This window comes from Martes martes (genome assembly GCF_963455335.1).
Source record: "Martes martes genome assembly, chromosome: X".
Classification (NCBI taxonomy): domain Eukaryota; kingdom Metazoa; phylum Chordata; class Mammalia; order Carnivora; family Mustelidae; genus Martes; species Martes martes.
In genome coordinates, this window is record NC_137897.1 from 95090193 (window position 1) to 95603486 (window position 513294).

The window sequence follows — 513294 nt, forward strand, 5'->3', positions numbered from 1 at the left end:
TCCCAACAAACAAGAGCCCAGGGACAGATGGCTTCCCAGGGGAATTCTACCAAACATTTAAAGAAGAATTAATTCTTATTCTCCTGAAACTGTTCCAAAAAATAGAAATGGAAGGAAAACTTCCAAACTCATTTTATGAGGCCAGCATTACCTTGATCCCAAAACCAGACAATGACCCCAACAAAAAAGAGAATTACAGACCAATATCCTTGATGAACACACATGCAAAAATTTTCACCAAAATACTAGCCAATAGGATGCATCAGTACATTAAAAGGATTATTCACCACGACCAAGTGGGATTTATTCCAGGGCTGCAAGGTTGGTTCAACATCCGCAAATCAATCAATGTGATACAGTACATTAATAAAAGAAAGAATAAGAACCATATGATACTCTCAATAGATGCTGAAAAAGTATTTGACAAAGTACAGCATCCTTTCTTGATCAAAACTCTTCAAAGTGTAGGGATACAGGGTACATACCTCAATATCATCAAAGCCATTTACGAAAAACCCACAGCAAATATCATTCTCAATGGAGAAAAACTTAGAGCTTTTCTACTAAGGCCAGGAACACAGCAGGGATGTCCATTATCACCACTGCTATTCAACATAGTATTAGAAGTCCTAGCCTCAGCAGTCAGACAACAAAAAGAAATTAAAGGCATCCAAATCAGCAAAGAAGTCAGACTATCACTCTTGCAGATGATATGATACTTTATGTGGAAAACCCAAAAGACTCCACTCCAAATCTCCTAAAACTCGTACAGGAATTCAGTAAAGCGTCAAGATAAAAAATCAATGCACAGAAATCGGTTGCATATCTATACACCAACAAGACAGAAGAAAGAGACATTAAGGAGTCAGTCCCATTTACAATTGCACCCAAAACCATAAGATACCTAGAAATAAACCTAACCAAAGAGGCAAGGAATCTAGACTCAGAAAACTATAAAGTACTCATGAAGGACATTGAGGAAGACACAAAGAAATGAAATTGTTCCATACTCATGGATTGGAAGAACAAATATTGTGAAAACGTCTATGCTACCTAAAGCAATCTATATGTTTAATGCAATCCCTATCAAAATGCTATCAATTTTTTCAAAGAAATGGAACAAATAATCCTAAAATTCATATGGAACCAGGAAAGACCTTGAATAGCCAGACGGATGTTGAAAAAGAAAGCCAAAGTTGGTGGCATCACAATTCCAGACTTCAAGCTCTACTAGAAAGCTATAAACATCAAGACAGTACGGTATTGGCACAAAAACAGACACATAGATCAGTGGAACAGAATAGAGAGCCCAGAAATAGACCCTCAACTCTATGGTCAACTAATCTTCGACAAAGCAGGAAAGAATGTCCAACGGAAAAAAGACAGTCTCCTCAACAGATGGTGTTGGGAAAATTGGACAGCCACATGCAGAAAAATGAAACTGGACCATTTCCTTACACCACACACAAAAATAGACTCAAAATGGATGAAAGACCTCAATGTGAGAAAGGAATCCATCAAAATCCTTGAGGAGAACACCGGCAGCAACCTCTTCGACCTCAGCCGCAGCAACTTCCTAGGAACATTGCCAAAGGCAAGGGAAGCAAGGGCAAAAATGAATGATTGGGACTTCATCAAGATCAAAAGCTTCTGCACAGCAGGGGCACCTGGGTGGCTCAGTGGGTTAAGCCTCTGCCTTCGGCTCAGGTCATGATCCCAGGGTCCTGGGATCGAGCCCCACATCGGGCTCTCTGCTCAGGAGGGAGCCTGCTTCTCCCTTTCTATTTGCCTGCCTCTCTGCCTACTTGTGATTTCTCTCTCTGTCTAATAAAATAAATAAATAAATAAATAAATAAATAATCTTTAAAAGCTTCTGCACAGCAGAGGAAACAATCATCAAAACCAAAAGACTACTGACAGAATGGGAGAAGATATTTGCAAATGACATAGCAGATAAAGGGCTAGTACCCAAAATCTATAAAGAACTTACCAAACTCAACACCCAAAGAACAAATAATCCAATCAAGAAATGGGCAGAGGACATGAACAGACATTTCTGCAAAGAAGACATCCAGATGGCCAACAGACACATGAAAAAGTGCTCCACATCACTTGGCATCAGAGAAATACAAATCAACAGCACAATGAGATACCACCTCACACCAGTCAGAATGGCTAAAATTAACAAGTCAGGAAATGACAGATGTTGGTGAGGATGCAGAGAAAGGGGAACCCTCCTACACTGTTGGTGGAATGCAAGCGGGTGCAACCACTCTGGAAAACAGCATGGAGGTTCCTCAAAAGTTGAAAATTGAGCTACCTTACGACCCAGCAATGGCACTACTGGGTATTTACCCTAAAGATACAAATGTAGTGATCCGAAGGGGCACGTGCACCTGAATGTTTATAGCAGCAATGTCCATAATAGCCAAACTATGGAAAGAACTTGGATGTCCATCAACAGATGAATGGATAAGAAGAAGTGGTATATATATAAAATGGAATCCTATGCAGCCACCAAAAGAAATGAAATCTTGCCATTTGCGATGACGTGGATGGAACTAGAGGGTATTATGCTGAGCAACATAAGTCAATCAGAGAAAGGCAATTATCATATGATCTCCCTGATATGAAGAATTTGATAGTCAACGTTGGGGGGTTGTGGGGTAGGGAAGGAAAAAATGGAACAAGATGGGTTCGGAAGGGAGACAACCATAAGTGACTCTTTATCTCACAATACAAACTGACGGTTGCTGGGGTGAGGAGGGAGGGAGAGGGTGGTTGGGTTATGGACATTGGGGAGGGTATGTGCTATGGTGAGTGCTGGGAAGTGTGTAAACCTGGCAATTCACAGACCTTTACCCCTAGGGCTAATAATATATGTTAATAAAATACAAAATTTTTTAAAAAATTTTAAAAAGCAGTCTACTGGATGGGAAAAGATATTTGTAAATCATATATTCAATAAGGCTTATATCCAAAGTATATGACAAACTCATACAATTCCAAAATTAAACAAACATTAAACAATCTAATTTAAAAATGGGCAGAGGATCTAAATAGATATTTTCCCAAAGGCAACTTAACAGGTGGCCAACAGGTACATGAAAAGATATTCAAAATTAGTAATTATTGGGGAAATGCTAATGAAAACCACAATGAGATGTCTCAGAACTGTCAGAATGGCTATTACCAAGAAGATAAGAAATAACAAGTATTAGAGAGGCTGTGGAGAAAAGGGAACCCTCATGCACTTTTGGTGGGAATATAAATTGGTACAGCTACTATTCAAACAGTATGAAGTTTCCTCAAAGAACTATAAAAATAGAACTACCATATTATCCAGCTGTTCCACTTCTGAGTATTTATCTGAAGAAAGCAAACCATTAATTTGAAAAGATAAATGCATGACTATGTTTGCTGCAGCATTATCTACAATAGCCAACATATGTAAATAACCTAAGTGTCTATCCATGGATGAATGAATAAAGACAATGTGGTAAATAAACACAACAGAGTATTAGTCATAAAAAAGAAGGAAATCTTGCCATTTTTGACAACTTGGATGGGCCTTGAGGGTATTAAGCTAAATGAAATAAGTCAGACAAAGACAAATATTGTATGGTTTTAATTATATGTGGAATATAAAAAAATGAACAAGCAGAACAAAACTTATAGATATATAAAACAGACTGGTGGTTATCAGAGGGGAAGGGGTGGGGGTGGGCACAAAGGTTGAAAGGGGTTAATTCTGTGGTGACAAATATTAACTAGAATTACTATGGTGATCCCTTTATAACATATACATATATTGAATTATTATGTTGTATACCCAAAACTAATATAAGGTTATATTCCTTTTTGCCTCAGTAAGAAATAAAACAAAGTTCCCTTTGTAAGTGTGAAATGGAAAAGGAAGATTTGGAGACATTAAGATCTAGGCTGGACAAATGGGAAGGAACCAAAAACATATACCATGTTATCATTTCCTTCTGAAACTGTTTTGATGGTGTTACTAGGTAGATAAAAAATGACCAAGTTTATATAGGTAGATAGATGGATAGATAGGAATATTAGCCGTAAAAGAGAATGAGATCTTGCCATTTGTGACAACATGGATGGACCTAGAGGGTATAATGCTAAGTGAAATAAGTCACAGAGAAATACAAATACTATGTGATTTCACTTATATATGGAACCTAAAAAAAAAAAACAAATTTATAAGCAAACAAATGAAAGCAGAAAGAGAGAACAAACTGATTATTGCCAGAGGGGAGGATGAGCAAAATGAATGAAAGGGAGTGGGAGATCAGGCTTCCTGTTATGGAAATTAGTAAATCCTGGGGATGAAAGGTAGGGCATAGGGAATATAGTCAATGGTGTAATAAACCCAAGTCTGTCTGCCTGATTCACAGCAAAGCCAGTCACCGAGACATCAAGTAGGCTGCAGGGAAAGCATTTATTTGAGAGGCAGCCAAATGAGATAGGAGGGCAAACTTCAAATCCACCTCTCCAAAGGAGGAGAGAACAAATTTTTTTTCAAGATTTATTTATTTATTGCAAAGAGAGGGAGAGTAAAAGAATGTGGATGGGATGGGCAGAAGCAGATGGAGAGAGAGAATCTCAAGCCTACTCCACACTGAATGCAGAGCCCAACACCGGGCTCAATCTCATGACCCTGAGATCATGACTTGAGCTGAAATCAAGAGTCAACTGCTTAACCTGCTGAGCTACACAGGCACCCAGACAATTTTTTTTTTTTATAATCACAGTGGTTGAGATTGCATGTACATTGATGAAAAGGACAAGGAAACTTATGACTACGCTTCATGAGGAAAGATGGAGCACGTGTGCTAAGCAAACATATATGTAACATATATCTCATGTCCACTTTGGTGTGGACACTTATAGAACAAGGCAAAATTTAGTCCCTGATGTCAGGAGGTTATCTTAGGACAAGGAGAGGGGGCTATGGGCATGCTCTGAATGGGGTCTTGAGCTTGTTATCTCGGGTAAGGAATGCAGGGCCTTGTTTGTTTGTAGGCTAGAACAGTATCAGTAGATCTTGAGTCCAGCCTTCTGCGGAGACATAGTGAGTTTTTTATTGGAGTCTGAAAAGACAATAGCTGATTGAGGGAAACAGTTCTCTGAGAGACAAGCTTTAAACTTTCTGCTAGTTGTAACTTCATTAACCTTATGGGGCATGGTTTTAAGAGTATTTTAATAGCATTGTTTGGTGACAGATGGTAGCTGGACTTATGGTGTGCACAGCAGAGCCTATAGAGTAGTTGAATCACCATGTTGTACACCCAAAACTAATGTAACATTGTGTGTCAATTATACTTCAAATTTTAAAAATGACCAAGTGATTTTCTGTGGCTCATTCTATGGTCTGGTAGAGACAGGTAAAGACTGAGAGTTTCCTATTCGTTCAGGTGCTACAATGGAATCAATCTGGCCACTCAATGCAAATCAACTCTTCTTTCCCAAGACCCAGTCTGCAACTTCAAGCAACTCTGTCACCTCACCCATCTTCTCTCCATTGTTATAGATCTTTCTAAGGCTCAATTATGTTTACAAGGCCTGTATTTCTGTAAAAATATCAATCTATGTATGAGAATCAGAAGATTCCCTATAGTTAACACAGAGTCTTAGCATTGGAAAGCTCACTCTTCATAGGAAGGGCACACAGTGAAATTGTCCCAAATCATGAAACATGAGGGAAGCAAGAGGAGGTTGTTCCACTGGATATATTTTCTGTTCTCCTAATTAATCATTGTCCAAACAACAGCATTATACAAGACCCAGAAAGTCTTGCTCAGAAGACCTACCATGAGTAAAAATTAATTGCTCTTTATGCCTCTTTACCGGCTGGTTTACAATGTTTTGCAGGTGGTCAAATGATATTAATCATCTACAACAAAGGGAGGACATTCCTAAATGAACTGAAAGGTAAACCGTGGCCTAATATATTACGCAGAATGAATTCCCAGTGAGCACTAATAGTCTTTACAACTGCAGCAGTAGAGGCTGTGTAGGTACACGCAGCAACTAGTTTGTGCTCAGTGGGAGGGAGCCCAGTATGTGGAGTGGAAAGTATTTGTATCTTTTTCATTCAAAAATGATTAAGATGAAGAGTAACACTTGGGATAGTGAACAGGAAGAAAGTGGCCACATTGAGCAATTCTGTGAATGTGCTTCAAAATCATCTTGGAGACCACAGATAAACTATGACAAAATACTGTAGATACCTATAGGTTATCTATTACCCCTGTAAAGAACAAAAATTAATCAAGGAGATCAAGATTATACATTAGCAAAATCCCCTGGGCACTACTCTTCTTCAGTTGAGTGTAGGATCAGTGCCTGGTGAATGATTCATTTGGAGAAGAGAAAATATTGCCATGGTAGGAGCCACCTCCAGGTTTCATGCTTTTCTTGGTAAGAAAGCCCTCGTTTCTGGGACTAGGCCTGACACTTTGGCTTTGGTATTTTTAGAAGCTGGCCTGGCACTCATGGGTAGACCATGTTTTTTTCCCCTTTTGGGCATAAACAATCTCATCAAGTGCTAATATCAGACAACATCAGTCTGTGACCAAAATAAAGCAACAGGCCACTTTATAATTTTCATCTAAGCACAAACAAAAACATGAGTATCTCCCAAACCACAAAATACCAAATATCTTTCTCTCCCGACTAATATGAGTAGCCAAGTCTTCTTTACCATTTACCTCTTTAGTCTGAACTCTAGCCTGCCCTTTCCGTAGATAAGATTTATGGAGATACCCAGTGATAGAATTGTCCCCACTTCCTGACAACACCCAAGTCAGAGAGAATCCCTCTTCCTTGGGCCCTCCCTCAAATCACCTGTAATAAGTCCTTTCTAATGTTCCCTCACTGAGGAACCCCATGGTTCTCCATGGTTTCTGCTCTTCCTCATTGCAATGAGTATTAAATCCTACTTACTCAATTAAAAGTATGCTGCTGGTGGTCTTGGCTAAAGAAGACACTACCTTCAGAAAGAAGTGGAGAACCTTAAGGGGCAAATGTTGGTAGGCTGACTAAAACAACAAACTCTGATCCCCTTATTTTTTGCTCTTCTTTCATAATTTCAAAATCAGTAAGAATCTGTACAAAATTGAAACAAATATCAAAATTACAATAAATGCTTTGGTTATTCTCCCTTGGAGATTTCCAGCAGGTAATATCTTTAGGAAACTTTACAGCCATTAGTTTACATACTATATAAATGTATACTTTCCAGGACACTTTGGCTCTTTCAGCTGTTGTACTTACATCCATTCTTTACTATATGCAGCAAGCCTATCCCAGTAAGTCTCTTTTCACACAGTAGTTTTAAATTTATAGTTTATATTCTGAGGAAAGAGACTTTCCTCAGGTGATTTTCTCCAAATCATCCCATTTTTATTGAGTTCCCACTATTTATCAAGCACGATTTTAAGTTCTGGGAATACAGTGATAAATAAGACAAAGTCTTTGCCCTCACAGAGCTTAAATTCTAGGAGAGAGACAGAAAACAGAGAACTAAATAATTCAAGTACCACCTCCTCATTTTCCTTGACAACCTAGCCCTTTCTCTGAACTTCTATGTTAATGACTCTTTGTGTCACAAAATAATATGTTTATTCATTGCCTTGAGATAGAATTGTTGAAGGAACAAGATGTTTTTTGAAAAACTTTAAGAGAAGGTTCTATGATGCATAGCTACTCCTTTCAATTTCACATGAAAGAAGGAAGTATACTTATGATGAGTGGTCTCAAGATGAATTTGACGGCTACTCCAGGAAAGCTGATTTGGGGCCTTACATAAGCAACTTACTTTCTAAAAGTCAGCTGCCTGGGGTCCCTGGGTAGCTCAGGTGGTTAAGCATCCAATTCTTGATTTCAGCTCAGGTCATGATCTCAAGGTTGTGAGATCAAGCCCTGTAACAGGCTCTGTGCTCAGCAAGGAGTCTGCTTCTATCCCTCTCCCTCTCACTCTGCCCCTCCCCACCATGCTCTCACTTTCATTGTCTCTCTCTCTCCCCACCCTCGCAAATAAATACATAAATTAATATTAAATAAATAAATAAATCTTTTAAAAATAAAATTCAGCTGTCTGAATACCACGTAGATCACCACCAGAATTAATGAGGTCCTTATTACTATGAGTATTCAAACAGATACCAGGCAAGCTTGTAACTAATAAGATTTAGGAATATTTAAGCATCAGAATATTGGTTGACTTAGATGCTTTCCAAGGTCCCTTAAGAGTCTAAGAATCAATGATTTTGTGCCTTGTTCTCTACTTTATCTAGTATATAAGACTCCCACCCTCCTCTCCATTATAGTGGAAGCTAATTGTGAGCAAGAATATTGCCTTTCTTATTATTTTATTCCCCAGAGACCTACTGTTTATAACACGGTTCTGGGCCTACAATGAGAGCATAATAATTACTTCCTAACTTCAATATTCCCACTAGAAAAGGCCACTGCTAACTAACTGGGCCATGATCCTCTGGGATTTCCAGCAATAATGGGTAAGTTCTGAGTTGAAAATATAGTGCTGAGGTCATTATGCCACATTTTAATTTTTTTTTCTTTTAAGATTATATATTTTTAAGGAGCCAGGGTCCCAAGGTAATTGATCACATGTGTGTTTTCACAGACTCATTGCCATGTTCACACAAGTTGCAAAGATCTCCAAGTAACCCTATCTTACCTACAAACCATAACCTTGACCCTGACAATAAGCAGCCTTATTATTTTTTTATACCTGATTTCTTTCCGCCCTATATTCAGATTTTTGTTGTGTCCCCTATTCTTATACCTTATTCTTATTCGTGTCTCCTTATTCTTATACCTTATTCTTATTCTACTAGAATAAATAGAGAAGCAGGCATAGTGGTTAGATTAATATTAACCCAAAGTAGCATGCAGCTACAGAGGCTAGATCCTCCTCTGGGTTGAGCAAGCATGCAAGTGTCTATCTGCCAACTGATTGATGAGGTGCCCATTAATTAGCATCTTAAGGCTAACACTCAGGAAAAACCATGGCCTGTGAACAAAGCTTGTGATTCATAATTCTCCTCCTTTTAACTTTATTGCTATTACCTCACAGGAGACCACTGTAGTAAGCTTGTTAAGCACTGAAAAGCCATCTGAGGAGGTAGATTGAAGAGTCCGTTATGAAGGGAGACCTAAAAACTTGCTTGAGAAACAAATTATGATTAATAAAATGCAAACCTGAAGCCAAACATATCATGACACAACCAAATGCAGCCCCGTTCCTTTCCTTCCACCTCAGAGCACCAGCTATAATTGCTCTCCTTCCCTCTTATTTACTGACCTGTAATAAAATCTTGTTGGATGGGCATAATGGGAATTTGCAGAGTTGAGGGACTGTACAGTGTCTGGGTATACAGATGGCAATCATCTTTATTTATCTATGACCCTGAAGTCACACTTACCCCCAAGATAACTTCCAAAGAGACTATTAGCTTCTGTTCTGCCTTGAAATCTCAGTAGCAACAAAGAGTGCCTTCCCACAGTTGATCAGTCCTCGAAATGATCCTCTCGCACTGTGTTTTATCTAGCCTCATATTTAATCAGGATTGATACTGTCTGGGAGTTCAATCCTTAAGTTGAATGAGCCAAAGCAAGGCTTTTCCTGTTTTCATTTTGGCTTGTTGAGTGACTCAAGCAATTCAACTGAAGCTGAGTAGTATGAGATATTCTGTTAAGCATATTTTTTTGAATACCAAATTCTATGTCTACATGCAAAAATTAGGCTCACCAAATTCAGAGTGCTGTCAGATTAAGTTCAGCTAACTAAAGGCAATGAGTAGAAAGAGGTGGAAGTATTAATAAATGCCAAAAACACAATTTGACTGAATTGTTGAACCCATTGAACACTTGGTTCAGGTGTTCCTTTTTAAGAGAAAAATGCAAAAAGGAGTAAATTAGGGTGGTCCTAATATAGTATCTACCACAATAATGGACACACTAGAGATATTCTGTAAATAACTGTTGACTGAGCAAACAGCCAAGCCATTTCTTCAAAGCAATAGCCTATGGGTGCCTGGGTGACTCAGTCAGTTAAGCATCTGACTTTGGATCAGGTCATGATCTCAGGGTCCTGGGATTGAGCCCTATGCCTTTCTCTCCACTCGGTGAGGAGTCTGCTTATCCCTCTACCTCTCCCTCTGTCCCTCCCTCTGATCGCGCTCTCTTTCAAATAAATAAATAAAATCTTGAAGAAACAAAACAAAACAAAACAATAGCCTAACCTCTCAGAGTCCTTCCAACCACCATCCCAGCAGGGTTTGGAGGTGAGGGAACTAGTCATATTTCTAGGGACAGGGCCAAAACAAAATAGTCTTTTAGGGTTTTTTTGTTTGTTTGTTTCTCCTTCTAGAAACATTTTATTATCTTTGCCTGGGTTCTGCCACTTAGCATTTCATAATCTGGACTGTTTTGTTAGCCTGTCTATTAGATTCCCTGAAAAAGCAAATAAAATGATCAAGAATTTTCTTTTGAGAAAAAAAACCCAGAACATAATAAAAATATTTCACTTCAGCAGTGTCATAATTTACTGGGTCGTTAATAATGTAACTTTTGCAGAATGAAGAAAGGTCAGACTTCTATTCCTAAATCACCTTTATGATAATGGCAGTTTTTGTTCTACCCCACTATTGTAAGATCAATCCTAGCCATCCAGAGGTCAATGTTTTCATTATTTAGTACTTGGTCATGATTTAGATGCTTTTTTTCCTAATTCTAGTGCTTTCTCCCAGATATTTCCCCAAATTTCAAGCAACATGATTATGAAAGAGAGGAAATTTGGAGTGTATTTCCCTCAGATTTCCTTCATTGCATCTTATATAAAAATAAGATGAAACATATTCTGACTGTGCTCACAGGGACTATGGTAAATGAATCTTAGAGCCACTAAAAAACAAAAGTTTTTTTTTTTTTTTTAAGTCCACTACTCTGGCCTCTGCACTCAGATCATACTCAGAGTGAAAATGGGATCCAAGGAGCACCTGGATGTCTCAGTGGGTTAAACCTCTGCCTTCAGCTCAGGTCATGATCTCAGAGTCCTGGGATTGAGCCCCACATCAGGCTCTCTGCTCAGCAGTGAGCCTGCTTCCCCCTCTCTATGCCTGCCTCTCTGCCTACTTGTGATCTCTGTCTATCAAGTGAATAAATAAAATCTTAGAAAAAAAGAAAGAAAATGGGATCCAAATGTATGTGAAAATTGTTTAAAAGTATCTAAAAACAAGAGCATCATCCAGTGGCTGTCAATCTACACTCATTTGGGTTTAAATAAGTAAGCTGTATTTAGGATGTCGCATATGAATACTATCCACTCCAGGAAAGGAGTTTTTCACATCTCAATCCTAGCCTAAACAATGGAGTGGACGATTTCACACATCAGTAGTTCTTAAACTTGTGGTTAAATGTCATCTGGTAAGTATGTTAAAATGCAGATTCCCAGATCTTGACCTAAAATATTCTGAATCAGATAATTTGGTAGACAGTCAGTTAATCCACACTTTAATACAGTCCTTCAAGTGAGTTCAGTATAGTTGGTCAGTAAGCCACCCTTTGAGAAGCACCAGCAAACATAGTACAATTATTCTAAAAAGGTCACTGATGCTACAAAGTTGAGGTGTAAGGTCAGATCCCCTTGGAGTATCACAGCAGACATTATGCAAGTATATAAGATTATTTCCACTTGACAGCATATTTGGGTGGGAAAGGAGATTTGGATGCCTGGAAGCAAGCTCTATAAATTGTATTTGTTGCTTAGATCCTGGCCTATTTTTTCTAGTAGACTACATGATCCCTGAAGGCATGGTCACATCTAAGGCAATATTTTGAAAGAAAATGCTTCATAGTGTGTTCACCAGACAAAGAATGATAACATGTCAGAACTACAGAGGAACTCAGGGATCATGGGGACCAACTTAATTGTTTGATCTCTACCCCTACTCCCCACTGGGCTGCTCCTTGGATTACTTTCCCCTTTATCCAAGAGTTTGATTCTTTTTTTCTCATTTTGATGATCATTGCTTGATCATTGCCTTTGATACCATTTTTTGGCCCTAGCCACTTTCTAGCCCTGGCTTATCGTAGAATCATTTAACTGCTATTCAAGAACTTGTCTGATCACTGATCCATCTGATTTACCAACCACTGATCTTCTGCCACTCTGTCTAATCCTCTAGTTGCTCTGGTATAACATTCCACCATGATTTTTTTTTCTATAATTAACACCTCGTAGAAAGTCCATAGCATTTATTTTCCCTCTTCCAGTAAATGAGAGAAAGTTAAAGGGCTTAATCCCCACAGAGAATAGGATGCCAGGAGCCAGGAAGGTTACTCTTTCACTTCTGGTTTCTTGATTTTATCTATGGCTTCTGATAGATGGTTTCATGGCATCTCATTGATCAGACACTTGGGCTCCTGCCCCCAACACTTTGGGCCATGGCCATAAAGTCACCACTGCTTAGGATTCCCACCGTCTCTAGAAATCCCAATGAATTTTTGAAACTTCACATTCTCTTCAGGGTTTATTTGAATGCTCGTAGAGTTGGAAATGGTTGATCACTTCCTCCTCCTTGAAACACTTACTTTCCTTGGCTCCTAGCACAAAAGTTCCATGCTTTTTTGATAGAAAAGGAGTTTCTCTGATTGCAGTAGAAGTAGGAGTAGGGTCCCTGACCCATGTCCTCAATATTATCTCCAAAGCCTCTAGAAGTTTCAAAAGTACGAACTATGAGAAGACATGTTCTAAGAACAATTCTAGGTGATACACATATAGTATTTGCACTTTATATCACTCAGAGCTAAATTATTTTTTACAATAATCAGATGACCATCACTAATCAAAGATTTACATGTGTTTTATACACACACACACACACACACACACACACACACACATCGGTGCATCAACTTAGGAAGTGTATATTTTCATTAGGAGAAGTTAGTAATAATAAAAAACAATAATAACAACTAACATTTATAAGGCAAAGACTATGCTTCCGGCACCATGGTTAGTGCTTTACCTTCTATGCATCTTTTATTGTTCACAGCAACCATGCAAGATAACTATGATCACTCCCATTGTATAGATGATGAAAGTGGGGTTGGGGAGATAAAGTAGTTTGCCCACCTAAGTGACAAATTTTCACATAAGACTTGCTAACCTTAAAGCCTTTTTTCTTTTCAACATACCATGCAGCACAGAAATCCTGGCTCAAAAGCATGTCTAAAAACTATTTCCTTTAAATTTTGTATTTATCACCAGTAGAGACAATACAGCAGTAAAGCAGGAAGATTTAAAAATAAAAGTTGAGCCGAGTAGCATTGGGAAACAAACTCATAACAAGTTGAGTGTTTCAAAGCAAGGGAGTCCAATGTGCCACAAATCTTTTCAATATTGAACCACTCAAATGCTCTCTCTAATCAGCAGCAGTGCAGACATTTTGGGTTTCACTTTTGATATGAATATGAAAATTCTGGGTCTAGTATCTCAACACAGCTGTTCCAAGGTCCCTAGGGAAGGGCACTGAGCAAAAGGCAGTGTGGGCATAGTGGAGATTTTTGCCAGATGGTTCCTCTCCACATTAGTCTCTACTCAGCATATTTTATTTATTTAACCCTATTCTGTCTGGTCCCTCACAACAACAACAACAACAACAACAACAACAACAACACAAAACAGTTATTCTCCAAAGGCGATTTCTCCCCATGTCCTTGTGGGACTTGACATTTTAATAGGTACCATTAATTTCATAAATAAGTCCCCTTTTCTTACCCTCAGTCATTTAACTCTTGCTTTCCCAGCAGGATATTTTTTTTCCTGTAGTCTATCCCTTATTTGTTTATGTAAGTTCTCAACCTAAGGTTGGCACCTCACTCATTTCTTTCTCTCTTCTCCAACTCCCTACCTATTTCTATCTGTTCTTTAGCTCTTGGGGAATCTTCTGGTTTCTAACTTTCTAATGATCTGCCTTTTCTCCTTTCTTGCATGTTCTTCTTTCTGTTTGCCTGGTCTTGAAAATACCACTTACTTTAACCTTCCCTCTTTGTGGGAAGCTATGATTTAATTGCCTGCATGGGTGTGACTTCTAGCCATGTCCATACATTTCCTCAATACTTGAATGAGTTTCCATTCCAGAGTGCCCCCATTGTTCCTTCCCCCAGCTCCATCCTTGACCATAGGTTTCTGAGTCCTGCCTTGAATGCTGTGTACTTATGTGCTAATCCTATATTCTTATGATTTTCAAACTTCTAGAAGCCTTGGGGGTTCTATTGAGTTACTTCAAGGCCACAGTGGAGTAAGGAGGAAACTCAGGGGACATAGCTCAGGGACACCCAACAATGAGAGCTTTAACCAGAGCAATGCCATTATTTTTTCAAAAATATATTGAGTCTCACAGAAAATTTCATTTGAAACAAAAAATCTACTAAAAATATTTGAAATCCATATATCACTAGCCTAGACTTAATAACTCTAGCTTTAATTTATGACTAAATTAATCCACAATTCTGGTGCTGACAGGTAACAAACTACAAATTATTCTGTAAAGAAAGACAGGACATCAGCTCAAAACAGAAGATGGATTTGAGCTCCAAGCTGTCAAAATTTGATACTGTTGAACTTTGTTTCATTTAGAAAAACATAGGGATAGATGTGAGAACTACAATAAATGCTGCATCATTGGACAAGGGGTAACTTCAGGTACCTCTACAAAAAATAATATGAATACAATAATAGTATTAAAGATTTATTTCTGTAACCAGCTAAGGCACTGAAGTTTGAAATATTGCAGAAAGGAACTATGAGTGGCAACAGCATCCTCACCACACCATAATTTAAATCTCCTTTAATGAGCGTAGTTTCTCCCTGAAGCCCAGGAGAAAAGATGGTGAGCTGAATGCCAATGGAGTCACTGTGGCTTCCTAATTTTAAAGCAAAGTGAGAGAAGGCAGGAATGGCTTCAGGGAAGAAAATACATGTGGCATTTGGTTATATGAGTCTGAGATAACTGGATTTGGTTCCCTAAAAATATCTCTTCCTGTGACTATTCAAGAGGCCTTTAGACCTGAGTAAAGTGGATGCCTCCATGGAGGGAGTGGGTTCCACCAAATACACAGATGTGATATTACTACAGGTGTTTGTGGAAGTCTGATTCTCCTCCAGGAGAAACCAATGGGACTTGAGGAATTCAAGCTGCAAAAAACACAGCTTCTTTTAACCCAGTTCATAGCAAATATTTTATAGAACTCACATATGATGATAATGATTTTATCTAGGCAGCACACATAGTAGTTGATTTGCCTGTGCCTTCCTAAGGCCCTCCTCAGAATTTGTTCTCCCAGTCCCTGCTGAGAATGACCTTTCTTCAAAACACCATAATTGCTTGTACCTAGGATAGAAAATTGATCACAAACTGGGATCAAAACCCAGCTCTGACTTCTACTGACAGTATGACATTGAACAAGCTGCTTAAGCTCTCTGGACTTCACTTACCTCATCTATAAAATGAAAATAATAATAAACAAATACATCACATTGTAACAGTGGGATTTAAATGAGATAATGTAGGTAAAATGCCATACAAATATCAATTATATTTAATATTATTGATTTTTTTTCTCAAGAGAAAAATATTTCACTTCCTCAATGTTAGGAAACTGACTTAGCTAATATGTTTATTGAAATGAATTGTTCTTATTTCTGTGTTTTGTTAAATTAAACTGAATGGGATTCACTTAGAAATGTGAAATATTTTATTTTTTTAAAGATTTTATTTATTTATTTGAGAGAGTGAGATAGCACAAGAGGGAGGAGGGGCAGATGGAGAGGGAGAAGCAGACTCCTGCTTAGCAGAGAATGCAAAATGGGGCTCAATCCCAGGACCCTGGGATCATGACCTGAGCCGAAGGCAGACAGTTAACCAACTGAGCCACCCAGGCACCCCTTAGAAATGTGAAATATTTTAAATGGTTCCAACTATAATGCCTCATAAGCTCAAATGCCTCCAGGACCCTGGTAGGGAACATGGATGTGTGACTTGGGTCAAGAAGAATACAAAAATGAAGTAGGGAATGGGCGTCCCTCTGCCAAACCCTAGAGCATTTAAATTCAGGATGTATGTGTATGAGTACACACACAGATACTTTCTCTCTCTCCCTCTCTCTTCTCTCTCATGTTGGGGTTAGAGCTATCCAATCTTCAACCTCTGCTGAAGAGGCTGAGCAGAAATCAGCTTAACTGTGTCTGTTACTTTTTCACTCTTATTTATATAACCTCAAGGCACACCCTTGCCTGAAGCCCCAAGAATTAAATGGTACTGCAAATGAATGCTATTTTCTGAGGAAACTTCTCCTCATTTTCTTTCTACTTCATTGGCTGTTTGTCTCAGTCTCTTTTGTTGGCATCTCCCTTTCTCCTCTCCTTCCAAATGAGACATCCCACAGCTCAGTTCTCAGACCCCTCTTTTGCACATTCTCTCTGTAGTCAATGTCATCCAATTAGGACATTAAATATTCTTTATGCCGATGTTACCCAAATTTATGTATCCAGCCTGGACTTTTCCCTGAATAGCAGAATTATATGTTCGACTTCCTACTTGACATTGTCTAGTGAGCATCTCAAAATTACTGCTTACTAGACAGTAATCTTGATTTTTCTCTCTAAACCTAGTTCTATAGCAATCCTCGTCTCAATTAATGCTTACTTTATTCACCCAGTTGCTCAGATTCGAAACTTGGGAGTCATTCTTGACTCTTCTCTTTCACACTGAATATCCAGAAAATACCTAGAATATCCGACCTCCACTCACACTACCAAAGAGCAAGCCACACTCATGTCTTGTCCTGATTATTGCTATAGTCTCCTAAACTGTTTCTTCCCACTTTCACCCTTGCTCTCGTATAATCCATTCTCCCAAAAGCAGCCAGGGTGATTCTTTTAAATTGAGAACCATATAAGGGCCTATAAGACTGTAAATGATCATACATTTCCTGACCTCATTTCCTATTACTATATCCTCTCATTCTGTTCAGTCACAGTGACCTCTGCACTAAAGAGTCTTTTTTAAATGTCCCCCAATGAGCCTTGCTGCTTAGTATTCTCATCCTTGTATAATTTCCTTTCCTTCTGTGAAGACTGGACTTAGTAACTTGCTTTTAAGAAATACAATATGATAGAGGTATCTGGGTGGCTCAGTCAGTTAAGCATCTTTGGCTCCAGTCATGATTTCAGGGTCCTGGGATGGAGCCCCACATTGGGCTCTCTGCTCAGCAGGGAGTCTGCTTCTCCCTCTGTGTGCTCTCTTGCTCTTGCTCCCTCTCTCTCTCAAGTAAATAAATAAAATCTTTTTTAAAAAGAAATAGAATATGACAGAAGTGATGGGATATTACTTCAGAGACTGGGTTACAGAAAGAATCTGGATCCCATCTTCACCCTCTCTTGTTTGCTTACTCTGAAGGAAGCCAGCTGTCACATGGTGAGCTTCCCCAAGGAGAGAGCCATGTGAAAAGACATTAATGGAGGGAGGCTTCTGATAACAACCAGCAAGGAACTGAGGACTTCAGTCCAACATCTTGCAAGAACTGAAGGCTTCCAGAAGCCATATGAGTAAGCTAAGTGGATCCTCCCCAAGTCAAGCCTTGAGATGAATGCATGCTAGCTATCACCTTTATTGTAGCCTTGGGAGACAGAGGTACACTCTGAAGTCACATCTAGGTATTTTACTTACAGATACTGTGAGATAGTAAATAATTTTTGTCTTAAACCGCTAGGTTTTGGAGTAATGTATTACACAGTAATAGATAACTAGCACAGCCTCACAGAACATACCAGGAACACCCTTACTGTAGGGTTTTGGTACTAACTATTCTCTTTATCTGGAACACTCATGAGATAGGTACATGGCTCTCTCCCGTCACCTTCTCTGGGTAGCCTTCTTTGACCACCATTTATAAAAACAGCAAACACTCCCTAGTGCTTCTGATACCCACATACTTGTTTTTGGTTTTCTGTCAATTACCCCACATGACAAATTATATATTAATTAATTTATCGTCTGTCTTCCTCCATTAGAACACAAGTTCTATAGAGGTCTGTGACAAATATTTTGTTCATGCTATATCCCATTACACATGGGGGAACTCTACAGATGTTTGTTGAATGAATGAATGAATGAATGAGTTTCCAGCTACACAGTACAGAGCCACAGGAAATTTTTAAAAATTTAAATTTTAAAATAAAAAAATGGGGTTCAGGGGTGAGGTTGAATCAAGGGCCCAACAGATATGTTAACCAGAGCATCAGTTTTAAGGCATGAGAAGAGAAATGCAAAGATGCTGAAGTCTAGAAACACCAGGACAAAACAATAGAATTCTATTAGGGTGGTAAAAATGGAGCCTGCAGCAGTATTTTGGAACTATGGTAGTAGAGGTGGAGGTGTTTAGAAATAGTCATATGAGGGCATATTTTGAAACAAAGCTGACAGAATTTGGTGATGAATTAAATATTGCAGTATGAGAAGAAGAGAAGACTTGCAGATAACTCCAAGTCCTTTGGCTTGAATAATTAGTGAATGGTTTTATTGTCTTTTATGGAATTAGGAACATTGTGGAAGAAGTTTTGTGGGTTGCGGGACAGTAGAAAATCAGTAATTCTTGTTTGGGTATGTTAATTTTGAGACTTTTTTTGGGTGTCTAAGTATAAAAGTTGCAAATTATGAATTTGATATAGAGATTATGAATCTCTATATCATCCATCACACTAGGTGAATTCCAGTAAGTAGTAACAAGAGGGTGGAAGGCTTTGTCCTGGAAATACTCCAATCATTATAGTTTAGAAAGAGGAGAAGGATCAACAAGAAATACTGAGAAGGTAGAAAATCAAGAGAATATGACATCCCAGAAACCAACTAAAGAATGTGTTTCAAAAAGAAAGGAGTAAATGTGGCCATGTTAATGCTCCACCCAGACATACCTGCAGGGATAGAGTTGACAAGCAACCCTAGCTTCCACATTTTTGTATCCACTATGCCATTTGTGTTGAGGCCAGGCTTCCCTTGCCAGCTAATGACTGAATATAGTGCAGAGTTCTATCACAGGATGTGGGAGTCCCAACGGACAACTGCAGTTCATTGACTCCTCTGAGACTCTTCTTACTTAATACTCTTCTTCTTTTTTTACATGTCTCTGATCTACATCACAGGCTGAGGCTTCCCTACCTTCTCCTACTCCCTCCCTTTTATTACACATAGGTATTACCCTCAATAATTCTCTTATACCTTCAATCCCATTAAAGGACCCAAGTTGACAAACAGAATATAATTGTATCGATTATATTGAGAGGCAACTTAAGATGAGGAAAGATATTTGACCATTGGGTTGAACAAAATAATGGTCAATTTTTATGTTAACAGAAACCATTCTAGTTAAAGGATGGGAATGAGAGTCTGGTTTGAGTTTGTTCAAAAAAGAATGGGAGATAGAGACAGGGAATACAAATGTCTATTTTTAGAATTTTTGTTATAAAGGAAAGCAGAGAAATGGGGTGGAGGCTAGAGGTCAATGAAGGAATTTTTTTTAAGATGAAAAAAATTACCAGCTTGTCTGCTAATGATAATGATCCCTGAGAGGGAGAAATGTCATTTTGCAAGAGAAAGAAAAGATAACTATTCAGGCAAAATAGTTGAGAAGGTGAGAGACTGAGAGGGGATGAGATACAGTGTATATGCAGAAGACTGGCCTTAGATGAAACCAAGAGCCGTTTACCAATTGTAAGAAAACATCAGAGGTGGGTTGATAGATATGGAGGTGGGAAAATGAAATAGCTTCATTCTGATTGCTTTTATTTTTTCAGTGACATAAGATTATCAGTTCAGGTTGAGGAGTAAAAAGATGTTGGGAGTTTATAAGAGGAGCAGGTAAAAATATTTTCTGGGAACATGAGAGTGCAAATGATTTGAGAAGTATGTTAGGACAGTGAGATTTATAGATTAAAATTTTAAACTGAATCCAGTCATGAGAGCTGTGATTTTTTTTTCCAGTCAGGTCTGCCTGCTTAGGTGAGACTCTTGAGTTGGTAGAGTGTTAGAATGAGCCAAGGTTAAAGGTTTTCCAGGTGAATATAATGGAGGTAGAGAGAAACAAAGAAGTTCAGTATTTTTTGTAAAGCTAAGGTTATAGTGATAGAACATGAAATCTATATTTGTTAAGGAGGAAACGAGGGTATGAAATGAATCATGGACAGATGAACAAGGGGAGGAGTCAATGGATTGGAGATCCCAGACTATTTAAAGAATCATTACATTGGAGTTACCAAATGAAGTAAGCTGGAAAGATAGGAGACAGTGTTCAGAGAGTCAAGTTCTTGGAGGGAAGGCAGTTTATCAGTAATGACAATTTCTAAATGATGACCATGAAAATTGTTGCCTAAGGTGGGGTGAATGTCAAGATAATTCAAAGAGAAGATGTAAAGAAATAGAGAATCCAGAGAGTTGGAAGGATACCTAGATGAACACCTGAGTCAAAAAGAATGATGAAAGAAAAAGGAATAGGGAGAAAGCAGTGAGTCAAAAGCTAAAATTTCCACTGAATATGGGTAATAGCCAAGAATTCAGTAGATGACTTTTAACCAAGAGGAATGGTTGGTCAAAGGCTGGAATTTCAGTAAACTTTCTAAAGGCCTCATTTGCAGACTGTTGAAGAAATGTTGAAAAGGAGCTTACCAGAAACTTTGGAACTTCTCTAAAATCCTTTCAGATGTTTTAGGTATTACACTGGAAAAAAAGAGAGAAATCATATGGTCAAATAAGTTTGGGAACTGCTAGTTTCAACAAGGTTAAAGAGATTTCTTTTCTGCAGAACATAGCAGGATCTTTAATATTGTAATGTGCCATGTGAATTGTCTAAAAGGGAGATAGAATATTTGGGTAAACAGGTATGTAAGCCATGAAGGTCCTCCAGAATCACCAACCAAACCCAGGTTTAAGGAAGTGGAAGGGAGAGCATTGGACTCTAATCTTATGCTCAAGAGATAAAACAGGATCTGTGTATTGCTTATAATGTAATGTGCTACCAAAAATCATAAGTAAATGGGATTTTGTCAATTTAGTCATATTTCCCATTGGTCTGCACAATTGTTTAGAATTATTTTCTCTTTTCTGAAGGACTTTCAAGGACTTTCAAGGACTTTCATAGTAGCTTCCAACACTTGAGTTTTCAGCTTGAGTTTGGAAACATTTGAGTTTCCAAAAGTGAATCACTAAACACATAAATGTATTTGTTGTTGTAAAGTGAATAATTCTTTTTTTAAAACATGTAAGGTAAATAACTCTCTTTAATTCATGTGATAGATATATATAACCATAAATCAGAATCTATAGGAATAACAGTTAGTCTGGGACAAAATTACAGAGAGGAAAAATACTGACCTCCTATCACTGTTGGCTGTGTTCATTTGTATATCCTATCAACTTCACCTATTCTTTAGACTGAATTCATGAAGAAAGGTTGATATTCTATAGTTATACAACATAATGTAATGAGGCTTTTGTAATAAAAAAAAATAATTAAAATCACCATCATTACCAGGGTCTTCAAGCTTCATTTTATATAGCAAAAAGAGAAAATCATATTTGGAGAATAAATCACATCATTTTTAAGGTACCATTTACTTTCTATCCTTTTCATAAAACAATAACATAAAATACGGGTTGCATATTTTAACGTATATTCCCTAAAGAGAGATGGAGCTCTGTCTCTTTAAAGTGGCCTTTAATTAATGTCCTGTAACTGGGAGATGAAATGGAAATAAAAATTCAAAATACATGATGCTATTTCCTGGTTATGGCCCTATCTCCATTCTATCACACTTAACAATCTTATGGCTCTTGTGTTTAATGGAAGAGTTTTATATAATGGAGAACATAGAGCTGGCATATCTGAAATTACTGCTATTCCAAGCAAAAAAAAAAAAATGAAGTATGAGCTTGGAGTTAAACAGTTACCTTAAGTAGTAATGATAAAATAAATGTGCAAAATTTGTACATTTGTACAAATGTACAAAATTTTGTACAATCACAGGGAATCTTATTATTGGAATTTTCAAGTTTTCAGAAGGTAATAACCAAAAACTTACTTTGGATTCTTCATCATTGTTAAACATCTTTTTAAAACACACTACCTACTTTCCTGCCTGAAGAAATCCAGTCCAGAAACCACTTGGAACATGTGGGTAATGAGTGGTTACCACGTAGGGACTCAGGGACATCAATCTGCAAAAGTCTGGGATAAAGACTAAGAGAGTGGGAGAAAGGGATTCATTTTTATCAGTTTCAGGAGTTGTGCTAGGCACTTTACATATTTTGTCTCATTGGATTATCAAATAACTTTATGAATTAGGAGGAATTAAGTGACTTAGTAGAGGAAGAGCCAGGATGCAATCCCAGGTCTATGTCACATTGGTTGAACGAACACTCATTGCAGAATATGCTGCAAAAAGTTGTTTCCCTTTTTACAAAATCCTTTACCTTACAGTCATTTATCTTGTTTTCTTAAAAGCAAAATGTAGCAAGGAAAAAAGAAAAAGGAAGAAAATCTGGTTAATTGAAGGTCTTTGTCATCTAAATTCTGTTTAAATGAGTTTCTACTGAACTTAAATTTTAAGGCCCAAATGAAGCATAAACTCCAAACAAGATAAAAAATGCATACATTTGAAGAATTTATTACACAGGACTTTGTCTATAATGATAAGCATTTATTTAGAATGTACTATGTGCAGGGAACTGTGCTAAGTATTCTATATGTAGAACTTGTCAGAGTCCAAGTAAACAGATGGCATACTCAAATAGGATAATTAAGAGTTTAGTGAAGAGATTATCTGCAAAGGAGGGGAAAGGTTGAAGGATGATGCAGTACTCCAGAGACAGCAATAGTCAGAAACCTTTTATCACCTATGCTGAAGGGACAAGCAGGTAGGCATTTACTGGGATTGAGAAAATATTATAGCTTTAGCTGTAGCCTTAGGACACATCTGACAGGAATTGTAACTTTAGGTTAGAAGAACACAGTCACTGCCAACTCATGACTAGCCATCTGAGGGAATCAGGGGGATAAACACCCACACTCTCCTCTTGACCTCTGATCTCCTCTTGGCTGAACCCAACCAGAAGCTGGAAGGCAAGGGAGCCCCTTGATGAAGGCACTACAAGCCAGCCTCTTAGAATAGAGAACAGAAAAGAGCTGGGATTTGGAGGGGAAATGGGAGACTCTTCACTAAACATGTGTTTTGAATCTCTACAACATCAGTAAAAGGTAGGTCTACCATAATCTTCACTAATTATACTAGATTAATAAACTGAGGTTTAGCAAGATTAATTTGCCCAAGGTCGCAATGCTAGTAACTGGAGCCAAGACTCATACTGCAGTCTATCTGAATCCAGAGTAGATGCTTATAACTACTAACCTTACAGCACAACTGAATCACCCATGGAACATTGTAAAATTGCATCACCTAGGGCCACAAAAACAAGCTACTGAATTGAAATCTCCTGGGAAAGCCTATAATGTGCATTTTTTTCACAGTTTCACAGATATATACAGTTCCCAAAACCAGGGTGAAGAAATGCTGGCTTTTATTATACCTTTCCTCCAAAGTGACTTTAGGTTTAGTCACTTAACCTCTTTGATCTTCAGTTATACTATCTGTAAACTCTGGGTAAGATACTAGCATTATGGATCTATTATTACAATTAAATAGGGTAATACATATTTAATACCTAACATTATTTCTGACACATAGAAGGTGCTCAATAAAATGTTCCCTTTTGTTTTTTTTAAAGGCTTATTTATTTATTTTGGAGAGAGAGAGAAATAGAAAGAGTGCATGCATGCAAGGGGGAGAGGCAGAGGGACAGGAAGATAGTCTCAAGGAGATTCCCCCTGAGTGCATAGCCCTGTGCAGGGCTTGATCTCAAGACCCTGAGATCATGACCTGAGCCAAAACCGAGAGTCAGATGCTTAATAGACTGTGCCAGCCAGGTACCCCTGTTTCCTTTTCTTTCCCATATCTTTTGCCTTGCCTGCCTTCAGAGTTCCTGGCCCTGTCACCCCAAAGTTACTAAGGTTTTACATTTTCTTAGCTCTATATCTTTTAAAATCCTGAACCCTAGCCCCAGTAAAGTAGAGTATTACCCTCACCCCATGCCAACTAGTCACAAATTACTGTCTTTTTATTAAACCCAGAATAGTGAAAATGTACAAAAAATAGTGAAAATGTACAAAAAATAGTGAAATGTACAAAAAAATAGTGTAAATGTACAAAACTAGGAAATAAAATAGAAACAGGTAAGAACATTAAAACGGCTAGTGACCAGGTTCCTGGATGGCTCAGTCAGTTAAGCATCTTACTTCAGCTCAGGTCATGACCTTGGGGCCCTGGGATCAAGTCTGCTTGTTCCTCTCCCTCTACCCAACCCCCTCCTCATGGGCTCTCTCTCCTCTTTCAAATAAATAAATAAAATCATTTAACAACAACAAAAAAACTGCAAGTGACCTTATAAATCATTTATGATTTTACAAAAGAATAGATTATTTTCTTTGATCCACGAAAGTAGTAAGTCTTTGGTGATAAAACATGCCTTTAATCCCTCTTCTCTCCTTGAATATCAGCCTATATATGTGGTTTTAACTACCACTTTTATGCTGAGAGTTCACACATTTATAAATTCAGTCTGAACTCTCTTCTGAATTCCAGACTCAAATATTCAAATGCCTACTACACATCTCTACCTAGATGTTCCACAAACACCTCCTACACTTGTCCACTGAACTGGAAAAAAAAAACACCCAAACTCACAACCACACCTCCTCTATTCCCTTTCTTAGCTAAACAGTAGCAGCACCCACCCAAGTGAGAAATCTGGTAGTCATATCTTCTATTCAAATGGTTACCAAATGCTATCAATTCTTTGACTACATTATAATTTATCCCTTCTCCATTTAATGAATATTTAGGTTTTCCCAATTTTTTATTCATGAAAATGATGATACTAGAATAGACATTCTTTTATATTGTTCTTTGCTCTTTTTCCCAAGTCATAAAATCATGATCTTGCTTTTTTTAATTCAGATTTTGAATAAGTAAAACATTGACATGGCTCAAAATTCCTTCCTATTATACCCATCATGCACCCAGAAACCACTCCTCCCATATCACCAGGTAACCACTCTTAGTAATTATTTGTGTATCCTTCCAGAGTGTTTTTATTCATTTAAAAAGGAATATAGATATTTATTATTTCACCCCTGTTTTATATAAAAGACCACATGTTTTCATGTTAAAATCAATTTTTCAATTAAATAATGTGTTTTCAGAGTTTTATATGAGTTAACCATGAAAATATGATTCTAGAAAAATTAAAACCTGGAGATAAGTAAAAGAATGGAAAAAAGATGGATATGACTGGGCCAATTTCATTGGCTCTCCGTTACTTGAATGTAAATATCTTCAATTATCTACATTGAAAGGTTTTACAGACTTTTTTAGGTGTAAACTAGTTAATGACCTTAGTATTTGATAAGAATATATGGAATTTTTATTAGATTAGTTGTCTACAATTTATGACTGAAAAAGGTAAAAATGGTGTAGAACCACCTGAATCATTCTACATTAAATTACATACTACTGCTATGTGCGTTGATTGGTAATATTTCTCTCTTTTTTTAAGATTTTATTTATTTATTTGACAGACAGAGATCACAAGGAGGCAGAGAGGCAGACAGAGAGAGAGGAGGAAGCAGGCTCCCTGCCGAGCAGAGAGCCCGGTGCGGGGCTCGATCCCAGGACCCTGGGCTCATGACCTGAGCCGAAGGCAGAGGCTTTAACCCACTGAGCCACGCAGGTGCCCCGATAGGTAGTATTTCTTAATTATGCTCATTAAAATGTTTGGTGGGAAAATGGCAACCCAGGGAGATGGAAAAGTATAGAAAACCTTCTTAAGTCACTTTGTTTAATAACAATGGAAGTCACTTTGTTTAATAACTATGGAACATCCTATCCACAAAGGAGAAAGCAAACTAAAACTTTTAAGAAAAGTTATTTGGTAAATAGATCAAAAGCTTTTTAAATGATGTACATAAATTTTAACCTAGTAAACTCATTTGAAAGGGTATAAGCTGAAGTACAAAAAATTTTGATAGAAATTATTATTTTATAAGGGTAATATTTGAGAACAAATATCTATGAATGAGGAAATACATCTTAATATATCCCTAAAAGAAATACTGTCATTAAAAATAGTTTCTGTAAAAAGAAACACAAACTTATCAAATGATTTTAGTGAAAAAAAGCAGATATTTGAAAGAATTATGTTCTCATGGCTAATTCATGAAGAATGCTGGCAAATTGATATAAGCAGTTCCCAATTTTATGATAAACACAGGAAAACTATTAGTTCAAAAACAATAAATGTGTTATTCCTAGATGTTAGCATTATGAGTAATTTTTATTTTAATAATTAATATTTTTGGTTTGATCAAATTTTACAAAAAAGAATGTATTATTTTACAATCATAAAAGTTATTTTTAAGTACAAATTGCACACTCCTAGGAGGAAGGACTTTGCAATAGTCAAATAAAAAACAAAAGACTTCTACTTCTGGCTATTATGAGCTAGTTTGCAGCAAACAAATTCCCAATCCTAGAATAAATAGAAAAGTTGTTTCTTTTCTATATTTGGTATTCTAGACCAACCACTTGCTCCTTCATTGTCTTCATCATTCATTCTTTTGGTTCTACTCTTACCTCAATTACTGTTCCTTCTCTGTCTCCTTGCCTGTTTCCCTTACCCAAGGTTTGGCCCATCTCTTGCTGTACACTCTCTTTCTTAACGTGTTTTCCCACTCCCTTGGCTTAACTATCACTTTTATGAAGACGAATGTAATCTTTATTTCTAAATTCAACCGTTCTCCCTAGCTCTAAACTTGTACATCTGCCTATCTACTGCCTACCTGCTGCCTATCTGTCTATCTACATCTCCACCTGGATTCTACAGGAACCTCAGACTAAACAAATTAAACTCACTGTTTGTTCCATCAACCCAATGATTGCTCATTTCTGCTGAGAATACCATATGTCATCCAGTTTTAAAAACTCAATGACTGAATTCTTCATTATGTCTCCCTCCCAGTACGCAGTCAGTTGCCTCAAACTGTAAGTTAGCTATAATGTATTCTTTCTTGGCATTCTCAATGTCATCTCTGTAGTGTAGGCCTCAATCCTCTCATGGCCAGATGACTGCTTTAGGCTCCTAGTTATCCTGCCTTCTTCTAGAATATCCTCCCTGAATCATCCAGCAAATGTCCACTTGTTTAATCTTATTCATAATTCTATTCAAAAACTTATATACCTCTCTACCAAGTACAAATTAAAACCTAAACTACTTTGTTTGGCACATAAATTTCTGATAGGGTAACCTTGGCTGTTTTTCCATCCTATTTTCCACTAATCCCCAGTATGAATCATAAGCCCTAATCAAGGATCCCTACTCACTGTTTACCCAAATGCCCCTTGCCATCTCATTTCTGTGATTTTGATCATACGTCTCTCTTCCTAGGTATTTTTCACTTTGCTAACTGAACTATGAGATCTAGCTCAAATAGATCTAGCTCAAAATTTTACCTAATCACCCCTTCTTAAAGTAGTCAAGCCTTTCTTCCTCGACACGTCATTCATATTGCTCATATGACATCTATCTTATACTGCATTATTTTGTATTTATATAAGCATATATCTAATACACCCAAACTAAGCTATAAATTGTTATAGTTTATAATGACCTAGCAAAGTGCTTGGGACAGGGTAAGACTTTAGGACATATGTGTTAAATGAATGAAGTAATTTACTAAAAGCCATAAGGTGGTTTTGATCTAGAAAATTCCCCTCCACAAGATACAACTTTTATGGGGAAGTTCATCTAGCCACATAAGCCACTTGTTCAATCTTTATCAAAGCACTAATTTAATACCATATGATCTAATCCCCTAAGATTTTCACGGAAATTGGCAAGAATCCATCTGATGATTTTATAGAGATTTGGGGGAGGTTTCTTTCTATATATTTTCCCCCAGAATTTCCCAGAAAAAAATGGCTACAATAATACAATAATATTTTCAAATGTTTACATGCCTAATTAGCATGGGGGTTACAAACATGAGGGCTTGCTCAGCCCTGTCTTGTTCTTCGGCAACAACAACAGTTGGTTGATTCTTGCCAAAGGTTCCTGTACATGGGAGTGCATATATCAGTCCTCACAAGCCCTGGCAGTCCTTCTTAAGAGCTTTCTTCCTAGACAGAACTGAGCATTTACAATGCCAGTTACATGAGTATGTTATTGTTAGAAGTAACATTTCCATGGATTTCTGGGAAACCAAGACTAAATAATCTTCTAAAATATTATGACCTTTGGGGTGCCTGGGTGGCTCAGTGGGTTAAAGCCTCTGCCTTCAGCTCAGGTCATGATCTCAGGGTCCTGGGATTGAGCCCTGCATTGGGCTCTCTGCTCAGCGGGAAATCTGCTTCCCCCTCTCTCTCTGCCTGCCTCTCTGCCTACTTGTGATCTCTCTCTCTCTCTCTCTCTCTCTCTCTCTCTGTGTCAAATAAATAAATAAATAAAATCTTTTAAAAATATTATGACCTCATAGCAATATACAAATTACAAAAGCACATGAGCCCAAAGTAACATAGATGAATCTTAAATCATGAACCACGGATGATATTGGAGGTAAGAATTAGCAACATATCAGAATAACAGGTGTTTAAATGCCAACTCCTTAGTTTTGCACTGTCCTTTACTTTCTCCTAAGGTGCAGGTCAAGGGATATTTCTCTGCCCTGGAAGAAAACAAGATGAAGGACTACTTCACAAACAATATTCACCTTAGATGAAAAAGGTTTGAAGTGAGAGTACCATTAAAATTATGGTATTATTAAATTAAAATTTGTGCAGTGGGAAAAAATCACATCACTTTACTTAGGACCAGAATTTAAGTGTTTGTTTTATTTATTTGGAAACTTCAATAAGGAAAGGATGCTAGAATTTAACACTAACTAATATTACTGATAAAATTTTCAGATAAAACTTGAAACAACTCAAATGAAAAAGTTTCTATTTAAAATCTCATGGGGATGGGACAATTTCCTAAACATAGTTGATTAATCATAATCTCTTCCTAAAACCCAACTATAATTATAGTAAACAAATTTTTAAAGTAGATGAACTCACAGGGACAGACTAAAAAGAAATAGTAAACTAGAGATTTTAATGAAAGTTTTGAAGACTGAAACTATATAGGAATGAGGTAATTAATTTAGCAGAGCATGTTACAATCTAAGAAGCTACATGGAGAGATTATATTCTTTGGAGAAAAATCCATTTTCCCTAAAGAACAAAGGAAATGTCATGTCTTGGAGGCACCAGGTACCAAAAAAGGCAGGAATGAGCATAGTACAGGAAACAATGAGATTTGTTCAAAGTCTTTCTCCTGAGCAATTGGACCTCCAGGTCTCAAACCTCTACCCTGAGCGGCCAAATCACTACCCTCCCTCCCAAAGGAGACAAAGGGTTTATTTTTTTAAGATATTGAACCTGAGAGGCTTTGAATATGGTAACACCAGACAGGAGTGAGACTTAAGGCTAAAAACAGGGAACTTAAGTGAAAGTCTACTCTCCTACTGAATAGTGAAATCTAAGTGCAGAAAACGGAAGTTGATATTAATTCTCCAAGAATAGTTGAGTAGATCTCTGAGGAAGAAGCAATCAAGGAAACTTTTACCCAGCAGTACTATCTTGTAAACACCTTTTGAATCATGCATAGGTTGACTGACCCCCACTTGCCCAACAAGGTACCTGGTAAACCTTACCATTAGGTATCAATTTACAGTCTTACTCTCCTAGTCATTTTATAAATGGTTAAGTCAGTAATTGAAGAAAGATAAAGTTCATGAGATTTGGATTCAACTTAACCTAGATTCCATTTCTGCCTCTACCTTTCACACGTTGTATGATAGAGGGCAACTTAGCTTCCTCAGGCCTCAGTTCCTACCTGTAAAATGGGAATGATAATAATAGTCTCATATTTATAACATGGTAGTGAAAATTATTCAGATACTTATCACAGTGTTATCACATAGCCAAGACTCACTAATGTAAGCTATGAGAATTATCATTAGAATATTTGAAAAAATTTATTCATTAGCATTTTTGTCAAGAAGGTGTGCTGATCCACAAATCACATTTTCTGTGTATCTCCCTATATTTTAGGCTTACCCTTTTTATTAGAGATATAAACTACAGTGTTCATCTTACTGTAGCCCCCTTCCAAGAAGACCTGCCTGATTTAAGCATGCCTCCTCCCCAGATCATGTGACATTGTTGTCTTTTCACCACTACCACTACCTCAACCATGGCTGATTGGACCAGGTAGACACCCGACCCTAAGCAAAACAATTTCATGGCTTTCCTCAGACCAATCAGAGTTTTTCCTATGTCAAGAATTTGAACGAAGAGATTGTATTTGGTGATGTGCTGGGCAAAGGTTAGGCAGACAAAGGTCTGGCACTGATACTGGGTAATGTACAAGCTGGGGACTGGATGGCAGGGAGGCAGGAAGAAGCAGAGATGAAAGATAATTTAAACTTTGTTTCCATTATCTATTTGCCACAATATTGCTGCATAATAAACAACCAGAAAATATTAGTAGCACTCAACAATAAACATCTATTTTTGTTCTAGAGTCTGAGTTGCCTAGGCAGTTCTTTACATCTGACCTAGCTCCATGGGATCTCTCTCTCTCTTTTTAAAAGATTTTATTTATTTCTTTGACACGGAGAAAGAGAGCACAAACAGGAGGAGCTGCGGAGGGAGAAGGAGAAGCAGGCTCCTTACTGAACAGGGAGCCTCATGTGGGGCTCGATCCCAGGACCTTGGTTGGGATCATGACCTGAACCAAAGGCAGACGCTTAACTGACTGAGCCACCCAGGCACCCCTTCATGAGATCTCTTATGCAGCTATGGCCAAGTGTGCATTTGCTAGGTAATTTTGTTTTTATTATCTAGACTTTTTCACATATTAAGAGCTTCAGCTGAGACAACTGAGTTGACTTGACTCTGTTCCATGTGTATCATTGTCCGGCAGGCTAACCTGGGCATGTTCTCATGGCAAAATCAGAGAGTGGGACCGGAAATGTGTGCACACTTTCCAAGTTTCTGCTTACATCATGTATGCTAATATTCTATGGACCAAAGTAAATCAAATGACCAAGCCCAGAGTCAGAGTGGGAAAGGGCTTCAAAGTTACAGGGCATGGGATAAAGACATAGGAAGGTAAAACCATATGCATTAAATCTTCTAAAACCCCTGACAAAAAAAGAAGAGGTTGCTGAAAAGAAGGGGTTCCATTTCCCAAGATCTGTGACTATGCTCTGATCCCTAGGTCTGTGACATTAGCTAGTTTTCTTATAACAAATCCTCCTTACCTGAACTTTCTTGACTGTCTTTTCTTTGCAATCAAGAGATCCTTTTTTTAAGAGTCCTAAATTTAGTACAAATAATTTAGATACCACCAAATACATGGCCTCGTTCAAAATGGCAAGAAGTTGGATTAAAACCAAAACCTTTATTCCGTTAGTCAACTAAATCAACTACTTGCACCATTAAGCACTGAACAAACAGTTGTTTAAGATGTCTCTTTTTCTTTTTAATTTTGCTTTGCTTTCTGTTTTCCTAATCTGTTGGATTTCAGAATAATTTACTAATTTTATGGTAAATCACCAGGACATGGCAAATTTGACAATTCCTGTGTGATTTTTTTTTTTAATTTATGCTGCCCTACACAGACAAACAGAGTACTGCCAGTTATCTATTTCCAAGCTGCCTGTTTCAGCTTCAAGAGATATCTGGGAATGTTTCACTCGCTTCAGAACTTCCATAAATATTCAATGAGACTGAGTGACCAGAATAGATCTGCACATTTCTTCTCTTTGCAGAACATGTAGAGAGTGAGGAGACGTTGTGCTGATTTCCAGCTTTGATTCAGAAAAATCTTGGCTCTCAAAGCCCTGAGCATCTGTAGCTCCACACCCACCTGAGCTAATCTTGAATCAGCTACTAAGACACATCCAAGGCTTTGAACACTCACACAAATGCAATAAAAGCTCTTCACATGGACTCTCTCACCATCAGCTCTATTGTATCATTTAATAGAGACTGCTCTAGGGCTTCTAAATACCCTCCACTGCTCTGAGTTACCAAAGTATGATGAAGTGAACCTTCCAAGGGGTCGAAATCCTGGAAATTTTACATGATTACCATTAATGAGACAATTTCAAGTAGTTGGTTTGGATTATGCCCCTTCCCAAACTCAAGTTCCAATGAGTATCATGAAATTAACCTGGCTGTGACACAACATTCTTCACCAAGCCTAGGGTTCTCTCACACAAGAATTCCAGATTTGCTGATGACTTTAGCTCTAATATCTGAAACTACAGAACCATGGAGTGCTGTAGATTATTGCATTTTCTGCTTGGCAGGCATCCTATTGATTTAAGATTGGTTACCCAGAGGCTCAGCAACATATTTCTATGGTGAAAAGGAAGTGCAAACTATGCAGTGCTAGGCAGAGTATACGTTTTCATAAATGATCTATTGACAATTATTTCAAGCCATATGCAAACACAGCCCTTTCCTTTAATTCACAGACTGTCTATTTCAGTAACTTTGATCAAGGAGATAATAAGTGAAATCTCTGCAGTTACAATCACACAATCACAAGACTTTGAAAGAAATTTTAATAGTATTAATCAAGTCCTTTTATCATATATCAAATCTTCTCTTGTCAAGATTAAAGAATGCAAAACAGAAAAGGTACAAAGATGGAGGGAACATTAGAATCTTTTTATTATTATTATTTGCTTTTTTTTCTCATGCAGAAAGAAGATAAGAAGATTCAAAGCAGCCACTTGGAAAAAGCCTAGGATCCCAAAGTTCTAAGACTTGTCTGAAAATCTTTTGTGAGCAGCCATTACCTACTGCAATAATAGTGGAAGTGAAGCCCAAATGTTTGGATGTTCTAACTGGCTTACAGTACACATCTGTGTCAGATGTACTGAATGAAACTACTTTTCTGTTTAGTAAGCAATAGATTGAAGGAAAATTGTGGGCAATACTAACCACACTTAAAGTTTTTATTAGCTGAAACAAAAGCTTTATTTTGAAATGTACATGACTGTTATATCAGCAAATAGCATGACTGAGGCACCATAAGTCCTGTTGCCTAAAAAAAATCTTCAGAGGCTCCAAACACACTTCAGGATATAGTTCTTCTTACAACATATAATGTCTTTTGCAATCTTGCTCCTTCCTACTTTTGCAGCCTCATCTGCCATTCCTCCAAGCCTTCCTGAAAATACCTCTCTCCTGATACCTTGAAATACTTGTTATCCCTCCAACACGCCAGGACCTCTCAGGCTTCTTTACCTTCATACCTGCTCTTTCCCTCATTTTTACTCTCTTCTCAACTCATGATTTAAGACCTAGCCTTGGGAAATCATCTCAGTATCACCATGTATAGTTATTCTTTTAACCTTGTTTACCAAGCTCTATAGAGATTCCAGCATATTCTGACACTGTTTATTTGCCATATACACTAGTGAGCATACCTGTGAGTTCAGCTATATGCATATACATGCACATACAGAAACACACATATACACACCTCTTGGAACCTGGAACTCATTTCATAGGCATTTCATGCTCTCAATTGTCCAGCAAAATGTCTGGCAAAGAGTAAATATTTAGAAAGATATTGGAATTCATAATGTTTGTGAGTAGGTATAGACTTACACTGAGTGCACAGAATCTCTTGCCTGGACTTCCTTGTGAGCGTACTGATAATTTATGTTTGCCAGTTGGTGTATCTATATTAGAAGTAGGCAATGGACAAAATAGGAAAAGAAAAATATATATATAGTGAACCAGTCCATTTGGGAAAAGAATCCTTCACCATAACATAAGTCTTATATACTAATCAGGTTAGCCCATGCCATGGATAAACTTTTTCAATATGACAACCTACTCAAATGCAAGCAAACTGTCATTATTCCCCCACTCCCAGGCTTCCTTGTTCTTGGGACATGAACCATGATTTTCATTAGTTTCCTTTTTTTAGGTCTTTTTCTGAGTTCCTTAATCCTTCCCCCATTTATAGAGTTATTTATGATGATTTGGCAGACACAAAGCTCTTTGCCATGACTCAATTGGCATTTTAAATTATTTTAATTTTAAAAGAGGCAGCAGTGACGTAACCATTTTTAACCACTAACTACTTAGAAACTTCCCTACTTAGGCAAATCCATTCCTGCAAGTAGAATGGATTTCATGATGAATTGAATCACCAGCCCACATGTCAAATCAAAGAGACATTTATTTCCACCACACCGCATTGATATTTGGAAAAGAATTCTCAGATAGCTTTAGAATATCTACTGCTATTAAAAGAAAAAACCCTAAGTCAATATTTAGCCCAAAGATAGTATGTATGTATGTGTGTGTGTGTATAGTGTGTGTGTGTGTGTGTGTGTGTGTGTGTGTGTGATGAACCTGTAGTTGGGATGATTGCCCTTCTCTCAAAAGATCACCCTAAAACCCATGAACAGACCTTGGAGAGCAAAGGGCAGCCCAGGGCTTCTTGGAATCTTGTTTAAAAGGCTGAGCCCCAGAGAAGTGAAGAGATAGCAGAAACTAATCCTAAAATCCACTGGACTCTAAGATGATTGTTTATAGTGACTTCAACTGATGTACAAACAACTTCCTATTCCTATCCCTACTCCATGAAGACAACTTCATCAATTGACACATGTGGAAAATGTATATAAAGTCATCTTTTAAAAGAATATTAGGCACACATTCATCCAAAATGCGCAAGTGCATACAGGAGTGTCCACACACACACACACACACACACACACACGCCTCACAAAAAGAAAAGGATTTCTCATTCCAGAAGCCTCAGTACAGAAACCAAAAGCAAAACATCATGACATGCTAAACTGTAAAGGATTGGCCTCCTCCTTTCCCTGTACTTGGGAAATTCACTTAAAAACATAATGGGAAGTATAAACAAACTCTAGTTAACAATGTTTATTTTATAGGGGGGGTGGGATTGGGTGAGAGGTTGAAGGCAGACTTTCATCTTTTACTATGTATTCTTCTACACTCTTTGATTGTTTTACAAGTATATATTTACATATTATTTGTACAATAAAAAAATAAGAAAAATAATGAAGGGGACAAAAATAGTGTGACCTAAGCTACTGATATCTGTGGCACATATCATAGATACATTGTGCCAAAATTTTCCTTCTTTGTTCAAAATTCTTCATACCTGTAGCTCTGCTAAGACTCATTTTTTGATGCAAGAAATTTCTTTGATCAATTCTTCAGACACCCACTACCATGGATGGGTATGTTGCCATTTTCCTCAAATACATTTTAACATACAGGTACATGTGCATATGCACACATCCCCACATGCACCTGCCCTCTCACCATCACCTGTAAGCCACCTACAAAAATCATCAAAGAATGAGCAAATCCAGAACTTCATAAAAAACCAAGGTCAGTGCCACAACAAAACAAATATCTGAGTTAGAATAAAGTAAGTTAGCCAGATGGAATCAATGAGTGTATTTCAAAACCTAAGTCCCACTGTTCTGTGTACTCTGTGTTTGTGTATGTGTTATGTGTTTACTTCATTTTTCAAATTAGGTCTTTCCAGATTCTTTATAGATACATTCTCTTTCTGCAATATGCATAATAGACAGGTAGATAGATAGATACATACATACATATGTACATACATACATAAGTGTATGGGAATGGGAGAGCTCTAAAATTTTTTGACTCTGAGATCCTAGAATTCATAAAATGTCTAAAACAATTTACATGCACAAAGATGGGTCAAAAAAGGACATATCTTTAAAAAACTTAATTTGACATTCCAGAGGTATTCAGACAAATGCATTTGATGCCACACAAACCTACCATCCTCAGCAGTGGAGTAGTAGTTTTCATATTTCAATCGTGCAGATTCTTGTGTGTAACAACTCACACTGGGAAAGCCTTCCTGGATCATAACAACATAATTCCCTTCAAAGACGACTGTTTCTTTTCCCAAGTTACATCAAAAAGAAGCTCCCAATACAAAGGGCATATCTCACAGTGCTCTTTGGATGGGTGGATAATGATGACTGTAATATTAATGGAAACTATGCAAATTAAATGAGATCTGGGGAGGCAGAGATGGTCTCATGTACTTCAGCAAGAAGTTTTAACTCTTTGAGATTGAATTTTGGTCACCCCAATGCCAAACAACACACACACAGATACTCACACAAATATGTTGGTATATTTACTGCATACTATATTTGTTCATCTAGAGATGAGAAAGAAGAGTAAATTATTATAACTGAATACACAAAAATAACAGAATGAATAATGAGATGAGGGAATCAAGTCAATAAGCATTTACTGTAGGCTCCTAAAAGGATTGGCAGTGAAGGAGAAAATATGAAGGCATTTAAGGTGAGCCCTGCCTTCAAGGAAATTCCATCCAGATCCAAAGGAAATATTAATCTATGTGAAACATGCAGAGCAGTTAATTGCCAGATTTAATTTAGGTCCTTATAAAAATTCAGACTCTTGGGGTGACCACCAACTTACTGAATCAAACAGAATCTCTGGTAATAGAAATAAGAAATCTATATATTTTTTAAAGATTTATATTTATTTTTTTGACAGAGAGATAGAGTACAAGTAGACAGAGAGAGAGGGAGAAGCAGGCTCTCTGTTGAGCAGGGAGCCCTATGTGGGACTTGATCCCAACACCCTGGGATCATGACCTGAGCCGAAGGCAGAAGCTTTAACCCACTGAGCCACCCAGGCGCCCCAGAAATCTATATTTTTAACAAACTCTTCCAGTAATACTGATAATCAGTCCATTTGAAGGAACCACTAAAAGAGAGACAATACAAAGTTTACATAAAGGAGTACTAGATTAATTTTGGGGAAAGGAAGAATCAAAATTCTCCAGGAAGTAAGAAAACAATAGGATCAATGGGGCAGGAGCAATCAGTTATGCTTCTCAGAGAAGGTGAGACCAGAGCTGTACCCTAAAGGATGGGTAAGATGCAAATTGGCAAAAAGGAAAAAAAAAGGATCACATTTCAAGATGGATGATATAACATAATCAAAAAGATGGATAGGAAAATGAACAGCTTCAGAGCACAGGAAGAGACTAGGAGCTGCAGAGGGACCACTGTTGAGAAACAGAGAGAAGACTAGATCTAAAAGAGGAGATTAGGATACGAAATCAGTACACCAATGACATCTAGAGCAAAAATGGTACCATTTGGTACCTCTGTTTACCATAATTATGATGGTCTTTGCAACCAGACATTCCTTCAGTTGCAGGAAAAGCAATGAGATATGGCATTGACAAGGGACATGGGAATAAATGGTAAATGTAATATCTTCTCTCAAGGCACAAAGTTATCCCAGACTCCACAATAACTCTTCAAAACCATCAGGATAGTTCCAAACCAAATGCTGAAAGTTCTTCAGTGGTTTCCCATTTCCCTTAAGGCAAAGTTCAAACTTTTGAGCATAGTTTACAAGGTGCTTTACAATCTGCCCCTGCTTATTTCTTCCATCATGTATGTTATCACACCCCTCACTGCACTCTATGCCCCATTTCTATTGAACTGTTTTCCATGCTTCTCCCTTAGTCTCTCTCCACATATCCATTCCTCTACTCTACCAATTTGCTTTGCTAATTTTTACTTATTTTCAAATTTTCTCTTGTATCTCATCTAGGAAGTCTTCCCTTACCTGCTTTTTTTTTTAAGATTTTATTTTATTTATCTATTTGACAGACAGAGACCACAAGTAGGCAGAGAGGCAGAGAGAGAGGAGGAAGCAGGCTCCCCGCCGAGCAGAGAGCCCGATGCGGGGCTCGATCCCAGGACCCTGAGACCACGACCCGAGCCGAAGGCAGAGGCTCAACCCACTGAGCCACCCAGGCGCCCCACCCTTACCTGCTTTTCACCACATAGCCCAACACATGAATTTGCTCCTTAAAATATTAACCATCGGTCAGGTGCTGTCATCACACCTTCTGCACAGAAGGCTGTGGAGCCTGTCTTTTTAATGTAAGTGAAGCCAACACTCTTCCAAGAGTTGATTATTTTATACTCAGATAATGCAACATTCATCTGGCTCTGGTAATTGCGTTTCAGTCTTTGGCCAAATCAAGCCCCATTGCCTCCCACTTGATGTACAATGCAACTGAGACAAAGCAGAAGTAATGCTATTTAGCAATTTTAGCTTCCTATTAGAGATTCAATGACCACTAACATCAAATGAGGAGTCATTTGATATCATAGATGTGTCTTGATTAAGCTAAGGCAACACACAAAACATTCCAATCATTCCAAAGACCAAATTAAAAGTGAGTGGTTATTTGCTTCCCCCCAAAAAAAGTTAAAAAAGAAACAAAAAAATAGATTTTCATTGTTTTTCAAACAGACTCACAATAGGATGCTTAGATAGTGACCATCCCTTGTGCTTTAGAAACAGCACTGTATTTACAGCTGTCCTACTTAAATGTCAGTTCTTGGTAATACTGTTCAGGAAGGTAGAAAGAGAATAGACTTTAAATCCCCACTCTTCCATTTCCTTCTCTGCCACTTACATATGTGCAGCCTGAGGTTCAAAACAAGTGAAATAACTTGCACAGTTTTCTCATGTATAAAATTGGGATAATACCAATGCCTACTTTATAGAACTGCTGGGATAATTATGTGGGTTGAAAAGGGTAAAGGATTTGGTAAATGTGAGGCTCTCCATGGGTTCCACCTTTTGTGACTGGCACTTTAGAGTAATTTTTATTTCATTCATCTTTTAATTTCTTAATTATTTTTTCCCGCCTCACAATGCTATAGAATACATGGGCTTTGGCATTGGACAGGTCTGGATTCCAATCTCAGTTCCACTACTAATTACTTTCCATTAGGCAAGCTATTCAATATCACTGAGCTTTCACTTACTTATCTACAAAATAGATTTAGTAAAACCCACCTCCTGGAGAGTAATGGGAAGAATGAGGAGACATGGAAAGTATCTATTATCACAATGCCTGGTACATTGAAAATCTTCAGTAAATGGTTAACTATTATGATTCTCTAACTACCATTATTCCTTATTCCATAATGAGGTAAACTTGTGTTGAATTACAAAAAGAAATCTCAGTCAGGCCAAAAAAGAAAAAACAAACCTGGGGCTATTTCAACAGCTGATGTGAGCCATCTGATTTTTATAAAAAGTCAATGTAGTAAAACCAATATGAAGTAAAGTAAAAAAAAAAAAAAAAAAGTCTCTTCAGCCCATGATATTTGAACAGCACAAACCAAAAAAGGTTGTTGAAGAAATTATTTCTCTTTGGCTGATTGTGTTATTACAGTGTTTACCTAGCCTCACGTTGGCTCTGACTGACCTGAACCAATTATTAGATGTTGTCATACCTACCTCAAAGCAAGAATCCACATTCTTTTTTAGGGTTACCAATTCCAATGAACAAAGAAGTCAGCACAACCTACATGAAAAAACCATATGCAGGAATGGTATAGAGGGAATATCTACACTGGGTTGGAAGTCAGCCAATGTAACTTCTGAATTCCCTTCACATTGAGACTCTGTGAATCTCTGGAATCTCACTTGCTGTGTGACCATGACCAAGCAACCTCTCTCTGGGTCTAGGATTTTCCATCTGTAAAACGAGGGAGATGGCTCTAATATTCTGTGGTGCTCCTTTAAAATTATAACCATTTGGCAACAGCCATAAGGGAAGAAAAGCTGAGACTCCTGCAACCAATTGCTCTGAGAAAATCAACTCCAAACGAAACCATGGAAAAAATTCTCTCATTTACCTTTTTTATTGCCCTAGTTTTGTTCAGGCCCTGAGGGATTTGTTACAATATCATTGTAAAGTGATTACTAATATACTCACCAAAGTGGAAAGAAGAATAAAAACAAACCAGGATCTTCAATAAATGCTCTTCACTTCAGAAAATGAGTTTAAGTAAAAATAAAACAAAAAAAAATCCTCTTTTCAAGAAGCCTATGCTGTTAAAGTGGCTAAGAACAGTTACCTTAGGAAGCATTTTCAAATACCATACAATTCAACTCCTCCTGATAATCCAGGCAGGAGAGAACTGGAGACATACTTCATAAAGATGGTTTGGGGGAGACAAAAACATCTATTGAAATTTCAACATTAAATATGAACCAAACATTTTGCAGATGAGTACTAGATTTTTTTTCTGGTAATTTCAGTGATACCCAGTAAAACTTTGATTAACCAGGATTCTATAAATACAAACTTCAAATTTCCAGAATTTTTTGGCTACACTCTGCTCTAAGGAAAATACAGCCAATTTTAGGCTCTCTGATCAGCCCTGAGAGGGTGACAACAATGATGACAACAGATGGCCAGGCCCAGAGCATTCACATGCCTCTCTGGACTTCTTTATCTAGCCAGAAAAGATAATATATAGATAATATTCCTGTGGATAATATTTACACCACTTACATATGTACATTATGTTCATATTATAATATTTTATTGATAATGTTTATTGATTACCCTATGCCAGACCCTGTGCTAAGTGTTTATTAAGCCTGAGCTTACTTAGGAGACTGGTAATGAAGGAACCCTATCGGAAACCAGCAAGAGTTTTTAAACCCAGAGGGGTTAGCCAGGAGAGATGGGGTAAAGCCATGAAGTGTAGCTGCTGTGGCAGAAAGGATTACAGAAATTTCCAGACAGCTGTCACAACTATGCCCTTAGACCTCCTGGCCGCTACTTGGACAGGTTCCAGAGAATGCTATACAGCAATCCTTTGAGCTTGACTGCTTCAAGTGCCCCATAGAGTTCCTGGACCTTCAGTCAGCCACTTGGACTTAGACTTCTTGGTTCTTGCACCAATCCCCAGTTTCACAATATCTAGTGCCAGCCTGGCATTTGCCCTTCCCTGAGCAAGAGAGGAAACTAAGACATCCAATAGGAGACTATTACAATAGTTCACACAAAATAGCTTTCAAATAGGGTGGTAGCAGTGGAGTGGAATAGAAAGGAGCATATTTGAGCTATCTTTTGAGGACAGTAAAATTGGCATGTATTTCCCTGGGTTTTATGTTCACAATGAATGCCTAATTCTTCCATCTGATTTGGCTGCTTTCTTTGTCAAACTGGTATATTTGTTTCAACACATTAACCAAAATAAATCCTGGTTTAGAGACTGGATTTCTCTCTTTTGAATACTTTTGGTGATATGTGGATACAACCTGAAACTTAACAATTCCAAGAAAAGTGAAGAAGAGAGCATAAATATAAGTGATAATTTAATCCAAAAGAGCAGACTATCGTGTGCCTTGATCCAAAGACTTCTTTCATAAAATATTAATATTCTCAAATGGAAATATTACCTCTGATGCACACTGAGTGGTACTCAAATGGCAACTGGCCAAGAAGAGAAAGAATTTTTTAACACCAACACATTAAGCTCTGTAAAAAATTGTTTACTGCTAAAAGTTGCATACAAAGAATTAGAAATAGAATCAATGAAGCATATGCCTCAGAATATCTTTTTAACTGGTTTCTTCCATGCATTAATTTAACTCCCATTGTTATATTTTCCTCCCTGCTGGAATGGGTTTTACTTTGCCTTGTTTGAGCCCCCAAAGCCAGACATTTAGGAGTAATCCAAAATACCAGCAAATAGCCTGACCCATGAAGCCTGCCACCTATTTTGATATCCAAACTATATCTTTTAAGCCAGAGTACATTCAAAAGAAAAGTAGAAACGCCATGTAATCATTTAGATAGATAATCAAAAATGGTGGCATTTGGGAGATTTGGATGCTTCAGGACTTGTTTTTTTTCCATTTTAATCCAGGTGTTTGCTGTTTCCACCAGTGCTCTTAGATGTTTGTCCTTTGGGACTGGCATGATTTGGTTTACCTATAGCTTCTTCAGAAATACTTGTAAATACTTGACATGTCTCCAGGAGATTTCTGGCAGATGAATGAACAACAAACTAAATATTTTTTAAAGATATACTCTTATATACCTTGATGATTATTTATCAGAAAATTTATCAGGAAGTCATTAATTTAGAAGGTGACATTTCCAGACTCCTTTGACCAAACTCTGAACTTAACTTGTTAGTTTAGTCAAGCAACTGTTTTGACACATACCTTCTAACAAACTTCCCAGTTGTTTTGATGCCCATTCTGAAAGAAGACCCCCTTGGGACAGGCTGGCACAATTATTTTAACCACTTGACATGATTAGACCTAAGGACTGTCTTTCAGGGAGATTTCATTTCCAGATTTCATTAAACTAGCCAAAAGACTCACATCTTTTTATGTTCTAATGTTCGCCTACAAACCCGTAGTTATAGTAACCGAGAGCAAATGCTCAGCCTCAAAGGATTATCAGATTTGAAACAATGGACTAGATTTGGCAGTTTCTGGCTGCCCAAGATGCTTAGGGACTTAGAGGCAAAATAGTCTCCTACCCCTTCTCTTCCTTACTTTGAAATGACAGTTGAAATGCCCACTTTCTGGGGAATGCCAGTCTACCTTCCATGTATCACACACCCCCCAAAGTAGGCAGCAGAGAGAAGAAGTAAAATGTCAGGTAAGAAGATGTACAGGGTTGATGGTTACTATAAAAAAAATTAAGGGAAGACTCCACATAGAAGCTGGGCCTGGAGCTAAAACATGAAGGATAGGTAGAACCTGAACTGGCAGGAAGAACACATAGTAAATTCAAGGAATGCACAAAGGCCTGGAGGAGAGAAGGAATATGAGGTAAATATAGATCCAGGCCAGGTAAAGATCCTTACTGCTTCAAGCTACAAATGATGGTGTTAAAGATTTCTCAAAGAGAAAGCTGATTCCAAAACACCTTTACACATTGACCTGGTTTTCCCTTTCCTTCTGGTTCAGCCACTTGGATATGGATTTTGATTGAGGCAATATGATAAATAGAATAATGGCCCTCAAAGATTCCCAAGTTCTAATACCCAGAACCTCTGAATATGTTACCTCACATGTTAAAAGGGACTTGAAATGAGGAAATTATCCTGAATTTTCCAGGTGGACCCAAAGTAATCACAAGCATCCTTATAAGTGAAAGAGAAGGCAAGAGAGTCAGAGAAAGAGTTGTGATGGTGGAACCAAAGGTCACCCTAATGGGATTGCTGGCTTTGGGCATAGAGGGTGCTTATGGGCCAAGAAATGCAGGCAACCTCTAGAAACTAGAATAGGTGACAAAGTGGGTACACCCCTAGAGCCTCTGAAAGGAATACAGCCTGACACCTTGGTTTTAGCACAGCGAGACCCATTTTGAACTTCTGACATCTAGAACTCTACAATAACAATTCTGTGCAGTTTTCAGCCATGAAGTTTGTATTATTTGGTATAGCAGCAATAACAAACTAATATAAGTGATCTAATAAATAATACCCAAAGGAGCATAACCAATTCAGGATATATGTGGTCCAATATCCCTCTCCCAGAGGCCCATTGGTGGGGCATGACAAGAATAGGCATCAAATGTATCATCTTAGGACTGGGTGATCACTGTATTAGGAACCAAGACCCCATAAGTGACTGAGAGTTAAAAGCACAAATTTAAGTAGTATTAGTAATAATTATAAAAACAATGAAAGCACCTACCAGATGTTTTATAGTTACTCCATGCCAGCACTTTACACTTATTTTAATAAGAAGTCTATATAAAATATGTTATCATTATCCATATTTTACATAATCCTGTTTTATAGATGAAGAATCTAAGTGCAAGGGAAGGCATGGAAAGAACCAGAGAGAAGTCAGGGGCCCAGGAAAGTAAGCTGAAAATCAGGGCAGTGCTCCAGTCCCAGCAAGGGACTGTAGCACTAAACAGAAAAGTGACAGAAAAATCCAGTGGGGGAATTACAAGTGTGGGAGGAAAGAAGGGTTGCAATTCAGCAGACCTGTGTGTGCCCAGGATTCATGCCAAACAGGCTGGGTCCAGGTATGCAGGGCAACATGGGTCATGCTAGGCCTTGCCCATTGGTCAGTTGAAAGTTCAGGGCGGGGGTGAATATGCTTGGCTATAGACAAGACTTGCTAATCTTTAGGCTTTCCAGTCCATCGGGCTTAGAGAGAATCACTACAGCATCTGTCCATCATCTCGGAGGCAGACTCTCCCACACTGAGCTTAGGGTGCTCTCACAAGGGCTTCAGATGCCTTCAGCCTCATGTCTTGTCATTTTCCCAAAACAGACTCTCTGCTCCAGGCAAACCAACTGCTTTGCCTTCTTTTAAGGATTTGTACCCAGAAAGAAGCAGAATATTCTCTAGTGAGCAGAGGATAGATTTTGGAAGGCAATCTCTAAAGGGTAATGGATAACTGTTCTTGTAGAACCCACACCACTTCTACTGAGTTTTTGTTCCTCCCTCAAGTTGTTTTCTTCCTTTTATTCTCTTTTGGAACCAGTCCTGGTCCCCAGAGGGAGTGTGTCACCTCATTTAAGAATTAAAACCGAAGCCAAAAAAAAAAAAAAAGAAGAAGAAAGAAAGAAAGAAAAAAGAAAAGAAAAGAAAAACCCACAAACTAAACTTTTTCCAAACCTGCCTCACCCACATACAATCCTTCTCTGAGTTCACCCTGAGGGCCAAGATCGAATTCCAAGCTGACAAGAAAGGCTATAGAGAGAGACTGACCCCTCTGAGCCCAAATGCATCTAGCCTTCCTGTCTCCCTTCGGCATCACCATTTACCCCAGGAGAATTCTGTGTGATAACCCGCACAGTTGATTCCTCCCTCACTCTGCAAATCAGTCTTGTAGGTGTCTACTCATTATAATTTGACAATGTAAAAATTTCATGCCATGTAATAACTGAACACATGTGGAAAGAGAATCAACACCAATTCTAAGAAGCCCTTCCTGACCTTCATAAACTAGATCAAATGTCCCTCTCTGCTCATAGTACCCAGAGGGTCTTACCTGAGACAATACATGGTCACAGAGGTATAGCGCAGGATTGGAAAAAACAGAATTCTTCACACAATTTTAAGTAGTATCCAGCTACTGGACTACACTGCCTGTACAGAACTCTGAAATAAACTTACTAATTCTGTGTAATTATCTTATGAATAGCACAATTATATTACATTGTATTTCTGTGTATGTAAAAAGGATCCATTTGTTAAATTTAAATAAAAATTTTAATTTTGTTTTGGCATTTCTTCAACTCTTTAATATACGAGGTGCCTCAAAACATGGAAGGTGCTTAGGTCTCTCTCAGGCTCTGAGAGACCCTGCTAGCATTTACCTGTGTGGATTGTAATATCTTGTCTACTTGCATGACTGCCTTGACCCTGGCTGCACTTTAGAGTCACCTGGGTAACTCTGAAAACCACTGGGGACTGAGCACCACACTCACCAACTGAAATTAAAATGCTGGGGTAAGGCCGTGGCAGCTGACAGGTGAAGTATCCCCCAGGTGATTCTGATCAACATTGAGGGCCTCAAACCACTGGTATTAACTGAGAACTCCTTTTAAGGATGGGGCTAAATCTGGCCTGTTCCTGCCTCTAGCTAGTAAACATTCAGGAAATATTTGCAAAAATAAAAAACTGTCCTTCTCTCCATGCTTCTCTGCCCATGGTTTTCTTATTTCCTTGGGCAATTCATCCCCCCTGTCAGGCACTTTCTCCTTCCTCCAGTCAGTGTTCTGTTAAAAATCCACATTTCCAGACTCTGCTCCAGACCACTGAATCATAACCTCTGAAGAGGATTCCAGGAAGCTGTATCTTCTGAAAGTGGTCCAGATGATTCTAACATGCATCTTCCTTTGGAAATCACTACTGCCATGCTATATGTTGATATCCCTCACAAAGGATACCTCCTTCCTATAGCAAGTCTTTCTGAATTGATCCTACTCTGCTCCAGTTCATTTTGTAACTAAACCCTAATAGTGGGTATGAAATAGGTTTTCTATATCTATTGTAAAAACTACCCACCCGCTCCCACCATCCTGCCCAGTTATGAGCCTTTGGAATTGCCACTGACAAGTAATCAGGCCTAAAAATTCACAGATGGTAACTCTCAAGCTTGTCCCCTAGTTGTCTCAGCCCCTTCCCATCTATCCAACTTGGGACATTTATGCCTTTATGCCTGAAATTAAACTAGGCTCACCAGCCTTTTTTTCTAAATCTCTGGTTTATTTTTAAACTACTTTTTCTTTTCCTTTGTGCTAAAATTAAACACCTCAGATAAATCTTGACTACCATTCAAAACAGTGGCAATAGACTGGATGCAATTTTCTTTTAACTCTCTACCAGAAATCCTTTGGTCCTGTGGATTACTTTCACAGGTTGGTTTGTTTGCTTTAACTCCTGACACCTTTACCCTTAAGGAAAGAGGCTGCTTTCCCAGAGATCTTTCTTAGGTAGGCCCCCTAGAAGACTGCCACATCACCAAGGCTAATGAGCACCCCGTTTTTACATTTTTACACTTTTCCTAATTATCACAACAAACACTTATTTAGGAAAACAAGAACAGTCTCAGGCCTGTGATTAGATGGTTGCCCAAGGAGTGGGATTTAGAGCCTCTTGACTAAGTAGAGAGGAGCACCAGGCTAGGGGGCCTCCTCAAGATACTTACTTCATACACTCAGTACTGCCTGAATTCCTACTATTGTGGATTTATTCTTCCAACATAAGGCTATCATGTTCTTTTCTATGGGGGGGGGGTGTTAGATGATCAGTCATTTGTAACTTAGAGAATGACTTTATCAGCAATTGTGCTCTATAATCAACAGAATAAGTTGATAGCAGGTGACCATGAGATACCTAGGATTTAGGAGGAAGAACAAGGGTGTGCAGGGTTGGAGAAAAGCTGAGTGTTCAGAGACAGTTTTACCACCCTCTTCATTTGAGTAGGCTAGATCCCAACCAAACCCTTAGGTTAACAGTAAAAACTAGTTCTGCCTTGAAATGCCACCCTACCAGCCAATCCTCTAATCACTAGCTCTATTGTCATTATTTCCATATATTTTGGAACACATGAGCCCCACCTACTCTTGAGAATTCTTGTCTACAAGGAAGAATGTTGAGAAGGGATATGAGTTAGGTGCTGCAGTTGCTTTTTTCCTGCTAAGCACCTCATTACTCAGTCCCCCCCTCTTCCACACCAACAAGGCATATAGCTGCATAAGGTACACAAAACAAAAAGGAAAGTCACAAAGAGGTATGCTCTCTCTCCCCTTCCTACCCAACGGTTCAATATTTAAAACTGAAAAACAATGAATTTGTCTCTCCTTCTCGGGGCAATATATGGATTTCTTGCCACAGGTCATTAGAGACATCTTGCAGCTGCCTCAAAATAGTGTACTAGGCTTCGAAGAGCCCTTGACCACCAGGGTACTCTCCCCCTGCTGATTAGTTTTGAAGTTCCATACAAACCCAAGCTAATCCATTCCACTGACTACACAGTCCTGTGTCTGCAACACAGCATATGGCCTCATAGACAAGAAGGGGCTGTTTCTTGGCACCAAGCATGTTATCTGAAATTTAATATAAAACTACACAAATTTAGACCAATTCAGGAGAAGGCTTCAGGGAATTTGTGAAAAGTCTAAAGAACAGAATCTTTCAAAGCTAGAAGGAGCTTTGGAGATCATCTACCCCAGTGATTTTCAAACTTCAATCTCTCTCTCTCTCATTCTCTGTCCTATATATACATACATACACACATATATATACTCATATACATATGTATTCTCACATATATATGTGTATACTCATATATATACACATACTCACATATATATGAGTAATCTGAAAGACCTACACCCCACCTGTTTAGTCTCCTTCTCTCTCTCCCTTAGCAGTCCCTGAGGCATCATCACAGAACCTTAGGGCTTTCTAAAATATTGCTGGAAAACCACTGATCCAGCCTAACCTCCTGTTGAGAAAACTGAGCCCAAGACCAGGAAATGTGCTTTGTCCAAGGTAACAATTCAGACCATGTAACAATTTAGTGGCAGAACTGGTTGTGGAACACAGGCCTCTTGGTGACCAAAACAATATGCTTCCCAAATACCATAAAGCATTTTAAATAGCATTTATTGAATTTTTTCAGGTGACAAAAAAACACATTAGTCTTCTGCTACATCATTATAAGGATTCAATAGAATTCTGTCTTATAGATGTATCATAATCTACTAATTGTGTTTATGCTTTTGAAAACAGTTTGGAATAAAATGTAACATCTGCCTTAAATTATGCATGACCTTAAATATACAGCCTGTTAGAATGCATGCTTTTAAGTTGGCTATCTTGAAGAAACCACAAAATTCACTCACTAATAAATACAAGTGTCTCCCAATGAGGTCATACTGGCATAATTAGAAGAGAAACTAAGTTTTCAACACTTGTGACTTGTAAGATCTAATTGCCTTTGAAGCACATTCTCCAAGCACTCCTTCCCCATGCATGCATTCAACATTCCCTTCTGAGGAGGACCCAGCTGTCTCAATACTGCCTCCATAATCTCTGCACTGGTCACAATCTTGTAAAATAATCCACCATTGCAAATACCATCCCTCACCATCAAAGCACAATGCAACCATGCTGGTTGGTTTTTCTCTTGATTCTTTGGTTTCAAAACCTTACTTAGGTAAATTAATGGGAACTGAAATTGAGTAATGCACTGAGGCCTAATCCTGATCTACTTCACATTCATCCCCAGAATACCTGCCCAGACTAGTACACAAAAATCTCACCTCAGCCCCTTTCTCAAATAAGAAAAACTGACTCCTTTTCTCCCTCTCCCCTTAATTCTACCAAATACCCCTACTTGAAAGTTATGGCTTTCCCAAGCTCTGAGTCTAAGGACTGTTTCTGAATATCTGGAATACACTTGGTTCAATCATAGTGCTACTACCCATACCTGTTTTTTTTAAGATTTTATTTATTTATTTGACAGACAGAGATCACAAGTAGGCAGAGAGGCAGGCAGAGAGAGAGGAAAGGAAGCAGGCTTCCTGCTGGGCAAAGAGCCCGATGTGGGGCCCGACCCCAGAACCCTGAGACCATGACCTGAGCAGAAGGCAGAGGCTTTAACCCACTGATCCACCCAGGTGCCCCTACCCATACCTGTTACCTAGACCTAGGAGCTCATCTTTGCCCACCTAGAACTTCTAACCTAGGTTCTAGATACCTGCTTCACTGTGGTCTAGATCTTTTCAGTAACCCCACTACGTAATTTCCAGTCTTCTGTCCTATGCTTATGATCTACTTAAATTCCCTGGATTCTGGACCCTGTTTTCTTTCTTTAGTTGAAACCCCTCAACTGCTGGCACCTACTTTCTCCTCTTGGTAAGATTTTAAGATTTATTAGACCTGCCTGGTTTGGGATACTTAATAGCCCCTTTCCTGTGAAGCTGAACATCAGCATTTCAGCCCTACCCCACTCCAGATTTTTCTGTCCTCTTATCACCCAAGTCCCAGAGTGACACCTATCTTTCCATTCTCCATCAGGCGTCATGCTTTAGTAAAAGCTGGAAAGCCACATCTAGACGTTCAGTGGCTCTCTTTAGGAACAACTCCTGACTTCCATATGCCTAATGCCCTCAGGCAGCCCCAAGTTCACTTATATCTACACACTTAGGTATCCTATCCATATCTGCTCCACCTGGACAAGATGTTGTGCCAGCTCAACACACATTTGGAGTTTCTCTTTTGGAATTACTTTCAGAGCTGTAACAAATTTGTCTGGAAAACCTCATAAGTCTCTCTTCTTGGAGTATGGATGTTATTTGAGAAAGAAGCTAAAAGGAATTTGGGGAGGAGCCTGATGAATAAGTTGGAAAATTCATTTCCTGGTCAGTACCTGATGACCAGGAGTAGACATCATGAGCTAGATCATAAAGACAAAGAAGCCAGTCATATCATTTAATTGTCCTTCCAAAATAAATACATATTTTTTCTTGATATAAAGTAATGTATCCTGATTTTAGCTGCATGTAAAATAATATGCACTCAATATATAAGTGCAGGCACCTGGGTGGCTCAGTTGGTTAAGCGACTGCCTTCAGCTCAGGTCATGGTCCTGGAGTCCCAAGATCAGCATTGGGCTCCCTGCTTGGCAGGGAGACTGCTTCTCCCTCTGACCCTCCCCCTTCTCATGCTCTCTCGCTCTCCCTCGCTCTCTCTCTCTCTCTCAAATAAATAAATTTTAAAAAGTCCTTAAAAATATTTATAAATGGACTGTTGGTGGGAATGCAAGTTGGTGCAGCCACTGTGGAAAGCAGTGTGGAGATTCCTTAAGAAATTAAAAATAGAGCTACCCTATGACCCTGCAATTACACACTGGGTATTTATCCCAAAGATACAGATGTAGTGAAAAGAAGGGCCATCTGTACCCCAGTGTTCATAGCAGCAATGGCCACAGTCACCAAACTGTGGAAATAGCCAAGATGCCCTTCAACAGACGAATGGTTAAAGAAGATATGGTCTATACATACGATGGAGTATTATGCCTCCATCAGAAAGGATGAATATCCAACTTTTGTATCAACATGAAAGGGACTGGAAGAGATTATACTAAGTGAAATAAGTCAAGCAGAGAGTCAGTTATCATATGGTTTCACTTACTTGTGGAGCATAAGGAATAACACGGAGGACACTGGGAGATGGAGAGAAGTGAGTTGGGGGAAATCAGAGGGGGAGACAAACCATGAGAGACTGTGGACTCTGAGAAATAAACTGAGGGTTTTGGAGGGGAGGGCGGTGGGGGGTCGGTTGAGCCCAGTGGTAGGTATTAAGGAGGGCACGTATTGCATAGAGCACTGGGTGTGGTGCATAAACAATGAACCACAGAAAAAAAATTAAATTAAACTAAAAAAAACATTATGGGCAACAGAATGAAGGTATTGAGAAGTCATCTATGAAGATAATCTTTTCTCACATGAATGAGATGAAAATATTCCTCTAGACTACTCTTCTTTGTGGATTAGTTTGGATGAACAGATTTGCTTACATGCTGTTTATTTATTTCTTACCAAGACATTACTGTTTTTGTGTTTTCAAATAATAAACACTGATTATATCTGACAAAAAATATAAATGCATAAAGTAGGAAGTTAAGGTTTCCCTTGATAATCCCACTACCTCAGAAACAACCATTTTTAACTGCCTATACCAACACTGTCCAGAAGAAATATAACTAGAGGACATACATAATTTTAGATTTTCTTTTTTTTTAATAATTTAAAATTTTTCCAGTAGCCACACTGAAATGTAAAACAAAACAAAACAAAGAAACAAAAACAACCAAAAGAAAGTAATATTTTTAAAGATTTTATTTATTCATTTGAGAGAGAGTGCACACGAGAGCACAAGCAGGAGGGAGGGGCAGAGGGAGAGAGAAAAGCAGACTCCCCACTGAGCAGGAGCCCAACATGGGACTCTATCCCAGGACCCTAGGATCATGACTTGAGGCAAAGGTAGGTGCTTAACTTGACTGAACCATCCAGGCATCTGAGAAAGTAAATTTAATAATATTTTTAATTTAATCCTATATATCCAAAATATTGTCACTTCAGCATGTAAAAATTAAAATATAAAAATTATTAATGAAATATTATACATATTTTTGTGCTGAATCTTCAAACTCTGGTAGGTAGTTTTACATTTACAGCACATTTCAATTCTGAGTAGCCACAAGGTCCCCAAGAGTCACATGTAGCTCCTGGCTACCGCATTAGACCAAAACATTAACAGTACAGTTGACCCTTGAACAACACAGGTTTGAGTTGCACACGTCCACTTATATGCAGATTTTTTTCAATGAGTGTGGTACAGGACTGTAAATGTATTTTCTCTTCCTTATGATTTTCTTTTTCTTTTTAAAGTTTTTACTTATTTATTTGTGAGAGAGAGCGGAGGTAGAGGGAGGAGCATGCTCCCTATTGAGCAAGCAGCCCAATGCTGGACTGGATCCCAACCCCAGCTGAAGGCAGATGCTTAACCGAGTAAGCCACCCAAGTGTCCCTCCTTATGATTTTCTTAACATTTTCTTTTCTCCAGCTTACTTTATAGTAATAATACAATATGTCATACAGATAACACAAATGTATTAACAGTTTCTGTTATCAGTAAGGCTTCCAGTCAACAGTAGGCCATTAGTAGTTAAGTTTTGGGGGGGTCAAAAGTTATATGCAGATTTTTGACTGCACAGAAGTTCAGTGTCTCTAACTCTCCCCATTGTTCAAGGGTCAGCTGTATATCCTTCTAAATTTTTGTATATAAGTAAAATTTATATATTTGTTTCTTCACATAAATGGAAACATACTATTCATATCTTCATACCTGTTTTTTTTCCTAGCAATATAACATAGACACACATCCATATCTGCATTTATAAATTGCCCTATTCCTTTTAAACTACTATATTGTCAATTACTGGTGAAACTGAGTATCTTTTCTTGATTACTGGCTTGAATTTCTTATTTCTTCTGCTCCTTTTTTCCCTCTTTTTTCTATTATTTGAGTTGGTTTTATCTCTTGTAACTGAAAGTGTTCTGCCTAACAATTTGCAATAGTTCTTTAATATATCAAAAATATTATCTTTTTGTCATAAATGTCACAAATAGTTTTCCCAATTTGTTTCTTTTTCAACATTATTATGTTGGCCTTTGATGTAAAAAAAGTTGTATGTGGGCGTATGTGTGTGTGTGCTAATAATATTTCAAATAACTTCTTTCTTTTTTTTCCCCTGGCCTTGATATCATGCATAGAAAATCCTTATCAACCTCTAAGGTTATATAAACACTCACTTATATTTTCTTCAAATACCATTATCTAAATATTTAATCCTCCTGGAATATTCTTTTTTATGATCTGTCAGTAGATATATATTTTTTTCACACATTGCCATCTAATTGCCCCCAAACCCTTTACAGAATAATATAGTCTTTTGAAATGCTTTAGTATATATTAAATGAGTATGTTATTAGGTAGGTAGGTAGGTAGGTAGATATGTATTTGTTTCTGAACATTCTATTCAACTGCATCAATCTACATGGTTGTTCCCATGCTAGTCACACACTTTAATCACTTTATTTTTATAGGATGTTTCATCATCCAGTAGGACAATTCCCCTCCTCTACAATTATTTTTTCCAATTGTCTAAGCTATGCTATCTCTTTTATCTTTCAAGATGAACTAGAATACAAACTTGTCAAATTTCCTCAAAATCTTGGAGGTGTTTTATTTTAAATTCATTTGGAATTACATGAGAATAATTAATATTTAAAAACTATTGAATCTTCCACTCCAAAACTGCTAGAAATCATAAAGGAATTCAGTAAAGTGTCAGGATATAAAATCAATGCACAGAAATCAGTTGCATTTCTATACATCAACAGCAAGACAGAAGAAAGAGAAATTAAAGAGCTGATCCCATTTACAATCGTACCCCAAACCATAAGATACCTAGGAATAAACCTAACCAAAGAGGCAAAGAATCTGGACTCAGAAAACTATAAAGTACACATGAAAGAAATTGAAGAAGACACAAAGAAATGGAAAAATGTTCCATGCTCATGGACTGGAAAAACAAATATTGTGAAAATGTCTATGCTACCTAAAGCGATCTACACATTTAATGCAATCCCTATCAAAATCCCACCCATTTTTTTCAAAGAAATGGAACAAATAATCCTAAAATTTATATGGAACCAGAAAAGACCCCAAATAGCCAGAGAAATGTTGAAAAGGAAAGCCAAAGTTGGTGGCATCACAATTCTGGACTTCAAGCTCTATTACAAAGCTGTCATCATCAAGACAGCATGGTACTGGCACAAAAACAGACACATAGATCAATGGAACAGAATAGAGAGCCCAGAAATAGACCCTCAACTCTATGGTCAACTAATCTTCAACAAAGCAGGAAAGAATGTCCAATGGAAAAAAGACAGCCTCTTCAACAAATGGTGTTGGGAAAATTAGACAACCACATGCAGAAGAGTGAAACTGGACAATTTCCTTACACCACACAAAAATAGACTCAAAATGGATAAAAGATCTCAATGTGAGAAAGAAATCCATCAAAATCCTTGAAGAGAACACAGGCAGCAACCTCTTCAACCTCAGCCGCAGCAACTTTTCCTAGAAGCACCACCAAAGGCAAGGAAAGCAAGGGCAAAAATGAACTATTGGGACTTCATCAAGATCAAAAGCTTTTGCACAGCAAAGGAAACAGTCAACAAAACCACAAGACACCTGACAGAATGGGAGAAGATATTTTCAAATGACATAGCAGATAAAGGGCTAGTATTCAAAATCTATAAATAACTTATCAAAATCAACACCCAAAGAACAAATAATCCATCAAGAAATGGGCAGAAGACATGAACAGACATTTCTGCAAAGAAGACATCCAGATGGCCAACAGACACATAAGTGCTCCACATCACTTCGCATCAGGGAAATACAAATCAAAACCACAGTGAAATACCACCTCACATCAGTCAGAATGGCTAAAATTATCAAGTCAGGAAATGACAGATGTTGGTGAGGATGAGGAGAAAGGGGAACCCTCCTACACTGTTGGTGGAAATGCAAGCTGGTGCAGCCACTCTGGAAAAGAGTATGGAAGTTCCTCAAAAAGTTGAAAATAGAGCTACCCTCTGACCCAGCAAACACACTACTGGGTGTTCACCCTAAAGATACAAATGTAGTGATTCAAAGGGGCACACGCACCCTAATGTTTATAGCAGCAATGTCCACAATAGCCAAACTACAGAAATAACCTAGATGTCCATCAACAGATGAATGGATAAAGAAGATGTGATCTATATACATACAGATCACATCTTTCTTGCATACACACACACGTGTGCACATGCACACACACAATGGAATACTATGCAGCCATCAAAAACCCCAAATCTTGCCATTTGCAATGACATGGCTGGAACTGAGGGTATTATGCTAAGTGAAATAAGTCAATCAGAGAAAGACAATTGTCATATGATCTCTCTGTTATGAGGAACTTGAGAGGCAGGGTGGGGGGTTGTGGGGGATAGGGAGGGAAAAAATGAAACAAGATGGGACTGGGGAGGGAGACAAACCATAAGAGATTCTTAATCTCAGGAAACAAACTGAGGGTTGCTTGGGGGTGGGGGGGAGGGATAGGGTGGCTGGGTTATGGACACTGGGGAGGGTATGTGCTATGGTGACTGTTGTGAATTGTGAAAGACTGATGATTCACAGACCTGTACCCATGAAGCAAATAATATATTATATGTTAATAAAATAAATAAATAAACAAACAAAAGAAAAACTATTGAGTCTTAACTGGGTGATGGGCATTAAAGAGGGCATGTGATCTGATGAGCTCTGGGTATTATACACAACTAATGAATCATTGAATGCTACATAAAAAAAAAAAAAAACACCATAAAAAACTACTGAGTCTTTCCATCCAATGCCTCCTAAGGAATGTGAGGGTGTCCCTCCATTTATTCTTTGTGACCTAGCATATGTTAAATTGTTTTAAAGTATCCATTGCTATTCTAAAATACTGTGCATAGTACAAGTATATCTATATAAAACTGAGCTTGTTAATAATGTTATTCAAATCTTTCTATTATTCTTTTTTGTCTACTTGAACTACCACGTTTCAAATGAGATAAGTTAAAATTCCCCACAATAATTGTGTATTGTTATGTATTCCTGACTTTGCTGAATTAACCAAGTCTATGTTCTGCTTTTATATCTAATTATTTGGAAAGGCCATATTATAGGTCGACTCTACTAATAAATTCTCTTACTTTTTATTATAAAATGCCTCTTTAAGTGCAGAGAAATAAAAAAAAATAAAAGACTCTCAGAACCTCCTCTTCCTTAATAACCCATAAGAATTTTTAAAACTAAAAGTAATAAACATTAAATTTTGAAAAGTCAAATAGTATGAAAACATACAAAAGGAGAATTAAAAGCCTCCCTTATTCAGCCCTGCACCTGTTAACTACAAGTTCTTGTGATTCTGTAAGTGCAAAGCCCTGTATGTCCACATACATATTTATTTATACATAGTACATGAGGTAATACTAAAACCTTGCTTGTCTTTTTCAGTTAGTAACATGTCTCAGAGCTCTTCCACATGTGCACTTCCAGACCTAATTCTTTCAATAATACATAGCATTTCATCATATGAACTAAACCACATTTAGGCTGTTTTCACTTTTTTGTTATGTGTTGACACACATGCACAAGACCACACACGCACATACAAATGCTACAGTGAACATCTAGGTTTATATTTCCAAGAATAGTTCCTAAAATTTTGCTAAAAATCAAATTGTTGAATCAAGATGCATAAGTACTTTAATTTGTTAAAAATATTATAAATTACTTTCCAGAAAGTTTGCATAAATTTACAGTCCAATCAACAATGTACAAATTGCTCATTTTCCAACATTTTTTAAAGATTTTATTTATTTATTTGACAGACAGAGATCACAAGTAGGCAGAGAAGTAGGCAGGTGGGGGGAAGCAGGCCCCCCACAGAGCAGAGAGCCCCATGAGGGACTTGATCCCAGGACCCCGAGACCATAACCTGAGCTGAATGCAGAGGCTTTAGCCCACTGAGCCACCCAGGCATCCCTCATTTTCCAACATTTTTATCAACACTGGGTTTCATCTAACTTTTTAGTTTTTGCTGATCTGGTAAATTAAAAGTAAAATCTTACTGTTTTGATCTTTATGTGTGAAATTAAGAATTATAATGTGTATTTTTGGTCGTTTTTTATTTCTTTCTTTGGTAAACTGCCTTTTATATCTTCTATGCATTTTTGTATTGTATCATTCATCATTCTGTTACTGGTTCATAAAGACTTTTCTAAATTAATTAAAGTAGCCCTTTGTCTTACATGTTATGTGTTTCCCAGTTTTCACTGGTTCTACTTCTATTTCTGTTTATTGTAGAATTTTAGTCACATTGAAGTTTTGATTATTAGGTAGCCAATAATAGAAATCTTCTGTTTCATGGTTTCTGAGTTTCCCTTTACATTTCAAAAAAAAACTCACTTTTAACCTACATCCTTTTATCAATAATAGCATCATTTTAAAATCATCTACTACCTCCTCACAAATTTTTAATACCCATAATTTCCAAGTCAATCTTTTCTCTTCTGTTTTAGTCCCATACTAATTTTATAGGGAGAGTTGGTGAGTGGGGTACTTTAATTCAGTACTTTGGGCTGTGGCAGTGTTTTTTCTTCTATTTGCTCCCTCTATTGAGTCATTGTGTTTATTCTGTATTAGTAATGGGGTTTGTAAATTCTAATTCAACCAGCAAATATTTTCAGATTGCTTACTTTATATCAAGTGCTGTACAATATAAAATTGGGATGGGGATAAAAAAAAGTTAAATAAAACCAATCTTATATAGCTATTCTTATGGAAGTGTATTTTAGTAGACTGTGGAGAAGGAGGTGGAGGAAAAGTAAACTGAAAAATAAATAAAATGCTTGCAAAATTTAATAAGTGCTGGGAAGAATACAAATAAGGTACTGAGATAAAGTTTAGCAGAAGATAGGTAGAAAGCTAAAGAAGGTGATTTTTTTTCCCTCCAATTCCTCTTTGTCATGGCAGCTTGGTCTCATTTTATTGATGCTATAACCTCTTAAAAGTTATTAAGAGGCTGGATTATAAGTTTCTCAAAGTTATTTCCTATTTCCTATATTAACTGTTTTAGTGGGGCCAAATGTACTGATTGTTCAATTACTCTCTATCAAACTGTGGATCTGTCCATACATCTAGTGGCTTTTCCTTTTCTGTTAGTATTTATGAAGCAAGTAACAAATTGATCAGTATCAATAGCCAGCATGGATTTTGTAACAGTTGGATGGGTCACCAATCACCCTTGCTAAGTGCCCCCATCTTGGAGAAGGGGCCTCCAGAGGACCGTAGCAGCAAATGTTCTAAACAGTTGCTCAAAGGACATAGTTTGGGTGGCATTTTTGAAAAACATTTATTTGTGCTCCCTGATGCTTCCTAACAACTGCTCTGCCAACTAAGTCCTCTTTTGGCTTCTGCTGGTAGGACTTAATAGCTGGCTATTATCTACTAGTGTGGCAGTTGCCCATGGAGAGAGGGAAGAAGATACTAGAGAGATTTAGCCTGTTAGGGAAAGAAACACCCTCCATGCACTAATCGAGGGCTATAAAAAGATGGAGAGAAAATATGCTAGTTAGATCTGGCCACATTAGCAATGTCCATTCATATTACCCTGAGCACTATCCATACCAAGGGAAGCCTAGAGATGAATGTGCTCAGATGCTGGAGTCAGGAAGCCTAAGTTCAAAACTTGACTGTCAATTACTAGTTGTATGACCTTGAGTGAATTATTTGACCTCTTTGGATCTTACGTTTCTCATTTTAAGGAAATGGACATTAAGAAGGGCACTTGATATAATGAGCACTGGGTGTTAGATCAACTGGTGAATCACTAAATTTTACCCCTAAAACTAATACTGTACTATATGTGAACTAACTTGATTTTAAATATAATTTTGAATAAAAAAAATAAAGAAACAACCAAAATACTATTTGACTCATAAGATTGGTGTGGATATCTAGCTTAAATGAGAAAATACGCAAAAAGTACATTACAATTCCCCAAGTCCTTTGATCCCCTTCCTTTGCTCCATGATCAGTATGTAATAATTGATACTGAACACTTGAATCTCTAGAATGACTCCAGGCAAGAAAAGCACACCACTCAAGCCCTCACATATTGTTTAGTCTTGTTGCCTTTTGAGGACTTAAAGATGTTGGTTTTGCCATGACAGTCTTCCTAGCTTGGACTAAAAATGACATGTTTTATCCTGAGTTACTTTTTTTCTCTAAGGCATGTTATTTGGCCCTTTTTTTCCCCTTGAAAAGTCATAATAAATGTCAAATGTTTCATGTTTCTATTTATCAAATAAGAATGCATGGCATAATCTTCACAGAATCTTCTTCTGTGTTCATTTCTTTTCTCTCAGATGAATCTAATTGCTGCTATATTTAAAGTTATCCTGCTAGGGGTGTCTGGGTGGCTCAGACGCCCCTAGCAGGTGGGTTAAGCCTCTGCCTTCGGCTCAGGTCATGATCTCAGGGTCCTGGGATCGAGCCCCACGTCGGGCTCTCTGCTCAGAAAGGGAGCCTGCTTCCCCCTCCCCCTCTGCCTGCCTTTCTGCCTACTTGTGATCTCTCTCTCTCTCTCTGTCAAATAAATAAATATTAAAAAAAAATAAAGTTATCTTGGTAGCTGGTACTCTCAAAGCTCATCATCTGGTTGAATGAATAAAAATATCAGATTTCTTCAACATTATTTTTTTTTAATTTTTTATTTATTTTCAGCGTAACAGTATTCATTGTTTTTTCACCACACCCAGTGCTCCATGCAATCTGTGCCCTCCCTAATACCCACCACCTGGTTCCCCCACCCTCCCACCCCGCCCCTTCAAAACCCTCAGGTTGTTTTTCAGAGTCCATAGTCTCTCATGGTTCACCTCCCCTTCCAATTTCCCTCAACTCCCTTCTCCTCTCCATCTCCCCTTGTCCTCTATATTATTTGTTATGCTCCACCAATAAGTGAAACCATATGATACTTGACTTTCTCTGTTTGACTTATTTCACTCAGCATAATCTCTTCCAGTCCTGTCCATGTTGCTACAAAAGTTGGGTATTCGTCCTTTCTGATGGAGGCATTAAACTCCATAGTGTATATGGACCACATCTTCCTTATCCATTCATCCGTTGAAGGGCATCTTGGTTCTTTCCACAGTTTGGCGACCGTGGCCATTGCTGCTATAAACATTGGGGTACAGATGGCCCTTCTTTTCACTACATCTGTATCTTTGGGGTAAATACCCAGCAGTGCAATTGCAGGGTCATAGGGAAGATCTATTTTTAATTTCCTGAGGAATCTCCACACTGTTCTCCAAAGTGGCTGCACCAGTTTGCATTCCCACCAACAGTGTAAGAGGGTTCCCCTTTCTCCACATCCTCTCCAACACACGTTGTTTCCTGTCTTGCTAATTTTGGCCATTCTAACTGGTGTAAGGTGGTATCTCAATGTGGTTTTGATTTGAATCTCCCTGATGGCTAGTGATGATGAACATTTTTTCATGTGTCTGGTAGCCATTTGTATGTCTTCCTTGGAGAAGTGTCTGTTCATATCTTCTGCCCATTTTTTAATATGATTATCTGTTTTGTGTGTGTTGAGTTTGAGGAGTTCTTTATAGATCCTGGATATCAACCTTTTATCTGTACTGTCATTTGCAAATATCTTCTCCCATTCCGTGGGTTGCCTCTTTGTTTTGTTGACTGTTTCTTTTGCTGTGCAGAAGCTTTTTATCTTTGAGTCCTTATTTAAATGTTTAAATAATTTTTTTAATTTTCCTTACTTTAAAACTTTGTTATAGGAAATATTATAAATGTAAACAAGAACTTAAAAAGAAAGAAAAATATGAAGTATATTATCAGAGGGAGGAGTGTTCTTCTCTGTTCCCAATGTTTCCTTCCATTTGAATGGATCTGCATTATCAAACTTGTTAAAATATAGCTGGTTTTCAAATAAAGTGTGACCCTGCCGTATTTTTATGTAAGAATAACTCTCCCCCAAATTAATCACAGCCAAAAACAAGAAGGAAAGTTGGTAGAATATTAAACATTTACTTTTTAAAAAGGCACTTGGTGATTTTATAAGCCCGTTATTTCACACATTCAAAGCATAGGTAATTATGCTATTTAAATCATTACAAATCATTGAAAAGGGTATAAAATATTCTGACCCATTTTATAGACTTATAATAACCCTAATGCTACGTAATGTTTTTACATTTCCCCAACACACAGGAAAGGTCTGTGGCTTAAAAAGTGAAAAACAGAGCACCCCATGCCTAGCATAGTGCCTGATTGTCAAACAAAAGCACAAGTAAAGAAAACTGAGAGGCCAAACTCATTTATCATTATAAAAGCAAAAGTACTAAATAAAGTACAAATTGAATTTAGAAGTTGTTACAAAAGTTATTACCAAGGGCCCTTGGGTGGCCCAGTCAGTTGAGCAATGGATTCAAGGTGGTGAGATTGAGCCCCATGGCAGGCTCCAGGCTCAGCTCAGAATCTGCTTGGGATGCCCTTTCCCTTTCCCTCTGCCCCTCCCCCAACACACATGATCTCTCTCTCTCTCTCTGTCTCTCAAATTAAAAAAAAGTTATTACCAAATTTTGTCTTTTCCTAATAATTCTTTGATGGTTTAAAACCTATACACTGCAAGATGAAAAATGAAACAAGACAAAACCAGAGAGGGAGACAAACCATAAGAAACTCTTAACCTCAGGGAACAAACTGAGGGTTGCTAGAGTGGAGGTGTGTGGGAGGGATGGGGTGGCTAACATATACTACATTATATATTAGTAAAAAATATATATATATAGTTCCTTCACTCATAGAACTTAGAATTTACTGATGGACGCTGGGGAGGGTATGTGCTATGGTGAGTGCTGTGAATTATGTAAGACTGATTAACTACAGACCTGTACCCCTGAAACAAATAATACATTATATGTTAGTAAAAAAAAAAAAAGAAAGAAAGAAGGATGGCCAAGATGTAGACTTGATGAGAAGAATGTAACCATATTCTTCTATCCAATATTAACATGAAAAATGCATTATGACTATTTGCTTTTACACCAATTGAAAGGTCCAACATGTTTATTTGAGAGACAGGCCTTCCTTCTTAATTATTATCTGAATAATGGAAGTTAAATTCTACTCTCAAAAAAAAAATAAAATCTATACACCTCATACCAATAATGTGCTATTTTACTGATGTGTGATAAATGTATTTATCCTATCAATAGGTCAAAAAGGAAAAAGTCATTTGAAACAAATTGAACATTCATTCCTAAATAAAAGTAAATAAGGACTTTGCATATATTATCTTAACATGATAAAAAAAAAACACACCTGATCATAAATGTCTAAAGCATTACCATCATAGAAAGGATGAGGGCAATACAGACAGTATCACCACTATCATTTAATATTCTTTCCAGAAATTCTAGATATTGCAATGAGATAGAAAGAAATATTGGAAAAGAAACAAAAGTTTTGTTTATCATAGATATTACTGATTACCTGGAAAATCAATTGAAAATTTATTGGAATTTATTATAAATATGACTAGTTATAAAATAATTTCTTAAAAATCTATATCTTCCTTATATAAAAATACAAAATCATCAGAAACTATTCAAAAGATTCAATTAACAATAGCAATAAACATTGTAAAATATGCAGGATGAATGTTTTAAAAGAATTTTTAGGGGCGCCTGGGTGGCACAGTCTGTTAAGCATCTGACTCTTGGTTTCCCCTCAGGTCATGATCTCAAGGTCTGGAGACTGACCCCTGTGTGGGGCCTTGTGCTCACTGTGGGGTCTGCTAAGACTCTCCCTTTGCCCCTTCTGCATCTCTGCACACTTTTTCTCTCAAAGAAATAAATAAAATATTTTTTAAAAAACCCATTCATTCATTCATTTGGTTCTTTTTTTTTAATATTTTATTTATTTATTTGACAGAGAGAGAGAGATCACAGGTAGGCAGAGAGGCAGGCAGAGAGAGAGGAGGAAGCAGGCTCCCCACTGAGCAGAGAGCCCAATGCGGGGCTCGATCCCAGGACCCTGAGATCATGACCTGAGCCGAAGGCAGAGGCTTTAACCCACTGAGCCACCCAGGCGCCCCCATTCATTTGGTTCTTTAATTATTAATGCAATGCCACATAGAACATAACAAGCAGAAATCTAGCACTTAGTTTAAAAAGAAAATAAGCTGCAGCATATTTTCTGAGTTGAAGAGGCATTAGGTCTACCCCTTATATAGTTTCCCTGCTCTACTTCCATGTCCTTCCCTAGACCTGGATATAAATCATTAACATATCATTAACATTATAGATGTTTATAGATGAGAAAACTAATAGGGAATGAGGTGAAATAATTTGCCTACAGGATATATAACCAGTGAAGTGTTGTATAATGTCTACACCTTTCACCACTACACTACACTGTCTCTCAGAAAAAATATAGGATCAGTCAGACTCCTCTGGCACACAACCTTGAGCATACTCATGAATCAGGATTTCACTATATTAAATTAAATAATTCAGCAAAATGAACCAAGTGTTTATTAGGTACCAGACCACTATGACCAACATTGGCTTAAAAAGATGGTGGGAACGCAAACTGGTGCAGCCACTTTGGAAAACAATGTGGATGTTCCTCAAAAAACTAAAAATAGAGTTACCCTATGACCCAAAAATTGCACTACTGGATATTTACCTCAAAGATACAGATGTAGTGAAAAAAAGGGCCATACACACCCCAATGTTCATAACAGCACTGTCCACAATAGCCAAAATGTGGGAAAAGCCGAGATACCCTTCAACAGACAAATGGAGAAAGAAGATGTGGTCCCTTTACACAATGGAAAACTACTCAACTATCAGAAAGGATGAATACCTTGGGGTGCCTGGGTGGCTCAGTCTTTTCAGTCTTTTTTCAGTCTTTTCAAAGGCAAAGTGGTTGCCTTTGACTCAGGTCATGATCCTAGGGTCTTGGGATCTAGCCCCACATCGGGCTTCCTGCTCAGTGGAGAGCCTCCTTCTCCCTCTCCCACTCGTCCTGCTTGTGTTCCCTCTCTCTCTGTCTCTCTCTGTCAAATAAATAAATAAATAAAATCTTTTAAAAAAAAGAATGAATACCCAACTTTTGCATCAACATGGATGGAACTGAAGGAGACTATGCTAAGTGAAATAAGTCAGACAGAGAAAGTCAATTATCATATGGATTCACTTATTTGTGTACCATAAGGAATAGCATGCAGGACATTAGGAGAAGGGAAAAATGAGAGGGGAGAAACCAGAGTGGGAGATGAACCATGAGAGACTGTGGACTCCAGGAAACAAACTGAGGGTTTTAGAAGGGAGGGGGTAAGGGGATGGGTGAGCTTTATGATGGGTATTGAGGAGGGCATGTATTGCATGGAGCACTGGGTAGAATATGCAAACAATGAATCATGGAACACTACATCAAAGCTAATGATGTACTGTATGGTAACTAACATAACAGAATAAAAAGAAGTTAAAATTTTTTTTAAAAAGATGGTGAAAAAAAAATAGGTCCTTCACTCATGGAACTTAGAATCTACTGGAGAAAAGTGTCTAGTGATGCACCAAGCACATAAACAGACATATACAACGTTTTTTATAAAAATACTTTTTTATAAAAAATATATGTATAATTCTTTATTGTGATGACTACTTTGAAGACAAAAAATAGGATTCTGTGAGGGGCGCCTGGGTGGCCCAGTGGATTAAAGCCTCTGTCTTCGGCTCAGGTCATGATCTCAGGGTCTTGGGATCAAGCCCCGCTTTGGGCTCTCTGCTCAACAGGGAGCCTGCTTTCTCCTCTCCCTCTCTCTCTGCCTGCCTCTGCCTACTTGTGATCTCTGCCTGTCAAATAAATAAATAAAATCTTCAAAAAAATAGGATTCTGTGAGAAAAAAAAATGGGGAGGATACATGATCTAAATTAGAACATCCAGGAAGGCTCCTCTGAGGCAAGAATATATAAGCTAAGTTGAAGAATGACAGAAGTTGAAACAGGCACTGAGTGAAAGAAAAGTTCTTTTCTATGTAATCAAATATATTCATCCATCCCCTTCCAAGTGTGTCTTTTCTATTTATTATCCCTTGACAGCCTTTCCTCACCTCACGATGTTATAAAGATTTGCCTGTATTTTTCCTAGCAATAACAAAATACATTTTAAAAGTACGTACTACATGTCAGACAGTCTTCTAATTGCCTTACATGAATTAACTCACTTAATCCTCACAATAACCTTACCAAGTAAGTACTTTTATTACCTGCATTTTATAGATGAGGAACAAAAGGCATGAATGGATTGGGTGACTTGGCCAAGGTCACAGAGCTAGTATCTGATGGAGTTGGAGTTTGAATCCAGGCACGCTTAACCTCAATCTATACTGTCTTGCAAATATTACTATTTAATTTTTACATTTAGATCTTTAATCTACTTGCAAGTTCTCAGTGCATACTATGAAAGGTTTTTTTTTTTTTTCTGAATGGCTAGTCAATTGTCCCAATATAATTTGCTGAATAAGTATTACTAATACCTGCTTGAAGAAATACTAAATTCTTACATAATCTTGAACTGCTATCTTAGCTTTTTATTATTATGTCTGATTAACCTATCTCTGTACTGATACCAGTCTGTCTTAAAATTACTGTATCTTCATTAAACAAGACTTCAACACAGATTTTTTTCAACGTCATCTGAAATATACTATTTTTTCTTACTATAGTCATTCACATTTATGTTAAAACAAAATAACACTTCTATTCATGAGGACTTGTGGCATGATAACTAGAATTCTGCTGTTTACTACAAATAAGATGAAGTTGCAGCATGAAACATATTTTGAACACCTACTCTGTTCCAGGTAGTATGGTAGGTGACAGAAACACAAACGAATAAGATGGATCCCTGCCCTCAAAGGAGTTTATGTTCTAAAGAAGGGGATAGAGAAGCAACTCAGACATGATAGTGCTGTAGGCTGATAGGGGTAAGTATAGGGAGCATCTAAATCAGACGGGGAGAGGACGCATAATGAAGTCTTCCACAGAGATGCTGTAGCTTGAGTCGAGTTTTAAATGACATGTGGGAATTCACAGGATAAAAAAGGTGAGAAAAAGTCATTGCAGGCAGCAGAAATAGCTTGTGTGAAAGCCAGAGATGTTCAAGGAACTACCAGAGGTTTGACCTGCCTGAAACATGGAGTTTGTATTAGAAAATAGCAAGGTATGGAGATTATGAAGTAGACAGAAGCCATTTCATGATGGGCTCTATATGTAATAGTAAAATGCTTGGATTTTATTCTGAAAGTAATGAGAAGCTAAAGGGCTTTAAGAAGAGAAATGGCATGATCAGTTTCCACCAGCCATACTCATCTAATTAACTGATGGTAAAGTGTCCAAAATAATGGTTTTGGGGTACCTGAGTAGCTTATTCAGTTAAGCATCTGACTCTTTATTTCAGCTCAGGTCATGGATCTCAGGGTTGTGAGATCAAGCCCCACATTGGGCTCATGTATTAGACATGGCGCTTGCTTTGGATTCTCCGTCTCCCTCTCCCTATGCCTCTCCCCACCCCTCCCTCTCTCTCTCTCACTCTAAAAAAATAATAGTTTTACACAGAAGTATGAAAAATTAAAAATGAATAAAGAATATATTTATGCAAGTGTGTGACCATAGAAGCTCACCAGTAGTGATCAGAAGCAGAGCTATACTTCTTCTACCTAATCCTGGTATATATAAGCCATCAATCATTTCATCAATGCCCAGGACTTGAAGTGGACCTTTGTTCATATATAGCTTCTGTATGAAGAGAAATAAACATCCACTTCAGCATTTGCGCACTGATGAGGATTCACTGACATGGTCTATGGCTTATGTGTAAAGATCAGGGAAAGAAAGTGGCAGAGCTCTGCTTGGCACTGCTGAATGATCCTCATCTCTTCCTATGTAAAGCTCTGCTAAGTCACACAGAGACAGAAATGATATTGTTGGAATTAAACAGTAGGTTCCTACTGGGCCCAGGCTCAAGGTAACCCACTGAAGGGAGATAAAGGTTAACCTTCATAGATCCTTAGAGGTTAGGCTCTATTTCAAGGCATTTTTTAAACATTTCATTCAACCCTTATAGTTAAAGCATTAATTGATTGTATAACAATTGGGACTCTTTTGCTTTCAGTGGATAGAGAAGCCCACTTAAACTGGTATTTTGAAAAGGAGAATTTTTTAAGAGGGTAAGGGAAACATTGATTCATATAAATGAAAACCTCAAGGATGAATCTTGCTAACTTTGGGCAGGGCTTGATGCAGGGACTTAAATGATGTCACCAGGACCTGATTCTCTCAGACTCATGGTTTAGATCTGATGTATTCTGATACAGTCTCTCTCTTGGCAATTTTAAAATGGCCACAGCAATGCCAGACTTATATAACTTCAGCTTCACATTCAGGAGAAATTACTTTCTCTTCTCCAAAAGTTTTAGGTACAACTCTCATTGGTCTGATTATATATCCATCCAAGAACTCATCCATGTGTTAACAAATAGATTAAAAAAAAACAAGGCCTATCTACAGCCTGCCTACAAGAGACTCATTTTAGACCTAAAGACACATTCGGATTGAAAGGGAGGGGATGGAGAAACATCTATCATGCAAATGGGTCAAAAGAAAACCAGAGTAGGGTCACCCGGGTGGTCCAGTCAGTTAAGTGTCCAACCCTTGGTTTCAGCTCAGGTTTTGATCTCAAGGTCATGAGCTAAAGCACTGTCTTGGGCTCTGTGCTCAGCGTGGAGTCTGCTTGAGATTCTCTCTCCTTCTCCCTTTGTCCTTCCCACTTGTGCACTCTCATTCTCTCTCTTAAATTAAACAAATCTTTAAAAGAAAAAAAAAAAGAAAGCTGTGCTAGCAGTACTTATACCAGACAAAAAGACTTTCAAACAAAGACGGTAACAAGGGAAAAAGGAAGAAACCATATAATAATAAAGGGAACAGTCCAACAAGAACATATAAAAATTATAAATATTTATGCACCCTAGATGGGAGCACCCAAATATGTAAAACAGTTAATCATAAACATAAAGCAACTAATTGATAATAATACAATAATAGTAGGGGATTTTAACAACCCACTTATATCAATGGACACATCATCTAAACAGAACATCAATAAGGCTTTGAATGACACACTGGTACAGATGGATTTAATAGATATATTAAGAATATTCCATCCTAAAATAGGAGAATACACATTCTTTTCATGTGCACACAAAACATCCTCCAGAATACATCACATGTTAACCCACAAAACAAGCTTCAGCAAATTCAAGACCAAAGTCATACCATGCATCTTTGCTATGAAAATAGAAGTCAACCATAAGAAAATAATCTGGGGGGCACCTGGGTGGCTCAGTGGGTTAAGCCTCTGCCTTCGGCTCAGGTCATGATCTCAGGGTCCTGGGATCGGGCCCCACATCGGGCTCTCTGCTCAGCGGGGAACCTGCTTCCCCTTCTTTCTCTGCCTGCTGCTCTGCCTACTTCTGATCTCTCTCTGTCAAATAAAAAAAAAAAAAAGAAAGAAAATAATCTGGAAAGACCACAAATACATGGAGGTTAAATAACATGTTACTATTACTAAATAATGAATGAGTCAAACAGGAAATAAAAAAAGAAATTAAAAACTACATGGAAACAAATGAAAATGAAAACACAACCCTCCAGAACATTTGGGATGCCGCAAAAGTGGTTCTATGAGGGAAATTTATATGGGCCTACCTCAAGAAGCAAGAAAAATCTTAACCTAATCTTTCACCTAAAGGACCTAAAAAAAGAATAAAAAGTGAAGCCTAAAGCTAGCAAAAGGAAGGAAATAATAAAGATTAGAGCAGAAATAAAGGATATAAAACCAAAAAAAAAAAAAACCTAATAAAACAGATCAAAGAAACCAGGAGCTGGTTCCTTGAAAAAAATCAGTACAATTCATAAACCTCTAACTAGACTTATCAAGAAAAAAGAGAAAGGACTCAAATAAAATCACAAATGAGAGAGGAGAAATAATAACCAACAACATAGAAATACAAATAATTGTAAGGGAATATTATGAAAAACCAAATGTCAACAAATTGGACAACCTAGAGGAAATGGATAAATTTTTAGAAACATATAAACTACCAAAACTGAAGCAGGAAGAAATAGAAAATTTGAACACACTGATAACCAGCCAAGAAATTGAATTATTAATCAAAAAACTCCCAACAAACAAAAGTCCAAGATCAGATGGTTTCACAGGTGAATTCTACCAAACATTTAAAGGAGAGTTAATACTTATTCTTCTAAAACTATTCCATAAAAAGAAAGAAAAGAAAAACTTCTAAATTCATCATATGAGGTCAGCATGACCTTGATATCAAAACCAGATAAAGACACCACTAAAAAGAAACCTACAGGCCAATATTCCTGATGAACATAGATACAAAATCCTCAACAAAATACCAGCAAACAGAATCCAACAATACATTTTAAAAAATTCATTCACCACAATCAAGTGGGATTTATTCCTGGGTTTCAAGGGTGGTTCAATATTCACAATTCAATCAATGCGATACATCACATTGATAAAAGAAAGGGTAAGAACCATATGATCGTTTTGATAGATGCAGAAAAACATTTGATGAAGTACAACATCCATTCATGATAAAAACCCTCAACAAAGTAAGTTTAGAGGGAATATATCTCAGCATAATAAAGGCCATTTATGAAAAACCCACATGTAACACCATTCTTAATGGGGAAAAACTGAGAGCTTCTCCCCTACAGTCAGGAACAAGACAGGTACGTCTAGTCTCAGCACTTCTATTCAACATAGCACTGGAAGTCCTAGCTCCAGCAATCAGACAACAAAAAAGAAATAAAAGGCATCCAAATCAGTAAAGAAGAAGTCAAACTGTCACTATTTGTGGATGACATGATACTATATATAGAAAACCCAAAAGACTCCACCAAAAACTACTAAAACTGATAAATGAATTCAGTAAAGTCACAGGATACAAAATCAATGTACAGAAATATGTTGCATTTCTATACACCAATAATGAAGCAGCAGAAAGAGAAAATAAGAAAATGATGTCATTTATCATTTCACCAAAAATAATAAGATGCCTAAGAATAAACATAACCATAGTGGTGAAAGACCTGTACTCTGAAAACTATAAAACAGTGATCAAAAAAACTGGGGATGACACAAAAAAATGGAAACACATTCCATGCTCACGGATTCAAGAACAAATATTGTTAAAATGTTTGCACTACTCAAAGCAATCTACACATTTAATGCAATCCCTATCAAACTACCAACAGTACTTTTCACAGAACTAGTCAAAACAACCTCAAAATTTGTATGGAACCACAAAAGATTCCAAATAAAAAGAAGACCTCAAATAGCCAAAGTACTCTTGAAAAAGAAAAGCAAAGTGGGAGGTATCACAATTCCAGACTTTGAGTGATATTACAGAACTATAGTCATCAACACAGTATGGTTTGGCACAAAATAGACACATAGGTCAATAGGATAGCACAGAGAACCCAGAGATAAAACCACAACTGTATGGTTAATTAAGATTTGACAAAGCAGGAAATAATATTCAATAGGAAAAAAACAGTCTCTTCAACAAACAGCGTTGGGAAAACTAGACAGCAACATGTCAAAGAAAGAAACTGGACCACACATTATACCATACAGAAAAATAAACTCAAAATGGGTGAAAGACCTAAATGTGAGACCTGAAACCATAAAAATCCTAGAGGAGAACCCAGGCAGTAACCTCTTTGACATTGGCTGTAGCAAATTTTTTCTAAATATGTCTCCTGAGATAATGGAAACAAAAGCAAAAATAAACTATTGGGACTACATCAAAGTAAAAAGATTCTACACAGCAAACAAAACAATAAACAAAACTTATAAGCAACCTATGGAATAGGAGAAGATATTTGCAAATGACATATCTGATAAAAGGCTAGTATCCAAAATATATAAAGAACTTATAAAATTCAGTACCCAAAAAACAAATAATCCAATGTTAAAATGGACAGAAGACATGAACAGTCATTTCTCCAAGAAAACATACAGGTGATCAATAGACACATGAAAAGATGTTCATCATTACCTACCATCAGGGAAATGCAAATCAAAACTATAATGAGATATCACCTTACACCTCTTAGAATGGCTAAAATCAACACAAGAAACAACAAGTGTTGGTGAGGATGTGGGGAAAGGAGAATCCTCTTACACTGTTGGTGGGAATGCAAACTGTTGCAGCCACTGTGGAAAACAGAATGGAGGTTCCTCAAAAAGTTAAAAATAGAACTACCCTATGATCCAGCAATTGGACTACTGGGTTTTTACCCAAAGAATATAAAGACACTAATTAAAAGGGATACATGTACCCCCATGTTTATAGCGGCATTATTTAAAATAGCCAAGATATGGAAGGACCACAAGTGTCCATCAATTGATGAATGGATAACAAAGATATCCATTCCGATGTGGAATATTACTGAGCCATAAAAAGAATGAAATCTTGCCATCTGCGGCAACATGGATGGAGCTAGATATAATGCTAAGTGAAGTAAGTCAGTCAGAGGCAGAAAAATACCATATGATGTCACTCATATGTGGAATTTAAAAAACAAATCAATCAAAGGGGGAAAAAAGAGACAAACCAAGAAACAGACTCTTAATTATAGAGAAGAAATTGATAATTACCAGAGGGGAGATAGATGGGGGATGGGGGAAATAGGTGATGAGGATTTAAGGAGCACACTTGTGATGAGCAGCAGGTGAAATATGGAATTTTTGAATCACTGTATTATACACCTGAAACTAATAAACCACTGTATGTTTAAAAAAAAAAAAGAACTCATCCCTATGATTAGGAGTGTGATTGACTACAACTCTCCTATGACTGGGAGTGAAAGCAGAGAGCAAGGAAATTTGATATTTTTTTTTAAGAAAATGGCTAGGAGATGAGGAAACTGAGGCCCAGAGAGCTTACGTGATTTCACCAAGGTTTCACTGGCAATGACTGGAAAAGAGGAATTAGAACCTAAAGTCCATGTTCCTTTTACCACACCACACTGTCTTAAGAAATGCATCTTTTTTAAAGATTTATTTATTTTAGAAAGAGAGAGAGAGAGGAGGAGAAGAGGGAGCGAGAATCTCAACCAGACTCCCACGGAGCACAGCGCCTGACCGGGTCTCAGTCTTACAACTCTAAGATCATGAACAAAGCCAAAAACCAGGAGTCAGGCACTCAACTGATTGGGCCATCCAGGAGTCCCTAGAAATGCATCTTAATTGAACTTGTCAAGAAACCTCAAAACCTGACATTGTACATGATACAGTCACTCTAACGGAAGGGAGATGCAACACAGATTGTTCCAGTGAGAGACAGATTCAGAAACCTTCTCTGTCTGACTTTGAAATGTCTTTTAAGATCACTGTCATAGCAGATGTACCTTCCTAGCAAAGAAATTTCTTGGAGACCATACTGAATGAACAAGAGAAAGAATCTCAGGCTATTTACTGAATAATTTCCAAAGATTTAAAACCAGATTTATCCACACATATGTCCTTTACTATATATATTAATTTTGAGTATGGAAAAAGTATACTTTTCCTAACTCAACTCCATTAACTTATAATGTATAAAGAGTACAATCCTTGAAGACAGAAATGAATTTGACTCAGTTTCACCACTTACTTGCTGTATAACACTAAGCAAGCTTTGGTCTGTCCATCTGTAAATCTGGTTTACAATTCATAGAGTTGATGAGATAGTTAGGAAATATATGTATAAAGTGCCTGGGGCATTCAAAAGACAGAAATTTAATGAACCCTTGTTTTTCCTATTGGCTTATACACTAATTTTAGAAACAAGGTGACTTATGCAGGTAAATCTTACACAGGCAATAATTCCTTTACTTCCATTTTCTCTTTGCTTATGTCCACAGTGAATGCCAAATAGGCAATAATTTGTCAAATGCCCTAAGAAGTGCTCTCCAACTTAGGAACCTCATGGTAAGTCTCTTTGCAAAATGAAAATCCCTCTTGTGATATAGTAAATCAATCACTAGTTGATATGCTTTCTATGTTCATACATCTCCATGTTCAGGCAAGTTGTGCTTTCTTTAAATCCTGGGTGAAGGGTTATCCTGCATAATGATTTATAGACCCTTCTCTTCCATAGACCTTTTGAACAGAAATGACTCCATTTTCTCAACCCTGTCGTTTAAGGGAAGTGTTCTAAATGCATTCTTACCACCTCTTTAAACAAAAACACATTATATGAGGGGGAAGAGGCCATAGGTCTGAGATTGGGTCAGCCACTAATGTACTGAAGTCACAGAGACAGCTCAGAAAGAGCAAATAATTCAAGAAGAGAGAAATATTGGTAATTAGAGCATCCCAGTTTTATGGCATTAATAATACTTAAGGGACACTGAGATTTACACACACAATTCAACAGCCTAGTTAAGGAAGAGTGCAGCATTTAATCATGAGTTTGGGGAGGACAAGATTCCCTGATACATTAGGGTTGTGATTGCATAGCACAGGGCCAAAATACATCTGAAAGTCATTTCTTTCCATTTCATTACAGTTTACAAAACCCATGCCTAATTTTAGACATTAGCACTCCAGGCTAGATGCATAATAGCCTCTATCTAATCCTATGAGCCATTACAACACAGTTTATAGTATCATCCACAAGAGCCTGGTGGAGCCACATCCTGGTTATGAAATACAGGGCTATAAAGCAGATGGGAATCCAGGGAAGGTTGCCGACAAGCTGAACTGAGTGAGCAGCACTGAAGCATTGCATTAGTGGAAAGTAGATGACAGATAGGACATAGGTTTATAAACTGAGGCATCCCCATGACCTGTAAGGGGGAGGGAACTAAAGCTGATTTAAGGGATTAATGACCAAATGAGAGATGGCAAACTGATTTTTTTAAATCCTTTGACTGCATAATAAAACATTGGGAAACAAATCTCATTTTAAAAAAACAGGATAGGTGCTTGGGTGGCTTAGTGGGTTAAGCCTCTGCCTTTGGCTCAGGTCATGATCTCAGGGTCCTGGGATCAAGGCCCACATCAGGCTCTCTGCTCAGCAGGGAGCCTGCTTCCCCCTTTCCTCTGCCTGCCTCTCTGTCTACTTGTGATCTCTCTCTCTGTCAAATAAATAAATAAAATCTTTTAAAAAATAAAAAATAAACAGGATATTCCTAATTATTGAATGTTCTGGGACCCACTAACAGCTACATTTTTCTGATAAATACATGGAATTAAATAAAATGTGTCAGGTGTTTTAAAATCTGGTTAGAATATCAAAATAATCCCTCCAAATAACTGAAACATTAACAATCAACAACAATACTGACCAGAAAAAGATCAATGATCATTAAAAAGAAAAAAAACCACAGTGAGTGATGAAAAATTCTCTTCCGAAATAAACTTGCTAATACTGAAAATTGTCTTTGATCTGGAACACACTAACTTGAAATTTTTGAAAAGCTGGATAGAAATAAAATTAGAAATTAATATTATACTAATATGTTTTAAATATTAGTGCACTATGGAAGAAATATGACAGAGCAGCATATTGAACTGACTTGCAAAAAGTATACACCATAGCAGCACTAACTAATTAAATAATTGGCATTCTAGCTAAAAATAATTTGTATAATTATTAAAGTAGGCTTAACAGGACCTCTACTTGATCACATTGTAAACTTACTGTTTCTTCTTAAAAGTAACACAATTTCCCTTTTTAAAACAGAGTTTTCAATTCAACTGAATGGCCCGATAATTGTTCCTGACATATGAAGAAACAGATGATTGACAATATTATTAAAAACTGAGGGCAATAGATACATTGCAATGTAAATAATGGGTAACACTAGATGAGGAAATGACAGGTAATTTTTTTTCTTTGTGCTGCTCTTTATGTTCTAGAGTTTCTATAATGTGCTTGCATTACTGTTGTAATCAGAGGAAAAAGATTTTATTAGTTATTTCAAATTGGCTTTCCCCTTTCAGTCCAGCCTACTGTTAGATTTTTACCCCTGCAAAAGCTTGTCACTCCCTGTTATAAATAAATAATAAATAAACAAACAAACAAAATAAATGATAAACAAATAAGTCCATGTATATATGTTTTTAAATCTTTATTGCCATGCCAACACTGCCCACAGAATGAACTAGAAATGCCTCAGCTCAAAATGCTCAGTCCCTCCTCAATATGATTCCAGATTCTCTTCCCAGTCTTATATCCCACCACCCCCAATAGGAACTCTGCATTGCATACAAACATTCCCTGTGTGTTTCCATCCCACATTTTTGCTCATACTCTTTTTGCTTGGACCTTCTGTGCATCCCTGCTTATGAAATCATCCCTATTCTCCAAAGGCCATCTTAAACACCACAACCTCCAGGAAACCTTTTCAGATGTTTCCAGTTGCATGTACTTTCTCCCTCTTTCAAATCACCATAGCATTTTGTTCATTCCTCTGTAATAGCATTTCTCATATCCTGTTTTATTATAATCACTTGCATAATTACCTTCTCCCCAGCCCAAACTGGGAAAGCCTGAAAGATAGGACTGGATCTTATTTGTTGTATTGCCACAGGACCAAGCAGAGTGGCTTTGTAAAATGGCAATGTTGGTTGAATTAAATTAAATCCATTGCTGTTGCAACAAACATTATTAGGTTAAATTACGAGGAGCCTAAACCAAATATCTTGAGCCAATAAGGCAAGGTAAGAATTGTAAAAATAAGAAGCTAATCTAATACAAGTTCAGAGAAGTAAAATGATTTGTCACACCCCTGACTTTTAGTTATCCATGAAGCTAGGATAAGAACTTGCCACATACTTTGTCCTCAAGGCAAGTTAGTGAGTATCAAAAATAAAAACAAAAAAAAGTCAACAATTTTCCAACCTAAGATTCTAGACCAGAAGTTTTCATACATTTTACTAACTTCAGAAGGAAGGAAGGAAGGAAGGAAGGAAAGAAGGAAGAGCAAGCTCCTGTGACCAACAAAACAGAATATTCTCTGAATTTCCAGTCTTGAGCACAAAGCTTATCACATAAGTACTTAATTAATGTGTTGAATTAAGGTGCACTCCCTACACTGACAAAAAAAAGCATATTAAGAGAAACAATTCTTCAAATACTCTTGTTAGAACAAGGGTTTATTATTCTTTGTATTTAGCATTTACTTAACATTTAGTATCTGCCATTATTATTCATGTAGAGCCATCATTTTATAGATGGCTACCTGTTCATTTGTGTAAAACCAAGCAAAATCCTTAAAATCCAAGGAATGAATCAGGCCTAAGACTGTATCTATCAATTAAATTTTCTCTAGGCAGGCTCTTTTCAAAGCCAGCAGTCTCAAAGCATGGTTTCCCTCATGCATTTCTTCTTTAAGTTAACAGGATTTCAAAACAGACTCCAGACCTAAAACAAATATCTGAAAACAACGCCTAAAGGAAGACTGTCGCTCTGTGTGTGCGTGTATGAATGTTTGTACATGTGTGTGGGTGTGGGTGTGTGTGGGTGTAACAGAGAGAGAGTGAGAGAGATTTTAAAGTGGGTTATAATTTTTAATGAATTTTTTGGATAATGAAAAGGAAAAGGTGATTTTTCTCTCTAATGAAAAAAGGAAAAATAATATTTTCTGTAGCAAGGTATGAAATGACTCAATAGACACAAACTGACATGTAGAACATGATTGGGTTACATATCTCTGAAGACAAATTCAATTCTTGAGTGCAGGAAGCCAAATACTTCAGTCCAAAGTTCTCTTACATCCATCTTCGGAAGCCAAAATTTACACTTCATCATAAAAAGTGCTTTTGTGCCACAACTGAGCTTGAAATCAGACGAATAGCATTATTACTTATGTATCATACATGTAAAACAAATTAGCTTTCTTGATTTATTGTAGACAAAAAAATGATAGTTTTTAAAAACCAGACTGCTGAAAAATTGACCTTTCAGTCTACAAACATACCATTTAATTTACAAGAGAAGTAAACCCTTTTGAATTGTATTTACCCAGTTACTTTAATAAAGGTTAGACCTTTCAAAAACAATTGTAAATGTGGCATTTAGCTTCTCATATTTTCCAAAGCATTACTTGACTCTTGAGATTCAAAAGAAACAACTAAGAAAAATAACTATAAAGCAACATTGGGGTTTCCCTCAGAGTAAAATAAAATGCTCAATCTCCAGATTAAAATTGCAGATTTAAAAATTTTATATTTTGGAGACTCAGTAGACTCATTGGATTTCAGGAAATATCATTAACATCTCCTGTGGGGAAAAGATGGCCGGTACATTCATTAATTCATTCATAAAGCAAAGCTTATTACTGATACACACTGGCATTAGTTACTGAAAGCTGATGATTATTAAAATACAGAAGCACCATCGGGTAATGAAAAATACAGTAATTAAAATCCAGGAGGTGAAATATCACACTAAAATTCAGAGAGATTTTATTTTACTCATAGTTTTGTACAAAAGAAGTCAAATGTGAGCATTCCTGTTAAACCACTGTATTTTGAAGTATTTAGCTTTTTACTAATGTGACAAAATTTATCATGTCTACTGATAGTGCATAGTACCCTCTTACAGAATGAGTTGCACTTCTATTTTCATTGAATGGGATTCATATTATCTGAATATAACAAAATCTGCTAAGGGACACAGGATATGGCAAAAAGAATGTGGACCTTGGAGACACATAGATACAGAGGAGTTCCAATTTTGGCTCTGCCCTTTACTAGCTGTGTGACTTTAGACAAGCTACTTAAACTCTCTGAGACTCAGTTGCCTTGTTTCTAAAATGAAGATAACAATTTCTGCCTGACCAGGTTACCTACAATGATGTCGGTAAACTGTATAATGCTTAGTAATTTGCAAATGCTCAATAAATGTTAGGGTTCTTCTTTTTCCCTTCCATACCTGTATAAAGATAACAAATCAAACCCATGTGATTGAACAGATTAAAAAGAATTAAAACAATTAAATTCAGTGGAAAAATAAAACCTAAGTATGTCATTTGGATTTTGTAATATTTAAGTTTCTTTCTTTCCCTTCCCCTGGAAAACTATTAAAATATACAGGAGTTTTCAATGCCTTCCATTCCTTCACAATCAATGGCAAGATGCCATGACAACTGGATAATTTCCAGGAGTTACGTTCTGGAATGCCTATAATAAGCTCACTCAACGTCACTGCCTAAATCTGGTAAACTTCCTTCATTTCTGGGAAGACATCAGCATTAGCCAATTTACATCTGCATATAAAGCTGTCCCAGGTCCATTTTGGAATAACTGTCTTATAGAACAGATAGACCATTTGAGAGCTAGGTTTTTATTCTGGGTTGTCCATAGTATTACCTAAGATATATACAGTAGGAAACCAGATATAAAAACTATCTAATGATCCTATAGGTCTTTGACTATCTGATCACAAGAAGAATGGCTCTGTGGATTTACAAATGCTTCAAGATAGCAGACTACTATCAGTCTCAGGATTGACATACCCAACCATTCATATTGTCAGACCTCCTAAGACCATCACCTTGCCTGTCACCCCATGGCTTGAGTTGGCCTTTGTGGTTGATCCCATTTGTGCATTAATTTATGGTATCTGCCAGACTCCACTACTTGGCTATGCCCAACGTCTAAGTTTTTCCTGGCCAGCTTCATTTCCAAATTCTGACTATCCTGTCCTGGTTTCTTCTATGTTCATACTCCTTAAACTACTATAACTACAAAACACTTCCAGGGATTTTCAGAATAGAAATGATTTAACACGTGTATTGTGAGGGTGGGGGTGGGTGGGTAGCCATACATTTGGTCAAAGAGAGCATATTAAAGAGTAAGGTGGAAAAAATTGGTCTAACAAAATTAACAGAGAATTGGATAATTCAATATATTACTGTCAGATTAATGTTAATCTTATCATGATTTGCTAATATAAAGGCAGCTTAGAAGAATAAATATTGCACTAAATTTTAAAGTAATACTAATACCTAACTCACAAATTATATTCTCTAAGAATTTATATGGATCTTAAAAATAATAGTCATGAAAATAACTTGAGCTATTTCCTACTTGGTTAGGCCCAGCGTTCCCTAAATTTTTCCCATGTGAGAGCCTGTGAGAGAAGAGTATATTATTCATTAATAAGCTGTTCCCAGAAGCCCAACAGTAAACAAGGTACTACAGACTGGCCCCAGGATAGCATCAGAATCCTCTGACAACATTCCAATCATCTCAGAATATTTTCCCAAGTCTTTCTTCAAACAATAATAGAACAGTAAGAACCTCTCCCCACCTTTCAGCTCTCTGCAGTATAGCTATCTTATCCCATTTCCCACATTCCTAAACTTAGCCACTAATCACCCTCACAGTTATCATCCAGGTAGAATTCAGAAGTCATAAAATGTAGACCTGAAGGCCAGATGTTGCCCTCAGACTTGTTTTGTTTGTCTTGCACAGTACTGTTCTAAATTGTGTATATGAATATCTGTAGATGGATGGCTGACCTCTGATTTGAACGGTTGCCACAAATTCCTATTGTAGAATCAGCCAACAACTAACATCACATTGTGTATTAGTCCAGTCAGTATTTATTTCACCAGGGCCTGATGCTGGTTACCTTGTTGCTGGTTTACTCTCAGTACAGGCTCAATAGCAGTCTCAGTCCTATAGCAGGGCAATCATAGACCCTTCTAACAAAACCGTAGTGATTTCAACCCAATGGGTTCCAATGCTATATTGCTGTTCACTTTCATTGCTCATTGCTTCTCTATATCTCAACCCATAGTAAGCAGAAAAAGGTAATGAATGAACCAGATCTCCCAAGAACACTAATGAATGAGTATATATGTATTGGGAGTCCATACAGGCCAGAGTCATGTCCCAGAGGTCAAGCAACACCAGAAAGAGTGGTGTCCACCAATCACCAGATTTTAGAGAGTATTTCATTTATTAATTCACTTATTCATTCATCATTTATCCAATTTCTCACCCATTGAACAAATTTCACTGAGCACATGAAAAACCTTAAGGTGAATAGTTGGAAAATTGATACAAGTGAGACATAGTTCTTGTCCTCAGATTTTTTAGATGGAAAATGGCAAAAGAAAGTTTAAGAAAGACAGATATTTCGATAATCTTCGCAGCTGACTTTCTATAGACATGTTAGCAGCTGACCCAGATATGGACCTAAAATTCATGAAATCCTTCTCGGTAGGAGGGGCAGTAGCGATGACAAAATCAAGATAGGGATCAGTCCTAGGGGAATGAGGATGTTGGGCTATCTACCAAGATAAGGTCTCAAGCACAGGAAACAAGACATTAATCAGAGCCAAGATAAAAAGTAAGGACTGGCTCTCAGAATAAGACAGTTGGCCAATTAACAGAATGGAAGGGAAAGGTCAGGGCTAACCTGGCAATATAGAGAATTGAGGATGAGTATGAGATTATTGGTCTGGAACTGCTGAAAGCCTCTGGCAAAGATACATCCTGGAGTCAAAATGGACTGTGCTGCTGCTGCTGCTGCTGCTGCAATGGTGGAGGGAAGGAAGGGACTTGTCACAGAGAAGGAAAGGGGGAGGCAAAACCTTACCAATCAGCATCACATCCATGTGGATGACTGGCTGGTAACCTACCTCTCAGAAGAAGATAAGAATAGATGAGACAGCCACAAAATGCCTTCCTTCCTGGGGACCCAGTACTTTGTAAGATCAGAGATGCATCAACTCAATAGAAAGAACTGAAATGTCATACATTCAATTAATCATAGCACTTACCACCATAAATGTCCTTGAAAACTATAAATTTCTCTTTCAAAAATCAATCCTTTTAAATCCACTATGGGGACTTGCTATTTAAGTAAACCACAAAGTTAAAACTTTTGTAAAGTTAAGAATCTCTTGTGTTATGTGAATAATTTTTCCTCTGATTATGTTTGTATGTTTGTGTATTAGGTCCCCTTCAAGTGGGAAACTTTTAGGATGAGGGGTGATTTTTTTTTAATTTTTTTATAAACATATAATGTATTATTAGCCCCAGGGGTACAGGTCTGTGAATCGCCAGGTTTACACACTTCCCAGCACTCACCATAGCACATACCCTCCCCAATGTCCATAACCTCACCACCCTCTTCCAAGCCCCCTCCCCCCGGCCCCCCTCAGTTTGTTTTGTGACATTAAGAGTCTCTTATGGTTTGTCTCCCTCCCAATCCCATCTTGCTTCATTTATTCTTTTCCTGCCCCCCAAACCCCCCACGTTGCAGCTCCACTTCCTCATATCAGGGAGATCATATGATAGTTGTATTTCTCCAATTGACTTATTTTGCTAAGCATAATACCCTCTAGTTCCATCCATATTGTCGCAAATGGCAAGATTTCATTTCTTTTGATGGCTGCATAGTATTCCATTGTATATATATACCACATCTTCTTTATCCATTCATCTGTTGATAGACATCTAGGTTCTTTCCACAGTTTGGCTATTGTGGATATTGCTGCTATAAACATTCAGGTGCACGTGCCCCTTTGGATCACTACGTTTGTATCTTTAGGGTAAATACCCAGTAGTGCAATTTCTGGGTCGTAAGGTAGCTCTATTTTCAACTTTTTGAGGAACCTCCATGCTGTTTTCCAGAGTGGTTGCACCCGCTTACATTCCCACCAACAGTGTCGGAGGGTTCCCCTTGCTCCGCATCCTCTCCAGCATGTCATTTCCTGACTTGTTAATTTTAGCCATTCTGACTGGTGTGAGGTGGTATCTCACTGTGGTTTTGATTTGTATTTCCCTGATGCCAAGTGATGTGGAACACTTTTTCATGTGTCTGTTGGCCATGTGGATGTCTTCTTTGCAGAAATGTCTGTTCATGTCCTCTGCCCATTTCTTGATTGGATTATTTGTTCTTTGGGTATTGAGTTTGCTAAGCTCTTTATAGATTTTTGAATACTAGCCCTTTATCTGCTATGTCATTTGCAAATATCTTCTCCCATTCTGTCAGTTGTCTTTTGGTTTTGTTAACTGTTTCCTTTGCTGTGCAAAAGCTTTTGATCTTGATGAAGTCCCAATAGTTCCTTTTCGCCCTTGCTTCCCTTGCCTTTGGTGATGTTCCTAGGAAGAAGTTGCTGCGGCTGAGGTCAAAGAGGTTGCTGCCTGTGTTCTTCTCAAGGATTTTGATGGATTCCTTTCTCACATTGAAGTCCTTCATCCATTTTGAGTCTAATTTCGTGTGTGGTGTAAAGAAATGGTCCAATTTCATTTTTCTGCATGTGGCTGTCCAATTTTAGGATGAGGCACCATCCATGAGGCTCACACTGCCTGAGGCACCATCCTGGCCTCACACTGCCAGGCTCAGGATGTGATACTTAAAGGGCAGAGATTCAAGGTAATTTCTGTGGCCTCACAGTCCAAGCAAGAGTGACACAAATTTGCAGACACATTCATAGATATTCCGAAGCAAAACAAGGTTGTTTCAACCCAGAGCAACACTGGGCAACAGAAAGACTGAGACCAGGGAGGGTTGGGATTAGGAGGAGGTATCATCAGAGAAGCCTCAGTGGCCCCCATTCAAAGCAGAGTGAAACAACTCAGGATGGGGCCAGGAACAGTGTTGGAAATACTAAGAGAAGCCACCCAAGTCAAGCTGAGTTGGTGTCAGAATTTAAGGTAAAAAATGTGTAACAGATTAGGAACATAAACAACAAATGAGGTCTTAGAGACAGAGGTCCTATAACCAAGACTAATAAAATCTGGAAAATTGCGAACTTGTGGAGTAACAAGTTGGTCTCTGTTTGCATGGGACTAAGGGCTTTCATGGAAGGCAGGGCTCTCAGTGTTCAACAGGATAAACTGGGATGGCTGGTCACTCCAAGTGCATCTGGTCCCAGGCAATAGTTAACAAACCAGGTGGAGTTAAAGATGTATAGAGCACTTAATATAGTTGCCCCTAGAATCTACAAATATTATGTGATCACTGGTCCAACCTAGTGCATTCATTTCCTATTGCTGCTATAACAAAATATCACAATTTAGTGGATTAAAACAATACAAATTTATTACAATTCTGGAGGACAGATATCAGAAATGGATATCACTGTGCTGAAACCAAGGTGGAAGCAAGGCTATGCTCCCTGCAGAGGTTCTGGGGAGAATCTGTTTTGTTTGCCTTTTCCAACTTCTAAAGCTGTAATCTTTACATTCCTTGACTTGGGGTCCCTTTTTCCAGCTTCAAAGTCAGCAATGTAACATCTTCAATCTCTACCTCCATCTTCTTATCTATTGCCTTCTATCCCTGGCTCCTCTTACATCTCTTATAAAATCTTTGTGGATATGCTGGCCCACACAGATGGTCCAGGATAATCTCTCCAGCTTGAGACCTTTACCTTGATCACATTAGCAAAGCATCATTTGTTATCCTTTTTTTAAATGATTTTATTTCTTTATTTGACAGAGAGAGATCACAAGTAGGCAGAGAGGCAGGCAGAGAGAAAGGTGGAAGCAGGTTCCCTGCTGAGCAGAGAGCCCCAATGCGGGGCTCAATCTTAGGACCCTGAGACTATGACCTGAGCTGAAGGCAGAGGCTTAACCCACTGAGCCACCCAGATGCCCCCCATTTGTTATCTAAGGTAACATTCACAGGTTCTGGGGTTTAGGGCATGGGACATACTTGTGGGAGGGGGCAAAGGACCAGTTTGGGGGCTGGGGTTGGCAAGCATGCAGAGATAGAGGATAGCAGTGAGTGTTGAATTTGCATGGTTCAGTTCTCCTTCAGTTCTACCCAACCTTACTCATATTTCTCCAACACTGACAACTCTTATGCATGGGGGCAACAAACAGGAGAAAGCAAGAAGAGAAGGTAAGTGGGAGAATGACCAGAAGGGGAATAGATCTAGAAACTAGCTACACCCTAAGATCTAGCTACACTCACCACTCTCAGAATATGCCCATAATGTCCTACCTCCAAGTTTTTCAGTTCTCTCCTAATGTCATGTTTGTACAGTGCTTTCTGGTATACTGAATATTTTAATTACTTTTTAACAATCTTCACAACAGTCCTGCCATGTACTTAATAAATTATCCATATCTTGCAGATGGGAAAACTGAGGCTTAAAAGTCAAGCAGTTGGCCAAGGTCACCTAGCTCCAAAGTATAGATTCAGAGCTCAGAAGAAGAAAGTGAAGAGAGGGGCAGCCTGGTTTTTCAAAGACCTGGAACAAACAATCCTAAAATTTGTATGAAACCGGAAGAGACTCCAAATTGCTAAGGAAATGTTGAAAAAGAAAAACAAAACTGGGGGCATCACATTGCCTGATTTTAAGCTTTACTACAAAGCTGTGATCACCAAGAAAGCATGGTACTGGCATAAAAACAGACACATAGACCAATGGAACAGAGTAAAGAGCCCAGATATGGACCCTCAACTCTATGGTCAACTAATCTTCAACAAAGCAGGAAAAAAATATACAGTGGAAAAAAGTCTCTTCAATAAATGGTGCTGGGAAAATTGGACAACTATATATAGAAGAATGAAACTCGACCATTCTTTTACACCATACACAAAGATAAACTTAAAATGGATAAAAGACCTCAACATGAGGCAGGAATCTATCAAAATCCTAGAGGAGAACATAGGCTGTAACCACTTCAACATCGGCCACCACAACATCTTTCAAGACGTGTCTCCAAAGGCAAAGGAAACAAAAGCGAAAATGAACTTTTGGGACTTTATCAAGATCAAAAGCTTCTGCACAGCAAAGGAAACGGTAAAACAAAGAGGCAACCCACGGAATGGGAGAAGGTATTGGCAAATGACCCTACAACAAAGGGCTGATATTCAAGATCTATAAAGATCTTCTCAAACTCAATACCCAAAAAACTAATAATCAAGTCAAAATATGGTCAGAAGACATAAACAGACACTTCTCCAAAGAAGACATATAAATGGCTAACAGACACATGAAAAAATGTTCATCATTGTTAGCCATCAGGGAAATTTAAATCAAAACCACATTGAGATACCACCTTACACCAGTTAGAATTGCCAAAATCAATAAAAGAGTAAACAACAAGTGTTGGAGAAGATGTGGAAAAAGGGGAACCCTCTTACACTGTTGGTGGGAACGCAAGTTGGTGCAGCCACTTTGGAAAACAGTGTGGAGAGTCCTCAAAAATTTAAAAATAGAGCTACCCTATGACCCTGCAATTGCACTACTGGGTATTTACCCCAAAGATACAGATGTAGTGAAAAGAAGGGCCATCTGTACCCCAGTGTTCATAGCAGCAGTGGCCACAGTCACCAAACTGTGGAAGGAACCAAGATGCCCTTCAACAGACGAATGGATAAAGAAGATATGGTCTATACATACAATGGAGTATCATGCCTCCATTAGAAAGGATGAATATCCAACTTTTGTGTCAACACGGACAGGACTGGAAGAGATTATGCCGAGTGAAATAAGTCAAGCAGAGAGAGTCAGTTATCATATGGTTTCACTTACTTGTGGAGCATAAGGAATAACATAGAGGACATTGGGAGATAGAGAGAAGTGAGTTGGGGGAAATCGGAGGGGGAGACAAACCATGAGAGACTGTGGACTCTGAGAAACAAACTGGGGATTTTGGAGGGGAGGGTGCTGGGGTGTTGGGTGAGCCCAGTGGTGGGTATTAAGGAGGGCAAGTATTGCATGGAACACTGGGTGTGATGCACAAACAATGAATTTTGGATCACTGAAAAAAAAAAGAGTTAAATTAAAAAAAAAAAAAAGGGATAGCCTGGGTGGCTTAGTCAGTTAAGCAACTGCCTTTAGCTCAGGTCATGATCTCAGCATCCTGTGATTGAGCCCTGTGTTGGGCTTCCTGCTCAGCAGGGAGTCTGCTTTTCCCTCTCCTTCTGTCCCTCCTCCACTCGTGCATGGGTACGTGTTTGCATGCGCTCTCTTTCTCTCTCTTTACCTCAAATAAATAAACCTTTTTTAAAAAAAAGAAAGGGAGAGGAGGAGTCAAGATAGCGGAGAAGTAACAGGCTGAGATGACATCGGGTAGCAGGAGATCAGCTAGATAGCTTATCTAACCGTTGTGAACACCTACAAATCCAACGGGAAATCAAAGAGAAGAGCAACAATTCTAGAAACAGAAAATCGATCACTTTCTGAAAGGTAGGACCTGCGGAGAAGTGAATCCAAAGCAACGGGAAGACAGACTGCGGGGGGAGGTGCCGGCTCCCGGCAAGCGGCGGAGCCATGGAGCACAAAATCAGGACTTTTAAAAGTCTGCTCCACGGGGGCGCCTGGGTGGCTAAGTGGGTTAAGCCTCTGCCTTCAGCTCAGGTCATGATCCCAGCGTCCTGGGATCGAGCCCTGCATCAGGCTCTCTGCTCTGCGGGAAGCCTGCTTCCTCCTCTCTCTCTGCCTGCCTCTCTGCCTACTTGTAATCTCTATCAAATAAATAAATAAAATCTTTAAAAAAAAAAAAGTCTGCTCCATGGAAGGACATCGCTCCAGAGGCTAAACGGGGGAGAAGCCCAGGTGGGGTCAGCGTAACCCCAGGTCCCGTGGGTCACGGAAGGACCGGGGGTGTCTGAGGGCCACGGAGTTCGCAGGTATTGGAGCGGGGAAGCCGGCTACAGACAGAGCCAAGGAGTGAGCTCTCAGCCGGGGGTTACCTTGAGCCGGTCGCAGGCTGGATGAGCTCGGAGCACAGCCGGAGGCCACAGAGATGGAAGCAACTGGGCGCTTTTCTCCAAGTGCCAGCAATTGACTGCTTTCCTCCAGGTGCAACCAGAGGCCAGGGAGGCAGGGGTGGTTGGGTGCTTTTCTCTGAGGGCACACTGAGGAGCAGGACCCCGAGCTCTCAGCTCCTCCGGGTGGAGAGTGGGAGGCCGCCATCTTCATTCCCTTCCTCCGGAACTCTACGGAAAGCGCTCAGGGAACAAAACTCCCAAAATCAAACCCGAGCGGTTTACTTAGCCTGGCCCCTGGCAAGGGCGGTGCAATTCTGCCTGCGGCAAAGACACTTGAGAATCACTACAACAGGCCCCTCCCCAAGAAGATCAATACGAAACCCAGCCAAGACCAACTTCACCCACCAAGAACAGTGGAATTCCACAGCAGGAGAAAGCAAATCTTATCTGGACAAAATGACAAGGCGGAAAAACTCACCACAAAAAAAAAGAACAAGAGGCAGTACCGAAGGCTGGGGACCTAATCAATACAGACATTGGTAATATGACAGATCTAGAGTTCAGAATGATGATTCTCAAGGTTCTAGCCGGGCTCGAAAAAGGCATAGAAGATTTTAGAGAAACCCTCTCTGGAGAGATAAAAGCCCTTTCTGGAGAAATAAAAGAACTAAAATCTAACCAAGTTGAAATCAAAAAAGGTATTAATGAGATGCAATCAAAAATGGAAGCTCTTACTGCTAGGATAAATAAGGCAGAAGAAAGAATTAGTGACATAGAAGACCAAATGACAGAGAATAAAGAAGTTGAGCAAAAGAGAGACAAACAAATACTGGACCACGAGGAGAGAATTTGAGAGATAAGCGACACCATAAGATGACACAACATTAGAATAATTGGGATTCCAGAAGAAGAAGAAGAGAGAGAGGAGCAGAAGGTATATTGGAGAGAATTTCCCTAATATGGCAAAGGGAACAAACATCCAAATCCAGGAGATGCTAAGAACGCCCCTCAAAATCAATAAAAATAGGTCCACACCTTGTCACCTGATAGTAAAATTTACAAGTCTTAGCGACAAAGAGAAAATCCTGAAAGCAGCCCAGGAAAAGAAGTCTGTAACATACAAGGGTAAAAACATTAGATTGACAGCGGACCTATCCACAGAGACCTAGCAGGCCAGAAAGAACTGGCATGATATATTCAGAGCACTGAATGAGAAAAACATGCAGCCAAGAATACTATATCCAGCTAGGCTATCATTGAAAATAGGAGGAGAGACAAAGAGCTTCCAGGACAAACAAAAGCTGAAAGAATTTGCAAACACCAAACCAGCTCTACAGGAAATATTGAAAGGGGTCCTCTAAGCAAAGAGAGACCCTAAAAGGAGTAGATCAGAAAGAAACAGAGACAATATACAGTAACAGTCACCTTACAGGAAATACAATGGCACTAAATTCATATCTCTCAATAGTTACCCTGAATGTTAATAGGCTAAATGCCCCAATCAAAAGACACAGGGTATCAGAATGGATAAAAAAACAAAACCCATCAATATGCTGCCTACAAGAAACTCATTTTAGACCCGAAGACACCTCCAGATTTAAAGTGAGGGGGTGGAAAACAATGTACCATGCTAATGGACATCAGAAGAAAGCTGGGGTGGCAATCCTTATATCAGATCAATTCGATTTTAAGCCAAAGACTATAATAAGAGATGAGGAAGGACACTATATCATACTCAAAGGGTCTGTCCAACAAGAAGACCTAACAATCTTAAATATCTATGCCCCTAACATGGGAGCAGCCAACTATATAAACCAATTAATAACAAAATCAAAGAAATACATCGATGATAATACAATAATAGCGGGGGACTTTAACACTCCCCTCACTGAAATGGACAGATCATCTAAGCAAAAGATCAACAAGGAAATAAAGGCCTTAAATGACACACTGGACCAGATGGACATCACAGATATATTCAGAACATTCCATCCCAAAGCAACTGAATATACATTCTTCTCTAGTGCACATGGAACATTCTCCAGAATAGACCACATCCTGGGTCATAAATCAGGTCTCAACCAGTATGAAAAGATTGGGATCATTCCCTGCATATTTACAGACCACAATGCTCTGAAGCTAAAACTCAATCACAAGAGGAAATTTGGAAAGAACCCAAATACATGGAGACTAAACAGCATCCTTCTAAAAAATGAATGGGCCAACCAGGAAATTAAAGAAGAATTGAAAAAAATCATGAAAACAAATGATAATGAAAACACAACGGTTCAAAATCTGTGGAACACAACAAAGGCAGTCCTGAGAGGAAAATATATAGCGGTACAAGCCTTTCTCAAGAAACAAGAAAGGTCTCAAATACACAACCTAACCCTACACCTAAAGGAGCTGGAGAAAGAACAAGAAAGAAAGCCTAAACCCAGCAGGAGAAGAGAAATCATAAAGATCAGAGCAGAAATCAATGAAATAGAAACTAAAAAAACAATAGAACAAATCAACGAAACTAGGAGCTGGTTCTTTGAAAGAATTAATAAGATTGACAAACCTCTGGCCAGACTTATCAAAAAGAAAAGAGAAAGGATGCAAATAAATAAAATCATGAATGAAAGAGGAGAGATCACAACCAACACCAAAGAAATACAAACAATTATAAGAACATACTACGAGCAACTCTACGCCAACAAATTCGACGATCTGGAAGAAATGGATACATTTCTAGAGACATATAAATTACCACAACTGAACCAGGAAGAAATAGAAAACCTGAACAGACCCATAACCAGTAAGGAGATTGAAACAGTCATCAAAAATCTCCAAACAAACAAAAGTCCAGGACCAGACGGCTTCCCAGGGGAATTCTACCAAACATTTAAAGAAGAATTAATTCCTATTCTCCTGAAACTGTTCCAAAAAATAGAAATGGAAGGAAAACTTCCAAACTCATTCTATGAGGCCAGCATCACCTTGATCCCAAAACCAGACAAGGATCCCACCAAAAAAGAGAATTACAGACCAATATCCTTGATGAACACAGATGCGAAAATTCTCACCAAAATACTGGCCAATAGGATCCACCAGTACCTTAAAAGGATTATTCACCACAACCAAGTGGGATTTATTCCAGGGCTGCAAGGTTGGTTCAACATCCGCAAATCCATCAATGTGATACAATACATTAATAAAAGAAAGAATAAGAACCATATGATACTCTCAATAGATGCTGAAAAAGCATTTGACAAATGCAGCATCCCTTCCTGATTAAAACTCTTCAAAGTGTAGGGATAGAGGACACATACCTCAATATTATCAAAGCCATCTATGAAAAACCCATTGCAAATATCATTCTCAATGGAGAAAAACTGAAAGCTTTTCCGCTAAGGTCAGGAACACGGCAAGGATGTCCATTATCACCACTGCTGTTCAACATAGTACTAGAAGTCCTAGCCTCAGCAATCAGACAACAAAAAGAAATTAAAGGCATCCAAATTGGCAAAGAAGAAGTCAAACTATCACTCTTTGCAGATGATATGATACTATATGTGGAAAATCCAAAAGGCTCCACTCCAAAACTGCTAGAACTTGTACAGGAATTCAGTAAAGTGTCAGGATATAAAGTCAATGCACAGAAATGAGTTGCATTTCTTTACACTAACAACAAGACAGAAGAAAGAGAAATTGAGGAGTCAGTCCCATTTACAATTGCACCCAAAACCATAAGATACCTAGGAATAAATCTAACCAAAGAGGCAAAGAACCTATACTCAGAAAACTATAAAGTACTCATGAAAGAAATTGAGGAAGACACAAAGAAATGGAAAAATGTTCCATGCACATGAATTGGAAGAACAAATATTATGAAAATGTCTATGCTACCTAAAGCAATCTACGCATTTAATGCAATCCCTATCAAAATGCTATCAATTTTTTTCAAAGAAATAGAACAAATAATCCTAAAATTTATATGGAACCAGAAAAGACCTCGAATAGCCAAAGGAATATTGAAAAAGAAAGCCAAAGTCGGTGGCATCACAATTCCGGACTTCAAGCTCTATTATAAAGCTGTCATCATCAAGACAGTATGGTACTGGCACAAAAACAGACATATAGATCAATGGAACAGAATAGAGAGCCCAGAAATAGACCCTCAACTCTATCGTCAACTAATCTTTGACAAAGCAGGAAGGAAAGTCCAGTGGAAAAAAGACAGCCTCTTCAACAAATGGTGCTGGGAAAATTGGACAGCCACATGCAGAAAAATGAAATTGGACTATTTCCTTACACCACACACGAAAATAGACTCAAAATGGATGAAGGACCTCAATATGAGAAAGGAATCCATCAAAATCCTTGAGGAGAATGCAGGCAGCAACCTCTTTGACCTCAACCGCAGCAACTTCTTCCTAGGAACATTGCCAAAGGCAACAGAAGCAAGGGCAAAAATGAACTATTGGGATTTCATCAAGATCAAAAGCTTTTGCACAGCAAAGGAAACAGTTAACAAAACCAAAAGACAACTGACAGAATGGGAGAAGATATTTGCAAATGACATAGCAGATAAAGGGCTAGTATCCAAAATCTATAAAGAGTTTACCAAACTCAACACCCAAAGAACAAATAATCCAATCAAGAAATGGGCAGAGGACACGAACAGACATTTCTGCAAAGAAGACATCCAGATGGCCAACAGACACATGAAAAAATGCTCCACATCACTCGGCATCAGAGAAATACAAATCAAAACCACAGTGAGATACCACCTCACACCAGTCAGAATGGCTAAAATTAACAAGTCAAGAAATGACAGATGCTGGCGAGGATGCGGAGAGAGGGGAACCCTCCTACACTGTTGGTGGGAATGCAAGCTGGTGTAACCACTCTGGAAAACAGTGTGGAGGTTCCTCAAAAAACTGAAAATAGAGCTACCCTATGACCCAGCAATTGCACTACTGGGTATATATCCTAAAGATAAAAAGGTGGTGCTCTGAAGGGGCACGTGCACCCGAATGTTTATAGCAGCAATGTCCACAATAGCCAGACTGTGGAAAGAGCCTAGATGTCCATCAACAGATGAATGGATAAAGAAGAGGTGGTATATATACACAATGGAATACTATGCAGCCATCAAAAGAAATGAAATCTTGCCATTTGTGATGACGTGGATGGAACTAGAGGGTATTATGCTTAGCGAAATAAGTCAATCGGAGAAAGACAACTATCATATGATCTCTTTGATATGAGGCAGTGGAGATGCAATGTGGGGGGGTTGGGGGGAGGTAGGAAAAGAAAAAATGAAAGAAGATGGGATTGGGATGGAGACAAATCATAAAAGACTCAATCTCAAAAAACAGACTGAGGGTTGCTGGGGGGAAGGGGGACGGGAGAGGGTGGTGGGAATATGGACATTGGGGAGGGTATGTGCTATGATGAGTGCTGTGAAATGTGTAAACCTGGTGATTCACAGACCTGTACCCCTGGGGATAAAAATACATTATATGTTTATTAAAATAAATTAATTAATTTTTAAAAAAAGGAGAAAAAAAAAAGAAAGGGAAGAAGAAGTCCTTAGAAGATCTGGAATGGAACTCCCTAAATTTCCCACCCAGAAAAATGTTGACAGAGGAGACACATTTGCTAATGGTTAAGTAGCTAATGCTTAAGCACAGAGGACACACAACAAACAGGCAAAAAGAACAGAGGACAGGAATACATGCCTCCTATTCTAATGGGCCCAGTCAAAGGGAGCATGGAGTTAGCACTTAATTTGTTCATTCCTCATTTTTAGAAGGCTAATAGTATTATTATTTAGCCTAAACTATAGAAAAGTATAGAAAATTTGAAAAATTCAGTATGATCACCAAATTCTTGCTAACAAATCAGTTACCTTGTATTTTGAGAAGCCAGTAAATAGTATATGCACATAGCAACTCCACAAAGTCAAGTATTCCCTAATATGAAAAGAAGGTAAGGGAATAAATGGTTCAAAGGAGACAAACAGGGATATGGGGTACAGGCATGGGAAGTGAATGACAACCCAGTTGTGTTGAGGATGAATCTGTATAAATTGGGAACATAGCCAAGGGAACTGAGGTCTGTTGGCATCAAAAATTTAGTTAGTTTTCATTGTTTGTGTTCTAGAAAGGAATTAATTAATCTGACAAACATTTATTGAAGTCCCACTGTGTCCTAGGCACTGTATTAAGCTACTACATGTTTGTTCAGTCAATCCTCCTGGAAGTTCTACAAGGCAAGTGTTATTATTTCTAGTTGGAAGATGAAGAATAGGTGGTGAAATGTTGACTAGCTCACCCCAATGTCACATGGCTAATAAGTCACAAAACCGGAAGTTAAACCCAAGTCTTCTGCCTCAAAGTCCTATGTCTGTACAGAGCAAGTCTTTAATCACGCTGCCTTCTTTTAAAACTATTAAGCTGTCTCAGTTTCCACCAATGTTACTGAGAAGGATGGGGTCTGCGCAAGCAGACTGAAATAAGCACAAAATGTATTAGACTACCTTATGCATAGGAGTGAATTCTCATCACTGAAGACCCCACCCACAAAGAAACACTTCTGATAGATACGCAGCTGAATTATAGGTATACTGAAGGCAGAAAGGACTAGAAAAGAATACTCCTGGAAAATTGCTATTCGTTGCCTTATACTCATAGCTCAATTAATGCTTACAAATATATTTGCAGGGTATGGACTGAAAGTCAAGACCAAATTACTCTGAGAAATTAAACATCCTATTGATATTTGTAGCTCTCTGGTACTTATTTTTTGAATGGCTTCTTCATTCTTTTCTCCAAATGGGAAAAATGGCTGACATCATCCCACAGGTAGGACAGTAATGAGGATTAAGAGGAAAGACTGCATTCTCCATGGGCCAGCAGGCCAGTCTGGGCAACTTTCAAAAATTGTTCCAGGTTGAGCAGTAGAAATGCTATTATACCAAGAATATTCCTTTCCACCCATTCCCATTCCCTTTATAGAAATCGACCAGGCTATTTTAGCTTTCAGGAAAATAACCCCAAATGCTGCAGGACAAATGCATGGTCTGCCTAGAAAAGAAAGGAATTAGGACTGACACACTTAGTAGGGAGAAATAGGTAATTTCAAACAATTTGAAGGAGAAAAAACAGTAAAATTCAAGAAACAGAAATGGTCAAAGCAGTTTTCTCTCTGAAGTCTTCACCCCACTTGAAAGAAAGAAAGTGTCGCGGCCGGCGCAACAACACGACCAGGGTCGAGAGGGTAAGAGGATGGTGAATTGAAGATGAGACGCAAAGAGATGGGGACAGGAGGGGCAAGGTGGATGATGTCCAAGTAATGCCAGTTTATTCAGAAGAGTGCTCTGATATATATATCATACAGAGACAATCACAAGGAAGCAGTGATCTATTACATTCTTAGAATAGTTTCCACAGGTTCCCCTTAGAAAGCTTCTTAAGGCTCATGTGCAGACATCCTGATGCCAAAAGGCGGCTGCTTATAGATGAGTTCCCTATAGATAAGTGAACAGAGAAGGGCAAAAAGGGCATCAGATGTGGTTTATGGCCCCTGCAGGAACAGCAAGTCAAGTCACAGATTTACAGCTTAGGCCTGCATGTCCTGTTCCAGATAAGCCCCAGAGGGTGGTCACGTAGGAGAGCCTGAGACCCATAGCGCAGGCCCATTCTCAAGAGCACCTCAACTTATTACCCACAAGATTGCTTTAACCCTTAGGTTTCAAGGAGGAGCGAGTCAGGGCCTGGTTTGGTTCACACTCAAGCTACTGCGCGGCCTCCCACAAGAAAAAAAGAAAGAAAGAAAGGAAGGAAGAAAAGAAGAATGAACCTTAGTCTGAATATGTGAGAACAAGTTAAGCAGTGGTTAAAAATCAAGCTGATTCCTGGAGTAGAATGCAGAATGGCCCCCGTCAGCTGCCAAGAAGAAAATACAGTGGAGTTTCCCTCTGTGGCTTCTCCCCAGGACATGGTCAGCTCCAGCCACATCTTTGAAACTTTCAACAGCCTTCTTTAAGCACTCCTTACCCCCCACCAAGGGTTCCCACTTGCCCCACTAAGCCCAGAGCTTCAGTGTTCAACAGGATTGAACCTGCCTCAGGGAGCCAATCTCCTTGCCCCAACACAGGTTCCAATGGCAATGTTTGAGTCATCAGTATCCAATATCATATATCTTATCTAGTAAATTCTTCTGCTTTGGCCCAAAGGACTGTTTCTAATGGAGACATGTCAGAAAATGAGATTGACTGTCTCAGAGTTGAGTTTCTAAAATGCAGTTTAAATAGTGACAGCCACTAACTAGCTAATTGAAAATCCCTCCCACATTTTAATGTTAGGCTATTGACTAGAGGAACTTCCAATGCTTCACCAAAGAAAAGAGCAAAGCAAGCACTTTTGCTGATAAAAAGTGATGAGTCTTTTCTAACACTGGCTTTGTTTTGGCACAGCTTTCAAGTCCTCTTGTAAGATCAGACATTGTACTAGTGGGAAAGCAATGTTGCACCATCCCCAAAGCGCTGAGGCAGACCTGATTTAAGAAGAATTTAGAAAGAAAAAAAGAAATAGCAAACAAAACAAAACTCCCCCCAGGCCCTCCAGATCATTGTTCTCCATCCCTTTGCCTTTATGAACTGAAGACAACTACCACACACAAAATGCTTGAGAAAAAGAAGGCACTAAGACACTTCCAGGCATTTCTAAAGCAGAGTTTTAAATCTCAGATTGTACTAGAGAGTCATCCCCAAGGGAAAAGGCCCAGCACCTGAACATCATGATGGGCAAGGAAAAAGACTTTTGTTTACTTACTGGGATGAGTGCCCTGAGGTCCTTGGGGTTCTGGACAAGGAGTGTGGGTGTATGTGCTTGCATTTTATAAGAAGGGTGGATAAAGAAAGTTGAGAGAAAGCAAGAGTTCCTAAAAGTGGAGGTGCATTCAGAAAAAGGTCATTCAACTATATACAGAAGAATGAAACCCGACCATTCTTTTACACCATACACAAAGATAAACTCAAAATGATTGAAAGACTGCAACACGAGACAGGAATCCATCAAAATCCTAGAGGAGAACATAGGCAGTAACCTCTGACATTGGCCACAGCAACTTCTTTCAAGACACATCTCCAAAGGCAAGGGAAACAAAAGCAAAAATGAACTTTTGGGACTTCATCAAGATCAAAATCTTCTGCACAGCAAATGAAACAGTCAACAAAAGAAAGAGCAACCCACGGAATGGGGGAAGATATTTGTAAATGATACTACAGACAAAGGGCTGATATCCAAGATCTATAAAGAACTTCTCAAACTCAACACCCAAAAAACAGATAATCATGTCAAAAAACAGGCAGAAGGGGCACCTGGGTGGCTCAGTGGGTTAAGCCTCTGCCTTCGACTCAGGTCATGATCTCAGGGTCCTGGGATCAAGCCCCGCATTGGGCTCTCTGCTCAGCAGGGAGCCTGCTGCCCCCTCACTCTCTGCCTGCTTCTCTGCCTGCTTGTGCTCTCTCTCTCTCTCTCTGTCAAATAAAGAAATAAAATCTTAAAAACAAAACAAACAAACAAACAAACAAAATGGGCAGAAGACATGAACAGACACTTCTCCAAAGAAGACATGCAAATAGCTAACTGACACATGAAAAAAATATTCATTAGCCATCAGGGAAATTCAAATCAAAACCACATTGAGATACCACCTTATACCAGCTGGAATTGCAAAGATCAACAAGGCAAGAAAAAACAAATGTTGGAGATAATGTGGAGAAAGGAGAACCCTCTTTTTTTTTTTAAGATTTTATTTATTTGACAGAGATCACAAGTAGGCAGAGAGGCAGGCAGAGAGAGAGAGGAAGGGAAGCAGGCTCCCCGCTGAGCAGAGAGCTCGATGTGGGGCTCAATCCCAGGACCCTGAGATCATGACCTGAGCCGAAGGCAGAGGCTTTAATCCACTGAGCCACCCAGGCGCCCCAGAAAGGAGAACCCTCTTACACTATTGGTGGGAATGCAAGTTGGTGCAACCGCTTTGGAAAACAGTGTGGAGGGTCCTCAAAAAATTAAAAATAGAGCTACCCTCTGACCCCGCAATTGCACTACTGGGTATTTACCCCAAAGATACAGATGTAGTGAAAAGAAGGGCCATATGTACCCCAGTATTCATAGCAGCAATGTCCGCAATTGCCAAACTGTGGAAAGAGCTGAGATTCCTTTCAACAGACAAATGGATAAAGAAGATGTGGTCCATATATACAATGGAATATTACTCAGCCATCAGAAATTATGAATATCCAACTTTTGCATCAGCATGAATGGGACTGGAGATTATGCTGAGTGAAATAAGCCAAGCAGAGAAAGTCAATTAACATATGGTTTCACTTACTTGTGGAACATAAGGAATAGCATGGAGGACATTCAGAGAAGGAAGGGAAAAATGAAGGAATCAGAAGGGAAGACAAACCATGAGAGACTGTGGACTCTGAGAAAGAAACTGAGGGTTTTAGAGGGGAGGGTAGGTGGAGAGATGGGTTGGCCCGGTGATGGGTATTAAGGAGGGCATGTATTGCATGGACCCCTGGATATTATATGAAAACAGTAAATCTTGGAACACTACCTCAAAAACTAATGATGTACTGTCTGGTGACTAACATAACATAATGAAATAATAATAATAATAACAATAAAGTTCATTGTAAACAAAACAAAATAAAAAAGGTCATTGACTTCCCAGTCTTCCTGGGTCTAGTCTAGGTACCAGTGGAGGAAAGAGGTGTTGAGAAACTTCCTAAAGCCCCCTCATTAGACTTGAGTGCTCCTTCTACTAGACTACACCTTAAAATTCTATTTCAATAATGTGCTGCCTGTTTAGGAATTCAGCAAAAAAATCTCCAAACCAACTGAAAAGGGGTTTGTGCTATATTTTAAAAAACAAGCTTCTGCCACATCATGTGTGACCTGGAAAGAATGACAGCCTCCAACATGAGACTAGCAAAATCCAGCTTAGTCAGGTATCTTATAAGACTTCTACAAATCACTGTACCTAGCTCAACTATCAGCCCCCAAATAAAACAGTTTTAATTATGCATAGGGAGTGAGGGATGTGATACATAATTTTTATAAACTCAGACAAAAAGATTCTGAAAAATCAAGCCAATCTCAACTATATTCACAGGATGACAGACTAGTCGGCTTCCTGCTGATTTGTTTTTAAGTAATGGCAAGTTCTTTTAAAGCAAGATCTATCATTTATACAAGGTGATGTCTTTGTTTAGAAAATTGTCTCAATTCTATGAGAAAAAAATGACAATATTCGGTAATGAAGGAAAATTGACAATTATTATCTTTATATTCTGTCATAACAAATCCCCATATTCTTAAATGTGTCCTGAAAAACTCAACATGACATTTGTCTTAATCCATTAAAACCATTTTTCTCTACCTCCTCCCTTATGTCTTCCCACCCTTTTGCTTCTTACTGCATTTCCTGTTGTGTTCCTCCTCCTCCTAGTTTTCTCTCTCTCCCTCTTTCCTGCCGTGTGCCTCTTCTTCTCTTCTTCCCTGCACTCATCCTTCTCATTTCTCTCAGTGACTTGAAGGAAGCTCAGATCTAGATTGACATCATGACCTTAGGCACTTTTCTCTCTGCAGAGGTCCAGGCCTCAAAAAAGTCTACTGCACTAGAGTTGACATAACTAGAAGAAATGAAACTGGAAAAATAGAATACTGTTCTAAAGGTAGACTGGGATGACACTGAGGAATGAAGAGACCCAAAAGACATTTCCATTGGGCTAGCAAAGGACTAGCTCTGTAATGAACACCTCAATGTATAACACAAATGGCTAGCTAGAAGGTAATAGGACAAACTCTTGTCAATTTGCAGTCTAATAAGGTACAGAAGGAAACTATTGGGGAAATGGAATTATGATTTTGTTGAGTAAATATTTTAAAGCTGTTTTTTTTTCTGCCAAGGATCTTCCAAGTTTTGAGAGAGAATCATAAATCTGTGATGTTTTCAAACCAAGAGGGAAGAGTATACACTTTTGAGACATAATCCACTCCTAGCCCAACCAGGAAACCAGAAACTATTTTTGATATAGTCTTTGAAGTAGAGAGTATTTAAGAAAAGAAATGCATTATACAGTTGATGGAATTGCTGAGAAGCCAAATAAAGGGAAGGGAGGCAACCCAGAGATTAACAACAGCAAGAGATCACTACCTTCCTACAACTGGAGAGGGAAAGAAGGGAAATGTTCTGGTTTTTCATTTGTTTGTTTGTTTGTTTGTTTTTTCTGGAGCCCAGGGTCCAGAGATACCCAGAAGAAGCTAGAACCGCATCAAGCCTGTCTGGGAGCTGGTGCCACAGAGGAAAGGCAGCCACTTCTAAAGGTGCTGTCTCAGGCTGGAGGGTTGGGGAGAATGGTAAGAAATATCATGGCTTCTTCCCTCCTCCTGATCTCCAGGCTCCTACCTGCATCTCTCTTCGGCTGAACACAGCCAGAAGCTAGTTTTCACTGGAGCCTGAGCTGTGTAGCCTGCAGGAGTTAGCATTTGGGTGCTACTAAGCAGGATAGGGGAAAAGCAAGAAATGAACCTGCGAGCAAACAGGTCCGGAATTGACACACTCATTTTCCTTTCTGTAAAGTAGGACAATAGTACCTACCTCCTCGACTGTTGAGACAATTTAATTAGGGAGTTTGTGTAAAGTGCCTAACATACTGCCTGTTACAAAGCAGTGCTCAATACATGTTAATTTCCTTTCTTAGTTCCAAGAGCTCAAGAAATTCCTCCTGTTTCGAAATGCCTTGATCCATCAGGAACTAAATACTGTTAACATATTCAGAGCCCTTTATTTCTAAGACAAAATTAGGTAACGTAGAAAAATTTTGCTCATATTTTCAGCTGTGCTAATTTCTAACATTTCCTTTGAAAGGAATAAAATGATTTCTTCCCAAATGGTCATTTCAGATTTTTTACTTTCATACCAGATATGTGCCCTAGTTTACCACATAAGCTGTATTCTTGCCTGATTTTGATGTCTGATAGGGTCCTATAAATTGATTTCTCTCACAATATCAGTTTGCAGTAGCAATGGTCCAGATCCAAAGGAGTTAACGAAGTCTACTAGTGAATACTAAAAGGGGGCTTTTGTGATGGAGGAAAGTCCCTCAACAAAAAGCTAACTGAAGATAAACATCCCCACTGTCAAACACCAGCTGAGCCCAAAGCCTCCTGTTTATGTTAGAGAGACCTCTGTGTTATCAATGTGTCCTTCAGCCTCATAGACCAGCCATGAATATTTCAGCAAATAAATTTTGGAAAACCTTTGCTAGCCTTTTCAGAAAATAAAAATGCAAAGACTGAAACAAAGTGAATGTTTAAGCCTCGTGCATTATTCGTCATTTGAGATATTGATCATGAAAAGAAATTTGTGTTTCAATTGCCTATGCTGCCACTTAAGAAATCCCATCCATAAGGGACTGGAAAATTGTGGGACTTGGAGCTGCCATTGACATTGAAGCTAGACATAGAGGAATGGCGACCACACAAGTTGTTTGTGAAGGAAATGCAATTTGCAGCAACAGAGAACCTTTTAAAACTATCCGTGGCTCTCCCTCTACTCCCCAACTCTCCAGCTAAGGCATGAATTTCCAAAGTCAGAGAAATTACACAAGGAAACAAAGATCAAAAAACAATGGGAGCCATTTTTTTTCAAAAGCTGAAGGTATTTTGTAAATAATGTTATTAATAATAACAAAAATGGGAGAAATAGAGTTTCTGCTATGACTCCTGGATTCAAAAGGAAAAGAAGAAAAAGAAGACCCTCATAGAGTATCAGCATTGAATGGAAGATCAGGGGTTCTTTTTTTTCATTTTACCATTAACTAAATAACTAGCTGGAAGGTTCTGTACAGGTCGCATCATTTCTCTTGATTTCTGTTTTCAATCTATGTGTAAATGATGGTGTTAGCCAATGATTTCTTAAAGTTTCTAATAATGGCAAAATGTGTGGGCCAATAGGCAGAAGCTTTATTTTAGGATTCTAATATGTAATGAGGAGGTCAGCCTGAAGACAAAAGGAGCAGTGGAAAAGGGGAGGGGAGAGCACTGTTTGTATTTCTGCTGAGCCAGAATAAATAATGATCTTCTTTCTGTCAACAAAAGGCTTAAATCAGCAGACTAGATAGACAATGTCAGTAAGGATTTATAAAGATTTGTCCTTGGGGTTAGCTAAAAGTTGACTCTAGTAAATATAGTCATTGTTCACATGGAATACCCAATTTCCAACCACTTAGTCCTGCCTTGCTTAATAATTATTTTATGAAGATGGTAAAATAAAATAAAATAATAAAATTGCTAATACAATACAATTAATCTAAAGGTTACAAGTCTTTAGTATCCTTGCCATGTTAGAAACTTGTCAGCACTAAACACTAAGATATGACTGATCCTGCCAGGAGGGTACACTTTGATGGAGGAATGGGTAGTGACAGTGACAACTCAGTGACCTACCAGATAAGGTTTCAAGATCTACTAGTAGATGGTATGCTCTTTGTTGAGGTTACTCCTGCTACCCGTGAAGAAGGCCTTTGTTGCAATTGTTCTTATTTCCCAATATACCAGTAAGATAAATATGGTTTAGATCTCTTGCTTTGGACTATGCTTCCCTTCTTAAAATCACCCGTTAAAACTCCCCTTCCCTATGTATCATAAACTCAGTCTCATGCGAGATGAATTCTAGTTAATCTGATAAATCAATCAAATGGGTTAGTGAGCATTTAAAAATGCAAAATATATTAAGATATATTGGTCTTGTGATTTAAAATATCAGCCTTGAGGTAAAACAAAATGTTCATCATCACTAGCCATCAGGGAGATTCAAATCAAAACCACATTGAGATACCACCTTACACCAGTTAGAATGGCCAAAATTAGCAAGACAGGAAACAACGTGTGTTGGAGAGGATGTGGAGAAAGGGGAACCCTCTTACACTGTTGGTGGGAATGCAAACTGGTGCAGCCACTTTGGAGAACAGTGTGGAGATTCCTCAGGAAATTAAAAATAGAGCTTCCCTATGACCCTGCAATTGCACTACTGGGTATTTACCCCAAAGATACAGATGTAGTGAAAAGAAGGGCCATCTGTACCCCAATGTTTATAGCAGCAATGGCCACGGTCGCCAAACTGTGGAAAGAACCAAGATGCCCTTCAACGGATGAATGGATAAGGAAGATGTGGTCCATATACACTATGGAGTATTATGCCTCCATCAGAAAGGACGAATACCCAACTTTTGTAGCAACATGGACAGGATTGGAAGAGATTATGCTGAGTGAAATAAGTCAAACAGAGAGAGTCAAGTATCATATGGTTTCACTTATTTGTGGAGCATAACAAATAATATAGAGGACAAGGGGAGATGGAGAGGAGAAGGAAGTTGAGGGAAATTGGAAGGGGAGGTGAACCATGAGAGACTACAGACTCTGAAAAACAACCTGAAGGTTTTGAAGGGGCGGGGGGTGGGAGGTTGGGGGAGCCAGGTGGTGGGTATTAGGGAGGGCACAGATTGCATGGAGCACTGGGTGTGGTGAAAAAACAATGAATACTGTTACGCTGAAAATAAATTTAAAAAAAAATATCACAGTGGAAAAAAAAAAAACAAATATGGTCTCTGATCCCAGCTCTGCGACTTTTATAAGCTGTGTAACCTTGAATAAATCATTTAACCCCCCTGTGCCTTAGTTTCCCCATCCTGAGCAATTGAGTAGATTTCACCTCACAGTTTTTTGTTACGTTAGATAAAGCATCAAATAGAAAACCTGACAGAAAGAAGGTATTCAGTATCTTGCCCTGTTCCTTCCTTCATAATCTCCTTTTTTTTTTTTTTGCCTGAACAATTTATTTGTTCTAGTTTTCCACGGTATTCTGTTTTGATTCCACCTGTAAAATTAACCAGTGATCATGATAAAGGAACCAAAAGCCCAATATGTTGGCACCAAATATGCCCTGGAAGGCTATTAACCAAAACTGCAACATGGTTCCATTTCCTATTCCAGATTCTGCTGGCTTTTGATGCCTTCAGTTTATCCAGAGTAGATGGCAATTTAACATTTCCTGGTCCATGGAACACTTTTCCAAAGCCTTTTAGTGAAGCTAATCAACATTTAAGGAACTGCAACAAGAGACAGTAAAGGAAGGGTCCAGAGTTTAGAGTCAAGTCGTTTCAGGACAAAGCCAATCTTGCTAGTGCTCAGGAAATATCTAGGTGGTCTTCCTCAGAGTGAAAATAGTATAGCTCTCCTACTTTTTTTTTTTTCAAATATTGCACAAGGGCTTTTACCTTCTCAAAATAGCTACTCCAGACATTTTCAAATAAACTCACCCAAACCCTTGGACAATAATACATCTAAAGTGCAGGAGGTAGAGAGGGCCAAACATTAGCTTAGAAACACCTTTGTTTATCAGGTCACTACTAAGACAGCTAGCTGATTCCTCCAGGGTTTAATTCACAGAAGAGCAAATTGTAATTTTTCCAACAGGAGCTGAGGAGCTGGCTGTAGCCATCACCTTTATTACTCTAGACAGCCAGGCACTCACAGTTGTCAGTGTGCCCTCATGCCACTGCAAGGGAGGTCCAACTCAATAGCCAACATGGGGAGAATGGACAACATTTTTGATGGCTGCTTATTAAAGACATACAACAGAATTATCCCACAGCATAATGTTGACCTTTTTGTCTTTAGAGCACAACTTGCCTTGATAAAATTCATGAATCATCAGGCCTCATCTAATGGCCACAGTTGTTAAGACACAAGAAGGTCAGGTGCCAAATAAAGCCCTATCAGGATCTCTCCTGATAACAAGGAAGATCAGATGTGAGGTTGGGCTGACAAACTTACCTCACTAATTTGAATAATATGGAGAAGACTATTCATTAGTGTAAGTCTAAATTCCATATTTATGAATTTTTAGAGCTTTAGGGCATTCAAACATATTCAGTGACTCAGAAGTCTATAAGCAGGGTTCTTTAATGCAGAAATAAATATTTTAAATTAACTGCTAGGGGCCAAATATGTAGTTAAGAGAGTAAGTGCTATAGGTGTTTTCTAATCCTGAAGCAGTTGAAGAGGGTTTTATTGGAACAACAGGATTTGAGTTAGGTCACAAAGGAAGGGGAGGACTTAGAAAAGCAAAGAGGAGAGGCAATGATTTTTCAGTTGTGTGAGTCCCTTGAAGTTCAAGGAACAAAGGCACAATCAGGGTACTTGGGTGAGGAAAGAAGTAACACTCTAGTGTAAGATTATGTGAGGGAGTAGAGAAATACAGGAAATGGTCTCAGTGACTTCACAGTCAGGCTCCGTGTGGACCCTAAAGATCTTTTAGGATGTGCAGTTTTAGTAATTGAATAGCAACTCCAAAGATCCAACAAATAACCAGACAAGTAGACATCTATTAGTTTCAACTCTAATCATTACTTTACATTTTCAACTTTTCACATTTTCTGTTTTCCTCTTTCTAGTTACATCTTTCTACATCCCCACTCTCCTACAAATGACTTGATAGTCTCTCTCTCTCTCAACTATCTGCTTATTTGTGGCTTCCAATTATTATAATATCCTGTGTCTCTAGGTTCTTGCCCACTCTTCCATCTACTGACACTCAGACTGATACCTCCTGACTTCCATCTATTGATACTCTTATATGTGTCTTTCATACATGAGCCACAACACAGAGAATCTAAATGGGCTAGACTGTCACTGTTGAGTTCAGAGTACCCCTTTTAGGAGAACTCTTATGCCAGGTCATCCATAGATCACAGACCTATCTAAATGACTAAGTTTGAGTAAGGCCCAGTCAGTCGTGGCAGTCATTTGGCATAAAGCATGGTGGTCACCTGTTGGGAAGTTCTCAGAAGGAGCCATGCAAATGACTTCTCACAATGGGTAGTATATCTGGTTTTAGCTTTCATGGTTTGTCCCACAAGCTGGAGATAAAAAGGTGATAATTTACACACATTTGGGAAATAACAAGCAGATCAGTATATTGGTATTCTAGGGCTACCACAGCAAAATACAACAACTGGGTGGCTTAAAGAACAAGTAGTAACTTTCTCACAGTTCTGGGGGCTAGAGGTCCAAGATGAAGATGCCAGCAGATTTGGTTTCTTCTGAATATCTCTCCTTGGTTTGCAGATGGCTGCCCTCTCACTGTGTCCTCACATGGTCTTTCCTCTGTATGTCCACAACCCTGGTTTTTCTCCATGTGTCTAAATTTCCTCTTTTTATAAGAACAGTCAGATTGGATTAGGACCCACCCTACTGGCCTCATTTTAACTTAATTCCCTCTTTGAAGGCACTACCTCCAAATATAGTCATATTCTGAGATATTAGAGGTCTGGGCTTTACCATATGAATTTGTGGGGGAACACAATTCAGCCCATAACAATCATCATGACTGAAGAGGAAGTGAAGGAATGAGAGAAGGAAATAACTTTTGTTAAGCACCTGCAATGGGAAGTAGTATGCTATGTGCTTCTATAAGGTCTTTTTTGTTTGATTCTCCAAAGAACTCCCATAAGAATGGTACTTGTCATTTGAACTTTATAGAAAAAGAAACTGAAGACCAAACAGCTTAAGATTATACAGTAACGGAGTTGAAATTCAACCTCAGCTGTGAATGACTCCCAAACCAGTATCCTTGCCACTACATACTGCCACCTCCCAGGGATACTTAGAGGGGTCCATTCAGAAATGTAAGAATTGACTCTATATTGCCATTTATTGCATGGCATATTGCTACATATTGACATTTAGAGAAGACCCTAAATGTCAAGGCAAAAAGTATGATGGAGAATCATTGAAGCATTTGAATTGAGAAGAGAAAATAGTGGTACAGAAAGTGATGTTTTGGGAGAAATCAAAGGGGGAGACAAACCATGAGAGACTGTGGACTCTGAGAAACAAACTGAGGGTTTTGGAGGGGAGGGGGGAGAGGGGTTGGGTGAGCCTGGTGGTGGGTATTATGGAGGGCACATATTGCATGGAACACTGGGTGTGGTACATAAACAATGAATTTTGGAACACAGGAAAAAGAAAAGAAAAGAAAGGAAGTGATGTTTTAGGGAATCTAATAAGAGCTGACTTATATTGAGTGTTTGCATCAGACATTGTAATAAGAGCTTTACATGAATTAACTTATTTACTCATCATAACCCTATGAAATAGATATTATTATCTCCATTTTACAGAGGAAGAAACTGAAAAAGGAAGGGTCAGTAATTTGCCCAAAGATCACACAGTTTGTGAGTGGCAGAGCTGAGATTTAAACACAAGCAGTCTGCTCAGAATTAACCTGACACAACATATGAAGGATGAAATATAGGAGAAAGAGTCTGGACATAGACTAGCTTAGAGGTTATCATAAAGTCTCATTTCGAGATGAGAAGGGCTGGATCAGGGAGACAGTGGTGTAAAAGAAAGGAAGGAATGGATTTGGGAGACTGGATTTGTGAAAGATCTCTGACTCTCACTGTTAGGAATGGGACATCTGCAGGAAAGGAGGAAGATAGAGTTGCTTGTCTGCCAGGTCTCTCTAAAACCTGTCCCTAGGTTCCCTGCCTATTCATCCATGACTAAAACAGAAGGAAAAACAGAACAGAATCTTGCAGGTGTGTTTCTGTAAAGTAGTAAACCCACATGACTTGTTCTTTCCAATCAAAAGGTAGTAATTTTCTAATCTCAAGGGAGAGGCACTTGCCCCCACCAAACAAAAGTCTAACTACCATCTATTGTGTTTACTGGTGATTTAGACAAAATGGTTTCCTTAGCAACAAGGAAATAACAACTTGGTTGTCTGGAGTTAAAATGAAATTTTTAACATCTCAGAAATTATATTCCAAAAGGATTGCAGTATCTCATAAAGAATCATGCATTTTGCCCAGTATTAAAGAAAATTGAATGTACTTAAACAAAGATATTGAAAGTAGTTTTTATGGATGTTGACAATCTCTAGACTAGGGCACACATTTAAAAAAATTATGGAGATTTCATGGAAAAAGGAGGAAACTAGATTAATTGTTGACTAACAATCTTCAAAATAACTCAGTTTGTCATTAAAAAAAAAGTACCCCTATTTTTTTCCCACATCATATTCATTCATTTCAAAATGAAGGGGAGAAGAGAAGGAAGCAAAGGTCTAGTACCTCCTTCCCTGGTGCTTCCACACACATGATATATTTTTAAAGATTTTATTTATTTATTTGACAGAGATCACAAGTAGGCAGAGAGGCAGGCAGAGAGAGAGAGGAGGAAGCAGGCTCCCTGCTGAGCAGAGAGCCCAATGCGGGGCTCGATCCCAGGACCCTAAGATCATGACCTGAGCCGAAGGCAGAGGCTTAACCCACTGAGCTACCCAGGCACCCCACACATGATATATTTTTAGTCTAAAGATTGCATTTCAACCATTCATTCAACCTAATCATTGTTTCCTGCCTCCAGGAAAGACCTTTCCTAATGAACACACTTGCCATTCAGAGAAAAAACTAGGGGTCAAGTGTATCCAGTCCATTGGGTGACTTTGTATTGATTGGCATTCAAAGATGGGGGCAGGTCTGGCAGCAGTCGGGGTTGTTGGGGCTCCAGTGACCTAATGGCCAAAATGGCCATTGCTGCAAGGCAAAGCCATGTGGATCTCAGCACAGACTGCAAGAATGTCAGAACAGCACCGAGGCAAAGAGCTCTGCCAAAGTTTGGTGCCACATTGATAATACCCTCCGATAGAAAGGATAGAAAACAAAGAGCCTTCCATCTTCCAAGGCCTCTGGTGGAACCTGGAAGTGATGATTGAGAGAGTGACGACCATGATACATAGCAAGTTATTCCAGATGAGAATCTCTTGGCCTGCAAATATTTCATTTTTTAAATCAGTGATCATAGGTAGAAAATCACAATCCGGACACATTTTGTCAAATATATAAATTTATAAATGTTGGGAATTAGTACTGACCTGGATATTGGGGGAAGCCTGAAGACCACTTCTGCTTTCTCTGATTATATATCTTCTTTATTTTCTTTACAAGAAAGCTATTATCAGGACAATTCATTGTGAAGCACGATTACTTTAAAGAGAAAAACTTGGTCGGCCTTTCCTTCCCCTGGCCAAATTCAATACAAATCATTGCCATCATCTCTAGTCTGTGTGAAGCCCCTTGAGCAACATCATTCATCCAAAAGCAACAAAGTGGCCCCTCTCTCAAATTTGCTCTGCCCAGTGTTCTGAGTTCCCCATGAAATTGTAACTAGTTCTTCAGCCCTTAATTTTCCTCTCCAGTCCTTCTCAATACTTGTTTTCTTTTGCAAGAAAACTCATTGCTAGCAATAAATTTCAAAATGCTACCATGCATTCAAGAGGCAGTGTTTGGCCAAAATGAAATCACATTCTCTGGAGACAGACAGTTCTGGATTTCAACCATTTTATTCACTGCATGAACTTAAGTAATTTTATCTGTGAGTCTCAGTTTCTTTGCCTATGTAATGGGGGAAATAAGGTATTACCTCACAGGTTGCTGCAAGGATTAAATGAGACAATGCATATAAAGAGTGTAGCAGAGTGCTGAATAAGTATTCAATCTAATGTTAGGTGTTAAAATATTAAAATTAATAAATGTAACATATAGAAAATGTTTATCTTTTTCTTTCCTATTTTGCTATTATAGCAAAGCAAAAGGAATAATGAGAACCCATTACAGGAATCCATATTTTTTCATGTTTCTCCCACTCACAGTAAGGCAGCCCTTTTCCTGCACCCTGGGAAGTAACTCAAAGCTGATTTTGACTCAGGTCTTTTTTTTTAAGACTGTATTTATTTATTTATTTGAGGGGGGAGAGGCAGAGGGAGAAGTGGGCTCCCCACTGAGCATGGAGCCAGATGCAGGGCTCAATCTCAGGACTCTGGGATCATGACTTCAGCTAAAGGCAGACACTTAATCAACTGAACCATCCTGGTGCCCCTTGATGCAGGTCTTCATAGTTGTACATGAGTGTGATGCATGGCTCTGGGTTTAATCATTCAGATACATGAGGTTCAGTCTAGGGCATTAATACCAAAATACCAAGTACAGCAAGCATAGATTTCCCTGGTTGCAGGCTCAGACATCTTCAAAAAAGTATCTTCCTCTGAGCCACCACAATTCTGCCTAATACAGAGAATTCCAGCCAGTTATGTCCAGGTAAGTTCAGCAATTTCCCAGTCAGTTTAAGTTGGATATTCAGTCATAATCACTATTTTCCCCCTTGGTTCACTCCCTTCCTCAGGATCAATGATCAACTCTGGAGTTGTTTGGAAAGGAGGCAGCAGTTAAAGGGAATGCGACTATATTGGCCTTGCTTTCTTACTGCTGCAGATGTAACTCATCCCATCTGTTCCTAGGGCCACATTTTGCACGACACTCCCTTGAATTCTCTATCAGTTGATGTTTGCTGTTTAACAAGCTACCTCAAAACTTAGTAGATTAAAATAACAACCATTTATTTAGCTCACAGCTCTGTGGGTAAGCAATTTGGGCTGGACTCAGCTGGACTCATTTATGCCTACAGTCAGCTGGTAGTCAAGGACCTCATTCACATGTCTGGAGATTGGCTGGCTGCCAGCTGGGATGAGAACATAGTTGGGCCACATGTCTTTCATAATCCAACAGGCTGATCACAGAGTGATCTTGGAATCCCAATGGAAGCAAGAGAAGGCAATTCCTAATATGTAAGCACTCCTTTAAGTTTCTACTAGTCATCATGTTTTGTTGCCTTGTTGGCCAAATCAAGCAACATGGCCAAGCTTACAGTCAATGTAAAGGATGGTATCAAAGAGTATAGAAACAGAAGGCACAAATAAATGAGAATTAGGTGTGCCTGGGTGGTGCAGTCAGTTGAGCATCTGACTCTTGGTTTCAGCTCAGGTAGTGATCTCAGGGTCACGATCTCGGGGTCCTGAGATGGATCCCCACATCAGGCTCCATGCTGAACCCAGAATCTGCTCTCACCAGCTCCCTCTGCCCTCTCCCCACACTCACATGCTCACTCTCTCTAAAATAAATAAGAGAAATATTTTTTAAAGATAAAAAATAAAGGGGCGCCTGGGTGGCTCAGTGGGTTAAAGCCTCTGCCTTCGGCTCAGGTCATGATCCCAGAGTCCTGGGATCGAGCCCCGCATCGGGCTCTCTGCTCAGCGGGAAGCCTGCTTCCTCCTATCTCTCTGCCTACTGTGATCTCTGTCTGTCAAATAAATAAATAAAAAATCTTTTAAAAAAATAAAAAATAAAAATAAATTAGAATTACTGCATTAATGTGCCACAAATGGAAATCACTTGTTTTATTTATTTTTTTTTAGAGGGAGAAAGGGTACACACCCATGTGCGAGCAGTCGGCAGGGGTGGAGGTGGGGAAGGAGAGAGAGAATCTTAGGCAGGTGACACAGGGCTCGATCTCCCAATCCTGAGATCGTGATCTGAGCTGAAATTCAGAGTTGGATGCATAACCAACTGAACTACCCAGGTGCCCCAGAAATTGCTTTTTTTATAGTCATTTGGCTCCCACTTAGCTCTCTTGTGCTGATGAGCCAGTAAAAGGTATTATATATCCCAATTCATGGCAGAGACTATTGAAATCACACACAGAATCTTCTTATCCTGGATAAAAGCACCTTAGAAACACACTGGTTCTCTTTCCTTCATATAATCTCCCCCAGTCAATTCAGGGAACCACAGGATATTTTCATATGGACTCCCACATTTGTGGAGGGTTCAGAGAACTTAGGTGATGGGAGTTGGCAGGTAGTAAGAGTAGTGGAGACTTATCTTTGATGTTTTCTTGCCTAGACCTGTCACACAGTACAGCTCTACAATCAGACAGCTGCACAGGACTGAAAGGAAGTAGATTGCTCCACCAGGCTTCCCAGTTCACTGGTCCTCACCTAGGATGTAAAACTCAAATCCTTGCTTCTTTGATTTTTTCAACCTTTAACTGGGATTTTCATCATGTTTTACCACCCTTCATATTTGGCCCAACAGGATGGGGGGATAGAATACAAAAACCTCCAAATACATGTCTAACTCTCTTTCTACCCCTCCAAAACTCTTTGCTCTTATCACTCCCTACTTGAAAAGTCTTTCTTCATGTGTGCATGCATGCGCAAGCACACACATGTTGTACATGTGACAGACACGGGGAGAGTATGAAAAGGCAGGAGAAAGTATTCACGTTGATCTTGTATTCTTTCTTTTTTTCTCAATTACATTGAAACAAGTGGCTTTTTTTTTCTTTTTGAACGCAGGAGCTAAAAATTTGTCACCTGTATTTTTGGATCTTATCCTAATAACACCCTCTATGAATTCTGGAAGCTGTTATTCTGGATGCACAGATTCTGGACACTTAGTTCTCCTCTGAATTCTGCCATGACTGAAGGCAGAGCCTCCACAGAGTTCAGATAAGTCTTGCAATGGCCTTGCATAAATTGGTGGGGAGCAGTATGGAGGAGAGACCTGTGTTGAGGGATCCAAATGCCATGATTTACTAGGGAGAAAATTTGTAGAGGCATAGTATCTTCAAGTATTAGTGGATGGGTTTTTATTCTCTTTTTACCCCTCATTACACCCTCAACATTTCCCATTAAAATTAGACCTTGAGCCTGAAACTTATTACCTCAGGCAAAAGCCCAATGCATAAAACAAAGAGTCACATTCTTGGAGTTTACTTTGGAATTAGACCTCTAAAACCCTTGGCAGAGCCACTGTCTCAATAGATAAAGCTGTGGATTATAAAACACAAGATTTTTGAGAGAGAAAAAGGTTTCGAGTTTCAAAAGTTTAAAGACTTGGTGCAAAGACTTAAAGCACAAAAGTTATCTCATAAACAAGGGAGCTAGGAAGAATTTATGGTGAAAGAAGAGCTGATTTTCCACATCCAAAATGAAATTAAATTCAATTGGCTGAAGAAGGGAGGAAAGTTGAAAGTCATTTCTGGGAAGAGGGATGGTGGAAACCCCTGAAATATTTCAGGAATATTAAGAGCAGAGACCTGTGCTTAACTTCACTGATGAAGCTCAAGAAAGCCACAAGTTTTGCAAAAATGGTGGCCAGACATGCCTAGATAGAGAGGACCAAAAAGTCTTCCAAACCTCCTAAGACCCCAGAGAGTGATGGGAAGATATATCAAAGTTATCTGTGCCCTCAAGAAGGGTACAGATGACTGAGAGATGAGTAGCGGCCTTGTAATTTTAATAAGGAAACACAGTGAATTCCATACTAACAGTCCAATGTACATCTGGTTGGACTACAGACATCAGGAGACACTGCAATAGGGATAAAGACCAACACTTCATATATAATAAGAGCTAAATTCCCCTCCTCAGACACCAAAGGAAAGCAGACAAAACACCCTGTCTTCCACTTTGGTACTTAGTTGCTACCACATAGGAAAAAAAAAATGAAGAACAAAACCTTAATTTTTACTAGGTTTTTATTTGAAAAAAATGTTTAATCATGCGTTTGACCAGTAGTACCTTTCTTTGTCAACATTAAGATTTCTGAGACCGGACGGAATATGGGCTACAAATTACACTGGTGAAGGGAATCACACCTGTACATACTTAAATTTGACTATGAAGATCATACCTACGACAGGTTTTCTATTGCTGAAGATTCCAGAAGAGAGGAGAAAATAGAGCAGATTCACAAAGAGAAGCAAAGAGATAATGAGAGAGACTCCATCCCTGAGAAAGAATCTCCTTTCTGGATGGTATTTTAGTTTAGTTACCAGTTCCAATGAGACCTAGGTACATTTCATTTTCTTTATTTGGATTTGAATGCCACTCTCCTTTGTCAAATCACCCTCCATCTACTTGAATTAGCCACCACAAATCTGGTGGCTTAAAACAACACAAATTTATTATCTGATAGTTCTGGAGATCAGAAGTTCTAAAATCAAGATGTCAACAAAGCTGTACTCCCTCTGGAGGCTCTAGAGGAGAATCTGTAGCTTTTTCCTTAGCTTTTTCCTTAGTTTTTAAAGACAAATTTTTGTCCTTGGCTCATAGTGTCTTACTTCCATCTTCCAGAAGCATAGCATCTTTCCCCACTTCCCTTCCTCTCCCCTCACATCTCTTGCTTTGACTCAGACTCTCTTTTCTCTTATAAGGACCCTTGTGATTATATTGGGTCCCACATAATCCAGGATAATCTCCCCAACTCAAGATGCTTAACTTAATCCCATCTGCAAAGTCCAATTTGCCATCTAAGCTAATATTCACAGGTTTCAGGGATTAGGATATGGATATCTTTAAAGGGCCATTATTCTCACCTATCACACAGGATAATCTGAGCTATGATCCGCGATCCAGGAAGCTTCACCCATTTATAGATCATTTTTGGTAAGAACCCATAGAGCCAAATGCTTAGGAGCACAGTCTTCTACACAAGGCTAATGATCAAAGCTGATCTTCAGCCATTATGGATTGATATGGCCCTCCCGGTTGTTCACAGTCAGAATCTGTACTGATCAGTTGGTGCTTGCACTGTATCAGTTGTTAAATACTTTGACTCTCACCCCCGGTGACAATGACAAGTTGAGAAGTGACACCCTGACGGTGTGAGTAATTAGAGTGAAGCCCTAGAGCAAGGCAGCCTACAGAGCTAAATGGGCTGAATAAGGCATAGATTTGGAGAATTAGGTGGATAAAGGAGGTAAATAAAAATGATTTTGTTTTCTATGCATATGTCTTGGATAACAACCAAAACAGGCTAGTTTCCCAGCAATTAAAAAGCATTTAGTACATATCTTCATGTCCAATTCCTTATAATTTCTAAAGAAGATATAGGTGACTAATTTCCAGACCCCAAGGGACATATTCATTCATTCAACCATCTTCAGTGTCTAATCAGTGTTGGGAGTTATTCTAGGTGCTGGAGATGCATGCAGTGGTAAATAGGACCAGATTGTCTGCCACAGGGTTCTCAAACTTCAGTGTACATCAGGATTGTTTAATAAAATATAGCTTCAAGAGCTGTTCTAAAAAGGTTCCTGATCCCCTCTTTTAGAGAGTCTTTCTCAGAGGGCTTGGAGCAACACAGGAATTATTATATTATAAATTATTGACAGTTTTAAGTGGGAATGTTCTTGGGAAAAGGGCTTACTTACAAAGAGAAAATCATCACAATGGCAATGGCATAAAAGAATCCTGAAGGTTAAACACTTAATATCTGTCTTCATTTCTGCTGAACCATCCTATGTATTGGGTCATACAAATACAACGAGACTCAGTTTATATAAATGCTAACATGTCTACAGCCTCTCATTTCCATTTGGAATTCCCATGTAGTCATTTGTTACTTTTGGTCAAAACCATAAATTTTATATCATTGTCTGCTATTTATTTCAATAACTCTTGGAATAGTCTAGATCAAAAAGTAGTAAGTCTCTAGATCAGAAGATACTCTTCATGGTTTGACTTAGAAGGCAGACTGATCACTTTGACTTTCAACTATTATATCAAAGACAGGCTGTGCTTTATTGTACTAGAAGTCTTATTTATATTGATGGCTAGGACACACAGGAAGTTTGACGTCTTCAGGTAAAACATGTTCCACTGACAGATTCTTCTATGGGAAAATGGCCCCCACACACCCCTTGTTAAGTTGACAGTGAAACACATGATTCCACTTTCCTAGCTACAGTCCTTTAGACTATAGATGGACAACTAGACCAAAGAAGTTCAGCCACAGACTTATAACTGACCTATGGCATGGCCTGGCATAAAAAGATCAGCCCTGAAAGAGGTGAGCTAAGTCAATAATTTTCTTTCTTTGTAGTTTAAACAAAAAGCCACAGAAAAGTTACAGGGTAATTGCAAGTAAGCTGTAGGAACTGAACTGAAATGTCATTAACAAGACAAATCCAGGTGCAACACAGACCTTATACTGTTGGGACAAGGCAGAAGAATTTGTAGAAAAAGAACACAAAATTGGAAACCAGACACAAGTCCTGGGAAGGGATTCATGCAAGTGAGGAGCCATGAAGCTTGTGTTCTTTAAGTAGTAGCATACTAGAGCCAACACATACCCATTTATGAAGGACAAATGTTAAATTTTCAGAATTTAGCAAGTTCATTGATGCCACATTGGTAGCTTGAAATCAGCCATGGTGGAAATATTCAAGTCACAGAAATCGGAAAATGTGACATATCAGGACATTTCCCTCTCCTGTACTACAAGAGCCAGTTATTAAAGACTTACATCATTGCATTTGCTTCTTGATAGGAAAGAACCTATAGCCACCATGTTGATTCGGTTGGTGGGACAGTCATTAGGAACTGTGTGTAAAATGAATAAGCAGAAGATTCCAGAAGAGAGGAGAAAATAGAGCAGATTCACAAAGAGAAGCAAAGAGATAATGAGGGAGACTCCATCCCTGAGAAAGAATCTCCTTTCTGGATGGTATTTTAGTTTAGTTACCAGTTCCAATGAGACCTAGGTACATTTCATTTTCTTTATTTGGATTTGAATGCCACTCTCCTTTGTCAAATCACCCTCCATTTACTTGAATTAGCCTGAATGGGCCTCTATTCCTTGCAACCAAAAATAACTTTAACCCACAGTATTAATGAGACTAGAAAAAATCAAAGATTCTTTGTGAAATTGGCTTTTCAGTCACAGACTACACCTCTCCTCCAAGCCAAGAATCTTATAAATATGTTTTAGTGGGTGGGAAGTTATGGATTACTTGAAGGAAATCCACCCCTTTCTTGATAAATAACTATTTTGAATATGTGAAGTCTGAGATGCTTATTAGATATGAAAATAGAGATTTCAAGTTAAGTTATAAATCTTGAGGTTAGAGGAGAAGTCAGGGTTGGAGATGTAAATTTGGGGTCATCGGCATATAGGCAGTACTGAAAGTCAGGGGACTAAATAAAATCATTTGGAGAGAGTGTATAGCTAGAGAAGAAAAGGTGGGCCAGCACTGAGTCCTGGGGCATTTCTACATTTAGAAATAGGGCAGAGGAAAGGAGCCAGCAAAGCAGATTAAGAATGAACAGCCACTAGTTATGAAGGAAATATGGTGTCCTAGAAACCAAAAAAAGAAATGGTTCAAGAATAAGGTAGTGGTCAATTGTGTCAGATGTTTACAAGAGGTCTATTAACTGTGCCTGAATCGACGATGCAGAACAAAGAGAAGACAATAGCAGGTGAAAAGTCCTTGAGAAGTCAAGAGCAGATGGGATCCAGAGCAAAAATGGAGGGATTGCTTTGACAGAAACAAAGAATATACAGAAGTAGGTTAGACAGATTTAATAGAAAGGTGAGGGAACCCCCATATGATAATGTGGTTTTTGAGGGGAGTGGAGTGTTTTAGAAGTTTTGGCAGAGAGGAAAATGAATGAAGTGACTGTCGCAAAGAAAATCAAGGCAAATATGCAAAGACAGTATAACAGAATTCCCAGGCAGTTAAGTTTGAAATTTGAGGACGCAAATTTAAAGGGAAACCAGGTACCACATGGACTAGTTTTCTATTGATGTCGTGACAAAAGGCCACAAATTTAATGGTTTAAATCAACACAAATTTATCTCATATCTCTGTAAGTCAGAAATCCATTGTGGGTCCCACTGGGATAAAGTCAAAATATCTGCAGGGCTGGCTTGCTTTCCTGGAGGTTCTAGGAAAGAATGTATTTCCTTACCCTTTCCAGCATGCCATGGGATACCCACATTCATGACCCTCTTTCTCCATCTTCAAAACCAGCAACAAGGTCACCTGGGTGGCTCAATGGGTTAAAGCCTCTGCCTTCGGCTCGGGTCATGATCCCAGGGTCCTGGAATCGAGCCCCGTATCTGGCTCTCTGCTCAGTGGGGAGACTGCTTCCACCTCTCTCTCTGCCTGCCTCTCTGCCTACTTGTGATCTATCTCTGTCTATCAAATAAATAAATAAAAATCTTAAAAAAAAAAAACAGCAACAGCAGGACTCCTTACACTACGTCTCTCTCTAACCACAGCTAGGAACACTTCTCCATTTTTAAGGTCTCATGGATTTGGATTGGACCCACCTGGATAATCCAAGTTAATCTCCACCATCTCAAGGCCTTAATCACATCTACAAAGCTCTTTTGCCATGTAAGGTAACATTCACATGTTACCGGGATTAGGACATGGATATCTTTGGGGGACCATTTTTCTGATGAGCACAGAATGATTGTATATTTTTCCCTGTAGTGTCTGGCTGCTCAGGTACAGACCTGAAATAGGCAGAAAGCAGGGTATTAACAGGGTTTGGATTGTGCAAGGAAAGAACAGCTGAAAGAGAGGAATAGATGGGCAACAGTTGAAGAGGTATGCAAGGAAAGGACTCTATGATAATTAAAATCAAGATTTTAGAGGTGGTTCAGGTTTTGGTGAGGATAGTTCAAGGATATGACCCTGAGATAGGTTTGTCAGGCTATATAAAGAAATGAAAAGGTCAAAGAACCGAAGAGCCAGAAGTTTGGATAACTCTTCCATATGAATGTTGAAGTCACCAAGAATCAAAGAACCGAAGAGCCAGAAGTTTGGATAACTCTTCCATATGAATGTTGAAGTCACCAAGAATATTATCAACATTAGTGGGGAGAGGAAGAAAGTGGGTCAAGTTTTGAAGTATTCATTTTTTTTCAAGTTTTTATTTAAATTCTGGTTAGTTAACATACAGTGTAACATTAGTTTCAGGTATAGAATTTAATGATTAATCACTTTCACACAACACCCAGTGCTCATCACAAGTGCACTTCTTAATCCCCATCACCTATTTAACTCCCCCATCTCCCTTCTGGTAACCATTAGTTCATTCTCGACAGTTGAGAGCCTGTTTCTTGGTTTGTGTGTGTGTGTCTCTCTCTCTCTCTTTTTTCTCTTTGTTTATTTGTTTCTTAAATTCCATATACAACTGAAATCATATGGTATTTATCTTTCTCTGACTGACTTATTTTGCTTAGCATAATACCCTCTAGTTTCATCCACATCATTGCAAATGTCAAGATTTCATTCTTTTAATGGCTGAGTAATATTCTGATAAATAGATAGATAGATAAATAGATAGATAGATATCACATCTTCTTGATTCATTCATCAGTCAGTGGGCCTTTGGGCTCTTTTCATAATTTGGCTATTGTTGATAATGTTGCTATAAACATTGGGGTGCATGTATCCCTTCAAATCAGTATTTTTAGATCCTGAAGTGTTTACTGAATAGAAGGAAGTGACTGGTTTAAAAGATAACAAGGAGAGGTAGCAGGTGGTAGATTAGGATGGCATGACATGTAAAGAACAGGGGTTGTCTAAAGGAAATAGGAGAGATCAAAGCAAGGAGGGTAACTACCCCACCTCTACTGAGAACCAGTCCTATAAACAGGTGAAGAGTTCCTACCATACAAATGGCAGAGGTATGAAATAAACCTACCACCTAAAATCTAGCATTTAATATCCTTGGGGTGGGCCTCAAAAACCAAACCTACATACTAGAATCGCAACAGAATTCAGCTTCATATTATACCATGTAGCATGTATCAGTCTCCATATTCAGGAAAATTCTATCTGGCTTGAGCTTCAACCCCAGCCTTCACAAGACTAAATGGCCAACTATATACTTCGACAATATATTTAGCATTCTTGAGTCTGTGTAAGATTATTATCCGTGAGTCCATGAAGTTAACTATCATATCTACATTTGAACACTAATATCAGTAATAGAAACAAAGCACACCATATAGACTTATTGTCAATATCTGAATATTCACTAGTAAAATATCTGAGTATTCTTGTTGAACTCTGGGGTAAAAATCTTCTTTTGTGCTTTATATATTGAAATTCTCATTAACCACTGAAGTGTAAATATATACATATTATTGCAATAATAAAATCTTTAAATAATTGTGAAGATTGTGAAAAATATTCTTACACGCAAAAGCAATTATTAAAGACTTCCAGGTGGTTAAATAAATTGGGAAACAGATTGACAATTAATGCAAACATTAAAAGAGTGCCAGAGTCAGATAAATTTAGAAAGAATATGATATAGTTTTGAGCCTTCAAATGTTTATAAATATTTATAATTACAAAGGCAAATACTTATATAATAGTTATTATAAAATGATTATAAATATTGTAATCATTATAAACACTGAATAATGGATATTAGATTTTATAATTTCCATCTTTATAAAATTATTTGGTCTATTAGTTAAATAAAATGATATTTAAAACCTCTATTTGATTTAATGTTGTTTAATTCCATTAATTCAAAGAAAAAGTCATAATTAAACATTATGTGTATTTTAAGACAAAGAATTAAAAACAGAATTATCAATTTGGCCATCTCAAAATTTCATGAGGAAAAAACCTCCAAAATCACATACAAAACGTTCATGATAAATTGTCTTCGATCCAAGCAGAATAAATAATACAGAGGAAGAATTAATAAGGAAGTGTTAGAAAAAAATGGGTTACCCTGTAACTATCTTACTCTTGTAAAAAACCTCAGTTTAAGATGAGTATCTACTTAGGATCACCAATATACAGTAGAATAACACAGGAATACTCTGGCATCATCCAGTACCAAGCAATTATGATGTATACACTACAATCTCAAATTTTTTAATTTGACTACAAAATGTATAAAATAAAATTATAAAAATTAATTTGGGAGAGGAAATTTTACATTTATCCTTGGGTCTCTTGAGTTCATTCTATTTTGGTGACATTTGGTTTTGGTTAAGCTTCATATTGATCTTAACCGTCATTTTTTTTGTTTTTATTTTTTAAAGATTTTATTTATTTATGAAAGAGAGAGAGAGGAAAGCAGGCAGAAGAGAAGCAGGCTCCCTGCTGAGCAGGGAACCTGATGCAGGACTGGATCCCAGGTCCTTGGGATCATGACCTGAGCCAAAAGCAGACACTTAACCGACTGAGCCACCCAGGTACTCCTGTCATTTATTTTTTAAATTAAGATATAATTCAGGTACCATAATATCCTCCATTTTAAAGTGTACAAATCAATGATTTATCGTGTATTCACATAGTTGTACAACCATCTCCATGGGTAGCTACTGAGACTACACAGGATTTCATCACTTTGTCCTAGAATATTCTACTTAGCCTACTGGCAACCATTTTCTGGGGCCAGGTCCAGTAGGTTTAGTGCCCACTAGGTCTCATCCAGCTTCCAAGTCCTAGCTTACTGCTGTCTCCCCAGTCACAACCTTGTACTGAGACCCTCAGTAGTACCTTTTCTCCCTAACTGAAAGCAATCAAAAGAAGACTGTCACTTCTACAACAACAACAAAAAAAAAAAAGTGAAAAGCAAAAATAGCGCTTAGCATTTGTTTTGTAGAGGCACCCAGAGCAGGGAGAACAGCCCCACACAATTCCTTCCCCATGAACAATACTAAGCATCTCCACATCAAGCCACCAGAGCTTTTAGCTCTGTCCGTGAGCATCTGTGCTTTATCTAGATTTATTTTGTGCATCTGCTAGCAAGATGTGTTCTAAGGTATTAGAAAAGCCTAAGAGAGGTTATTTTTTGGATGTGGGTATGCTCAATTTTTTTCCATATAAATAAATGGTAATTGCTTCTTTGCTGCATACCATTTCAGCTTAGAAAAGGCTTCGTAGGAATGTTCTACTTTGAGGTAGTGGATAGCGGAAGCGGGGCGGTCCTGTACTGCTTCTCCACCATGAAATAATTTGTATAAATTTATTATGAGGACATTTTCCCAAATTATTTTTGGCAGCCTCCAAGTTCTCCAAAAGCTTTAAAAGAATTTTTGTAGCTTATCTGTGATGTAGTATTGTCTGGCTTCCCCACCTATCACCAAACTCATTTAGTTAATTGTGTTCTGAAAGAATCAGTTTAGTCTATATGTGGCAACAGACGAAGGGACAAAAGCATAAAAGTGTTGATAATTTTTATAATGTCCAGCTAATAATTTTTATCGATTCCTCCATAATATTTCAGTTTTTTATCATTCTTTTTTCTCAGTGTTTGTAACACCTGCTTTTCTACCCGATTTGGTTAAAACTCAGATTCCTCAAGTTTAGTTTTCAAAATTTTCATCAAATACTTTCATCTTCACCCTACTCTCAGCCAAAACTTATTTGCTGATATGAACCCTGCCCTCAACCCTCAAACAAGTCTCATTATTACCTTCTTTATACCTCATGCTCACAACCACCCAAACAGTTTTGATCACGCTGTTTCCTTAACTGGAAATACCCTTCTTCTTCCCCACTATAATGGGATATCTACCTAACACAAATCCTACCTCATCCACAGAGCTTGCCTCCCACACATGTGGTCCTCAGTGGCCTGTCTTTGGACTGAGACTGCACCATGATAGCGAATAATCAGAAAAAACATTAATGGGATTGAAATTCACAGGTTAGAAAATGATATCTTTCTAAAAAAATCCCAGCTTCATTATTTTCACTACCTCTAACATTCCTGATAACTTCAATTAAATCATCAAGATAATCTCTATCTCCTTCCAATGATAAAATTGAAATATGATCATTTACAGTGGAAAAAAAAACTATTTGAAACCAAACAACTAAAACCCTTAATTAAGTAGAATTCTTTTGCATAAAACTTTTAAAATGATGAGGCAAAACAAAAAAAGTAAGTTAATTTAATTTTTAATTACCTTCTGGGGGGTGTCTTGGTCTTGGTAAATACTCAGTCTCATGCCCAACATCTGTTCCATCCAACATCTGTTCCATCCATTCTTGGAGGCTGATCACTAATTCTTGAGATGATGTGCCTATGAATTGGCAAAAGTAAAGATGTTCCTTAGGTTTTACTTGCTAAGGAAGTAGACTCAGACTAAAAAATTTTCAAGAAATTGAGGAAAAATAAGATAGGATTGTACTTCACCAAGGCAACCAAAACAGACTATTTTTTTAGAAGTGTGAAGTCCTCAAAGGCAAGGACCAAGTCTTAATCTTCTTTGTTTCTCTGACATACAGTTGAATCTCAGGAAAATTTTCTGAATGGAGCATTTCACTAGAAATCCCCCTACACAGAGCTTTCAACAGATTAATTTGAATGTTTATTTAAAATTTCCTCAAAAGCCGAAAATATCCACTGTGAATATTTGATTTAACAGCTTCATTTACACTGATCTTTTAACTATTTTTTTTAATAATTTCTTCCTCTTGTCCTCTCTCTCATTGGTAGGCTTTGTTTTTTTTTTTTTCTAGAGGCCTATTGAGCATGGCACACTTCCACTAATGTTCCATTTTCTACTTGTTTTTAAATCAACCATATGTGCCTCCATTAAGAAGTGAAGTTCTGATGATTCTGGCTTCCCTCTTTTAAGAGTTCTTTTATAAAGAAGAACAAGAAACCTCCTTCGTAGATCCAGGACTCTCCTAAGAATGGAGATCCTCTATGTTGGTATTTATTAGATGCAATATTGCAAACTGGAATAGTATGCACTTCTCCAAAATGTCACCAGGCAAAAACCCCAGTTTGGAATGCCTTTACATTAATCAGCTTTCCCGGCAGCATAATGATGCTGGAAATTAGGAAAGCAATGGAGGATTCTTAGTCAGATTTAATAGGCTCGGGCACTTTGCTAACACACTGCAGTGGATCAATTGAAGTTAATTATTATACAAGATTAAACCCCAAGTAACTACAGTACATCAAACCAATGCAAAAAGCTCTGGCTCAGGAAGAAGAAAAAACAAACATGAATTCTAGAGGCAAGATTTTTCTGTCCAGTTCTTAACTCACTATATTTTGCACATAAACATAATAGACTAATATAATATAAAATACAGCATCTTAAGTTCCAAAAGTGAGATATAAGCTTCACCTATTATCTCTATGGAATACTTAAACTGGGGACCTAAAGGAAGAGTTGTGAATGTTCCTAACATTTCTATTTATTTTTGGATAGTTGATTTGTCTTCTGCTCCTTGCCCAGATTTACATTTTCAGCCACCAGGGACTCAACCTTTTATGATCATTGACCATTCCAAGAAAAAGAAGTATCTGAAGAAGCCACAAAAGCAAATAAATGGGATTTCACATTTATTCACTGCCTGAGTTACTTCAAGGAAGCATGGCTAAACCTGGAATAGGTGCTTAATAAATAACTCTTGAAAGAGAGTTCTTTAGGTTCTTTAGGGACCTAACTGGGAAAGACAAAGGAACATACTAGGAAGGAGAAAACAATGACAAGGCACATTTATGCTAATTCGTGGTCATTAAGTGATAGTAATGAAACTTTTTGGTAGGATATTTTTAAATTATCAACCATTTCTTCCTGAAAGTTCCTTTTTCTTGCCCTTCCCTTATTAAACAGCTGAACAGTTCTGTGCTCATTTGCTTTGGCAGACAGCAGACAGTAGAAATGGCATAAAGCAGTGGGGGAGCAAAATGCATCTCATTTTGGCATTTGGGTTTCAAAAGCCTAGCAAAGGGCTCACAACATAGACAAATAAGACTGGTGAGAAAGTAAAAAGTAAAAATTACCCTAGCTATCCCCCACTGGACAAGGAAAAGATTTCCTAGGATGAGAGAATTCCAGAAAGGTAGAGAGGAAGAAAGGAGAATATAAATGTCAAGTGGTCCAAGAGAGGGGGCCAGAAATAAAAAGCCACAGAGGTTTTTTATTTTTAAGAAATAAAAAAATAAAATAAATAAAAATTAAAAAACTAAATGAATGGATAAAGAAAATGTGGTATGTATGTGTGTGTGATATATATAAAACACAGTAATTTTTTTTTTTTAAAAAGAATGAGATCAGGGACATCTGAGTGGCTCAGTCAGTTAAGCACCTTCCTTCAGCTCAGGTCATGATCCCAGCGTCCTGATATCGAGTTCTGCATCAGGCTCCCTGCTCAGTGGGGAGTCTGCTTCTCCCTCTCCCTCTGCCTGCTGCTCCCTCTGCTTGTGCTCTCTCTCTCTCTCTCTCTCTGTCAAATAAATAAATAAAATCTTTTTTAAAAAAAGATGAGATCATGCCACCTGAGACAATATAAATGGACTAGAGGTTATTATGTTAAGTAAAATAACTCAGACTGAGAAAGACAAATACCATATGATTTCACTCACAAGAGGAACAAAAAAGAAGAATAAACAAAAAGTAGAATCAGACCTACAAATATGGAGAACAAACTGATGATTGCCAGAGGGGAGGTGGGACAGGCAAATTGAGTGAAGGGGAGTGAGAAATACAGTTTTCCAGTTATACAATGAACAAAGTCACAGGAATAAAGTAACAGCCTCAAGGATATAGTCAATGATACTGGAATAGAGTTGTACTGGGACAGATGGGAGCTACACTTGTGAGCATGGCATAATGTATAGAGTTGTCTAATTACTGTGCTGTACAGCTGAAACTAATATAACATTATGTGTTAACTATACTCAAAAAAATTAAGTCAATAATAGCAGAAGTGGTACAAAAATAATAAAAATCATAAAAGTGGGAAAAAGATAGTATACTACTCATATACTCTTTATAAGCAAATTACTCAAAGACTGTTTCCAAGTGAAAATTATAGCAGATGAAAGAACTCAAGATAAGGGAAGATAAAAATGTATACAAAGGAGTGGTGAGCAGTGTTTCTTACAAAATGAATTGTTAAGATCTAAATGAATAATAACATAAGCACAAACTGTAACATAAGCATTAAGAAAGGTGTGTTGATGGGACGCCTGGGTGGCTCAGTTGGTTAAGCAGCTGCCTTCGGCTCAGGTCATGATCCCAGCGTCCTGGGATCAAGTCCCACATTAGGTTCCTTGTTCGGCAGGGAGCCTGCTTCTCCCTCTGCCTCTGCCTACCACTCTGTCTGCCTGTGCTCGCTCTCTCTCTCTCTAACAAATAAATAAATTTAAAAAAAAAAGAATGTTAGGGAAAATTAAAAAAAAAAGAAAGGTGTGTTGAACTATAATTCACATTCTATAAAGTAAAATATATAATCATAAACTGAAAATAAATTGTTATTTTTAAAAAGTTCAGGATTTGGTGTAGAAAAGGAGTGAGGCATTTAAAGCTTTGTAAGAAATTTGAACATAGTAGTAAAACATTTTGGGGATTGGAAAGCATAATTTATTTAATTTTGGTACTTTGATAGAAGAATATAGCTTTAAATACCACAAAAATGTATAAATATATCTCTAGAAAAATAGAGAATTTATGAATTAACAGAGGATAAAAGAGAAATTTTCTCACTCTGAGAAATCTAGATATAATAAAGAGTAAATGAACAAATAATAACAGGTAAAATAAGTAACAAGTATAAAATAAGAAAAGAGGAAAAAATGTAAATATATCAACTATCCCAACAAATGTGAATGGATTGAACTCCCTTTAAAAAGAAAAAAGAAAAAAAAGAGAAAAGAAAGTCCAAATTAAGTTAAGAAATAAATGTTGAAAACAAAGGAATAAGCAAAAATGTATCAGATAAATATTAACAAAAAGAAAGCAAGAATTGTGAAATTGGTATCAAGAAATAAAAATCAAAGTGAAAAGTATTAAATGATGGCACAAAGAGAAACATTGGTAATTGATTTCTTCATTGAGTAGCTACTATGTGTCAAGCATTGTTTTTGGATACAAGAGAAAAACAATGACCAAAGAGAATAAAAGAACTGTTTTTGTGGACCTTGCATTATAGTAGCAAAGGATAGATATTAACAAAAAGTTAAATTACTTGGCATATTAGTATCTGATAAATGTTGTGGAGAGAAAAAAAAAAAGCAAGATGGAATAGTGGAGAAGGCCTTAGGTAGGGTGGGAAAAGCCTATCTGAGAAGGTAACATTTGACCAAGGACTTAAAACAGGTGTAATGATAAAAGATACTAAGATATTATGAAGATATATAAGTCACAAGTACTTATGCACCAAACAATATAAGAGCAAAGTTTCCAGAATTAAAAGAGAAAACAATATAACTACATAGAGTGAAGAATGTTAATAGGTGTCCTTCAGAGAAAGTAAAGATATGGAGGATGAGAGTCATTCAGTCAAAAATTTCTGTCCCCTTCAAAGAAAGAATATACATTTTCCTCTCTGGCTATGGAACATTTATAAAAATCAATCATTTCCTTGACACAAAGGAACCTCAAGGAATTCATAAAGTTTTAAAAAGCCATATTACCTAACAGTGGTACAGAAAATTAAAAACAACAGCAAAAATATAATATCTTAGCCATCTGGAAATTGAGGAGTGCTTGGATAAAAGAAGAAATTAAAGTAGAAATCATGACTTATCTAAGATATATCCCCAAAATATACTTTTCACTTTGTATTAAAAGCTGTGGGCTTATGGACATTGGGGAGGGTATGTGCTATGGTGAGTGCTGTGAAATGTGTAAACCTGACAATTCACAGACCTGTACCCCTGGGGCAAATAATACATTATATGTTAATAAAAATAATTAATTTTAAAATGTTATGGGCAAACCAGGAACAGAAGGAAACTGTCTCAATGTAATAAAAACCTTCTATAACAAACTGGTGACTAACATCATACTCTGTGGTGAAAGGCTGAAAGCTTCTCCTCCAAGATCAGGAAACAGGCAAAGAGGCCCACTTTCACCATTTCCATTGAACATGATACTGGATGTCTTAGCCACAGCAGTTAGGTTATTAGAAGTTATTGGGCTATTAGGCTAATTAGGCTGTTATTTCCTATTAGAAAAAGAAATTAAAAGCATTCAGATCAAAAAGAAAGAAAATTTTAAAAATTTTAAAAAAGAAACTTAAAGAAAGAAGTAAAATTATCTCTGCAGGGCACCTGGGTGGCTCAAGCCAACTCTTGATTTCAGCTCAGGTTACAATCTCAGGGTCTTGGGATTGGGTCAGGATCTTCACATTCCACACTGAATATGAAGTCTGCCTGAGATTCTCTTTCTCCCTTGCCCCTCCCCACTGCTTTCTCTCTCTCTCTTTAAAATATTTTTTTAAAGATTTTATTTATTTATTTAAGAAAGAGAGAGAGAGAGAACAAGTTGGAGGGAGAGGCAGAGGGAGAGGGAGAAGCAGACTCCCCGCTGAGCAGGGAGCCTGATGTAGGACTCGATCCCAGGACCCTGAGATCATGACCTGAACTGAAGTCAGATATTTAACCAACTGACCTACCCAGGTGCCCATCTCTAAAATATTTTTTTAAAGACTTATTTTTCTCTCTTTGGAAATGACATGATTTTATATACAAAAAACCCTAAAGCTTCCACAGAGAAAAAAATTTTTGAACTAGAATTTAAATAAAAAATTGAATTAAAAAAACTATTTGAACAATAAATGAATTCAGCAAAGTAGCAGAACACAAAGTCAACACACAAAAATCAGTTGCATTTCTATACACTATCAATGAACATTCTGAAAAGGAAAGGATTCTTCTTGCATACTACTCAGTTCATGTAAATTTGTAACCTGGAAGATACTAAGAACCCAAAGGTCACCTCTAATTAGCCTGTGTTTCTGACCTGGTTCCTATTTTCAAGTTCCTCTGATTAGGGGTCCAATACTCCTGCTAGGCTCAGTTCCCTCTCCTGGACCTCCACCCATTGGTAAGGATTCTGCTACCAATAGATGGATCTCCCAAATGCACCTGTCTGCCTACCTGTCTACTGAGGCCTGAAGACCCACTGCCGTGTGTTGCATCTAACTTTCTAACACACTAAAATAACAATGTATACTCTGATGTTGACTGTTGCATGGATCCTACTGAGAAGGCTGTACCTCCAAGCCCAGCCCAGCCTCTGAATCCTGGAAAGTTTCCTCAGTGACTGCCCTTTCCCCATGCATGGGTTTCAAGCCTGGTCTCTGGATTGTAGTTCCAGATGGGAAGCATTTCTCATGACTCTTTGAAATACTGGGGAGCTCTGGAGATGTGGGCAGGATGGCAACTACCACTTCTCAATTGACTTATTCAATCTCTATAAAGCAGCCTCATTTACCTTTAAGTAAGTTCCCACCTTCTGATGCACTCAATAAACTATTAATGATAGTTCAATATGTATTATACCATTTTACATTTGTGTGATTTTTCACTTTTCCAAGCATTTTCACATTGTTATCCTTATTTGTACCTGCTATTTTATTGGATCTCATAGGCATCTTAGAGTATCAATCAAGTAGGTATTAAGTGAATTGTAAGCCTCTTAAGGGAGGACTGACTCACTCTATTTGAAACCTCCCTAGTATTCAGTACGGTTATTCTATACAAAGTAAGTGCTCAATATGTAAGTGCCAACTTAATATTCTTTCCATTTCATAGATTCAGAACGTGAGACTCAGAAATGTTAAAACATATCTAAGGCCCCACAGACAGTTAGTTCCATTCCTCATTTCAGGCCCAGTGCCCATCCGTTAGACCAATCATTTTCCAACTGTGCTCTGTGGGAATCCTGAGTTGTGCAGAGAGTATGAGGGCAAGGCCAAGTAGAGAATACACAACTGTTCCAATCAGAGCATCTTCACATTCATCTATTTTAGATTTTGAGGGTTTGTGTCAGATTTTACTTGAATCAATTATTGTGCTATTTTTTTCTTAAGAGCAAACACTCATTTACCCATGCTAACCTATAATGTCCTTTATGATGAAAAGTATTCACTTGATGGTTCGAATTGAAGTGAGGAAGAGGAGATGAGGTAGAAAATGACAGGATCAGGTGGATCTAGTAGTTATGAATAAGACCTCAGTTCTCGAACCTTCAGGCCCTTGGCAAGGCGAGCACATTATACAAGTTCGGTGGTACCATTCACGTAAAACATGACAAACCTGCCCTCAGGATAGGGACCCTATACATCTAGAAAAGCACTCATGAAGAATGTCTCTGTATCCCTGAGAGACACTCAGAATGTACAGGACAATTTTGTTTAGACCAGAAATAGTTAATAAAAGTTACCGTTGAGTGTCTCAGTATGATTACCGCTACTATTTTGGAGTTCAACCACCTAGCACGTTTTGTTGCCTTAGTTACTATTAAGCGTCTTACGCTCAAGAGGGAAAGAGAGAAAAGAAGTATGCTCATGAGTGGGGGGCTGTATAAAAGTGAAGTATGGATATTGGTATAAGGGTCACTCCAAAAACAAGTGCAGAGGACACAAATAGGCAATTCACAAAATAAGAATGGCCAGAAAGCATATAAAAAGGCTCATTCTCACCATTAATCCATGAAAAACATAAGTGAAAACAATGTGATTTTTTTTATTGAGAAAATTAGCAAATGTTAAAAAAAAAGGATAACAGAATTAGTGACATCCAGGGAATTGTAGACTCTTGCATATTGTTAGTAAGAGTATAAATTGTTAAAACTTCTCTGGAAGAAAATTCAGCAATAAGTAACAAAAACCTTAACAGTTTGAATATCTTTTGACTCTGCAACACCATATAGGAGTTTATTCTATAGAAAGAACCATAAATGAGAATAAAGATATATGTTAATTGGACTTCACTACAGCATAATTTGCCATAGTGAAATATTGGAAATGGCTGAAATAGCCAATATTAAGGGACTGATTAAATAAATTATTGTATACCTATATATATGGCTATTACAAAGCAAATTATAGAAGATTTAATGGCATGAAAAATGTTTAAAGATATATTTTTCAAACATATTGAGTTAAAAAGCTGGTTGCACATAAGAGACTCTTAATCTCACAAAACAAACTGAGGGTTGCTGGGGGGAGGAGGGTTGGGAGAGGGTGGTGGGGTTATGGACATTGGGGAGGGTATGTGCTATGGTGAGTGCTGTGAAGTGTGTAAACCTGGAGATTCACAGACCTGTACCCCTGGGGCTAATAATACATTATATGTTTATAAAAAAATAAAAAAAATTATTTTAAAAATCTGGTTGCAAAATAGTATGTGAAGTATGACATTATATATACACACGTTTATAGTAATCCTTAGGACTATTCATAAATATTTTCACATTCTCCTTAAAGACATGTAGTATGATTGTGCTTCCCAATCCCTTTGATGTTACATATGGTCACGTAACACAACTGGAATGTGAAATGTGAGTGGAAAATTTAAGGGCTAGTGATCAATGTGCCACATGCTCTTTTCCCATCTTGACAATTATGGAAGCATGTGTTGTACAGAGTCTTCTATCAGCCTGGGTCTCTAAGTGACCATGATGTGCAGAGGCTCCCTGCCCACATATGTTGGATATGTAAAAAGCTTTTATTGTATGAAGCCATTGAGATTTGGGAGTGGCTGTTATCACAACATAGCCCAGCCCATCCTTGCTTATACTGTGTGTGTGTGCACGCATGTGCGTGTGTGTTACGGACAGAGAGAGAGAGAATGGAGGGGAGGTGAAAGAGGGGACTAGATAGTTCTACATGAAAATAATAACAAATGGGGTGATTTTCATTTTCATATTTTTATGTCTTCTAAATTTTCAGCAATGAATAGAATTTTTATATTAAGAAAAAACTTTTTTTAATTTGTGTAAAATTACCTCTTCCTATCCTCATCTACTCTGTCCCTTCAAAGACTTCTACATGTGAGCTGTGGGACCCTAGGTAAGGCATGTAGTCTCTCTTGGGTTTCCTCCTACCTCAGTGGCCTCAATTTCACAGTTTGCTTTGCAGACCCCTCTTCATCTCCCCAATGTTTCAATGTTCATGGACTTCAAGACTTGGTCCTAAACCCTTGTCTTTTCTCTCTTTCTGTCTTTTCTACTCCTTTTCCCTAAGTGAGTTTATCTAGCCTCTGGCTTTGAATGCTGACTTCCAAATACGCATCTCTAGTCCGACCTTTCCTCTGAGCTACAGTCTCCTACACAATTATCTATATTACTATTCCACTTGGATATCTTATAAACACCTGAAATTTAAGTTGTTAAGCAGACCCTTGGATCAACACTTTCACTTCTACCAAAGCCTATTCTCTCCACCTATGTTGTTACCTCCCTATTCCAAGTTCCCACCATTTGTTGCCTAGACCATAGCAAAAATCTCCTAATTGGTCTGAAAATTCTACTCCTGCACACCCTTCAACTCCTTCTCTATATAGCAACAACAGTGGCCTAAAAAAGAGGTCATGTCCCACACCCACTTAAAACCCCTTCAGGGCACCTGGGTGGCTCAGTGGGTTAAAGCCTCTGCCTTCAGCTCAGGTCATGATCCCAGGATCCTGGGATTGAGTCCCACATCGGGCTCTCTGCTCAGCAGGGAGCCTGCTTCCTCCTCTCTCTCTCTCTCTCTGCCTGCCTCTCTGCCTACTTGTGATCTCTGTCTGTCAAATAGATAAATAATAAAAATCTCAAAAAAAAATGTAAAACCCCTTCAGTTGCTTCCTACTGTACTTAGAATAAATCTTAAATCTATACCATGTCCTACCAGCCCCTGTCTTCCTCCCAAACCTCACTTTATGGACCTCTCCCCTCACTTACAACATTTTAGTCATACCTGTCTTCTCTCAGGTTCTCAAAGATGCCAAACTCTTTCAGTCTCCAGTACTTTGCATAGGCTCTTCCCTCCTGACCACAAGCCCTATCTCCCCCACTTCATTTGACTCTATCTCATCCTTAATGTCTCAGTTAATATATCATTCCAGCAAATGGGCCTTTCCTCACGACTCTATCTGAGGCAGAAAATATGGACTGCCCCCACAGCAACAACCCCTCCCTACCTTCTTCTTGGCTAGCACAGTAATGATTTCGTTCAAAATTATGGCTGTCCCATGGTCAGAGGAGCTTGGTCCTTTCCCAGTCACAAATAGTGGGTAACAATTGGTGTTAGACAATCATGATCGTATCTTGCCCTCCTGTCAGTGATTGGTTTAAAGATGAATAAGTGACATGGATCTGATCAAAGCAACACCAAGTGAAGTCTGCTTTGGAAAGGTCCTTGCTGAGGAAAGAGAGAGAAAGAATAACAATTTTCTTTAACTAGCTGTCTAGTGTCTACATGTAATGCTTGCAAGTGTGTAAAACATCTTGAAATCATAAGCGAAGCATTACCCATATGCTAAGGATGGTAGACTAGAAAAATGGAATGTGCCTGGGTCCCTCATAATAATTACGTTGCGTATCTGAATTGACCCTGGATGTCTTGATTCCAGACTTCTTATTCAGTGAGATAATACATTTCATATTGCTTCACCTGATTTTTTTAAATGTATTTTATAGCAGGAAGAACAGAGGCACAGAGGGAGAGAGAGAGAGAATCTTAAGCAGGGAGCCCGGTGTGGGGCTCAATCTCACAGCCCTGAGATCATGACCTGAGCTGATATCAAAAGTCAAATGCTTAACCTACTAAGCCACCTAGGTGCCCCAACTTGACCTAATTTTAGTTTGGTTTTCCATTACTGGCTGTTGGAAGTTGGTCCTCATCTTCTATTCATATTGCAGCATCCTATTGGCTTGCTTGCTTGCTTGCTTGCTTTTTTTCTTTCTTTGTTTCTACTGAAATGTGTGTTTCTCTAGTTTCCTCCATTAGTCCATTTCTTTATCTGCCTTTCTGTTTATACAGTTGCTATCACTGCTATTATGTTTTTTTTTCAGGCTCCATTTTACAAAGACATAGATAAGAGGCTAAATGTTGATCTCCCTCCTGATGTTTCCATCAGAAGGAAATCCAAATGGATTAAAAGCAAATCCAAATGGATTGTTACTTGTTTGCTTTTTGTTTAACTAACATGAGAGCAGAATCTATGTCTATCCTGTTCACCAGTGTCTACCATGGTATCCAATACATAGTAGGTGCTCAAGAAATATTTGTAAATGAATGACCAAATGTCACATCCATAGGGAGAACCAACTGGCTGGATTAGATGGCAATTGGTGGGCAGAGGATATGTACAAACACTAAGAAATAAATTATAATTGTCCTTTGAAAATGATTTCCCAAAGAATTCTGATACCTGATGCTTTAAACTTTAGTTTCAAAGGAATGCAGATGGGGAAGATACTAAAAGGGAGGGCTCTAAGAACTCTTGTCCATCCTCTAGGCAATCTATATCTCATCATCCCAAGAAGATAAAACAAAAGATAATCATTTCCAAATCTCTACCACACCAAAGTGAGCTCATATTTCTGCCTAGAGCAGATCAGGAACATAACCTGGATTATTTTGCTTCTTTACTCTTTCATCAGCTTCTACTGTTATGAAAAGCATTGTTGTTGCATTTTCACAAATACAAGTAAATCTAAAATGATGGCACAATCCCATAGAGCATGTCATTCAGATGACTGCAGGAGTCTTGTCCAGAGGCATTAGAGTTAATCCAACTTTGAAAGCCCTGACCAAGATGCCTTGTGTGGTATATTTAAGGTCACACTGAGACTATATCTTCTAACCAAAACAACGCCCCTAGTTTGCCAGGGTTCCTGAATTCCCACCATTATTGCTGCTTCACTGGACTAATACAGTTATATCTCCAGAAGTCTCCTATTTAAAATGTGAATGTACTGTCCAGAGAGGCTAATAAGTGAATTGTTCACCATTCATTTTTTAAAAGAGAGCAAAGTCCCGAGAGAATGGAATACTGTAGAGAATAGTTAAGCTCTGATGAATGTGAGAAAAGAAAGAAAGTTCTGAACATGGGAGAGACCATAGGCACTGGAAAGTTAGAGGAAGAGAAAAGATAAAGGAGACTAGGAAAATACCAAAAGAGAAAGCTAGTAAAGACTCAAAGAGCATAGACTCACCCCAGAGCCCCCAGTGATCTTTATGCTATCCAATCACTTACTTCTGATGGAAACATGAGGAGGGAAATCAATATTTATCCTCTTATCTATCTCTTTGTCTGTAAAATGGAGGCTGAAAAAAAAAACATAATAGCAGTGATAGCAGCTGTATAAACAGAAAGGCAGATAAAGAAATAGGCTAATGGAGGAAACTAGAAAAGCACACATTTCAAAGGTCTGGTATCAGCAGGGCTAGTCTGGAAAACTAACCCAGGTTAAGGTGTTACTGACTACGGTGAACACATTTTCTAGATTATACAGTTTGTGTGATGTCCTGGTTTAATTATTAAGTATCCTCTTCCACTCTCAAAAGTGTCCCAGCTTGGGCAATAAACAATGCAATGACCCTTATTAGGGACTGGTAACAGTGTCATGAGGATAGATAGAGCCTTGCTGAGTTACTAAGTGCCTTTAGGTCTCAAGGCCTTGAAGTGGCCCAAGTCCCCCAACTTCCTGACTCTAGTTTGGAGGAGCTGCCTATTTGCCATGATGCATAAATGTTGGGAAGCCATGCACCAAATGTGGGAAGTACTGCCATTTTAACAGAGGGCATCCCAAAGGACAGGGTGAAGACAGGAATTTCAAAAAGTAGAACAAGGCCAGTGGGGAGGATACAAAGAAGGTGACATGGAAACCCTAGAAGCTCCTCAAATCACAGTCAAAGGAAGAACTCACTCCTCCTAAACATAGGGCTGGACCTGATTCCGGTACACAAACAGTTGCCATACGCCCCATTTTCACCCATAAAGCAAATAGTGCTTGCTCTAGACAGGATCACTCAGTCCTGGACTGGGCTAATATTCATAGGTGCATCTGGACATTTACTTAGCCCTCAAATTTTAAGAAACACTTCGGTCCTCGTGCAATGCCAAATCCAGAACAGCAATGACAATGACCAAAAAAAAAAAAAAAAATTAATAGCCTGTACACAGAGAAAATACGTGAAAATAATCCACTATATCTGAATATCTGATGTGAAAAAAGAAGAATCATTTGATTATAAACATAGGATTTCAGTTCTCATCTTACAGCTCTAGAGAGGAAATTGTTCCAAAATTGATAACTTGTATTTTTCCCTCCCAAAGTTTGTGTTCCTATTCCAAATCGCACTAAATCTTCAGAGACATTGCCTTCTGAGCCTAAAACCTATTTCCCCACCTAATTCTCGTCTCTGGGTAAATACTTGTAATGTATCTAGGAAATCAAAGACATAATTTCTTTTTCAATATATGCAAAGACATTCGGCTCCTGCGGTTGAGAGGATGAGTTACACACTACGAGGAAATCAGAAGAGAGCGGATGGGGGCTTCTGTGTAGTTCCTTACCCCTCTGGCACTAGTTTTATTACCCTGCAACAGCACCAATGTGTGGAAAAAAACCCCAAGGTTCTGGCCTCTTAGCTGCTGCCGGGAAAAGCCAGCGTTATCTCAGTGTACACTGAGGAGCAGGTGAGGAGAGAAAAATTTAAAAAAAAAAAAAAAAGATAATCAAAGCCCTCCTGCCGCCCCCCTTGCCTCTAAAGTCTTCACCAAGAGCCCCAGACTTGGCTATTCTATCTTGTGCTGTGTGCATAGAGAGCAGGTAATCAGCAAAACTAATCAAAAATGCATTCATTACCGCAGAGCGGCAGTGGGTGAGAGTGACTGCAGCTTTCATTGGCAAGTGGTTTCTGCACCGGCACAATCCAATCTCCATGGCTCTTTGGCAAAACCTTTGCATCCCCTTGCCCTCCCCCTCTCCCCCCGACCATCCCAGCTGGCTCTGCCATGCTCAGCTCCGCTTCTCCATTAAAGGCAATCTGATTCAGACACTTGACAACGTTTTCCCCTCAATCACCACGACATTGCTCTGTAAAAGCTGTTGTCTCTCTAATAAGTCTTCTGAGTATTTTTAAAAAGGTTTTTCTTCACTTTAAAATACATTTTTTCTTTGTTTTCAAAGCAGGAAGCCATTTTCTGCCAGGGCTAAACAAACTCAAATGCTGACAGATTCTGGAAATGCACAAGCCTTTCCTGCTTCATCCAGCTTACCAAAATGGACTTTCGTGGAGGCCCCCAGAACCAAGGAAGCTCAGAGGGATCTGTACTAAAATACACTGTTAGGTGTGGAGCTAATAAGAATAACGGGTAATGTTACTGATCATTTATTACATGTCAGGTGTTATTCTCTGCACTTTAATTACCTCATTCTACCCTCTCAATAGCCTTGTGGGGTATGGGTTAATCTCATCATCCCGACTGTACTGAAGAAGGCTGTGAGACCCAAGGAAGTCAAATCCCCCTAAACACTAGGTGTGGACAGGGGATTTTGAACCCAGGGTGAGTGGTCCTCGCTCTAAACCATCCACCATGGTCCTGATGGAAGAAGACAAGTATGGCACTCTGCACATTTACCCATTCCCTCTCAGACTATAAAGTTAACCCTTCCAGGACATGTGATTACCATTCAGTAAGTAACTGTTTTCTAGGACAAATAGTACTTCCACCAATCCCTGAAAAAATCAATCTGCTTTAGTGAAAGTACAGAGAGAGATTCATAAAAACAAAATAAAACTCTTTCCCAGGTCTGTCTTTGTTCAATCCTACAATGCTGGTTGAATGGCCCTTGAGTTTGTATGGCATTGAGGCACCTATCTGCTCCCTGCCCTTTGAGAGCACACCAAGTAGCTGGGATGTCAGAATACACACACACACACACACACACACAGTGATGTGGAGGTAGGGTGGCATAGAAGCTTCCTGGATCTCATTTCACCTCCACAACTTAAAGCTGTGTGACCTTGGGCAAGTCACTTAATCTGTGTGTGTGTGTGTCTTCGTTTTACTGGCTGTAAAATTGAAATAACAGTAGTACCCACCTCACAGGGGCTATGCAGATTAGATGAACTAATGTATTAAATCTCTTAGCACATACTTGGCACATAGTAAGCATTGATTAAATAATAGCTCATACCATAATTCCTCTCCCACTGACCTGAACTTTATAGCTTATGTTATATATCCAAGGCTTCAGCAAAGGAATGAATGGTGGCAATTTGAGGCAGGGGAGGGTGGTACCATATGTATTTCATTAACACTTCGACTTGACCCACATAATCTGGCAAGTTACTGACCTTGCTTAAGAAGTATACTTCGAAAACATACCAGATTGGAATATTAGGGTTTGGGGGAAGCCAGATATTTCCAGACTTAAACCTCAGTAACAGAAGCCTTGACAAATAAACAGCCTCAGACTACATCTTTTTATTTAAAGGAGTCTGCCCTCTAAATTATAGGGGACTGGGCTTTTTTTTTTTTTTTAGTACGTATAGGAAACCACAAAAATGACAAAATAGCCAATATTTTCACTTGAGAAAATGATTTGCTCCAGAGTTCCTTTAAGTGACAAGCACGTGTCCTGGATTTAAAATAGAATTCAATTTACCTAAATTCATTTTCCACACAAATTTTTAGATGCATGCCCATTGCATAAAGCAAGATTTGCCTATATTATAAGGTATAGCAGCAAATTGCTGATGTCCATTTCTACTTTGTTGGCGTTCACCACCCAGCCTCTTATCATGCTGTGGCCAGCTACAGACACACTCAGCCAATTTCCAAGTCCTTAAGAAACCAGAAATGTTATACTAACTCAAACCTCCAATTCTTCTCAACTGCCATCCGCTCCTTAATGGTAACACAAGGACTGCTTTCTGCCAAGTACCTTGTAGATGGTACCAACCACTTAGCTGACAGAATCCTGAAAAGAAGTCAGAAAAGATATGTAAGTTTTGATGGCAAGGAGGCAAGAAGAGAAAGGTTATTCTCCTTTTGTCCTACCACATCCTTCTACTCTTCTCCGCAGTGCTCTGCACTTCAAAAGGCTTTGTCCTGAGCACAAGCTATGGCCACTACTCTCTGAATTTGCCAAATCTAACCACCCAGATGAAAAGGCACTTGGTCTCTTCATTTTAGTTTGTCCATGAAATCAGAAGCTTTTTCTCCCTTGGATTACTCCTAACTTATGACCCATAATGTTAAACACAGCACCATTGGATTTTGCTTTAAGTTAATTCCCTCATTTGACAAAAGTTATTTAGCATCAGTTATATTCTACACATTTTTTTCTGGGTGCTGGGATTATAGCAATAAATGAAAAGAAAAAGAAAAAATCCCCACCTTCACAAAACTCACCATCTTAAATAAACCAAATTAGTAAATATCTCGTTAGAGTTAAGATATAGAACTACAGTATATTCCAATACCAAGGAATTTGGTTCCCTCAAGTCTCCCTCTAGTTAGAAAAACAATAAAGTATGGGGCACCTGAGTGGCTCAGTCAGTTAAGCATCCAACTCTTTATTTTGGCACAGGTCATGATGTCTGGGTCATGAGATCAAAACCCAAGTCAAGTTCCATGCTGGGCATGGAGCCCACTTGAGATTCTCTCTCTCCTGCTGCCCCTCCCCCACTCTGTTGCTCATGCTCCCTCTCTCTCTCTAAAACACTAACAAACAAAACCAATAAATTGTTTATAATTTTCAAAAAAAATTGATTAGTTTGGGAATGTAAACATTCCATCCATTTACGTACTTATTAATCACACTGTTCCTAATTCCAAAAAGACTTGGAAATAACATATAATAAAAGACTTAGAAATATTTTGCTTTAATTTGTTCACCATGAATCTAACTTAAGCAAAAGTCAAGCATTGTACTGATGGAGAAGTGTGAGATTTCAAAAGTCAAGATGCTATGGCTTTGTGCTCATGTAATTGGTCTGCAATTATTGTAAACAGCCACAAGGTGGTGGTAATGATGCCTTAGTTTATAACCATATCAGTAGGGCAGGTTGATAATACAGGTATGATTTACCTGAAATGAAGTTACAGTATACTTTCACAACCACAAAATTTTGTTTCTCAAAACTCTTGTGGCAGAATTCATGATTAAAGAGTTTAGGATGTTTTCAAGAAACTTCTTAAGAAGGTTGAGATCTTGAGTGAGCTCATGGTAGCCCTCATTCATTAATTCATTCAGTACACCTTTATTGAGAAGCTTCCGGCTACAAGTGTTATGAAAAGCATGTGAAAATGAATTTTTGTGTTTACCAAATATACCATAAAGGAAGCATCCTAAATAAAAGGAGAAGGCAATGACACTTTTCACATTCTAACATATGCATTTACTCTCCATTTACCATTCCTTGTTTAATAGATGCTTCTCAGGGTCTCTTTCAAGTTTGTATGAAATGCTTCTAAATTTGGTTTGCATTAAATATGGGGCTAATAACTGTACTTACCTCAAAGAGTCAAGGATTCAATGAGATAATACACTTAAATCACTTAGCAAGTACCTGGTCCCTGGCAAGAAATATATGTTAGTCATCATCATTGTCGTCGTCACCATGATCATTGACATTTTTGTCATCATCAACACCATCAGGGGGAAAACCAAGTTAATCCGTATATACCTGATATTCGAGTGAAGGGAATTCAGAACTTGGGAGGAGTCACTGCTTCTTCTTTATTAGCAAAACATAACAATGTTCTAAACTTTTAGCTGAAACTTTAAGAGGGACAGGGTGTTTGTTTTTGTTTGGTCTTGTGTTGTTTTGAATTTCGAGGCATTACCTCACGGGGACTTTCTTAGTGTGGTGCCTCTGGATATAAAATCATCTTCCCCTTGGGGAACTCAATGTGAGTATGGATAGCAGGGTAGGTAAGATTGTAAGACCACTCTTGGACTGGCCTCCTGCCAAGAAAAATCATTTTAAGTGATTTTTTTTCTCTTCCTTTGTAGCACAGAACTTCTCTCGGGACCGATACTACCCACCGAGGAAGGCCAGAAGAAGCTGTGAGGAACTGTTTCAGCCTCCCTCGAGGAAGCCCTTTCATTTCCTTTAGACCCCATAGGACCCTTAGTGAATGAGTCACTTGGACTCTTGGGAGTCAAGAGCCCAGGAAACTGAGGAGAGAGATGCTCCTCCTCTAGAGCAGACTGCCTCAGGTCAGTGTGACCTATGCGGTCTCACAGGGCCCCATGCTATAAGTGCCCCCTGCTTGCTACCATACTCTGCCGTCTCTGTCTTGAAAGTCTTAATGACTGAGCAAAGGGCCCAGCATTTTCATTTTGCATTGGATGCCGCAAGTTATACAGCCTAACTTCTGGGGCCCTGAAGAGTTTCTAAACACGGGGTGGAACTTGTTAGTCTCTCTCTCTGCTGCTACTTAGCCAACTCCAAGCCATTCCACAGCCATGAGGTCCCAGTAAGTGTGGTGGCTCAGAGGAACCTAGCTTTCTGACAAACCCTGCACTCTGAGGATCACTCTAGAGATATTTTCGTACCCTGAAGCACTGATGTCTAGTAACAGGAACTGTGGGTAGCTTGCAGTGAATAAAAGCAAAAGCAGCCTAGGAAGTCAGAAAGCCTTCTGACCTGTCTCTGTTTCTTCACAAAAGAGCTATTGCTATAGAATGTCTAGAAAAGTCAAAGTGGTAGAAATTCTCTGAGAAAGTTCACATTTCCTTATTTAACTTGAGCTAATCAACTTTACCTATCTGAGTGTCACAATATTGAGTGGGATCTAAATGATTTCGCTCTCTCGGTCTCTCGTTCTCTCTTCAGTGCCTTATACGAAGAGGCAGATAAGATATATCCCCAATTCACAGCTCAAAACACCGATGCTCCAGAAGAATAATTTGGGCCTAACCGCAATTAGAACCCAAGTTTTCAGATGACTGATACAATATTCATATTTCTGAGAAGGTGTGTGGAAAACATTTGGTTTTTTTTAAAACTCCTATCCTGAGTACATAGAAATAGGGTTTCTTAACAGTGGCACTATCAGCCTCTGGGACCGTATAATGCTTTGTTGTTGGGGGTTGTCCTGTGCATTATAGGAAGTTTAGCAACATCCCTGGTCTCTACCTGCTGAGTGTAAGTAGACATCCACCCCCAAACCCCCCCTGCCAGGTGTGATGATCAAAAAGTTCTCCAGATATTGCCACTTGTCCCCTGGGGAGCAAACCACATACAACTGATAAACACTTCAGGAGAGCTCTTCACTATTTAAAGGGAACATGTGGTGAATCCTTTAGTAAACTACTCTCTGCTCTCTCCAAATTTGTATTTCCACATACTAGGTTGTCTTAAATTAGAAAATACCTTCTTTTCAGGGGCGCCTGGGTGGCTCAGTGGGTTAAGCCTCTGCCTTCAGCTCAGGTCATGATCTCGGGATCCTGGGATCCAGCCCCACATTGGGCTCTCTGCTCAGCGGGGAGCCTGCTTCCCCCTCTCTCTCTGCCTGCCTCTCTGCCTACTTGTGATCTGTTAAATAAATAAAATCTTTAAAAAAAAAAAAAACCTTATTTTCAAAGGAGAAAACCACTGATTTGGGCTCTGTGGGGATAATCACCTAGAAAGATGTGATGCCTTTCTTTTCCCTCAAAATATTATGTTCATAGAAGTGATGTCACAAAGATTCAACAGAATATGCTCACAGCATAAAGATTAGAACAGGTTTAACTTAAGCAAATCGAGCAATTTCTCTTTAAGAATTAGCTACAGTCAAATATCTGAAAATTCAACTGTTTGCAGTTATTTTTTCATTCCCTTAAGTATGCAGAATTCACTTTTAAAGCAGGAAATATAGACCTTCCTCCACCTAAGAGACTGTGAAAAATACCTTATTCCTAAAGATAGCTAGGCTTAAACTTCCTAATCAAACAGATCAGGAAAGAGAAGTTAAGTGGCAGGAATGGCTACAAACAGATAGCAAATCGTCCATCTGACCCTTGAAGCAACCCGTAAGCCACTCATGGCCTCAGCTAGATGGACCAGACAGTTTAGCATCCAAACTAGGATACTTGTCAGAGCCAGAAGGGTCACCAGTAATAACTGTGCTGGGACGGGGGGCATAAACTGAATTGTCCTGGGCAAACCAGGATGTGTGCTCACCCTAGCCTGCTCACAGAAACACACCACTGCCAGACTCTTGTCATATTAGAGAGCCCCAAATCTTAGTAGCTTAAAACAAAACCATTTATCATTTCTCACCCATCTGTATGTTGGCTGTGGTTCAGCTGATCTAGACTTTCTCACTCCAGGCCTGTGAGTCAACCAGGCCAGTTCTGCTCCACGTGTCATTCATCCTTCTTGGACTAGAAAACTATCTGGTATATGTTCTTCTCATGACACTCACAGAGGTGAAGATGGCAAGCAGAACTGCCATGAATTTCCTTAAGACATAGACCAGAACTGGCACATTGCCACTTCTACCCACGTGCCATTGACCAAAGCAAGTCACATTGCCAGGCACAAAATTAAGGGGCAAAGAAATAAACTGCCCACAATGAGGCCATGATAAAGGTATGAAAGCAGGAAGAAGTGAATAATTAGAGCACTCATTCAATCTAACACAGAGGCTTCAGCCTCCCAACCTCATCACCACCACCCCCACACATACACATACCTCAGGAAGGGTAGGGGGAGTCTGTTTGCCTTCATACAATGTGACGTGATGCTGACTCAGTTCCTGACATACAGTCTTGTAAGCTTCAGAATCCGGAGTCAGTTTCTAGTTTTCATAAGAACTCTGAAAAATGGAAATTTTTTTTTCCAGGAGAGTATAAAAGCATAACACTTCAGCCAATCGGCATCCAGAATTCTCAATAAAATTCTCAAATCTGCTCAAACATGCAACCTGTTCCCAGCTTAAGCTAAGAGGCAGGGCCAGTTTTAGGTTGGGGGTTAATTTCCCCCAGACTTGCCTGTGCTATTTGACAGTGACAGTTCCTAACCTTCCCAGAGGAGTTTTTAAAAAAGCATACATTAATAAAAATGTCAACAATAACATCTTTGGGAGGTAACCTGGAATAATTCACAATAAATTAACACTACCCGTCAAAGAGACATTGCAGCTTATAAGAATGTCGCTTTGTGAGAAGTGGGAGTCCCAAAGCCATGTGATTTCCATCTGCAGTTTGCAAGTCCATTCAGAGCCCACCAGGGGATAATTACTTGCTAAAATGTACCCATCCCAGCAGAATATATTTGTTATGATTCAGTTCTCTCACAGCATGAAGGAGACTCTGGTCTGGTGGATAAAGCCCTGAAGGAATAAGAAACTCCATTCCCCACCACTTGGCTGTGTGACCTTGAGCTGTTCACTAAACCTCTCTGATTCCTTGGTTTCACAGTCTGTGACCTCACACCTCTGCTAACCCTGAGAATGACATGAAGAAGAGTCATATGATCCTTATCTGAAAATGCCTGAAACCCTGTTTTCCTCTACCCGGAGGAAAAGGAATTACTTCTACATTAATTTCTCACCCTGGACACTCAATATAAAATTACCTTTTTAGGAGCAGAATCAAATATCAGGCAGATGCATCACAAACTGAATTTAGGGGGATGAGTTACTAAAGTCACAGAAGGATCTCACCATTGAGCAGCCTACCTTTAATGGGCCAAAGACAAGACCATTCAGCTAGTTCATGGGCCTGTGGAGATTTCAAGAGTAAAATGACAATTTTAACCCACAATTCATGAGGAGCAGATTTTGGCAAGATAGGGATTTCAGTGGTTAATGTGGCTATTTCCACCCAATCTCCAAATCTTCCTCCCATATCTCTTTGTGTGTCAATCATGTCATTTGGAGAGGGGAGGAGAAGGACTGATGCTACAGATAAGGTATAATCCTGTTCCCCCATGCCAAGGTGATTGGTTCAAGTAGCTCAGGTCTAAGCCTGACATTACTTGATCGCAGGATTTGATCATGAATGCTCATGTGATTCATTTTGAACCAGTGATGCAGATGTGAAGACAAGACATGCTATAGACATTTTACCATCATTTGGTGGCGGGGGGGGGGGATAAAGGAAAAGAAGTTAGGTTTTTGATAAAATTTTTGAACTACTGAGTCTAATCAGTTCTCAAGTAGTCTTACCTCTGTCTCTTCCAGAGATGTGAGTCAATGCATCTCCCTTATTATTTAGACCAGTTTGGGTAGGTTTTGTCTTATCTGAATCTCGAAGCATCCTAACTGATATAGGAACTGAAAGAGTCAAGAGCATGGTCACTAGCCCTGAGATTACCTAAAGGAGGAAATGTGAAAGTGCTTAATCCAGAGAGAAAGGTTGGAACAGAGGTGCTAAAGGGGAAAGAGCATCTCCAAGTAAGTATTATCCCCCCATAGCTCCTGGAGATACCCTCAAGACAGAACAAATGAGTTGTAAATACCCTTCCCATCTATAAAAAAACAAGTCAATCTGAAAATAATTCAAGATAAATAAGTACTTGCATGGCCACACTCACTTGGTATGACTGTCTCCTCCTAGAAATTGCTATGGATTCATTTCTGGGCATATCAAACCCAAGTTCATAAGGCTACACATAAACGCTGAGCTACATATAAACTCCCACCAGAAGCAGGGCCAACTAGGCCCATGCCTAGAATTTCAGCTCTGCAGGGCTGTGGATTTATTCAGCAACACCAAGGATGACATCTACATAAGGGACTTCTACAAAGGTTCCTGGAAGGGTAGTAAAGAGATGATTGAATGGCAAAGAAGTTAGATGGAAGACCCAGGCTTTCTTATTTGTCATACACAACCTAGGTCTCCAAATAGGACTGGACTCTATTCTTCCCAAAGAATCCAGGAATGAATGTGCAAGAGAGACCCATAAAGAATCAGGAGTTCCTAAAGTAGTTCCTTGATTAGAATTGTAGACTAAAGTTTGAACAGTTTCTCTGACCCTAATATAATCCTGCCTCCCGGAATCATAGAACCACAGAACAGGAGAACAGTAAGGGACTTTAGAAATCACCTTGTTCTATCTTCTTTTTTTGATAGCATGGGACTGAGTCTAGGATAAGGAAAGTACCTTGTTTCAGATCTTTGAACACCTTCCTCTGTCCACCCATGGTACCTGGTGCGTACTGTTTTCACAGCATTTGCCATGTTACATTGTTATTGCCACTGAATACATCTGCTCCTTCTCTGAACTTGAAATTCATTGAAAGAAGAAATTGTCTGCTCCCTTATATCCCTGGTAACTATCAGAATCTGTCACATAGCAGGTGGTGAAACGTTTGTTGAAGATATCAAAGTTCCAAGTCCAACGGTGAGGAAGTTATCTTTCTATTAAGCGAAGGATATAGAATCTTGGTTTCCTTACTCTTAAAAAGTATAGCAGTTTCCTTCCAATGAATCAGGATTATTTTTGTCATTATTTTCCTTATTTTCAAGGTATCAGGTGAATAAGTACGAGGATCAATGTCTGGTTAGATCTTCTCCCCCAAATTCACTGGCCAACATTTCTTTCTGCTTACCCAAGTGCCCGGATCCCAAGCCTGAAAGGAATGGAAACCTCATGTAGAGAAGCGCTATTTTCCTTTTTGTATTGTAAATGTTAAAACTTTGTATTTTCCTTCTGGCTCAACACCCCCACAAACCAAACAGGCTGTGAGCACCCCACCCAGGTGACTGGGTGTCCCACTGTGATAAGGCTGGCCCCTGCCACAAGTTCCCCTTCTTGCCCTCCCCTGACTCTGACCTACTGTCATTCAAATGCATCAATGAAATCACCTCCTGCCTTTTGCTTGTGTGCTCCATTCTGATAAAACACTTGCCTATTGGTCAACCTCTCCCTCTCTCCCCATCTGCTTGGTTGAGTCCATCCTTTGGTGCTCCCCTGCCCTGTGTGGCCTTCCTTCATGGTATATACAGTGACTGTTTCTCTAAAACTTGTGAGTATAGTAAACTTTATTTCCTGGTGCCTCTCTTGTGTCCGCTCTTGTGGCTACACCTGACTAACCACTTCAAGAGAGAATACAAACAACTTCTCCATAAGAACTGCAATGAATTCTTTACTTGCTACTTAAACTGTCTCATAGAGCTCCTGTAGAAGTGCAGACAATGGGTCCTAAGACTTCCAGGTAATTCTAAATCCAGCAGAGATCCCTCCTAACCACAGAGAGAGAGCTGGATGTGGGGCTTTGTCTGTAACCTCTGGCGACTATGATGCTGCTAGTACGATCCCTGGCTCCTCACTGGAAAAACAAAGCTGAAGTTCAAAAAACATCTCACTGTTTTCTTGCGTGAGGGATTGAATACAAAAGAATTTGCATGTATTATACAGACTTTTCAACCAACAGCAATATGCCTAGTTCACCACTGTGTCCCTGCTGGTTCAGATGGGACTGATTCAATTCTGCCAATAGCTGCCACTGACAGCTAAAAGTTAAAAAAGTGGCAGCTGATGAAAGAGAGAAAAGTAGATAGTGGGCAGGAGAGACTGACAATGGGAAGGATAGGTGCCATTTACAGTGATGAATCCAATGGAGGATTTTCAAGTTCAGAGGCATTGAAATGCTTTTCTTCCACTCATCTTTTGTTACTGATCCACTCCGTTACTCTTCAAATGACCGTGAAGGTGGCCACGAACTTCTTCATCCACCTCTTCTGATGGCTAGCCACACACGGGTGGGGACCAAGATGCTTTCAGCAGTGAAGTGAGGTGTGCTGAAAGCCATCCCCTTCCAACCAGAATGTATTGTCTCTGCACCTGAAATCAAAACTGAAATTCTTCATTAGAGTCAGTCCTTTGGGTCAAGGCACTGAAGGCTCCTATTACAATGCAACTATGTTATCTGAAAGAGGACCATGTAATGCCTGACACAGAGTAGAGTTTCTCTAAATGTCATTTTCATATCAAATTGTCACTGCCTGCCATTAGAACCTTAGTAAAGATTCATCTACAAGATTCTCTCCTGTCTCCAAGGGCTCTTGAGGAACCCTGATGGGAGGATTTTGATGGAGCACTGGCAAGGACTTGATAGCAGAGTCTGAGGTCTGGGGATGGTGTGGAAAGGGGAGGCTGAGAGCATGAGGCACTTTGGGGAAGAAAGGGCTTTTAAAGGTGAGAAAAGGGCTTTTAAAAGGTGAGAAAGAGGGAAGGGAGTTTGGGAATTAACTGATTCTTCTATGAGCCAGGCACTCAATTAGATGCTTTTGTACCCACTATTTTAATCCTTATTTAATCCACAACCACTTTACAGGGAAAGAAGTAGTAATATTCCCATTTTGCAGATGGAAAAATTGGAGTTGAGATTAAGAAAGTTGTCCAAGGTCACACACTGCCTATATGTAATAGAATATAGACTTGAACCTCAACTTGTCATCTAAGCCTATATTCCTTAACCATGCCATGTCACTCTGCACACTTGTCAAGGGGTGGACAATCTGATCTCTGTTACATCCTTTGCCCTAAAGCTCCAACCACTTGCAAATTCAGTCTCCTGTGACAGCCAGGTTTCTCCCTCATTCCTAGCCATGGACTATCCAAATGGAGATAAAAGATTTCCATGAGTGGTGAATAAAAAGAGATTTTGCATTATCAGAATGGTTACAAAGTTGGGGAGAGCCTGGAACCATTTCTTTTTTCGGTTGTCCAAGGGTTTGGAAACTTTCTATTCCAGCCTCCAATCTGTGTCACACCAAATCCAAAGTTCTGGAGTAACTGGTGGACCAGTTGGGCCCCTGCCCAGTATCCCCTGCCCCACCCACAGCAGTTTCCTGTGCATTGGCAGCAACATTCATTTTTCCAATAGACCAGGATGAGAGGATATGAAGAGTAGCTGGCACGGAGAGGAATAAAATTTGTCTCTCCCAGAGTAGCTGGAGTAGGAGTGATAGACTTGGGAGATAAGGAAGCTTCTTTCCTCCCACCACTGGAGAAAGGGACTAGGGACAAGAGTCTATGGCCCAACATAAGATCTTGTGGAGGGATCATCCCCCAACGGAGATCCAGGCTGCACTGCCTGACTTGGAAGGTTCTTTCCTCTCCTTAGAACAGGGAATAAAAGAGAACTGGGGGATAAATGATAGCCTCTGGGGTCATCAGTCAGGGGCCCAGGCTGCTTTGTCCAGAGGCTATAGCAAGGGAGCAAAGGATCTAGGGACAGTTTCCTCCAACCTTAACTTTCAATCCTCACCCTTATCCCAGCACATTCCTACACCTCTCTCCTTCGTCGGTGGGACTGAGCGTCCCTTCCATTAACCTTTTAGTTACCACTTCCACGCACATACTTTTCTACGCCCTCCAAAACAGTCAACCCCACACTGCGCATCACTGCCCTCTCCCCGCCGCCGCCGCAAGCCCGGCTCTGCACTTGGGTAAGGGGAGGTACTGGCCTCCCAGAGCCGTGGGGGAGTAGGGGGGCCGGTCGTTCACTTGCCCTCGGATCTCTGCTGTAAAAACTGAGCGGCAGGGACCAGGCATGCGCAGCATCTTCGGGCGCATTGTGATGGGAACTGCTTCGAGTCTCTACAAAGACTCCGGAGTAACCGCTAACCGCCCCCCCCAAGACCCCCCTTCTTTAAGATAGACACACAAATGCAGAGGCAATGCAGCTTTTCTTTCTTTCTTTCTTTCTTTTTTAAAGGGCCAGTTGTCGCTTGAAAGGCTAGCCAAGTGAAGGCTAGTGTATTTCTATCGATCCCATCTCCGGTGTTGACAAACGCCAGCACCGAAGCTTTGCAGTCCGGGGCTGCAGTTTGCAGTGGAGCTAAGCGGTGTGCGGCTTTAATTCCACGTCAGATCAACTTTGATCAATATCCCCCTACCGGCCCAATTGGAAGAGCCCAATTCACCGGCGCTGAGCCTTTTCGCTCTTTCCTTCTTTTTTCCCCTCTTTAGACCCACCATCTTCTGGGGGAAGAAAAGTCTAGGATTTTCTTTATAATTTCTTTCTGTCTCTCTCTTTTGTTTCTTTGGGGGTTTTGTTTGTTTGTTTTGTTTCTCGGTGTTTCATCTTTTTTGTTTTGTTCGGTATTTTAGGTTTTTATTCTCTCTCTCTCATTCTCTCTCACGTAGTGATAGGGAGAGAGATCGCTTTGGCGAACGGAGCTTGCAGCCAATGAACCCGCCTTCCAGATTGGTGTGAAGACAGAAGTGAGGTGGGGGGCGGGGAGGGGGTGTGAGAGAGCCGGGAGAGGGAGCAAGGAAGGGAGAGAGAGATTGAGAGAGAGAGAGAGAGAGAGAGAGAGAGAGAGGAGGCGGTGGAGGAGGAGGACTAGTGTGGGGTGGAAAGCAAGAGTGAGCGAGAGCAAGTTGAGGGGAGGGGGTGTAAGAGCCGGCGAATTCTTTTTCTTTTTCTATTATTATTTTGACGACTCCTGAGTTGCGCCCATGCTCTTGTCAGCTTCGTTTTAGGCGTAGCATGGCCAGGCAGAAGAAAATGGGGCAAAACGTGCTCCGGGCGGTCTTCTTATTAGTCCTGGGGCTTTTGGGTCATTCTCACGGAGGATTCCCCAACACCATCAGCATAGGTAAGCGTGAGCAAGCAGCCAGTCGGGCCGGGCTCCTCTGAGCCCGAGACCACTGCCCTGGCGGGGCTAGTGCGGCCGCGGGTCCTCATCCTGCATGGCCTCGGGAGGGGACCGGGGATGGGGACCGGGCTGGAGCCGCGGGGATCTGAGCCCCCGGGGGCCGGCTGGTCTGTGGAGCGGCGGGGACAGTAGAGGGGTCTCCTGAGGCTCGGGGTGGGAGCGGTGGGCTGCCGGGGTTTCCGATTAGAGCGGAGCAGGGGAGGCATGCGGGAGGCCGGGAGGCTGCAAAGGGGCGAAGAGTCGCGGGTTTTCGGCTCGCTGCTCAGGACTTTGCCATGGCGTGCGTGCCGCGGCTGGAAGTTGTCCCAGGGTGATGCCGCCTGTCTGGCCGCGCCAGGGCGCCCCGTCCCGCGTGTCCCTCTGCCGGAGACCGGCTAGAGCTGGGGGAGCTGGAAGCCCACCCTGGATCCCCCAGACCCGGGCGGCAGCCGGGGTCGGTGGCGGATGGGGTAGGAGGCGGGGGTGAGGCAGGGAGCCATGCGAGCGAGCCGGCGGGCGGGCGACGAAGTCACGCAGACGATGAATTCATGAATTGCCACTGTGTCTGTCTGGAGCCCGGCTCCCGGGCGCTGGGAAAGAGTTCTCTCAGCTTCTGTCTTGTATTTACAAGTCGAGAAGTTAGAATCGTTGCCGTTACCGAACCAAACCCCCGTAGTGTCCGGGGTGGGGGGTGGATGGCTACCGGGAATAAGATGGGGCCCCAGGAGGAATGGAATTGTTTTTCTTCCCAACCCTTCCCTTTGCACCAGGAAAAGATGAACCAGCTTGTGGAGATGGGCGTCGGGGAGACGGGAGTGGGGGGAGGAGTAGGGGGGAGAGAAGTGGAGAGGAAGCTACTGCCTGAGAAAGAACCAAGTCCCGCGCTTCGTTCCATCGTCCTACCCCAAAGCAACCGCCTCTTCCCCCTCTCGCCTTTCCCCCTTGTCTCTGGCTTCTTCTCTTCCTCTTCAGTCAAGAGGAAAACCAGGTTCCTCTTGGCCGAAATTTGAGTTCGCAAGAGTCTAGAAAGACACACAGGTTGAAAATCAATAATCACCGCACACCGCGGTGCCATTGAAATATGTCCCCTATCCGTAATGCTCCCCAATTACTAGCCGGTCCTGGGGGAGAACACGAACCAAATGTCGGTTCCTTTTGCTTATAGGTGGACTTTTCATGAGAAACACGGTGCAGGAGCACAGCGCTTTCCGCTTTGCCGTGCAGTTATACAACACCAACCAGAACACCACAGAGAAGCCCTTCCATTTGAATTACCACGTAGATCACTTGGATTCTTCCAATAGTTTTTCTGTGACTAATGCTTGTAAGTAGATCTGCTTTTCGTCCCTTTGGGACTTTCGGGACCTCACCTGAATTTTGCTTGTGGGACTTAGGGTCTGCGTGTGTGCTGGAGGGGGGGTGTGATTGCCTCAGTAGACATTTCAGGGGCTCTCATCAATCAGGGTTTCATGCGACATTAATCAACTCTGTAGGTTCCCGCTGAGGGACTTAAGGCAGTGCACAGAACTCTATTGTGAATAATGTTAGATGCAAAAGTTTTATTTCCCTCCTTGCTAAACTGGCGTTCCCTCCCCCACACCCCTTCTTTGGGCTGGGGGAAAAAAAGAAAGAAAAAACAGCATGGTTGTTCAGGGAAATTTTTTCAGATGAGATTAAAAAAAAGAAACCTCTTGATTGAGTCAATTAAGGATGTGCATTACTTGACTGTTAAGCTCACGCCTGGCTGTAGGAATGAGCTGAATTTGACAATCACCAAATATTTAGGAGCTAAATATGAGAAATTCTGCAAACAAGTGACCTTGAGGCACAGATCAGGCTGGGTTTCTTGGCCTCTTTCTGTCCTATAATATCACCTTTCTTACTGAGAGAGCTCTGATGGGAACTGATAAGACTACAAACTCATTACAAGTGATGAATGCCTGGCAAACTGAAGAGAAGGGAGAAGACGGTGCTTGAGTTACTATTAGGGGAGCTATTTCTGCTATCCCTAGTATTGTTCACCCCCCCCCCTTCTTAAGGACCACACAGTTCTTAGAGAAAAAGGTGGAGGGGGATGGGAAGGCTTGCAGCAGAAAACCTAAATATCAAAAAGGATGAATTTCATCAGCCCCAAAGCCATTTCTGAAATACCTATTTGTGCTCTGTGATTGTTCCTCTGGAAAGGGGACGTTTTGAGAAGCAAAACCATGGGAACCCAAATGACCAATAGTCTGTTGGACACAGGTTTTTCTTGAATGGAATGTTTTATGAGAAAGACTGGTAATTCTTCATCTAAGCTGATTTTACTAAAAGTTTTCACAACCGTGAGGCTGATGATGGCATAAATATGTTTTGATTTTACGGCTGGTGTAGTTTGGCATTTGGGGTTTTTTAATTTTATTTCAAGGGAGAAATGATATTTATGTTTCTTTGGGGTAAACTTTGTATATATAACTTTCTTCAATGCTTCTGCTTCAAAGGATATGTGACTTCCAAAAATTCTTGAAAGGGTCACCAAGGGCACAGGTTCCTTGGATTTGAAGGCTTAGGTCAAGGGGATGGGGGTGAAGTACTTTGCAAGAAATGTGACACTTTAGCAGGTTTAAGAAAATTTTAGCTGAAGGTAGAGATCCTTATATGAACATGTTCTGAGATACTCTGTATTTGACATTCATTGGCTTTCCGACATTGACAAAAATAGGAACTTATTAATTCCAGCTAAGTGTGAAAGTTACAAAATGTCTGTCTATACTTTGCATCTTATTTCAGTAATCCCAGCCTGTCGCTACAGCACTTACAACACACATCTGACTCTTAATCCTGCAGCACTGTGATCTTGTCAAGAAGCTGAATCTCAAATGCAGCTTCCTAAGTATCAATTAGAACAGATTTAAAACCAAATACATAAAACTAGCAGGATTTATTAATAATAATGAATAATATTTATTTCAACTCACTTTAGTGTCTTTCTACTGATGAGAACTGGGATAAGAATGCCAATTAACTTCTTAGGAATGATTGATTTCCAAGGTCTTTGGTCCTGTTTTTCTGTGGTCAAATTGGATTGACACCCACCTGCTGAGGGCCATCGGAGCCCTACCAGTAGTAAGAAGTAAATGGTCCTTGCCTTGTGAAAAGCTCAGGCTTCAGAACAATTGAGGCAGTAAGTCATTCATATTGGTGTTGTGTTGCCTTAATGTCTTAACCTCGCAGGGCAATAAAGGAACAAGCATGGGAAAGGAAAAGAAATTGATCAGTTCCCATACCCTCTATCCACAGCACTTGTGTTTAAAAGCTTACAAGTCTAGGTTATGGCTGAGGGCTTGAAAATGTAGGATAATGGGTGTGGCTCACTGGGCAACAAGAAAGACAAAACAAAAAAGTGACCTTGCTTTTAGTTATACCAAATACACATGTATGCACACAAAGACACACACAGGAGAAACATCCAGAAACCAGTGATGTGTACCCAGCTGCCTGTTGCACTCTCAGACTTAACAGCTCAGAAGACAGAGGAAGAAAGCTACCATCTTCTCTGGTCCCTGAAACAGTTCCTCTCTGAATGTCACAATCATTGAATGGGGGCCAGATCCCAAAGCTGTCTCCGGGCAGCTGCTGCTTAGAAGCTTAGCATGAGAAAGATGACTAGTCCAACCACAGTCTGATAGTCTCTGAATGCAGAAAACAAGCGTTTCTAGGGTCCATGGGAGCCCTGGAGGTGTAGCTCACCCTACCCGCACTCCCCCCACCCCCCGCCTTAACTGTTCTTCTTCCCAGAGAAATAGAGGTCACATATCTCAGATGCTGGCATAGCAATACTAGTTCAGAACTGAAGCCTGGCGGGTGATCCCAGGCTCCATTTTTCCAAGTGATTGCACTATTGTGCAGAGAAGAAACCCCTGGATCCTCTCTCCTGCCCCTTCCTGGAGACCTAGGGAGAACCGGAGGAAACCCCTTATGAGTCCAGATCTGGTCACCCACCTCTCCTCTCTGGTTCAGTATGGAATGGAAAGGCAAGAATTAAAGAAACTTTTCCCTGTTTCCATTCAGAATTCCTAGTTTCAGCCTATCCTAGCCCTAGAATTGATTTCTTCCCAGTGATATTCCCCGCATCCTAAATCCTTGGGCTGGCTCACACTTTCCAGGGCTTAGGTATGCAGGTAAATAAACTCCTAAAGAATAAACAAAGGGTAATGCTTTCTGTGTGTGTCCTTGCTCCACATCCCCTCCCCCAGTGTATTCAGAAGGTTATTTAAAGACTCTTCTTCACCAGCAACCATTTTTTTTTTTCTGCACAACCCCAAGAGATTTACTTAAGACAGACTCCAACTTCGTTCTGTGTCTTAAGAGGCCAATAAAAAGTCTTCTTGGCTTTGAAACGTGGGTCATTTGGGATCTCAGTTCAGAGGTGAATTGAAGTTTATCAAAGATACTCAACTGATTTGGAGCACATGTTCCCATTCCATAGGAATTAATTGAGCTTGCTGTCTGACTTTTCAATTTAGCCAGATGACCCCAGAAAGGAGGATGATATGAATGTTATAGTTTCAGGATGCATGCGTTCACACACACACAACTAGTGTGTATAAAAAGAGATGTACACACAGGTTTTTAAGTTCCATGTCCTTTCTTGAAAAAACCCATCTGATCATTCTTGGGCTTTGGGGGTTGTGGAAACAAGAGGGAGGGCTGGGTCTCATTTACGTGGCTTTGCTGCTCTGGTTCCTCGGGAGCCGCCTCGGATTCCCTTGAAGTCCCCTCCCGTGTCTTGCTGCTGTGCACTTGTAGTGCACTCCACACTACATCGCCCCAGCCTCTGCAGTGTCAGCTCATTAGCACACAGATCTCATATTCCCTCTCCGCACTGTCATTGCAAAAATTGCTGTTGTACACCTTTACAGCCAACAAATGTGCTCGTGGATTACGCACTGTTTGCAAGAAGCAAGGAAAAGGGAAATGTAACCTTAAAGGTTATTCACCATGGAATTGTGCTCTAAACGCGTTGGCTTAAATAAAAATCTGTTGATGGAGGCGCAGTAGTGATGGTGGGACTTAGGAGCACAGTCTCTAATGTAGCCCCCGGCAAAATCCCTTTGGCTGCCTAAATCTAACTCATCAGCTGCACATTTTTATTCCATTAATTTTTTTTTCGAGCCCCGTGAAGTATACCTGCCGAGAGCATGCTCCTTTTATAACTGAGTGCATTTCACTACCAAGTGTACTGAGCTGAGACAGGTTTCCGTCTTTTTGCCCACAGAGTCACAATCTAATTATCTAATTATTCTAATTGCCAGGATCCATTTAACAGTTGAGGTCCATTTGGGAAGGAACCATCTCCCCTGCTCGGCTTCTCCGTTCTTTGGTGGGTTTGGTTTTGCTTTCGTGTTGGTCTTTTTCACATAGTCTTTGGACCAGGGTGTAGACCTGCAGTGTCACTGCTCCTACCCTCAAACGGATCTGCGGATCCGCGTCTTGCTAACCAATGTCGACTGCTCCAGCTCCACCTCCCACCCCCAGCTCCCCATATTTGTGCCTCTGCTGCTGTCCCTCTCCTCTGTCTGCCGGCCAGTCTTCAATACTCCCTGGTTTAGCTCACTTCTTGGACCCTCTGGCCAGCTGGCTTAGCCCACTGAAGCACGAAGAGGTCGCCTCTGTGGTGCCAAAGACTTAAGTCACCTTCTCACAAGGTTTATTGTGTTTTTTTTTAATCTATTTTTTTATGTGGAGAGGAGGGAGGAAGGTGATGCTGTTCATTTGGGCCATAAAAATAGATGGCAATCAGCAGGCTGTAAAGGTGAGCTTCTAGCAAAGTGTACTGCCTCCCCTAGAAGGCAGCTTCCTGTTCATCTACTAAGTGGGGACAGAGAGGGAAGGGTTTGAGGGGAAGGAACAAAGAAAACTATTGTTCTCTCTCTAAGCTTAGAGCCAAGTTAGCCACGGCTTTTCTTCCTCTCGGCAATTTTAACTTTTTCCCCCAAAATGAGACTAGTTTTCCACATCCCACCACTTCGACCTCTCTCTGAGGTCTCTGTAATTCTGCCTTTTCCTCCCTACTCCCTAAGATGGAATGAGAATAGTGGGGATTGGTTGAGATTTTTATGCTCTTGTTTGAGCTTCTGGTGGATTTATTTTGAAATGTCATTATGAGGGGTAGTCAGAGATGATTGGCTGATTTGATTTTAAGAGACTGGAAAATAAATAAGGCTCCAGAGGCTTTGTTGTTAGTCTTCCTTTGTAAATAAGAGATTTGTCATTTTTATACAGTGGGTTAAAGGATTAATAGCATGGATTTTCAGAGAGGGCCAGTATTTGAGAAGAGAGAATTCGTAACTTTGGGGGAGTAAACATGCTTATTAGGATGATTTGCTTTGAACTCCTCAGATTGAGACGGCAAACAGATTTGAAGGCCCTTTCACAAAACTTTCTACCTTCTCTGCAGGTCAGGAATATTGTCTGCATACCTTACTTGCTCTGTTAAAAGAAATCACATTTTGACTTTGTTCCTTTGGCTTTGATACTTCGGGTCTAAGTAGATAAAATGTCCGCAGGAGGGTGCAATTAAAACCCTAGGTGGGGGCGATGGGTGTTCTTCAGCAGGAGTGTGGGAGTTGTGCAGACGCAAAAGGAACTCCCTCCCTGCTTGGGAAATGTCTGGGCTCCAGACGTAGAGCTACAAATAGCCTCAGCCTGTGTGTGGGATGAGCCGTGAGCTAGGGCAGCAGCCCCCCAAAAAGGGTCAGTACTTGGCAAAAGGTGAACACTAGCAGAATGTGTTCTCTTTCACACTTCTGCTTCTTCTCTTGCCATAATTTCCTCCTCTGGCTCTGCCTGACCAGCCCACGGCCTTCTCCTTGTCTCTGAGTGGCCCCTTCTCTGGTATTCTATCCACAATAAACTTACCTAGGTACGGTTCTCTGCTCTGGACTTTTCTGCTTCTTCTCTGTCAGAATATCCCTGTTCTTGATCTATCCTCTTGAGGGCCTGCACTCTGCTTTAGGGGTGACAGCATTTTATCTAATACAGGAATCTAGCCAAAAGTGGCTGTTAAGGAGTTTGTGTACCTAATGGGAATATTTGCTTTAAAACCAGAAACTGTGGGAACCATAATGCCTCAGTTTCAAGGAAGGAAAGATACATAAGTGGGTGTGTTTCTGGACGTGATGCACAGAGTGGCTGTTTGCTCTACCCAAAGCAAAGATCAGCTGGCCCTGGTCAGCAAAGATCAGCAGGTCAAAGTAAAAAGTTACCTGTGCATGAGAGGTTCAGTGTAAGTACACCTAAGGCACAGGGCAAGTGCAGCTTCACCAGGTCAAAGTTTGTGGTAATTTGGGGAGTAGCCACAGTTCCTAGGGATTCATTTTATGCAGGAGGCAAATATGCATGACTCTTTTTTTAATATGTCAACCATACCTTAATTAAATGGTCTAAACAAGTGTAAACTTTTCATATGTACTACCAAAAGGGAAAAAAAGAGGCTGTTGTAGAATCGGAAGGTGCCTCCATGGGCATCGGCTGGAGATACACCAGCATGGGACAGAGGTCATAGGAGGGGAGTAAGGTGGTGAGGAAGCTGAAAAGTCTCGTACCAAAGTGTCCTTTCCCTGGGCTGGCATGTAGAATGCAAGGATTACAAGGCAGCATTCCCCCTTCACAGACACTAAATGGTAGCACTGGAGGGCTACGGAGAGGAAACAGAACTGGCAAGGACCCCTTCACCCGATGGCACACAGTTCAGTCTAGAACAGCACCTTTCAACATTTTATGGGCACACCGATCACCCAGGAATCTTGTGAAAATGAAGTTCCTGATTCAGTAGGCCTGCAGTAGTGTCCAAGAATTTGCATCTCTAGCAAACTCCAAGGTGATGCCGATGCTGCTGGTATTCAAACCACTTTGAGTAAAATGAGTCCAGAGCAGGGAGACCGTGATTAACAAAGAAAAAGACTCTCCCAGACAAGTTCTTAACCCATCTGTACCTCTTTGCCTTCCAACGAAGGTTCTGTAAGAGATACGTTTGGCTCATTCTCACTCAAGGATGTCCCTATCACATTCCCAGCAACCCTGTGCCCGGTTCAGCCATGTCTGTAGGTGGCATGATTAGATGTCTGATGAGAGCTTCTACTTGCTTTCTGTAGGGATTTGGAAGAGACTGGAAGGCAGGCTGAGAGAGGAGGTAGCTCATGAGCCCAGATGACAGAGTCTTGGCTTCTTGCCATACCCCGAAGTGTCCCTTTTAAAAACAACCTGCCTGAGAGAGTTAAGGTTGGCATGCAGTAGCAACTGCCTTTCCACTTTGCTTCTCTGGGTCAATGCATGCCAGAAGGAGGCATGTAGCATCTGCTCCTCAGTTTTCTGACCTCCCTTAAACAGGGTGAGAATCAGGAAGTACAACACAACTCAAACTCTGTCTGGTTCCCTAACAACCTGAAAAATCCACTCCATTTTCAAGGCTGATGCCAAGAACACGTTGTGAGGTAGATGGGAGGAAAGAGAAGTAATGTCACTCTCGAACATATCTGAGCTGAGGACTGCTCCAGAGAAGTCATTAGAAGCTTACCCAGTGTCATTTGAGGGCTGCCAATGGCACCCTACTACCCTAAATATTGCCCCCTTACAGTGGTCTGCCATTAGTCTGAAATTCCACAAATGTATTTGTGTTATGGCACTTCAGGGCCTGTGCTAAAAAGCAAGGATACCATCTGAAAGTGAATGAGTTATATCCCTACCAGCCATTAAGATTTCAACCAGAATTCTTTGACCAGGTTACCCCCTATTACCTTGCAGAATCCTTAGAAGCGTTTTCCAAGACAGGTAAGTGCCCCCAAATAAGGCACCTTCCTAAGAAAGTGGGGACACTGAATGGATGGTGGGCAGTCAATGGGGACTGGGAGACTCTTGAGGATGAGGAAAAGTCCCTCAGCTATTTGGCAATATTTTACTTTCTCTGTGGATAAATTCTGGGAGTTTCTTCACTAAGATTTTAGTTGCCTTTAACCCTTCAAGTCACACCATATTGGTAGCAGTGAGTGTATCCTCTCTGCCATGCATGGTTGTTTGCTGCAACAGATGATCTCAGCCTCTAGAGTCCCCACAATTACTGTGGGATATTTTCAGAAGTAAAACCAGTTTGTGATGAGGGATGGTGAGGATTTTTTAAACCTTTTTAAAAATATTGCAATCAAAACCAGTTCCCTTTCAATTATCCATGATTGGCTCATGTACCTTGCCAATTACTTATTGCAGCAGGGGCCTCATTCTTGCAGCTGCCTAGAAAGGGATCAGGCTGCCAGCAATGATTGAGACAGGAAGGGACAGGACCCAGCATGCACAGGAGTAATTGTACGGATATGGGTGTGGGTGTCTCTGTGGGTGAACACCTTTACACATTTAAAGTAGAAAGGCTGCCAACATCTACAGTCAGCCAGACTGTTACAGGGTCGTAAATATTCTTATATTTCATTATTATCTCCAAAGCTATTTATTGGTTAGTTTAAAACAGTATTTCTTGAATTGGACCACTTCAATCAAAATCACTAGAGATGTTTGTTAAACATATGATTTCCTAGGTCACACTCCAGATGTCTTAAGTCAGAAAATATAAGGGTATGTCTTTTTTTTTTTTTTTAACAAGCTCTATGGGAGATTCTAATGCACACTCACTTCGGGAATCACTACTTTAATTAGCCCTCGTACTGCAAACAGAGATCTATGGATTCAGCTTGAACATTTGTTGAGCACCCATTAAGCTCCAGGCATTGTATCAGGCACTTTCACATATGTGATTTCTGTAAGCAAGTGAGGTGTTTTGGCCCATGTGAGCATTGGTGAATGGCTCTCAGGTTGGAAATCCTAGGCTTGAGAGAACAAAGACTAGCCTCAAGTCACAGTCTCTGAGGTAAACAAAGCAAAACTCTTCTTTGCAATGATAAATAGAAACAAGGCAATGATTTTATTTTTAAGTTCTCTTCTTTGCTTGTTAGCTAATGATTGGTCCTTAGCCATGCTCTAAACTAGATGGTATGGCAAATGCCAACCCATTTGTTAAAAAAACAGATGCACTGCCGTTACTTTATATGGTGCCATCCTTGCTATCAACAAAGGCTGAAATAATATTGACCGTCATTTATTGAACCCATACTGTGAGGAAGACATGACTCTAAGCCTTCTAAATGCCTTATCTCATGGAATCAGCCCAACATTGCTAGAAAGGAGGTACTCTCATCTTCATTTTCCAAAAGAGGAATCAGAGGTGGCTCAGAACATACATAAGCAACTAGCTCCAAGTCACACAGCTGGCTAATTAGCAAGGCCAGGATTCTAGCTGAGATATTCCTGCCTCTAGAGCCTGGACTCAATTTCAAGTGGGGTTGAAATCTCCAATATGTCAGTTGGGCCAGGTGTGGAGTGGTGGGGCCTGAGGCCATATGGAGAATCCAAGCCCCTCACCTGAAGACACCTCAAATCCATTTTTTAAAAAACCACTGTGGGATGATCAAAACATCTGCAACAGGCCTTGAGGAAGGTGTGAGTCTCTGTCCTCTGCACTGCACTATCCCCCTTCCTCTAGCAGCTAAGTTACTAGTTGAGGGAGGTTCTATTAACTCATAGTTAAAAGTACTGAGAAGATCAGAAAGTTTCTTCTGCACGAAAGAACTATTTGACCTTCCTCTTCTTGTGCCATCAAGGGTCCTCAGTATGCCAGAACTTTCTCCCCTTGGTGCACACACTTACGGTCCTGTGTGCATACACTGTATAGCCAGTGGTCTTTCATGGTTGACTAACCATGACTAACCTTCCTCCCGGCGATGCTGAGGCATGAGGCATGCTGCAAGAGCAGAACACTGGCACAGGGTCATTAACAAGTGCTCAGCAGGCCGGAAGAGGTACTACCAGGGGTTGCTGTAGGGAAAACTGCTTAGATTCTGGTAAATGCAAATCCCAGGTCCACAAATGGGAGGCCACTGGGTCAAGTATGGCTCTGCCAATATTCGTCCAGGGTGGGAGCTTCCCATACACCCCAAGACAGAGGCTTACTAACTTCAGACCTGGGCCCAAAATAGAGATGTATAGTTAGTTTTGTGGAGCTGTGTAAACTGACCTAAGCCAATTTGATCATTCAAATAATTGGGTGTGTTTTGTTGGATATCAGTAGCTTGCCATTGTTAAAGTGAGGACTATAGGTTTTCTCCCCATAACCTCACCATCAGATTGAAAAGTAAGCCTCAGACAAAATACTGTTTCTCATTAAAATAATAGCAAGCAAGCATAAAAATAATTGGACAACCTGTTCTGTAGGCTCAGTCAAGTCCAGAAGCCTTTCCTTTTAGGTGCTCCAACAGCAGCTTGCATGAAGGTTCACTTGGGGCAGACAATATTCTAGTGGCAGGTAACCAAGAATCCTCATTAGTGTCTGCCCACAGGACTATTTACAAATTAAGCCTAGGGTACCAGTTCTAAGGGATAACACTATAGAGCTTATTAGATCCTTATATCTTCTTTCTGTTAGTTTGGGAACTCCTCTACCATATTTCTAACCAATCAACATATATTGAACACTACTGAGGTCACCAATGAGAAATTTAATGTTAATTTTAAAAGCCTCTGGTGTTCATTAGAGATAAAGATACCTGAAGTGCTTGTAGAACCACTTCTGGTCGAAATTTTTAAATGCTAGATAATCACTCTTGCTCTGTATATTTCCCAGTAAGGAAACTGGACCCGCCCCCCCCCACCAGGGTGTAGATTCAAACTAAATAACCCACATCTATACCACACAATTTATGTTGAAGATTTATAAAGTAAATTACAGAAAATATAACATTTGAAATACCATGTTTCTTATGGCCTTGGAAAGCAATATAAACTGTAGGGGAAGTAGGGGTGTGGTGAAGTGAACATGGAGCCTGATTAGGAGATCTACCTGAATGACCTCGGCAAGTCACTCTGTTCTCCCCGTTGAATTTTTTATCTTTGTTAAAATGGAAAGATCTTCTAATGGAAAGATCTCTAAGGAGGCTTTCATTTTTTACATCTACCATTCCCTCTTGTCTAATCCCTACCACCTCCTCTTCTACTAACAGTCTCACTTCATTTCTTACTGAGGAAAGATCATTCAAAATGAAGCCCCTCAAATTCTTTGTCTACATCTAGAAACTTCTCTTTGTATCGATGTATTCTTTGGCTCTACAAGACCATGAGCAAACAATTAAATCCTTGAAACCAATGGACAGGGCTTCTAGCCAGTTGTGGTTTATCCTGGCTTGCATCTCACCTCTTCTACTTACGAGCTGTGAGAGCTTGGGACAAGTTTACTTAACTTCATTGTGCCTCAGATTTCCCAATTATAAAGTGGGGATAATAATAGTCTTCACCTCATAGGGTTGTGGAGAATTTCAAAATGAGACAATTTGCAGATCCACACAAAGCACTGAGAATAGTGCCTGGCACATATTGGATATTATTATTATCAACATAATCATTAGTTTAAAATCCTCTGAGCTTTTTGTCCTAAAAACAGAAACCTCATTTCATTTGAAAAGTAAAATCTCTTGTCACTTTAGGGACCAGATTTCCTTCCTGAACAGCTGCCCTCTGAGACTTTCTATAGTTCTCATCTCTTCCCTGAGCTCAAGATTATTTTTTCCTGCCAAGAAAACCATCACAGCACCCTTTCAGATCACCAGCTCACCACCATGACCTTCTATATCCCTCAGCCATCCATCCAAATTCACCCATCCAGTTTGTCTCTTGGGAACGTCAACTACTCAGATACACTGTGTGGTCAAAGAACTCAGAGATGCAATTTTCTGTATCATCTAAGGACTACGGGTTCAAGGGAAGACCTCGATTCTTCTCTCCCAAATAAATGGTCTTCTTAACCCCTAAGTCCAACTACTTCCAATCACAAAAATGAATCATCCTTTCTGTTCTTTTGTGACAAGCCATTATGCAAACAATACACAAGCAGTCCCCCCTGACTTCCCAAAGGCCCAGGAGGCATCCACGTGTCTCTCTGATAGTTGATTCAGAAGAAAACAGTTGGGCCAAGCTCCCAGGAAACTGTCTCTTCAGCCAGGCCCTGGAGCTTCTCTTAGACATGGGGCTGCTTGCTGAGGGATGCAAGGAAAAGCAACAAGGAAATGCTCCAGAGCTTCAGGAGGAAGCCCCTTCATTTCCTTGGACACCGTTGGCCCATTAGGGAGAGAGATTTCTCCATGGGTCCCAGAGACAAGAGCCCAGGGAACTGAGAAGACAGGCACTCTGTGCTGCCCTTTCTTTTCTAAAGCAGGCAGTGCCCTGGCACACACACACATTGCATTCATTTCCCTAGTCCTTCCCACTGCCTGGTGATACTGAGCATTTGCTAATCCTTTTAGTCTAATCCTTTTAGGCTCTTGCCATCCAGATTTTGAGGGCTCAATAGAGACCCACTTCTGGCACATCTCTGAGTCCAGTCAACCCCTTGAGTAAATATCACAGTCTCGTCCAAGAGTTCAGTCTACTTTGTGCAAGGGTTCCTAACAGTGTCCTTTGACCTCCTGGTTTCTGTCAGTCCCAACTCTTCCTGTCACCCATTTTTCCCTCTGCTGCCTATAGATCTGGAGACTGGGAGAATTGAAAGACAATGAGGGAAGTTGAGCTTGCCCTTGGGCAGAGAGACGCAGAGCTGCCAAGCTCTGTGTACACTCACAGCTGGTTCTTGGGTCCTACACCTAACTCTCTGGAGACAGGAGCTGCTGTTTCTCCTACTTAGTTTGGGAGCAACTGGAGGACAAAGGATGACTCCAAATTAGACTGCCTGCATTTGAATCTTGGCTCTTTTACTAGTCATGTGACCTGGGGCAAATGATCTAGCCTCTCTGAGCCCGAATTTCTCATCTGAAGAATGAAGATGAATATAATAGTAACTGACTTGTAAAGTGGCTGTGAAGATTGACTCAGATCATCCATTTGAAATATGTAACGTCACTCCTGGCATATAGCAAGCGTTCATTAAATGGTAACTGTCAATAACATGGAGTGCTGGGGCAGTTGGTAAGTGGAGGAGAGGAATAGAATTAGTCAAAACCAAACTGGAAGAGATTCTTCCCATCTCTGGCTATCCCTCAAGCCCTCCAAACTAGTGTGTACCCTCTGTGAGTCTGTAGCTGAAACCAAGCCAGATGGGGTCACTTGAGTACTCACAATGCTGCCTCAAGCATAAGGGATTTGCTTTAGGGCCTAGCAAAGGAGAAAGAATTGACTTGATGACCCCAAAAGCCAACGTATACACACCACTAGGTTCAATCATGCCACCATTCAGTGGAATTGTCTAAAAGGACATGCTCCCTTCTGATTTTTTCAAAATCTGAACTAGATATGCTTGGGGAAAGGTAGCATGGATAGTAATAATGATAACCTTGTTACTTGCTCACTTGAAGGAAAGAACAACTTTCCATCAAATGTAAAGTCTATTTTGATGTGTGGAGAGTGGGAGAATGGAAAAGTAGATTCTGGAATCTCCACTTAGACAAGGAAAAATGTGGTGCCAGTTGAGCTCTCCTAGCTATGATTTTTCTGAGTTCTTTTAATTAAGGGTGATATGTGGATGGAAGTTGAGAGTATATCAGCTTGAGTGGATGGATTTTCTTCTTTTGATGTTGCTTGCCTAAGTCAGACCAAAAATAGCAAAAGAAGGAGATATGGAAAAGGTTAAAAGAGAAATTTTACTAATGTGATTTTCCAGCATTTCAGCCTCCCTTTTTCCCCAGAGCAAAGGTTAACTAGCTAATTCCACAAGCATAGACTCACTAGAAAGGATCCTGCTGAGGACCACAGGGCCATGCAATCCTTTTCCTACCTCCTCTTCCTTTGTATTCTGGTGCTGATCTGCCAGCATGGTGTCTTCAGCGGCCCAAACCTGGGTGACGACCAAAAGCAGGTTTTTTTCCTTCCTACCCAGGGTGCCCTTGCTCTGCCTGTATCACCTCTTCTTCTCATTTCCTATCCAACCCAACTGCTATGTGGCCTCAAGGGATCACTGATCTATTTTCGCTCTCAGATGAGGAAATTGAGGAACAGAGAGGCTAAGTCATTTTCTCAGAGTCACACAGCCAGTGGATGGCTAAATCAAGATTATAGTGCGGGTCTTCTTCTTGGCACTTCTCTATGTTGTCTTCCCAACATAATCCCTTTTATTTTAACTTTCACTGTGACATCATGATGTTATGTATGAAAATAATGACAGCCCTGTCTTTCATAAGTGACAGAGAGGAAGAATAAATCCGCAGCTAGTGAATTAGAAATGAAGGAAAGCAAGAGTTTCGTGGGCCACACGTAATGGTGTCTTCTATTTAGTGCCTCCGATATTAACCTGTCATCTTACCATCCTCTGATTTATAGTCATGAATAAGACAAACAAATTTTTGAAGGCCAGTTAGAGATAGAGCAAGTAGTTCTACTCCAACTACCTCTTTTGTGGATAACAATAGTGAGGCCAGGGAAGGGGCAGAGGTTTGCCAGAGTTGATACATGGCAGCTCCCTAGTGGCAGAAGCAAGCTGAGGGTCTAGACGGCCGGATTCCCAGAGTGGGCTCTTTCTTATCATGGTGTGCAACCTTACCTGCAGAGTGTTGTACTAAAGCAACACCACAAGTTTTATTCTGTTCCCATTTGCTGGTATCTTTCTTTTTTCTCTTAATTGTTTTATGTATATGTCATAATACCCCAACTAGATTTTTAAAACATAGGATATTTTGTTATGATTATAGAAGTCATAATGGTAAATTAATGCATGCTCATTGTAAAACACACACACACACACACACTCTTCAAAAATATAGCTAAGAAAAACCATCCACGTAAAGTTAAAAATCACCCCAAATTTCAGGGTTTTATCATACACAAAGATGTGCATCCTGCCTTTTTACTTTATATTATATAGGGAACATTTTTCCAGAGTTCTTAAATGTTGTCTAAAAATTTTGGTTTTTTAATATCTATAAATTACTTTGTCATATAGTGTCACTTTATGGCATATATATGCCATGATTTTATATAACCATTACCCAATTTTATGCATTTAGCCAGATTCCCAATTCACTGAGGTTTATAATTATGCCTTTGCCTCCTGTAATATCTCCATCCTAGCACAGGTCTGAATGCACAGCAAATACTTAATAAATACTTGCTGACTGATAAGTTGCCTTGGCCTTTCTGGAGTGATCATTATTCCTCCCCCACATAGGGCAGCCAAAGCCAGAGCTTGACCTTCCATCCTATCTTAAGGTACATGTTAAATAGCTCAAGACAGACTATATAGCAATGGTAACTATGATCTGAAGTCAGACTGGGCTCAAATCATGGACCCATCACTTTCTGGTAGTACAGCCACAGATGAAGCAATTAACCCCTCTAAGCCTCAGTTTTTCTGTCTGACAAATGGGGAAAATAGTATCCACCTCCTAAGGTGGAGGTAAAAATTAAACAAGAAAATATGGAGAAAGTACCTGGTATATAGTAAGCACTCAACAAATGTTAGTCACAATTATGAATTTTTCTGTCAAAGGAATAAAACACCAGACTCAGAGTCAGAATGCCCTGGTTCTTTGTTCCATCTCTGCTCTTATGTGGCCCTATGGCCTTGAGAAACTCAGTTTACTTATCTAGGTCATAGTTTCTTCATCTACAAAATGGGAATACTAATTACTGAGCTGCGTACCTTACAGGGAGTTTATGAAGTTCAAATGATAGAATGAATGTGAAAGTGTTTTGAAAACCATGAAGTAAAGTATGATTGCAAAGTATGTAAGTCAGATGTCACATTGGATTGTTGTCAGGCCTAGAGATGCAGAAGGTGCAGTAGACTAGGAGGAATATATTGAGCCTAGAAAGAGGTTTCCAGAACTAAACCCCCGCTATTGGAAATATAGACTATTACAGACAGATGGGACTTTATAGATCACCTAGCCTGACATTTGAATGTTATGCAGAAGAGAAAGGTTGCAGAGAAGAGAGAGCTTGAGATCACAGAGCCAGTCGCAGAATTGACACTAGAACTCAGGTCTCCAGATTTCCTAAGCAGAGTCCTAAAGAGATCACTGCAGCTCTTTATTTATTGGCCTTTCTCTCAAAGGGGATGAGGAAAAGATGTAGTTATTTGTGGAATCCATGTAGGTAGGAGCTGATTAATTGGAGTTCTGTTGCAAGGACAAGCCATATCTAGCAGAGCTCTGCTATATTTTTAAAATGCCAACCTCATTCCAGGGAAGGGAGAGTAAAGGGGCAGGAAGATGATGGGGGGGTGGTCCTCAGTCAGGTGGGGTGAGTGTGCCCTCAGACTTGGCCAGATTCCCAAGGGACTTCCGTTGTTCCCAGAAATGACCGCTGCAGCAGATGGCCTTTCTTTGATTGTTAATATTTATCTTTGCAGTCAGTTGTGTGTTTTTGGAGAACTTGGTAAAGCAGATGAAATTGCCAGTTGCTTGAAAATACAATTGCCAATTGTTGGAATGAAGTAAATTGATTACGGCCAGAGGTCCATTCATTTTGCCCTGGCATGCATATGGCCGATGTCAAGCAAGAGCTGCATCACTGATGGCAGCTCAGATATCACTGCAGCCCCTGAATTATATCCCTCCAGGTACTCAGTAAATATATGTGTTGGATACTTTCATCTTTACACTATTTTAGCTGAGATGAGAGCACATAAACTCTTCCATCTGACAACCTTTTCAAGTTCAACACCAACAGAAGGTTATTTTAAAAAGAAACAAGAAAGGGGTTTTTCAATAGAAAACTCCAAAGGTGACTAAAAACGCTATCCAACAAGGCAGCCCGTTAAGAAATGTTGTGTGAAATGTGTCAATATGATGAACCTGAAAGAGGTCTCACTATTCTTAGCTCCAGACTTGTGGCTGCCTTACCCAGCTGTCCCTGTGGCCTGGACAGAGTCCCTCAAGGTTCACCCTCTGCCCCCAATTCTGAAGCGCCCCCCTTCCTCCTTCAGCTGAAAGAGACCTTGCTACTAGAGGCGACTTGTTGTCACCTTGTCCTCTGCATGACCCCTGCAGAGAGGGACTCCCTGCCTTAGCGGGAGGGGAGGAAAAACCCGTTAGAATGTTCTCTATCATGCTACAGAGATCACTGGTTGCTGTGCCTCAAATGAGGCAGTAAGGGCAAGCCAAAATCAGCCCTCTTGCATCTGCAGGAAGTGGCCATCATCTGAAATCAACAAGATGGATAGAAAGGTTAAAGGACCTTGTTCACCAAGCCCTGTCCTGTAGAACGAACGAGGGGCTCCCCCTGGAAGCTGGAAAGGAGCCAATTTTGGGCAAGTCAAAGGCAAGCCTCCTTTTCCAAGTGGGAAGTAAACATACTGAACCCTTTGCCCAGAGCTGATGCTGGCTAAGTCTCTGATGCAGTCAGAGAAGTTTCAATCCATTCATGCTGTTTGGGGACATCTTTACTCTCTGAGCTCAAAATTGGTGAGGACAACTGGGTCCTCTGACAGCCTCACTGAATAAGTCCTGAAGACATGGTCTTAGGACTGTGATCATGTGTTCCACTTTAGCTAGTCAAAAAAAAAAGGGTCTATTTAGAGGTGGTTGGCTCAAACTGAGTTGCTGAAGTCTCTGGTTTGTTCAGAGTTCTATTCTTACACATTTATAAGGGAGGTGATATGTTATGGAAGATACAACCTTGCCCTTGCCCTTGCCCTGCCACTGTAAACTAGCCATATGACTGTCCTTCTCCAGGCCTCCCCTTTTCCCATTTGTAAAATAGACCAAGTGACCCCAAAGGTCCTTTCTAGCTTCAAATCTGTTCAAATAATATCAGAAAGTTCCCTTGGAGAGTTTGGGGATTCTTTGTACCTTTCTTTGCCTTCCCTTGCTCAGGAGTTCAGGCCCTTCATTATGCTCAGAGGATGTCCCAGACTCCACCAAGACGTCCCACTCAAGATCCGCTTCCACAGCAGAATTTATATTTCATGGCCTGTTCCTCTACTCCCCCAAATCCCCTGCTGTCTTATATGGAGATAGAACTGGTTCTCTATGGGAGGTTGGTTTTGTTTAGTGCAGTAGGCAAGTTTGGACTCCAAATATTAGAGGCAGCATTGTGTGGACTCTAAAGGTTGAGCTGACCTGGGTTAGAACCCAGAGCCTGCCACTTCCAGCTGTGTGACCTTCAGCAAGTTACCTAAACACTCCGGATCTCCATTTGCTTCTGTGGAAGGACAGTCACAAACCAGCCTCCCTTCTAGGGTGACAATGAGGACTGATTGGAAGAATTCACATCAAATGCTCAATATAATGCCTGGCACACAGTAAATGCTGCCACCAGTGGGCATACTTCTCTACTCTTCACTAAACAGAATTGAGCTAAAAATCAGAACAGCTAAATCAATCAATATTGAGCTAATGATCAAGACAGTCATTTTTAAGAGTGGCAAGTCATTCAACTTCGTTTTGGTCCCAATAAGAGCATATTCACAATTCAGTAGGGGTATTCTGGAAACTACAGAAGCCAAGAAGAGAGTTATTTCTGGTAGCATTTGGGTTACTCTCTAAATCACACTGCTTGGTTGGATGCTACTTTCACTCCCCCGTGGAGCCAGCCCAGCCTGTGGGATCCTATAGGGAGGCTGACAGAGAGGCAGGATCCAAAAGATAATGCCTTGACATGGCTCATCCAGTCATAGTTCTGACCAATATGTCCCCTACCTGTTGAGAGTGTGAAGTTAAACTGTGTGGTGAGAACAGGGCCCCTGCAGTGGTCCCTAGCTCCTCCCTTGTTGGGTTCTCCCTGAGTGAGCAGTGGAGACATGCGGGGCAAAGAGAGAGGCTCAGGTTCAGTGTGCTCAGCTGGAAGTTGGCAGGTTGAGCTCAAACTCACTCTTGAGACAGGAGAAAGTACCTTTTGGAGATAAAAATAACAAGACAAAGCTGAGCTGGAATGGCATCAAAGTTGATAAAATTGCAATACCCATTTCATGGCTAAAGAAACTGAGGCTCAGAGAACTTAAGTGTCATTCCCAGTAAGTGTCAAGGGTAGGACCCAAATTTGCCTCCTAATCCTGAGCTCTTTCCATTCACCAGGCCGTCTCCATGTAACTAGCACTGGAAAGGAATGAGTGGTTTCACGTAAGCTAATTTTCCCGATAACTGAAGCACACATCTCTCAGCAGTGGGAGAGTGCTATTTTTATTTCAGCCATTTTTGAAGAAAAACTTTCTACAATGCATCCCACACCTCCATGCCCTATTATGCAGAAGATACAGATTACTGTGCTTTTAATCTTCTATTTTCATAGCCTTCTATCTCTTCTCTCACTGTGAAGCTGGCAATGTTCAATTCTTCCTAGGTTACTGAAGATAGCATATTAGAAATGGGGTGCTCCTAGAAGCAGGCATACTGAAATGTGACAGTTGACAGTGAGGCGACAGACTGCAGAATCGGCAGCTATAAAGTTACAGCAGTCCAGGGCTATTTAGTGCAGGGACAAAGAGGCCCGAGAGGCCAAATAGCCTCACAGACAACATAGCCAGTCCTAGGACTGGAGATCCCGAGAAAGACCCAGAATCCTCCAATAGAAAATGGAATTGTGTTGGGGCGCCTGGGTGGCTCAGTGGGTTAAAGCCTCTGCCTTCAGCTCAGGTCATGATCTCAGGGTCCTGGGATCGAGCCCCGCATCGGGCTCTCTGCTCAGCAAGGAGCCTGCTTCCTCCTCTCTCTCTCTGCCTCCCTCTCTGACTACTTGTGATCTGTCTGTCAAATAAATAAAAATCTTTAAATAAAAAAAAAAGAAAATGGAATTGTGTTGATTTAATTGCATTGCTCTACCATGGGGAAGGAGTGATGGGGAGAGGTCCTTCCCAGCTGGGAGGAGTAGTTTTTTCACTGATATTATTTAGAATTGCTTGTCCACTGTGGGTGTAGGAGGCAGACTTTTAGACAGTTTATTACTGTCTTTAAATCCTATATGTACAATGCACCCTCTTCTTGTTGGCACCCCAGGCAGACGGCCCCCAGCCCTGCCTTGGCGTGCTAGTGCCCTACTGTGTTTAAAAAGGCAGGGAACGGGGGGTTCATTTTAGAAAGATTTCCATCTCAAGTGGCTCAAGAGTGCATGTGTTGAAAGGGGCAAATCTTCACTGATCTGGAAAATGTATCCCATGTGATTCAAAAAAAAAAAAATCCCTTCAAGCAAACCCACCATGGAGTGCCACCCTATTGGCTTACTGCCATTACTTGGATCTTTTCAAGTTCCAATCCGAATGAGCTCTGATCTGCCTTCTCCATCTTTGTCTCCTCTGACCCGGCAAAGTTTCCCATCTTTCATCCTGTCACTTAGCTAATGGTGTGTGTCCCTCTTGCATACATTCCAGAGTCACTGGCTTCTTTTGCTAGTGGAGTCGTCAGTGAGATGTTCAGCAGATGGCTCACTGGCTGCCGTTCTTGTCCCCTCACTGCAGCAATCTGTTGTTCTAAATCAAAATGTTAATGAAAAATAAAAGAACACAGTGCCAATGTCTGTCTGATTTAAATTAATATAGAGTCATACCTTTTGAGGCAGGTTTTACTGGCACAAAGTTCTCTGTACAGGCTACCCATACATAGTGTATTTTCTCTCTCTCTCTAATTAAAATTAAGCACTTTCATTGATCTGAGTGTCTCTTGGTACCCCCAACCTGTTCTTTTTAATAATAACAAAGGCCGAACAAACAGCAGATTTCAGTGTTCCAGGGAATGGCATCTTACCTGGCAGAACCTAATTTTGAGAGATATTATATGTGATGTCTAATTATAAGCATGCTTTGATTAGATGCTGTTTTCAATACTGGAATGACATGTTTACTAAATGCTTCGAGTGCAGCTCCAAGTTAGGCATGTAGTTATTGAAATCTCTTTCAATCCATTTGTTTTAAAACTGCTGGCAAGATCATCACTAATTTGCTACTTTAGTTACAAGGGCCCTTCACTTCCTCTGCACTCAGCGCAGTATTCATTTCTGCTGCAGCAACAGGACCACTCCCCTCTCTGGAGAAAACGCATGTGTCTGCAAGATTATCGACACAAGACAAATTTTCAGCTTGAGCTTAGAGAAGGGATCGCTATGATGTTAACATACCTGGTTGAGGGGAAATTACCTCAGTGTTTTAATTGGCTCCAAATTCCAGAAGCCAAAAGAATGGCAGTTTCAAACAGCTGTGGAGGAACACACCTTTGTCTGTTCTCCCTAAGACTCCTTTGGTGGATACTGCTCGGGACAGTGTTGGGAATGAGAAGAGCTAAGATGGGCCTTCCAATGGTTCCAGGCATCCTCCCAAGTAATTTACATATCTTTACTCTTTCAATCATCAGAACAGCCCTCTGACTTAGGTCTATTTGGCAGATGAGGAAGCTGAGGCACAGAGAGGTTAAGTAACTTGCCCAAGGCTTTGAACCCCAGGCCCGTGCTAGATTGTGATGGAAGAGCCGCACATCCCAAGCTCCTTGGAAGTGAGCTATTGTTTCCTCGCAGATCTGTAGGAGGTTTTCTTTGCTGAAACTTCTGTGCAGGTTAGAACTGTGGGCTTCATCTTCAGCAGGGCTTGCTCCTTGCTAAGTGCATGTTCTGTCTGCACATGTCACTGCCATTAAGACTAAGCTGAAGCAGACAAATCAAGCCAAGACAGCAGGCAGGCAGGAGAAAAGCCTGAATTTTCAGGTGGGAGGTGGGGTGCTAGTCATTAGCTCAGTCACCTCAGTGGTGTCCACCAGTCCACCCAACAGTGCTGAAAAGAGAAGGCCAAAAAAGAGGTAAAGCCTCAGAGGCCCCACCCACTCCAGATAGGGACTCTGCTGGGACACACCCTCTGGTCATGCCGCTTTGAGCTCTGCGCTCCTCTCGACCTACAGGCAGAGCCGCCACACAAATAAAACACCATCGAAGTCCAGCCTCTCTCCTGCTGCTCAGAGCCAGTTCAACTGGAAAAGCAAACAGTAAGAGCTGGTTCTCTATAATTAGATATATGTATCCCAAGCCTAGGGATTTACTGGGGTATCAAGTTGTTCAAAAGAAAAGGCCCCTAGTGGGAAGGGATTCAGTGGAGAAGGAGTTGTTTCCCTTGCTAAACCTTACTTTGGTGGTTACATCTTTCTGGCCTTACCAGTGGCTGAATGAAAATATGAGTTTGGAAAAGGATATTACCAGACAGTGGGGTATGTTAAACACAACTCTGGGCTGGGAACCAGGAAACCTGGGTTCAGGCTCCAGCTTTGTCTCTAACAGACCATGATCTCTCTGGGTGTCAGTTAGACCCTTTCTAAAGGGTTGGAGTGAACAGACTCTGAGAGTTTTTCCAACATTAAATCTTGCCTGATTTTAGCTACCCTCCCCCCACTTTTAATGAAAGTTGTTTCTCCCTAAGAGGAACAAGGATACTCAGAGGATGATTTGACCAAATGAAGCAAAGATTTGAGCTATTTTGGGGTGTTTCTGAGCCACCAACTCAGACCACTGGAGTCAGAAAGTAGATTTCTTTTTGGTCTAGTCTCTCCCAGTTGATATCACTAGGTAATTGCTCACCCTTCTGAGTCATCGAATCATAGGCTTATTGAATCTCTGGGATGGAAAGGACCTTAAAGGTCATCTTTCCCATCTCCCTCCAGGGCCAGGCTTCCCTTTGTCCAAACATAGCCAGTCTAAACATGGGATTAGTGCCAGCTTCGTATATAAGCTGAAGAGGTCCTACTTACTTGGCTAGAAGTCACAGGTGCTGGGATGGGTCCTCTGACCCTTGCCCCCAAATAGCTCTTTCTGCCTGTTCACTGATGCCAGAAGCCCCTTTGACAGAAGTCCTAGATTTTCATTCTACATTGAAAATATATAAGGTACAAATCCCTTTGGAAGAGGTGGCACTATCTAAATTCATATCATGATGCACGTGACTCACATAGCAGATCCTACCATGAAAGTGGATTTTAATAGGAAAGAGAGCTCAGAGATACAGAATTCCCGAAAAGAGTGAAACAGACTTCAGTGACAGAGAAGAATTGTATAGAATGGGAATGGAGGGGAGGGTAAAGCACCTATAATGGGAGCCTAATAGGATGTGTGGCAACTTGGAGTCAGACTTGGGTTGCTCTCTCACTTCCGCCACTTAACTGCTCTTTATTACCATGTTGAAGTCTCTTAAACTGAGTCTCAGTTTTCCAAACTGTAATATGGGCATAACAACATCTATTACACAGGGATCTTGTTGAGAATTAAATGCAACTGTCATGCAAAACCATAATGGCTGCATAGTTGATTTCAATATGCTTTCAACCCCTTATCCACAGGGCTGCCCTAGATCAATGGCCTTTGATGTGTCTGTGCTTGGTTACACCTCTGCTGTAACCACATATATAAATGGTGTTGATGCACATGTCTTCAGCTACCAGTAATACTTTCAAATTGCCTTAACCATCCATGAAGCAAGCTGAATATCTGACTCAAGCACTCGCCAGAATATCAACTAATAAGCAACTGAAATACCAACCCAGAACTTGATCAAGATTTACAACCACAAAGAGATCAGTTCTATGTTCATAATTTGAGAGGGACCATGTTTTCAAGCCCGTCCAACTTAGCCCAGTTCACAGAAATTCTGAGTGGTTTTCCTAATTAATTAGCTCCAACTAGGAGTAGACATAATAGGTGGCTTTCTTGAAAAAAATCTCCCCAACATATATTTCAATCTTACTATGGGAGAAGAGAGTTAATAACAAATGAAGTGTTGTGGTTTCAGTACAAGTTTTAGGTTTAGAGAAAGGTACTGAGTCCATATTCTTGTCAAAGATAATTAGAGGAAGTTTGGGGCTGGCAGGTCTCCACCACTTAAATTCTGCCTGAATGTGGTTGGGTTCAGGTTTGCATCTTACTGTGTTCTTTGCTTTGGGAGGCAGTGCTGGTTTGGAGGTGCTAATCAACTCTACAATTTATTATTTTTTAATCAAAGAAACATGGTAAATTTGGGGCTTAGGGCTCATTTTCTACCTTTTTCAAAACGTGCTCAATGCTCCATATAAAAATAACATCATTGGGGCGCCTGGGTGGCTCAGTGGGTTAAAGCCTCTGCCTTCGGCTCAGGTCATGATCTCAGGGTCCTGGGATCGAGCCCCACATGGGGCTCTCTGCTCAGCAGGGAGCCTGCTTCCCTTCCTCTCTCTCTGCCTGCCTCTCTCCTTACTTGTGATCTCTGTCTGTCAAATAAATAAATTAAAAAATAATAATAACATCATTCTTTCACCCTGTCATTTTTGGCCATCTTCCTCCTTTTGCTTTCTTTATTGTTCTTATCTGAATTGCCTCCATCTTCTATGCCACAATCTGCTTCTATTCTCACCAATCTACCAATATTTCTCTTTTGAGTTCACCAGTGATCTCCTTCTTGCCAAATCCAAGGGCAGTTTTCCAATTGTTCATCCTCAACCTCTTTGTGATGACACACTGGTTTTATCCACTCTTAAAGTTCTCTCCTTAGCATCTATGACACTGCACGTTCTGGATTTTTCTCTGATTTTTACCTATTCCCTCTGTGACATCAGGAGACTTACCTCTCCCTTTTGGGCATGAGTTTCTTCATCAGTAAAATGAGGGGCCTAAACAGGATGATATTGGAGGTTTCTTTCAAATTTAACATTCTGTGGCTCTCAGAGTCAAGGAGATACAACCAAGATCCTTTATTTGGCTTTGACATGTTATGATGTTTTTAATACTGAAGGTTTTGTAGCTACTTCTGTCTATTTTAGTGTTCCAATAATTTATATGCATGTACAAACTTCATAAAGCTGGGCCTTTGCTGATTTATACATATTTAATCTGTGTTTGCTTTCTGCTTTATCTGAGAATACATATGTTTGACATGGTTGGATACTACACTGTGCCTTTCTTGAAAATAGATAAAGGGTACATTCTAGACAATATCCTGTTGCTTATGCTTAATATTAGTCTTTCAGAAATGTATACAGGCCAGAAATCATTCACCTTGTTCCATTTAATTTGGATATCTAGAAAATTAAATAATTTTTCAGCCAAGTGAAGGCATTATGATCAACCACAAAATTCCCCAATGTGAGCCTCTGCCTTCGGCTCTAGTCATGATCTCAGGGTCCTAGGATTGAGCCCTACATCGGGCTCTCTGCTCAGTGGGGAGCCTGTTTCCCCCTCTCTCTCTGCCTGCTTCTCTGCCTCCTTGTGATCTCTCTCTCTGTCAAATAAATAAATAAAATTTAAAAAAAAAGAATTCTGCAATGTCAACAACAAAGAGCTACAAATTATACATAACGGTTTAATATTGAATTCATGCTTTATACAGAAGTAGACTGTGGGGTGTATTACACCCTGTGAGTCTCCATGTAACATCACTGGAAGACATTCAAGAGGGCCTAATAGTACAATACAATTTGTACTGATATTTTTTCCTTCACACACATCTCAGGTACTATATAGGACACCTTCAAGAGAGTTGCCTGAGACCCCGGGGCAAAAGACTGACAATCCATACCTTAAAAGCCATCTCCTCAAATCCTTTGACTAAGAACTTTCCCTTTCTGGGGGCACCAGGGTGGCTCAGTCAGTTATGTGTCCAGCTCTTGATTTCTGCCAGGTCATGAACTCAGTGTCTTGAGACTGAGCCCCGTACTGCCCTCCACACTGGGTGTGGAGTCTACTTGAGATTCTCTCTCTTCCTGTCCCTCTATGCCTCCCTGACCCAAACTCACTTGCCCATGCGTGTGTGTGCTCTCCCTCTGTCCCAATGAGTGAATGAATGAATGAATATGTTTCCTTTTCCACAGTGAAAAAGAAGTGATGCGATGCCTGCATCCAAGGGGCACACAATAAATACAAGTTTGTAGTAAGAAGGTGAAAAGAAGGAAACTGAGTGTACAAGGTAGAAAACACCTGTCCCTGTGAAGGAAGCCAGTCAAGAGTGAGGATAAGGATCCTCAAGCTGCTCTCAAAGCAAGGCACATAAAAAAAGCAGCTGAGGTTTTGTATTTTTGCTTACCACCAAAGAATATCTGCATCTGAAAGACCTTGCACACAAAGGGGTTCTCTTGATCCATGGAACATAAACATGTCAGTGTCTCATCAAGGTATGATATACTATCATCCCTCCTCTCACAGGAGAAATTCAGTGACTCGCCCAAAGCTCTAAGAGTTAGTGGCTAAGTCAACAGGCTCCCTAATCTCTGCCAAAAATTCAAAAACTCTTCATTTACATACAACAGGACAACAGCTGGCTGCCACTCTTACTTCTCCAGCTCTTCCTTCTTCTTCTCCCCCCTCCCTCCTCTTGTCTCTCTCCCACACAAACACCACATACCACTTTAGTGTTCAGAAATCTGCTTGGTGGGCTGATTTTTATTGTGTCATATAGTTTTGTTATCCAGTGTTGTCAGGGACTGGAACACTCAAATTAATAGGCTTGAATATTCAAGTTACTAGAGAACCGCTAAACCCTCCATGTAAGGTTTACCAACTTTTAAGAATTAGAAGAAAATAAAAATTTAATTTTTATTAAATTAAATACACTGTACATAAAGTTATCTCCTGTTGATGATTCAGTGCTGCCGGGGAGGACTTCATGTAGTGAAAGTTACCATCTTAGGAATGACCGCACTGCGGAAGTCTGTTCTGGGTAAAACAACTGATCCTAGGGTCTCTGGGGAAAAGAAACAATGTAGATTATTTTTAAAGTGAGTAATCATTGCCAGAATTGTTATATAAAAAGCAAAAAAAAAAAAAGTCTACCTTAAGATTGCAAACTACCTTGTCTTCCATTTATTTTCAAATGAGAAATCCCAATACTCTGCTCTTACAAGGAATCATGTGATATCTCATTTTGAAACACAGGATGTTTACTTCTCTAGAAACATCATTATCTTTTGGGCCTTTAAGATATTACCCTGAGAGGTCATTTTCACTGTGTTGCATTGTCATAACTTCAGGCTTAAAGACATTCAACAAAATGCCAATTAATTTGTCAAGAGCTCCAGGTGGTATGGTGCCAGTGACAAAGAGTTTGCTGTTATGTGCCAAAAGTTATATTTAGGTTTCTAGCACAAATTAATAATTACTTATAACATTTTATAAAAATAAGAAATCATCCTGACAATCTTCCATCCAAAGCAACAACACACCATTTGTTCTATTAGTATGCGGAGTTTTTGCAGTGCCAAAGAGAGAATGAGGAATAATAATAAAACAGTAATACTACCTATAAACATTCACCTCTCATTCTGTGCCAGACGTTTGCTAAATGCTTTCATGTGTATTATGTCATTTAAATCCATATAATGGACCTATGCCATAGGTATCTTTGCTAGCCCCGTTTTACCAATAAGGAAAATGAAGCCTAGAGAAATGGAGGTGTCTCCAGACAAAGGGCAATTTGCTCAGACAAATGACCTGGGTAGAGAAACATGTTCAGAATTGTATTAGTTGTTTCCTGTGAAGCAGCATTAATATTTAGTGAGCATCTACCATGTGCCAGGAACTGGGCCAAGTGCTTTACATAAGTTGCCTCATTTAATACTCCCATCAACCTTATGAGATTGTTATTTTTAAACACACTTCACAGATAAAGGGAAGAGAAGATCAAAGAAGTTAAGGAATTTCCCCCAAGGTTATACCACAGAAGAAAGCAAAACTGGGATGTTAATTTAGATGGGTTTGACCCTAAAGGTCATGCTCTTTCTACTATAAAGTAAAAAATCAAACCCGCGAAGGAGACAAACCACAGTTTAATAATGAATCCCATATTCTGTTTCCTCGGATCTAAAACCTTAGTCACGAAAGCCAATCCTAAAGCCAGTGACAACAGTAAATTCTCCATCTCTCCTGTACACAGAGCTTTTTATCCTATGGAATACAGGGTTACAGCATTCTGCTCACTTTTAGCTTTCAGAGCAATTAATGAGAACTGGTTGAAGCCACTCTCCAGAATTATCTCAGGACAAATGGAGAGAAAATAATACTAAAAGTCCAAATCATCTAAACTTCTTCATTTGTGGCAAGACTGCTTTCTCTGAGATGATGAGTTAACTCCTTCTTGCCATTAGATGTACACTTTAGTACAAGAAGCCAGGCCCTCTACTCTTAGTGGCTTGACAGCTTTAATAGCCTCTCCAAACAGAAACACTCCATCAGTATTTCTCAGAGGAATCCCTTGCAGTGCTTATTAAAAATCCAGATACCAAAGCCCAACTCTTGAGAGCTGGACCTATGAATGTGCATTTTAACAAATGCCTCGTATCACTTAGGAAATACAGTAAAGTTTGTGAATTACTGTAAAAAGCAATAAAATCCTCCTCTCTCTGGCCTTACTATTTCTGAATTTGGGATGCTCAGACACAGATGAGCTGAATTTCTTTTCACCCCGTACAAAGAGGGAAGGACTCCCTTAAATTAATTAATATTAACAAACCATTTCATGTAAGCTTTAATGGTACTTTAGGAACAGTTGTTGGCAGAGAGAAGATTAAGGTTAGTTGACATCTGTCCACCTCGTCCTTAGAGCAGGACATAGGGGCTGGAACATGTCTATGCAAAATACCTTAGTAGCTTTCCTTTAGCCTTTTGAAGGTGCCTATATAAAGTTCAATGTTCACCTAAGAACATTCTGTAACTTAGACTTTACCCTAATTAAGACTGATCTTAATGTCAGTTCAGCCCTAAATAATGAAGTTGAACTATATTTCTGTTCTGGGTTAAGTCTAAAGCAAGAATAGAAGTCTCAGTAATGAATAGCAACTAATTGGGTGCTTACTGTGTACCAGGCACTATTTCAAGACCTAAAATACTGGATTAAAAGATTCCATCATGAGATAATTTTGCCTACTGTCTGTAATCTCCTCTGGAACATTCACAAGGCAATGAACCTATTAAGAGCCCCAAGAAGGCCTTGCAGGAATGAAATCAATTTCTTTTTCTTAACTCAGAGTTACCAAAACCTACTTGATCATATTCCCCCTTTTATGAGGAAAATCTCCAGATATACGCTTTGAGAACGTGCTGCTCTGCACCAGTGTTTTTCAAAATGTTGTTAGTGGCATCAAACTGTCGTCACCTCAGACCTATGGAATCCATCTCTGTGGGGCAGGGGTTGGCTAGGAAGGAATTTGCTTTCTTAGGTAACTCTTAGATACAATGCTTTAGCCCATACCAGAAGAATCCATAGCTGAGGAAAATCTTTCTAGCTACATTGGCAAGGTTGACTGAAAATTAAAAATTCCAAAGATGGAAAATATGACATGAGTATATTTTGATGCTTGAAATTTCACCTGACCAGTTGAAAGAAAACAGGACTGTTCACAGGGGAAACACCTTGTCCTTTAGTAACTGGGATCCAGAAATGGTGCACAGAACAAGCCCAACTAAATATTCCCCAAAGCTCTACGGCCACTTCAGGGTACGATGAGAGAACATAGGTGGGCAGATCTGTTCTACCGCTTGCTAAGCTGTAGAGTTTTAGGACAGTTGCTTTACCTCTCTGTTTCCTCATCTGTAAAATGAGAACAGTTATCTCTACCTCAGAGCACCACTGTGAGAACTAAACAGGAGGTATGTACATAGAAATTTTCTGTTACAAACAGGAAGCTTTAAAATGTTAGTTCTCTTCTCCTCTTTTCTTGTTTCCCTCCTCCTCTAGTATAGCACCATGAGGTCAGCTTAATTGCGAGAGAGAGGAGTTTGTGGGAAAGGACAGAAAATTTTGCTGTTGGTTTTGGAGGAGCTATGCTTTTCCAAAGGTAGTTTTCTTTAGTGAACCCCTATGTCAGTGGTACAATGTCAAATGCAAGGTACTGATGGAATCATTCAATTCCGTCCAGTTAACTAGGAGTCAACTTGCGCTGGCATACACAGAGATAAACAAACAAGTCCTGCACTTAAGTTGCTCATGGCACAGTAATGAAAATATCCTGTGTGCCTATTGTGGCATAAAATGGGAATTCTTTAAGTGGGGGCCAGAGCAAGGAGTGCAGCTGGACATAGAGGCAAACCAAACTAATGCAAAGTGCATTATGGCTGAGTTAAGTCAGAGAGTCCAAGGACACCCTATGTCATTGTGATCTACCCAGAAGAGCCAAGCACTGACCTAACCCAGGGCTGCAGTTCCAGGGCTCCATTCCAACAGCCAGCACAAGCCCAGTCACAGGCTGCAGTGCGCTTTGAGTCTAGTGTCATACTACATACAGGATGAAGCCAATAAAGCAGAGGTGACCCCTGCCCTTTAGGAGGAAAAATACTGATGAAGGTCAAACTTTAGAGTACCTGAATGTAGTCGAAGAGTTAGCACCGAGCAAACAGAAAAATACCACATTTACTCACATCATTCTCTTCTCAGATTCCTGTTCATTTTTCTCGAAGATTGAAAAGCTTAGATCCTCTGGAATCTGTCAAGAGAATTGGAGATTCTTGCCACTACTTTTTTTTTTTAAACATTGATTTCACCAGAGTTGCATGACAATCAGTGGTCAAACTAATTGGAATTCGGCTTTCTTAACAGTTCTTCCTCCTTAACTGTTAAGAACTCCTTAACAGTTCTTCCTTAGCAATTCTTCAGGCTTTGTCTGTGAGAGAGAGGTGAGGCTCCAGTGATGCTTCCATAGAGGATTTCCTACTAATGCTCCCATCTGGGCCTTAAGCTTCTTTGGTCAGTGGAACAAACGACAGGCAGCCCCTGCCACGTCCCTCTTCACTTGCACCTCTCCCATACCTAGTGGGGCTTTCAGGAATGACAAGGTTGGCACCTCTCAGAGATGGAGGGGAGGGGCAGCAGTGGTTGAGAGGCAAGACTAAAGGATGAGGTGGGCACTAGGCCAGCAATCTCTTACACCTTCCACTTAACCCAATGCTGAGCCCTTCCCCCACCGCTGACGGGAAAACATACCCTGATTAAAGAAGCCCCTAAGAATACCACAGGTGTCGTTCCTAAATAGGAAAATGAGTGATGGGGGAAGGGATTAAATTAAGCAAACATCTTTTTGCCCTTGATTTTCTTCCAGAAAGGTCTGTAGGAAGACACTACCTTGAGAAGCTGTATCTGAAGAGCCATATCTGAATACTTGGGATTTCCTTTGAGATGGCTTACATAGTTAAGTCTAAGTAAGGTTTAAACCTGTGGTCTAGTCTCAGTTATTCGCCTAGAATCCACTGAACAGTTGTGCCTCATTCCTAACATCCAACTCCTCAAATAGTTTTCAGTACTATCTGATACTGCTAAAGGGCAAAAGGTGCTGACAGGAACCATGGACATTTCCGCAGTGCCTTTTCCCCCCCCAGCAGAACAAACAGTGTTCAGATCTTGCAAAGCCAACAAAACCACAGCATAGGTCAGCTGCAAACTCCCCCTCATCAGAGACCTCCCTGAGCCAGCAAAGTCAAGGCCATGAGCTCAGGGCCCACAGAAGGTCGCTAGAGAGGACAATGAGTCTGCAGGATGAGTCAGGAGAATTGAGGAAGCCCAGCCAGTCCCCAGAGCCAAGCCTGTCATCAGGCAGCCAAGGAAAAGGCTCTGTAAGAACCTGGAACACCCTGATAATGGAGGAGAAGTTGAAAGAAAGAAGTACCATAAAGGTAAAACTACCTGTCTTCAGCATCAGCAAAAGAAGAGAGCAGGTCAGATTTATCTTTGGCATGTTCCTATCACACTTTACACATATTCTCCCTTTTTAAAGCATCCAAGCCCCCCATGCCAGTGCCAGCTGACCAGGCATTTCCTACCACCCTCAGGTCTCTCCATGCCCCAGCAGATCCACATTCCTTGGACCTTCCCCAGGATCCCATTGTCTCTCAAAGCAGTGTCTTGTTCCCTCAGCACTGCTCTGACCAATCACTTCATGATAACTGATTTAGGCCAATGCACCAATGACTATTCATGAGTTAGTGTGGTCCCCAACAGGGTCATGTATTGGTAACAAAACAGCTATCTCTTGGCAGCAGAATACCTTCACTCCAAAGTGTATATGTAGGAAAGGATTTCCAGTGAAGTGGGGGCCTCAAGCAGAGAGATCCCCACCTTCAATTCCACATGAAAGAATACCCACCTACCTCCTTGTTTAAGCATAAGCCAACCCAACAGATATCCACCTGGTCAAAAGCCTAAACCGAATAAGAGCCCAATATCAAGATACCTCCTTATATGGGACGCGAAATACAAGAACTTCATCTGAGCTACTTCCAACAGATTGCAAACTGCTAATTTGTGATATCATTGCTTAGGGGGGGAAAGCAAATACAGAAGTTGGAATTTGTTCTATTATCAAATTGTGAGGAAGAAAAATTTTTTAAAGATTTATTTATTTGAGAGAGAGAGAGAGAGAGAGTGCACACACACAGCAGGCAGCATAGGGAGAGGTAGAGAGAGAATCTCAAGCAGACTCCTTGCTGAGCATGGAGCCCAACACAGTCCTCAATCTCATGACCCTGAGATCATGACCTGAACCAAAATCAGGAGTCAGGTGTTTAAGCAACTGAGCCACCCAGGCACCCCATAAGGAAATTTTTAAAGCAACCCACAGTGTAACAATAATTGTCTTCTTAGAAGTTTTGAAATCCAAGCCTCTAAATAAAACAATGTAGAACTTGGAAGGCCTGCCCATGGCATCAACTTGTGTGCCTGACAACTGGGAGTGAGGATGGGGGAGGGGTGGGCTTTGCTGGAAGGAAGATAAACACCTGACATTTAGGTTACCCATTTTATTAGAGGCTGTGTACTGTTGAGGACTCAACAGTCTGAGTCCTGATTTACAGCTGAGTTTTCAGAATAAAAGCATATAGTACAGGATTCTGAGTTCCAGAGTATCTAAGAAAGCATCTAGTGATGCTGATTCCAAATGAACATTGCTGTCTAATAATGAGACCTTTCTGGGCAAAGAATGCTGTGATATCAGATCACTTGTTGCAGGTGAACTTACCTGAGCAGTCTGAGCAAATGGAGCAAAGTTGTCTGATCTCCTTCTCCTTCCTCTTCCATACCTCAGTCTCCCCACACCTCTACCATTGGGATCCACTTCTTCTTGGCAGCTTAGGGCTCCACATGGCCTACTCAGTCCAGGTTGTTCTCCATGCTTCCATAGTCTCAAGTACTTTCTGTCTCTCCTCCCTCCCATCCCAAAGTTCTATCCTGAGTCCTTCCTCTGAGACCTCTGTCGCCTACCTTCCAAAGAGACACTTGGGACCTAATGAGTTGTTATGTGCTAAAGGAGTCATGGCTGATAATGAGTTAAATTCTTGCCCCTTCTAATTACAGGAGACTGGTTGACAAGGAATGAATTTCTTTTTTTTTCTTTTTTTAAGATTTTATTTATTTGATACAGAGAGAGAGTGGGGGAGAGAGCAAGCACAAGCAGGGAGAGCAGCAGGCAGGGGAAAAGCAAGTTCCTCACTGAGTGAGGAGCACAGTGGGGGACTCAATTCCAGGACCCTGGGATAATGGCCTGAGCCAAAGTCAGTCGCCCAACTGACTGAGCTACCCAGGTGCCCCAACAAGGAATGAATTTCTAATGATAGCATTTCAGCCTAGTGGGAATGGTACTTAGGGACAAGGACATCATTTGGCACACCTCACATCACACAATAGAAATGGCTGTCTTCATTGCCCTTAACATAAAAGAGAGGAAGTGCCTTGGCTGCTTTAGGGGATGAAAGCAATCAGCTTAATTCACAAATAACTTATTAATGTTGCCAAAAATCCAAGCACAGGCAGGTGTCCATTACTAACAGACAGTGTACTTTGCCCATGATTTTGCTTTGTCTTTTGCACTTTTGCCTTTTTTTTTTTAACCTGAATCCACCTGAGGCAAAGTAAGGTTGCTAAATTGGTATTTCATTTTTTTCCTGAGCCATCTAAAAACTTTCTTCCTTTTACTATTCTGAAATGAGCCTACTCCTAATCCTCATCCTTCTCCTTCTGTTAAAGGCTCTAGAAGTAGACCTCCCTTGAACCAACAACTGCACTACTGAAAAGATGTATATATAGGAAGGGATATCACAAGCACACATCACTGAACTGAACTATGATGGAAAGAATTCTAAATAATCTGATCCATTCATTCAATAAAAAAGTTCAAGGCTAATCTTTGGCCAGAAGGACACACCTGTTGTTAAAATGGTAAATACTCACATACCAGTCAGTAAATACCACTATCCCTTGCCTTGACTGGCTCAGACCCTACTCTAAGATTCCCAGACCGCCACAAGATATAACAACTAATACGTAATGTCTGGCATGGCAAATGGCCTCTAGGACCATAGCTGGAACCTATTCTGATCTGTTGTTTCATGTGCCTTGCCCTGGGAATATCATCCATAATCTCGGAGCCACTGTGTATCAGGTACTGCGGTTGACCCTGAATATATACTGTAGTCACTTTGCTTAAAGCTCTAGTAGTGACACTAAGGTCTGTCTCAGTCTACTCTGCCACATGCATTCCCATGGAGCAGAACGTCCACGACCTTCAAAAGACGGACGACTTGAGCCATTTCCAAAATAGCACTTGGCAGTCAGCCTAGACTCAGATGGGGACAGCAGACACAGACTGTGGGCATGATGGGCCTGCCCCCTGTCACATCACCTCAGGGGATCCTCAGCCCCACGGGACTCACTAGAAAATCCTTTACACTGGAAAAGCAGAAATTATCTAGTCCACCTGAGCAGCCTGGGAGTGGGTCTATATTCTTAGCCTCATGCTTCAAGTGTTGAGTTTAGAACAAAAGCCTCTGTTCAAGGTCATATGATGAGTCAGCTACTGAGTGAGAAACAAAAAGAGAGGGAGAATAAAAAAACCACAACAGGATTAACTTGAGTTCCTTCCACCTATGAGAAAGGTCTGGCCAAACCTTTCATAGTCTTTATTTATAGATAGCCTGAGGAATTGCCCTGGAAGGATGTTAATGCACATGGGTAAGGAAGAAGGATGACAGTGGTAGTTCTTTCTTTAATCACCTGTCCAGGAGACCTGGACTTAAGGTAGCCTCATGATCTAGGTGAATGTATACCAAACTGCTGCTTGCTGTCTTTATTTATAACCCAAGAAGGGTCTCATTCATTCTTCCTCTGACAAAAGCTCCCTCTTTCTCTCAATGCACGTTGGCTACTGTTAACCTCGCATGAATGTAAATGGTCAGCTTCCAATTAATTCTACTCACTGTGCCCTAACTAATGAGTTAATGCTGTCTATCATTATAACAGCAAAAAGCTGACTTGTGATAAAGGGAAGCAGAGAGAACCCCATGTCCAAGTTTTGGGAGATGGTCTGAGTTCTAATTTCAATGCTAACTCCCTTGGTAACATTAATGGAGGCAGGTTCCTCATTTTCATTTTCTTCATTTATAAAATAAGGATAATGTTACTACTGCCTCATGGCTTAGCCTAGGAAGAAAATATGATTATAGACAAGAAAATGATTTGAACATTTCAATACCCTCAAAACACATAAGGAAATATGACTGTTTTCAGAAATACTCAAGGGGTATATGGAAATGAACATTTATCAAACAGCTACTATATACCCAGTCCTTTCACATCCATTAATTTATCTTGACAACAATCCTATGAAGTAGATGTTAGTTGTTACATGTAAAACAGTGAGGGATTAAAAAACAACCATATGTCAGTGTGTTCAAATTCTAACTTTATTTTAGAATCAAGTAGATTTGATCTTAAAGAAAACCAGGCTTACACACATACACACAATAGAATCCGAGGTACAGATAACAATGACACAACAGGTCAGTTTGGCATCAACATGCATCTCTCAGATAAAATTGAAAGTAAACAGGGGACATTTTCCATAATTTAAGTCACAAGAGTATAATATGTTTCACAGAAACTGGGAGACACATTTAGGATAAGGATTATCACATTGGAAGGAAGGTAAGTGTCCTCAAAATGTAGCCAGTTGGTCCAAACAACTACCCATGTTAATGGATACTGTCAAGGATACTACAGACCTGTAGTTTCTTTTTTTTTTTTATCTTTAAAAAAAAATTTTAGAAGATTTTATTTATTTATTTGACACACAGAGAGAGAGCACAAGCAGGGAGAACAGCAGGCAGAGGGAGAGGGAGAAGCAGGCTCCCCACTGAACAGGGATCCCAACACAGGGCTTGATCCCAGGGCCCTGGGATCATGACCTGAGTTGAAGGCAGCCACTTTAACTGACTGAACCACCCAGGTGCCCCTCATCTTTTAAAATTATTATTATTATGTTTCTTTCCTAACCAGTGGCAGGCTATTGCTGTAGCCAAACCTTGTTCTTTATAATCAGCAAAGCAGGGATGAGAACCCCAAGAGTAGGGAGCAGAAAGATGAGAATCGTCTACATCTTTGTTCTCACCTTAGACAAAGAAAATGAGACTCAGAAAGTTGTTTTCCCAGTGATGCAGCTAATAATGGGGGAAGTTGGGTTTCAAGCCAAAGTATATATGACTTTCCCATACCCACGTTGTTTACAAGAAAAGCCACTACTCCCCAGACCACATTTCTTCTCTCAGAAATGGCGCCAAACCCTTGGGTAGTAGTGAGGCACTGCTCCTGGCACTTTCTGACCTAAGCATCCCCTTACCATGACCACCCCACTGGTAATCCACAAGTAAGTTCCACAAGCATGACTACAAGTGCTATCACTGTTTCCTTGTTAAAGGGGGGTAGAATATATGACCAAGAAACAAGCTGTTCTCTATTAAGAAAGCTAACTAACCCTCATGAATGACCCTAATCCCCCCCGCCTCCTGGGGGATCAGGGTCATCCATGGCCATATCCTTCTTTGCTCAGCCTCTCAGTCACAAAGAAGCTTGAAGGCCAAAGCCCTCTCTGAAGCATTCTATACAAATAGTCCCCATAGCATCCAGCACAGGATTTGACCCATAGTAGACACTCCAAATACTTGATGAATCAATAAAGACCATGTGCGATGATGAGAATGTGTCCTAGATGCTTAATTTTATTAGGGTCTTTGGGACATTTTATCAGAGATCATCCACACACACAAAAGACATAGAATTGAGAAGAAATTAATGATTAGCGTCTATCAAGAAACTCTCCTTTTCCTCAATCACTAACCTAAAAACACTTGTTCTAGTCTCAAATCCATCATCACTAACCAGAGAAACTAACAGAAGATGTTGCCTCTCTTTAAGCCTCGGTTTCCCCATTTTTAAACTAACAATATTGAGCAAGATCAGTGGTTCTCATCTTTGACTTTACACTAGAATCATCTAGGGAGCTTTTGAAACTATTGGTGCTGGATCCTCTCCCCACGGTTTCTGATTTAATTGCTGTGGGGTGAGGCCTGAGCACTGTTTTTTTTTTTTTTTAATTTATTTTCAGCATAACAGTATTCATTGTTTTTTCACCACACCCAGTGCTCCATGCAATCTGTGCCCTCCCTAATACCCACCACCTGGTTCCCCTAACCTCCCACCCCCCGCCCCTTCAAAACCCTCAGGTTGTTTTTCAGAGTCCATAGTCTCTCATGGTTCACCTCCCCTTCCAATTTCCCTCAACTCCCTTCTCCTCTCCATCTCCCCTTGTCCTCTATATTATTTGTTATGCTCCACAAATAAGTGAAACCATATGATAATTGACTCTCTCTGTTTGACTTATTTCACTCAGCATAATCTCTTCCAGTCCTGTCCATGTTGCTACAAAAGTTGGGTATTCGTCCTTTCTGATGGAGGCATAATACTCCATAGTGTATATGGACCACATCTTCCTTATCCATTCATCCGTTGAAGGGCATCTTGGTTCTTTCCACAGTTTGGCGACCGTGGCCATTGCTGCTATAAACATTGGGGTACAGATGGCCCTTCTTTTCACTACATCTGTATCTTTGGGGTAAATACCCAGTAGTGCAATTGCAGGGTCATAGGGAAGCTCTATTTTTAATTTCCTGAGGAATCTCCACACTGTTCTCCAAAGTGGCTGCACCAGTTTGCATTCCCACCAACAGTGTAAGAGGGTTCCCCTTTCTCCACATCCTCTCCAACACACGTTGTTTCCTGTCTTGCTAATTTTGGCCATTCTAACTGGTGTAAGGTGGTATCTCAATGTGGTTTTGATTTGAATCTCCCTGATGGCTAGTGATGATGAACATTTTTTCATGTGTCTGGTAGCCATTTGTATGTCTTCATTGGAGAAGTGTCTGTTCATATCTTCTGCCCATTTTTTAATATGATCATCTGTTTTGTGTGTGTTGAGTTTGAGGAGTTCTTTATAGATCCTGGATATCAACCTTTTGTCTGTACTGTCATTTGCAAATATCTTCTCCCATTCCGTGGGTTGCCTCTTTGTTTTGTTGACTGTTTCTTTTGCTGTGCAGAAGCTTTTGATCTTGATGAAGTCCCAAGAGTTCATTTTCGCTTTTGTTTCCTTCGCCTTTGGAGACAAGTGTTCATGTACTAGAAGCAGAAAGGTCTCCCCCCAAGATTATAAATTCCAAAAAAACATCCAGGCACCTCATAGTAAAATTTAGGAATCATAATTGTAGATACAATCTCTTGAAAGCCGCTAGGACAAAGAAGCTCCTTACATACAGAGGAAAGCCCATCAGAATAACGTCAGACCTGTCCACAGAGACCTGGCAAGCCAGAAAGGGCTGGCAAGATATATTCAGGGCACTAAATGAGAAGAACATGCAGCCAAGAATACTTTATCCAGCAAGACTGACATTCAAAATGGATGGAGAGATAAAGAGTTTCCAAGAATGGCAAGGCTTAAAAGACTATGCAACCACCAAGCCGACACTGCAGGAAATATTAAGGGGGGTTCTCTAAAAGAGGAAAAACCCTAAGAATAGCATTGAACAGAAATATAGAGACAATCGACAGGAAGAAAGACTTCAAAGATAACACAATGTCAATAAAAACGTATCTCTCAATAATCACTCTCAATGTGAATGGCCTAAATGCGCCCATAAAACGACACAGGGTTGCAGATTGGATAAAACGACAGGACCCATCCATATGTTGTCTACAAGAGACCCATTTTGAACCTAAAGATACACCCAGACTGAAAGTGAAGGGATGGAGAAGCATCTTTCATGCCAATGGGCCTCAAAAGAAGGCCGGGGTAGCGATTCTCATATCAGATAAATTAGATTTTAAACTAAAGACGGTAGTCAGAGACACAGAAGGACACTACATAATTCTTAAAGGGACTATCCACCAAGATGATCTAACAATTGTAAATATTTATGCCCCCAATATGGGAGCAGCCAATTACATAAGAAAACTATTAATCAAGATAAAGAATCATATTGATATGAATACATTAATAGTAGGAGATCTTAATACGCCTCTCTCAGAAATAGACAGATCATCGAAGCAGAAAATCAATAAAGAAATAAGAGCATTGAATGACACATTGGACCAGATGGACCTCATAGATATATACAGAACATTCCACCCTAAAACAACAGAATACTCATTCTTCTCAAGTGCACATGGAACCTTCTCCAGAATAGACCACATACTGGGTCACAAATCAGGGCTCAACCGATACCAAAAGACTGAGATTATTCCCTGCATATTCTCAGATCACAATGCTTTGAAACTGGAGCTCAATCACAAGGAAAAGTTCAGAAGGAACTCAAACACCTGGAAGCTAAAGACCACCTTGCTTAAGAATGCTTGGATCAACCAGGAGATCAAAGAAGAACTTAAACAATTTATGGAAACCAATGAGAATGAAGACACTTCACTCCAAAACCTATGGGATACAGCACTGGTTTTTTTTTAAAAGCCTCCGATGAAGCTAATATGCTGCCAGGGTTGAGAACCACTAGTCTAGTTGACCCATAGGGCCCCTTCTTACTCTTAAGATCAATATGCTGACTACAGCTGGGTCTTTCTTGATATCAGGGATGCCCTGCTTATCCTCTATTTTCATAATACCATACACCACAAGATCTATCAATGGAGTTGTTCGGCAACCTAACATTTCACTTGGTTTATCTATTGGCTTAAACTCATTTATCTATTGGCTTAAACTTTGTGCGTAGTCTTGGGGCTTCTCAGCACTGCTGTTGAGATTATGCTTCTTAATGTTATACGGGTTATTTTGCCATCAAAGAAGCTCCTCTGATCCCAGGATGTATCATTAAAGCACTAGCCACCTTGCCCTGCATCCAAGCTGGGAAAGACCAACAAACAAATATGAGCAGCCTGGAGGCCTCCTGCTGATCTGGAAGGAATCCATAAACACAATACACAACTTTCCATTTCATTGGACTTTTTCATGGCACCGAGCCTGCCCATTCCATTCGGCCCTTTGTCAAGAATGTCCTTGACACTTATGAAATTGATTTGTTCTTCCTTTGCTTTAAATAATAAGCCAACCAACAGTTATGCAGGAGTTTTGTAAGGTATCGATTTAACATACAAACCACATAATGGCCCTTAAATGCTACAGCAAGAACCAATGCCTCATCAGCCAGGAAGACCAATATAGTGATATCTTAGCGTTTTCATAACTTGTCAAAACATCCCTGAGCTCTGGGCTTGCTGAAGAGCAGACATGCCAAGGATTTAGAAATGTCAAATTAAAATATTCTGGGCTATTTTCAAAAATACATGAGCCTTTTTAACCACTAGCATCCTATCAACAATGTTTTTTCAGAACATAGGGCTTCTAAAGGAAGGCTGGCTCTCAGATGAACAGTGCAAACACTATACAGGGAACAGAGGGTCCCTCAAGGTCATACGACAGTTTTATTCTAGAGGCACTCCATAGGAAACATTTGCCTACTCCATGTGTAGATAGAAATGGCTGAAAGGGAGAATAAGGGTGGAAGGAAACCCAGGCAGGAACCTTAATGAAAAATTTCCAAACTATAAGATCTTAAAGTACAGATATGAAAAATGAGAATCTGGCATGACCTTTTAGTGATATACAGCTTAGGCGCCCTTCAAGGATAGGAAAGTACAGAGGTGCTTTGTTGTAGACCCTTGGACAAATTGGCAAAAGTACATGAGATCATTCTTCCCTTCATTGACAAATGCCTTGCAAGAGTAGTTACCTATTCACCTTGCCTCTACTTCTGTATCTGCCATTCATCCTTCAAATTTACCTCCAATATTCACCACTCTGCTATTACTGCACTCATTAAGATATCCATGATCTCCTGTGGCCAAATCCTGTGGTCAGCTCTCAATCCTCATCCTGATTGCCACCTTTCCATTATTTGATACTGTTGACCATTCTTTCCTGCTTTGACCTTTGTGACACAATCTCTCTCCAAATTTTCCTATTTCTCAACTTTTATTTTCAGTTGTCTTCTTAGGCTACATTTCCTCTTTCTGACCCTTAAATAATGGACATTTTTCTTGGCCCTTTTCATACTTTATAAGTGTTTCTGTGATATGACTTACAGGACTCTCAAATCTTTATCTCTTGTCCCAGTCGTTCTTCCAGACTCTAAACCCATATGGTCAACTCTCTTTTGGACATCTTCACCAAGCCCTGTAGCTGACACTGATCCTCATTCACAATCTGCTCTTCCTCTTATATTGTTCCATTTGTCATAATAATTTTTTAATTGCTATCTTCATCTGCAATCTCTTTCTTACCTTTATTTCCCTCATTATCTCCAGAACTTCCTCTTGAAAACACAAACGTATCTGATTTTGTCACTCTGTTTAAAAACTTTTAGGGAGGTCCCCTTTACCTATAGAAAAAAACTAACACTTGCCCGATAATATTCAAATTTCTAATGAGCTAGCCCTGCTTTACCTTTCTAGTTTTACTTCTGACATTCTGAGCACTCCCCAGCACCTCAATCCCACCTCTCCTATGCTCTACCACTCCTTAAGCATGCTATGCCAGCTCATTCATACTACCTCCTCTAGTTAGAAGAACCTTCTCTCCTTCCCATTTCCAATTGATATTCTTAAAATGTCATCATGCCCAACCATAATGTCATCTCCTATGTAAAATCTCCAGGAAGAATTAATTGTAGTCTTCTCTGAACTCTGAACTTTCTACAGACCATAACGCTAGCACTCATGCATACTGTTTTATAATGAGGTATTGTGAGAATTCTTTAATCGCTGGGATTCTGCCTCAACCTTCATGTTTCATATTTCAGAGTCTGGAATCAGACAGACCTGGATTTGAGTACCAGCTCTAGTACTTACTAGCTGTGTGATCTTGGACTAGTTCATTAATGTCTCTAAGCTTCAGTGTTCTCATCTGCAAAACAACAGTGTTTCAGGAAGAATAAATGAGATAATGCATATAAAATGTTTACAGTGCCTGACACGTAATAAACACAATAAATGTTAGCTATAACTTCTTTCTGTGTTACTGGCATATGGCGGTGTGGAGAACAAGTACTCAATAAATGGTTACCGAATAAATTCCCTATAGCATGGAAGACTGAGGAACACTTGCAAAATGGAGTTTCTTCCTTTGTTGGATCTTGGGATCCCTGTCAGAGGCATAAAAATTGAGTTATGTAATGAGTTGCCTTCTCTGGAATCAGATCATTACAGTAGCAGTTGGGGAAACCACAAGCTTTGTATGTGCATTTTATCTTTGAATCTGAACCTATCACATCTTTATTCCCAGCAAATACAAGTTTTGACCTGTGCATTTCAAACTTCTTCTTTTTTTCAACTTTAACATTTGACAAATAGGATGGTTCAATTAATGAGATAATTATTTAATACAGCAAGCAATAACTTTTAAGATGTAATGGTAATTGAGCCCAGCATGTTTGAAAATATCATTCTCTGAGTCAGGTTCAGCAACATGTCTTGAAGTTGGGACGTTAGAGGTTTAACTCATTCCAAACTTCTCTACCAACAAAAATTTAAATTAATGGCATTTCTGATTCTTCCCTGTTCTTACCTATAGTCCATCTTAATCTCTTGACCTCCACTTTAGTAAAGAAATGCTAAAAGATTACCTTTCATATTCAACCCAGAATAATCTGTTTAGTGTCCTTGATAAGGAGTATCCTTTAAAAAGTCCAAATGCTGGCATGCTCTCTTTTTTAAGAGCATGTGCACATACATGGATCGGGGGAGGGGCAGAGAGAAAGAGAGAGACTGTTAAGCAGGCTCCACAACCAGCAAAGAGCCTGACTCAGGGCTTGTTCTTGATCTCATGACCCTGGGATCATTATCTGAGCTGAAATCAGGACTGGAACGCTTAACCAACTGAGTCGCCCAGTCACCCAATGGCACGCTTTCAATAGAAGCCCTATTCTTTGGGAAAAGATAATCCCTGTAGTTTTTCCCTTTACTTGGTCCTAAAAAAGGCCCAGAGGAAAACACTTAAGTCAAGTCTATTTTAAATGAGAGTGGAAACCAGATATTAGAAGCATCATTCTTATTATAAAAACAACATAAGAAAAACACAGGAAGTTTGGAAAGTGAGAGTTAGGGAGGGCTCTTCCAAAACTTCATTATCCACATACAACTAGAATTATTTTTGTATATTTTTCCATTTGTTTTCATTTGCCTGCATTTTTTTCAAAGCTTGCCACTTAAGTATTCTGGATATACTAAGAAGATTTTAAGAACTTCAGAAAAATGTTAATTTTAATCATAGGACTGCCTGGAAGGTTTTCCCATGGCTTCAGTTTTTCAGAGAAAAATAAGTAAATAAGTAAAATGACCAGCCCTTTTTACTTCAATTTGGACTCTGAAAGAGAAATTAGCATGAGGAGAGAAGGGGATTCTTTAATGACAATGACTTCAATCTTAATAATATTAAAAAATAAAAATTAAAAGCCAGAGAATGTTGAAAAATTCCATTCCAATCCAAAAAGAACAATATGCAAATAGTCATTCTTATATGCAGCTAATCCTTGATTATCCATTAGAGCAGAAGAGAGCTGATGTTTTGAGGTATGTTAAATTATACTTATCTGCAAGTTGTAGCTTCCTGTCCTTCCCAGTATGCATATACACACACCCTGAGGATAATAGTTGTTTTAGATTACATTTTGTATGTTCATGAAAACCTAATGTTGGAATAAATGATAGATTGGATTTTGGACCATTTACCTTTGTTTCTCAAACTGGCCTTCCTTTAGAAAGTCTTCCACATCCCCCAAAACCCACACAGCTTCCCCCTTCTTAATTATCTAGGCTGCATGTTTTAATGCTGGACTTCATCGTATCTTACGTTGTTCTTGAATCATTTAATATGGTTAAGGCTTGTCTCCTCAACTAAGTCATGAGTTATGTGATAGTTCATACTGGGTACTTCTATCTGCTGTGGTTTTTATCATATAGACCATGAGCTACTTGAGGCGGGGAGTATGCTTTGTTCACCTTTGTCTCACCAGCCCTTACTGTAGTGCCTGATAGTGGAGATACTCCATAGAACAAATATTGAGTGAAGAAAGAGAGAAATGGATTAACGAATACATAGATGAAAAGACAGCACCCAAGAATGTCACCTCGCTGATTAATGGATTTCACAACACCTGCCAGCAAGAAGGATGGCCTGTAAGTCTTAAGTCAGTTCACAGTTACAATTATTGAGCACTTTCTATCTGTCAGACACAGATATTCTGGGGGAAAAGAGAAGGGAGGCCTAGAATTGGAAGTCCACTGTGTCTAAGCCATGAAGTGAAACACAGTTGTCCCATTGCCTTTTTGTTACTGTTGTCCATGTGTAGCATGGTCAGTTTTTTCCTCCACCACATGGGATGAACTAATTTAGGAGGCAGAATATTTCTGTCTTTTGCATGGTTCCCTTAGTTTGAGCTGAAAGTTTCAAGCATCAGGATGTGTAATTACTATTATGATGCCTCCTTTGATCCATCATCGTCACTTTCAGCCAGTGGGAATGTAAGCTGGAGAGACATTCTGTATTGCAGGAAGTTGCTGAAGCTATAGGAGGTGAGGAAGGAGTGGCTTCCCAGGTGTTTGTACTTTGCTTCCACTTTAGAGCCTGGAGCCTTTCAGCCTCTCCTGCTATCTCCCTGGCACCTCTTAGGGAAAATATGCTTTAATAACAATAACAGAGCACAAAAAGGAAGAATGGAAATGATGATAATAACGTGGGCTTGTTGCCCCGACACTGTCAGCTTTTCGGCAGTCAACCTGATGGAGCTGCCCTACACTAGTCAATGAGGGGATAAAAAGAATATGGAAGAGACATTATGGGACCATTTCAGCTGTTTGTTTTAAATATACCCTCCATCAAATATAGTGAGCTGGGACTTGGAGATCACGGACAGCTGGGTTGCTTGAAAAGGGAAAGGATATTATAGTAAATTGTGTTATTGTACATTTACAGAGTTCCAGGGTATCTGGGAAAGCCTCAAAGAGCCACAGGAGCATTTCCAACCAGTGGCTTAAAATACCACTGTGCTTCAAGGCTGGCTAATGGGTCCAATGATGAGACCACGACTTTTAGTTGGGAATTGGTTAGAGGCTAGCACGGACAATTTTTTTAGAGTTGAGGTACTTGGCAGGTGAGCCAAAAATGAATATTTTTTATGAAGAGATTTAACAACAATGAGTTCACTGCCTGGGCTCAGTGATGCCTTCTGGTATTAAGGATACATTCAAAAGCACATGTCTGAGTCTGAGGTTTTATGACAATGCCTCACCATGTCCAACATCATTCCCTTTCACTCCCCCTCAGACTTAGGCAAGCACACGTAAAATATATCCAGTCCAAAGGCACAAATCAGGCAATTGTCCTAGCAGAGCTGGGGAAGTTAGGCAGCTCCTTTGGATTTCCAGAGACCTCGGAAAATTGGAATGTCCCTGATGGAGGGAAGTTAGTGTTGCCCGAGAAGGGCAGGTCAACACAGAGGTCAGCAAAGTAGTTGGTTTGATTATATAACATATTGTTATGAAATGAGGCACACAGTTCATTGAAGCCTGATCACCACAGGCAACATACTTGTTTAATTCAAAAGGAGGAGTGTCTCACTGAGGGTAAAATGCTGGAAACTCTAGGTTTAGGCAGTCAGCTCACCAGGACCTTGCCCATCTCCATGCTAGTGAAAATTAGCAGTGGAAAAATCTGAGAGATGTAAGATACCTTAGAGATTAGAGACTGACCTCCCCTCTTTGCAGGTGAAGAAACTGAGGCCCAAGGGGTATACCCAAGGTTGCATTGCTAGGACTACAGCTCAGGTTCTCTGACACCCCAGATGGATGTACTTTCCACTATACCACACTACCTGTCGCTGTTTATAATATATTCATCATGATGATGCTGAAACTGCAAAAGATCTTAAGGTAACTTATGAATTATTAGCAAAAATCATCCTCTGTTTCTTCTACTACCAGCATGCTATGAATTGTACTGCATTTACTTTTCTGCACTTTAGTATCTATAGGAACTCACCACTAAACACAACTTTGAATTAATCTGAATAGCCCATTCCCTAAGCCTGTCAGACAGCATATTGTGTTAGGAAATGGAATGTGCTCATTCCCTCGCATCCCTCCCCTGGCTTACTTAGGAGACCCATGCAAAGGAAACCAGAGTGAAGGACAGAGGCCAGCTTTCAGAGCAAGGTGTGTGGCTGGCACAATATTTTCTCTTTCTGTGTCCTCCACAGCACTTGGCATGGTATGGAGCACACGGTAATGTCCATAAGTATTCACTAGTTGATCACAGAGGTCTCCAGTCCTTAATGCTCTACTGAAGATGAGGAAGAGGACCATGGGTTTAGTCAGATGAGTCATTATAGAGTCACAGAAACATCATGCATTTTGTACTTAAATGGACCTGACAGTTGAGACAACACATGTAGGGGCCTAGCACGATGTCTGGCAAAAAGTGAGTACTTGGGGCACCTGGGTGGCTCAGTGGGTTGAAGCCTCTGCCTTCGGCTCAGTCATGGTCTCAGGGTCCTGGGATCGAGCCCCACATCGGGCTCTCTGCTCAACGGGGAGCCTGCTTCCTCCTCTCTCTCTCTGACTGCCTCTCTGACTACTTGTGATCTGTCTGTCAAATAAATAAAAATCTTTTAAAAAAGTGAGTACTTATCAAATAGTACCCATTATCACTATTATTTTAAGAAGAAAATGTGTGCTATAAGGATTCTGCCCAGGGGGTCTGGATTACTAACTGGGTGCTAAGAGGGAAGTAGGAATGCTAAAATAAAGGAGACTTTGTCAATGCATGAAATTGGGGACAGGGACAGAGTGTTAAGAGGAAAGCTAAAGACATCCCAGTTCTTGGGGCACCTGGGTGGCTCAGTCAGTTGAGTGTCTCTCTCTTTATTTTTTAATATTTTATTTATTTATTTATTTATTTATTGAGAAAGAGAGAAAGAAAGAGAGCATGTGAGTAGAGGGAGAAGCAGAGGGGGAGAGAGAGAGAGAGAGAGAAGCCCAAGCAGACTGCCCACTGAGTGCTGAGCCCTTATTTGGGGCTCGATCCCATGACCTGAGCCGAAATCAAGAGTCCAATGCTTAACTGACTGAGCTACCCAGGACCCGGGCTCAAGCTGTCTCAAGACCAGATGCAAGGTCTCTTGCCACTGTGGAATAGTCCCAGACGGTTTTCAGTGCCCCACTGGACTTTTGGTGCCACTCCCAAGTTGGAGAGGTCAGTGCCCTGCCCTTGGGACACTGGCATTAGCTAATACAAAAACTAATTCGTTCAGAGGTGTTAATGATCACCAGTACCTCATTTATCCCCGCTGATCCAAATGTAATACTTTTATTTTCATGAACCCACCATGCCCACCTAAAACAACTTGGTAGAAATTTCTGGCACCAAGTAGGCTGGTAGGGGAGCAATTCAGAGACATATAGGAGCATTTTGGTAATCCTCAAACCACACTATGTAGACAACTGTGCTTCAGATCATTCTGGAAATACAACCGGGTACAAATTATAAAAATAACAAAAATATGGGAAAATTGCCTACTCAACCTATATGTAGGGCCTCCCAGCTGTCACCTTATCTAATTCTGTAGACATTTCAAACACCTACTCTGAACCTGGCACTGTGCTAGCTGCTGTGGATACAAAGCCGGCTGTGACACATCTTGGAGCTCTTAGTTCTGTGGTCCAGCTGGGGTCTCTAATGTAACTTCAAGCTGTGCATTTGATTGACAGAAGAAATAAAACAGCAGAAAAAGCGTGGCAGCTGTTTGCTTATAAACACTTAGCATCAGAGAGTTCCCTCCCTAGTTTAAATACTTCTTTGTATTTAAAGAAGATGAAGATCTCCCTGTGAAAGCACCTAATCTTAGAGGTAAAAGCTAAACAAAGAGCAAGTGATCAGAGAAGTCAAGTCTGCAGTGGGCAAATTGCTAGTCTTTTCCCAAACAAATCAACACTCTCCCCGCTACAAGGCCTTTGAAGAAGAATCCACTAATTAAACCTGTTTTTACCATGACAATTCAAAGCATTAGCATACTGGAGATCCCTGGAAATAAGAGGCAGCAAACCCTGGGTAGTTTAACTAGAATATTTTCCCCCACTGATAAGAATCCAAATCCTGCCTTTGGTGGAATGGTTAACTATTCAAGCCAGAAAGAACCTTAGAGATCACTGAATCTTCATTTTTTAGGTAAGGAGACTGAGGCCCAAAGAGGTCAATACCTTTTTGACCACACATCCAGAAAATAACAAGACTAGGACTAGAATTCAGAACTTTTGAATGCTATTTATTCATTCATCTAGTCAGTCAACTAAATTTTTTGAGCACCTACTACGTGCCAGGCATTGTGCTAAGTTCAGGCTGGGGGTGGGCTATACAAGTAGTCTCTATCTCTGTCCTTATAAAGCTGAGGAAGACAGACATTGAAAAAGTGACTCATTGTCTATAAATATGATCCATGCTGTGAGGAATAAGTACCGGATGCTAGGAGAGCCATCTAGCCTTATGGAGGGAGTAAGAGAACTCTTCCTGAGGAGGTCATGGTTTAGGCTAAGAAACAGGATGAGAGCGAGTCCACTAGCAGGGTAAAATTGTCCTCATGGCTGGGGGAAGAGATATGAGGAGAGAGAACATTCTAGATAGCATATGGGAAAGCACAGTCAGCTCAAAGCTATCCCAGCTCCTCTCTCAGAGTCCAGACATCCTGCACTTTTTATAAAGCAGCAGGATCTCCAGTGTATTTTATTTCCTCATGGGTGCAGTGGAGAGAAATGCATTGTAGCCATCTGGACCTATTAAAATAATTATTAAATCACTTCTCTGATTAAACAGTTATTTTTACTTACCAGCACCATACACCTAGGTAGATAATCACTTTTTCCAGCTTCTGAAAAGGTCACATCCTCATCCTTTGGCAAGGCACCTGAAAATAAAATAAACCTATATTCAAAGAGTAGATTTTAAGTGACACTCACTGAAATCAAGTCCACAGCTTGAAGTAGAAATAAGGAATGGTGGCATTTTCACATATGTATGTGTAAAAGGATATACATAGCAACATGTCAGCAGGCAGAGACCAGGCCTTAACCCCTTCCAGCTCTCACTAGAAGTGCCTTGTCCACAAAGGCAAGCAACAAAACTATGTAGCAGGTGCTAAACCCCCAAGGGGTTTGGAGTTCTGCACTGCAGATGTGGAAGGACAATTCTGACGCTCTCAGAGTTCCCCCTTTCTGCCCATTCACTTTGAATGGGCTTATAATTCTGCCCTCCCCCAACCAATTGCATCTCAGGTGAAAATTAACTGTTATTATTAAACTATGATCAGTCATATGCAGCATGATAATAATAATAACTACCATTTGGGGCACTCCGTGGTGTAGACGCATTAAATCATTTGATCCTCACTGCAGCCCTTTGACCTGCGCTCCATTCTCGCCATTTTGCAGCTGAGAGCTGAGCCTCTAAGAAGCTGAACAATTTGGCCAAGGTCACACAGATAATCAGTCTCCTCCCCCTCAAGAATATGAGCTGCATGAGGGCGGGGATTTATGTCTGTTTTGCTCACTGCCATATCCCCAACACCAAGAACTGTGATTGACACCAAATGAGTGTTCAGTAAATATTTGGTGGGACTGGAATCTTCTAGATTGTACTCACCCATTGAACACACTGCCTCCAAGGTTGCTATCTCTTTACACCTCATATATTTCAATCCTTATAATCTCTTATCTGGAAACCACGCTGTGCTCTCAAGCTCATCTTTGTTGCCATTCCTAGGCAACAAACTCTTTCTAACTCTTTCTGACATAACACCGAAGCTTTGTTGCCATTCCTAGGCAACGAACTCTTTCTAACTCTTTCTGACATAACACCAAAGCCCACACCTTAGTGAAGAGCCTTTCAGATGTCACAGGCCCTGCTTAGGTACCATGAGGGTATTTCAGATAGTTCCAGGCTCACATTCTAGCTCTGATATTTGCTACTGTTTGGTGTTACTCGTTTGGGCCTCAATTTCTTTATCTGTGAAATGGGGACACCCTTGGAAAATCATTTGCCTTCTCAGAGCCTCAGTTTCTTGTTTATCTCCCAGGTTCCTTCTAGCTCTCCAGCCTTCTTGACTAATACTCTGGCACTAGATCTCCAGCAGCCCACCCTTAACGGTTTACCTCCTTTGCTGAAGTCCTGCAAATAGGTCTGGTGCCTTGAGAATTTGCCAGAATTATACTTACTAAGGAATGTGCCTGCATCTACCAAATATGCAGAATTCAATCAGTGATTTCTTACCTGTTCTGAAGAGCCATTCCTACTATTTCTGCCTTTATCCCTACCTAAGTCCTTTTATGCTTAAGATCTAGAAATGAAAGAACAAGTAGGATGTCTTCTGCCAGAGAATCTGATGATCAGGGGTTGAAGCCATGAATAGTAAGTATTTGAAGAACAGTATTAGCTATATAAAGCTGGTAGCTAGTTGATAGGCTCTAGAAGCACCCCTATGAATAATTCCCACATACTTACCTTTTTTCTTGTTTTCCTTTCCTGAAAGGAAAGGCTACACTAAAATTAGGAAAATAACAGCCCTGTTTTACAGCCAGAACCATTCCACTCATTTTCTTCCTGCTTCTTTCCATTTGCATGAGTAACATGACGAGACCCTAGAAAAAGAATTCTGTCCTTGTAGGTGAAAATGATGCTTTTGTCCCAGGCTCTCCTTCCACCTGGATGCCAGGGGTCTGTCCAGTGATGAAAGTCTAACTAGTCCCCTTGCCAACTGGCCTGTGACTTCGGCCTCAGCAGGGCAGGGAATTTCCAGCCACTTCGCTTATCATGTCTTGAGTCTATCGCTTACACAAAAAGCAATAGTCATCTCCATGACAAACACCTCCCTGGTCCTCATGCCACTCCCCAAGGCTTCTATCCTCAAAGGAGTTGTACTTTTTCTCTTGGAATCCAATTCACAAATGTTTCTGACTCTGGACTACTGATAGTATATTATAACTGGAGTGGCAAAGTGATATGTAGAGGCAATAATTATCTGCAGGATGGGCCAGTTCAGGGTGAGCTTCTTAGAGGAAATTGCATTCTAAGCAGGAAAGCAGTGCCAGCCCAGCTCCCTGAAATTGATTGGGTGACAATCCAATTACAACAAGTATCCAATCCTTTCATGCATCATGGCAACATACTGGGATTTAGGAGACCACTCAGTTCAAGGGAGTGTAATATCCTCAGTGCCTGGCCCACTCTTAATGGGGGCTTAGAACAAAAATAAAGCAATGGCAGCTAAGGAAATCATAACTCTGCATTCAAGGGTAATGTCTTCATTGGTAAACGTGTAATGTCTTAGCAAAAATACACCAGGAAATAAGGCAAGAGGGTGCAAATGGCAAAAATCTCTTCCAGAGATACATAACTGGATTATAAGCTCAAATAGCAAATATGCATTGGGGTCCAAGATAATTGGTCCTTTATCTTCAACTTATAAAAACAAAGGTTTATTTGCCCTTTAAATGGACCAATAAAATTAAATTGGCATCCTGTGGTGTGTGTTGAATACATAATCAGAAATCTGAAGGAATCAAAAAAAGAGAGAAAAAGCAAAAGTAGAAAAATCTAAAAAACTGAACAGTCTAGAAAAACAATGTAGGAAAATAATACAGTTCCAGATAGACCTCCTCACTGTGTGACAGATTCCAGAGCAATCACTTCTGCTCCTGGAAGCTGTGGGGTCACCAACTGGCTCCACAACTCTCAGAAGCAGAGGCTGTTTGGTTCTGGGGTAGCCCCAGAGGAAGGGAAGAAGGAATGGAGCAGGGCAGGGCCAGAAAGTATGGAAATCTTCACCAAAGAGGAATTCACAAAACTTAGAAAGCAAAAACAGTACCTAGGAAAAGGAATGTTTTGTGGCACTTGAAATGTCTTTTAAAGTTTGTTCTCTATAATCCTTCCAAAGCTGCTCACACTGAGATCTGCAGAGAAAAAGCACAACACAAACTTTCTAATACATAAGAATACAGCAATCTAACCTCCAGAAAAAAAGACAGTCAGTGCTTGTTAACTGATGAACATGAAGCATAGTAAATAAAACAAACCTCATCCTCCAACTGATTTCTAATTTTGATGGCCAGTCATATAAATATTTGTTTAGTGAGTGACAGCACATTGATAATACTTTTCTGTATTAGCTAGATAGATGAAAAAAGAAGGGAAATTTTGTTATCATTCAATTATTTTTTGTATCAAATATATTCACATGCTCTTCTCAGAGAAATTATTAATTATACACAAAAGAATTTTGACTTAGAAATCTCAGGACACTTTATAGAACACTTTATAGAAATTCATTGTGTAGGATGATTCAGGTGGTCAGATAAATAAAGATAGAGATGCAGAATAAGTCCCAAAGAATACTTCTTTTAAAATATTTTACATTTGGAGGTTCTTAGCGAAGGTGTAACTATCTAGAGGTCATATCTCTGCCTCCAACCAGGAGTACATCAAAGCGTGTTTGAATAAATTAAGTGCATCTGCTTTCCAGAGGGAAAGATTCTTCAATTTTTCTAAGGGCCCCCTCTTAGTTTTTTCAAGCCTCTTATAGACCAAGAGACCCTTTCACGGCTAAGGGAATGCATGTTTTATTTCCTCTGTGTCTCTCCCAGGAACGTGTCAAAGGACTCTGCCCTCAGTGTGCCTTCAGATGCCATTGCTGCCTGGCCAACACTTATGTTCAATATTCTCAGAGCTGAGACTCTTTCTCAGGGCCAGATGAAAACCAACCATGGGAAGGAACATTGGCCAAAGTGGGAGCCTCCGAGGCAAAGTGTTGTAAGACACAGTCATAGAGTCACTGTGTCTATAACATTGGTCTGGGGAGCCTAGGTCCCATAAAGATTGATCTCCAACCAACTTCACCAGAGATTCCCTTTAAAAGGCAAAAGACACTGGGGCACCTGGCTGGCTCAGTTGGTAGAGTGTGTGACTCTTAATGTTGGGCTTGTAAGTTTAAGCCCCACATTGGGTATAGAGATTACTTAAAGATAAAATCTTAAAATAAATTAGAGGCAACTAGGCTCCTATTGTGCACAGAAACAAAAATCACAAGCAATGAAATAAAATTAAATACTCATAATTGACTAATTGCTGGTACAGTTGGCTGCTTTTCCCCCCAGAGAAGGCATCTTCTATATGATTTCTGGAGCACTTAACTAAGTGCAGCTGTAATTATTATTATTCCTATAATAACAGGGTTTCTACAGATCTTCATATTTTTACATGTTTTATACTTATTATGGCTAATCCACAAAACATCTCTTTAGGATATATAAATACTGCCTTTGCCAGTATGCTAGAGAGGAGTGAGAACTCAGAAGAAAGTAAAGTGAAGTAAAGTAAGAGTAAGAGCTCAGAAGTAAAGTGAAGGTCACAGATTGAGTCAGCAGTGACATAGGGACAGAACTGGAGAATTCTGCTTCTCAGTACCAGTTTATGCCACGGGTTCATTAAATGCTTACAGTATGAACCAGATTACACCGAACCAGACAGAAAACTAAGGGAACATGTGTTTTGTGTTTCCTGGCTCTCCAAAAGCTTCTTAGCCATGTCTGGAAGTTCCCACACATGAGACAAGCAGGCCACCGCTTGGTTGAGGCATGCTATGGTCAAGTGCCCAAATGTGGGCTTCAGTCCAAGTGCTGCAGACACTCAGAGAAAGGATAGGTCTCTTGGGGGATGAAATGGGCACCGAAAGCTCCATGGAGGAGGGAGCTTCAGCCCAGTTTTGAAAGGTGGGCAAGAATTATAGTGGTCAAGATTTGGGAAATGTCATTCCAGGATGGAGACACAACATGAAAAATGCTGAGCAGCAGGAATGAGTAAGAAGTGTGTTAAGCATGGGAAGACCAACTAGGTTGGAGCAGAAAGTTGCTGCTGGAGAATTATGTGAGACAATTTTAGATCAATCATAAGCTCTAATGATGTTGGCCCATGGGGTAGAAAACAAAGATGCACTATTAACTGAGTACTTGACATGTCCAGCTTTGTGCATCATGTTTTTCTAATGTGAATTCCAGGCTGAAGGGTTTAGTCTATATGACAGGCAATAGGGAGCTGAGGGTCCAGTCACTGGGTCCTAATACCTAAAATAAGATAGTGTGTTCAATTACTTCACATGTCCTTTGTCAACCTCTGAGGACTGAACTGGGATATTTCTATGACTAAATATGCAGCTTCTCTTAGGCAACGCCATTGTTATCTGAAAATATGAAATCTTTAATTTTTCATGGCATCACACAAAGAGAATTACAGAGGCCTAATTCCTCTTCCTCTTGGAGCAAATGGATAACTCTGACTGGTCAGATGTATTCATTGTTAACACATAGTTACAAGTTGAATACATGACTGAGCAGCAAAGCACAAGCAGGGAGCTATTCTGTCTGCAGCTAAAACTGCATGTGTTTACTTCATTCTAGCTATTTATAGCTATTTGTAGTCAGATTCTTCCCCTTGGATCAAGTTAGGCACTTTGGGAGACACAGTCTTACTTTCAAACCACTGAAGGAGCATCTGCAGGGTCCGTGGAAGAAGATTCAGCTGTTCTGTGTTGCAAGAAGTTAAAGGAGGAATCCATTTGAATGATGCTCTGCACCAGTGGTTTCTCTTCTCAGCTTCCAAACTGATTGAGTTCTGAAAGAAGCTGTGTCATCTGGCTGGCATACAGGTGGACTGGATGCCAGAGCTGTCCACTGTAGTGCATAGGCTATAGCCTGGAACTGAAGAACTGTATGTACAGTGCTGAACCCAGCCCCCTGGTGTGCTCAGATTTTTGTGGGAAGATGCATTTACAGTCCCAACATGAAAGATGAATAACACAAGTTCCCTAATCACTCCCATCTGAGCTAGACAGAACAGAGAGTCCTCCAGCTCCCATCTCCAGGTGGCAGCTCACTGCGACTCCAGCTGGATGGAAAAAGGGGGAGTCCAGATCAGCTCCAGGAGGATCTAGGGAGGAGGAATGGATTGGGAAAACAGGAGAATGAATAAGACAGGGTTTCTGCAGGAGGTGATAAACAGTGAAGACAAAAACGTAGACCAGACCAATGCTAGGCCTGGGACAGGCCATGGAGCTACATTGGTATATGGTGTTAAAAAGTTACCATTTTATTTAATGATCCACAATACACGTGCATATATTTGATAATCAAAACAAAAGTATCAGGAAACAATATTTACTCTTACTACATGGATACACATGGCATTTTTTATTGTATTTCATTTTTTTTAAAGGCTAGGTCATGACTCACATTGATTTTATAACCCATTAGTGGACTGTGTCCTGCAATTTGCAGAACACTTACTGTAAGGAAAGGGAGGAGGATTCATTTTCCTTTATTCTTTCCTTGTCATTCATACTCTGGTCTGCAACAAGTCAGCAGTGAGGGTGAAACACTGGGGCATAGTATAATAACGGGGAAGATGAGTTCCAGGTAAACGAGGAGAGAGAGCAGAGAAAAGTGGGGCTTAGGAAAGGAGAGGTGTGGCTGTCACTGGGCTAGCTCTGAATTAGTAGGAGGTGATAGGAAAGGGAACAGGAAAGTAGCACTCTTATGTCTCTATCTTCTTGAGGGGGGAGGGACAAAGGCAGAGGGAGAGAGAGAATCCTCAAGCAGATTCCCTGTTGATCATAGAGTACTATGAGCGTGGAGTACTATGCTCACCATCCCACATAGTACTTAGTATTGTCTGATAAATGTTGAATGAAAAATACCTGCTGAAATGACACACACAAGTTAGAGGCTATTTGAACAGCCTTGATCATGTCTGATCGGAACACAAGGGAGACCAGAATCTACCTTTAGCAAATAGCTGTGCTGATGTGGTGTATTGTCACCAACTTTACCCCTCCCCCTCATCTCTGCAGTCATAACATCCAGCACTGCCTTCAGGTAGCAGAAGGGTGCCAGACTGTGGTGCCCTCATATGGAGAGGCACTGTGGTAGAAGATCACGAATTCAGATCTTTCCCAACTCCCACCACCGGCTCTCAAAATGTACCTGATAAGTGTCCTATTCCCTCAGTGCCTGGTTCTCAGAGTTCACCTGGCAAACCACTCCATACTGACATGCTCATGAGTGACACCAACCACATGTTGCACTTCTGGGCTGCATTTGTCACCTGACAGGGAGTATCACCATCCTGGCTAATAGAGGTGGGTATTTCAAACTTTGTAGTAGTCAGTGGAGAAGACAATCAAAAGCAAGAAGGCTTTTTAGGGGCTTTCAAACACTACAAGGCAACTACTTACTCTGCCTACCCATTAGCTATTTCCATGAAACATTAAATGGCACAATACTCAATTTAAAAAAAAGTATGAAATTAGCTAGTACAGTGCCTAGAAGAGAGTAAGGACGAAGTTCTGGTTGACTTAAAATGAAACATATTTAGTTGGGTAGGCACAGGAGGTAACTTGAATAGGACCTACTTACACCAGCACTCCCTGTGAGGATGGAAATGTACCATGTTGCACTTTCTAATGCATGTGGCACTCAAAATGTGTACAATGTCACTAAGAAATTGAATCTTTAATTTTATTTAACATCAACTAATTTTAATTCAAATAGTCACATGTGGCCAGTGGCTACCAGATCAGATGACCCAGATCCAGACGATCACTAGATGTAGCAAACACATTTTGAATATGTACATTTTGTTGCTGCCCTTGTTAAAAAGCTGGATCTCTTTCTATATATGCCTCAAGATCTGTCGTCTCTTTCAAGAGATGTCCTTGGGCACCTGGGTGGCTCAGTCATTGAGTGTCTGCCTTCAGCTTAGGTCATGATCCCAGGGTCCTGGGATGGAGCCCCGCATTGGGCTCCCTGCTCAGCGGGAAGCCTGTTTCTCCCTCTCCCACTCCCCCTGCTTGTGTTCCCTCTCCCAATATCTCTCTGTCAAGTAAGTAAATAAAATCGTAGGAAAAAAAGACAGAAAGATGTACTTTTTTTTTTAAGCAAAGCAGTATGGGAGGACTTATGGAAGCTGGTTTCGGAGGGTCTTGTTCTCAAATTTGAACTAGAGTAGCTGTAGTTCCTGATCAAAGTATTTTTAAAATAGAGGATAGCTGGGGCACCTGAGTGGTTCAGTCAGTTAAGTGTCCGACTTTTGGTTTTGGCTCACGTCAGTCTCCACGCTCAGCAGGGAATCTGCTTGAGGATTCTCTCTCTCCCCCTGCCTGTGCCCCTCCCCCATCAAGTAAATAAATAAATCTTAAGAAAAATAGAGGGTAGCCAGACCTTGTAAATGTCCTGCAAGGGACACTGAGGTTTGCCTGAATGTAAGCTCTGTGCTTGACAAGACAAACACCTCTGAATGGACATCTTTGGCACAAAGTTCTGCACAGACCCTGAATGTCTCCCAAACCTAGAATGGGGAATTATTTTCAGAACTCCAACTAGTTGAATTTGACTTAGAAAAAAAATGCCTTTAATTTAAACCTTTTTTTCCTAAAGCCAAAACAGGTTCTTTGTTCTCCAGGCTGGTAGAACATATTTGAGGGAACTGAGGCCATACAGACTTTTCAAACAGCAATAGGTTGAAATTTTTGCATAACCACCAATCCTGGGTACTGTAAAGATGGCTTTTCAATAGTTACTTTTCACCAGGATTGCATTTGGGCAATTTTGTAAGTCTGCTTATAGTTTCTTTGAAGTCTACTAGCAGGCAGGGATGCTAAGGACCATGGACTCCAGGAGCTAATCAGATATCAATTATTCCACAATGTAAAATGGGTAGGCCATTTGCTTCCTGACCACAAAAGGCAATGAATCAGCTTTTTGACCTTAGGTAACAACAGACTGCTTGAGTTGGAGGGTGGAAAGAACAGATTCCCAGTTCTTCTGGTAGTTCATTCTTTACCAGAAAGCACTTTTCTGTCTCCTCTCAGCATCCTCTTCTTTTTTCACTTCCTCCCTATGAGACTCAGTAAAAAATGGTAAAGATACAGGATCAAGGGTGATGATACCAGAAAAAAAGAAAATCATTCCAGTTACTTTTTTTTCTCTGAAAGGTAGACCTATGAACATGTCTGAAGAACGATGGTGATGATGATCATTTGTATCACCTAAACCACAGGTATATTAAAGACACATTTGGAGCAGACCAAAGAACTCTAGCCAGAGTATTTTTTACCTAATTGTTGTCATCCTGGAAAGTGTCAGGGTGAAAAATGAAGTAGCCTTGCAAATAATTCTGTCCTTGACCCTGTCCTCTTCAGCACTTTTGTCAATAACTTGGATAATGATACCCAAAGCAGGCTGATCAAATTTGTAGACAACAAGTAACTGGGACTAATAGCTAATAAACTTGTTAACCAAACTTGTTAAAAGCCTGGGTCAAAATCATGAGGACATTTTAAAAGGGTAAAAGTTACTAATAAAGTCATTTAGCTTATATATATAGACATAGATATAGATATAGATAGACAGTTACAGATACAGATACAGATACAGATATAGATATATCAACAGTACATATGCAAGGTTGGGAGAAGCCTGGCTTGGCAGAAGTCTTTAACGAGATACCTGGGATATAAATTCAAGACCACAAAGTAGGCGTGTACCCCAATTTGATAGTAGAAAGGTAAAAAGAAAATCATTCTGTCATTCTAGGCAGCACTGATAGATATATAAGATATCTAGTTCAAAATAGGAGTCTCCTGCCTTCTGGGTGGGTTCAACCTCACTTCCAGTACAATGCTCAGTCCTGGACACCAAATTCTTAAGAGTGACATTTAATAAACTGAAACACATCAAGGGGAAGATGGCCAGAATTGAAAGTCTGGGATCTATGACATACATCTGACATGCTGGGGGTAATTAGCCTGAAGAAAAGAAGGCACAGACAAGTAGGATGTGTATCTTCAGATGGTTGAAGGCCTTCCATTACAACAGGGAATAGGCATTTTCTGTGAGCTTTAGGAAAAAAGAAGCAACCATAGGTGGTGAAAGTTACAGAGGCAGATTTGCGCTCACTGTAATAAAGACATTTCTAATCATTAGAGCTGCCCCAAAGTAGAATGAACTGCTTTGGGAAGCAGTGAGCTCACCATCATCCCCAAGTGTTCAAGAGGAGATTGAATGCCTACCTCTAAGTCAAATTACAGAGGAGATTGTGGCACTGTTAAGAAGCTGGAGGGGGTGACCTAGGCCATTACACTCAATAAAAAGAATGGGATATTAAGGAATCCAAACACAGTGGGAAGTAAGAGTATACCTTCCCAACTGACAATGGGCCTAAACATTTTATTATGTTTATATCGTTCTGTTTTGAATTATGAAGCCTTTCAAGCATACAGGAGACAAGACAACCATTAATTAACTTTTAAGAATAATTTTTGTTTAGGGACTCAGCTCATCCTCCTTCCCAGCACGGGGTGCCTAATTAAAGAAAATAGCTTTTAAATGCTATATGCTACAATATCAAATTTGAAGCTCCTACCAGTCCATAACAAATCTTAAGGCTGATTTGAAGGCATCATAAAAGTTCATCAGTTTCCTGCCCAACTTTAGAAATTGTTTCATTGACTGACTGGATCACTGGATCAGTTAGTTTTTCAATTAAGAATTGTGCTAAATCCCATGTGAAATGAGTTGCAAGTCAAGACACAACCCTGACTACTTTAGATGACTGGTAGAGATAACGCAGGTGAATGCCAGAGACTGAGGCTGGGAAGAATGATGATTCTGTTGAGTTCTTTGTTGTGGGGATAATGATTACTGAGAGTCAAGAACCAAATACTTTCTCACTGACACTCAGATAGCAGCTTTTATAATTTTTCAAAGGAGAGTCTCAACTATTATTTCCATTTATTCTCCGCATATCCTTTTGATGTGGGCAGAGCAAGTGTTAGTTCTGCTGGCTTACAAATGACAGGCCTAAAGCCTGGTGAGGTAACTGACCCAAGATCACACAGCAAGTTAGTGGCTGAACCATATAAAAACCCATCTCAGTGCAGAAGCACTAAGGAATAATTTTAAAAGTAATATTAGTGGGGTACCTGGGTGGTGCAGTTGGTTGAGTTGCCAACCCTTGGTTTGGGCTCAGGGTCATGAGATTGAACCCCACATTGGGCTCTGCACTCAGCGGGAGTCTGCTTGACACTTTCTTTCCCTCTTCCTCTACCCTTCCCCGCCATGTGCTATCTCTCTCCCTAAAATAAATAATTCTTTAAAAAAATAATATTAATAGCAGATACCATTTTATCAATTGAGCACAGTCTTATATGAGAGTCCTAAGCACTTGGAGCATATTCATTTAATAGGCACAACAATGTTATGGGCCAGAAATTATTATTCCAGTTGTTACAGGTATAGAAATGAGGTTTGGATAGTTTAAGTAACTATCTCAAGGCTGTTCAACTATTAATTTGAACACAGAAAAAAATGCCAAATCACTCCACCTCCATGGCCACAACTTAAATCCAAACTATTGTTCCCTCTCACAGAGACTACAGAAATAACATTCCAAATGTTCTCCCTGCTTTCACAGATGCCCCCTTATTTAAATCCACTGTCAATACAGCAGCCAGATAAAAATTTCTAAGATATAAATCAGCTCATGGAATACCCATGATCCTTCCAAGATTTCTTCTCATAGCCCTTAGAATGAAATCTAAATTCCTTCTCAGGGTCCTTGAAGGTCTTCTGCTGTTGGGCCCCTACCTCCTACCAGACTCATCTTGCATCCTCCTCTTTGCTGGCCATACTCCAGCCAGGCTAATCTTCTTTCAGTGCCTCAGTGCATCCAATGTTGCCCTCCCTAAGAGCCTTAGCAAGTGCTATTCTCTTGGCATCAGATGCTCTTCTACTCTCTGAGGTGTCAGCTCAAATGTCAAGTCCTCAGATAACTTTTCCCTGACCTAAATTAAAGTCACCTTGTCACATAGTCTCATAGCACCCTAATACCGTCCCTTCTTAGTACTAAGACCATGATAAGCACAGATTGGTATAATTATTTTATTAATATTTGCTGCCAATACTAAACCTTAAGTACCATGAGGACAAAGAGCCTGTCTGTTTTGCTCACTACGGTATCCTAGCCTCTAGACCATGTTTGTCACACTAGGAACTCAAAACTTTATTTGGCAAATGAGTAAATTAATTAATGAACAAACAAAAGAATTTAAAACTCCTCAGCTCCAATGCTTAACCATACAGTCTTGCTGTAGAAGGGCCTAAAATCACCCCCTTATCGCAACCCACCTCAACATCTCTCCTGCCATTTCTGATGCTGCTATGGAAGGGTGGATTGCTCTTACAGTTGCAAAATGAATTTTCCAAAATACATGTGTTCATATGTTAATGCCTGCATTTGCAAGCCGTTATATTCAAGTAGGATCAAATGTTGATAATGAATGTTTTCTTTGCCAGCATTTAGATACATGCCATGTAATTGCAAAAATAACTAGTTAGACTGTCGGAAGGCAGTGTACTCCTGAGAGCTGAACAAAATGTTCAAGGGAATTAACCCAAAGATGGTAATTAAACCATGGAATCATCAGCTGGAGAATGGGGCTGACACCTTGTTCTGCCTCTGGTACCCTATAAGCACCCACTGTGGTTACTAGAACCCAAGACCGAAGGGTGTTTGGTGGGGATGAGAAGGCTGATCTATATGAACCCAGGGAAGGTATGAGCTGGCTACTATCCCACACTTACCCCACCATCTCCATCTTCTTTCTAGTTCACCCACTCCTACATCCTCAACTTAAACACAAATAACCAATTTAAGAGCAAGACCAGGGAGGTATCTGCTTGTATGGTGAGCTTTGAAGAGCCCAAAATATCTACCCTTCCTGACTTTCTTTTTTTTTAAATATTTTATTTATTTATTTGACAGAGAAAGAGATCACAAGTAGGCAGAGAGGCAGGGAGGGGGAAAGCAGGCTCCCCACTGAGCAGGGAGCCCGATGTGGAGCTCAATCCCAGGACCCTGGGACCATGACCTGAGCTAAAGGCAGAGGCTTAACCCACTGAGCCATCCAGGTGCCCCCCTTCCTGACTTTCTACTACTAAAGTAACTCCTTTGGAATATTCTAAGTGTGTATGCATTTTTTAAGTTAAGGCCTTATTCTCTGTGGAGAGTAAGTCATAAGCCAGCCCTGTGGTTCTCATATTGGGGGCAGGAGGAAGGAGGGAACTGGTAGTGATGTTGCCCCCCAGGGGCTATTTGATGATGTTTTGGGGCATGTGGAGTTTCACAGCTGGGGAGCAATGGCAGTGCTATGGCCTCTAATATTAGAGTAGCATCCAGGGCTGCTAAACATCCTACAATATATAGGACAGTCTATCACAACAAAGAATTATCCAGCCCAAAATATCAATAGTATCTGCCAAGGTTGAGAAACCCTAAACTGACTCATTTGTGAAGATTTGTTTATTAGTCCATTAACAACTCATACACGGGGCAGATTCTTGCCAAAATGGGAGTCAGAATGGGTATATTTTGATTGGACAGTTGGAAGAGAAAGAAGGAAGAGTAATGTGATAGCAGTGCCAGTGATGGACTGGGAAAAGACTCGAAGCAGGTGACCAGTTATGACACTACTCTCATAGTCCAAGACAGAAGGAATGAGAACCTGAACTAAAGATGAACAGGAAATAGATCCTCCACATGCTGTAGAGGTGGAATGGATGGAACATCACCAGAGAGTGGCACATGGATGAGGCTGAGAAAGAGAAGCCAAAGATGACCCGAAGACTCCAGATTGGGTGACTAGAAGAATGAGCAATGCATTAGGAGAAACAAGGACAAGAGAAGCAGATCCACAGAGAAAATGAGAGGAAAGAAAACATATGTTGAATATGAGAATATGAAGGCCTATAATATGAAGTCCTCCAGCTGAGGCTGTTCTATGAGCAGTCAGAAATGTGGATCTGGAGCCCAAGAATGTGTCTGAAACTAGAGGTATCTACTGGGAAGTCATCCGCAGGGAGAGCGTGAGGTAAGACCCCTAGTTGGCACATAGTAGGAACTCCATAATTATTTGTTGAATGAAAAAAATATCTTTTGGAGTAAGAAGAAAGAGGCCCAAGGAAAGAATCTTTGGTCATATCTTCATCAAGGGAGTGGAGCAAGAGGAAAGTGAGAAGGAACAATAAAGGAAGTAGAGCCACCAGAGTTTTGTGCTCTTGAAACAGAAGTGAGTTTCAAGAGGAAAGATTTGGCTAACAAAATCAAATGCTGCTCAGCAGTCAAGTCAGATGATGTCTGTGGAAAGAGTTGGGTTTGACAGTGAGCAGGTCATCATCTTGAGAGAACAAGTTCAGTGGAATGATGGGAGCAGAAACTAGGCTGCATATGCAGAGGGCTGCAAGGTCCTCATCATCTCATCATGAGTGACGACAGAAAAGGAGTTAAGAAGATCATTTATGGAGGTGGCAGGGATCAAGGGGGAGGTGGGGTCTTTTAGCAAATTTTTAGCCTGACATGAAGAGGGCAGCATAGAGAGACTAAATGCGCAAACTTGAATAGCTAATAGTCATTATGATCTCCTGAGTACAGCAGTTGTATTTTTGAGCTTCCTGTAAAACAAAGTTGAAGTCATACAGAATTGGAGTTCAGTGTATCATGTAGCACTCAAGAGCCCCAACAGGCAGAGTTAGGTTCAATTTAAAGAAGAGGTCTACAGTGATTAGAGCTACGCAGCAAGTAAAGGGCCACTTATGAGTAATGAGCTCCCTTGTCACTAGAGGTATTTAGGGAGTGGTAACATGACCTCACGACAGCTGATTCCTGTCCTGAATCAGAAATTGGACTAAGATCGTTAGTTTCCAAACTTTTGGACTTTTCTTATCAGTAATATTTTAAGGGGGGGGAGGGTGAGTGGAGTATAGGTTGATCTAGAGTTATCAACTTTAATTTTGCTCTGTTAAGTATATTAGTTTTCTACTTACTGATGTAACAAATAACCACAAATTTTGTGGCTTAAAATAGCACAAGTTTATCTTCCAGTTCTGTAGGTCAGCAGTTTGGTAAGGAGTCTCACCAGGCTGCACTCAGTAGGGCTGCATTCCTGTCTGGCAGCTCAAAGGGAGAATCTTTTCTTGCCTTTCCCAACTTTGAGACTCTGCCCACATTCCTTAGCTCATAGTCCCCTCCAATTTCATAGCTAGCAATGGCTGGTCAAGTCTTTCTCATATAACATCACTCTGATATTGACTCTTCTGTGGCTTTTTTTGCCCCATTCTTCTACATCTAAGGACCCTCGTCATTATCTTGAGCCAACCAGATAATCTGGGATAATCTCACTATTTTAAGGTCAACTGATTAGCAAGCTTAATTCCATCTGCAACCTTAATTCCACTTCACCATCTAACCTAATTCACAGATTTGGAGGATTAAGACATGGACATCTTTTGGGAGGACATTATTCAGTCTACCACACAGACCGAATATATATATATGTATGTATGCACACACACATGCACAAACACACACCATTTCTCATTAACATCATCATCATCATTTCAGAAAAGACTACATACAGAATGGAAAACAGAAATGATATAAATAAAAGGCCTGTGCTTCCTAAAAAAGGACAGTTGTCAACCTTACTCCAACATCCCCCCCCCCCACACACACACACAAACTCGTGAAAATATTTCACCAGACTGAAAACTCACTATGGACCAAAACTACAGCTTTAGAAAGCACAACTAGGGGCGCCTGGGTGGCTCAGTCAGTTAAGCATCTGCCTTGGGTTCAGGTCATGATCCCAGGGTCCTGGGACAGAGCCCCACATCCTGCTCAGCAGGGCCCCTTCTTCTCCCTCTCCCTCTGCCCCTCCCCCTGCTTGTTATTGTTCTCTCTTTCTCTCTCTCTCTCTCTCTCTCGAATAAATACATAAGACCTAAAAAAAAAAAAAAAAGAAAGAAAGCACAACAATATGATCTCTTAAGGCCCTCACAGCTCTAAGTTTCTTTGTTCCCCTGGAATTCACAGTACTGTGGTATTACCTGGAGAAATTTCTTGTGATATATCTCTATCGGTTCCTTCAGAGCTATATTTTTTTTCTTCCTGCTTGCTTCAAACGTGATCATTAAGTCAGCAAGAGACTTCGGTTTCCTTTTTACCCCCTGATTCAAAAGGCTATGAAAAGTGTTCTGTAAATGATATGCAATATTGCTATTCTGATCTTTGGGGTAATCAAGTTGTTTGACATTTTTGTAACGATGCCTTTTGGAATATGGGTGGTATAATTAGCTGCTACATTGTACATTAACAATACCTGTCCCGACCCTATAGACTTGGGGACTATAAATAAAAGCGTGACTGCTGGCTCCAGCCTTGCTTGTCACTCACCATTGAAGGGAACACAGCCGGGAGCTATACTAGAGTCCCCAGGAATCCAGGATGTAGTCAGAAACAGCATCTTCAACAAGAATTTGATGTTTTGCTAGTAGGAAGAAATGGAGATGGGCACCGTTAGGAAACAGACAACCAAGATATTTCCTACTGGATAAACACAGAAGTCCCAAGAAGAGACAACATTTTAGCAGCACAAAGGCATTATATAGGGAAGGAAAGAGTAGAGGACAACAGTGCATTCTCAAGTCAAATTAGAATGGTTTCTTTATTAAACCATTACTCCCTAGGAATTAGAATAGGAAAGAGCACTGACGAAATGTATAGGGGAAGGGAAAGAGAAGAAAAACTATGCTTACCTGGGTAATCAGTGTAACACTGCAAGCAGTGGTTTCTGTGGGGAGGATAACCTGATGGGGTTAACAGGGCAAAGTATGCCAGAAAGAGCTGGAAAGAGGAAAGAAACAGAGAAGGAACTATTTGGTTCCCAAGTTATATGTTAGGCACTGTAAATATTTTCCATGTACCATTTCATTCATTCTTTAACTCATGACAGTAACCCAAACCAACACTTACAATTGAGACATCATATTTTATTCATCTCATTCATTATGGTGTTTCCCCCTCACTAGTATGTAAGCTCCAAGAGGACAAGATCTTTTTTTTTTTTCTCTCCTGTATCTTCCAATACCTATAACAATGCTTGGCACATAATAGATGCTCAGTAGATTTTGTTGCATGAATAAATAGCTAGAATTAATTATCTGTTTTGTGCCAGGCACTGTTACAGATGGCTTACCATAACTAAACTCATTTTAGCTTTCACAACCAATGCTGAGACAGGCACTATTATTATCCCAATTTTACAGATGAAGAAACTGGGTTGGAGGCCCAGAGATATTAAGTAACTTGTCCAATAAGGGACCACCTGAGTATTTCAAACTATACAGTCTAACTTCAGAACCTGTCCATGTAATCACTGTCCTATACTGAGGCTCAGAGAGGTTAAGTAACTTGTACAAAACCATGCAGTTTAAGACTGGCAGGGCTGTGATTGAAACCAAGGTCTGACTGTCCGGGAAACTGTTGCCCTTTCTTCTGTACTTCACTGCTTCAAAAGATTGCCAAGATAATGATTTCTTCCATTATAATTTTACCAAGGACTTGTCTTCTGACAAAAACTAGTGGGTACAGTTCATTAAGGATTCAGATAAAGATAACAGACACTACCAAAGAGAATCATGAGTCCCAAAAGATCACCAATCTGCCACCCGATCTCATTGTTGGTATTTGGGGCTAGAGGGAGGTGAGGGAAGCTGCCAGCAGCTGAGTCATGGGAAACCCCTGGTGGAACCATCTATGCTGAGAGCTAGGCAATGAGGGTAAGTCACTTTCATGCCAGGCAAATTCTGACCCATGCTGCCCTACATAGCTCCGGAGTAGGGATGGTGTAGAGATGCTGATACAGCTTTTCTAAGAAACTAGTTCATAATTCATTGTGTGACCTTGTGCAAGACACTTCCTCTCTTTGTGTCACACATAGTTTCTTTATGATGGGGAGGCACCAGTGGAACTCTGTTGAATCAGAAGTGCTTTACTTTATCCCTTTTATGTATTGGACTTTTCCACACAAAATTTCATTTGGAGAAATGACTCCACATGAAAAACTATGCTTAAAAAATCACTGAATAAAATAGTGTTTAGTTCCTTTTAGCTCAAACTTTCTCAGAGTCTGAAGACAAGAACACTGTCCTTTGAGTCAGCACAACGTTCCATTCAGCCTTACTTTCTATAGCCAGGAATGGGCCCAGAGATCTGCTGTGAGAGGCCATTCACAGGTCCCCTGTGCCCCGGCTTCTCTCAGAGGTGGTTAACCCTGTCCTCACTTGGCAGTTGTCTTGACCTTTTTTCCTTTGTTATTAAGTTTTTTATTTTAATTTCACTATGGTTAACATGCAATGTTACATTAGTTTCAGGTGTACAATACAGTGATTTAATAATTCTGTACCTTACTCAGTGCTCATCAAGTTACGTGTACTCTTTAATTCCCCCCTCCATTGGGCTTTCTACTTACATTACTTTTATATGTCTAGATATAGCAAGGTTAACTATGCACAATTGTATGTGCAGGGCAGCTGCACTTCTGTTATATAAGAAGGGAATAGAACATTTACTGATTTTCTCTCAACATTGTTTTTGCTGATGTCCACCACCACGTGTCTGCCTGTTGGACCACAGTAGCCTAGTGTTCCCTGAGGATTACTGCTGATCTTTAATACTTCTAAATACCTTTAGATGACCACAACTTGGTTCCCTCACACCTGCTTACTCATACATTTGTATAAGGTCTTCCTTTGTCTCATTCTGCTTATCATCATACATAGGCTAAAGGACTTAACTGGGCACTCCTTCCTGGAGTCTGGTTTTCACATATTCAGTATGATTCCCTTTTTTAAAGTTTTAAAACAAGCAAAAATAACATTATATTGCTTAGGGTGTGTGTGTGTGTGTGTGTGTGTGTGTGTGTGTGTATGTGTATGTCTTAAAAGACCAAGGTAATGATAAACACGAAATTCAGGGATAGTTATGAGGTAGAGCCAGGAGGATGTCCAAACCGGGGGTGGGGGTGGTAAAATAGAGGGGAAGAGGAAGGTAAAAATAAAGTTCTCAGTAATGTTATAGTTCTTGGGTTGGGTGATGGTTTTATGGGTGTTCACTACTAGTGTTCATAAATAAATAAATGTCCTAAGTATGAAAAGTTCATATCTAACCTAGTAATGATCAATTCTGTGCCCTTGAGGTTCAAAAACAATGATTATAAGAGCAATGCAAGATTTTTTTATTGGCCAGAATCTCACTTCCATAACGTACTTTTATTTTGTTTCCTTCCGATGTCAAGGGCTTTTTAAAACTCTAAGTGGATCACAGCCATAAGTTTGCCTCTCTTCAAGTTAATTTCCCCCCCTCAATTATTGTCCATAATTTAGTCAGATTGGAGTTTTCCTCATTGGAAATACATTGCATTTCCCCACAAGATTATTTTTGTTTGGGGTTCATGGATCCTTATCTTGGGCCTTGCATGCTAGTTGATATGGATCCAGGAATTACCAACTAACTCCTGAATAATGTTCATGGAAGAGCCATGATTGCTTGTTGCCAGAAAAAATACATGATCCTTAAATTTGAATTTCAGGTCAATAACAAATAATTCTTGGGGACACCTGGATACCTCAGTCAGTTAAGTGTCTGCCTTTGGCTCAGATCCTGATCCCAGGGTCCTGGGATTGAGTCCAGGGGAGCCTGCTTCTCCCTCTCCCTCTGCCCCTCCTTGCTCAGCAGGGAGCCTGCTTCTCCTTCTGCTTGACACTCTCTCTCCCTCTGACAAATAAATAAAATATTTTTTAAAAAACAAATAATTATTTAGGATATGTATGAACTTGAGGTCTACAGAGTCCTCTCTTTTGCTTATTAAATCTTTCCCTGTCTCATTTGGGCCAATAACTACTCTTTAATGTCATTATTGGATTTGCATCCCAGGGAGTATGAGTTTTAGAGTCAGACTGACTCCAGTTCAAATCCTGGCTCCTCCACTCAAGACACAGAACATTTTATCTCAGAATTCTCATCCATTAAATAGAAATATTAGCAATACACCATGAGGTTGTTGGGAATATTGGATATTTGTATAGTACTTAGCATAATGCCTGGTACATACTAAGCACTCAATGGCTATTATCATTATTATTGTCGGTTTTATATAGAACATTATGTGCACCAGCTAAGATCTGACCTGGTACTGCAAAACTCTCTATTTACAGGATTAATTTGGGAACTGACCTTCCTTAGCATCTTCCTTGGTGATAACCAAGGCAAAGTGGCATCCTGCTTCTTGCTTTTTGTTTCTGAACACTTCTTTTGGCCCCCTGTCATGAAGTGCCCCAGATTTGTTTCTCTAATTGGTTTTCTCCTTTTAATATAAGGACCTATTTTATGCCTTAATATAAGGACCTATTTTATGTCTTTGGGGGGTCACTTAGAATTCCCCAAGTTGGAGGCTATGGTCTTCCCTGATGGAGAGCCTGAATGACAGGTAATCACTTTTAATAATGCTATCCTTAAGCCAATGACTAATGAGTATGGCTAACAAAGGGGAACAGCCCTTATCAATAACAGGTTTAAATAGAATGCAGGGACCCAGTTAAGCCTCCAGATATCTAAAGTCCTAGACAGTCCCAGATACCATCTACTCCAACTACAGAGGAGGGTCCAAGCAAAATCTGCCCAGATAAACCTAGCCAACTCACAAAAACATGAGAAATAATAATAAATTATTGTTACAAATAAATACATACACACATACATACATACATACTTGCAGGGAAAGCAAGATACCATAGATATTGAGAGCTCTCTGTTTCTCACAATCAGATCAAGAAATGAATTAAATTGGTTTTCCACTTGTCTCCCTGCTATATTCAACACCTTCCTTCTTTTTAGTGCCCAATGCCTTTACTCTTTCTCATCTCAGGAAAGAGTCCAGACACTTTACATCCTCTTCTCTGATTCACCCTTCCCTCTCAAAACTTACCTGTTTGTTTATACACCCTCACTGGTGTCTAACTGGACATAGGATATGTTAATTCATCTTTATTTAGAGAGAGAGAGATAAAGGGGCAGGAGAGGCTGAGGGGGAGAGAGAGAGAGAGAGAGAGGGAATTTTAAGCAGGCTCCAAGTCCAGTGCAGAGCCTGCCATGGGACTTGATCTCACAAGCCTGAGATCATGACCTGAACCAAAATCAAGAGTCAGATGCTTAATCCACTGAGCCACCCAGGTGTCCCAGACATAATAATTCATCTTAGCATGCTAAAAACTTTAAAAGATTCTATTTAATCCCCCTCCCAAACCATAGAGATTTTTCAACACTCTAAACCTAAAGAAGTAAGCCTAACAGTGTCTTCCTAGCAGTTAAGGGAGGCCACACAGGATTCCTTAAATCACACCACATTATCAGCTGCCTGTTCTGTCTGCTTTGCATGAATGGAAGGGAGCAGTAGAGCAGATAATCTAAAGATCATTTCCACTTGGTTTGGGAATGCACCACACGGTGTTGTTGTAGCTGATTTGCTTTGCTAATTATGTTCTACTTAAGCTAATATTGAAATAGGTTCACATTTTTTAAGCTCATCTGGGCAAGAAGAGGGAAAATGTGGTAGTGTGGCCCACTTTGAAATGAAGGACATAAAAGTTCTATGTATGAGCTGATAGATCTAGAAGGTAAAAGCCAAAGGAACAGAAGAGAACTTTGCCAATTACACCTACCTCATGTGACTCCCTGGGCACTGAAAGACCAGTCTTTCCAATGGCCTGCCCAAAATCTGAAACCTTCATTAGTAACCTTCATTAAGGGTCTTAATCATGACATAGCTATGGTTAAAGCAGTATGTAACCTAAGAGGAGTAACACATTTCCTAGCAGACATATTAGCAATTTGTCTAATTCAACAGTCCTTATTGTCATCTAGTGGAAAAAGCACTGAAGGGGTGGGACACAAGATAATGGTACATTGATGGGGGCATGGGTACACTAAAAGACCATAAGTACAAGAACATCAAGTGACTTGTGGGTGAGCTGGAACGGTTGCAGAAAGAGGGTAAGGCAAACTTCACCTCTTTTTTCCAGAATTTTCCTAGTTTCTTGCTCATGGTAGACATAGAAAACAAGCAACTCTATCAGATACATTCCTCGCTTCCTTCCACTTTTCTTGCTGGGTAACTGGGCTTTCAAGGGCTTCTAGAGATTTCAGAGATCTTTGTTTTCCTTTGAGGCATGTCCTTTAGAGCCAAAGCCTAACTATACATTGTCTTTCCAACCCTATAAGCTGCAGCAAGGGACCATGGGGCTATTGAAATATCTTGCTGTCTTTCTCATTGCAGTCTGCTCCCAGTTCTCAAGAGGGGTATATGCCATCTTTGGATTCTATGACCAGATGTCAATGAACACTCTGACCTCCTTCTGTGGGGCCCTGCACACATCCTTTGTGACGCCCAGCTTCCCCACGGATGCAGATGTGCAGTTTGTCATCCAGATGCGCCCAGCCTTGAAGGGTGCCATTCTGAGTCTGCTGGGTCACTACAAGTGGGAGAAGTTTGTGTACCTCTACGACACAGAAAGAGGTAAGAAGAGGCATCCGCTCTCCTCTTTGAATATTCATGTAACAGTGTTGTTCAACCCTCCACAACTCATGTTTGTTCTCTTCTCTTTCAGTAAATACAATCTAATACTCTTTTAAACTGTATTTAAATTCAAAAAAAATAAACTGTATTTAAATTCAAAGTGAATTTAAATTAAGACCCCAAAACATCAATGCAATGGTCATATTAGAATCTAATTTTTCAAACTAAATAAGTCCTCTTACCCCCAGCCATGGAAAGAGGGTTGGGACTCTCCTGGCTGAGTCACTGTTGTTGAAAAAGCATCCTCTCCCCTCAAAATAATTTAAGTGGTCTACAATGCACAAAGTAAAAGCAGCTTCATCCAAAATAGAGAGAGGCCTAAGCTGGAAAGTTTCGGAAAATTAATCCTATCAGAGAATGTAATTGTCCCCATTTCAAAGATTCAAAAACTAAAGCCCAAGAAGAAATGTGCTTTTTCACTCAGCCACTCAGCCATTTAACCACAGAGCTGAGACTGGTGTCAATATCTCCCGCTTCTAGGGCTTGTTCTGCTAGATCACATTACGTCTTCAGCTTACAGGGCCTCAACAATTATCTGATGGAAATAATGAGCGGAGAGTAACTAAACTGGGCTTTGGGAATGGATGTTTTTTCTAATAGTAAGAATAATAATAATAATATATTGAGGACACATTCTATTGAAACAATCTCAGATATTAAGGGTCTGATTCTAAATAGCATACAGTTAGGTGTATTTGTTAATTGTATAATGCATTATAATTCAGCCAAATCGACTCCTCAAGAGCCCAGTTATCTTTGAGGGGTTCCTCAGTAAAACCAAAGGATCCTACCTCCATAAAATTCCAAAAAATAATGTTACTTTATCATTTGTTTGCCTGTAACTCTGCCTGTAGCCTGGGAATGATTCTTTCTGACTCAGAGAAGGAGGGAACAAATGGAAGGCCTGTCTGCCTGAGTGGTACCTGGAGAAGAGGTCTTTTCTAGGTAACTTAACTTGAAAGACCATTTCGTTTTTTTGGAAACCCAAAGAACTCCCTATATTTTGTCTATGGTACTTACTTCTTTTTTTTAGGTTTTATTTATTTATTTGACAGAGAGTTAGAGAACACAAGCAGGTAGAGCAGCAGGCAGAAGGAGAGGGAGGGGAAGAAGCAGGTTCTCCGTTGAACAGGAAACCTGATGCGGGGCTCAATCCAAGGACCCTGGGATCACGACCTGAGCTGAAGGCCACCAATTAATCGACTGAGCCACTCAGGTTCCCCAACTTACTTCTAAAATATTATAGCTATCGGGGCGCCTAGATGGCTCAGTGGGTTAAGCCTCGCCTTCGGCTCGGGTCATGATCCCAGGGTCTTGGGATCGAGCCCTGCATCAGGCTCTCTGCTCAGCGGGGAGCCTGCTTCCCCCTCACTCTCTCTGTGCTGCTCTGCCTACTTGTGATCTCTCTCTCTGTGTCAAAGAAATAAATAGGATCTTTAAAAAAATAAATTAAATAAAATAAAATATTATAGCTATCATGAACTAGTTCAAGCTTTGCCATTTAATGAGCTCTCTGACCTTGACTAATGCACTGAAGCTCTCTTGGTCTTGTCTCCTCTCCTAAGGTGCTTCTCGTCTTAATGTAACGTTCTATGATTTTTTGAGATATTATACCAGACACAGAACACTTTGTATCTTGCTGCTAACGCTAACTCATATATTATTAGTTCATAAGTCAAGCAATTTTAAAAGTTGCTACCAACCCCCAATGGTGTGTTTCAGATGCTTATATAATACAGTTCCAATGGGGGTGGACAGAAAAGAACATTGATGAAACCATTCATGAACAACATGGAACACTATCAAGTTGAATCCCACACTATAGACTCTAATTGCTCTAAGAATTGTGAAAAGGTAGCACCCCAGCAAAGTAGAGTTTTCTGAGAAGGTTGGCTAGATGATCTAAGCTAGATGATCTAAGCTAGATGAAGTTGTAGATTGTAAGAGAAGAGGGATGTATGGTTTGGAGAAGGGGAAAAGAGATGAACCAAGGGCAGAATCAGGAAGGAGTGCTGTGTGTTCACACAGAGCCTTGCCTGACAAGGATACAAAAATAGTTTCAACGTTCTAATCCACAGTTTGCTAAATTCTAGTGCATTTCATTTTCTTTCAAACACTGAGGATGAATTAGCCTATTTCTGTGTATTGTATATGGTATATTCCAGTGTGTAACAATCTAAATTTCAGAATGGAAGTTTGTAAATCAGGCAGCTTCTCTCCTGAAAACTGTTGTAAACTAAATACCAGTTTTGTTAATACCGTAACTTCCCATCTATTCAAAAACAGAAGATATAGCTCATATGTTTTCTCCTCATCTCCCATGGCCTTTCTTTGCCCATTAGCTGTCAATTGGAGGAAAGGAAGCAAAAGTCCATCTAGGTCTATTTCTCGTCCCTGTCTCTTTTCTCAAATCATCTCACTAAATAGTTTGGACAGTTCTGTGGTCTAAGAACCAAAAGAATCCTTTCTTACTCATGCATATTTATAATTTTTTCTCTATAGTCATTTAGCTGGTAGGACTGATCTGGTCTGCTTAAGAACTACTTTCTATAAACTTTTACACTAACTTCCTCCTCTGAAAACCTTCTTAAAACACTGAACCAGGACCCTGTTCTAGTATTTCCAATGGCTTATATGGCCCACACTTGGGGGAAAAAATGTAGTGCATTCTTCAAGACTCAACATAATTATGCCTCAGCCAACTAACAAAACTGTTGTCCTTATGTTACCTAATGAGAACCTTCCACTGCAGCCAGCTCCCATTTTCTTTCTTTTTTTTTTTAAGATTTTATTTATTTATTTGTTAGAGAGAGCACGCATGAGCGAACACAAGCATGGGGAGCAGCAGGAAGAAGGAGAAGCAGGTTCCTCACAGAGCAAGGAGCCCAATACAGGACTTGATCCCAGGATCCTGGGATCATGACCAGAGCAGACGCTTAACCGACTGAGTCACCCAAGTGTCCCATGCAGCTCCCATTTTCCACTGTTGCCCAAATGTGCCAGAACTATGCTTGGTCTTAGCAACTTCACTTCTACTACTACCCAGAATTCTCTCCATCTTGATTAGAAAATCCTGTCGGTCCTTCCATTTTTCAAAACCTACCTCAAACTCTACCTCCCCAAGGTAGCCATCCCTGGCCACTCCACTTCATTGTCACTCACTCATTCATTTAGTCAGTCAGTCAGTGTTAGATCATAGACATGGTTTCTGCACCTATCTTAATGGATAGGACCTAATTTTAAGAAGATTCTCAGTGATAGCCTCATTGAGAAGGGGCATTTAAGCTGAGAAATAACGGATTAGAAGGGACAGCCATGTGAAAAATAGAGGGAAAGAGTTTCAAGCAGTGGAAATAGCAAGTGCAAAGGCCCTGTAGCAGAGAAGTTTGGTATGTTTGAGGAAATGAAAGAAGACAAGTGTGGGTAAAGGGGAGTGAGGAGGTTGAGAGTGGCCTGAGATGAGACTGTAGAGGTAGACAGGAGGCAGAGGATAGCCATAGAGAATGAAAAGGAGCCATGGTAAGGAGTATGAATTTTATTCTAACTTCAGTGGGAGGTCTTTGGAGGATTTTGAACCGGGGAGTCACATGATCTACATTTCTATAGAGAATGGAATGTGGTGCAAGAACAAAAGAAGGGAAGCCAAGGAAAAGGCCACCATGGTTATCTAGGTGAGAAATTATGGGAGCTTAGACTAGGCTGGAGATGGAGAAAAGTGGATGGAATTGAAATACATTTTGGACACAGAATCAACAGAACTCAGGACAGGTTGACTGTGGGATATGAGGGAGAAGAAGGCTTCATGGATGACTGGCAGACTTTTGGCTTGAGGGACTGGGCAAAATGATAACTCTGTTTACTAAGGTGACTGAGCAGGAGGAGAACGAGTTTTGAGGAGCAAAGATCCTGCCTACCTCTGAACACCCACAGGACCCTTTTGTCCATGTCACTCACTTGGCACTTAACATAAGTGTTCTCCATTGTTATTTCACTGGGTCTGCTATATACCTTCCCAAGCTCCTCTCCCCAGTGTGATAACAAATAATTGGTTAGCGCCTACATTTATACTTTGTGTCCACAGTGGTACATAGCATGGGTCTGGGGACATATTTAGTGTTTTTCCAATGCCATTACTGTTATTCAAGAGTAAGCCCATGTCCGTTTTTGTTGTTGGACTGAAAGAGAGAGAGACACACACAAAGCAGGGAAAGAAGGAAGGAAGGAAGGAAGGAAGGAAATGGGGGGAGGGAGGAAGGGAGGAACTGGGAAGAAGGGAAGGGAAGGAAGAAAGAAGATGGGAAGGGAAGAAAGAGGGGAGAAAGTGAATCCAGTTTGTAAATCAAACCATGAGGTACAGTTCTTTAAAATATTCAATAAAGCATCTATTGTGTATTTCCTCATTCTCTACAATAATCTATTGCTTTCATAATAAACATTTTGGGAGAAATTACAACCGTGAAATCAAATTTTAGAATATTTTAATTACATAAGAGAGAAATGGAAAATAGAGAGACAGAAGGGAATATGTCATTCAAGTAAGCTAAATATACAAATGGTGTGACTCTACTGTATGAGGGCAGAGGCAAATGAGAAGCTGAGAAATGGGTTGTACATTTGAGGTCATTTAAAAGATTTGTGGCACAACCAAGATAACATTGTCTCTGAAGTTATAAACAGCAAATGGATTTCAAGGCTTTCTTAGCTACACACGGATTTCTGTCTGTCAAGAAAGGTCTGGTTTTTGTTTGCAGTCTTCACTTTGCTTTGTTACCAAAATACCATGTAGCTTCATTAATACAAAGTTGAAAATTCTGCTCTTGGTGCTGTATACAGAGAAATTCATTTCTTGGAAAAATTATGAGGTTGACTAAGTGAGATATCTGCCCCTCTATGCCCCTCTTTACCGACATCCCTTTTTTTATTTACCCAGGGTTCCCCACTCTGTCATTTGTCTACACCTGCCCTCCCTGGTAGGAACAAAGCCTCGATCTCTCTGTCCCAACCTGCCTCTACACCTCCACAGAAACTTTCTTGTCCCACATTTTGTTTCCACTGATTAATAGACTCTCTCTGCAAGTGACAACACTTCAGCTGACCAATAGACTTTCTCTAGCAAGTGACAACACTTCAACTGACCAATGTACTCATGCTAATTTCTCTATGGCTGTTAATGATGTGATGTGTTAGTGCATCCAGGGAAGAAATTTCTAGTCAGGTAAGGGCATTCTGTAGCATTGAACCCTAATCCAAAGCATGGCTTTCTGCTGCTGGCATCCCCGGCACCACAAGTCCAGTTGGGGAGGCCTCTTACCCACACACCTTCCCACACAGAAAGTCCTAAAGCTATGCCAGGGAGGTGTTGTTGGTCTGAAATGTGACCACCTCTTCCAGTTTTCTGTTAGACCTGTTTTTTGGGTATAAGTGACCCAGTTCTCTGTGGTGCTAACATTTCCCCCAGAACAGCAACATACTTGAGAACTGCAGCCAGACTCTCTCGTGCCGCTGACAACTCTCCTTGCCTTCAATGGGCACAGCCCACAGAGATGAAAGGTTCTAGCCCAGGCTGCAGCTCTCAGCTTAGATAATGAGATAATAGTTCTAAGTGCCCTTTGAGGCAACTAGTCCCTACCTTCTTGCCAGTGTTCAATAAACTCCTGCTGTTTCCCATTCTCAACCTGAAACTCCCTACTCAGTTCCCAAGTCACTCTCTGGAAGTCAATAGCCTTCTAACAGACCTTTCTATTTGCTCTAGAAAGTTGGGGCCGAAACATGGGTGGTGGCAACAGGTAGTTCATCAGTCACCAAGCAATTATTGGGCCTTTTCTAGTACTAGCTTGTGCCAGGCCACTGGTAGAATTTAAGAAAGAATTAGCTGCTGCCTTAAAGAGTTCACAATCTTGTTGCTGTAACAGTGATTTATCTCAAGGGCCTGGAAAAAATTAATTTTTAACCCAACTGTTCCCTCATCCAATAATGACATGTGCATTCATTAGAGCAGACACCTTGTGAAAGATTAAAAGTGTCGCCAGATAGCAAGGAAGATGCGAAAATGCTTTAAGAGCATGAGGGCTTAAGAGGTAAAGAGATTGCCCCCAGACAAGGAGAAGGGGGCCCTTCCTCACAGGAGTGTTTTCGGATTGACTGGGTTCAATGCCACACACCTTCTTGTATGTTGTTGTTTACCACCTACTTATGCAACCTGGCTTCATCCCTCCCATCCAGTTCTACGTTCCCAAATAAAGTGCAGAATCTGTCTCCCCTCTATGTTTCTGTCTCTGTTTCTGTCTCTTGCTCTCCCTCCCTCCCTTCTTCCTGCTTTCCTTTCCCTTTTTACACACACACACACACACACACACACACACAGGCATGCATACACACACACACACATCCCAGTACCAATCAGTGGCACAAATCAATAAATCCTTATTATTGGCCTCATTTTATCATAAGATAAAGCTGTTGGATAAGAGCAGCTGCCATTTTTTACAAGCACTTCCTATGTACTAGGCCATGAGTTTTTGGATTACCACACTGAATCCACGTGGCACCGTGTATCTTTACAAATGAGGAAACCAAGGCACAAAATGGCTGAATTATGGCTCCTAGGATCACACAGCTCAGTGTGCCAAAGTAGCAAAACCAGAATTTTAACCCAGGTCTGCCTCATTCACAGTCTATGCATGCTGTTTGCTGCAATAACACTGCCTCCCACACTTCTAACATTTGAAAACTTCTACTACCTTTTCCCTTAGTCCTTCCTTCAGCCATTCTTTCAAGTACCTGTTACCTCGACCCTCCCTATCCTAGGTGTCCTCCTATGGATATAGTCCAAGGGTTGATTTCCTTCATAAAGCCTGGTGTCCACAAATGAACACCAGAAGTCGTGGGCCCGGGGTTCCAAAATTCCATATAGGCAGCAGATAAAAAATCCAGGTTAAGTGGTGCCTGGGTGGCTCAGTTGTTAAGTAAGCATCTGCCTTTGGCTCAGGTCAAGATCCCAGGGTCCTGGGGTTGAGCCCTACCTCCCTGTTCAGCAGAGAGTCTGCTTCTCCTTCTCCCTCTGCTGCTCCCCCTGCTTGTGCTCTCTCTCTCTCTCTCTCTTTCTCTGCCAAATAAATAAATAAATAAATAAAATCATTTTTTAAAATCCAGATTAAGGGGAAAATGAGTAGTAAAAATACCAAATGCAGCCAGGTGGGAAGGGGGTCGGCAGGTTGTCTGTGGCTCAAACCCTTAGAGTGCTGTGGTGGGGACATGGCTCTGAGGCAAAGTGAACTCAGAGATTTCTCTCTGGGTCAGAAGCAGTTCCCAGAGCAGAGAAAGATCTGAACCTGCAGGTCCTCATCACTATGGTGCCATTTTTGCCTGGAGAAGAAGAAAGCAAGGAGGGACAGATGATAAGTTCTACCACGGCTACTTGGCAGGAACGTGAAGAAAATAGTTTCAGGTAACTTGATGTAAGAAAAGAAAAGAAAGGAGAAGAGAAGAGAAGAGAAGAGAAGAGAAGAGAAGAGAAGAGAGAAAGAAAAAAAAGAAAAAGAAAAAGAAAAAAGGATAAAGAACAGACTATCGTGGATTTTTTTTTTCTCCTCCACTTTAAGAACTGAGTAAAAGATGTGCGAAGGTAACAGATGGCTCCAATTCTAGTCATGTCCATTTGCCTTCTGGGAAAACCAAAGCCAAGAGAGTTTTTATTGAAATTCAAGCTACTTTTTACATCTGAATAAATTAGGAAGGCCCAGAGAGTATGCTATGCTGTGAGAGACAGACACTAAATTCCCCTGTTTGAGTGGCAATAATCGGGGTTGACAGTACTTGAGACATTTGGTAGCTTCTGCGGCCTGCCTAATCTATTGTGATGAGTCCTCAACTGTGAGAGCATCTTGAGAGCCTGTACAATAATAACAGTGAATGACTATTTGGACTGGATTGTGAATAAAAGACCACACATATGTCTGTAATGAGAATTTCATTGAAAATGAAAATACCGAAGCTGTCATATTTTTTAATGTTTCGATTTGCACATCCTTGACTGCTTTGGGGCATAAAAAGAGAAAGTGCAGAGCAATTTGTTGTCAGCTCTTGAAATAAATTATCATTTAAACACTTCCTCTCCACAAAGGTTATTAGCTTAGTAGCTTGTTCCTAGGGTTGAACCATCAGTAGGGGGAAAAAAATCACAAGACATTAAACTACCCTTTCAAAAGCTGAATATTAGTTACTGTGGAAATTGTTCTCTCAGTGGCTTAACATATTTTGCTGTAGCTCTCCAGTGCTACAGATTAGACTGCAGCGACTATTAATAAATACTGTCATATTTTACAGCTGTCACGCAAAGCTGAAAAAAGGCTTCGCTGTGATTAGATCCTGTTTACTGTAATATTTCCAGCTCAGCCTCAGAAAGGCAGTTTTCCTATAAAGGTATTTTCCATAAGTAGAATATTTCTCCATCAGACAACATGACTAATTTTAATGTATCATTAACTCCTTGGTAGTAGAGAATTTGAGGTTGAATTGACTTCACAGCCAGAGATCCATTCCTCTCCAGAGACACAGTAAGCTAAACTGTCAAATCTTTTCTTTTGGGTTATCCTTCATATTTAGAGATGGTGTGACCATTGGGAGATGTGCTCCAAGTCATCACCCTCCCCCTGACCCCCCCAACACACAGACACAGAAGGACAAATTTGTACCAGTTTATCTACCTTCTTTTGCCCTGTCCCTCTTGTGACCAATTGCATTGTTTGCAAGGCAGCATGTCAGGATTTAAGGCAGGAATGACACTTCGGTGGGCTAGCTCGAAATTCTGCTTCCTGAGCTTAAATGCCATCATAAGAACAAAAGAAATAAATCTCCAGCCCCCCTACCATGCATTAGCTGTTTGGAATGGGATTCACATCTCTGAAGAAAGGAGGTGACATCTGGCAGGGTTGCTTTTGTTCTGACCTTCCATTGCTTTTCATCCAGCTCCTTGAGGAATTAACCTTCACTAAACTGAATATCTAGTTTTTGATGAGTGGGTGGTCCTGACACTATTGAGGGTTAGCCGATGTATTCTGTAAATTCAGAGTGGAGCCTGAGAGGTCCTTGAGAAGGCTCTTCTAAATGTTCCTTGGGGGAAGAGAGAGACTGTGTGGTGTAGACCTACAACTGCTGTTTTAAGATTTGTCCCCTGGAGCCCCTTTAGAAAACAAAACCTGGGCAGGAGTGCTGTGGAGGTTAAACAAAAGAATGCATGTACTGTCTTTAGCACCAAGCTGGACGTAGTAATGTGCTCAATAAATTTTACCTCTTTTTATTTTATTATCATTATAGAACAGTGATCCTCAGTGGGGAGAGAAGGTGATTTGGCCTCCCGCAGGGACATTTGGCCCTGTCTAGAGACATTTTCAGTAGTGGGGAGAGGCCAGGAATGCTGCTAAACATCCTATAGCACACAGGACAGTACCCACCCCCAAAAGAATTATCTGGAACGAAATATCAAGAGTGTCAAGGTAGCAGCAGGGTCAAAGGACAGATGGTTGCAGAAACTCCTCAAGGGGTTGTGAGTGAACCAATCTAGCATTTACTGAGTCTCACTTACTGTGCCTAGATTGGTGTTAAGAACTAGCAGGTTCAATAGGAGGTAGAGCCTTCGGCTTTGAAGAGTTTCTGTTATGGTCAGCGAGACAGGATAAGATTAATGCACATGAAATAAAGATAAGGGTAAAACAACATAAGGCCAGAGCTAGATTGTGTAGTACAGATTTGAAGTACCATGGGAATCCAAATAAGAAAGAGTTCACAATAGGCAAGATGGACACATCAGGGAAGGCTCAACAGAAGAAGTTAGACATTTTTCTAAGCCCACCACCCAACTAGCAATGACCTTGCCTTGATTGCTAAGGCCAAGCTGGTATCTAGAACCAAAACAACATGGCATTCCCATCAATGCTCCCAAATGTCAGAGCTCAGGGCAAGAAACACAATTAAAAGAAAAACCAAAAAAAGAAACAATGTCCTTTTTACTAAATGGAAAGCAATTACAGAGCTGTTTGAAAATAGGCAGTAAACAAAAGGAGGGAGGAAAATACTGGCATAATTCCATCCCCCCCCCAACTAATCCTGTAGCAAAAGTGCAATTTGCAACAAAATCAACAGTGTTTTCTCCCTCTCTCTTGCAGTCAAACACACTGGCATCAGTACTGCTACACAGGATGCTTTAGCAGAAAAGTGAACGGAAGCAAGGAAGACAGGATATGAATGGGAGGTTAAGGTGGAGCATGGTTTGCTCCACCCTGACCTCCCCTCTACCCACAGTGCCCCCCCAGCTTTCCCCCTTCCCAATCTCTATGGAGCACCTTCATTTAGGAGGAAAGTGGGGGCCCTAACACAGACTACATCCCTCCCCATATTCCTGGATCCTTTCTGTCACTAAGTTTCCAGTGTCGGCTGCTATCCTGCTTTGTCGACTCCACAAACGATCTGATTAATTCTCTGGTGCTAACTGCCTCAGCGGGCTTTCTCAGCAGTAGAAAAGAGGCTAATTAAGATCATGTCAGGCGAGGAGGCTGACAGGTTATGTTCCTGGGCCACACGGAACTTTTAGAGGGCGCTTCAACTCCACTGCAGGCAGGCAATGCTTGGCCAGACACTGACTCTATAGTAGCCTTCGAATTTATTTCCACCAATTCCTGTGTCAACGGGCCTCCATTTTGTCAAGGATTTACGTCCTTCTCCTTGGGGTAATGAGCTGCCACTGTGTTTGCTCTCAATCACATTATTTCAGCTCCCTTTCATTTGAATTTTTAATATGCTTATAAACAAAGATAACAATTAATAGTGGGGTCATTTTCCCACCTAAATCATGTGTGTGAGAGTGTGTGCAGGAGACAGAGAGAGAGGGAGAGGCTGTGTGTGTGTGTGTGTGTGTGTGTGTGTGTGTGTGTGTGTGTCTTATCAGCATATAGCCCATAGAGGTGAGTTTAGGACAAGTAAAGGAAGCCCTACTTCTCACAGCAGGTAGAAAATGGAGGAAACATATGGAACTCATTACACCAAGTGGTGGATTAGACTGAAAATAAAAATAGCTTCTCCCTCCCCCCAATAAAAGCTTAGGTGAATTCATGGATGACAGACCGATAGTTATTAAAGGAAAGAGATGTTTGGAGATTTCTCAAAACTGAGGTCACCACAAACTGCACAGCAGACTTCAGGGGCCATACTTCCCTTCTCATAAGCAAATAGTCACATAGAGTGTTGTGTGGGGGAGGGTTTTTAGAGAAAAATCTCAAGATTATCAAGAGTCCACTATGCATCTAGGAAGTGGAGAGGAATGCTGAGCAATAGGGAAACGTTCTTCAGGACGATTCTGTCTATTCTCATAAAATTAGAGTCTCCAACCTCAGCAAGAACGACATTCTATTGTGCAAAGTGATTGGCCCAGCTAAAGATGTTGAAGAAAACCATCATCAAACCAGAATTAGTCCCATGCCTAACTCTGCCACTAAGTAGCAGTGTGATCCTGGGCAAGTCACAGAGCCTTTCTGGTCCTCAGATCCCACATCTGCAAAATGAGAGAGTGGATTCCATCATTTTTCAACTAAAAATTGCTGAGTGTAGCAGTCATGTGTCAAGGACATTACTAGGGTTATAGAAGTGAATGGAATAGAGTGCCTAGCCTTAAGCAGTTCACAGCTTCAAAGGGGAGCAAAGACGTGTAAATAAGTAGAATCCACAGCAATTCTTTTAGGTTCTAAAATTCTGTGGGCTATCATAGCACTTCCATTTCTTCCTCTTCTTTTCCCCATAATGAAACCAGAACTCCTTTTCAAATGACCAATCTTAGGGAGGGTTATAGGGACCTAAATATTTGCCCACATCAGCTTTAGAAATTAGCCAGACACCTTCAGCATGCTCACATTTCCTTCTTGCTCACGCTTTAGTGCCCAGCCCTTAACCTTTCCCGGATTCTGCTGGGCAGAAGAGAAAAGGAAACAAGGCCAGATTGGTAGATTAGGATGTCCAGTAGCTCTTAAAACCCTTCATGGCAGATTTCGTAGGTTTTCTCCTAACAAGGTTTGTTGGAATTTTCAGCAGTCCCTTCTCCCCTTACTTAAGGCCTCTACTGCCAGCACCTTTCAATTTCTTAAACCATAGTTCCACACAGCCCTCAAGGCTTCTGTGAAATGAGTGCATTCCTGCCAAAAATGATATGGATTTAGGATAATAATGTAGCTTTGTTTCTTGCTTATATCCAAATTTTGTAAAGATTCAGAATGCTTCACTCAGCAAGACAGTCACAGTTTCACATGGACTTTCCAGAGGATCTCCCCAAGTCTAGATCTGCATGTCTCATCTCCCCCTAAAACGTTTACTTTGATGCCCCACTGGGACCTCAAACTCAACATGCTGAATTCTCCGAATTTATCGTCTTCCTAGAAAATTCTCTCCTCCATCTGTGTTCTCAGGCCCCACAAATGGCACTGCCCATCTTCTCGAAGCAAAAACTTCATCCTTGAATCTTCCCTCTTCAGTGTTCCGCACACTTATCACCAAGACCTTCTTCGGCATTCCCACCACCACTGATTTAAGTGCAGTCTGCCATCACCTCCTGCACCAACCTCCTAATGGATCTCCCTCATCTTACCCCCTCCACAGTCACCAGGCTGCAGTCTTCCCTTCCTGTCACTCACCTGCCTAAAGGCTTTCATTGGTGTTCCGTAACTCCTAGCATTGCATCCTAGCTTCTTACCAGGGCTCAGAAGGCCCAACGTGGTCCGACTCCAACCTGTTTTCCTAGCCTCATCTCCTCCGATTTCTTATCCAATACCACTCTACACTCTAGCCACCAGGAACTATGCTACTTTCAATAGGCCGTAGGTGCTATACTTTTCATATTTAGCCTCCATGCCTTTGCATATGATTTCAAAATATTGTTCCAACTTTCTGGCACTCAACCCCTTCACCCCACTCCCCCACCTTTACACACACACACTTTATCTGCTAAATGATATGTACTTCAAAACTCTGCTCAAATATTCACTTCCCCAGGCCTAGGTGTCCCAGGTTGCCTGTCCTGTGTTTTCATAGTGTTTTGTATATGCCTCTAGTATAGATCTGATCATACTATAGTATTATTATCTGTTTATGCCTTTATCCTCCTCAAAAGACCGTGAACTTACTGAAGATTGTTGTCTTACTCATCTCTGCCAGCACTATGTTAAGTGCTGAGTATAATATAGTACCTGGATGACTATTATTATTTGTAAATTGAACAAATGAATGAGTGAATAACAGAACCTTCACTAAAAACAAAACGGGAGATTTGAAGGGCCTTGAGGAGCTGGTGAAGAAGGATTTGGGTGGATTGTATCTTCTCAGATCATACATTAGATGTTACCCAACTACCTCTTATACATTGGGCTCACACTCACTTTGAGTCCTTCTGTGACCCAATCTCTTCACCAAAGATATCATCTTCCTTTAAAAACAAATTAAAAAAAAAAAAAAGATATCACCTACCTGGTCAAATCAACTTGGAAGCAAAATGAACATTCTAGTGCTGGGAACTTAAGTTATAGGTCTCTGGCTGAAGGACAACCCTCTAGGGCAGTAGATGGTCCCTGAGTCTCAGCCAATACAGAGTCATTAACATTTGAGGAAACTCAAGAGCTAGGGTAGAGATACTGTACTATTTTATACCAACAGTGTTGTTCAGAGATCCACATGAATTCTCTAAAGACAGGAGGAACATGATATTAATTTCCACAGCTCCCAATGAAAAAGTAAATAAAGCAAATAATTTCAAAATGTCTGTGTAGACAATGTGACAAGGATGAGAGGTGACCTGAGAGCCAATGCAGTCAGTTCTCAGTTATCCATACAAGATGAAGTGAGCCAGGCACAGATAAGCCAAAAGGCATTTCTGTGGGCATGGAATAGTGCCTTTTTAAAAAAAAGATTTTATTTATTTATTCAACAGACGAGATCACAAGTAGGCAGAGAAGCAGGCAGAGAGAGAGGAGGAAGCAGGCTCCCCGCTGAGCAGAAAGCCCAATGTGGGGCTCGATCCCAGGACCCTGGGATCATGACCTAAGCTGAAGGCAGACGCTTTAACCCACTGAACCACCCAGGCTCCCGGAATAGTGCCTTTTTATAACAGATTTTCCTTCTTGTTTCCATACTACTTAGGCTTGGCTGAACATGGGAATAAAAGGAGGTACCCTAGGGGAAAGGAACTTTAAAGATGTTCTTTCAATTATAAATTCCCCCAAAGACAGGAAGCTAACTTTTGAGGAAGTAGTGGGAATAGAATATAAAATAGTTATGTGGAGAAATAGAAGTGGATAAGGGGGACACAGAAGAAAAGAGAGGGAGGGCTGTGAACCTGAGGCAAAAATGGGTGATGTCAAGGCCCCCAAAACAAACTTTGTTGATCTTAAAATTACCAGCCTTATTCCTGAAACCATAATGACTGGCAGACATAAGTCAGGAACAAAGCCCACTGACACTAAACATCGTACACCTGGTAATTTTTGCTAAAGAGACTTGAAGTGGGGCTTTATATTGCTTAAGAAATTGAAAAGAATTGCATCAGCTATAAAATTTTCAGGTTTCAACAAGCAAACTACAGAATTATTACACAGAAGCATTGTAAACCTCTAAGAGGCTGAGAAAAAGCCTCTAAAGAATAGTCAGGTCTCTTCCTCTCTTGGGAAGCTCTTGGTAGAGGTGTATTCCTCCTGAAAATCCTCGAGAGGAAATAACTGGATTCCATTTGACACAGGATAGCAGGAAGCTGTACAATATTATTTGCCAAAACTAACCATTGTCTTTCATTTTTTCTCTTTTCAACAATATAAGTGTATTACGGCTTGTCAATAAGATGATAACTTTCAAGAGTAAGCACTAAGGCTTATCTAAGTGATTTTTTTTTTATCCTGCCATTTTTATCTAGCACAGTGTTGGATAGCAGCACACACAAAAATTTAGATGTCAAGCTGGAAAGGTCTTTAAATTTCCTAAGTCTGAGGTTTCAGGTTCTGAAAAATGGATTGGCCCCATATTTTGTCGAGTTGGTAAGTCTCCTAATCTGTAATTCTACTTAAAATGTGGGATTCCAAAAATCTAAAGGCTAGCCACAGATTTATCATATTAAGCCTTTTCTACTCTGTCTCAATGCTTTTATCTAATAATGGCAGTAATATACTTTGCACCCTATCTCACATGAGTAAAGAGGAATGGCATAATGACGTAAGCTAAAATCAAATGCTAAGCATGACTGCACAACTGCCTACAACTAAAAAAACTCTGTAGATAAGTGGTTAAGATGCAAGATAGGCTCATTGTTTGTGCCCACAGAGTTACAGAGCTGTCCACAAGGCTTTACCCAACAAAACTGAAAGAGCATGCACTTTTCTACATTCTGGGTATACTCACCTACCTGGAGGATCCAGCCAGTTCTATCCCTTATTTGCATCCATTAGCAGATCAACAAGCCACTGCATTAAATGGGAATAGTCCACAAATGCTCATCAGACCAATGGTTCCATGACACACTCTCCAGGGCCATACCATGGCTAGCAGGAATGGCCACAGGCTCTAGGCTCTGGGTTGTATGCCCTCTTCCTTTCCCTTAGATTGAGAGAATCTTTGTACCTAATTCACAAGACTGTTGCACAGATCACATCCAAGAAAGGCGCCTAGACCAGTTCCTGGCACATAGTTAGCATTCTGTCAGTGTCAGCCATCATTATTAGGCTCTTAGTAGGGTCACAGGGAAGAGGTGAGGACTGATACGCAGAATGAAGATCCTAGGCTGCCCTATGTGGTCTCTTTTGTACCTTTCGGCAAATCTGCTCACCTCTACACGGTGCTAATTTTGGTTCTCCTCCAACAGAATCAGAGCCTGTCCCTAGGAAAGGAGTGAGGAAGCTTATTTACTTCACACAGGGACAGAAGGGACTAATGCACAACCTCACACAGACATCTTGTGTTTTCGGCAAGTGCAGAAGGCTTCAGGCCCCAGGAAGGAAGCTTTGCCTCGGGAATTATGATATGGGTGATGGAGGAGGGGGATCCTCCATCCAATACCAGGGATGGAGAATGTCTTCCTACAGTCCTAACTTCATAGCCAGCCCCCATCTCTTCCACATATTGCTAAGGTTAGGCCCATTGCTGAAGAGAAGGGAAGGATTAGAAGAGCTGGACCAGCACATTTTAGTGGTTTTACTGGGCACATCTTCTGGAGAATAATAAAACAGAAGATGGCATTCTCTTCATTCATAGGCAAATCAAAATGCCTAAAGGCAACTTAAGCTGAACAGACAACCTCTTTGGAAAACCTTGAAGCCAGTGGCTGCACCAAAAATATATCCATATTTTCATTGTTTAATAAGTTGACTGAAAGTGGAGCATATGTCTTTTCTTACACATGTTAGGCTCTCTTGGATTCATAGTATGCATATGGAATCCTAGAATCATGAAGCAAAGCTCGGTTTATCGTCTTACATTTGTTTGGCTTAAAGTCGGCCACTGCTGGGAAAGGGAGGAATGGCCAGGTTCTTTTTGCAAGTACCCTTCCAGTCTCTCCCCTCACCTGCAGGAGCATTCCCTGCAGCCATGGCCATGGGACTGGATGGACCCAGTCATTTCTGTGCATCACCCATGAGGAGGGGCGTGAAAAGAAAGTGAAGAACAACAGAGAGCATGGGGGAATCTCTGGTCATTGGGGGAGAGATTGTGCAAAGGATTCTTTCTGTGGCCTTAGAGATGAACAGGTAAGATAGAACAACTACCCTCACTAACAAATCTAGTCAGCATCCTCCAAACCCCAGCTTCCTCATCACTTTATCTTTAGGGGTTGTCCCCACCAAGCAGACATTCAAGAGTCTATGGTACAGTGGCCATATCTTCTGAACACAGAAACAGGACACGTGGTCTAATAATATGTTTTCTTTTCCTTCTGGTTTTTCCAAGGCAGACCTAAGGATTTCAGTCCCAGTTCTGACAATGATCAACTGTATGAACCTGGGCAAAAACCTCTCTAAGCATCTGTAAAGTGGCAGTCATTAAAGAATCTGCCTAATTGGACTGTTAACAAAAACTAAATGAGATAAGGTGGAAATGGTTAGCAGTGTCCAATAAAGAGAAATGCACCCAATAAATGGTAGCTATTATTACTTATGGAAATAATCAAAATTTTGCAAATACATCGACATGAAACCGCATTTAGTTACTAACTTCAAGGAAAAGGGATACGTGAAATTTGGCCTGCCCCAGAAAATCCTAAATGTCTTACCATTCGATCTATAGGTACTGCTTCCCCTTCAGTTTAACAAGGCATAGAAAGAAGACAACCTTCTCACTGACCTCATAATTCCTCATAGCTACCAATAAGCTATTTAGAGCTCTGTGAATCTGATTTCTCTCCTGGCCCCTATCTTTTGTGCTCTTTGACTGTTCCAACTTGAAATTAGAGAAATATCTCCATAAACTATTTGCTTGTATGAGCTCACCTAATATGTCACTGAGAGATCGAAATTATTGCATAACTGGAACCCACCAAAATGGAAGAGCAGTTATTTTCATTAACATTGTTCAAAAGAAAACCTGCCATTTTACACTTTCAAGCATTTTCCCCATCTTTTGTTATCATTCACACCCTGTGAGGAGGGCACTGAGGGTATATCATTGCTGGTTTTCAGACACAAAAAATCCATATTCCCTAAAAAAGGAAGTGACTTGTCAAAGGTCACACAGCTAATAAGTCATGAAAACAGGACTCAGGTCCAAGTTTCCTAACACCCAGTCCCATGACCTTTCCATTCCACCTGCCTGCTGCATGATTTTAATTCAAAAGATTATTTCCTTACTGACAATAATAGACTCAGGCTTTAGGGGGGAGGTTTGGGGCTAATGAGTAATTAGTTCTTTGGATTAGTATCCTCCTTTGACTGAGCATTTGCTAAGTGCCAGGCTCTGCACTAAGCCTTTTAAATGCACCATCTCCTTTCATCTCACTACACTTCTACAAGGAGATGCTCATGATCCTCATTTTACAGATAAGAAAGTAGAGGCACAGCAGAGGTGAAGTGATTTGCCATACTCCTCATGAGTGCTGAAGCTAGTTCTAGATGTCCTGTTTCCTAACTCCCAGTCAAGTGTTCTTTCCACTACTCCACATTGACAGGAACTTCCAGCTCTCTTATTAACAAGGAAAGGATGTTATTTTTAAAGATGCTTTAGGGCAAAAAGATAAGCCAGTCCTCTCTCAATTTCTCATACTGATAGAGAAGTACAGAAAGCAGGCAAATCACACCTAATCCCAAAGCCCTGACTGCACAGCTGTGGAAGGACAGATAGGGACACAGAATTCAGCAGAGAGAACTCAGGGTAGGGATACATCGCCTCTTACCTGCTCAAGCCCTAGGATCCAGTCACAGATGATTCTCAACCAAATAGAAGAGTAAAGTACGGGTAGTCAGTCTCTTGCTCCCTTCCTCCCGTGGGGAGCTTAGGGCCCTGCTCTGGTTCTAATCTATCTCACACCCCTTACCACAATCATCCTTGCTCCCCACTCCCTAGAAATCTGCTAGATGTCTGGAGTCAAGTCCCAAGTTCTTGTGGCTGGGGAGGATAATGGTTGCACACCTCAGTGACATTTGCTTTTTAAGAAGTGCCTTCTAGGCCTTTACCTTCTGGGTGTCTGAATTGGGGGCTGCAGAACCAGCTTTGCCCATAGCCCTCTCCCAACCAAATCTGATGTGAGGATAGCCAGTTAGGAGGGGGATTGAGTATGGGTTGCTATCCTCATTTTCTTGCTTCCAGAAATTTTTTCCCTGAGGATACAAATGAGTGCAAATCACCCTAAAGACAGGAAAGGTGAAGTTCCATGTGCACATTTAGACCAGGAAAGGGAAAAATCAGTTCATTATTTCAAGACCTCTTGAGATGCTGTAAATACACAGTCAACACAGAACAAAGATCTCTTTTTCCACCCCTTACATTATTTATGTGCCATCTAAAAATTACATGCCCGTTCTCTTTCCAGCGCTGAGAGAGAGAAACATGCATATTCATGATCTGATAAATATTTAAGTGGGATTTATTTAAATGAGAGAGTCCATTTACAAACATTCCCTGGCTCTGAGATTTTATCCTGGGCACACAGAGGGAGGATAATTTCCTCTGGTAGATTCAAAACCTCCGCTGGCCACCTGCCCCCCTAAACTTGGAGCTCTTCCTTGAGAACTGGTGAATGCTACCCGCATTATTTCAAGGGAGTCTTCTGTATCTCCTCCCTCCAGGCCTGCCTTCCTCTTCTGAGCTCTTGCCATAGGATCAGTTCTTGGCAAAATGCTAGAACTGGCATTTTATTTGGGGGTCAGGGGGCAGGTTAGTCCCAACTTTCTGGCATTTTCCATTTTCTGCACTTCCTCCTCCCCACTCTAGCCCCACAGCAGCTACCACCACTGATATCCCCGGCCTTCCTAGGGTCCACCCCTCCAGCTAAGGGATGACAGTTCTGTGATGCACCAAGTAACGAGGACTGTGCTGCCTTTCCCAGGAGGACATGCATTTTAATACTAAAGCATTTTATCAGCACTCGTTTCCAATGCATGTATACATACAGTGTTTTCTTTGCTCCTCCAAACAATCCTATGAGACTTCCAAGGCAAGAATGCTTTTCTCCGTCTTAGAGATGAAGAAATAAAAGGACGGCCTGCTTGCCCAACTTAAGTCACAGGGCTAATGAGTTGCAGAGTTAGGACTTGAACTCAGGTCTGACTCTTAGCTCTGGACTCTTTTCATTACATAGAGCTGCCTCTCGTCTAGGAAGGATGCCCAGAGAGAAAGTAATGGCAACCCAAAGGGAGGACTCATGGTAACCTCTTGGGCATTGTGACTGTCAGAGGGGAAGTATTTGGGGATGCCTGGGACTATACTCAACACCTCTTCAGCCCTACCGTATTAGTGACTTTCTACGTGTGAACTTAATTCTGGGTTCTTGGGCACCACCCTGGCTCTAGGTCTAGCTAGTCCTATCCCACCCATCTTCCTCACTCCCTAATTCTATTTGGCTGTTTTGTATCTCATTTTATCTAAATGTCATGAGCTGATCTGTAAATTCACCTGTAGAGCAAATCTGGGCAAGGAGTAAGTACTTGTACTTAATGGCTCAATGTATAATACCTCCCGGGTCATACACACATTTCACCAGAAGTATCTAATGCCCTAAGTGAAGGACACTGTGTATGGCAAAGACTTCAAGCAATGAGCCAAGAGAGCAAGGGCAATATCATTGTGCAAATGAACTGCACAGTTCTCTAACTTACACTACCGAAGTGACCATCTATGTTCTGCTTAATTTACAGTTGCCAGATAAAAAAACAGGATGTCCAGCTAAATTTGATTTTCAGATAACGTTTTTTTTTAGTATAAGTATGTCCCGAATATTGCATTGGATGTACTCACACTTACAATTATTCATTGTTTATTCTACATTCAAATCTCCTGGGCTTCCTGGGTTTTTTTGTTTGTTAAATCTGTCAACCCCAGCTTAAACTATAAGACCTGGCCTGCTGACAATTATCATCAAAACAGTGCCAAGTGGGCATTTGCTGGTTTGTGACACTTAATTGTGATTGATCCTATAGCACATGACGTTGTGCTGGAGGGCTGAGAGCTGGTGAGAGAGGACGAGCAAAGACAGCCATGGGAAAAGAAACATGTCCCAGCCAGCCCCATGACACTGGTCTTAGTCACTTGTACATGACATAAAAGTAATGTCACTAGGCCTTCTTAGGAAGTATAGTCAGTACTATTTGCCTCTCATCCCCAACTCCTCCCTGCCACAGCCATCTGCTGTGTTATTCTGCTCTTTGAAAAAGGAACAAGTTTTGGCAAATGCCAAGGTTTGCGTTTTCTGAGGGTGATCTGGGGCTCAGAAGGCATATTGCAAGCAAACAGCAAGGCGGGCAGGAGGGGCGTGGCCAGGCTGCGGCACAGCCCGCAGGGCTGCCCAAATGTAATTAAACACCAGGCGCAGACGTCAGGAATAACAGTGGGAAGAGTTCCATGGCCAAAAAATATTACTGTAGTAAGGTGGAGAATGTTTACAAGTCTAATTAGCAATTTGCACAACTGCAGAGTTAAAAATTCTGCTAGTGTCAGACAGCTTTGTGGACTGACTATGGAAGTTGAACTGGACCCAAGGGAGGGCAGCACTGGGATCTTGCTAGTTGGCCAAGTTCAGTAACGAAGGCACTTACTAAGAAGTTCAAACTGAAGAAATGACCAGATTAGGGCACGAACAGTAGAGAGGTTCATTTCCTAGACAATATTAGAGGCAAAAGAAGGCACACTCTGGAAATTAAGCTTTTGAGTAGTAATAATAATGACAGAATAGTGATGATAATAATGATAGCAAGCATGAAAGCAAGCCTTAAAGCATTCATTTCCCTCAAATGCACACATTGAGTCTGTGAAACAAAGAAAGCTAGTATAAACCTTCATTTTAGAAATGAGAGACAAAGGCCCAGAGGGGGAAGTGACTTACTTAAGGTCACAGAGCATGTCAGCAGCAGTCTCCTCACTCCCAATCCAGTGCTGCATCCACTAACCAAAGATGCTTTTCTAGAGATTCTAAACTGGTTCAGTTTTTCTCCTCCACATTCTTTTTTTTTTCCTGATCCATTTAGTTTAGTTTAATCTTGTTTTCATTGAGGCAAGAATACTTCATATGAGATCTACCCTCTTAAAAAAATTTGAAGTGCACAATATGGTATTGTTAACTACTGGCACAGTGTTAGACAGCAGAACTCTAGAACTTACTTGTCTTGTATAACTTCATACCCTTAAACAACAACTCCCCATTTCCCCTTCTCTCCAGCCCCTGGCAACCACCATTCTACTCTGCTTCTGAGTTTGACTCCATTTCTTTAAGTAAGTGGGATCATGCAGTATTCATCCTTTTGAGACTGGCTAATTTCACTTAGTGTAATGTCCTACAAGTTAATCCATGTTGTCACATATGGAAGAATTTCCTTGTCTTTAAAGGCTGAATAATATTCCTTTGTAAGAACATAACACATTTTGTTTATCCATTCATCTGTCAATGGACATTTAGGTTGTTTCCATATCTTGGCTGTCGTGAATAATACTGAACACAGGCATGCAGATATCTCTGAGATCTTGCATTCACTTTGTTTGGATATGTACACATGAGTGGGATTGCCAAATCATATGGTAGTTCTATTTTTAATTTTTTGAAACTCCAAACTGTTTTTCGTAACATCACCATTTTTAAATTCCCACCAACAGTGTACAAGGGTGCTAATTGCTCCACATCCTCATGAGTATTTATCTTTTCAGTTTGTTATTGTTTTCTTTGTTTTTTTTAATAATAGCCATCCTAAAGGTATGAGCTGATATCTCACTGTGGTATGGATTTGCATTTTCCTGAGGATTAGTGATATTGAGGATCTTTTTATATGCTTGTTGAGCATTTGTATATCTTCTTTGGAGAAATATCTATTTAAGTCCTCTGCCATTTTTAAAAAGATTTTATTTATTTATTTATTTATTTATTTAGCTTGAGTGGGGGTAGGGACTAGGGGGGGAGGTACAGAGGCAGAGGGAGAGAGAGAATCCTCAAGCAGACTCCACACTGAGTGCAGAGACTGACAGAGGACTCAATCCCATGACCCTGAGATCATGACCTGAGCTGAAATGAAGAGTTGTGTGCTCATCCGACTGAGCCACCCAGGGGCACATTTTTTAAATCAGGTTATTTGGTTGTTTTATTATTCCCCATTTTTAAAATCAGGTTATTTGGTTGCTTTATTATTGAGTTGAAGGAGTTTCTTGTACCTATTTGATATTAACCTGTTATCAGATATATGGTTTACAAATATTTTCTCTCCTCCTACAGATTGTCTTTTCACTCTATTGATTGTTTCCTTTGCTGGGGAGAAGTTTTTTTAGTTTGATATAGAACCCCTTAGTACTTTTGGTGTCATATCCAAGAAATCATTGCTTAGGATTTACAGACTCAGTGCAATCCATATCAATCCATATTTTTTTCAGAAACAGAAAAATCTCCTAAAAATCATATGGAACAACAAAAGACTTGAAATAGTGAAAACAATCTTGAGAAAGAAGAACAAAGCTGGAGTCATTACACTTCCTGATTTCAAAATATATTACAAAGCTATAGTAAGTAAAACCAGTATTGTACTGGCATAAAAACAGACATATAGACCAGTGGAACAGAATAGAGAGCCCAGAAATAAACCCACGGATATAGTCAACTGATCTTCGACAAGGGTGTCAAGAACACACAATGGGGAAAGGATAGTTTCTTCAACAAATGATGTTGAAAAAACTAGATATCCACATGCAGAAGACTGAAGTGGGACCCTTATTTTGTACCATACATAAACATCAACTCAAAATGGATTGAAGATTTAAATGTAAGATCCCAAACTGTGAAACTCCTAGAAGAAAACATAAAGAAAAAACTTTATAATATTGGTCTATGCAATGATTTCTCCTCTACATTTGTGTTCTTCTAGTGCATTTTTTTTTTTTACTTCCAGAGCCTTCTGGTTCCCTGCTTTTGAAGTTCACTTGGAAAATGGTCACTCAGTTCCCTCTCCCTACTGCCTTTTCCTCTGCCTTAGGAACACTTTTTCCATCCTCTCCATAAATTCCCATAGTGAGGTGATGATTTTCCATATATTGCATTCTTTAATTGACAGAGACTCAGCTGAGTCCTGTAAAACAGCTGAGCAACATGGAACCCCTTCTTCTTTCTCCCTGACTCAGCCATGAGCAGATGAAGATTCTAAAATTCCGCTGAGGTGTGCCTACTGTGGACCAGGCACTGTGCTGAAATGGTACATGAATTTTAACTCATTTCATAGTGTAGTGCTCCCTCGTGTAGGCACTATGATAGTTCCCATTTTGCAAGCAAGGATCCTGAGGTTCAGAGAGCTTCAGTGATATTCTTAGAGTCACACAGCTAGTAAGTGACACGTGGAATTTGAATCTAAGCAGTCTACTCTTAGTGTCTGTGCTCCTAGTCTTATGTGATCCCCTTGACAATAGCTGACGTACTGCTGCCATAGTACATTTCCTCAACTTGTCATTATGGTTTTCTTCCCTACTGCCTCTCTATATGTGCTGTCCAGTATGGAAGCTACTAGACACATATGGCTATTTAAATGTAACTTACATGAATTACAATTAAATAAAATTTAAAATGTCATTCCTCAATCCCACCAGCCACATTTCAAGTGCTCAAAAGCCACATGCAGTTAGTGACTTCCACACTGCACAGCACAAATAGAGACCATTTCCCTAACAATGGAAAGTTCTACTGGACAGCCCTTCTCTAGAGACTAAACTTTGAACTCCTCTGCCTGGAGTTTAAAATGTTCTGCAGTCCAGTTCCTACAATCTTTTTAGCACAAAGGCAGAAAATGAGGAAGGAAAAAATGAAGCTAGAGAAAGGAACAGGAGCCTAAGGATGAAGGACCTGCTGTACCACACCATGGAAATGAGACCTCATCCTATAGAGTCAATAGATTTTCTCTGAAGAATAGAAAAAGCCAGTGCAGTTTGAGACATGATTTAAACTCACCTCTTTGAGGAAGTCCGAGAAAATAACCAGAGAGGTCTGAAGATCTCTGCCACCCAGTGGACTGGGTGTCCCTCGGTGACAGGAAGTGTTCCAATATTTACAAAAAAGAGAAAGATCTTACATTCAAAATGGAGTCAAGGATCTGTGCTCAAATCAGAGCTCTGCTACTTAATTAGCTGTGTAATATTGGGCACTGCCACTTAACATCATTGAGCATCTGTTTGCCTCTCTGTAAATAGAGCCAATAATACCTACTCTCCAGATACGTGTGACAATCAGGTAGGATAATGAGGACAGTGAGCTAATGGTCTGGAGTAGGACCAGGACTTTAAACACCCCTGTGTGATTCTAGGAAGTAACTAGGGTTGAAAATTATTGAACTACATGCCCACTGAGATCCCTTCCAGCTTTGAACTTCAAGCCCGGACCCACAGTAAAAAAGATTAGAAGTCAGTTTGGACAAAATACTTACCCGGTCCTCACAGCAGGCTGCAGGCTTCACGAGCAGTCAGTGTGGCAGCCATCACGGACAGCCCAGATTTCCAACTCTAGGATAGTGTCTTTGATGAGAGTGTAGGGTCCCTGTTGGTTTCTTGGCAGAGTCACTCCCCACCAAGTGACAGATGCACCCAGAACCTCCAGCCCAGGACTGTAATACCATGTGTCTTTATTGTCATCACAGAATCGTTAATGAGTCATTATAGAATGGCAATGGATTTAGACTTTGGGTGTTGGTTCAAAGATTTCTCCTATCACACAAAATTGCTTTATTTCAAGGAAAGAGAACTTTCAAAACAGCAGGCAGGGGAGATGGGTGGGGGATGAGTGAAACAGGTGAAGGGGGTTAAGAGTACATTTATCATGATGAGCACTAAGAGATGCATAGAATTGTTGAATCACTATTGTACACCTGAAACTCATATAACACTGTATGTTAATGCTACTGGAATTAAAAGAAAAACTTCATTTAAAAGGTACATTTTAGAACAGAAAAAAATATATAACACTGTATGTTAACTATACTGGAATTAAAATTAAAAAAAGAAACAGCAGGCAGATGGAAGTACAGGGGAATGCAAGGTGAAGAGGGTTGAGAGGAGCTGGCAGAGGGAGAGGGAAATGGGAGGGGAATATTCTAACTAATGCAGAGAGCATCCTGTTGTGCCCCAGCAGAATAACACAGCAAAGGCTCATTTCCCAGCACTTCAATACTCCAAAGACCTCTCTGTTAGCTAGCCCTCCTGCACATAAATAAAACACAAGGAAACTTGACGTTCTACCTCATAGCTCAGGAACCCTTCAAGGCCTTGAAGAACTTCCTTAAATTACCAAAAAAAAAGATGAAATTATGCTCAACCTGAAGTGATATTATTAACGATATTTTGCTTTATATTCACTCTTTGAAAATCAGAAATCCCTAAAGGGTGAATAGGGAAGTATTTTATTAAACTAGAACGTTCGATGAATCAAGGCATCCCATTCCCAACGGCATAGGACAAAATTTGCAGGATTGTGGGTGTGTGTAACTCTATCCAACCAGAAAAAAAAAGAATCAAATGGAGATCAGTAGCTCTCATTTAAAAAACAAGTGTCATAGCTCCAAAAAGGGCTCCCAGGGCAAACCAAACATCACTGTGTCACTTATCAATCACTGCCACATTCCCGAGTCAATCTGGAAAAGACATCCCAAGGTTTTGGACACAAACCCCAAAGAGGTCATACAGATGCTTCTTCTTTCCATTATAGTCTCACCTTATTTCTTGTTCAACTGTTGCCCATAAACTGTACAGAAAGCATTTCATCTTTGTTTGTGGTGCTTCAGGGTTGGACTGCTGAACCACTTCTATGGCAGAAAGCCAAATTAAATAACTCACTTTTTTTTTATTATTACAAATAAGGAAGCTGAGGATTAGTTAATCAAAATTCTCAGGGAATGGACTGTTCTAATTAGCAGAATCTTCTGACAAACTGTTGAGCTAAAATTAGAAGAATATTGAAACAACCCATTTAGTTCGGTCTATTTTGGGCAAATCTTCTAAAATGTCTGGTTTCACGTCCCTGCCTTGAAAATACCATTCAGTCTTCGGTATGTGAGGCTCTGGCAGGGCTTTAGAGTTCTCAGTCATGCATTCTCAATGTCCAGGGGGAGAAGTGAAGATATATAAATATAGCACTGACAGAGACTGAACCCAGGACACAACTTGGGTGGCATCTCCAGTTTCAGAGATTGATTGTCTATTGTCTCTTAAAGGCATAGGAAGAGAACAGTGCTGTTGAGTGATGGTTCCCGTTAAAATTTAATGTGACAATACCTTCAACTTGTCCATACATTGCCATACCTAGATCTTATTTGATCTTTATTACACTCTTGGGGGGCAGATTCCTCATTTTATAAACTGAAACCTGGAGATGCTATGGGGCTTGCCCAAGACTGAGACCTCACCAACTGTCTGGAGTCTCAGTCTCATGTCCTTTCACCAGAAAGCCCACTGTGATACCCATGGTGATTCTAATTTGACTTCCTCCATGCCTGGGCCACACTGGGTTCAGCTAATCCCACCACAGTCAGAGAAATATCTGAGTGTGTGCTCAACTTTTGTAGCACTCAGAATAGCTTAGGTGATAGTCATGGCTAATGTAATAGCAGTTGCCATGATAATAGTGTCCTTAAGCACCCCAGCTGAGAACTATTTATTTTGCATAATATGATCTTGGTGTACTAAATGCTCATTTGCATCCTTGTGTTCAGGACACTTGTCTGTGGCATCGCTGTCTGGTGGGATGAATTTTTTTCAAAAAGGGTTTGGTGGGGCGCCTGGGTGGCTCAGTGGGTTAAGGCCTCTGCCTTCAGCTCAGGTCATGATCTCAGGATCCTGGGATCGAGCCCCACATCGGGCTCTCTGCTCGGCGGGGAGCCTGCTTCCTCCTCTCTCTCTGCCTACTGTGATCTCTGTCTGTCAAGTAGATAAATAAAATCTTTAAAAAAAAAAAAAAGGTTTTGGTATGTCCCAAGATGCACTGCTGGACTTCTGAGTAGCCAGAGAATGCTAATGTTTCTTTGTTTGTTTGTTTTTGTTTTAGCTATTATGATAGGTGTCAGGTTGTATCTCATCATGGTTTTGATTTGTATTTCCCTGATGATGAGTGATGTTGAGCATCTTTTCATGTGTCTATTAACCATCTGGATGTCTTTTTTGGAAAATTGTCTATTCATGTATTCTGCCCATTTCTTGATTGCATTATTTATTCTTTGGGTGTTGAGTTCAATAAGTTCTTTATAAACTTTGGATGCTAACCCTTTATCAGATATGTCATTTGCAAATATCTTCTCCCATTCCGTAGGCTTTTAGTTTTGTTGATTGTTTCTTTTGCTGTGCAGAATCTTTTTATCTTAATGAAGTCCTAATAGCTCAGTTTTGCTTTTGTTTCCCTTCCTTTTGGAGACATGTCTAGTAAGAAGTTACACGGCTGAGGCCAAAGAGGTTGCAGCCTGTGTTCTCCTCTAAGGCCAAAGAGGTTGCAGCCTGTGTTCTCCTCTGTGTTTTGATGGTTTAGGTCTTTCATCCATTTTGAATTTATTTTGGTGTATGGTGTAAGAAAGTGGTCCAGCTTCATTCTTCTGCATGTCACCGTCCAGTTTTCCCAACACCATTTGTTGAAGAAACTGTGTTTTTTCCATTGGATATTCTTTCCTCTTTGTCAAAGGTTAGTTGACCATACAGTTGTGAGTTCATTTCTGGGTTCTCTATCCTCTATTGATCTATGTGTCTGGTTTTGTGCCAGTACCATACTATCTTGATGACTACAGCTTTGTAATATAGCTTGAGGTCTGAAATCATGATGCCTCCTGCTTTGCTTTGCTTTTTCAGGATTGTTTTGGCTATTTGGGGTCTATGGTGGTTCCATACAAATTTTAGGATTGTTTGTTCTAGCTCTTTGAAAATTGCTGGTGGTATTTTGATAGGGAGTGCATTATATGTATAGATTGCTTTGGGTAGTATAGACATTTTAACAATGTTGGTTCTTCCAAACCATGAGCAAGGGATGCTTTTCCATTCTTTGTGTCCTCTTTAATCCTTTCATAAGTGTTATATCATTTTCAGAGTATCATTCTTTTACCTCTTTAGTTAGGTTTGTTCCTAGGTATCTTAAAGTTTTTGGTGCAATTGCAAATAGGATTGATCCTTTGATTTATTTTTCTGCTGCTTCGTTATTGGCATATAGAAATGCAACAGATTTCTGCAGATTAATTTTATATCCTGCAACTTTGCTGAATTCATGTAATAGTTCTAGTAATTTTTTGGTGGAGTCTTTCAGGTTTTCTACATAGAGTATCATGTCCTCCGCAAATAGTGAAAGTTTAACTTCTTCCTTGCCAACTTGGATGTCTTTTATTTCTTTTTGCTGTCTGATTGCTGAGGCTAAGTCTTCCAGTACTAAATAGTAATGATGACGGTGGACATTCTTGTCTTGTTCATCACCATAGGGGAAAGGCTCCCAGAGAATGTTAATTTTTGAAACAAAGGGAGAGTGTGTGAGCTGAGATTTCTTGCATGTTTTTTAGGTAATAAAAATAAATAATCTCCATTGATCTTTAATCTTATAAAGTTGGGAGAGCAGGTGTCACGGTCCCATTTTGCAGAAGTGGGTCCTAAGGTTCAGTTTGGTTGCTATGGTAACCTAAACCTGCCTGGCAACACAAATTTTTTCTCCTATGCTGCTTATCAAGGCTCACTTTTCATCGGAATGCGCAGTAGTTTGTTACAAATATAGTTTCCCCAGTTCCATCCCAGGCATACTTAGTCAGAATTTCCAGGGATGAGACTCATATATATATATATATAATGTATACATATATATGTATACATATATATGTAAGATTTATATATGCATACATATATATATATATAAGATTTATTTATTTAAGGGAGAGAGAGCACACACAAAATGTGCAAGTGGGGGTAGGGGTAGAGGGAGATGGCAAGGGAGAAAGAATCTCAAGCAGACTCCCGCTGAGTACAGAGCCAAATGTGGGGCTCGATCTCACAACCCTGAGATCACAACGTGAGCTGAAATGAAGAGTCAGACACTTAACCAACTGAGCCATCCAGATGCCCCTGAAATATCTCTTTTAAACCTTAAGACTGCCATAAGATTTAAAATGATACTTAGTGAGACACCTGGGTGGCTCATTTAGTAAGCACCGACTTTTTATTTTGGCTCAGGTCAGGATATCAGGGTTGTGATCTCAGGGTCATATGATCAATCCCAGCATTGGGCTCTCCACTTAGTGTAGAGTCTGCTTGAAAGTCTCTCTTTCTTCCTCTGCCCCTCTCCACTGCACTCTCTCTTTCTCTCTCTAAAATAAATAAGTCTTCTTAAAAAAGAATATTTGTGTGAAATGAGATTAAAACGAAAGAAAACAAAATTAGTTGTCATGTTCTATTGTCTTCTCAGTGTCCTCCTCTTTCCCTGTACCTGCCCACATAGGGTCATGCATCCTTGCACCTCTGTCACAGAAAGACATCTTTCTGACCTGTGAAAAACAATGCCATTTTCTTACCAAAAATGCACTGGCTAGCACCATTTTTAACAGAAACATTTGCTTCTTTCATACCCTGGTTTCTCTAGAAATAGAAGAGTCCCTTGCTTTGGAGTCTCAAAGGAAGTGGCAGAGGGAATGGTCTCTCTCCTCACTGCAGAAGGCAGTGCTTCTCATGTCCAATTCCCCAAATGAACAGTGGCAGACTCACCCAGGGTTTTTATTAAGAATGAAAATGAGGGGACCCACTGTAAACCTAGTGAATCAGAATTTCCACAAGTGAGATGGGAATGTATGTGCTTCAGGTACTTAAGCACTTCAAGTTATTGATGTTTCTGGTACACACTAAAATGGAGAAACCCTAGAGGAAGGACTTACCAAATGTTAAGCTTAGTCAAGGACCTTAAGGAAGTCTCTTTTCTCTTAACGGACCACCATTCCCCCTTTTGTGGATCTACATGTCCCACAAGAAACCTCAGGAGACTAGGAGAGACATCAGACTCCTCCCTCCTCACATGACACAGCCACCTCCCTCCCCACCCCACCTTCCCACAAACAATATAATTCCATTTGCCTAAAACATTTCTCAGGTTGCTTAAAGCACACACACCTAAAACCCCCAAATTCCACCCAGTGAGGAAAAGATTTGTTTTTTTTAAGATGCTTTTATTTTATTTTATGTTTATACCTTCTCTCTCTTTAAATTTTTATCTCCCTGCTTCTTTATGACACATTCTGGAGATGTTTCAAAGCTATTTATATTCCATACTGACTTTAGTCTTTTTAATGTTCTGAGAAATGCCATAGCTTATATTGAAATGATGCACTAAGGTACAAGAGAAAAAGAGAGAGAGCAGGGGGGGAAAAGGTGGTGAGTAAAGTACCTGAGACCAGCGTCGATTAGATAGTCAGTCACAAGGGTTGGAACTCTCCTGCCATGGCACTGAAATGTTGTCAGTTCATTAGTTGGCATGCTCCTTTTCCTATCTTTCAAGAGTGGGGAAGATCTTGGATGTCTGAGGATGAAATGCAATCCTTTCCCTTGCTGTGGCAACTATATGTCTGCCAGAGTTTTTGCTTTTTGGTTCACTGTCCAGTTAGAGCAAGTATATATTTTGTGTCTCCTGGCAAGTCACTGTATATGTTTTATTTTCATTATGGGCTCCTCAATATAATGCCCACACACAGTGGAATAACTAGTGAACATTGGAAAACACCACAGGGGCATAGGCTGTTAGAACACAGAGACAGAGAACCAAACAAGTGAGTCTTCTGCATAGGAGGGGCACCCAGCACGTGCAATTCATCAATGCTCAGCTTTAATGAGCTTCTAAATTCTGTTTCTCTTGCTCCCTCTCTTTAAGGGTGCGTGTTTGTGTGTGTGTGTGTGAGAGAGAGAGAGAGAGAGAGAGAGAATCTGAAAAAATGTGTTTGCATTAGACATCATAATCATGTCCTCAATTTATACAGCACAGTAACTTTTACAATTCTGCAGAGGATCATATCCAGTGCTTTTTTTTTTTTTTTTTTGCAAATGTTACTGACAACTAAATAAAATCTGTGAAAGGAATAAAAAGTCATCCCCACAATACTTCCAAATAGAGCCAGACTTTTTGAAGGTGACTTCTTCCAACATGGCGTTGATGGACACCCAAAATCTTTCTTTGGCTAAAAATGTGTCCTTTGATGTCCTTCCCACAACTGACAAAACCCAGTTGTTGGAATGGAAGGAGCCACCCTTGGAGGCTAACAGTTTGGAGAACTCAAGCTTTCACATGCAGGCATTTATTTAATTAGCCCCTATAACTTCTCCAGGCCCTGAGGAAGTACGACACAAGTTGTGCTTTGGTTTTATTGGTGGTGTTGGTGGATGGAGGTCAGGAAAGACCTGAAACTTTTCTCAAATCTCATTCTGTGGGTAGTTTTGCCAGCCTGCAGAAAGGTTAATTTTGAAGAGTTTAAGCATTGCCCTGGCACAGCAGGCTGACTTGGGCGAAGTGTCAGTGAGACATGCTGAATACCCAGGAGCCAACCTTAAGTTCCTGGAAACCTGGTGGCAGGGAGATATGTATCTATTAAGGTCATGTGAGGCTGCAAATATCAAAATCCTGACTAGCAGCAGTTTAAACAAATAGAGCTTTTCAAAATATGTACCCGAAGCCTCCTAGTAGGTAGTTGTAAGCACTGATTCCCCTGTTCAAGAATTTCATGAAAGAACTAAGTTCTTCTTCTCTGTTTCACCATCCTTAGCATGCTGGCTTTCACCTTCATGGTTGTTACCTCATGGTCACAAGACAGCTAAGATATCAGTGCTCCCAAGAGGCAGGAAGGTGAAGAAAGGGCAGTACCAATCACATCTATCACCTTTTATCGGGTAAACAAAATCTTTGCCAGTTTCCCCAATAGGCTTCCATTTACATCCCCTTGGCTAGCACTATATACATGCCCTACCCACTCAACACCAGTTGCAAGGGAGACTGGGAAAGAGAGTATTCAGCTGGGCACATTGCCACCTTAAACAAAACCAGGATTATGTTAGCAAAGAAGAGGGAAATTGATCTTGGGGAGACAACAAACAGTGCCTGCCAAAGACCAAAGGAGAACTTTGGCCACTCATTCAGTTCAACGAATACTCACTGGGCACCTACTAGGTGCCAAACACTGTGCCATGTGCTTTGACATCTGGCTTTTGCCTCAGGCTATCCAGAATTCAAAGAATGGAGCTTCTTCACTAGGGTAAATTACCGAAACTAGCGCCTAGCTGTGTGTGTCAGGTTTTATTTTGTTCCTTGCCACCAAGCCGCCCTGAGCTTTGAGAATGTAGTTTCATCTAATCTTTCAGATACTTTGGGGCAGAGACTCAACCATCAGCTAACCTGCTCCAGATATGGACCTTCACAAAGAAAGGCATTTGAATTTTAGCTATCAGGGTCGTTTTTAAAACCGTACATCAGAGTTATTTTATGCATGCAAATCCCTTTCTGCTTTTTAATTGGATTTGTGCCTGAATGTACTGCAAATTGCTTTTGATTATAGGCTGCAGAATAGGTTCCAGCTATGGACAGCAATACAATGGCCTCCCTACCTTTATTCCCATGCAGCCCCCAATCTCATCCTACTCATTGACCGGTCAGCACAAAGGACTTCTTATAACCCGAAAAGAAGCTTTGAAGACCTCTGCCCTGCAAAATTGCAAAGGCAGAATGATTAAGAGCTCCAGGATGATTTCTATTGAGGGTTTGTCCCTGGGAATTCTCTCTCTCCAAGGAAAGATGAATGAATCGCTCCCAGGAAAGAAAGGATATTTGCTGCTTTGATGCGGATGGGGCTGGCCACATATTCCCTGGAGTTTGAAACCCAAGTTCAGTAACATTTTGTTTTGGAGAGGATGAATGGAAAAGGACTTTGGGGAAGTCTGGGAGTGGCCAGTAGGAACACAATGCATAGACTCTTAAAAATTAACCTTTCTGCAATCTGGCAAAACCACCCAGAGAATGTGACTTGCGAAGGGACTTCTTGCCCACAGATTGTTTTCCCTTGGACTGTCAGAGGGAAAGTCCTATTAATGTTGTTGTTTTTTTTTTTTTTTAAAGATTTTATTTATTTGACAGAGATCACAAGTAGGCAGAGAGGCAGAGAGAGAGAGAGAGAGAGGGAAGCAGGCTCCCCGCTGAGCAGAGAGCCCGATGTGGGACTCGATCCCAGGACCCTGAGATCATGACCTGAGCCGAAGGCAGTGGCTTAACCCACTGAGCCACCCAGGCGCCCCTTAATGTTGTTTTTTAAAGGCCCTCTAGTGACAGGTGCATTCCATTCCCAGGGAAGGATGACATGCTATATGGTATTATTTTATTTGGTTGACCCATTGTCACCCGGATGGGTCAGGGCCTTAAAGGCACAGTACATAAAATGAGCATTTTTCTGAGGGATAGGAAGGGGATGGTTTGTAGTTTAGGGCCCAGAACTAAGTGAGGATCCCCAGAGAAAGTCCAGGGTAGGCAAGGAAGTGCAGGGGCCACTGGGCTCCTGCAAGAGGAGCGGGAGAGTGGCAGTGTCTTATAGATACCTAGAGACAGTGTCTGATAAATCTTTATCATCAAAGATTGCATGAAGCAATTTAAGGGAGAGGATATGGCTGATGGAAGAGCAGAACATCAGTGGATTAAATGGAAGTGTTCGTATTTACTCTGTGCCATCTAGGGCATCCTCTGTAATTTTGCTTGCCCATATCCGACAGGAAACCCTGCCTGCCATAACATCTCCATAGATCAGAGGCATTGGAACTGGCAGGGTGGGTGGAGGGTGATAATAACTCATGGAGCAGGGTAAATAGAATAGGTATGGAAGGGACATAGGAAGGAGAATAAAAGAAGCAGTTGAAGGCAGAAGCAGAAGGGAGATGGGATGTCAAGACATAAAGGGAAAACATAGGGAGAAAAGATGCTGCATATTCAAATAACAGCAATAAAAATAATTATAATAGCTAACACACTAGTGCCAAGCCCTGTGGGAGGCACCGCGTGTGCATGAACTCACTGAATTTTTACAATGATCCTATGAAGTAGATTTATTATTATTATCCCATTTTACAGACTAAGAAACGGAGGTACAGTGTTTGTGTCAAAATTTGATATTTGTAAAGCAGGGACAAACAATTAAGAAACTGAGTCCTGATATCATCTGATCTCTAAACTTTTCAATTACTTAAGCCAATGATGCTTTCTTTAATGGCAGTTTCAGTCATGTTTCTGCCCCTCATAACCCAAAGAGCACTTTCTAATAATTTAAGAAACAACAACATCTATTGACTGCTTATTATGGACAAGGCACTGAGTTAAGTTCTTCATATACATTATTTTTATTTAATCTTGGCAAATAACTTATCCAGAGTTGCGCAGCTAATAGGAAGCTGAGAAATTAAGTTCTACATTCTGATTCCAGACTCTGTGCTCATAAGCTGTGGTGGACAAAGAGACACGTAGAAGAGAATGTCACCAGTCAGCAAGGAATAGCAGAAACTGAAGGCAGCTGAATTCCAAGGGTTCCCTTTAATGAGTAACCTGATAAAGATGTAGCCACCCTCCCACAGTTGTAAGAAATCAGCTGCTACACCAGTGAGCATCTATTTGGAGGCTCCTTAATCTTGGGAAACTGTTATCTCTGGGGCCTTGCAGCCTTGACTCCAGTGAGGAGTCACTTGGCGCTAACAAAAGGGAGTTCTAGGATCTGTTGTGCCCAAGAGACTCCCTTCCACACAGGAAAAGGAAGAGGCCATGTTGAAAACATCTATCTGTGTGGCTATGGCTGGGAATACTTCCTAGAATGGAAGCCCAGTTGCATCACGCTCTGGGAAGCACCATACTGAAAAGAAAACCAGCATCGACCAAGCGAAGCCAATTGTTCTTACATGCCTGCAGCCTCTCCCTATAATGGGGTCTGGCAAAATCCTTAGGGTTTTCACTCAGTCCCTATGAACATTCCTTCTTCTTCAAGGACCCTCCAAACAAGGAACTGCTGTGGCTTCACTGCAGAGGAAGGAATTGTGTGTAAGTTTTTAGTGTTTTTGTTGTTTGATGTTTAATGTACATGAAAGCCTGTCTTCTGAGAATAAATATGGGCCAAAGAATGATTGTCTATTCAAGTGGAATCCAAACAGTTAAATATTATGAATGGCTTTCATTGTTTTATAACTATTAGGTGATTCCCTTGATAATTCCCAGCTGATTTATATCTTGCTCTCTATTTCTGCATAGGCACCATAAAAAATGCTATGTTAAATAATTTCATATTAAAAACAAAACCGGAACTTAATCTTCACTTAAGAGGCAAACAATAATTTTTATCAGCCTTTGCAAATGGGCCTTGCTTCCCATTCATTAAATGTCTATAAATGTTTGCTAGTTCTTAGAGGTTGAATGATTAAAAGGATAGGAGAGACATGAATTTTAAAAAATCAATCACTGTTTGTAGCTCTATTCCCAAATATATCCTGCATGGCACAGTAGATCTTCTCCATGAGACTAGTTAATAACAAGCATTCTGCATATTTTATAATTATGTGCACTGCCAGCAGAGTGTAGTCGGATTTATTGTATATTTGAGTCCCAGGAATCAGAGTCGTGCCTCACAGCACCTATCATAACAAATGGCATGGAGGAGTTCTTTATATCGCAGGATGCTGAGTTGGATATTTAAATAGCATACCCAGGAAGTGTTCTGAGTTATGGTCACCCTGCAAGAGGGGCACCATCCAAAGTACACTGTGATTTAAGTGTCATGGCCCATAGCTGGAGCCAGACACTCACCGAGTTAGAATTAGGATCTATAAGAAAGGGAATGAATAATTGTTGCAATAAAACCCAAGTCGACTGGGAGCAGAATGATCAGAAACATTTATTAGTTCTGATTGGGGTTTTGGCACACTCCAATTTTAGATATAAGAGGCAAATGGCACACGGACACATGCAAGGCTCATGTTACAATTTTTTTCAATAAAGAACACATTTGGTGGAAGTGTGGGAGAGGGTCCAACCTCCTAACCCTCTTTTCTATCTCCATTCTTTAAAATGTTGTAATATGTCACTAAGTTAAATGATATATAGGAAGAGACTCTTTCTGTGGTGGAAAAGGTATTCCGCAAATGAAATGGAGTTTCTCCCACTCCCACTTAGAATGAAGGGAGAATGATCTTTGTTTTTTCCATTATATATCTGGGAGGTTTGAAGAACAAGTTTTGAACTGACGTGTGCAAAATAGTTGCTTGTGCTGTCTTGACTTTTTAATATTACTTTTGCTTGTTGACCTAACATTCTCAGATAATGTCTTTCGGTCTGACTGCTAGGACTGCCATGCTTGACTCTACTTCAGCAGGCTTGGAGAGATGGGGCAACTTATCCAAGGTCCCACACTGAGATCAATAGAGGAGACAGACTAGATTGCACGTCTCTTGACTTCTGGCCCAGCGTTCTTACTATTGAACTGTGTTACCCATAGCCTGTGCTGCCCCTGGTTCATTTACTTCGAGAAGAGTGTGTAAATAAATGTCCAGGATGTTATTTGCTTACCCCATGCTCATGAATCAAACTGGTTCATCTCCCCACTCCTGTTACCAGCACCCTCCCCATCTTCCATCTTACTTCCACATGCCATTTAAAACCTACATCTCCTGCTACTATTCAAAAGGCTGAAATATCAAGATCGTCTAACTGCGGCTTGAGATAAATTACATTATGTTCCCTCAGAAATTATTTTGACACAAATAATTACTCCAATGATAAATGGTGGAAAATACAGTGTTAAGTACAATCAGCAAATCTAAATGGTCTTAATCGGCATTACGAATTCTTGCACACAAATAAATAATTACACTCCTCTCCTTCCAGATTTCAATTTTGGACATGCAAAATCCACTTAGCTCACTGAAGCAGAAAGCAGAAGCCTTTACCAAAGTTGAAAATCCACATAGCCTACTCTACCTTAAATTCATCTTCACACTGCTCACAGTGACTGTTAGCACAAAGCTCTGCATGTAGTAGGGTTTTTATGAGGGCTTGTTAAATGAATGGCTGCTCATGACCGGTCTCAAATTTCCATAGTAGCATTTATTCCATGAGAAAGTGTGATTCATAGACCAGAAGCATCAGCATCACCTGGGAGCAGACCCTCAGGCCCCACTGCAGACCTCTGGAATCAAGCTCCACATTCCCAATATCTCCATGTGATTCATGTGAACATAAAAGATTGAGAATCAATAAACAAACAAACAAACAAATAAATAATGAATAACTTGAGAAGAACTGTGCTGTGGGAACAGTTGTCATTTCTGTCACCAGGCACTAATAGTCACACTGTGGATTCCAGTCTGCAAACACATTTTGAGTCCCCATGGGTCTATTAAGCACTGTGGAAAATACAAAAAAAGAAAATACATGGGTTTTTTTTTGTTTTTATCCAAGACAACATGTAATTTAGTCCTAAATTATGTGCTTTATATTGTAATAATGCAATCATGAGGAGGATCAGGTGTGTTGAGTTACTCAGGGAAGGCTTTTTAGAAATGGGGGTTATGCACAGGTTACCAATCAACATTTGGGGAAGTAACTGGTAACAACTGCTAATATTTATTAAGTGCTTCTATTTGTCAAGGCCCTAGGTTTCACTTTATAATATATTATGTCACTTAATCCTTGCATTAACTCAGTGAGTTAGATATAGTCCAGTAGCTAAATGTGCCAGCTCTGAAATCAGACAGTCTGGGTTTAATCCCACCTTTACTATTTACTAACTGTGTTACCATGGGCAAGATATCAAAACTCTCTGTGCCTTAGTTTCCTCCTCTATAAAATGGAAATAGTAACACCTACTACAGAGGATAGCTACCCACGCAAATTAAAGGAGTTGAAATGTATGAACACTGAGAACAATGTCTAGCACATAGCGACCATTTAATAAATATCAGATATTACTATTTTCATTTTATGAAGGAGAAACTGATGCACAGAGAGGGTGAATAGCTTTTCCAGAGTCACACAGCTTATAGGTGGTAGAGTTAGAACTTGAACACTGCTTTGTGTGACTACAGAGCCCATATTCTTTTTTTAAAAAAGATTTTATTTATTTGAGAGGGAGAGGGAGAAAGAGAGTCTCAAGTAGACTCCATGCTGAGTGTAGATCCCGAAATGGTGCTCAATCCCACAATCGTGAGATCCTGACCTGAGCCAAAATCAAGAGTTGGACGCTCAACCAATAGAGCCACCCAGGCACCCCTAGAGCCCACACTCTTAAATCCATTACATAACATAAAATGTGCCGGAGGAGGGAGAAGGAGAAAACAATTCTAAATCTAAATTTATCAAATTACTGCAAGCCTGATCTTACTGTGGATGCTGGACCTACACAAGAATTAGACAGTTAGGGGCACCTGGGTGACTCAGTCTGTTAAAAAACTACCTTCAGCTTAGGTGATGATTTCAGGGTCTTGAGATTAAGCCCTGTGTCAGGCTCCCTGCTCAGGGGGTAGGCTGCTTCTCCCTCTCGCTCTTCCTCTGCCTCTCCCTGCCGCTCATGCTCTCTCTTGCTCTCAAATAAATAAATTAAATCCTTAAAAGAAAAAAAAAACAATTAGAGTGTTAACTGAAAATGTTTGTGGTAATGTTCTCAAAAAAGATTTCAAGGAGATTTCATTGTTTGAAACAAAATTCATAAAAACTTTTGTTTTTTAATCAGTGGATGTCACTTTATCCAGTTAACTCCCAGTCTTCTCCCCGGATAACTTCATGGCCAGTGACAGAGACATCCTAGATAGTTTTCAAGAGTAAGGTTCAGGTTATTCCCAAGGCCTAGAATAAAGGTATCTGCTCCTGATTAGCCCATTATAGAATAAATGGAGCTTCTGGGCAAACCACACCATTAAAGAGACAGATCTGAAAATGTTCAGGATACTCTGGAATCAAATTTTAGTCACAGAGTCAGATATCACTGGATTAAAGAATAGATTTTGGTTCTTTTTAGACTTAGGTTCTCCTTCAGATAAGATGAATTCAGTGTTCAATTTTTGCCTAAGCTCTCTTCTTTGTCATCTTGAGTCAATCAGTATCCTTTTCTGGACCTCGTTTTCCATGTCTATAAAGTAAGACTGATTGGATGGTCTTTAAATGTCCTTTCCAACCCCAATATACTCTCTAGTTTTGAAAGCCTCTTTCATTCATACCAGTTTTCTCCTCCCAGGTCTCTAGTGAGTAGGAAGAGGTAGGCTCTGGAACCAAACAAACCTAAGATTGCCTCCTTGCTCCCAGCAGAAGCTGGGTGATCTTGGCCAAAACATGCCCCTCTCTGGACTTTAATTTCGTCTTAGAGATAATAATATTCCCATCCCCCTGGGTTGCTGGTTGTTTTGTATAGTAGAAGCCACTCACTCAGTTTACTGCTGTAAGTCTCTTCCTGACATTCTGTGGATCATTATATGGGTCTATCACTCTATCCTCGCTGAGTCACCTTTGTGCACTAAGAGAAGCCAAGGGTAACCTGGGCCCATGTGTTCTCCTAATACTGAAGTCTTTCCCTCTAAACTGGAAGTTTCCACTGAGGGGCTTAATCTCTTGATAAGGTCAGAGAAAGTCTGGGGAAGCAGCTATTTCAAAGGTCATGGCTTTCCCCTTGGCAATTTTATCCTCTGTCTGAGCCTGAAAGGACAAGTGTCCACCATTACACACCTACAACAGGATTTCTTTCCTATGGCCATGGTGCCCAGGGAGTATTTCAAATCCGAGTTTTGGAGAATAAAATTTCCACTGCCAAACCCTTCACCATTTCTCACCCCTGAAGGGTCTCTTATTATTTTCAAGGACTACTGTAAAATTTCTTTAAAGTCAAATTAATTTTAGTGTATTTAGATTTTACTCAGATATGCCCTGTGGCACTTGGAGAGAAAAGTAGCCTGCAAGATCTAGCAAAGGTGTGTCCAAGCTCCTGATCAATCACGTTGGGAAGCAGAATTACTCAATAGTGGGCAGAATATAAGTTTGATCAACCAAACAAGCATAAAATCACTCATCTGTTTACAGGTAGGAAGGCTTAGTTCTCCTTAGTCAGAGGGAGATAGTTCTCCCTAGCCAGAGAAATGAAAGGACACTTCCAAGGAATACTTGTTATCTCTTGGTTTGGGTGACAATGGGCTGGGTTCAGGAAAGAATGTGAAAGTGAATGAAATGTATGATTCACCCAGTGGGATATCTGCAGGCAATGGTCTGTCATCCACTTTGAGAATCACATGCTTCACTAAACATTTTAAGGAAATATGTATCTGGGAAAGCACGGTGGTTAAAAGGTCCATCCCTTTCCATGAAGTTCTCTCTATGTTCCATGCTTTGACTCATTACTGATTACAGGCAGCGTCAGCACTGGTCTAGTGCTTTGCAATAATGCCATGTTGTTTGATCCCACAGTCTCACTCTCTTTACCCCAATGTCTGACTTCCACGCCCCAGGAGCATCGTAGCTTGCTTATGACAATCCCCTATGGGGAGAATTTCCCACAACCCAAAGGCTCTAGTTTTAGTGCTAAGCGCAAGGAGAATCCAATGAAGGCATATGATATGTCTGCCCTAATTTCAGGTTCCAAAATAACATTCAGCTATCTTTTTATAGTAAAATCTCAATCATTCAGAGTCTGATGGGTCAGAATCTTCAAATACCCAGAATTTCTGCACAGAGATTTTAGGGAAGAAAGAAGTGATTTAAAAAGAGAAAACGAGAGAGTGGGTGATATCAGGGATTTTTAAAAGTGATAATTTCCTTGGGCTGCACCAGGGTCAGTACACATTTGGCCAACTGCTTTTACTTCTGACTTCTGTAGTCCTAGGCAAGGAATACCTATGTTCAGACAGATCATCCCGAGATATTGCAAGATCCCGTATCACTAAGAAAGATTCCACAATATTCATTTGGTTGTATTTGTTAATGAAGAAATGTGGACTTACATGTGTTAGAGATATTTTCTATAGCATCTCAATAACAACACAAGGACTTTCTGTCAAACACTCAGGCACCCAGAAAATTCTATACACATTACTGGAAGGCACGTTCCCCTTCCTCTTCCATCTCTAATTCTCTGAGCATACCACATTCCCCTCTGGCCCTCAGTATGTGCATCTGTAAAATAAAAACATTAGATTAGGTGATATCTAAGGTTCTTTTCCATTCTGGTGTTCTATGATTATTTCATCTCTACAAACTCTTGCATGGCCTCTGTATTTTTGGCATTAGGCATAATTCTAGCAGTGCCTACCTCTATCATTCAGTGCCTTTGAAGTACCAAAAGCCAGGGAGACAGTCTTAGGACTATTAGCCCAAGTTGACTAAGGGCAGAGGTTTTGCTGAGCCCACCTGTGGAAGGCTATCAGAGTCCTTTTGATGGCTATCCTCGAGAGAGCTGATGAGGCCACCTCCCATGTAAGAACAAAAGTCTATCCGACAAGCATGGAATTATTAAATAAAGAATTAAATAAAAGGAAGTTTGGCAACTGCTTCCAAGAGGGTTATACTGGCCTGGAGCTAGTTTGAAATTAAGTTTGCATTATTAATTAAAAGGCAAGAGAGTCTTGGAATAAATCAGATAAAATAAATAAAAAGATGATTTTACTTACTGTCAATAATGCCGCAGGCAGTCTTGGAAATTGGTGGCAGTCTTAACAAAAATACCTTATCTTCTTAAGATTTTTTTCTGCCAACTCTCAGCAGGTACAAAATGCATTTCTGGTCCTTCTTTCCCTAAATGGCGATAGTATAAAGCTTCAGTGACAGAAAAATATACCTTGAAAGTTCTATAATGATAAATATTTCTGAGGCCATCACTTATCTGCCAAATAAACAGCACCTGGATCCTTCCTCCCATAAGAAGAACTTGCTCTATAAGCCTGTCTGAGCCACAGTCATTAAACTTGGGACTTAGGCTTCTAGCAGTCTAAGAAAAATCTACTTTCAAATCGAATTTATACCAGCTGATCTGATTTTGAACCCATGCCCACCTAAGACCAAAGTAAAACTCAGTTGCCAGTTCTGACTGCTAGGAGGGTAACTTGTTCCACTTCTTAAGGGGTGTGGTACCAAGACTTGAGAGCTAACAGAACAAAGCAAAGCGTAAGCAAGGCCGAGAAATCAAAAGAATGATTATATGATCACTTTATTGTCAATATCAGTTCTGTATCACAAATATAGATTTTTTTTTACATATATCCAAAAGTTTTTATACCAAGAATAAACCCCAAGACTTCAGGAGACACATCTCCTGTTACTTACCGTCAATGCCAATACTTCTTTTGAGTTGAACCATTAACATCCATGTTTCCTAATTACTTTTTTCCCCAATATGTCAAACGTCCTCTGTTTCCTTTCCATTCATCTTTTAAAACTGACAAAGGCCACACTGCCTCTGCACTAGGGAAGATTTGGGGGAGTGCAATTCTACAGCGGTGAATATTTTTTATGTCTGAGAGGTGAGCATGGAGAGAGTCACGAGTCCAAACTGCATGAGAGATGAGTTTAAGAAAGTGGGACGGTTTCACATTTCCTCTAGCATCAGGCCTTTGTATTTAAATCCATTTCTATATCATGTGGATACATATTCAATTACAAAGGATAAAAAAGATGCCAAAATTAACTATAAGTGAATTGAAGTGTATCCACTCTTTGGTGCCATTCACACCTTGGATTCCCTGTCCCTATTGCAAATAATCCAGAAGAGTACATTTTAAAGAGCAGATAGACAGAATGGCTGGAGATGGGAGGCCGGGGAAACCAGGGTTGGATAGATTAAATGGTCTCTTGAGACCTCCACTTGCTTTATCATTCTGTTAGGAGTCATTGATGTTAATGCTCTTGGAGTATTCTGTGTGGATAAGGCAAATTGTAATAGACCCACAAATTGATCATTCAACAATCTGAGGCCTGTTTTGAAAGATGGTGCTTAAGGTCTTTTTTATTCATCCCTTGGGTATGTGGATAATTCAAAGGCAAGTACTAGACATATCTCTTGGGTCTGTCTGAATAATTGGCCAGTTTGATCTTTAATATTATACAGTTACTACTCTAGCTTTATCTAAGGCTTTACGTTTCCCTTTATGTTACCAGATCACAAATTGCTATCACATCGCACATCAAATACAAGGCTTAGAGGGCGGAAAAAGTGATGATTATGACTGTGTACCAGAAACACTCTTCTCTAGTAGGAAGGGAGGGAATAAATTAAAATTTAATGAGCACCTACTATGTGTCAGAAACTGTGCTAAGAAATTTCACATACATCATCTAAAGCATATTCTGTATTGAAGGCAAGGTTGATCTGGTCAAAGAATAGATAGTGCTTGGGAGAGGAAGGAGGGGAAGATGTTTTATTTGAGAATCAATGAGTCCAAAAACAAAATATCGATTCAAGAAGTACCAGCAGAGTCCCAGAGGAGTTTGCCTTCCAAAGCAATACCAACATCCTTGGCCAGCTGAAGATAGGCTCAGGGAGGCTCAGGGAAAGATGCACATCTTTTTGAAATTATCACATTTCAAGCAAGCCACATTGAGCTTGCTTGGCATTATGGACAGAGGAGGGAGGCCTAGGGGTGGACCCACACACTTGTACCCACCCAGCTGTGCCCACATATCTGCCACCTCCAGATAACCCTCTCTCTGGCCCTGGGACACAAGCTGATCACACACCATTTCCTGAAAAGAATTCTCCTCTGTCTTGCTCCAGGGACTTTGGCAGAAGACTGGGGAGGATGCTTTGTGTATCCTTTGGCATTCAAGTGAGGAACTAATGCCCAAAGCTTGGAGCCAAGGGAGGTTTGTCCAAGTGCCTGACCTAGAAGGGCCATAACTTCACTTCTTTTCTAATTAGGATAATTAACCTCCCCTGCTCGTTCATTCTATTCTGATCCAAAAAACTTAAATTAAAATGGCACAGGGGACTGTCAGGCTCTAGGGACAGGAAACCATTTACAAACCTTTCATCTCCATGCAGCCACGATCAAGGCAAAGTCAGGACAAAGTCCTCACAGTGTCTTCACCCTGGCAACAACCTTGGAATGCCTTCAGGGCCACTTTCAGAATTTTCATCCATGTCCATATCCCATCAGCTAGCAAATTTTGCTCAGCTCCATACAACTTGCTGACCAACTTCAGTTGGTATTGGAGGGATGCTCACAGGAGGTAGCATTTCTCTTTGTCTTCTCATGTGAGTTTTGTGGTTAGTTCAAGGAAAGCAAAAACTGGATGGCTTCAAGTTGGTAAGATTTGACGTGGGATTTATGGAATATGTTCTTTGGCAACAACCACTGGAGGCAGAACTTCAGGAGCCTTTCAAAAACTGGAATCCAGGGGCGCCTGGGTGGCTCAGTGGGTTAAAGCCTCTGCCTTCGGCTCAGGTCATGATCCCAGGGTCCTGGGATCAAGCCCCACATCCGGCTCTCTGCTCAGCGGGGAGCCTGCTTTCCCCTCTCTCTCTGCCTGCCTCTCTGACTACTTGTGATCTCTGTCTGTCAAATAAATAAATAAAATCTTTAAAAAAAAAAACTGGAATCCAATAGCAGTATCTCACAGAGGGAAGAGACACAACCGAAGGGTAACAATACTGCATTAACTCCCCCATACTTCTCCTCTGAGTAAGTTCTAGAGTTTCTAATGAAGTATCTACAGCTTCCGTGCTGCCTAAGCAGGTAGCTCTAGGTATAGTCCTCTGGATCTTTTGTTCCTTTTTACTACAGGACTCACTTCAGGGTCTTCCCTACATGCAGCCTTTCATGTGTGTAGGGGAAGCCACCATGCCCTATAATCTTTCTGCCAAGAACTCTTTGGCTACAGCTCCTGGTGAGCCTCCATGGCTGATGGGAAAGGCAAGACAACAGAGTAATAGATGAGATTAGGCTGCCCATTTGGCCTGAGCAGTGAAAAATTCTTCCCAACCCGTTAATGCTAGGATCTAAGATATTCCCTGGGACTCTCTTGGTTGGAGCCTTGAAATATTCCCAGTAGATAAAGACCCTGACTTGCTCCTCAGTATGTCATAGAGCCATCAATGTAAATTTCTCAGCATGTTGTCAAGAGACTTGTCCTGGGCCTAACTTGAGTACATGAGTCACTCTCTGACCTTTGCCAATTCATGTCCTGGTCCCCTCCTAGCCCTATAGTATTCACTTCCCATTCATAACCTCTACCAAAGCCTAGGCTTTCCCTCTTTCTGAACAACCTGTGTTAACAAGGTGAAGTATGATTTTCAGTAGCTATATAATAATGGCCAGACCAGTGCTTTTTAAATTCTGATGTGCTTAAAGATCACCTGCAGAACTTGTTAAAAGATAGATTCTTAAGCCTGGGGTGGGACCTGACAGTCTGCATTTCTAACAAGTAGCCTTGGTGATGCCACAGTTGCTGGTCCATGAAGCATACTTTAAGTGATAAATATGCTGATCTAGGGGCCATACTTTAAGTAGCAAGAACATGTGCCATCTTCTGAATGAGTTAAACCCAACTGTACTGCTTGGAGTAAGAGATAGTGACCTCTCTTCTTGGGAGCTAACAGTAGCAGTCTTTTATATTGAGGCTAAAATAATCCTTTAGTGTAACCAGAGCTGTGCAGAAGGTGTGGCAAATGTGGACGTTGGCATAGACTATCTTTCTTGAGACCTGGGTTACTTGAATAAGCCTTCCTGGGCACCTGCCCTGCTTCCTGAAGCCAATCATGCAGGCCAAACTCATTTTGGGTCCAGCTACACCATTTATCGCATCTCCTTTCACAGTGGCTCTGGATGGCTGCTGCTGCCACATCACTCATGCTATGATCTGCATCAATGGTTAAGACAACGGAAGCAGCTACATCATCCAAGGCACAATCCATTTATTTCATGCTGAAAAAAACAATCTTCTATCCAAGTGAGGCCAGCTAAGCTGGGCAGTTGCCACAGCTTTGAGTTTATAGGAAATATGCCTTTTACACTATTTAGCTCCTCAGTGGAGAGCAATGTACCCCTTGAGGAGGCCCCAGATGTCATTAGTGTATCAATACTGGGCTGAACAGAGCAAGCCCATTTCTCCTCTGAGACGCAAGATGTATAACTCCTGGGGTTGTTAAAACATAAATTTGCTGGAGAAATGCACTGCCTTGTTTCTCTTCTAAACTAATTCCTAAATCCTTTCCTCTTTAGCTTTGCAGCTGATTGTGTTATTTACTCAAAATAAATCTTAAAGAACATTGTATTTGGTTTAGGGATGCTCTATTACATTGATATTTGCAGAGCTAAAGACTGCAGATGGGAAGATTCCCCTAAGAAGATTCCAGAGCATTATGATTATGTGGTTTTTAGCCAAAATATAAACATGTTTTATGGCCTAAGGGGGTTGTCAAACAATGTGTTAAAGCACACTGGCAAATTTAAGATGGTTTTAAAAGTAGGCCTACTTGAGAATCCAGAATGGTCCCATAGCAACCCTCCCCAGTGGGAACAAGTCTTACTGGACCAACCCAATAATGGCTCCGGTAGGGTCTCCAAGCCAAAATATTTATCATTAACTGTTTTCCTCGTGTCCACTGTCCCTGCCCTCCTATGCTGGCTTCTTAACTCTCCTGGAGGACTTAAATAATACGTTCATCTGCATAGGACCATACAACTCCACTTCTCCTTCAAAATGATACATAGACCTAGCACACTGGCCAGTGGGATCAAATTTCCAGCCAAGAGGAACTCACTTAGCCATTTTGTTAAGTTCTGTCACTAAGCACTTTGCCTCAATGAGCACAGAAGCTTTTTGGGCATGGTTGACTAGTCCCTCCACTAACCCAATCATTATGATGACTAGCTACATGGTTCCTAATTAGATTCATTTTATTCAAATAAATTCCTCACCAGTGCCAGTTCCCAGCAGTCGGCGCCTTAACTGTAAGTGATTCAGGGTTCTCCCTCTGTAAATCTCCCAGATTCTATTTTGCTGAAACACTCCTAAATTCAGTCATCGCCATACAGTTACGGGTCATTTACCACTCATTAACTCAGTTAGGTAGATCCCCTGGTTAAATGAAGCCCAGGCCATAACTTTGATGGTTGCTCCAGCCAGTTAGCCTCCTTCTCATCCATGGGTCTCTACTTTTCCCTCCTTCTTAGCCAGCCAACCTTAGTAATCTGAACCATGGGTAGCAAAATAGGTGAGGCCTAATGGTGGAACTGGCTTTGCTTGCACTGCTTAACTACACACTCATAGCTCCTCAAGCAGAAGTGGCCATTTCCAAGTGAAACACAAATTAGGAACAATGAGGGTAAGAGAACAGAAATTTTTTATAAAGATCTTTCCTCACTGTCTCTCTTTCAGATTATCTTTCCTTTCCTCTAAGTCCTAGGCTCCATTTGTCTCTTAGTAGAATAGAATCTTCTTGATCTACCCTCTCCAAACTCTGATAGTACCTATGTATACAGTCCTTAAGGGACCCCTCAAAATAGAACATTGAAGAAACTGAGTCCCAGAATTGGAAACAAACAACCACAAACTTACTCAGTTAATGAGCCTCTCAAGACTTTCTTGAAAGATAAATCCTAGACTGCAAGCAAGTGGAAACATTCATAATACCTCCTCTGAACTTTATCCTAGAGGTAAAGACAAACTTTTGAAGGTTTTTGCAAATGAGCATGGCTATTATGTAATCAAATGAATGAGAAGGTAAAAGCCGATCTTAGTAAGCAGGTTGGACAAAAAGGGAAGGACTGTTTGCAGCAGCCCAACCAAATACCAGTAATAACTTTAAAATAGCTAGTAGTCAAATGACTATAAAGAAAGGTGAAGACGCAGAAAGGATAAATTAATTTCACTTCATGTTTTCTTAGGGCAATGGATGAGTCAAAGATAATGCTCAAATTTGATAACTAGGAAATCTGACAGAAATAGGGAAGTCAGAAAAAAAACAGCTGTTTTGGAGGCAGGGGGCATCTGAGACAGTGTGAGAAATAAATAAGGGCATAAGCAATAATAAAACCCACCCAGTCTAGTAACTCCAGCTCAACTCCAAAGGTGGTGATTAACTGATGAGCGATATGCCATTATCCGGAGAACCCTGACTGTGTTCCTGTTAAGCATTCACTTACAGCTGATTGCGCAGCATGCATCCTAGCGGGCCTGAAAAATCCTGGGGTGTCTTCAGGTAGTTACACAACAATGTGTTCTAAAGCCCTCTCTGTTGTGAAGAAATACATAGAAAAATGTATGACTCCATATCCCATGAACAACTACACATGTTGGCATAATTTCAGTCACTGATGAGGAGAAAGGAGAGCGTGAGCTTGGAAGCCAGGCCTGAGTGTGGATCTCAGCTCCAAAATTTACTAGTTATGTGCATTTATTTATAAAAACATATGTTTCTGAGGTTCAATCTCCTCATATGTTCATTGGGGATAACTACTTATGCCTAGGGTTATTGGAGGATTAAATGTAATAATGTGTACAGGGGCTTAGTATAGGGCTGAGCCCAAAGTAGGCATTCAATAAATGTGGATTTATACACTTGTGCCAAACTTGGCAGGGAAAGTAAAAGCAATTCAATTTAAAATCTCAAGAATGAGGGGCACCTGGCTGGCTGTCAGTTGAGCATCTGACTCTTGGTTTTGCCTCAGGTCATGATCTCAGTGTGGTGGGATTGAGCCCTGCATCAGGCTCTGAGCTCAGCTCAGAGTCAGCTTGAGAGTTTTTCCCCCACCCTTGCCTTCTCCCCGGCTCCCCCCACTTGCTCTCTCTCTCTCTCTCTCTCTAAAATAAATAAATAAATAAATAGATAGATAGATAGATAAATAAATAAAATGTTTAAAATCTGGGGAATGAGAGTGAAAAGTTTATATCTGATAATTCAAAAAAAATCTGTTATTCCAGGAATGACTTAAAGGTGGCATTCAACCATAACCCCTGAGAGATAGTGGTCACCATCTAAGTCTAAGTCTAAGATTCTCAAGCAAATAGAGGATGGATGTGAGAGCTTGCCTTCATTTCCTCAGCATCTCAATCAGGTGATCTGTTTGACAAAATATGTGTTGAGTTGAGTTTTTAATGAGTGAATAGCTGATGGGATGGAAATGAAGCTTTTCTAGGTGTGGCGGGCAGCCAGAGTAAGCCACTAGAAATTAAAGATGCTGGAGAAAGCTGTTTCCTGCATGAAGACTGTGTGATTAAGCAGGATGAATCAAGCCACAAGTTTCAAAGCCTGTGTAGGTTAGAATAGGCCCCAGTATCAAAGGAGAGTCCCAGTTAGATTTGAGGAGGAAGAGATGCTGTAATACTCACATTTACCCGTAGAATCCCTGGCTCCTCCATGCAAAGATACTGAAGCAAAGAGGAACACAGCCCTTAAGGGAGTCACTGAAGGCTTGTAGGCAAAGTTATAGGGAATACCCACAATAATTTTCCTGTTGGATTTTAACTTTTACTTAATACCAAAATAAATCTTTATCCAGAAAACACAACAGAAACATCATTTCACATTACTATTGAAAGTTAAAACAAGAAAAGGGTCATGGTCAAGTTGGGATCCACCACTGGATAAACCATTTTCTCCCTCTGGATTCCCATTTCTCATTTGTACCATCACAAAATTCTGGCTCTCATATTTGAGAATGCTAAGAGACTTGGGAGAACCCTGAGCATCTCAAACAACCTAACTTCTCTAAAGTTCAGCCAAGATTCAGCCACTCTTCTGGGGACCTAAGTCCTGCACAAGATGAAACATTAGCCTCCAACCCTACCCATACTCTTAAATCCACTGTCATATCCCCACTGGAAAAAAATCAATTGAAAGAAAACAACTAATTAAAATGAGTTGATCTTGGTGATGTTTTTATGAGTGTGTTTCTTTTTTTAGTCTGAAAAGGCACATGCAAATGCTTATTTACCTTGTAAGTTCTAAATATCCCACTTTGGATGTTTCCCAAGCAGATTATAGACCACAGAATTAAGTCAAAGGAACTTTCTTTCCTTAAAGGAAAAGTGTGCTCTCTGCTGTCTTTAGGACTGTATCTTTAGCCCCTCTGTATCCTCTAGGCAAATCTTGCTCTTAATATTACCTTTGACAGCCTTCCAATAGTATCAGGATCAAGAAATCTTTTGTGCTTCCAGGCAGAATAAGCCACAGTCCTTTCGAGTCACATCTAGACCCCTTTCATCTTTGACATGAATCTGCCTTCACTTTCCACCTCCTCTCTTCATTGCTGGTAGTGAGCATCCATGCCTCACCCCCAAAACTCAGGAATGTTTAGAGGTTTGGCTTAGCCTTGCTTTCTCAAAATTAAGAATGTCAAAAAATGTTTCCAGAGAAGTCACTCTCCCGGTAAGAAATCTTTTTGATAGAATGCAAGCACATATTTTCTGAGCTTAAGTCCCACCTCAATCAATTCACCTTACTTCTCCATAGGCACAGGTCACAATGTAAACCATAAACTACTGTGTTCAAAGGGAAGCCCAAGACGTGGATGCTTAATACAAAATACACCCACTTCTAGGAACCCATTCAAAATTCGTCCCCTGCTGGAGGAGGGATGGCAGGGCAAGGGGTTATCTTCATTGTGGCCACTAGGTACTATTTGGAATAGCTTGGGCTCGGGGAGAAGATGTACTGTGGCTGATTGGTAGCACTTCTTCCCCACCCATAAATAGCCCCCCCACTTTTAATCACATGAAGAGATTTCCTACCACCCCACACAACCAGAGCTGGGCAGTGCATTATTTGGTTGACATCTATGGTCAGCTCTCCCCCACCTGCCCATGAAGTGCCTGCTAACACCCAGGCCACTCACCATTTGCTTCACTAGGAGAAATAGTCACATGAGTCCTGAAAATTACTGATTTCGAGGGGATTAAAAGCCAAGTGAGGAAATGTTAAATAAGAACGCTATCAATGGGCATTATCAATCATACATGACATCATTTAAGTGCACAGTAGTCCCCAGAGCAGCTTTGGGATGACTTAGACCCTTTATGAGTTTGCATTGCAGGCAGTCCATCCCAGGACAATTACCTAGATACCAAATAGAAACATGAAAGAATTGTCCTCAAGCATTGTAGTATCCCCTTTAATCCAAATTCCAGTTCCTTCCAGTTGTTTCTATTTTTTTTTTAGATTTTTTTTAATTGGGGTAAAATTGGTATATAATATTATATAAGTTTCAGGTATACAACATTATAAGTCAATGTCTGTGTGCACTACAAATGATCACAACTAAAAGTCTAATTACCACCTGTCACCATACAGTTGACCCCTGTTGCTCTTTTTGCCCACCCTCCACCCCCCTTTCCCCTCTGGTAACGACCAATCTGTTCTCTGTGTCTGTGAGTTTATTTTTGTTTTGTTTGTTCATTTGTTTCACTTTTTAAAAATTCCATATATGAGTGTCTTTCTCTGTCTGACCTCTTTCACTTAGCATAATACCTTTGACATGCATCCATGTTGTTTCTGTGACAAGAATTCATTCTTTTTTATGGCTAAGTAATATTCTATCATATATATGCATATATATAATGTTGGAATACATATATATGGGCATATATATATACACACACATACACATGTACATATATACCGTATCTTTAAAGATTTTATTTATTTATCTGAAAGAGAGAGAGAAAGTGAGAGCATGAGCAGAGGGGAGGGGCAGAGGGAGAGGGAGAACCAGATGCCCAGCTGAGCAGGGAGCCTGAGACAGTGCTCCATCTCAGGACCCTGAGCTCATGATCTGAGCCAAAGGCAGAGAGACGCTTAACATACTGAACCACCCAGGCACCCCTATACTATAACTTGTTTAATCCATTCATTCATTGATGGACATTTAGGTTGTTTCAGTGTCTTGGCTGTTGTTAATAATATTGTGGTGAACATAAGGGTGGATGTATCTTTTTAAACCAGCCTTTTTCATTTTTCAGATAAATACCCAGAAGTGGAATTACCAGATCATGTGGTATTACTATCTTTAATTTTTTGAGGAATCTCCATTCTGTTTTTCACAGTGGCTGCACCAATTTACATTCCCACCAACAAAGCACGAGTGTCCTTTATCCTCCACATCCTTTCCAACACTTACTGCTTCTTGTCTTTTTTTTAAGATTTTATTTATTTATTTTAGAGAGAATAAGAGCTTGAACACAGGAAAGGACAGAGGGAGAGAATCTCAAGCAGACTCCACACCCAGGACAGAGCCTGATTCAGGGCCCAGTCTCACAATCCTGAGATTACAACCTGAGCCAAAGTCAAGAGTTTCACACTTAACCAACTGAGCCACCCAGGTGCCACTTGTTGTTTTGATAATAGCCATTCTAACCTAACCAGTGTGAGGTGATATCTTATTGTTGTTTCAATGTGCATTTTCCTAGCAATTTGATGCTGAACATCTTTTCATGTGCCTGTTGTCCATCCGCATTCTTTGAAAAAATGTCTATTCTGATTTTCTGCTCATTTTTTAAAATTTTATTTTATTTTTTTTCAGTGTTCCAAAATTCATTGTTTATGCTCCATGCAATATGTGCCCTTCATAATACCCACTACCAGGCTCACGCAACCCCCCACACCCCTCCTCTCCAAAAACCTCAGTTTGTTTCTCAGAGTCCACAGACTCTCATGGTTCGTCTCCCCCTCCGATTTCCCCCCCTTACTTCTCCTCTCCATCTCCCCATGTCCTCCGGTTATTCCTTATGCTCCACAAGTAAGTGAAACCGTATGATAATTGACTCTCTCTGCTTGACTTATTTCACTCAGCATAATCTCCTCCAGTCCCGTCCACGTTGATAGAAAAGTTGGGTATTCATCCTTTCTGATGGAGACATAATACTCCATTGTTTATATGGGCCATATCTTCTTTAACCATTCGTCTGTTGAAGGGCATCTTGGTTCTTTCCACAGTTTAGTGACTGTGGCCATTGCTGCTATGAACATTGGGGTACAGATGGCCCTTCTTTTCACTTTTCTGCTCATTTTATTGTCTACAATTTCTCTGTTAGAGTTTGCCCCTTTACTTTCAGGGTTTGATCCTACTTTAAAACATAAATCCTTCATGGAAGTGTTACAATTAAGCTTTACTCTGTCACGGGCAGTCTAGTATGAGTAAAGGGGTTGATGTGGAGGGAGGATTTGTACTAGGAAAAGGACATAGAACTGGGACACTGAGTGGGGAACATCTTCTGTTCACCAACTCCCAAATTAGCTAAGGTCCCATCCTAATAAGGTAGCTGCAGAGAAGAGAAGATTTGCAGAGGGTCAGCTCTTAATTAAAAGGAAACTTAAACAAACACAATTATGAGGAATGAAGACCTCAGGGAAATCTTAATTTGCCAAGGGTAAATTGGGCCAGGTGTGGGTGAATATTTGTTTTTATCCTGTTCCATAAAATCCACAGACTGACATCCATATGCAAGCACAGAGAGGTTCTTGATCTTTCCATCTCGAACTCCTCACACACAGAAGAGTTTCTGCATTAGCACCTCAAGTGTAGACAATTGCTATATCGATTTTGGTGGAAATCAAACGTGTTTAAATCAAATTAAAACAAAAACAAACAGCAAAATGACAAAATGTGGATTCAAGTGTTCTATCGGAATATTTCCATGAATTCTTTTTAAAGAAAAGTACATTTGTGGGGTGCCTGGGTGGCACAGTCAGCTAAACGTCTGACTCTTGATTTTGGCTCAGGTCATGATCTTAGGGTTGTGAGATGGAGCCTCATGTGCTCTGTGCTCAGTGGGAGCCTGCATGAGGATTCTCTGTCTCCCTTTGCCCCGCCTCCCACTCGTTCTCTCTCATCTTCTCTCTCTAAATAAATAAGTAAATCTTTAAAAAAGTACATTTGTAATATGAATAAACATACCCTAAACTATTGGGTTTGAGTTCAGATTTTTGAATACTGCGTTTCTTAGATATGGCAAAACTTAATCTAAAATAACTGAATTGGGCTTCTCTTCTCTCTCTCCTCTGTCTCTATTTTTCTGTTCTGCACTTGTATCTCAGAAACCATCCTCATACTCCATATGTAGTTTCCCCCATTCACTTACTTTGCCACAATACACAAGAAAAATTTATCTGAAATTCCATGGAGACCAAAGAAGTTGTGAGAAATGAAGAGAGTGGTTCACGTAAGTTTTGGGTTTAAAGCTCAGGTGAACACTAAAATAAGAGCAGAAGAGAAATTTCATTTGTCTCTTTCCATCTCACATAATTTTTTGACGAACAAGAATATTAATTTCATAAAATGTTACACTTCTGTTCATTAAGACATGTCACAGACAACATTAAATGTCAAATAAACTGAATTAAAATATATGTGACATATAGTACAGACACTTAATATGGTTAATATATTAGGACCCTTATGAATCAACAAGAAAGCCTGGCTGATTCAGTCAGTAGAGCATGTGACTCTTGAACTCAGGGTCATGAGTTCAAGCCATACATTGGACACAGAGCCTATTTAAAAAACTAGTAAAAAGAAAAATAATTTAAAAAAGAAAAAAAAGAACACCATTACTATCACAGCAGAAATCTGAACAAAGGAAATAAACAGGAAATTATCAAAATAATAAACATGGACACAAAAATTTTTTTAAATCATTAACTTTACTAACAATCAAAGAAATGTTAACAAGAAAAGAAATATCTTAATGTCTCCCTATCAAATGGGCACATGTCTTATTCAATGCTAGCAAAAAGGCAGAGAGACAAGTACTCTTTGTATTCTGGTGATGGAAACATAAAGTGGTTCAACCTTTCTGGAGGGCAATTTGGCAATATGTATGAAAAGCCTTAAAAATGTCCATAAATGTTTGACCTGATATTACTACTTCTAGACATTTATCCTGTGGAAATAATTAGAGATGCTATATGAATGTTGTTATCACAGCATTATTTGTAATAAGGAGAGATTAGGAACAATCGAAATTTTCATATTGGGGAATGGTTAAATAAACTAAATATATCTAAGCAATGGAATATTATACAGCCATTAAAATCATGTCTGAAAACATTGAAAAACATAAAATGATGTTCAAGATACAAAGTTAGCTTTTTAAAGACAAGACACAAATAGTAAAATCCATTTTACTGAAAAAAGAGCATGTGGTATATTTATATAAAATAAAATGGAAAGAATATATCAAATATTAACAGTGGAACATTATTAACTTGAGGAACAGTCACCTGTACTTGTATTTTATTTTTATTACTTTTTGTGTCTTTTCAAATGTCCAAAATAAGCACATATTAATTTTACACGTAGAAAGAAAAACACAGATGCTACCTCAGAAGAAGAAAGACATTTGGAAAGTGCTTTGAACACATTAGGGTCTGCTTACCACATACTCAATGTTCGCAGATTCCTCATCTACCACAGGAAGAAGCGATTCATAACCCTCGCATTATGGCCTTCCCCCCTTGCCTTCATACTTGTGTTTGCTTATTTCTGGAGGACATATATCCCTTCTTGGATCATGCTTTTCTCACCCAGAACATTTCCACCAGTCATGAAGGATACATAAGAAAGAAACTTGGTTCTGGGGTGCTTGGGTGGCTCAGTCAAGTGTCCAACTCTTGATTTCAGCTCAGGTCATGATCTCGTGGTCCTAAGATCAAGCCCTACATTGGGCTCCTCGCTCAGTGTGGAGTCTGCTTGTCCCTCTGCCTCCCCCACTTGCTCCCTTTCTCTCTCTTTCTCTAATACATACATATATACATACATACATACATACATACAATCTTTAAAAAAAAGAAACCTGCTTCCACATACCCCACTGTATTGGGTAGTCATTAGGAGGTCAATAGTTTTAAACCCTTGCTGTACATGAGAATCATCCGGGGAATTTAAAATAAAATAAAGCAAAGCCTGGGTCCAGGGTGAGGTTTGGACATCCATTTTTTAAAGCTTCCAAGGTGATTATAATGTGCAGCCAGAGTCGAAAGCCACACAGGTAAGTAAAGATGCAGAAAAATAGAGCAATGCTTCCTTCAGCTGAATTCAGTTGAATAACAGGCAAGACGGACACTGACCCCACACTCCGCTGGCCTCTGAGACACCCACCAGCTACTAGCTGTTCATTTGTTAAATGCTATAACCTAAAGATCATAAAGCACAACACCAACTTTCAGAGCCGTCTCACATGACCCCATGAGATAGACAGACCTCAAAACAATGCTCAACATTCCTTTCCCTTTCCTTCCAAACTGGCTTGTATGAAAGCCACTGCTAAAATCTAACCGTGTTAACTGGAGGAGTAACACATTAAACCATGAGCCATTCTTACACTGACACCTGGAAAAGGACAGAATGCTGAGAGAAAGGGACAGAGGACAGGCAAGTTTATCATTCTTCTGTTTTTAGATCAAATGCTAAATTTGTTCAGCATGGAGCAGTTTTTCATTTCGTTTGTATAGTGAACAAAATCCTGACCTTCTTTCCCCCTGTGAAAATGATTTTGACAATTGTAGATTTGAGATATTTTTGTATCTGCTGCCATCCCTGCCATGAGGTCAACCCAGTAGTCACAGATTGAATTCCCTGGGAGCAGCTTCTGAGATGGAGATCAGCATGCTAAAGTTTCTCAGGGAGTATCTTCACTACCACCACTTGTGGGAGAAAGAAAAAGACAGAAGTGGGTTTGAGCAGAAGGAGGAGCTGGGCTGTGGTGCTGTCCTAACAAGGCCTCCGCCTACCCTTCAGGGGGCTCTGAAGTTGGGATGGCCCTTTAGTGTTATTGCATCTGGGCTAAAAATGTTGTGCCTTTATACCCTGTAACAAGCAGTCGCTGGATGCAGGCTGCTCTGGAAAGGGAGCATTACTTGAAGCTAGGCAGCTTTCTTCAGCCAAAAACCTTTCCAGAAGCTGAAGGAATAAGCCCTTTGGTGCTGAAGGGGGATCTGGTGGTGTAGTACAGCATCCCTACACTCACCTTTCCCACAATGGCTTCCTTGTTTAGCAAGGGTGGCCCAATGACCAGTCCAGTAGGATTGAACTGGTCATAGTTTGGGCTGGTTCTTTATCCATAATCACCTTGCCTCCCCTCTACTGTCCTGCTTCCTGCATTATCTTGGTTGAACACAGGAGACAATCCAGCATTTGCCCAGTTACCTGTGGTAACTTCCAGTCTTTAAAATGAGGAAGAAGGGGTGCCTGGGTGACTCAGTCAGTTAAGCATCTGCCTTTGGCTCAGGTCATGATCTCCGGGTCCCAGGATCAAGCCCCACGTCAGACTTCCTGCTCAGTGGAGAATTTGCTTCTCTCTCTTTCTCTTTCGCTCTTTCTCTCCTTTTCCCTCCCCCTCTTCCTCTCTTTCTCCCCATCTCTTGTTCTTTCTCTGTGTCTCAAATAAATAAATAAAATATTTTTTAAAAAAATAAAATGAGGAAGAAAAAGAAGGTGGACAGCAACAGTGGTCTGGAATCAAGATGAGAGACTTTGCTGCTCAAACAAAAGTAGCTTTCAGTTGGGCATGCTAAAGCTCACACAGAGTGGAGGACAATTCTAAAGCTGCTAAAACAGCAGGCTTATTTTTAAAAAGCCAGGGCTTTGTTAAGCACCTCACCTCCTACAAGCACCAACGCCTGCTTTGACTCTGTCTCCAGCAACGAACTTTTCTCTCTTTTTTTTTTTTTTTTTTGCACCCTCAAACTCATATTTACTCTCTTCGGGCAGCTGCAACAGGGAACAGTCAAACTATATAATAAATTAGGTACAAAAACAAATAAGGGCTTTTGGGGGGTTACTCATGGATATATACTAAATTGAGGTTGGGGCACCTGGGTGGCTCAGTGGGTTAAAGCCTCTACCTTCGGCTCAGGTCATGATCCCAGAGTCCTGGGATCGAGCCCTGCATCGGGCTCTCTGCTCAGCAGGGAGCCTGCTTCCTCCTCTCTCTCTGCCTGCCTCTCTGCCTACTTGTGATCTCTGTCTGTCAAATAAATAAATAAAAATCTTTAAATTGAGGTGATCATTGCCCCCAGGGCTGTCAAGTATGTGGCCATGTGCCCCAGTGGACACAAGGAAACTCTGCATGGTGAAAAACACTGCAGTATGAAGCCGTAGTGCTGACTTGCTCAGAAAATATGAGCAAGGCTCATCGCCCAGGAGGACCCAGACGCCAGCTCATTAAAAAATCAGGGGTTTTCTGAATTTAAGTTTTGAATATGTAGGGCACTCACATGATTCAAAGAATAAAAGTACACAAAGATCTATGAAATCAGTGTTTCTTAAGAGGCCACTTATTGGTGGCAGTAGGCAACATACAGAGCTGTGCTCATCTGTCACCTGTGTCTTCCAGGAGCTTACCTTCAGAGAAGACAGCACGAGTCATATTTTTTCATCTTTATTGTTTTTGTACTTACAGAAAATAGTAACTCCTTCTTTTAAGATAGTCAAACATTCCATAAATAAGGAGTGGTGCAAATAGGAGTTCTTGGTAATCCTAAACCTCAGTGATAACTACTGCCAACTCCTTTGAATTCTTCCTATACATATACAAATAGATGTGGCTTTTCTTTACAAAAATAGAATTATAGTATAAGTGTTATTCTCAGCTTTATTCTCCATAAAAATATAATCAGAAGTCCTTTCTTCTATTATCTAGAGATTAGGCCATCTTTTTAACAGCAGCATAGCATTCCAAGCATCTGTACTAGAATTTATTTATACAGTTTTATTTGGAATTTTTAAATGCCTGTCATACAGTCCTTCCAATCAACTTCTTTATTGCTTAGAACTGATTTCCTTTACATTTAAGCCTACTCATCTCTGGAGAAATGAGTGAGAGTTCAGTTAGGGAAGCTTTGTGAGGGAGGAGAGTCATCCACAAAGGTCTATAGGTAGCAGAAAAAGAGACACAGGTATAGTTGCCTTGAGCAGGTAACAATGAGAGTACTGGATACATGTGCAAAACCATCTTCCAGATTTGAGTGAATGTAAAAACAGAAGAGAAATACAAACTGGTATGAGGTGAGGAATTAAAGAAAGGGAGACAAAAGCAGGTTGGAATGGAACAAATTTTGATACATGGATAATGAGCTGTTACATGGCAAAGCTTTTATGGAGAGAACCGACATGTTTTAATTGAATCCGAGCTTGGTGTCATTTAATGGTATAATGTGGGGATTTAAAAATATTAGCAATCCATTTGTATGTCTTCTTTGAAGAAATGTCTGTTCATGTCTTCTGCCCATTTTTGATGTGATTATCTGTTTTGTGTGTGTTGAGTTTGAGGAGTTCTTTATAGTTCTTGGATATCAGCCCTTTGTCTGTACTGTCATTTGCGAGTATCTTCTCCCATTCTGTGGGTTGCCTTTTTGTTTTGATGACTGTTTCCTTTGCTGTGCAGAAGCTTTTGATCTTGATGAAGTCCCAAAAGTTCATTTTTGCTTTTGTTTCCTTTGCCTTTGGAGACATATCTTGAAAGAAGTTGCTGTGGCCAGTGTCGAAGAGGTTACTGCCTATGTTCTCCTCTAGGATTCTGATAGATTCCTGCCTCACGTTGAGGTCTTTTATCCATTTTAAGTTTATCTTTGTGTATGGTGTAAGAAAATGGTCGAGTTTCATTTTTCTACACATAGCTATCTAATTTTCCCAGCACCATTTATTGAAGAGACTGTCTTTTTTCCACTGGATATTTTTTCCTGCTTTGTTGAAGATTATTTGGCTGTAAAGTTGAGGGTCCATATCTGGGCTCTCTACTCTGTTCCACTGGTCTGTGTGTCTGTTTTGTGCCAGTAACATGCTGTCTTGGTGATCACAGCTTTGTAGTAAAGCTTAAAATCAGGCAATGTGATACCCCCAGTTCTGTTTTTCTTTTTCAAAATTTCCTTAGCAATTCGGGGTCTCTTCTGGTTCCATTCAAATTTTAGATTTCTTTGTTCCAGCTCTTTGAAAAATGCCACTGGTATTTTGATCGGGATGGCATTGAAAGTATAGATTTCTCTGGGCAGTATAGACATTTTAACAATGTTTATTCTTCCAATCCATGAGCATGGAATGCTTCTCCATCTTTTTGTGTCTTCTTCAATGTCTTTCATGAGTGTTCTGTATTTCCTCGAGTACAGATCCTTTACCTCTTTGGTTAGGTTTATTCCCAGGTATCTTATGGTTCTCAGTGCTATCATAAATGGATTTGATTCTCTAATTTCCCTTTCTATATTTTCATTGTTAGTGTATAAGAAAGCAACTAATTTTTGTGCATTGATTTTGTATCCTGCCACGTTACTGAATTGCTGTATGAGTTTTAGTAGATTGGGGGTGGAGTCTTTTGGGTTTTCCATATAAAGTATCATGTCATCTGCGAAGAGACAGAGTTTGACTTCTTCTTTGCCAATTTGAATACCTTTTATTTCTTTTGTTGTCTGATTGCTGTTGCTAAGACTTCTAGTACTATGTTGAACAACAGTGTCCAGAGTAGGCATCCTTGTCGTGTTTCTGATCTCAGAGGGAAGGCTGCCAGCTTTTCCCCATTGAAAATGATATTTGCTGTGGGTCTTTCATAGATAGATTTTATGAAGTTGAGGACTGCTCCCTGTTTCCCTATACTTTGAAGTGTTTTAATCAGGAACGGATGCTGCATCTTGTCAAATGCTTTTTCTGCATCAACTGAGAGGCCCATGTGGTTCTTCTCTCTTCTCCTACTGATTTGTTCTATCACATTGATTGATTAGTGAATGTTGAACCACCCTTCAGGGAGATTCAAATCAAAACCACATTGATGGGTGCCTGGGTGACTCAGTGCGTTAAAGCCTCTGCCTTTGGCTCAGGTCATGATCCCAGGGTCCTGGGATCAAGCCCCACATCAGGCTCTCTGCTCAGCAGGAGGCCTGCTTCTCTTCCTCTCTCTCTCTGCCTGCCTCTCTGCCTACTTGTGATCTCTGTCTGTCAAATAAATAAATAAAATCTTTTAAAAAAAACCACATTGAGATTCCACCTTACACCAGTTAGAATGGCCAAAATTAACAAGACAGTAAACAACAAGTGTTGGAGAAGATATGGAGAAAGGGGAATTCTCTTACACTGTTGGTGGGAATGCAAGTTGGTGCAGCCACTTTGGAAAACAGTGTGGAGGTTCCTTAAGAAATTAAAAATAGAGCAACCCTATGACCCTGCAATTGCACTACTGGGTATTTACTCCAAAGATACAGATGTAGTGAAAAGAAGGACCATCTGTACCCCAATGTTCATAGCAGCAATGGCCACAGTCGCCAAACTGTGGAAAGAGCCAAGATACCCTTCAACAGATGAATGGTTAAAGAAGATATGGTCCATATAGACAATGGAGTATTATGCCTCCATCAGAATGGATGAATACCCAACTCTTGTATCAACGTGGATGGGACTGGAGGAGATTATGCTGAGTGAAATAAGTCAAGCAGAGAGAGTCAATTATCATATGGTTTCACTTACTTGTGGAGCATAAGGAATAACACAGAGGACATTGGGTGAAGGAGAGGAGAAGGGAGTTGGGGGAGATCGGAGGGGGAGATGAACCATGAGAGACTGTGGACTCTGAAAAACAAACTGAGAGTTTTGGAGGGGAGGGGTGTGGGGGGTTGGGAGGGCCTGGTGGTGGATATTAAGGAGGGCACATATTGCATGGAGCACTGGGTTTGTTACATAAACAATGAATCTTGGAACACTGAAAAAATAAAATTAAATTAAAAAAATATATTAGCAATCCTGGGCACCTGGCTGTCTCAGTCTGTTGAGCGTCTGCCTTCAGCTCAGGTCATGATCCCAGGGTCCTGGAATGAAGCCTTTGCATCAGGCTCCCTGCTCAGTGGGCAGTCTGCTTTTCTCCCTCTGCCTTTTCTCCCTCTACCACTCCCCCTGTCTGTGCTCTCTCGTTGGTTCTCTCTCAAATAAATAAGATCCTTAAACATTTTTTAAATAAATAAATAAAAATATTAACAATCCTATTTTTAATTTCCTGAGGAATCTCCACACTGTTCTCCAAAGTGGCTGCACCAGTTTGCATTCCCACCAACAGTGTAAGAGGGTTCCCCTTTCTCCACATCCTCTCCAACACACGTTGTTTCCTGTCTTGCTAATTTTGGCCATTCTAACTGATGTAAGGTGGTATCTCAATGTGGTTTTGATTTGAATCTCCCTGATGGCTAGTGATGATGAACATTTTTTCATGTGTCTGGTAGCCATTTGTATGTCTTCATTGGAGAAGTGTCTGTTCATATCTTCTGCCCATTTTTTAATATGATTGTCTGTTTTGTGTGTGTTGAGTTTGAGGAGTTCTTTATAGATCCTGGATATCAACCTTTTGTCTGTACTGTCATTTGCAAATATCTTCTCCCATTCCGTGGGTTGCCTCTTTGTTTTGTTGACTGTTTCTTTTGCTGTGCAGAAGCTTTTGATCTTGATGAAGTCCCAAAAGTTCATTTTCGCTTTTGTTTCCTTCGCCTTTGGAGACATATCTTGAAAGAAGTTGCTGTGGCTGATATCAAAGAGGTTACTGCCTATGTTCTCCTCGGGGATTCTGATGGATTCCTGTCTCACGTTGAGGTCTTTTATCCATTTCGAGTTTATCTTTGTGTACGGTGTAAGAGAATGGTCGAGTTTCATTCTTCTACATATGGCTGTCCAGTTTTCCCAGCACCATTTATTGAAGAGACTGTCTTTTTTCCACTGGATATTTTTTCCTGTTTTGTCGAAGATGATTTACCCCAAAGATACAGATGTAGTGAAAAGAAGGGCCATCTGTACCCCAATGTTTATAGCAGCAATGGCCATGGTCGCCAAACTGTGGAAAGAACCAAGATGCCTTTCAACGGATGAATGGATAAGGAAGATGTGGTCCATATACACTATGGAGTATTATGCCTCCATCAGAAAGGATGAATACCCAACTTTTGTAGCAACATGGACAGGACTGGAAGAGATTATGCTGAGTGAAATAAGTTAAACAGAGAGAGTCAAGTATCATATGGTTTCACTTATTTGTGGAGCATAACAAATAATATAGAGGACAAGGGTAGATGGAGAGGAGAAGGGATTTGAGGGAAATTGGAAGGGGAGGTGAACCATGAGAGACTATGGACTCTGAAAAACAACCTGAGGGTTTTGAAGGGGCAGGGGGTGGGAGGTTGGGGGAACCAGGGGTTGGGTATTAGGGAGGGCACAGATTGCATGGAGCACTGGGTGTGGTGAAAAAACAATGAATACTGTTACGCTGAAAATAAATTAAAAAAAAAAAGCTGAAAAAAAATATTAACAATCCTAGGCTGCCAAAATAACAGCCCAAATCAAAGCAGGCAATAATCCCATTGTCATCTGCACTGGTCAGATCACATCTGATTTATCCAGGTCAATAAAACTTTGACAAATAACCATAAGAGAGAGACAGAACAGTGAGGGAACTTATCATCATTTTGTAAAAATAACTGTTGTAGTATTGGGACATCTCTTGTCTGAAGAAAAGAAAAATAAGGGAAGATACGTTAACTGTCATTAAAAAGTGTGGACTGCCATACGGAAAAGGAATTAAAGTTCTCTGTGTCACTCTAAGTAGTGAAATAGGACTAGCAAATAGAGATGATAGGAGTATAGATTTTGATGGGATACCTGAGTGGCTCAGTCAGTTAAGCATCTGCCTTCGGCTCAGGTTGTGATCCTGAGGTCCTAGGATTAAGTCCCACATCGGGCTCCCAGCTTCCTGTTCCCAGAACAGGAAGACTGATTCTCCCTCTCCTCCCCGTTCATGTGCTCACTTGCTATCCCTGTCTCTCTCAAATAGATAAAATCTTTAAAAAAAAAAAAGGTAGATTTTGACTCAATATTCAAAAAACCTTGTCTTTTCAAACCATAAGTGACTCTTAATCTCACAAAACAGAGGATTGCTGGGGGGAGGAGGGGAGGGAGAGGGGGGTGGGGTTATGGACATTGGGGAGGATACGTGCTATGGTGAGTGCTGTGAAGTGTGTAAACCTGGCGATTCACAGACCTGGGCCCTTGGGGCTAATAATACATTATATGTTTATAAAAAAATTAAAAATTTAAAAATAAAACCTTGTCTTTTGCTAAAGGATCTTTTAAAAAGTTTGAACATATCAGAGACTTCCTGGTGTCGTTTCCTTTCCATTATTATTCAGCCAATACTTTCTTCATAATAGTACAGAAGTAAAATTCAACCTCGTCCTTGCTGAATTTCATAAATTCTTAATTAGTAGGATTCAAAATAATGAGACTTCATTGTACACTGCTTAAGAAAGATTTTCAAATACTTTAATCTCCTTCTTCCTGTTTATTTCTTAATCCCATGCTTTGGCCCACCATGTGCCCTCAAGTCCCACTGAAGCAGAGAGCACACAGAAAACCCACATAAAAATGTAAATCTGAGAAATAAATATGCGTGGTTGGTTTAAAAAGAGTAAGAATTAACATTTAAAGCAATGGTAATTTACTCTGATCTGTAATTTTGAGCTCCTATGCTGAAATTGCTCATTTGGAAATTACCAAGTGCTTGGGTCTCATTTGTGATCTTCTTCCTGCATACACCCAGCACACAAAGGAGTCATAATGACCGGCTGAGTCACTGCTGACATCTCCCTGAAGCATGCTCTCCAAATGTCAATACCATTTTCTATGGTGCTGTGATGAAGATTCCCGACGATAGCTTGCTTACACTACAGGACGGGTCCTGGAATGTGTTCAAAGGGCACGTGATCTTCGTCTGTCCTCCACTGCTCCACTGGCCAAATTGTCATGCCACAGATCATTCTGGCATTGCAGATCACTCCCATTACCCATTTCTATTAGTTATTGCATAAATATAACTGGAAAACAATTAAATTTATGGGAAGAAGGGAGCTGCTTTTGACTGGATCCTCCAAAAAATGATATCTATACTTGATGAAATTATACTTGGATTATGAATTCCTACCAGAAGCAAAAATATAGACCTGATATAATATTAGAGACATAAGTACTTGAAAAGACCAGTACATAGAAAACCTTGTGCTATTCTGTGGCTCATACTTTAAGATATACTGCTCAACCCCACCTCCAAAAGTGTTACCCAGAATTCAAACATCACATCTTTTCCATCTTTCCCATTCAGCATAGATCCAGGGTGTTAGTAGTTAATAGTTGTCAGATGTAAATTAACTAAAAAGGAACCAAGAATCCCTAGTAAATTTAATTTTAAAAAGGGAAGAACTGAGGAAGACTTAACATGATTGAACTTTTTCATAATTCTGGGATCAAAGGACCAGTATGATACCTCTGTTAGAAATTGTGTTTGTCAGGTTTTCTTAGTTCTTTTACTTGGGAGACATAATTTATCTTGTTGGATAGTCATAATCATGTAAGAACCAGCCATGTTATAAGGTTCTACCTCTACATACACTATGTCTCGTTCCGAAAAAATGTTTAGTGGGAGATCAAAGACGTAAGCTGCAACAGGAAACATTGAGGCCAGAAACAAGGAAAAAGCTTTAGCATTCATTCCATAGATGTTTTGATAATGCATGTCAATCAAAATAGTTAGGTACTATAATTCAGCTATGATTGCTTGAATCTGGCCCACCTTGGTGCCCACGAGTTGTAGAATCTTCCTTAAATCAATGTAGATGGTGCCCGGGTGGCTCATTCGGATAATCATCTGCCTTTGGCTCAGGTCATGATCTCAGGGTCCTGGGATCAAGCCCCACATTGAGATCCCTGCTCAGTGGGGTGTCTCCTTCTCCCTCTCCCCCTGCTCATTCTATCTCATAAATAAATAAAAATAAAATCTTTTTTAAAATAAAGATAGAGATGCTGACTGTCTGGATGGTTAAGTCTGGAGTCATGAGTAAGCCTGCTTTCCAGTGTGTAAGATATGAAGGGACCCAACGGACTGTAATAAATACACATAGAACCTTTAATACAGGAAGAGTTTAAAAAGAAAAACATCATCATTGTTCTTCCTTCTTTCAGGATTTTCCATTCTCCAAGCGATTATGGAAGCAGCAGTGCAAAACAACTGGCAAGTGACAGCCAGATCTGTGGGAAACATAAAAGACGTCCAAGAATTCCGGCGCATTATTGAAGAAATGGACAGAAGGCAAGAAAAACGATACCTCATTGACTGTGAAGTCGAAAGAATTAACACAATTTTGGAACAGGTATATTTGAGATTTATTCCACCCCCAGCCAACACGTTAAATCATAAACCTTAGGCAGCTCCCATATCTGCTAATAAATTAAATAGCCAACAGACTAGATAGGCCAACAGTTTTTGATAGTCTCTCTAATCTTTTTTCTTCACCAGTGGCTGCAGGAAAAAAAAAATCTAAGCTGTTGAAAATTGCATACCATGATTAATCTGGAAGTCCCTGCAATTTAATGCTACCTATCAGATAAACACACCCTTTCACACTTCCGTTTCTAGATCGCTGACTACTTCAAAGTAATCCCCTTCCTTGTCCATACCTTCCTCCCAGCGCTGGCCAGACAAGGGATTAGGCAGGGCAGAAGGGAAGGGTTTTGTTTCCGGGGTGGGTAGTTGCAGAGTGTCAATGGAGTCCTCCCTAGGTTCGAATTTGTGGATATTTTTGTAGAATAGCCCTCCGGTTCCAGAGAAAGACAGAGAGAATGTATACAAGTAATTTAGACCCTTTTGTAAGATGGCATACAAGAGAAAAAAGTGTTTATGGCTTTTAAAATGTGAACAAATTGAAAAAGAATTGGATTGGGGGAAGAATACAATTCAATGGGCCCAAATGTATTCATTACCAAGCTTGGATATTTAAATTTAAGACTAAAAAATATTAGAAAAAAATGTTTCACCTTAAGCCAGATGAATACTGTGTTTCGAGTAAAGAGTCAAATTGAAATGTGGTGAAAGTTTATTATTTTCCTTAGAAGTCTCAATTTTCCAGTTAATAACAGAGTGCCTGTGCTGCCATAAACAAAACTGTAGAGGAAACATTTCCATTTTAATTCGATCCCAGTGTACCTGGGGCCAAAACAGCTTTAGAGATTGAAATTATAGTGAGCAGCCGTTGACTGGGAGAGCTGTTTTATAGCAAATTAAATATTAACAATTTGTCAGATATCCCCCCATAAGAAGATAATGCAAAAAAAAAAAATAAGGAAGGGAAGGGAAGAGGAGAGAGAAAAGGAGGGATAGAGATTGAGAAAAAGAGGAAGGAAGAGTGAAATTGCTGAGCCTGCATCATGGAGATATGAAGCCACCCCCTTCCTGAGAACGGCATCACCTCTAGTGAAACACATCTCACAGGAAATCTAGAGCATAGCCTAGCTAAATCAAATTTCCCAACTAACATTCTCTTGAGCTACCCAAATGATCCACCCCTCCCTTCTAAAAAAAAAAAAAAAAAGCCTTTGATTTTCTTAGATCTTAAAAGTGAAGAATCAGGTCAGTGATGGTGGTGTATGTACTACATGCCCTCTAAAATTTTATACCAAAATAGCCTTTTAGTGGGTGACCTACTTAATAGCCTAAAGCACAGGAACATCTTCCTTGTTGTACTTTGTTTTCCTTCTTTTGTATCAGGAACTTTGGTTTCTTGAATATGTCATATTCAGTTAAGTCTTCTAGGTTTTATAGGGTCTTACACTGGAGGTTGGGATTTTTCAGCATGATGTAATAGAAAATGCAGTGGGTAGAGCTCTGAATTTTATGAGCTATGTGGTCTTGAACAATTAAAATATCTATGCCTCAGTTTTCTCATCTACATCACAGGGAAAATAAAACATGCTCTAACTCCCATGATTGGTGTAATTGCTCCAAGAGACATAAACTCTTATGTCTGAAAAAAAAAGTCATTATTACCAAGCTTTCAGGAAAACTAAGCTAACATTATTCAAAAGCCCCTTTCTCTCTTTTCATGTATCACTTTCTATCTTCCTTTCTTCTATATGTACATTCACAGTATCCCTCAATATACTTTCTATACAATTTCTCAGGGAACAAGGTTCAAAGAAAGGTTTTAGCAACATCCAGGTAAGGCTAAAGAGTTCACTTCACTTATTCTTTTCCCCTCTTTCAAAGAATTGTTATAGAACTACCAACTCAATGTTTTCTCTGCCATTTAAGGAATTTCTCCTACTATGAGGTAGGCACCACAATTGTCTTATTCACAGTTATATCTCTGGTGTCCAAAAGAGTACCTGGCACATAGTGATGGATCGATGGGTGGATGAATGAATGGATGGATGAATGAATGAATATTGAACCAGAACATTCTTAGTAAGTTTCACTATGATTTTGCAATGCTTCCAACAAGAGGCAAAAAAGTGCCTGCAGCCACATAAGATTACTAAAGCACACATTTCCCAAAGGTTTAAGATGGGGGTTTTCTGCTCAAACCTATTCTGATAATATCATGAATTTGCCATAATTTATTTTTATATAAAAATAGATTTCTCATTAAACAAATTATTTAAATTAAGCAACAAATTCAACATGATGCTTCTTTAGGGGAAAATTTGAAAAAATTAACTGAATGCTAAGATACAGAGATGTCATTTTTCTTGTTGGTTCCTAACCATTCTTTTGACAAATTTATCCTAATTCACAATACAGATCCTGGTTAGAATGATGACATTTATAATTCAATCATTACCGTGTTCTTATAAAAGATGGCCTTATCCTCCAAAGGTGTTTTCAACTTTGATTGAGGTGATTTTCATAAAAGGAAACCACAAATGACACTTCATGCCACTGTCTGGGGTAGAAGAGCCTGTTACACCAACATAACGCTATTCCCTGCAGATTTGATTTTGGCATAAAGTTTGTATTGTACTCTATATCCCATGGGTGTGAATGAAAAGACATCAATATGGTGCAATTTTTCAAATATAAACAGGTCTCCAATATAGTGTTATATAGCATAATCTCCCCATCTTATGATATAGGTTCTAATTTCCCTGTGAATGTTCAAACACTTAGAGGGTAAATACGAATTCTTCCAACATTTCTTTCCAAAGCTCTTTTTTGAACTCTTTCCAACTCTCAGACTACAGCAGAAAAAAAAAAGGATTCAAAGGAGGTACTAATATCACTATTTAACAGTTCAACTCTAAGGAAAGTATTCCACACTTAACACCTCTAAGAATTAACATAGAAAAAAGACCTAGAGACAGATGAAAGAAACCATGAAAGATAGTCAGGGTTCACAGAGACTATTAGGAAATTGTAGATTTTGAATCTAAAAATGAAGAGCACTTTGTATAGGAAGATTTAGGTGTACTAGGCTGAATGAACCACTGACCTGACCTGATACAGCATTCCTATTACTGTACTGTGTTCATGAGGCCCTCCCTGTTGGTGGACAGCTGCCTTCATGCAATGACAAATCTAAACATTCACTTTTGAAAAGGTTGCCTCTCATGGACTTACCTACCTGTGACAGAGCAGATCCTTCATCCCTGTAGCATATACATGTGGACCGCTTTAAAAGTCAGGCCCCATAACATGATATGGCTCTGTTCCACATTTTAACTTTATTTGGGGAGGCAGCAGAACAGAGAGTTTCAGAACATGGACTTCGGAGCCAGTCAGCATGGATTCTGTCACTAGGTGGGCGACCTGGGGCAAGTTGCTCAACTCTCTGTGCCTCCATTTCCTGGTTGTAAAATGGGAATGGTAACTGCCCATTAATGACTTAATAATATAGGCAAAGCTTTTAGAAGATGTCTGACACATAGTGTTTGGGTAGTGCTTTGGTGCTAAATGACGTGTTTTCACATACATTATCTCATTTGAGCATCACTATGGGAGGCAGGCAGGGCAGATGTGTTTATACCAAATTAACAGATGATAAATGGACACTTAGAGACACTCCGATGATTTGTCCAAATGTGGTGCTCCGCTCAATCCTAGTAAGTGGCAAAGCAGGGACAAAACTCAGGTCTTCTGACTCCTAGTCCAGTGCTCTTGCCCCTACACTGACCCACCTTCCTTAATTTCTAAGTCATTTATTAAATATTTAGTCAAAGCCAAATCCTAGATTAGGCTTGTTCATTAGATTATGTTGTAAAACACTTGCAAAGCAATGGGAGAAGATCCAGAGTAGAGCAGCAAAAAATGATTAAAGCATTAGAAAACAGGGCCTACAAGGAAAGGCTACATGGTGTTGGGGCTGTTAAGGCTGGTGAAAGAGAACTAAGAGGCAGTTTCATCACCATCCTTGAGTATAAAGAGTTATCATAAAGAGGACACTGGCCAAACCACTCTGCCTGCCTGAGGACAAGACCAGAGCAAATGAGCTTAACTAGGAGTAGAGAGAGTCAAAATTCAAAGGAGAATTTTTTATTACAAGAGAATATTTTATTCTCATTATACATTTTATTATATATTTTATTTATAAAATATATAATAATATTTAAATAAAAATTAAATAAAATATATAATATTTATTATATATTTTATTCTCATTATACAAAGAGAATATTTTATTACTCATTACAAGGAGAGAAGAAACTGGAAGAAAGTAAAAGCTCACCATTTGAGGCAATATGGATGTGGGGCTATTCCAGAGTAGCAAAAAGTCAAATCTAGAAAGTTTTAAGATTGTTTTCAAGAACAGACTAATATTCTGAGCTAATCCTGTCTGTTGACAAGTAAATAATGCTTTAGAAGATTTATTTTAATGAACAGATAAGGGTATTTCCCAAGCTGCCTTTCCATTGGATATCTAAAATATTGTCTCTTTAAAGGCATTTAAACATCCCCCTTAGGGCTTTAATGTGTTTTAATTATTTTCATAGATAATTCAAAGGGAAATCTCAGGCTAGCCCCTATTTGAATTATGGCATATGCAAACTTTGTGGGGCCCAAACCAACATGTGGCAATGTTCTACTCTCAGGAAAAATACAGATTATATGATTTCTCCTGGAAATATTTCAGGCAAAAATCACCTCTTTGTGGATGATGTGAAAGGAACACTTCTTAAGGACAGAATCCTGAAGCAGGTCAATCCTTCAGGCTCCTTTCATTTGAGAACTCTGTCACTTCAAAGACAGTAATTTTAAGAACGAAACATCCAAGTTAGGAAGTCAGGTCTCTAAAAGTAACAATTTAAGCAAGATGAACACTATTAGGGGCCTTTCTAAAGTATGAGGCTATCACACAAGAGACCGTGCTCACTCCAAAGTGTGTGTAGCAATTGGGGTCACTAGAGCACTGTTGCCTATGACTAGACCTAGGTCAAGTGAATTAAAAATGTTATATAGCCATATGCCTACTCCTGGCCTTACTCTCCACTCAGCACAGAGTGGTACCATCCAGTTGCTCCCCTCTGTTTTCTCCCCCTTTGCCCCAGCCCTAACTCTCAACATTCCTTATAGAACATTTAGCTGACATACCAGTCCACGAGATAGTTTGTGTTAGCATTCCCTCTTTCTGGAAGATTTTGTTTATGGTAGAGTTGAATAAACACCAGCCTGGTAATCAGATAGGCATGACTTCAAATCCTAGCTCTATTATTTCTCTTTTGCATGACTTTGAAAAAAATGACTTAATTTCTTTGAGGCTCAACTTTCTTATCTTGAAAGACCATTCCACTCCCTTCCTTTCATGTGATCCTCATGTGTTGTGAGGATCAGATAAGATCTGTGGAGAGCACCTGGCACAGCGCTTGCACCCAGTAGGCACTCAATAACCAGTAACCATAGTTGTTTGTCCACTAGAAGGAAGTTTTCATGCTTGCAAAAATTAGTTGTTGAGGGACTGTTGCTCAGTGTCTTCGTGGATTTTCCAAGATATCAGTTCAATCTAAGGTCTCAATATGAGAACAGAGTTTTTTTTTTAATTTTTTTAGATTTTATTTATTTATTTGACAGACAGAGATCACAAGTAGGCAGAGAGGCAGGCAGAGAGAGAGGAGGAAGTGGGCTCCCCACGGAGCAGAGAGCCCGATGCGGGACTGGATCCCAGGACCCTGGGATCATGACCTGAGCCGAAGGCAGAGGCTTTAACCCACTGAGCCACCCAGGCGCCCATGAGAACAGAGTTTTAAGGCCTAGCCTCAGATCTCACTAATATGAGTTTAGCGTGTTAGACAACCTCTCTATTTTTCTCACCAGTATAACATTGGGTAACACACAGTGATTGATACACTCAAGGACTACCTGAGAATTAACTAGATTTTTCAACATCACTTAAACTACCTATGACAACTGGGCATTTTTAATTACAAATAGGGGTCAAGTGGTTACCAAGTTCCAGATACCACTTTAATCAATGTATGTGGGTATGTGTGTTTATATATCTCATGTGAGTTAATCCTCATATTAGCCCTATAAGGTAGATGATAATATTATCTCCATTTTACAGATGTGGAAACTGAGACATAGAGTTCATACAGCTAATAACTGGTGGAGCCATAATTTGAACCCAGGGGGTCTGACTCCAAAGGCTGTGAATCACTGCACTCATCAGCCTTGGGTCTGACTGAGGATTTCAAGCCAAGTAGATTCAACCAGAGTTTGTAAGAGATGAGCATCTTGATGAGGCCTAGAACAGCTTTGTTTACAACAACCGTTGATAAACAACAAGCATTTCACAGATATTTTCTCCACTTGATGAGGACCCATATTCCATTAACTCACGGAATTGAAAATAAGCCCCTTAAACCCACCCTTTGGTGAAAAGCTCATTTATAACAAACAAGTTCATTTACTTATGGGACCAAAACAATCTATGCAATGGGCCCCACAAAGGTAGGAATAAATTGTGAGAGATACTTTATCAGAGCGATAGATAAGTGCAACTAGCATTCCCATCTGTGTGCAATTCTCAGGTAAAGAACCACAATCTCCATTATATTATCCCAATTGCCCTAGATGTTGCCTATTTCCTACTTCTCTTGCTAGGGAATAAGCTGAATGTAACTGGAAAATGCTGGAAGACAGCTCCTCTTCCCTTCATTAACCTCCAGAAAACCAAACAATAAAATAGGACTCGTTCTGGGAAAGTATAAATGCCCACAGGATAAGTGTTTGGGGTGGGTGCTGAGCTTTTCTCGGCTGCTAGATTTGAGAATGTTCTTCACTCCCACCCAATATCACACTTAAATCCAAGTGAAAGGAGCCACTACCTTGAGCTCCGTGCTTTAGAGGACTCCTCATATTGCAAACACTAAAACACAGAGACAGGATTTTTTGCCTTTTGGGTCTTGAGAGTTTTTGAACAGTTAGTAGCTGGTGGGACATCAGGAAAAAAGGGGAGAGGGACACATAAGCCAAATTGGACTCCCCATATCAGAGCACAAAGACCTATGGCATCAAGGGGGAGTAGGGCAAGAGCAGGGGCAATGAAGGAGAAATTGACAACTTATGCCATAGGAAACAAGAGAAAAACGACTAATTTTGTTTATAATTGGCCTCCTCAAGTCACCCTAAGCAAAGAATTTTGGCAGATATGTTTCTCCAGATAACTGTGTTCCCTCCCTCTGCACTACTTGAATGATGTAGTTTTGGAAGACATGTGGAATTTCTTGGCAACTCCAAGTCAGAAAAGTGAGGCTTGGGGCTGGCAACTTGCTGTAGTTGGCTTCTTGGAGATTTTGACAGGTCTACACCACCCCGGCTTCAGGTGGGTCCAGCCACAAGGCAGGAGTTCTGAGCCCAGGGCTCAGATTCCATCCCATCCTGCTCTGCCCCAGCAGACTGTGTGGATCTCACAAGTAGTAGCTCTGGCCTGGGAGAGAGCCTGAGTCCTTGAGCATTCTGATCTATTTCAAGGGCATGGCCTGCAGAGCTTTGGGTGTGTGAAGGGTTTCAATCTAAAATGGAACTAGAGGATCTGAAATGGAGAATCTCATGCATGTGCCTTCAGGAAAATGAAACTTAAGAATTGAGAGGACTAATTTCCCATAAATGCCTGACTTCACAGAAAACCAGAACCTCTCTCCTGACCAATGAATATCCATCAAGAATCTCTTTTCATCCTGAAGCCAATGAACTTATTGCTGGGACACTGACCAGACTTCCTCACTCTTTGCACTCCTTGCCCACAAATACTGCCCACCCCATACCCTAGACAGACTCACCTGAAGCATGCTATAGTTTGCATTTCCTGGAATAGCACTTCTTCTGCTATTCCTGAACAAACTCAATTTCTGGTCACTTGAGCTTGCCTCAGTTTATTTCTTTATTTGGGGTGGCAGGCAGATACTCAAGCAGGCAAGGCATACCTTGTTTTTGGACATTTTAACATTTAAATATAGGGTATGTGGTCCTCCATTTGTATTCCTGTCGTGGGTTCAAAAACATTAGGGGTGAGCCTGCTCCTATTCACCTATATCTCTCGTACCTAAAAACATAAATGCTCTGTCAAAATGTCCAGTTTATTCCAGAAGAGTAGGTTTTTCTGAACACTCTAGGCTCATTCAGTGTAAATGTAGCTCTTCCAGTCATCTATCATGATATTTGTTTGGTGAAGCAGGTTAGGGAGGGTGCTTTTTCACAGTAATAGAATCTCTTCCTGACTAGCTTAGATGCTATGGAAAGTTAATCAGGTATGTGGTAGAACTGGGACAGAGAGTGATATGCCCACCACTCTTGGAAGATTTTTATCCTACTTCTGTCTCTCAGAGGTGGGTACAGGCTACTCCAGAATCCTCCTGCTACTTTCATATCTTTTGTTTTATTCCATAGATATTCCTTTTTACCCTATCCAAAGTCCAAAGGAGAAGATGGTCAGGGGACATGGTTAGGATAAATTATGGGTCTGGAGGGGCAGTGAAAAAGAAGTAAATTACTCAATTTTCTCCTCCTTTCCATGCCCACTGCCACAACATACCCTCAAGAACTATGTTTGGTCAATTCCTTTCTTTTTTTAAGATTTTATTTATTTATTTTGGGGGGAGATCATGAGTGGGGGGTAGGACAGAGGCAGAGGGTGAGAAAGAATCTCAAACAGACTTCATTTTGAGCACGGGCCCTGATGTGGGACTCCATCTCATAACCGGGAGATCATGACCTGAGCCAAAATCAAGAGTTGGTTGCTTAACCAACTGAGCCACCCAGGAGCCCCTGGTCAATTTCTTTTCAACGCTAGAGTTTGTCTAAGAAAGATTCTCTGTGCTTAGAATTCCAGAGTTCTTCTAGAGACCTCCTCTCAGAGGCATGGTTACAAGCTGAGAGCTAAACATTTTTCTTCCATCACATGGTAGTGGTTCTATACTTCACATTTAGGTCTATGTCTTCCGTGACGTTCGGAATATGGTGGGCTGGTACTGGATAGGAGATAATACAGTGACACTGGAAACCCCTTGAACCAAAGCAAGGCGCTGTTTATTTACCAGCCTGTGACTACAGGTGGACTAAATGAGAAGTCTTTTGGAATCTTTAAACAAAAAGACACATAAGGGATTTGGCAGTTGTTATTTACCTGGATTTCTAAGGGTATCTGAGATTGTATCCCCATGATAGAGAAACAAGGGCCACACAGAATGGGATCTCTTAGAATGGAGAAAAAATTGCTTACCTATCTGAGAAATCACTGCACAATTAGGAGGTAACTCATGAAGAAGAAAGAAGGCAAAGGGATCAGACCTCTGGAACAGGCATTGTAATTTACACGGAACACTTCCAAGACAAAGGCCAATCAACTGTTCTGAGGTTAACCTCACACAAGGGCTTATATTAGAGTACTATACTAGGCACTATTAGAAGAAACAAAAGTTCTTTTTCTTTCCTTTTTAAGATCTGTAACAGCCCCTAGTAATGTAAATCAAATGAGAGAGCATCATATCTCAACAAATGTAAAATAACATAATAAAGACAAGGTACATATGTCCTGGTAATAAAAGGAATTAGAAAAACCCACAGCTGATTTTTGCATATGAGTTAATTCATCAGAGAATGTAAAGTCAAAGTGTTTCCAAGACCTATGTCTCTCCATCTTCTTCCCCCAGGAACATGGTAAGGCCCTAATATTTAAAAAAAGAGAGAGAGACCACATTTCTCTTTGTTGTTCCCTGCTTCCCAGTCTCCTAATGGTCATACTTCCAGACGTACATAACCAAACAAACTCATTGGCCTTTCTTCATCTCTTGCTGTATTTTACGAGATGTTCCCTTTCTTTTCCCACATCCAGCCATTCAAGTTTTCTCCCTGAAATGAAATTGGCTGCCTCATACATCCTTTTCAGGGACCTTTCTCAATCACTTCACCAATTATGATGTCCTGTGGTCTCTGTTTCTTACCCTATTGACATGGTGATTTAAAGCGATTACTTACCATATATTGGACTACCTTAATAAATATTCTGAAGCAAAAATGCACCACAAAATTGCAGAACAGTGTCCCAAAAACAGAACCTATGGTTGGATTTCTTAAAGATACTGACAGCTGACATTGTTTCTCTTAAATCCAGCTTAACATCTGGCCTCCAGGCCCTACGTGAATGGGCAGAGCCACACACTTATACTTACAATAAAAGTCTTCCAGGTGTTAGGTGATTTCAGCACTCACTGGCAGCCTTAAACAAACTTGTTCCCTAAACTACAAAGATATTTATCCTAAGAGTTAGTAGCAGACACCAGCATTCTATATTTAGAGATTTTATCTTCAGCTTATTAAAAAGGATGGTCTGATTTTCTGGTCATACTTCACACTAGACTGGCTAGACTGGCTTTGTGACTATTTAGAAACAAATCCCCTCTGGGAAAATAAAGAGAAAAAACTCATTCAAGATCATTACTTTGAAACAGCAAGACACTTGTTTATTTCAGATGATAGAAGGTTTGATCTCAAAAAGGAACAGCCCTTGCTCAACCAACAGTTCCCTCCCCTTATTTTAAAAAATTGTATCTAATTATTTGCTTGATTATTTCCTATGAGGTTTGAGGGTTTTATTTTTAAAAATCAACACAAATTTAAATTAATTTTCATTAGGGAATCTCATGGAGTCCTTGGGATGACTGGAGACATCTTGGAGTTTTATAAAGCGGAGTACAGAGGCCTGGAGGCAGACCTGGGTTCTAGCCTGGAGCTGTAGGACTCCAAGGGGTCACTTAATCCCTCTGTGCCTCCATTTCCTAAACTGTAAAATGACTGTGTTCTATATGATGGTCCCTTCCAGGTCCAACAGGCTATGATTCCCAGAGTGGTGAAAAACAAGGTAGGCAATTCGAGAAATATTGAAATATTGAATCCCAACCCATGTTACCATACATATGGGCAGGGGGGAAGACATGTCTTTCATGCTATACTAGTAGGGGTGATAAGGCAATACAATCATTCTGGAAGGCAGAGTATGATAAGTATCTAAAACTGTGAGTCAACTTTCCTGCTTTCTCGGATGGCCAGGCTTGTGGCCATCACAGAATGTTTCTTTGCTGACTGTGAATCTTGCAAACCTCAGTATCAGTAAGCTTCGCTTAGCCTTGGAGACACAAATGGAGGGGGAAATTGAGATGCTACGCCCCAAGGCCAGTAAACGCCTGGAAGTTAATCATTTACCTCTCTCCTTGGAGTACAGATTAACAAATGCCGCCGTTAATAGGATTTTCTGGTTAATGAAAGTTATGCACTTATGTATAGGCAAATATCACATCAGCCCTTATATCTGAAAAATGATAAAATAATATCTGGAAAATGACTGGGGAAAATTCCTGTCAGGAATTTTTGGTAGTTGGCTTCTGATTAACTGCAGTTTGTTTGTTCATTACAAACCTATCATAAGTTCCCTATTATATCCTTATCCACTGCCATACTCCTGCTCAAGTGTCCTTCACACATAGCAATGTAGAGTAGATTACAGTAAAAATTTATTCAATCATTGAAAATAGAGCTACGCTACTACCCAGCAATCACACTACTGGGTATTTACCCTAAAGATACAAATGTAGTGATCCGGAGGAACACAAGCACCCGAATGTTTATAGCAGCAATGTCCACAATAGCCAAACTATGGAAAGAACCTAGATGTCCATCAACAGATGAATAAAGAAGATGTGGTATATATATGCAATGGAATACTATGCAGCCATCAAAAGAAATGAAATCTTGCCATTTGCAACGATGTGGATGGAACTAGAGGGTATTATGCTGAGTGAAATAAGTCAATCAGGGAAAGACAATTATCATATCATCTCCCTGATATGAGGAATTTGAGAGGCAAAGTGGGGGTTTTGGGGGGTAGGGAAGGAAAAAAATGAAACAAGATGGGATCAGGAGGGAGACAAACCATAAGAGACTCTTAATCTCAGGAAATAAACTGAGGGTTGCTGGGGGGTGGGGGGTAGGGACAGGGTGCTTGGGTTATGGACATTGGGGAGGGTATGTGCTGTGAAATGTGTAATCCTGACGATTCACAGACCTGAACCCCTGGGGCAAATAATACTTTATATGTTAATAAAAATAATCAATAAAAAATTTATTCAATCAAAAGGCCTTCTCCCCCATCTATTAACACCAACATTTTAGGATTAAGCCTGGTACCTTATTCCAAACTTCTAAAGATATGAACAAATTCAAATGCAAAACTAATACAAATATCTTCTTTTGTTTTGAGTTGATCCCATCACTTAATCAAGTGAGACTGCAGGTCTTTAAAAAAAAAACAGAAAGGACACATTGACCATACATAGCTCTTTCATCCTTCCACAGGCAAAGAGTACATTTTCAGTTAGCATGGGAGGAAAATGCCTTGATACCTGTTCCTTTGTATGGTTTACACAGTGAATGTGCTGGGTAAGCCTTTGCAGGCACTGAGAGGTTGACTAAATCCTATGCATTAGAATAACTGCCTTGTAAACATTAATGAATTTTTTAGAATCATCATCATGCTTTATTAGGAAATTTACCCAGATTAAGAGCAACAAAAATGTAGCAATTAGAAGGTTCATCACACAGCTGCATGATTACAGGAGCCTTGTCCTAGATTCTAACAGATGCTGTAACAAACAGTTTCATAAGGGCTGCAAGAGCCACAGTTTACAACAGCAATGCAAAAGCTAATTATTGCTCCCATTGCCACAGGACCCTTATGTTTAAAATAATTTAGATTTCTGGGATTTCCTACAGAGAGACACCAAGCAAAATAAGTGCAGTGATAAAAAAATAAAATAAAATAAAAGATGCAAACTCAAGTTCTTTACTGCCCTAACACTGAAAGGCAATGACAATTAACTGATCCATGCCAAGGTCTGGACTTTGATAAGATGGAGTGTGGGAAAGAGTCCTTAGTCAGTTTCTTACCAACCACCCCATTGGCCCTTCCAGTCAAATCTCATGTCTGTTGGGGCAGCCTTCCCTCAGTCCAGATCTATCTCTGCCCAGAGGTTATAACAAAGTACCAAGTAAGGGGTTCCATTCAACGGGCCAGAACCAGGACTTGGGAGATTGGTGACAATTACTGTCATGTCACTAGAGGTAGAGATAAGGGAAAGAAAGAAGTAGCCAGGTACCACTAGTCTCCTCCAACCTTTAAAAACAAATACAGCTACCAAAGAGCCTCCCAAATACACATGACCCCCCCACAATGCCTTACTTGGGAAAAGAATAGCAGTTGACAAATATCTTCTGAAGTAATCCAGTGCTAGGCCAAAGACCCAAAAGTTGGCTGAGTTCTATCTCAAGATCACCATGTGACCTTGTACAGCCACCTCACCTTTCATCATCTTAGTGACTCCGGCCATAAAATATAAGAAGCCTTCCCTACCTGACAGGATGACAAGATGAATCAGACTGTTTCTCTAAAGTATTCTAAGATCCTCAGAGAGGGCAAGTCTACACATATCAAGCATAAGAGTCATTGCACCTCATGTCTTAAGGAGGAGAAAATGAACAAGGAAAAGAACGTGTGGTCACTGAGCCTGAGAACTCAAAAAGGATTTAAGCTTCTTCTATAATCTGAGGTGCATCTAAGGAGAGGGAGACTGAAGTGGGGGAGTCACCTTAAATGTTTGGATCTGTGGGTCTTACCAGGGGGTGGCAGGTGCTTTGATTATGATTTTGTGGGCCAAACAGGTCTTTCCTAAACATGGGTATTGTATTAAAACGTCCATGGTTTAACTTCAGATGTTTTCATGCCTTTAATTGCCCCAACAGTGGAAATTCTAGCTCTAGGTATAAGTGGATCATTATTGAGGACAGGGGCAGGAAGGGTGCCATCTCTTTCAAAGTTCAACGTTGCCAGACAATGTGCCTGCCAGTCTTAAGAATGGGGACACAGAACTAGGTGAACCAATGTGCAAATCAGAACCTTTAAACGATATTATCTAAAACACACACACACACACACACACACACACACACACACACTTGCAGAGGTAAATAAGAGGGAAGAACCAAAATAGAGTGGGACCTCAGTAACACTGTGTCTTAGATTGAGAGAAGAAGATCCAGGAACACTGAATCAGGGGACTAGACAGTCAAAGAAGATAGTATCAAAAGCTTCTTAATGACGATTTTTAAGTTCCTTCACTGCTATGTCCTCAACAGCTCTGAGAGTCCTTTTCACTTCTCTTGACCTATTTCAAACTACTGCCTGTGCTTAACTTGAGAACCTCCTACTCAATAAATCGCTCCTCCTCCCCCTTCCCTGGCCAATATAAAATCAATTGTTGCTTGACAGACTGCTTTGTTGCAGTTTTCTCAAAGGCACAAAGGAGAGAAACACACCTTCTTTGTACATGTATTAACTTAATTTCAGTTTCACCCACTCAAGCACAGCGCAATCCTTCAAACTCTGACCCAAACCCTTTTGCTATTTGGTGTCCACGGCAACGACCACCAAGCCACTCAGAGAGAGTTGTAAGGAGTGACAGGAAAGTGCATCTCTCAACAGAGCTTTTAGTTCCTTTGCATTTGCTACACCAATAGCAGGTGGCAGCAGGTCCCTCCCGGAATCCTCAAACATTTGCTTTCATAAGGGAGGGGGAATGTCATTCTCATCTCCTCCCCAGAACGCTTCTCACAACCAGCCTGTTGAAGATAAAGTACTAATTGTGGAATACTGAAACTAAGTAGGAGGACAGTTTTTGCCTGAGAAAATTTCCCAGTGGTCTCCTTCCCCAGTGACTCTGTCCCCTGCAACCTCCACCACAATACCCTGCTTGCTAAACTATAGCCAGTGACCGCGAACCCTCAAAAGACAATACACATGAAATTCTACCCACTTTTCTTTCATGGTCCTTACCACTCAGTGACCCAAAACTCATTCTCTTAACTTAAGTCATGTCAATGCATGCATGGCAATCTTGCCATCAAACTACTTGTAAAGAAAAAGGGCTATGTTAATAATGATCCAGATACTGGAGGATCTATGAACCAAGAGAAAAATGTATGGTTTCTCCAAACATAGTGAAAGCTGTTCAATTTACAAACTGATTTCATGAGTTCTATATTATTTGCTTTGCTCAGAGTTTAGCTGAAAACTTGTCAGATGGCGATGAATTTCCCCTTACTGTCGTCCAGAGGACGACAGGGATGGTTCCATTTGCAATCTCATTTCAACAGAACCCAACATATCTAACAAAGGCTTTTTGTGTAAACAAGACTAACTCAGACTTGGTTCTTTATGGAAACTGAAAAGGACCCATTACTCAAGTGTCCTCTTCATAGAATCTACATAAACAGGAATACTACTTGAAGGGGGGAAAACAAGTGAATGGCTTTATCTTCTTAACTGCATGAAAAAAGGAAACAGGGGGCTCTATGCACAATCCCTTTCAGCAGATCTGCTGAAATGTAAGGAGATGGTTTCAAGCTCTCCTTGAAAGCAAGACAACATTCCTATTCACACTGCCTATTTCTGTTGTCCTGGATAAGAACTAGTGAGAAGTTTAAAGAAAAAAATAAAAAGCAAGTAAAACACATGGTTCCAGCCCTTAAGGAGCTTGTGGTTTAGTAGGGAAGCAGTCGAGTAAACAGATGATGGTGGTCTAGTGTGATAAAGGGCACACAGATCCTTCTGGAATGCAGAAGAAACATGTCTCCTTCAGGCTGACTTGGAGATCAGGGAGTCCTTCTCCTGATGATTTGTTGAACTGAGTCTTCAAGGACCCAGTACTTCATCTGATTTGGTGGAAGGAAGTGGAAGTTTCTATTTGCATAGGTATGATAAACACCACTTACTACTTGTCAGAGTGAGTGCTAATAAGCAGTGCCAATTAGGATATTAAGACCAGCTCAGATGTCATAAAACAGAAAGGTAGAAACTTGATACCAAGAAGAATATGGGCTGTATTGGCCAAAACATGACTCTACCTCTCGTCATGACCTTTCAGTCCCCAAGAAATGGGATTTTTCCACCAAGAAATGCAATAACATGGTCTCCAAAATGAGAGGCTTCTACTTAGGGATTAAACCACACTATCATTTTACAGTGAAGATACTGACTGAGGTGAAAAAGCAAGGATTTAAACCCAGATCTGATTTTAGAGCCCATACTCCTCACGGCACACCACCCAAGATTATGCCAATACATGGGCCAAATAGAAATCTATAGATGGGTTTCCCTGAATAGACCACCAGCTTCTTCACCCCATCCCACTTCCCACCCAACTATCTGGAATTCGTGTATAAGTTAAGATAGTCTGTTCATAGGAAAACATACTACCTGAGAAAGATAACATTTGAAGTTAAAGTCACTTCTCACCCTTCCTCCTTGTATTTCCAATTGTCTTTTTTCTCATCATCCACAAACATTGATTGAATACATGCCCACAGGGCACTGTGCTGAATGATGAAACAAGTTTAACTGAGGCCCTGCCCTCAAGGATCTAGAGTCTAATCAGGATGGCAGAACACATGCCTAAATCAATACATCATTAGTAGCCTGAGAAAGATGAGCTAGTAACCACCTAGGAATTCACAGGATGGAGTAATTACTAGCCAACCCAACTAGAGTCTAGGCTTCATGAGGACAGGGTTTTTTGTGTTTTGTTCACTGCTGTAGTCCTAGCATCCAAAACAGTTTGGAACCTAGTAAGTGCTCAATAAAGATCTATTGCATTAAAGAAATAGCTTCTTGACATTTTAGTAAAAAAGAAAAAAAAAAGTTCTGACATTTATCACTTGGAGAATAATCACCAGCCCTACACACTGCATGTTATGTCTTTTATTCATGCTGCATGTGCTACTGGAACTCCCCAGCGAGATTTCTAGGAAGGAGGTTTCAGCCTATAACTTAAACCTTTGCAAAATCCTAGCAGAGCTTTGTCCTCTTCTGCTCCCTACCATGGATGAGTGTTTCCCAGTGATGAAGGGTAATGTGGAGCCAGGGTTTTTTGTTCATTTATTTGTTCATTATGACCTCAAGCTCTTTTCAGCAAAAGGCACAGCCCTTCAATAACGATGCAATTCTGGGAGACACAACTCCATTACTTGCTTGGTTCATCTAACAAGGCAGAACACAGACTCTGATTTAAAAGCAAGCGCCTTAAATGAGTTTTGTTTAGGCTTGAAGGATAAACAGTTGTGATTACTGTCAGTAGGCATAGGCTGTAAATCTGTCTTAGATGCTTATATTCCATTAAGAGGGACTCAAATGGGTAGCACAATACAATTCCCTTTAAAAAGTGGAATCCAGGGGCACCTGGGTGGCTCAGTCATTGCGTGTCTGCCTTCGGCTCAGGTCATGATCCCAGGGTCCTGGGATCAAGCCCTGCATTGGGCTTCCTGCTGGGTGGGAAGCCTGCTTTTCCCTCTCCCACTCCCCCTGCTTGTGTTTCCTCTATCCCTGTGTCTTTCTCTGTCAAATAAATAAATAAAATCTTTTTAAAAAAGTGGAATCAAGGGGGGAAAAGCAGCTTCTAAGGCAGTCGTTAGTGCAACCCAACGTGGTCAAATTCTTGGTCTTCCAAGGCTTTGTACTAGGTTAGGGATTTTGGCTTATATTATTTTTACCACTATACAAATTCTTATTAATTTGACTTCCAGGGCTGGGGAAGATATGGGCAATTAGAATGCATCAGAACACTGTAGGGAAACCCAAGCATTCATATTAAAAAAATGGGGGTAATGCCATCCTGCTCTCGCCGTGACAGAAACTGACCTCATGGTACCACAGGGCTTTGCTAGCATGTAATTTCAAGTCTAAGATTTTAACGTGAATGGAAAAGGATCCAATTTCATAATCTGACTTCTTCTTAAAACCCACAAAGCCAAAATCATTTTCAGTTCTATGGGTACACCTCCCAAGAAGTTAGAACATCACACACCACCACACAGATATGAGGCTGAACATACCACTCATTGTGACCCTTTCACCTTTCAAGAGGTGTCGTTTAGAAGGTACCTGGTTTGTGACAGAGTCTCAAGGAAAGATAGAAAGAGGCCCATACATAGGGCCTTCTACTCTCAAATCAAAAATCTTTGATTGGGAAACTCTCCTGGCTTAAAGCAAGAATATACACTGCCTTTCTGATGGAGGCATAATACTCCATAGTGTATATGGACCACATCTTCCTTATCCACTAGTCCGTTGAAGGGCATCTTGGTTCTTTCCACAGTTTGGCGACCATGGCCATTGCTGCTATAAACATTGGGGTACAGATGGCCCTTCTTTTCACTACATCTGTATCTTTGGGGTAAATACCCAGTAGTGCAATTGCAGGGTGATAGGATAGCTCTATTTTTAATTTCTTAAGGAACCTCCACACTGTTTTCCAAAGTGGCTGCACCAACTTGCATTCCCAAGAACAGTGTAAGAGGGTCCCCCTTTCTCCACATCCTCTCCAATACACATTGTTTCCTGTCTTGCTAATTTTGGCCATTCTAACTGGTGTAAGGTGGTATCTCAATGTGGTTTTAATTTGAATCTCCCTGATGGCCAGTGATGATGAACATTTTTTCATGTGTCTGATAGCCATTTGTACGTCCTCATTGGAGAAGTATCTGTTCATATCTTCTGCCCATTTTTTGATATGATTATCTGTTTTGTGTGTGTTGAGTTTGAGAAGTTCTTTATAGATCCTGGATATCAGCCTTTTGTCTGTACTGTCATTTGCAAATATCTTCTCCCATTCCATGGGTTGCCTCTTTGTTTTGTTGACTGTTTCCTTGCCTCCATCAGAAAGGATGAATACCCAACTTTTGTAGCAACATGGACGGGACTGGAAGAGATTATGCTGAGTGAAATAAGTCAAGCAGAGAGAGTCAATTATCATATGGTTTCACTTATTTGTGGAGCATAACAAATAACATGGAGGACATGGGGAGATGGAGAGGAGAAGGGAGTTGAAGGAAATTGGAAGGGGAGGTGAACCATGAGAGACTACGGACTCTGAAAAACAACCTGAGGGTTTTGAAGGGGCGGGGGGGTGGGAGGTTGGGGGAACCAGGTGGTGGGTATTAGGGAGGGCACGGATTGCATGGAGCACTGGGTGTGGTGCAAAAACAATGAATACTGTTACGCTGAAAATAAAAATAAAAAAAAAGAAGAATATACACTGCCCCATAGAACTTTCCACATTTTTTCGAAGCTTTTTTGCAATGTATCTCCTTTGAACTTCAGAGGTAGGTAGGGTGAATAGCATTTTCTCTATTACATAGATGAGAAACAGACATAAGAAGGTTAAATAACTTGCCTGAGACCACATGGTTCAGATTTCTCAGTTTCTTTAGATCTTATTTAAAAAAGAGCTAGACCCATTTTACATACTGGTTCTGGAAGGATGCATTTGGAAAAGAAGCAATATACTGTTACACCACAGTACATATGCCCTGCCCCCATCATTTCCCCTGCTTTCAAAAGGTATGACTAATAACCTTTACTTTGGGCTTGGGCATTTCTCTTTCCCCTTTCCCCACTCTGTTTCCTGAAAGAACAATTAAGATCCATCTGGGACTAATTATAGCAATTCTTGAATTTGAACTTGCAACCATTACCCAATTGAGGTCACTTATTTTAAATTAACTTGCCTGGTCAGGACATAGGTTTGGTATCTTCAGAGCCCAGTGCAGAGAGACACCAGCTTACTCAGACTTTTAATTAACTAGCTAAATAACCTGGACTGTGACAAACTGCCTCTGATTTGATGGAATCATTCATCTGCATGCAGACAAGGATCAAAATACTTTATCTGAGCTTCAGGGACTGAGTCCTAGAAACCTTTTGCACCGTCTCTTATTTAAGGCTATGAGCCTCTTCCCTTTGGTTCCCCCTAATTATTTTTTCTGTGCTTTTGTTCTGATTATCGAGCATTCATCACAAGTGCAGCTCATGATGAAACAATGACAACCCATGTTGTACACCGAGAAGGAATCAAAAATTGGAGTTAGGATCATATGAACCAGGCCCACAGCTTTGAGAAATAATTAGGGGAAACTAAAGGGAAATTCCCAGGATGCCCCACAACAAAGGAGAATTTCCAAAGATTCAGGCCATAACCGCTTCCCCCCTTAGGTAATAATACATAATAACAGTAGGTCCTTAGTCTTTGTTGTATTAAGCTCATAGTGGGAGCTGATCATCCCACAGTCATAATATAGTTCTTATGATCACTAATCATTAGTAGAGCTGCAATCACCCAGTGACTGGGCTCTAAATTCAGACAGATCTGATTTTGACTCCAGGCTCCATCATTTTCTGCATGTGAGGCCTCGGGCAAGTTACCCAGCTACTCTGGGCTTTAGTTTCCTGACATGGAAGACGAAATTAATACTAGTACCTACCTTGAAGAGTTGTGGTGAGGATCCAATTAGGTAAAGCATGTGAAAAATCAGTTTCCACCATGCCATGCACATAGTAAATGCTCAATAAATGTGAGCTTATGCTTGTCTTCTGTTTTGTCCCACCACCAGGCCTTAGTCCAAGGCATCTTCCCATGAGGGATCCTATTCTCCCTTCTCTCTGCCAGCAACCGTCCCCTGCCCCCAATCATTCAAAATCCAGTCTACAAGACATCTTCCTCTCCAAGAGAGAGCCTTCCCTGTGTCTGAACTTGTTCAATGCCCATCCCCTCAATACACTTTTCTCAATTTTATATTACTTTAAATGGCACCTTCTTCTACCACTTCCTAAGCAATCTGGACTTTTCTTCAAGGTGTATTTAAGCCTTCTGTGTTTGAAACATCTATTAAGCATCACCTTGGTGCCAAACACTGGGGCTCTGTGCTATGGGGTACATGAGATGAGTAAAGACATAGGGATGGGAGAGAGGGAAGCACTATTGGTTGAATCCCTTTAAATCTCACATGCTCTGCTAGAAACTTTAAATGCATTTCTTCAGTTAGGCCTCACAATAACCTTATGAGGTAGGTGCCATTATGATTCCTATTTTAGATGTGGAAACAGATTCAGAGAGGTAAAATGACTTACCCAAGGCCACTTGGCTAATGAAGAGGAAGAACTGGTGCCTTAGGTCAGTCTGACTCTAGGGTCCACTCCCACCACCATGAGGCTCTCCTGCTTACCTCATGTTTTGTTTTGTTTGTTTTTCCATCCGTTGCAATGATGCATGGCAAAGCAATATGTAAACTTTAGGATGCAGTATATGTGACTTAGGGATCACAGCAGTTGTAACAGGTGCTGGGGATGTCCTACCCATGGCCCCTTGGCACTAGCCTTTGTTACCCACTCCGGCAGCTTCCTATTGTAAGCATGTGTTATTCTCCACTGAAAGCCTTTCTCCCACCTGAGAGTGAGACAAGTCAGAGGTTTTGGGCAGGGGGCACCTGGGTGGCTCAGTCAGTTAAGCATCTGCCTTTGGCTTGGGTCATGATCTTGGGGTCCTGGGATCAAACCCCATGTTGGACTCCCTGCTCAGGACAGAGTCTGCTTCTCTCTCTCTCTCCCTCTGCTCCTCCCTCAGCTCCTGCTTGCTCATTCACTCACTCTCTCTGTCTCTCTCAAATAAGTAAGTAAAATTTTAAAAAAAGAAGCAGCAGCAGCCCTGGGAAGGAATTAATATTCCTGATGGAAGCTATCAGCCAACAGTGAATGGGGAGTGAAGGCCAAAGCTCCAGTTTCCCAGCCCTCACATACCACTCTCAGAGGTACTCAGAGCTAACCTGCTCAGGAATGCCACTGGACTGGCTTCTTTCCCTTTGCTGTCTCATTTTCTCACTCCCCTACCAAAGCTTCCTGGAATCCCAACTACTGGCCCTCGAATCTTTGTCTCAAGAGTCTGCCTCTGATGCAGTCCTGTCTAAAACAAGAATCTGTCAGAGATTCCTCCTTTGGCTCCTGTCCCAGGAGTCTGAGTGAGTGTCTTCATGCTGCCCACCCCTGCCACCCTTCCCATGGAAGCTTCTGAAAGAAGCACCCTATAAGCCCAGTGTCTCCCTTCTTATCCCCTTTCATGAGAATCCCATAATTGAAGATCTTGTTAGCTTTTCAAAGTGCATTTATTACCATGTGGAAAGATAGTTCTAGACTTCAGTGTGCATCAGAATCAACTGAGTGTCAAAAGCAAACTCCCTGGCTCTGACCTAGACTTTCTGAATCAGACTCTCCAGAGAGGTGCCCAGGTGCTTGCATTTTCATACATTCTCTGGGTTATCCCCCACAACACACACTTTGAGAAATACTGTCTTAAGACCTTCCTATAGCCTGGATCTCCAAAGAATGTGAATGATGTTCCTCATGTTCTCTCTGTCCCCAAGCCCTCTGTGGAATCACATGGGAAAGCCTGGAATTGTTCTGCCTCCTTGCTCCTAAAATGCAGCGTGGATAAAGCCAAGGACCCGTTGTTTCTGTCAGTGTGGGACAGCCCGAGACTCCCGGGCAAATGTCTACCATGCAGAGAAGAGATCTGTCTTACAGACTCTACCAAATTTCTGCTCTCACCTTTCTCCCTGTCCACTGCCAACCCCCATTCTCTCCTGTGCTACAACACGGTGATGACTACACATGCTCAGTTCAGTAATGGCCTGTGTGTGCTTCTTTGTCTCTGGGCAGAACACTGCCCCACCTCCAGCTCCCCACACACATCTTCTCAACCGTGATTTCTGTGTAGTTTGGATTCCTGGTCCTAATCAACATTGGGGGCAGGAGAGGAGAGGGTGGTGGAGGATGACAGTGTGGGTTACTTTGTTGTTGGTTTACCCCCTCCCAAATTCCTGTCATTTATTTACCCTCCATTCAAATGTCTGAACCCTGCATGCAAACTTCAGCTCCTTCCTTGCACCTCCAACCCCGTGCTGTCCTGACCAGTGGCTCCAATACCCCTCTGCACTAAATTCTGATGCCTCTCCATCTCCCTTACCCCACAGCAGCAGGAAACCACTTTGGTACGTTTTGAGAATAAGGGACATGAAATCAGGGAAGCCTTCATGGAAGAGGCTGCATATGAGCAGGACTTGAAGGACAGACGTGATTTCTGTGGAAAAGGATGGTGGGAGGGAGCATTATAATAGGAATAAGGAAGGGAAAACACAACAAATATGGGATAAGCATCAGGCACTATGTTAAGAATAATGGGTATTAAGGAGGGCACGTGATGTGATCAACACTGGGTATTATAAGCAACCAATGAATCATTGAGAACACTACATCAAAAACTAATGATGTACTATATATTGGCTAACTGAATATAATAAAAAAAAAGAACCATAGGTACATTATTTCATTATTCCTTGATGCAACTCTATGAAGTAGGTACTAATGACAGACCTATTTAAGATGATTATACTGAAACACAGTTTAAGTTAATTGTTCAAAGCTACACAGCTATGAAAGGGCAAAGTACGGAGTCTAACCCAGGCAGTTTACCCTGTGCTCTTGACCACCCAACTCAACTTCCTATCAACTATTATGTTCTCTGTTTTACAGATGGAAAACTGAGTCTGAGAAATTAAGTAACTCACCCATGGTTACACAGCTTGTAACTGGCAAAGCTGGAACACCTTGCCCTTAGCAGATCCCATTGTATTTACTGCATAACCACTTAGACCCCTGCTAACTTAACTTTTTCAACCAATCATTTCAATCACAATTTCTTCTGGAGCCAACCCTGGCTGCCATCACAACAAATGCCTATATTAGTCTAAATAAAAATCTTTCTTCTAGTGTGTAAGCACTATAAAACAGTGAGGCTCTTCTGAAATCAAGAGAAATAGCCCTCTGAAAGACATCACTCTTTGTTTTCAAAATAGCATCCTCTTTAAGTTACCTGTTTGTCAGATTCCCACTCATAAAAACCACAGGAAAAAAATTGTTTAGGTATTTAGTTTGGAGACAAAGCACTTTCTTTTTTATTATTATTATTTAAATTTTTTTATTTTAATAAACATATAATGTATTTTTATCCCCAGGGTACAGGTCTGTGACTCGCCAGGTTTACACATTTCACAGCACTCATCATAGCACATACCCTCCCCAATGTCCATTTCCCCACCACCCTCTCCCATCCCCCCTCCCCCCCGCAACCCTCAGTCTGTTTCTTGAGATTGAGTCTTTTATGGTTTGTCTCCCTCCCAATCCCATCTTTTCATTTTTTCTTTTCCTACCCCCCCCAACACCCCCCCGCCTTGCATATCCACTTCCTCATATCAAAGAGATCATATGATAGTTGTCTTTCTCCGATTGACTTATTTCACTAAGCATGATACCCTCTAGTTCCATCCACGTCGTCGCAAATGGCAAGATTTCATTTCTTTTGATGGCTGCATAGTATTCCATTGTGTATATATACCACATCTTCTTTATCCATTCATCTGTTGATGGACATCTAGGCTCTTTCCACAGTTTGACTATTGTGGACATTGCTGCTATAAACATTCGGGTGCACGTGCCCCTTCAGAACACCACGTTTGTATCTTTAGGATATATACCCAGGAGTGCAATTGCTGGGTCGTAGGGTAGCTCTATTTTCAGTTTTTTGAGGAACCTCCACACTGTTTTCCAGAGTGGTTGCACCAGCTTGCATTCCCACCAGCAGTGTAGGAGGGTTCCCCTCTCTCCGCATCCTCGCCAGCATCTGTCATTTCTTGACTTGTTAATTTTAGCCATTCTGACTGGTGTGGTTTTGATCTCATTGTGGTTTTGATTTGTATTTCCCTGATGCCGAGTGATGTGGAGCATTTTTTCATGTGTCCGTTGGCCATCTGGATGTCTTCTTTGCAGAAATGTCTGTCCATGTCCTCTGCCCATTTCTTGACTAGATTATTTGTTCTTTGGGTATTGAGTTTGATAAGCTCTTTATAGATTTTGGATACTAGCCCTTTATCTGATATGTCGTTTGCAAATATCTTCTCCCATTCTGTCAGTTGTCTTTTGGTTTTGTTAACTGTTTCCTTTGCTGTGCAAAAGCTTTTGATCTTGATGAAATCCCAATAGTTCATTTTTGCCCTTGCTTCTGTTGCCTTTGGCGATGTTCCCAGGAAGAAGTTGCTGCGGTTGAGGTCAAAGAGGTTGCTGTCTGCATTCTCCTCAAGGATTTTGAAGGATTCCTTTCTCACATTGAGGTCCTTCATCCATTTTGAGTCTATTTTCGTGTGTGGTGTAAGGAAATGGTCCAATTTCATTTTTCTGCATGTGGCTGTCCAATTTTCCCAGCACCATTTGTTGAAGAGGCTGTCTTTTTTCCATTGGATATTCTTTCCTGCTTTGTCGAAGATTAGTTGACCATAGAGTTGAGGGTCTATTTCTGGGCTCTCTATTCTGTTCCATTGGTCTATATGTCTGTTTTTGTGCCAGTACCATACTGTCTTGATGATGACAGCTTTGTAATAGAGCTTGAAGTCTGGAATTGTGATGCCACCGACTTTGGCTTTCTTTTTCAATATTCCTTTGGCTATTCGAGGTCTTTTCTGGTTCCATATAAATTTTAGGATTATTTGTTCTATTTCTTGGAAAAAATGGATGGGATTTTGATAGGGATTGCATTAAATGTGTAGATGGCTTTAGGTAGAATAGACATTTTCACAATATTTGTTCTTCCAATCCATGAGCATGGAATGTTTTTCCATTTCTTTGTGTCTTCCTCAATTTCTTTCATGAGTACTTTATAGTTTTCTGAGTATAGATTCTTTGCCTCTTTGGTTAGATTTATTCCTAGGTATCTTATGGTTTTGGGTACAATTGTAAATGGGACTGACTCCTCAATTTCTCTTTCTTCTGTCTTGTTGTTAGTGTAAAGAAATGCGACTGATTTCTGTGCATTGACTTTATATCCTGACACTTTACTGAATTCCTGTATAAGATCTAGCAGTTTTGGAGTGGAGCCTTTTGGGTTTTCCACATATAGTATCATATCATCTGCAAAGAGTGATAGTTTGACTTCTTCTTTGCCAATTTGGATGCCTTTAATTTCTTTTTGTTGTCTGATTGCTGAGGCTAGGACTTCTAGTACTATGTTGAACAGCAGTGGTGATAACGGACATCCCTGCCGTGTTCCTGACCTTAGCGGAAAAGCTTTCAGTTTTTCTCCGTTGAGAATGATATTTGCGGTGGGTTTTTCATAGATGGCTTTGATAATATTGAGGTATGTGCCTTCTATCCCTACACTTTGAAGAGTTTTAATCAGGAAGGGATGCTGCACTTTGTCAAATGCTTTTTCAGCATCTATTGAGAGTATCATATGGTTCTTACTCTTTCTTTTATTAATGTATTGTATCACATTGATGGATTTGCGGATGTTGAACCAACCTTGCAGCCCTGGAATAAATCCCACTTGGTCGTGGTGAATAATCCTTTTAATGTATTGTTGGATCCTATTGGCCAGTATTTTGGTGAGAATTTTCGCATCTGTGTTCATCAAAGATATTGGTCTGTAATTCTCTTTTTTGGTGGGATCCTTGTCTGGTTTTGGGATCAAGGTGATGCTGGCCTCATAGAATGAATTTGGAAGTTTTCCTTCCATTTCTATTTTTTGGAACAGTTTCAGGAGAATAGGAATTAATTCTTCTTTAAATGTTTGGTAGAATTCCCCTGGGAAGCCGTCTGGTCCTGGACTTTTGTTTGTTTGGAGATTTTTGATGACTGTTTCAATCTCCTTACTGGTTATGGGTCTGTTCAGGTTATCTATTTCTTCCTGGTTCAGTTGTGGTAGTTTATACGTCTCTAGAAATGTATCCATTTCTTCCAGATTGTCGAATTTGTTGGTGTAGAGTTGCTCGTAGTATGTTCTTATAATTGTTTGTATTTCTTTGGTGTTGGTTGTGATCTCTCCTCTTTCATTCATGATTTTATTTATTTGCGTCCTTTCTCTTTTCTTTTTGATAAGGCTGGCCAGGGGCTTATCAATCTTATTAATTCTTTCAAAGAACCAGCTCCTAGTTTTGTTGATTTGTTCTATTGTTTTTTTAGTTTCTATTTCATTGATTTCTGCTCTGATCTTTATGATTTCTCTTCTCCTGCTGGGTTTAGGCTTTCTTTCTTGTTCTTTCTCCAGCTCCTTTAGGTGTAGGGTTAGGTTGTGTATTTGAGACCTTTCATGTTTCTTGAGGAAGGCTTGCACCGCTATATATTTTCCTCTCAGGACTGCCTTTGTTGTGTCCCACAGATTTTGAACCGTTGTGTTTTCATTATCATTTGTTTCCATTAATTTTTTCAATTCTTCTTTAATTTCCTGGTTGACCCATTCATTTTTTAGAAGGATGCTGTTTAGTCTCCATGTATTTGCATTCTTTCCAAATTTCCTCTTGTGATTGAGTTCTAGCTTCAGAGCATTGTGGTCTGAAAATATGCAGGGAATAATCTCAATCTTTTGGTACCGATTGAGACCTGATTTATGACCCAGGATGTGGTCTATTCTGGAGAATGTTCCATGTGCACTAGAGAAGAATGTATATTCAGTTGCTTTGGGATGGAATGTTCTGAATATATCTGTGATGTCCATCTGGTCCAGTGTGTCATTTAAGGCCTTTATTTCCTTATTGATCTTTTGCTTGGATGATCTGTCCATTTCAGTGAGGGGAGTGTTAAAGTCCCCTGCTATGATTGTATTACTGTCGATGTATTTCTTTGATTTTGTTATTAATTGGTTTATATAGTTGGCTGCTCCCATGTTAGGGGCATAGATATTTAAGATTGTTAGGTCTTCTTGTTGGACAGACCCTTTGAGTATGATATAGTGTCCTTCCTCATCTCTTATTATAGTCTTTGGCTTAAAATCGAATTGATCTGATATAAGGATTGCCACCCCAGCTTTCTTCTGATGTCCATTAGCATGGTACATTGTTTTCCACCCCCTCACTTTAAATCTGGAGGTGTCTTCGGGTCTAAAATGAGTTTCTTGTAGGCAGCATATTGATGGGTTTTGTTTTTTTATCCATTCTGATACCCTGTGTCTTTTGATCGGGGCATTTAGCCCATTAACATTCAGGGTAACTATTGAGAGATATGAATTTAGTGCCATTGTATTGCCTGTAAGGTGACTGTTACTGTATATTGTCTCTGTTTCTTTCTGATCTACTCCTTTTAGGGTCTCTCTTTGCTTAGAGGACCCCTTTCAATATTTCCTGTAGAGCTGGTTTGGTGTTTGCAAATTCTTTCAGCTTTTGTTTGTCCTGGAAGCTCTTTATCTCTCTTTCTATTTTCAATGATAGCCTAGCCGGATATAGGATTCTTGGCTGCATGTTTTTCTCATTTAGTGCTCTGAATATATCATGCCAGTTCTTGCTGGCCTGCCAGGTCTCTGTGGATAGGTCTGCTGCCAGTCTAATGTTTTTACCCTTGTATGTTACAGACTTCTTTTCCCGGGCTGCTTTCAGGATTTTCTCTTTGTCGCTAAGACTTGTAAATTTTACTATCAGGTGACGAGGTGTGGACCTATTTTTATTGATTTTGAGGGGCGTTCTTAGCATCTCCTGGATTTTGATGTTTGTTCCCTTTGCCACATTAGGGAAATTCTCTCCAATAATTGTCTCCAATATACCTTCTGCTCCCCTCTCTCTTTCTTCTTCTTCTGGAATCCCAATTATTCTAATGTTGTGTCGTCTTCTGGTGTCGCTTATCTCTCGAATTCTCTCCTCGTGGTCCAGTATTTGTTTGTCTCTCTTTTGCTCAGCTTCTTTATTCTCTGTCATTTGGTCTTCTATGTCACTAATTCTTTCTTCTGCCTCATTTATCCTAGCGGTGAGAGCTTCCATTTTTGATTGCACCTCATTAATAGCTTTTTTGATTTCAACTTGGTTAGATTTTAGTTCTTTTATTTCTCCAGAAAGGGCTTTTATCTCTCCGGAGAGGGTTTCTCTAATATCTTCTATGCCTTTTTCGAGCCCAGCTAGAACCTTGAGAATTGTCATTCTGAACTCTAGATCTGTCATGTTACCAATGTCTGTATTGATTAGGTCCCCAGCCTTCGGTACTGCCTCTTGTTCTTTTTTTTGTGGTGAGTTTTTCCACCTTGTCATTTTGACCAGATAAGATTTGCTTTCTCCTGCTGTGGAATTCCGCTGTTCTTGGTGACTGAAGTTGGTTTTGGATGGGTTTCTTGTTGATCTTCTGGGGGAGGGGCCTGTTGTAGTGATTCTCAAGTGTCTTTGCCGTAGGCGGAATTGCACCGCCCTTGCCAGGGGCCGGGCTAAGTAATCAGCTCGGGTTTGCTTTCGGGAGCTTTTGTTCCCTGAGTGCTTTCCGTAGAGTTCCGGAGGATGGGAATGAAGATGGCGGCCTCCCAGTCTCTCGGCCCAGAGGAGCCGAGAGCTTGGGGTTCCGCTCCTCAGTGTGCTCTCAGAGCAAAGCGCCCAACCTCCCCGCCTCCCTGGCCTGCGGTCGCGCCTTGAGGAAAGCAGTCAATTGCTGGAGCTGGAGAAAAGCGCCAGGTCGCTTCCGTCTCCGTGGCCTCTGGCCGCTCTCAGAGCCCACCCAGCCTGCGACCAGCACAAGGTAACCCCGGGCTTAGAGCTCATTCCTCGGCTTTGTCGCTGTAGCCGGCTTCCCCGCTCTAATACCTGCAAGCTCTGCAGCACTCAGACACCCCCAGTCCTTCTGTGACCCCGCGGGACCTGGGGTTATGCTGACCCCGCCTGGGTTCCCCCCTGGTTTAGCCTCTGGAGCGATGTCTCCCAGTGGAGCCGACTTTTAAAAGTCCCGATTTTGTGCTGCGTTGCTCCGCCACTTCCCGGGAGCCGGCCCCTCCCCCCGGGGTCTACCTTCCCGTCGCTTTGGATTCACTTCTCCACAGGTCCTACCTTTCCGAAAGTGATCGATTTTCTGTTTCTAGAATTGTTGCTCTTCTTCTCTTCGATTTCCCGTTGGATTTGTAGGTGTTCACAATGGTTAAATAAGCTATCTAGCTTATCTCCAGCTACCCAATGTCGTCTCAGCCTGCTACTTCTCTGCCTTCTTGACTCCTCCCTCCACAAAGCACTTTCTATTTCAAGTGGGTTATGAGTTAATCATGCTCTCCTCATTTGTACCTTGTACATTTTTCTGTCCTCATACTTCTCCCGCTGGGTTGTAATTGTCTGTTAATTTGTCAGTCTTTCTTCCTCTGGTGTTGAGATCCTCCAGGCTTGGGACCAGGTTTTGGTGACCTCTGTCTCCCCAGCATCTGGCCCCAGGATTGGCACAGAGCAGGCACTCAACAAATGTCCATTAGAAGAAGAGATGAATGAAATGTGGTTAAGTGAGGTAACTCTTCCATCCACTAGGGACATCAATCCATATTCCTTTTGAGTCCAGTGGTATGTGGGTGTGCTATGCAGGTAAACTGGTTCTCAAGGGGGAAAAGCCCTGATTTAACATGTTGGCTGATGTCTATAGTGTAAATACTCCTACCATGGCTGATTTCAAGTTACTAATGGCTTAATAACTGGCTCACAAAATTCCCTTCAGGAGCCCCCTGTTTTGGGCTGAACCTCTGTAATTCTGCCTGGAGTGCTTGAACTGTTATCAAGTCAGTGGGATCAGAAAGGTAGATAAGCTGTCAGAGTGGGGAAGATAATGCCAAATTGAAACAGCAAGTGTGAAAGACCAAAGAAAACCAAACATTTGAGAATTAGGAGAATTCTATGTTTGGCCTGCCATGAACGAAGTCTCTATCATTTGTCATACATTGCCAAATAGAGAGATACTTCAATGACATGGATCTTAGAAGAGGAGAAATCTGCCACTCTCCTAAAAAACAAAGGCCCCCCAAATATACTGGGTTTCTGAGATCTATTTCCTTTTATTTGAAAATATATATTTGTTCACTTGTTTCCTTCAACAATCAGAAAATCTCACAGATTGGGGTATCAAATGCTAGAAGCATTGAACAAATAGAAGCTTTATTCACAGAAGCATAATTAGGGAGTTCTAAGGAGAACATCTCATTCTCCATGTCCCCACACCAAATGTTCCTTCCTCTCTCCTCCCAACATGGAGGCTCCATCATTCTGGACTGAACCTGAGTTTCTAATACTCTACCCAGCCAGCCATAGCTAAATTTTGCACACTGTATGGAGCTTATGGGTAAATGGCAGGATCTGAATCCAGAACCATCTGGCTCTTTCTAGTACATCACCTTTAATAAATACCAATTTTTTCCCCAGGCTTTAAGGGTGATTCAGATCACATCTATAAAGAAAATATAAACACTATAAGATGTCATTTTAGGTGTACTACTAGAGTTGTTGATGCTGATAAATACCTAAAGATTGGAAAATGTGACTTGTGGGGGAATGAAGGAAGTCCTGCATTATTCCACATATCCCCAAGCGGTTACAGTTGGAAACAACACATATTTGAGTGACTATTCAGCTGTATGCCAGATGTCATCCCTTTTTTTTAAAATCCAAATAATGAAAAAAAAATTTACAAGGAATGTGTCCACTGGCACTCTCAAATCTTCTATTACCACCTATATAGTTCTCCAAGTACATCTTAGGAATCCAAGATTATAGTGCTTTGGGCCCAAAAGATTTTGGAAAATCTACAAAGAAAAAGGGTACCTTTTGATATTTAGAATAAAGTTATAAATATTAAAGCCAAAGTTGTAAGTGTGAACATAAGTGACAGTAAATTTCATAAAAGAATACATGAAGAATGCTGGTATTTAATAGGTATTGTTTAGGGACACCTGGGTGGTTTAGCCCGTTAAGCATCCGACTCCTTGTTTCAACTCAGGTCACCATCTCAAGATCGTGAGGCAGAGCCCCATGTTGGGTTCACTCTCAGCATGGAGTCTGCTTGAGATTGTCTCTCCCTCTCCCTCTGCCCCTACCCCTTCAAATAAATAAATAAATCTGTTTTTAAAAAGTGAAAAATAAAAATGTACTCTAAAATAAATTATCACTGATTTAGGGAGATAGTGAAAACAAGTTCAGAGAGACTACAAAAGTCATACATATGGGTATGTTGAAGAGAAACTAACATCCTTTTGCTGTATTATTCTAGGCTGAATACTAATTAAAATTATCCTACCTCACCTACCTGAAAAAACATCTAGAATATTTCCAAATATAAATAGGGTACTGTGAAAGATTTTCCAGATGAAGTACTCCAAGAAAAAGCACAGTGTTTGGAAACACATCATTTTACAGGAAGTTCCGGTGGAAAGGTCCTAGTGTTTTAAGTATTCGTTATTGGCTCAAAGCTGCTGGACTTCCTGGGGAATGCAGTACATGTAAATTGCCTTAGTAGATGTTTTGCAGAGTTACCAGATTTGTCATTTGTACCCATTTCCAGGCATTATTTGTTACCTCCAAAACACTGTCCATCATTTTGCTCCCTTACAAAACTCACGAACCTTTGAAAGTAGGTAGAGATACTCAAGATTTGAACCACAAGGCAAATTAACCTTATTTTATCAGGACAGGGAGACACAATCTACATTCTCTTTGCTAAAGACGTGACAGCTTTAAGGCATTATTTCCCACCATCCCTTGCAGTATACCACGGGATTTTCAGTGACATCTGGATGAATAAATTTTATTTCTATACAGTTGCATTTATTTTCTTGTATGTAGTTTCATGGATATTATTGCTTTAAACATGGCTAAATTTAAAAAAAGGAGTAGCTATAAAGATAAATATGAAGTAAATAATAGTACTGCAGTATGTGGATAGGACACAAATAGAAGTCTTCAAGGGAATGAAATTTGAGATATACTGTTTCTGGGTTAATACAGAGAGGTATCCCCCCCAAGGTCAACATGCACTGAAATGGTCCCTTATCCACAGGAGTGAGAATTATCTGTTGCTCCTTTAACTTACTCGTGGCCATGTATTGCCTATCATTTGTACGTTCTCTTTGCCTCTCCTGCTGTTTAGCATTAAATCTTCTGTATATTCTATTCAGTCATAGTGAATGCACTATTAAAGTCTGGGAAGTGAAACTTCCCAAAGACGTGTTCTTTGGTGAAATCCTTGTCCTCTAATCCTCACATCCTGGCGTTTTATTTGGTGCCTTATTCAATTGCCTTCTCTCTGCATGAGCTTCTCCTCTAGACAGCGTAAGTGCTGATGAGATTTTTCGGTTATACTCCAATTTTCCTTCTTTATGAAAAGCTTCAGCCCATCTTTCTCCATTGGCACCACCCCCACCCCCACTGCCATTGGGCTGACTTTGGGATGGGTGATTGGCTCTTCTCTGCCTCACTAATCCAGCACACTTATTCAAGTCAAATGACTGCAGTATGAAGCACTCACTGTCTTTCAGTTAAGGGAGAACATGTGTGTGCAGATTGAGATTATTACAAAATAATTCTAACAGAATTGACTTCTGATATATGTTTACTAAGACTAAAGCAATTGAGTAGTTTGAGGTTTTCATTCAAGAAAATGAATGCCTTTTATCATATCTGATGGAAGATTTCTTCTGGGAAATGTGGCATATTCTGAGGCTGATTTTTGTAGCATACCACTATTTAACTCCCAACACAGCTGAAATTAGATAGGTTGCCATAGGACAACATATCTTTTTATAACTATAAAAAAAAGAAAGCAGAAATGGAAGGGGGTACTGAAAAATGTTTTCTCCTTAAACACAAGGAATGTGGGTTTTTCCTTAAAGAGAAAATACCTATACAATAGGTAAACCGGGCAAATTAAAACTGGGAGCCTCCCTCATTTCTCTCCCTAGCCCCCCAGACTTCCCAGGGTACCTAAATTGAAGAGAAGCAGATTAAGGTGAGCGGCAAGGCATGTTCTGTACTCAAAGCAAGATCAATCTTTATACATAGATCCTTTTTTGGCACCAATGTAGAAAATCCAAACATGGAGATACTTAGGTCTGCAAATAACCTAATCTGCATACCAGATGGATCTAAGGGGGAATAAAATCATAGACACTTTTCCACATACACATATTTTTTTTTAATGCAAGCATAGAAAAACAGATGCTTTTGCTCCCAAAGGGTCTGTGGGCCTCTCTCAAGTAGTCTTATGGAGCAATATAATTTCAAATTTCTAAAATTATGAAAATGTCTAGATTGAGCTTTAGATTGAAAAAGAAATGGCCTCTTACATAGAAAACCAACTGAACACTTTCTGGATTATTTTTAACTATTCAGTGAAACCCAGCCTCCAATGCCACAGATAAGTGGATGGGGGAGTCAATAAGGGAACATTTCCCCCAAATGGGTAGCCATGATTCATCAGTTGTTTTAACAAATAATTTAATGCTCGGCTATATGCTCAACTCAGTGAGTTAGTATGGAAGAGCTGTTTTCATCTGCAAACAAAACTGTTGTTTAAGTTTCAATGAAGAGGGATTGTGGCATTTTGTTCTTTCAGATCCTATTTGTGAAGCTAAAAATAAATTTCCTTAAAACAATGAATTTTATCTACATTTGACACATCTCTCCTTTTTACATTTATCATATCCACCATCACATCTCTCCATCCATCATCTCCAACAAATCTTACAAAGGCACAGTGAATATGGTATAAGGATTTTGAAACCTGGTATTTCCTCCTTAAATTTCACAGTAGACTGTTAAGACAGCTTTTCTACTTGAAGTTCTGAAACTAATTCAGAAAGAGCTATTATAATTACTGTAAAAGCAAAGTTGAATATTCTCTTGGTTACCAGAGTCATTAAATAGCTCAGGGTACAATTTATGCCTTGTTCATCTACAGCAGATGGCAAGAATCAAGATTGAGGACTAACTGCACAAGAATCACTCCCATTAACTAGTTCTTTTGTGCATTGTATCACATACGGTCCTCCCACCCCACCCTCCCTCCCACAAGCCCTGCACCAAAACTGCAAAACAGGGAAAGACCCAGAGTGTTTAAAACAGGACACTTTTTGCGGCGAGGCCTCACTTAGCTCACATTGGTAGGATCACTGCTGCCTCACGGAAGTAAGATTTCAAGGTATCACAGTATCAGAGTGCACTCTGTTAAATATCAGGACTGGGAACATTTCTGTGAGAAACCTACTGCAAAGGTACCATGTGGGTTTGTTTTTTTTTTTTTTTCCCAGCAGAAATTACCAACACAATCAAGCAGACCCTGGTGACTCAGGCATTGACAACAGCATCCATGATGATACTGTGCAGGAGTACGATGTTGTTTGCTATCTCCTTTAAGTCAGCCTGTCACTTCGTTTGCTGCTAACATGCCTCTTTCTAATATTACGCCCTCCCTCTATACACACCCTTCCTAATTTGCAGCTTTTCTTTGTGAAGTGCAAAACCAAGATTGGTAAGAACTCTATGCTAAGTAAGAGTTAAGAAGGCGCTGGAAGTAAGGGTGAGGAAATAATTAGGGCCTTGGAGGCAGCAGCTCTGTGACACCTAAAGATTCCTATCTTTAGATAATTTTCCCATCCCTTCCAGCTTAAGCTAAATTCCGTGAGGTGATAATATGAGACAGCTACCAGCAGATAAATGAGTTTCTTCTGAACAAACTACCTGGGCAGGGACGGAAGCAGATATTCCAATAGCTTCAAGTGTTTCCGAACCTAAAATACAATGTCTCAGGGAGTGACCCCCCCCCCCAGGGTTATTTAACTTCTTGTGATTACATGAGGCACGTCCCACCCCGAGTGTAGATGTTTTTCACTTTGATCTTGACAACACTGAGGAGACAGGAAGGACCAGGTTCATCATCCCAGATTACAGATAAGGAAATGGAGGCAGGAGTACGTTGAGTGATTTGCCCATAAACAAGCAGTGAGTACATGACAAGTTTGGGCTCCTGGGTTCTCATTCAGGACTTTTCTCCCAACACTGATGTTTCTTTTCCCCCCTCTGCTCAAAAAGACACTAAGCCCTTCCTCTGGTGAGAAAGACCCCATTTCTTTTGGGCTTGCTGCTTTATTTCTCAAAGTTCTGCCAGACGCCCTCAGGAATCTCACTCATTTTTCTGGCAGAACTCAGAACCCTCTGCTTTTATTATGTTGAGGGTTGTCAGTGAATTAAAAATGCAACAAATGTATGGTCCCAACTTGCCATCCAGAGTTAACAAATGTCACCAGTAAGGAGGTTTCTCACAGCGGACACTGAAGAATACATCCCAGCAGATACCTAATAGCTCATTTTGTGTCGTGGCAGCGTGAGAAATCACTTGCTCAAGACATTCATTAACCTTTCATTTCCTCCATAAATAATCAGTCAGAAATGTGGCTCATATTTTAAATTAATCGAAAACAGCTCTCTCTCTCTCTCTCTCTCTCTCCCTCTCCCTCTCTCTCTCTGCCCATGAATGACTGGAAAGCTTCTAATGCCAGCATGATAAGGATATTTAAATATGTGGTTCCACTCCTCTGAGCCAGTTTAAACCTTATCTTCTCCAGGAAACCTCTATCCATTCCAGCATACCTTAGATACCTCTTTTTCTTCTTCTCCAAGAACCTAGAACAATTTTTAGTGTTTGACATTAAGTGCATATTAACAAACCATGTAACGTACTGCCAAGAATTTGGGTTCTAGAGGCAGACAGATTCAGGTTCTAATTCCAGCTTTACTACTTCTGAGCTGTGTGGTCTCGGGCATATTACTTAAACTCTCTTTAGGGGCGCCTGGGTGGCCCAGTCATTAAGCGTCTGCCTTCGGCTCGGGTCATGATCCCAGGGTGCTGGGATGGAGTCCCGCATCAGGCTCTCTGCTCATCGGAAAGCCTGCTTCTCCCTCTCCCTCTCCCACTCCCCCTGCTTGTGTTGCTGCTCTTGCTGTCTCTTTCTCTGTCAAATAAATAAATAAAATCTTAAAAGAAAAACCTCTCTCTAGCTGAGATTCCTCTTTAGAAAATGAAACTAATGAAACGTAATCTGTTAAATTGTTCTAGGGATTAAATACATATAAAGCACCTAGCACACTGTCTACCATATACTAGGCACTCAATTAAGGGCAATTGTTTTTACTGCTATTACGGCCTTTTATATATAGTTCTGGTTTGATACATAAGCAATTTTGCTATCTTGTCAAGTTGTTTTTATTTTATCTTTTTTTAATATTTTATTTATTTATTTAAAGAGAGAGAGAGAGTGGGGAAGGGGCAGAAGGAGAGAGAGAATCTCAAGCAGACTCCCCACTGAGCAAGGAGCCCAAAACAGGGCTCAATCCCCACATCCCCGAGATCACAACCAGAGCCGAAATCAAGAGTCAGATGCTCAACTGACCCAGGCACCCCCTCAAGTTGTTTTTAAACCCTTTGACCGCTGTGTCCACGGTCGAACTTGTCAGGAAGCTTAAGCTTAAGGGCAACTTACTTGCATGGGTTCTTTCCAACGCCTTACTATTCATGCTTTTGTTTCACTTTTCTTAAACAGCGCTCCTAAAGTGGTATTAGCATCAGACCTGGAACAAAACTGGGTTCCACTTCCAGTTGTGTCTTTATCCTCTATGCGATCCCCGTCCTGGTTCCCACTCCCTGCATTCAGTACTGTACTTTGTACATAATCAGCACTTAATAAAGTGACATTTTATAAAATCCTCAATTAACCGGAATTTGCCCTACTTAGCTATCTGGAAATAAGCTTATGTGAGGTATTTAGTCAAAAACTTGCAACTGACAACTTTCAATTCACTTACACATTTTGAAAAAACAAAATGCATTTTCTAAACTGTAGGGTTTAGAATTAATACAGTGTTATTCATGAAAATTACCATAAGAATGATGACCCCAAGCCGGGTTTCTCCACCTCAGGTGTAACTGACATTTTTTACCAGACAATTATTTGTTGTGGAGGCCTGGCCTGTGCAGGGATGAGTAGTGAGTGTGAGTAGTGAGTAGAGGATGGCCTCTACTCACTAGATACTAGTCACCTTTCCAGATGTGACAACCAAATATGCTTCCAGGCGGCTCCAAATGTCCACTAGGGGACAACCCCCTCCCCCTGCCCTGCACCCTTGCATCCAGCACCAAAAGCTGTACGGATGGTCACAAATCTTTCCTATTAAGGGAGGAAAAGGAAGGTAAGCATTTTAGAAAAGTTTAAAAGCAATTCCGATTAATCTGAAAATCCCATTAACCCCATTCCCAGAGTGTTCTATTCCTTAAGCATTCCAGATAACAACAAAAAAAATGTACTGCATATTCTATTTTCTAATTTGTATTCCACATTCAGCCCATTTTTCATCTCAGCAGCTGAGTACAGAATCCAGTTCATAGGTGGGGGGATCATCAGCTTCATGGCTTCTGCCATCTATTTTAAGTGACAATGATGCTACTGACCTGGAAGTTTAGAGAGATTTTCCTCCCTTGTTTTTGACACTTTTAACTTTGATGTTACCAATTCTTCCTGCATTTTCTGCCTGAAATTGAAATGTGCAAAAAAAAAAAAAAAAAAAACTCTGGGCCTGTTAACTGTGATTTTACTATATACAAAAGACCTAACAATTTATTGATCATCTAAAAGCAATTAGTGGGCGCCTGGGTGGCTCAGTGGATTAAAGCCTCTGCCTTCCGCTCAGGTCATGATCCCAGGGTCCTGGGATCAGTCCCCGCATTGGGCTCTCTGCTTAGCGGGGAGCCTGCTTCCCCCACCCCCGCCTGCTGCTCTGCCTACTTGTGATCTCTTTCTGTCAAATGAATAAATAAAATCTTTAAAAAAATAAAAAATTTTAAAAAAAGTAATTCGCTCTAGCCCATTGATTGATTGTTTTACTTCCCATTGACGAGGCAATTGAAAATGTCCTTTTTAAATAAGCAGTATTTCTTATTTCTTCTTTTGCAGGTTGTGATCCTGGGAAAACATTCAAGAGGTTATCACTACATGCTTGCTAACCTGGTAAGAACAAGCAGAGTTTTTGTTTCCCAGGGCAATATATTCTATTTAGTTTGTGTCATCCGTAATCACCCAAAAAAGAAATACACAAAGAACCTAACGTGTTCTTTAGGTGCTTGGCGAAATGAGTCAGAAAATGCCAAAACCTGAATGCAATAGCCTTGTTTTCAATTATGCTCTCTGTTTAAGCTGTGAGCTTCTATTCTCTCATTTAAAACATAGTAATTTGAGATGATTTTTCACCAATTCTTCTTAGATATGATTTGAATTTGAAATGTAAACCATTTGATCCAGGTTTGAAATATAACACAAGGGACAGGGGACACAGGAAATTGATTCTTTCCCCCTTTTACCCAAGTAGACGTACACATCAGTTCTGGGTTTGTCTTTCCAGAAGCAGACCACTACCAAATCTTTTCAAATCAGATGCCAGAAGTAGGTTGGAACATAGAACATCAAGGGACCCTGTCAAAGTGGACAGCCACCTCTATACTTATAATAAAACACAACTTAAATCTTTTCCTTCATATTTCCCATGTCTTTAAAACCCATGACCTCTAGAAGCTAATATTACATTTAGGTTAGTTTATAGTTCTTTCTCCAAAAAGACAATTGTTTTAAGAATTAACTAAATGGCTTCTAAATCGGGAATATCTGTTTGGCAGAGGTTTTGAATAATACTATCTCCCCAAAATGAAAGAGGAATGTTAAATTATCACTGTGATACTAAGAATCTATTACATTATTACATGACATGAGTTCTAACCCTGATCTTGTTTCATTAGCACAACAGAATGATAATCATTATGGAGCTCTTACACCAAAAGAATAGCAACAAAGATGAAAGATTATTATAATTATATTCTTAGATTTCTTAAAGAAAAAATCTTATTTGTTTTAATGATTAAAATTTTTTTAATGAGAAAGGAAATGTTACTTAAACCTCTTTTAGGAAGTGTGTTTTCCAACACTTTATGAGATGATGATTAAAGCTATTGCTTTAAAATGTAGTGTGCCTCTTCTCCAATAAATTGCTCAAAGTGGAGCACTTCAGACCATTTGGGGGATAAATGTATTGACTCTTTTAGGAGGGGAAATCTTGATTCTTCATTTACTTCTAAATACATTCAATTTGGTTTTTTAAGGCAACCAATAAGTAAAGGATGTTTGCTGACTCATTGGAAGTTAGACCAGGGCTTGGCAGGAAACATGGATGTCACAGCAAGGCAGCTGAGGGCAGTTACTGATGGGTTTTTACCATTTTTTTCTGATCAATAAGTATTTTGTTCTCCTTCTTTCCTTCCTTCCTTCCTTCCCTCCTTCCTTCCTTTTCCTTCTCCTTCTCTTTTGCCTTATACATCCCAGGGTTCATCCGTCACTGACAGTATATGAGATGACTTTACATAGTGCACACATACTTTTTTTATTATGATGGTAGTGTATCATTTATTGTGTGTTAGAAAAATATAAAATGAGCACATCAAAATCCAAATTTCATGGGTATTATTAGTTCATACAGGGCTAATGTAGAGATTTAACAACAAATGAATCCATTTTGTAATGTGTCAAATGTGTTGCGTAAGCAATAACATGGGAGATAAACATATGGCAGGGTCTGGTTTTTGTATATGTGGTTATGGTGGCATGTGGATGACTGAAGTTTGGGAAAGAGCATTGAATGAAGGATCAGAAAGTTTGAGTTGTCATACGGACTTTGCTACTTACTAACTAGCTATGGGACCTTACATAAGTCACTTCAGTTTCCTTACTATAAACCTCAGATGGGAGTGGGGGGGTTCACTGATGTAATGGTTGGGCCCTTTGGAAGCAGATGCTAAGATATAATTAGAAGTCCAAGACACTTGCTGGGAGTGATATCCGTAAAAAATTAAAGAGAAAGGGTCACAAGTGGAAAGGGAGAGCTTAAGGCAATTCAGATCTGATATCAGCCAAAGAGAGGAAAAGGAAGTTTGAGGAGAACTTCAGATGGTGGGATAGTTCTAAGAAAGACTTGGCCAGCACAACCGAGAATTCCTGCGCAAAGACCCCACGCTACCCTGAAACCCCAAGCCACTGCACCAGCACCTTGCTCAGCCATTGTCTGGCAGCTGCTCAGGAAACACATACCTTCTGCCTGAAAGCTGAGGCAGATCCTGAAACTGGAGGCTATCAGCTCACTAAACTCCTGGAGGCAGGTTCCGTCTTAAAGGGAGATCCGAGCCATGTGCATCAATGACTGGATGATACATGGAGACTTTTGCCATTCTAGAATTCTAACTGGGCCTCCTTATTCCTACCAATAATCCTTTAGATGAGCTTTGGTTTCAACGGGAGACCCAGACCTGGCAGAAATGAAAGCATGTAGAGTGATAGAACTGCAAGAGAGAATCATTAGGACGAGGTTGTGGAAAAGAATCATTAACTGAATGCCCAGCCAGGACTCAGAATCATGAGACAGTGGGAGGAAGCCTACTACAAGAACAAGTCAAGTCTGGTCCTTCAGAAAGAATGTAATTCATGACATAATGTCAGTCTACCTAATGAAAATGTGAAATCATTCACCATGCGTTGAGTTGCCAGTCCTTTTCCTCTAGTGACTTTCTTTTCATTTGAACTCAGCCATATGTTTCTATAAGTCCCTGTACTCTATATCAAATTGAATGCAGGCAATAGAGATAGGAACTGTTGCTAATCTCTGATAAAAATGAGACAGATTATCCCATTATGGTTTCCAGGTTTTTTATAGCAGATAAAAATACCCCAAACACCTCTACCAAAGACACACACACACACACACACACACACACACACCCCAAAACTATTTAGAATTTCCTTAGATGGTCAAAAAAGGGTAAGTGGAGCTAAGATGTTTCCTTTCAAAATGAGCCAGCTGGATGACAGCTGAGGACAGATACACAAGGGAACAAAGTCTAATCTGAGTCTAGGTATAAGCAATAACACAGAACCCCCCCACCTTCTTCTACAAATGCAAAGTCAAAGACAGTCATGGCCCTTCCCTAAGCTTTTTGGAATCACCTGCACCAGAGTGCCATGTCTACCCCTTGCCACGGAGCTCCATCTATCTGGCAAAGACTTCTATGTGCTTTAACATAGACATTCTCTGGTAGCAATCCAAACGTGAGAAGACTCAGATAGCCCTTGGATGCTTCAACACAGGACTCTCACAGGTCAGGTTGTACATTTCACAGTGGACAATAAGCTGCAGAAAGTTCTACCTTACTGAAGTCTCTGGAAGAAACAAAAGATTCCATCAGAAGTACAGGCCAGAGATGTGGTCTGGGGAAGACACAGGCCAGAGGTGAACATCCCAATGATGAGAGAGCAAACAAGTCTCCAATAAATTCTGTATCAGTTGGTGGTGTCATTTTTTTCAGGATGGTTCCATAGTTGTTGTGTTCTCTTCCAGGACTCTAAGGTGGTAATGTTTTGCCACTATGGTACCAGAGGTAACCAGCATGTATACTCTCTGTCAGTCAGACAACCTCTCTCTCTTTCAAGGCAAGGTCCTGGATCAGGATCCTTTACATTGCATCCCCAGGCATGTTGTGTATTGTGATTTAATTTTTTTATATATGTCAGTAATGATAGCTCAGTCATTGTGTGCACAACCCTAGACTAACAACCCTAGGAATAATGAAAATAAGCACTAGACCCAGAGCTAAGAAACAGGTTTCTTAATCCATAAAATGGAGAGTTACACAAAATTATTATTTTCCCAAGCATACTACTTGTACAAAAGATGATTTTAGGGAGTACACAGCAAAGTTTCTTAAACTTATTAGTTTGGAATTTATATTAAATGAGTTTTGCTGAGGTAACTATCCTCTCAATTCTGTGATTTTACAGATACCATTCTTTAGAATGAGGGTAAAATAGATATTTAGGTTAAAAAATTTAGACCATATAAAAAAATATTAGGTAAATTATGGCTCAGATGATCCACCTATATGGCAGAAAACTATAAAGGTGGCATACTAATGATTAAAACTTGGGAAACACTCCAAGGTCACTTCCAGCTCTACATTTCTTCCCTCATGGAGGGTCAATTTAGACCAGAGAAGGCCAGGAGTGAGAATATAGGCATAGCAGTTAGGCAGAAGCTGAGGATATAAATGGGGGAACAAAACCAGAAGACTGTTGTCCTTAGGGATATAAAGCCATAAGGCAGGCTTAAAATCATTTCAGGTGGGCAGAAGCCAAGAAGGGTATGAGTACCCTTATCTAAGTTCTAAACATAGCTGAGGATCTGAAGGATCAATCAAAACCATCCTGCGGTCAACACAAAATGAATTAGATCTGGGTTAAGATGGTCCAACAACAGATGTTCAGCACCCAGCTCTGAAAATAGGACCAAAGAAAAAAAAAAAGCATTTGAGGTGCCCAGGGGAGAAAATGAGCCATACTGGACTCATTCAGTGCTATACCAGTTAACCACTATCTTAGAAGACCCAACAATTTCCCTGCCTGGGTCAAGACCAATCCCAGAGTGGGTGATTTTTGTTGACCCTACAAGTGGAAGTTAGGTCATGTCAGCTGCCAGTGGTAGAGGGCCACATAAACAGACAGTAAAGGAGGACATTGTGTTAGGGGAGCTAACATTTCTTCGACTCTTCTCTGCTGTCAGCTGTTTTCTTTATATTTCTTACTAAAATTACTCAGAACTCCCACGAGGAGAAACTTCTTACCTAGTCACCTTCCTAAGCTTTTTAGAGATCAGGAAAATGGGCTCAGTAAAAACACATGACTGTCCAAAGTCTCAGAGCTAATACATTGCCAAGCTAGGCCTCCAATGCAGGTTGAGCAGACTCTTGACAGAGCACCTTGCTCTTCCCCTTTGACCCACTCAAGCATCTCAGTGAGACAAAAGGCCAGCCCCACAGTGGGTTAAGCCTCTGCCTTCAGCTCAGGTCATGATCTCAGGGATGTGAGAAAAAGCCCCTTATCGGGCTCCATGGTGGACGCGGAGCCTGCTTAAGATTCTCTCTCTCCCTCTGCTCGCTTGTTTGCGCGCGCTTTCTCTCTCTCTCTTTCATTCTCTCTCTCCCTCTCTCCCACTCTCTCCTTCTCTAAAGAAACTTCAAACACTCAAAAAAATGAAATTATAAATATACAAACAATGTGTTGTAAATAATGTCACCTCAGAAGCTGGCATGTAAACACAGAGCTCACTGAGCTGGAGTGTGGTTTTACAGGCAAAGAGGTAGGACTGAAGGGGGAAATCCCTACTGCTCCCAAATGCCATGATCCCAGTCCCCTCTCCTGGGTACACAACTTCTCTGGTGGCCAAGGATTCCCTTTCTTCTCCAAATGGAGATAGGTTACAGCAGAGCACCAAGAGAATGTGGAGTTGTGGAGTGGGCTGAAGTCCAACTTCCCATCTGGCATTTAGAAATCCACAGGCACTTGTCAACTTAAAGTTGCCAACTTTGAGATTCCCATTCTCCCTGTCCAAAAATGTCCCCATTGTAGTCAACCATCCCTTCATCCCTTTCTCCTTCTCCTCCTCCTCCTCCTCCTCCTCCTCCTCCTCCTCCTCCTCCTCCTCCTCCTCCTCCTTCTTCTTCTTCTTCTTCTTCTTCTTCTTCTTCTTCTTCTTCTTCTTCTTCTTCTTCTCTCTCTCTCTCTCAACAAGGAAAGATCACTTTCTACCCAATGTTCTGGTAAGATAAATTGAAAGAATTCCGTTTTCTTCCCTAGGATCTCAGATCATGTCCTAAAACAGTGCTTCTCAAACTATCTGTGAAGAAGGGCCAGTTTTTTCCTCCAAATCTTCACAGATCAACAGAAGTGAATTACTAAAAACATGAAACAAGAAAAACAAGATATGTAAAAATATAAGCCAAAATTTTTAGTATTGCATTTAAAAGCCATAATACTACCTTGTTAAATTGCTATAAGGTTTATAAGGGCTTGCTTTCTATTTCTTTCCTTATTTCATCTCTGACTACTAACAAATAGCAGACTAGCACCAGTCCACATACACTTTGGGCAATACTTCTCTAAAGATCTTTATAGTAAATTATTTTTCCTCTGTATCACTTGTCTGCCTAATACCTTGTTCACTTCCCTGCAAGAAAGACAGAGGGTGGTGTCCTTAAGAACCTTATAGTCGTAATGGACAGATAAAACTTGCAGAGCTTATAATAATTAGCATGGAGACAGAACAGATCTAGGACAGAGAATGAAGAGAAGACTGAGTATGGAAAATCAAAATTCTGCATAGCATGCCCAGACAAGATTTTTAAGAAAAGGTGACTTTGAAATAATGATCCAAATGATGAGAAGGATCCAATTATATAAAGAATCAGGGAAAGTTCATGTCATGCATAGGGAACAGCATGTGCCGAAGTCCTGAGGCAGAAAAGAGTCTCTGAACTGTTAGAAGGCAATTTTGGCTGGAGCAGAGTGAGTTCAAGATTAGGTAAGGCTTTAGTAAGACTGGTTAAGGAAGTTTTAGCTGTCTTCAACAGAGACAGAATGCCACTGAAGAATTTCAAAATGGGGTGGGAGTGCATGATCTGATTTTTAATTTAAAAAAATCAGTGTCAAATGGATGGATTTTATGGTATTTAAATTATCCCTCCATACAACTATTAAAAAAAGATATTGGTGGCTATTTTTCCTGCTAATAGAGCTTATATCAACTTATGTTCATACAAATAATTCCCAGTGGACTGAAGTGCCACAAAGTCAGGGCAAGTTTGATATGACTCACCATCTTACCAATGGATAACCCTTAAAAGATTACAAAGTATGTTGATTGGATCAGAGAATAGAACAATGAGTGAACAATACAAGCAACCTATAATTAAGGGCTAATTTATATGGTGTAATCTTCAACTCTACACACTACACCCTCTCAGGAGGATGGACCTGCTTCTAGAAAAAGACTTGTGTCTCTCATTAGCAACCTGATAACTTGAGTCACCACAATTACTATGTATTTCCCTACCGAAGCATCACCCGCATGAACAATTCAAGTGACACTAAAGATAGAGCCAGACTCCATCTAAATTATGAGATAGATACTTGCCCTTGGCAGCTTCCCAACCCTCTTTCTACTGCTTTTATCTTCACTATAGGCAAGCCACCTTTCCCATTTCTCACCCATAATCTGCCATCAACTCAATGAAAGTCACCCAACTTATCTTGTCTCTGTTTTCCTAAAAATAGTATTATATGAAGGAAATCTCCACACAATATCTTGAAAATAAGTGCTCTAAAAGTAAGATTTGAATATATTTATTTGCAACTCTCCATTGTCCACACTGCCATAAAGAAATTGAATTACAGTATGTATAAATCAAGGGAGACAGGATAATACTAAAGTCATTTGAATCTTTGCAAGACTGACTTGTCTGGTTATTCTCAAATTGGGACAATCTGTGTTTGGATGCCAATTGTGTAACTAGTATCTGTATAAAAGATGGCCCTGGAGAATCATTCAAGGGTAACTTGCAAATCCCATGTGAACTGCTTAGGCACAGATGTCATGGTTGGTTTTATAAAATTGCATCCAGATGTGGGCAACAGTGCACTGGATCAAACAGATGTATTGTAATCGAGAAGTGATACAATATAGCAGAACTTACAAATCCAAATGGGTGGGTTCCCTCTCAAGGGAATAACTCCTGGAGAGTATATCTGTATTTCCAACAAATATTGCCATTGTTACACAGATCCAAATAGTCAACTGTACAGATACCTGAAACATTAAAAGTAAGAAAGTAGAGTTTCAACTCATCCTATCTATGAGTACTAAAATTGCCTCCAGTCTTCCTCTGCCTTCTCTCATCTCTTTTCATCTCTCCCTCTGCACACTGGCATTTAATCATCCTGGCAATTAATCAAACAATTTTAACCAAACAGAACTGGTGAGATGCAAGCAGCACTAGAACTTGTTAAGTCCAATCTAAGCAAAAGTCATTGAGCACCTCATCATCACATCTAGTTAATGAAATCCCTACGAAATAGTAAAACGGGCCCAACAGAAATTCCACCTAGTACAGCAGAAATTGGGAAACTTGGAGTCACTTAGCAATGATGCTGTGACAATACGCATATATTTATTCCACGGAAGGCATGGGAAGGCATGTAGTAGTGAAGCAGGACAAAAGCCCATAAGCAGTCAACAATGTGCAAGAGCCTACATAATAATTGGCAAAAAAAAAAAAAAAAGAGAGAGAGAGAGAGAGAGAGAGAGAGTACAAATGGGCCCTTTTAGTACCTGGTAGAGGTTGTAGAGACCAGTTTGATATTGATCTTCCTTAGTCATTATTTAACCAATGGAAATTGTTCTTGAAGAATGAAATTTCAGTAGAGATAGCCAGAGCTGTTAGTAATGAAGCAGGGGTCCTTTCTAGACAAAGGAAACAAAACAGACAAAGGTAGCACTGTTCAAAATGGCGTGATATGGCTAGAGGATGAGGTCTGTTTAAGGAAGTGGTACATGTGGGCCAGGGGAACAGAAAATAACATAAGAGAAATTCTTGAAGGCCAAGTCAAGATATTTGGGTATTAATACATCTGTACAAAGCAAGGAATCATTACAATGATTTGAGGAAGGGAATATTATGCTCTAACTGGTATTTTAGGAAGGTAAATTAATTAAATTATGTATTTATTTAAAAGATTTATTTATTTGAGAGAGAGCAAAAGAAAATGTGAGTTGGGGGAGGGACAGAGGGTGAAGGAGAGAGAAAGAACCTCAAGCAGACTCCCCACTGAGCACAGAGACTGACTTGGGGTGTGATCCCAGGACCCTGAGATCCTGACCTGAGCCAAAATCAAGATTCAGGTGCTCAACTGACTGAGCCACCCAGGTGCTCCAGGAAGGTAAATTTATTATGTGAAGAATGAGCTGGAGAGATAAAGAACTAGATTTTAGAGCACCAACTACAAAGCTAAGACAACAATCTAGACTAGTGGTGTTCAAACCCACTTGGGCTTTAAAGTCACTTGATGAAATTATAAAAATACAGGTGCATGGGACTCACACCCACCGATCCAGTAGGCCCAAAGTACATTAATTAAAAGAATGGATACAGGAAGAGGAAGAGATTTTGAGGGAATATAATAACTTTCCTTTGAGACCCATTCTTTTTAAGATGCTCATGGAATATGGAAGTTAATTTAATCAGTAGGCAGTTAGGGAAGGAGTGCTGGAGTATGAGACAGGATCTAACTGGAGACTCACTGATGTCTTATTCAAAGTGAACTCAAATTAAAAATTCCAAAAGAAACAAACTGAGGGTTTTGGAGGGGAAGGTGGGGGGGGGTTGGGTGAGCCTGGTAGTGGGTATTATGGAGGACCCATATTGCATGGAGCACTGAGTGTTGGTGCATAAATAATGAATTTTGGAACACTGAAAAAAATAAAATAAAAGTACCCATAAATCGCAAAAAAATAAATAAAAATTTCAAAAGAAAACAAGAATTAATTTGTTTTATAGACTCTAAAACCTCAAAATGTAACAAATTCATTGACTGAGGTACTGTGTGTGATATGTGTCATTCTCTTGAAAAAGTAGGTTCTCAGAGGCCAGCTAGATGAGAAATCATGACTGTCTATCTCCACACTCAAAATTAAAAATGGGAAAGAAGGTAAAGAGAAAACAAAGAAGAAATTCTAATATCTTTGTTTGGATGGGAGATGCCAGAAGGTGAAACCAGTTTTTAAGCAAAAAATGAACTATTATGATTCAGCAAAGGGATAGAACAGTTGCTATAAAACAGCATCCTGCTTAAGCAAAAGGAGCCATCTTGTCTCACACAAAATATCAAAGAAATCCACTGGAACACGTTTTATTTTTTATAAAAATATGTTACTTTAAAATGCATAATTTTAATAACAGATGAAGCTCAGTGAGAAAATACAATTCATGACACAGAAATTTCTTTTGGAGTCAGATATGCTAAAATACATGTATTAAATAAAAGTTTATGGGTTTTCTGTCCTTTTTTGAGCAGTTGCTATTAAGAAAAGTATGCAGGTCAGGTACTTAAAACCTGAAACAAAAGTCAAAACAAACTAAAAAGACCTCAAGAACTTTAAACCAAATGTCAATTTAGTTTTGAGCCAAGAGCACGAGTTAAAATGCAGAACCTTGTGAATTCATTTATCACATATTTAAACTACTAATCAAACTTACACTTTTTCTAAAGACAAGAATTCCCTAATAAGAGTTTCTTAAAAATACAATTTAATTACATGTATTGCTGTCTGGTCACTGTACTACTACTCAGAGACATTTTCAGGAGACCGAGTTAGAAATGGAGTATAAGGAGAGATTAGGCCTGTGGGCTAGAGAGAAGCCTGAGTGAGAATACTTAAGAGTATATGTGACAGAAGGAGGGATCATGAGAGAGTTCAGAGCTGACTGGCTGAGAAAACTTTGTCCCACCCCATATGTGTTTCTGTCAAGGAGGAGTGAGAATGGAACTTTCTGGGAAAGGTCACATGACAAAAACTGACCAACTTCAGGAGTGGAGCCTGAGGTAGCTGGCTATGGAAAATAATTTGAGAGCTGGCAGGCAGATAGGTAGGATGCCTTCTTCCACTACTTCCCACCCCTAGCAACCCCATCTCTTTCTTCTTTTACTTCTTGGGTTTGGGTGTTGAAAGCCTAACTCTGCTTCATTAGTTTTTTGGGGGTTTTTTTGAGCCATATTTCCTTAGAAATTTTTTCCTTTTTTCTTCTTTTTAATTTGTTATTTAAATTCAGTTTAGTCAACATATAGTGTATTACTAGTTTTAAGGGTAGAATTTAGTGATTCATTATTTGCATATAACACCCAGTACTCATTACATCAAGTGCCCTCCTTAATGCCCATCACCCAGTTACCCCATCTCCCACCCACCACCCATCCAGCAACACTCAGTTTGTTTTCTAGAGTTAAGGGTCTCTTATGGTTTGCCTCCCTGTTTTTATTTTATTTTATTTTTCCTTCAATTCCCCTATGTTTATCTGTTTTGTTTCTTAACAAAACTAAATAAATAAACAAATTTTTAAAATTCCACGTATGAGTGAAATCATATGGTGTTTGTCTTTCTCTGACTGACTTATTTCGCTTACCATAATACCCTCTAGTTCTATTCACGTCATTGTGAATGGCAAGATTTCATTCTTTTCGATGGCTGAGTAATATTCTATTGTGTATATAAACACCACATCTTCTTTATCCATTCATCTGTCAATGGACATCTGGGATCTTTCCAGAATTTGGTTATTGTGGACATGGCTGCTATAAACATTGGGGTGCATATGCCCTTCAAGTCACTATGTTTGTATCTTTTGGATAAATCCTTGTAGTGCAGTTTCTGGGTCATAGGGTAGCTCTATTTTTAACTTTTTGAGGAACCTTCATACTGTTTTCCAGAGTGGCTGCAACAGTTTGCATTCCCACCAACAGTGAAAGAGGGTTCCCCTTTCTCTGCATCCTCGCCGACACCTGTTGTTTCCTGAGATGTTGATTTTAACCATTCTAACCAGTGTGAGGTGATATCTCATTGTGGTTTTTATTTGTATTTCCCTGATGTTGAGTGATGTTGAACATTTTTCATGTGTCTGTTAGAAATGTCTATTCACGTCGTCTGCCCATTTCTTGACTGGATTTTTTGGCTTGGCGGTATAGAGTCTGCTAATTTTTTTTAAGATTTTATGTATTATTTGACAGAGAGACATAGGAACAGCAAGAATACAAGCAAGGGGAGTGGGAGAAGGAGAAACAGGCTTCCTGCCAAGCAGGGAGCCCGATGCGAGGCTTGATCCCAGGATCCTGGGATCATGACCTGAGCAGAAGGCAGATTCTTAATGACTGAGCCACACAGGTGCCCCAAGTCTGCTATGTTCTTTATAGATTTTGAATGGTAGCCTTTTATCTCATATATCATTTGTGAATATTTTCTCCCATTCCATAGGTTGTCTTTTAGTTTTGTTGATTGTTTCCTTTGCTGGGAAGAAGCTTTTTTTTTATCCTGATGAAGTCCCAGTAGTTCATTTTTGCTTTTGTTTCCCTTGCCTCTGGAGATGTGTCTAGCAAGTAGTTGCTGCAGCTGAGGTCAAAGAGGTTGCTGCCTATGTTCTCCTCTAGGATTTTGATGGATTCCTCTCTCACATTTAAGTTTTTCATCTATTTTGAGTCATCACATTTTTCCAGAACTTTTAAGCACATGAGGATTCTAAATTTCCCACATAGCAGATTTTGGGTAGCCATTCCCTAATGTTGGTGATCATGGGAAGGAAGGACACGGGGGACTAGGAGGAAAGTAGCTCTCTCCTAAAGATCTGTCTTGACATCTAACCTCTGCCCTTTCCCTTTCCCACTTTTACCTAGTGGCTTTTGGGTGATGAAATCTGTGTGGGCAATTTTACAAAGGCTTCAGGGAGGCCAGAGACTTCAGTTCTCAAAAAACAAGAACAAAAAAACCAGACAGAATGGCAAGTCCCACTTGTAGATCACAATGTAATGGGGAGGGGGATCATTTTTGTACAGTTTAGGGATGACAGGGATCAAAATCCCCCAAAGTGCAGACTTCGGGTGGCAGACTTCAAGTAAAAATCACCGAAAGGTTACAAGAAAAGTCAGACCAGAAACCACCAACCACTACCATCCCCCAGGATCTCACTATCCCCTTCCTCCTTTCTGCTGTTACTTCCTGCATCTATAGTGGTCAGATCTGTTCAGTTACTATCTTAACAGAGAGTTTAGGACATTTGTCCTCAGTTTTCCAAACTCAAGGGCTGTGGAGAGAAGCTCAAAAAAGAAAATCTAGCAAGAGGTTATGAGCACGAATAATGATTTAAAGTTAAAAGACAGGTGGAGAAAGAGAACCGGAATCTCTCTCCTGATGCCACCATACCTACCATTTGTCTCTTTTCCCCCATTTGTTCATAGCATCACTTGTCTGTTGAAGGTTTAGCAGTCAGGTCAGCTGAATTTAATGTCTTTGCTGAAGCTTTGGGGAGACTCAGTCCTCAATTTTCAAAGCATCATGGACTCTGCTTATCCACAATTACGGTGGAAATACGTGAAAGAAACAGAAATGAAGGGCAGCTAAGCGTCAGGCAGTTTCTTCTACTCTCTCCTAATTTCCTCCTTTTCCCCATTGTTCTTCACTGTTCTATGTCATCTCTTTACCCATTTCATCTGTTTAGCGGTCATTTCTTTCACATTTGTCTTTTCGCAGAAAGGGTAGAGGTATTTTGCATTTAGATTCAAACTTGAGGTGGGTATGTTGCCATTTCAAAAAGAAGTATCTAAAAATTTCAATTTTTATAATCGTGGGGACTGTCAGTGGCCACTAGAACCATGGAATTGAGTAAAATTTGATACAAAAAGAAAAATTCTTTTTTCAAAAGAGTTTCAGATATAGGATGAAGAAGAGTCAACCAACTTGTGCCTGTCAGCCAGAACCACTTTCTGTACAGCCCCCTCTACCATTCACTTCCTTTCCCTTTTCCCCTTCTACTTCCTTGAGATTTGTTGGCCAACTCAGCTGTATTCATGTCTTTTCAAACTGTTGAGGGAGAATCTAGCATTGAACGTCTCAACCTCAAGGACATGGGTTGCTGCATGTAAATACTGGACACCAGGATGACATTCGGCCACAGAATCCAAGAGATTACAAATAAGCAAAATGCACACAAATGAAACAAAGGGAGACCATAAGCCAGTCAGTCCTTGCACTGAAGCAAAAACATCTCATCTCCCTAAATGCCTGTTACCTCCTTTCTTTTTCTATCACACTTCTCTCTCCATTTTGTCCATGGGGCTGTGTTACTGCTTTCTGACAACGCAGAAGGATAAACCCTCAGGGCAATCAGTAGGAGCTAGGGTTGTATAGCTCTTGCCAGCCAGAACAGTTTGAGGTGACCTTCTCCTGGCTTGATCTGTGTTGCTGTGGATGCAGTTCTTCTCATGAGGACAGCCAGGATGATTCCAGCCCGAGGTGTGCCAGAACTCATTCCCAGGCATATATGTCATAACACATGGATTAACTAAGAAACTTCTAGGTCCTCAGTGGTATGGTTGCTCTGTGGTAGAAAGATGAGTGCAGAGTATGCCTCTAAAGATGTTTTCTTTTTTTTTTTTTTGTAATGTGCACTTTTTTTTAAAATACTTTTTTATTTAATTTCTTTTCAGTGTAACAGAATTCATTGTTTATACACCCACCCAGTGCTCCATGCAATCCGCGCCCTCCATAATACCCACCACCTGACTCCCCCAACGTTCCACCCCCCGCCCCTTCAAAACATTCAGATTGTTTTTCAGAGTCCATAGTCTCTCATGGTTCATCTCCCCTTCCATTTTCCCTCAACTCCCTTCTCCTCTCCATCTCCCCATGTCCTCCATGTTATTTGTTATGCTCCACAAATACGTGAAACTATATGATAATTGGCTCTCTCTGCTTGACTTATTTCATTCAGCATAATCTCCTCCAGTCCCGTCCATGTTGATACAAGAGTTGGGTATTCATCCTTTCTGATGGAGACATAATACTCCATAGTGTATATGGACCACATCTTCCTTATCCATTCGTCCAATTGAAGGGCATCTTGGTTCTTTCCACAGTTTGGCGACCATGACCATTGCTGCTATAAACATTGGGGTACAGATGGCCCTTCTTTTCACTACATCTGTATTTTGGGGGTAAATACCCAGTAGTGCAATTGCAGAGTCATAGGAAAGCTCTATTTTTAATTTCTTAAGGAATCTCCACACTGTTTTCCAAAGTGGCTGCACCAACTTGCATTCCCACCAACAATGTAAGAGGGTTCCCCTTTCTCCACATCCTCTCCAACACATGTTGTTTCCTGTCTTGCTAATTTTGGCCATTCTAACTGGCGTAAGGTGGTATCTCAATGTGGTTTTAATTTGAATCTCCCTGATGGCTAGTGATGATGAACATTTTTTCATGTGTCTGATAGCCATTTGTATGTCTTCATTGGAGAAGTGTCTGTTCATGACTTCTGCCCATTTTTTGACATGATTATCTGTTTTGTGTGTGTTGAGTTTGAGAAGTTCTTTACAGATCCTGGATATCAGCCTTTTGTCTGTACTGTCATTTGCAAATATCTTCTCCCATTCCATGGGTTGCCTCTTCGTTTTGTTGACAGTTTCCTTTGCTGTGCAGAAGCTTTTGATCTTGATGAAGTCCCAAAAGTTCATTTTCACTTTTGTTTCCTTTGCCTTTGGAGATATGTTGCTGTGGCTGATATCGAAGACGTTACTGCCAATGTTCTCCTCTAGGATTCTGATGGATTCATGCCTCACGTTGAGGTCTTTTATCCATTTCGAGTTTATCTTTGTGTACGGTGTAAGAGAATGGTCAAGTTTCATTCTTCTACATATAGCTGTCCAATTTTCCCAGCACCATTTATTGAAGAGACTGTCTTTTTTCCACTGGTTATTTTTTCCTGCTTTGTCAAAGATTATTTGACCATAGACTTGAGGATCCATATCTGGCCTCTCTACTCTGTTCCACTGGTCTATGTGTCTGTTTTTGTGCCAGTACCATGCTGTCTTGGTGATCACAGCTTTGTAGTAAAGCTTGAAATCAGGTAACATGATGCTGCCAGTTTTTTCTTTTTCAACATTTCCTTAGAAATTTGGAGTCTCTTCTGATTCCATACAAATTTTAGGATTATTTGTTCCAGCTCTTTGAAAAATACCGGTGGAATTTTGATCAGAATGGCATTAAAAGTATAGATTGCTCTAGGCAGTATAGACATTTTAACAATGTTTATTCTTCTGATCCAAGAGCATGGAATGGTCTTCCATTTTTTTGTGTCTTCTTCAATTTCTTTCATGAGTGTTCTGTAGTTCCTCGAGTATAGATCCTTTACCTCTTTGGTTAGGTTTATTCCCAGGTATCTTATGGTTCTTGGTGCTATGTTAAATGGAATCGATTCTCTAATTTCCCTTTCTGTGTTTTCATTGTTAGTGTATAAGAAAGCAACTGATTTCTGTACATTGATTTTGTATCCTGCCACATTACTGAATTGCTGTATGAGTTCTAGTAGTTTGGGGGTGGAGTCTTTTGGGTTTTCCATATAAAGTATCATGTCATCTGTGAAGAGAGAGAGTTTGACTTCTTCATTGCGAATTTGGATACCTTTTATTTCTCTTTGTTGTCTGATTGTTGTTGCTAGGACTTCTAATACTATGTTGAGCAAGAGTGGTGAGAATGGGCATCCTTGTCATGTTCCTGATCTCAACGGGAAGGCTGTGAGCTTTTTCACATTGGGGATGATATTTGCTGTGGGTTTTTCATAGATAGATTTTATGAAGTTCAGGAATGTTCCCTCTATCCCTATACTTCGAAACGTTTTAATCAGGAACGGATGCATGCAGCCAAGAATACTTTATCCAGCAAGACTGACATTCAAAATGGATTGAGAGATAAAAAGTTTCCACGACCAGCAAGGTTTAAAAGAGTATGCGACCACCAAGCCAAACCTGCAGGAAATATTAAGGGGGGTTCTATAAAAGAGGAAAAATCCTAAAAATATCCGTGAACAGAAATATATGGAGACAATCTGCAGAAAGAAATACTTCAAAGGTAACACAATGTCAATAAAAACGTATCTCTCAATAATCACTCTCAATGTGAATGGACGAAATGCACCCATAAAATGACACAGGGTTGCAGATTGGATAAAACGACAGGACCCATCCATATGTTGTCTACAAGAGACCCATTTCGAACCTAAGGATACACCCAGACTGAAAGTGAAGGGATGGAGAAGCATCTTTCATGCCAATGGGCCTCAAAAGAAGGCCAGGGTAGCGATTCTCGTATCAGACAAATTAGATTTTAAACTAAAGACTGTAGTCAGAGATACAGAGGACACTACAAAATTCTTAAAGGGACTATCCACCAAGAAGATCTAACAATTGTAAATATTTATGCCCCCAATATGGGAGCAGCCAATTACATAAGAAAACTGTTAATCAAGATAAAGAGTCATATTGATATGAATACATTAATAGTAGGAGATCTAACACGCCAATCTCAGTAATAGACAGATCATCCAAGCAGAAAATCAATAAACAAGAGCATTGAATAACACATTGGACCAGATGGACCTCATAGATATATACAGAACATTCCACCCTAAAACAACAGAATACTCGTTCTTCTCAAGTGCACATGGGACTTTCTCCAGAATAGACCACATACTGGGTCACAAATCAGGGCTCAACCGATACCAAAAGATTGAGATTATTCCCTGTATATTCTCAGATCACAATGTTTTGAAACTGGAGCTCAATCACAAGGAAAAGCTTGGAAGGAACTCAAACACCCGGAAGCTAAAGACCACCTTGCTTAAGAATGCTTGGATCAACCAGGAGATCAAAGAAGAACTTAAACAATTCATGGAAACCAATGACAATGAAGACACTTTGGCCCAAAACCTATGGGATACAGCAAAGGCGGTCCTAAGGGGGAAATACATAGCCATTCAAGCCTCCCTCAAAAAAATTGAAAAATCCAGAATACACCAGCTGTCTCTACACGTTAAAGAACTGGAGAATCAACAACAAATTAAGCCAACTCCACACACAAGAAGGGAAATAATCAAGATTAGAGCAGAGATCAATGAGATAGAAACTAGAGATACAGTAGAATGCATCAATGAAACTAGAAGCTGGTTTTTTGAAAGAATCAATAAGATCGATAAACCATTGGCCACACTAATCGAAAAGAAAAGAGAGAAAGCTCAAATTAATAAAATTATGAATGAAAAGGGAGAGATCACAACTAACACCAAGGAAATAGAAACAGTCATCAGAAGTTATTATCAACAGTTATATGCCAGTAAGTTAAGCAACCTAGATGAAATGGATGTATTCCTGGAAAACTATAAACTTTTAAGATTGAACCAGAAAGAAACTGACAACCTGAATAGACTGATATCTAGTAATGAGATTGAAGCAGTGATCAAAAACCTCCCAAAAAACAAGAGCCCAGGACCTGATGGATTCCCTGGGGAATTCTACCAAACTTTCAAAGAAGAAATAACTCCTATTCTCCTGAAGCTGTTTCAAAAAATTGAAGCAGAAGGAAAACTTCCAGACTCTTTTTATGAAGCCAGCATTACCCTGATCCCCAAACCAGGCAAAGACCCCACCAAAAAGGAGAATTTCAGACCAATATCCCTGATGAATATGGATACTAAGATTCTCAACAAGATCCTAGCAAATAGGATCCAACAGCACATTAAAAAGATTATCCACCATGACCAGGTGGGATTCATCCCTGGGTTGCAAGGATGGTTCAACATTCGCAAATCAATCAATGTGATAGAACAAATCAATAAGAGACGAGAGAAGAACCACATGGTCCTCTCAATTGATGCAGAAAAAGCATTTGACAAAATCCAGCATCCGTTCCTGATTAAAGATGTTTTCAAAATCCAATGTGTTTATTGGAGAGGAAGATACCCAAGCAGGAATATGTGGGGCCCACATGATAGAATGAAGCCACCTGGGAGTAATTGGGTGTGGCTGGACCCCCTCCCTTTAGTATATCTGCCAAGAAAAGTGAGGGAACATCTTTCTAGAAAGGAGCGATGTGGTGAGAAACCAGACGAAAGTGTTGGCTGTTATGCCTTAAGACAGATGTGAGGGTTGCAGGATCCTTTCCCTCTGCCTCCCTTTTGTGAATGCTATGTATCCATTAAACATGTTGTGGATATTAGGAAAACGGGAGTATGATGTTTATCAAAGTGTGAGGGGTGCAAGAGATACTGCTTCCTAGTGCATGCTGTGGCCATTGACCCTAAAAACCAGGATGGTGGCAGAAATATTTTCAACACATTTCTTTCGAGGAAAGGACCTTCTCTTGTCCGGCCCAGGCTTTTAAGGGCCCTTAAAGCATCAGAGGGCCCACTCTTCATTCTTGCCAGCAGGCAGGTGGGCAGTTGGTCAATGTTCTTGTGTAAACTGACAAATACCGTTTGGTATGGTGAGTGAATTAAAGCGGTTTGTTAAAATTTTATCCTAGGCTCTTTATTTGGATATATGTTAGGGGCTGGGAGTAGGGAGTTGAGTAATAGGCTCAAGCCCCAGTTGGAGCCTCTATTAGACTTCATACCAAGTAAGTCTCCTTGCTGATTGTAGTGCGGGGGGGCAGCAAATGGGAGAAAGCACTCTTAGTTTCCTTCATGAAGGAAGACTTTGGGACAAAACTCAGCCTAACAAGTTAATGTTAATTTTAAAAACAGTTTTCTGATGATCAGAAAGCAAGAATGATGCTCACTGAAGCAAGTGATACTCTTTGTCCAGTTCCCATGGACTCAAGGCCCACTTGTGAAAGCTGTTTCACTAAAATATAAAGAAAGGTGAATTAAAAGAAGTGGGGAGAGGAATGGAGACTGGAGAGGCACACAGAGGACGCCCTTCTGGATATTGGTTACATTCATGTGTTCAGTTTGTGAGAATTCATCAGGTTATATATTAAAGATAGGTGTACTTTCTTATGATTGTTATACTTCAATAAAAACTTGGAATGTTGGGATGCCTGGGTGGCTCAGTTGGTGAAGTGTTTACCTTTGGCTCAGGTCATGATCCCAGGGTCCTGAGGTCGAGCCCCACATCACACACCTTGCCCAGTGGGAAGCCTGCTTCTCCCTCTACCCACTGCTCCCTCTGTTTGTGCTCTCTCTCTGACAAATAAATAAATAAAATCTTAAAAAAAAAAACTTGGAATGCAAAAAAAAAAAAGAAAATTTTAGAGGACTAACAGGTGCATGCGTTTATCAGAATTCATAAGGTGTTACATTTAAGATTTATCTATTTCATTGGTTGTAAATTTTGTCTCAAAGAATGAAAGAAAAGAAGGAAAGAAGGAAAGAAGGAAGGAAGGAGGGAAGGAAAGAAGGAATGAAGGAAGGAAGGAAAGAAGGAAGAAAGGAAGGAAAAGAAATATGCAAACACTGAATCTAGTTAAGGACCTGCCTGCTGAAGTCTTTTTGTGTGAAGTATACCAACATCTAGAACTTATTTTGAAATGCACCCCAAAAAGGAAATGGATTGATGGATGAAGAATACTAACTGTGAAATGTGAGCTGAGATTATATGAGTATTCACTGTACAATTCTTTCAACTTTTTTATATATTTGAAAATGTTATATTAAAATGTTAGGCAGGAGAGTCTACAGAAGGGAGGAAGAATTCTCCTGATTTATGAATATAAATGTTGGCTTCAGCCCATTGAGGACCTAAATGCATCCACTGCAACTAACAAGAGCCAGGCATCCAGCAGAAATAGCGCAATTCCTGGGAGAAGTGTTCTAGAAGAGAGCAGTGCCCAGTGGAGCTGGCAGTAGCCAGGTGGACATGGCTTGGTATGAACCTGAAGAGGTTCCTTCAGGAGGCTTAGGTGACAGAGACACCAGATGGTAACCAGAGCAAGAGAAGAATATGGCGGGTGATCTGAAGTAGATGTTGAGACCTGTTTATAAACACAGGTGAGACATACCCTGGGGTGTGAACCATCATATACAACCAAGCTGTCAGTTTTGCTCTGGCATTTCTACAAGTCACAAATGTTGAAAGTACTCATCATCAGAATCTGAAGCAATCTGCTGTGCTTGGCATGTTAAGCTGAAGAAAAGTTTTTAAACCTCTAGTTAGGGTCAAATATTTCAACACTTTCCCAGTTACATGAAGCATTGTATTTGTACTCAGTGAAGAAAAACTAAAAATACAGATAGATGAATCAAATCAAACCATTTGTTTGAAGCTGGCACCTGTGTTTGTCCTTGCGGCTGCTATACTAAATAAAGACACAGGCACTAAAATGGAAGAATGCATATTTTCTCCATCGTGCCTATAGTTTTGGAGACATAGTGCCCCAAGAGTTAGTCCATATCCAGCATTTTTTTTTGTATCTGTCACCATCATTGTTGTTGTAATTGAGATGTAATTGACATATAATACTCTGTTTAGGGTTTTCTTGATTGTTAAAGAATGATCCTGGAGAAAGACCTTTCATTTCCTCCTTAGCGTTCTAAACAACAGATATGGTAAGAACCCACCATGTCCCACAATAATGATTCTCTTTCACTCTCTTTCTAGGGGTTTACCGATATCTTGCTAGAAAGAGTCATGCACGGGGGAGCCAACATTACTGGATTCCAGATTGTCAACAACGAAAACCCTATGGTTCAACAGTTTATTCAGCGCTGGGTGAGGCTAGATGAAAGGGAATTCCCTGAAGCCAAGAATGCACCACTAAAGGTAATGTTCCATGGCATGCAGAAACCCTAGGCCAGCTTTTCACAGCATCCCAGTATGGCCTTTATATATTTACGGCCATCGTGTGATCAAGTGGTCTTTACTCAGAAGTGTTTCAAGGATGTTAAAAACTAAACCACAGGTACTTCTGCGTTTGAAAACTAAACTTGCAAATAAAGAAGCAATTGAGAAGGTCTCTAAAACTCTTTTAAAACCAGGGCTTGGGAGTGTTAACTAATTTTTTAACGAATTTCATTCATAACATGCTCATAACAATTTACAATATTACAAGAACCTAAATCGGGCAAAGAGTGGGGGCAGTGGGAACAGGTAAGGAAGATTGATAGTCTGAAACAGAAAATTAGATCTTACATTATTTATGTGATTGCTTTGTGTTAATAAGTTTCATGAATCTCAATACACCCAGGTGAATTGGGCTGTAATACAGAGTGTGTGTTGCCTATACATATACTGAACAGAAATGTTTTCTTGCCTGGAAAAGTATCTTTAAAAATAATTAGATTACCTAAATTGCTCATTTTCATGAAACTAAGATAAGAATATTAAAGGTAGAAAGTCATGCTTAGAGTGAACATTTTTCACGTGTGTTCCGCTATGGCTAGAAATCCTATTATTTAAAAATCAGGAATTAAAACAGATAAATTATGGGAAAGTTATTCATGTAACACAAAGGATCCTTCGAGTGTATGTTTTAAGTGACCATTCCCTCAGTACATTGATTCAAGTATGAAACAGACTTTAAATTCTTCCTTCATTTTATAGTGAAAATATGTACATACCATGGATGTGGGATCCCAATGATCAAAATAAGGAATCAAAGTAGAGTCAAGACCCTTCCCTTAAAAAAAGAAAAGGAGTGAATATTTATTTTCCCATGGTTTCAAGGTACCCATCCTCACATCCTCCCTGGAAGGAATAGAATAAGGGAGAACTAAGGGAACATAGGTTGGAGAAGAGACACATTCTGTATCACCTGGTCAGGCCCATCCTAAATGAGTCACATGAGAACATAATACAAGTGGGTCCTGACTTTATACAGTTGGTATGTTCTAGGAAAACTGTGAGTTAAACATAATTTGTTCATTCATTTAAGCCTCTTCACTAGTAAAGTGGTATTCTGTAGTTGTAGTGATTATATATACATGCTGGACTTTTCTAGGGCACTCCCATTTTAAAACATTTTGTCCCATGGTCAGATCAGGTGTCCTAATACATTTCAGTGAGTATGGTCGCAATCCCTGTGATGTTAGGGTTAGGATTTGTGGTCCAATTTTTTAGGATAATTATTTTAATTTTTATTGAGATACAATTAACTTATGGCATTAAGTTAGTTTTAGGTATATAGCACAATGACTTGATAGTTGCATATATTGCAAAATGATTACCACAATAACTTTATTTACCATCTATCACCACCATAGTTACAATTTTTTCTTGTGATTAGAACTTTTAAAATCTACTCTTAGAAACTTTCAAAACACAATACAGCATTTTTAACCATAGTCACTGTGATGTACATTACAACCAGGACTTATTTATCTTGTAACTGGAAGTTTGTACCTTTCGGCCACCTCCACCCACTTCCCCTATCTCCCACCCCCTGCCTTTGGCAACCACCAACCTGTTGTCTATTTCTAGGAATTCAGGGTTTTTTTGTTTTTGTTTTTTTTTTTAGATTACTCATTTAAGTGAGATCACACAGTATTTGTCTTTCTCTGTCTGACTTAATTTCACTTACCATAATGCCCTCCAGGTCCATCCATGCTGTCGCAAATAGCATTCCCTTTCTTTTATGGCTGAATAATATTCCACTGTATGTATATACCACATTTTCTTTATCCACTTATTTGTCGATGGACACTTAGATTGTTACCATGTCTTGGCTATTGTAAATAATGCTGCCCTGAACTGCAGATATCTTTTTCTAATAGTGATTTTGTGTCTTTTGGAATAAATAACCAGAAGTAGAATTGCCAGATCATATGGTATTTCTATTTTTAATTTTTTGAGGCACCTCCATACTGTTTTCCATAGTAGCTGCAGCAGCTTACATTTCCGTAAGCAATGCAAGAGGGTTCTCTTTACTCCACATTTTTGCCCACACTCATTACTTCCTGTCCTTTTGATTCTAGCCATTATAACAGGTGTGAGGTGATAGCTCATGTGATTTGATTTGCATTTCCCTGATGACCCAAAAAATTTTAATGTACTATATTCACCCACTACATTTAAGTGAGCTTATACAGATTTAGATTTTCATAAACTGCCTGTCCACTGCTTTGCCATTCTTAGATTTAGCAGGTAATAGGTACAGTCAAGAAAAATTCATTTATGCAATATTTTAAGAGGTACCTACCAAGTGTCAGGCACTGTGTCTTAGGCACAAAAAAATGGACAAGGGTAAAAGGATGAAAAGGGTACTACAGAGTAGTTTATGTTTGCTCAGAAGTTGTAGAGAGGAAAAGAAAGAGGAAAAGCAATCTTAGCTCTGGATTAATCATTGATAACTCATGGTATATATAAAATAAAGTTCTCAGAACTTGTTGAGAAGTGTTTATAAGTAAAACCTTTAAATAGCTTAAGAAAATTGAATCTTTAAATAGATGGTTACAACTTTAAGATTGCTTTTGCTTAGTATTAGTCATGGAAACTCGCTCTATAGCAATCAGGAAAAAAGCCCACTTTAAAAAATGATAATATTTTTGATTAGGAAATAAAATTGCCTAGAGATTACAATGCTGATGCTTAATTTATTCTATATTTTATAAATGTTTCCTTTTTTACATGCTCACACATTGGTAAGTAGGAGCTGAAAAAGTAGAAATTAAATAGATCTTTTGGCATGGCTTGGAATTGCAAACAATTCATGCAGTCTGCTGGAAAAGAGAACATCACCATGTTGACTTTACGTAGTGCTAGGATGGACAAAGATTTTTTTTTTTTTCACAACAGAACATATGCCCCCTGTTAGAGTCACATTTGAAGATTTGCTCCTGAAAGAAATGTAACATGAGAAAAGTCAGAAAAGTAAATTGATGGTCATGAAGATGACAACGTATTCACTCCTGGTCGTATTTGGTTGTATTTGGACATACTATAGAGAGAAAACTCCCCCTAGGACATTTTGCTTCATTAAAAAAAAAATCAATAGAATTCTATATCCTCCTAGTATTTGTCACCCCTGGAAAACAGGGGCCAGCTTATTTTAATCAGGCTTTGTTGATTCATTCGATGAAAAGGCATCCACCCCATCAAGTCGCAGATAATCAAATGACTGGCCTCATCCCTAGTAGAGCATATCAGTACACCCAAGGAATAGAAGCTAAGTGTTCTTGCCTGAAAGAGGCAGCATCATGAAGTATTGCCTGTGAATTGTCACTGTTATCAGATATAAAACTCAATAACAATTGTAATTTTCTACAATTGAAAACTAGCTTTCATTTCTTGCTCCCCCCAAGAAACAAAAACTGATTTATTGCTGGCCAGAGGTCTTAGTTTGCCAGAAACGTGGTCCAGACAGAAATGATTAATGTTTCCCTCCAAATTAATTTCAAGCTGTCTAACTTAGCTATTTCCATTTTCCCCTAAGTAAACACCAGACCTGAATTTTCTATTACAAACAGCAATAACCAATCTACATATGCCATCCTTTAGCCTCACATGTATTTCTTTCTCTATAAAGGACCCGGCCTTTTAGTAGTCACTTGCTCAAGACAAAACACAGTACCAAGAGCAAGAGAGAGACTCCATTGAGCCATTTGATCTTAATAATCTTAACATGTGCACACACGAGGAAAGATCATTCTAGGTTGAATCAAAGTCAAGCTTGCCCAGAGAGATCTCTTGATTCGAATAATTAAGAGGGTGACTTCGTAGAGCAAGAGGTGGAGATGAATAAGAATTATAAGGAGCAAGGCAAGTTTTGAGGATGTCGTTTGTCATGATACATGTTTACCATACATCCATTTCAGTATACATCTGCACTGACCCATGACGCAATACTGGTCATAGCAGAAGCTTTCCGTTATCTGAGGAGACAGCGAGTGGATGTGTCCCGGAGAGGCAGTGCTGGAGACTGCTTAGCAAATCCCGCTGTGCCCTGGAGTCAAGGAATTGATATCGAGAGAGCTCTAAAAATGGTAAAGACCACGATGGGTTATTGGGGTGGGGGTGGGGGCCTTATTAAGACACGCAAAAAGTGAGACCTTGGTATGGAGAAGCGACATCCGAAATTGGAATAGGATCGGAGTCTAAGAATGCCAGAGTGTGCAGAAAGATGAGCTTGGATATTTACTCATCAAAATCTGGAAATCTCAAACTAGAACCTTCTTCCCTGACGCTTGAGAAATAGTCAGTTGAGGTCAAATGTGCTACACTGTGGGTGGTAAAGCAAACTCACTACCCTCAAGAATTATGGATTGAACATGTAAACAGCTTCAAAAATTTTAAACTTTCCAGAGATATGGCATACTTTAGGGGGACTGGGATATTCTATAGGAAGCTCCTAACTTGAAGGTGGACATTACAAAGGACAATAGCATCCTCTGGCTCATTGGATAGTTCATGAGCTTAGATGGACTGTGGAATGGAGCCAGTGTGGTATTAGTTCTATTGCCAAAGAGAACCTTTCTACATGCTATCCACATGGGGAAAAGCAGAAATATGCTCTATTTCTAGGCCTACTTAGGAAGATTCCCCCAATGCCCCAAAGAAAAAGCTTACAGAGAAGTATAAGGAATCAATAAATAGACAGTCAAATAGGTCACTTGTTTTTAGTATTTACTGGTAGGGGATCATTTAAAGCTTCAGATGGTATCCTTTGAGCAGATTTCATTCTTCACACCAGGAGCAGCAACGGTCTTTCACTGCAGCTTTCTGAGCAGAGCTCTTTCCTGAATATTTTGCTATATGTTACATGCATCTGCATGCATTAAAATGAGCCTTTGAGAGTTCAAGCCTCTCTTATTTCTACTTATTTAATTATCCCAATGTTTGGGACATTCAAAGAAACAAAGAGATAGGCAATGATGAGATAATTCTGGGCACAACCCAGTAACGAAGAATTTGTAATGGCCTCCGAACGTACATCATTTTGTGTAGTTGGCTCTCCTACTGCTGTCTTAAATTTGCCAACTTGGAAGCATTCAATCAAAAGGGGTTAGTAGTCCTGTGTCTCCCTCCAAGAAAGAGATATAACTCATTCTCCCATCATGCAGATTTTTATGTCATTATGTCAGTTCCCTAACAAATGCCCTAAGTGTAGTTTTATGGAGGTAGCACTGCACAATTTTGAAGAGCAGTTAATTAAATTCAACCTTCATAGCAGTTACAAGATTTGTACTGTCAGGTGAAACATAATGATGAGTGAAATACAAAACTCCCTCAGAGTAAATCAAAAGGAGTTTTCATCAACAAAACCTCAGGGGGCGAGTATCAGCATCTCCAATGGACTCTCCATTCATGACTCAAACAGCCATCTTCCTCAAATGGAGAACTGGCTACCGGAGTAAAGAATAAATTCATTTGGCTAGGAAAAAAGCATATTGATCATACTATTGCACATATCTAAGAGACATATCTAAGTCTCTGATATCTAAGTCACTGATAAAGCTCGAGTGAGAAGCCAGGTAATTAACCTTCTTCTCAGGCCCTAAGGATCAAACACTCAGCCAAAAGAATGCTTTACCCATTTCTACAGGCCAGCCTCTTCCTATTGCTCCAGAGAGGTTGGAAAGTATCAATCTTTTCCAGAAGCAGATGCTTCCTTTGTGATAAATGCTCAGCAAAACACCGTTCAGAGGGACTACAAGGGAGGATGGTCTGGAATACTAAAGGTTTTACTATATTAAAAGAAATCCCATTTTATTTGAGTACATTAAAGGTGAGAATGCATGTGTAAAAGCATCCCTCACTGTGACAAGCACATAGTTGTTGCTCAATAAATCATTCTCTTCCTTCAAAGAAATGTGGCAAACAAAATCATTGCCTGATAGAGGCACCAACTGGGCCTGTTTTAATGCTAAATAAGCACACCATTCATTCAGTAAATATTTATTAAGCACCAATGACTATTATCAAGCTTGAAGTTAGTATGCAAATATGAAATAAGAGGAGGAGAGCACACACTTACATTATTAATATGCAAACAAGTGTTTTTATAGACCTTAAAGCCACTTGAAAATTGGGTAATCCTCCTCCTTACAGTCTACAAATAGCAGAAATATCAGCCTGAGCAACTGAAATATATAATAATTCTAGGTCATCAAAACTTTGTCCTTTTGTTCAGTAAATGATAATTAAGCACCTGCTCTATTCCAGTCTCTGTATTGTAGTTGCTGAGAACTCGGGAAAAGAATGTCTCTCATCTCGGGATGCTCCCCATCTAGTAAGGGAGTTGGAAATACAGAGATGATTAAAATGGTGTGGTGGTTAGGCTCTCCAGAGTGTGCTATGGGAAGCAGAGGAGAATCACCTAATACAGATTGGGGTAGAGGGCGGGGGAGGGGGAGGGTGATTAAAGAAGGGATCCCAGATGGGATGATGGGAAACAGTAACTGACATTTACATCAGTGAAAATAGACTTCCCTCTGGGCGGTAGTCCGTTCCTATTTCTGCTCACCACAAGTTTTAATCCTGGAGTCTCGTATCTCCTGGACATAACTAGACTGTTGTCCAGTTTGCCTATCATGTCCAAAAATGCTAGCTCTTTAGAAATATGCCATTCTCTTAAAAAAAAAAAAAGGCTTTATTCATTTATTTAAGAGAGAGAGAGAGAGGGAGAGAGAGAGAACACAAGCCAGGGGGAGGGGCGGGGCAGAGGGACAAACAGCCTCCCCTCTGAGCAGGGACCCTGACATGGGGCTCGATCTCAGGACCCTAAGTTCATGACCTGAGCCAAAGGCAGACACTTAACCAACTAAACCACCCAGGCACCCTTGGAAATATGCCATTTTTAATGAGACTTGAAGCCTTTGCTACTTTCAGTAAAGAAGGATTTCCTTAATAAGTTCTTATGCCAGTGTCCCTGCCCTACCATCTCGTCTCCTAGAACTCAATTCTCAGAGTAGAGTGTAAAGAACCCTTCATGCATCCCAGTATGAACCAGGAAGGCTAAGTTATTTCTTTTTTTTTTTAAGATTTTATTTATTTATTTGACAGACAGAGATCACAAGTGGGCAGAGAGGCAGGCAGAGAGAAAGGAAGGAAAGCAGGCTCCCCACTGAGCAGAGAGCCCAATGCAGGGCTCGATCCCAGGACCCCAGGATCATGACCGGAGCCGAAGGCAGAGGCCTTAACCCACTGAGCCACCCAGGTGCCCCAGTAATTTCTATCTCAACAAAGGACCTTTGCTTCGACCAGAAGTGTGATATCACCTTTCTCTGGAAGCCTGAGCTGACAATAGTGCTTTGGTTTGTTGGGTCAGTAGGACAGTCATCTTGTCCTCAAGATGTCACACTGGAGCTTTCTCTTTCAACAGGAATTTCATTTTCCTATTAGTGGTGAACAAGTCCCTTTCCCTTTCACAAAATGCTCCCTAATATTTGACATCAATTCCCCCTCCTGCAACGCAAGCCCATTACCACTTCTGACTTGTTTAGTAGCTTGTCACTTTCTATAAGTAGTAAGTATTCTAGCCTTTCATCCTAGGAAAATGAGACAGATATGCTTTATTTGAAATAAATTTGTTGACCTTTAATCACCAGATGAGTAATTCCAGTGACTTTTATTTATAGAGGGTCTGTAAAATAATTGGTAAGGAAATCTCTCCACCCGGCAGATGGCCTTTTACTAGTTCATATACTGGGACAAAGAAAAATTGTGGTCTACATGAATCTGCAGTTGGCATCCCAAATCAGTGTCCAGGCTCTTCTAGTACTTCTTTCTTATCTAGTACTACATATCCCTAATTTCTTAGACTCACAAAATTTCATCTGTGTGTGGTTTATTCCTCCAGGGCCTAGCTCGCTGCTACCTGTTTGTAGCCAGATATAAGTTAAATAAGAGGAAAACTTCATAACTGCAACTGTGATAGCTGTTAAATGTGGAACACTCTCAAGGAACTGAACTAAATTCATTGCAATCAACAAAAATTATTATATATATTAAGTATATAGTTATTAGATATTAATTATTTTAGATATTAATTATAATTAGATATAGATATAGATATTAATATAGATATTACAATCAACAAGAATTGAACGTCATAGAGTTGGTAAGTGATAAAGCTAGAATGTGAATCTAGGAGCTCCAGAGCCCTTATTATTGAAATCAGTTTATGTAATTTTGGAAGTGTTAAGATAAGACACAGCCACAGCCCTCATGGAACTCATAGTTTAGAAGAAAGCATTATGCTAGTTAAGAATACCCTGGGGCACCAGGGTGGCTCAGTCAGGTAAGCATCTGCGTTCAACTCAGGTCATTCTGGAATTGAGCCCCGTGTAGGGCTCCCTGCTCAGCGGAAAGTCTGCTTTTCCCTCTTCCTCTGCCCCTTCCCCTGCTTGTGCTCTCTCTCAAATAAATAAAATCTTTAAAAAAAAAAAAAAAGGAATATCCTTCAGGCCACTCCCTTAAGAAGAGAGTAATGATAGAAATTTCAGATCCTTGAAAAAGTGGTGGTAGGGCCTTCATTGTATCATATAGGTAACTGCCTATCACCCACTCAAAGCTTCACAATTAAAAGGCACACCTAGAAAACACTGGGGAGGAAATGAAGATCTGTTTAGACTTGATACAGTGGATTTAGCTGAACCACTCAAGATAAAAGTTCTCTATGGTTCTAAGATCTGTCAGTGGACTTCATCTCAGAGACCTAGAAGGCAATAATGTGGTGCTATTTAAATTTTTTACATTTTCCTTTTCTACTAGGTGCAAGTACAAGGAATGACTGGAAACATCCAATTTGACACTTATGGACGTAGGACAAATTACACCATTGATGTGTACGAGATGAAAGTCTCTGGCTCTCGAAAAGTAAGTAACCAAAACAGATGTCCAAAGAAAAAGTCTTTCAGAAGGTGAAAGCACTCCAATGCAAGAAAACAGGTGTTAGGAAAGACACACAAAGCAAATTCCCACACTTCATTTTTGCCTTTCTGTTAGTGAACTGCATAGACATGATGTGGAGTTGCTTTGCAATCAAAGCGTTTCATCTACACATTTTGAAAGGAGCATTTCCCTCTGAGGCTGGTCCTATAAAAGTGATAGATTCAAGAGTAATTAACAGCTTCCAACCATAGAGGGAAGGAATCACAAATTTTACAGTATGTTGTTATTTAAACAAGCTGCCAAGGTATATACAGTTTTAGCAAAAGAATTAGAAAGTAGGTATCTCTCCACTTTGCCCCTCACCCTCCAAAGGAAAACTAGACAAAGTACCTTTCTTTACAGCCAAATTGAATAATGAGCGCTTTGCTTCTGTCATCCAAATAGTTAAGTTAGGCATGAAATGAGGATTTCATAGTCATGTGATAAAATCTCAGAATGTAAAATAGCCTGTGTCATTTCTAAGGACACTACTTATTTTCCCACCCTCACATTCCAGCCTTCCTACAGTTCAGAACAAAACACTTTTCTGCTATATGAGTTGGACTGGGGGGGTTGGTGACCATCCTATAGTGGGCTAAGTTATTTTACAAAATACCAGTAAAGGTGAGGTATGGATGGGAAACCCCGGGATGAAGGTGTATTTCAGGACTGGGGTCCTGGTGGGGGTGGCAAGACACGGAGAGACAGGACATCAATCCTTGGAAAGCTCCAGCAACCAAAAAGGAAGTGTTATTCCACAACAGCATTTGGATTTCATGCGGTACTTTTTGAGTGAAAAACAGGCAACCAGGTCAAATGTCTGCTCTTTTTAGGCTGGCTACTGGAATGAGTATGAAAGATTTGTGCCTTTCTCAGATCAGCAAATCAGCAATGACAGTGCATCCGCAGAGAACCGGACCATTGTAGTGACTACCATTCTGGTAAGTATGGAGAGAAGAAGGGTGGGCTATCTGTACAGCAAGATTTCTGCTTTCTGGAAAGCATTATTCAACCAGTTAAAAAGACATCAATTTTGAGTCATGAAAACATCCAATAGGTAAGCTTAGGAACCTCCTGAAGTATCTTGCCATCATCATGAACAGAACATCATTTTTTTAACAAATTTATTTTATTATTTTTTTAGAACATCATTTTTTTCAATTGTATTTATTTATTTATTTTAGAGGAAGAGCATGCATGTGAGTGAGCATGAGTGAGGGGAAGGGTGGAAGGAGAGGGAGAGGATCTCAAGCAGACTCCATGCTGAGCACAGAGCCCGACATGGAGCTGGATACGAGGACCTTGAGATCATGACCTGACCCAAAACCAAGCATCAGATGCTTAACCAACTGAGCCACCCAGGCGCCCCAGAATATCATTTTTAAAAAGAAAAAGAGGGAAGCCTGTGTGGCTCAGTCAGTTAAGCATCTGCCTTCGGCTCAGGTCATGATCTCAGGGTTCTGGAATCGAATCCCACATCGGGCTCCTTGCTCAGCAGGGAGCCTGCCTCTCTCTCTGTCTGCTGTTCTCTCTGTGCTCTCTCTTTCTGACAAATAAATAAATAAAATCTTAAAAAAAAAGAAAAGAAAGAAAAAAGAAAAAGAATAGGAATTTGGGAGAGTTCCACATATCATTCTCCTCCTTGCCCCCCTCCCCAACACACACAGTACAGGACTGATGTTTCATTGTGGGCAAGACAGCGTTATGTGAAAGAGAGAATAGATCAGGGTTCTGATATTAGGTCTACCACTAACCTATGTTTAACTGTGCAAGTCATAACTTCTCTGAGCCTCATGTTATGTTTCTTTTAGTTTACAAAATGGGTGTAATATGGTCATAAGACCATTTCAAGGCAAAATTCACTAAAGCTTTTCAGCAAAATTCAAAGCACAGTTGAAATGTGAGATAGTATTCTCATTTAGATTTTAAATGTTTTTCTTTTTTTTTTATTTTTTTTATTGTGTTATGTTAGTCACCATACATCATTAGTTTTTGATGTAGTGTTCCAAGATTGATTGTTTACATATAACACTCAATGCTCCCTGTAATACATGCCCTCCTTAATACCTACCACCAGGCTCACACATCCCCTGTCCCCCTCCCCTCTAAAATCCTCAGCTTGTTTTTCTAAAAGCTGGTATGTTCTTACTGGGCAAAGTACAAACCAGGGGGGAAATGAGTATACCACAAGGTCTGAGGTTGTGAATAATTGCGTGAAGATTCAACTGAAGTTTACCTTTCATTTGAACAGACATGTCAAATATACACTTTGTCCTGGGTACTGCGATAGGTAAAAATATAAAGTTATAAAAACAAATAAGCCACAGACTCTGACCTTGCAAAGATCACAGTGCTTTTTGAAGTCTTGCCTGGGCTGGCTGTGGTAAATCCCAAGAAGTCAAAGGCAGTTCACCTTCATGTAAGGGAAATACCTCTGCCCAGTTTGACTAAGACACCTTTACAGGTGGAAACTGGTCCTGCTTTCAAACCCTCAAAAAGAATTTAAATCCTTCTCTCCATCTTTAAATTATCAATTAAGGACTCCAAGGAATATATAGCCCAGCAAATAGTCAGTTCATTGAAATTCTTCTGCTTCTTAAGCAAACATTTTTTAAAGGCTCTTTTCACACATGAAACCTCAACAGCTACAAGGGGGAGGAAACTCCATTATGACATGTGTCATCTCTTAGAAAAATGTATGGGAGTAATCCTTCCATCTTCCTCTGGTCCCAAAGGAATCACCATATGTCATGTATAAGAAGAACCATGAACAACTGGAAGGAAATGAAAGATATGAAGGCTATTGTGTTGACTTAGCCTATGAAATAGCCAAACATGTAAGGATCAAATATAAATTGTCCATTGTCGGTGATGGGAAATATGGTGCAAGAGATCCAGAGACAAAAATATGGAATGGCATGGTTGGGGAACTTGTCTATGGGGTAAGTTTCTTCAACTCTATTTTCATTTACTTCTGTGCTTTCCAATTAACAAAGATAGACTTTATTTTCAAGTGCAGTACTTATCCAATTGTATAGTTTCTGTGTGGTCTGTAAAAAAAATTTTTTTTCTTCTCCAATTGACTTCTGTAAAGGTAGGCTGTCAATAGCATCCTTTGGGCAACAGGATTATTTTGCCAAAAGCAAAGTAAGATCGGGGAAATTTATTTGGCAACATTAAATGCAGCCTGCCCTCTACTGAAAATCTGTTCTTTCTGTATTCCCTATGTAAGGCAGCAAAGTCACCACCCACCTCATTGCCTCAACAAGTTTGCCTAAGTGACCTGGTCATCTTTGCTCATTGCTCCCTCATCTCTAGGCAGTGACTATGTCCTATCCATTCTACTCTCTCTATCCATTCATATCTCTCAAATCCAGACACATTCTTCATTCCCACCCTCATCATTTCAGTTAAGGTTCTTACCACTTCTTGGTCATTTAACTGATTTCCCTGCCTCCATGCTTACCCTGGCAAATCAGATCTCCACATCATTATAATTTCCCACTTGAAAAATCAGGATAAAATTCAGATCCCTGAGCATGACAAACAACACGCTTCATAATCCAGCACTTGCCCACCTCTCTAGATTTGTCTTGGATTCTTCCCCTCTTCATACTTAGTGTCCCAGCTACCAAGAAGTATGTGCTGTTCCCTGAAGGTGTCCACCCGCCACTTAGGGCATCCCTGGAAGTATCTTGCCTCTGTCTGTCAGCTAAGCTCACTTCACAGTCTTCCAGAGCACAGGTGACAGCATTTTCAGGAAGCCTTCCCTAATCCCATTTACCCACCTGCATTCTGGTTAGGTGTCCTTGCTTTTAGCTTTTCTTGTGGTACTCTTGAACCGGTGTTATAATGATCCATATACATTGGATCCATACACATGGGATCCATATACAACCCATATACATGGGTTCAGCTGCCCCAACTGGACTATAAACTCCTTGAGCACAGAAGCCATATCTGATTTATTTCAATATCCCAGAGCACAGCACAAAATGGAGGTTCAACAAATAATTGTTGAATGAATTAATAAATGAACAGAATTGCTCTGCCAAGGGCTTGCCCATGGGCCAAGGACAGAAGAATTATACTGATAATGAAGGCTTTCAAAAGAGGTACAGCAGTATCCTCAGAGCTCTGCAGTGGCACTTGAAAAGGTTTGGACCCCTGATTGGGAATGTCAGATCATGGGCCGCCCAGTGAGGCCTATAGAGACAAGCAGAACTGGGCATAAGAACTGCCCACTGGGTGAACCAGTCACGAGAAAACTCACCCAAGTGTAGGTGGTGGCAGCTGAGGGTCAGTTCCCTCTGCTTTTTATTTTCATCCCAGTGTTATTAACATACAGCATTATATTAGGTTCAGGTGCACAACACAACGATTCAACACTTCCACACGTCACCTGGTGCTCATCACAAGTCTGCTCTGCAGAGGTTTGCTTTCTGACAGATAGGGATTACTTGCAATGACTGGCTCCAGTCTAGACAAGAGGTTAGAGGAAGACTAAGGAATACAGGGGATGCATATACTGAGAGGAAGTTAGCCAGAAGCAAACATCCAAGTTATCTATTGGATAGAGGTGCTGTCCAATAAGAACTCCGGTGCTTGAGAGGGGAAGCAGCCAGAATAAGGTACAGCTCTCCCCTCCGAAGATAGTACTGGGTCACTAAGTTTTTGGAACAGGTCCTCAGGAACAAGCACAAAGGCAGAAGCTCATTTCTAAAAATAAAGGCACAGAAAAGGAATTAAGGCTTAAAATGAGACTGGACCTCAAGTATCAAAACTAGGGCACTGTCCTCCAGTCAGACAAGCAGCAAGGCAATTTGAACCTTAGCCCCCAGCAGTGGGGCTGGAGCCAATTATCTCCCATCGTCAGTCAAGTTTGGCCCTGGGAACTGGGGCAGGGCTGAGTTTCAGATGAGATTCAAGTGAACTCCGTTATGAGAAAGAGAAGAAATTCCAATGCCAGAGACAGGGGACTAAATGAGGGGCAGAGCACCTGTCATGCTTTCTAAGAACACTGAGAGGCTCTGAACCATCTTGACACAGCTCTAACCTCTTTCTGAGTTGGTGATCAAGACTTCTCTTCTTTTCTACTCTTCATCTACCCAAAACTCAGGCTCTAAGAAGTCCTGTCTTGCTCACAGTTTTCCACCGCACGTGGCCCATTACATGGGCCATAGTATATACTCGCTTTTGCTCTAACAAATGAATGCCTAGCTTGCAGTAATGCTCAGCCAATGTTCATTAAATTTAGCTCATGGTAGGAGGTAATCTTTTATCATTGCCATTATTAATTTATTTTTATTATTAGCTACCATTTGTTGCTTATATCCTGGTTGCCAGACACTGTGTTAAGTGCTTTATAGGCATTATGCAACTCAGTCCTCCCAACATACCTCCAAGGGAGGTGCCATCTTATTAACATCATTCTACAGATGAAAACACTGAAGCCTAGAGAGGTGGTTTTATGTCAAGACCAAACAGCTTGTAGTGACATGGTGATTTGAACCCAGTCTCTGACTATGAAGTCTGCCCTAGACTGCCTGACAGCTAACATGTTATTTCAGACCCATCCCAACCTAAAAGATAGCTGAAACTTGTTGAAAGGCTTTGGGTGCTTCTGCTTTTCTGGAGAGAAGATTGGCCACAGAAGCACAGCCAAGACTTCAGGTGTCAATTTCTACTGGGCTAGAGTGACTGACATGAGCTCTACCAGCCTACTGTGACTCAGTAGCCAGAGCTTTCTAGTGTCTCAGAAGAAAGCTTGTCACATTCTGTAAATAGCTCTGTGCCCTCCTGGCATCAAGCAAGACCCTACACCCAGTTATATAGAGCAAGACAGATGTCCTAACATGGCTCAGACAAAGACCTAGCTTTCTCACCAGGTTTTAGTTTCTCTTCTGGCATGTCCTCTGTACTGTGCCCATCTAATCATCACATTCTCTCCCTCTTTCCAATATGTGTGAGTGAGGAAGCTTGAGAAATTAGAGTTCCTTACTTGTTTAGTTATTTAGAAACCAGCTCTTTACTGCTAAATAGGTAAAAATTCTGAAGGAGGCTTCCCACCTTTTCCCTCTAGTTCTTTCTACTAAAGACAAAAGCAATAGCCAGGGAAGTCTCTTAAAGAAATGTTGTCTGCCCTCTTCTGACCTGGAACGAGTTTCTGATGCTTTCTGGGATTAAAACACAAGGTACTTCCAGGGAACTGACAACAAACCAACTGCTGAATTCCACTTTCCCCTAAAACTTGTGGCTATGAAAAATGGAGGTTTTTGTGATGCTTGGATAAGACCTCTCTGTTAGAGAAGATGATCTCAAAAGCTGAATGTGTCCTTATTTTCATTTGAAAGTCTTAATCTTTCAGCATTGGCAAGTTTTACACTTCTCTTTCAATGATCGAAAGGGAGAGAAGTGAAAACGCAGGCATTCATTTCTGGCAGGCCTGGCCTCTTGTAGTTTGCAAGTTGCTTAAGAAAAAAAAGGTGGGGCGCCTGGGTGGCTCAGTGGGTTAAAACCTCTGCCTTCGGCTCAGTTCATGATCCCAGGGTCCTGGGATCAAGCCCTGCATCGGGCTCTCTGCTCAGCTGGGAGCCTGCTTCCCTTCCTCTCTCTCTGCCTGCCTCTCTGCCTACTTGTGATCTCTGTCAAATAAATAAATAAAAATATTTTAAAAATAAAAAAAAGACAAGTGGGGCACCTGGGTGGCTCAGTGGGTTGGACATTCGACTCTTGATCTCAGCTCAAGTCTTGAGGTCAGGGTCATGACTTCAACCCCACATTGGGCTCTGCCTGGGTGTGGAGCCTACCTAAACAAACAGGGTGTTGAGGGGAACTATCTCTTGCAATGAACATGAAAGCTACACAGATAGGAATTTTCTCTTATGCCTTTAGCATGTAAAACAGATCAGAGAAGGAAAAAAATGAAGAAAGGCAGAGATGAGAAAAGCTTTGCAAAGATTTCAGTATCCACCATAAAGTCTCAAGAAAGAGTCAAAATGAATTAAATTTGTTCAGGAAGAAAGAAGCCAATCAGCCTCTTTTCAGATGATTCCTAAAAAGTTTTCTTCTCCCTCTAAAGAAAACCAAATCAAGGTTGATGTTTGGGGCACCTTGTATTGCTAAGAAGGCTATTTTTGAAACAAACGTCAGTAGGACACAATGTGCCCCATTATATAAGCCCTTCAGAACATTATGGACTTGAAACTGTCCACCTGCTTTTAGAGGTTTTGATTTTGAGCTGGATGTCTATAACATCACCACATGGTAATTGTCCCCAGCTTAAATGGCTTACAGACCACAAGTTTTTATGGGTCCAAAATAGCATGTGTTTTAAGAGGACATTTAAAAACATTCTGTTGCTAACAGGGCTCTTAGACATCTTTTAGCGTACTATTTCATCCATTTTGCAGATAAATATGGGGATCAGCCAGGATTGGCCAGTGGGACTGCCATTTGGGTAAATCAGGCAAGGCCTGATGTAAGATAGGGATGACAGGAATGGTGGCAGAGATTGTGACAAAGTCACAAAGTCACACAGCTTGGCAGAGCTTAGACTGTAACTCCGGTTTCATGACAACTGGCCCAGTGCTCTATCCACTGGGTCACACTGGCTCAGTTTACCAAGCTTGTCAAATTGCAGGAAGATTGGTGTTGTATCAGATATGACATCCCTGCCTAACTTCAAGGGCCTTACAGTCTAGTTGGATTATGAGTTTTTCCATCCAAGTTACACATTGTGCTTATCTGTGGCCTCTAGAATAATGTAATGCACATCCTTGGTTATCACTTGAAATATTTGAAAACCCAAAGTCAACAGCTGGGGATTTCTGCCCTTTTCTGTTCTAACAGAAAAAGAGAGTCGAGAAAAGGGCTAGAAAGAAATTGAGGTCCTAATTGGCAAAAGGTTGCCTGCCAGCAGGCAGCTGCTGTGTTCCTTGTGTTCCCAGCACTTAGAACTAAAGATAAAGATGGGAGGGAGAGAGTTGCCTTGGGAAAGTCCAAACCACTGCCCAGGCTGGTACCTCTGCCTTAGAAGAGATCAAAGAGCTTGGGGATGGAGATGGGGCTGGGGGATTGTTGATACCAGGTCACATCCCCTGGGCAACCTCAGACTCCTTCACACTTCCAGGACAAATGGCAATTTTATAGATGCTATTCACACTGACATTTCTCTACCTGGAAGAAATTATCTCTTAAGTTGTCACTATCCTAAGATAGATTCATTTTCCATTGAGAAAGAAAGTCAATCTGTCCTTCCCGCTAAAAGGCAGAGAAGCAAGGGTGCAGTAACAGACACCAAATATTCTCTTCTGTTCTTCATACTAGGCTTTGGCAGAAGGGCTGATAGTTTGATAAAAGTGCCTCTCTCTTTCAAATGACGTATATGAACTCCAGGAAGGAGCATTAATAATGCATGGACATCTGCCATTCTGAGCAGAGAGGGTGGGGAAAGATTACCAACCAAATTTAGTCTCGCAAGACCTTTACGCAGCTCCCAGGATACTCCCTTATATTCATGTTGTCTTTAACTCTCTCAGCTCCCCAAGGACAAGGAGCCCTAACCACTAGATCTAGACTGGGACATGTGTTCTGGCTAAGCAGACGAGGAGATCCCGTTGTGACACTGCTTGTTGTTGAACAGATTCAAATAGACTTCATCCCTTTCCAGATCTAAACAATGGCAAACAGTAAATACCCCATAGAGTAAAGCCAATAAAGCAGTTTAAGTCCTGTCTTCATTATATACCTATTGTCTATCTTGATTATGCCCACTCCTTTCTCTAACACATTTAAACTTTCCAAAGGAAATATCTGCCAAAGGCTACTAGAACCTTATGATTAATACAGGGATAAGGGATCAGGTCATGTCTGCCTGTTCTCTTGGTTAGCATAGTATCTTTCTGTAAGATTTATTTATTTGAGAGAAAGAGCACAAGTGGGAGCGGGAGAGGGAGAGAATCTCAAGCAGACTTCATGCTGAGCAGAGAGCCCGAAGTGGGGCTCGATCCCAGGACCCTGAGATCATGACCTGAGCTGAAACCAAGAGTCAGATACTTAACTGACTGTGCCACGCAGGCGTCCCTACATGTATCTTATGCATTACACTTTCAAAAAGTGCTTTAAAATGGCAGCTGACAAGCTTCTGCTCATGTGTCATCTCTAGGTCAGTTATAAGTTTTATATCAGGTGAAAATATTTTAAGATACAAGATAAGCCTTTTGGCTGGAAAAAAAGTCTTTTTTTAAAAGATTTTACTTATTTATTTATTTGACACAGAGAGAGAACACAAGCAGGGGGAGCAGCAGAGGCAGAGGGAGAAGCAAGTTCCCTGCTGAGCAGGGAGCCCGATGCAGGACTGGATTCCAGGACCCCAGGATCATGACCTGAGCTGAAGCCAGATGCCTAACCACCTGAGCCATCCAGGCGTCCCTCAGAAAAAAAAAAAAAAAAGTCCTAAATGCCATTTAAATTAAGTGTCATTTCTGTCTTATACCTGTCCAACTCATAAGTGCAGCATCCCTACACATAGGAGTTTGTTGGTTTTTAAGTTTTGTGAAATTTACAACTTTGCCAACCCACCTATGAAAAGGATTATAAATCCCCTCGAGTTAAATCCCTTCTAATAATGCAGTTCCTCCAGGTTTTCCACCGGTGAGTGGAAAAATCAAACCTAATTTGGCATATTTACTGAGCCCACACAGCCACTCATAAGCTGCGTGATTAAAATGCTTTAAGTAGTCAAGATGCAAGCAAAAGCACTAGCAAACTCTTACCCTGAGCTCTTTCCATTTGCTGCTTTTTATCTGTTACCTGAGGCACCTCCGTACCACCCAACTTACCAGCCTAGATTTGTGAAAATGGCCTGCCTACTGCTGTTCCTAACAGAGGCCGAAGCTTGAGAACAAAAGTCCGGGACTGGTTCAGGACACCAGAAGTGAGAGGCACTTCCTTAGGGAGTCAACACCTCACCTCCTCCCTCCTGCTTTCTAGCTCCACTGATCATTCTTAACCCTCTCTCCCAGAACAGCTGCCTTCCTAAGGAGCAGAGACCAGGAAAGGAATGCTGTCTGAGGATTTGTTTTTCTCACTTTTTCATCAGTGTTGGCCTCCTAAATCTTTAATGTGCCTTGGAAATGACCTTCCCCCTCCTCTGCATTCTGCGGCTGTTCCAGGAGAGCTAAATGGGTGTTTTCTGACACTAGTTATGTACTCCTTCCATGTCCCTTACTACTCAGGTTGATTACTCCACAGACATTATGCCAGGTAGATCTTGGGCTCTGAAATAATTGACCATTACAACATCCTTTTCATATAGATGAAGGGATAGTGCTGACAGAGGGTAAGGGCTTCTCCCCCGATGCCTCTGAACTGATGGGACAATCCTACTGTATTGGTCCCACCAGGCAGGTATATAAGAGATGGGAGGGGTTGCTAAGTTCCCTACCCAGATGCCTGTCCTTGTGGATTGATCAGGAGCTCCTTCCCTTCTATTGGGTGAGCCTTCTTCCACCTGCTTTTTGCTAGTCCTTTGTCTTTTTCCAGCTGTAATAGGTCTTTTTTTTTCAAGTTTAGCATAGGAAATCTCATTTTGGAGCCAGGTCCACATCAATGAGGCTTAATCGAGCACAGATTTAATGCTATTCTTCATTGAGGGAGCACCCTCCAAAAAACAGATGAACTCCACCTTCTTTGGAAAAGCTCCTTCGAAACAAATAATTCTGGGGTCCCTGAGTGGCACAGTCAGTTGAGTGTCCGACTCTTGTTTTCGGCTCTGGTCTTGACCTCAAGGTCATGAGGTCAGGCTCTGCAGGGAGTCTACTTGAGATTCTCTCCCTCTCGCTTTCCCCCTGTTCACATATGTGTGCTCTTACTCTCCAAAATTAATTAATTAATTAATTAAACCCTTAAAATAAAAAGCCAGACTGAGGGAAAAAGGCAAGTGCCTGAGGGGAGCACGTTCTTTCTGTTGTCTTATGTGACCTCAAAAGTACTTCATACTAGGAATGGCTTCCTTCGGGAATCTGTTCTTTTGCTGCATATTCCTGGGAACCAGACAAGAAGCTCCACTTTTCTATCTAGCCACCTCTTGTTAGTGTTTAGCTGTGCTTATCATCTGGTGGGTGTTTGTTGCTGAGGTGGTTTTTTTTTCCCTCATAAAGGGTGTCAAGATTCTCAGACTCCTTTCTTTACCTGCTTGAAAAGAGCCCAATTCCCCAAAATTCAATCCAAAGTGATTTTCTCAGACAGATGCCCCTTATCTATGCCTTCCAAAACAAGGAAATGGCCATTTCTCTTAGAACGATCAATTATTTAGACCTAAATGATCAAAAAACTAGTTAAATTAAGTAATTAAACTCAAATGAGATCAAATGGGAAATGATACGAGTGGGGCATTTGCATGGAGGCAGAAACACATTGGCAAGGATAGAAGGTGGCTTCATCTGTGAATTCTGTTGGCACGACAAGCCTCTTTCTAGCTGATACAGACCCTTTCTGCCAAAAAAAAACAAAAAACAAAAAACAAAAAACAGAAAAACAAAACCCACTAGCTTTCTGGCCAATTCCATTCTCCTTAGTAGCTTTTGTTTCTAAGATCAGGTCTGGCCCCAGGCAAAAGGGTAAAATAGGTAAAATTTGGCTTTGGCTTCTGTCCAGTTATAAATGCAGAACTGGTGATTCAGGAGTTAGTGGCAATGAGGGGAGTGTTGAAGCCATAGATAATAATACTGAGGGGACAAAAATAATACTGAGGGGAAAAAGTGAAGGACAGGCCCTTAAAGGAGTCTTGCTTACTCCACAAACCTTCACTGACTATCTCCTAAGCCAAGCCCCATGACTAGACTCTGAGACTACAGAAGTACACCTTGGCTGAGAGAGCGGAACTGGAAAGCAAGAGAGGGAACGTTTGAGAGATATGAGGAGAAGCCATAGTCTTCAGTGGCAGAGAGCCAAGAAAAGAGGGTACTTCCTGCAAAAGGCCAGTGGTGTCACACGAGCAGGGAGGTCTGAGGGAAGGACTTTGAACTCGATATGGTAACCAGGTATATAACTGAAGAAGCAATGGAGGGCATGGAAGGTAGATCACAGGTGTTTTATAAAGACAAAGTGGTGAGCGCCTGGGTGGCTCAGTTGGTTAAGTGACTGCCTTTGGTTCAGGTCATGATCCCGGAGTCCTGGACTCAAGTTCCGCATTGGGCTCCCTGTTAAGCAAGAAGTCTGTCTGCTTCTCCCTCTGACCTTCCCTTTCATGCTCTGTCTCTCTGTCAAATAAATAAATAAAATCTTTTTTTTTTTTAAAGAAAGACAAAGTGGTGTTAAAATCAAGAGATAGGAAAGGTATATTTTTTCCAGGAGATTACTGGTGAGAGAGAAAGATGCCATATTGTTAAGAGGGTAGCTGAATCAAAAGAAGGTGGGAGGAGTGCTTTGTGTTACATTTTAGGCTGTCAGTAAACAGAATTACCTGAGTATGATTTTGAGTAAGATCAATTAATGGTTCTCAAGTGACAGTGAGCATTCGAATCACCTGGGGCACCAGCTGAATCTCACAGAGCTTCTCATTCCATACATCAGGGATGGGGCCTGAGAATTAACATTTCTAACAAGTTCCCAGGTGACTCTGATGCTGCTGGTCCAGCAAACCACACATTAGAGCCATTGAGATAGGCTGAGAAGGAAAAATTAGGAAAAGAAAACAAATGGAGCTGAGTTTTAAGAAGAGGCAGAAGAATATGGGATGTGGGGAACAAGTGGATTGAGCTTTAAAAAATTCATTTGCAGGGCGCCTGGGTGGCTCAGTGGGTTAAAGCCTCTGCCTTCAGCTCAGGTCATGATCCCAGGGTCCTGGGATCGAGCCCCACATTGGGCGCTCCGCTCAGCAGTGAGCCTGCTTCCCTTCCTCTCTCTCTGCCTGCCTCTCTGCCTACCTGTGATCTCTGTCTGTCAAATTAAATAAAATCTTTTAAAAAAAAAGTTCATTTGCTATGAGATGGTAGTGACCAAAGGAATAGGTAAATCGGGTGCCTGGCTGGCTCAGTCAGTAAAAACATGCAACTCTTGAACTTGGGGTCATGACTTGGAACCCCACATGGGGTGTGAAGACTACTTAAGAAAAAATAAAATATTTTTTTTTAAAAAAAGGAATAGGTGAAGACACAGCAATATGTTGAGAAGGAAAAGGGCACAAAGATAATAGAGCTTGTATCAGCTGGCTGCCATCTCAGTAAAGAAAGAGGCAAGACTGGGGTTCCTGGGTGGTAGTTAAGCATCTGCCTTCAGCTTGAATCATGATATCAGGGTCCTGGAATCAAGTGCCACATCAGGCTCCCTGCTCAGGCTCCCTTCTTCTCCTTCTTCCTCTGCCCCTCCCCCCTGCTCATGCATGCACTCGCTCACTCTCTCTCTCTCTCTCTCTCTCTCTCAAATAAATAAATGAAATCTTTAAAAAAAAAAAGAAGAAGAAAAAGAGGCAAGATCACCTGCGGGGAGGGTGAAGCTGGTAAAGATAAGGGACTGCAAAACGTTTGGAATAAGCATCACTCACAGACTTAGAAGAAAATCAGCTTTCCTGGGATAGATGATGGATTTAACTTCAGAAATTAGGAGTTTGAGATGATAGTGAGCCATTCAGGTAGATTTGGTCAGAGAGCTTTTGGCTTTAAGAAATGCCTGCTTTCCGTGGGCTATAGGAGATCCTCCACGAGGGTGAGGAGTTTTGTCTGCTTTGTCTGTCTTGCTCACTGCTTCATCTCCAGCACCAAGAGTAGTGCTTGGCACAGAATAGGCACTCAAATATGCACTGGAGTAAATCTGAAAGGGGTTGATTATTGTGCATAAAAATAGTATATAGTAGAAACTTGCATGTATCTATGGCGTTAAGACATTGTGGTGGTTAAGAGCATGAGTTCTAGCAGCATTGTCCACAAGAGCCAAATTATGGAAAGAGTCCAAATATCCATCGACTGATGAATGGATTAAGAAGAGGTGGGGGTGCCTGGGTGGCTCTGCCTTCAGCTCGGGTCATGATCTCGGGATCCCGGGATCGGGCCCCGCATCAGACTCTGCTCAGCAGGGAGCCTGCTTCCTCCTCTCTCTGCCTGCCTCTCTGCCTACTTGTGATCTATCTCTCTCAAATAAATAAATAGAATCTTAAAAAAAAAGAAGAGGTAGTGTGTGTGTGTGTGTGTGTGTACACACACACACACACACACACACACAATATTACTCAGCCATAAAAAAGGATGAAATCTTTGCCACAACATGGATGTAGCTACAGTGTATTAATGCTAAGTGAAGTAAGTTAGAGAAAGACAAACACCATATCATTTCACGCATGTGGAATTTAAGAAACAAAACAGATGAATATAGCGGAAGGAGTAAAAAAAAAAATAAGAGAGAGAGGCAATCCATAAGAGACTCTTAACTCTAAAGAACAAACTGAGGGTTGCTGGTGGGGAGGTGGGGGGGATGGGGTAACTGGGTGATGGGCATTAAGGAGGGCACTTGTAACGAGCACTGGGTGTTATACAGAAGTGATGAATCACTAAATTCTACACTTGAAACAAATATAATATTATATGTTAACTAATTAGAATTTAAATAAAAACCTGAAAGAAAAAAAGCACATGAGTTCTGAAATGTGAAGACCACGGTTCTAATCCCAGGCTTCAGTTTCCCCTTCTTTAACATTGGAATAATTATGTGTCAATCTTAAATTTGCTAAAAGAATTGAATAAGATAATATATATGAGGTGCTTACACACAGAATAATCATTGAATAAATGTTAGCTGGCTATTTATTGTCTGCATTTCCCTTAAAATTAATTAAGATATGTTTTTAATCAGTTTGAGTCACCACATGGGACTCAGGGTAGTAAAACAATTCTTTCAAAACATCCTCTATCTCAGACTTCATTACTCCTCCACCTCTCCTCACTGATAAGGATATTGAGGATAACTCTATTTACGTAGAAAAAAAAATTATCAGGATTGGTCTTCTTATTTTTGTTTTTTGTTTTGAGATAGTGAGCGTGCACATGTGCAAGCAAGCAGGGTGAGGGCGGGGTAGAGGGAGAGGCAAAGAGAGAATCTTAAGCAGGCTCCACACCCAGCATGAAGTCTAACACGGGATTCAATCTCATGTTCCTGAGATCATGACCAGAGCCAAAATCAAGAGTCAGGCACTTAACCGACTTAGCCACCCAAGCACCTCAAAATTGGTGTTTTTACTTCATATCTGATATACCATCTAAAAGGCTTTCCTTAGAAGCACTTTTCTGGGTGTGTATTTTAAGGCCTGGCTCCAGACTAAAGCCTACTAAACCTACTAGTGTTGTAGAGGAACCAAAGAAATAAGTGCAGAAATTCCTCGTGCTGGAAAGAAAAGAAAAGAAATTCCTGGTGCCTTTTTTCATGGGATTAATATAAAAACTTTGCCTACCTTTGCCTGAGCCCATTATGCAGGGCAGCACTGACACATTTATTTTATTGATCCATTACTCATGAGTGCTACACTGATATTTATCACTAGACATGATGCCTTCCTATAGAAATTAATATGTATTCTAATAACTGTTTAACCCTTGTTATTGACCATGCAGAATTCTTTCATGTTTGCATAGATTATATTCAATAGTCAATAACTTATTTTCTAGGCATCCATAGTTTCTTTATTTAAGATGTGCTGCAGTGACAGATTAAAAAAAAAAAAAACAGAAGATTGAGTCCCGGCCTTTAAAGAACTTTATGTTTTAATATACATTCTCTGAAAAAAAAATTCAAGAATAATAACAAACACTCAAGTATTAAACTGAGGACTATAGTCCCATGTTGCACCTCATGGTGGGGAGGGAGGCTCATATAAGGAGTCTAAACTATATGCTTGCCTCTCAAGAACTCCCAGTTATGTGAGGAAGCTAAGACATAAGGGGATGAAAATTAAAATTTAAAAAAAAAACAAAAACAAAAACAAGAGCTGGAGTGCCTGAGTGCCTTAGTCGGTTAAACATCTGAGTCCTAGTTTCAGCTCAAGTCATGATCTTGGGGTCATGGAATCAAGCCCTGTGTTTAGGCTCTGCACTCAGCACAGAGTCTGCTTGAGATTCTGTCTCCCCCTCTCCTTCTTCTCCTTCCCATCCCTCCCTCTCTCTCTCTCTCTCTCAAATAAGCAAATAATTCTTGAAAAAAAAAATAAAACAGGAGTTAAGCAGTAATTGGGGCACCTGCCTGGCTCAATCGGTAGAGCATGTGACTCTTGATCTCAGGATAATGAGTTCAAGTCCCACGTTAAGTGTAGAACTTACTTTAAAAAAAAAAAAAAGAGTGAAGCAGTGATCTGTCACAAGGGAATACAAGTTGATTTGCAAGATACCAAAAAAAATTCTAAAAAAAAAATTGAGTTAGTTGCTCTAAGGCAATAGGTCACAAAGGACAAAAGACCAGCGGTGTCCTTTTCTTACTTACCATCGAGTTAGAGTGTTTTTAGAATCCATTGAATGCTACTACTTTTCTGACCAAAGCATTGACAGATTAATTGGTTGTAGTGATCTAAGAGTTTATATTTCCACCAAAAAGGTATAGTAAGTGGCAAATGACTAATGGAAATACTGTCTCTAAAAGTCCATTTTTTTTTCCAGAGGGCTGACATAGCTGTTGCTCCACTCACTATAACCTTGGTCCGTGAAGAAGTCATAGATTTCTCAAAGCCGTTTATGAGCCTGGGCATCTCCATCATGATAAAGAAGCCTCAGAAGTCAAAACCAGGCGTATTCTCATTTCTGGATCCCTTGGCTTATGAAATCTGGATGTGCATCGTCTTTGCTTACATTGGAGTCAGCGTAGTTCTTTTCCTAGTCAGCAGATTCAGCCCCTATGAATGGCACTTGGAAGATAACAATGAAGAACCTCGTGATCCGCAAAGCCCTCCTGACCCTCCAAACGAATTTGGAATATTTAACAGTCTTTGGTTTTCCTTGGGTGCCTTTATGCAGCAAGGATGTGATATTTCTCCAAGGTTTGTTTCCATGTCATACCCAATGCCTCCTTGCATTCTGTGGCCATGACCCATTCATGTACATCTGGTATTCACCCATCTCAAGTCCAGATTTCTTTCACTTAACATTCCATCCAATGACAGATATATCATCAAGCCATTTTGTTTGCTTGCGTCCATAAAGTGAGTGTGTTATTGGTGGTGTTCTGAATGTCCTTCATGCATTTCTATGGTATTGTATATTTATATATATTTCAGCAAATATTTAGACTCTGGATAAAGGCAACACTATCAGCTAATATTAATATTATTCAGATAAGACTAATACTAAATCTTGATCAGATCAATCAGGTATGGTTTCCTCCTTAAGTGAGCTAAAACATTTTCTCATTTGTCTAGAGATGGGATCCAGAAAAAATTTGAAAGAATATAGAACTCTTCTTAAAAACCCTCCCACTTTCCCCTTTCAGTGTCCTACCTTTTTCATTTCACTCTTAGACTGGCTTAAACTATTCATTGTAACATCTCGCCCAAGTTTTATAACTAAAGCTATAAAAGTACTGAAAGTATAAAAGTATAAAGGTACTAAAATGAAAACATAAGAGTCAAAAAAAGGAGAACTTAAGGGGAAGTCTCTATGATCTTGGATTGGACAAAGAGGTTTCAAAACATAAAAAAGAACAATCCATTTTTTAAAAAATTGACAAACTGGACTTCATTAAAATTCAAAACTTTCACATTTCAAAAGACCTCATTAAGAAAATGAAAAGATGGGGCGCCTGGGTGGCTCAGTGGGTTAAAGCCGCTGCCTTCAGCTCAGGTCATGATCCCAGCGTCCTGGGATCGAGCCCCGCATCGGGCTCTCTGCTCAGCAGGGAGCCTGCTTCCTCCCTTCTCTCTCTGCCTGCTTCTCTGCCTACTTGTGATCTGTTTGTCAAATTAAAAAAAAAAAAATCTTCAAAAAAAAAAAAGAAAATGAAAAGACAAGCCACAGACTGACAGAAAATATTAGCAAACCATACCTCTGATAAAGGATTTATATCCAGAATATATAAGGATTTCTTGCAACTCAATATAAAGAAGACAACCCAATTTTTAAGATGGACAAAATATTTGAATAGACCTTTCCCCAAAGATATACAAATGGCTAATAATCACATGTAAAGATGCTCAACATCATTAGTCATTAGGGAAAATCAAATTAAAATCACAATGACATGGGTGCCTGGGTGGCTCAGTCAGTTAAGCATAGAGCCCCACATCGGGCTCCCTGCTCAGCAGGAAGCCTGCCTCTCTCTCTCTCCCACTCCCCCTGCTTGTATTCCCTCTCTCACTCTCTCTCTCTGTCAAATAGATAAATAAAATCTTTAAAAATTAAAATTAAATTTAAATTTAATTAATTTAATTAATTTAAAATTAAATTAAAATTAAAAAAGAAAACCTATATCCACACAAAGACTTATAAATTTTCATAGGGGCTTTATAAAAACCAAAAAGTGGAAACAACCCACATGTCCATCAACAAGTGAATGGATGAACACAATGTGGCATATCCATCCAGTGGAATACTATTCGGCAATTAAAAAGAACAAGCTACTGATATGCTATGACATGGATGCACTTTGAAAACATAATGCTGCATGAAAGAAAACAGACACAAAAGACCACGTATTATATGATTCTATTTATTGAATTCTATTTATTGAATGTCCTTTATTGCATTGATCCATTTGTCCAGGATAGGCAAATCCATAGAGACAGAAAGTCTCTAGGGACTTAGAGGGAGTAGAACGAAGCTAAGAAGGATGAGGATTAGACTGAGGAAGGCGAGGCTGAACACAGCAAGTACAAGGGGCAAATTCAGTTTTTATTTGAAATTTTGATATTTGTTCATCATGGGATTTTTAAATTAAACTTGATTTTTAAAAAAAATATTGCACTATAATGTTCTTTACCTTGATTCATGAGATTTTGGTACCACTCTAAATTTTGTGCGTGGCGTAAATGCCTCATTGATCTCACCCTTGTCCTGACCATGTCAGGATTAAGCACAAATGAGCATGAAGGAACTTTTCAGGGTGAGGGAAGCGTTCCAAAACTAGATTGTGTCAATAGCCGCACAACTCTTAAGTTGACTAAAATTATTCATTGTACACTTAGGCTGGTGAATTTGATGAGATGCAAATTTTATCTCAGCAAAGCTATTGAAAATATTGAATGTGAATGTCCTAGATCTCACCCACTTAGTTTAAGTGGTAATTCACCTAAACAAAACATTGTTGAATTTGTAATCATAAAATATTGCAAGCAAATGTGGTATCTTTAAAATCATGGGGAGAAAGTGGGCTTTTTTCTAAAATAAAAAGTTGTAGTTTTGGTAAAACTGAACATTAATCCAAACACTGACTAGAGTCTATTATACAAACATACGGGGATTTTCATTTAGACTATAAGGACCCAGAAGTTCACCTACTATGGTTTTACAACATACTTCATTTTAAGATTATCCACCTGGAGCACAAAACATTTCAAACGAAGTTTTGCAGCATAACTCACAGGTAACCATCTTCAAATTTCTAATGTAATGTGTATGTGACAACCCTCCTTTGTCTAAGTCATACCTTTTGCCACTCTCAATCTGCTTGGTTAGATACTCCAAATGATTTCACTCCCTTTTCCTTTTGTGCTTATAATGTGTGTCATTTTGTGATACTCTCTGGGAGTTCATTTATTTTGCTAGTTTCTTTTCTAATTTTTTTTTAAATGTTCACTTGGAGACTAGGGTTTCTGAACGATCCCTAATTGGGTGATTTTTAACATGGCTGGTAATCTGTGTTGAGGCAATGCTAAACAGTCATTAAGGCTAGAGATTTTATTGGTTTCTGTAAGTAAATTTTCAAAACTAAATTTGTGATATCCCCACCAGAGTGCTGCATACTACTCTGTGTACTCAAACTTCAAAACAATCTGTTTTTAGAAGTATTTATGCATATTGCTTCATTTAGTACTAACATAAAGATGATGACCTGAAAATGACAAGCTGGATAGATTCTTTCTGGTAGCAGAATTTAAGCTGTGGCTCTTCTGTGGCACTGAAATATATCAAATCCTTTTTTCCCCCCAAGATGCACATTTCATTATGCTTCACTAGATGTTGTCATATAGAGCAATGGCTTTCAAACTTTCTGACCATGTCCCTCAGTATGAAATACATTTTCCATCATGACTGTGTGTGTGTGTGTGTGTGTGTGTGTGTACACACATATATATACATGTATACATGTATATCACCAAACATTACCCTTACAGCATGCCATGCTGTTTTAAATGCTGGTTGCAGCTCAACCCAGCAGTAGGACACACAGGCTGTGGAATAACACTGGTCTAGAGTAACAAATATTCTCTTTTTTGTGCTTTTGAGTAATAAATTATTACTCTGTATATTTTCTACCAAATGGGTGATCCCTCTTTCAATATCATCTTTTGTGTCCTTCAAAGGAAATTATATCTTTAAGCCTCTTGATAAAATTTTATACCTTGTAGCCTACTTATTTCTCCTTATCTTGAGAGCTGTATTAGTTATATATTTGTGCTCAATTATATAACAGAAAATTCCACTGAAATGTGCTTTTCTATGAAGAGATCTCAAAATTCCTGTTAATGACATAGTTGTGCTCTAAGATCATGGTCGCCTTAATGGCAAATGCCAGTGTTCTATTTTATTTCTGTTTAATGGCCACACTTAGAATGCAGACTCTCCAGAAAGCCCCTAATGTGAACATGCATTGTACACTCTGACTTTTCCCAAAATTGAAGCAATCCAAGGAATTATAAGAGACCACATTTTAAAGTAGAACTATCGACTATCACAGCAGGAGGAGATGTCAGATAAATTAACCCAACTGCTTCTGTTTCCTGAGGGCAGAGTGACAACAGCCTTCACTGAGCTCCCAACACGTATGGGCACTTTTCCTGCATTATCCTATGGATTTTAATCCTCAAAACACTGCTGCCTTGTACTTCTTTTTAAGCTGAAGAAGGTGACACCCAGAGTAAATAATTGGCCCTGTCACACAGCTAATGGCAGAGTCAGTATTCAAACTTAACTCCAACTCCACACCCTATGCTGTTCCATTTTATGCTGCTTTTTTCACAACATAGACAAAAGAACTGTACACAGGGAGATACTGTGGTAGAGGTCAGGGTCATAGGGATTTTAAAAGCCAGCAGTACAACTGTTCCACACTGTACCACACACTGCCTCCACTACCAACCTGAAGGTGCATTGCTTATTTCATTCTTTCCTCATGTGTCCAGTCTCCCAACCTCCAATGAAACTCTGCCTCCACCCGGGTTGTTAAAGGAAGGTTTGGGCAGTGAGCGCTTAAAATGCTGCTGGGCGTGTGTTCACTCAGAGTGGGAAATCAGCAATGAGACAGCATGAGTAACACCAAACATCATTGCATTTCCATCAAATAAAGGTATTGACAGAGGCTTGGAAGCTTAAAGAGCCTGTGTCAATATTAGGTTCGATATTTTCAACTACTCCAATTGTTCAGAGCGAACAATTCGGCTAGAGGCTGAATCACCTTTAGAGAGGCTAATCAATGTGATCAGCTTAGGTTATACCCACATACAAACTGATTTGTTTGGGGCAGTTGGGAGAATAAAGTATGAGAAGATGCCACTCAACCCTCTTCCCCAGGAGAGGTATGGTGAGATTGACAGTGGGTGTAGCCAGATGGAGGTTGTGCGTAGGGGTTAAGTACTCGGGTGCTGGAGTTAGTCTCACTGAATTCACAATCTGCTTAGGAGTTGTGTAACTGCTTAGGAGGGCACGTTACTAAATCTAGCTAAGCCTCAGTTCCTAATCCATAAAATGTAAAGCATAGTACGGGGCATATAGTAAGTTCTTGGTAAAGGGTAGCTATCTTCCTTATTAAACTAGCTGCTTTTCACCACCCAAACTTCACAACTACTAACAGTTAATATTGTACTTGCATGTTAGTCCCATAAACTCCTTAGGAATTCAGTTGAAATTATAGGCAGTGCCACATAGCTGATTTCTGATGAGAAATAACCAACAACTTGCCCTCTTGAATCCATATAGTGCCCTCCTTAAGGATTACACCTCGTGCAAATGTTTTGATTGTATGTTCTATAATGACTTACTGATATTGACAGAATGTTACAGTTTTTTTAGATATGTCATTTATTTCCTTTGTAAAACTTGGATAGAACCTTGCTGAGCCATCCAAAGTCCGAGTCGTTCCAGACAAATGCTCCCCCTGCTGACTTTCTTTGAAGCTGCAGGGCCATCCAAGGGCTAGCCAAATTGAAGATGGGAGGACTGGGGGAATTCTAGCAGAGAAACTGGAGGGATCAAGCTAACGTGAATCTGATTACTGTGTGCATATTATTCCAAAGGCATTACTCTTCTCTAATTCCACAAATATCAGATACTGTCCAGGTTAGGTGACACACAGATCCTTTTGTCAGATGGAGAATACGCCCCAAATAATAGAAGACACGAAGGGTATGAAATGAACGGGACCAAAAAAAACAGGATTTGGAGGCTCCATTTTAAGCAAAAGCCTTTTCTTTGCTGATGTCTGACCAGAGTCTCATCCTACTGCAAATTCTCTTCAAAGTAGTAGTGATGTGCGGATCAATTAGTGGTGTAATAGCAGGATTTTTATTGCAACAATTTTATGACTTTTTCTGGCTGAAAGCCATAGTTCTCGGTCTTCAGGAGATGGTTTTTTATTCCCATCAGAAAATACTGTATGAGCCAAAGATTGATTCTACACATTTTTTAAAATGTGTCATAGAATGGGCATTGAATAGAGTGTAGAAAAGATACATATTTTGGAAGAAAGAATGGCGGGGGTGGGGGGGAGGGGGTAGAAAGAGCATGATGAAGAGTTTGTGCACAGGAGAAGTGGTTACAGTTTCAGCTCTTGATCTTGCGAAGCTAGTAAAGTGCAGATTTCAAAATTTACTCACAAGCTGAAGGTTACAGCACATAGCTCACTTTTATTATCATTTCAGGGGTCATAAAATACATTTTATTATTAACTTGGAAACTCTACTTCCGTATGATTACAGATAATGAGAGCATTGTATATTATTTTGTGGTGTTTTTATGTCTGTTTTTCTCTTGTTGCTAATCTACTTTCATTCACTTCCTTTCATATTTCTTCAAAAGGTATGCTATGTTCCTTATAATGCATTTTTATAAATACTAAATGTGCAGAATTTTATAGCCATTTCATTCTGCCAACCTCAAAATCTGTCTTGTGCAACAAAACTATTTGAAATGAATGTTAAACATTTTGAAGCACATTAATGGAGGGAAAGAAACTGGGAAATGACAGATCTTTTTAACTCAACTATAAAGTCTTGTCTTGTTTTAATAGATCCTCTTAAAAATGTCATGGGGCTGACCCATCAGTCACTTCTTATATAGCCTCCGTGTGAAATGTGGGTTATTAAATGGCTATAGTTTTCATTAATGAGAAAAGGGAAATGTAAAAATTCTTACAGAACTCTTCCTGTGAGTTCTGCTGTACCTTTTCTCAGTGAAAGGATTTAGGCATTCATGCCATGAAGGAAAAAAAGTAGAAATTCCTCCAAGACTCTTGTCAAAGCTACTGCTGCCTTGAAGGGAGAATGTTGAATGCAAGCTTGTGCGTTTCACACGGATTCCAAGGAAGCTCCTTTTCCATCTCTGCTGAGGCTTGTGGATACTATTATACCCTTTCTCTGTGAATATTCACCAAAATTTTCCAAGCGCATAGGAATATCATCATATTAAGCACGTAGTTGCCTGAGTCAATAGCCATGTATACAAGAGGCCACAAAAATGACCACTTTGCATTTAGGTTTATTTTCAGTTATGTCAACAACCAATCTCAGCTAAGTCCTACAGAGCAACCACATGATTATCTGGGTCACCTATTATGGTGGCCAAAATAACCAGATTAGCAGATTAGCGGGCTTGATTTTATATCATACAGAAACAATCCATTAGCCTCGATAGAATGGCACAAGTGCAATTTCCATAAATTACTGTATTTTTCTCCCTGTCTCAAGTAGACAATGCATAAACTATGATTGGTATTCACAGCAGCTTAATACACCCCTTTCCATACCAAACCATGATTCTGGGAATACGCCAAAATCAGTTCTCCCCTTGGTCTCAGGAAAACCCCATCATTCCAAATAAAGATGGCATTCCCAGTTCCATTCCAAATGAATAGCAGATAATAAACAATAATTAGCCAAACATGTTTGCTTTTCCTTCAATTCTCAGTTACTGTCAGAAAATTGCACCTGCTATAATGTATACACCATTCTGGATTTTCTTAGACAAACTATGACTATTTTGTAGCACAAAAATATGGACATTTCTTTACATTTGTGTAAGTATAGGTTATTTATTCCTATTTCCCCTCTCTGTGCCTCAGTTTCTTTATCTGTAAAATGCTTCTGTTTTGTAATCTGTAAAAATAGTACCTAACCATAGAGAGGAAGGATTGAAAGAGTTGATCCATGTCAACCTAAAGCAATCAGAACAATCTCGAAGGGCTCGGTAAGGGTTAGCTATTATTGTTATCATTTTTATTACTCTATTACTACAGATGCTACTACTTTGAAACATTAATCTTTTATAGAGTAAAATTATTTCCAGAGTCAGATCAGTCGAGGATAACTTAAATATCTATGGCAACAATGAAGAAAGACTATAAACGTCCAAATTCATAACTGAAATATCATGTAAACATGTAGCATTTAGAAGTGTAACACATTCTTTCTGCCTCATTCCAATGTTTTTACCTCTTCTGATTAAAAGGGACATGTTCCCAGAGGACATACTGAGAGAATATAACTCTTAGAAGAATCCGTTGCAAAGCAGATTTTCACATCTGAAAGGCAAAAAAGTGTGTTCAAAAATAAAGAAGGAAGGGTGGTTTTAAGCATCCAGGAACCAATAGGAATGGTAGACTTTAAAAAAAATAACGTAGTTTTGTTTTAGTTCACCAACAATGAACACCATTTATCAAAACACCTGCCGAAACAATTCGACCAGAATGTAAAGTCAAAAACAACTGGTTTTTCCAGAGGCTACTACAAGTTTATCTTGGGACACGGGAATTTAAATTTGCTTCAAAGTGGTCAAATGCAAGTACTAAGAGAGAAGAGCTTGATTTGCCGGCTTTCAGCCCAGAACTGCCCTCTTCCCACAGAGCCTGGCGCATAGAGCCTGGCAATGTGCCAGGCTCCTACGCCTATTTTTCCCTTTATGACAGGAGTGGGTTCTTTTCCTGTGAGCTTTTCTGGGCATGGGAGAGAAGAGCCTAATCAGGATGGAGCTCTGCCACACAAAGAACTAGCCTAGAGATAATGTGGCGATGTTTTATAAAACCTAGGGACCAGATTTTCATTTCTGCAGCCAGAGCCAGCCTTCAGCAACACTCTGAAGGAGACGAAGCTGCCTCCTTCTGAGCTGCAGCCCATCCCAGAGCATCTGGGGCCTTCACTGCTCCCTGACTTTCCACAGACCCTCTCCCTGGGCAGCATTCCCGGTGCAAGGCCATCACTCCCAATCCCGGCTGCACCAGCACTTTATACAAATGCTGCTGCTTCAGCCTAACTCCCCTGCCCCCAGAGTCTGACTTAATAGGTCTGGGGTGGAGCGGAGGCACTTTTTTGTGTGTTGTCGTGTTTTGTTTTCTTTTATCTCAAGCTTCCTAGATGATACTGATGTGCCGGCAGAGTTGAGAATCACTGATGGAGAAGAACAAGACTCCTCAGCTTGGTTTGCAGATCACTGCAATCACCAGTGATGCATCCTAAGCTCAGGTTCTTGAGCACTGAATCTGAACAGCCCATGTAGTGTCAAAGGCATAGCTACTTTTAAGAACAAAATTTTCCTTTATGACTACTTACCCATCTTCTGTCCCATTCTCTACTAACTGCATTGACTCATCCAAGATCATGTGCTAATAGGTCCTATTGAAGTTACTGGTTAACCTTTTGACCAAGTCTCCTAAAGAAAACACAGAGGGTGATTCCAATCCGAAGAATTTCTATGGCAGGCTGGGGAGGTTTTGTTTGATTATTTGGGGGTTGAGGAGTAGGCAGGGGTGGAAACAAACCTTTTAGTGCCTGGCAAATTCTATTATACAGGTAGTTCCCTACTTCACTTGAGGCCTGTCCTGTGTGCTAAGGCTTAGTTTGTGAAAGGGGAGAGTTTTGATCTCTGGAGCTAAGCTCCTGAGCCCCATTAGTCATTTTTATCAAGATCCTAATAAATAAGGCACCTGGGTGGCTCAGTTTAAATGTCTGCCTTCAGCTCAGGTCACGATCCTGGGGTGCCAGGATCAAGTCCCATGTTTTGCTCCCTGCTCAACAGGGAGCCTGCTTCTTCCTCTCCGTCTGCTCCCCCTGCTTGTGCTCTCTCGCTCTCTCTCTCTCAGATAAATAAATAAAATCTTTCTTTAAAATCCTAATAAATATTATCTCCTGGCTCCTTGCATCATGGGTGACCAACTCCATAAAATGGCAATATTTTTATTTATTAAATATTATAATATTTAATTAAATATACTAAATTTATTTTTATTAAATTTACTAAACGCAGAGTGAAGAGTACCCCTCCACCGACCCATTTCTCTTCAAATATGTGAGGTTTTTAGACTCTGTGTTTCTCCCATGACATCAGCTTATATCAGTGGTTCTCAGCCTCGGCTATACCCTGTAATCACCTGGTAAGCTTTAAAAAAATGTATGTCAGGGTCCCACTTCCCAGGCTCTGACTTAACTGGTGTTGGGTAGGCCTGAGCATGAGATTTTTTTTCTTTTTTTTTACAAAGATCCTGGATGATCCTACCATGCAGGCTGAGAACCGCTGGCCTTAAAGGAGGTAGGAGCAGGCTTCCACAGTTGTGTCCAGCAGAGTTCACACAGGAAGAGAATCTGATAAGTATAGTTCTTAAGTGCAAGCAGGAGCTGGTAAAAAGAAGACGTTTTCCCTAGGATTAAAAAAAATCCTGCTTTGCAAGCCATATAGGCCCAAAGAGCATTATGCATGTACAATCATCATCTGTCGTCATGACATGGGATGTTGTGAACGTGTTACTTTCGTTTGGTGTTTTAATTCCCTGACATCATCTACTTCAACTATACCGAAACTACTTCTCTTTCCAGAAATAAAGATAAGGATTTTTTTAAACTGAAATCTGGCCCCTCTGGGTCTGGATTGGTCTTTGTTTTGTCTCGTAGATCACTGTCCGGGCGCATTGTCGGAGGGGTTTGGTGGTTCTTCACCCTGATCATAATTTCTTCCTATACTGCCAATCTTGCTGCTTTTCTGACTGTGGAGAGGATGGTTTCTCCTATAGAGAGTGCTGAAGACTTAGCTAAGCAGACTGAAATTGCATATGGAACCCTGGACTCCGGTTCAACAAAAGAATTTTTCCGAGTAAGTGCTTTGCGTGAATTGTACCGGCTGCTTTTTATTTTATCATCTTCCCACAAAGGCAAATTCATGGGGCTTTTAAGGGAGGGAGGGGAAAGTGTGGGGATGTTATAAAAGCAGAGTGTCTTAAATACAGCATGGCTTGGTTGGTGACCCAATTCATTGTGGGTGAAAACCAAGACTTGTGTGCAGCATAACAAGTGGTGTATCAAGAGCACAAGGCTCAAACTCCCGGGTTTGAATTCCACCCCGGCCACACAGCGATTGTTTGTTCTTGGGAAAGTCATTTCACTGCTGTCAGCCTTCGTCCTCTTGCTTGAGAAATGAGGGGATTGAACTAAATAATATGCGTTCTCCTTTCTAGCTTTTACAAAATCGGTGATTTTATGTCTCAGCAGTTCATGGAAGGTAGGTGTGTGACTGTCTAAGACTCTGAGGAGTGACAGACTATCAAATTGCATACTTTATTTTAGACAGTGGTTTCCTATTGAAATGCTCTATGCTTGTTTCAAGGATTCCTATCCGTGCTGATAATTCAATTTTCAGGGAAGCTGGTAATTGCTTTAATTTCTTCAGTACACTTATTCCATGTCCACCACCCCATCATCAGCCAGATTTTTGTAGGGAAACAGCAAGGTGCTCACAAGCAAAAGTTAGTAAAGCTGCATAAACACTGCCAAGAGGAAAGATAAAAGGAGATCAAAACAGATGAGCTCAAAATAATATAGAAAGAAATATTATAGAAATATAGAAATATTATAGGAAGAAAATAAGATGGACAAGGCACTTTTTTAAAAAGATTTTATTTTATTTATCTGACAGACAGAGATCACAAGTAGGCAGAGAGGCAAGCAGAGAGAGAGGGAAGCAGGCTCCCCGCTGAGCAGAGAGCCCGACACGGGGCTCGATCCCAGGACCCTGGGACCATGACCTGAGCTGAAGGCAGAGGCTTTAACCCACTGAGCCACCCAGGCCCCCAGACAAGGCACTTTTACATAAACTATCAAGATCTTTGTTCTATACCAACTGAACTATAAGAAAGGCCACCAGTGGAGTGTTTAAGAACTCAAATGTTGCTTCAGTTGCCCCAAGTAGGAAAGTATGGTGATTAGAAAACTGGTCCATTCTATACATCACCTCTGCCTGCTACTGTTGCCAATAAAACTGCTTGTACCAATGATCCAGAAGCCACTTATGTAGTAGGTAAATGGGAAACTTTTAGTCTCTCCAACCAATAATCAAGTTATTGGATGGCAGGTCTAATTACTGACCTTTCCTCAAAGTCCAGGGTAAATGTTGGTTCAAAACCAGCTTATTTTAAGAAATCAGTAGAAAATAGATTTCTGCATGTATTATCATGAGATTTGTCCAATTGTTTCCTGGGAAACCAGGAGTACATTTCTTAAAATTATAGCAATTAACTAAGAACTGTTTTCATTCCCTAAAAAAGAAAGCATTAGTTTTGGGACCCTTTCAAGAATTCTCATTGGCTCTGGATATCCAGTTCTCACTTCTACCACTGTTTACCAAGCAGATCAAAACTCCCAACCAGAGGGAGGGGCCCAGTACTGGAGCCATCAGTGAAGACCTTCTGGAACTAAGCTGGCCTTGACCCTCACCACTATGGCAGTCCCAGAAACTTGTCTCAGAATAATCCCTTGCCTGCATAAAACCATTCACATGTTACATGGCAGCAAGCCAGGGATTTCCATCTGAGTAGTCAGCACGTAATCAGCTCTGTGGAAAGCTGGTTTGGTATCAACCTTCAACAGCATGCCAGTCGGCATCAAGTTGCTGTATGAGGTAATTGATCACTTAAGCTTCCAAGGCACCAGACTTGGACACTCTGATAAGAGATATGTATTCCATTGGAAAGCATTTTGCCTTCAAAAACGATTAGAAATTAGGAAGGTGTTCGTTAAATAGTAATCAATAGATGGCATCAATTCCCATTAAGCTTTCAAAGGCCATTCATCCATACTGCCATCAAAGGACCTTCTCTGGGAAGATTGATTAGCACAAAGGCTGGAAAACATGACGAAATATTCATTGTCCCCACGCCCAGACCCCAACCCCATGCATTTCGTGTCTTGCTCAAAAACCAGGAAAGTGTCTGCTAATCCATTCAATGATGGTTTCATTAAAACACATCATATTACCAGAGCTAATTTGAATCAACATCCAATTCTGAGCAAAGCTATTGCCACATTCTAATTGGTTTGTGGTTTCTAATGCTCACCAATTCCTAGTGACCTTTACAGCCAATGAGTAATTCGTATGGAAATGAAGCTGTTATGAAAATCTGATTAGAGAAGGAACTGGATATTTCTAGGTATAAGAAAATGCAAATCATTTTCTAATTCCCATGCACCACTTTTCTTTTTCCCCAAGTGGTTGCTGGTGACAGCGTTAGAATTCTGTGGGGAAGTTCTTTCAGGCAGTACACAAAGGTTGATGATCTAAGAGTGAAACTGAGCAATCTAGAAAAATCAACTTTTTCAGCCTGCTTGTATTGAAAATGTCACATAGACCTAACAAATGGTAAGGTTGGTATTCATATATTGGGGGGGGTGCCAACCAATTGGTCTTGAAGCCATCTGTCCTCTCCATGTTCTCCACTCCACTCTCCTTGAACCACATCAATTAGAAAAGACATCCAGCCAGAACACATCATCTCTCACTCAGGGACTTCACTGAACTAACATGTCACCACTCTCCCCACCCCGCAATGATGTCAAGGTAGTTTTAAGAATAGTCACTCCACCACACACAGAAAAAAGTGAGGACCTCCGATGGCATACCTTCTGAACTTTAGAGAATAAAACGAGATCACATGCAACATTTACAAACATAACATGAGCTCATTTCTTCCTATTCTCATTGCATACTAAAACCACAGGGACCAAATAGTAATACCATAAAACAGCCTGGGGCCAGCCCTCTAGTTCTTTCACTAAAAGAGAAAAATAAATAAAATACAATTCCTTTCTAATTGCCCTGCAGACATTTTTACTAGTCCTGGATAAGGCTGCCATTAAAATGATGGTATTTTAAAATGATTCCTTTGTTTCTCTCATTTTCCAGCTATCCTTAGCTCTTATCTGACAATCACGTAAAGTCATAGGCACAGAGGGACCTGTTCCATCAGGAAAGACAGGGGGACACTGAGCAAAATGCATGCAGCTGGAAGAGACTTCTGAAATATTACCATCAGCTCTCTTGACTTGCAAACTGATTTCCTTAGACAGCAGCTCCAAAATGAAATGTCCCAACCACAGTGGAGGTACCCATGCTAAAAAACCAGTCGACAGCTTTATTGTCATTGCCCAGAGAAATGCCACTATGATTTCAAAAGCTGCACCAAAATGATCATTCTCCACTAGGTTTTGGAAATTTAACCTGATACAGATTCATGTTTAAAAAGTAGCACCGGGAGAAAAAGCAATTCCAACGTTCTCTCTGCCTTCAGACCCCTAGCAATATTCCAAGATGACTATGATGCTTGATTTCTTTTCCAGGGACTTGACCAAATTCCCACTGAAGGCAGTTCAGGGGATCAAAGGAGGTTGTTTTCTTAAATGAAATGTTTGATATGAATTTAAACCCCTTTAAGAAATTAAACATAAAAGAAGAGGAGTGGAGAGAAAATGAGTTGCTCTAGGGCCCTGGGCAGTACAGAGGAATTGTACTTCATCTGTAGACCACCAAGGGGACTATTCTGTCTTCTGACTTGCAGACATTGTATGCCATGTGTGGCACAGCTGAGTTACTAATGGAAATTGTTTTGTTTGAACACAGGATTCTTTGACTAATTGTTGTCATTGGTCATTTAAAATTTTTTTAATTCAGGCTGTAAATGAAGAGCCCTCCAAACTGATTTGAAAAGCAGTGCCTACTAATAGTATTTAGATTCTGCTTACACATTCAGAATCTTTCTCTCTCACACACACAGGCATTTTCAGTTGGAGTCCACATGTCAACATTTCTCGGCTATCTATTATAGGGCTTTTGAGGTATATGGGGAAAGGGGAAGAGTCTCCTCAAAGATGCAACTCTGCTGAATATGTCGACCTTTTGACATGATCAAGAAAACTAACCATGAATTTTTATGCTTTGCTACAACTGAACTATGTACACAACAGACCACCCTGACCCCATAACCCATCTCCTAGCCTTAGGAAACAGATCAAAATATAAAATCCTTTTGTTAAAAATTTTCTCACCAAGTACTATGATGAATTTGCAATCTTGAAAGACAATATACTTGGACAACTGCAACCAGATTTAATTGGTTTTGAAGACACATATGATGTGACCGAATGTTTGAGGACACAGCCAAACCACACCCTAGGGAACACGTAATAACAACCACTAGAGATGAATTGACATTGAGGGATGTCAGGTCAGAGATATCTGTGGTACATATCACCAGACAGTTTTTCAAAGGAAAAATTTGTTCTTTAATTTTGACATGGCTGGATGCCACCTTATCAAAAAACAGTCTTATTTTCCTATGCCATATGATATATTACACAACAAGACTGCTAGACCTCAGAGGTCAAGACTGGAGGTAGAGCTCCAAGCACAAGGTGAGGATCCTGAGACCTGCCCACATAGGCCTCTGGAAGAAGGAAATGTACAACCAGATGGCTGCTGGCTTTTCCCCGCTCTCTGCAGCCAGGGATCTGTCGTTCCATAGGTCTTCTTTGTACGCAAGTCTTGACCTGGGTGAAGAGGACACTCTCCAAGGGAGTGGAGGTTGGTTGACCTGACAACTGCCCACAACTGACAACACATTTAATATCAGTCTCCAAGAGAAAGGAGACAGTGTAGCAATGAAGACAGGCTAATAATAATGTCCTAGATTCTACTACGTATTCTTCACTCTTCCAATAATAACTCTTTTTTTTGAGCGCATTCCATGTGCCAAGTTCCAGGCTAAGCACTGAGGCCCCATCTCTGTACACAAAATTAAATTTCTGCCTGTCTTTTGCCAAATCACATGAAAACACCTCAACAGGGTTTTCTACCATATTTGAAGGTTATTTTGGGGGAGAGGCTGACTTGAAACATTGGCATGTCAGGAAACTAGATGATCACATCTCCAGGGCAGCTGATAGTGCTTATTTTTATGCGGCTCCTTCTCCGCACCTGCCAATCTGTGGGTACACCCCATGGTGAATAACAGTAGGGTTAATAATTCTCCACAACCCCAACATGAAGGTCAGGGTAGGTAATGAATAAAACAGAAATGGCCTCTACCCTCTGGGAGCTCACAATCTAGTTTCCAACACATATACATATGCATTACCACATTCGATGCCCTCGGCAACCCCGCAATGCAACCAGAACAGGTATGATTGCCCCTACTTCAGGGAGGAAGCACATGGAACAAAATGACGTTGTGGCTTTCCGAATGTCACTCAGCTTCATGGGGGAGAGCTAGAACTCAGTCCAGATTGGGTCCTCTGTCCATCCCTTCTCAGTGCCTTTCTGGCATGAGTGTTCACAGAAACAGGGGATGTTATGCATGAATCAAGCTTCTGGTGCAGCACATGCTAAGGCATCTGTATTATCTCCTGCTTGATCTTTGTCTTTATATTCCTTGATGGATTAGTTAGAAAAGAAAACCTATACATACTTTTAAATGATATTTTTCCATGTTCTGACAACCTCAAAAGAATCCAAGATACGATAGCAAAGAAAAGGAAGACATCCATAAAACTAGAATGAATGTCATAAATCTCCATTATTCACAGCTGAGTATAATTTCTGATATGCCAAGGGTTATATTGTGGCTGGATAGAATTGGAAAGAAAAAGAGAGAGGATAAAAATTTTTTCTACTTCCACATCTACTGATGACTTTCTTGTTTTTCTTTGGGTAAGAAGCATTTGGTGTCAGTTTCCTCATCTATCAAGCAGAATGTTCTCTGCTCTACCTTCCTTATAGGGGTAGTAAGAGCATAATATCACAGAAAGATCTCTAAAAGTATGAAAGTTTCTATAAATCCCAGGAGACTTTTTTTTTTAAAAGATCTTATTTATTCGAGAGAAAGAGATCAGGGGGAGGAGCAGAGGGAGAGGGATAAGCAGACTCCAAACTCAGCACAGAACCTGACACAGGGTTCAATCTCACAAGAGATCATGACCTGAGCTGAAACCAAGAGTCAGATGCTCCACTGACTGAACCACCCAGGCGCCCCAAATCCCAGGAGACTTTAGGGCAAGGGCCCAACACTAGAACAATTAAACCATAAAGACTCCTGACAAGGCTCTGTGGAGACGTGAGGGAGGGGTATTTCCCAAGAAGAAAATAAGAGAAAATAAAATAATCTCTGCTGGTTCAGTGGAAGAGTAGTGGGTTTTTGCCAGACTTTGGGAGGAGATAGAAAGCTCACTCATATCTTCCCCCGCCCCATCCTCCTGATCCCATCCCTACCCTGTTATAAAATACTACTCCTGACCTCATTTCTTTGTCCATCTTCAGCCATTCCTTGGTGACCTGCAGATTCAACCACTTCACTATGCATGATTCAGAGCTGCCCTTGAAGACCACTTAGAACCTTCAGGTGCTTTCAAGGGGATGTGCAGGCCATCTGCCCAAAGTAACCAACCATATGGATTTCATTAGCCTTTCTCTGTTAATCCTCCCAGGTAACCTACTTGCTTATGAGAGCATTTCACATCCCACAAACCCCAAGGGAGTTAAGTCGTCCTTTTCTTTGAGGCTGCCAACTCTCTCAGACAATGCCAGGGTAATTAATACCACACAGGATCCCCAGATCTTGGGGAGAACTCTTGAAACTCTCTTCCCTAGAGTAATTCACCTCAGGATCTCACTTTCTTTCCTTAGCTGACAAAATCAAATCCCCTTAGCACTTCTAGTTAAAGGAATCCAGCCCATCTGTTCAATTAGACAGTCCTTGAGTTCACCTGGCAAGCCAGCACAGGTTAATTATTAAATTCTCTTTCAACACCATGCAGAAGTCTAAAAATTTGACCATCAGGATCAAGTAAAAGTTCAACTTCATGAAACCCAGCTAACAAAAACACTCAGTTAACTAGAACGGTTGGATGCACTCTGCTTTTGAAAGGAAAAGGCAACTCACACAAACAAAACCTTGATTTTTTTTTCCAGAAATCTACTAGGTGATGTCCCGTGGTCATATTCATTCTAGTCTTCAACATCTTCTACATTTTTAATCAGTGAGCAAATACATATTCAAGGCCTACCATATCAAATTAGGCACCAGGGGGAGAGTAGTTATGTTTTTGCAAAATGGAGTTAGTCACCTGTGAAAATACACTTCTACCATAAATCCATCGTCTAAGAAGAAAGCAGTAAGACACAGTAAGGGCATGAAACATAGGGGTTTCTGGACTTTAAAAAAAATTTTTTTGGTTTTATATATTTTTTTATTTTATTTTCAGCGTAACAGTATTCATTGTTTTTTTTTTAATTTTTTATTTATTTTCAGCGTAACAGTATTCATCGTTTTTGCACCACACCCAGTGCTCCATGCAATACGTGCCCTCCCCAATACCCACCACCTGGTTCCCCCAACCTCCCACTCCCCTGCCCCTTCAAAACCCTTAGGTTGTTTTTCAGAGTTCATAGTCTCTCATGGTTCACCTCCCCTTCCAATTTCTCTCAACTCCCTTCTCCTCTCCATCTCCCCATGTCCTCCATGTTATTTGTTATGCTCCACAAATAAGTGAAACCATATGATAATTGACTCTCTCTGCTTGACTTATTTCACTCAGCATAATCTCTTCCAGTCCTGTCCATGCTGCCACAAAAGTTGGGTATTCATCCTTTCTGATGGAAGCATAATACTCCATAGTGTATATGGACCACATCTTCCTTAGGATTAAACCTATCCAAGTAATAATGCTGCAGTGAACATTGCTATACAAACAGCTCTTCGAATATCTGCTTTAAAATGCTTTTGGTATATACCTAGGAGTGGAATTGCTGGATTGTATACAATTCTTTGTTTCTCTGTGTTAACTTTTAAGGTCTACTTTGATACAAAAGATGAGGGCATTTTCTGTTCTGCTTCCTTCTCTTTGCTGCTCAAACAATCCTACTCTTCTCTTAGGCTATAGATGCCTCTCTCCCAATAGGAAGAGGGTGGCTGGGTAGCTGATGCTGGGCCAGAACTTCAGCTAGTATCACAAAGTTTCATCTTGATACAGGACTGCAGCTGAAGGGGAGATATGTGTATTTATGTAAGCGTTGGAAAAAACCTAAAGTTCTCTCTATATCACATATGTGTATGGAGGGTCCCAGATATAGCTACCAATTCCAGCTTGTAACAAAACTTTGAGGGAACATGCTTTCTCTTTCTGTGTTTGGGTTGCAATTCTGATGTCCCAGCAAGATTGCCCCAGAATGCGGGAGATGGATAGTAGAATGAAACCCATCTTCTTTCTATTCTAAATGGTTGAGAATGTTACTTGTCTGAAGGAGGGTCTTGGATAATGATGATCTATTGCATTTCTTTCCAGTTCTGATTGTGGGCATTTCTTTGTACATTATTCCCAAAACTGACCTCCTATCTGCACACTCCCCAGTGCCTTAATGAAGAGGTCCCTGAGGATAGCTAGCTGCTATGCCTAAAGAAACCTGAATTGTGGAACTGAATCTTACTTTCCAGTTTTGTAAAAATTTTTATGTGTTCACAGCCTGATTCATTTGACTCTCAATTTTATCTTCTTTGAGTCTCTGGTCTGGGTTACAAACTACTTCTTATTAAGATTTTACTTATTTATTTATTTATTTATTTGAGAGAGAGAGAAAAAAAGAGAGAACACATGAGCAGAGGGAAGGGTAGAGAGAGTAGGAGAAGCAGGCTCCCCATTCAGCAGACAGCCCAACACCTGGCTCCATCCCAGGATCCCAGGATCATGACCTGAGCCAAAGGCAGACCTTAACCGACTGGGCCACCCAGGCACCCACAGACTATTTCTAGCATCATTCAATAACATTGATTTTCCAACCCACTGGGTAAAGAACCCTGTCCTAGACACTCTGGGAATGAATAGGAGATGCCATCTATATCCCTGAGTCCAATGTATAAAAAATAGGAGATTCAGGTGAATTAATCAGAAAAGGTTTCTGGAGAGAGGGACATCTTCAAAATATTTGGAGAGAAAAGAGAATTTAAAAATATTTCAAGGGGTATGTGAGAATATATGTGTGACAAACAACAACGACAACAAATAAACAGCAAGGCCATGACTTTATATCATGTTAGACTATGGCTACTCTTGACTGAGGAACTGTTAGTTTTCTGTAGTGTTCACACTAAGATTTGTTTGTACAAGACTGTGTATCTATATATGTTTGGGGGAGGAAATTTAGGATGGAAAAAAGTTCCCAGAAAAAAGTATCACTTTGAAACAATAGCATCATGGTAGAAATCAATTTATAGACTGCCACGGGTAAATTGGAAATCATTGCTTGAGAACAGGGTCCTCTGAGTGATGTCTCATTTCTAATTTCATCATTCACATTTGGCATGTGAAGATGAGGTTCATTAAAAAGGGACTCTCTAAAGAATACTTTGCTTTCTTTTAAATGAGTTTGAGGAACCAGTGTTGAAAAGCAAAATCCATCTCTGGTATTGTTGCTTTGGCAAACAATACCAAATGAAAGATTTCATAACCAACCCTTCATATTTAAAAATAACCCCACTACAATAGACATTATTTCAGCCAAAATGAAGAGCCCTTTTCCTAAATGCGGTCGTATTAATAGGGTAATCATGAAGAAAATTAAATTAAAACCCCTTTGCACAGAGTTTTGACGTTCAATTTCCAAATATTTTGTATCCTGCCCCTTTCTTCCAGACAGACACACATACACATGTGTGTGCATGCATACACACACACACACACACACACACCACTGCCACCACCACCACCACCATTTGGGTAATTGTGATGAACAAATACCTGAAGTTTGTTATATATGAAAGCATCAGGAGCAAACTACCCTACTGGCCAAATCCTGAAGAACATTTTTGCTTTATTTTCTCCGCCTGGGGTTTCAATCAATTGTATAAGCAAAAATTTTGAAGATAGCATGGTCAGTGATTGACAAGAAATATAAATATATTCAAGGAGGCTTGGATACCTTCATGCAATACAGATCCATAGAAAATTGTCAAAGGTAAGAGACAAGTGCTTGGAGGACACCTTCATATTTTTAGGGTTGACATCAAGAGGACAACCATGGCTTCTCATAGTTCTGTGTTGATCTTGTCTTAAAACACTTCTATCTGAAATTGCCCAAAGATCTGACCTATAGGGACTAGTCTACAATTTTTTACAAGATTGTTTTTCACATCACAAGAACTGAGACTATTTAGCCTGAAGAAAATACGCAGCAGTAGAATATATTAGGATAGAATGTCTTAAAAAATAATTGAAGGGTAGACATTTCAAAGATGAATTGTACTTGTTTTGTGGGACCCTAAGGGACAGAACAAAACTCAGAAGGTGGATATATTCAGAGATAGAGATTTCTGGCTCATTGTAAAAAGAACATTCTCATAGTGCAATCCAAAAATAGAATGAGCTACCTCCATAGATAGTGAGCTGTTCATCTTTGAAGGGATTCAAGAATAGGCTAATGGCCACTTGTCAGGGATGTTGAATAGGGGACTCAATAATCTAATGAGTGGCTGCATTAGAGCAATGTTTTCCAATACCGTTGCATATAAAATCATTTGGAAAGCTATTTTAAAACACAGATTATTAGGCCTCGTGCTTCCTCCTGACATGTTGATCTCAGAGGTTCTATTGATCTTCATTTTTAAACTAGCACCCCAAGTGATTCCAACACAGATGACTAGAGCCACTCTTTGGAGAATGTTTGACTATATAACATAGAAGAGAATTTCTACTTTGATGATTTGGACTTGCCTTTTTTCTATTAATCCTACATGAAGGATAATGGGAGAAGGCTGGAGGCTGGACTTAGAGAGCAGAGAGAAGCCCGAGTAGAAATAGCTAGGGCCTGTCTGGCAGGAGGAAGTATCTTGAGAAGGAGCACAGCTGACTGGCTGAGTACTAGCCTCTTCCTCCCAGTGTTTCTGTCAGGGAGAGGGAGAAAGGACAAACTTTCCTCTGATCAACAGGGACCATTGGAAGATGATTGTTTCAGGGACTTGAATCTGAGGCTTTAGGATGCCCCCAAGTGCAGACAGAAATCCATAGGGAAGCTCAGCAATGGTATCTGACTGGAAACTGTGGACAATGAAAGCCCTGAAAGGGTGGAAGAAATGACACTACAGCGGAATAATGTCCAGAGGCCATGGAATGTTTATCTCCTATGATCCTTATGACACCCCTCCTTTTCCATTGTTCAATTACTAAACAGGTCTTGAGTGACCAGGACTATTGTATTAGTGTCGTTATGGACCCTTCAACAAGCACCTGATTCCATTTTCCCATCCTGGAGTATGGCAGGTGGCCATGTCCAGGCCTTGGTTATCAGTGGAGATTTCAATCAGTATGACCTAGGTCAAGGCTGTAAGTAGAGGAATTTCTTAGGAAAAAACGGGACAGAAGCAGAAGATAGCTCTTTCCGACTTTCCTACTTTCCTTTAACTGCCCCTTACCTCCCTCTCTCTTTCCTTCTCTAAGCTACTGGGTGTCACGTGGTCAGGGATGCCATATTAGTGATTTCATAGAGGCTTCAGAGATTCTTACCTCCAATGGCCCTACCTGGAAGAATTTCAGTGAACATCCGTAGGTGCTAGTCAGCACGGAAAAACAAAAGCAATAGAAACCGGAAAGCAGCAGGGACACAAGAAATGTCATAAGGAGAAAAAAAACAATGGAACAGGGGCGTCTGGGTGGCTCAGTGGGTTAAAGCCTCTGCCTTCGGCTCAGGTCATGATCTCAGGGTCCTGGGATGGAGTCCCGCATCAGGCTCCCTGCTCAGCGGGGAGCCTGCTTTTCTCTCGCTGCCTGCTTCTCTGCCTACTTGTGATCTCTGTCAAATAAATAAATAAATAAAATCTTAAAAAAAAAAAAAAAGAAAACAATGGAACAGATTGTAGAGATTGCTCAGGAGCTTGAAATCTCCCGCCAGCATGACAGAAGCTACCAGCCCTCCCTCCTTCTCTTACCCCATGTAATCTCTGGGGTCTCAAGGAGTCAGAGCTACTGTGTTGGGGGGTTTTACAGATGCTTCAGGCACTGCCAAGGTCTGAAATCCCCAGGTATAGGACAGTAGATAGACAAACAAAAAAGCTGGCCTTCATTTGGGGAAGTTCAAGCATTAAAATATCGTTGGAAACCACAGGCATGAGAAAGGACCTTAAAAAAATGAAAAGGGGCAGAATGGGGAATTTCAGCAAGAGCTTTGAACTCTTGGCTATTAACCAAAGCTCTCTCCACTATCACATGACCTCTGGCCTCCCTCCCTCTGGGTCCTTTTGCATGTCTTTTATGATGAGGCAGCTGTGCTGTGTTACTGCTCCTCAGATCCTTCAGGGAGCCTCGAGCCTCAAAGTTCCCAGCCTAGAGGAACTTCGCTGGGTAGACATGAACCCAGTCACTGGGAAGAGCTCAGAATTAGGAGGATGTAAATACTATCAGGAAGAGGAGTGTGTATTTTAAAACTGGCCCAGAAGGGAAAGACCTGCCTTTCAGCTGGACACAATTTTTTTTTGTTCTTCAAATCTTTACTTACATTCTAATTAGTTAGCATACAGTGCAACACTGGTTTCAGGAGTAGAATTCAGTGATTCATCACTTACATACAACACCCAGTGCACTTCATCACAAGTGCCCACCTTAATCCCCATTCTCCTTCTAGCCCCCACCCACCTCCCTCCAGCAACCCTCAGTTTGTTCTCTATCCTAAAGAGTCTCTTATGGTTTGTTTCCCGCTCTCTTTCTTTTCCCCTGCCCATATGTTCATCTGTTTTGTTTCTTAAATTCCACATTTGAGTGAAACCATGTGGTATTTTTCTCTCTGACTGACTTATTTTGCTTAGCATAATATCCTCTAGGTTCATCCACATCATTGCATATGGCGAGATTTCATTCTTTTGAAGGTTGAGTAATATTCTACTGTGTATATATATCACATCTTCTTCTTTTTTTTAAGATTTTATTTATTTATTTATTTATTTATTTGGCGGAGAGATAGAGAGCACAAGTAGGCAGAGCAGCAGGCAGAGGGAGAGGGAGAAGTAGACTTCTGCTGTGCAGAGAGACTGATGCGGGGCTCGATCCCAGAACCCCGGGATCATGACCTGAGCCAAAGGCAGACACTAAACGAATGAGACACCCAGGCGCCCCTATACCACACCTTCTTTATCCAGTCGACAGGCATCTGAGCTATCTCCATAATTTGGCTGCTGTGGACATTGGTGCTATAAACAGCATTATCAAGGTGCATGTACCCCTTTGAATCAGTATTTTTGTATATTTTGGGTAACTGCCTAGTAGTGCAATTGCTGGATCATAGTTTGTTCTATTTTTAGCTCCATGAGGACCCTCCATACTGTTTTCCAGAGTAACTGCACCAGTTTCCATTCCCACCAACACTGCAAGAAGGTTCCCCTTTCTCTGCAACCTCACCAACACCTGTTGTTTCCTGTGTGGTTCATTGTAGCCATGCTGACAGGTGTGAGGTGGTATCTTATTGTGGTTTTGATTTGTCTCAGAAGCACTTTTCTTATGCACCACTCCCTGTTCCTTACCCCACTCCCTTTTCCAATTTTACCTGCTGGGTCTGGGCATTGGGCCACACACACAATTGCATTTGTTTCTTACAGAGGCATTAGAAAGATCAGAGATTCAGCCTTCCCCACATAGGAGACTTGGGGAGTGGACAGCCCCAGGTACCCACATGGCAGGGTGAAGCCTCCTAGGAGTAAGTGCAAATGACTGGTGAGGAGAACTTGAGCTGGACCCCTCCTCCTGGTATCTCTAATAAGAAGAGCTTGTGAGGGCTCATCTTTTTAGGAAAGAGTGGTATGGTGGTCGTTTGTAACCACACTGAAGTGCTGGCTCTTTGGGCCTTCAAAAAAGAAGAGGAATTGCTGTGTTCTTTTCTTCCTCCCTCCCTTTTGCTAATTCTGCATCATCCCTGCCATTTCTGCATGCTATATGAATTAGGGAAATAGGAGTGTGAAGCCCTGGGGCAGTAGTAGTAGCATTCTGATTCCCAAGCAGGAGAGAAATGCTTTCCAGACCAGAGACCAGATGGCCCAGCCTTCATCCACACAATCGGTTAGGGACTGGTTGGTCAGGTTTCCAGTCAGTGCATGCAGTGGTCATTGCTCACAGTCGTACAGGGTGAAGCTGGCATGGGGAGATGTTAACAAGGTGGTAGGGTATTCTTACCACAAATGATTTCCAATGCTGATGAGTACTTAATAGGAACCATACCATCTTTCTACCTTCCATAGGGTGCCACCATCACCATCTCCCAAACAGGTGTGTGCTGATTATGACAGAGATGAGACCTCAACCCTCCCCCTCACTGAAGAGTAATTTCTCTCCTCTGTGGAGTCAAGATCAGTTTTTGTCCAGCTATTGTCCAATCTTTTCCCCTTCTGTTCCACTGGGACCCGTGCTGTTACCACAGATACCTCTTCTGGGTGGCCAGTGGCACTTCAGGGATACAGCACAATATGCGGTATATCAGGACCTCCCACCTCCAATTGCTTTGTGCCAGCTTTTTTGTCTTCCCAGGAAATTGTGGGGATTGCCCTCCTGCCAGTCCAGACATTAACAGGGGCTAGTTAAAACCCTTTGTTATCTTGAAAGTTTCCCTTTTCTTCCCAAACCTTTGGTTACACAACACAGCTGGACCCTTCCTTAAGTAATCCTTATATCAGAAAATTCACAGCTGATAAAAACAATAAATAGTAATTACTCACATTAGAAATATAGTCTTCCCTGGAAAATGGAGATCCCCTAGTGCATTTCGATGTTTACAGATCATTAAGTGCTTGTCAGAAAAACCTAAGAGGAGGGCTGTCAAAAATAAACATAAAACAGCCCATGCATCGAAAGAGAAATAAAATTTGATTTTCAAAAATGAATCTAATTCATGGCACAGCTTTTTCTAGGAATTCATCTGTTACATGATGGAAGGCATACCCTTATCTAGGCATAGCAGCACAAACCAGGGAAAGGCAAGTTTGAAGGTGCTGAAAACCTTACTTCCTGAGTTTGAGCCGATCTACATAGATAGGGTTACAATATTCCAGAAGTCTGGTAGCTAAACTTGGAGTCTCCCTTACAAACATCAGTTATTTTTTCGATGCTTTGGATCTGTGTCTTCCCAACACTGTACTATATATTCAGCATGCCCCATGTTGCCAAGACTGAAACGATGAGAAACTTAAAAAGTTCTGCATTCCCTGATTTTGTATTTAAATTTGTAACCTTAATGTTGCATTAATGGCCTATTTTGCATATCTGTTTGATTATACCATCTTAAAGATTCATTTAAACCTGGGGAGGACAGCATGACTCCTACCTGCTTCTCATTAATAACATACTTTTCAGTGAGTGGATAATGAATGACCTGGATAGAAATCAGTAGAAATGCAGATTGCCATTAGGTGTAGAAGGCGGGGAGGGAGTCCATTTTTTTCCACCATACTGACAACTTCAAGACAAACGGTATTGAAAGCAAGCCTCAAAGAGAGATGACTGTCTGGGAGGATTCTTAATTAAATATTCTGTTGTCTTTACATGCAGGACTGTGAAGGAAAAAGCCATCCTAATGAAAATTAAAATTTGCAAGTGACAAAAAATCTTGGGTTAAGAGAAAAAAACCTCTCTAATTCTGAGAAAGAAAACCAGATAACTCAGTGACAGATTATCCTAATGGACTCTGAAAAACATACGGGTCTGCATAAATAGCCTTTAATTTGTTGAGTTCACTACTATTAGTGGCACACTGGTGGGGATGGAGTGTGGGAGGTAGTAAGCAGTAAGCATTTTGGCTGAAACAGGTCTGCCATTGGTTGACCAGTGTTGGAATAGAAGGCAAACAGGAGATTCTTAGAGGAAAACTCCATAACTTTTTTTTTTTTTAAGTATTATTGGCTTACTCCACCTGTCTGGAAGAGCACCAGATAATAATGGTCTTGCTTGAGATATAGAGGGCCTGTTTTTCAAGTTACTGTATTTCTTTGGTCATAAGGTACTGGCACCAAAATGGGGACTTAAGGAGAATGAATTTTGAATCAATGACTCCTAATAAATTATCCCACAGGCCGCAAGTTTCACAGATACTAGAAAATATATGAAATTTGGAAATGCAACCTGGACTTTCAGGTTCCCTTTACTCTTCTAAATCCTTTAAGATTCAACATGGCTTCCTTCTGCAGTTTGTTGCTCCTTACTGAATAGAGGTGATAACTTTTATCTATCAGAAACTCAAGTTAAATGAAATAATGGTTCGGTTAGGTTTAAGTTTACTCTTTTGTACTTTGGTTTTGTTTGTTCAATAGTAGCAGTAAATACACAGGTCTGAATATGAAACAACCTAGTTTTCTAGATTATTATTTAAAAACAACAACAATTTTCCTTCAGCTCATGAATCTGTCTCTATTTCTAACAGGGTTTGATTTACAAACTTGTGGTTTGGCAGCATTTGTTTCAGTGTGGGACTTTTTTTTAAAGATTTTATTTATTTGAGAGTGAGAGAGAACATGAGCAGAGGGAGAAGCAGACTCCCCACTGAGCGCAGAGCCCGATGTGGGGCTTGATGTAGGACTTGATCCCAAGACCCTGAGATCATGACCTGAGCTGAAGTCAGATGCTTAACTGATTGAGCCACCCAGGCACTCCTCAGAATGGGACTTTTGTTAGGGATTGTTTAGCGTGATCACTGTATGACAGTAACCAAGCCCAATGGCCTTAATATTCAACTTGACTAATTCCCCCAGTCTCACTTCCATATGAAATGCTGGTCCCATACTCCCTTTGGTGACTTAGAAAAGGCAAATTTGCAGGTGTGACCTTAATGTAATTGTAACACAGTTTGAAAATGCTAGGCAAAGGCCTTTGGAATGAGTATTTGACAAAGTTATTTAGAATTTTTAGTGGAAAGCATCTCTGGAGATTCTACCACTTTTAATTTTGATTACACTCAATCCTTCAACCCGTCTGTCAGAGCTGATACAGGGAAGTACTATTTTTTAAAACGGGGAAATTGTGAATATTGTCACCTGCCTGCCTACTTCTGTTGGAATTCTTCTCTTAGAAAGGAGACTCCAAGAGAGGGCATCCAAACAACTTAATGTAGCAACTCACAGAGCCAGAAAGACAAAATCAGGCTAAGTGGGAACTTAGGGAACATACTCTTTTTCTTTTTTTTTGCCACAAATATTCCCTTGTATAATGCTTTGTTCTTTTGAAGGAGAGTGTAGTTCTTAGACAGCAGTTACAAAGATATTCTTTCATGGCATACCTAGACCCAGGAGTTCATTTATTTTTCAATTTTATACTAATAGAATAAATTTAAAGGAAACAGTTATTGTGTATGCCCAAGTGATTTTTGCCTGATGCAACTACTTTAAGGAGGAGACACTTAACTAAGTTTCCTAACTTAGTAACTAAGTGCTTACTATGTTGTCAAGAGCTGTGCTAAATTCATTATAAAGCAATGTCTCATTTCATCCTTGCAAGAGCACTGTGAGGTACATCCTATCACTGTCCCCATTTTTCAGATGAGGAAACTGAAATTCAGTAAGGTTAAATGATTTGCCCAAAGTCACTCAGTTAATAAGTATCAAAGCCAGTTCTTTATAACTTTAGGACCTATGTTCTTAACCTCTGCTCTATGCACCAAAAAAAAAAAAAAAAAATACTAACTACACATTTCACCATGGACAGGCCAGCCTCTGGCAGAATATTGTTGACTGGATGGCTTCTTTACAGCGTGCATGCTGGCCAAGGCAGAATAAAAACAGGCTGGGATCAAGGGCCTGAGTTTGAAGAATGGGGGTATAAAGAAGTATGTTGATTTGTGTTTGTGAGTAGGTATCAAACTAAGTGGCTGACTACTTCTCTAAAGGAAATAAGAGCAAAGTAGTAGCCTTATCTGCCCTTTTGCATATGGAGGCCATTGCCTCTGGCCACCAGTGGTGAAGATTAGTGAAACCTAATCATTTTTTGAAGTCACCCCCCACATGCCGCACTTACCAGAAGGTTCTGTAACTTGAGCTTCCATGCTGCAGAGTTTGTGCCAGGACAAGCAAATGCCAGAAAATCAATTTTCCTGCAGCTTTCACAGTCAGTGTGTTTGCCAGACAAAACCCCAGCCAGCCACTTTTTTTTAATCAGCATAGCGCCTTCAGAAATAATACTTACCGGAACACTCCTAACAGCAAGAAGGAAAAGACTTAAATCTAAAACCCAACTGTTCAAAATTAAGAGCTACCAGAGAAGATGAGATGTGAATATATTGAAATTGAACATTTTAGGGGCCCTATTTGGACTTAAATATATTCTCTCCTAAGCATCTAATGAATTAGCATTGATCCTAGTCTCTCTCTCGGCAGCATTGACAGCACATAACCTGGCATCATCCTTCCCACCTACATGTGGCCATGCCCTCTGTGTGCTCCTGACTTATCATTCCACAGCACCCCTCTTCCCTGCCCTCCCCAAGACCTTGTTTGATTCTCCCTCCCTTCCATATTCCTCCAGCACAAATTCTCTAATAAACCAAATCATACAAAGGTGGTGCATATGAATTTTGTTGCCCTCCCATTTGCTATGATAGCATAATATAATTTATTGAGGATTTACCACATTCCAGGCACTGTGCTGGGTGCTTTATATAAATTACCTTATTTCATATTCTATCTCCATTTCAGAGACAATTATTAGAGCATTAGATGAATTTAAGTAATTTGTCTAAGTCAAACATAAGGCATGATCTATAAAGGTAGGATTTAGGGCCTTGTGACAAGCTAGTGCAGTATTATATTGGTGCCTTTACCTCCTAGCATACTGCACAGGCTTCAGAACTGAACCAAGGAAGATGAAGGCTATATAAAATCATGTTGAAATGACAGGTCAAAGAAGTAATCCTCAATGAATTCACTGGCATTTTGGTCAATGTAGTCACTAGCAATTTCTCCACTGGGAGGCAATGTGGAGTAGTAGGGGAAAAAAAAAAAACAGGTTTTGGAAGCCAACAGACCTAGATTTGAGCACTACTTCTGCCACTTGGCATCTATGCAATTATCACCTTACTTCTCTATGCTTTGAAAGATGGTGGGGGAGACAAATGATGACAATGTAATTAATAATATAGACTTCCATGTCAAATGATCTGGGTTTAAATCTCAGCTACTTCATTCATTTATTCATTCAGTTAATATTTATTGAGGACCTTCTATGAGACAGCCTTTGTTCTAAATGCTCAAATGAAACTTAGTGGATGAGGCAAAAAAAGATAAACAAATATGTAAAAAACATATATGTTTTGGCTGCTGTTAAGTGAAATGAAAACAAGCAGGTAAGGAGAAAACATGTTGGGAAACCTGTTCCATCTCAGCTGATGGAGGAAGGGCCTCTCCACTGAGGTGACATTTGCCCAGAAACCTGAAGGAATCAAGGGGGGAAGCCATACAAACATGAGTTGGAGTAGGGTGAGGGGAAATTTGTTCTAGATGCAACGGCATGAGCAAAGGCTCTGACATGGGAAAATGCTTGGTGGGTTTGAGAATGACAACCCACATGACTGAAGTGACGTAAGAGAGGGAAGGAACAGTAAAAGATGAAACAAGACAAACCAGAGCCTGTTATGCTGAGTCTCCTAAACCCTGGTAAGGACTTTGGATCTTTTTCTGTGTTTGATAAGAAGTCATTTTGAGGGTTTTGAGCAAAGGAAAGACATAATCCAATTTATGCACAAAAGGACCATGCAGACTGCTAGGCAAGGGTAAAAGTTGAGGAGTAGGGAGACCACTTAAGAAGTGAGGATGGTCTTTCAGGTGAAAAATGACTGGTTTGGACTGGGGTGAAGATGGTAAGCAGTGGTTGGATTTTGAATATATACAGTGGAGATTGAGCTGACAGGGAACAGAATGTGAGAGCTTAGACAAAAGTCAAGGATGACTGTGGGAGATTGGCCTGAACAACTGGATGAATTGGATGGTGGCACCATTTCCTCTGATGGAGAACACTGGAGGAGTAGCAAGTCAAGGTGCAGAGAGTCGAGAGGTGCAGTTTGGCCATACAAAGTTGGAGATGCCTATGAGATATCCAAGTGGAGATACCACGTAGGCAGTTGGAGAATGAGTCCAGGATTTAGAGAGGTCAGGGCTAGAAATCTTACTAGCTCTATCATCTTGAACCAGTAAATGAATCAGTAAATAGTCATCCATTGCTTCATCAATAAAATGGAGATAATGTTTGTTTCACGAAGCCATTTCAAGGATTCACAATAATGTATGTAAAGTAGGAGGCACCATTCTTGGCGACCCCAAGTGCTTAATACATGGCAGCCTTCTGATTGTCAGTATTCACTGCAACAACTAGTGGCTAGCTGTTGCAGAATCTTTGTTGATTGTTCCAAACCCAGACTGAATATTAGAATCACCTAGGAAGATTTTTTTTTTAATTTGTTGGCCCCACTTCAGGCCAATTACATCAGAGTCACAGGAGCAGTGATCAGTAGCTGCCCAGGTATGTATTATTTACAGATAGAAAACAGATGAGCTGGATTTAAGAGAACATCTCTTCGGATTAGTTCCAGCTCACCTTTTGGAAATCTAACTCCCCCCTCGAAAAACTAAATGAAAAATTTGGGCTCTTCCTGAACAAATTACGTCTTTTTTTTATATTGCTCTCTTCCTCCTTAGCATGAAAATAATTCTTGCTCTAAGGACTCAAAGAAACAGCCACTGTGCAAACTCAAAATATTGCAGTTCCAGGATAGACTTTTTTCCGTTTAATAGAAAAATATTTGTTCTTCTCCTTTCCTAGGCCCTGGATTGTCAGGCTTGGCCTCTGCATTACAATTATAACTGATTCAAGAATAATAAGAGTATTGAACTTCTCTTTTAAATGCCTTAGTTGTAAAACAAAATAAATACATAAAAACACAGCTTGAACGTGAAATCCAATTGGCCAAGGGTTATAGGCTCTGGATTGCTGAAAATGAAATTTCATTGAAAAATAGAAGTCCAGCAGACTGAGAGAAGTAACCATAGAAGGTTCAACAGTGACGGCAGGCCTAGAAGCAATCCATTGCTTAGGAGTCAGGGAATTGGAGACTTTGGTTTAGCTAGTAGTTAAAGGGTGTGGCAGTCACACTTTCTCTGTGGCCCATTCTCTGTTCTGAAAATAGATCCTACAATCTAAACATGAGGGTATATAGTGAGAAAAGTCACCTTTCGATACCTGCACACACCTCTCCCTTAACCAATTGATGTGTTCACCATTGGGCTATCATTCCTCTAGCTGTGTTTTGATCTTTGCTGAAATGCAAGTTCTCCTGCCAGGGGATCCCACTTGAGGCTTTTCCCCATCATTTCTTTGCTCAACTGGGAACGTTTCCAATCCTTTTCTGTGAGTAGGATGGAGTGAGGAGGGCATCTTTTATCTGGCAAGGAAAATAGGGAAGAGTTGGTACAGCCCAGGTTGGAGAATAAAACATTAGAGTATCAGAAACAATAAAAGTTGATTCAGTCTTTCTTGATCACAGCCCTAGTAGTCCATATGTATATGTTTTCATTCTTAGAATAAAGGGGAAAAATAATTTGTTGACTTCTAGTTTAAAAAGTGAGGACTTGGGCGCCTGGTGGCTCAGTGGGTTAAAGCCTCTGCCTTCAGCTCAGGTCATGATCCCAGGTTCCTGGGATCGAGCCCCACATTGGGCTCTGTGCTCAGCAGGGAGCCTGCTTCCTCCTCTCTCCTCTCTCTCTGCCTGCCTCTCTGCCTACTTGTGATCTCTGTCTGTCAAATAAATAAATAAAATCTTAAAAAAAAAAAAGGAGGACTTCATGTGGGTTAAGAGTAAGACATATTAGTCTTCAATCTCACATTTTACGGAGGGAATAATAGAAATGTCATGCCATTTGATGCCATGCTAAAGCATAGGCACCATTCCGAGCAGAATTTATGTGAACTTGGTCCAGCCCTAGAGTATAATTTGCAACCATCATTTAACCTACCTTGACAGTGTACTGTTGGAGAGCACGGAATCTGGAGGCTGCATGAGTGAGTTCTCAGCTCCATCACTTGCTGTCTGGACAGCCTTAGGCATGTTACTTAACTTCTCTGTGCCTCTGTCTGTGCACTTTCAAAATGGTATAATAATATAAACTGTTTCAAAAAGTTATTGTGAGAATTATATGACTTAACACAAGTAAAACATCTAAAACAGAGTCTGGAAGTATGGGCTCAATTAAATGTTAATTATTGTTGTTTTGCCCATTTAATCATGGCTCCATCAAAACCTATAAAGCAGGGTTTCTCAGCTGTGGTACTATGGACATTTCAGGCCAGGTCATTGGTTGTGGGGGTGTCTAGTTCATTGAAGGATATTTAGCAACATCTCTGGCTTCTATCCAGGTAGCACTCCTCTCAGAGTTGTAATAACAAAAAGAAATCTCCATATGTTGCCATGTCTTTTGGGAGGCAAAATCATTGCTGATTTGAGAGTCATGGAGTGGAGGATACTGGGTCCCTTCCTCTATTCCCCCAGAATAGGATAATAGGATCTTAGAACCATTTTCTCCAAATGTTTCTTGACTCCAGCTTTCAAAGTCATACAGCCACCAATGCTCCTTTCAACCCATTGGAATGTTCTTAGTCTAACTTGGCAAGAGAAGCAGAAGACAAACCAGAATATTGATCTGAATTTGCATGCTAGGAAGGGACACTAGAAAGGTCACTGGAAACTGATCTGGATTGTCACCTGCACCTTTGGAGAAGAGACATCTGAAACTCCTTGAGGTGGAAGGAAACCTGTCCCTGGATTTGAGAACAGTGTGAAAATGTTAGTTAGGCAAAGGCACTTGGAATGAGTACCTGACACTTGAGGGCAAAATTCAATGTCTGGGCAAAAGGTGACCTCCAATTCCGCTGAAGTTGTCTAAAAGCCCAGCCCCCAAAATAATTCAGACAGGATCCTAATGCACGGATGGAAAAACTAAGAATAGAAACTAGTATTTCTTTCCCCTTCTTCCCCCTTGGCTTGCACCTGTAATACATCGTCACATAGCAGTTGCTGACTGAGCAAGAGGAAACTGACAAGCAGGACTTATCTGAATGCTTAGAAATGTGTGAACCTGAAATGGAGGAAAGGAAGACAATGAAATTGAGGTCTGGGTCATGCTTTAGAAATGAAGTAATTTCCTGTGTGCCTTGCTCCAAGTCAAAATGGAAACCATTGGCTTTGCTTTAGGGAAAGAAAGTGTAAAATTCAATGATTCTTTTTTCCAAATGCACCTCATTGGAGCGTCTGGCTTCTTCAGAGCAGATGTGGAAGAAAACCGTGTGTCAGGTGCATTTGGCAAGCCAGATGTGCTACTCTTCTTTGCTCCAAATTGCTCCAATTGGCCGGTAGCAGGGTTACAGTGAGTGACAGGAACGTTCACTGATTCCAGTACCTTAATGGAAAACGATTGGGGTTAATTGACAGTTTGGGGGGGGGGGCTTGAACAAGAAATTAAAAACGTCTTTGAAGGTGAGTTGCTTTCCTTTACCAAGAAAGGTATTGTCAGTGTCAGAGCCGACAAGGCTGGGTTTATCGTGGGAAAACAATCCGTAACCATGTGTTCCGTGGACTCAAAGGGTATCACAGGCTTGGAGGGCATCTTGGCTTTGGTCCTCATTAGCTACATCACCTGGAGCAAGTTATGGAACAGGCAGCAACTCCTGAATTTCTGTATCAGAAGCCCGGCAGGGTGGCATTCTGGTTGGGACTCATCTGGAGGCTATTCATTGCAAGCGCTGCATTACCCAGACTTGTTTGTGGTGACTCTGTGCTGAACTGATGGAACATGCCCATTGTGACACCGCTTGGCCTTGGCCTCAGCCCTGCACTTACCCTCTCTCACTCTTGATTCCCTCATCTATAAAACGGGGATTCATCCTTCCATTCCACAGATACTTATTGAGAACCTCTGCATGTCAGACACTGTTCTAGGTGCTGGAGATGAAGCAATGAACATACAAATCCTGCTGCTTCTACTGCACCAAGTTGCCCTGGAAGTTACATAGCATGGCGTGTATAAAATCACTTTGGCAACCTGAAGGTCTTACGCGAATAGGAAGTTTAAAGAAATTCAACTGTCTCCTGCTTCTGGTTATGATGAATCTAAGGCATCTCTGAATAAGAAAGAGAAATTCTTGAAAGATTATGTGATGAGCAACACTCCTGCCCCAAAAATCTCCCCTTCGTAGGCCTAACCCAAGTGCTTGAAACTTCCAGTCAGAGTCACCATGCAAAGAACTTCCATAGACCTGAGATTTATAACCATATTAAAGCATTGAGAATGGGTCCCCTCCATCCAGGCTTTGCTCTCCCCGCCCCCAGTCCTCCCACTAGGACACAAAAGCACCTGTCCTCTTCCAAAGCCAGCAAACAATAAGAAAGGGAGAGCAGCACCTGGGTGGCTCAGTCGGTTAAGCAGCTGCCTTTGGCTCAGGTCATGGTCCCAGGGTCCTGGGATTGAGCCCCACATTGGGCTTCCTGCTCAGTGGGGAGTCTGCTTCTCCCTCTCCCTCTCTCTGCCTGTGGCTCTGCATACTTGTACTCTCTCTCTCTCTCTGTCAAATAAATAAATAAAATCTTTAATAAAAAAAAAAAGGAAGGCAGAGAAGAGAGGGAGGAAAGAGGAGGTCAGGAGCTCTCCAGAGCAGTCATGACATCAACTTCCTTTCTTCCAGTGCCTTGCCTCACAAGGATCACCTGCTCATATCCCAGTATTTGAGAAACACAATGACATAACAGGGAGGGCACAGGAGGTACACAGGAGTCCTGTAGTGCTTAGTCCAGGTAGACAGCTGACCAAAGTCACCTTTTTGAATTTGTACCAGCTAGCAGTGCCCTGCCCAAACATTTACTACAAGTTGATATTTCAGGGCACCTGGGTTAAGCATCCAGCTCTTGGTTGCGGCTCAGGTCAGGACGATCTCAGGGTTATGGGACCGAGCCATACACTGGGCTCCACACTCAGCATGGAGTCTGCTTGTGAGTCTCTCTCTCCCTCTCCCTCTGCCCCTCCCCTCACTCTCACTTTCTCTCTCTCTCTCAAATACATAAATGAATCTTTTTTAAAAGTAGAAATTTCAGAGGATATGCTAAGTAATTTGGAAGAAAATGCAGATTATAGTTTTTAACGATGTTTTCTCAACTAAAGGTACAATCTAGAGAAGAAATTGACCAATAAGCAATAAATAATCTACAATAAAAGTAGAGAAGCCAAACTGAGTGAGGGTAAGGCATTTTTGTTTGGAACACACCATTTTCCCCTTCATTAGTGGCCTATTTGCAGGGCTGGCTTTTTCCAGCTCCTGAATATCACCTTTTACAATGCCAAAAAACTCACTCACTTTTTTGGGACACAAATCCCCTATTCAAATAAAAATTATCACTTGTTTAAGGGTAACAGAAACCCTTGGGGCTGTTTGTTTGTTTGTTTGTTTAAAGATTTTATTTTAAATAATTTAAGAAAGCATTTGAAAGAGAGAGAGAGAGAAAGAAAGAGAACATGAGCTGGGGGAGGGACAGAGGGAGAGGGAGAATCCCAAACAGACTCCATGTTGAATGGGGAGCTCAACGCAGAGCTCAATCCCAAAATCCTGAGATCACAACCTGAGCCAAAGTCAAGAATCAGACACTTAAGCAACCGAGCCACCCAGACACCCCAAGGGTAACAGAAACCCTTGTAATATCAGTGAACATCTCCATGAGAACCAAGACTACTGATGCCAGAGAAGGGGAACAGAATGGATCTCTGAGTAAAGAAGACAGTGAAATTGGGGGAGAGAGGTAGAGACTGAGAACCCAGCCTCTCTGTGAATTAGCAGATTATGCATGCCTCTGTTGACAATCATGTTTCCAATGTATTAGTCTGTTTTGTTAATGCAGCTAATTCTCAACTATCAACATATCAAAAAATTCCTGTTGAATCCCTTCAAAATGAAAAATTTTTCTCATGTCCAGATCGTGAGAAGAAACTGTGTCATTGTCATTTGTGTTAGTGCCCTGCATCAAGCATATTATCATCAATTCTGGGGGCCACATTTTAGGAGAGACTCTGAAAAATTAAAAAGTATCTAGAAGATGGGAGATCCCAGATATGGGAGGGGAATGACAGGAATTCACGTCATAAGGGTAATAAATGAAGGCCTTACAATGTTTAGCCTGCAAAAGAGACAATTAACAGGCGACATGGTGATGGTCATCTTCAGGCTATACGCCATATGGAAAAGAGCATATTTATTCTGTATTGTCACAGAGTACAGAATTAGGACAGTAGGTAGAACCGCAATTGTAATAGTTATTCATTCCACGGATATATAGTGAGAGTTTCCTACATGCCAGGCATTGTGTTAAGCACTGGGAATGCAGAGACAAAAAAAAGAGAGAGAGAGACATCATTCCTACTCCCAAGGTTCTCAGATTGTGCTGGAGATGACCATTACAAAGCAATATAACCAGTGCTACCTACAATGGAGAAACAGAAGCAGAAAGGAAAGACTACCCAATTCAAGCAGAAGGCTTAGGACTAGAGGGGAGAGAGACTCTCATGAAGAATGTCAGCCCAACAAAAAGAATTTTCCATCAACGTGAACTGTTATAAACTATGAGCCTCTTCTGGGCTCAGGAGTGCCTTACCACTATAGACATTTGAGCAGAGAAGCCATTGCTGCATTGGGTGAGGGGCAGGACCACATGGTTTTTAAGGTCTCTTCTATTTCTTAAAGCGTGTTACTCTACTGATTCCAATGGGATGTTCTGTTGACCAAGTGGACATTCTAATTTAACACTTAAGGAGGCAGAAAACTTCATTCACCAGGTCTCCCCAGTAGCAGCATTCTAGTTAATGAGGATTTTAATGTATAAACCTCAACTAAACTACCAAACATAAGTTCTAAAAGAAAATTTGCCATCCTACTCATTTTTCTTCCAACAAATTTTTTAAATCCAAATCAATGGTAACAACTTTTATTGATGGCAGACCATGAGCATTTACCAGGAATATATCTGAAGACCCAAATACATGAGTAACATTTGAACATACCATTCCCTCCATGAAATGAAGAAATGATTCTGTGACTATGGGACTAAAGTAATTGATAAAGCTATTAAATTCCACCACTAAAACAAATTAAACTCTCTGTTCTCAGCATTGCCTGTGTGCCAGGCACTGTTCCGAGATGCATTTATTAACTCGTGCAATTTCTCCCAAGTATCCCTTGAAGTAGGCACCTTTAAAAAAAAATTATCCCATTTGATGGATGAGGAAATTGAGGAACATAGGGGCTTAGAAAATTTATACACCCAGCAAGTGGGATTCATACCCAAGCAATGTGACTCCACACTGTCAACCACTGCACTATACAGTTACCTTGTATTACCTGGGTCTCCAGAGGAATAATATACACAGTGATGAGGAGCAACCAGCACCACTGCAAAGACATACTAAGTCTTAGTGGCAGGCTAAGTGCGGTTACTGACCACTTATTTCCACACATCAACCTCACTGGGCCCAAGATTCAAATTTCCACTCAAGAAAAAGGCAAAGTTCTCCATATGGTTGACCTTCATGATTTATTACAAATAATTGGAACAGTGACTGTTGAATCCACGAATGCTAGAGTTCTGCTCTATCTGCTGCTTTGGCTTAATCTATTCCTCCTCCATTCATGAATTTCTCCTTTTGGATCTCATATGCTGATTATCTAGTAGTGCTAAGAAAATTTCACATGGCCTCTCTGCATATCCTTTGTTCATTTCTTTTTTGGTACAACATAGTACTCTGTGGGACGAAATAAATGAATTGTGGTAGGTTTGAGAAAAATGAACTTGCTATTACACATCCTGCCCATAATTTTTTTAATTTCTCCCAGATGATTGAGCTAAGATTCAATTCCTTTTATTGCCTTCTTATTTCAGCCAAAATAAGACAGACTCCAAAAAATAAAAGCTAGTGATTTTTTTTCTTATTTTTGGTCTTAATGTTAGACTGTCTCTTAACTACTAGTTAGGAAGACAAATGTTTCAGCTTAATTTTTCTCACTTATGAGCTATTGCTTTTTCCCCTTCTTAACCTAGTTCAGAATTTAGTCATCAACCAGGACCCAGTCATTTCTACCACTAACTTTTCATTTACTCCATTCATTAATATCTGCTGCATGTACACCACACACATTTAAAGTGCCCACTTCAAGCACTGCCATTTTTTCTCTTAGAAATGCATCATTACCTAAAGGAATAAACCTTTTAACCTGTATCAGCAGTCAAAGAGCTGAAGCAAATGATGAAGTAAATGAATCCAAATTATAGTGCATTCAGATCAGAATTCACAAACTCCTTTGCCCTTGCCTTATAAAAATATCTTTGGAAGCCACAGCCTATTTACAAATAGCATAAGAAACAAATTGGTCTACCCCTCCTCCCCCTTTCATTCAGGTTTGACCAGGAGAGATGAACACAAAATACTGCTTTGCAACTGCACAGAGATACACACCGACTATAGTGTTATCTCTAATACCAAAAAAAAAAAAAAAATGGAAATGACCTAAAAATCCTTCAATAGGAGATTGGGTAGATAAAGTATGGTATAGCCATAGATTGAAATGCTCTGCAGCTATCACAAAGGAGATGTGTTTATTCTCATGAAAATAGAAAGAGATGCAAGGGAATGATAAAGACCAAATTCAGTGTAATGGTTACTTTTGGTCTGGAGGAAGGTATGCAGTTGGGGAGGAGAATATAGTCAGACTTCATAATGTTTTGTTGAGTTTTGTGGCAAGTACAAGGTGTTCTTACAGTATTTTTTAAATCATTCAGTGCATCTGAATTATTTACTATTTTAAAAAATTTTTGAGCCACTGATGAGGAAATTCCTACTGAGATAAAATTCAATCATTGAGAATACAATTCATTGTGATGTTTAGAAACTGTTTTATGTGCTAGATGAGGATTTGGAGTGAGCATAAATGTCGATGGGTGAGATTTCAATCTGATTATTAGGGGAGAGTTACTGGTGTGGACAAAAAGGCAGACCACATGGCAAAAACAAAAACAAAACAAAACAGATTACAAAGCTTATATCCTGACAGGTTCAGCTGGAAATTGGACCCAATGATCTTGAGAATAACTTCAGTTCTAGAATTCTACAGTGCTCTAAAACTGGTAGCCATTTTTCACCAACCTTCCAATATCTTTGACCAACAATCTAGATATCAACCTGATCAGACTAAGCTTCAGCTATTAAGCAAATATATCTTGAATGTCTACTATGTGCATTGTGCTGGCTGCCAAGAGGGCGACCAGGCTGAATCAGGCATGGACTTTGTCCTTAATAACACCCAGTAATGTAAGACAGTCACATAGCCAACTCTCCAAAATGCATTCCAGTAAGCTCTGTAGCAAAAGTATGAGCAAAAGTGCTTTCAGAGCATCAGAAAGCACTTCTGTGGGGCCAGGAGAGAGTCAGGAAAGATTTCACAGAAGACATGATATTTGCTTTGGACCTTGTAAGATGATTAGGGATAATTCAGGCAGAAACAAAAGCATAACCAAAGGCGTAAGATGTGAACTTGTGCAGTCTATTTCGGTGAATAGTGAGTAGTCCAATGGGACTAGCTCATAGGAGAATGTAGTTCAAGATCATAAAGCCTCTTGAATATCATACATAAGAGTTTGAAGTTTGTCCTGTAGGGTTTAGGGAACTATCAGGAGATTTTAAAGAATGATCAGATTTACATTTTGGAAGGATTGCTAAAGGATAAATTGAAGAGAGAGATGAAGCTGAGAGTGCAATTAGGAAGCAATGTAGTCCAGACCAAAAAAATGATGGGAACCTGCTCCAGGGCAATGGTAATGAGGATGGAAAGAAGACAAAAGGACAGCTCCTACATTTCTATGTCAGAATAAACATGGCATAAGGAGAGGCTGAGGAAGGAGTCCAAACCAAACTTTCTAGCTTGAATGTTAGGTGGTTTACTGATAGAATTTAGGCGAGCCAGGCTTTAAAAGAAAGATAGTAAGTTTGATTTGGAAATGTTTAATCTCAAAGTGTTTATAGGACCATAAGGTAGAGATGTCCATTGGCAAGGTTTGTGTACTATCCCCCCCAAAACATATCTTGAATTCAATCTCTTCTTTCTACCTCCACTTCTCCCAACCTAGTCAAGGCCACCACCATCTGTCCCCTCACTACTAGAATAACCCTCTAACCAGTCCCCTTGCTTCCACTCTGGCCCACCTTAGAGTGGGTTTTCCATACAGCAGCCGGAGTAATGCTTTAAAAAGTTAAATTGGATCTTATCACAGCTCTCCTCAAAATTCTTCAGTAGTTTCCAATCAGAATAAATCCAAACTTTTACCATGACCTACAGGGCCCTAGAAGATCTGACCTCTGATTATCCTTCTAAATTCATTTCCTACCATTCTCCCTTCTGCTCATTTGGCTTCAGCCATTTTGGCTTTTTTTTTCCTGTTCTTTTTGCAAACCAGATATGGAAACCATATTTCCAATCTCAGTGAACAATTTCAGTGGCTCAGTGAGGGCCTCAGTGAGGGGGTTTGATTGCCATAAACACTTTCCATGGGGATATCTCTGGGAGCTCTGGCCCTCTGGAATTATTTAAGCAGGCCTCAAAAATGTAACTGGCCAAAATCCAGAGGAGATCAACTAAACTAACAATAAAAAAAAAAAAAAAAAACTGAGATTGGGGCCAGGAAAGCCCATAAAAGGACACTTGATGTCATGGCATAGGTTTCTAGTTTCTTCCACGTGACCTCACCTCTGGTCAAATAGCGCTTTAGAATTTTTCTGTAGAGTTTTCATTCCTAAGGACCTAGCTCCCAAATCAATTGGAAGTCATGGGGTTGTTGAGATCACACTTCCTTTATATTCTCCAGAATGCCTAACATAGAACCAAAAGCATTTAGTACATGTTCTAAGGACCACCTGAATTGAGATAAAATTTAATGGCATTAAATTCAAAATCCAAAATGGTAAAGATGAGGGAAACTTGGCTTGGCAGGAAAAATTAACAGTTTGGGTTTGGCCTCCACCTTCACACCTGCAATAGAGTGCTTTAGATATAGCAGGTGCTCAAGAAATATTTGTTAAAAGGATGGATGAAAGGCTAAATACATTAATGAAAACTCAGGCAGCATTGTGCTAGAAAATAATGCTCCAATGACAAGAAGCAAAGCATGTGTCTTTCCATTCAGTCCTTGTCAGATATCTGGAGTACCATGTCTATCTCTAGGCAATAGAATTGAAAAGAGAAATTGCCACCTAGAATCCTATGGGAGATAGACCTAAATTGTGAACGTTCTGGAAATAGTTTTAGACTTCAATGGAGTTTGACCAGATGAAAAGATGAAGAGAGGGTATAACAACAGCCTTGCAGCATTTGGAGGGCTATCATGCAGAAGCAGGGACAGGATTGCATTGCATTGCATAGCTCTAGCAGATAGTGCCAGAGGTTGGGAGTTACTGAGAAGCAAATTTCAGCTCAGAATAAGAAAGTACTTTCTTACAGTAATTGATGCCCTGTGCTGGAATGGGCTCACTAAAATGGTTGTACACTTCCCTCCAATGGCATTTTTTTTTCAGGCAGGTGAAGGGTAATCACAGAACAGAATATTATAGGGGATATTTCTGAATGGAGAGGAAGATTGAACCAAGAAAGTATTTTTCAAACTAGATTGCAAACCCATTAGTGGGCCCATGAAATCAAATCAGTGGGTCCTGACTGGTGGTTTGTTTTTGGTTTTGTTTTTGGGTTTTTTTTTTCTTTTCAGTGAATTAGAATAGGATAGAATATCTCAGAGAGCATCACACATTGCAAAGACGGGTGTGGTTTTGAGAAACCTATTTGGACCCACGCTTACAGACGTATGCGTGTACCTACCGGGTCACATGTGGCTGACCTTTCTTCCTGGGAAGGGCAATCAAGCACATTCAGAAACCACTGCGCCAACGCCTTTTCCAATGTTAGTATCTGGCAACTCTAAGAACCCTTCTCTCTGTTGCAGAGGTCCAAAATTGCTGTCTATGAGAAAATGTGGTCTTACATGAAATCAGCAGAGCCATCTGTGTTTACCAAAACAACAGCAGATGGAGTGGCCCGAGTGCGGAAGTCCAAAGGAAAGTTCGCCTTCCTGCTGGAGTCAACCATGAATGAGTACATTGAGCAGAGAAAACCGTGTGATACCATGAAAGTTGGTGGAAATCTGGATTCCAAAGGCTATGGTGTGGCAACCCCTAAAGGCTCAGCATTAAGGTGGGTGGAATAATATAACAATATCCGTGTTGTTATAGTATTCCACCTACCCTGATGCATTTTGTTGTCATTTTCTTTCTTGTGGATTTTGAGGTAACTTTTAAAAGTTTAAAACCTACACTATTCCATGGAGTTAAATAAGACGGTAAATTATGGTTTCATCGATTTAATGCATCCATTTTTTTTAATGTTCTCTCTCTGTGTTGTCCTCTCTGACTGTTTGTTGCTGTTTTAATTTTACAGTTCAACGGCTTTTTCAATTTAAATGGTAAAAGCCAAGTTATGGTGCCATATGTGACGAATGTTAATTGCATGGATGTGGTGTTCTTGTTACTTTTTTTCTCAAAGACAATTTCCCCATCCCGCACACTTCAGTTTTGAGCAAATGTTATCCTCCATGCCACCTTCCAATATTTAACCCTGTATTTGCTGTACAGACATTTTTATAGCTCCACGTTCTGTGAAATTTAGCCAATTTGTCCTCTTGTGCTCCTTTTTATACGTTAACGATTTCCTAAGCATTTGTGCATTTTCTTACAAGTTATGTTTTATCGTTTCAAGAAATGCTGTTAACCTGGCAGTATTAAAACTGAATGAGCAAGGCCTCTTGGACAAATTGAAAAACAAATGGTGGTACGACAAAGGAGAGTGCGGCAGCGGGGGCGGTGACTCCAAGGTCAGCCTCAATGTCACCACAACCGGGTACCCTTAGTGACGAGTAATCGGCAAGACTGTTATCTTATTATTGAGGAGAGAGCACAAGACTCACACATAAGGTGGAATGACCAGGTTATTCCCCTGCCTGGCAGCTTTGGGAACCAGAAAGCCTCGAGGGCACTGCCCACATTTTTGATCTAACTTGGGTCCCTTCTTAAACTCCCAGACAGAGGCTCCCCCTCCACACCCCTCCCTTCCCCTCACACGCCAGACTGGTTGCCTTAGGAAGGCCACGGTGTGGGTTTCAATGGCCTAGGCTTTCAAGAGCCCCAGGCTTGCCTTAAGACTATCCCCGCCTGCCTCACATGAGTGGTATGAGAAATCAAATCTATCTACTAAGAAGTCAGGTTACAGCCTTTTTTTTCCCCCTAAGGCATGACGGTTGCTCACAGAGGTTGGTTGGTTGGTTGGTTGATTAGAATTGGCTTCTTCAGTTATGTGTATGAGTGATGAGATGTTTTTCTTGGTATGTGATGGCCCGCTTAAGCCGGCCCCACTTAACTTGAAAGCCAAGAGACAAGCTCGGTTTCAAGTTAAATGGGGTCTTTCTTCAACAGGCCACCCCATATACAAACTTGGCAGAGACATTTTGTATATTTAAACAAGTGCGTCGCCTAACTGTGATACTCCATGTGTATAAATCCCTGATTTGGCTTCTCGTCAGCCATGTTCTTGGTTCAGGTAGGTCTAATTGTTATCCAGGCTGCCTTCATGGGAAAATCCATCATACTTGGCATTCCTTTGGCTCCACAATGCTCTTCAGGGCTAGAAAGAATGAAACAAATAGCCTTCATCCAAGCAACAAGAAATAGGGGCAAGCCCAGAAGTCATGATACCAAGTAATGGAAGGACACATTGGGTAAGTACAAGAGAGGACCTGAAAACAGAATCCTCCATGACCCAAAGAGTATGTGAATTATATTGAAGCATGTAAGATCAACTCTTGTACAACCAAGATACCATGGGCATCTTAAGGTGAAGAACAGTGTTTCCCATATACAGGCCAACAGACAGGCAAGCCAACCCTTTTCTCCTTCAGAGACAATGGTTACACCTCTGCTCTTCTCTCTCTCTCTCCATTCCTCAGGATCCTGATGGAAAAGTTAGTTGGCCAGTCTGCAGTATAATATGGGTTTGGAAACACTGATACAGAGCACTTTCAAAGAGATAAATTCAAATACAACTTTCTCCAGCACATAATCTTACCAGGCATTGGCGAGGTCTTTTACTGTAAAACCTTGATTAACCAGGACTCACCTAACCAGTATCCCAACTAACTGAATTGCCCCTCCTCACTACTCCACATTGATGAAAAAGCAGCAATAGTACCAAAAAAGAAGAATTCTGCAAGGAATTGATTTTTTTTTAAATCACTTGCCAAGAGATGACCTGTGGTTAGGTCACATTCAGCTTTGTCTCCCATATCTTCTCTCCATCTGGATTGACCCTCAAACATTAGAGGCTGCTTCCCGGAGGCGAGAAAGTGGATACACGCACTTTGAGAAAAAAAATAAATAAATAAAACCATGTTGTTAGCGAAGAATGAAACAAAATGAGTACTCTTATTGAAAATTCCATTCATCCCTTATGGATTCCAATTAATCAAGGTTTTACTGTGTGTCAGAAAGCAATAACTTCCTTTCCCACCAGTGTGAACTGATGACATTGACAGCTTAGCCAAGCTTTCGGCTCAGTTGAGTTTGCAGTGGCTAACCTGATGCCTAGAGCATTTAGCACCTTCTTCCTGGTCTTTTTCTCATGTTCTTAGCAGGCCCGGAGGACCTAATTTTCTCATTCAAGTGAGTTGCAGAATGAAAATTGAGCTGGATTGGATACATTGCTCTCATGACTTCATCATTCACACTCAGCATGGTTACAAAGGAGCCATGGACTGTGTCAAGATGACTCTAAAACATCCACATGATGCCAAGTGCCCAGAAGTTTTCAAATAACCAGATGTTTGCTGTTACATAAACCAAAAACAAATCTGCACGTAGTTGGCTGAATTTTTACTTTTCACCCAGATGTTTTGGTATCCTGAAGACCCCTAAAACTTTAGACCAGCTCTTTGCTAATTACAACCAGCAATCAAGCTTTTCTCTTTTTCCTCAGTTGATACTGCTGCAAAGTTATCAAGTAACCTTATTGCCAGCCCACGATTTCCAGATTATCTGATTATCGATATGCAAGTAGGAAAAACAGTTCAGTAGAACCTAAATGTTTCCAACTTCTTTGACACTAGTGCTACCTGCCAGGCATCTCTCAAATCACTTGCTTTGGCCATTCCTCCAGCCAGCCTTTTGAAATAAGTCAACCCCTTTCTCAGCTATGGATAATAATATGATGAGTACCACATCTCCAACGATTGCTTATTCCATTTCCGGATTACCAAGGAGTTTCCTCTATCCTCTCCCTTCTTGCTACCTGCTGTTTTCTGAGAGTGAGCAAGAGAAGGGGCAAGAGATGAACTTGAATCTGTTTTACAACTATCTGGTGGTGACGCCAAAAGCAAATCAGTGGAGAAGAAGGTAGAAAAGGCAGCGAAGCCCCATTAATCTGGAGCCCTCCAATCTATAATTTATGACAAACCCGACAGGGACCAGTCAACAGTCTACCTGTATAGCAGCAGGAAAGGGGCTGAGAGGTTTGTTAAGCAAATGAAGAGTTTAGATTGTCTGTTGAATTTTTTCCTTAAGAGAACAAATTTTTTCTCAAACGTTGCAAGCATTCATTAGATATAATCATATTCATTACACATCTATCTGGTAAAGTAGTTCTCACAAGGACCTCCACTTTGGCGATGTATTATAGTGAGTTTGAATTACAAAACAGACCTAAAGTAATAAAACTGTCATTCCTCAAACCTGTTTTGTAATTCAGGACTTTCTCATTCAGACAGACCTTCTCCTGTGTTAAACCAAACCAGTGAAGTTTGACTGTATTGGTAAAGTGGCTTGAGAATTACACTTCTTCATTGTATCCCACCCCCAGTTAACATGACAATTGACTGTTGAATGTACCATCATTTCACAGAGAGTGAGACCCAGAGATGGTGGTGACTTTGAGAAGGTCACACAGCTAATGCTGTCACAAATCTCTGCTGACTTTCAGGGTCACCTCTTGTGATAATATTGCAGGCAGCAATTGATCACATAGACCCATCCAATGAGCAATGCAAATCTGATTGGATGTGAGATATTTCCATGAAAACCAGGTTCATTCTCAACTACCTTGGTTACAACGCAGATGGCATATTTAAGCCATTTCAGCCGTCAGTGCTGATTACTAAAAATGACAATAATCATAAAGCCTGACATTTATGAGTGCTTCTACTTTTTCAAAAACACTTCCACAACTATTATCTCCGAAACCAGGAATGGGAGAAAAACCTACTATACTTATCTGTTTCTCTCCCGCAACCTTAAAATAAAGATAAGTGGGCAATTATGTTAAAATGTTGACTTTTCCCCCTGGCATGAGACATCGTGCATTTTCAGCCTAGTCGCAAAAAGTTACTCTTCTACAGAAGGGAAGAGCAATTTTTCAGGCTCTTTTAAATGTGTACATGCTTAAACTAATGCGACAGATATTTCTTTTCTTTCATTTCACTGATTTTATCTTGTTTTCCAAATGCTGCAAGGAATTTAGACAAGGTCAGCTTCCGAGGTAGCCCCTGAACCGAAATATTGCTCGGTTTTAGCCATTTCCTGAACCTGGGCTAATAGGACCCAAACAAGTCAGACCTGATCCTTCCTTGATGGACTATAAATGTACAGGCAAGGATCATGAAAATTAGAGCTGTGGTTTGGGAATTTTTAACCTGCAAATCACCCTTTGGTGTTAGTGCATTATTACAATGTGTGCGTAAATGTGGTAATTAAGAGCCAGTAGGTTGTTTCAGCAATAAACCCCGATCACTGGGGGTTTGTGACACAGCCAGTGAAAGTCTGTCTCTGTAAATCACAGCAGAATGGGGATTTAGCTGCTGAATTACCTCAGCACATCAGCCTCCTTCCACAGCTGCCTGTCACCTCAAACTTTCATATTCTTCTGATCCGCCCCTGCTCACCCTGCTTCACTCCCTTAATCATGGGGAAAGGGCACCAGCTTAGCTTTCCTGTGTAGCCCTACGTTCCTAGAGGGGGTCTGCTCTATGAAACAAGCTACCTGTGCCTGGGGCGACAAGGCTTTTAAACCCTCCCCCACCTCACCCTAAAATTGTCCTGGCTTTAGTTCTATCCAGGGATTTAGACTTCCAGTGTCCATATTGTGCAAGCTGAAAATCAGCACTTTTTGTGTGCTTTGGGAAACACTGGAACAGAATAGAATGTTTCAATAGAACCACCCTGAACCCCGTGACTGGAAGGAGAGTTACATGACCAGTGCCTTAACTTGCAAGGCATACTGGGAAGTAAGGGATGATGATGGGACATATGCAGTTAAACTTGGATTAAGTAAAGAAATGGTTGACTGATCATTATGACTTAAAGACCCTCGATAGAGAAATGCAGCTTTGTTATCTTCAAAACTATGTAGGAACTAGAATAACCACTGTGATGCTAGAAAAGCATTTAGGGAACTTGTTTTCCTAAATTCAAAAAGTGGCTTGCAGTTAAAATTAGTTGTGTTTCTTTTCATGTGGGTGCTTTCGAAGGAGCTAAAAAGAGTTTGTTCTCTTAAGAAATTCAAGCACGTCCTTCCATTCTATCACTAGCAATCATGTTTTCGATCTCCTGCATTTGCTTAGCAAGTCTCATATTCAAAGACAGTAAGAAGTTGTACTTTAGAACAGCCCACTTCCAAATGCCCTCAGCTTCCTATTTGGTGGTCCTTAGCTGAATGAGGTGATACTATGTTTCCCATATGTATAAATGAGATCCTCAGTTTTGTGTGTATTTCTTCTTCCGTGTATGTCTACAATCCTCCTCTCCTATGCCACCGTCTCTTAACCACTTCTCTTCCACACCCAGAATTCTTTGACATTCTTGGGCCTTGGGTCACGGATGTGAATCTGCATCTGCCTTTTACCTGCAACAAGATGGACCTTTTATTAGCAGAAGCCATCCCTAAAGGTAGACATTTTGGATGCCCAGGGTTAAGATGGATCCCAATGACTCTTTATTGACACTGTTATGTGTGTAGGCAAGAATCATTACAGATCGATGGCACTTCCTGGGTCTTAGAAGAAGTTCCTGTGAATCACCGAGACTGGTTTGGGATCAAGGAATAGGGTGAGTATATTATACTCTTCGTTGGTTTGCATGTCTCTGTGCTGGTGCTGCCTCCTGGAAGTATGAAGAACCTGACAGTTTTCTTTGATGGGAGTGACTAAATTTGCTCCTTGAACTTGACTCAGGTCTTCTTCCCAAGAGCAAACCCTCACTTTCTCTCAAGTGGCTGCTTCAAGCAAGGGACCTTTTTTGCCTTAAGAACTGAACCAGTCCAGTGACTGCCAAAATCATTGATTTTGCCATATGGTGTTAAAGAATCAATTCTACCACCGGAAAAAAAATTGTAATCTAGGAAAAAAATTGTTTTAATTAATCCATTATAGCAATTTGGGGGGGAGGGGAAATTGACTGTGTGGCCTTAACATGATGTCTATGATTAAGACATGATGATTTGCCTTTGGTGTTATCCTGATAACTTGAATGTGTTTCTTATTGACAAATAATGACTAAATGTTCAACACCTGAGCTACAGAAAGAGCAGCGGGAATGAAAAGCCTGCAGGTAAGAATGCTGTTACATAATTGCCAAGAGGAGAGACACGGCCATAGAGGCAGAGTGAAATGGTGTGTGTCTATACACTTTCTGCCCCACTAAGGCCAAATCATTTTGTTTCCTTTCATTTGGAGAGAAGGTTCTAGAACTACACTCTCCAAAAGGCAAGACAGCCATGGAAAAGAGACATGAAAGATTTGAAATGATCGAAATAAATGCAATGAGGGTGGGAGTTGAAGTTGGTGGAGAAGGGTGGGGGCAAATTTATGGAGAACAATTGAAATCCATTCTCTTTTGACTTTCTAGAGAGCGGTACAGCATTTGGCCCTTGGCACGTGAGGCAAATCGGCATTGGTCACAGGTGGCAAAAGTGTGTTGCAAGCACCAAATTCATATTAAAACTTAATTTCATCTGGCCTTGAAGCAAATATTTCTCAAAATACAAAGCTAAGGCAATAGCATACTTTACATTTAAGAGAGAGAGAGAAAATGAGAGGGAGAGACTGACTCTGCTGGTGTGTCCTATATAGCCTCACTGCTGGGAAGGGCAGATAAGTGTATGCTAGAATGCATGCTAGGAGAGGGGGCACATGTCCTGACAACCAGTAGTCAGCTTTCGGATCTCATAGAGAAACCCCATCTGTTGCAATCTTATGGAGTGTAAGCTAAGACTGATTATTTTTCAATGGGTCATGCTCAAGAGAGGGCTATCAGGGGAATGGGGGAAGATGTTGGCACCCAACAGATTAAACTCTCAGTGAACATTTTGCCTAGAGTCAGGGACATGAACTCAATGTCTTCAGAAACACATATCATGTGAGCTTCTGATCTAACATGAGATCAGTTTCTGTCTGTCTTCTCTGGCTAGGCTTTTCTTTCTTGGTGCCATTGGGATGTACTAAAGGAAACAGGTTTATATGTCATAAAGCCCAACCAAATTTGATAATTTGAGTTTTTAATGGCTCTTAAAACAGAATTTTTAAGTGCATCGCATCAGTTATGACTGTGGCCACGTGTTATCCAAACTGGTTTCTCCAGATGTTTAGCATGTTCCTTGAGCTCCTTCTGTCTATCAGGGACAGAGTAAGAAGTCCTCCCAGATGAACTGGGTTGTGTGAGCTAGTCCATGACCAATGATGGTTTTGGGTTCCTGTTCTAAAGGGTGAGGTTGGACAAAGTCCCAGTTTGGCACAAGTCTCTCAGTGAAATCACAACTCATGGGCTCAAGGGGTCTATCACTTTGAATTTTGAGACTATCATGTGGAAACGCAGTGGCTTCACTCACATATCCACAGGTGACTTCTGGAGCTGCTTCTCTAGCATAAATGCTCATCAACAGGTTTCAGTCACTAGCATTGTTAGGCCCTTAGTAAAATGACTCACAGCTTTCAACTCCTCGTGTTATATGCATGCATTATTGAATTTGCTCTTTGCACTTGCATTAAATTATGGTCTCATTATCAAGGAGTTAAATAGGTTTGAGCTACATTTGTGAACTACATAGATATAAATTCTCACTCAGAGGGAGCTTCTAGCAGCTGAGATCTGCATAACTCTGCAAATCATTATGGCTGCCCCTGGGGACTGAGGGTTGCCTGGGTGGCAGGAGCCCAGTAATGCCAGCAGTCATATGGAACATGCTGCCAGGTTGTGGAGAAAGTTCAGGCTGGTCCAAGGGTAGAAGGATTGAAATGACTTAAACCCTCATTCTCCTAGAATCCTGCACCCAGAAAACCCTGTGAAAAGAATTGCATAGAGATTTTTTTTAAAGGCTCCAAATTCTAGTGTAGCCTAAGGCATATTTTGAACTGCCATGACCTCCACCAGCTAGTGTATGGAGAGGTCACCTATCCCAAGGTAACCAACAGAAAAGAATATAAAGCACCTTACAGTAAATTCTTTTATCAAGCAAAGAATCTTCTCTTGCTTGGTCATCAATTGGCTTCAACTTAATAAATCAAGACCTGCCTGGGCAGAGATGTCTCTAGCTGCCTGTCTGCACATGCCTGTGATTTCCTGAGTGATGCTAGGAGTTTTTCAGAAAAGGCTAGGGAACAAGTGAACAATTGGGAAAGGTGACTTTTCTCCATGAAAATCTGAAATATCTTCAGTAGAAAAGCCAGTGAGAGAGAGGATGGCTATCCTCCATCCACTGGGCTAAAGACAAAAGTCATTCAAGTCTAAGGTCTAAAAAGACTAAAAGTCTAAAAAGTCGTTCAAAAGAAACAAAATCACTAGGTACCAAGAAGCAAGTGTCAGTAAGTTGGAGTGAGGTTTAGATGAGGCATGAGGTGAGGGGAGGACTTCCAGCTTAGGTTGTGATAAGCTACCATTGTCATCATCCAGATATTGTGTTGTTAGAACAAGTTCTTCACTACTATGCAAAGACATCACCCTCACTCATATATTTCTTTTACTTCTCTGTGATATCCTTGTCTTTCTCTGTAACTTACATGTTTACACATATATCTACCCCTCCTAAGGGCACCATTGAAGATCTTCTGGCATCATTAATTAAAACAGGCATTTGCCCTTTAGGTGTCCCTGCTCAGAAAGGAGAAGTGAAGCCATTCAGAGCAGAATCTATCCCAAGTCTCTTGGGCAGATAAATCGTACTGCCCCTGGGATTCTGTATTTTTCAGGCTCAGACACATAGCCACAGTACAGATTTTTATATCAACACTTCCAGGATCACCACTGGGAAGAATAGATTTGGTCATTAATGCACTAGGCCAGTTTTTCTTCTTTCCCACTCTGGGGAAACTCAGCACCCTCACATCGCTCTCCCCACACCTCTCTGTTCTTTGTTCATGGCTCCAAACTACCTATTTTAGGGTATTTCCTGAACTCAAAATTGAAAAATAAATGGGACACTTCTTTTGAAATATATCAAAAAATTTAGTTACTTCGGGTTTTTTTTTAAGCAAACAGTTTCTACTTTCACAGTAAAGAAAATTATCTTCTTATCCTAAAACTGTCTCCGTATATAACGCTCCGTAAGATAACGCTGACCTGGCTGGCGCATGCCAGGAATGAGCTAGAAACCTGGACACCTGCCACCCAGGGCTGGATACCTTGGATTCGTGAGCACTGTCCTTTGTAGCTGAGGTCCTGCCGAGTGTGGATGTCAAAGATAAACAAAAATCTGTATCATCCAGTTATGGGGTTTTTTTTTCCCCAAAGTAGAACTCATTTTCAAAGTATTATAAATTACATTACTACCTCTATTTAAAAAAAAAAAAATAGATGCCACTCCATGACTGTTCCCCACACTCAGGAAAGCTTTGCATGCTTTCGAATGACGCTAATAAAACTGTGCTCTTAAATTCTCCATCCTCTCACTGGTCCACACACATTTCTCTGACTTCACGTGCAGGGGACAGTTCCCTTCTTAGGGGGAGTTTTACACTCTTCCTCCCTGAACAGTTTTTAAACAAAGTGGAGCAAAGTGTTGGAGTTTGTAAGTAGTTACTCTGATCCATTTCCCATTTCCCAAAAAGGCTCTGTATTTTAACTAGGAATGTTGCTCAGACTTAAAGGTGTGTGAGTCCCAGGATGGAATTTCAGGTCCCTGTGTGGAAAATATTTTTGGAGCGGGGGAGACTCCCCATACCCCCTGAAATTACATCCCAAAACTCTCCTGTTCTCTCCCCTCAGCCTCCAGACCCTTGCCTTTGTCTTGGGAGGGCTTTACTCGGCAAAAGGTTCATAGCAAGCCTGTCAGAGGGGAAAATGCCTGACTAATTTCCATGATAGGGATCTGACCTAGTTTGTTTAATTCTTTCTGTTCTCTGTTGAGGTGAGTACAATAAATATTTCTGACTTATAATTCTCTGAGGTACCAGTTAAGGGCCTGCGGTAATTGCTCTGAAGCCTTCCCCTGGAGACATATTGCTGCAGCACAGTGAAAGGCCCCAGCTGCCAGATATGCCCTTGCCAGGTTGATAGTTATTTGGAGCATGTTGGTCCCTGAAGACAAACTTCATTATGAACATCCAAGTGCGAAGAACAAAAATAAGGAGGACTGCCACACTTTTGTGTGTTCCGTTGGCGAATGTGCAGTACAGAGTGGGACAGATATTCATTGGCCCTCTGGCCTGCCCCATCATTTTGTTGTGCAGGCTTGAGCAGGTTGCTTAACCTCTCTGTGCCTGTGTTTCTTTACTTACAAAGTAGAGGTCAGAAATCTACCTTCTTAGTGTGATCGTTAAATTCAAACAGTAAGAAGAAGTATGATAATTTTGTGAAATACCAGGCTGAGAAGCAAAACGCTAAAAGAGAGTTATCTATTCAACAAGCATTTGTTGAGAGAATGATTCTAAGTGGGGATACCAATATGTAAGCCACGGTCCCTGCACTTGAGAAGCACGCAGTTTAGGGGTAGTTACGAGACATGGATACAAATAATTAAGGAGGGGAAAAAATACTGAGGTGGGGAGCAAAAATGGCTTTGTGGGGAAATTGATATTTAAAATGACCAAATGCCCACCTAAATCCTCTTCCTTTAAAATCTCAAATTGTGTGCGCATGTGCACACGTGTGTGTGTGTGTGTGTGTGTGTGTGAGAGAGAGAGAGAGAGAGAGAGAGAAAGAGAGTGAGTGTGTTGGGGGAGGGTGTCAATACATCCAGTAAGGTACAGTAAGCAAGAAAGTCCTGGCAGTTGTTCTCTGCCATCTCAGGAATATATTCCACCCCACAGCAACAAACAGCTCTAGGAGATTTAGGCCTTTAAAGTATTTTCTTTTCTTGGCAGCTATCCTAACCTTGTTAAGTGGCATTATCTGTGATTTCTGATTACAGCTTTTATGCTCCTTGGCTGTGCTATTGCTTGAAATGTTTGTTTTTCTCCTTCATTTTTATTTAGAAGTTTCCAAACGCACGTTGGTTCCCTGCCAGATTTCATAGGCTCTGTGATTTTTTTTTTCCCAATCAAAGATTAAACTAAAAGTATGTCATTTGTCAGGTTTCTCTAAAGCCTCAGGGCACTGGATGAGGTCTGGATGCTCTTAGGCAGGCTTTCTCAACCTCAGCCCAGTTGACACTGGAGACTTCAGGGTGTATGGGGGGGGGGGGACTGTCCTGTGCACAGTAGGGTGTCTAGCAGCATCTCCAGCCTCTACCCACTAGATGCCTGTAGTGTCTCCCCACTCAGTTGTGACAATGAGAAGTGACTCTAGACATTGCCAAATAGTCCCTGGAGGACAAAAGTACCCCTGATTGAGAACCATTGCGCTATGGTAACCTCCACAGTAACCACAGAGGCCATAGATGTGGAGAGCTGTTACCAGCCATTCTGTAGAGGCCACTGGATGGCCTCTGGCAGGGACAAGCCATTTGTCAGAAGTGGTATTCTAAACTGCTGACATAACTGAGCCTGGGTTTGGGCAAGAGTGGGTGGTAACAACCCAGGATAGGCCCTGGCACAAGAAAGACCTTCCCTCCTCCCAGACCAGTCAGTGCTTTGCAAACTTTGCTTTATCCCAGGACCCCTTAAAAATTATAGACCCCAAAAGATTTGTTTATGTGTGTTATACCTAGTAATATTTACCATACCGGAAATTAAAATGGCATTTTAAAAGCATGGATTCATTAATTTATTTTAAAAAAATAATAAACCCAATATATGTTAACATAAATAACACACTTTTTATGAAAACTAACTATAGTTTCCCAAAACAAAATTAGTAAAGAGTGGCATTGTCCGATGAGTTTGCAAATCTCTTTAATATTTGACTTCACAGAAGAGAATAGGATTCTCATTTCTGCTTTTTCCTTCAATCTGTTGCAAGATCAGATGTTGGGAAGCCTCCAGGAAACTCTACTGTACAGCAGGAGGCAATAAGAGTGAGAAGGGCAAGGAAGGCCTTAGTATTATTAGAAAAATAGTTTTAATTATGGGGACCCTCTGATGAAAAAGGTTTCAGGGATTCTCTGGGGTTCTTGGACCACACTTCGAAAATCATTGTTTTAAACTAACATGTAACACTCTTTATCAATCTAGCTCACTTAATGGTTGACAACCCTCTTTAAAACCCAGGCTCTCTAGGGAGAAATCTCTATTTGGACCATAGTGTGAGTGCCGTTAATCAGACTGCTCTGTTCTGGAGATCCAGTAAGAGCCACTGTCCTTAGGAAATTGAAGTCATCTGAAAAACATAGTACCTTGAGGGAAGACAGTGACCAGTAAGGGCGGCGTCAGAGAACAGCGGGACGATACTGCGCCCTTTGCAATAAGAAAGGAGGAAGCATGGAGAGGAGAAAGAAAATGTTTTGTGCTTTTTGCTGGGATCCTGATGGAATCGGGCACCCAGGTGCCATTGGGAAGCACCCCGCACCCAGCCATCAGAGCGTGGGTGCCAGTATCTGGCTTAAGGCATAGCACTGGAGGCGAGGTGGTAATAAAACAAAAACTAATAAGGGGAAAGGAGAGACAGAGAAGGGCCAAACAGTGGGAAATAAGGGAGAAGGCAGTTCCAACACTGATCTCAGAGCCATCGATGGCCTGTCTGTCTTTTAAAAGTCTTAGACTTGGGGCACGTGACTGCCTCAGTTAGTGGGGCGTACAACTGTCCATCTCGGGGTTGTAAGTTCAATCTCCACGTTGGGTGTAGAGACTACTTACAAAGAAAATCTTGAAACATAAATAAATAAGTGAAATTCAAAGTCTAAGACTTAATTCTCACTGCCAATGATGTCTTAAAGAGGCTCCAAGTTTTGAGTATCTTTTGTTGCTTTGCATCCCAAGCCAATCCTATTGGCATTTGAGAAGGCTAAGGTTCTGAGCATTGATTGAAGGAACTTGTTTAAAGTATAAAAGGACCTCAATTTCCTGGTGAGATACAAAATGTAGATATTCTGGTTGCCAAGTCCAGCGCCAACCGAGAAAGTGTCACCTCCCTGACACTCAAGGTTTATAGTTTTTCGAATCTCAAGTAGTCTGAAATTGCATATTATTTTTAAATGATGATACATTTCTCAGAATATCTCAGGATGAGATGGTCCCTCTGCTCTTAACTGCAAAGGTGGGGAGAAAGGAAATAGGCTCTGGGGACCTGGTCTTTTAGAGGCCACATCTCTGGGACTACAGGAAGTCTTCTCAATTACCGGATATGTTGGTGGGTCCAACTTATCCCAGATAAGCTAAGAAATTCTATGGCATGTTCATAGTAACAGAAATGTGTGTGCTTTCCCCCTTGTGAGTTGGTGGCATTCAGCATAACATGCACTAGTATTTGCAATGTTGTTCATGTGACTCTGAACCCACAGTTTATTGCCTCATAATAGAATTATGCCACCCTCTAAATATAATGCATTTCTTATCTGAAGTCACAAGAGATACTTTATTTAAAATCCATTAGCTGTAGAAAGGTGACAGGGTAAAGGTCACTGTTCCTATTTTCAGGCCGAAGAAATTTTTAAGGGAGGAAATCTTAACCAGGAACCAATAGGGTTTCCTGTGCCTGCCCAGTGTCTCAGACTGCAGACACAATGCTTTAAGAGGCAGAGGGCTAGTGAGCGATGGCCTGGCCTCCTGGGGCTGTGGGAGCCTCTCAGTTAAGGAAGTCTTCTCTTAGGAGAACAGCTTACCTAAACTGCTCCTCTACATTACTATCCACAGTGGCAGAATCCCAGTTTTCCATCTTAGATCATGCCATATTAATAACCCATCTTTAAACAACCTGGTTCAGCCTCTGGTCTGAGTTGATGCTGACATGCAGCCACACTAGAGAGACAGCTGGTCAGTAATAGAAATAAGCCACAGGCCAGTTCTCTCATTGAAACTCCTCTCAGCCACAACTCAGAGGTCCACGTTCCACTCTCAATCCTAAGACCAGAACGTGCGTAAGAATTCAGTTGGTGGAGTGAAGACATGTCTGTAGGACAATTCTTTCTGAGATCAGTTTCATCTGGGCAACAGATTTTTTTAATAAAGGACAACTAATCAGAAGGCACGTGGTGGACATAGAATCTACTTTCTCTTCTGTTCCAATTCATCCTTTTGTCTTGTTCCACAAAGGAACAGAGCCACTTCCCTTTCCGCCCCACCCCCACCCACCCCCACCCCCGCTCTGTCTGGAAGTACAACAAGACACCCGGTTAGATCAAACCTAACACACCTCCGCCACAAAGCTACCGCTAGCTGCCGCCGGACGATTGTCACTTGAGGGGAGACCCCCTCCCCCCCACACACCGCCTATCCTAGGAGTGCCTGTTTTTCTATCCTCATTATTTAACAGTGTGTGCCGATTACTCAAAGCGATATGGGCAGGCCCTGGTAAATATAGCGTTGCTGTAGTGTTAACTTTTTATAAGGTAATGCTCAGGTTGCCTGCAGTGTTCTAAAATTACTCTGTGGCCAGGGCCCCCTGCTTTATCGCTTTCTATAGTTTTAAAGTAGTTTGAAGCTTGAATAACATAAAATAACATAATATAATGTTATTTATGTTATTTCCCACGTGAAGAACGCCTGTAAACCTTGCAGTATTGAAACTCAGTGAACAAGGCATCTTAGACAAGCTGAAAAACAAATGGTGGTACGATAAGGGGGAATGTGGAGCCAAGGACTCCGGGAGTAAGGTCAGTCGCTGAAGGTCTTTTTGTACTGATTAGCAATCACATTTTGAACCACTGTTTATTTTCTACCCCAAAACGGCTTTCCTTCCCAACACACACCCCCCCCTACACAGTGGGACCCCTTTATAACACCAGCGCTAAAGGCACTAGGCGGGTGGCCCCTACCAGCGGAGACCTGCCACAGGGCATCAACCATTGACCTAGACCAGAGGAGCTAGTGTTGACATTGGAACGAAATCTGGCCCACCGCACTTCCAAAGCTGTGAAAAGACTGAGCTGTGTTATAAGGGGGTTTTACTGTATTTCACATTTCGAAAGTTCAAAGAGATAACCAATCTAATAACCACAACCAAAAAAAAAAAAAAAGATCCAGTTGTGACAGTACTTTCTCTTAACCTCTTACAGTGTCAGAGACTTTGTAGTTGTAAATACCTTTGGTTATTCGTTCATTATGTCAATCCTATGTGGTAACAGTCAAAGAAATAAATAACAAAGACTGGTCTCTGTAAGCAGAATGATTAGCCTCCTCCCAGCTGCTGTTGTATTGAGGTCAGCATCTATTTGGATTTCAAATATCATTAAGTCTGTCACACTTCTCTCTTCCAAAGGTGTCATTTGAATCTCTGTACGCAATACTTTTTAAATTTAGTCGCATGCTCCTTAAGGGTATACATTGTCAGGATAACATCACATTGATAAGCATGAAACACTCTTCCCCGCCTCCTTCCTGCCCCCCTTTGCTCCCCTAAGAAAGTTCTTTTTAGTTTCGATTTTTGCCTTGCCTTTTTTTGAACTAATATTGTGGTATCAGTTAATTCATTTCATGAAATGCCACTCATTTCCCCTGTGCAGTGAACCATTTTGCTACTGGTTTTCCACATCTCGGGACAGGGAATTCTGTGAAACTTACATATGTGGAACTGGAAACTGTTCTTGTTGCTATGATCTAAAGCAGGTTATGTCCAAGGACACTTTTCCCCCATCAACTCCTGCATACATAGAACAAATTTCATGGCAGAGGGAGGATTGCCAGACCAGGTCCGTTTCCTAGTGGACCGTGGAGCATCCTTGCACAGAGTGTGGCCAGCTTCCTTAAGGAAATGATCCATTGTTTCATAAGTGACAGAAATTCCCACTTCTCTAGTTACCTGTCATTCGCCCTAGAAGAGTGACTATTTGCAAGGTTGTTGTAGGCATGAGGCTCACACATACCCCTTTCCCCAACCACGCAGTTCAATTCAAATTGGCCTTCTTATTAAAGTGAACAAGTACAGCACTGGCTCCTATAACAATAGAATCAGGATGTGGTCATATCATCTCTCCATTTAATCCTTTAAATGATACCAGGACTAGCTGAGCCAGTGTTGAGTGACAGCTATGGCCATTATCTGCTACATTATCTGTGTTACCATGTCAATAAAATATTCAATTCACTGATGTAACAATTTGGGTATTCCATTCAATGGCATTCAGCAGCAAAATGGTTACATTCCCTCTAAAAAGACTACAAAGTGCTATTTTATTTTATTTTTGTCAAAGAAAGGCTCCGGGCCCTTGGTGTGTCCTACCTCAAGGTAGGGCTCAAGACACCAACTTTTTTCTTTCCGTATTTCAGCAGTTCAGTTTTTGCTTTTTCATACAGGCAGATAGTCAGATTTGCACAGTTCGACCTGAAAGTCACTGACCGGCTTCCTCAATTTTTCCCCCTATTTTAAATAGAAAACAGAGAAGCGTAGTGTTTGGTTTGGTTTGGTTCGTTTTTTTTTTTAATTATTCACTACATTCCCTGGAGTAAAGCTAAAAATGAGCTGGATTTTTTTTTTTTAATCAGCCTGCTAGAAAATCTTTCTGATTTGTATGGAGCCAATTCAGGACTCTGTGGGTCCTCCTGACAGTTTTCCTTCAACTCTCAGGAAGATGGAAGGGAGACAATTCTTTGCGCTGTGCCCTTGTTCCAGCAGCGCAAAGACTTGCTGCCCTGAGGATGCGAACTCGGCAACCAGTCCCCAAAGGGAGCAATCTCTCTGCCACCAGGGGAAAGGGGAGAGTTAAGCCCTTTTAAACAAACCCTTGCTAAGTAACTCCCCAGATAAGAATATCAGGAACCTCTAATATTATCACCTAGTATCTTAAAGACAAGTTGTTGACAAGTTTGTCACAGGGAGAACAAGGGAGAAAGGGGTGTTGCGGGCCAGAGAGGGGAAAGAGTGCTTCAAGTTCCCAAATGAAAAGAGTGTTCCATTTCTAGAGATTATGCCACAGCTCGACTCTGGCAAATGGTGCTTTGAGGCTGGCAGAGGAATAAATTGTGCTTGTGTTTACACTTTTGCTCCCATGGCCAAGGACTGTTTTATTTAGTCGTTGACACCATTTTGAGGTACCAAAGGAATTAAGGAGTCAAAGTAAATGAACAGCTAGGTGAGGGTCCCAACCGTCAACAGAGGCACAATCTACCATCTTGCAGGCCATTGTAAAACATCAGCCAGTTGCCAGAGTTGAGTCATAACACTTACTTACATCAATGTTGAGTTATTTTACAACTTAGAACTATCCTATATTGTTGTCATGTATTGTGATGTCCCATTGCTTGTGTTTCCTCAAGAACTAATCACGTTGTTCATTTCTCTTAGGACAAGACCAGCGCTCTGAGCCTGAGCAATGTGGCAGGCGTTTTCTATATACTTGTCGGAGGTCTGGGGCTGGCCATGATGGTGGCCTTGATAGAATTCTGTTACAAATCACGGGCAGAGTCCAAACGCATGAAACTCACAAAGAACACCCAAAACTTTAAGCCTGCTCCTGCCACCAACACTCAAAATTACGCTACATACAGAGAAGGCTACAACGTGTATGGAACAGAGAGTGTTAAGATCTAGGGGTACGATCAAGGTCTAGTAAACTAATCAGCCTTACTTACTATATGTTACTCTCCCTCTCTTCTTCTCTCTCTCCCTCTTTGTTTTTTCACTTGGGTTTCTTGTTTCAAGTATTGTCTATCCTTTGCAACCATTTGATTCTTTGAGAAAAATGGTTGTTCTTTCTTGTCGGGCAGCACTGCTTTTCTAATAGCACCATCATAATTGTACTGTGGTGTGTGACCCAAAAGGAGAAGAAATTCTCTAGAGCAGCGCTGTTCAATGGGAATGTTTGTGAACCGCATATGTGAACCCCATGTGTGATCTGAAGTGCTCTAGTTGCCACACTTGTAAAAATAACACAAGTGAAATTAATTTAATGCTACATTTTCTTTAACTCAATATATGCAAGATCTCATTTCAACATGTTCCCAATATCAAAAGTGAATGACATAGTTTACATTATTTTCTTCATGCTACATCTTAGGAATCTGGGGTGTATTTTACCCTTCTGCTACATCTAAACTCGTACTAGCCACCTGTCGACTATTCAGTGGTTGCATGTGGCTGCTATATTGGACAGTGCAATTCTAGAGAAAGCAGCAGCTTTGGAACTGCTGGTAGAGTGAGGAATGGGAGCAGGGCACTGCCGTCTTGACAAATGCAATGCTTCTGTAAGGACACGGTTGTTCTCTTAAGACTAAGCCTGAGACCATTTCTTTAATCTTTGAGTTCCTTTGTTGTCCCTTTCTTGGAACTGATATTCAGGTAAGTGTCTCCCAAAGAACAGTCTAGGCTCCCTGCTGTTGGCTGCCCCAAATCCATACTTAGATAAACCTGACTGACGCCACCTTGACTCCAGCAGCTACAGCCAAACCCCCACCCCTACCCTGACCAATAGCTCAGGCGTGTTCAAAGGCAAGCTTGAAGTGGGCTAATTTGTCCGATCTGGGAGTGTTTAAAAGAATATAGTCTTGTTACCTTCAAGTGCATCTGTCATCGCTAACACACCTATCTGAAGGGGAACAGAACAATTAGTAACTCCACAGCCCTCATTCTAGGTGGGAGATGTTTTACCTCATGAGTCAATGTCAATACAAATTCCTTGAATGCACTTGAGTTTCTACAAATGCAGTATTTGCATTTTGATCTCCTTGTACTTCACATTGTCAAACTAAATTCAATTCCCTTTTAAATAATATTTCATGTACATAAATCATGTGTCTTCACCATGGAAAGCATTATCCTGTTTGGTGAAGTTGCTGGTTGTTCTCTCCTGCTGCAGACTGCAACCCTTTGCCACGATATGGACTAACCCACCCACTGAATATACAATACATAGATCCATCTGTAATTAGGATTGTTCGCATGCAAGTGTTTCATGTTCCTGTGTGTTTACAGTATTTTACTCTTGAGTAGGTTATATACACCCATTACAATTCAGGGCACATGATTTGCTTTTTCAGAGAGTAGAACATGGGTGATTTCAGCTTGCCTTAATTATCTCAAATTCTGAAATACTGGCATCCAAAAAAAGAATACACCTGAAATCGGCATAACAGTTTTCCAAGTGCTCTCACGTCTTTTGCCTCATTTGAGGCAATGGGTCACAAAGTGTTTTTCCTTTCAGGTAACTTAGACCCAGTCACACTGAGTGACTTGCTCAAGGCAACACAATTAGGTAGTGGCCATTCTGGGACTAGAACCCAGGCCTCCTTCCTCCCATAGCTGGAATCTCTTTGCTACACCATTCTGCCTCTAACCATCCATGGCCTGGTGGCCTCCAGGAACTTTGAAATCCCAACGGGATCCCTCCAAATGGAAAGCAGATCCTGAGTCTAAGTCTCACTTGTTTATGAAAAAAGGCATATGCCTCACTTCCTAAGCATTGCACGTGAGGTTGTATAGTCAATCATTTCCTGGTTTCCCCAAAAAGAATCTTTCTGAGACAGGTATCAGGACTCAGGGTCACACAACCTCCATTCTATTATCAACCTCTTTATTATCAAATTCTTTATTATCAACCATTCTATCCAGGAGTCTAGCTCTCTACTCCTCGACTACCACAGCCTCAGTCTCTTGTTAAAGCCCCAGAGCAGTGCTTCTTAAACATCAGTGTATGTTGTGAATCATGGGGGGAGTTTATAAAAATGCCGATTTGGATTGAGTAGGTCTAGGGTGCTAACTGAGAGTCTCCATCTCTCATAGTCTCCCAGGCCATGTTGCTGCTGCTGGTCCAGGGAGTAGTAAGATCCTAGAGACAATGATCTCAGGGCATGTAACTCAGGGAAGGAAAAGAAAGAGGGAGGGAGGGAGGGAAGGAGGGAGGGAGAAGTGGAGGGACAGAGAAAGGGAGGGACAGAGGGAAGGGCAGGGGGGAAGGACAGAAAGAGGAAGAGAAAGAAATAGAGGAGGGGAAAGAAAGAAAAGGTTGGGGTCCGCAAGCCTCTGGACAGAATGTTGCAGTCCTCATATGGAGACCCAGAAATGAAATTGCCACAGCTTCTGGCTCCCTGGTTTTCCTTTCGTCATCCTGGTTGATCCATTTTGTGAGGCAAAATTCAGGCTAAATGAGGCACAGATCACATTTTAATAGACATCAATGCCAATGTGGTTATGGCCCAGTTAGCTAGCACCTTGGCAACTATCCTAGGATGAAAAGAAAAGCTGGGGAAAGCCTCAGTGAACAAATCTGTCCTCTGAGTCTTTGTGAAGTCTCCAGACTAAGAAGGAAAAGCCTCAGAGGATGCCAGAAAAATCCTTCCATGTATGTCCTCCCATGTCCAAGAGGCACAAAACAAGCTGAGCAGGAAACAGAAAACTCTCTGCTGTTCTCAGCCAGTTTAGTCACATAATATTGGTTAAGTGAAAGGTGAGCCCTTTATCCATTCATCTTTTAATTAGCACCAAGTTCTGGAAGGTCTCCTAATGACTTCACATTTGTTACCTAGTTATTAAGCTTCCAGTTCTCTGAATTGACCTAGATCTGTCATGGCCTATGTGGGGGCACAGAGATCAAGAGGCACCCTAAGATTTTAGGCACCCTAAGATTTTACTTTTATTGCTAATTATCAGAGCCAGCCTTAGGAGTTTGGGGTACCAATAATTCTTCAGGAAAACTGACCCCAGGGAATATCACCTGCAAAAATATGATCCAGGTGAAACCTGGTTAACAAAGAGCATCCTTGAAAGAAGAGGGAGTCATCTCTCCCACTGTGTGGGTGAGATAGGACTATTAGACTTGTGGGAACACGTGCATCTGTCTCAGATCCCACACCCACTAGGGAGCAGACAGCCTCCCAACTATCTGGGTTACTGACCAACTACTAGAAGGGTGATTCCCAAGCTCGCCTTGGAAGGTGACTGACCGCTCAGTGTTCCAGATTCACTGCACCCTAGGGTTGGCTCTACTAATTGTCTTAAAAGACTCTTCCCAATTTCCCCATTGCCGTCAAGAACTACATGTAGCTTCTTTGGTTTCTTCAACAATGTTTTTGAAATACTTCTCATTTTCAAGACCTCAAGATGCCTCAAGTTAAGGGAAAAGATTTCCATTTTTCCTCTAAGACAGTTCTGTTTCGTCTTCCCAGAAACTGTTAACTTTGTTCGTGCAGCCCATTTTCAAAATGATCAATTTTCCTTCTGCAGCCCATGCATAGACGTTATTGTTGGGGAAATCATTGGCTCAGGAGAAAAGCAATGGTTCCCTTGGTTTAGAGGGAAAGGATGTAAGATGGGTATGAGCTTGAAGAGGAGGCAGGAAAGTGCCCTGCAGGCTTCAGAGTCAGGGCCAAATGAATGCCTTGCACAAGTTAATACCTCCTACAAGTGGGCAGCATCGGAATCCCAATCAGGCCTGTAATGGCCAGGCAAAGACCTCATGGATGCCAAACCCCTTCATGAGTACCACCGTTCTGAACTCTTTCTAGAGTGTGCTGCACCTTTAAAGCCCATGTGCTATTTTCAGATTGGAATAACCAAGGTTGTAGGTATTAAGAGGGACAAGCTGTCAACTTTCCAGCAATGAATGGCAAATTTTCTTCTCGCAGTCAAATGAATCTCAATCAAACAAGCCACACAGAACACTGTTTATCCTCTGTCTTAGGTAAACAGTCCCCTGTCACAGGTTCTGCAATCAGAATACAGCCCTCATGTTAGCTGTCCTGAATATTTCTATATGTATTCTACCAAGACTTCCTAGTCTACCTGCATCCTAAGTAATCAACGCCTGAAGTTAGACTTTATGCAACATCCATGTAATCCTTAGTACAAGGCACAGTAGAGAAAGAACCTAATTTAACCTATTGCAAAGCATTTGCATCAGGAGAGAGAATTTAAAGATTTTTTTTATTTATTTGACAGAGAGAGAGAGATCACAAGTAGGCAGAGAGAGGGGGGAAGCAGGCTCCCTGCTGAGCAGAGAGCCCGATGCGGGGCTCGATCCCAGGACCCTGGGATCATGACCTGAGCCGAAGGCAGAGGCTTAACCCACTGAGCCACCCAGGTGCCCCAGGAGAGAGAATTTAAACAGACTTGTTGCCTAAAGCCAGTCAAACCTGGTGCAGCCCCAGAGATGCCAGTTTGAGAAAACACTCACGGTTCTAGTCCAAGATAGACTGAGGCATAAGAAACTTGGAAATTCCTAAGAGAAAGCCCATTCACATGGAAGTTTCCCCCCTTGCGTTTGCAGATCCCGTCCCACTGGCGGCATGTGATGAGAGGAATCACCGAAAACGTGGCTGCTTCAAGGATCCTGAGCCAGATTTCACTCTCCTTGGTGTCGGGTGTGACACGAATATTGCTGATGGTGCAATGACCTTTCAATAGGAAAAACTGATGTTTTTTTCCTTCAGTGCCTTATGGAACACTCTGAGACTCGCGACAATGCAAACCATCATTGAAATCTTTTTGCTTTGCTTGAAAAAAATTAAAATAAAACCAACAAAAAAAATGGACATGCAAGATTCCAGTATGTGAAAAAAAAATCTTATTAAAAAAGTCAGTTCAACAAAAGCCATTCTTTGATACCACTGCTCAATAAACAAACACCATGTTCTTTAATACACACACAAACACACACACACGCACGCACACACACACGCACAGACACAAATTTTAACTCCAGTTCAGCAAATAGGCCCATCTCAGTTAAAATAATTATTCCTCTTGATTAAAAAAAAAATTCTCTGACTCCCTGTGTTTGGGAAGACAGACTGGCATTTCTTCTAGGATCTGCTGACCAGATGTTTTTGGTAGTTCCTGTTGGTAGTGATGTTCTGTGCACCCTCTTTCCTTTCAACGTTGCTGAAATGTGTATATCTTTAGAATGTAAATGCAACACTTAAGAAAATTCAAACACTTTGGAAAAGGGACTAAACCGTGACTTCTCTGTGTTCTTGAAACGGTTTTGTGAAAATGCTTTGATAACTTCCCACTCGGTGAAAGAATTAACAGAGCTTTCGAAATTGACTTTTGTGTGTAGCAAGGGACGGGGCACTATCAGGCAAACCTCTTGGTGCTTTCCTAAAATGGATCCCGGGGCTCTCCAAGAAGCCTGGAATTGCAGCTCACAGATCTGTTTTTCTTGCTTCAGTGTGCATTTTAAGTCAATATAGCTGAGTATTTAGCATTGAGGTGAGGGAAATGCTGCCTACACTCCCAAATGTGTTTAGAGTATCTTTCTCAGAAACAACACTGTGTTTAGCTCTGCTTTCTCCGCTAAGTATGCCTTTCAAGTGTACACCTCGGAGACAGGACCGCGTCGCAAGGCGGGCCAGTGGGTTCAGACCACAGTTCTCAGTCCGACTTTACTCTTGCTAGGTCTGTCTTCCCAGCTGTTGCCTGTTACTGCCCGTGGCTCTCCGTCAGACTGCATGTGTCCTTTTCTAGTTTGCAAAGACTAAAATGCATTCCCAAATCTACTGCTAAACCAAGGGCCTCAGCATCACTCCTAGGTCCTTGCTCGGAGCAGTCTCTCTACTGGCTCTCTCAGAAGATCGCTCCACTGCTCCACGGTCTATCAAGTAACTAATTGCGTACCTGCCGTTGGCATTATCAGAACAGTCAGAGGAAATAGTCTCCGCTCACTAATTACCTCCTATATAATGACGTATGCTTTCTGTAGTTCAGTAGTTTGCTCTCATCAGTGATGTGCATTGGGAAGTTTCCAGACTGTAAAAACTAGGAACTCGAATTCATTTCCCAAGTGTGACCTTTAGATGCTTAGCCGACTCGCTGCCCATTTGCTCTTGTCTTCAGAAAAGGAAGGAAGAAGTCTCGTTCCAATGAAACGTTTCCAGGAAAGTGTAATATAAACTTTCATTCCAAAAATCGTGTCATCAGCGAATAACTCACCTGTCAAATTCTAAATGGTATTGAACAAACAAAAAGAAAGCTGTTGTGTTTTTGTTCTGTTTTGTTTTCATGAACCTGTGATTTTCAACTTCTGAATGCTATGATGTCCAGAGCAGGAAGCTGACGCCGTGCAAATGTGAAGTTGTATAAAACGAATCAACCAGACCTACACACAAATGTTTTCATAGGCACTGTATAAAGAGAAATGTATGTTTATTGACTCAAATCAGTTTTTCAGAGGAAACTTCACTGGGAATGAAGAGGCGGGTAAATTGGTTTGTTATTTTTTAAAAACTTGCATGTTTAAAAAAATTGATTGCTTCAAATTTCTGCTACTAACTTCAAGCTATGGGAGTTTGGCAGTAGTCACTTGAGGATTTTCTTTTCCAATTCTTTTCTTTTCGTTGTTAAAGCTGTACTTCAGTGAACAGAAAAATTGCCAAGCAAACTAATGGCCGTAAAAGCGTAAATTGCATGTGTGGGCATAAATTACGGAGCCTCATTGCCATGAGGTATTGTACAAAGTTTTAATACATTTTGTAAATAAAATTGTAAAGAAAGAACTCCATGTCTGTGCTTTGACTGTTTAAAATTTACTCGGATGCAGGCACCAAGATGTTATTGTTCATTAATTCACTTCCCACCAGAACCTTTGCCAATGATGTCACAGTCACCTTGCAGGTGATTCTCATAAAGGATGACACCGCCCCTGCCTGACACTCAGCTGCAACCACACACAGTCAGGCTTAGAGCCCTTGACCTAAACAGCAGTGTGCAACCCAGACTTTAGGTTAGATTTGTCGGGATGGTATCTACAAGCAGCAAGAAGCAGGACATCGTTGATAGGAAATTTTGACTTCAAGGCCTTCCGTTCCCATTCTTTGTCTCCTCCACCCTTCGGGACCCCCTCCTCAGAGGCCTTGACCCTAACCTTGGTCTCCCACCTCCCATCTCCAGATCTGGCCTCCCAGCAAAGTGCCCAAACTAAGAACTGATGTTCTTCAATAACACTTCCAATTGCTTGCCCACATCATCACAAAATATGTGTTCTGGTGCTCTTAGGTAACTGGCTATGTTTTGTATTGTTGTCTGAATTTCTGAGAGTAACTGCAAGTTCCATTGGGAAAAAAAAAAAAAAACCTTCATTCCACCCAGGGTCACTGATCTAGAGTGCAGAGAGAAGTAATGAACTCAGGAATGTAGTGATTTTACAATGGTTCTGAGAGAGAACTGAAAGGCCACGATCTAGTCTGATTGGTAGATTCCGAACGTGGAATACAGTTTTATCCAATACATACAGCAAGTGTTTACATATAGGCCAACTTTATATTCTGATCCCCATAGAAAATGAGGATAATGATAGAAAGGATCATTGGCAGCTGAGCCAGGGAAGAAGAAAGGAGCATTTAAGATGCTAGAGACAGAAAGGAAGGAAGCTATCAGGGGTCGTGGACTTTGGAACAGGGAGCCCGAGGCCTTGGAAACAGAAAACTCAGAGTGGAAAAGGAAAGCTGTCAGAAGCTTCTCAAGGGTATACTGATGTAAAGACACTGAGGTGAATTTGGCTGGGAGGCCTCGGCAGATTGCTCCCATCTTCAGCGTCCTCAGAAATTGTGACAGGTTGGCCAACCATCATGCTTTATGGCTCTTCGGCTGCTTTCCTATCTTCAGTTAGGACACCCACAGCAGTCCCACCGGCAGAGAACTGAGTCCCTACAGGGCACATTCAGTAACCAGATTGGAGTGGTGTTTCCTTAAAAGGGGGCTGATTAAATCGGTTCAAGTACCAAATGATGTCCCCAGATCTTTCAAAATAATAGATTTCTATTTTAATGGGAGCTTGCAGTTGCTTACCCTGAAGGAAAAGCCACTCTCAGATGCTATGGCAGAGGATGATAGAGTACAATTTGAGGTCAGGTGGGGTTTGGGGTTTTTTTTCCCCCTCCTTGGTGGGAGGGAGAAGTCAAAAGAATACGAGTTGTCTTTTCTCAAATCAGACTGCAGGTAGCTATATATCTTGCTTACATATCGGGTCAGACTTACCAACCAGGTCTGCAGAAAGTTCTTGAGCTTCAAAACCCCCAAACACAAAAGGAAAATGCCCCCTGGTCCCCGCATTGGTTTCCTTGCCTGTGAAGATTCACAACTGATTGCACCGTAAAATCTTCCAATGGGAAGGACAAACATACACAAGGAAAACTTGGTAGGTTCAGGCAAGAACTGTAAATCACCTACTTGATATTGGGTGGGGAGAGAGGGTTGACTGTGACTTGGGGAGATGAACCTAGAGAAGGAAAACACATTGAGAAGCAAGTAGCAGAACCATTATTCCTCAGAATGCAGACTCCTGTGGGGCACCTGCGTGGCTCCGTTGGTTAAGCATCTGTCTTTGGCTCAGGTCGTAATCCCAGGATCCTGGGGTCAAGCCTCTCATCAGGCTCCCTGCTCAGTGGGAGCTTCTACCTCTGCCCCTCACCCCACTCATGCTCTCATACTCTCTCTATGATTATAGGATGAAAGCAGCCACAGATGATATGAAAATAAGTAAATAAAGCCTTTTTTTAAAAATGTAGACTTTGTGAAGCAGAAGATAGAGTAACATGCTGTCTCGGAAGGGCCACGGGCCAATTATATCACCAAAACCTCCTATCAGTTGGAGCCAGAGCCAGTTATTCAGCTACTCTGGGCCCTACCCCTCCACTCTCATCCTCACCCTGTTGGACTGGGCTTTGGGGAACCAGTTTATTACCAGATGACTTGGCAGATAGGACACTCAGCAGCAATATATCTGCATTCAGTTGTAGACACACACAGAAATTGTCATCCCAAGAGGAAGTCTCTTTTGAATCTGGAGCTATTAGAGAGACTGACAGTTTCACTCCTATCACTCTGGACTTGGAAGAGAGTGAAGAGTGTCGTGGTGAAATAATGCAACTTGCCTCTAGAACTGAAAGTCAAAGAATGAGGTGCTAGGAAACATCTTGCACATCTAAGACTAGGAGTCGTAGATGAGACATCAATATTAAGTGAAGACGCGGGGCACACATTTGGGCTTTCTCAAAAGGCTTCCGGGAGGCCTTTTGTCACTGTTGTCAGGAGAGGATGAAGGGAGGTATTATGGAGGGTCTGTCATTGTCCCAAACCTACTGCCAGTTCCTTAGCATCTTCAAAACCGAAGGTTCACAAACTCATTTGAATGGGCAAGATGCCCAACCTCTTTAACAGGCATTGTCCTTTTAACATCACAGACGATGCAGGAGCAAAGTTGGCTACTGCCTTCAGGGGCCTGCGGGTGTGGTGGCAAGGTAGACAATGAATCTACATCCATTCATGCCCAGCACTTTGCTCAGAGAAAAAACTATAAGGAGCCCAACATGAAGACTTTCCTTCTGCCTCTTCACTAGGATGTGTGTTTCCTAATACATTCAGGTGGAAGTTTTGTGCCTCCAAACCTGTGAGCCTCTTCAACTGAGGGGTCATACTTAACCTTTATAGGCCCCTAGCTGCTGAGAACCTCAGAATGATCACATTCCTGCCACCCTCGGAGCAGGAGATATTTGCTTATTTATTGACTCACAATGCCCTCTCCATAAAAGTATGAAAGAACCAAGGTGCCCAGATCACTCTTGATTAAGCATCCGAATCTTGATTTTGGCTCAGGTCATGACCTCAGGGTTGTGAAATAGAGTCCCAAGTTGGTCCCTGCACTCAGCACAGAGTCTGCTTAAGATTCTCTCCCTCTCTCTCTCTGCCCCTCTCCCGACTCACACTCTCTCTCTCTCTCTCTCTTTCTTGCTCACTCTCAAAAACTAAAATTAATTAATTAATTAATTAATTAACAAATAAAAGTATAAAAGAACTTACAATGTCAGCCTAAGAAATAATTCTCTCCCCATGTCAGCAGATTTGGCAAAATTGACCTTTAAGTAGTTTCACTGAGTTTCAATTCTGTAGTAAAATGGTTGATTTAAATTTTTCCTAATAAATATTCATTTAGCCCACAGTCAAAGCTCTAGCAACAGCTCACAAGAAGCTTGAATGTAGGCTGATGGGGGAAAACAACTTTACAAATATTTCCAAACCACATTGCCATCTTCCCTGATGAGAGTGCTAATTTTCCTGAAAGACTGGAAACCCACTCTTAACCTGGTAATGGCTTTTAAGGCCTACATTTTCCCCACTTACAATAGAGCTTTGGAAAATGTTGTTACTCCCCCTTCTCTTCTTCCTCAATAATTATACTATGGCTTCTATCCCACCATTCCAGAAGAACTGCTCTCGACAAGGTCATCAGTAAACTATAATCCTACTTTACAACAAGGGATGGCAAACTTTGGCCCACAGGCTGAATGTGGCCCACTGCCTGTTTTTGTTAATAAAGTTTTACTGGGACATTGGCATGCGTATTCATTTACATATCATCTGTGGCTGCTTTCACCCTACAATGGCCAGAATTAAGTTCTTGAAACAGTATTGCCCACAAAGTCTAAAATATTTACTAACTTTCTCTTTACATAAAAAGCTTATTAACCACAACTTTGCCCTACTTGATACTCATTATCTTATTTGGCCTCTTTCAAGAATTTAATGCTATTAACCTGTTCCACCCTGCAAATCTCTATTTCTTTGACTTCTGTAATAGCACTCTCTCCTGATCTTCCTCCTACCCTTTTGCTGCTAATTTCTCTCCTGCTTCCTGGTCTCCTTTTATATCTCTTAATGTCTTTTATATCTCTTAACATTCTCCTGAGTCCCACCATGTTTCTTCCTCTCTTCTCACTTTGTACACTCTCTCTGGGTACTATCCCATAGTTTCTGTTTCCACCTAAATTGTGCTGTCACTCAAGTCCTCATTTCCATCTCAAAACTTTCTCCTGATCATCAAACTAGTATATCCCAATGTCTATGGTACCTTCTCACATGCACTATCCCATAAGCACATCAAACTCATCATGTCTAACATAGAAACCATTATCTCTGCTCTTACCCTCACCCCACAGCTAAACCAGAGTTCCCTCTAAGAGTCTGCATCCTGATTTAAAACCCCATTGATAAATAAATAAATAAATAAATAAATAAAAATAAAACCCCATTGATAAAGAGTAAAGTAAAATATAGGAATATATCTAATAAACTTTGTAACTAGTAGATGTGACAATCTGAGAGAAATGGGCTTTCACTCAGAAACATAATTCACAGTACAATGATGATAAAAAAACAAATGGGTCATTTTAACATCAACTTGTGCAGCTATAAGATGCAGTGAAAAGTAAGTGTATGATTCTTCTCATGTTTTGGATCTCAGTCCATGTGGGAGACATAGTTATGCATCCCTCAAACTCCCCTTTAAGAAATGACTTACTGCCCAGCTGCAAGCATTGTAGGTACCTGACAGCCTCCAGCTGTTAGCATCTTCAGACTCCACCTCAGTTTTTGAACAGAGATCACACTCTTAGGGGAGCCTGTAGCCAGTGACTGAGCAAGATGGTGATAAAGTTACACTCTCTTGGGATAACCCCCAGCTAATGACTAAGCAAAGCGGTGGAACCTAGCCATGTCTATGCAACATAGGACTTCTATAATGAGCAATCTTGGATCCAGAAAGCCCCTTTGGGCTGGTAGAGACTTTACCAGGTCCATACCACAGTTTGATGGCCCTCTTGCTCAATTTTTACTTCTTTGTCCTTATTCCTTCACAGGTGTTACTCCCTAATTAAACTTTTGCATTCCTAACCCATCAACACCTGCTCTTCTGAGAGTCTGACCCATGACATTTGGTACCAGAAGTCATCCCAAGAAAGCAGGCCATAGATGGGGTTTGGTGACTGGATCCCTCACAACAAGGGCAGTAATGAGGACCCTATTCCCAGTAGGAAGTTATGCACAGACAGCCCATGGCATGAGGCAGCAATCCAGTTGTTAAAGCTTTTACCTATGTTTTGGAAGAATGGGCCAGTGAAAAAGAGGCACTAGCTGGTGGAATGACTCAAGCATCTGAAATGTGTGAGAGAATCATAAATATAAAGAAAATGGAATCTGATGCTTGTTACTCAGTTACATTGATGTCCTAAAAACAGATAAGAAAAAGTTGAGTGCAAATAACAAAAACTAAATGTGAGGGGCCCATGTGTGGCTCAGTCAGATGAGTGTCCAACTCTTGATTTCGACTCAGGTCATGATCTTGGGGTCCCGGGATCAAGCCCATATCGGGCTCCACACTAAGTGAGCAACCTGCTTGAGGATTTTCTCCCTCTGCCCCCCTCTTCTCTCTCTATCTTTCTCTAATAAATAAATAAGCAAATCTTTTTTAAAAACTAATGTGAGAACACAACAGTCTCTTTACCTTGCACAAACTCTCATTTCATGCAATGGCAAGCATAAAAAGGTGAAGATCAAACCCAGCATTTGATCATTAGAGTAGCTGAATTTCAAGGATAGTTGAATGCTCAACTGAGGCAGGTAGGTTATGCCAAAGTCAGGGTCCTTGGTTGGGAAATCCCAGCACCCTGACACACGAGATGGAGATATCTAAGTGGATGCTCCTGAAGATTTTGATCCCCCAGTCTTCTCTGAAATTTTTGAGCTCACTCCTCCCAAATAAGAGCTAGTACTTCCTCTGTATGAGGAGACAATACAGAGGTCTTTCCTCCATAAAACCACGGGACCATAAGCAGCACAACAAAACATGCTCAACTTGACAGAGGAGGAAAGGGACTATAGCCCAAAGGAACTAGAAGATCTAGCCAGCATGTGCTGGCAGGAGTCAAGGGAGCACTGGAGGGACTAGATTCTACAGGTGTTTAACTGAAAAGGCCTTTATGTTAAGACTGGATAAGAAAGAGTTTGTGGGTTTGGAGGTACTTTCTTGGGATACAGGAACACCCTAGCAGGGCTCCCAGAGCTGGTGTAAACTCATTGTTTACACGTGGCTCTTCTACAAACCTAGAAAAAAGTAATGACCCACATGAATAGTATTGAAACTCCTGAATTATTGTGCCAGATGGTAGAAGAAGGAATTAAAAGGCTGAGGGCAGTGGATATACTGGAGTGGATGTATCATATGAAGGCTGAGGACCCACTAGAGGACTATGTTCCATGTGGAGGCTAAGGGAACATGGCATTCACTATAGCCACGAGGAATGCTGGTGAGTGGAGCAGCAGTATCCCTAAGAAGTTCAGTGGTGGCTCTCCCTGAAGGCCGGGGCAGATGATAGTGGAGGTCGTCCCTGAATTTTTTGAAAGAAATGGAAATGATAAGCAATCCTCTCTACCCATCAGCAATAGAGTCCAGGAGATACTGGACCACCACCAACAGCCAGGGGCTTGTAATTATTGGAATAGCAGACAAAACTAGAGTGGCAACCAAGTGGGCCTGATCTGTAGGCAGTTGAAGAGATGATTAATAAAACACAGCATCCCTAGATGCAAATAGGTAGGCAAACAAGGTATTGCTTAACATATATGATAAAATAAAAAGAGTTAAGAATACATGATCCAAAATTTGAGGTCAGTCTTCTCAATTTAAAAAAAATCATGATTCCTAGTCAAGTTCCCTGATCTAAGCTAACTTTCAGTTCCAGAACCCATTTACAGAAGAGATGGCCCCCAGGGCAGAATCCTGCAAGACTGTTCCTTCCCCCAGTCCTTACCAAAGGAAACCACAGTCATTTACTTGGGTAAATTTACTGTATATACTGTACATTTACTGTATGCTGTGGAAAGAGAAATATCCAGACATTTCAAGGGCTATTAGACCAAGGGTCTGAGTTGACACTGACATTTGGAGACATGTAACATCATCATGTCCCCTTGTTAGAGCGGGGTCACATGGGGATCAGGTAATAAATGGAATCCTGGCCAACGCCTCACTTACAGTGGATCCATTGGGTCTGCTGACTCACCTGATGGTCATTTTCATGATACCTGTGTATGTCATTGGGATTGACATATTTGGCAGTTAGAGTAAATCCTCCATTGAGTCCTTGGTTATAATGGAGAAAGCTGAATAGAAGTTTCTGAAGCTGCCTCCTTCCCCCCAGTGACTAAATAAGATAGTACATTAAAAGTAGTATCACATTGGAGGGGGAGATGAACCATGAGAGACTATGGACTCTGAAAAACAATCTGAGGGTTTTGAAGGGAGCGGGGGGTGGGAGGGAGGGGGAGCCTGGTGGTGGGTGTTATGGAGGGCATATATTGCATGGAGCACTGGGTGTGGTGCATAAACAATGAATTCTGTTACATTGAAAAGAAGTTAAATTTTTTTAAAAAGTAATATCACATCCTGAGGGGGATGGTGGAAATCACTGTCACTTGTAAAGATTTAAACAACGCAAGGGTAGCAGTTCTTGTAATATCCTGCTTAATTAAAAAATTGAGTCCCTGAATTAACTATATGGATCCTAGAGAATGACTGTAGACTACCGCAAACTCAAACAAGAAGTAGCCCCATGGCTTCAGGTATGTGACCTGCAGTTATTGATTTGGTAAATGCCTTCTTTCCTATCTGTCAGGAAAGAGGACAGGAAACAGGGAAAATTCATATGAAAAAGACAACAAATACATGTACAATTTTGCCTCAGGGCTATGTTAATCCTCATACCCTCTGTCATAACGGAGTCCAGTGTGATATGGGCCATTTGGACATCCCTCAGGACATGACCATATTGACCTCTTACATCTATCATCACCTTGATCCAAAATAAGCCTGAGGTGACGATCATGATGATGGTCTTGGTAAGATACATGGTCTAGAGGGTGAGGAAAAACAATGCTTTAAAGATTCAAGGACCGAATAATTCAGTACAGTGATTAGGAAGTCTAATATCAGGACATATAGGAATATCCTCTCCTAAGAGACAAATTGCTGGATCTTGTAAACTCTACTCCAAACAAGTAAACATAAAACCTGATAAGTCTGTTTGGGTTCTGGAGGCAATACATTCCATACACAGGAATATTGCTCTGGCCATATAATGGGTGAAACAAAAACCTTACCCATTTTGAGTAAAGTCTACAGCAAGAAAAAAACCCCACAGTAGATTTAAGCCATGGAGCAAGCAACCAGCATACCTGGCCCATACCATCTGGCAGACCCTGTGTTGTTGGAGGTTTGGGTGATGAAAAAAATGCAGTATTGAATTTATTAAAGAGATGTGAGACAATCACAATGCAGGCCTCTAGAGTTCTAGGGCAAGGCAATGCCAGAGAACATACACACCTTTTGGAAAATAGCTCCTGGCAAGCTGCAGGCCACATGAGAAATAGAATGATTGACCTTGGAACAGTGACCATGCATCTAGAAATGTCCATCAGCTGCTAGGTCCCCATCAAGTCTTAACATCAAGGAGGCCTAGCAGCAATCTGTGGTAATATGGGAATGGTACATCCAGGACCTAGCACAAGCTGAACCAATAGACACTGGCAAGCTGCATAAGAAGGCAGCCCCAACTCTCATGTCACCCACCACAGTTACAGCAGCACCCCTTCTTTGTCTCACACTGATAACCACCCTGAAGGGTTCACCTACAACCAACTGAAGGAAAAAGGAAAATCCTGAATTTGGTTTACAGATGGGTTATCTTGAAACACAATGCAAGCCAAAAATAGAAAGTGACTACATGACAGCCTCACTCAGGGTTAACCTTGAAAGACAGTACAGAGGGAAAAAGTATCCAATGGACAGAACTACAAGATGTGCACCTGATCATCTACTTTGTGTGGGAGAAGCCATGCCCCAGGATTAGAATGACTCTTGACAGGCGGTGGTGAATGGCTGGGTCAGTGCCCTGGAAGGAGAAAGATTGGAAAATCATAAAAAATAAAAAAAACAGATTCTGGAATAGAGGTACGTGATTGGCTTATGGGAAAGGGCATGAATGGTGAAGATTTTTATATGAAATGTTAACATCCATCAGAAAGGATCTACCATGGAAGAGCTACAGGACATCTAGTAAACGAAATGATGCTAACCACCCTTCTTCATCATCTACACTGACAAAATGTGTTCCTAAAAGACGCAGCATAGTGGCAGGAATTAGGGCAATGCATGGGCCCAAAAGTACAGATGTACTGTCACTCACTTAGGGTGATTTATTTGGCTATTATGCTTCTAAATGTTTAAATGGCCAGTAAGAGTAACCAAAGCTGAAGCCCTGGTATGGTAGCATCCCCTAAGGAGACCAATCAGTCACTTGGTAGTAAGTTTACTGCAGTCAGCTGCATCTATCCTGGAAGGCCAGCAGTTCATTCACATGGGGATAGATATCTATTATGGGTATGGGTATGGGTATGGGTTTGTTTTTCCTACCTGCAGCCAGAACCACTATCCAGGTACTTATGGAACACATGATCCACAAGTGTGGAATCCAACAAGTGAGACCCCCTTTACAACAAAGGAGATACGGGAGTGGACCCATGACCATAGGATCTATTGGTCATGTCACATAGCACAACATCCAGAAGCAGCTGGCCTCAACGCTAGAATGCAGGAAAGAAGGGTTGTCCAGGAAGAAGACATTGAGATTTATTCAAGAGTGACGCCTATGAAGGAAAAGGAAGGAAGCGGGTCTGGGGTAGGAGGGGCTATCAGATGTGGTGCAGACATGAGAAAGATTCTGGCAGCCCAATGAGGGATTTCTGGAGGAAAGAGTCCCATTGGAGGCATTTCATGCTGGACAGAAGTGGCGGGGTTCTGGTACCACTGCCTCACTCAGTCACTGTCCAGAGGCTGGTTTAAACAGAGCATGACCTCAGCTCAAAAGCTGAGGCCAGTCCTGAAGGTGCTAACAGCTGGTGGCTGCCAAGTAATTACTCTCCTTGCATCTGGGCAGTAAATACTCTCTTGAAGAGGGATCTGAATGACACACCTCCTGGGTCTGCCACAGTCCGTCCCTGTATTGTGCTAATCTGCTTCTCCACATGTGTTCAGGGAGAAGCTCCTCCAGGGCTCCTGTGGCCCTTAGAACAGGGACACTGGTGGGATAAATTGCAGCCTCCCAACAGCACTTCAACTTGGACTTGGGCTGCAACTGTACTCCTTGTCTTTCTCTTTCACTATCCATTCTAAATTTCCCTCAGCTATCACCTTGGCAGGTTTTGGTGGTTCATCTGATAGTCTGAGCCAAAACCTCATTCCTGAAAGATCAGAGCCCCCAGTAAACTATATCCTTCTAGAGTGGGGTTGCTGCACATGCTGCTCATTCAGTTACAGTGGCCTAGGAGATTATCAGGGGGCACCCAGGTGGGTCATCAGAGTGCCACACATATTCCTCTCTATTCTCATTGTGGAACATTATTTCTATCTCCAGTCGATGAGGGTCAATTATACCTGATGGGCTGGTGAGTCCTATTCTTGGCTGCTGGTCATTGGACACAAGGAACACAAAGGGTCCAAGTGTCAATTGTAGCTTATAGGTCAATGGGATCCTTGTGTCCCCTGGGGAGAGGGTAGCCCCTTTACACTGTCAAGCAGAGAGTTGTGGAGACAGGAGACACAAAATCCTCTAGTGGGTCACCAGGAGTGATGGCTAGCAAGGCCATTCCTGTTTCTACTCCTTGGTTCCTGAACCCTCTATTTTTCCTATAAGGGACACAGAACCATATAGAAGCCTCCAATTTAATTCATTCTTTCTGAGTGTCATTTCTGAAATTGTACCTTTAGAAAAGACTTGACAATATGATAAATCAACCATGACTTGGTGTGAGAGTCATTCATATTTACTATTTAATCATCACAAGCCTGTGATGCAGGTACTCTCATTTTCTCCATTTTACAAATGAGGAAACTGAGGCACAGACAGGCTAAGAAGTTTGCTAACCCCAACTCGTAAGTGGCAGGATATTTTTTTTTAAGATTTTATTTATTTGCCAGAGAGAGAGAGAGTACACACAAGCAGGCAGAGAGGCAGGCAGAGGCAGCGAGAGAAGCAGGCTCCCTGCCGAGCAAGGAACCCGATGCGGGACTCGATCCCAGGACCCTGGGATCATGACCTGAGCCAAAGGCAGTGGCTTAACCAACTGAGCCACCCAGGCGTCCCAGTGGCAGGATATTTTAATCATGCCATCCTGCAGAAGAAATATTACAAACCAAAGGAAAGAGTGTCTAATAGTAAAATTTCAAGCTTGTTGATTGGCCAATTTCCAGAAGCAGTGGAGCCAACAATATCTTACTCAAAAATTTTTTTTAACATTCTTTCAAAAGGAATTGCCATTCCAGGATTTTCCAAGGTCTTGATTAGAAGCACTAGCCTTGACAAATATCCTGGTGAGATGCAAGTCTCCTCCGAAATGCTTCATATAATGAATGCTATGCCATGGGCTTTCCATTGTCCTTTACCCCTAGCCTATACTTGACCCTCAGTAGGGACTATGCCTTAATGCTGATCATTTCATTGTGGAAACAGAAAGTCCTAAAACCATCTGAAAGAAACAGTTTGTAGGTTTTAATATGGCTTTCCCCTCTTCTATTTTCTCTAGTGGGATTTACTTACAGGCATAAATATGAAAAATACATATCACATATGATGATTTACAATTATTAAAATTAAATAAGAGAAAATCTTTGGCATTCACATTCATTTTCTTATTCAGAAGAGACATCCCATTCTACTGATTGCAATATAAATAAGTTTGGAATAATGATTGTGATATTCCATTAAACTAATGGATTCAATCTCATAAGTCATTTTTATGGATAAAATTTAAAATACTGTATTAATTCCAAACAGAATACATTTGCAGTTTGTTCTGGGAAAACAGATTACTACATGTAATGTCAACAGTCATTACTTCCTGGTGTTATTTACCTGATCCCAATTTCCTAGCTAATACCACCGTGTGTGTAATGAATAATGCACGGTGTGAAATGTACACTGTGCAAAACACATCGTATATAGTAGTTATTGGAATGTGCATTGCCTAATAAGATAATTTGTATTTCTTCCCTGCCTCCCACTCCCTTCCCACTATTTTTTATCCAACATACGCCTAGAAGAAACATTTGATGGGGAGGGGACAGGATGTCCAAAGTGAACAAATTTTTTTATTAACATATAATGTATTGTTTCAGGGGTACAGGTCTGTGAATCATCAGTCTTACACAATTCACAGCACTCACCATAGCACATACCCTCCCAAAGTCCATCCCCCAACCCGCCCATCCCTCCCCCCCACCCCCACCCCCACCCCCCCACCCTCGCCACCCTGCCTCTGGCAACCCTCAGTTTGTTTCCTGAGATTAATAGTCTCTTATGGTTTGTCTCCCTCCTTGGTCCAGTCTTGTTTCATTTTTCCCTCCCTTCCTCCCACAACCCCAAAAGTGAACAAATTTTTTATGATTACTTATTTATTATTGAGATATAAATGAACTTGCATAGTCACTACCCAAATCAAGATATGGAAAGTTTTTAGCACCCTGGAATGCTCCCCCGTGCCTCCTCCCCATCCATACCCAGAAGGCAACCACTATTCTTATTTGTATCACTATAGATGAGTTTCAAAGTGAGTAACTTCTTAAAAAGGCAAAATCGGTCTTTTTAAAAAGGGGGGCAAGTGCTTGGGTGGCTCAGTTGGTTAAGCATCTGCCTTCAGCTCAGGTCATGATCACAGGGTCCTAGGATTGAGCTCCACATACACATCAGGCTCCTTGCTCAGCAGAGAGCCTGCTTCTCCCTCTGCCTGCCACTCTCCCCACAGAGTTTTCTCTCTCTCTCATTCTGACAAATAAATTAAAAATATATATCTTTAAGAAAATCATAAGGAAGAGAAAATACATTTATAGCCTTGTGCGGTATTTACTGGAAAACATCCACACAGAAGTGGACCAGCACAGTTCAAACCCATATTGTTCCAGGGTCTACGGTAGTTCAAAATTATCCAAACCTCTGGCCTTGTTTCTTACTTTAAGGTCTTTAAAGTAGTTCCTTTGCTTGTTTATCTCCCTGACTACCCTCAACCTAATTCTGCCTCCCTCTTCCCATCCACTCCCTCACTACGTGGTACGTTGGAGCCTGTGTGCAGGGGCTTTTGAGAGCTAACTGTACAACCCCCTTCCCAACTCCACAGTCATTGTTCCTTTGGCAATTTTACAATCAGCCATGGTGGGAGTATTGACACCAGAGATACAGGCAAATGTGGCAAATCGGGGCCTTCCAACCCCCCACTCCCAGGATAAACATGCAACATTTATCAGCACTGCACCACACACACACACACACACACACACACACACACACACACACGACATTTAAATCATGTCAGATTGCTTCAAAGAGCTTCAGAGATTAAAAATGCTATCCAGTCACACAGAATAGAATCAACCACAGAAATCCGAGTGGGTGCAAGTTCCAACTCAGCCAGTTTTTCATATCCACAACAGCTTGCTGTTGGTCATGGTTTGGATTTGCAACAATCACGATTTTGTTCATTGCCCCTTCCCCCTAATTTAAATGCATGGCAATTTTTTAATTGAGGTACACTGTCACTAACTCTGCTTGAAAATTTTTGTAATAACCTTAGAGATACAATAGCATATCACAGAAATAGTTGAAAATTCACTGTCTGGGACAGGATTTCAGTAATTCATGTCTGTACTATAATCTCCATCAGTTTTATATGGTTTCGTTCATGTAATGTTCTATCACCACATCAGACAGTAAGTTCATGGGGTCAAGAGTAGTGTCCTCTTCCTGGAAATTCTTCACAGTGCCTAGCACAGTGTTGGGGTTTGGGCAGACATCGGGTAACAATGCATGAACTTCACTGTTCCTTCCCCTTTTTTCTTTTCCTATCCCATCCCCCCAGTCAGTTCCCTACACTTCCTCAGAGCTACCCTGTACCCCACCCAGTGACACAAAACAAACTCTCCCATTACTCATAATAGCTGAGATATGGAACCAATCCAAATATCTGTCAATAGAGGAATGGATAAGGAAAATGTGGTATATACATATCATGGAATATTACTCAGCCTATAAAGAAGCAAATCCAATCATTTGTGGCAACATGGATGAATTTTAAGGACACATTGCTAAGTGAAATAAGCCAGTCTCAGGAGGACATGTACTGTATGACTCCATTTATATGATGAATCTAAAATAGTCAAACTCATAGAAGCAGAAAACAAAATGGTGGTTACCAACAGCTGGAAGGAAAGGGAAATGGGGCATGATTGTTCAATGGGTATCAAGTCTTGATTATGCAAGGTGAAAGAGTTCTAGAATCTACTGTACAACACAGTTCCTATAGTTAACAATATGGTATTGTGCACTTAAAATTGTGTGAAGAGGGTAGATCTCATATTAAGTGTTCTTATCACAACAAAAAAGGGGAGGGATGCAAGGAAGCTTCTAGAGGTGATGGATATGTTTTATTACCTTGATTGTAGTTGTAGTATCACAGATGTATGCATATGTCCAAACCCATCAATTGTATACATTAAACATGTGCAGGCTTTTTAATATATCAATTATACCTCAGTAAAGCTATTTTTTAATTAAGATGATTATTATAATTATACTGTATTTCAGGAACAGAGTACACTCATTTGACAAATCTTTAAGTGCTAACATGATCAAGGGCATTAACCTAAATATGTATATGAATACAAAGATGATATAGACCCAAACACTGGCATGAAGGAAATTCCAAGCAAACAGTGTAGATAAAATACATACCTAAGAAACTGATACAAATAGAAAAATGACCCAGATAAAATGTTATCAGAGTTTAAAGAGGGAGAGATGGTTTTTGGACATACTGAGTTAGAAGCACAGGTGAAGTAACAAATAACCAAATCAGGAAAGCACAAGAGCACATGCCAGGAACAGTAGTTTGTCTAGAGTGTAGTATGTGAGGAGTGAAATAGAATAAAATGGGCCTGGAAGGTGAAGGTCAGATTATAAAGGACCTCAACATTTTGCAGAAGAGTTTGAGCTTTACCTTAGTCTTTGTATTACTTAAAGTATGCCAGATTATGCCTCAGTAAAAACCCCAAAATCAGTGATTTCAAATAACAAGGTTTGTTGCTTACCCATGCTACATATCTATTGTGAGTAATCTGGGGAGCTCTCACTCATGGATGCAGATTAACAGAATAGCCACCACTGGGAGCCAAAGAGACAGAGAATAAGACAAATCGTACACTGACTCTTGAAGTTTCTTCCCCAAGACATCATTCAGCGCTTCTGCTAACGTTTCATTTGCTAAAACAGGTCATACGATCATACCTATCTTCAAGGGGCTAAAGAAGTGTGATCCTACCATATACCTAGAAGAGTGGTGAGCCAGATTTAGTAGACACCAATAATGACCATCACTGTCTTTTATAATGGGGAGGATACAGTCATATTTAGATGTCAGAATGATAGATGACTCTAGCAGCATGCATTGGATGGATTAGAGAGAGGCTAACCTGGAGGTAGAGAGCCTAATCAGGAGGCTGATGCAGTATTCCAGCAGAGAGATGGTGGTGATTTGATCTAGAACAAGGAGGAATTAGGGAGAAGAGAACTGATGCATGGGATATTTAATGAGATATTAAGGAGAATCAACAGGACTAAGCCGAAGGGATGGGAAGTAGGGGGAGTAAACTGGGCTACTATTGGAAGACATATCTGGGGGGGTAGAGAAGGTAGCGGTAGCTAGGGCTGTTGGGTATGGCTGGAGATGGGGAGGCCGAATGGATAGACCTATTAAGCAGGGCTTACTGGGTGTGGACAGGGACAGTGAGTGGTTGGTGGTTGTTGATTATTGGTGGTGAGTCATGGCTGGTGGCTGGTGGATGTGGGTGATGAAATACAGCATGGTGTATAACCTATGAGGTGGGGAATAGTGGGAGTTTAGGCGGGATGGGAAAGTAGCCAACATCAAAACAGGAAAGGCCTAGGCCGCCATGGCAAGAGGTGTGAATTTTATCATAAAGATGATAGGAATCACTTAATTATTTTAAAGATATCTGCCTGATACATAGGCAAGTATAAAGATATCATGTATACAGGCAGGTATAAATGGGACAATCATGTGGTAGAGTAAGGCCAAGGGGAGCTAACCAACCAATGTGGTATATGTATTTGACAGAGCACAAGAGCAGAGGAGTGGGTTGTCTAACATAGACCATGCTGTCATAACTCATATCTACTTGACCACAGTCTAGATGAAGGTAAGGTGGAATGCTTCCTGGTTTCCCATATAGGACTTTCCCCATTTTTTCATTTCATCTGCTTTTCCTATTCATTTCCCATCACTTGGTGGAACTAGTCAACTGTTGAGCATGCTCAGAGGAACACCAAATTCAGAGAAGCTTCTACTAGCCAGAAACTGCCTTAGTGGATGGACCTCAAAATCCGGCCTTAGGAGAAAAACAAAGTTCCAGGAAATGGGAAACCATTTGGTGGTGGCTGCAAAGAAGTCTAAGAAGTTGGCCAAGATTGGCAGAATGAAAAGCCCACATCTGCAATTGTTTTCATGAAGAAATGTCAAATCTACTGTCATCTCCAAGATTTGTGTTAATGCAAAATTTATCACAACTCTGAAATTTGAGCAACAAAATGCAAAGAACTCAACAGAAATAAAAGGAAAATTAGTCACAAAGCTACTCCTATTTGATAAAGTTCCACGACTAATTTATAGACAAGTGGTAACCCACACCTCATAGCCACTGAAGCAAAATGAAATATATTAGAAGCTGCTAATATGCTACATTTGTAGAACACTTTATAGGAAAAAAATTAAAATCTATTTCTAGTAACTAAATATTTTGAAATAAATCAGAAAATATATTTAGTTATTCATTTTTTTATTTTATTTTTTCAGTGTTCCAAGATTCATTGTTTATGAACCATACGCAGTGCTCCGTGCAATACGTGCCTTCCTTAATATTTTATATGGAGCTCTTAATGTAGTCTAAGAGACCATAGGGAGGGGGATAAAAAGAGAAAAACATTTTAGTTTGTAAAGAACTATTTAACAGAAGCGAGGTAGATATATGTACAATGACTATTCTGTATGTGTATCTGTACCCACAATTATACATTTTGTGAGTGTTTGCTATGTACCAAGGCACCATTATTATACAATTTGTATATTTTGTCTCATTAATTCTTTCAACTTCCTTCCTTCCTTCCTTCCTTTAGTTACACCAGATATTTTCTGTGGGTACTTAGGGTCCACACCTGACCTATAATCTTTCTTGCACTGCTGAAAGCCAGAAAACCTGCATTTCCAAGACTCTCTTCACCAGCAAGGCTCTGATGAGCTTTTGCCAGCAGAAGACCCTTCCATGAGATATAAGTATAAGATATAAGTAGGAGGGAAGGGTGAAGTCATTTCTGCTTTTGGCTCTACCCTTCACTACTGCTTCACTGCATTAAGTGACCCCAGGTTAGTGCATTAACAACACCAGGTAGGACCAGCATAATAACTGCTCAACCCAAATAATTGACCAACAGAACTGTGAGCAAATACACTGATTATGGCCTGAAGCCACTAAATTTGGGGATGACTGGTTGGGAAGTCAAGCTAACTGAGCCATCACTCAGCTCCCACAGGCTCTAAAGACATGAAATAACAAAAAGTTCATGGCATGCAAATGCTGATTACCTATACCTGAGAGAATAGAACTCACTTTCTTTTTTTTTTTTAAGATTTTATTTATTTATTTGACAGAGAGAGACACAGCAAGAGAGGGAACACAAGCAGGGGGAGTGCAAGAGGGAGAAGCAGGCTCCCGGCCAAGGAGGAAGCCCGATGCGGGGCTCGAGCCCAGGACCCCGGGATCATCACCTGAGCTGAAGGCAGATGCTTAATGACTGAACCACCCAGGCACCCCAGTACTCACTTTCAAGAAAAATATCACAAACATCCTGCAACTCATTCAAAATACATTCTCCCTATTTGAAAAACATCAACCAACTACTAATACCACCTGGTGCTAACCAGGTGATAGATTTTCTTGTCCTCTAAAAGAGATGAAAAGTTGTTTTCAAAGACTTTTGTCAAAGAAATTTTTATGATTTATTGCTTCAATCTTTTTTAGAAGACAAATAAATATTTAATTCTTGCGTGGGCTTAATTCTTTGAGCAGATTCATCGCCTATCCCCCCGATTATAAAGAGTTAATCTTACTTGCCAAAGAATTATGTTTCTATGATCACCCTTTAAACTTGCAGCTAAAATAATTCACACTCTCCTTCTTTCATGTTTAAAGGGTGCACATTTCTCAGTGTCTTTGAGGAGGTGACACAGCTAATGTTTCTTAAACCCACAATTCTGCTTTCATGAAATCAACAGAGGCCTTCCATGGCTTTATAGGAAGACAAAAGATTCCATTTCTAGTCACCTAAAGAAAGGATAGCTTGTCCAGACCATAAAGATTCAGAATACCTTGTATCAAGAGTCTTTGAGGTTTGTCAATTCTTTGACAACCTTACTTTTCTTTGCTCCAGAAAATCTGAAGCTCTAATAAACCATTGAAGCAAAATTTCCCACAGAATACAATCTTTAGTAACCGTAAAATCTAGTTAGAATGACAAAAATGTGATTTTTTTTCTTCCATGTCTAGGATCCTTTATTAGAATTGTAAAGGTTTTCTTCTGCTATTATTTTTCAAGAAAACAACTCATTCACTCAGGCTTTTTTTTCTCCTGGGATCATTAACTCCGTTGAGTCATGCTTATTGTCAATGAAGCTAAGGTCTTGATGGATTCTGTCCCTACATGGACCAGTTGGGCTTTCCATAGCCAGACTGGACCCCTCCCTCCAACTTCAGTGTGACCTCTGATCTTAGCCAGATTACCTTCCACCCTGGGAGGACAAGTGACTTTATGGCTATGCCTGTGCAAACATCCCCACCAGGGGAACAACTCAGTCTCTGTTTACAAGTATAATAAGGCTTGCCTTCACCTGCACAAGATTTAACTACAGCAAAAAGGTCCTAACTTGAATTTGGGTGCCTGTCCATATAGAGCCCATTTACAGTGTTTTAAGGCAAAATGGTGAGCTACTTTAACTAATAGTACTAACAATATAAGAATTTTTTTTAAAGAAGTTGATATATCTCCCTCATACTATTTGTGATGTAAGGACATAAGTCATGGTAAACAAGGCAGCTCTATCTGACCTGTGATCATTTAAGGCTCTGGTTTCCCTTTGTGGGGCTGCCCCTTCATCCCTTCATTCATGGATGTCATCTGTTTCATTCAAGTCAGGTTGCTGTGGGTTGAAGTACAGAGGAAGCATATTTGCTTTCTTAAGTCTGGAGGTGGAACCTATCACTTTCATTCACATTTTGCGGGGGGAGAACTTAGTCAAATAGCTAAACCTACTCCACAAGGGCCCGGAGAAGGTATAATCATGGACCATATTCCTAGGAAGAAGGGAAGAACATATTTTGATAATCAACCGGCAGTCTTTGCCACAGATGGAAAGTCAAGATTGTGCCTATTTTCCTGTTTCATACTCAAAACAAGTACTGGGAGGAAGAGCTGTCACCAGCACAAGGTCTATGCTAGCATGTCACTGCTCAAGTCAGCACCCATCACCCAACCTCAGCTACACACTAAAGGAAGGTAGCAGTCTGGGCAAATTCACAAACATGAAGAAGAATAAGAATGAGAAACTCCATTGTTCATCCCCCCAATATATTGATGCCATGACCCCAGGAGAAGGTACAGATTGTGCTGAGGAGTGCTTGAACCATTCCCTAGCCCCTTTGGCACAGGGACAAAGAGGAGTCATGGAGGCAAAAAGAGAGAATTAGTAATGTTGTCAAGAGTTCTTTCTCTGATCTTCCCAGAACAAGGGGCCCTGCATTTTTGCTTTGTACTGGGTCCTAAAAATTATGTAGTTGGTCGTACATGGGGAATGGGAGCTGGTGGATAAATGTTTTTTCCCTTTTTAACCCCCAGAAAATGGTGCTGATACACTTGATGGACATCCTCTCAGATATCTAGCAGAACTGAGAAAACACTCATAGCTGTGGCCAGCTCCATAACTGATCGTTATATTGGCCCTCCCTCTGTCCCTGTTTTGATTTCCTTGCCCCCACTCCTGCTTCCTTAGGTCACATTCCCAAGGAAACAACTTGCACAAAAGCCATTGTAATCAGCATTGAAGCGGAGACCTTTAGGTGATGAATGATCTCTGTAGGCTAGGGGAAGATCATTGCAAGCAGTGGGAATAATAGTAAGCAAAGACCCTACAGTGAGAGCATGCCTGGTGTGTTTGAGAAGCAGCAAAGAAGTCACTGTAGCTAGAGTGCAGGGAGCAGTCATAGACAAGAGTAATAGGAGATGAAGTCAGTGAGGTCATGGATCCCCTCAAGGACTTTGGTTTTTACTGGGAGAAATGAGAAGCTGTTGAGGCATGCAATCACAGAAGTTATATGATTTGACTTCAGTTTTGAAAGCGTCGCCCAGCTGCTATGTTAAGAACAGACTGTAAAAGAAAGAAAGAAAGGAAGAAAGGAAGAAAGAAAGGAAGGAAGGAAGGAAGGAAGGAAGAAAGAAAAACAGACTGTACAAGAGAAGGGTAAGAGCAGGGAGAATATTTACAAGATGACTGAAGGATTCCCAGGGAGACAGAAGATGATGGCTTGGACCAGGATGGCACCAGTAGAGAGGGTGAGCAGAGGTCAGATCCTGGATGTATTTCAAAGTAGGGCCAAAGGATTTGCTGATGAATTGGATGAAGGCGAAAAGAAAGAGAGAAGTCAAGGATGTCTACAAGACCCTCAGCCTCAGAAAGAGATGTGGCCTGGAAACAACAGAGAATAGGTCTCTAAGAGAATGAGAGAGAGGATGCAAGAGAGGTGGTTCAGATAGGAAACAGGATAACCTGGAGAACAGACAAGAGAGTGTCCAGAGAAGGGAATAATGGGACCCACAGTTCAGGGTAAATCTCTATCCCCCCGCCTCTTCTTTGCCCATAAAGCAATGACTAATAAGTAAGGTAACTGGCTATATGTAAATTACATATCTGATAAGGTGTTAATTTTTTTTAAGATTATTTATTTATTTATTCGACAGACAGAGATCACAAGTAGGCAGAGAGGCAGGCAGAGAGAGAGGGGGAAGCAGGCTCCCTACTGAGCAGAGAGCCAGATGCAGGGCTCAATCCCAGGACCCTGGGATCATGACCTGAGCCGAAGGCAGAGGCTTAACCCACTGAGCCACCCAGGTGCCCCAATGTTTAAAATATATAAAAAACTAGTACACTCAATAGCAAAAAATAGATAACTCAATTTAAAAATGGGCAAAGGACCTGGACAGACAGTTTTCCAAAGGAAATACACAAATAGCCAACAGGTGCATGAAAAAATGCTCAACATTACTAGTTATCAAGTTATCTTGATGATACTAGTATCATTATATACAATAACCAAGATCAGGAAACAACATAAGTATCCATCAATAGATGAATGGACAAAAAAGATGTGGGATATATATACACACACACAATGGAATATTAGGAAATGCAATTCAAAACTACAATGAGACATCACCTCACACCTGTTGGAATGGTTATTATCAAAAAGACAAGGGGCACCTGGCCTGGTTGGCTCAGTCAGTTAAGCATCTACCTTCAGCTCAGGTTGTGATCCCAGGGTCTTGGGATGGAGCCCCACATCGGGTTCCCTGCTGGGCAGGGAGTCTGCTTCTCCCTCTGCTCCTCCCCCTGCTCACGCATGATCTCTCTCTCTCTAATAAATAAATAAAATATTTTTTAAAAGACAAGAAATAATGGGGCGCCTGGGTGGCTCAGTGGGTTAAAGTCTCTGCCTTCCACTCAGGTCATGATCTCAGGGTCCTGGGATCGAGCCCCACATCTGGCTCTCTGCTCAGGAGGGAGCCTGCTTCCTCCTCTCTCTCTGCCTGCCTCTCTGCCTACTTGTGATCTCTCTCTCTCTCTCTGTCAAATAAATAAATAAAATCTTTATTAAAAAAAAGACAAGAAATAACAAGTGTTGGTGAGGATGTAGAGAAAAAGGAAGACTCATGCACTGTTGATGAGAATGCAAACTGGTGCAGCCACTCTGGAAAAGAGTATGGAGGGTCCTCAAAAGGTTAAAAATAGAACTACCATATAATACAGCAATTTCACTGCTGGGTATCTATCCAAAGAAAACAAAAATGCTAATTCAAAAAGATACATGCATCCCTATGTTTATTACAGCATTGTTCACAATAGCCAAAATGTGGAAACAGCCCAAGTGTCCATCAACAGATGAATGGATAATGAAAATATGGTGTATATACATAAAATGGAATATTATTTAACCATAAAAAAGAATGACATCTTGCCATTTATGACAACATGGATGGAGGGCATTATGCTAAGTCAGACGGAAGAAAATAAATACTGTATGATCTCATATGTGGAATCTAAAACAACAACAACACAAACAAAAAGCCAAGTCATCAATATAGAGAACAGATTAGTGGTTGCCTGAGGTTGGGAATGGGAGGGGTAGGTGAAATGTACGGAAAGATATCAAAAAGTACAAATGTATAAGTAATAATAATAAGTAATAATGTATAAGTTGAATTTGGTTTGCTAATATTTAGGGGGGATTTTATATCTATGTTCAACAGGGATATAGGCCTATAATTTTTTTGTGGTGTCTTTGTCTGGCTTTGTATCATTATATACAATAACCAAGATCAGGAAGCAACATAAGTATCCATCAATAGATGAATGGACAAAAAAGATGTGGGATATATATACACACACACAATGGAATATTAGCCTTTAGCCAAAAGAATGAAATCTTGCCATTTGTGACAAGATGATGGATGGACCTAGAGGGTGTTATGGTCAGTGAAAGAAATCAGACAGAAAAAAAATAAATATTGGCTGATCTTACTCATATGTGGAATTTTAAAAATGAAACAAAGGTACAAAACAAAATAAAAACAGACTTAAAAATACAGAGAACTAGTGGTTGCCAGAGGGAAGAGGGGATGAAATGGGTGAAGGGGATTAGGAGATACAAGCTTCCAGTTACAAAATAAATATGTTATGGGGATGGACATCACGGCATAGGGAATATAGTCAATAATATTGTAATAACTTTGTATGGTGACAGATGGTAACTAGACTTAATGGTGAGCATTGTATAATGCATATAAATGTAGAATCACTATGTTATACACCTGAAACTAATATAATATAAACCAACTGTACTTTAACTTCTAAAAATTATAATAACAAATTTAAAATAAAGTGAATAAGTCATAAGGATATAATGTACAGATTGGTGATCAAGGTTAATAGAAAAAAATTTTTGTGACTATATATGGTAATGATTATTAACTGGACTTACAGTGGTGCTCATTTTGCACTATACGCAAATACCGAATTATTACATTGTATACCTGAAACTAATAAAATGTTATGCAAATTATACCTCAGTAAAAAAACAAAAATAAAAAAGAGGGTAAGGTGTCAGTACCACAGAGGTAACCACTCTGTGTACATTTGGGGTTGACTTTATGCAGAGTCACATTGGTTCTCTGAGGCTCTGGGACATCAGGACAGCCAATAATAGCAGGCCTATGTGAATAAGACAAATCAGCTCTCCTGGAAAGGGCATGGAAGTGAGAAGCATGTGTGTTGGTCTATTGCAATGCACAGATTAGTTGTTCCCAGGGGACAGCATCTGTTTTTGCCCACCAATATTGATACTTCTTCACAAACACACACACCCAAAAAAACCGTTGACAAAGCATTGAAGATTACACTGAAGATATCCTGGGGCCATAGAGGAAACATTTACATCATACACTTTGTTGGCCCCCTTTTGACCTGTCTCCCAGTCTCAGTCTCTCTCCAACCATCCCACCAATGGGATATTTTTTTCAACATCCACTTAGAGCTGCCTAGCTTCACTAACCTTTTCAACTCCTGAACCTCTTATTCCTACCCCTAAACCAACTCTCGTTTCTCCAAACTTGTAACTGAGCCCATTTGAGGGGCAGGGGGGGAAGGATTTTCTAGTTACCATGATCCACCACCTTGGGTGGATGGTGGATGGGGGAGGGCAGGGAGGGATTATAAAAAACTTATTTTTTTCTTTTGCACTAAGTGCAGAGGATTGTATCAAAATAAACAGTCCCTAGCCTCAAGCAACCAACCAACATGGAAATGGATCATTGTAACTCAGTACCATAAGTGTTATGATAGAAGTAAGAACAAGGTGCTCGCTTCGGCAGCACATATACTAAAAAAAAAAAAAAAAAAAAAAAAAAAGTAAGAACAAGTACCACAACATCACTAGGGAGGGGTACCTAATCCAGATTGAAGGAGTAGTAGTCAGGGATGCCATTCCAGCTTTCCTGAGCATCTACTATATGCCAGACCCTGTACTGCACACCAGTGTATGGAGAGAAATGCTACATGGCCTCTGCCTCCAGGAAAGTCATCACTAGTTGGTCCATTTGCTCTTTGCTGGTACCCTAAGCAGATGTTTAGTCTGACTATTGGGGAACCCCTTTCAGCCTCCTGAGGATGTCTCCATCTCTAAACTCAGTTTCCCCATCTGTCCACTCAAGGAATCTGGACAGGGTTTGGTAGAACCAGGATCACAACCTTGGGCTTTTGTTCTTACTACATGGGACTTTGAAAATCTAAGAGGTTGGAAATGTTGACTCAAACACTTTGTTCTCATTGTCATTTATCAACCCCAATGTACTGTTAGTAGAAATAGGAGGCTGCAGGCATTGTACAGGCCTCTAGAGAATTCTGGGGCTGCTTGGCCTATTTACTTTTCCTGCCCCAATCTCCATAGTCATTACCAGGACCAAAAAGTCTTATTTTCATGGCATTTCCTTGGAACCACAGTGACATTCAGTGGCCACCGAAGGTTGAAAAGCAAGTGTCAGGGAAAGCACTTGTCTTTGTGCTGCAGAATGGAGTAAGGTGAGTTTCCCAGCAAATTTCCCATTTAAACTACCCCACAATCTGATCCACCCTTGCTATTGTTTTTGGAAATTTAGCATAGGCCTAATGGGACTTGGACTTGGCCCAAGAACACTACTAACAAAAATTATTTACCCTCAGTCAGTTGCCTTTATAGACAAAAGAACAAACCAAAAGAGTTTACACTAGAATTGTGACTTCTAATTTTTTTTTCCTAGAGAATACTTCCTTAATGCAAAAAAAAAATTGGGAATAAAGATCTGAAAGGCACAAACATTAAAATCATCCACAACTTTACCACCCAGAAACAACCCTCATTAATATTTTATTTCCCTCCTGTCTTTCTATAAATAATAAAATATTGTCACTCAATACACATAGATTCAATGCCTGCTTTTTCCACTTAGTGGCATATCATGTGCATATTCCATGTCATTCTTATAGAACACTATATTTTTTTAATTTGACACAGAGAGAGAGACAGCAAGAGAGGGAACACAAGCAGGGGGAGTGGGAGAGAGAGAAGCAGGCTTCCCACAGAGCAGGCAGCCAGATGCAGGGCTCGATCCCAGGACCCTGGGACCATGACCCCAGCCGAAAGCAGATTCTTAATGACTGAGCCACTCAGAAGACCCTGTAAAACATTATTTTTAATGGCCAAATAGTATTCCAACATAAGGATGTACTGTGATTCACTTATGGATGTAACATAATTGCCAATTCCATATTGTTAAAGCATTCAGACAGCTTCTAAATTTTAAACATTGTAAAATTATGTCGTAGGAGTTTCCTTACAAATAACATATCTGATTATTTCCTTAGGATCAATTCCTAAGATTGTGACAACTCAGTTAAAGAGCATGCACATGTAATATTTCTGAAACATAATGCCAAATTACCCTCCAGAAAGATTATACCAATTTATTTTCCCAACAGCTGTATTTGAAAGTGTTTATTTCCTCACGCCCCAGTCAACACTGGGTATTATCGTTACTTTTATTCTTTGCCATTGACAGGCAAAAAAAAAATGGGGAAAACTGTGAAATGGTGTGGTGTTTTTGTTTCATTTTCATTTTTTATTATCAGTGAATTTGAATTGTTTTCATTTTTTCATTGGTTGGCTGTATTTCTTCCTTTGTAAATTGCCTATCCTTGTCTTTTGTCTGGTTTTATTTTTTTTTCCTTTTGGAATGTTTATCTTCTTTATTGATTTATAAACACTTTATGGGTTAACCCTTTGTCATATGTCACAAGTTTTCTCAGCATGTCACTGTCTTTCTATTTCTTTGGCATATAGAAGTTTGATTTTTATACATTCAAGTCTATCCTTTCCCTTATGGTTTCTGACTTTGGTGCCACGTTTTAAAAGGCCTTCCCTTCTCCTAAATTAAATTTATATTTTTTCCTCTAGATCTCTGGTTTTGTTATTTATATTTTAACTATTTAATCCATATGGAATTTATTTTGAAGTGTGAGGTCAGACTATAACTTAATTGAATAATGGTGGTACAATCATTAACTAGAAGAAATGACAATTTCTCCTGAACTTTTTTTGCCACCTTCTTAAGTGGCCATTAAGCACTGATTTATGATAGTGTCTGTTTCTAGGCTTCTCATTCTGTTTCCACCAATCCACCTCTTCCCTTACTTGTAGCAGGTGGACATTTCACAAAAAAGGACACCCATGTTATCTGACGCAACTGATGTATACACTCACATGCTTACAAACTCACATCAGTAGACATAGGAGTAAGGAAAGTGAGCCTTCTCAAAGATGCAAAGGTACAAATTTTGAGCCAAGGGAAAGAATGTGGGCCTCCAAGGCTGTGTCACTTCTATGAGGCTCACTCGGACAGTGGCTTCCATCCCACCTGTGCTGGATGTCTCCCATTTGCCCATCAACTCCATCTCTAACCTTCTTTACCATGCTCTGTGCCTCAGAAAACTGACCTGTATGGACCTAGTCAATGGGCTTCTTTGCCTTCTGACTTCTGTTTGGGTTTGGCCAATGGAGAGCACCAGTAGGAGTTTGGAGGATGGTGAAAGAGTATTATTCCCCCAGCTCTCTCCCTGTGGGAACTAAGGAAGGCCACAAGCTGCCATTAAGAGGATCTTTCCACATAGCTACCCTCCTCACAGTCTGGTGACCACTCACAGCTTCCTTTACTTACCCTTTTAGGCAGCAGATGTAATCATTCATCCACTGTCGCTAGCCCTGAAGTCCTGTACTCTCTTTTGCTTCCTGTATCTTTAAACCTTCCTGTATCTTTAATTAAATTCTTGTCAAATTACTCAAATTGTGCCAACTATTCCTAGCTGGGACCTTGACTGATACATACCCCGATAGATGGGCACTATATCCGTAAGGACGCGTGCTAGCACTATAGGCCTGCCAAGATAATGTCTTTAAACACAGATATAATAATTCCTGCCCCTTCTCCTGTTTAAATGCACTGAAAGCATTATCTCAAACCCCAGAGCATACTAAAGACTTCCACGAAGAAAATGAAACCAAGAAGCAAGTATAGAACAGTTTTTAAAAAGCTGTAAGTGGAGTCCAAAACTTTAATCTCATAAAATGCAGGGTCATAGCTTTGCAAAGCTAACAAAGAAATGTATTTTTCAGTTGGTCTCCACTGTCTCAAGAAGCACAAAAGTAAAGACCTGTGAAACTTACTATACCCAGGAGACCTTACACTGAACTAAGAAAGTCCCCAGTGACCACAAGAGTGGCATTTGTACATCCCTCCCCCACCCACCCTCATCCCTGCAGAAAATACAGAACCTCAGTGAGCTGGGGATAGGTAAAGGATAGGCACAAAATGACAAATGTGTTTTATCAAAATTATCAACATGATTGGGATTTACAGTAGCTTAGAATTTAGATGGTACAGGATGACAGGCCCAGTACAAGGGGATTCTGACAGCCTTCACTAGCTAATATGGTAGGACAGTGTTGTAGACACTGTGGATTGGCTCATTCATCCTTTTTTTTTTCCATTTTGTTTTATTTCTTTTCAGTGTTCCAGCATTCATTGTTTATGCACCACACCCAGTGCTCCATGCAATATGTGCCCTCCATAATACCCACCACCAGGCTCACCCATCCCCCTACCCCCTCCCCTCCAAAACCCTCAGTTGCCTAATTCATCCTTTATTCCCACTGGCTTCTAGTGTGCCTTCTGTGCCTTCTGTGCCTTCTGTGCAAAGACTGGAAAACTGAAACTACATTTCATAGACTTTTTTTTCACTATAATGTTTCTTATTTTCCTACTAGTTATTTTTTTTCTTTTTTTAAATTTTAATTCCAATGTAGTTAACATACAGTGTTATATTAGTTCAGATGTTCAATATAGTGATTAACAGCTCCATATACTACTCAATGCTCAAGGTAAGTATACTCTTCACCAGTTGATACATGGAATTGTTGAATCACTATATTATACACCTGAAACTAATATAACACTGTCAAAAAAATAAGTAAAGTTACACTTACACCACCGTTCCCCCACCCCGCAAAAAAAGATGCATGTACTCTTAATCTCCACCTAGTTCACTCACACCCCCACCCACCTCCCCTCTGATAACCATCAGTTTGTTCTCTATAGCTAAGAGTCTGCTTTTTGGTTTGTCTCTTTGGTTTTCCTTTGTTTGTTTTATTTCTTAAATTCCACATATAAATGGAATCATATGGTATGTGTCTTTCTCTGACTGGCTTATTTTGCTTAGCATTATATTCTCCAGATCCATCCGTGTTGTTGCAAATGGCAAGATTTCATTCTCTTTTTACAGATTCTATTTATTTATGGAGCACCTGGGTGGCTCAGTCGTTAAGGTTCTGCCTTCAGCTCAGGTCATGATCCCTGATCATGTGGCTCCCTGCTCAGTGGGAAGCCTGCTTCTCCCTCTCTCCTGGCTTGTGTTCCCTCTCTTGCTGTCTATCTCTCTTGCTCTCTCTCAAATAAATAAGAGGTTTTATTTATTTGAGAGAGAACAAGAGAGGACGAAGAGGGGGAGGGGCAAAGGAAGAGGGAAAACAGACTCCATACTGAGCAGGGAGTCTGACACGGGGGCTCCATCCCAGGACCCTGGGATCATGACCTGAGCCAAAGGCAGATGCTTAACCCACTGAGCCACCCAGGTGCCCCAATTTCATTCTTTTTTATGGCTGAATAATATAATATACATATATTTTTTAAGATTTTGTTTCTTTATTTGACAGAGAGAGAGAGATCACAAGTAGGCAGAGAGGCAGGCAGAGAGAGGAGGGAAGCAGGCTCCCTGTTGAGCAGAGAGCCCGATGCAGCGCTCAATCCCAGGACCCTGGGATCACGACCTGAACCGAAGGCAGAGGCTTAACCTACTGAGCTGCTCAGGTGCCCCTATAATATATATTATATATATACCACATCTTTTTTATCCATTCATCTACTGATGAACACTTGGTCTGCTTCCATAGTTTGGCCATTGTAAATAATGCTGCAATAAACAGAATTAGTTTTTTCATATTCGCTTCATTAACACTTCAAATTAGTGTTCTCATATTCTTTGGGTAAATACCCAGTAATGCAATTATTGGATCATAGGGTAGATCTATTTTTAATTTTTTGAGGAACCTACATACTGTCTTCCACAGTGGCTCCAACAGTTTGCATTCCCACCAATAAGGGTTCCTTTTTCTCCACATCCTCACCAACATTTTTTGTTTCTTGAATTTTTTATTTTAGCCATTCTGAAAGATGTGAGGTGATATCTCATTATGGTTTTGATTTGTATTTTCCTGATGATGCGTGATCTTGAGCATCTTTTCATGTGTCTGCAGGCCACCTGTATGTCTTCTTCGGAGAAATGTCTGTTCATGTCTTCTGCCCATTTAATTGGATTATTTGGTTTTCTTTGGTATAGAGTTGTTTATGTTCTTTACATATTTTGGATACTAACCTTTTACTGGATATGTCATTTGCAAATATATTCTCCCATTCAATAGGTTGTCTTTTAGTTTTGTTGGTTGTCTCCTTTGTCGTGCAGAAGCTTTTTATTTTGTTGTAGTCCCCATTGTTTATTTTTCTTTTGTTTCCTTTACCTCAAGAGATATATCTAGAAAGATGCTATGACTGATGTCAGAGAAATTACTGCCTGTGCTCTCTTCTAGGATTTTTATGGTTCCAGATCTCACATTTATGTCTTTAATTCATTTTGAGTTTATTTTTGTGTATGGTGTAAGAAAGTGGTCCAGTTTCATTCTTCTGCATGTTGCTATCCAGTTTTCCCAACACTATGTGTTGAAGAGACTTTTTCCCATTGCATATTCTTGCCTCCATTGCCAAAGATTAATCAACCATATAATTGTGGGTTTGTTGCTGCACTTTCTATTCTGTTCCACAGATCCATGTGTCTATTTTTGTCCCAGTACCATACTCTTTTGGTTATTACAGCTTTGTTATACAACTTGAAGTCCAGAATTGTGATGCCTCCAGTTTTGTTTTTATTTTTCAGGAGTGCTTTGGCTAGTTGGCGTCTTTTGTGGTTCCATACAAATTTTAGGATTGTTTGTTCTAGCTCTGTGAAAAAATTGCTGTTGGTATTTTGATAGGGATTGCATTAAATATTTCACAGATTTTTCTAGCTAGAATTCTGGGTGTGAAACAGCTTCTACCAATTATGTGTGTTTTATGTGAGATTTAGAAAGTAGAAGTGAAGCCAAGGCCATCTTCCTTGCCTTTTGGGCTTCTTTATCCTGATAGTCATGAGAATGGTCTATAGCAGTGTACCAGCATCTAGTCTCTAGCTTCTTGGTGTCAAGAGGCAGTTCCCATCAGTGACAGAGGCATTTCCTAATTCCAGCTTCTGTCCCCTAGGCCATATCCATGGTGCTTGAACCGAGACTTCCAGTGGTGGTATCAGAGGTAGTAGCCAACTGGTGGATCAGCTCTATAAGATTCTGGGAGCCATTCCTTCAGGCCTAACCTAGAGCACACTCTTCCAATCCTTCCAAAGATTTTTAGTTTTAATCTAATTTTCTTAAATCCATTCCTACTGAAAATCTCTAGAGCATCTTCTGACAGATACAGGCAGCCAGGGTCAGGGTCTTTTACCAATTCCCACCAAGACCTGAGTCTGGAAAAACATGAGTTATAGACACAAATAGGAAAACACTATCCATCATTGGTCTGAGTAATAGATACTGGTATCGTGCCCTTGACCAAGGCCAGCAACATATCAATACATAGGTAGTAGGGGAGAAGAGAAGAAGGGAGCCAGGAAGGTAGACTAAATACCTACTATGTGTTGGGTACTAATGCAGACTCTCTCACATGTTCTCTTTTAATTCATAGAATGGTTCTTATCCCCAGTTAACCCGATGTTGCACATACACATTTCAAAATACAGTATGTCCATGTCCCTTTGGCTTAGATCACTGTTAAAATAAAACACCCTAAGTAACATGGGAACCTAGATGGTGGGTGAGTTTAGATTCTAAGGACCTCAGTTGTGGAAGTACATGACCTTGTGTCAAGATCTCTGCAATTAATATGACTTGGCTCTAATTTCTCTGTCTACTTCTTTCTGCTCTGCTACCAACTGGTAAATTTCCTTTGTGTCATGAATCAAACTTCCTGAGGTAATAATCTGTCCCTGTTCATCTTAAGCCTGGGCCACAAGAGTTGACTGCCAGACTACAGGTGAGAAGCATCCCTCAAAGACAGGCATCTGTCCCTGGTCCAACCACCTGTGACTAAGAGGAGGGGTCTCAGGTCTGGGAGCAACACAGCAGGAGGATGAAAAGGGAAAACCAGATTTGGGCACCTCTTGAAAAATCAGAATATTTTGATATTCACATTTCCACAATCAACAAAGGGAGGGAGCCCCCATTTATATTGCAGTTTGCTGCACATCACTCATTTGTGTTAAATGCCTGGCCCTTTTAGCTATCTGAGCTTGAGAAATCCTAAGTTCTTTCCAGCTCTAACAGTCTTTAGTTCTGAAATCCTATACTTTTCTGGACTCCTTTACGCTGAAAACACTGTGGATTGACATGGGCCTCATTGAACAGATAATTTGGAAATAAGCTGGGAATGCATTTCATTTATCCACGAATCTGATTTTCTAAATAGGGGCTCCACATTTCACACTATAAAGCCATTATTCTCCTCTATTCGAGTTACTGTAATTCTCAATGTGCCATGTATTATCATCATCCTGTCAAAATGAAAATCTTACAGAGAGCCTGTGAGAGCCTTATCAAATCAAGTGGAAGTGATTAAGGACAGTAGAAAAAATTAGAACAATTATACATACACTATTAAATAATGCAATGGATGAACATCCAACTAGACTTCAGATTTTCATAAGTAAGGTTTGCAACTTGATATTTTGTTGACTCAATAGCAAATTATCAATTCATTAAATGATTAAACCATTTATCAAAACTGTGAATGACAAAGCAATCAGAGACTTGGATAATCAGACTCTAAGACTGCTCTTTGTGTAAAATTCAAATGCACCCAGCACAATACAATTTTGTACTTAATGTCATTCATCTAATCAGCATATTTCTGCTCCAATGTGAGATCTTTGTTTGAACATGAGATGCAACAGATATGGAAGCCACAAAAATCTCATTTATATAATCATAACAAGCATGTTATCATGGTTGTCAAATTTAATTAAACCTAATTTGCTCTATTTTCTAAGCTTAAAATTGAAATGAAATGTTTTTGTGAAAGGCAAAGTGCTAAAGGATCACAGAAATAGGGGGCACCTGAGTGACTCAGTTGGTTAAGCCAATGCCTTCGGCTCATGTCATGATCCCAGAGTCCCAGGATCAAGTCCTGCATCGGGCTCCCAGCTCTGTGGGGAGTCTGCTTCTCCCTCTAACCTTCCCCCTCTCATGCTCTCAAATAAATAAATAAAATTTTTGTATAAGAAGGATCACAGAAATAGGTATAGAGTGAATATTTTAGATGCCTGCATTTTGTTTTAGATAGCTGACTAATATTGATAATAACAGATTAGATCCCCCCATTTTTTTAAGTTTTTATTTTAATTTCAGTTAGTTAACATATAGTGTTATATCAGTTTCAGGTATACAATACAGAGACTCAAGAACCCCCAAATGTTTTAAAATATCAGTTGAATGTGAACATTCACTATGAAAGTCTAAACCATTGGCCTCCTTTGAGTAATAAGGAGTCCCACTGGTGCAATTACAATGAATGTAAATGTAGAAAACCTCTATTAACACAACTTCTCGGGAAGACATTCTTTCCTAAGGCAAGGGAAATCTCTGTTTCAAACTACACTGTCATCTTAACCATCCTCTATTTAAAACCAAAGTTCTGCTTATACCAGAGCATCTTAAATTTCAGTATACAGAAGAAACACTCGGAAGAGGAAAAAAATAAAACCACTTGGAGAGCCTGCTAAACATGCAGATTCTGGAGCCCCCACATTGGTCTTGATTCAAAAGATCTTGGTGGGGCCTGAAAACTCTGTATTTTAAACAAATAACCCAGACAGTAGTTTCGTAAATGATTCAAGGACGACTTTGTGAGAACCACTGGCCCACACAATGTTTTCTTTCTCCCTTTGCATTAAGCTGTTTTGAATCCTTGCATTATAAATCTTTCTAGTATCTCTCTTGAGAGACTTCTGTATGCCCTAATCAACTTTCACTAACATTCCCTGGGCTCCATGTCACCTCATTAGCCTGAACTGGAAAAAGTTACATTTTCTACATTTTCCTTCTCCGGACTCATACCTCTCAGGCCTTCACACATGTGAATTTCCCTTTGAAAGTTCCAATTAGCGTCACCCTTCTGAAAGACATGCGGTCTTCCATACGCCAATCAGATTTCCACGTGTTTTAGAGCAGGATCTTTTCAAGCAAATACATAAGTTCTGTTTCTTACAAACCTTCCTGTTACCAAAGAAAGGCTTATCTAAGCCTTTCCTGTCCTTAATACTACTCCATAGAGTGGGCAAGATAAAACAAAGGAGGGGTTGCTTCAAACCCACCCATTTAGCATCTTATTAGCAGCTCAAGAAAAAAAAGTTGTCAGTGAAGAGCTAGAATCGTATTTTCTTGAAAATTCAGAATTGTCTGTTGATATGAAGTATCCAAGTTCTCACACAGCCTTCATACCACAGATGAGAATAGATAACAAACTACCACCCAGAAACTCACTTGGCGAGCTTTTCGTACAGATCAATGGCTGGGCCTTGCCCAAGACCAGGGTTTCTCAACTTTGGCACTACTGACATTATGGTCAGATAATTCTTTGCAGTGAAGAGCTGTTCTGTGCATTGTAGGATGTGTCAAAACATCACTGGACTCTACCCACTACATGTCAGTTCACCTCCCCCTCAGTCATTACAACCAATATTATCTCTAGACATTGGCAAATGTCCTTTAGCAGAGGGGGAGCAAGATTGCCCCACTTGAGAGCTATGGACCAAATAAATTAGACCAAATAAATTGGAATGTCTAGGGGTGGAGCCTGATATTCTTTAAAAGCCCCCCAGATAATTCCAACATGCAGCCAGGGTTGAGAGCCACAGCTTTAGACTGATCTTTGAGCCTCAGTTTTCTTATCTGTAAAATGAGAAGATGAAAATATCTACTTCATAGAGTTGTTCTAAAAATCAAATGAAATAATATGTGTGAAAATGTTTTGTGAATTGTTAAATAAATGTCATATTTCCCCCATCTCTTCTGAAACATGAATCCAAGGGTCATCAAATTGTCACCTGCAGGACAAATCTAGCTCATCTCCTGTTTTTGTATGATCTGAGAGTTGAGAGGTTTGTACATTTTTAAAACAGTTGACTAGAAATCAAAAAAAGATTAATTTGTGACCCATGAAAATTATATGAATTCAGATTTCAGTATTTATTAATAGAGTTTTATTGGAACTTACAGAGTCTGTGGCTGCTTTTGCATGATAAGTTGAGCAGTTACAACAGAGCACTTATAGCCCACAAAGCCTAAAATATTTACTATCTGGCCCTTTACTGAAGTTTGAGGACCGCTGCCCTAACTGAATTAGCCTTTTACTCTAGTTGAGAGAGACTGAAAGAAGGGATGAAAGGCAAAATTGAGACAGTGAAATTGTGTTCCTTGCTCTAAACCACATAAATGATGTTGAGATAGCTTAAAAACATTGCCATCCACTGAAACACAAAACAATTTCTTCCTTTAAATTAAAGTTCTTTTTCGGGAAAAAAAAAAAAAACTTCTATGCCCATTTCATTGGCACGACATTTTTTACCCCCTGTCTTGGTAATTAAAATGCTTCATATTTGTCCATGTTTGCTGGAATTCTGTTTTCCAAAAGGTTATCAAAAGCTCTGAACTTTCCTTCCTCTACCTTAGCTACTACAGAACTGGAAAAAGAGGTTCTAAGTAGCTGATTTTCCTAAGCCTATCTCAATTTTCTTGATCTGGAGACAGTCCCTTCTACATGGGAATATAGGCTGGAAATAATGAATGTCATAGTAAGGCAGTGCAGAGGTGATTAAGACAACAGTTTCTATGCACTGAACTAGTTACATATGAAGTGATTGGTCTGGCAGTTACTTTGAAATAGTGGGGGAGGGGTGCCTGGCCGGCTCAGTTGGTGGAGCCTGCAACTCTTGATCTTGGGACCGTGAGTTTGAGCCTCACGCTGGGTGTGGAGATTTCTTAAAAATAAAATCTTAAAGAAAAAAAAAAAACAGGGGGTGCCTGGGTAGCTCAGTTTGTTAAGCATCTGATTCTTGGTTTCAGCTCAGGTCATGATCTCAGGGCCCTGGGATTAAGCCCCACATCAAGCTATGCTTGGGATTCTCTCTTTTTCACTCCCTTTCACTCTCCCTCTCCCCCTGCGTGTGCTCTCTCTCTCTCTCTCACTCTCTCTTTCTTTCGCTCAGATAGACAGATAATCTTAAAAAATAAACCCAAAATAATGGGGGAGGGAGAATGGAGATACATATGAAACAAGAGTGACTCTGCACTGATAATTGTTGAAACTAAACAAACAATAGGCACATGGTTACTCATCTCATTATTCTTTCTATATTTGAGGACTTCAAATATAGATAGAAATATAGAAAATATTTGAGAATTTCAATAACAGATTTTTATTTTTTATTTTTTTAGGTGGTCAGTATATATTTATTGAATGACTAAATATGAGAAAATAATAACAAATTACAAGAGGAAGCTCTTTCTAATATTTCCTTGAATTAAAGCTTTGTATCTTATAGATACATCTAAATTCTCTCATAAAACTATAAACTATATGATCAGCCTGAACCAGGCAAATATATACTGTGAAAATACAAGACTATTGCATGCCATGCAGAGCTTATGACTTTTAATAACTCCTGAACAGCAGAAAGCATGGTATTTAAGAAAAACCATAAAAACAAAATCTTTCTCAAGTGTCAGATGAAGCCACAAATGCTTCCAGGCAGATAGGAAAAGCCCTAAATTTTCTTCTGAAGCAGTCCTTTAATATTTTGATTTCTTAGAACTTGGGCCAAGAGAAGACAGTTCCCCAAAATTCTTTACCCCTAGCTCTTAGCAAAGTGTTTAGCATGTCATAGGGGCAAAATAAATATTTATTGAGTGGATAAACAAACCTAGATGCTTTATGCTACAAGATCCTTCAGGAGAATAATAAGAATCATGATAATGGTGCTCACTTCAGCGGCACATATAATAAAATTGGAACAATATAGAGAAGATTAACATGGCCCCTGCACAAGGATGACATGCAAATTCATGAAGCGTTTCATATTTTTTCTCTGGCAGTAGAGGGAGTCTCTTTAAGAAAATAGTTTGAACGGTTTGTTAAAATTTTCCATCGTATTCATTTCTGTAACAGTTGATATCTGGCTGTCCTTTTTATAATGCAGAGTGAGAACTTTCCCTACCATGTCTGATAAATAGGCAAGTTCCATTGCCAAGAATGTGTTGTCCAAACTGTCTGTTTAGTTTTTAAAGATGGAACTCCACCCTTTGCTTGGTTTTAAGTATGTATGGAATGTTATGATAGGACATAGCAGTAGTGGTGGTCAGACAAATGGAAATGGTGGGGAGACAAAAATATACATGTAAAATAAACTCAGTATTTTAATAAAGAAAAAGAATCATGATAACAGCAAATAGTAACAATTATTGAGAATTTATTATGTGCTGGATACCGTGCCAAACACCGGGGACCATTATCTCCCTTAATCATCACTACAAATTTACAAATTCCATGAGAGCATGAATTTTTACTTTTTTATTCACTGGTATGTCCGCAGTGTTTAAAACATGAATGACTCAATATTTGTTCAATGAATGAATCTAAAGTGGATATTATTATTATGGCCTATATGCACATGAGGAATCTGAGGCTTAATAAGGTTAGTTAATTGACTTGCCCAGCTAGTAAATGACAGAGTTGGATTCAAATCCAGATAATGCAAGTCAAAAACCTCTCTCAACCATTAGCCATACTGACACTAACTCACACTTTAAAGTCTTGTACAAACCAGTGACTTTCAAAGGCCCTACGCATACAATATATGATGGATATGTTTTGATAGCAACTAGAACTGAAGAGACTTAGACCATGAGGTACTGCTTGGAATAGGAAAAGAAGGGAATTTAAACACATACCAAAAAAATGGGTCTCTCCCAAACACCTATATGAAAGATCACTGTGAAATTTTAAAAGCATTCTCATCAAAGGATGAAGGCAAGGATAATTTTACCAAGGATATTCTATCACCACTGTTATGTATTACTGTATTGGAGGTCATGGACAAAGCAATAAGATAGGGAAATAACTAATATCTTTTAGAATTGGAAAGGAAGAAGCAATACAATCATTATTCTTAAACAAAATAACCCATTAAAAATCCACAAAAAGCTAAAAACTATTAAAACCAAGAGAGTTCAGCAAAACTGTTGAATTCAGTATCACATTCTTATTCAGTAATAGCAACCAATTTAAAAAATGCAAAATTAATTTTTAGAATTTTTAAGAAGTAATTCACCATAAATTTCAAAACTCTATGGCATCTGGGAATAAATATAATAAAAGTTATGTCAAAGATCTTTATGAAGACAATAAACTCTATTGAGGGACATAAGAGAAGACTTGGATAAATGAATGTATCATATTCATGGATGGAAATTACATATAGATGTCAATTCTCCTCAGATTGACTTGCTAATTCATTGCAATTCCAATCAAAATTCCAACTGGAATTAAGAATAAAGAGTTAAGAATAGACTAAATGATCTTGTATAAGAAGAAGGAATCTTACACTATCAGATTTTAAGACTTAAAAGGAATAATATATTTTAAATGGGGTATTGGTATAGCAATGTACAAACAGACAACCAGAACAGATTAGAAAGTCAAGAAGCTGTCTCATATATATATAGAAACTTGGCATATAAAAGAGATGGAATTACAATTCAGTGGTGGAAAAAACAGATTATTCAAAGAGTTGTGCTGGGATAAATGTTTTTCCAGGTTAAAAATTAGAAAAGTACATCTCACATCACACACATAAAACAAATTCCAGCGGTCTAAAAATGTAAAGGGAGATGTTAAAAAACTTTTTAGAAACAAATACAACAGACTCTAGGAGACACAGGAAAGGATTTCTTAAATTCAACACTAAAGGCACGAACCTTAGAGAGAAACATTGATATTTGACAATACTTGAATATTAAATTTCCATATGAATAATGGAATATTATGCAACCTTAAAAAAGGATGAGATCTTGCCACTTGTGGCAACATGGATGGATATAGAGGGTATTATTATGCTAAGTGAAATAAGTCAGACAGAGAAAGGCAAATACCATATGTTTTCACTCATACGTAATCTAAAAAACAAATGAATAAACAAATAAAAAGCAGAATCAGGCTTAGTAATACAGAAAACAAACTGATGATTGTCAGAAGGAAGGGGATGGGAGGATGGGCAGAATGGGTGAAGGGGAGTGGAAGATAAAGGCTTTCAGTTATGGGATGAATAAATCAAGGGAATAAAAGGCACAGCATAGGGAATATAGTCAATGATATTGTAATAGCATTGTATAGGGACAGATGAGAGCTATACTTGTGGTGAGCATAACATAACCTCTAGAGAAGTTGAATCACTCTGTTGTACACTTGAAACTAATGTAATTTTATGTGTCAACTATACTCAAAAAAAATTTTTTAAAGTAAAAATTCCATATGAAAAAAGTCACCATTAAAAATCTACAATATAAAAAAAGTTACAATATGAGCCACAGACTAGGAAAAATATTTGTATTGTAATATATTTATATTATAGTACCTATTGTCCTAATATATCAATATCTAGAATATATGAAGAGTTCATTAAAACACTAAGAAAAAGCAACACAATAGAAAAATAGGTGGATCGGTGAAACCTGGCCAACGCAGGGGTGGGGTGTGGAGGCAAAAGGTATGCCATCTCACTCTTGGAAAAGAGGGCCTGCCTTGGAAAGACAAAGTGGAGGAAATCTGGAGACCTACTCAACACAAAGCCTCCTGAAAGAGCTCGTAGAGAAAAGACTGGAGACTCCTTCCCACCTGGGAGCTGGCAGTTCAACGCCTCAACCCAGCTTGAGGTACCAGACCGTGAGAACGGAAAATGCTGAGCGAACCTGGAAAAACTTCCACTGATAAACCCTGCCCCAATTCGTGACCCTTCATGAACTCACTTTTTGTCAGGGCAAATCCAGTCACCATCCTGAGTTGGAAATTCTTGGTGTACATCTTGGATGCTGCCACCACAACCACTCGCAGCTACGTCTCTGCAGGAGAAGCAGGCCGGGAACTTTCAGCACTCTAGGGCTGTCCCCATGACACCTGACTCCAAGGCACCACTGCACCAGGGCTTGGTAATGAGGATATTTGGCCAGGATTGAGTGTGAATGTTATAGTCCAGAGGACCCCTCTTCCTGGCCCTCTCGCCAGAAATGAGTTTTTCTTGGAGTTCTAGCTGTTTTCCATAGCTGCAACAGCTGACTGGGGCCCACACTGGGGCAAAGAGGAGACAGAAGAGAAGAGCAGCAATTCTAAGAACAGAAAATTGACCACTTTTGGGAAGGTAGGACATGAGGAGAAGTGAATCTGAAGCGACAGGAAGATAGACTGTGGGCGGAGGGCCCAGCTCCCGGCAAGCAGTGGAGCAGCAGAGCACAAAAACCAAACTTTCAGAAGTCTGCTCCACTGAGAGACAACACTCCAGAGGCTAAGCAGAGGTGGAGTCCTCATAGGGACAGACCATTGACTGCTTTTCTCTGAGGGTACACTGAGGAGTGGGGCCCCGAGCTCTCAGCTCCTATGGGGCCGGAGATAGGGAGGCCACCATTTTCATTCCCATCCTCCAGAGCTCTACAGAAAGCGTTCAGGAAACAAAAGCTCCCAAGAGCAAACCCGAGCAGATTACTCAGCTGGCCCCTGGCAAGGGCAGTGCCATTCCACCTCGGTGAAAGACATTTGAGAATCACTGCAACAGGCCCCTCCCCCAGAAGATCAGCAAGAACATCCAGCCAAGACCAAGTTTATCGATTAATGAGAACTGCAGAATTCTGGAGCTAGGGGAAAGCAACACATAAAATTCATGGCTTTTTTCCATGATCCTTTAGTCTTGCAAAGTTAAATTTTTTTAATTTTAGGGTTTTTTTAATTCTATTTTTTTTAACTTTCTCTTTTCCTCTTTTAACATTTTTAACTATTTTATCTTATCAATACTCTTTAAAAAAAAAAAAAGCTTTTAAAATCTTCATTGTTATACTCATGTTTTATCCCTTCATTTTATTTAACCTTATTTTATATACATATAGGTTCTTTTTCTTTAAAATTTTGGGATATAATTTCTTCTAATAGATCAAAATATACCCTAAATCTAGCTCCAGCATGATCACATTCTCTCCTCTTTCTTTTTCCAACCAGCTTATCAATTCCTTTACTAGAATCTTTTTAAATTTTCATCTTTACAGTCATATTCCATTCCTTCATCGTGTTTACCCTTATTTTTGTATATATATGTAAGTTTTTCTTTCTTTAAAATTTTGGGAGGTAGTTTCTTCTAAGAGACCAGAATACACCCAAAATCAAACAGGTGGCTCTGTTCTATTAACCAGTCTAACATATATATATATATATTTCATATATATACATATATGAAAGGAGGAAAATAGAGACCATATATATGGTCTCTATTTTCCTTTCATATATGTATGTGTGTGTGTGTGTATATATATATATATATATATATATATATATATATATATATATATGGTCTCTATTTTTTTTCTCTATTTTTTCTCATATATATATATACGGTCTCTATTTTCCTCCTTTCTTCTCCCCTTCCCCCAGTTTTAGGTCTCCTCTCATTTGGTTAGCATATATTTTTCTGGGGTCTTTGCCACCTTTAGTATTTTTCTCTCTCATTCATATATTCTTATCTGGATAAAATGACAAGGCAGAAAAACTCAACACACACACACACACACACACACACACACACACACACAAAATAACAAGAGGCAGTACCAACGGCTAGGGACCTAATCAATATGGACATTGGTAATATGTCAGAACTAGAGTTGAGAATGACAATTATCAAGGTGCTAGCTGGGCTTGAAAAAGGTATGGAAGATATTAGAGTAGCCTTTCCTGGAGAAATAAAATCCCTTTCTGGAGAAATAAAAGAACAAAAATCTAACCAAGTTGAAATCAAAAAAAGCTATTAATGAGGTACAGTCAAAAATGGAGGCTCTTACTGCTAGAATAAATGAGACAGAAGAGAAAATTAGTGATATAGAAAACCAAATGATGGAGAATAAAGAAGCTGAGCAAAAGAGAGACAAACAACTACTGGACCATGAGGGGAGAATTCCAGAGATAAGTGATACCATAAGATAAAACAATATTAGAATAATTGGGATCCCAGAAGAAGAAGAAAGAGAGAGAAGGGCAGAAGATATATTGGAGCAAATTATAATAGAGAATTTACCTAATATGGCAAAGGGAACAAGCACCAAAATCCAGGAGGCACAGAGAATTCCCCTCAAAATCAATAAAAATAGGTCCACACCCCATCATCTAATAGTAAAACTTACAAGTCTTAGTGACAAAGAGAAAATCCTGAAAGCAGCTTGAGATAAGATGTCTGTAACATATAATGGTAGAAATATTAGATTGACAGCAGACTTATCCACAGAGACCTAGCAGGCCAGAAAGGACTGACATGATATATTCAAAGCACTAAACAAGAAAAATACTCAATCAAGAATACTATATCCAGCTAGACAGGCATTGAAAATAGAAGGAGAGATAAAAAGCTTCCAGGACAAACAAAAATTAAAAGAATTTGCAAACACCAAACCAGCCCTACAGGAAATATTGAAAGGGGTCCTCTAAGCAAAGAGAGAGCCTAAAAGTAACAGACCAGAAAGGAACAGAGACAATATACATTAACAGTCAGCTTACAGGCAATATAATGGCAATAAATTCATATCTTTCAATAGTTACCCTGAATGTAAATGGGCTAAATGCCCCAATCAAAAGACACAGGGTAGCAGAATGGATAAAAAAACAAGACCCATAGATAGCCTGTCTGCAAGAAACTCATTTTACAACCAAAGACACCTCCAGATTTAAAGTGAGGGGGTGGGAAACCATTTACCATGCTAATGGACATCAAAAAAAGTGGAATGGCAATCCTTATATCAGATAAATTAGATTTTAAGCCAAAGACTATAATAAGAGATGAGGAAGGACACTATATCATACTTAAAGGATCTGTCCAACAAGAAGATCAAACAATTTTAAGTATCTATGCCCCTAACATGGAAGCAGTCAATTATATAAACCAATTAATAACAAAATCAAAGAAACACATCGACAATAATACAATAATAGTAGGGGACTTTAACACCCTCTTCACTGAATTTGACAGATCATCTAAGCAAAAGATCAACAAGAAAATAAAGGCTTTAAGTGACACACCAGACCAGAGGGACATCACAAATATATTCAGAACATTCCATCCCAAAGCAACAGAATACACATTCTTCTCTAGTGCACATGGAACATTCTCCAGAATAGATCACATCCTGGGTCACAAATCAGGCCTCAACTGGTACCAAAAGATTGGGATCATTCCCTGAATATTTTCAGACCACAATGCTCTGAAGCTAGAACTCAATCACAAGAGCAAAGTTGGAAAGAACTCAAATACATGGAGGCTAAAGAGCATCCTACTAAAGAATGAATGAGTCAACCAGGAAATTAAAGAAGAATTGAAAAAATTCATGGAGACAAATGAAAATGAAAACACTATTGTTCAAAATCTTTGGGACACAGCAAAGGCAGTCCTGAGAGGAAAGTGTATAGCAATACAATCCTTTCTCAAGAAACAAGAAAGGTCTCAAGTACACAACCTAACCCTACACCTAAAGGAGTTGGAGAAAGAACAGCAAAGAAAGCCTAAACCCAGCAGGAGAAGAGAAATCATAAAGATCAGAGCAGAAATTAATGAAATAGAAACCAAAAGAACAGTAAAATAAATCAATGAAACTAGGAGCTGGTTCTTTGAAATAACTAATAAGATAGATAAACCCCTGGCCAGACTTACCAAAAAGAAAAGAGAAAGGACCCAAATAAATAAAATCATGAATGAAAGAGGGGAGATCACAACCAACATCAAAGAAATACAAACAATTACAAGAACATATTATGAGAAATTACACGCCAACAAATTTGACAACCGGGAAGAAATGGATGCATTCCGAGAGACATATAAACTACCAAAACTGAACCAGGAAGAAACAGGAAACCTGAACAGACCCATAACCAGTAAGGAGATTGAAGCAGTTATCAAAAATCTCCCAACAAACAAGAGCCCAGGGCCATACAGCTTCCCAGGGGAATTCTACCAAACATTTAAAGAATAATTAACACCTCTTCTCCTGAAACTGTTCCAAAAAACAGAAATGGAAGGAAAACTTCCAAACTCATTTTATGAGGCCAGCATTACCTTGATCCCAAAACCAGACAAAGACACCATCAAAAAGGAGAATTATAGACCAATATCCTTGATGAACATGGATGCAACAGTTCTCACCAAAATGCTAGCCAATAGGATCCAACAGTACATTAAAAGGATTATTCACCATGACCAAGTGGGATTTATTCCTGGACTGCAAGGTTAGTTCAACATCCATGAATCAATCAATGTGATACAATACATTAATAAAAGAAAGAACAAGAACCATATGATACTCTCAGTAGATGATGAAAAAGCATTTGACAAAGTACAGCATCTTATCTTTATCAAAATTCTACAAAGTTAGAGATAGAGGGTACATATCTCAATACCATCAAAGCAAACCCACAGTGAATATCATTCTCAATGGGGAAGAACTGACAGCTTTTCCGCTAAGGTCAGGAACACGGCAGGGATGTCCACTATCATCAATGCTACTCAACATAGTACTAGAAGTCCTAGCCTCAACAATCAGACAACAAAATAAATAAATAAATAAATGGCATCCGAATCAGCAAAGAAGAAGTCAAACTCTCACTCTTTGCAGATGATATGATACTTTATGTGGAAAACCCAAAAGACTCCACTCCAAAACTGCTAGAACTCCTCACATAGGAATTCAGTAAAGTGTCAGGATATAAAATCAATGCACAGAAATCGGTTGCATTTCTATACACCAACAGCAAGACAGAAGAAAGAGAAATTAAAGAGCCGATCCCATTTACAATTGCACCCAAAACCATAAGATACCTAGGAATAAACCTAAGTGAAGAGGCAAAGAACCTGTACTCAGAAAACTATAAAGTACTCCTGAATGAAAAAGAGGAAGACACAAAGAAATGGGAAAAAAATTCCATGCTCATGGACTGGAAGAACAAATATTGTGAAAATGTCTATGCTACCTAAAGCAATCTACACATTTAATGCAATCCCTATCAAATACTATCAATTTTTTTCAAAGAAATGGAACAAATAATCCTAAAATTTGTATGGCACCAGAAAAAACCCCGAATAACCAGAGGAATGTTGAAAAAGAAAGCCAAAGTTGGTGGCATCACAATTCCAGACTTCAAGCTCTATTAAAAAGCTGTCATCATCAAGACAGTGTGGTACTGGCACAAAAACAGACACATAGATCAATGGAACACAATAGAGAGCCCAGAAATAGACCCTCAACTCTATGGCTAACTAATCTTTGACAAAGCAGGAAAGAATGTCCAATGGAAAAAAGAAAGTCTCTTCAACAAATGGTGTTGGGAAAATTGGACAGCCACATGCAGAATGAAACTGGACCATTTCCTTACACCACACACAAAAATAGACTCCAAATGGATGAAAGATCTCAATGTGAGACAGGAATCCATCAAAATCCTTGAGGAGAACACAGGCAGCAACCTCTTCAACCTCAGCTGCAGCAACTTCTTCCTAGAAACATCACTAAAGGCAAGGGAAGCAAGGGCAAAAATGAACTATTGGGACTTCATCAAGATCAAAAGCTTTTGCACAGCAAAGGAAATGGTCAGCAAAACTAAAAGACAACCGACAGAATGGGAGAAGATACTCATAAATTACATATCAGATAAAGGGCTAGTATCCAAAATCTATAAAGAACTGATCAAACTCAACACCCAAAGAACAAATAATCCTAACAAGAAATGCACAGAAGACATGAACAGACATTTCTACAAAGAAGATATCCAGATGACCAACAGACACATGAAAAAGTGTTCAATCTCACTCAGCATCAGGGAAATAGAAATCAAAATCACAATGAGATACCACCTCACACCAGTCAGAATGGCTAAAATTAACAAGTCAGGAAACGACAGATGTTGGTGAGGATGCAACACTGTGGGTGGGAATGCAAGCTGGTGCAGCCACTCTGGAAAACAGCATGGAGGTTCCTCAAAAAGTTGAAAGTAGAGCTACCATACGACCCAACAATCACACTACTGGGTATTTATCCTAAAGATACAAATGTAGGCATCGGAAGGGACATGTGAACCTGAATGTTTATAGCAGTAATGTCCACAATAGCCAAACTATGGAAAGAACCTAGATGTCCATCAACAGATGAATGGAGAAAGAAGATGTGGTATATATATATACATACATACAATGGAATACTATGCAGCCATCAAAAGAAATGAAATCTCGTCATGTGCAATGACGTGAATGGAACTAGAGGGTATTATGCTGAGCGAAATAATTCAATCAGAGAAAAACAATTATCATATGATCTCATGGATATGAGGAATTTGAGAGGCAGTGCAGAGGGTTTGGGGGGTAGGAAAGGAAAAAATGAAACAAGATGGGATCAGGAGGGAGACAAACCATAAGAGACTCTTAATCTCACAAAGCAAACTGAGGGTTGCTGGGGGGTGGGGGGCTACGGAGAGGGTGGTTGTGTTATGGACATTGGAGAGGGTATGTGCTATGGTGAGTGCTGTGAAATGTGTAAGCCTGATGATTTACAGACTTGTACCCCTGGGGCTAATAATACATTATATGTTAATAAAAATAATTTTAAATTCTACTTTTTTTTAAGATTTTATTTATTTATTTGACAGACAGAGAGCACAAGTAGGCAGAGAGGCAGGCAGAGAGAGAGGAGGAAGCAGGCTCCCCACGGAGCAGAGAGCCCGATGTGGGGCTCGATCCCAGGACCCTGAGATCATGACCTGAGCCGAAGGCAGAGGCTTTAACCCACGGAGCCACCCAGGCGCCCCAATATAAAAATAATTTTAAAAACAAAAAAAAAAGAAAGAAAGAAAAATAGATGGAGAAAGAGGAAAACAAACTGGCCAAAAGATATATTAAAAAAAGCTTCACTTAAAATCAGAGAAATACAAAGTAAAACAAGAATAAGATTTGTGGGGGGCCTGGGTGGCTCCGTGGGTTAAAGCCTCTGCCTTCAGCTCAGGTCATGATCTCAGGGTCCTGGGATCGAGCTCTCTGCTTAGCAGGGAGCCTGCTTCCCTTCCTCTCTCTCTGCCACCTCTTCTGCCTACCTGTGATCTCTGTCTGTCAAATAAATAAAATCTTTAAAAAAAAAAAAGAACTTCTTAAAAAAGAAAAAAGAATAAGATTTGTATTGGGGTATCTGGCTGGCTTAGTTGGAAAAGTATTTGACTCTGGATCTCAGGGTCATCAGTTCAAGCCCCACACTGGGTGCAGAGATCACATAAATAAATAAATAAATCTTTAAAAAAAAATAAGATTGTGTCACATCTGTCATGTTGGAAAAAAACTTAAATCTGATAATATCAGGTTTGGTGAAGATGTGGGGAAACAGGAACCCTGCCACCTTGGTGGTGGGAATGTAAATTGCTACAACGTTTAAGGAGAACAATTTGACAATATCAAGTAAAATTGAAGATGTACATCCCTATGAACTCAGTAAGTCCACTTCTACCTACATACCCCAGAGCAACAGTTCTCAAAGTGTGACCCATGGAACTGTGGGGGACCCTGAGACCCTTTTAAGGGGTCCATGCCAACTGTTCTCATAACATCAAGAAGTTATTTTCCTTTTGCACTATGTTGCTATTTGCACTAACAGTGCAAAAGCAGTGGTGGGTTGTGGTAGGCTGAATAATGGTGTGCAAAGATAACCAGGTCCTAATCCCTTGGAACTTGTCAATGTTATATGCTCTAAAGGACTTTGCTGACTTGATGAAGTTAAAGATCTTGAGATGGAGAGACTACTCTGGATCATCTGCATGGGCCCTAAATGTAATCACAAATGTCCTTACAAGAAGGAAGCTATCTCATGAGGAGTCTAACTCCATTTTCTGATGTTTAACTGCTAACACCTTTTAAACTTGATTCCTTTTCTTCCTCCTTCTGCCCTACATTTAAGCCAGTTGATAAGAAAGGCTGGGCACTCCTTCCTTTGCCAATGGTTAGAGATTCAAACCCCATAAGGCCCTGCCTACATGCAGGAACTCTCACCCTGGCCCCCATCGCCTAACCACAATAAAAAACTCATTTTTTTTTTAATTCGGGCTAATCTACTTTCTTTGCTCTCTCATTTTCAGACCTGCTTGAGGTTTGCCCTGCTCTCCCCAGAAAACCCTCAATCATGTAAATAATAAAACTTTTCATATCCTTTATGTATGTGTAGCACCATCAGTCTTAACATCCAGACAACTGTGTTTCTTTAGGATAGTTACTACTGGTTTGCAAACTGGCCTTCATATAAGGAGGGGAAGGAGAGACCAAAGAAAGAGGTCAGCCACTACAGATTGGTAAGTGGCAGGTTTACTAAGCAAGGAACTTACATAAAAGATTTGTCTTGGGTGGCCGCAAGATGAGTAGATTTGCCCACCGGAATCTGAAAAGTTTAGAGGCTTTAGTAGGATTCTGTCACCTATTCAGTCCAGATGTGTTGTTCTCTCAAGACTGTGTCCCTGAAAACAGCTCCCACTGTGGGAACAGTGGGCAGAGTGTATATTCCAAGTCAGGGGTAGAGGGTGAGGAGTTTCCGATTGCCCCGGGTCATCTAGGAGGTCAACCAGTGGTCATGTCGTCTCCATGACCTCCTCCAACAGTCACAACAGAGACAAGGAGATTTGAACAGAAGGCAACATAATGACTAAAACAAGATGCTATGCTGATGGTTTTGAAAATGGAGGAAGGGTCCATGATCTAAGGAATGAAGGAATCATTTCATGATGCTGAAAACAAATAGCAAGCTAAAGAATTGTCCCCTAGAGCCACTGGAGGAAGTTCAACCGTACCAACATCTTCATTTCAGCCCCAGTGAAACTGATTTTTCAGACTTCTGACCCCCAGAATTGCAGGAGAATAATGTGTGTTGTTTTAAATTGCCGAATCTATAGGAATTTGTTAAAGCAGCCCTAAGAAACTGGGGAGTAGCACAGATGGTACTAGTGGTCACTGTCTTCATCACCACCATATGCAGAGTTATTAAAAAAGAAAAAGCCAGCTGTAGTTAAGAATGTCTTTGATGAAGCAGTACACAGTTTAATATTTTGTACGACAAAATGGGAAGTATGTATAAAGCACTCTACTGCATCCTGAGGTATAATAATTGCCTCAAAGACAAACACTTGTGCAATTTTAAAGCAAATTTTTTTCTCACAAAACACCATTTTTACTTGGAAAAATTAACAGAGAAACTTTGGTTATTCAGACTTGGGTTTGTGGCAGCCATTTTCTCTAAAATTAACAAAGTGAGGCTGTCACTTCAAGGAAAACAACTGACTGCATTTTTTGCCAATTATAAAATTCAAGTTTTCAAATAAAAATTAGAGTTTTAGAAAACTTGCATCTGCCACCATGAGCTTGACAGCTTTTCAAAACATAAATAATTTCTTGATTAGATCAATGGCTATAGTAACAAAAGTGATGTTTTTATATTGTATCAGGAAATATGTCAATATTTGGAAGATCTGCATAACTCAGTGAAGCAATATTTTTCAAATGATCAATGCATGATGTTACAAAATCCATTCAAAGTGAGGATATAGTAATGGATTTTTCATGTACAAAAACACAAAGAGTTCACTGATATTGTTTCAGATTCCACATTGGAACTAACTTCTAAGAAACTTCCACTTGTGAAATTTTGGTGTATTATCAAGGAATATTCACAACAGTCATGCCCAGTAATGACCAAATGATTGGTGTTTGTCATATCCAGTGTAGAATCTACAATAATGGGGTAGCATTTGGCGTCTGGTTTACTAACTTAATTTCCCACTTCATTTTCTCATTGATTTCACAAAGTCTTGTAAACTAGTTTTTTTGTTTGTTTGTTTTTTAAAGATTTTATCAGAGAGAGAGAGGGCACACAAGCAGGGAGAGCAGCAGGCAGAGAGAGAAGCAGGATCTCGCTGAGCAAGGAGTCTATTAAGTTTGGTGACTGGGCTTCTTCGAGGGCAGTTTGTATTGATTCCTTTTTTCCCTTCAGTATGAGCCATACTTTTCTGTTTCTTTGCTTGTCTCATAACTTTTTAATGAAAACTGGACATGTTAAATGACACAATGTGTCAACTCTGAAAATCAGTTTTTTCCTTCTTCCCATGATTTTGTGTTTTTGTTGTTGCTGCTGCTGTTTGGTGACTTTACTGAAATAATTCCTCAAAGTTTGTATTTCTTGGCAAGTGTGGTCCCCTGCTTGGTTAGATTAGCAGTCAGCTAAGTATTGAACAGAAATTTCCTCAAATGCCATGAAGCAATAAGTCTCTGAGCCTTTTCCAAGGCACTGTGTGTGTGTGTGTGTGTGTGTGTGTGTGTGTGTGTGTGTTTGGGAAGTGCCTTCAATCTTCTGTCAAGTAGTTTACAACTCAGCCTTAGCCTTGCATGCACACAACCCCAAACATGCCTGTGACCTCTGGGATTCTCAGGAATATGTCAGAGCTTTCCAAATTCCCTATGGATATCTCACTCCTCAGTTTTTCTATTTAAGTTTTTTGGACAGCTTCCAATTAGTTCCTTATTTACAGCTCTCTTGTTAAAAGGTATCACCACCTCAGACAACTATGATCTTACACAATTGCCATTGATTGCTTTTAAGAAGTAACCTGGGGGGACGCCTGAGTGGCTCAGTCCGTTAAGCGGCTGCCTTCGACTCGGGTCATGGTCCCGGGGTCCTGGGATCGAGTCCCACGTCGGGCTTCCAGCTCGGCAGGGAGCCTGCTTCTCCCTCTGCCTGCTGCTCTCCCTGCTTGTGCTCATTTGCACTTTCTCTCTCTCTCTGACAAATAAATAAATAAAATCTTTAAAAAAAAAAAGGAAGAAGAAGAAGAAGAAGAAGAAGAAGAAGAAGAAGAAGAAGAAGAAGAAGAAGAAGAAGAAGAAGAAGGAGGAGGAGGAGAAGAAGGAGAAGAAGGAGAAGAAGGAGAAGAAGAAACCTGGGGACAGAGCTCTTCATACATCGCAACCAGAGTCAGGTCAAATGAATTAAAGCCCTGGGAAAGGATCTCTTCAGAAAGATTCCAGACAGGTCAAATAGTGACAATTTTCTGGAGAAAAAACTTTGCAGGAAACTCCTAACCCCTCCAGCAGCTTCTGGACTAGTTGGTTTTTATAGTTACCATAGTTTCAATAACTGTTGGCTTTCATGAGTATCACGGAAATGGACAGAAAAGAATGGCATTAGGGCAAGTTAAAATGGCACAAAGCTCAATGTTCTTACGGGGTTCAGATGTTTTTCTTGAATAAATAGTCCTCAGATCACTGCAAGGTTAATTTCCAGAGTTCCAAAAAAGTTGATTTTGACAATTTTTGCTAGTGCTCTTATTTTTATGATGATGCAAATTTCAGAAGTCCTTCATCCACCATTCGGGAAATGCTTTTTCCTTTTGCTTGTTTTTCTTTTTTTTTAGCTACCATAAGGACTTATATTGGATTTAAAATTAGATTTTAAAAGGATAATAAATGTTTATGCTTATAAAAAGAGAGGCAGGACTTGAATTTTCATTTAACAAACATGAATTTTGATAAGCTTGGCATGGAGGGTTTCCAGATGTTTTTAGAACCTGTGGTGGCTCTTAAAGAGTGAATTATTTTCTCTCATTTGATGACTATGGTGACTTCTCAGGAAGTACAGTGTCAAATAACTTTTAACATCAAGTTTAAGAATCCTTAGGCTTTCCTTCAATGAAGCAATTTTGGGGATGTCCTGCCATCCAAAACCAAAATCAAAGTATGGCTCTTCCTTCATTGCTGGTTGCCTGTAGCCTTTGTCTTAAACAATTCAGGCAGAAGCCCACATCTCGTATTCAGCTTCTTTGATTGAAACTTGACAATTCTTCCTATTCTTTGTCAATAAGCTACTTTTTATATAAACTTATAACCTGGATTTTAATTGCTAAGGGTTTCATGTTTTGTTTGTAAGGCAAGATTTCCTAACTCTCTTCAAGCTAGCTTCTCAAGCATTATTAATCTTTCCTAAACTTAAAAAGACTTCTTATAAAACTATCCTTCTGATTTTTTGTTGCTTTTCCTAACAGCAAGATAATAAAAAAGTAGCATCATTAAGTGCTTACTATAGTCCAGGCATTGTGCTAGGCTCTTTATTTTGGTTGCTGAATCTGATGATAGTAGTCATATAATTTGCTGTCCAATTCAGGACACGTTGGTTCTTCTTTTTTTAAGATTTTTTTCATTTGACGGAGAGAGAGAGAACAGCAGACTACCTGCTAATCAGGGGGTCCAATGCAGGGCTCAATCCCAGGACCCTGAGATCATGACCTAAGCCAAAGGCAGCTGCTTAACTAAATGAGCCACCCAGTCCCCCCAAATCAGGACCCTTTGAAGAGAAAGAGGGCACTATTAATAATTATGCCTCAATAAAAGACAAAATCAGGACTATCCCTGGCAAACTGGGATGTAGAATCATCCTACCTATGAGACAGGTAGTATTACCCTTCTCATTTTACAGATAAGAAAACTGAAGCTCAGAAATGTAAAATAACTTTTCTAAAATAACACAGCAAGTTAAGTAACAGAAAGGTGTTTAAAGCCCACGTCTGTTTGTTCCCAAAGTTTGTGTTCTTTTTATACCAGATGCTGCAAAGGTGCACTCATTGCATTCATTCAAGAGAATGGATTCGGTTGCTAAATATATATAACCATTGATGCTTCAAAGTAGGTTCCCAGTATCCCCAAGAAAATCTGCTGGAAAAAATACACGTTGACAACTTCCTGTGGTTGTCCTACTATATTGTCTTTGATTCCTAGGACACTAGTTCCCAGTGGCAGAAATCCATTCTCTCCCAAGAGGCTTTTGAGAGTGATAAGCATAAACTGGCCTGGAATGCAGTTGCTACTCAGTACTCAATGTTTGTGGAGAGGTGAGCTATCTTCTAACAATATCTCCTATGTGGTCTTTGCTATCTTGAAAAGACACTCATCTTGGTAAACTTCCTCCAACATGCACTTAATTTCTTGGATGTTTTGAGCTTTTAAATTATATAATAGATATCAATCTAAAATTGATTTCATCCTGGGGTGACTAGTTGCCTCAGTCAGGTAAGAGGCTGCCTTCAGCTCAGGTCATGATCCCAGGGTTCCGGGATCAAGCCCTGTGGCCGCAGGGCTCCCTGATCTGCAGTGAGTCTGCTTCTCCCTCTGCCTCTCACCCCACCCAACCCCCAGCTTGTGCTGTTCCCTCTTTCCCAAATAAATAAAATCTTTAAAATAAAATAAAACTGACTTCATTCTTTCAGTACATCTGCCTGCAAATGAGGACAACAGCAATATTATAAAGCATCTTGTCAGGTACTTTCTCTGTGTCTGCAATATTATGTGCAAAAATGAAGATTATCCAGTGGTAAGTGATGGGTATTACTGGGACAGTTCTTGTATTTTAAACAGCACATACTTCCTCTGCCAGCCTTTGTTTTTACCAAGTTGAAACTGGAAGTATAGTGTAAGTTACCTCCTCAGTTTGCGCAAGATTGAAAAGTCTGCAGTGACCTGAAGTAATATGTAATGATTGCAAAATGCATATGCTTTTGCTCTAGGCAAGTACAACATTTTCCATCTTGATTATGTCAAGACAGAACAAAAGTCTCGATGCAGATGCTACCAGGAAGCAGGCCAGCTACCAGCAAACTTATCAACATGATTCACAGCAGCCATTTTAGCATACAGTCTATTCGCATTTTAGACTGGGGCCTTCATTTGATTGTTTCTCAAGAGCAATTGAAAATGGATGGTCAGAGCCAGCTGTTGACCAACTTCCTAGAATTCTATAAGAGAATCCTGTCATTATTAATATTACAGCAGGCAGAGGCCAAGGCAAAATGAACAAAAGAACCTTATTCTTAAATTTGAGGTAACTTAGCCCAACCTATTTTCTCTAGCTGTATTTAGCATATAAATGCCAGTATTTAAAAAGGTCAAATCAAACAGAAAATTCCCCCTTTTACCCATAATGATTCCAAACAGTCACAACACCCCTCTATAGCTTTCAAAAATGGTTCTGAATAAAGGGTACCAAGAATCCCTCCATCTACACCCTCCACTGGGTCTATCAGTTGGCCTAGGATTATTGTAATTATAGTTCAAATGACTTTGATCTTCTTAGATATGAAAGAGAAATAGTGTGAGAAAACACGGCTTTGGAATCAGCGGTTCTTCAAACCTCATTCTCTGTGGAGTGGAAGCTTCCTGAATAAATGCCTAGAAATCAAAATTTAAAAACACACCAACAAAAGTATAAACAATTAAATGCCTACCAAAGAAATGCTTTGTGAAGCTGGGAGCCTCACCTTCTTTCTAGACTATGTGCACTCATCTCGCTTAAGGTACACTATCAGGATCCAACCCCACATGCTAGGACAGGAAAAGATGACAACCCAGGGTCCAGAGGGATCCACTGACCTCAGAATAAAAGAAAATAAACTCCTCCAGGGTCTTGCAGCTTCCAATTATCCCCTCTCTCATCTGGAGAGAAAATTTGGATTTGCAAGTCATAATTGTCTGCCATTTAGAAGCTCATGAGACCTACCTCTTTTTTTTAAAGAGTTTAAAAAACCTTGTCTGGTTTTTCAACCAGAAGTCATGATGGCAACCACATTTCCAGGGTGAAAACCTGCCGGATATGATTGGATACCTGTCTTTCAGTTTGAGACTAAAAGTCTGGATATATCATCCTGGCTGTGGTAAAACTGTATCTGAAAGTCTGTAAAAGTTTCAAAAAGTTGAAGTCATGGCCTTACAGGGATTTTGTCAGTGTATCTTCTATTTAAATAATTCCATGGATTGGAGATGATAAATTAAATACAGAGAAACTAGTGGTCCAGAGCAGTGTGTCATATGGCTGAAGAATGGTGACTATCCCATAAAAAAATTATTTAAGGATGGGCATTTTCTTTTTTCCTACAGTGAATTTCACATATGTATCTGTCTCTGTATTTCCTTTTGTTCCCTGACTAAAGATAATTGTGTTTGTTTAGGAGAAAAATCTTCACTCCCTCCTCACAGAAATCAGCCATGTACAATAATCTATCTGTAATTGTAACACTCTGTGTCTGGCTTTTGGGAGGAGCAGTCTCAGAAACTGATACAGAAATCTGTCATTTGTGCACACTATATAAATATCTAAACCAGGCGCCTGGGTGGCTCAGTGGCTTAAGCCTGTGCCTTCAACTCAGGTCATGACCTCAGGGTCCTGGGATCGAGCCCCGCATCAGGCTCTCTGCTCAGCAGGGAGCCTGCTTCCACCTCTCTCTCTGCCTGCCTCTCTGCCTACGTGAGATCTCTCACTCTCTGTCAAATAAATAAATAAAATCTTTAAAAATAAATAAATATCTAAACCAAAAAGACTTACCATCAAGGTTAAAGAAATAGACTTGAAACAGGCCTTGCATAGCTTAGAAAGCTGAGTTTTCAGCTGACTTGTATAACAATATGAATGAGTCTGTATAAGTATTTAAAATAATAAATTATACATGGAATGAGAAAACAAGAAATGGGATGTGTCTATCTGCTTAGCTTTTTCACTTTATGACCTCTAATTATCTCAGAAGTCTGAAGAATTCTTGAGTGCATTCATTTTCCTTTTCTCTCCCTTGTAAGAAGTGAGCAAATCCTATAGACATACACGGATAAGCAAAGTCAAAATGTAATTTAAAAAAAAAGTTATGTGTGCTGACATTGAACCTCTAGCTCAACTCACATATTAACTGGATAAGTCCTATAGAAAACAGCACACAACAAAATAGAGGGGAAAAAAAACTTCAACCATAAACTCCAACATGTGCAAAGTCTACCTTGTCCAAGAGTGTGATATGATTCTTCCACTAGATGAATGTGAAGTATTTTCTAAAGAAATACATTTAAACACTTCCTCCTACCTCCAGAGAGAGGTAATAAATATGATTATAAAGTCTTAAAATTAAAAGACATTCTGCTCTGTTTAGATTAAGACTAGCAAGTGTTGATATAAACCTAGACTAAAAGAACTCGGGAACTCTCATACAGAGAAACTGCCAATTCAGAAACTGACAAGTTGAGACAATGAAATGGTTGGAAAAAGAAAGAAAAGAAACAAAAAAAGAAGGAAAGTGAAGGGGAAGGGGAGGGGAGAGGAACCTCTTCACACACAGAAACAGCCAATTCAGAAATTGACAAGTTGAAACAGTCAAATGGTTGGATAAGATAAGATAAGATATGATATGATAAGGAAAGGAAAAAGGAAAGAAAGAAGGGAAGGGGAGGGGATGGGGGAGAAGAGAAGAGAAAATGAAAAGAAAAAAAGAAAAGAAAAGAGAAAAGAAGGGGAAGGGAGGGAGGGAAGGAGGAAGGAAAGAAGGAAGGAAAGGAAAGGAAAGGAAAGAAAAGAAAAGGAAAGGAAGAAAGGAAGCGAGAAAGAAAGAGGAAGAAAAACATATCAAGCTAGCAACTAGTAATCACAAAAAAGCACTACTGAAAACTTCCGTGAAGCATTTTTAATATTTTAATTAAAAATTAACATACATTTCCAAGTTCATCTAATATTCTCTATCAAAATGAATCCTCCCACAAATCAGTGATTTAATAAGTTCAGTTTTTAAAAAGTTAAATGCCTTCTCCCTGATTTTATTACATTGAAGAATATAATGCAAGTGTAATATTGCATTATATAAATGCAACAATTTTTAAAGAAATTAAAGAGAGCCAGAAAAAGTGAAAATACTTGGTCACCATGAAAGTTCATTAATTGACTCATTAATATATAAATGTATTTGTTCTTCATAAAAATTAGATTACAAGGGAAAATACAGGCAATTAAAAGTCTTATAATATGCTTGTAAGATTAACTTCTAAACTAAGTTTATTGTGATTGTATATCATTGTTTAGTGCACGGGTATGTACATTGTATGTACATTGGGTATGTACATATTGAAGTCTATTAAAACGATTTGACTAAGTTTAAAAACAGAAGATATGTATAGTAGAGGACTGGTAACTCAGAAAGAGAAGTGGTTTTTGAGTATATGGTTTGCTCTCAACCATGACGGTATAAAATGTTATTTACTTTCCACATGTTCTACCCAGATGGCAAAAGTTTGTTTTTCTCACCCCACCCAAATACAATCACTCAAAAGAATTTGTTAGTGTTCTTGTTTTTGTGCTGATTTTGCATACTTTAAAACTGTAAATGATTGTATTAAATAAATAGAGCAAGGGCTTCCAGTTATAAAGTAGCTGAAATTACTATTTTTTCTTTCAGTTATTACAAAGTATTTTTTCCTGATTAATAAGACAGGCAAGGCTATGGCCATTTCCTTTTTGGGGTATCTGTATTAACTGGAAACTCTTGTTGATGTTGCCCTTCTCTGAGAGAAGCCACAAATTCAGAGATCCAAGGAATTAAAATGATGAAGGTTTTTTTTAATACCTAAATTATTGTTGTCACTTCCAAATGGCCACTAGGTAGCACCAAAGGCCTGCTCCTCCACTTTATAACCTATTGCAAAACACAACAAAGAAGATGCTAGAAATAATTAGGTGTGTTTGAGAACCTTTAAACTTCTCAGCCACTATTTTTTCAAATCTTTTTCTTCCATTTTTCCTCATCCCTTTATGGGATATCAATTACACATACATTGGACTGTTGTCTCCTCATTTTTCTTCAGTCTTCTGTCTCTGTTCTTCAAATTTATATATGTATGAAATATATATATGAAATCAAGTCCACTAATTCTTCGGCCATCTCCAATGTGCTGTTGAGTCCCTCTAGTAAATTTCTGTTATTGTATTTTTCAGCTCTAAAATATCTATTTGTTTTTTATGGTAGCTTCAATATCCCTATGGTCATGTTCTCATTCATTGATAACACATTTTCCTTTAGTTCTTTGAAAATTTTCCTTTAATTCTTTGAATGTTCAAGTAGATTCATAACAGATAAGTCTTTGTCGGCTAAGTCTGATATTTGGACCCACTTAGAATTAAGTGGACTGCCTTTTCCCCTAGGCCTGAGTCTTACTTTTCTGTTTCCGTCAATGTCCGGTATTTTTGGTTGAAAATTAGACATTACAGAAAATATGTTGCAGACTCTGGATTCTGATGTATTCTTATAATTTTTATTCTGGATTTTTATTCTAGTAGACAGTTAATGTGCCTGAATTCAAGCTGCAAATTTTGTGTTCTTTGTGGTATGCAGCAAATGAAATATTCGCTTTGTTCTTATAGCTATCCACTTTGATTTTTAGCCTGACTTCTGTGGAGTCTCCCATGGGTCTGTGTAATTTGACAGGTAGCCAAGAATTTGGACAGAGATGAGGCTCAGTCTTTCTGTGGCTTTCTTACCTTAAGGTTTTACACCTAATTACCAGCTGTCCTGCTAGCCTTATACTCTATTAGCACTGCAAGTCCACAGACTTCAGTTTTCTGCTGCTCCATCTAAGCACAGATGGGAATGCATTCAGTTAAAAAAGGAGCGGGGGGCACTTCTAGATATATACTCCAAAGAACTGAAGATAGGTACTCAAATAATTACATGTGCTTACATGTTCATAGCAGCACTGTTTACAATAGCGAAGAGGTTGAAATAGCCCAATGTCCATCAATGGATGAATGGATAAACAAATTGTGGTATATTCAGACAGTGGGCTATTATTTGGTCACAGCAAAGGAATGAAGTACTGATCTCTGCCACAACTTGGATGATTGTAAATGCAACATTATACTAAGTGAAAGAAGCCCCACAATAAAGTCACATATTATATGAATCCATTTATATGAAATACCTGGAATAGATAAATCCATAGAGATAGAATGCAGATTGGTGATTGTAAGGGGGCTGGGGGGAGGGCAACTGAGGAGAAACCACTTAATGGATAAGAACTTTTACTTTGGAGTGATGAAAATATTTTGGAATGAGATAGAGGTGGTGATTTCACAACATGTATGTATTAAATGCCACTGAATTGTCAACTTTCAAATAATGTATGAATTTCACTTCAATAAGTTATTTTTAAAATTATTTTTCACATCACTAGCCATTAAAGAAATGCAAATTAAGACTACAATGAGATATAAATACACACCTATTAGAACAGCTAAAATTAAAAAGTGACAATACCAAATGCTGGCAAATATATGGAACAACGGGATCTCTCATACATTACTGGTGGGACTATGAAATCAATGATCATAGTTTGGCAGTTTCTTATCAAACTAAACATTCAACTACCATACAACCCAGCAATTATATTCCTGGGCATTTATCCCAGAAAAGTGAAAATTTACATCTACACAAAAACCTGCACATGAACCTTCATAGCAGCTTTATTTGTAATAGCCAAAAACTGCAAACTACCAAAATATCCCTCAATAAGTGAATGGTTAAATAAACTGTGGTATATCTGTTCCATGAAATATTAATCAGAAATAAAAAGGCATGAAATATTGAAAACATGTGAATCTCAAGGGAATTATGCTAAGTGAAAGAAAGCCAAGCTCACAGGGTCAAAAAAATCCACATGCTATATTATTCCATTTACATAACATTCTCCATGTAACAAAATTGCAGCGATGGAAAAGAGATTAGTGGTTATCAGAGGTTAGGGATGGTGGGGAAGGGAGGGGTGAATATCATTAATTAAAGAGTAGCACAAGGGAGATCTTTTTGCAGGATAGTTTGGCATATTGATTGTGCTGTATTTTATTTACCCTAATCTAAATACACTACAAAATGGCACAGAACTAGACATGCATTCTATCTATGTTAATTTCATGGTGTTACACTGTACCATAGTTCTGTAAGATGTAACCATTGGGGGAAATTGGGAGAAGGGTACACAGACCTCTCTGCACTATTTTTTTTAAACTTCCTGTGGATTTGTAATTGTTTCCAAATAAAAAAAGTTTTTAAAAAGGTAAAATAAACTTCAATAAAGTTGATTTTTTAAAATATAAATAAAAATTTTTTTAAAGTTAAACCAAACAGGGGCTTCTAACATCTGACTCTTGATTTCAGCTCAGGTCATGATCTCAGGGTCCTAAAATCAAGCCCCACATCAGGCTCTGTGTTCAGGGCAGAGTCCGCTTGGGATTCTCTCCCCCTCTTTCTGTCCCTCCCGCTTGTGCTCTCTCTCTCTCTCTCAAATAAATAAGTAAATCTTTAAAAAAAAAAGTTGGGGTGCCTGGGTGGCTCATTTGGTTAGCATCTGCCTTCAGCTCAGGTCATGATCTCAGGGTCGTGGGATCAAGCCCCACATTGGGCTCCCCACTCCTCAGGGACTCTGCCTCTCCCTCTGCCCCTCCCCTGTGGCTCATGCTCTCTATCTCTCTCAAATAAAATCTTTTTTTAAAAAATTAAGTTTAATTTAAATTTTTTTTAAAAAGTTAAACCAAAAACCTATCCAAAAAAAGTCAGCAAATACACAGAACTTGCTCTATGTAGCTCCATATTTCAAGTGTAGATTTCCCTCTGATGTTAACCTATTTTATGTTGGGTGTCCTGAATCTTCTCTTACACATGCATAGTTTAGCTGTCAAGATTTGGGCAGAATTTATATTTGGGATTGGTGTCTCATTCTTTCTATGCTTCTCTTGCTACCAGAATTTCCCTCTTCAAATTTCCAGCTGATTTTCCAGCCCCAAAAGGTACCTTGAGCCAATAAGGCTGTGTTCTTGCACTGCAATTTCTTTCAGCCATAGCCATGGGGATCAGGAAATGTCTTCAGACCAGAAAGCCACAAATTCACAACTCACTCCTTGCAGTTGTGGTCTTCTTTTCTTCTGATTTTGGGCACTTCCCAGTGTCTTTTTTAAAGAAGATTTTAAAATCAATTTTTAAAATTGTTATCTGCAATAAGTTATATGTGACCACTTCATTCCCTCACAATTACTTGAAGCCTCCGTTTTAGAATTTAAAATTATATCATTATTTAAGAGCTTTCTTGTCATCAAACGCACAGTATTACAAAAGTTTCCAAATAAAGCGAAGCTCCAATTCCACCAGTACTTTTTATAGGTCAAATGTTCTTAATACGTATATCCCAGCTACTGTATCCCTCAGGATGGATAGAAGCATAATCAAGTTCATATGCACTGTCCAAAAACTGACCTTTTGGGGGTATTTATTGAAATAAAATTGAAATATTTAATTGAAATATAATTTATTGAATACAATTCACATACCACATAATTCACACTTAAGTTGTACAATTCAATGCCATTTTCAGTATATAGAAAGAATTTTGCAATCAGTACCATAATCAATTTTAGAACACTTCATCACCCCCAAGAAAAAACCCAGTACCCTTTAGCCACATCATTCCCCTTAATTCCCTCAGAACTAGACAATCACTTTCAATATCTATAAAGCTGCCTATTTTGGACATTTTATATCACATAAATCATATAATATGTAGTCTTTTGAGACTAGAGTCTGTCACTTAGCATAACATTTTCAAGGTTCATTCATGTTATAACTTCATTCATTTTTATGACCAAGTAATATCCCATAGCATGGATATACCCTATTTTGTTTATTCATCCATCAATTGATGATGATCTTCATTTTTTATGAATAATGCTGCCATAAGCACCTGTGTATAGATTTTTGTATGGAAGAATATTTTCAATTCTCTTGGGTATATACCTAGGAGTAGAACTGACAGATCAAATTATAATTCTACGTTTAACCATTTAAGGAACAGCCATTCTTTTCCAAAGTGCCTGCACCATTTTACATTCCCACCAACAGCATATGAAAGTTCTCATTTCTCAACATCCTGTCAATATTTGTTATTATCTGTCTTTTTTATTATAGCCATTCTACTGGGTGTGAAGTGGTGTCTCGTGGTTTTGATTTGCATTTGTCTGATAGCTAATGATGTTGAGCATCTTTTTTGTGGGCTTATTGGCCATTTCTATATCTTCTTTGGAAAAATCATTTCAGATCATTTGCCCATTTTTTAATTGGAACTCTGTTAAGAATTGGGTTGAATCTATAGACCAGTTGGGGAAGGCCATCTTAATGAATATAGGATGTCTTTGTATTTATTTACTTCATGTTTCATTACTTTCAATAATTTTTTTTAAAGATTGTATTTATTTATTTGACAGAGATCACAATAGGCAGAGAGGCCAATGTGGGGCTTGATCCCAGGACCCTGAGATCATGACCTGTGCTGAAGGCAAAGGCTTAACGCACTAAGCCACCCAGGCACCCCTCAACGTTTTATACTCCTAAAAATACAAGGTTTACACTTCTGTTAAGTTTATTCCTACATATTTTAATCTTTTGATGCTATTATAAATGGAATTGTTTTCTTAATTTCATTTCAGGTTGCTCATTGCCATTGTATAAAAATATAATTGATTTTTGTAAATTAATTCTGTACCCTCCAATTTTGTGGAACTCTTTTATTTGTTCTAATAGTTATTAGTAGATTCCTTAGGATTTTCTAATGCCAAATCTTGTCACCTGTAAATAGAGATAGTTTTACTCCTCCCTTCACAATTCAGATACCTTTAATTTCACTGTTTTGTCTACTTGCCCTGGCTAGAACCCTAGTACAGTGTTGAATAGAAGCAGAGAGAGCGGACATTCTTGTCTTGTTCCTTACCTTAAGGGGAAATCATAGTGGCTTACAACCTTAATTTTTTGTTCATATTACATGTAAGCTGGGACCTTATGGCAGGTCAGTTTCCACTGTGCTCAGTTCTTCTTAGACTTACTCCATAGACATAAATGTCTTCTCATTCTAGGACCCAGCCTGAGGACTTACCTGGGCTATACTATTATCTTTGTAAAGGTGTAAACAAGAGGTTAAGCCAAACCACATAATCACTTTAAACCTCTACTTGGATGTGGCATGTCATATCCATGGACACTCTATTGCCAAAATGTCAGCTGTGCCCAAATTCAAATCTGTACTCCTCCCACAAGAGGCATGGCAAGTCACCTGGCAATAGGCAGGGATACATAACCCTCTTACAGGAAAGGTGGGGAGTAAATAACTGTGAACAATATCATCTACCCTTAAAGGCTATACCTAATTTCCATTACCTCTAAGAATTAGAGAAAACGATTAAGCAGTAAGCCCAACTAATTTTTTTTTAATTTTTTATTTCTTTTCAGCGTAACAGTATTCATTGTTTTTTCACCACACCCAGTGCTCCATGCAATCTGTGCCCTCCCTAATACCCACCACCTGGTTCCCCCAACCTCCCACCCCCCGCCCCTTCAAAACCCTCAGGTTGTTTTTCAGAGTCCATAGTCCAACTAATTTTCTTGACACAAAACCACAATAAGATCAGTTTTGTTGTGTGTGCCAAAGACCACTCTTAAGAAATTGTCCAAAGTCACATAAGACTATATAAGAAAACTTAATCTAAAACTTGAAAATAAGGAAAAATGATGATTGCAAAATTTATTAAATACCATGGCAGCACATTTTCTAATAAGCCTGTCAGTTATCTCACTCTAGGTTTGTAACTTTGACTAACTACCCACAACTGATTAGGGTCCAAAGAATTTTAGTCTTATAAAGTTAGAGTTCAACACGCAAAAAACTACCAAGGTATGATTTACTTTTTGGAGAGTTCTTCGTTCAGTAAATAACCCCAAGAGTTTCAGTTTATTGCACTATAAAACATTAGTCAGTTTTGAATCTGACTTAAGTCATCTTATTTCGGCATCCTTATCTGAACTGATTAAATGAATCCCTGTTTTTCAAATGCTCTTTGAAGAAGCATTCTTGTGTATCTGCTGATTCTTTCATTAATTGTTTGAATAAAACTTTGGCGTGTGCTAATGAGTTACTTTGTCTGAGGCTTGTGCTTTTGCGCTTTTATAGACATCACCAACCCTGAGCAATTTTCCCTGAACCCCTCTTCCTCCAGCCTCTCTCACTCATCCTGTGCTCCCTCGCCCCATATCCTACATGAACAATCAACATTTGTAGAGTGAATGAGTGCTCTGCAATTGTTACATGGTGATAACAAATAACCAAAATGAAAAAAAAAATGAAGCAAGAAAATTTGGTTTCTAGAATTCAGGGGGAATATCACAATGGCCACGGAAAAAATTTAGAGAAAATCTAGCAGCCCTCACTTTTAGGAAGGCCAATATATATAATTTAAATTTAGGATACAAGAATACACACCTTCCTGAAGCTTCTTTGTTTTATGAAATAATTCACCAGAGTTCCCTAAAACATTAGAATCTCCTTCTGTGTTTAAGTACCTCTTATTTACTATCTGACTGGGTTGGTTTTATGTTTTGACAAATGAAGATCAAAAGTGAAAATGTTGTGAATAAGAAAATTATTTGATTTATATTATGTGTACACTCTAAAGCTCTTTCCAGGAACATATTTATTGTGTAAAGTGAACCAGGAATACCTAGGGTAGTGAAGAAGTTTAGCTTACAGGCTACTAGATCTCTGACCTAAAGGCCTTTGGTTAAAAAGGGTAGGGGGCAGAAAATGAATGTTACTATGCTTCATTTTAGCACCTATAAAAATGTTTGCCATCTTGGGGCACCTGGCTGACTCAAGTCGGAAAAGCATGTGACTCTTGATCTCAGGGTCGTGAGTTCAAGCCCCACCTTGGGTGTAGAGATTACTAAAAAATAAATAAACAAACTTAAAATGCTTGCCATCTTACTTCACTTCCTCCCTGACCAAGCCCGCTCTCCCTCCCTGCTAAAACAAAGCGTCCTACCATCCTTCCTCCCAAAAAAAAAAAAAAAAAATACTGTTGGGTGCCTGGGTGGCTCAGTGGGTTAAGCCTCTGCCTTCAGCTCAGGTCATGATCCCAGGATTCTGAGATCAAGTCCCGAACTGGGCTCTCTGCTCGGTAGGGATCCTGCTTCCCCATCTCTCTCTGCCTGCCTCTCTGTCTACTTGTGATCTTTGTCTGTCAAATAAATAAAATCTTTTTAAAAAATACTGTTAACAATGCTAATATCTACCTAAGCTACATGAATCAGAATTTTAATGGAAATTCATTTGCCACTTTAATTTTAGCACGTATCTCGGTTAAGCCACTGAATATGTTCAAATGCTGGAGGTAAATGGAACTTTTGTTAACTGAACTATGGTTTAAAAACGTGCTATGGTTTAAAAATATCCTAAGGAAGCTTTCTTACTAACCTAACCGTAAAAGCAAATCAATTATTTCATACCTCAGCAGCTGTTTCACCAAGACAAAGAATGCAAAGTATTTCTTACTTTGAGAAAGAATTTAAACTCTATTTGGGCCAGTAGGCAGAGTCAGAATTTTCCTGAACATATTCCACAGGGAACAGTGAGATGTGGCTCTTAAAATATTCCTAATGACTTCATCTTTCAACATACCAGCTCTAAAATAATTGGGAGTTGACAGGATGAAAGGTCCCTCTGGCAGGTGTCTTTACCCATAATGTTCTTTCTTCAAAGGTTAGCCTATTCTGGTTCTTAAGACACTAGACATCTACATTTTATGTCTGCCAACAAAGTTGAACAATGAAAGAGACCCTGGGAAATCTGTCACGTAAATTGCCTCAATGAGTGTTATTTTGATTATAAAGAGAAAAAAATGTATTTGAAAAAATTTGAACTCCAATATTTTTTAAGTTGCTCTAAACTAGTATCTTTCCCAAAATAACGACACTACCACCAAAATAAAGTAACCAGAAATAATTTTCTTTTTTTAAAAAATTTTTTTAAAATTTTAATTTTTTAAAAATTTTTTTAAGATTTTATTTATTTATTTGACAGAGAAAGATCACAAGCAGGCGGGGGGGGGGGGAGCAGGCTCCCCGCTGAGCAGAGAGCCCAATGCGGGGCTGGATCCCAGGACCCTGAGATCATGACCTGAGCTGAAGGCAGAGGCTTAACCCACTGAGCCATCCAGGTGCCCCAAGAATTTTCTTTTTTTAAAAAAAGATTTTATTTATTTGTCAGAGAGAGAGAACACAAGCAGGGGAAGGAGCAGAGAGAGAGGAAGAAGCAGGCTCCCCACTGAGCAGGGAGCCCAATGCAGGGCTCAATCCCAAGACCTAGGATCATGAGGCGAGCCAAAGGCAGACGTTTAACTGACTGAGCCACCCAGGCCCCCCTAGAAAGAATTTTTTTTAGCCAATTCATATTCCATCAAAAATAATTATATCAACATTGGGGGGTCTCGGTGGTTCAGTTGGTTAAGTGTCCGACTCTTGATTTCAGTTCAAGTCATGATCTCAGGGTTGTGAGACTGAGTCCCATGTTGGGTTCATGAGCTGGACATGGAGCCTGCTTAAGATTCTCTCTCTCTCCCTTTCCCTCTGCTCCTCTCTCTCTCTAAAAAAATATAGTAATAAATAAAAATTTAGTAATAATTATATTAACCTTGAAAAGAAAAATCTTCTCTTCTCTGCTATTTGTCCAGAGTTAAAGAAAAGCAGTGGCACTCATAGTTATATACAGACAATCTGGAAATCTCTTTACTTGGGGTTCCTGGTGAAAAAAGCATGGATGAATTAGCCTACCAATCATCTCTAATTTTCCAATGGGTTGTGTTCCAAAATTTATTTTCATGTCAACTGTTGGGAAATCAGAACATATTTTCCTATAACAAAGGGTGGTTAGGGTCTTGGACCAGATTGCAAAAGCCTACAGATTGTAAATCTACCCCAACCATGGAGCTACCTCAGAACCAATCTACTGACTGAGCCAGCCAGGCACCCCTGGGTCAAGTATTTATTGAGTACCCTATGCCATGTGGTAGGTGCTGGCATTAAACAAAAGTCCTGCACTTCTGAAGCTTATTGTCTAGATGAGTATTGAAGAATCCACAGAAACCAAACAAATCCTCAATGAAGAAGCAAAAGATGGGAAAGCATAACTGTTCCGAATCCACTACCAATTAGACTTCCAAATCAGCCACCTCATCTTTTGGAAGTGAATAAAATATAAAGTATGACCAAGTCAACTACTGCAAAGGTCAAACAATTAAATATCAATTGTGACATATTTCTCTTACAATGAAACTGGAGGAAAGCAGCAAATACAAAAACCAGAAGCTTAACTTCACAAACCGGTACAAGATAAAACCACCAACTGGGCCAGGTCCCTTTGGGCAATATTCCCATCTCTCCTTTCACCTTCAAGTAGCCATCCGAGCTGCCCACCGTGGTACTCTCCCACCATCAGGTTGCGTCCCTTTCTCTGACTTTTACCTAAAAAAATACTCTCAATGTTTTCCTAGGGAATATGGGAGCATGATGGGGTCATCAGAAATCATTTGTGCTTCAGTGCTCATGAGAAAATTGACCCCTCCCATAATGCCTTTCTTAACGGATATGCACATCTCCAAAAGTTCCTATAAAATCCTTAATTGTGAGAATTTCACACACCACAGCTGGCCAGTAGGGAAGAGATATTTTGGAATCAGGGCCTTTCAGTGCCCACTCAAACTAGTCCTGTAGACTTAACTTAACTCACCTGTGTATATACATAATAGCTCCAGAACCAAAAACCTTTGCAGAGTTCACATCCTAAGGAGTTCTCTGTCCTTTGAGTTTAAAAAATTATTGAGCTCTATATAAATATGTGCCAAGCATCAATGTAATAAACTGTCTCATTGGGGCGCCTGGGTGGCTCACTTGGTCGAGCTTCTGATGTTGCCTCGGGTCATGATCTCAGGGTCCTGGGACGCCTGGGTGGCTCAGTCATTAAGTGTCTGCCTTTGGCTCAGGTCATGATCCCGGGGCCCTGGGATCAAGTCCCACATCGGGCTCCCTGCTCAGCGGGAAGCCTCATTCTCCCTTTGCCTGCCACCCCGACCCCCCACTTATGCCTTCTTTCTCTGTCAATAGATAAATAAAATCTTTTTTAAAAAATGATCTCAGCGTCCTGGGATCGAGCCTCCCTTCAGACTCTGCACCCAGCATAGAGTCTACTTGTCCCTCTCCCTCTGCTCCTCCCCCTGCTTGTGCACACACTCTCAAACAAATAAATCTTTTAAAATATTATCTCATTTAATCCCTAGGAGTACCTTATGAAATGGCTGTTATTATTAGCCTCATTTTACCAATGAGGAAACTGAAGGACAATCCACCTAAAAGAAGGCAGGAAAAAAAGAAAGATATGATGGGACAAATAGAAAACAAATAGCAAGATGTCAGATTTAAATCTGATCATATCAATAATGACATTAAATGCATTGTCTATATACCCCAATTAAAAGGCAGAGATTGTTGGGGTACCTGGCTGACTCAGTTGGTAGAGCATACAACTTTTGATCTCAGGGTCATGAGTTTGAGCCCCATGCTGGCATGAAGATCACAGACAGATAGATAGATAGACAGACAGACAAAAAGACACAGACAGATGTACCTGGGAGGTGTCTGACTCTTGATTTCTGCTCAGGTCATAATCTTGGGGTCATGGGATAGGGCCCCACATCAGGCTTCCTGCTTGGCAGGGAGTCTGCTTGAGATTCTCTCTCTCTCCCCCTTCCCTCCCCCCTGCATACATGCATGCTTTCTCTCTCTCTCAAATAAATAAATAAACCTTAACTATTTTTTTAAAGGCAGAGACTGTCAACTTGGATTAATAAGCAAGAAATCCACTTTCAATATTTAAAAAAAAAAGAATGGAAAAAATATACCCTACAAATGGAATCAGAAGAAAGCTAGAGGGTGCCTGGGTGGCTCAGATGTTTAAGTGTCTGTCTTCGGCTCAGGTCATGATCCTGGAGTTCTGGGATCGAGTCCTGCATCAAGCTCCCTGCTCAGCAGGGAGCCTGCTTCTCCCTCTCTCTCTACTGCTCCCCTGCTTGTTCTCTTTCTCTCTCTCAAATAAATAAATAAAATCTTTAAAATAAAAAAAGAAGAAAGCTAGACAAACATTAATTTTGACATGAGTTTTAGAATAAGGAATATTATCAGAAATAAAGAAGAATATTTCATTTTGATAAAAGGGTCAATTCACCAAGAGTATATAATCCCAAATATGCATGCACCTAATCACAAGGTTTCAAAATACATGAAACAAAAACTGACAAAACCAAAACATGAAATAAGATAAATCCACAATTATAATTATAAATTACAATACACTTCTCTCAGTAACTGGCAGACCAAGCAGACAGAAAATCAGCAAGGACACAGAAGATTTGGAACACCACTAACCAACTTGACCTAATTGGCATTTATAGAACACTACATCCCACGAAAATGGAATACACATTCTTTTCAAGTGTACATGGAGTATTCAGCATGGTAGACCAGCTATTGTGTCATAAAATAAGCCTCAGTAAATGCAAGAGAATTTAAATAATCCAAAGTATGTTCTTTGAGCCACAGAACCAAACTAGGTATCAATAACAGAAGGGTATCTGGGAAATTTTGCAAATATTTGGAAATTAAAATACTTCTAAATAACACATGGGTCAAAGAATAAATCATAAGGGAAGTTGGAAAACATTTTGAGCTGAATGGAAATGAAAATACCACATATTAAAATTGTGGGATACAGCCAGAGCAGTGGTTAGGGAGAAATTTATAGCATTGAATTACTAAAAGCTTATGCAACCCCCTCCCACAAACATCAGGATATAATGCAAGGAAAAGTAAGGAATGGAGAACAAAACCCAGCCCTGAACACAACAACAATAGAAAAGTCAATCACTGCAGATGAAAGTTAAAGGTTCTTGAAAGTACAATTAGTATCAAAAGCAGCTCTGAACTCCAAACATCTTACCTTAGTAGTTGATGCTTGTTGATAACATATGACTAGGTTAACAAAAGGTTAGATCCAGGAAGGTCACTGAAGGTAGGCTGGAGAAGGCAGGGGGTCAGAGTGAACAAGAGCAGCATGGGCTAGCAGAGTTGATGAACTCTGATCCCAGGAAAGAGGCTGTTGCTCTTATCTTTAAAATACTTCTTGACAAAGATGAGTTTTCCCTGGAGCCTAATACTTACTACCCTCAGAAATAAGAAGCCTCTGAATGGGTTCTGTTTCTACTTGAGGTGAGAACAGAGATGGGGCACCTGAGTGGCTCAGTGGGTTAAAGCCTATGCCTTAGACTCAGGTTATGATCCCAGGGTCCTGGGTTCTCCTGGGTTAGCATTGGGTTCTCTGCTCAGCCAGAAGCCTGCTTCCCTTCCCCTCTCTCTGCCTACTTGTGATCTCTGTCAGATAAATAAATAAAATCTCAAAAAAAAAGAGGTAAGAACAGAGATGTCAGGATTGCAGGCTGGTTAAACTCTGTAATTCCCAAATATTGTCCCTACATTACAATCACCTGAGGAACTATGTTAAAAAATACTACAGGCCCCCACTCCAAAATAATCTAATTCAGTATATTTGGAATGTGGAACCTAAAGTTTCCCAATTGATTCTAATCCTCATGATTCCCAGTTTGCAAACTACTTGTATAAATATTATTACTATTATCACTAGTAATATTAGCAATAAATATTATCACTATATATCACTAATAATATTAGCAATAAAAATTGCTAACAGTTACTGAGTACCTGTCTAGAAGACCTACTAGGTCTTCTT

At 40.2% G+C, this 513294-nt stretch overlaps 1 protein-coding gene across 1 annotated transcript; it reads left to right on the plus strand.

Annotated features, from left to right (window-relative positions):
- Positions 1-148458: 148458 nt before the first annotated feature.
- On the plus strand, positions 148459-435528 carry GRIA3 (glutamate ionotropic receptor AMPA type subunit 3; the record flags this gene model as incomplete). The annotated part of the gene is made up of 15 exons (XM_080795778.1): positions 148459-148761; positions 149966-150124; positions 221413-221652; positions 288316-288503; positions 327304-327357; positions 348463-348624; positions 352614-352781; positions 357511-357615; positions 358503-358610; positions 360405-360611; positions 374307-374683; positions 384950-385148; positions 417390-417637; positions 418199-418313; positions 435283-435528. The coding sequence occupies exons 1-15, from the start codon at positions 148653-148655 to the stop codon at positions 435526-435528; spliced, it is 2685 nt and encodes an 894-aa protein (XP_080651904.1). The 5' UTR covers positions 148459-148652.
- Positions 435529-513294: the final 77766 nt, after the last annotated feature.